Raw genomic sequence first — 503,232 nt, forward strand, 5'->3', positions numbered from 1 at the left:
ATGTTTGATGAGTGAGTGAATGAGTGTAGCCATTTCATAGAGGGGACATACAAGACTCCAAAGAGCTGAGGCTGTGGCTTGGGTACTTTATGGAATACAGATATGGCCTCCCAGAAGAGGCTCCAACAGGGTGTTAGCTGGTGTATGGTCAGCCTCAGGCCAGACCTCGGGTCCATATCTACCTCTGGAGCCAGGTGAGACGGGGTGGGGTGGGCAAGCAAGGAAGTGTCAGGGAGTGGTGTTTGATTTACGACGCAAGTAGTGATGGGGCCACTTGGCAAGGTGGGCATGCATGACAGACCCTCAAAGATAAGAGGCCAGTGGTATGCCAAGGATGTAAACACCAAGCACTGGACTCCCCGTACCAGCTGGAGACACAAGGCAGCCATGTTGGATGGAAAGGGGCCCCGCCGTTTCCCAGGGGCAGACACAGCTCTTCGTACTTTGCTGCAGCAGGCAGGAGCCCTAATTCTTCCCTGCACTCTAACCACTGTTCTTCCTCCTGGGTTACCACATCCTCGTGTGAACCCTGTTCACCTCTGCTCAGCTCTCTGAGCAAAGTGCGAACCCTGGCATCCGAAGGGCCACTTCCATCTCCCAAACCGGACCTCACCCTTCCCGGAGCTTGCTTTCTGGTACTCTCGAGATAATAATACCTGAGCCTTGGGTATGGATTCCATCCTCATTCTCACAGTCGCCAGTCCGTCCCCACTCACAGCTCAACCACATCTTCCCTGCCTGTGCCTGACACCTCCAACCATCTCTGCACCCTTTGCACGTGCCGTTCCTTGTCCCTAGCTCTTTCTCAGCTGGCAAACTCCTACTCAACTCTCAAAAACCTAGCCGAAGCTGGAGACACAGCCAAGTGGCCCACAGTGCTTGCTGCTCTTCAGAGGACTCAAGGTCAGTTTCCAGCACCCTTGTCAGGTGTTTCACAAGCACCTGTAACTCCAGCTCGATGGGATAGGATGCCTTATACTGGCCTCTATGTATACACACATGCATACACACATGTATACACACATGCAAGTAAAAAATAAAATAGAATCTTTTTTCAAAGATTAAAGGCAGGTGCTTGAGAGAGAGAGTTTGGCAGTTGAGAGCACTTACTGCTCTTGCAGAGAACCAAGGTTGGCAGCTCACAACCCCTATAACTCTAGACCCAGAGGCTCTGACTCCCTCTTCTAGGCTTCACTGGCTCCTGCATGCATGCATACACATAAAATTGGGGGCTTGGGATCTAGATCCAGGTGCAGCCCACTCATATTCTTAAAGCTGAGAAGGGCCCTCCATCAGAATTCTGACATCCTTTCCAAGGGCGAGAAAATTAGCTACCCAAGTGCTAGGGAGTCAAAGCATACTCCCTACCCACGCTGGAGACTTCTCGGAAACTCCACGACACCAGAGATTATGCCTGGGCCAGGGTCCCCACTGGAGAAGGGAGAAATACAGACAATGCTCACCCAGCTTGTTTGGGTTATGAATTCAAGACCTGCCTGGGCTCCATCATAAGACCTTGACTCAAAGCAAGAAGTAAAGGGGCTGGGGACATCGCTCGGCTGGTAAAGTGCTTGCCCAGCTAGCATGAGGACCTGAGTTCGGATCCTTAGCACTCATAGAAAGACAGCACCTATGTCTTCCAAGTACTGAGGAGGTAGAGACAGGAGGAACCCCTGGGGCTTGCTGGCCAGCCAATCTAAACAGATGGGTGGGCTCCAGGGTTAATGAGAGACCTGCGTCAAAAAATAAGGTGGAGAGCCATCAAGAAATGTACCCAACATTGGCCCCTCTGGCCTACACACACACACACACACACACACACACACACACACAGGAATGAGGAGTCTGAGGTATACCTGTTTTGTGCATTTGTATAACAAAGGTCAGGGCTCTCAGTGGTTCTAAAGTTAGGCTTGGTCCCACTCCATATTTGTTCGTGTGAACTCCCAAAAGCAAGACTGAAGGTTTCTAACTTTAAAACCCTCGGGATTGGAAAGATCTGGGACCCAGCCCAGTGCGTGGAGACTCAGGCTTAGTCTCAGGATGGGGAATGGCTTGAGGCATCTGCTTTTCTGTCTCTCAGACCCACAGACAGCACTTGAGCATTAGAATTTGGGGCTGCATGGGTGGATAGGGGCAGAGGGACCCCATCCCTTACAAACATCCCTCTCTTTGATCTCTGCTCCCAAGACCTCCCAAGCTACTTTCCCAGGCAGGTGACACCGCAGAAGCATGTCCCCGCTGGACCAAAGACACAGCTGGCAAGAGTAGCTTGACAGCCCGGCAGCCACCCAAGTATGTGGCCTGCAGTGTGGATGGCTGTTCCCAAGGCGTCCCCAGAGCACACACCAAGGAAAACATGGAACGCTTCTTGGATGACGTAGCCTGATTCTAAAGTCGCGCATTCCTGCGGAGGGCGGTGAAGCCTGGACAGGAGCTGGCAGTGGGGAACCTGGGCTCTGTCGCGCCTGCACAGTCCTGACTTGTACCATCCACTGACTCTGGTTCCTGGGCCTTCCCAGCCATGGGAGCTTGCATGGAGGTGCCACTCAGGTCCACAGCTTCAGAGCTGTGCACATAGTCAACACCCTGGTTCCCAGTCTCGAGAGGGACAGTTAACTGTGTAACCTTCACCATAGGTGAGCAGTAGTGAGCACACTGGATCCCGCCTTCCCAAACCAGACAGACTTTCTGAGTATGTCCCACCTACAAGCCGGCTGCAATGTCCCATCGTATAGTGAGAGAGGGTCTGTCTGTCACCAGCTTGTGCTGTGTGGCTTCAACGGGTGTGCCTTAATCTCTAGTGTCTCCTTGCCCTTTATTCGGGGCCATGGGCAGGCTAGGCAAGTCCTTGTGCAGCATGTGACATGCGCACAGAGACCAAAGATCGACATCAAGCATCTCCCTCAAGTGCTCCCCGCCTTATCTTATTTAAATTGCATGTTCTTATTAATCTGTGTATACACAAGTGTGCAGGCCATGGTCCCCATGTGAAGATCAGAGGACACTTTACTGCAATCAACCTTCTCATTCCTCCATATGTCCAACTTGGGCCATAGTCTTAGTGGCTAGTGTCTTCACCGCACTGGGCCATCTTGCTAGTCCCTTCACCATATCCTTTGCTGAACACAGCACTCACCAATGGGCTAGGATAACTAGCCAGAGGGTTCTGTCCACCTGCCTCCACCCTCACCAATCAGGGTTATAAACACACCCAACTATACCTGGTAGTTTTGTGTGCCCGGCAGATCTAACCTTAGATCCTCCTACCTGTACGGCTGAGCCATCTCCCCAGCCACAAAGTCACCCCTTTTATAGCCCTTCTATAACCTAAGCAGTTCTTGAACCTGCGATCCTCCTGCTTCAGCGTCCCAAGCAGCTGGAGCAATGGGCCTGCGTCACCACAACTGGCTTCCCCACCCCTTTCTCCCCTCTCCCCCCGTTTTCACTTAGGCCTGTTGGACAGAGCCTAAGGACACCCATGGGTCTTTAAATCGGGGCAGAGAGCATGTACCTTTGGGAAGGCAGGGATGTGGTGGTAGATGGGGGAATCCCTCAGTTCCTGGAAGTACCTCCTAGCTCCCACTTGCTACATGTGATCAGCTTTTTCCATTCACCCAAACTATTACCTGCTTCTGGGGTGTAAGGCTATTGAGAGAGAGCCCACATGGAAACCAGAACAGTTACAGTTTGGGAGCTTTGGTTTGGGGATTTTGAGGCAAAGTCTCATGAAGCCCAGGCTGGTTTCAAACCCATGATGTATCTGAGAGTGATCTTGAACTCCTGGTCCTCTAGTCTCCCCTCCCAGTCCCACTAGGATTGCAGGCATACACCACCACACTTGGTTAGGAAGAGCTGGAGATAAAACTCTGGGCTTTTAGGGTGCTAAACACGGACTCTAGCAACCGAGCCACCACTTAGCCTGCTTACTCAGGTTTTATCCAGACAGCTTCTGGAGTCTACTTTGGAAGAAGGGGTATTTGGGGAGGCGCCGGATTCAAACTGCTCTGGGCCTCGCTAATCTCAAGCCCCCTTCCTTACCTTTGGAACACATGTGTTTATGGGAGGTATAGAGACCCAGCTTCTCTAAATCAAGGAGTGTGAGACCCTAAATCTACTCCCCAGAACACCAGAACATGTGTAATAGCACCCAGACTCCAGACATGAGACAGTGAGGAATCCAGAGTAAAGCAGGCAGGGCCTCTCTGGTCAGGGTCAACCACAGTCCAGGAGAGAGGCTGGGCCATTCCTTGGCTCTCCTGGCCTGCCGGGCCTCCTGCCTGCTCTCCTGCCCAGCCTTACTCACTTGGCCCATGGTGAGACCTGGAACCAGTCACATCCGGCCCTGCCGTCTAAACAGGCCTGAGGCCCTGGAGCTTGTTGGACCCAAGGGGAACCCAAAATAACATCTGAATCAATGTCCCTATAGACACCCTCACCCGCCAGGGCCCAAGGGAGGAGCCTAGAGACAGCCCAGAGACCAGATTGCTGACTAAGCTGGCTCAGACACCCATTAGCTCGGTGGGACCTCAGCCAATGGCCAATGGCACCCAAGGACAAGCAAGATGGTCAAAGTGAAGAGATGAAGGCTGTGGAGAAATAGGGAAAAGGGGGACAGCCCATCTCAGGGGTCTGTGGATACACCTAATGCACTGGGCGAGTGGGAGGGTTGGGGCTGACCACACAATAAGCAAGTGGCTTGAAATGCATTGAGAATCCATGGAGCCACCTCATAGAAAGAGACAAACGTGAGCTGGGGACGGTCAGGCTGGCAGATGTCTCAGGAGGTAAAGGTGCTTGCCACCAAGCCCAGGGATGTGATGGAAAAGTAAAATGGACTCTTGATATGTCATCCTCAGACCTCAACATGTAAGACACGACACACATGTGCACTCAGGGGACCATGGGCATAGCCCAGAGTGAGAAAGAGACTCTTCTAGTGAGTCAGATCTTGAAAGGTGGGTTAGTTGTGATCATGGAAGAAATGAAGGAAACTACAAGAATGGGAGACAGGGACAAAGTTCCCTAGCGTTCAGAGAATTGTCCCAGAACCAATCTGGGGACCCATTTTTGGCAGTTAGACACAGATAACCCAAATACCCCAGTCACCTGAAAAACCCTCCCCAACACTGTTCCAACAGCCCCATATGTCCACTGACTCCCTGTGTGCCTCGGGGACCACCAATGACCCAGTAGAAGAGACAACCAACACTAAACCATCCAAACCTTCCTGTTCATCCCTCCAGGGAAGGCCCACCCTCAGGACAACCTGAGGACAGAGTCTGCCAGGACTGGGAACACAGTCTAGGCTAATGTCATTGACTGACATGTCCTGGGGGTGGGTTGTGTTAAAGGTGTTGTTATGAGACCTGGGCCTAGCTTAGAAAGGGTCAGAAGTTACATAGCCTCAGGGCGTCCCCCAACACTGGCCCAGGCCGTGTCATGTCGCTACATTCCCCCCATATAAAGTCAGCGGTGCCCCAGCTGAAGCAGAAGGCAGTTACCTGAGTCCCCATGGGCTTGCAAACCTAATCCCCCCAGCTTTCCTGAGAACAGCTCTGCTGTTCTTGGCTTAGGGCCCCTGCTGAGCCTGGCACAGCCTGGGCTCGGTGCCCACCTGTGAATGAGAACTTGGCAGTGACCCAGCCCAGGCAGCAGACATCATGAAGAGCTAGAACGAAGGCCCAGGCAGGCAGCAGGAGCCTAGCTTAGGCTCTGGTCAGTGACCTTGCATCATGAGGTTGGACTTACTCCGAAGCCCCCCTTGTCCAATGGAAATCACAAACACCCCTCTCAGCTTACCTGGCAACACTCACAGACAGACCCTGCACTCCCCACTTTCTGAAACCAATCAGGGCTTCCCAAGAGAGAACAAGCCTGAAGAATTAGAGGAAAGCCTTGGCCCACCCTCCCCTAACAGGCCTCCATTGATTCTCCAACATGTTCCCGGCTTTGAGCCAAGTAAAAAGAGTTCTTCCTTCGGCCCCTTCCCGCTGTTCAGGTTTCTTGGAGAGGCCCGGAGCCAGCAAGCTCAGGGGAAGCTGCAGAGAGAGCAGAGGCTGATGGCGGGGCAGGCGTACACAGAACGCTTTAATTCCTTGGCTCCTCTCTGTCAGAAGAGGAAACTGAGGCTCGGGAGAGTCACCTATGCGAGATCACAGAGCAGGAAGTGAAGCGTCAAGGCCTGAAACTGGGCAGATAGGACCAGAAAGGGAGAGATGTGATGGGTGTGGCTGAGTTGGGAGAGTGCTTAACTGGCGTGCACAATGCCCACTGTGTGTTCAATACCCGCCTCAAACCACATAAACTGGGCGTGGTAGGTGCATACCTCTAATCCTGGCACAGAAGGTTTAGCGGAAGGATCAGGAATTTAAGGTCATCCCTAGCTATACAGGAACTTAGAAGCTAACCTAGACTCCATGAAATCTTGTCCAAAAACGGGGGGGGGGGGGGGGGGAGGCAGAGACACCAACAGGGAAGGTGGAGTCCAGGGAAAGAGAGTGACACAGACGTCTCAGATGAAGAAGGACAGACCTAGGAAAAGCTGCTGACTGCTAGCTAAAGGGACCCTGAAGACTTCACAGGCTGGTCTCAAGCCTGCGAGCCTGCTGCCTCAGTAAGTGCTGAGATTCCAGGCATGTGCCATCACATCCAGCCAGATAACACGGAACTCGGGATGTATCCAATGAGGCCTGAATCACCACCATATTCTCCATGTCCAACGCAAGGCCAGGAATAAGCAGATGCTCAGTGACCATCTGAAGAATAGCCAGGTGTGATGGTGCACACCTGGAATCCCACCAGGAATGAGCAGATGCTCAGTGAACATCTGAAGAATAGCCAGGTGTGATGGTGCACACCTGGAATCCCACCAGGAATGAGCAGATGCTCAGTGAACATCTGAAGAATAGCCAGGTGTGATGGTGCACACCTGGAATCCCAGCATCCCGGAGGCCAAAGCAGGAGGGTAACGCATCAAGGCTAGTTAGTATTGGCTACATAGCGAGGACAGGTAATCTCAGGCTATATAGCAAGATGCTGTCTTGCAGGAGAGACAGACAGACAGACAGACAGAGATCACATGCTATCCTCCTCTGGTTTTTGCATGCATGAGAGCACATGCACACACAGAGGTGCACACACACATACACACACGCATGCACACACACATACACATACATTCACACATGCATGCACACAGATACATGCACACACTTCTGCATGCCCACATAACATATTCACACAAACCTTTATACCACAGTCACCCACGTACATACATGCATTCTCTCAAATACACATGTTGCACATACACAAACAAAAATAAAAGCGCACAGCATAGCTGAGTAAGTGTCTCTCTGTTCCTGAACAAATTGCAAATTCCACTCCTGAATATTATTAGGTCATTTCCATTCAGTTCAGAATGAATCTTTGTGAGGGACAAGATCAAGGTCATTCAAGACATAACTCCCACCTCTTGCTCCCACCCAGACACTGTCTGTCTGTCTGACACCCGCAGAGCTCAAACCCCCTCAGGATCCTAATTAACACTCCCCAAAGAGCTACCCAAAGAGGCGATGAAACCTCTTAAACTGGTTGAACTAGGGGCTCTGTACTTGGATTCAAGCATTAAAGCAGGAGAATCAAGAGGTGACATTCTGGCCAGGTAGTGGCACAGACCTTCTATCCCAGCACACAGAAGGCAAAGGCAGGCAGATCTCTGAGTTCTAGGCCAGCCTGGTCTACAGAGGAAGTTCCAGGACAGCCAAGGCTACACAGAAAAATCCTGTCTCAAATCCCATTCCCCTCCCCCAAGTAAAGAGTTTACATTATGGATAGGCTATAGAGTGAATTCGAGATCAAGCCTAGCAAGTTAGTAAGACCCTGCCTCAAAATGGAAAGTAAAGAGACCTGAGGTCCTGCCTTCCATACTTCCACAGTTCTCTCAAAGGAGGAGGAGGAGAAGGAAGAGGAGGGGGGAAGAGAAAGAGTAGGAGAACAGGAATTAAATAATTTTATTAATTTAATTTAGCTTAAAGAGAGCGCCAGAGATCTAGTTCAATGGTGGAGAGAGTCCTTTCCTAGAATCCCCCCAGTGAGGGCCTGAGAGTATGGCTTAGCTTGGAGGTAGTGCATTTGCCTAGCATTCATGAGGCTTTGGAATCCCCAATACTAAAAATGGGGAAGGGGAGTTTTCTCTAAATAATTGGAGAGAAACAATTGGAAAGACCCTATGGGCTATAACGGGGTTTAGAGGGCTTTAGGGGAATAAGTAGGGAAACGCCTGGGACATTCCCAGCCAGTCTGGAGACCCTCAGAGTAGCACGAACAGGTGGAGTTCTCAGACACCCTGTGGAATAGAAAACCAGCATGGAGAAGGAATTGCACACCCCACCTTGCTTCCCCAATCCTGGCAGACATTGGAACTGGCTCTCAGGCTGCAAACCACTGGCTTTTATTAATCCCAGGGCCTGGGGGAAGGGCTGTGGCTGTGGAGACAGGCTTTGCAGCTAGTGACCCAAAGGGAAGCATACTTTCCAAACCCAAGTTTGGCCCGAGTCGGGTGACATTTTTAATGATCTGTTGGCGCACACCGTTGTCCGAGATGTGAAAGGTTAAGCTGGTTGGCTCCTGGAACAAAACAGAGAATGTCAATGTAATCTTTGGGTAGGCAAGGGTTGGTTTGTTTTGCTTTGTTTTTGTGACAGGATCTCATGGAACTTGGGCTGGCTTTAGACTTGCTATGTAACCAAGGACTTTGAACTAATCCTCCTGCCTCCACCTCCGAGTTCTGGCATTATTGGTATGCATCACCATAGTTTATATGGTGCTGGGGACGAAATCCAGGACTTTGCACATATTGGGAAAGCACTCTTCCAAAGGGGCTTTTCCACTTCTCAACGTAGCTCAGTGACACCCCCTGCCCTGCTTCCATCTCCTTACCCAAAGCTTTTTAAAGCAGGACAAAAACGAAAAAAAGGTACTAATGTTAGAGGGGGAAACGATCAGTTTAATGTCTTTAAACATCAAGGCGATGGGGTGGAATGGTGTCTCAGTCCATAAAGTACTCTGCATGAGGACCTGAATTCAGTCCCCACGAACTCTCATTTAAAATAAAAACTTACAGGTGAAGATTGTAGCAGAGCTTGGGACCTTAGTGCTGGGGGTGTGGAAACAAACCCCTTGGGACTCACTGGCTAGCCAGCCTAACATATTTGTCAATTCCTGAACAACAAAAGATCTAGGGGAAGATACCTAAGGAAAGACAGCCAGATGGTCCACTGGCCTCCACATGCACCTGCACACGTGCACACAAACCCTGCAAACACACACACACACACACACACACACACACACACACACACACATCAACAATATGTACTGAGCACGGGAGCATATGTCTGTATCACCGATACTTTGGAAGCTAAGGCAGGAGTATCATGACTTCAAGGCTATCCTGGGCTATATAGCAAGGTCCTGCTCAAAAAGAATACTTTAGATCCAGCCCTTGAGAGGCAGAGGCAGGTGGGGTCTCTATGAGTTCCAGGCCAGCCTGGTCTACAGAGTGAGTTCTGGGACAGCCAGAACTGTTACACAGAGAAACCCTGTCCCCAAAACAAAGACAAAACCAAAACCAAAAAGAAACAAAACAACAACAGTAACTTCAGAGCCAAGGATGGAAGCTCACACTTGTAATCCCATCACTCAGGGATGAAGCTAAATTACTGAAGTTTCAGGGTCAGTTTAATGAAATTTAGTCCTCCCTAAACTATAATGTAACCCCATCTTCAAAAAACAAATAAATAAAGCAAATACCGCTCAACACAGACAACATTAAGAGAAAGCCCACAAGATGAGAGAGAGCAGGAGTAAAACCCTGGGAGGGAGAGATGCAGATGGAACACATGGAGTGTTAGGTGGGGAGAAAGAGGAAGAAAGATCAGGAGATAGACTGGGATGCCGAGAGAAAGGGATGGAGAGTGGGGTATCCATCCAAATACTTATGCATTTATCTGCTCATTCATGCATCCACTCATCCATCCATCCATCCATCCATCCACTCATTCATTTATCCATCCATCCACTCATCCATCCATCCATCCATCCACTCATCCATCCATCCATCCACTCATCCATCCATCCATCCACTCATCCATCCATCCATCCATCCATCCATCCATCCATCCACTCATCCATCCATCCATCCATCCATCCATCCATCCATCCATCCATCCATCCATATTCAATCCATCCATCCATCCATCTTACTTATTTTTGTTTCTTGAGACAGGATTTCTCTGTGTAATGCTGGCCGTCCTGGAACTCCCTCTGTAGTCCAGGCTGTCCTCAAACTCAGATCTGCCTACCTCTGCCTCCCCAGAGCTGGGATTAAAAGCATGTGCCACCACTGCCTGGCTGATTTTTAATCCTTCTGTAATAGAATAATCAAGTCAGAACTTATAGCTAGAGGGTTAGAGAGGCATGTTTAGAGTGGCTCTTTCTCAAAGTAGCCCAGGCTGATCTCATATGTAGTTGAGAATGACCTTAAAGCTTCTGAACTTCCTGCCTGCACGTCCCAAGTGCTGGAATTACAGGTGTGAATTGCCACACTCCGTGCTTTTCTTGGGGCTGGGGAAGACAAGATCTTAATAAAGCTCAGGCTGGCTTTGAACTCACCATTCTTTCATTTCTGTCTGCTGAGAACTTGGATTCACCTATCCAGCCAGTCATTCATCCATCTACTAACGCTTGCACCCACATAACCATCCATTCATCTGCACACTCATCCACACACCCACCCAGATGTAGATACACTCACCCATCCATCTATTCATCCATTGTTGTATTCACTTCCCCCTCCCCTTACCTCTGGGTGTGTATTCTGGCCATAGGTGAGCAATAGAGACACAGAAGGACCAAGGAAGCATTATTCCAAGGAACACCGGGATGGGAACACACACTTCAGATGGAGGCAGGACAGGCTTTTTGCAGCTCCATTCTCCATCTTCTTTTCTCTCTGGAGGAGTTTGCATATCACCCCCTTTCTCTACACCTCTTCAAGGTTCCAGAGATGGGTGAAGTTCAAATAGCAGAAGGAAGTGATGGAGAGGTGGCCTGGGCAGGGATACCCTTATGCAAACATACATATGCCTCCTTCTCAGCTCTCCTTCCTCCTTCCTCCCTTCTCCTCCTTCCCAGTCCTGTTCTATCTGCAAGCACTAACTAAGGGAGAGATGCTGGACTTAGCCTTAGGTTCAGCTTCGAATCCCCGCCCCCCAACCTCCGACACTTTGCTATTTCTTGGCTGTGAGGTTTGGGGTAAACCATTTAACCTGTCCAGACCCCCGTGTGTCCATTTGAAAACTGGGGGAGGAGGTGCTTTGAAATATAGATTTTCTTTTTGTTTGGGTAAAGCAAGGTCAACATAGGGAGGGCACTGAAAAAGGCACTGCCATTGTGTTACTTGGGGCAGAGCTTGGTGACACAGGTATGTAATCCTAACACTTGGAAGCTGGAAGCAGGAAGACCCATAGTATAGGGTCATCTTTGGCAAATTCAAGGCCATCTTGAACTACATGATAGCCTGCTTATACATACATGCATACATGAAATATCTGGAGATATGACTAGTGCACAGATATGACTCGTCCAGCAAGAACAAGACCCAGGGTTTGATCTTTAGCCCTACCCAAACCAGGCATAATGGTGCACACCCACGATACCAGCAGTTGAGAGGCAAAGGTTAGAAGATCAGGAGTTCGAGGTCACCCTCAGCTACATAACAAATTCAGGACCAACCTGACCTAAGAAGGTTTTACATCTAAAAGGGGAAGGGGGTTGCTGGGGGCTAGAGAGATAGCTAAGCAGCTAAAAAGCAGTTGCTGCTCCTTTGGAGGTCCTGAGTTTGGTTCCCAGCAAAACCATCCTAATTATAGTTCCAGAGGATCAAAAAAAAATTAAAAACAGGCTGGTGAGATGACTCTGCAGGTAAAGGCACTTACCCTGCCTGCTCAGAAACCTGAGTTAGATCCCCAGAACCCACATAAAACTAGGAGAAAACAAATACCAGAAAGTCGTCCTCTGACCTCTACGCACACGCTATGACACGCAAGTCCATGTGTGTGTGTGTGTGTGTGTGTGTGTGTGTGTGTGTGTGAGCACACCCATCCAAGTGATAATGATGACAAATTTTACTTTTTTTAAAGTTACTTTGTCATCAAGCCTAGTGGCCTGCCTCTGTAATTACGCATGTCATAGGCAGATCCAACAGGTCTGTGAGTATGAGGCCGGCATAAAAGAATCTTATATAAAAGATTTTAAAAAAGAAAGAAAGAAAGAAAGAAAGAAAAACAGAATCACATATGACCAACTGAAGACCATAGAAATACCTCCATCATCTATTTGGAGATTAGACCTGTTACCATGGTGACTGATAGGTAACGGGTACAGCAGAGCCTGGGACCGGAAGCTCCAACACCTGCTTGAGAAAGACAGGAAGCCACAGGCACTATGGGATGGCTATTTTCTTTCTTTTATTTTCGTTTTAGACGGTGTCTCTATTATGTAGCCCTGGCTGTCCTGGAACTCACTATGTTGAACAGGCTGGTCTTGAACACTACAGAGATCCACTTCTCTCTGCCTCCCAAGTGCCAGGATTAAAGGCGTGCACACTATTTATAACAGAAAACTCTCTGTATACATGGCTTTTATTGGGGGAAATAGGCCATATGAAGAAATGAGTGAACAATGAATGGTATGACCCCCTGCTTCCTGAGGTGACATGGCATCTGAAACCACTAATACATCGAACAACAAAATGTTGCCTGGGGGTGGCACAAGTCTTTAATCCCAGCATTCAGGAGACAGAGGAAGGTGGGTCTCTGAGTTCAGGACCAGCCTGGTCTACAGAGCAAATTCCATGGCAACCAAGGATACCCAGAGAAATAAATACCACGTGACCAGAAAAGACTCTTCCAACAGGTGACAGGTGTCCTTTTTTCCTAACACAGACATTTTGACTGCTCCCCATGATGCACATCTCATGGGAGCCACACCTCCAGCTCTTCCAGAATGTGAAGATTTTCGGCTCCCAGGACACAGAGGAAGAGGTCGTAATGGTCAGGAAGAGAATCAGAGCCCCTCGGTCTTGATCTGGAATGTTCTTTCAATGTACCTGCGTCTGGAAAGGATAAGGAGACCCCTACTCAGGTCCCTAAAAGCCCTGAGTTGTGGGTTCAGTTATGTCTGCCTAAAATATATTTGTTGATATTCCCATCCTGAGGGGGACTCTGTATTTGTATCCAAATATATGGCCATATTTGAAGACAGGATCTTTAAACTGGTTAGTTGAGTGTGGATGGGACCTATTGTAACAGGGTGCTGGGGGGGGGTGTGTGTTATGTTGTTGTTTGTTTGTTTCAAGACAGGGTCTCTCTCTGTATCCCTGGCTGTCCTGGGGGGCAAGCATTTCAATCCCAGCACTAGGAGGGAGAGACAGACAGGTCACTGGAACCCACCAGCCTGCAGGACTCACCAGCTGATTGTCTCAAACAGTGCGGTGAAGAACAACAGAGGAAGGTACCAGACATTTACCTCTGACCTCGTTGTGAATGAGCACAAATGTGCACATGTATGTAGACATACATTTACATACACAGAGAGAGAGAGCTTTAGAGAGAGACAGACAGACTGACTGACTGACCGACGGACTGACTCGGGAGAAACTAGAGTACAAAAGATCCTTCCTTAAATCATTAAATCATGGCGCACAATCTGTGCAGCGCCTGAGGAACTCTGCCTTCTGAGTCCTTAGGGCTTTAAGCAGAGAGAGTCAAGGCAGGATCTGCCCCCAACCCCCAGGAAACGCCCCCACAGCAGGCAGCTGCGTGGGTGGCCTGAAGGGCAAAGACCCTTTGCTCGAACCCTGTTAGGAACCACGAATGGCCCTGGGGTCTCCTCCTCCAAAGAGTTTCGTGATTTCATCTCTATTTCTACGATTCTAACTCTTGGTTCCCAGAACCCAGGGCTCTCAGAGTCTCTCTGCCTGCCTTCCCTTCAGTCAGGACAGATCCTGACTGAAGACGCTGCCCAGGAATGCGGAACCAGAACTGGGGACCACCGCTAAGCCTGGGTTCAGTGAGAACCACTGGACAGCCTCCCCGGCCTCCTACCCTGCATCCTGGCAGCTGCCCTTGCTACCCCCTGGGACCCGCCTGGCGCCATGGGGATCAGAGCAGTTGAGGGTTCCGGGCATGGGTGGAGGGTGCTAGCCTGGGCAGGGAGCAGCTAAACGTGATGTGGGGATGGAGACCAGTAAACGCAGGAGGAAGTGAGCCCCACACCCTGCAGGCAGTTTTCCCTTCCCAGGCACTTGGAAAGGCTCCTGGGCACGCAGCAGGCAGGGGAGCCGGCAAGAGATAAGCACCCTGGGCAAGGGAGAGGACACGGGTTGGCATGGGGTGGCGTAGCGTGCATGCGAACTTCAACCCTACTAGTTAAAGGTACTCCAGGGGAGCCATAGCTCAGCCTCCGGTCCTCCTAAGGACTCAGGGAAGCTAGGTTTACGGTGTCCTGCACAGAGTAAATGCCCCATCCTGCCCCCTAGAAACTTTATAGTCATTGGAAAGGCCAGGATCTTGAAAGAGGGCCTCGCTATATAGATCAGATTGGACTCGAACTCACGATCCTCCTGCTTCCATCTCTCACCATCACTTCGGCTGCCACGGAGTCTTTCACTAACTCTAGTCTGTTTCCTTTCTTGCATAGCAGGCTAGTTGCCCTTTATGGGGGTGGGGGGGAGTGGATGTGCATCCTGAGTCCCTCCCTACCCTCTTGTCCCATTTTCTAGCAGCATCCCAGACAGAAGCCAAAAGCCTGAGCCGACACCTTTCTTATACATTAAGAATAAGTATGAGGCGCTGGAGAGAGAACTCAGTGGCTAAGGGCCCTTATTCCTCTTGCAAAGGACCCAGGTTCAGTATTCAACGCCCAGCACTCACAGGTTAAGGGAGAGGGGCCAGCCTGGGCTACATAGCAAGACTCCATTTCAAAATAATAAAATGCCAGGAAGTGGGGCATGGTGGTGCACACCTGTGATTCCAGCACGTCAGAGGCTGAGGCAGGAGGATCTCAATTTGGAGGCCAGCCTGAACTACACTGTGAGACCTGGTATCAAAAGAAAGAGGGGGCAGCAGGGGGTGGTGGGAGGGTTGACTGTATGAAGTGCTTGCACCCATATAAAAAAGCCAGGCAAGGTGGCGTGTGTTTTACTTTGACTCTCAGAGCTCCTGATGTGGCGGCAAGAGGATGCCTAGGTCTTATTGGCCAACCTAATTCATTCGCTCTAGGCTCGGTGATTAAGACGCTGATGTCTGGCTTCTACATGCATACCAATACATGTGCACACACACACTTGCAGGAACACATGTGTACATACAAACACATAACACACAATACCACAAGTGCCCACACAAACACACGAGCATCCCAAAGGGACATCAAGAACTAAAGGCACATGTCCTGGGGTTAAAAGCATTCCATTCTCTTAGAAGTGTCCCCAGAGGTGGTTCAAACGTAAGCTGCCCAACTTCAACAAGACTCCTGTGCAGTCTTAGTCCCTACAAAAGCACACGGGCTCCAAAACCATAGGAGAGGTCAGAAGACTGGGGTGTGGACCAGCTGGTAGAGAGCTCACTTAGCATGCACAACACCCTGGTTTCTAGCTCCAGAACAGGATGTGGCGGTGCACACCTGCAAGACCAGCACTCAGAAGCGGAGGTAGGAGAAACTGATGGTCAAGGTCATCCACCACTGCCCAGCACGTTCTATACCAGCCTGGGCTATGTGAGGCTCTATCTCAAAATAAATAAGCATGAGGTGGGGGAAAGGGCTGACAAGTCAGGAGACCATTGTCCTCAGGGGATGCCTGGATGCGGGGCTCGAGTAGAGGGTGCAAGAGTAACTGTAATGGAATTTGTTGTCAGCCTCCCTTCACATGACAGGGGCTTAGAGTTAAAGTTAAATAGATCTAAGGAGATGGGAACTGAGCTTTCTCTGTGGGTGTGTAGACAGGCCTCCTAACCCCTCTGTTTATAAACTGGGATAATAATATCCCCGATCAAAACTGGAGATGTGTTCTCTGTAAACTGTTAAGTGTCAAACACATGAAAGACGTGTTCTGGACTCCTCTGTTCTGTGTCCCTTGGGGAGGGGGTGCACGGGGCCCAGCTTGTTCTGTTCCGATCCCCCAGACAGCAGCAGACAGACAGCTCGTGAGGCGATATGAAAACAGCCAGTCCAGGACACCCACCCCCTGGGCTCACGGCTCACACCGGCCAAACGACCCAGACTGACAAATGATTCAGACACACAAACAGCTGGGTCTGAGAGAAAGTACTGGGCTGCTGGGTCAGAAACAGGCTGTGCAGGAACCAGGGCATCCCAGGGCAGCAGTGAAGGGAAGACAGATGGGTTTGTGGGAAGGGATTCCTTTCTACACCTGCCCTTCAACAGGCTGTCCTCCTCTACCTCAGTTTGCCAAACAGTGTCACAGATGGTTGTACCCACAGATAGGACTCATTTGGTTGTTGATGTTTTACTTTTTTGTTTTCTGTGACACCAGGGATGGGACCCAGGGACTGGCATATATTACTAGCCAAATTGCTCTACCACTAAGACATATACCTAGCCCCTCAATGAAGGATTATAGGCAAGCATTCTGTTGCTGAGCCACACCCTTAGCATCTCAGTGGGAAATTCTAGGCAAGAACTCTACCATTGAACCATACTTCTAAATCCATCACTAGGGGAGTCTAGGCAAATAATCTATCACAAAACCATGCCACCAGCCCCTCACTGGGGGATTCTAGGCAGGTGCTCTATCACTGAGCCACGCCCCCAGCCCCTCACTGGGGAATTCTAGGCAGGGGCTCTACCACTGAGCCACGCCCCCAGCCCCTCACTGGGGGATTCTAGGCATGTATTCTACCAGCGAGATATAATCCCAGGCTTCTATTATTATAATATTAAGTCAGGGTCTCACTAGGTAACTCAGGCTGGCCTGGAGCTTACAGTCCCCCCAGGCTGGGGTTATAGCCGCCTCAGCTGGCTCCCAGGCTCCATGTTGCCTTAAGTCCTCACAGAATAGGATCTGCATCCATATCCTTGCATGTTCCTGCCCCCTCCATCATAGTTTGTGCCCATCCTAACTTGTCCCATCTTAGTCTAAACCTTCACTCTCTTCTACCAGAGCTGCTGGCCACCCAGGGTTATTGAACCATTAAAAGTAGCTGATCCAAAAGAAGATAAAGTCTAAATGTAAAAATATAGCAGCTTCAAGAGTTAGGACAAAAAGAAAATACAGAATGTAAAGTGTCTTATGGCTTCATATGAGTTACCTGCAAAGTGATGTTTCAAGTTCAGTGCAGCATATTATTAAAAATTAATGTTCACTTCAGCTTTCTTTTTATTGTGTTAATTTATTTTGTGTGTGTGTATGTGTGTGCGCGCGCGCGCGTACGCACAGGAGTAACGGTCAGAGGACAACTTCTGGGAGTGAATTACAGAAATCAAACTCAGATTCACAGATTTAACAGCAAGCCCCTTTACCCACTAAACCATATTAGCAGCTCTGGGTTGTTTGTTTGTTTTTATCTTATTGTGCTACTAGGACATTTAAAAGTCAGAGAGAAGAGCTGGACTTGGTGGCACACACCCACAATCCCTGCTCAAAGAGGCTGGAGAGGACAATGTCAGGCTCCAGGCCAGCTCAGGTTATGTAGTTTAAGCGGGTGTCAGGGAACTGAGAGTATATCTCAGTTGGTCGTATTTGCATGAGGCTCAGGATCTCATCCCTATCACCATTAAAAAATAAATACTCAATAGTAATTAAAAGAAAATCAAAGGGAAATTGGTCCCTTGTGTGTGACCGGAAGCTGGGGAAAAGCATGTTCTGTCCTTGGATCTCTGTTCCAGCTACTTATTTCCTTTCCAAACCTCGGTATGAAAGTTCATGTTCTCCTGCTAATGTAACCTGCTAACTCCATTTCTGCTGGGATTAGCTAAGGTGAGGCTCTTGCGCACACTAGAGCATCCATGGCTGCCAGCAGGTCTTCCGTTTCCCAAAGACAAAACAGAACCAGGGTGCTTACTGCATTCAGTTCTGCCCAGGCTAGCCTCAAAACTGTGTCTGTTCCTCTCACTAGACCAGGGTCCCACAGAGCAGCGCGACCTGAACAATGTACTCTAGGGACAAGAAAGAAAATCCAAGGCATACCCTCCGGATTCGGAAAGTCCCGGTCCAAGATCCCTACGCTGTCATACAGACGTACACGCCCGCAAAACACCAACGCACATAAAATAAAGATGAATTATTTTTTTAAAGAAATTGTGATAAAGATGCGCTCCACAGTTGATGGCTTCTGGCAGCGGTGCTGTGGCATTCTCTACCTGCTTTTTCTGAAGTCTCATTTGGAACTTTAAACGCAGCGGAACTGGTGGGTCCTTCCGTCTGCTGACTATGGTAGCGACTCACTGTGAAGGTGATTAAAAGGAAATGCCCGAATTGAGCCCAAAGGAGCCTGTCAAAGAGGTGGAACGGGTGGAAGACATGTTGGAGACTCACCAGCAATGCCCAGTATCCCAACCTCGGCAGCAGCCTAGAGGCTGGGGACCCCAGGCAGTCAGGGAAGGGAGGCTAGGGAGTGGGTTGAGCCGGCCATGCAGGGATTGAGAGAACCAGAGAATGGTAGTGAATGCCTGTCATCCTAACCAAACAGGAGACTGAGGTGGAAGAATCAGATCTCAAGGCCAGCTTGTGCTACCTAGAAAGCAAGTTGAAAACTATTCTGTGCCACTTAGGAAGACTCTGTCTTGAAATAAAAGGTTTTTTTTTTTAAAGCTAAGGATGTAGGTCAATAGTAAAGGATCAGCTTAGAATCCCCCAGTGAGGGGCTGGGGGCGTGGCTCAGTGGTAGAGCCCCTGCCTAGAATCCCCTAGTGAAGGGTTGGGGGCGTGGCTCAGTGGTAGAGCCCCTGCCTAGAATCCCTCAGTGAGGGGCTGGGGGCGTGGCTCAGTGGTAGAGCCCCTGCCTAGAATCCCTCAGTGAGGGGCTGGGGGTGTGGCTCAGTGATACAGTGTCTGCTTAACCAACACAAAACCCCACCAGTGTAGAAGAAAGAAACAAACAAAAAAAAAAAAGTTAAAAGTTATCTGAATAACTGAGAGTCTCTGCACAGATCGCTGATGTTCTTAGAGACACACAGAACTGTACTCTGAACCTCCAGCTAGAGCACCGGAGGAGCAGGAGCTTATCACAGACTTTGTCCAAATGACTCTCCTGGGTGCCCCTCAGCCCACAGCGAGCTGGGCACCCGGCGAGCATCAGCGTTTGTCAATGATCTCGGTCAAGGGCACCCAGCCATGCTGGGAGAGTAGTTTTGTAAATGAGCTCATTTCATCTGTCCGCTATCCAGAGAGGTGGGTGGCACTGAAAACTTGAGGACGGCTGGATTTTTGGAATGTTCGAGCAACTGGCTAATGAATGGATGTCAGCCCATGACTGGCATTCCTCGCCCGTGTTGTATCGGTGCATGTACTGTTTTAACTTGCATGGAAGAGCGGATCAGAAAATCTAGAGCCATGTAACCTTTTCAGGGACATGGAGCCTCTTGTAGCACATGCGGAGCAAGCTAGTGCACTGACTGCAAGAGACCAAAAACTGGGGCACGAAGCAAGGCCCTGCCCAGCAGCCTGAGGCAAGTCCTCTCTCTCTCTCTCTCTCTCTCTACCTCTCCTGGATCCCCACAGTAAACCTCTCCTGCTGGCTCCAGCCTCTTTCCCAGTCCTGGAATTAATAAACCTCCAAGCAGACTGTGGTTTGCAAGTCTGTGAGCCAGTTCCTGCCCGCGTCACTACTCCGAGAGAAGTGGGGCCCAGTTCCCACCAGCACCCCTGCTCTCCTCCACCCAGGACCTGGAGCTTGAGCACGGCATGGTCTCTCTGTCCCCATCAAGGGCTAGGCTGGGGACTTTAGGATCTTGTAATCTGCACACCCAGGGCATCCCCAAAATTACACTACATAAGAGCTATGCACATGTTGTGCAGTTTCTAGATGGTTCGTGTTCTCTCTCTCTCTCTCTCTCTCTCTCTCTCTCTCTCTCTCTCTCTCTCATTTTAGTTTCTCTCTAATGTTTTTGATTGTTTTTATTATTTTTAGGGTTTTTTTTAAGGGTCTCATGTAGCCCAGGCTGGCCTCAGATTCACTATATAACATGGACTTAACATAACTTTGGACTTCTGGTCCTCCTGCCTCTGCCTCCCAAGTGCTGAGATTCCAAGAATGTTTCACTACACCCATCTCTTTTGCTTTTTGAGATCATGTATTTGCAAAGGAGCTTGGTGTGTCGCTCAGGCTGGTATCAAACACTATCCTCCAGCCATTAAGATGGCTCATGGAGTAAAGGAAGCTTCCTGAATAGCCCGAGGACCTGAGTTCAAGTCCCAGAACCCACTTGGTGGGCGCATTCCTGCAAGTTGTCCTCTGATCCCCACATATATGTCACGGCATGTGCACACACAATGAAACCATACACTATGCTCCAGCCACCTGAGTACCATGCCAAGCTTTGAACTGGTCCTCCTATCACGTCTCCCTTTCCCGAAATTCTGGGGATGTCTTGGGTGGTAGATCATGGGATGGGGGGAGATTGTCTAAGATCTGGGACTGCTACAGTAGACACTCAACTGAGCCAGACAGCTACACCACAAACAGGGGCAGAGATTGTAGAACTAGCTTCAGCCATGATACTATTGGTACCAAATGGATACAGAACACTTGTGGGCTCTGGGCAGAATTGTGTGCCCAAGCTTTCTTGGTCTTGGTGCTCATCTTCCTAGTTTAGGATAGTTGACATCAGCTGACACATTTACTCTACAGAGAAGTTGACCCAGACAATGGAAAGTGCTAGAACTAGCTAGATACAGAGATGCAGTTGTCACCCCAATACTCGGGAGGCTGAATCAGGAGGATCTGGGGTTCAAAGCAAGCCTGCATTATAGAGTGAAACTACAACCATGTGGGGGAAAAGAGGAAGGAAGAGAGGGACAGGAGGGAAGAAGAAAGAAGGAAAGAGAGGAAGGGAGGGGAAAGGGGACAGAAGGAGAAATGAAGGAAGGAAAGAGGGAAGGAATGACGAGGAAGACATAGAAGGGGGAGAAAGGAAAGAGCGGAAGGAATTATGAGGGAAGAAATAGAAGGAAGGAAAGAGGAAATGAAGGATGATGGGAAGAAGAGAGAGAAGGAGGAAGAAGAAGAGGAGAAGGAGGAGGAGAAGAAAAAGAAAAAAGAAGAAACACAAAACAAGAGACCTGAAAATTAGCCCAGGTCCACCTAAGCCACATGCCTTTGATCTCCCACCCTACCCCCGCCAACGCTGTCACCTCTGCAGACTCCTCGGTGCCCTGTACTGGACAAGACATTTTCAGTTCACCCCTCCACACCACCTCCTGCCGGAGAAAGATTCCAGGACCTATGGCCTGAACTTTTTCCTCTAACCAACTATCACCTGTATACAGCAAGCAACCATCTCCCTCTCCTGTCCTCCAGTACCCCACATTTCTTTCATACATGCAGGAGTCTGAGAATGACATAATATTCCCCTGACCCACCCCTCCACACTCCCTAAAGCCCCCCCCCCCCCCAGGGTAACCATATGCTCAGGGACGGAGTGGCAGGGCAGTGATTTCAAGCTTTCCTGGAGGGCTGCCTCTGCTTGTTCGGCAAAGGCTGCCCCCTTCTGGCCAGTAGAGGAATAGCCTCCTCAAGCCTTCTCAGAGCCGCCAAGAGAATCGGTTTCCAGATGCAAGCGAGAGCACTGGACAGGTGGTGGACAAGCAACAACGAGAAAACTGGGTTAATAGTGATTTGCACAGGGCACCCACCTCCATGGTCCCTACCAGGCACCCAGGACCCAATATGACCTCTGTTTGACACTATGGTTTGCTCAGGGGTGGTGCAGAGCTGTGCCCGTGGCCCGTACAGAACCAACCAACACCTTATGCGGGGATCATCTTTGAGCCCCAGGGAGACACTAAATACAAGGCTTTCGCTCCCACGCCACTTGCCTGACCTCAGCCCCTCGGTCTCTGCAACCATAGACCCTAGACTTATCCAACACCCTTTCCCTGGCTTCAAACAGATGGCTAAGACCTTGTCTCAACCACGAAAAACTAGATCGTATGTCAAGGTCCCTAGTCTGTCCCTAAAATGCCCCACGGGGCTATGCCCAACCGATTTTCTCACACGGACAATTCTGCCTGCAGGTCTTGAATTCTATAGGCAGACTCCCTTAGCCCTACCAACCTACCTAACCCAGTTTTGGGTAAAGTCTGTCTCTAGCCAAGCTTGGGGGTGTCGAGGTGTCTGCAGGACCAGGGTGGGAGCTGAGGCGCGGGACAGCTGGCCTGTGTCCCCACACTGGGCCTGGGGCCCAGGCAGAGGGGCGGGGGCCTGGCTACTCCAGCCTTGGCTAGGGCTGAGATTTTTTGGCCGGGCTGCCTGGGCCCTCCCTCCTGCTTCCTCTCCAGAGGGCTGTCCTGGCAAAGGCCCCCTCGCACTTTCGGGCGGGAACAGGGCCAGGAGCAAGCAAACATCTACAGAGGGAGAGCGGGAAAGCGATGAGGGGGGGAAAGCAGTGCACGCGCGTGCGTCAGTGTGTGTGTGTGTGTGTGTGTGTGTGTGTGTGTGTGTGTGTGTGTGTGTGTGTGTGTGTAGGAAAATAGACCCATGGTCCAGGCAGATTCAGCCTACAAGGCTTGCGAGCCTGGCCTTTCGTAATTGCCCCCTCCCCCGCGGCCCCCTCCCCCAGCTCCCCTCCTCCCTCCCTCCTCCCACCCACCCTCCCTCCCTCCCTCCTTCCCTCACAGCAGCCTACCAGGCAGCAATTACGCTTTGGGGATAAAACGAGGCGCAGAGAGCAGGCTAGGGCAGTCCTCCCCGAGATGGCGGGTCTGACAGCAGCAGTCCCTCAGCCTGGCGTCTTGCTGATCCTCTTGCTCAATCTCCTCCATCCTGCGCAGCCTGGAGGTAAGGGGCACCTCGCCGGTCCCACGCTGCCCTTCACTGGTCCCAGGCTATCCGCAACCTGCGGGACCCTGGCGGCCAGATGGCAGGACCGATGGGGAATCCAGGAGATGGATGAGCCCTTCACCTCCAGATCCTCCCTCCTCGAGGCAGGGAGGGTCCTGGGAACTGTCTCCTCCTGGGAGCCAGCTCCCTGTTAGGGGTCCTGTCAAAGCTACTCTCCGACAGTCAGGATGGTCGTCTGAGTCACTGAGTGTTTTCCCAGTAGTAGTGGCAGTTTGCACACCTGTGCGCACCTGAGTGTCTGGGGAGAGACAATCCTGGTTTGTCTTTACCTGGAGATGTTGGGGTTCTGTGTGTGTGTGTGTGTGTGTGTGTGTGTGTGTGTGTGTGTGTGTGTGTGTGGAGGGGGGAATTCAGATCATGTTGCACAGGTGTCGATGTGAGGTTCTGGCCAAGCATGTTCCTGAAAGAAGTGTCAGGAAACGCATGAAGGTCTTTCACAAGTCCGTTCCTAGACAGATGGAGGCTCAGAGAGACAACTGTGAAAGTTGTCCGACAGAATCTGCCAAAGTCCAACACCCAGCCGGGCGTGGTGAGCCACACCTGTGATCCCAACATGTAAGTTCAAAGCCAGCCAGACCCCATCTCAGGAACAACTAAGAGAGTTGAAGATGTCTCCGTTGACGGAGTGCATGCTGAATATTGTCGAAGCTCCAAGTAAACTAGGTGGGCGTGGTTACGCATACCTGCATAATGGTCATCAGAGGATCAGGCATTCAAGGCATCCTTGGAAGCATAGTGAGTTCGAGGCCATTTAGGCTACATCAGACTATCTCGAAGGGAAAAAAAAAAGCCCTGAAATAGTCTGGTGCCCGTGTATAGAATGTCACTGTATGTGTGAGCCTGTGTGAGTTCATGCCTATATGAGGGTTTGCTAGGGAAAGTGCCCATCTCCTGGTAAACAGGGCATGGCTGGTATCAGAGGCTACACTGAGCCTCAAGTTATTATTTTGGCCTTCTGATATGTGTCCTGGCCAGACACACTGGGTTATGAGGGAGGAAGGAGACAGCTCCCAGATGGAAGGTGCATCCGGCTGTGGGAAAAGAGGTGTGTGCCTGTGAACCATCTGCTGGGGTCAGGTTTCCGTAAGAGACCTTTTTGCCGTGGGAACCTGAACTTGAACTGGGGACAGGAGGCTGCAGAGTGGGGTGGGTCAGAGTTGTGGTCAGAGGCTGAATGGGAACAGCATCTGCTCCATGAGACTTATTTCCTGGGGCCAGGAGTCCATTGTAGGACAAGAGTCCCAGGGCTGGGACAAGACTGAGGGTTGTGGGTACCAACAAGAGGTGGTACCAATTGCAGCGGCAACAAGCTGGTAGTTAAGAGCACCATCTCTGGGTCACCTGACCCTCCTGCCCCAGATATGGTCTCCTAACATCTGCCCACCCTCCTCCCTGGATGGTCATCCTAGTTCATCATAAAGAAACTGTTTATCTTCATGAATAGGGAAGCCGAAGCCAGGCACGAAAAGCCACACCTGACGGAGGATGCTATCAAGTCGGAGGGCAAGCTGGGCTATAGAGTGAGACCTTGTCTCAATACCGTCTACAATGTGGCTCCACAAGCCTGCTTGGAGCTTTGTATTCTATCCCCAGCACCACATAAACCAGAGGTGGTGGCTCACGCCTGTGGTCCCAACTCTCATGAGTTGGAAGCAGAAAAGTCAGGAGTTCAAGGTCATACTTAGCTTTATAGGGAGGTTCAGGGCTAGCCTGGGCTGCATGAGCCCCTTTCTTGAAAGGTACAGAAATAGAGCCTGAGAAGTTAATATCAACTAGCTTCCTGCCCTGGATCAAAAAAGAAAAAAGAAAGAAAGAAAGAAAGAGAAAGGGGGGGGAAAGATGGAGTAGGGGAGATGCCAGGGAATATTGGGGAGAGACAGCCCTGGGGCAGAGTCTTCCTTTAAAGGCAGAACCCCCCCCCTCCCTTGTAGCCTCAGTGATAGCACTTCATACTCAACTGCCAGCTTCCCCTGGTGGCCAGAGTCACTGGGTTCAAGTAAGAGACATGTGCATTGATGCCTTTCAATATCTGCTCAGTCTCCTGAAGTCCAAAGAGGTCAGACTTTGGGGAGGAGTTGGCCACTGGTCACATATACTGTCTGGTTCTAGGGGAGCCTAATCTCCTCAAGAAGGACATGTCATGGGTAACTGCTCCTTGTCATTGATGGGGGTAATAATAGCATTTCCTTTGAATGCCGGCTTGCTGCAGCCCCTCTGTTAAAAGGGTTGTATGAGCCTCGTGGTGGCTCAGCTACAGAATGAGTTCCAAGGCAGCCTCTGCCTCTAATGAGATTCTACCCCACCCCCACCCCCACCCTCAAACCACAATAAAGGTCACCAGAAGAAAAGAAATCAGGCATGATAGCGTGCTTGTCTTTTGCCTGTCTTAGCATTTTGGAGATGCAGAGACAGGAGGATTGGGAGTCTGAGGTATCATCTATTAAGTGAATTTCAAGCTAGCCTGGGTTACATGAAACCCCTTCTTCGAAAAAATACATGTTAAGGGAGGGGCACGTTAGACATAAAACTAAATTTAATGCTCTCCCTGACACCAACTTCCCTCCCCTCATTTATTCCCTGAAGGGTTCTCTCAAGAGATTTCAACCTTAATGTACATGACGGTCACCAGGGCCAGTGCTGTGGCCCATGAGTTCTTCCTTTATTTGATCTGTGGAGGCTGGGTTTTAACAGCTCCCCAGGTGCCTCTGATACACAGCCAAAGACTGAGTCCCTTGATCCAGCTCTGTGTGTCTTGTTGGAGAAGGGACAGTCCAGGTACTGGCGGTGGCAGAGGCAGCTTTTCAAAAGTGCCTGGCTGTCTGGCCTGCGCATGCCACAACCAGCTCAGTGAGGTTTTATCTGCTTAGTCCAGGCTGCCCTGTGGGACTTGCTTGGCAGCGCTCCCTGCCAGCACGTTGGCCTGGCTCCCTGTGGCCTTTGAACCTCCAGGCAGCAAATGAAATGTCAAGAGTAGATACCAGGCTAAGGTGCTTCATCTGACTGACTCTAGGTTTCCCTGGCTGACAAAAAAAAAGAAAGAAACATTCCTATTTTTTTAGGGCCCAGCCCCTAAGAATCAGCAGGGTTTGAAGCAAGGGAAACAGTAGCCACTTGATATCTGCTTCTGAGATGATAAAATAATAGAATAATATCATATAATTTAATATAATATAATATAGCCACTGAGATGACCCTGGGACAGGGGAATTGTAAAGTGACACATTCTTTTACAGTGTGCTAAGGGGCTGATGGTCCCTGTAATTAGTTCCTATCTTTGATTTTTCTAAGGTTTTTTTCATTTTTTATTATTGTTTATTTGTGGCGTTGGGGGCTGAGCCCATGGCAACTCTTCTAACCTCTGAGCTGTATGCCCAACCCCTAAGGTAGAATTTTCTTTTTTTTTTTTTTTTCTATTTTATTTGTGTGTTTGTTTTGCTTTTTTGAGACAGGGCTTCATATAAGCCCTAGTTGGTCTCGAACTCACCACATGGCTGAGAGAGACCTTGAACTCCTGATCCTTTCACTTCCTGGATGCTGGGATTATAGCTGTGAGCCACTGAACCTGGCTCTAATTTTCTAAGGTTAAAACACACTTTTTTTTAGGGTCTCAAATATATATAGCTCTGGCTGGCCTAGAACACAGCATATAGGACATATTGGCCTCTCAGACTTGCAGCAACCCTTCTGCCTCTGCCTCCCAAGTGCTGGAATTATCAGTGTTCATCACCCATTTCTGACCTCCTCAGCCCATTTTCTAAGGCTTGATTCCCTCCATCGGAGGTGATGGTACACAAACAAGTGATAGGGTCTCAGGGAGGGTCCCCCAGAGAATCTGAACATATCTGAGGTCCCTCCTGAGAGAAAAGTTCAACTGCACATGGGGATACAGCCTGTAATTAGCAGGACAAATCCAGCCTGAGCTACATAGAGAGCTCAGGGGGCTAGCCTGGGCTATAAAGAAAAAGACCCTGTGTTGGTAAGGAAAGAGAAGAAAAGAGGAGGGAAGGATAGGAGTTAGGATGGGGGGAAGTTAGGGGAGAGGAGTGGAAAGGAAGGGAGGGGAGAGGAGAAGAAGAAGGGAGGGAAGGGAAGGGGAAAAGAAGTGAGGAAGGCAAAACAGAGACTGAGAAGTAGGCTGCCATGCAGGAGGAAGCCCCATGGAGACCACACAGACAAAATGAGGGCTGAGTCTCCGGTCCCAGAGAGCTTAAAGGATGTTGGTGGGGGAGGGGTTCTAGCCCAAGCCAGAGGACTGTTGACTCCTACAAGCCTAAGGTCATGATCCTCACATGTGAGAGACAAGATCCACCCCGGGCGATCCCAGAGGAGTGAGCCAGACCCACATAAAACAGGACACAAGTGTGTTCCTAGCCAGCTGCTTGTGGCCAGCTGAGCACTGAGGGCTGGAGGAGCTGTGGCGGCTGGGAGAAGGCAGGACGGGAAGTTTCAGGCACAGCCTTGGAGAGAGGAACTTGGAGTGAGGTGACCCTGTGGTACCAAGAGAGAGGGTGGGAAGGAGGACCGCTGGGGAGGAGATCTCCGTGATTTTGAGACAAGGGATTTGCTATATTGCACAGACTAGCCTGGACTTCCCCGTGTAGCCCAGGCTGGCCTTGAACTGCCTGTGAAGTGCAGCATGACCTCAAACTCACAATCCCCCTGTCTCCACCTCTGAGCACGGGGATTACAGGTATGTGTCATCAGGTCCTAGCCACAGAGTCTGCTATTCTTTTATGTCTGTTGTGCATATACCGTGGTGGGGGCTGGGGGGGCTATGGGGAGTGAGCTCTTCCACTCCCCCGTGTGTGTGTGTGTGTGTGTGTGTGTGTGTGTGTGTGTGTGTGTGTGTGTTTGTGTGTGTGTGTGTGTGTTCTGGGAATCGAACTCAAGGCGTCAGGCTTGGCGGCTAGCTGGTATTCAGCCTTCTCTGCATTCTCAGTGAAAAACAGGAATCAAAAACTCAAGACAGGCGTGGTGGCACCCCTGCCGTGCCAGCACCCTAGTGGCTGAGGCTGGAGAAGCTCATGTTCAAAACCAGCTTGGGTTGCACAGTGATTCTGTGTCAATATAGCATTCCAGCCGTCTTCATCCTGGGTCTCTGTGGAGGTGGACCACTGTTACCAGGCTAGGGAGCTGGCCTTGGGCGGACAGCAGAGGGAGGAGCTGGGGGGGAGGGCAGTAACAGCTTCCTCAGGACCGGGGTTAGGAGGAAAGGAAGGGGGGGGTTCAGTAAGCCTGCCCCCAGGGGCCTTGAGAGGGACGCAATCCCTCTGTCTCCCACACTTATCATTTATTAAGGACCTATTGTATACAAGACCCTAGCCAAGTACTGAGAGAAAACAGGACCTGTGTCACCAGCACTCTCTTCTGACAATGAGTCTCTGTGGGGGGTATGACTAGACCTGTCCTCTTCTATTTGAATGTGTGCAACCCATGTGAGGCAGCAAGCATCACACCTACATTGTTGGGGGCTGGGGGGGGGAGAAGGTAGGGCTTGGCTGGGGGTGTGGCTCAGCTGGCCGGATGCCTAGCAAGCACCAAGCCCTGGGTTCTATTGCCAGCACCGGAATAAACGTGGTGTGGTGGCAGAGGCCTGTAATTCTGGCACTGAGGAGATTGAGTGACTTGCCTAAGATCACACAGTTGGTGAGAAGCAAGGAGAGAAGCCAGACGGCTCTCTGTCCCGGGTCCCCTTGCTCTTCCAACCCACCATATTGTTTCCAGCAGGCAGCTCTTGGGCTGGAGAACAGAGAGAACAGGAAAGGATGTGGGGAAACGACAGAAGGGGGGAAGCAGAGATTCTCTCTGTAAGCATGAAGCTCAGAGCTGGACGCCAGAGCCAGGGAGAGCATCAAAGGCTTGGGGGACCATGTGTGTTTGGCAGCTCAGGATGACACTACAAGGCTTATTTCCTGCAGACTCGCCCCTCCCTGAGTCCCCCATGCCCTGAACAGATTGCTCAGACCATTCAGGCCTGACATGCAGTCTCTAAAGGGTCAGGCTGGGAGGGGGCACAGACCCCAGGAGGTGGTGGCGCCAGGAGTTTAGCACAATCTGCCCATGGCAGCCAGACATTTCCAACCGTGCTGGGCTGACAAGGCCCAGCAACCAGGCAGGCCCAGCTGTGTATTGTCACTGTGTCTCTAAAGCCAGACACACAGACATCTGGCTGAGAGGTCTCCTTGGAACCAGGGCAAAGCTGCATGACTGCCTCACATCCACCTTGTATCTCCCACCACGTGATTCTTGGGATTCCTTCAGCAAGGCAGAGCTAGGCCATGGTGATAAGGTGACTTGTCAAGGTTAGAGGTCATGATTCAGTCTAGGAGTCTCTATCTGTTGCCATGACAACAGCTCTGGACCAGCATCTGTTATATTCTCCCAATGAGAGGGTTGGCTGCTCCCTAGGGACTGAACTCGTGACCTTGGCTTGGAGTTAACTGTTCCTTAGGAAACTATTTGATTTGCTCATTCATGGTGTTCCCACCCCCTCCAGTCCCTGGCACTTCCCAAAACAGCCCTGGGTCAGATGAGCAGAACCCCACCCAAAGAAAGCTGCCCAGGGGCCTAGGATACAAGCCTCCCTCACACTACCCCATCAGAGTGAGAATGGCTAGCGTCTCCCAACTGGTATCACTGGTGACCCAGACTACCCTCTTAGATCTGGCTCCAGCCATGCTGCCCAGCTCTGAGAGAAGGCAGTGGACAGAACAGGTAAGTAGAGTCCCTTGTCCAGAGACCAGCCACAGGCAGGGGCCCCTTTCTGCAACAGTGTTAAGCCTCCTGCCCAGAGAAGTAGCCTGGGTTCATTCCAGGCTCTGTGTTTATCCAGCTGTGTGGTCCCAGTCACTTCCCTTAACCTCTCTGGGCCTGATTTCAAGAGCGCTGGAACGACATTCTGAATCTGTGCCCTTCCGCCTTTATTGAGACACTTTGAGAGGGGTGAGAAAATGCAAAGCTAGGTGTGGTGGTTCATGCCTGTGATCCCAGCTACTCAAGAGTCTGGTGTGTGCAGGGGGGAGTGGGGAATGTTTACAAGGTCAAGACCTTGTCTCAGTAAACCAAGAACTGGGACATGATTCACTAGTAGAATGTCTTTCCAGAATCCCCCAGTGAGAGGCTGGGGGTGTGGCTCAGTGGTAGAGCCCCTGCCTAGAATCCCCCAATGAGGGGGCTGGGGGCGTGGCTCAGTGGTAGAGTGCTTGCTAAGTATATGAACACAAAAGGAACAAAATATATATATATATATATATATATATATATATATATATATATAAAAGGCAGTTGCTTGGCCACAGACATTAATCTATAGACAAACAATGCCGCAATCATTATCAATACCTTCATTAAAGTATGTTTGGTAAGCCTGACTAACCAAAAAAATCTACTTTCTTCTTTTTAGGGGTTCCAGGAGCTGTGCCAGGTGGAGTTCCCGGTGGAGTCTATTATCCAGGTAATGTACATAAAGTTTCCATACACCTATGTATGACAGAAGGGGATGAACTGCTCATGAGAGAATATTTTAAAACACTTTTATTACATTTATTTTTAGGGCTTACATGTGGAGGTCAGGGAACAACATTTTTGCTTGGTTCTTCCCTTTTAATTGGTTTTGTTTGCTGAGACAGACTTACTTTCTATCTATCCCTGGCTGGCCTGGAACTCAAAGATATCCACCTGCCTCTGCCTCCAGAATGCTGGAATTAAAAGCACGCACCACCATGCCCAGGTCCAGAGGACAAGCTTTGGTAATCAGATCTTTCCTACCACCATATGGGTCCCAGGAATGGAACTCAAACTGTTAAGACTTGGCAGCGAGCGCCTTTGCCCATTGAGCTATTTCATGGGCCAGAGATGTTATAACACTTGAATTTCTGCCACCAAGGACCTGTAACTCAGGCCCACTTTCTGAAGCAGTTAACCCCTCTGGGAATGTGGCTCAATTACTAAAGTGTTTGCCTAGCATGTGTGAAGCCCTGGGCCCCATCCCCAGCACTACGTAAACCAGGTATAGCGCTGCATGCTTGCAGTCCTAGCATGCAGGAGGTATAGGCAAAGAGGACATATATTCAAAGTTCATCTTGGCTATAGAGAGATCTTGAGCCAGCCTGGGCTGTGTGAGACCCTGCCTCAAAAAAAAAAAAAAAAAAAAAAAAAAGAATTCGAATTACAGAGCTAGACATGAAGGTAAACATAGAAAGTCAAGAGTTTGAAGTCAACCTGAGCTGCATAGTAAGACCCAGTCTCCATCCTAAGGAGAGCTGCTGATAGAACAGCTCTTAAAAAGCATAAATATTGTACAAGATGGAACATAATCTCCACTGTCAGGAGCCTGGCGCCTTCACACATTCCGGTCACCGGAAGGTTCACAGTCCTCGCAGCATTAATCCCATTCCTGGCAATCCACTGGAGGCAAGTAACTGAGAGAAATGAAACAACTAAGCTGCATGTGTAGCTCAGCTGGGGGAGTGTTTGCATAGCATGTATGAAGCCCTGAGTTCCATCCCCAGCATCACATAAACTGGGCGCTGTGGTGACTGCCTATCCCACTGAGCAAGCTAGCCAGCAAGACTAGCCACATCAGTGAGTTCTGGGTTTGATGGACACATCCCGTCTCAATGAATAAGGTGGAAGAGTAATGGGGAATGATTCTGGACATCAGTTTTGGGCCTCCATATGCACATGTATGTGAATGTGTGTGTGATCACACACATGCACGTAAATGCACATGCATAACCAGACAAACACACATGATGAATGGAAGGAAAATAACTAACATGAAGTTTAAAAGCTGTCAAGCTTCATCCCAGGACAAACCGACACAAGACTATTGAACCACCAAGACAGAAAAAGGGTCACAGAGGTTGACTTACCCAAAGTCAACTAGAATTTGGCAGTGGGGAGAGGGGTATGGATTGTATGGAAGGATGTTGATCTTGGATCTCTCTCTCTCTCTCTCTCTCTCTCTCTCTCTCTCTCTCTCTCTCTCTCTCTCTCTCAACACACACACAATAGGGGCTGGCATTGGAGGCCTTGGAGGAGGAGGAGGTAAGCTCAGAAACTAACCTTAGATTCCTCAAGGGAAGGCTCTGTTTATCATCATGACCCCTCCCCAACACATCATTAGATGTGGTGAGATTCCAGCAACTAAAGGGTCCTTGTTATACAGATTTCTCTCCTGGGAAAGAGACCTAATTCTAAATAAGACCCGGATGGCCCTTTTAGGACCCTCTACTCTTGTTGGTTTTCTTCCTGGCCCCTTCTTACTTTTATATTTCTTTGATCTCCTCCCCAACATTCCTGCCAGGTGGAGATTAACTTCTTTTGGAGGAAAAGAAAAACCTTGAAAATTTTCTGGAAATGTTGGTGTATACCTGCTGTATCCCCCAGCACTTAGAAAGTAGATGCTGGGGGACCAAAGTTCAAAACTATCCTTGACTATGTAGCAAGTTCAAGACCAGCCTGAGCTTCATGAGACAAAGTCTTAGAACAAATGGAAAAACTCAGCAGAAAATCAGAGGGAGAGCTGAGCTCTCAGAGGCTCCATGTCTAAGCAAGAGGACTCTCTGGACACCTTTAGCACTTAGGGAAGAGACCCACGTGCAGCCCTCACCTTTTACTGGGGGTGGGGTTAAGGGATGGATAAGTACTAAGAGATAGAAGGGGTATGTGCCTATGATACCAAAACTTGGGAGGTAAAAGCAAGAAGTTAGGAGTTCAGATTCATTCTAAGCTATATTGTGAATTTGAGGCCAGCCTGGACTATGAAGAGACCCTGTCTGATACCAAAGGAAAAAAGGGGGAGGCAGTGGGGAGAGAGGTGGGTCACCTCCTTCCTGCTCTTCATCATTTCTTTCCTCTGCAGCTCTAGGACCTGGAGGAAAACCACCTAAGCCAGGTAAGATCTATCAAGGGAAGGCCCTTGAGTTGGGGAGGGTGGGATTCTCAGAGCCATGCCTGGCAAGAGAACCAAAAGAAGGGAGTTAAAGGCAGCAAAAGCCCCCAGGTACCAACAAGCTAGAGTCAGGCCCCAAGGTGTCCAATAACAGGAGACTGGAGGTAATTCGATGGGCTGTGTCCTTCATGGGCCACTGTGCCAGCTTCCTGCTCACGGCCCTCTGCTCATAGCCCCAGGAACACTCCCGATGCTTCAGGGAAAACAAAACCTGAGGTCCCTGTGGCTCCTGTAAAGCAGTCCTTAGAATGGAAGTCCCCCAGATGGCATACCTAGGCTTTTGACCTCTGACTCAGATGTGAGCTCCACTCTAAGATGAGCCTGACCATGTCCCCAGATGATCTCCCTGCCTGTTCCCAGCCTCCTTCCAGTTGGGTCCAGACCATGGAGTTTTCTAGTTTAAAAAGAAAAATCATAGCTCTGCTTTATCAACAGTACTGGAGTTTGCCAGCAACAGTCACTCTCAGCCTTGAAGTGGTGGCAGAGGGGGTCTCTCAAGGAAAGGCTGTTGGTTAAGAAGCATGTGGAGGCCATGGTCTGGTGGCACACACCTATAATCTCAGCCACTGAAAAGGCTGATATAGGAGGGTTCTGAGTTGGAAAGGTCAGTCTTAGATGACTAGAAAGAACCTGTCACAGAATAAAAAATGAGAAAGAATACGGAGGGTGCAGTTCAAAGTTAGAACTCTCACCAAGAATCCCACAGTAAGGAATAGGGCGTGGCTCCATGGTAGAGCGCCTCCCTAGAAATCCCACCCCCAGTGAGAGGCTGAGGTATGGCTCAGTGGTAGAGCCCCTGCCTAGAATCCCCCAGTGAGGGGCTGGGGGCGTGGCTCAGTGGTAGAACTCCTCCCTAGATCCCCCAGTGAGGGGCTGGGGGCGTGGCTCAGTGGTAGAGCCCCTGCCTAGAATCCCCCAGTGAGGGGCTGGGGGCGTGGCTCAGTGGTAGAGCCCCTGCCTAGAATCCCCCAGTGAGGGGCTGGGGGCGTGGCTCAGTGGTAGAGCCCCTGCCTAGAATCCCCCAATGAGGGGCTGGGGTATAATAGCTCAATAGTAGAGAATTTCTTAAGCATGTTGGAAAACCTGTATTCCATCATCCCTAACACACAAACACACACACACACACACACACACACACACACTTCTTCATTATAGTTCTATTGATGCTCCTCCCATGTGTGATGCTCTCTCTATGTGGCACATGCATCCCCACCCAGTGCTTGCCACCCTGTCTTCAAAGTCACGTGCTCCTGGACAGTTTGGATGTCCAACTACTCTTACAAAATCCTGATGACAGATGATCCAACTACTAATGAATGTGTGAGAAACAGATTCGCCTATGCGAGTTGTGAAATTTCAGGGCCAGGGCCAACAAAGGAGGAAGAGGATAGGACATCTGGGCAATCTAGGTCCTAGGGGTTAGGAGACACCATGGCTTGTTAATTCTCTTTGTGGTGCTAAGGATGGAACTGAGTGCCTGTTCTATGAGAGGCAACCACTCAATCACTGAACTACATCTTTATACATTTCTTCAAAGATTACATTTATTTATTTGTTTGCACATTTATTTATTTATTTATTATGGGTCTGGTATGCATGTGCCACCCTGTGCCTGTAGAGGTCAAAGGACAACTTTTGAACATTGATTCTCTTCTTCCACCATGTAGGTCCCAACAATCAAACTCACATTGCCGGGCTTAGTGGCAAGTGCCTTCACCCACTGAGCCATCTTATTTTGTATTCTGAATCAGAGTCTCACTAACTTGTCCAGACTGACCTTGAACTACATATTCCAGACAAGCCTTGAAATTTAAATCCTCCTGCCTCCGCTTCTTGAGTAGCTAAAATGATAGGCATGTACTACTAGGTACAGTTCCTAAGGCTATCTTTTAGCCTCGGGATCGACTGAAGGATGTCACAGGCTTGGCTAGGCCACCATGAATAACCCAACAAAGGTCCCCACATCCTAGCTAGAGGGACGTCCGGGCCAGCCCAGGCAGGATGCAATGGGGTGCAGGCATTATACAGATCGTGCTTGGGAACAATTAATCCCCAGGGAGAGGGGGTGGGTGGCTTGGCAGCTATTCCTCCATGTGGGTGCTGTAGGCTGGCTGGCCTCTCCCAGCCTGAGCTCTCAGTGGGGGACCAGGCAGCTGGGAGCCAGCACTGCCCACACCCAGTGCACCAGCTGGAGGCCAGCAGGCTAGCCAGCCACTGCAAACAAGGGATATGGGAAAGGACAGGAAGGATCTGGGATGAGCATCTATGGGATACCCTGGCAGGTTGCACATAGTAGGTACTACCTGCTCACAAGCTCAGTGGCCCCAGGAAGGCAGGGATCATGGCAGCTATAAATAAATGGCTATATTAGCCAAACACTGTGGTACAAGCTTGATACCCTAGCATTCAAGAGGCTGGGGCCAGAAGATAAGTTTGAGCTTAACCTTGGCTACAACGAGAGTTAAATGTTGTGGAAACGGAGGCAGGAAAACCACCAGTTCAAGACCAATCTGGGCTACATGCTCGTTCAAAGCCAGCCTGAATTACACAGTGAGATCCTAAGTCATGGGGAGAACCAAACACGTTAGCACATGCCTCTGACCCTAGCACTTGGGAGACAGAGACAAGCTGATGCTATAAGTCCAAGGCCAGTGTGGTCTGTGTAGCAAGTGACAGTCCAGTCAGGGTTACATAATTAGACCCTTTCTCAAAAGTAAAAATGAGAAGAAATAAAATGAAAAGGCTGGGTTTGTGGCTTGCTTGGTAGAACACGTTCCTAGCATGTACAAATTCCATCCTGGATTCCATCTCCAGGACCACATAATAAGGCCTGGAGGCATGTGCCTGTAATCTTAGCAATCCTGAGAGGCCAGAGGACCAGGAGTTCAAGGTCATACCCGGATGCACACTGAATTTAAAGCCAGTGAGAGCTACATGAAACCTTGTCTCAAAAAGAAACAGGTGGCGAGAGAGATGGCTCAGCAATTAAGAACACTTGATCTTAGAGGACTAGGGTTCAGTTCTCAACATGCACAGAGGGTTTACATGTAACTTCGATTAGACTCCCTTAACTGGCCACCACCAGCACGAGACACACACATGGTACACATACAGACATGCAGGCAAAACACTCATACATATAAAAGATAATTTTTGAATTTTTTTAAGAGCCTAGAAGTGGCTCAGTGATTAAAAGCACATACTTGTCTTACAGAAGACCCAAGTTCAATTCCCAGCAACCTCATCAGGCAGCTGAGAGTGGCCAGGAACTCAGTTTCAGGGGATTTAACACCTCGGGCCTCCGTAAGAGCCTATATACATGTGTACACACACACACAGACACACATACAAATATACATAATTTTTAAAAGTAAAAATAGCCAGGTATGATGACACATGCCTTTAATCTCAGCACTTGGGAGGCAAAGGCAGGTGGATCTCTGAGTTCAAGACCAGCCTGGTCTACAGAGAAAGTTCCAGGACAGCCAGGACTACACAGAGAAACCGTGTCTCAAAAAGTGAAAGAGAAAAGGAAAGAGAGAGACACACACAGAGAGAAAGAGAGAGAGAGGACAAAAAGATAGAAAGAAAGAAAAGAAAAAGACAAAGAGGAAAAAAGAAGGAAGGAAGGAAGGAAGGAATAAAGGAAGGAAGGAAGGAAGGAAGGAAGGAAAGAAGAATTTTTTTTTAGATATCACCCTTAAAAGAATAATAAAGATGGGGAAACTGAGGCTCACAGAAAGGAAAGTGACTCCTTTATCTATGCAGACCAAGGGAAAGGGCAAGAGAACCTGACTCTAGAACTTTCTGACTCCAAAAAGAAGCAGATAGACAAGTTAGGCCCTGGGCTCCCAGCTGTGATACAACTCTTAACCCCTTCTCCATCCTGCAGGGGCCGGACTCCTGGGAGCCTATGGAGCAGGTGAGTCCAAAAGACTCTTGATAAAGAGCAAGCAACAGCTGAGGCCAGGCTGGTCCTCAAACTCTACCCCCATTTTTTCTTATTTCCTGTCCAGTGTGGTTCTCTCAGCCCCTCCATTGAACAGGAAAGATCTGAGCTTGTCCCCTGTCCTCTATAAGAACAGGAAACAGGACTGGCTCTAGAGGAGCTATTGACAGAACTGGGGAGGGACAGGGAGGTGAGACCAGGAAGAGATTAATCCAGGCAGCCTCAGTCCTCTCAGTGTTGGATACATATATGTTGAATACACACTGGGGGTGGAACCCAAGACTTTTGCACACTCTTGGTGACCCATGTATCTCCCGAGCTTGCATGCTCAGCCCTCACACAGAGCATGAGTCAGGAAGGCTGGTCAGAAGAAAGATGATATCCAGGGAGAGCCAGGGAGACCTCCTCTCCACAGGGCTTAGCAGACCCTATGCTTGGGGGATTCTGGAGAGGACTTTGCCCTACAACTCTAGACCCCAGAGCCGGAGCTGGTGCTGGCAAGAGATATTTTTCCCATAATTGGAAACAAACCTGCCAAGGCAAGCCTCCAAAACTCCAACCTAACTGGGCCCATTGGTCAAGGCCAAGGACATGGAATGTCTCCTGGAGGAGGAGAAGGAATGATCAGCCCCAGATGTGGAAAGAAGAGAGCCAAAGGGACCCATTTGGTTCCTAGTGGGTCTTAGCAAGGAGGATTCTCAACAGGAGGGTAGCTAGACATTGTACAGGAAGAGATGGATGCTCAGGGTGGTGAAGGTGGCGCAGATCATAGATCCCTTACCTAACATGTATGAAGCCCTTAGTTCCAACCTAGCACCATGTAAACGGGACTTTCAGGTAAATGCCTAGAATCCCAGCATTTGGGAAGTAGAAGGTGGAGGATCAGAAGTTCAAAGTCACCCTCAAACACACAACGGGTTTGAGTCAAGACTGGGCTACATGAGTCCCTGTCTCAAAAAAAACAAAAAGCAGGTGCCAGTGGGGCAGGGGTGGGCACTTACAAATCCGGGTGGAGGGGAGGGGTCTGCATCAGGACCTACCATCAAGGGAGCAGAGAAGACACCTAGGGTGACAGCTACAGGGGAGCAAGGCTGGCCTGGGAGGAATGAGGATTTGCCTACAGGTAATGTCTGCCATATAGCAGGCCAGCTGGGTCCTGGCAGCTGCCAGGCCTCCTGGGAGACACACAGGCAAATCATTCTTGTTAGAGACAACTATGTCAGCTCCACCTGTAGTATTTGATCGCTAGCTGATGGCTGTAGATCTGTCAGGATTATATGCCCTCCACTGCAGTACCAAAAATATAGGGGGCAGCCTAGGCACCCACTTCATGATGATCCCCTTCTCACAAGGAGCCCAGGTATGAAACCCACACACCAATTTCTCCCCATCTCTCTCTTTCACAGGTCCTGGAGGACTTGCAGGTGCTGGCCCCGGGGCAGGTTAGTGTGAACCCCTGAGCACAGTGCCAGCTCCTAACCCCAGCCTAGGGCATCTGCCTAGGATGAACAGCAGACAGGGCCCAGTGTTTGAACCAAGTGTTGGGGGCACCATGAACGAAGAATGACACCAATGTCAGCTGCTCCTAAGAAGCTACCCAGGGGACAGTTGTGAAATGCAGATGAAACTGGATAGAGGCATCTCTCAGGGGCACCCAGGAGTGGATCCGACCCCCAGAAAAGGCACATGTGCCATTTAATAACCATAAGCAGTGGTGGTTATGTCTGGAATAGCAGAGCTTAGGTAGAAGGCATAAGAGGTTCAAGGCCAGCTTGGGCTACATAGAAAGTTCCAGACCAACCTAGCCACATAGACTTTGTCTCAAAAAACAAAATATTGAGGTTGGGCATGGCAGCAGACAACATTAATCTTAGCACTCAGGAGACAGGCAGAAAGATCTCTGTGAGTTCAAGGTCCACTTGGTCTGTGAAGCGAGTTCCAGTCCAGCTGAAGTTACATAGTGAGACCTTGTCTCAAATGCATGTGTGTGTGTGTGTGTGTGTGTGTGTGTGTGTGTGTGTGTGCAGATAGAGATAGAAATGGTATAGATATAGATAATAGATATAGATATAGATATAGATATAGATGATATAGGTATAGATCTAGCTTACCTCTTCTGACTTCCATCCCCAGCACTGAAGTGCCTATGAACTCAAGTACTGGTAGGTGGAAGATCCAGGGGTTCAAGGTTAGCCTCAGCTACATAGTGATTTCCAGGCCAGCCTGGGATACGAATATATTCAGACTTGTCTCAAAAACCAAAAGATTTACACAGTTTTGTCAGGCTGAATAGTCTTCTTAGGCATATACAGCCTCCGACACAGTGGTCCCCAACCTTCCTAATGCTGTGAGCTTTTAATGCAGTTCCTCATGGTGTGGTGACCCCCAGACTTTAAAATCAATTCCATTGCTACCTCGGAACTGTAACTCTGCTGCTGCTGTGGATCAGAAAGTAACTATCTGTGTTTTCCGATGTCTTTTCAATCTCTACGAAAGGGTAGTTCAACCCCCCCCACCCCACCCCCAGGGGTTACGACCTACAGGTTGAGAACCACTGCTCTAACACATGATGCTCCCGTCCTGGTGAGCAGGGGCCACCGTGTGACAATAAACACCTCGAGAGGATGCAGAATTTTGAATCCCCTTCCTGAGTGAAGGGGCCCAGGCTGGACTGAGGCTCAGCAACTGCCACCGAGCCTGGCAGATCAGGACCACACATACACTCTCCTCCACAGGTCTTTCCTATCCTGCAGGCACCTTCCCAGGGGCAGGTGGTCTGGTGCCCGGGGGAGCAGCAGGGGCTGCCGCAGCTTACAAAGCTGCTGCCAAAGCGGGTGAGTGACCCTCTGGCCTCCCAGGACATCCAGACCCAGGAGATTAAGTGGGAGGTGGCGTGGAGAATCCTCCTCCCCGGATAATGAGGGTGGCTAATTGTACCCAGTCTTGAAGTGGCTTGGTGACAGGACCAGACCCTAACACCTGCCTCTCTGTACACAGTTCTTGTCTGATCCCTGAACTCTCCTGCTTCTGGCTCTACAGGGGCTGGACTTGGAGGCGTTGGCGGAGGGCTTGGTGGCGTTGGTGGAGTGCCTGGCGGTGTTGGAGTTGGTGGAGTGCCTGGGGGTGTTGGTGGTATTGGCGGCATCGGTGGCTTAGGAGTCTCAACAGGTATGGTGGTCGGACCGAGCGACTGAAGGTGGTGCGGGTCGACCTGGGTAGACGCGACTCTATAATCCCTTCTGTTCAGGTGCTGTGGTGCCTCAAGTTGGAGCTGGAGTCGGAGCTGGAGGAAAGCCTGGGAAAGTTCCTGGTTAGTGCAGAATCTCTGGGGGATAGAGGTTAGAGGTCAGGGAGAGGTCAGAAGTCAAGGGGTCTGCAGAGGTCAGAGCCGTCCCCTCTTTGCCGGATCCGAAGCAACGGACCTGTGATTGGGCAATGGGGCTAAGTTGGCTTGACCTGACCTAGAAAAAAAAAAAGGGAGAGACCTCACAGGCAGGCTCTGGATCACAGATGGGGAAACTGAGGTTTTAAATGTTGAGTCAGAACAGGATGGCCCACAGCTGTTCCCGGTAGAGCTGGAGGTGAGCCCAACATCCTGAGGCACCCCCATCTGGTGCTCATTTGGCCCCACGCTCTTTAGGAAGTGACTTCAGGTTAAATAAAAGGCAAACATCTGGAAGCCTTTAGCCTTGAGGTGGGCTGACGAGGCTGTGTAAACAGGCTCTGGGCTCCAGAAGACAGTTAAATCAGTGCTCTGAAGGATCTGCAGGGTCTCTAACACAGAACAGAGAGTGCTGTGGGCATGATCTGTCTATCCCTAGCCATCCTGATGGGGACAGTGGCTCACAGGTCCAGGTCAGAACCTCTGCTAAGGCTTCTTGCTCTTTTGCCTCCAGGAGTTGGTCTCCCAGGTGTATACCCAGGCGGAGTGCTCCCAGGAACAGGTGAGGACAAGGACAGGCTGGGACATAACTCAGTTGGTAGAGTGCTTACCTAGCATGGGTTTTATCCTCAGCATCACATAGACCGAGTGTGGTGGTATATGTCTTGAATCCCAGCACTTTGAAAGCTGAGGCATGAGGATCTTAATCTTGAGACCGGCCTGGGCTACATAACAAGCTCTTATTTCAAAACACAAAAACAAGAACAAAGAGTGGAGCTAAAAAGATGGCTCCGTGGTTAAGAGCACAGACTGTTCTTCCGGAGGACTGGGGTCCCCACGTGGAGGCCCACAACCATTCTGTCCTCCAAGGACACCAGGCATGCATGCAGTGTACAGACAGACAGACATGCAAGCGAAACACCCATACACATAAAATCAAAATAATGTTTTAAAGAATAGGTTGGGGATGCATTTCAGTTGGCAGAGCGCATGCCTAGCATACATGAAGCCCCCGGGCTCCATCCCCAACCCCTCATAAGCCAGACTTGGTGATACACTCTTGTAAAGCCAGCGCTTGGGAGGTAAAGACAGAAGGATCCGGAGTTCAGGCTTGATACCTTGGCTATATAACAACTTTTAGGCCATCCTGAATTACATGAAACTCTGTCTTAGAAAGAAAGAAAGGGAGAGAGAGAGAGAGGAAGGGAGGGAAGGAAAAGAAAGGGGAGAGAGAGGAAAGGAGAGAGGGAGAGAGAGGAGTTGGGGATGTACCCTCTCCTCTCCCTCCTCCTAAAGCTGAGGCCAGCTGAGGCCAGCGGTGTCTCCCTAAGAGTCCAAGTTCAACTTAATGGACATTAGGTCCCTGGCAACAAAGGTCAGCTTTCCCCAGCCTCACCCAATCCCTCACCGAAGGCCAGCCCTCTCATCACAGCCTAAAGCCAATCCTCCGAGGACAGATGGGAGTCCCTAGTGCAGCCAGCTTTTTCCCAAAAGCCCTGAGTCACCAGGAATAGGCACGCCCAGAACGTCTGCCCTACAGGAGACCCCCTGAGAACTGCCCTTCACTTCTTTCCCTGCCAGAACCTACCTCCCCACCCAACAAGGTTCCTGAAATCCCCCAAAAGCCCAGATTCAGGGATTTGCTGACAGAGCACCCCTTCCTTCCTGGTTGAGGCAGCCAAGCCCCAGGGGAGGCAAGAGAGGAGGGAGAGCCTGCCGAGGGTCATAGGGTAGCCACGATAAAACATGTCACACTGGCTGTGCCTCTCTATGCTTCCTCCTATCCAAGTACTAACTAGACCTAACCCAGCTTCTGCAGTCACACACATTCAAAGCAGTATGGCTATGAATCTCTCTGTGCCTTTTCTCCTAAGCATGGTCAGCATGAATCTGTAACTTAACTTAGGGTCCACCAAGGCTGAGAGATCAGGCTCTGCGGAGTTAGGATTAAAACTCAGATTTGCCAGCCAGGCCTAGTGGCACAAGCACTTGAAAGGCTTCGACAGATGAATCAAAAGTTCAAGTCTAGCCTGGGTAGCTTAGTCAGACTCTGTCTCAAAACTAAGAAAAGCATTGTGGGTGTGGCTCAATAATAGAGCCCCTGCCTAGAATCCCCCAGTGAGGGGCTTGGGGCGTGGCTCAGTGGTAGAGCTCCTGCCTACAATCCCCCAGTGAGGGGCTGGGGGTGTGGCTCAGTGGTAGAGCCCCTGCCTAGAATCCCCCAGTGAGGGGCTAGGGGCATGGTTCAGCAGTAGAGCGCTTGCCTAGAGTCCCCCAAAGATGGGTTGGTGCATATTTGGGGCCCTAAATTCAATCCACAGCACCACCATTAATTAATTAATTAATTAATTCAAATCAATTTGAACCACCCAAAAGAAGAAAATCCCACAAACTGATTCTTAATGTACTTGCTCTGCAAGTCATGCCCATGATTGGTCGTCAGCACTGAAACAGAGTGGTCAACAGACCTGAGGTTGGCAGGGGGTGCCAAGTAGAAGTTTCCCTTGCCTTACTTGTCACCCATGTGTTTGCCACTCAGGAGCTCGGTTCCCTGGTGTGGGGGTGCTCCCTGGAGTTCCCACTGGCACAGGAGTTAAGGCCAAGGTTCCAGGTATGCATAACCAACTGAGCTGGGAGCCGGGGTAGGATCCTCTGCCTGCCTGCAGGCCCCTCTAACCTGGGGTGTATGAGATACCTTGGGATTCTAAGCTTCTTTGGGAACCTCTGTGGGTAAGGAAGGTACATTTTATGTTCCAGCCCTGCTTCTGCTGGCTCGGAAGGGCAGCATGGTATTCAGAAAGCCCATAGAGTGAGCCTGACCTAGTCTCATAGGCATATAATCCCAAGCTATTCAGAAGGCTGAGGCAGAAGGCTTGAAAGTCCAAAGTCAGCCTGGGCAATTTAACAGGCCACTGTTTAAAATTAAAAGTAAAAAGAGAGCTGAGGAGTATGGCTCAGTAGTAGAGTGCTTGCTTAGTAGTAGAGTAGAAGCCCTAAGTGAATGAATGGGAGTAGGGTGAGCCTTAGTGGTAGAACTCCTGCCTAGAATCCCCCAGTGAGGGGCTGGGGGCGTGGCTCAGTGGTAGAGCCCCTGCCTAGAATCCCCCAGTGAGGGGCTGGGGGCGTGGCTCAATGGTAGAGCCCCTGCCTAGAATCCCCCAGTGAGGGGCTGGGGGCGTGGCTCAGTGGTAGAGCCCCTGCCTAGAATCCCCCAGTGAGGGGCTGGGGGCGTGGCTCAATGGTAGAGCCCCTGCCTAGAATCCCCCAGTGAGGGGCTGGGGGCGTGGCTCAGTGGTAGAGCCCCTGCCTAGAATCCCCCAGTGAGGGGCTGGGGGCGTGGCTCAGTGGTAGAGCACTTGCCTAGAATCCCCCAGTGAGGGGCTGGGAGTGTGGCTCAGTGGTAGAGCCTCTGCCTAGAATCCCCCAGTGAGGGGCTGGGGGCGTGGCTCAGTGGTAGAGCACTTGCCTAGAATCCCCCAGTGAGGGGCTGGGGGCGTGGCTCAGTGGTAGATCTCTTGTCCATCATAAACAAAGGAAGCCTGGAGCCAGTGCTCTGTGCCCTGCACACTCAGTGCAAGTCTTTGTCTTTGCAGGTGGAGGTGGAGCTTTTGGCGGAATCCCAGGTGAGTTAAAGCTGCTCTCCCAAAGTTGAGAGGACTCTCTGGGGCTAGATACCCAAAAAGCCTGCCCAATCTCCCTCATGTCTCTTGTTGAAAGGCTTGTGGAAGAGTTCGATCACACAGACATGAGGACCTAAGCTCAATCCCCACGACCCACATTCCAAAAATTAAAAAAAAAAGGAAACAAAGAAAGAAAAATGTCCAGGCCTCTACCCAAATTGTCATCAGTCCCCAACTATGAGCGTTGAACCCAGAGGTTCTCAGCCTGTAGGTTGCAGCCCCCTTGGAAGGCAAGTGACCCGCTATCCTGCGTCTCATCTATTTATATTGCAGTTCATAGCTGTAGCATGATCACATCGATGCAGTAGCAATGAAATAATTATGTGGTGGGGGGGGTCACCACAACATGAGGAACTCTATCAAAGGGTCGCAGCACTAGAAAGCTTGAGAACCACTGTCCTAAGCCAAACTCCATCAATGTGGATCCAAAATGAACTCAGCAGTGCACTAAGGTCTGCACAGATGAGTGTAGGAGTATGTTCCTAACCGCCTACAATGACTAGCACTCCCTCGTGTGCTGGCAGGGAGGAACTTGTTACATCTGACCAGAGACGAGCCTTTCGGGCAGGCAGTTGAGAAGGTACTGCCACCCCAAGTCCTGGGATTTTGATTTGCTTTCTTTGTTCTTGCAGGGGTCGGGTCCTTTGGGGGTCAGCAGCCCGGTGTCCCACTGGGTTATCCCATCAAGGCACCAAAGCTGCCAGGTAAGCCAGAGATAGGTTTCAAGATGCTTGACCTGAAGTAGAGAGAAATGGTTCAGTGGGTAAAGCACTTGCTGCACAAGTTCGAATCCCCAGAACCCACCTAAAGCCGAGTGCAGTCACATGGATCTGTAATCCCAGTACTCCTAGGCTGAGATGGAGGAGGCAGGGGACAGAGACAGGAGAATCTCTGAGAGTTCATGGGCCAGGTAACCTGGTGTACTCAGCAGCAAACAGCAAAGAGAGCCTTCCTCAGATAAGTGGATGAGAACTGATCTGAGGTTGTCTCCTGAACTCCACTTGCACACAGCAGTATCCACACATACACACATGCAATCAAACATGCACACACTTATACACATACACACATATGCACAAACATGCACACACGTGCACACACGTACACACACACTGGTATCCATGCATACAGACTTACACAAACTCATATACACATACAGTGGTATCCATGCATAGACACACAAATGCATACACATGTACATACATACACACCAACACAAACATGCACACATGTACACGCACATACATATAGTAGTATCTATGCATATATAAAAGCACACACATACACAATGGTACTCATCCATACACACATACATGCGTATACACACACGTACTCACAAACACATACATATACAAACGCATAATAATAATCATAATCATAATAAGTAGGCATGGTTTGCTGTGCCTCTGCTGGGAAATAAGCCTCAAGGGGACTTGTCTGGCCCTATTCACATTGGGATAAGCATTACGATTTACAGGGCTTTGGAGACGGCTCACTTGGTAAACTGTTTGCCACACAAGTAGAAGGACCTGAGTTCATTCCTCAGAGTCCACAGAGAAAGAAAGCCAGGCATGGCAGGGTACACTTATGATCCCAATTCTGGAGAGGTAGAAACAGGAGGATCCGTAAGGGTTGCTGGCCAGCCATTCCGACCTGCTAAGCCAGCCCCAGGTCCTGATGAGAGTCAAGACAGACAGCTCCTGCAAAATTGCACTCAAGGTTATTGTCTAGCCTCTGAACATACATGTACACATGTACCTACATGCATACACACCTGTGCGCACACACACACACACACACACACACAGAGAGAGAGAGAGAGAGAGAGACAGACAGACAGACAGACAGACAGACAGACAGACAGACAGACAGAAGATAGACATAACCAGGCATGGTTGCACTGGGATATAATCCCTGCTGGAGGCTGGAAGCAGGAGAATTATATAATTTCAAGGCCAGCCTGGGCTACTAGTGAGGCATACAATGATTTGGAGGTAGCTTGGGTCACAGAATGGAGCCCTCCCACAAAACAAGAGAGAATGAATAGAAAGAAAGAAAAACCCACCATGCATTGGAAAGAGGTCTAGCTGCCCACTATCCTGCCCTGTCACCTCCACCATGGCCATCTGTGCAGACAATGGCATAGCCCCTGTGGGGAGCATGCATCCAGCTAGGCACCCAGACCCCAGGGACCATGTTGGGACCTAGGTCTGGAAAAGAATGCCTGTCCTCTCCCCATCTCTCTACCTGAGAGACTTTTTTAGAGAGTGCACAGCATCTGCTGTGTGGGAGGTCTGTCCCGTCAGGTAGATGGGAGACAAGCAAGGCCTCTAGCCCCACCTCCACCAATCTATCCATCCCTCCTTCCTCTACCCATTCCTCACCATCTATCCCTCCTCCTCTCATGCATGCATGCATCCATCACTTCTTCCTTCCACCCACTTTTCTTCTGTCCATCTGTCCATCCATTTGTCCATCGCTCCTTCTCTCCACCCACTCCTCTCCGTCCATCACTTCTCCCCTGTACCCATTTATCTCTCCACTATCCTGCCTTCCTCTGACCTATTCTTTTTCATTCATCTATCTGTCATTTCTCTTCTACTAATTCATCTCTCCATCCATTACATGATTCATGATCCATATACCCTTCCTCTCACCCCTGTCTCTCCCTAACCATCCATGCACTAACCCTTTACTCCATCCATCCCTTTACCTTATCCATAGGTGGCTATGGACTGCCCTATACCAATGGGAAACTGCCCTATGGTAAGTAATGCCTTCATGGGATTGTGGGGCTCTGATCCTTTCTAGTCCTATGGGCTGGCAAGAGTACTGAGGTCCCACCCATGGACCAAGAAAGCACCCAGCAAGGCACTAGAATAAAAATTCCCAAAGGACAAAGACTAACACAGGGAATTTGGGCTAGCATTCCGTTGTGCCCCTCTTTATCATCACAACACCTTGAACAAGCCATTGTTTCCTTCTCTAAGCCTCGGTGTCTTTATCTGTAAAATGGGATGGCATCCCCTACGCATGCTTGTATCTGTGTGCAGCTTTGTTGGCAGTGACAGGGAAGACTTGAGACAAGTGTGGCAGGGGACGACAGAGTGGCAAGGTCTATGTGAGTGATAACCAAGATCTTCTTTACAGGAGTGGCTGGTGCAGGAGGCAAAGCCGGCTACCCAACAGGGACAGGTAAGGGGAAAGAAAATCTCACCTGCTCTCAGCCAAAGGGACACCAGTGTCCCCATCTCCAGGCACTATCCAAAACACCAGCTAGCCCACCCTGTGTGAAGACCTTGGTCCAAGCCTAAACTCTAAACTAGGTTGGGGCAGCTCTTTGGCCTTTATTGGCTATGAAGCCCCCAGCTACATATGAGTGTCTGTGAGGCTGGGAACACAGCACTCTGGGGATACCTGGACACCAGCACCATCTTTAGTGTCCCCTCCCCTCTCCTCTTCCAGGGGTCGGATCCCAGGCAGCAGCGGCAGCAGCTAAAGCCGCGAAGTATGGTGAGTACCCTGGGGACACTTGCCGTCCTCTGATGGTTAGAAGAATGACAAGCCAGGCATTTTCTGCGTCCCTTATCCCCTTTTCAACGAGACCAATATATGCATCTCTCCCTTACCCTTCCCTCTATCCACTTAGCTATGTCTCCATATCTCCCTCCCTTCAGCCTACCCACCCATCGAGCCTCTGTTCCCCAACCATCTCCGCCCATTCATCCCGCCTTCTCTTTATTCATCCCTCTACACTTCCCTCTTTCCCTCATCCCACCCTCCATCTATCCACCTCTCCCTTCCAGCATCCACCCCCGTATCCCTACCCCGTCACATTCCTCTGCATCTGTTCTTTCAACCCTCCCTCCCTCCCCATTCTTCCCTGGCTACCTCTGCATCCTTCCTTTAATCCATCCATCCACTCATCTTCCTACCTCTTCCTTCTTCCCTCCATCCATCTCCTATCCACCCACCTACCTTAACCCTCTTCCTCCCATACCTCTTTCTTCCTGATCGACACATACACACACACACACACACACACACACACACACACACACACACACACACGCCCATCCCTCCATTCAGGCGTCTCCCCCGTCCACTTCCCATCTTGCACTCACTCCCCCATCTATGCCTCCTTCTATCCCTCCCCATCCCTCCTCTCTCTCACATCCCTGCATCCTTCCTTCTCTCCGTCCAGCACCCTTTCCCCCACCCAACTATCTCAGGGGATGTGGACACAGCCCTGACAGAGTCATTGTTTCTCCATGGGGAAAATGAGAGATGCTAACTGGAGAGTGTGACCTGTCATTTAAGGCCTTAGCATACAGGAGGGTTGTCCTGTAGGCTAGACACAAAGAACACTGACTGTGAGGACTCAGCATTTAGGGGGTGGGGACAGGCAGGTTGGAATTTTGATGCCTTCCTTGCTACATAGTAAGTGTGAGGCTACCCTGGGCTACATGAGACCCTGTCTCAAAACAAAAACAAAACAGGAAGGAGGCACCCAATCATAAAGGGTGGGTACCGTGGCCATTAGAGAAAGAAAGATAGGTAGCACCTATAAGAGCATCTTTTAATGTTATGCATCCATCTCACATATACTACAGAAAATGTAACCCCTCCCCAAGCCCACAGTCCCTTGGACAGCCTAGCTTTGGCTATTGTGTGGTGGAGGCATCTTCTCCGTGCTCCAGATGGACGTCAGCTCTGGGGGGGGGCCTGGGGGGGACACAGAACATCCTACTAGCTAAGGGGGTGGAAGTTAGAGGAGAAACTGATCCTGCCCTGTCCTGTCCTGTCCTGCAGAGGCCCCCGGGCTTTCCTCCAGGCACAGAGGCCCCTTGGCAGACTGGGATTGGTGGGAATGGCTGGAATATGGGAGCTGGAGGGCTTGGAGACAGGGGCTGCCAGAGCCGGGCAGCCAGACACTTGGATTATGAACTTGGCTGAGTCTTCGGAACACAGGGAAAGGAAGCCTTGAGCATTCCTTTGGGGCCCCCACTGGCCCGAGGAACGGAGCTTGTGGTTTGTCAGTATGTAGCAGTGATTAGAAAAGGATTTGTCTGTGAACATCAGACTCCCTTAATGAACAAGTTGAAATGAACACTTTGGGGGGAAACCCAAGAATTCTGAGGCTGGAACCATCCCAAACAAGCCCAGCTGGAGATACTGAGGCTTGTTCCGGGCTGAGAGGATAGGAGGTAAAAAGCCAGCATCCCACCAGGAAGCTGAGGTAGCAGGATTGATACATAGTTCAAGTCCAGCCTGAACCACCCAATTGAGACCCTGTCTCACAAAGCAGCAGAGGGCAAGAGGCTTAGGAGATAACTCGGTCAGTATAGTGCTTGATACACAAGCATGGATACCTGAGTCCCAAGTCGCATAATCCACATGAAAAAGGGAGGCAAGATTGAACACATTTATAGTCACGGTGCTTGGGTAGCAGAGACAGGTAGATACCTGTGACTCACTGGACAGCCAGGCTAGCCGGTACACACAGTCCAGGTAAAACTGAGAGATCTAGTCTCAGAAATCAAGATGGAGTCGGGGGAGATGGGCCAATAGTTAAAGTGCTTGCTGAGCAAGCATGGCGATCAGAGTTTGGAAGGCAGAGATGAGGAATTCCTCAGAGTCAAGCTGGTTAGTAAGACTCACCATATTGATGGAGAGACCCTGCCTCAGTAGATAAAAGGTCATCAAGGACGGTCCACAACATCAACCTTGGGCCTCCACATGCGTGTACGTACAGATGCACAAACACCCATAAGCATGTGCTTCCACATGCATGGGGAAACATCCATATACACATAAGTGTGCACAAGAAAGAAAGAGGAAAAGAGTTCCTGAGGAAAGGTTAGCATCTGGCCATGGCACACATAGACATTTGCAAGTACTCTCATACACACACACACACACACACACACACACACACACACACACACACTGTGCTGGCCCCTCTGGAGCTTTCCTGTCTGACCTCAGAAGATGCTCTGCGGAGTCACATGACGCCTTGTCTCATCAGGTGCTGGAGGAGCTGGAGTCCTCCCTGGTGTTGGAGGGGGTGGCATTCCTGGTGGTGCTGGCGCAATTCCTGGGATTGGAGGCATTGCAGGTAATGTTTCTCCCAGCTGGAGGGTGGAGGTGTTCTTGGAGGGACCACAGTGGCAGCACCTCACCCTCTGTGCCCGGCTTTTCAGGCGCTGGAACTCCCGCAGCAGCTGCTGCTGCAAAGGCTGCTGCTAAGGCTGCTAAGTATGGTGAGTGCCCCCCCCCCCCAGAAATGGAAGGTTTAGGGCTCTGCATGAGCACTGGAGATTCATGAGGAGGGGTAGAATTTGCCTCTGTTCACCTAGGGACATTGCTAACCTTCCCCAAAAGAAGGTTTTTGTCCTTACTGGTCACCCTATCTCAAAGGCAGCTCTCACTCTGCATGGAGTTTGCAGGGGAAGGGATGCTGCCATATAACACCTGCCTAGAATCCTCCAGTGAGGGGCTGGGGGCATGGCTTAAGGGGAGAGTGGTAGCGTATGCAAAGTCCTGGTTTCAATTCCCAGTACTGCAAATTAAAATATGATAACAAAAGGACAAAGCAAAAACAAACAAATCCCCCCCCCCAGGCCTAGGTTCCTATAACAGACATTTTGATTTGCTTTAGAATTAATCATGTTCTTCCAGCTACATATCCAAACTAGAGGTCCCTTTGAGCTCTGGGAGGCCTACAGAGGTCCCCACAAGGCTCAGTCTGAGACAATCCTCTTTCCATCTACAGGAGCTGCTGGAGGCTTAGTGCCTGGTGGACCAGGAGTTAGGGTCCCAGGTGCTGGAATCCCAGGTGCTGGAATCCCAGGTGTTGGGATCCCAGGTGTTGGTGGTATTCCAGGTGTTGGTGGTATTCCAGGTGTTGGGGGCCCTGGTATCGGAGGTCCAGGCATTGTGGGTGGACCAGGTAAGTTTGGATCTGTGCATGTGTGTGTGTGTGTGTGTGTGTGTGTGTGAGGGTGGTATAGATAGAGATGTGATATGGATATGGATATAGATATAAATTAAATATATTTTTAAATTTTTAAATATTTAAATATATAAAAATAAACATAGACTGCCAAGTCTAATATCCACCCTTTTGGATTATAATTACTTTTTAGTTAGCTTCTAACAACAGCAGCATCTCCAGCTTCCCTCCTAGTTCACAGTATGTGGACAAGGCAGGAACCATGCCTTTCATTAATATGTCCTCATCCCTTAGCTAAGTAGGTACTCAGTAAGTGGTAGATAGATGGGTAAGTGAATAGATTGGTAAATGGTTAAGTGGGTGGCCCTAGAAGTGATCATGTCATGTCAACGAGCAGTTGACCTGACCAATTAGGGACTGGGCAGAGACTGTGTAGACACAAGAATAAGTGAATATATGGGTAGATAGGAAGGAGTAAGAGCAGTTGGGAAGATGAGTTATCGGGTGGAAAAACAGATGGATGTGGAGGTAGGAACCTGTATATGTGGATAGAAGGATGATGGGTGCATGCATGGCAAGTGAGTGATGGATAGACAGATAGGCTGATAGATCAGCTGGTGGGCAGGTGGGCAGGTGGGCATGTGAGCAGGTGGGCAGGTGGGCAGGTGGGCAGGTGGGCAGGTGGGCAGGTGGGCATGTGGCCAGGTGGGCAGGTGAGCAGGTGGGCAGGTAGGTGGGTAAGCTATTGACTAGATGGATGACTAAGTGATTGATGTCTCTGTTTCCATCCATGCATTCCCCCATCCTTCCATCAGTCCATACACCCATGCACACACACCCATCTCTCCATTTATCTAACCATCCATCAATCAGCAAATGGACAGAGAGCTGGCAGGTGGGTCAGTGGACTGAGACCTAAGGACAGAGAGCAAATGAATTGAGATGTGGCAGAGGGTGAATGGACAGATGAGCAGATAGCGCAGCTCTACAGATAATAATAACAGTAAGAGCAGGAGGAGGAGAAAGAAGAAGGAGAAGGAAGAGGAGAAGGAAAAGAAGAAGAATTTTTTAAAGGACAGAGGAACAGACAGATAGATGGGGGTGGGGAGTGTTATACATTGACCATCTCCCCTCCATTCTCTCCTGAGCATTGTGTCCCCTTGATCTCTCCAGGGGCTGTGTCACCAGCTGCAGCTGCCAAAGCTGCTGCCAAAGCTGCCAAATATGGTAAGTACCCTGACCATCCCTGTTTTGACTTCCACTTGCCAGAGTAAAAGCCCTCCATCCTCTTTCCTAGAGGAGAGCAGCTCACCCAGGAAAAAACTCAGGCAGAGCTACTTGGATCTATTGGATCCAGGATAGTGTCTCTCCAATTGTCTTCCACCACGAAGCTATGTTGCTAAGTGATAGGACCACCCCAGGATGCCATCTCCAATCTAGATAGTGTCCCAACTCTTCTATGCTTTGGACAAAGTCCCTTCAAGGAACAAAAAGCCTAGTTAGAGTAAACCCTCTTACTTCACCATAACAAGAGGGTGCTTCCCCCAAATACACAGGGAATTAGGAAAGACTCAGAGTTCATGGAAGAGACTGGTCAGGGATGCCAGGAATCTGTTTCCTATCCTCAAGAACCAGCTTAAAGGAAGCATGCATCCTTTCTCCCAGCCAGTGAGCATCCTTTCTCCCAGCCAATGGGCATTCTTCCAGAGCTTGTCCAGTATCACTGAAGACTCTTTTTGTGGATTCTCTCTCCTCCACAGGAGCCAGAGGTGGAGTTGGCATCCCAACATATGGGGTTGGTGCTGGTGGCTTTCCTGGCTATGGTGCTGGAGCTGGAGCCGGACTCGGAGGTATCTTATTCCCATGAGCCTTAGCTCCACCTCTAGGAAGCTGGGGGAAGAGAAATGGGTATTTCAAGTCATGCAGTGAGTTGAAAAGTAAATGTGGGCTTTGGTGTGCTAGGGAAGAGAGAGGTAATCTTCATAACATTTAAGGGCTGAGAAAGCTATGAACCTTGCTCAGCAGTAATCTGGGCAAATAAATACCCACCCATTTATTTCTGTATCTACCTATTGTTCCATCCATTCATGTATCTGCTCACCCATATCAATCAGCCATCCATACACTCATCTATTTATCCATCCACCTACCCATCAATCTAGTGCCTAATCATCCACTTATCCATTCACCTCATCATCTCATTTATCTGAATATCCATACACACCCATCTCCCATTCATCCATATATCTACCCATACATGTATATACACATCTCTCCAGCCACCTGTGTATCCATCCATTTATCTATCCATCTGTCCATCTGTATATCCATCCTTCAACCTATGCATCCATTCTATCCCACCATCTACCTATGTGTCCATTGATCCATTCACCCATCCACCCAGCCTTCTAACCACCTACCTTTTCCCCTACCTGCCTGACCACCTGCCTCCCCATCCTTTTAACTCTCTATCCATGTGCCCACCTGCTCTTCCCTTTTCCTTGCAGGTGCAAGCCAAGCTGCTGCGGCCGCTGCCAAAGCTGCCAAGTATGGTAAGTGACTTTGCCCTGTCTGATGCCCTTCTCTCTGTGGAGTCCAGGCTCTGAGTGGCCAAAGATGCAAATCCACAACCCCCATCTGCCTTCTAAACCATACTCAACTCTTTCACCATTTCTATCTGCTGTCAAGATTACCGGCACCTTGCTTGCCAGCTCGCTCCAAAAGAGTGAACTGAAGGTGCCAGACAAGTCTGCCTCACGCCTCTCTCTCCATTAATCCATACACACATACATATATACATGTGGGTGTGTGGATGGTGGTAGGTAACTGGATGACTAGATGAGGTGAATGGAGGGGTTCATTCTTCTCTTCTCCAGGTGCTGGAGGAGCCGGAGCCCTGGGAGGCCTGGTGCCAGGTGCTGGAGCCCTGGGAGGTCTGGTGCCAGGTGCAGTACCAGGTGCAGTGCCAGGAGCAGTACCAGGTGTGCCAGGCACTGGTGGAGTGCCAGGTGAGCCATGTTTCCCAGCCTGAGATAGGTTTGTATTATCTTATAGAAGAGGCTTGGATGGGCTGGAGAGATGGCTCAATCCTTAAGAGCACTGACTGATCTTCCAGAGGTCCTGAGTTCAAATCCCAGCAACCACATGGTGGCTCACAACCATCTGTAATGGGATCTGATGCCCTCTTCTGGTGTGTCTGAAGACAGCAACAATGTACTCACATACATAAAATAAACCTTAAAAAAAAAAGAAGAAGAAGAAGAAGAGGTTTCGGGCTTGACATTTTACAGATAGGAAAACTGATACCAGAGATGGATGGGGAAGTGGAATGAGCTTCCCCTAAAGTAGCTGAATGTGGAGGTGCCCACTGTAAGGACCTGGTTGCTGATCCCTGGCAAGCCTCTCAGTTTCTGGGGAGATTCTGCCAGCTCTATGGGAGAGCCTCTTGTTTCCCAGAGTTTAGTGATCTACCTTTTACTCTAGGGTATTTCTAGTTCCTAACCGACAAAGGACCCTTCACTCAGGTTGCCTTAGGTCCTTGGTTATCTGAAAATCAGAGATCAAAGGGATATGATTGAAAGACCTTGGTATCCAAAGACCCCTTTCTTAGGTGTGGCTTTTCCAATCTCTCTTCTGCATGCTTTTCCCTGTCTAGGATAAAACTACCCATCTGCATGTTTTGTTCATAAAGAAATTAGGAATAGGAATGTGACTCAGTGGTAGTATGCTTGCTGAACATGCCAAAAAGCTCAGTTTCATTTCTGATACTGAAAAGAATGAAAGGGTACTGTGTGGGTAAAGGTACTTGCAGCCAAGCCTGAGGACCTGAGTTTGAATCCTGAAATCCCACATGTTGGAACAAGAGAAATGACTTGCACCACAAATTGTCTTTTAACACCCATATGTGTGCTAGGGCACATGCCAGCATGCACACACACAAATAAATACATGAATTGGCTCATTAATTAATGCAAATTTTAGGAGAGAAAGAGGGCACCTGGGAGGTGGTGCAGAGAGATAAGGGAGATAATGAACATTTGCACTTCAATAAGTTTAATGGCCAGAGGTTGAGTACCCAGAACCTACATAAAAGCCAGTGAACGACCTGCCTGTACTGTTAGGATGTGGGTGATAGAGACAAGGACTCCACAGACTAAGCTAACTAGCTAGAATAACTGAAACAATGAGCTCTAGAGTCAATGAGAGACCCTGCCGCAAAGTACCTTGTAGGATCAGAAACAAAGAAGACCTCTATGAATGGTGTGGTTCCTGTAGTCATAATTGGGAAGAAACCTCTCAGAAATCAAATTTCCCAAAACAGATTCATATATTCAATACTTTCTTAGTTAAATCCCCAACAAAACTTTTGTAAACATGTGTGTGCAAGCGTGTACTTTTTTTTTTAAGGTGAGGAAGGAACCATTTCCTATGACAGCTTGGGATAAAGGTGCTACTAGGGATTTTTTACTTAAGAGCATCTTAAACATGACTGAAATCCCCAAAGGCTTCGAGTCACCTCTCAGTCCAAGCCAAACAGGGGAATCAAGCCTAGAACCCAGGCCACCCTCCTTATCACTTTTCCATGATGCTCAGAGAGGAATACTTATGGGTGGGCTCTGGAAGTGATAAGGAATAATAAAGGGAGAAGGATATTGAGGGTCATCGTATTCTATCTTTATCCAAATAGGAGCAGGTACCCCTGCAGCTGCAGCTGCTGCCGCCGCTGCCAAGGCAGCCGCCAAAGCAGGCCAGTACGGTAAGTTGTCCCTATCTGTACCTGACAATTGATCCCAGACCATGGGCTTCTCGTATCTCCTGCTGAAGAGCTAGGGATGGCCTTGAACCCCTGCTCTTTCTGCCTCCGCCCTCCATGTGCTGGGATTCCAGGCAGGTGGTGCCAAGCTTTGTTTATGCAGTACTAGGGGATAGAATCCAGGGCTTCTACATGCCAGGTGAGTGCTCTACTATCTAAGCCACATCCCCAGCCCTAAGTATGAGCTGTTCTCATAGCCTTTAGATTATCTGTTCCCCTCTAGCCATGTAGAACTGCCCAGCCCTCCATGACCTGCCCCAACTGAAAGCTCATGGCTTCCCAAGTCCAACTAGGATTAGTTCTCTTCTGAATCTTAAGCTAGAGCCCAGCCTTATCCTCTTGAGGGGCTGCATTTCTTGATAGATACCAAGGTCACCCTCCCTCTTGATAGATGTCAAGGTCAGTCCCAATAGCCCCAAAAAAGTATATATTTCCTAAATGTGATTAATCCTGAATATTTTTAATGGTAGATGTTCCACTTCTAGGATCTCAGCTAGGGTCCAGTTATGAGCTAGGGGGACTGGGATGGTGAAACTTGGCCTTAATAGATTTGGGAGTCAGGCCTGGTGGTACTAGCATGTAATCCCAGGTACTCAAGGAGCTAAGGCAAGGGTATTGAAAGTTCAAGGCCAGGCTGAGAAATTTAGTGAAACTGTCTCAAAGTAAATAATGATGATGAGGAGGAGGAGAAGGCGGAGGAGGAATCTGGGACCTTTTCATCAGCAGCAGTGGAACTCCTGCTTAGAATTCCCCTGTGAGGGACTAGAGGTGTGGCCCAGTGGTAGAACACCTGCCTAGAATTCTTCAGTGAGGAACTGGGGGCATGGCTCAATGGTAGAGCACTTAACTGGCATGTTCAAGGCCTCCCATTTATTCAATAATACTAAAAGAACAAAAAGTAAAACAAACAACAAAGAACAAAACTTCTTGCCCTCCATCATCCTCAAGAAAGCTTCCAAAGTGTTCCTGTCCTTCAAAAGGTTACAAACTACTGAATTTACATCTGACTCTTATTACATAGGAACAAAAGGAAGCCCAGCAAGGGAAAATATCTGCCCTAAGATCACACAGCAAGTCTTTACCAGGGCTGGGAAGAGAACCCATAGTTCATGACTCAGCTTAGGGTTCTTTTCAACAGCTCCTGCACTCTTTGTTTGGGCCTTAATTATAGATAAATTATTCCTTCTCTCTTAGGTTTGGGCCCTGGTGTTGGTAGGGCTCCTGGTGGAGTTGGCCCTGGTGGTATTAATGGTATTGGAACTGTTCCTGGCATTGGCATTGTGCCTGGTGGTCTTGGAGGTGAGCTATGGTGGATATGTGGGTCTGGGGGTTCCCTGAAGCCTTCATGGGTGCCATCTTGAATGTTCTTCCTCTCTCTTCAGGAGCAGGGACACCAGCTGCTGCCAAATCTGCTGCTAAGGCAGCTGCCAAAGCCCAGTACAGTGAGTGCACTTTGATTTCTCTCTACTGTCCCCACACACACAGCCAGGACACACAGTCCCAGCACAGCCACAGGATCCTCTCAGATCCCATTCTTACCATCTTTAGGTCCCCCATGGCACCTAGCAGAGGGCTCAGAAGTACAGACCCAGCAAGAGGGAGGCCTGGCTTCGAGTCTTGGTTCCCAAGATAGCTGGGTGACTTTCAGCTTCCTTTAGCTTACATATCAAGTGTAGGGTCAATAGCACGGCTACACACAGAAGGTCACTAGGAGAATGTCAGAGGTTCGTGGTGAGAACATGGTTCAGATTGTAGAGTGCTTACCTGGCGTGCATGACGCCCTGGCTTCCATCCTCGGTACTACCTAAACCAGGCATGGCGGTGCACATTTATAATCCCATCCCAGGGCTTGTGAGATTAGACACCAAAGGACCAGAAATTCAAGAGCACCTTTGGTTCAAGTCCATCCTGGGTACATGAGACCTCAGCAAAGGCAGGAATTCAATAGATTTCCTCCAAAAGCTAGGGATGGTGGTACACACCTCTAATCCCAGCACTTGGGAGGCAGAGGAACGCAGATCTCTGAGTTGGATGCCAGCCTGATCTGTATATAGTTCCAGGATAGCCAAGGCAACATGATGAGACCTTCCTTGTGTCAAAAAAATAAATAAAACAAGTGGGGCTGGAGAGATGGATCAAGGGTTAAAAGCACTGACTGTTCTTCTGGAAGACCAGAGTTCAATTCCCAGAACCTACATAGCAGCTCTCAACTGTCTGTAACGCCAAGACCTGACACTCAGACAGACAAACATACAGGCAAAACGCAAATGCACATAAATTAAAAATAAATTATTTAGAAACACAATAGTAAAAACATGCACTCTGGTGTAGGTCTGCTGATGAGGACTAAGCTGGAGGGGAGTCTGCTGCTCTCGTGGAAGCCTGACTCAGCTCCTTAGTTAGTCCACTCCCCAGGGGCAGCATTCCATATGTATAAAAACATATACTACTATCCTTTCTGCAGGGGCTGCTGCTGGGCTTGGAGCTGGTGTCCCTGGATTTGGGGCTGGTGCTGGTGTCCCTGGATTTGGTGCTGGAGCTGGTGTCCCCGGATTTGGGGCTGGGGCTGGTGTCCCTGGATTTGGTGCTGGAGCAGGTAAGGAAATTTCTAGGATTCAGTAGAAAGTGCCCTTGAGCTCAAAAGAAATAAGACCCACCATGTCCCAGCATCCATTAGGTTTTTCTGAGCAGACAAAAGCATATGGGTACCAGGAGGATGGTACAGGTAGGTCTGCCATCTCAGCTACTCAGGAAGCTTACAAGTTCAAGACCAGCCTGCCCTGTAGGAAAGGCTCTCAGGCTGTCTTGTAAAAATATTGTGAGATGCTATCTTAAAAAATAGATACATACATGCATACTTACAACAGGGACTAGTACTGTAACACAATGGTAGAACCCCTGCCTAGAATCCCCCAGTGAGGGGCTGGGGGCGTGGCTCAGTGGTAGAACCCCTGCCTAGAATCCCCCAGTGAGGGGCTGGGGGTGTGGCTCAGCGGTAGAGCCCCTGCCTAGAATCCCCCAGTGAGGGGCTGGGGGTGTGACTCAGCGGTAGAGCCCCTGCCTAGAATCCCCCAGTGAGGGGTCAGGGGTGTGGCTCAATGGTAGAACCCCTGCCTAGCATGGGTAAGGTCCTGGGTTCCACTTCCAGTACTAACTAGAAACAAAGAAAATGAGGTAGTAGGTGAGAAAGAGGATGACCCAACAACTCCAGGATGTAAGCTTTTAGAAGGAGGTCTAACAAGGCTGCAGACCAGTCAAAAGAACCCACCTAACACCTGCAGAAAGGAAGGCAGGAGTCTCTTCCTCTAGCCCAGCCTGTTATCATTCTGAAAATGCTCTAGGAAAAGGATGCCACAGAAACCCCAGATCTTCATCATGTGACTTCTGAGCCTCACTTTGTGCCCAGTCACAGGCAGGCTACTCTGGGCCTAGAAGTTATAAGAAAGGACAAGGACAGTGTATAAGAAAGGTTGGCCTCGAGGAGTCCAAGATGAACAATGTCAGGGTTAAATACTGAAGCCTTGTATCTACAAGTAGAACCCGCCCCCCTCCTGGTGGGAGTGCCATGGAGTTTAGGGGCTTTAAAACACATGATCTAGGGAGAAGAAGTCAGGATGGGCTTCCTGGAAGAGGCACCAGAAGCCTAGGTCCAGAGCTCAGCAGCTGACCTTTTTCCCTTTTTCTACAGTACCTGGATCCCTGGCTGCATCCAAAGCTGCTAAATATGGTGAGTGCTTCATGCTAACTGGTCCCTTTGTCATGCCACCATGGGGCTGAGCAGTCATTCTGAATGACAGCCATAATCCTGCCACCTGCCTATTCACCACCGTGGCAGTCGAACACACCTGCTGTGCCTGACACACTAGAATACACCTATAATCCCAGCTCTTGGAAAGTGGAGGTAGGAGGCTACCCTTGGCTACAGGGAGAGTCCAAAGCCAACCTGGGCTATAGTATACCCCGTCTCACCCACAACAACTCATATCTCCAGGCTCCACTCCAACCCTGAACAGAGGGAATGTCACTGATGTTGGTCCTACGAGGCTGGGCAGCTTCAGCCTCAACTCCGCTCCACCCTTTGGCCGAGGAGCTGTGGGGTTGTGTGGATATTCTTTGTGCAGGCATCCCCAGGGCGCCTCCCTCCTTTTCTGTCAGCATGACTTTGCCCAGTACACACCAGTCTGGAAGACGTGGCAGACCCGCCTGCCTTGCCACTTGGCACTCTGACCAGACCCACACTGTCTGTGACCCCCACATTCTTGGCCACTTAAAGAGCCAGGCAAGGGGGGGGCTCTGCCAGGGATGCGCCAACTGGCCACAGTTTGTCTACTTGAGGCCAGTTTCCACCTCGGAAAATCCCATTCCTCAGTTACACACGCGTTCGCACACACACACACACACACACACACACACACACAGCCCCTGGTCACCCAGAGCTTCCTCTCAGGTTCCTTGCCAGCTGCTCTTGGCCCTAATCAACAGACTTCACCAGGGAAACACACTAAGGATCTCCTGGAAGAGCAGCCGCTGGGTTCTCTCCTGCCCTTAGGATCTTGAACACAGCATTCTGTTTAACCTCTCCTCTGCCTCAACCTTTTCATTGGCAGAACTGGTGTGACTGCCTGGCAGGGCAGACCATACCTGTGAGGCCAGCTTTTCAAAGGCTGAGGCAGGAGAATCTCAAGTTCAAAGGTAGCATGGCCTGAAGAGTGAGAGCTTGTCTCAAAAAAAAAAAAAAAAAAAAAAAAAAAAAACAAAAACAAAAACAGAAAAAACAATAAAAAGAGAGATGAGTGGAATCCCCAAGCAAAGGGCTTGAAGGCGTGGCTCAGTGGTAGAGCCCCTGCCTAGAATCCCCCAGTAAGAAGCTGGGGGTGTGGCTCAGTGGTAGAACCCCTTGCCTAGAATCCCCCAGTGAGAGGGGCTGGGGGCATGGCTCAGTGGTAGAGCCCCTGCCTAGAATCCCCCAGTGAGAGGGGCTGGGGGCATGGCTCAGTAATAGAGCCCCTGCCTAGAATCCCCGGTGAGGGCCTGGGGGTGTGATTCACTGGTAGAGGACTTGCCTAGAATCTCTCAGGCATAGGTAGCTTTTCTGCCCTGTGCCCCTAGGATATGAACACATCTTTGAGAAGTAGGAGTCTGAAGGCAGGCATGCTGGCCAAAAGAACAAAGTTCCAGGCATATATGTATATAGCATATAACATACGCCTATAAATCTCGGCACTTGGGAGGTAGGAGCAGGAAGGTCAAGAGTTCAAAGCCATCCTCAGTCATGCAGAAAACCCAAAGCCATTTATAAGCTCTAAGTGATCTGGTCTTCAAACAACAAACAAAAATATGAACACTGTCCCTTGGTCCTCTCTCCACAGGAGCAGCAGGTGGCCTTGGAGGGCCTGGAGGACTCGGTGGGGCTGGAGGACTCGGTGGGCCTGGAGGTCTCGGTGGAGCTGGTGTTCCCGGTGGAGTAGCAGGTATGTTTTTGCTATCCCAACAATGGGTTGGCTGGGAATGAAGACTGAGACTCCTGTGCAGTTCCTCCTCGAGCCCCTTGTGTTCCCAGGAGGTGCACCTGCTGCTGCCGCTGCTGCCAAAGCTGCTGCTAAGGCTGCCCAGTATGGTAAGCAAGAGTTCAGTTTCCCTGAGCCCCTGAGGCCCAGCCACTTCCTAGCCATTGGGTACCCCAGAAATGACACGGGAGCTCGGGGATTCTAATTAGAGTCGTATGACAGTGTGTGTAATGCATGGGTTTCCCCTCAGGCCTTGGTGGAGCCGGCGGACTGGGGGCCGGCGGGCTGGGAGCCGGTGGGCTGGGAGCTGGTGGACTGGGGGCTGGTGGAGCGATCCCTGGTGCTGCAGGCCTTGGAGGTAAGGAGTGGGTGAGGTCTATGGTCTATGAGAAGGAGAAAAGGTAATATCAAAGCTGGGTGTGAAGACAAGCACAGTGACATCCCAGCACTCAGGAAGCTAAGGCAGGAGGATCATGAGTTGAAGGCTAACCTGAGCTATACAGTGAGTACAAGGTCAGCCTAGGATACCTTAAACGATGTCTGAAAGCAAAGGGGTAGAAAACTTAAGCAATAGAGGTACCAAAACCTAGCTTCCCCTCTCTCTTTCAGCCCACCAGTGCAACGGGTGAGGGCTCATTAGCATACCATAGTCAGACCCATTTCTCAGATGAGAAAACTCAAAGACTGGAGAAGAATTATTTCCCTAAAGTCTCTACCATCATGGTGGATGTGTGTTTCTCTCTCTCTCATTTCTCTGCCATTGTGTCTCCCTACCTAAAACAGTCTATATGCTGTGCTCCCCAAAACTAGACATATACTAGCATCTTAATGTCTGGGGAGATAGCTCACTTCCTTAGAATTCCCCAGTGAGGGGCTGGGGGCATGGCTCAGTGGTAGAGCCCCTGCCTAGAATCCCCCAGTGAGGGGCTGGGGGCGTGCGTGGCTCAGTGGTAGAGCACCTGCCTAGAATCCCCCATTCAGAAGCTAGAAGCATTATTGAATGATATAACACTTACATAGCATGCATTAGATCCTGGAGTCTATTTCTAGCAACATGGAAGGGGTAAAGATGGGGGCAGAGCTGTTAAAAAGATGAATGTGTAAAGAAAAAGGGATGATGGAATCATGGGATGTGGGTGGACAAGTCAGGGGCAGATGCTGATCAACTAAGCAGGCTGGAGTGGGGAAGAGAGGTGGCTTTTCCTGAGATCTCCTGTGCCTGCTTCCTCCAGGTGTGTCCCCTGCTGCAGCTGCTAAGGCCGCCAAATATGGTGAGTTTCCCCTATGGCCTCCCCCTCTCCAACAGGCTTGTACCTCCATCACCATGACCCACACCTGCCCAGCTCATGGTGACTCTGAAGGTCTTGTCCAGAATGTCAGCAGCACCGCTCTGTTTCTATCCCTGACACCCCTCTGTCCTCTCCCCAGGTGCTGCTGGCCTTGGAGGTGTCCTAGGAGCCAGGCCATTCCCAGGAGGAGGTATGGCCAACTCTGGTGTTGTCAGATCTACCTGGCTCTAGGGGACAAACAATAGGGTTCTGGAAACTGAATTCACATGAGGTCTATAGATGGAAAAATCACTCTAGGACAGAAGACAACTATGGGAGAAATATGTACCCCCCAAGTTGAGGATAGTGCCAACCAAGCAAGACATATGAGACAGAGATATGTTTAATTAAGAAAGGGGCTTTAAGGCTTGGGGACATGGCTCAGTTAGTAAGGCATTTATCGCGCAAGCGTGAAGACCTGAGTTCAAACACCCAGCATGTATATAAAATTTGCAAGCTGGTGGGGGGGTGTGACTGGAGGATCCCTGGGGTTTGTGGGCCCAGCTAGTTTTGCCAAATTAGTAAACAAAAGATTGAATGAGAGACCTTGCCTCAAAATGAAAGGTAGAGCATGTGCTACACACAAACCCCCAACAAAGTAGGGCACGGCATTGGGAAGGAGCTGGTACCCAACACCAAGACCAGGTGATGAGGCCACCGCACAGCCTGCCACCATTCATCACCAACCCTAAGTCTTTCTTTCAGGAGTTGCAGCAAGACCTGGCTTTGGACTTTCTCCTATTTACCCAGGTATGCCCAAGTATCCTCCTCTGGGGTCCTGTTCTGGGCTCTGCCAGACCCTTCCCTCTCCTCTGCTCCATCTGTTCAGAAGAGCTGAGCTAATATCTGTAGTAGACCCCAAGATGAGCCCAGATCCCAACCTAACTTAAGGACAGGGACACCCTTCATATCTCTCAGGATCCCTGTGGGTTAAAGAACTTCCCTATCATACTTCTCCTGAAGTAAACCGAGGCTCAGGAGACCCCTAAGCTCTATTCAAAGATCATACAGTGAGCAGAGACAGAGTCAAGGACTCCTGCTACCCAAGTCCAGGACCTAACCCTATCCTATATCACATGTTCTGTTCCAGCCTGGGAGGTACATTGTGGGCTCCCAGAAGTGGGTGAACTGATAATACCCTTCTTCTTACCCCATAGGTGGTGGTGCTGGGGGCCTGGGAGTTGGTGGTGAGTCTTCAGTAAAAAGACATCTCATAAACTAGCCTTGTTGGTAGAAGGAATCTTAGCACTGGGGAGGGGGGGGTAGGGAGACTGAAACAGAAGGACCAAAGTTCAAGACAAGCCTGGGCTATGGAGAGCATTCCAAACAACTTAGTCAACTTAGCAAAACTCTGTCTCAAAGTCTTTTCTAAACATTTTTTTTGAAGGGCTGATGATCTAACTCAGTAGTAAAGCAATTGCTTAAAAATCCCCCAGTGAGGGGCTGGGAGCACAAATTGGTGGTAGGTCACCTGTCTAGAATCCTCCAATTAGTGGCTTGGGGGCATGGCTCAGCAATAAAGCTCTTGCTTAGAATTTTTCAGTGATAGGTTACAGGCATGGCGCAATGGTAGAGCCCCTGCCTAGAATCCCCCAGTGAGGGGCTGGGGGCATGACTCAGTGGTAGAGCACCTGCCTAGAATCCCCCAGTGAGGAACTGGGGGCGTGGCTCAGTGGTAGAGCCCCTGCCTAGAATCCCCCAGTGAGGGGTGGGGGCGTGGCTCAGTGGTAGAGCCCCTGCCTAGAATCCCCCAGTGAGGGGCTGGGAGTGTGGCTCAGTGGTAGAGTCCCTGCCTAGAATCCCTCAGTGAGGGGCTGGGGGCGTGGCTCAGTGGAAGAGCCCCTGCCTAGAATCCCCCAGTGAGGGGCTGGGGGCATAGCTTTAGTGATAGAGCACTTGTCTAAAATTCCCCAGTGACGGACAGGAATGAGGCATAGCAGCAGAGCTCTTGTAGGTCTAGGTTCCATCCCAGTACTAAGAGCTTGACTCTGAGGAGAAGGGTGTATAGCAAGACCAGAAGTAGATGGGCTGATTGGCAGGGAAGTCTTGGGAGCCTACAAAAACAGGGAGGAGTTGGCACAAGATCAGGATGCCAGTAGAGGTAGGGAACCCAGTATTCTCCCCACCTCATCCTTTACCAACACTGCCCTCCCCCCAGGAAAACCCCCGAAGCCCTATGGAGGAGCCCTTGGAGCCCTGGGATACCAAGGTAAGTAGAGACTCTGCCCCAAAGGAAGGAAGAGACAGAGTCAGAGGTCAAGGTCTAGGTCCACTAACCTGGGCTAGAGGCACCTCCAATGTATATATTCAGAGATGGGAGCAGGCCTAGAACCCTCCATGCTCATGCCCTCGGTGTAGCATGGGCATCTTGCCCATGTCCGTCACCTGTACAGAGAGGAGTCTGGGACTTGCAGAGACAGAGAGTGGGAAGTACTTCTGGGACAGACCACCAGATGGCGCTAACAGGCTACATGTAGGATAACTTGCATGAGGGCTAGACACCAGCCAGTCTACCTCCCTACCCCAGGCTATCTATCCCCAGGTTTTCTAAACAGGTCTTCCCAGAATCCAGGCTGAGGCAGAAGGACGCCACAGGAGACAATGTCAACAACCCCAACCTGAGAGATGGGGGTGGGGGCGAGAGAGAGCAAGCAATGAGAATACAGCTCTAGGTTTCATCCCTAAGTATAGTATAAAACCAAGTATGGCGGTGCATGCCTATAATCCCAGGACTTGGGAGGTAGACACATAAGGATTAGGAGTTCAAAATCATTGTCAGCTGTGTACTGAGTTCATGGTCAACTTGAGCTGCATGAGATATTGTCTCAAAAAAGGAGGGGTGGAGGTAAAGGAAGGGAGGAAGGAAGGAAGGACAAACGGATAGACTAGCTGCTCTTAGTTTTACTAAGCCTGGGATGGAAGCAGACAGAGGGACCGAGCTGATCATCACTGTTTGTGGCCCATTCCGACACAGGTGGGGGCTGCTTCGGGAAATCTTGTGGCCGGAAGAGAAAGTGATCTTCCGGGGACCCCTGACTCGCGACCTCATCAACGTTGGTGCTACTGCTTGGTGGAGAATGTAAACCTTCTATGACCACCCCCTACTCCATCCCCCTGACCCCCACCTGGGAGGGGACAACAGGCCAGTGGCCTTGGAAACCCACAGGACAAGGAAATCAGACACAGCAGCCATGTTCCCCTAACTAGAAACTTTCCCCCTACATCAGAGGCCAGGGCGGGTGTTCCATCTCTTCCCACCCAGGAGCTCCCCCACACAGTCTCCATCTCCAAGAGAAATTGGTGCTACATGTTGGTGCTTCTTCTTCGTGGGGGGAGGAAGGAGGGAAGGGTATCCCAGGAGGGACTCCCTCCTTCCCTGAAGCCCCTCTGTTAAGATGGTGCACACCTTTGTTGGGTAGTCCCACCTCCCACTGCCCACCAGGAGCCATTCCTGGCTGCATACCATTGGTACCCAAGTACCGGACGCCTTGACATTGGATTTGGTGACATGATCCCTCTCTCTTTGAGTCCCCTTGTCCCTGTCTCCCATTAACAATAGCTACTTCCCGCATCTGGGACACCTTGGAGCCAGATGGCTTCTCACACTGGGAATAGCTCCCTTGTTCTTGTGGAATCCACCTGCCAACCACCCATCCACCTACTCATCCATCCTTCCATCCATCCGTCCATCTGTCCACTCTGACTGCCTAAGTGCCACTTGCTGGCTGGGCGTACCCACTATCAACCTGGTTCACCTGTCATGGCAGACTGTACCCTATTCCCACCCCTGCCACACACCCTGATTCTGGCCTAGGGTGCAAAGGGTTGTGTGGGATGGTCCTCCCCACATGCAGTACTGTAACCCCCTGTCCCTCCTGGAGCCACTCTATTACAGAGCATGTCTCGCCACCCCCACTTTTTTGTGTTTCGCTGTGATAGATCAATAAAATATTTTATTTTTTGTCCTGGATATTTGGGGATGTCGTTTCATTGTTGATGTGCTCTTTGGGTTTTATTTTTGTGGCTAATTGGGGAGAGGGGGGGAAAACATTTCTAATCTGAGGAGCTATATCCTCAGGAGAAAATTCATTTTAATCGCTTTGATATAACTCTAGATGAAGCACACAGTTTTTTTTTTAAAAAATGACAAAAACAAAATAGAAAAGAGAATTAACTGCTCTAACAAAGACTAATAAATACAAACCTTTTAAAAAATATTGTCTTGTGTTTCTTTGAGATTGTATTGTGTTGGGGCATGTTCAAGTACACACATGGGTGTGCAGAAACTGTATGCAGAAGCTAAAGAATGTCTTTGAGTGTTACCTCTTGGATGCTGTCTATCTCTCATTTGAGGTATAGTCTCCCCATAACCTGGAACTCACCCTGTGGTTCTGCTATGTCTGTTCCTCCCCACGAGTGCTAAGATTATATGCACTCACCAGCAAGCCCTGCTTTTTTGCTTTGTACATGGGTTTTGGAACTCGAACTCAGAACATCATGCTTACACATACAGCAAGCTTTCTATCAACTGAGCCATCTCTTCAGACACCTTTGTGGGATTTTTGTTTTTGTTTTGTTTTGTTTTTTTAGCCTGCTTTCAACTCCTGCCCTAGTGGCAGATTGGTTCTGATGTGAAGAATATCCACTGTCCACAATATATGGAGAAGGCTGTTGCTTAACTCAGCTATTGTCCCCTGGGGATATAGCTAAGCAGTAGAGCACCTGCCTAGAGTGCCCCAGTGAGGGACTGGGGGCATGGCTCAGTGGTAGAGCACCTGCCTAGACTACTCCAATGAGAGGTTTGGGGGCGTGGCTCAGTGGTAGAGCACTTGTCTAGAATCCCCCAGTGAGGGGCTGGGGGTGTGGCTTAGTGGTAGAGCCCCTGCCTAGAATCCCCCAGTGAGAGCTCTGACCTTGGTTTAGTGTTAAAGTGTTTGCCTGCAGTTCTCTAGGAAGGGTCTAGCACTGGAACTCAGAGGTAAACACTCATCCCCAACATTGTGGGTTAGCTAACTTAAGAGCGCTCAAAAGGCCATTGAGATTCATAGATTATTAAAAAGGGGCTGCTTATAAGGCAATCCAGCTTTCCCAAGAGAGTAGCAAAGGAGACCCATTCAGCCATGCATCCTTCCACTTCTTCAATAAGAAGGGGGGAAAATCATATGTTGCCTTGACACTCTTTGTCCCCCAAATTGTCAAACCCTCAAGATCTGGGAGTACCTCTTTTGTTTCTCATAGCTTGTTTGGAAGTTTGTTTCACAGAACTGGAGATTAAACCTTGGACATTCACCACTGAGCTAGTTACATCCCCAGCCCAGCTCATGACTTTAAATACCACATAGGGGCAAGCAAGATGGCTCATCAGTTTAAGGAGTTTGCTGAGTTCAAATTCCCAGACCCACACGATGGAAGGATCTCGAGGGTGGTTCTAACAGGTCCATCTGAAATCTCAAATGTGACCTACTCTGTAGCTATTTTTTCTAATTTGGAACATCCCCTCCTAGGAGAAGGGAGTGTTGGGAAAATTTCTTCCCTTCCCCCAGGAGATTTAAATGTCAGCTCCCTCCTCACAAAATCTCAGTGACAACCAAAGTACAATTTCACCGAAAGTAATTGCAGGGAACCAATGGGTTTCTGGGGTTTTACTCATGAGTGAGGGGTTAGCCACTGGGACATGGCTGATCCCGAAGCAGCCATGCTGGGAACTCTTCATCCAAAAATGATTAATGGTTTCTACTTCGGCACACGGACGGAGCCCTTGCAATTAATTTTCCCCAGCCTGTACACCCTAGCACTTCTAGAGTTCCCAAAGCCTCGGGCACTTAGAGCGAAGTCCACTTAGAGATAGCTGGAAGGAGCCGCTGGAATCTCAGGTGAGAATCCATCGCTGTAGTGATGGGGTCCAAAAGCAGGACTAACTGATTTAATGGAGGTGGTGACCATTTTGCTAGGAGGAAAGCAGCCTGTGATGGAGTTGTGATGGCCCATAAGTTGTCTAGGAATTCCAGTCACGGAGCTTTCGTGACTTGTCACCTGGGCTGGGTTTGACAAATCAGTGGTACAGCTGCCTGAGTCACCCAAGGTCCTAGAAGTGACTCCTTTTATTATACTAATTCAAGCCGGAACTGGGTGGAATCGTTTAATTTGGTCTATCATAAGTGCCCTGCCTCGGAAGTAAAAGGATGGGCTGGAGAGATGGCTCAGTGGTTAAGCACACTGACTGCTCTTCCAGAGGTCCTGAGTTCAAATCCTGACAACCACATGGTGGCTCACAACCATCTGTAATAAGATCCGATGCCCTCTTCTGGTGTGTCTGAGGACAGTTGCTTATATACTTTTATTTAAATAAATCACTATTTTTTTTTTTTTAAGGAGTAAAAGGTTACTTGTGCAGGGCTATCAGGAAGAAAGCACACAACACAGTTAACCCTAATCGCCATGGGCCGTGGGTGCTATATGTATATTTAGCAATATCTATATATCTATAGATAACAAAGATGTGTTGCCTATATGGTTCCTGCTATGGGTGGGTGATAAGATGGGCAACTGAGGTAGAGCCAGCAGTGAGTAGAGCATCCACGTATGGGGGACAACCACCGTATGGCTACCTTTCCCTGTGTTGGGGTACATATCCTTACCTCAGTGGCTACTGCCTGTACCCTGAAATGGGAACTAAGACTGTAATCAAGGCCAAGTTGTCTGAAAGTGAAAGGGCCCCAGCGAGTGGACATCTTCCTCAACAGAATATGGGATGAGATGTTTCCTTGGTAACTGGGTCTGCCATGTGGTAATGTAATATCACATCAGCAAATTGCCGCGTGTTGTTCTGAGTTCGATGATAAACTGGCCCTGAAAGTGGGGACCCAACGCCACCCCCAACCCTGCAACAGAAAGGGAAGAGAACAAGTAGGAACACTATGTGCTCTCAAACAGCTAGAAGGAGACCCATAACTAACAGAGGTCCCTCGGGTCCACCGCATGGTATAAGAACGCCTTCACAGGGAGAAAAGCGGGAAGCTCAGCCATGAGGAACTCAGCTTCCCTGGGATGAATGGTCAGTGCGGATTTCCTCCTGTCCACTGTTGCAACTTTACCCAACGGCTCCTGCTGCATGCTGGGATGACTTTGATCTTTAGTTGTTTGTTCTTTCCCTTGGAAGCATTGCCCAAGGGGACACTCCTGCTCTGCCCAGAACCCTATTGGGAACTCCAGCTGGCTGCCTTCCGATGACTTCCCTAGTAGATTCCTGCTGGATGTTTTGAGTACTCAGTTCAATTGTCTTGATATCTACCTATCTATATGTCTGTCTGTCTATCTATCTATCTGCTACTTAGTAGTTATTTCTTTAATTTGGCTTTCTATATATTTAATGAACTCATTCAAAACTGAAAACACGGCTGTCTGAGGTCACTCAGCAGACAATAACCCAGATTAATGCAGGCATGACCTCAGAAGGTCTAGGGAGCTGGAGAGTACACTGCACTTTTACGCAGAGGCACACATGGGATGGGACAGTAGGCATCATGTTGTACCCATTGCTGTGGGAGATGAGACACGAGACTGGGTCTCAGCTGTCTTTCCCGAAAGAACGCACCCATATAAGGGAAGAATTACAACAGGAGGGAGGCAGGTGGGTGTCGTCCTCTGCATTAGCCTAGGATCTGGCAAGAAATGTGAGGAGGAAAGGAGGTGTCGTCTTGCCATTTCTTCCAGCTAAAGGGATTCAAAGGAAGGAGAATCAGTTCAGTCTGTGCTGAAGAGCTCTTATCACAATCTAAAAACTTGGAACCCACTGGAGGAATCAGTGAGCAGTAAGAGAAAGCGAGTTAGAAATGACAGAAGATACCCATCAGGCCTGGCCTTGAACACACAAGAAGGGGAAATCCTGGAGTCCACCAGCAGACGGAGGTGCTGATGATGGCCAATACGGGAAACTACAGTAAGGAACACTCTGGGTTATAGTTTTAATTGTCATCTTGACATAGTGTAGAATCACCAGGAGGAGCCCTAATGAGGAATTAATATAGATCAGGTGGTCTTTGGGAATGTGTGTCGGAGATTGTCTAGATTGACTTGGTATAGAAAGACCTAGCCCACTGTGGGCAGCACCATTCTCTAGGAAGAAGGATCCTGGACTATAAAACTAGAGAGAGCAAGCTGAGCACTAGCAAGCAGCCATCCACTCATTCCTCTTCGATCTTAACTGTGGATGTGGTGTGACTAGCTGTTTCAAGTCCCTGCTGCCTTGACTTCCCATAATGAGGAACTATAACCTGTGAGCTAAAATAAACCTTTTTATCCCCTAGGTTGCTTTTTGTCACAGAAATGAAATTAGAATACCCTGAGTCTGAACATCTGGACTGCTTGAGTTGGGAATGATTCCTAAAAAGTAATTTAACTTTGGGGTGTGTGTGAGAGGGAGGGTCCAGAATTAACGATCCTTGATTACTCTTCAACCTTACTCATGGAAGCAGGGTCTCTTGGTCAAGCTTGGGGATTGCCAACAATGCCAGTCTTAAACTTGCTCTGGTATAGTGACTCAAAGGGGAAATGGCACTTATTACCAAGTGCCTGGTGACCTGGTGACCCACATTGTGGGAGGAGAGGTGACTCCCACAAGTAGTCCTCTGACTTCCATGAACACGCCCACCATGGGCAGCATCATGTCATATCCCCGCCCCCCAAATAACCAAATGCATGCAATAAAATGTTTAAAGCAAAGGAAAAGTCCTCCCAGAGTCCCTGAGTGTTGATTCCTGTGGGAAGTATCTCCGTAGCTCATATGAATGAACACTTACTTGTGATGTTGGAACGGCAGAATTTTTTAAAGGGGGCATATTGCTGGTAGAATTGGGTCACTGGGGGGGGGGCAGGTCATATTGCCTGTCTCCACTTCCTGTTTCCTGGTCCATCAAAGTATGGTATGAAAAGTTTCAGCCAGACATTCCTCTGAGGTTCTTTTCCTGACTCTCAAACGGCACCCTCTCCTACTGTGATCCAAAGTAAACCCTTCTTAAATTGCCTCACGTCAGGAATTCAGTCACCACAGCCACTAGCCATTAGTAAGTACACTAATACTTACTAGTACTAGTAACTAGCAATGGGTTACTTCCCTATAGGTTATGGCCAATAAGTCTCCTAGAGGCCCCACAAACCATAAAGACTACCTCCACTGCTGTTGATTGCATACCAAAACTACTCGGTAAGAACCAACTACTGACATTACACACTTTGACTGCAAGGTCATAAAGAAGTCAGCCTGGAATGGAGCTGGAACCTCCCTGTTGGCTGACTGTCATAGTGCTGGATGTGTCAGATGGGTTTCAGGGTGAACTGTTGCTGACAGTCCCCCTTGGTTACAGACCTCATATGCTATACTGCAAAGAGACCAGCCAAGACATGACAACTGGAGTAACCATGACATAAGAGTTATGGATACAACCAACTGCTTAATTTGAATGTCAAGCCCACTCTTCGGGAAGCAATTTATGTTTGATGCTGTCTATAAGCCAACTTAGAAACTGCTTGCTAGATGTATGATATTCCTATCTAAACATCTGTGTCCATATCCATGGATTACTGCTACTGTCACCCTTGGCCACAGAGGTGACCTTCTGTTTCCTTACTATGGAGACTCAAAACAACAAACCTGTTGAGAATAACTGACTAATGCTCTAGTTCGGTAAGCTCATCCGTAAAAGGAAGGAAAAGATAAGGCGTCTCTGTCGCTCAGGGAACACTGCAGAAGTCGGAGAGGAAAGAAGGGAAGAGCTGGAGGGAGGTGTGGAGTGCTGCCTAGCTATTTCCTCTGAATTGGAATAGCCCCTCCAAGAGCAAGAAGAGAAAACTCACAAGACTCAGAAACTAATAAAACTTAGGAGCCTTAGAAAGTTTAAGAATAGACAAGACTTGTGAGGTCCCTTTTTACGGTTGTGGAAGCTGGAAACAAGGGCGGGGAGAGAAGCGACTCTTTGGTGGAGCTACACGAAAGTTGTGCAGAGAGTTGCTGGAATGTGGCTTCTAGGCTTCGCCGCCCTTGTCGGGGCGGGCTTTCGGGGGAGGTCTCTTCAGCCGAGGCAGGAAGACAGTCTGATTCAACATGACTGTGTGTAGCCGGTGTGTGTTCAAACTTCAGGGGTCTGGCCCAGTTATTTTAGGCATATTTAAGTACAGCACAATTTGGTAGAAAACTTTCCTGGTGACAATTAACAGGATCTCGTGTGTACAATAAAGCCCAAAATGGGCTAAATAAAGACCAGAGGTGACGACATTAAAACTCTGTTAAGTACATGTGACATCTTCCATAAATAACAGGTGCCATAGACTGATGGAGGAAAAGCAAGCTTATGATAGGGGCTGGGGGAGGATTGGGAAAATTCTGCTAATTAAGGTCAAAGTCTACCACTGCCCTGATAGTCTTCTGAGGCTTAGGTGTAATCTGAGGACTCCCTTTGTTAGCAGAGTTTCTCCGAGGACCTTATCTGAGCTATTCTAAGCCCTTACACTTGCCTCTCTACCTGAGGAATGTCAAGTAGTCTCAATTAGTTTATAGGGTCAATTTCCTTTCTCTTGACAAACCCTGTTCAGCCAGCACCCAGATTCCTGAAATGCTTTCCCATGCTGAGGTGTGCCAGGTACCCTCAGCCTCCAGCTAATGACCTTTGCCCAGCGCAGATGTCCCTTCCTTCAGTTCCCCTATAACTTTATAAGCCTTCAGTCACCCTAAGTAAAGTTGATCTGCCTCCTGACAACAGTCCTGGTGTGGTCATTCACCTTATGTACTCACAGAGTTTCTCTGCTCCCACTACCCTCGTGAACTGTATCGGCCAACGCTCCACAAGTGTGGGGACACACACAAGGATCCAGTGTGGTCCCCACCACACGGAAAGGGCAAAGGTCACTAGGCTAGTAACTAGCCTTATGGATGAGTAACAGATTATATATCCCTTTCTTTGAAGGAACAACCTAGTGCATTTTACATTCCTGGTTCCCCCAGTGTTTGTCTGGCACAAGGACCTCTATGCCTCTACATGCTTTCAGCGGTGCAGCTGCCAAAGTCACCCTGCTCTTGAAAGTGACCCCTTACCCATGCTCCAATAAACAACCCAGATAAACACATCGCTTCATTAACCGGATCTGGGAGAGTTTGTTCCCATGGGCTGTCACCAGTGCCCTCTCTTGGTTGAGAAGATATTTCCTCACATCTCCAGAGGAAATTTTACATTACACCTAAGCAGCATGTTAGCATGGATTTCCTCTCCACCCTTCTCACTTTGGGTACTGACGGCCCCTCTCTTCCAGAAGCTGTGGCTTGCAGCCCTGAGGCCATCTCTGACTCAGTCTTCTCATTCTCCACAGCTAGGTCACCAGGAAGTTTTGCAGCACATGACAGAGACTATATCCAGGGTGCACACAGTTTACGACACCTATCAGGCTGAGCCCTGATCCACCAGCATTATCTTGCCTAATTTGTTGAAATAACTCCTTACTTCTGCCCAGGCTCTTCTTCAACTTGCACTCTACCCACAGGCCAAAAGAATCCTTTCAAAATAGAAGCCAAGGGTGGTAGTGCATGCCTGTGATCCCAGAACTTGGAAGGATAAAACAGGAGGATCATGAGGGACTGGAGAGATGTCTCAGTGCTTAAAAGCACTGACTATTCTTCCAAAGGACCCAGGTTCAATTCCTGGCATCCACATGGCAGTTTGCAACTGTTTATAACTCCAGTTTCAGGAGATCCTATACCCTCACACAGGTTTATAGGCAAGCAAAAATCAGTGACAGATAGATAGATAGATAGATAGATAGATAGATAGATAGATAGATGGATGAGTGGGTGGATGGAAGGATGGATGAAGAGAGAATCATAACTTCAAGGCCAACTTGAGATACATTATATCTGTCTCAAGATACAGAGAGCTATATCTAACACTCAGTGGCAGAGTGTTTGAGGAGTTACAAGCTGGGCTCAGCAGTAGAACACCAGGCAAGAATCCCTCCATGAGGGGCTGGAGATGTAGCTCAGTGAGAGAGCATTTGCTTATTGTCATAGTTTGATTGTGAACTGTCACTCACAGACTCAGGTGTTTAAATACCTAGTCCCAGCTGGTCACATTGCTTTGGGTGGTTTTGGAACCTTTGAGAACTTGGGCCTCACTGGTAGGCATGCACCACTAGATGGTGGCCTTGGGGGCTTCCAGTCTCATATTTGCTTTCTGTCCATTACCATCATGTGGTCAGCTTCCTTATTTTCCAGCCACCATGAGTTAAGCCACACCAGCTCCCATGCGTTTCCCCATCCTGATGAACGGTATCCACACAAACCATGAGCCAAAGGAAATCCTCCCCTACTTAGGTTGCTCCCGGAAGGCCTTCTGCCACTGAGATTAAAAACTACCCCATACACTCAGCATCTCCAAGGCCCTCGATTACATCCCCATCACAGTCAGCAGAAGAAAACGAAGAACATTGTTGTAATGAAGAAGAAAAACTGTAGGCCAACAAATAGGGGGGAAACTAGATAACATAAGTACATTTTCTACAAACACCCAACCTACTAAGCACCACAGACAATCTGAACAGATCAAAGATGAGTAAGGATTTGAATCAGCCTTTAAAAAAATTCCAACAAAGAAAAGACCAGGAGCAGATGGCTTCGGTGGAGAAGTCTGCCAAACTTTTAAAGTCTTAACACCCATGCTCCTGAGCCTCTTCCAAAGAGGAAAAGAAAAAAATTAAAGAAAATAGAAGTTCTCTAAACCCACTTGAAAATGCTAGTGTTGCCCTAATAGCCAAATCAGACAGGGACACGAGAAAATGTTTAGTGGATGGGCACAGGTGGCCCATACCTGTAATTGTGATGCTCAGAAGGAAGAGGAAGGGCAGTCAGAAGGTCAACGTTATCCTCGGTTATGTAACAAGTTTGAGGCTAGCCTAGGCTACATGAGACCCAGCCTGTCCCAATGAAATCCACTTCATAGTCAAAGGTAAGGGCTCAGTGAGTGATCTGTGATCCCAGAAGGAGGATCACTGAGACAGGAGAGCGTTCCAGGGGGTCCTGCACCTTCACACAGGTGTATATGTAGGCAAAACATCAATAAACATAAAGGAAAACAAACAAACAAACAAACAAAAAGAAACAGGAGGATTATAACTTCTAAGACAATTTGAGCTCCTTGGCTAAATTTCTGCCTCAAGATACAAAGAGCTAAGTCTACCACATCAGTCCAGCAACCCGAGATCGGTCCCTAGAGTCCATGTAAAGTTGGAAGGCAAAATGTGACCAGAAAGTTGTCCTTTGACCTCCAGAAGCACGCTGTAACACAGTTAGCTACTCACTGAAACGCACTGTGCACACATACATACAATAATCAATCAATATAATAAAACTTTGTTTACTGCTGGGACTTTGTGGCGGTTTGAATGAAAATGGCCCCCAGTAGGTGCCAATAGGGAGCGGCACTGTTGGGAGGTGTGGTCTTGTTGGAGTGGGTGTGGCTTTGTTGAAGGACGTCACTAGGGATTGGTCTTTAAGGTCTCAGAAGCTGAAGCCAGGCTTGAGGCTCCTTGACTCTTCGTACTGCTTGCCAGTCTGGATGTAGAACTCTCAGCTGCCTCTCCAAAGCCACATCTCACTGCACACCCTACGCTTCCTATTATGATGATAATGGACTGAACCTCTGAATGGAAGCCAGAACAATTGAATATGTTCCTTTCTGAGAGTCACTGCAGTCATGGTGTCCATTCATAGCAACAAAACCCTAACCAAGAATTGTGTTATGTGTATTTCTGTGTGTCTGTACTTATGGGTATGTTCATGAAGGTGCCTGTGGAGAACGGAAGAGGATGTCAGATCCCCTGAGACTGGAGTAACAGGATGGTTGGAATCACCCAAACTGGGTGCTGGGAACTGAACTCTTAACAGCAAGGCACTAAGCTATCGCTCCTGACCCTGGGATCTAATACCAAACCAATGGCCAATGTGTGTGTGTGTGTGTGTGTGTGTGTAGCATGTATGTGTGAGAGTATGAGTACAGGTGTATGCATCTGTGTATATATGTATCTGTGTATGTATATGTGTGTGTGTGTTGTATGTGTGAGTGTATGAGTGTGAATGTGTGTGCATGTATATACGTGAGTGTACATGTGTATGTGTGTGTTTGTTTGTCTGTATACATACATGCAAGCACACGCTTTTGCACACACAAAGATAAGAGGTTGATATCACGTGTCTTTCTCAACTACTCTCCACTTTGCTTATTTGTTAGTGTGTTTGGCTGAACCTGGAGTTCACCAATTCAGCTATAACTGGCTAGGCAGCAAGCCTCTGGTTAAAAAAAAAAAAAAAATCTCCTACCTTTTAGCTTTTTTTCTGTTTTAAATGTGAGTTCTGGAGATCAAATTCTGGTCCTTGGTCCTTGTCCTTGTAACACTTTACTGGTCCAGCAAATGCCTGACAGAACTGTCTCTGCATCAGCCCCTGTCTAAGGTTGCTGTATAGCCTCTTAGACTTCCATATGCCTCCCTCGCTTCCCCAGACGACAGGGCTGCGGCCTGCCGATGTCTAACAACCTAAAATGGGATGACTGGAAAATCTCTGAGTCTGACTTTAACCATTTCTGTGTCTTTTAGGGTCTCACATTCTAAGAACAGGGTGTTTTGGAAAAGTCTCAGAGCCCCTGAGAACTTTGTTTTTTACATCACAGCCAGTACTCTTAACTGCTCAGCCAATCTCTCCAGACCCGCAACAAATAACTTAAGATTTGAAGTTTAAAATAAAATAAAATTTAAAAACTTAGAAAGATGCACAGGGAAAGAAGGCACACCAAAGTACACAGTCATGTGCTCCTCAAGGAAGAATCACAGTTAATTAAAAGACAGTTTTAGTCCACTTTAACCATGATTTTAAAAAAACAAACTGGCTAGTTTTATTTAGTTTGACACAGACTAGAGTCATCTGAGAGGAGGCAACCCCAATTGAGACAATGCCCTCATAAAGTTGGCCTATAGGTCATTTTCTTATTGATGGGGAAGGCCCAGCCTGTAGGTGGTACCTTCCCTGGGCTGGTAATCCTGGGTTCTATAAGAAAGCAGTCTCAGTATGCCAGTAAGCAGCATTCATTCATCATTCATTCATTCATGGCCTCTGCATCAGCTCTCTCCAGGTTCCTGCCCTGCTTGAGTTCCTGCTCTGACTTCCTCCAATAATGAACAGTGATGTGGACATGTACGCCGAATAAACCCTTTCTTCCTAACTTGTTTTTGGTCATGGTGTTTTGTTTCAGCAATAATAATACCAACTGAGGCAAGGGTTGAGAGAGAGAGAGAGAGAGAGAGAGAGAGAGAGAGAGACTGGGGTGAAATAAGACATACAAGGGTTTCTTGAGAGGTGTTGGCAGTGGGTATCTGTAGTAGTTGGATGGCTCTCATGACTTATCAAAAAGCTTCTAAGGTAAACGTAATTTTCTCTTTGTATTTCATAAGACATAGTTTCATGTAGGCCAGGTTGACCTCAAATTTGCTATGTAGCTGATGTTACCTTCAAAACGTTGATCCTCTTAAGTCTGAAATGTTGGGAATACCTGTCAACCACACTGCTTCTTGTTTGTTGTTTTCTTTCGAGATAGGTCTCGATGGGCTGTCGTGGAACTCCCTATGTAAACTAGGCTGGCCTCTAGCTCGTAGAGATTTACCTGCCTCTGCCTCTCAAGTACTGGCATCAAAAAGGCCTGCGCCATCAGCCCTTCCAGACTTTTTTTTTTACTTCTCTTTTTAATAAGTGAAATTATAGGCTGGTTCCAGAGGTGTCTTGGATGCAATTTTAATCTGACAAAATCAGGTGGTATTGGGGCTGTACAAGGGTTTTAGAACGTATTGTTTTATTGTAAAGAGGAATTCTGGAGAGACGCCTATAAAATTGCACATTTACAATCGGGAGAGAAAGCCCTTAGGCAAATGGTCTTAAATGGGTTGGAATTCTCGATTCTCAGCTGATGAAAGGTTTCGGTTAGAATCTGGGATAAGGGGCTCTTCTGTCCTCAAGTTCATAGTTTCCCTGTTTTGTGTTTTAATTTTTGATTTTTAACTTTTGATCCTTCCATCTCTATATCCAGAGTGCTGGGATGAGTGTTAGGATTAATGTGCACCCTATGCCGATTTTATGTGGTGCTGAAGATGGAAGCCAGCGCTTCAAGCATGCTATGTAAGTACTCTTACCGACTAAGCTATAGAATACATTTCTTTTTTATCCTGCCTCTGACCCAACTGACTCCCCACCTCTCTCTCCTCCTATCCCCACCCCGACCACCAGAGAGTCCTCAGGGTCTGCATGGCCCCACCCACTCTGGGTAATTAGCTTCCAAAGGCTTGGACCAGAGAGGTTCCGGGAGGATTGTAAAGAGAGAGAGAGAGGCGCCTTCCCCAGAGACGCCCGCTGGTCGGCTCCATTCGAGCCCACAACCTTACTGCAGGGCGCTCAAGAAAAGCCGGTGAAGAATAAAAGGAAGAGAGGAGGGGAGGAAGGGGCGGGGTTAGGGGCGGGTTTTGTTGTGGGCGTGGTCTCGCAGGCTCGGCTGGGCCCCAGATGTGCTGCCGCGGGCGAAACTGCCTTCGTAGACCCGCATGGCTTCCGCCGAAGAGGAGGAGCCACGCAGAGGCAGCTTCAGCCTTCAGCGCCACGCAAGACCCACCCTTTCCGCTGCTCGCAGGCCCTGCCAAATCCCCCTGGAGGACGTGGCTGTTATTAAGGAGGCGTGGCTTCTTTCGAGGAGGTGCAGTTCTAAGCAGGGGACAATTCTGCCAATGCCGCATTAGGCAGTCCCCCTAAACTGGCCTAGAGAGGGCGTGGCTGCAGCTGAGAAGAGGCAATTAACTCTCTGGGGCGGGATTGTCTCCTGATGGGCGTGGTTATCGCCGTGAGGGCCCCAATGCCAGTTACAGCAGGCAGAACCTGCAGGCCTCTTGTCACCAGGCAGAGGGCGGGTCTGCCTCTGAGGGGCGGGGCTACTGCTGTGGGGGCGGAGCCGCGCAGGGGCAGTTCCAGCCGGCCGCGTCGCGCGCGCGCCCCGCCCCTGCCGCAGCTCGCAGGCCCGCCCCGGCCCGCCCCTCCGCGCTTCTCAGGCAGCGGCAACGCGGAGCCGGTGTCCCCGAGCCGGGTGTGGGAGTGCAGCCGGGGCAGCATCGCCGAACCCGGAGTGGAGCGCTCGGCTCCGGCCCCGCGCTCCCCGCCTCCCGCCTTCTCGGGCCGGCGGCGGGCGAGCTCGCGGGCCGGGCCCCAGCTCTCCGGTGCCCCGCCGGTTGCCGGCGGTCCCCGCCCCCCGCCGAGTGCATGAGGTTGACGCTACTTTGTTGCACCTGGAGGGAAGAACGTATGGGAGAGGAAGGTGCGCCAGGCTGGGGGTCGGGGGAGGGGAGTTGGGAATCTCTGTGGGGCGCCCGCCGAGGCGAGGCCGCGCCCCTGCCTCTTAAGGACGCGCCTGCCCTTCCGAAGCCCGCAGGCCGTTCCCTGTCACCCTCCCACCCTCTTTCTCTCTTTCTCAGCCCCGGGATGAACCACTCTCGAAGATGGAGGAATCCCCTCTTCTCATATCCTATTCCCTTCTTACCCATCTCCCAGGTTACTACTGTTCATCCAGCATCTACCTTAGTCCTTAGTTTTCTTGTCCCCCGGTCCTCGATCTCCACCAGCGGCCGGGAATGGGGGGGGGCTTTGATACGGCCTGGCCCGGGAGCACTAAACTGCAGCAACCTTGGATCTGAGACGCAGACCCACGTTTACGGGACTTTCTGACCTTGAACCAGTCACTAACACCCAGGGACTCAGTTTCCCTATCTGTGCAGTTTTGGGACTAGGTGAATTGGGGAACTAGCGGCGGGGGCGGGGAGGACGAGGGGGGCACAAGAGAGCTGTGCATCCTGAATTCCGCAACCGAATACTGCAGCGGAACACCACCATAACTATCATCATACTATGACCTCCCCTTTTCCCTGCACCAATCCTAGTATTAAAGCAGTCTTGGCTAGAGTCCTTTCTCAGCCTCTTCTCCCTCACTGAGAGGTCTCAGGTTTAAAGCCGCATTACAGTTGGGGTTCAAAGGCCTCTGGGATCCCTTCATCCTGAATCAGAGACTGGGATCTCCCCTAGGTTTCTTTTTCAAAGCCCCCACAATAGGTTCATCTGGTCAAAGACAGGTTCTGTCTCCCACTCTCACACATCCCTGAAACCCTGTTTGGGGCACAGGCCCACCCTGTATTTAACAACACACTACTTTGCATGCTTGGGTACTTGCAGAGGTGAAGACAGTAGCTTTGGAGCCTGGCTGTGTGTCATAAAGAGAGGTCCCCTCTCTGGGGCTGAGGTTTCAGAGTCTGGAGAATGGAGAGGAGCAGGCTAAGGGAATTTTGCAGGGCCCACCAGCTCTAGGGGTGCAAGGTCCCAGGGATGACTAAGCATGTATAGTGTCTGCCTTAAGGAATTGTCAGAGGGCCTGGCTTTGCAGCCCTGGCCCCCCCCCCCCCATCACGGTTCAACAAGGGCTATCACATTTTAGTTTATGACCTTGCTACTTTAGTCTAGGATGGACCAGACCAGCTCTGCCTGTCCATTGCCCCTTTTGACACTGCAGGAAGGCAGGCAGGAGATGCTGTCACCAGAGTGCCATTCTCCACCTTGTTTCTAAATTCTGTTTTATATTTTTCCCTTTTACACTTGGCTGTTGCTGAAGGGAACGCCTCTGTTCTCCTCTATGTGTCCAGAGGAGCCTGGATAGGTTTGGTGACTTAAGTGTCCAAGAAGGACTCTCAGATGCTTATCTTTTATCCTCTCGCTTGGCAGAGGATACTCACCCTGTAGAGAAAGGCTCAGTGAGTGTGCAGGGCAGGCTAGACCACCAGCAAACTTCATCTTAAGAATGGCTCCTGACTTGGTTTCTACGCCTTACAGGAAGCGAGTTGCCTGTGTGTGCGAGCTGCGGCCAGAGGATCTATGACGGTCAGTACCTCCAGGCCCTGAATGCTGACTGGCATGCGGACTGCTTCAGGTAAGTAAGATGGACTGGCTGAAGGGTGGGTGCCCTCTGCAAAGCCTGCCTGACCCGGATGTTTCGCCCACTGCTGTCCTTGCCTGTTATTATCTCCAGTGGGTCCGTGGCCTCAGCTTCCTTTTCTTAAAATTAGCTCGTTTGTGGGGTATATGTGTGCATGTATGCATATATCTGTTGTTGCTGTCGTTGTCCTTATATTGAGGGGTGACGTGTGCATTTCATGAGCACATGCGGAGGTCACACTTGCGGTGGTCAGAGGACAGATACTGAGAGCCGGTTCTTTCCCTCCACCTTGAGGCTTTCTGGTTGTTTTCTGCTGTTGCGCTGCTAATTCAGACTAGCAAGTCTGAGAGCTTCCAACTGATTCTCTTGTCTCTTCCTCCCATCTGGAAGTCGGAAGATTATGGACACTTCCCAGTATATTTAGCTTGTTATACAGATTCCAGGGATCAAACTCAAGTGGCCAGGCTTCTCTAGCAAGCACTTTACCAACCCACCCATCACCTATCTCCCCAAAGTCCCCTCTATATATTTTTTGAAACAGGGTCTTATAGTCCAAGCCTGGCCTGGAACTTCTGAGCTCAAACCGTTCACCTACCTCAGCCTCCTCAGTAGCTAAGACTCTGGGTATGTGCCAACATGTCTCAGCTTGTCTAGTAAATTTTAGGTCCCACTTAGGGGCTGAGAATGTCTCAGTTGGTAGAGGGCTTATCTAGCATTCATGAAATCCTAGGTTCGATCCCAGCCCCACATAAACCAGGCATGTGACACATGCCTGTAAGCCTAGCACTCAGGAGATGGAGGCAGGAAGATTAGAAGTCTTAAGGTCATCCTCGGCTGAGTAGTGACTTCAGGGATACCCTGGGCTAGTGACTCCATCTCAAACAAACAAACAAAAATCTTCCTTAGAAAACTTAATATTTAAGGTAACATGATGTACTGTGTTAATAGTTACATTATATAGAATAAGAGTCCATACATGTTCAGGTGTAATTGTGTGTGTGTATATATATATATGTATGTTTGTGTGTGGTGCACATATACCTATGGGGAGGCAGAGGTAGACAGCAGGTGGCTTCCTCAAGTGCCCTCCAGTGTGTTTTTTGAGTGAGGGTCTCCTATTGCATCTGGAGTTCATCAATTTGGCTAAGTAGGGAGATCCAGGGATCTTCCTGTCTCCACACTGCCCCCTCCGACCCCAGTGCTAGAGTTACAGGAGCACATAGTATATCTGGCTTTTTTTTTTTAATGGGTCCTAGGGACTTTAGTCCTCATGCTTGTATGACAGACCCTTCACCAGCCAAGCCATCTCCCCAGCCCTCAGAAGTGATTTTCTTTTCAGTTGGAGGCTGGTGGAATTCACCATGAGGCACCCATGGTAGGGAGGGAACAGGCGGAAGAAGGCAAATGTTCACCTTAGCCTCATCAGATCTCAAGGGAATCCTAGCCTGTACCTAGGCCATAGCTGCCCTTAAAGATGTGTCAGCCAATGAAAATAGCCCTGACCTTCAGATACACACAGCCCAAGGCTATAGTCAAAGTCTTAGTAAAACAGTTGGCACCCATAGGTGGTCCAGTGGCCCACTAGGTCCACAAAGCAACCTTGTGCTATGCCTCAAGTTCAAAGCCACCCTGGGCTACATGTCCCTGTCTCAACAGAAGACTGAGGCATCCTTTTCTAACACTTAGCAGAAATCCGAATGCTTTACGTAGTTGGCAATTAGTTGTATCTCCCAAGGACAAATTGGGGCACAGAAAGGGTCAGTCTTCTGCCTGAAGTCACATGACCGGGAAGGAGTAAGAATATGCAGTGTCCACGCCGGGACCAGAAGAAAAGTAACTAACACATTCTGGGATTCAAAGCATACACTCAGAAGGAAGTCTCTCAGAGAGGTCCATAAAGAGATCTTGGTCCACAGAGGGCTGTTCACCCAGGGAGACAAGGCTGTGGGAACTGTTGGTAATGAGACACAGTAAGTCAATGGATAACGCAGTTAGGAGACCAAGTTCAGGTTGTGGGCATTGAATGCCAGGATTAGGCCCTTCTGGAGACAATAGAGAGGCAGCAGACAGCTGGGGAGCGTGCTGTTTGTTGAAGATTGTCATCTCAGTGGGCAGATGGCACAACTTGGCAGGACGAGACTGTCATAGTAATTCAGGGGTCTGACTCATTAGCCTGATTTAGGATTGTGACTGAAGAGGGAGGCTCTGTGGTACGGAAGGGGTTACATGGGGCTGGGGAGTCAACTCAGCTGATAACACATTTGCCTCAGGACCAGAGTTTGACCCTCGAAACCTACAAGTGTAGTGGTGCGTGTCTTTAATCCCAGCACTAGGGACATGGTGGCATGTGACAAAACCTATCCTGGGGTCTACTCACCACAGATAGGGAATCCATTACAGACCAAATACAAGTACCACCAAAGTCCAACTTTTTGAACCAATGAGTTTTGCTGGGGTTACTTCCAGGAATATTGGTGAGGAGTTACTTACAGAAGTGACTTAAAGACAGCTGCATCACCGAAGCCCAGCGTGGGTGACAGACAGCTCACAAAGCTGGGAACCTAGAGCCCACTGTGCAGGCTTCAGGCAGTCTCATCGGGTTAGAGACTGTCCTTTCAGTGATTTAATTGGTTTTAAACTCTTCCAGGCAACCCAGCTGGCTTCTGCTTTTTCCAGACAGCTGGTCTGGTCTGAGAGTTCTCTTTGCAGCTTAGCCTTGCTGCCTTTCTGAGAGGGGCTTTTATTGCTTCCTTTGGCAGAAAGGGGCCTACTGGGTCTGGTCAGTTTCAGGGACTTCCTGAAACTATTTTGAATTGTTTACCTTTCTCCTTCAGGAGCCTGCTGCAGGATGGATTTTTTTTTTTTTTTTTTTTTTTTTACTCTCTGAGGAAAACTCTTACACAGCAGGTGGAGTCTCACCAATTCTTGGGGTTCCCTGGTCATCTAGCTTAGCAGACAGACAGACCCAGGTCTCACTGGTAGATTCTTACTCGATAACAAAGTATCTGGCTGTTAAGGAGCCATGCCTGGGTTTGACCAAGGCCCTTCACATATGTACATACAAACTTGAGCACATATCTTCAAAAAGCACAAATTGCACATCTTTAATCCCTAATGCCCCCAAATCAGGGATGCAGCTGAAGGTCAGTTGGTAGAGTATTTGCTTAGCATGCAAAAAGCTCCGGGTTCAATCTCAACACAGTATAATACACGAGTGATTGCCTGAATATGGTTCTAGAACTCTTTGAGGTGGAAACAGGAGACTCAAGAGTCATGTTGAGCTACCTAGTGAGTTCAAGACCACCCTGGGCTACACAAGACACTATCTGAAAATTTTTAAAATGTCCTCAAAATGTAAATACCAACACCATGCCACCAATAGAAAGTTCCAGGCTGGACCTATTATGACAATTCATAGTAAAAAATACATATGTAGACATACTTTCAAATACTGTAGGTTGGGCTGGGAATGACTCGGCAGTTAAGAGTGCTTGTTGCCCTTGCAGAGGACCGGAGTGTGATTCCCCGGCACTAGTGTTAGGGTAGCTCACAGCCACCTCCAGTTCCAGGGAATCTAGTGCCCTCTTCTGACCTTTGCATGTACATGCATATATGCACATACACACGCACACACAAGTATACACACATACACACACACACATTGAAAAATAAATCTCTAAAAAAAGAACATTACATAAAATTTCCTTCAAGGGGACTAGAGAGATGGCTCAGTGATTAGGGACACTGACTGCTCTTCCAGAGGCCATAGATTCAATTCCCAGCACCTGTGTGGTGGATCACAATCATCTGTAATTCCAGTTCCGGAGGACCTGACACCCTCTTTATGGACAACCGCTTCTGGCCTCTGTGAACAGTAAGCACACATTGGTACACAGATGTGTGTGCACGCAAAATACCCATACATGTAAAATGTTTTCAAACTTGTAAAAAAGAATAAAAATTCCTTCTGGATATGTGGGTAAGTCCTGTCTGAAACATAAACGAATTGGCTGTTTATTTAGACTTGGGTCCCATTCCCAAGATCCCACACTGTACATAGGCAAATATTCCATAATCCAAAGTCACACAAAGCTCCAAACACTTGTAATCTCAAACATCTGAAGCTGTATTTGTAGTAGAAGATCGGATCACCCACCATCAAGCATGCATTCTTCCTAACTCTCTTTTCTCTCTCCCTCTCTCCCTCCTTCCTTCCCTCCCCCCCTCTCACTCTCTCCCCTTACTGTCATCCTTCATTCCTTCCTTCCTTCCTTTTCCTCCAGTGCTTGTGATCAGATCCTAGAGCCTTAGCGCTAGATAGATAATAAACCACCAAGCTCCAGCCCCAGCCCTTGGACTTTTGAGGCAAGAGTCTTGATACATAGCCTAGACCTGGCTCAGTCTCTCTCTCTCTCTCTCTCTGTGTGTGTGTGTGTGTGTGTGTGTGTGTGTGTGTGTGTGTGCGCGCGCGCGCACACGCGCGTGCGCTCATGTATGCGTGCATGCATGGTGTAGGTGTGGATAACTTGTCACCAGAGGTTACCTTGTGAGAATGAGTTCTCTCTTCCCTCCATTGTAAATATTGGGAATCGAACTCAGGTTGTCAGGCTTGGTGGCAGTTGCCTTTATCCCCTGATCCATCTTGCCAGCCCTCCACCTTATTTTTTGAAATAGTGTCTCTCTGAATCTCGAGCTTGCCATTTCAGCTAGGTTGGCCAACCAGTGAGCCCCTAAGGTCCTCCTGTGCCCACCCCTCAGGACTGGGGCTACAGATAAGCACCATTGTTCCTAGCTTCACATGGGTGCTGGGGATCTGAACTCGGGTCCTCACGCTTGCAAGGCAAGATCTTACCCATTGAGCCATCTCTCCAGGCCTCAAGCATTCTTCAGTGTCAATCCAGCATAACCATCCTTTAGCATCCGGTATTTGTCTAATTGCATGTGAGGAAGAGATTCAGCCACAGCAGGCACTTCAGTGAAGGTTGTCACTGCTTGCAGTGGGATCTGACTGTCTCTTACACGTTATGTATCTGCGGAGTTGAAGGGGTTCTGATGAGCAGGAGGTCTATACTAGGCAGAGGGTGTCCATTGTTAGTAGAGTTGGGGACAGGTTAGTTATGCCTGCCTGTCACTGGAGTGCAGTTAGATTTGCAACGGGGCCAAAAGGAATCAGGAAATTATCTTTAGGGGGCCCTGTGGCTGGCAGGGAAGGAAGGCACGAGACAGCCCCAAGGGTAGCCCCCTATGTTGTATTATAAAATGGAGGCAAGGGGCAGATGTCAGGGCCCTTGGCTTTGGGTAACCCACTCCATACCACCTAGAGAAGGGTGAGACTCAGATGGGGGCTGCAGAGAGAGAACATGTTCCATTATCTCTGAGGTGGAGGGACACAGGGTCTCAGTGGGGAAGGACCCACAGGCAATGAGACCTCCTGCTTCCATAGCAGAGTCTGCTACTTCACTTACAGTCAGAGCCTAGATCCCTACCTCCTCTATCCTGGCTCACTAACCGAAAAACAGCTCAGAGACAGATCACAGCTGCCCTGGGCACATGGCAGACAGGCAGTTAGCCTAACTCTCCACAGGACATCTGAGGCTCTATTTCCAATGACTTGAACCTCTTGGTGACATTGAGACCTTCCTTTTGTCCTCATTAAAACTACTTAGACTGGAGGGATGTGTGTGACAAGATTGGACAGCCTGCTACTCAGCCACCAGGTAGGGGAGGTGACATCATGAGTTGTCACATGCCCTGACTTCTGTGGCTTTCCGTGTGCTCTTCCAGGTGGAACACCCTGGTGTCCCTGAGTCAGCTCTTCACAAGCCCCTGTCCTATACAGACCCCCTCAGGACAGCCTGCGAGCCAAAGCACTGTGTATTGAGGCCGTTTGACTTATGAGGAAACAGGCAGGCACAGAGGTCATCTACGTGTCCAAGGACTCCATGTAGCCTGGCTGCAAAGCCTGCACTATGAAACCAGTGTATGCTCACGACTCTGTCCTGCCCCTCCCAGATGCAGGCTCCTGCCTTCCAGCAAGAAAGCCCGAGAAAAGACCAGAGATAGCATTCCAAGGAGGTGACAGTTCCGTACAGAGTGGAAGGAAGCGAGGGAGGAACTCCTCATGTTCAGAGGCACTGAGGCAGGGTGTGGTGGATTTGTCCCAGGAATCAGCAAAGCGCACTGCGGGACCAACACACAGGGTTCTAATAGAATTGTTCAGCCTCGTCGGCTTTTGTTCCTCACAGTGCTGGGTACCAGAGCCTTGGGCTTGCTAGGCAAGCCCTCTGCTAAATCTCCAAGCACTGATGCTCATGTGCAGGGGGTTGGGGGATCTGAGGTGTCACTCAGTAATAGCCCACTTGCCTTGCCTGTTCATTGTCTGGCACAACTGGGAGTTTACTATTCTGTCCTTTCACCCCATGTGGGACCCAAGGACCAAATTCAGGTCGTTAGGCTTGGTTGTGAGCATCTTTTCCTGCTGAGCAACCTTGTTGGGAGGGAGGGAGAAAGGGAGGCAGGCAAGCAGTGAGTCCTGGGGATTGAACCCAGGGCCTTCTGAATACCAGGCAAAAGCCCTATCTGTGTACTGTGTCCGAGCCTTCCAGCTGCATCGCTGTTTGTCTAGGGCAGCGGTGCTCAACCTACATGGAGTCACAACCCTTCTGGAAGTCACAGATCAGACATCCTGCACACCAAATATTTACATTACGATTCACAACAGTAGCAAAACTACAATTATGATGTAGCAACGATAATAATTTATGGTTGGGAGTCAGCCCAACATGAGGAACTGTGAGGCCACAGCGTTAGGAAGGCTGAGAAGTGCTGGCCTGTGGGGGTGGGAGTGGACTAGAGGAACTTGCAGAAGGTTCCCTGGCTATGCATGTTTCCTGAGTCCTCTGATCCAGGCTCTGAGTCCCACTGCAGTGTCTCTGCCTTTGTCCTGAAGGAAATCCCAGGCTGACATAGCAGGGAAGGCCATAGATGCTGTGACAGGTGTCCCGTGGAGCCAGGACACATGTCTGGAGATGCTCTCTGTTGACAGACAAAGGCATAAGAGCACTGGGGTTTCATCATCACAGGCGACCCTGTTTGTGCCCCACTGCCACACTTCCTAGTAGCTTTGCCCCCCACCCAGAAGATTAGAGGCAGGCCAGCAGTCCAGGGTTTCCTGGTCCCAGCCTTTTTGCCGTGCCAGGCCTGCAGGGTACTTTCCCAGGATCCTCTGTGCACCATCCCTAGAGCTCTGGCAGCTTGGGTAATCTCTCTAGAGACTGGGTGGGGTAGCCCTGAGCCAGGGCTGGTGAATGGGCTGTGGCCTGACAGGGAACCTCAGCTGAGAAAGAGTTCTCATTCAAGGAACTCCGTGTAAGGAGGATGCGCTGACCATGGCAAGTTGCCTTCTGTTCCCTTGGGGGTAGCACCGGAAGAGACAGCTGCTCTGAGACTTGTCCTTGTCCCTAGAGAGGTATAAGCACTCAGTGCTTTTGTCCAGGAAGAGGCCAAGGAGCACACAGGATATAGGCGATTTTCTCCAGATCAGGAGGGCTAGAAGTGGGGATAGAGCCTGAATCCTTCTCCACCTCCCTAATTGTACTCACCTACATCCCTTCTTCCTGCCCATAGTCAGAGCCCCTCGAAAGTTGCTTCCTTGCCACATAGTCAGAGCCTAGTTCCCTCTCATAGAGTCTGAACTTAGCTCTCTCTTCCTAGGGTCAGAGCCCAGATCCTTTCTCCCTGCCTCTTACCTGGAGTCATTTCTCCACCTCTAGTCCTAACCTAGATCCCATGTTTTCCGACTTCCTACCTGTAGACAGAGCCTAGCACCTACTCCTGCCTACCTCTCTACCTTCAGTCAGAGTGGAGACCACTCCTTGCTGACTTCTGCCTGAGCAGAGATCTCTCCCCCTCTGCTGTGACCAAAGCCCAAGCCAAAGACACTTTGGCTGCTTCCTGTCACAGGCTGAGAAAGAGGCCTTCCTCAGCCACGCTTCTGCCTCCTCCCCTGTGGTGTGGCCACACAGGCCCTACCCCCTGCAGCCTCCAATCCTGAACCCCTGCGGTAGGATGGGGAAGCTTTGGCCAGGCAACCCATGAGCTCCTGCAGGCCTCCAGAGTCTCCACACATAGCTGCAGAGGATGCAGCCAGCCTTGCTCCTGAGAAGGACCCGCTGCCTCCGTGGGGCTAAGTAAGTAGAAAGCCCCTTCCCCACCTGTCCTGGGCTTAGAGGCTAGGGCTCGAGGAGGAGACTAAAGAACAGGCCTATCTTCGGATTGCTGTGGGGCAGAACTGAAACTCTGTAGAGAGATCAGCCATGAGGAACATGAGGAAAGCAGGCTGCCACTGACCCCCACCCCCAACCAACTGCTCAGTCTTTCCCCCTAGTGTCCCAGAATGAGGAGGGGGAACCTTATACCTGTCACTGGGAGACTTAGCCCAGTGTCCCTTGCCACAGAGCCCCTCATCTTTTCCCTCCTCCCCAGGGTCCTCTCCTGTCCTGCCCCCAGCCTGGTTCTGGAGAAGATCATGGGACAGTCTCCTCAGGAATTTTACCTAGCTGGCTCTGGCACCAGCTCTAGGCCCCATCTACTTACTACCTGACGTACCTACCTCTCTTGACATGGTGGATTCTTTTTGAGATAGGGTCTCATCTATTCAAGGCTGACTTTACACTGGCTAGGTAACCCAGAATGACCTCAAACTCCTGATTCTCCTGCCTCCAGCTCTCAAGTCCTGGCATTACAGGCATGCATCACCACCTTTGCCGTTGCCAGGAATGGGAGCCAGGGCTTTCTAATTGTGAGGCAAGGACCCTACCAACTGAGCCACATGCCCTGCACATCTCAATGTGCTTTGTAGAGAACCAGGATGGTGTTTGGTCCTCCTACCTTCTCTGGCTCCTCTCTGGATACGGCCTGGGGATTAAGGGGCTGGACAAGGTCAGAAGCTCCTTTGTGCCTTCCATCAGCAAAGGTCTGTTGAAGGCCAGGACCAGCCACCACCCCCTGAGCCCAAATGAAGCCCTAGCTGATCTAACCACAGACAGAAGCCCGGCGTCGTGGGATGCACCTGCCATCCCAGCACTGGACAGGTAGAGGCAGGAGGATGGGAAGCTCGGGGATGGTCTGGGGACATAGCTGAGTCAGTAGAGTGCTTGCTCTGCATGCTTGAATCTTTGGGTTCCATCCCCAGCACTGGATCAACTGAGCTAGAAGACTCAGCACTCATGGTAGAAGTGGGATCCGGAGTTCAAAGTCATCTGCTGCATAGCGAGTTCAAGGCCAGCCTTGGCTATGTGAGACCCTCTCTCAATAGAGGGTGAAGGGGTGGGGGTGGACAGATACACAGACAACAGAGAGGTGCCTAAGCAGTACTAAGGGTGCTGGAAGGGATCAGACCCCTTGGGGGGGGGTGTTTGCGGAACATTGATGCTGCTGCTCTGCAGTGCGGGGGGGCGGGGGGGGGCTTCAAGGAAGTCATGACCTGGTAGGGGGTGTGCTGAGCAGAGCTGGTGAGCAAGTCATGGTCAGGGTGTTCTGCTGCAGTGGCTGCGGCTCGGCTCCTCGGAAGCAGTGATGAATGAGTGGGTGGAGGAGGAGCCGGGGAGTTTCCTACTAGATGAACTTAAGAGCTTTTTCACCCGGTGTGGGATGTAACTGCTCCTCAGTCCACACCCATGGGGGAATGGGCGGGCGTTGAGAAGAGGCTCTGCTTCCTGCAGCATGACACTGGGGAGTGATGGGCAGACCCCTGTGACACTCCTGTGACCCAGGCGTGGACAGGAAGCAAGTCATTGATAGTGTAGGACTGGGGACCTTCCTGAAAGGGCAGGATCTGCACTGCCTCTTTGAAGTGTGAGGTCCTTTCTGTGGCATCTTTTGTTAACGTTTTAAAGACCCTAAGAGGGATATACTGGGGCCCCCGTGTTCAGAGACTCCTCCCTGCCACAGCCTCCCAGCAGTGCAAAGCCCCTCCCCTACACAGCCTGCCCTAGGCTGTTGCCTGGAGAGTTGGGACAGTAGGCATGACGTCATGACTCCTGCCCTGCACTCACTGTCTCCGCCTCTGCTGCTCTGAATCCCCAGGGACTCCTCACCAGGCCCTTTCCTGGGTAGACCACCCCACCCAGTTACAACTGAACTCTGACATTTTGTGCTCTCTGGCCTGAGCTCCTCCCTGCAGGCCAGGCACCCAGACAATGGGAAACAAACTGGGATCTTCTTAAAGGGACAGTGTCCCACCAGCTATTGTACAGCTCTCCTTTCCTGTCTTCTTCTCAGTTACAGTTCTAGCAAGCCATTGATATGGGGGAGAGGGGAACGAACAGTCTTACCCACCTATTCTACATTGGTACCCAGGACAGTCCAGCTCCTCCTGGTCCCATGTGACCCACAGGCATATCTAGGCACAAAGAACCTTAGAGCCAGCTCTCCAGATCCCAACAGGCTCACTGGAGAGTCCCCATCCACCAGGATGCTTGGACTAGGAGAAGTTGGGCACCTATTTTAAAGACAAAGACACCATTCCTCTCCATCTGCCCTTCAGCCCCGACCCCAGCCTCCCTGGTTCTCTCTTAGGCTAAGATGGACTGCTGGCTTTGCTGACCCTGGGCTGAGGGAGGACAGGGATGTGGACTTTATGGTGGGTGGTAGCTGATCCCTGGATGTTCTCATGAAGAAGGCCTGAGGGCTGCAGAGCTTTGGGAAGCTACTGCATCTTCACTGGCGGTGACCTGTCTGCATCCTGAGCCCAGTCCCTACCTAGCTTAATAAGCCCAGACTAGCTCTGCGGGGCCTGTGCTTGTGAGTGGAACCTGGGTAGCTTGGGGTCTTTACAGCTCATCTCCCCTGAGGGATTTTGTCTTGTTGGTTTTTATGTGGGTTTTTGTTTTGAGCTGGTGTTTTCCTACAGGGCTGGCCTGCAGGCTGGTCTTGACTCACCATACACGCACCTGCCTCCCAAGGGCTAACAGAGAAGGCGCTGACATTCAGGTCTCCCTGCTGTAAAGGGTCAGAGCCCTGAGATGCCAGAGGACAGTGTAGGGAAAAGCCAGCGGGTCCATTAGTGTGAGGCCTGCGGTTTGCTTTGTGCTCCCCATCCGTGTTCCCCAGCTCTGTTCCTCCATTTGGCGGGCGACCAAGAACAAGTCACCTTCCTTCTGAGCCATCTTTGTATGAGAGGAAATGGGCCCAGGTTAGAAGCTGCTCTCACCTCTGAGGCCAGCAGGTAGACCAGGTCCTTTAGCCCACCCTGGCCGGACTGAAATGGATGGTTGTACAGGCCGTGCACAGAAACAGCTGAGAGGGAGTTGGGCACATGACACCTTTAATCCCAGTACTAAGGAGAAGGAAGCAGGCAGGCCTCTGTGAGTTCAAGGCAAGCATGCTCTACATAAAGAGGGACAGCCAGGGCTAGAGAGAGAGAGAGAGAGAGAGAGAGAGACCATGTCTCCAAAACCTAAGAAAGTAAAAAGTTGTAGTGGATAAAGCAGCGAGATGGCTCATCTGGTACAGAAGCTTGCGGCACAAGTCTGATGAACTGAGTTCAGTTCCCAGAACTTATGTAAGAGTCCAAGGAGAGACCTGATTCCCTAGAGTCATCCTACAGCCTCCACATATACACCGAGGCTCACACATGCTCATACACTACAATAATATTTTGGGCAAGGAACGTCCTACCATGTATCTCTGGCTGTCCTGACCTGGCTATGTAGACCAGAGTTCCACCCATGGCTGCCTCTGAGTGTTGAAATCAAAGGTGTGCTCCACTGTGCCTAGTCATTAGTAATTAAAAAACAAACAAATAAAAACAGATATTGGGGCCCATTTCTGTCCCTGGTCTCACAGTCTAAGCTCTGGATTTCTGTATAAGCTACCTGTATTCACAAGGTCCAACTGCTTTTAATTGTTCTGATTTTTCTTTTTACCTTTCACATTTTTAAAATTTTGGTTAATTAATTAAATTGGAGGACAAGTCTTATGTCGTCCAGCTTATTCTGAAACTTGTCATGTAGCCCAGGCTGGCCTCGAACTCACATGCCTTTCCTTCGTCTTTTTTAGTGTCTGTTTTATTTTATGTGTATGAGTGTTTTGCTTGTGTGTGTGTGTGCCTGGTACCCACAAAGGCCAGAAGAGGATGTCAGATCCCCCAGAACTGCTGTTACAACTAAATGGTTGTGAGCCACCATCTAGGTGCTGGGAATTGAACTCAGGTCCTCTGGAAGAGTAGCCAGTGCTCTTAAGCACTGAGCCATCTCTCCAGCCCCTCCTCCTTTTACTTTTGAGATAATATTTCATGTTCTGGTCTGGCCTGGAACTCTATACTATAGACTGTGTAACCAAGTATGACCTTCAACTCCGGATTGCCTTGCCACTAGACAGGTTAGTACCACCAGCCCAGTATAATTCTTTGTGTGTGTTGGAGACAGGGTCTTGATGTAACCCCTGCTAACGGCAACTCTGAGATTCCCTCAGCTTCTCAACTGCTGAGATTATAGCCCTACCTTTCCTCTGTTCCTGGTTACCCTTCTCTTTGTTTTGTTTTGGGGTTTTTTGTTTGTTTTTTTTTTAAGATTTTTTATACACACACACACACACACACACACACACACACACACACACACACACACACACGTGCTCTATTTGCATGTACACCTGCATGCCAGAAGAGGGCATCAGATCTCAGTATAGATGGTCATGAGTTACCGTGTGGTTGCTGGGGAATTGAACTCAGGACCTCTGGAAGAGCAGCCAGTGCTCTTAACCGCTGAGCCATCTCTCCAGGTTTTGGTTTGTTCGTTTGGTTTGTTTTTTGAGACAGGTCTTTATATATGCTAGGCAAGCTCTACCAACAGAAGTACACCTTCAGCCCTTATTTTATTTTGATTTTTTTCAAAAGCAAAATCTTATACATACCTGTAGATAGCAACTGGAAAGACGGCTCTAGGATCAAGAATCCTTGCTGCTTTTGCAGAGCAGTTAAGTATGTACCTGTGCATCTGCATCATCAACTGCTTGTAAGTCCAGTTCCAAGGAGTCCGGTGTTCTCTGGCCTCCACAGGGACCGTACACACATGACACACGTACAGACAAAGCAGGCATACTCGAGTGAACAGGAATTGTTTTTTAAATTAAACCAGCTGTGCTGAGATGGTAGCCGGCCATCCTCAGCCCCGCCCCCTTCCACCCAGGTGCTGTGAGTGTAGCGCCTCCCTTTCACACCAGTACTATGAGAAGGATGGACAGCTCTTCTGCAAGAAGGACTACTGGGCCCGCTATGGCGAGTCTTGCCACGGGTGCTCCGAACATATCACCAAAGGGCTGGTCATGGTAAGCTACCTTCCCCTACCTGCCCACCTCCTAAGGCAAATGTGCATTCTCTCCCCGCCAATGTCCCCTGTGCATCCGAGCCCATCTCTTTATCTGTCCAGACCTTTCAGTCCTCTACCCGTCCAGCAAGATTCTGTCTGGGTTACCTTGCTTTCCCCTAAGAGGAGAATGATGATGGCTGTGGGGACAGTGGACACCACTAAGCTTTGTGTTGTGTCCTCACCCCTGCAGGTGGCCGGGGAGCTGAAGTACCACCCTGAGTGCTTCATCTGCCTCGCCTGTGGAACCTTCATTGGCGATGGAGACACCTACACACTGGTGGAGCACTCCAAGCTGTACTGGTGAGTACTGTGGGCTTGTTCCCGCCTGGGGGCCTGCACTGTCACCAAGGCTGCCCATACGAAGGCCTTTATGGTACCATAAAAGCTATACTACTCTGTAGTGAGTTCCAGGCCAGAACAGTACAGACACAGTACCAGACTCCACCTGGTAAAACAGGAGAGGGTAAGTGCCATTGCTCCCTGCCTCCATTAGACATGGCAGGAATTGAAGTGCCTGTCACCCCAGCTTTTCAGGAGGCCAGTACAAGAGAATTGCTAGGCCAGTCTGGGCAACTTAGTGAGATACAATCTCAAGAAAAAAGAGATCTGGGACCATAGCTCAGTGGTAGAGCCCCTGCCTAGAATTCCTCAATGAGGGGCTGGGGGCGTGGCTCAGTGATAGAACCCCTGCCTAGAATCCCCCAGTGAGGGGCTGGGGGCGTGGCTCAGTGATAGAACCCCTGCCTAGAATCCCTCAGTAAGGGGCTGGGGGTGTGGCTCAGTGGTAGAGGGCTTCCATGTCATTAGTAAGGGTCTATGTTCAGTCCTAGTACTACCAAAAAACAAAAGAAGAAACTGACAGAAACCAGAAGTGCCCCCCCACACACACTAGCTCTCTTCCTTCTGCCTCTGCAGTAGAACTCTGATTCTAGCCACAGAGCTGGCACAGACCCCACAAGCTACAGATACCATCACCAACAGCAGGTCTGTTCCTGCTCTAGACAGCAGCGACACACTTGCGCATCCCCAGGCCCTCCCACACTTAAAGCCACTGCCTTCCAATGCAGTGACCCCAAGTGTGATGATCAACAGACCTCCAAACGGTGCTTCAGATCACATTTGCACCAAGCCAGCGCGCCTTCCACCTCTCCCCCAGCCCATCTTAGGTTTACTAACTGGCATGCCACACTGAGGCCCAGCATCCAGGGATTTCACTGAGGTTTTGTTTAAGTCATTGGGCCACATGATTATGATGTCTCTAGCCTACTCCTGGGAATCCAGGCTGGCTAGAAGCCCCAAGCCTTCAGTCACCGTTAGTGACTGTGGGACCAGCCCTGATGTGACTCATTTGCATAGACTCAAGCATCCTCCAAGGGGCTCATAAATAACAAAGATCCCCCTGTTCCAAGGACTTAGAGTCTTTCTCCCCAGAGCCAGGGACAAAACACCAGACAGATTCTCTCTTATGAAACACCAACAGAGCTGGATTTGAGAACAACTGACCCAATCCCAAATGGGTTTTTAATGACTTCCTCCCAAAGGAGATGTATCCGCAAGGGGCTCTCCCTGTCTTGGCCATCTGACAATATCACCGGATAGACAGAGCCAAAATGGGGCCAGTGAGATGGCTCAGTATGTAAAGGTGCTTGCTGCCAAGCCGAATGAACCTGAATCCCATCCCCAGAACCCACATGGTGGAAGGAGAGACCTGACTCACAAGTCGTCCTCTGACTTCCATACTCTGTGGCATGGGTATCCCCCCCAAGCCCATAGACACAAAAACAAAATTAGTAAGTGCAATGAAAAGACATAACAGCCTGATGGGATGCCTCGGCAGGTAAAGGCATTAGCCACTAAACTTAACAAACTTAGTTTAATCCATGATGGAAGGAGAAAACCGATTTCTGCAAAGTTTTTTAACTTCCATATGTATTGGCACACATATAGTTAAGCAAACACACAAAAATAAATGTAAAAAAAAAAAATTTTAACCAGAATAACAGACCCAGAGTTGGGTGTGCTGAGACAACTGAGCATGCCCAGTGTTGCCCTGCATCCCACCAGCTTGCTCTGGACTGCAGAAAAGCATTACTGACTTCTCCCCCGTGCTCTTTCTTCCCTTTCTCTTTGGATCCGCACCGTCGATGACCTTCATAGTGGGCAGTGCTACTACCAGACTGTGGTAACTCCAGTCATCGAACAGATCCTGCCCGACTCCCCCGGCTCCCACCTGCCCCACACAGTCACCCTAGTGTCTATCCCAGCCTCCGCTCATGGCAAACGAGGCCTGTCTGTCTCCATCGACCCCCCTCACGGCCCACCAGGATGTGGCACGGAACACTCGCACACCGTCCGAGTCCAAGGGTGAGTGGGCTGCCACGCCGGGTGGGGGCTCTGTTGTAGCGACCTGATTAGTATTAGCGCTCTGCTGCTGTGACAGGATTCCTGACATAAACAACCTGAGTGGGGGAGAGGAAGGATTCCACCTGAGGTGGAAATTGCAGTTCTGTGGTTCTAGTTGTAACCTTTAAAATAAAAGATTTTACACGGGTGTTTTGCCTGCATGTATGTCTGTCATCACACACATGCACGCCTGGTGGCCACAAGGGTGACTGGAGCTAGAAGGTTGTGAGCCATCAGGTGGTTGCTGGGAACAGAACCCTGGTTCTCCGCAATAGCAGCCAGAGCTCTTAACTGCTGAGCCATCTCTCCAGCCCGTTTTATCTTACTATTAACTGTGCTTAACGACAGGCTCACGGTGGCACCTTCATGCTCTACATAATGCATTTGGTCACACTCCCCATCCCTCCTGTTCCCCTCCCACTTGCATGGATCCCTCATTCTTTGCAACTCTTCTTTCAGGTATTTTCCTTTTTGGGGGTGTGTGTGACCCAATGTGTTTCATCAGAGTTGCTCACAGAGGATAACTCCCTAACTCCGGGGTTACAAGCACAGCCACTGTTTGACTTAAAAAAAAAATATATATATATATATATATATTTTTTTTTTTTTTTATTTATTGTGTATGTGTGTGCATGTGTCTTGGCTTTTGGTTTCCTCTTGGGGCTCAAGGGCACAGGTCAGAGGGGAACTAGTCTAACCACAGCTTTATCCTCAGAGTGGACCCAGGCTGCATGAGCCCAGATGTGAAGAATTCCATCCACATTGGAGACCGGATCTTGGAAATCAATGGCACGCCAATCCGGAATGTGCCGCTGGACGAGGTAGACGGACACAAGGCTGGGCGGGATGGGGTGGTAGGAGCTTCACCCCTGAGCTCTGCCGCGGCCTCAGGAGACTCACCTGTCCACACCTGTCCCCAGATTGACTTGCTGATCCAGGAGACCAGCCGCCTGCTCCAGCTGACCCTGGAGCACGACCCCCATGACTCACTGGGCCATGGGCCAGTGTCGGATCCCAGCCCGCTGGGCTCCCCGGTGCACACCCCCAGCGGACAGGCAGGCAGCTCTGCCCGGCAGAAACCTGTCTTGTGAGTCAACCTGTTCCTCAGCTTCTTTTACACGGGTGTCTGGTCTACGTGTATGGCTGTGCACCACATGCATGCCTGGTGGCCACAAGGGTGTCCAGTCCTCTGCAGCTGGAAGCTGTGAGCCTGCCTGGCAATTCTGTAAGAGTAGCTTGTGCTCTCACTCCAAGCTTCCCCCCATCCCATCAACTCCACCAGTCAGTGTAGGAAGACCTGGGGATGAGAAAGCGAGCAGCGCCCCCAGCTGGAAGTTACAGAGACCTTCCCAGGCAGGCCCACATCTTGTATTTTCTGTTGGTCCCTCGTTTACTTTGCTGGGGAGGGGAGCACTGAGATGGGCCCTGAGAGCTCCTCAGTGCCTCGTATCGGTCAGACTCAGGTTGTCAGGCTTGGTGACAAGTGTCTTTATCTGCTGAGCCATCTTGTAGGCCTTCTGTCTGCTTTTAAAGTTTAAGAGGCGTGCCAGACTGTTTTCTGTAGGCAGATGAACAGAGCAGGGAGGTACCAGTGAGGAGGAGGCACAGGTAAGACATATTTTGAGGCCAGGCTCTAGGTCAGTGTTCAGAGTACTCACCGAGTTTACACAGAGCTCCAGGTTCCATCCCTAGTACCACATTGACCAGGCGTGGTAGCACACACTTGTAACACATGTGGTGGCACACACTTGTAAACTCAGCACTCAGGAGGTAGAAGCAGGAGGATCAGAAGTTCAAGTTCATTCTTGGCTACCTAGTAAGTTGGAGGCTAGCCTGGGCTACATAAGACCCTATTTATTAAAAATAAGTGACCTCCCCCAATTTTATCACTTTAGTGTGCCAACTCTTGAAATTTTAAAAAAATAGTTGCACTAATATAGGTAGGATTGGTACAGATTGCATTCATGTGACTTGTCATTCGTCATCATGGATACATAGCTCGTTCTTTATAAGCTACATGTGTGTTCTTGCTAGTCTTCCACTCATGTTCCTCAGTGGGGATACAGAGTGCAGGGTTTGGCTCCAGGGGTAGGAGTGATTGTTGTGCCCTCATGAAGACCTCAGTTCAGACCCCCAGCAGCACCATGCAAAAGACCACACACCTGGAACTCCAGCGCAGGGTTCAGTCAAGAGACCTTGTCTCAAAAGGACGCTGGAAGGCTGGACCAGCAGTTAAAAGCTAAGAGCAAGCCAGGTGTAGTGGCACATGCCTTTAATCCCAGCACTTTGGGAGCAGAGGCAAATGGATCTCTGCGTTAGAGGCCAGCCTCCACAGTGAGACCCTGTCTCGGGGGAACAAAAGACTTAAGAATGTGTACATTCTTGCAGGACCAGAGTCTGGTTCTTGGCACCCACTTTGGGTGGCTGACCTCTGCCTGTTCCCGGGGATCTGATGTCCTTTATCTGGCCTCCACGGTCATTGTACTTACATGCACAAACCCACACATACAGATAACTACAGATACTAAGTCTAAATAGGACTAAATAGGACGGCAGAGAGTGATTGAGGAAAATACCTGACATTTACTTAGGCCTCTACATGCTCACACACAAATATGCATACACACTCATGGACACATGCATACAACACACACAAAACTATCATGAGGGACTACAACCTTGGTTTCTGGCATCCAGTTCCCCCACCCTACCCCCCATTTCTTGGCTTGTTTGGATGATTTTTAGTTTATTTACGTTTTCCTTCATACATAGCCCAGACTGGCTTTGAACTTGTGATTTTTGTGCCTCCATCTCTCTAAGTAATGGGAACCGAACATATGTTTGACCATACCCAGCTGATTTCTAGTTGTTTTCGTCCTCCTCCTCCTCCTCCTGCTCCTCCTCTTCCTCTTCTATTAATACCTTAATAGTGAAGGTTCATTTGAGGCTGTAGAGAAAACAACACACAAACTAGCATCTTCCTTACACAATGGTGTGTTTTACAAAGATTACTGTGGTCCAAGATGAAGGATTTGATGTAAGATATCAAGTCAGAGTTGGCTCATGGTCTGGTGCAGTGACCCTGGGATCAGGAGCCATGAGTCCTCTGTCCTTGAGCCTGAAGAACCAAAAGGAAGGACACGAGGAGTAGTCAGAGGTAACTTGTCCCTTGTCCCACTTCTGCTGGGACCTCCCCAGGACTCTTGAAGAAGCCCTTCTTCTGGGATGATAGCTACGTTTCCTTTCTTTTGTTCTCTGGAGACTGGGTTTCTCTGGAGACCTGGCTGTTCTGTAACTCTCTCTATAGACCAGACTGGACTTGAACTTGGAGATCCCCCTGCCTCTGCCTCTAAAATGCTGGGATTTAAGGTGTGCACCACTGTTCTAAGAGGTTGTACCGTCAAGGGCATGTATTCTCTCCTCCCAGTTTGTTCATAACTGAGGTCGTGAGCAGGGGTATCTGTGTACTGCAGTGTATCGGACTTCTCAGGCAGGGTATCTGAGCCTGGGCCACCAAGCAGAGGAGGCCTTGGGCACCTCCTAATGAACTTTGTAGCTACCCCCAAGACACGAAGCTGTCCCACCTACTCCCAGGATTGGGGATAAGCAGCAGCTGGTTAATGTGGTGCTTTTACAAGGAGGGCAGAGTCTCAGGCGGGTGCCACCTCCCCATGGCACTGGGCCCCGTGTACCTTTCTCAGGAGGAGCTGCAGTATTGACACATCACCGGGTGCCGGCTCACTAGTCTCACCAGCCTCCCAGCGTAAGGACCTGGGTCGTTCCGAGTCCCTCCGAGTGGTCTGCCGACCACACCGCATCTTTCGACCGTCTGACCTCATTCATGGGGAGGTGTTGGGCAAGGGCTGTTTTGGCCAGGCCATCAAGGTATGCAAATGGGGAGGGCAGGCGGGGTGAGATTTCTGACTAATTCTTCCCTCACACTCCCTCCCCGGGAATCCAACACGGGGGACGTGGATTCTGTGCTCTCATCCCAGGGTTACCCACTCCGTTTCCTGGACTTCCCTGAGCTATTGAGGTGGAAGAGACTTTACACAAATAGACTCAGAACTTTGTGGTTTGTCTTTAAGGTCAAAGTCTCATGTAGCTCGAGCTGGCCTTGAACTCACTGTGTAGCTGAGGATGACCTTGAACTGCTCTTGTGTCTTCCACCTCCCAAGTACCAGTATCACACTGATGTACTAGCATGCCTGGTTTTATTAATGTATCAGGACAAGGTCTCACTAAGTTGCCCAGGCTAGCCTTAGGCATGAGTTCCTCCTGCCTCTGCCTCCCAAGTAGCTGGGGTTAGAGACATGAGTTAGTGTGTCCTACTGGACCTTAAGTTTTGTACCTCCATATCCTCAACATAGGTGACACACCGAGAAACAGGCGAGGTGATGGTGATGAAGGAACTTATCCGGTTTGACGAGGAGACCCAGAGGACGTTCCTCAAGGAGGTCAGTGGAGAGGTCACATGTCTGTCTACTCCCCTGTGAGAAGGGGAGGAAGGGGTCCCAAGAGGATGAGGGAAGCATGCCACCAGTAAAAGAGGTGTCACTGGGGACAGGGCAGCCTGAGCAAAGACAGAGCAGCCCTGAGCCATAGGAGATGAATTGCCTAGCATGCTGAGGCCCCAGACTCAATCCCTAGCACATATCAAACCACACACATACCAGGCATTATAATACACGTCTATAATCCCAGCACTCGGAAGATGGAAGCAAGAAGATCAGAGTTCAAGGTTTTCCTCAACTACATAGACAGTTGTAGGCTAGCCTGGGCTATATGAGACATTAACTCAAAGACACAAAAGTCAGAACAGCTATGGGTTGGTGGTGCAGGTTGCTAGAAGCTTGCTTACCATGCACAAAGCCCTGGATTCTCGAGCTAAAACTGGTTACATACCTGTTATCCCAGCATCTTGAGACGGTGGTGTGAAGATTAGGAATTCAAGGACCTCCATGGCTACATAGTTCAAGACCAGCCTGAAATATGAAAGTTTTCTGGGTTTGTTTGTTTATTTGTTTGTTTTGTTGTTAGGTCCGTTGGTTTGGTTTTGGTTTTTCAAGACAGGGTTTCTCTGTGTAGCCCTAGTTGTCCTGGAATTTACTCTGTAGACCAGGCTGGCCTTGAACTTAAGAAATCTACCTGCCTCTGCCTCCTCACTGTAGCCAGTGCCATCACCCCCACCACCACCATCACCACCATCATCACCATCACCATCGCCATCACTACCACCACCATCACCATCACCACCATCACCACCTCCATCACCACCACCACCACCATCACCACCACCATCACCATTATCACCATTACCACCACCACTATCATCACCACCATCACCTCCATCACCACCACCTCCATCACCACCTCCATCACCACCACCACCACCACCACCACCACCTCCACCACCATCATCACCACCATCACCATCACCACCATTATCATCACCACCACCATCACCACCATCACCACCACCCCCACCATCACCAGGCTTGAGGAACCCTCTTAATCAGAAGACACAGTGGCTCACAGTGTGAGAGGAGAGAAGACTGGGTGCCCTGCTGGTTAGGCAGATAGAGCAAGGGGAAGAAGGTCCAGCCCCAGCCTGCGTGTGTTCCTCCAGGTGAAGGTCATGCGGTGCTTGGAGCACCCTAACGTGCTCAAGTTCATCGGTGTGCTCTACAAGGACAAGCGGCTGAACTTCATCACAGAGTACATCAAGGGCGGCACCCTGCGGGGCATCATCAAGAGCATGGTGAGCGGGGCTGGGGCTCAGCTCCAGATGTGGCTTGGTTGGAAGAGTGCTGGTCTAACCTGGAATACATGAGGCTTTGGCTTCCATTCCCAGCACTGCATAAACCTCTTTAATCTCAGCACTAGAGAAACAGGTGGGTCTCAGGAGTTCAAGGCCAGCCTGCTCTATTGGGCAAGTTCCGTGCCAGCCAGGATGATATGATCCCATCACTGAGGAGATGGAGGCAGGATCTCCAGGCACCAGTGGCCAACCAGCTCATCCACATGCATGAGCTCTGGCTTCAGTGAGACATTCCCTCAAAAAATAAGGTAGAAGGGCCAGCAAGATGACTCAGAGTAAAGACACACACGGTAGAAGGAGAGAACAAATGCCTAAACGTTGCCGTGTCCCACACATGCTCCCCCTTACACACATAAACACATATAAACAATAGATATAATAAATAGAATGTTTACTTGTAGAAGGAAGTTAAGGAAGACACTTAACACTTATCTTTGGCCCCCACCCACTTGCACATACACATACATACACATACCACAGAAGAAAAAAAGGTTTAATAGGCTACCACCCTACTTGCTATAATGGACTCATGGGTTGTAGTTTATACTGTCTGCCCTGGAGAGGTGCATAAATCAACACCAGAGTCACAAACACACAGGTCTCTGCCCAGAATAGCTAGTTTGGGAACTGCAGGAGAACATGTAATGAACCCTCAGTGTGTGAAATCAGTTCTGTTAAGAAAAGATGCCTTTAGGGTCTATAAAAGCAAGAAACTAGAAAGTTCAGGGCTAGCCTGGGCTACATAGGACATGCTGTCTCAAAAAAATCAAACAAGGGCCAGTGCAATCCCCTCAGCCTACCACCTGCCAGGCTCTATCCTAGCCATTTTTCCCTGTCCCTAGGACAGCCAGTACCCGTGGAGTCAGAGGGTCAGCTTTGCCAAGGACATTGCATCAGGGATGGTAAGTGACCTGTCACTCAGGTGACCCACTCTGCCATGAGGAGTATGGGAGCAGAACCTACGGGAAGCTTTGACGGGGCAGCCACATGGGTGACTGTAGAGTCCCCCAGTGAAGGCTCAAGGTACAGCTCAGCAGTAGAGCAGGTGCCTAGAGTCCATCAGCCCACGAGACGGGTAGGAAGCAAGGAGCTTTCAGAGCATCACTGCTAAGTCGGAGAGTCTGTTAACTAAACATCCACTGAGAGCCTCATTCTGTTCCCTCAGGCCTACCTCCATTCGATGAACATCATCCACCGAGACCTCAACTCCCACAACTGTCTGGTCCGTGAGGTGAGCAGTGGGGCCCAGCAGCACTGGGCAGCTGGGTGTGCTGGAGGAAGAAGGGACCTAGGAGCTGCTCCTCTCAGGACTTTCGTGGAACTAGCGGTCAGGTGCACGGTGCCAGCACAAGAGGCAGGCAGACCTGGGTTACAGTCCTGGCTCTGCCATTTATAACGTGGCAGCAATCCTCAGACCCACCAGCAACACAAGGGTTGAACAGGTTACAGAGGGGAAAACTGATTCAGAACATAAAGCCCCAGCTTTCACTGCGGCATTCACAGATGCCACCTGAGGTGGCACAGGCTACGCAAGCAGCAGTAACAGCTATAAATCAGCATGTGGGCAGGGGCATCTGGGCAGGATTCTGGAAGAGGAGTCTTGGCAGGGGCATTTCAGTGAAGGCCAAGAGGGTAAGAGGCAGTCAGTCCCAAGTTTACAGGTTTGTGTTTAAGGGCTCCCCAGGTGTTCTGCAGAAAGCAGAGGAGCTGGGCCAAACTGGGGACCAGGTCTAGAGCCCTGCTCCCACAATAAGTACTGCAGTCAGCCTCTGAACTGAGGAAGGTGAGGGTAGGATTGAGTACTACACAAGCTACAGACCCACATCAGACCAGAGTGGACAACTTAGCAAGACCCAGTCTCAAATTACAAAGTGGAAAAAAAGTTCTGGCAGCATGGCTGAGGAAAGCATACACCCGGAATCCCTCAGTGAGGGGTTGGGGGCATGGCTCAGTGGTAGAGCCCCTGCCTAGAATCCCCCAGGCAGGGGCTGGGGTCATGACTGGGCAATGGAATCTTTGCCTAGCCTGCGTGAGGATCTGGGTTCAACTCCCAATAACATACACACATACACAGATACACACAGACACCAACATTGCCTACGGTTTCTAAACCATCCAACCAGTCAGCACAGAGCTATGATCTAAACAAACGCTGTACTTTAGAATTCCTGACTTTTGATGTTTTAAGTCCCTAGTGTTCTCTGAGCCGTTAGCCTGCTGAGGACCCCCACACAGAAGACAGTACTAACTGCTGGCACTGTCCCAGCAACAGAAAACACTGCACTGTGGTACACAAAACTGGGTGTTGGTGGCAAGAAAGTGAGCTAAACACTTCCTCTGTGGATCTTGCTTAGTTAGCCTTGGTGGCCTGCATCCCTTTTAACAGCCTCAGTGTCACCTACTCTGTACGAACATTAGGAACACCTGGAAGGAGAAGTCAGGACCCAAGAGGACCAGGCTTACCCCAAAGGGAAGGATGCTTAGCTACCCATCTAATCACAGGACAGTCACCTGGAGAAAGCATCACAGGGACAGCGAGTAGGGAACCTACATCTGGCCTCAGTTGAATAGTGCCTGCTGGGTTTGATTTTCTTAGTTCCAGAGATGGAATCTAAGATGTTGAGCCTGCTAGGTAAGCACTGAGGCTTCTCAGTGGGATACGAGGCAGATCTTCTAATGGCAGCCATGCTCCAATTCCTCACTGGGGAAATTCTAAGCCAGGATTCTACTATTGAGTCAGGCTCTAATCCCTTACTGGAAGATTCTAGGAAGGCTTTCTACCTATGAAACCATGTTTCTAGTCCCTCACTGGAAGTTCCAGAAGTTGTAGGCAGCTCTGTTTGCAAAGAGCTGGGACAGAGGGAGGTATCCTCCCCGCCATGGGTTCCTGGTACCTGGGGTATATTCTCTATGCCCTGTGTGGGATTATAGGGAAAGGATCCCAAATAGAAGCAAACAGAGAGAGGACCAAGTCTCAGTCTGCCTTGTGAAATCTCCAGAACAGGAATGTGGTGGTGGCTGACTTTGGGCTGGCCCGACTCATGATCGACGAGAAGAGTCAGTCTGAAGACTTGCGCAGCCTTAAGAAGCCAGACCGCAAGAAGCGGTACACAGTGGTGGGTAACCCCTACTGGATGGCGCCAGAGATGATCAACGGTGAGTGCTCTAGGGGTCCCAGACGGAGGAGCAGCAGCTACCTCACATGCTGGCTTCTCTGCCCATTAGTTTCCCCAAGGCCCTTACTCTCTTGCTTCCGTCCAACTGACTAGAGTCAACTTCTCTTGTAGGGTTTTCTGGCTTTGTGGCTTCTTCCCCCCCCCCCCCAGCCTCTACCTCATCTTTACATTACTACTCGTCTTTGTTTAGTTTCGGGTGGGTGTTGGGTGTAGTTTTCACACTGTGCATGCACATATACACATCAGGAGGCACCTTGTAGAAGGCAGTTGTCTTCCCTCATGTGGATCCTGGGACTCAACTCAAATGGTCAGGTGGCCCATCTAGCAGGTCCTTCTCTTCTTTAAAGACCACATCCCATTTAACACAGGTTAGCTTCCCGCTCACTCTGTAGCCAAGGATGGCCTTGCTCTCCCAGTCCTCCTGCCTCCAGAGTATGAGGGTTACAGGACTGAGCCACCATGCTCAGCCTGTGGGTGCTGGAGCAGAACCAGGGCTTCATGGGTGCTACGTAAGCATTCTGGCCCCGAGTGCCCGGAGTGTGAGCACTACTGGCTTGTCTGCCTTTATCTCTTTTTGGTTATTTATTTGCTGTGTTTAATTTTGTTTGAAATAAGCCCCTTTTTATTATGTAGCCCTGGTTGTCCTGGAACTCATTGTGTAGATCAGGCTGGCTTTGAACTCAGAGATACACCTGCCTCTCTTTTCTGAGTGTTGGGATTAAGGCTGTGTGCCACCATTTCTGCCAGACCATTTCTGCCAGACTTGGTCAGTTTTTTTTTTTCCAAAGATTTATTTATTATATATAATTCAGACACACCAGAAGAGAACATCAGATCCCATTACAGATGGTTGTGAGCCACCATGTGGCTGCTGGGAATTGAACTTAGGACCTTTGGAAGAGCAGTCAGTGCTCTTAACCTCTGAGCCATCTCTCCAGACCTTGTGGGTTTTTTGTTTGTTTTGCTTTGTTTTCCAAGACAATGTTTCTCTGTATAGCCCTAGCTGTCCCAGAACTTATTCTGTAGAGCAGGATGTCTTTGAATTCAGACCTTCCTCCGCTCCATACTTGTGTGTGCCACCACCGCCAGACCAGGCTTTGTCCTTTTTTTAAAAAGGTATTTATAGTCAGGCAGTGGTGGTGCACACCTTTAATCCCAGCCCTTGGGATAGACAGGCAGATCTCTGAGTTCAAAGCCAGCCTGGACTACAGACAGCCAAGGTTATACAAAGAAACTCTGTCTTTCGGGGAGAAATGGTGTTTATGGGGCTAGAGATGTATTTAGTTAATTGCCTGACATACAGTAAGTCCTGGGTTCAGTCTCCAGGTGTGGTAGCACATATCTGGCATCCCAGTATTTGGGTGATGGAAACAGTAGGATTGTTGTGAGTTCAAGGTCAGTTTGGGTTACATGGTGAGTTTCAGGCTAGCCTGGCTAGAGTGAAACCCTATCTCAAAAACCAAGAAAATTGGCGTACATTGGTTGTGTATCTTTCATCCCAGCACTCAAGAGACTGAAGCAGGTGGATGTCTGTGAGCTCCAGGGCTACCTGGTGAGACCTTGTCTAAAACGAGACAGGCAGGTGGTGGTGGCCGGGCTGCTGAGAGCACCTCTGCCACTCTGCGGATGTTCAGTTCCCAGCCCCAACATGGCGGCTCCTAACCATCCGAAACTCCATTTCCAGAGGATCCCATGCCGTCTGGCCTCCACAGACACCAAGCACACATGCGGTGCATATACACATATGTAGACAAAACAGTCATACACATAAAATAAGAAATCTAAAAACTGAGAAGAAGAGGAGTTTCAGATAGCACCTGGGCCCCAGGCAGAACCAGGAATGTCCTCCTGAGATACTAACTACCTCAAACATTTTTCTCTCATTTTTTTTCCTTAGTGCCTCCAATTCTAAGCCCTTCCTCTTGCATTGCACCCCAATCCACTCCAGGATCTCTCTCCCAATGAAATAACGCCTGTGTGTTACAGGAATTTAACAGGTCCTTATGATGTGACCAGAGTCATGCAGCAGGTGGTAGCCATCGGGATTAACCTGCTTTGCCCCTCAGAGATCCCAGCATCGTATCAGACAAAGGGTTTGGGTCTGACTGAGCCTTGTTTTGTTTTGCTTTGAGAAAGGGTCTCATAGCTCAGGTTCACCACGAACTGACTTCATAGCCAAGAATGACCTTCAATTTGTGATCCTCCTGCCTCCACCTTCTACCTACCAGAGTTACAGCTGTGCACCAGCACAGCCTGTTCTTGCCTTGCTGGGAATGGAACCCAGGGCTTCATGATTGCTACTCGAGCTGCCTGCCGGCTGAGCCACATCTCTGCCTCGGTGCTCTTGGATCTCAGTCGAAAGTGCTTTTCCTGCCTGTCTGTTACCATTCCTGGCCCTGCATCCCTGCTGATACTTGCTCTCTGTTTAGGTCGTAGTTATGATGAGAAGGTGGACGTGTTTTCCTTTGGAATTGTCCTATGTGAGGTAGGTGGCATAAGCAGCCTTTGTACCCACACCCATGGCTCCTCTCCACTCTCCAATCCTTCCATGCTCCAGCCTCAGAATCTTAGAACATAGCTCCCCAAAGCCAAAGCACAGTATCAGTGGGGTACAGTTTAGCCCCTGGTCATTTTTATCTGAACTGTCGTCAGAGCATTTGGCAAGCTTCCAGAACCCCCAGGCTCAGGGGTGTCACACTAACCAGTGGGCTCTGTACTGAACAGATTATTGGGCGTGTGAACGCAGACCCTGACTATCTGCCAAGGACTATGGACTTTGGCCTCAATGTAAGGGGTTTCCTGGACCGCTACTGTCCACCAAACTGTCCACCAAGTTTCTTCCCCATCACTGTGCGCTGCTGTGACTTGGATCCTGAGAAGAGGTGAGTTGAGGGGAGGAGGGATAGGACTCTAGCCTGAAGCCTCCATCCTCAGCCTTGGGGACGGGTGGGTCTTTGGGAGAGCCAGACTCACCATCTCCTGATGCTCACCTGTCACCCAGGCCCTCTTTCGTAAAGCTGGAACAGTGGCTAGAGACACTTCGCATGCACTTGGCTGGTCACCTGCCACTGGGCCCACAACTGGAAAAACTGGAGCGGGGCTTCTGGGAGACCTACCGGCGGGGCGAGAGCACACTACCTGCCCACCCCGAGGTCCCTGACTGAGCCCAGTTGGCCCCACCATCTGCATCCCCACCTCTGGAGAACATACCCTCAGCAGATTCCTCAGCAGGGGGTGGCCTAGGCATGGAGCCCTCAGCCAGGGCAGTGGTGCCCTTATCCATACCCCCAGACCCAGGCCCTGACCTGCCTTTTTCCCTCATGCAAGGGTGCCCCCCAACCTTTCTCTGCCTCTGGCCCCCAAGTCACAAGGCTGCACACACACATGGCTGGTCACATTGCCCTGCCTCACCTCCCATTCTGTGGAGCCGCCCCTCACCTGTCTTTGCATGAGCTAGAGGGTTGGGGAAGCTGGGCCCGGGCCATGCCTTACCTGCAGCCGTCTGCACACTGCACCTGCTGGCAGCTCTTCCCAGCAAGGCTGGGCTAGAAGGCAGCTTTAGAAGTGAGCCCCTAAATGCCAAGGGAGAGGCTATGTGCCCTAGAACCCAAGGGGAGTCCAGGATCCCCTTGGGGGAAATCTAGGTAGTATCAGGTATTGACAGGGATCAAAATCCCAAAGCAGAGAGAGAGAGGTCCGTTCCCATGTGGCCAGGCAGTGGCCCTCGCTCTTGCTTCGTGTCCATCTCATTTCTTGATCAAAGCCACTTTAGTGAGAAATAGGTACCAGTCCTCAGGATGAGCCAGGATCCCTCAGGGGAGAGGGCAGAGGATGCCTGGGATCCAGCTGACAAGGAGGGTCCAGCCCACACTACAGAGGCTGGGCAGAGGGAATGAGGCAGCCATCCACCAGCACCCAGCCCTCCAGGTTCATCTCAGCATCCTTCCTGGGCCTCTCCCCATGGCAGGAGCAGCCCCACCCCCTCCCTGGGTGCATCTGCCCTCTGAGTTCTTTCTGTGTGATCTATTTTTTAACAAGAGTTTGTATTATTTTTTCATAACGGCTGTAGCAGCAGCTGCTGGGAGTTTGGGGGGATGGTTTTGTTTTGTTTTGTTTTAGGTGGGTGGGGGTGGGAGGGCCATTTCTTCACTCTGCTTCAGTTGAACATCTAGGGACATATTAAAACTGTGAAGCTTTCTCAGTGCACTTTGAACATGGAAGAGAGTCTGAGCAGACCCCCGTGGAACCAAGACTGAAAAGAGGCAAGGCCTCCTTGCCTCAGCCCAGTGACCGTGATAGGAATGAACCCAGACCCGGAACAATAAAATCAATTCTGTGCTCCCCATGTGGGGCTCGCATCCTTGTGTTTGTGTCTGAGGGCTCCAATGGAGCAAGCAAGAGATAGGCATTCAGAAGCCTAATGTAGGTGTGCGTACCGTTTGAGTACTCCAAGACACAGGCAGGTGTGAATTCTAGGCCAGGTCTACAGAGTGAGTTCCAAGACTGCACAGAGAAGCCCTGTCTGGGATGGGGGATGGGGATCCTAATGAGGGGCGGGCTGAGACACAGCTCAGTGGCTCTTGAAAAGGACTGGAATTCAGTTCCTGGGATCCTCTTCGGGCACTGCATTTGTGTGCATATGTGCAGACACATGCACATAAATAAATCTTCAGAGGCTGGAGAGATGGTTCAATTAAGATTAGTTACTGTTCAAATATTTTTTAAAAGCTTGCTGGTGAGGTTCAGGCAAGAGGTGGAAGCTCAGGCAAGCTCTTTAGGGGCGAGGCTGGATCTGGGCGAGCTGGTAACCTGTAATACCCATACTTGGCAGCTGGGGGAGTGGAGTTGCAGCTTGTCTGAATTTAAGACCAATTTCAACTAGAGATCAAAAAATCAAAACGGGTGTAGTGGGGTGGAGAAAAATATAAGGGGGTGTAGTTCAGTTGGTAGAGTGTATGCTTAGCATGCAGAAAGCCCAGGTTTGACCCCCTAACAAACCATCATGCCAGCACATGCATGTAATCCTAGCACGTGAGAAAGGTTCAGGAGCTTAAGGCAGTCCTCAGCTACATGGAGTTTGAGGTCAGCCAGGGCTGCATGGACTCCCTTGTTTAAGAAAACCTGGGCTGGTGTTCTTGCCAACCTCTACTCTGCCTCTCTGCCTGTCACTGTCTCTACTCCCTCAACTGTCCTCATGCCCTGAATAAACCTGGGCTGACGTGATGGTTCAGTGGTCAAGAGCATTGGCTGCTCATCCAGAGGACCTGGTTTGATTGCCAGCACCCACATAACTCCTAACCGTCTGTAGCTCCATCCTCTGGAAGCCCACAAAACACCCGTACTCGTTAAATTTTTAAAGTTAAGAACATACTAAAACCAGGCATGGGGTGGTTAGCAGTTAAGAGCACTGGCTGCTCTTCTGGAGGACCCTTGTTTGATCTCCCAATACCTACATGATTGTAATCCTCTAACTCCAGCTCTAGGGTTTCTGATACACCCTTCTGGCTTCCAAAGGAACCAAGCACACATACATGCAGACAAGACATCCATACACATACGTCAGACATGGTTGCACTTGCCTATAATCCTAGCATTTGGGAGCCAGAGGGTTTCTACGAGTATGAGGTCATTCTGGGCAGTGAAACAGCACCAGGCCAACTAGGACTGCAGAGTAAAACAAACAGGCTGGTGTGATGGTGTATACCTTTAAGGCCAGCACATGGGAAGCCGAGGCAGACAGATCTCTGAATCAGGCCAGCCTACTTACTTTACGTAAGTTCTGGGGTAGCTAGAACTAGATAGTGAGACTGAAAAAAAAGTCTCCGACAAGGGCATTTGGTACAGGGGGGAAAAGGTTGAAACATCCTAAACAGCTAAAAAGTGGATACCGGGGCTTGGGAAATGATTCGTTGATGAAGTGCTTGCTCCACAAGCATGAGGCCGTGAATTCAAATCACGAATGAAGGGAGAGCGTGTGCTGACACGTGCATCTCTGTGTGTGTGTATGCATGTGTGCATGTAATCCCAGTATTCATACAGCAAGATGGGAAGTGGAAACAATTCAGGAGTTTGAGGACCATACACAAGGACAAATGAGATTTCTGTCTCAAACAAGTTGGAACGGGATGCAAGCTGTCCTCTAACTGCCACCCTCAAGTCAAGGTACATGCATGCCTTTATTTACACATACAAACAGTACATGTGTGTGTGTGTGTGTACACATGCACAAACGTTTCTTTTAGAGTTATTTCTAATTATGTGTGTTTGTTGGGGGGGAAGGTGTTTGTGTGTGTGTCCAGGTGCCCACAGAGGACAGATATTTTTCCCATCCCCTGGAGTTAGAGATGATTGTAAGTGCCCAACGTGGGTGCTGGAAATGTAATCTGGGCTTCCTGCACGCACTTGCGTGCACACACAGACACACACACACAAATGAGTGGGCATGTACACATTTGTTTCTCTGTGTAGTCCTGACTGTACTGGAACTCACTCTGTAGACCAGGCTAGCCTCGAACTCAGAGATCTGCCTGCCTTGGCCTCTTGTATGCTGGGATTGAAGGTGTGCACCAACCACCACCTGACATGTAAATTTTTGTTTATTTAATACGGGATGGGGTTGGGTGTGAGGGTCTGGGTATATATAATATACCTGTACCATGTTATTCACACGGAGGTGAGAAGACAACATTCAAGAGTCGGTTCTTTTCTATCATGTGAGTCGCAGGAATCTAACTCAAGTTGTTAGACTTGGTGGCCTGCACCGTTACATGCTGAGCCACCTCACCGGTCCCCTTCATGCTCTGTACAATGATGCCTTAAAAGTCAGTGCCCATCACTCCCATCCTAGGCTGCAGGTCACAAGCTGTAATCCTTGTTTGATTATTGCTTCGACCAAATGCTTGATGTCTGTCTTTGGGTTACTGTTGCCATGGTGAACTACATCAATCACCACCGGTTAAGAAAATGCATGGGCTGGAGAGATAGCTCAGCAGTTCAGAGTACCAGCTGCTCTTCCAGAGGGCCTCGGTTCAATTCCCAGCAACCACATGGAGGCTCACAACTGTCTAACTCCAGTTCCAAGAGATCCAGCACCCCGACACAGACATGAGTGCAGGCGAAACACCAATGCACACGAAATGCTAGTGAGTGAATGGGTTCATAGATAAATAAGGGGGAAAGAAAGATGCTCTACTAGCTTGCCTACAGCCCACTTTAATGAAGACATTTTCTCAGTTCCCTCCTCTCTTATGACTCTAAGCTATGTCGAATTAACATAAGATAGATTGCAAACACAGTTGACAAAATTATCCTAAGGGAGGAACAAACTATTTACTTTGCTGGTTTCCTGGAGGGGAAAGACATGGTAGGACCCGAATGATCCAGCAATGCAGCCTGGGAGGTAGGAGCAGGAAGCTTAGGAGTTCAAGGTCTACTTCAGCTACATGGTACCCTGTTCAAATATGAAAGGGAAGTTTCGGCAGTGTATCTCAGTAGAGTGCTACCCTAGCATAGAGGAAGCCTTGGGTTTGATCCCCAAACCCTTAAACTGGTCGTGGTGATCTAAACCTGTATTGCTGATGCACAGGAGGCGGCAGAAAAAGGAGGATCAGGAGTGCAAGGCCATCCTCAGGTACGTTTGAGGGCAGCCTGAGTGAGTTTCAAGACATCCTATCTTTAAAATTACAGGAAGCTGGGTAATGGCGGTACACACCTTTAATCCCAGCACTCAAGAGGCAGAGGCAGGCCGATCTTTGGGTTTGAGGCCAACCTGGTCTGCAGAGTGAGTTCCAGGACAAAAGGGACTACACACAGAAACCCTGTCTCGAAACCAAAACAAGCAGGAAGGAATGAAGAAAAGAAGGAAGGAGACATCCCATAGAGCTTAATTCGCCAGGCAAGTGATACAGGCCCTTCAACTTGTGGTGGCCTGTGACTGCATTAAGTAACTCATCTGTGACTTTAAAACTTAAATCTGCTGGAGAGATGGCTCAGTGGTTAAGAGCACTGACTGCTCTTTCGGAGGTCCCGAGTTCTAATCCTGGCAACCACATGGTGGCTCACAACCGTCTGTAATGAGATGATGCCCTCTTCTGGTGTGTCTGAAGACAGCTACAGTGTACTCACATATAATAAACAAATCTTGAAAAAGAAAAAAAGATTTAAAGCCACATCTGTGCAGATGAATCATCCCTGCACTCCATTCTGTCAGAAGCCGCATGAGACAGGCACTTGAGATCAATGGCTTTTAGAATCATGGGTTTTAAAAGAAATCTTTAAAGCTTTATTTCTTGTATATACAGGTGTTCTACCCACACATAACACCTGTATGCATGCTTTGTATGCCTGTGTCCGGAAAAGCTAGATGAGATCATTAAACCCCCTTTAACCATGTGGGTGCTAGGAACTGACACGGGGTCCTTTACGATAGTAGCCAGTGCTCCTAATTGCTGAGCCATCTCTCTAGTCCCTAGAATGGCTAGTTATGTGCTAGTGGATAACTGATCGTGTGAGCCCCTGCTACCTTGTCTATGACTTGAACTAACAGAAGGCACCTTGTCTAGTTCTGCTGAACCGTCAAAAGTATCCTGCACAAACCAGGCTTGGTGGTGAAGTCTTGTTATCTTAGCCACTCAGGAAGGAGGATCACAAGTTCAAAGCTCCTTTTGTGAGTAGACAGTGGGTTCAAAAGCAACCTACCTAACTTTTCTTCAAAGTGTAAAAGGGTGAGGGCTGTACTCAGCTGTAGAGCTCTTATCTAGACTCTCAGTAACTCAATAATAGAGCATTTGCCTAAAAGCCCACAATGAGGGGTGTGGCTCAGTGGTAGAGCCCCTGCCTAGAATCCCCCAGGGAGGGGCTGGGGGCGTGGCCCAGTGGTATAGCCCCTGCCTAGAATCCTCCAGGGAGGGGCTGGGGGCGTGGCTCAGAGGTAGAGCACCTGCCTAGAATCCCCCAGTGAGGGTTTGTGGGGGTGTGGCTCAGTGGTAGAGCTCCTACTTTGCATACCTGAGGAGACTCTAGGTTCAATTTTCAGAATTTGGGGGGTGGGCACACAGGGAAAGAAAGAAGGGGGAAGAAAGGGGAAGAAGGACAAGACGACAGGACAGAAAAGGAAAGCAAGCAAAACAGTTCCATGAGTAAAATAGCTTACTCTGCTGATCCGAGTTCAATCCCCAGGACTCATAGTGTAAGGAGAGAATTAACTCCCCATGAGAATTAACTCATCCTCTGACCTCCATGTAGACACACAGAGTTCGCACACACACACACACCTTACAGGAAATAAAAGAGGGTCTGGAAAGATGACTCGGTGACTAAGAACACCTGTTGCTCTTGCAAAGGACATCGGTTCAGTTCCCAGCACCCACACGGCAGTTTACAACTGTAACTCCTGCTCCAAGGGCTCTGATGCCCTCATCTGACTTCCGTGGGTACCAGGCATGCACAGATACCCAAACAGGCAAAACACTTATCCACATAAAATAATTGTTCTCAAAGAAGAATTAAAAGGAAGGGAAAGAAAGAAACAGCCAGGTGTGGAGGTGGAAGCAGGCAGATCTCTGGGAGTTCAAGTTGTTTACATACCAAGTTCTAGGCCAGCCAAGGTCACAGAATAAGACCCTGTTTAGTATGTATGTGTGTGTAGAAAGAATGGAATATCTGAGTATCTTTCCAGTGGAGGAGTCTGAGAACAACGCACAGAAATGGTGCCTTGCATGGAGAAGGAAAAGACAAAGTCATCAGTCAGTCAGCCTTGGTCCTTCAGTGGCTGAAGGAGAGAGTGTATTTGGCGTCTGTCACATCCTTGGATCCTTCAGTGATACCTTTGTCCAGGTTACCAATCTGTCCAAAAAGGAAACCATCTGCCAGATGACTGGTAGAACGAAGGAAGGGATTGACAGAGGTGAGTACTCTCCTTACCCAGCCACAGAGGCTGCCCAGGGTGTGGTCCAACGATGCAAGGAACTGCATCAAACTCTGGGCTACAGGAGGAAACAGGACCAAGCCCTCTGGACCTGGAGCCCAGTCAGCCCTCAGAGGTCTTCCTTCAATCAGGGATGAAGATTGAGGAGGGGGGTAGATTGGGAATGTCACCCCCATCCCATCTGATGGCACTTGAAGGAGGTGGGGGAAGGGAGTCACCATGATCTCTCTATGAACAGGACAGATCGGGTTATTCTCTCTTAATAACTTGCTCTGTGGAAGCTAAAAGGAAGTGCGGGGAGGGGAGGGAGAAAGGGAGAGAGAGGGAGGGAAGGAGGGAGGGAGAAAGGGAGGCCAGTTCAAACTATCCTTACAGATTTCTACCACTGGGTTCCATCTATGTCTCATCTCAAACAGCCATGACTGATAGCAGTCTGCTCTCAGATAATGCTCTGTGCTCTGGGTATTCACGTCCTACTTGCTATGGTTCAAGCTTACAGACAATTTCACAACCTCATTTTGGGGAGCCTGTCTGTCTTACCGTTCCCTCCCACCCAACCTCTCAACGCTAGCAAGCACTTAGGCGATCCTGGAAGATGGAGAGAGGAAAGGACAAACTTCCTTCGAGTTTTCCAGGAACCCTTTGCATTGCTCTACAGACAGCAAGCATTTGGCCCTATGCCCAACACTTTACAACACACAGGCCAGCATGACTGTCACTCTCGTCGGAGACCTGAGCACAGCCACAAAACACACTGGATCCTGGGTTGGTCGGTTTGTTCGTTTTAAGACAGGGAGTCAAATTGTAGCCCACGGTGAACTCCAGGTGGGACCCTCCTGCCTCAGCTTCCTGACTGCTGAGATTACAAATGGACACCACCATGCCCATAAGCATATTTTCCTGGAGGTTCTGAACACCAGCCACACAGAGAACACTCTCCTCACGCCTAGGTTTTCTGGCTCCATTATCCTGAGAGGTTCATGATTGATGTAATTTGTTATAAGGAGTGGGGTTGGAATATTTGTTGATTATCTGAGTGAATGCAGTAATGGGTAGCTTGGTTGAGCGAGAGGGTTCAGTGGGTGGCGGAGCTTGCTGCCAAGCCCGAGTTTGATCCCTGAGACACACATGGTGGAAAGAGAGAGCCAACTCCTGTAAGTTTCCCTCTAGTGTTCATACACATGATATGACAAAGTGTGCCTCTCCCAACAACAAAAAGTAATATGTTTGAAGTGTATTTAAAAAAAAAAAAAAAAAAAGGCATGCTGTTAATCTCAACCACTCTCTCCAAAGGCAGAGGTAGATGAATCTCTGAGTCTGAAGCCACGTTGGCTTACATGGCAAACTCCAGACTACCCAGGGCTGCACAGTGAGACACTGTGTCCAAAATTTTTTTTTCTCTTAAAGATTTTTTTTTGGATACATATGTTTTGCCTGCATGTATGTAAGTGCCTGCAGTGCCCTCAGCAGCCAGAAGAGGGCATCAGATCCCTTGGAGCTGCCGTTGCAGGTGGTTATCACCCGCCTTGTGGGAATGGAACCTGTATCCATTAGAAGAACTAAACCAATCTCCAGCCCCTCAAAATAAATTTGTTTTGTTTTGAGTCAGAGTTTCTGTGTGGCCTTGGCTCTCCTAGAACTCACTCTGTAGACCAGACTGGGCTCAAACCCAGAGATCTACCTGCCTCTGCCTCAGTGTTGGGATTAAAGGTGTCTGCCCCTAGTGCCCTGGCCCTCCAGGTACATAATTATGGTTTGGTAGTTTATAGGGTGTCACTGTTTGGCCCAGGGTGGCCTTGAACTCAAGATCCTCCAGCCTCAGCCTCTTTTTTTTTTTTTTTTTTAGACAACAGCTCTGGCTACAGAGGTCCCCCTTCTCTGCCTCCCACCATAGCTCTTCTACCTCTACCTGTTGAAAGCCATGATAACAGACAAGGCCTATCATGTCCAGAAGAACAGTACAACCTTTAAGAACTAGGGCCTAGTAGAAGGTAATCAAGTTCTTGGAGGCATCACCCTTGAACGATATTAATGAAAGGTTCATGACATTAGACAGTTCCTGAAAGGACGGCTGTTATAGGGGAACCTGGCACCCACTCTGTCCCTCTTTTACTCTGGCTACTCTTGCATGTGCTCCTGCTTTTTTCTGACACCACATGTCATCAGATTGTCACCAGAGCTGAGCCATGATGGGTCCAACACCCAAAGCTCTACAATTCTGAGCAAAATAAATCCTTTTTTTTCATTAAGCCAAGCCTTCAACCTCAGATGTTTTGTTATAGCTACAGAAAACACTAAGACATGTTCCAAGAACCAAAACATGGGTCCAGAGAGATGGCTTAGGGGTTAAAGGCATGCGTTGTCCTTTCAGAGGTCCCGAGTTCAATTCCCAGCACCCACCTCAGGTAGCTCATAACCACCTGTAACTCCGACTCCAGGGGATCCATTTCCTCTGGCCTGCACAGTCCCCTGCACATACATGCACCCACACAACAGATACACATACACACAAAAAACTAAAACAATAATTTTAAAGATCTATTATACTATGTGTGTATGTTGACTGCATGTATGTATGTGCACCATGTGTGTGTTTTCAGTGCCTGAGGAGGTCAGAAGAAGGCATCAGATCCCCTGGAACTAGAGTTATAGATGGTGGTTCCATCATATGGATACTGGGAACCAAGCCTAGATTCTCTGCAGGAGCAACAATTTCAGGGCTGGAGAGATGGCTCAGTAGTTAAGAGCACTGGCTGATCTTCCAGAGGATCCAGGTTCGATTCCCAGCACCCACCTGCTGGCCTCCAACCATCTCTAGTTTCAGGAGGTCTGTCTGACACCCTAACTAACCTGACCTCTTTGGCACTGTACAATGTGATACACAAATGTTTGTGCTGGCAAAAGGTCATAGAGATAAATTTAAGAAAACAAAAGAGTAACTGTTGCAGTAAATATTAAAACAACAGTGACTAGTTCAGCGTATCATCACTCCAGACTGCCCCCAGGTACTCTCTGACCCGGGCAGTCTCACCCATATTAGTTCTGATACAGGAGGGCCATATAGAACTAACATTAATTCATCTCAGCCGTGGCCTCTCCCACATTAGTTCCAGCACTGGAGGTCCATATAGAACTATGGTATATCTCAGCTGCAGCTGTCCTCTGGTTAGCATCTCTCCCGGCTGCCTCTCTGCTAGCCAGGAACTATGCCCACACTCCAACCAGCATGGCAAATTCAAAACTCCAGAAACTTGTAATTTAGCAATGGCTTTATATCAGATTTACTCAGCAAATTTCACACTCCACAAAACGTCCACACCATAAACCCAGAGCCAAATGATATGATATAATTTGCCCACCTAGACAAGACGAATCATCCTGTACAAATCCATCCCTTATAAAATATTCATAACAACCTGTATCTATGCAGAGACACACAGAGAGGATCATCTGCATGTTCCTCCATCTTCCCTCTTCCTATCCACCCAATGATAGGTCCTGTGCCTGCCCTTTTCCAACCACAAGCAACAATTGCTCATAACCCCTGAACCATCATCTCTCCACCACGATAGGAATTTTTAAAAGAATCAAACATGCTGGGTGCTGGTAGTGATGGTGCACTTGGGAGGCAGACTCAGGTGGACCTCTGAGTTCTAGGACAGCCAGGGCCACACAGTGAAACACTGTCTCGGGAAAACAAAACAAAAACAAAACAAAAGGTCATTTTGTTGTAGCTGGTAGGGAGAATGATGGAATTTGCATTTTTTAACCTCTCTCCCTCTCTTACTCTCCTAATCTCTCTCTCCTCTCTCTCTCTCCCTCTCTCTCTCTCTCTCTCTCTCTCTCTCTCTCTCTCTCTCTCTCCTAAGCAGGCTTTCCACTACCTCCTGGGGCTCTACCACTGAGCCACTCCCCCAGCCCCTCACTGGGGGATTCTAGGCAGGGGCTCTACCACTGAGCCACGCCCCCAGCCCCTCACTGGGGGATTCTAGGCAGGTGCTCTACCATTGTGCTAAATCCCAACTCTTGGTTTTTGTATAGCCCAGGGTGGCCTCAACCTTTCAATCCTCTTCCCTCTGCCTCCCCTGTAGCTGGTACTCTAGACATGTAAACCCCGTATCCAACTTACAAAACTTGTGTAGACACTGCTTGTCTGTGCTGCTGTTTCCTGTTTCCTGTTTTCTTAGAAAACTGCATCTGCATTCTCCCACTGTCCCTCCCCAACTCTGGACACCTTGTGGTTAGAGGGCTCACTGGCATCTCATCCAGCAGAGCCAAACTTCCACTGGGATCCAGAGAGGGCACTACATCCAGCTTGGGACAGGTCACCAGAGTCCAGGGAGCCCCTCAAGAACAATGGCTCCTCAGAAAGTCAAGAGAGAACACTTGCAGGATGGGAGCTTGAACCCATCAGTAAAACATCATGAGAATTGTCTTACAAATGAGAAGGAAGGAGGGAGGGAGAGAGAGAAGGGAGGAAAGGAGGGAGGGAGGGATAAAAATTGTCTGGCATAGAGGCACAGCCTAGTAATCCCACCATTTAGGAGATAGAGACAGGAAAATAAGTTCAAGTCCAGCTGGGCTACTTGTTATCTTGCTCAAAATTAAAATTTAAAAATAAAGCATGTGCAAGAAAGGAAGAGAGAGAGAGAGTTTACTGGCAAGTAAATTATATCAGAGCCCGAGAGGTTAAGGCTCAGTGGGTAAAGGGGCTTGCAGTAATAAGCCCAGAGACCTGAGTTCAATCCCTGGGACCTACCTGGTGGAAGGAGAGAACTAATTCCCTCAGGTTTTTTCTCTATGTCTCACATGTACTCTGTAAAACGTGTGTGCATACATAAATAAGTTATGGGTTTTTTTTTTATATCCAGGTCAGGCTAGTTATGGTGATGCAGGGACCTGGGGGGTGGAAGTAGAGGATCAGAGTAGAAGGTTCACCCTGATGAGAGAGAGAGAGAGAGAGAGAGACAGACAGACAGACAGACAGACACAGAGAGACAGAGACAAGATAAAAGTCTGAGGTCCTGTCAATCAAAGTGTTATTTGACCTTCTCAGAGGACCCTGCCCTCTAGACAGATAATACAGAGCCCCAGGCTCCCATAGGGTGTGTCCTGCAGGCTGGCTGATCCATTCAGATGGCAGCTTTGGGTTCCAAGGAATCTAGGCCACCAAATCCTGTCACCTTGACTTGTAAGGGGAACCTGTAAGGGCTGGGAAAGGGCAGGGCAAGAATGCAGGTCATTCCACCCAGAGCCAATCTCATGACCTGAGATAGCCCAGCAGTCCCTGCTCTCTAAACAAACATGGAGCCTAGTAGCTATAAATGGCCACTGCAATTGTGTCTGTGTGTGCATGGAGCTCTACATGTGTGGATATCAGAAGTTGTCCTCAGGTGTCTCTCCTTGGGGACTGTCCACTCTTGTAGTTTTTAAGATTTATTTTAGGCTGGAGAAATGGCTCAGCAGTTAAGAGCACCGTATGCTCTTTGAGATGGCCCTGAGTTCAATTCCCAGCAAGCACATGATAACACAACCATCTATGCTGGGGTCTGATGCCCTCTTCTAGCACGCAGGTGTACATGCAGGTAGAGCACTCATAAACATAAAGTAAATAACTACTTTTTAAATTAGGAAACAATTAGAAAGATCTCTTTTTCATTTATGTGTCTCTTTGTGGGTATGCACATGTGACTGCAGGTATATAAGGAGCCAGAAGAGGGCGCTGGATATTCTGGAGCTACAGTGGCAAGTTGTTGAGCCACCCAGTTTTGAGTCCTCTGTAAGAGCAGTAGGCATGTCTAACCACTGAGCAATCTCCCCAGTCCTTCATGTACCTTGTCCTGGGTCTTACCAAGTAGGTCAGGCAAATGCCAGGGATCCACCTGTCTGTCTCCCAGTGATGGGCTTACGGCACATGCCCCAAAGCTTCCTCTTTTATAAGGGGGCTGAACTCGGGTCTTCAGGCTTTCTAGGCCAACACTTTGTGCACTGGTTAACCTCAGGAGGTAAGAGGCAGGTGAATCTCTGTGAGTTTGAGGCCAGCCCAATCTACATTGTGAGTCCCAGGACAGCCCAAGGCTACATAAAAGAGAGACCTTGTCTCAAAAACAAAAGTAATGTTTTCAATTATATTTTTAAAAATTTACATATCTATCTATCTATCTATCATGTATACAGTGTTCTGTTTTATGTATACAGTATTATGTATACAGTACCCACAGGCCAGAAAAGGGTACCAGATCTCATTATAGATGGTCGTGAGCCACCATGTGGTTGCTGGGATTTGAACTCAGGACCTCTTGAAGAGTAGCCAGTGCTCTTAACCGCTGAGCCATCTCTCCAGCCTATGTCATTTGTTTATGGGTGTAGTAGAACATAGGCCACAGTGCACGTGTGGCAGTCAGAGGGTAAATTGTGGAAGTCACATCTCTCTTCCCACTACATGGGTTCCAAGGATCAACTCCAGTAGGCAGGCTTGGAGGCCTTTTAGTGTTTGAAGGGCTTTGGGGTGGTGTTTATTGCTGTTGGGGGAGGGGCTATTTGTTTGTGTGTGTAGTCAGAGAGCTTAAGATATGGCACATGGGTGGTTTTCTCAGCCCATAACCACAGAATCATCCTGAGGGTAAAACCTAGACCTAATTGTTGCCTCTGAGGTCCCCACCATTACACAAAGAGGCCCAGGAACCCCCTGAAGGCCGAGGCCTAGGCACATCTGGTTGTGCACACCTGTCCTTCCAGAACTGGGCAGGCAGAAGTGGGAGGACTTTTGAAGCCAACCTGAGCTACTAACAAAGTTCAAGGTTAGACCAGCCAGGCCTCAATGATCCTGCTGGCTCTGCTTCCCAAGTGCTGGGATTAAGGCATGTGACTTCACACCTGGCTTGGTTTTTAAAATCGGATGTGATGTAGCACAGGCTAGCCTCAAACTTACTATATAATCAAGGATGATCTTGAACTTCAGATCTTCCTAATTCTACTTTCTACCTCAGAGTGTTGAGGACACTACAGGGTTTCTCTTTATAACCCTGACCATCCTGAAACTTGATCTGTAGACCAGGCTGGCCTCAAACTCAGAGATGTAGACCAGGCTGGCCTCAAACTCAGAGATTCGCCTGCCTTGGCCTCCCAAGTACTAGGATTAAAGGTGTGCACCAGCACAACCCAGTAGAATCACTAGATTCTTTAAAGGGGCTGTCTTGAAGATGAAATAAATCATATTTCAGATTGTTTTAGGTAACAATAGCAACTGTACCAACAAAATACCAACACTTCAGGGCTCAGCAGGTAAAGGTGTTTGATACCAAGCTTGAAGACCTGAGTTTATTCCCACATGGTGGAAGGAGAGAGCCAACTCTCACAAGTTGTCCTTTGACATCCATATGCATGCTATAGTTCTCTCTCTCTCTCTCTCTCTCTGACACACACACACTACACACACACACACAATGCAACTTAAAAAAAAAAAAAGCCCATCAGAAATATTAAAAGTAATGTCACAGCCACGCCACAAGCACCTGCTGGGGTCACCTAGCTGGTAGAGTCCCACAGAGCCCAGTGACAGGGATGTCGCTTGAGAACCACGTGACATGATTGGTGAGTGTCCTCATCGTCCACAGAGAGCTCTTACACGCGCTGTACGTTGCTCACTCTCTTGATGCAATTGAGAGACCTGGTAAACAAGACGTATGAGAATGCTGTTGGCCGAACACCAAGTCATGTTCCACAGGAAACTTCTGTTTATATACACAATCTAAAATAAGGACAAAATGGGCTGGAGAAATGTCCCGGCAGATAAGGGCACTTGCTGCCCAGGAGGACCCTAGTGATGCTCAAATCGCCTGCATCCGGCTAAAAAGCCAGGCATGTCAGCATGCCCGTAGCCCTACCATTGGGGGCCGAGGGGCAGCAGAGGCAGAAGGATCTCTGGGACTTGGTGACAGCTTAGCTCCAGGTTAAAGTGAAGGAGCCTGTCTCAAAAGAATGATCCAGAAAGTGACAGAGCAGGACAGAAGGTCCTTGTCTGACCTTTGCACCTGCCCCTCCCCCAAATTATATTGAAACTTAAAAAAAAAAAAATTCCTGAAAAAGGGGACTGGAGAGATGGCTCAGCACTTAGGATGGCTGGCTGCTCTTCCAGAAGACCACCATATCTGCAGCTCACAGGGGCTCACAACCATCTGTCACTCCAGTCCCAAGACATCCAACACCCTCTTCTGGCCTCTGAGGGCACTACTGCACACACGGCACACAGACATGGCATGCAGGCAGAATACCCATAGGCATTTAAAACATGAATGAAGTTAAACAAGAATATTGGCTATCCTGAGGGGTTACTTAATGGAGCCTGGGTGACTCAAAAGCAGCCGCATCACCGAAAAGCCACTCCCTCTCCTCAGCATGGATGACTCACAAGAGCTACATCACTGGAGCTTCCTGAAAAACACAGGCAGCTCATCTGCTCCTGAGTCCTCTCTCCCAGCAATTGTGACTGTTGTTACAACTGAACATAGCCTGGCAAGGGGTGGGGGGTGGGGCTTGCACAACTTAGTTTCAGGAGCTTCTGGGGAATCCTCATGGGCTTCCTCCCCTCCCTCCCTCCCTCCCTCAGTTCAGAGGCAATATCTACACAGTGACCAATGACAGGAGTTTGGCTTCATCAGTGAGTTACTATGTACCCTAGAGGAGTTTGTTACACTATTTTCTTTGACACATAGTCCAGGGTAGCCTCTGAGTTCAGATTGTCCCACCTCACCTCCTGACCCAAGGCTCCCAGCATGGGAGATTAGCATGCTACCAAGCCACATCCCAGCCCTGCACAGCACTTGGGTTTTTGAAACAGGGTTGGTTGGCTTACAGCATCTCCACAAACAGGAGGCAGGAGTTTGGTTACTGTGGGGACAGCATCCTCAGGTGAGAGGAGTTTCCAGGCTTCTTCCTACGCCTATAGGATCACCGGGAATCAGCAGCATTGTTCAGTGTGGGCAGACCATCACTGTGCAGTGAAGGGTTAGAGTAGGTAGAGGCAGCTCCAGACAACAGCTGACAAGCTATACCTGAGGGCCCGAGAGTTGGGTCAAGGTGCTTAACGTGACAGGTGACCTGGGTTCCATCCCTGGAATCCCTGTAAAAAGGTAGGTGGCATGAAATTGCAACCCCAGCATTGCTGTGGTAAGACAAGAGACAGAGAAGCCAGCTAGCTTGGGACAGCTTCACAACAGAGGGGTAGGGGGAGATCCTGCCTCAGTAGTGAGACTCCTGAAAGCTGCCCTCTGACCTCCATACAAGTCCTGTGTTCTCTCTGTCTCTCTCTCTCACACACACACACACATACACATACCAGTAAAAATTTTAAAGTAATAAAAATTGCAATTAAAAAAATTAAAACGATAAGCCAGGCAATGGTGGTGTATGCTATTAATCCCAGCACTTGGGAGGTGGAGGCAGGCAGATCTCTGGAGTTTTAGGCCAGCTCTGGAACTCTACAGAGCGAGTTCCAGGTCAGCCAAGGCTACACCTGTATCAAAACAAACAAACCAAACAACAATAAAAGCAAAGACTCAGCAGGTAAAGGCACCTGTGCTTCCCTCCAGCACCCTACGCCCCCCCCCCTGCACTCTGAGCAATTATATGCAGAAAATTAAATCCATGTGGCATTTATAATTATTGCTTTATTTACCTCGGTTTGTTAAGACAGCTCCCAGGCTGACTAGAATTCAACCTATAGTCCAGGCTGGCCTCAAGCCTAAACCAATTGCCCTTTGAGCCTCCTAATTGATAATCTCATACCACCCTTTCCCAGGCCTGTGATTTCTACAGGGTTCTTCTAAATCGTAACTACGATACCTTGGCACACTCGAGAATATTGTCATTTCCATGAGAAACCCCAGAAAGCCCTGGGACCACTAATTCTCACCACCTGGCCATTCCTTGCTTCTCTGAGAAAATGCAATGCAGACCAGGATTCTGGCTGGGCTTCTTGTGATTATTTTGTATGTATGGATGTCTTCCCTGTACGTGTGCATGCATACCTCATGTGTCTTAACCCCTCCAGCCCCTGGGTTTTTTGTTTTGCTTGTTTTGTTTTTAAGATTTATTATATATAATTCAGACACACCAGAAGAGGGCATCAGATCTCATTACAGATGGTTGTGAGCCACCATGTGGTTGCTGGGAATTGAACTCAGGACCTCTGGAAGAGCAGTCAGGGTTCTTAACCACTGAGCCATCTCTCCAGCCTGGGTTTTTTGTTTTTTAACATTCAGAGGTTCTTCTTTTTCAAGTCAGTGTTTCTCTGTATCCCTGGCTGTTGTGGAACTCACTCTGTATGGCACGATGGCCTCAGACTCTTGGATCCACCTGTCTCCAGAATGCTGGGAATAAAGGCCTTTGTTATCACTGCCTGGCTTAGGAGTCACTTCTTAGGAGCTGTCCACCTTGGTTGATTTTTTTGAGACAGGGTCTATGTACCTACCTAGTCCTTATTAGCGTGTGTGTGTGTGTGTGTGTGTGTGTGTGTGTGTGTGTGTGTGTGTGTGTGTAAAAAACAGAGCAAAACATGAAAAGAGGAACCACACCCCAGTTCTTGTGTGGAGGTTAGAGGACAACTTGTGGGAATCATTCTTTCCTTCCACCATGTGGATCCTGGGGATCGAACTCAGATCAAGTTTGGTAACAAACATCCTCACTCACTGAGCTGACCTGCACATCTTTAAAATTTCTTTTTCAGAGCAGAAACTTCTGCAAAATTAAAACATATCTTTCATTGGTTTAACTACAAAAGGCCAATACCCTCATCTTCATCACCCTTCCCCAATACCCAGAGAATAAAATTTGTTTTGTCTTTAAGATTTATTTTATTTTGGCTTCATGAGACAGGATCTTGCCACATAGCCCTGGCTGGCTTGGAATTTGATGTGTAGATCAGGGTGGCCTTGAATTCAGAGATCCTCTGCCTGTCTCTGCTTCCTGAATACAGGAATTAATGTTGTGTCTCACCATTATTTTGGTCAGATTGACCTCAGTAATTCCTACAATAGGAATTACAGATATTACCACCACATTCAGTTTGTAGCAGTTCTCAAAAACAAAGATATTTCATATTTCCCTTCATCGTGTGCGCGTGCGCGCACACACACACACACAAACCATTCTCACTTACAAGCCGCCCTCTGCCCTTGGTCATCTAGGGATCCCTACCTAGAACAGGGAGTCTCTTTAAGCTGTACCCAGCGACCATGTGTCCTGAAGAACTGTGCCCAAATGGGGCAGACCTAGGGCACCTTAATAAATCTAAGGTGATACTAGAGAGACCAACATAGTGGCACACTGTCATTCCAGCCCTTGGGAGGTGGAGAGAGCAAAAACAAAACAAAACAAAAACCAGGGGTTCAAGGTCATCCTCAGCTCCATCGCTCCAGCTCCCGGCCAGCATGGGCTCCACAAAACCCAAACTGGATCTAGTGATAATTAGAAAGCAGCGTGCAGGGTGACAGACAACGCCAGAGAGGTCGGTGACCACAGGGCAGGGCGGGGCAAGGACAGTAAAGCAACCACGCGTGAAACCATCAAGCCAGCACACAATGGGCCTCAGAGGGCAGAGCGTGCGCGCGGCGCTCCGGGGGCTGGCCGCCGCACCACGTGGGCCGCAGAGCGCGCCGGGGCCAGCAGCGGGCCCCGTCGGCCCAAGGCCGGGCGCGGCGGCGCGCGCATGCGTGCGTGCGATTTGCGATCAGGCAGCGCGGCGGACAGCCCCGGTAGCGGGGCGGGAGGGGGGAGGAGGAGTTATATTGCGGGGTCCTTCCTCGCTGGCCCGCTGGTTCCTCAAGGAGCGGAGACGGCAAATGGCGGACTTCGATACCTACGACGATCGGGCCTACAGCAGCTTCGGCGGCGGTAGAGGGTGAGGCGGGCGGGGCGCGGCTTGGCGGGCTGGCGGCTCGGCCGGGCGGAGTGCCGGGAGGTTCGAAGGGGACGGCCTTGCCGCGCTCACTCGGGACGGGGCGGCGGGAAGCGGCCTGACCAGGCTCGAGGAGAGAGGCCTGGAAATGGCGCGCTCCCGGAGCGGCTGGCGACGGTTAGGCTGCCGGGCTCTTGCTTGTTCGCTGCGCACCTCCCTCCCTCGGCTCCGCGCCGGCCCCAGCGCGGCACACTGCGAGGCCTCGATCGGAAAGTTAGACCGCAGCGACGCCGGAGGGTTTCCCGGGGAAACCAGCGCCCGCGTCCAGCTTTATCCTCAGCGCGCTCCAGGCTGGGCTGCAGCACGGAGGCGGGCGGCGACGGCCTGCCCCTCTCCAGGGTCCCCGCTGCCTTGCTACTCGGCGGGGCCCCTGGGTCGCTCCTGCGTGAGGCCCGGGGGCCCCGAGAGGGGCGATTTCCCTTCCGATTGGCGTCTGGATCCTGGGACCGTCTGATCTACCGAGGGAGGCAGGGAGCGCGGACCTCAACCAAAACAAATATACCGTAGCGGGGAGTGTGCGTGTCTGTTCTCGCTGCCTCTCCGGCGTTTAGAATGCCTTATTGACAGATACTACGTGTCTGCTGGCGGAAATTGTTGATTTCTTCCTAGTTTCTTTCCTGACCTGGGGAATCGCTTTCGCTTCGTTCTGATTCTGGTCAGACACAGACAACATACTTTTAAAACCAATTAATTCTTCCACCTCCCCAAATCCTTTACTGATGAATAGAAAGCTCCTGGTGCATAATCCTAAAAACCAGCGCCGGGAATTTTGTTCGCTTTTAAGTAACACGTTACCAGCTGGGGTTGTAGCTCAGTCATAGAGCGATTGTCTAGCTTGCCTGAAGCCTTGGGTTCAGTCTCCTGCCAAACAATAGAAATAAACAGGCGTTAGCCACTTGCTTTAAAAAAAAGAAATACGCTTATAGGAGTTTAATGGGACAGTCATTTTGAGCGTCTTATTTGTCAAGGACACACTTGGCTTTTATCCTTTTTACAGAAAAGGTGGCTTGTTCGGAGAATTATCACAGTAGTTCTACTGAGGTGTTAGGTTTCCAAAGTAGCTGCCCCCAAAGTGTCTTTTGTTAGGTGAAGAATGATCACCTTTAAATACCCGGGTTTGAAAATGAGTCACAGGCTTGTTTGGTTGCAGTAGTTTACCGGGTATTATTCATGCTTCCATAAGGAGGAAGTTGGGGGTAAGGTGGAGCCAGACATATTTTATTTGCTAATAAAAATTAAAATGGGTGTTGGATGAAATGTTAACATGAATGCCCTTGGGGATAGCTTTCTAGGTATCTTTTTTTAAGATTAGGTCTCTGTTTATGTAATTCTGGCCAACGTGGAACACACCGTGTAGACCAGGCTGGCCTGAAACTCAGCCCACCTCTGCCTTCCCAGTGGTGGAATTCGAGGCATGAGCCATTGTGCTCAGTTTGAGTAGGGAATTCTTGGTGTTGTTTCTCTACTAGTTTGAAAAAGGTAAGTGTGCTCAGGGATTCTTTTTTCCTCCCCAAATCCTAATACTATAGAGGTTGAGGCAGGAGAAACCCAAGTTTAAGACAGCCTGGACTATATAGTGAGATCTTATCTCAAAGGGGACAAACTTCTCAGCCTTTGATGGTGGGAAGGTCATTAGATTTAGCACATGCCACAGTTGAGACCCTTGAATAATTTTAAAATATCAGAAAGTAAGCAAATTCAAGTCTCTCAAGATGCAACTCAATTGAAATACTTACAGACAGATGAAAATGTTAGCCATTTGCTCAGATGTTCTCTCAAAGCTAATTTGAGACTCTTAACACTCTTAAAGCAGCCCTTAAAGCTGATTTGTAAGTCCCTTTACTTCTTAACACCTCTTTGAACTGAAATTTTCAAACTGGCTTTTGTTTTGTTTCTCTTTTGGGGATAGGATCTCACTCTGTAGGTAGCTCAGGATGCCCTTGGAAAACAGAGTTCTGCCTGCCCCTGTCTTCAAGCGCTGGATTTAAAGGCCTGTACCACCATGCCAGGATTTTGGCTAGCTTCTTGTTCACCTGGAAGTACATTTCTCAATTTCTTTGTATTTATTTACTCATTTGTTGATATGAGTGTTTTGCCTGCAAGTGTCTCCTTTCTTGGTGTCCAAAGAGGCATGTCTGGGATGATCTGTGAGCCACCCTTTAGGTGCTTTGGTAGAACAGCTGTTGCTCTTGGTAAGAGCTGAGCCATCTCAGTTTCTGTATAATTCTGCCCATCTTGGAACTTGCTGTGTAGACCAGGCTGGGAGCTCAGAGGTACAGCCCCTTGTACAGCCCCTTTTTTCTGTTCTGTTTTAGGTAGGGTCTCTTGCAGCCTTGGTTGTGGTACACCTCGATAGGTAGGGTGACTTTGAACTAGCATTCTCCTGTCTCTGCCATTTTGGTGCTTTGATTACAGGGATGTCTCACCACACCCAGCTCCGTGAGTGAGGGGATGTTTGATGATGATGATGTTGTTTTTGTTGTTGAGACAGGGTCTATCTGGAGCTTGAAGCAGGAGGATTTTGAGTGAAAAAAGATTATTTTATGTCTTACAGAAGAACAGATACACTTCTGCTGACTTGTTTTGGGTAGATTTTTTCGTTTGTTCCCGTCACAGCTTGGCTGAGTACAGAACAGGGCCTATTCTCCACTCTGAACCTGAAATTTAGGGATGGTAGAAGAGAGGTGACTGGGTATCTTTGATTGACCTTTTAATTGCGGTGTTAGTAATTTTTGTATCAGCAGTTATCTTTATGCTGTGCAGCACTTAAACCTTATGGATGCCTCAGCACATACTGGGAGGCCCATCTCCTACTTGTTTGTGTGAGGTACTCTTCCCTGGTCCAGAACATGAGGGTGATAGCTGTGGCTTAAGCCTGGCTTTTGGAGATATACATTCTCCAACAGCTTTTATTGAAGCCTCAAAACAGTCTCATTATGTGGCCTAGTTGGCCTCACACTCTTAGCAGTGCTCCAGAGCTCTTGCCTCAGTCTCTGTCCTCCCAAGTTCTGGGGTTCTAGTCACATGCCTCTTTGGAAGGGCCCAAGCCTGTTTTGTAGATGGGTTATGGTCCTGCAGTTGTCAGGAAGTGAAGACTAAAAAAGCATGGCTTTCTCCTCAAGCCTACCAATGTGCAAATCTATCCTCAGCATGGAACAAGGGCCAGGAACTGCATTGTTCTCTAGCAAATCAAAACACCATTACAAATCCTCAGGAGCTGATTATACTGACTCTTAATGGACTTTGTTTTGCAGGAATATTTTGTTTTGAGACAGCCTTTTTAGCCCTGGCTGTCCTGGGGCAGCGCTAAGATTAAAGGTGGGCACCACTATACCCAGATGTTTAGTTGGTTTTCTATGGATCCCTGGCTAGCCTGGAAACCTATGTGTAGACAGAGCTAGCCAGAACTTGCCTCTTGCTCTTCAGTACTGCCATGCTAGTAGGAATGGTAGGTGCATGCTCCTAAATTGTCTTTTGGGGATTCCAGTTTTATTGTTTGTGTGTGTGTGTGTGTGTGTGTGTGTGTGTGTGTGTGTGTGTGTGTGTTTTATCAAAAGTGTATGTCTGCATCGTGTGTGTACCTACAGAGGCCAGAAAGAAGATATCAGATATCTTAGAACCGAAATTACAGACAAATGTAGTTACTTGGAATCAAATCCAGGTCCTCTGGAAGAGGTACTCAACCCTCTCAGCTCTCCAGCCCAGAGTTTCTGGTTTTGTTGGTCATTGACCATATAAATATAAAATACAAGTGCTGGTTTTACATTTAAAACATTTGTAACATTTTACACTTGCAACAAAGCTGCTGGGTGTTTAATTAGAAGCCATCAAGCAGGAGAATCAGATGGAAACTGTCAGCTTCAGGGACCTGGTTTATTGAAAGTATAAATTGAAGTATTCCTGAGCTTGATGGGGTGTCATGAGCTGTCTGTCCCAGCTATTTTGTGTTCTGAAGTAGAAGAACGACTTTGGACAACATACTCTGGCTCCAGAACAAACAATAAGGACTACAGAGAACAAAACTTAATTTCCTGACTGGGCATTGCAGGAGACTGGTGGATCTCTTGCATTTGAAGCTAGCCTGGTTTCCAGGACAGCTTTTACTTTCTTGAGACAGGATCTCATTTTGTAGCCATGGCTAGATTAAAACTTAATATGTAGATCAATCAGACAGGCCTCAATTCACAGAGACTGTTTGGCTCTGCCTTCCAAGTGCCTCTACTAGATAGATTTTGTGTTCTAGATTGTGTACTAGATTGATTAGTCTGTGGTGCATGTGCCTGGTGTGGGATCAGAAGAAAGTGTCCAATTCCCTGGAACTACATTATGATAGCTGTGGATGCTGCAAATGGAGCCCTGGCTCTCTGCAGGAGCAACAGATGCTCTTAGCCAGCTGCTCCATCACCAGCCTTGAATTTTCTTTATAATTAGTGTGATTATCAGAGACATGATGAATACTTACAAATAACTGATAAGGGATTTTTGTGTGGGAGCTGAGGGTGCAGCTCATTGAGGAGTGCACTTGGCATGTATGAAGCTCTAGGCTCCATCCCCAGCACCAGGTAAATCACCTGGTGGGTATGTCTGTAATCCCAGCACTTGGAAGGGAGAGGCAGAAGCCTAGGGTACATGGACCTGTCTCAGAAACAGCAAACAAAAGAAAGCCACAGGCACCTTGCTTCATCTCTGCTCATTGCTCAAAGAATATGCTGCTGTGGTTGACGCCTGAGGAAGAACATCCAGGGGGTGTATATACCCCAAGCCTCTCAATGTTGGCCTTACTCTGTAGCGAACAGAACACTCCTGTAAGTTGAATGGATTCTTCCCAGGGGGTTTTGGTGGTGGTGTTTTGTTTTGTTTTTGTTTTAAGACAGGGTTTCTCTCTGTAGCCCTGACACTCACTCACTATGTAGACCACACAGGCCTCAAACTTACAAGGATCCTGCCTCTGCCTCCTTAATGCTTGGATTAAAGGTTTGAGCCACCATCCCAGATGCATTTGGGATTTTGAAATTTAGTAACATTCTGCAGTTGGAGGTGCTGACACATTTCCTTATACAATGCCCCCCAAATGCATATAATATCTAAAATCAGTCTAGTAGTAGCAGGGTTTCCAACCCTTCAATAGTGGGAGGTGATCCTACTCTGTTGGTAGACACAGGTCTTTCTCCTCCCCGACCCCCTCTTAATGATTGGTCTGAGACTGGTATGTAACCTAGGCATGAGCATAACTTTGAACTTCTGACCATCCTGCTCCATCCTCAAGCACTCCAATTGCAGGAGTGTGCCATAGGCCCAGCTTCCTCTCCACCCACAACCCCCAGCTACATGGTAAAATAGGCATTATCCAGTTTGGGTACTGTCTAAGTTTGTGCAAAACCCAGCTTCAGGATGAGTGTAGGCTGCAAGGTGATTACGTGTGGAATGTCATGGATCATCAGAACCTATACAGGGCTAATAAGAGTAACGAGGGGCTTGTCTTTAAGGAAAGGCAGAGAAGGAAAGTGAGAGTTGTGTTTATTGGTTTTTCTGTGACAGGTCCTTCTGTGTAGCCCTCCCTAGCTGGGATAGAAGGTGGGCGACGACATACCCAGTCCTTTTGTTTTTTTGAATCAGGGTTTCTCTATGTATCCTTGGCTGTCATCCAGATTGGCCTCATAGAGCTCCACCTGCCCTTCTGTGTGCCATTACTGTGTGGCTTAACACATCCAGTCTTAGAAGTTGGGGGGGGGGTTGTATATGAAACACCAAGAAGAGTAAATGAAGACTTTGGACAAAGAAGACTGTTGAGATAGGAACTCACTGTGTACAGAGCCAGCTGTTCTCAACACACAGAAGTCTGAACTCTCATCTGCCTGTCTCTGCCTCCTCAGTGCTGGGAATAACAGGGTTTGCCAGCACATGTAACCTATTTAATTTTGAGACTGGGTCTCCGAGTTTACCTACCTGGCCTAGGATTTGTGATGACCTTGAACTCCTGATGCTCCTGTCTCCTGTGCCTTTAATACTAAGATCCCAGGCATGGTGGAGCTTTTAGGGGTTTGTCCATACTGCACAAATACTCTACTGCTGAGATATATCCTTCACACACACTCCCCCCCCCCCTGTTTTGGGGTATTGTTTTGTTGAGACAGTCTTGCCAGGGCTGGCCTCATTTGAAATTCTGTCTATGACTGGGATCACAGGCCTGTGCCACCGGGCCAATTTGATTTTCTGTTTCATATACTTGACTGTATCCAGCCTCCACTAATCTCTGCTTCTTTCGTTAGTTTCTCTGGATGTGTATGGTACTCAGAGCAGCATCTATGGCCTCAAGCTTGTTAGACCCTTCACTGAGTACTGGACCTGATTGGTTTCTTCAGACGCTCCTGATCTGTTTGAAATCTCCATATCTTTGTTAGTCATGGTTAGAGTCTGATTCTCCAGTCTGCTGTCTGCAAAATTGAGCTCAGGTTCCTAATGTTGTGGAGGATTTCTGAATCTGTGATTTTTTTTTTTTTTTCCAGATTCTTCCTAGAGGGTATGTGTGGGGCTTGGCCTTCCATGATGCTTGCTCTGACCTCCAGAAAGTCCACCATATGATTGAATGGGGTGAAAAACTTGGCAGTGTGAAGGATTTGGGTCACACTTGGCAACTGAAAGTTAGACTTTCTGAATTATTGTTACTTTGAAACATTCCCTTTGTCATAGATCACTAGGCTGTTCCTAGTTAAACCCTAGGTTATTGAACAGAGCTGTAGCTTGGTGATGATGTGTGATAGAGCCTGGGAGTTTGTGGGTATCATACTGGGCTTGAGCTTGCAGGGGAGGGACTAGACTCTGTGCTTTGGCTACTTGATTCTCAGTTTCTGTTCTTCCCTGTTGTCCCAAGTGCCTAGCTCAGATCACAACCTCAGGTGTGGCAGCTGAACCTTGAGTGCTCTGTGGTTATTAAATTTTATATGGCACTTGGTATTTATGAAGTGGTTTATAGTCAATTAAATTCATTTATGAAACTGATATTTCAAGCATTTATAAAGTAACAGGCAAAAATGGAAGCATGCCGTGTATCATCATCCAGGCTGGGAAGATTGGCCAGCCTGGACATTCAGGAAAACAAACACTGATATATAGAGAAGTAATTGGTAGAGGTCCTACTCTAGACAGGTTTTTACTATGTAGCCGGGGGCCCTGCTAAGGAAGTACTTATGAGTGGTTGGTTAACTGTTAGTTACCTCTGGGGGCTGGAGAGGTGGCTCAGTGTTTAGAGCACTGACTGCTCTTCCAGAGGTTCTGAATCCCTATTCCTGGCAACCACATGATGGCTCACAACCATCTGTAATGAGATCTGATGCCCTCTTTTGGTGTGTCTGAAGACTACAATGGTGTGCTCATATAACTAAAGTAAACAAATCTTTTAAGAAACAAAAAACAATGCTATTTCTGAGCAGGGTGCTGGCTTGTTTCATCTGGGCTCTGTATCCTGGCTGTTTGGTATTTCTGCATGATTTTTTTTCTTGCTAGTTGCCTGACAGTTAAGCTTTCTGCCCAAAAGCAGGCATTGCCCCTTGCCTTTGGCTTTGAAGTGAATCCCACCACAATTTGATTTTGTTGAGGCAGGGTTTCTCTGTAGCCCTGGATCTCTGTAGACCACGTTGGCTTTGAATTCAGAAATCAACCTGGAATTAAAGGTGTGGGCCATCGTGCCCAGCAGAGTCTCACTGTCTTTTCTTTTTTTCGAATTATCTATATACTGTATGCTGTAGGTGTCTTCAGATACAACAGAAGATGGCATTGGATCCCATTAGTCCTGCTAGGCTTAGGAGAGATCACCCCTGTGGCCATCTTACACCTGGGCTTGGTCTTCTCCCACACATGTTTTCAGTTACTAAACCTTATTCATAATGCCTGTGTGTACTCATGAGTTCACTTTTCCAGAAGTAAACAGTGCTTTAAAAGTCACTAGGTATTGGGAGTACTGTGGTGAGAGCTCACACTGTCCAGCCCTGGTGTGGGTGAGTCACATCCTTGTAGCTAGCTACCCTTGCTGAGTGTGCCACCCACACAGCTAGGTGAACCTCCTGGCAGGTTATTAGAAGGTCAGTCAGAATGACAAGGATAAGGAGTGTGGTAAGGAGTCCTGCCGTTGGCACTGGCACATTGGCTGCAGGAGTGCTCCACTCTGTAACTGCTTGCTCATCTACTGCGCCGCTCTTAAAGGGTTGGTAAGTAGCAGCTTTCAGATACTCAGATAGCTTATGTGTCCATGGTCTGGACCTTAAGTGGCTGAAAATATTCAAAGGGGCTATCACAGCAATGTAACCTGAGAGTGAGACTGTGGGAGCCTGAGAGTAGTGCTGATGGTGACTCAACAGAGTTATCACACACAGGAGCCCTCATAGGCCTGTCCTGCTAAGTCAGGGGGCAGGACTTCCTTTTGGGGAGTGAGTTTCAGAGTTGTTTGTTTTTGTGGTTTTTTTTTTTTTTTTTTTTTTTAAGATGGGATCATATTCGCTGTAAATATGATTTAATTTTCCTTTATGTCTCAAGGACAAAGACTGGAATTATAGGCATGCACCACCCACACAGCTTTGTTAGGACATTCTCATTCATATTCTCTCTCTGCTTTTTTTTTTTTTTTTTTTTTTTTTGCCTGGCTGTCTTGGAACCCTCTCTGTAGACCAGGCTATCCTGGAACTCCGCTCTCCCTGTCTCTGCCTCCCAAATACTGGACATGCCACTATGGCCAGCATTTGTTAAGGCATTCTATGAATTGCTAATTGAAATTACTGTGTCATGGATGTATTAACCAAGAGAGATGGCTTTGAAATTCCAGACGCATGAAGAGAAAGGATCTGTCTGGTTTGCTTCCCCGTACCCACATGGTCATTCATAACCATTTATACCTCCAGTTCCAGGGATCCAATGCCATAAATTTAAGTCTAAAATAAAAGCCAAAACCAGGTGGGAATGACTGCATATGTCTTTAGTTCTCACACTGAGAAGGCAGAGGTAGAAGGATCTCTTTGAGTTTGAGATCAGCTTAGTCTACATAATGAGTTCCAGGACAGCCAGGACTATTTAGAGAGGCCCTGTCTAAAAAATAGAATTTTTTAAAAAAGAAACAGAACAAAACAAAAACTTCGTGGTCCCTAAAATGATTTTCCACATCTCTTTGGTTTTGTTTGTTTGTTTGTTTGTTTTGTTTTGTTTTCTGGGACTTTATAGCTGAGAATAACTAACTTTGCTCCTGTGACTTCCTGGTTGTTGGCATATGCCACCATTCCTTTTTCTCTTTTTGGTTTATTTGTTCATTAGGTCAGAGGTCACTGTCTTCCTCAGTCACTTTCACCTTATCTTTGAGGAAGGTTCTCACTGAACAGTTAAGTTCCAATAGGATGGATGGCCAGTAAGCCCCAGAGATGCAAGCTCAGGTCCTCGTGCATAATGGCAAGTACTACACCTAGACTGAGCCATTTAGCCCTTCTCCAGCCCCCAAAGGCAGGATCTTATGTAGCTTAGGCTTGTCTGGAACTCTTGATCCTCTTGCTTTCGTGCTCCTGAGTGGTTCTATATTTCTTGTGTGATTATGTATGGAGAATATTGGCCTAGGTTTTACTACATAGCATTGCAGATACAGATTCCAGCCCAACAAGGGAACCACCTGTTATAGGCGATGTGTTAAGTTTGGACCATCTTGTGGCCATTTCTGTTACCAACTCTTCTGCATCTCTCCTTTTAGGTCCCGCGGCAGTGCTGGTGGCCATGGGTCCCGAAGCCAGAAGGAGCTACCCACAGAGCCCCCGTACACAGCTTATGTAGGAAATCTCCCGTTTAACACAGTTCAGGGTGACATAGATGCGATCTTTAAGGATCTCAGCATACGGAGTGTGCGGCTAGTTAGAGACAAAGACACAGACAAATTTAAAGGTAAGAGCTTGAGGTATTTATTGTGGGTAGATGTGGAAGGCTAGGTGGGGAGGGATATAAATGAAAATGACTTGAGTGAGCCAAAAGCTGGGTGCTCTAGCTGAGCATCCTGTGTTAGCGTGGTCCACATGGTCCTTTGACTCCTTTCTGCAGATCAGATCCCTTGGGAAACAATGTTGTGTGCTTAATGGGGTTTGTAGTGAGAGATGGTGTATGCCAGGTTTGCCTGCCCAGCTTTCATGCAGTAATTCTGCAGGTATGAGTGCTGTCTTTGGAAAAGAAGGTAATAAAGCTAAGGTCATTTTTAAAACAAACAAAAAAAAGCATGTTTGTGCATCCCTGAAAATGACTTTTTTTAAGTAGCTTTATTTATTCACATTGTATTTGTATATGAATGTTTGGCATACATGCATGCTTATATGGGAGCCATGTGTGAGCCTGTTAGGCTGCCTGGATCTGGGTTTACAGATAGTTGTGAACTACCATGTGGGTACTGGAAATTGAACTCTCCTCCTCTGCAAGAGCAACAAATGTTCTTAACTAGTGAGCCATCTCTCTGGTTCTGGAAATAACTTTTTTTAAAAAAAGAGGGCTGGGTTGATGGCTCAGAGGTTAAGAGCACTAAGACTTCCAGAGGTCCTGAGTTCAATTTTCAGCAACCACATGGTGACTGACAACCATCTGTAATGGGATCTGATGTTCTCTTCTGGCCGGCAGGCATACATGTAGGCAGAACATTGTATACATAATAAATAAAATCTAAAGAAAAAAACCTTGAACTTATAAACCTAAGAATATCTTATTAGGTCTAGAAACATTTTTAAAATTTATATATATGAGCTTTTCCTCACTATCTTATTTTTATTGGTAGTTTCTTGGTAATTGTTATAAAATCAGAAAGTAACCACAGCAGTGCCAGGCTCCCTTTGGAAGCAGCCTATTTGGGAAGGCTAGTTCATTTCATATATAGATGCTGCCTGTGCAGTGCTCTCTGAATGGGCCAAGAATGGGAAAGGTAGCTAACAATGTCCTACTTCCCAGACCTAAGTCCTGGGTTCATTCTTCCTGTGCATCTGAGAGAAGTTCAGAATGGAAGCCAAGCCAGAAGCGAAAGGCTGTAAGTGCGGCTTTACGCCAGCTTTGCTTGGCCCCTGCAGCTGGGCCCAGTGCATAACTACGCAGTAAACACAAGTGTGGGGATCCCAGACCGCATGCCAACAAGCACTGGCAAACCACACTTGCATAAGGCTTATGGGTTCAGCCTAGCTTCAGACTACATCAGTATGGAATATCTTGGGTCTGTATCCTGGATTGCTTTGTTGAGTTAGAGCTTTAGAGGGTGAAGTAGGAGGCTGTGCTGTCATTGCCTCCTTGAACTTGGAATTCGCTCTCCCAGCTGCCCCTCCGCCAGCCACAGGTTAGTATTCTCTAACAAGTAGTGAACGGCAACCACGGGCACAGATCCGCAAAGCACCATTTAGTGCTTCCAAGAGGGATCAGGTTTTTACACAGCATGACCTATGAGAAGGGACGTAGGGTACGGCGTGATGAGCACATGGCTCTGTGACACTTAACCCAGACTTAGACATCACAGGAAAGGGCAAGGTCAGCATCATTGTTGGGGGTGTGGTTGTTAAAAACACAAGCCTAGCCTATTGACATCAGAGAACTTGATCCTGTTACTAAGGATATTTTATTTAGCTTTGGAACAAATTTGATAAGTAGGAATTTAGTAGACACTGTTAGCCCCTTCCTTCAAAGTGTTGTAGATATTAATTTTGGATCTGGAGTCTGCTTCCCAATTATATTACATTAAATGAGGTTACAGCTCTGCAATGATCAAGAATAGTTATTTAGATGAGTAAGTACACTGTAGCTGTCTTCAGAGACACCAGCAGAATTGAACTCAGGACCTCTGAAAGAGCAGTGCTCTGAGCCATCTTTCCAGCCTCCAAGACAGGTTTATAATTGTAGTAAAAGCATCTTAAGGCCAGGGGCATGGCTGGCTCCATGGCAGAGCACTTCTGCATCCCGCCCTGGCACTCCAAAGGGAGAAAAAGTAAGTAAAAGAAGGAAGTAGTTTAACGAGTGCTGCTGTTTCGGTGCCCATTGAGTTGGCATTCTCTGCCTGATGGAGTATAATTAACAGCTTGGAGTGTGGCTTAACTTAGCTGGTAGGGTGTTTGCCCAACATGGGGACAGCTCTGGGTTCTGTCCCTAGCACCACATAAGCTAGACGTGGTGGTATGTATGTATATGCCTACCATCCCAGCACTTGGGAGATGGAGGCGGCAGGGTCAGAGGTTCTGGTTACCCTTAGTTACTTAGCAAGTTTGAGGACCCGCCTGGGTTACATTAGAATTTATTGGGGGTTAGGGTATACTAGCATGTTCTGGGATCAACTGTCACCCAAATGGGGCACTACCAACTTCAGTTCCTAGTGATGCTAATGAGGTTCTGTCAGGCCTGAAGTCTAGGATGTGTTGTATGTTCAGTGTGGCTTCTGTTTTCTCCAGGGTTCTGCTATGTAGAATTTGATGAGGTGGATTCCCTGAAGGAGGCTCTGACTTATGACGGTGCGGTGAGTGCCCTCAGCTTCTCTTGCCCAGGCAGCAGCCTGAGATATGAGTTCTTGTTGATAAATTGTTTACTCCTTGTCCTCAGCTTTTGGGTGACCGGTCACTTCGTGTGGACATTGCAGAAGGCAGAAAACAAGATAAAGGTGGCTTTGGATTCAGGAAAGGCGGACCTGATGACAGAGGTGATTAACTCTTTTAAAACTGGACAGAACCTGCTGTGTGCACAAACTGCTTGCTCCTCCTGTGCATCATTTCCTGAACACTGGCTCAGAGCCCTGATGGGTCCCTGAGAGCCTAGGTTTTGTCCTATTTCTGAAGTGACACATTAGGGTTTCTATTGTGATGAAACACAATGACTAAAAGCAGGTTGGAAGAAAGGTTTTATTTGGCTCACACTTTATATCACTGTCCACCATCAAAGGAAGTCAGGGCAGGACCTTGGAGGCAGGAGCTGATGCAGAGGCTGTGGAGGGGTGCTGCTTATTGGCTTGCTCCCCATGGCTTGTTCAGCCTGCTTTCTACTAGAACCAGGGACCACTAGCCCAGTGATGGCCCCACCCACATAAATCACTGATTAAGAAAATGTCCTACAGCCCAGTCTTATGAAGGCATTTTCATAATTGAAGTTCCCTCATGACTGACTTGTGTCGAGTTGGCATGAAACCCTCTAGCACATACAACAACATGGCCTTGTCCTAGATGGGTTTCTCTTGCTGTGACTAAAAGCATCTTGGGGAATAAAGCATTTATTTGGGTATAGTCCATCATCCAGGGAAGCTTAGGCAGGATTTGGAGCAGTGAACTTTGGAAAATGCTCAATTATGAAAACCCAGGCTCACCTGCCCACAGGTGGCATGATCCACTGTTTTCTGGGCCCTCCCATGTCATTAATCAAGAAAATGTCCTCTTAGACATGCTCACAGGGACACGCCAATCAGGTCAGTCTGGTAGAGACAGTTTCTCAATCAAGGTTCCCCCTTGTTAAGTGATTTTGTGTCATGAAGAAAAAAGAGTAGTGAGCCCAGACCTCAACTTTATCTCTGTGTGTGTATCCTCAGGAATGGGTGGCTCTCGAGAATCCAGAGGTGGATGGGATTCCCGGGATGACTTCAACTCTGGTATCATTATTTAACCTTCCATTCTTCCTTCCCTTGTTTCTCAGGGGTGTTTGACCTAGACAGGCTTTTGTTTTGTTTCATTATTTAACTCACCAAACAGGTATTTTTTAATGTCACTTTTAAGAATTTATTTTATTTATTTCATGTATGAACACACTAGCTATCCTTGGACACACCAGAAGAGGGCATCAGATCTCATTATAGATGGTTGTGAGTCACCATGTGGTTGCTGGGAATTGAACTCAGGACCTGTAGAAGAGCAGTCAGTGCTCTTAACCACTGAGCCATATCTCCAGCCCCCTAGACAGGCTTTTAATTTCTTCCACCAGTGAAACTCTCCAAAAGGTCTCTGCATATGCTAAGCCTCAGGACTGGGTAGAGAAGCCAGTTTTCCTTCTGCTTTCCTCTGAGCCTGTTGCTAGGGCTATAGTCTGGACAACTCTTTCATATGTGGTACAAAAAGAATTAGCAGTGTTTCTAGAAATCACTTAGAGGCTCCAGAACTGCACAGGAAACTTCAGTGGTATGGAGCTCTGGTTTCTTTGCTATCAGAGTAAATAGGCTCTGCTTTAGCATCCCCTCCTTGGCCAACCCAGGTTGATCAGAGGATATCTGCATCAGTAGTGATGATAGGCACAGACAGGAAAATACAAAGTCCTGTAGCAATCAGAAATGAGTTCATTCATAAAAGTACAGCATTCAGTGCGTCTATAATTTTATGTATAAGCTGGTCTCTGACAGAGACATGCTGCATATGTCTCAGAGCCAGCCCAGGCAAGGGAGCAACTCTTGGGATGTTAGGGCCTCAGGTCTTGGAGATAGCTAAATTCTAGGGCCTTCCTGAGTTGCCTTGTTTCAGCCAAGAATGCAGTGGGGACCCTTTTGACCACCCTTGATCCCCGAGTCAGCTGCCAGGATGATGCCCTCTAAGACCCATTTGTGGATTTAAGCATTTTGACAGTATTCTAAAGGAATGATGGCTCTTTGTTTTGTTTTTTCTTTTCTTTTTTTTTTCTTTTTAGTGCTACATGCCCCAGACACTGTCTCTTGACTCCCCAGTTATAGGAGTATAAGCTCAAGGCACTGCATGTGAGCCCATGGAAACCATCTTTATCACTAGAGCTGACAGGAGTTATGAGCCATCTGGTGTGTGGTGTGGGTGCTGGAAACTGAACTCAGGTCCTAAGAATAACAGGCTCTTGATGGATGGGTGGATGGATGGCTAGGTGATCTCTAGCTTAGCCACCACCACCATTTTGTTTTTTGTTTTTAATGGAGGCCTCCTATCTGACCTTGGCTGACCTCAAACCTGGCAGCAATCCTGCCTCTGAGAAAAGCCTTTTGTTTGCTCAGAATTTAGCGTCTCTTGAGTAAGCTGCAGTTTATACTGTGGGTGCAAGGTACCTAATAAACTCTTGGGCACACTCTCTGATTGGTATTGTGTGGTCTACACCACAGCAGAGACAAGTGGAATGGAGTAGTTGCCTTGAATCCCCCAGTAAGAGGTTGAGCGTTGCTTGGCAACAAAATGCTTCTCTGGCACAGGCCCAGGTTTCATTTCTAAATGTGTTATCACCCAGTAAAAGCACAGGGTTTTTTTGTACACTTTTGGAAAAGATTCCAGATACTAGACAAACATAACATTGAAGAATTGGTTTGTAGAACATTGTGTGTCTCCGTTTGTTGTTTTACTGTTTATGTGACAGTATAAATGGTTTTTGACTCTGTCTTTTTTCCTAGGCTACAGGGATGACTTCTTAGGGGGTAGGGGGGGCAGTCGCCCTGGGGACCGGCGAGCAGGCCCTCCAATGGGGAGTCGCTTTCGAGATGGCCCTCCTCTGCGTGGCTCCAACATGGACTTCAGAGAACCCACAGAAGGTATGACAGCATCCTTGGACTCACTGTCTATTCCCTTTAAACCTTCCTTCTTGCCCTGTATGGACCCTAGTCTGAATAGTAGGCTGGCCTCAATTGTCAGGCAATTTTGAAATTTGATAGGTCTTATAATAGTCCATAATCTTGGCACTTGGAGAGAGATGGGTAAAGGCAGGAGGATCCAGAGTTCAGTGTCGTCCTCAGCTACATAACAAGTTTGAGGCCAGCACAGGCTACATGAAGCCCTGTCACAAAGAAAGGCATGGAGACCATTTTATATAACTTGTGTTATTTTCTGTCTTCCAGAGGAAAGAGCACAGAGACCGCGGCTGCAGCTTAAACCTCGGACAGTGGCAACGCCCCTCAATCAAGTAGCCAACCCCAACTCAGCCATCTTCGGGGGAGCCAGGCCCAGAGAGGAAGTGGTTCAGAAGGAGCAAGAATGAGCTTAGGTTGGGAGGGAATGGGGCGTGGGAGAGCTGGAGCAAGACCACAGCCTGGTGGCAGCCGGTCGCCCTGCAGGCCCCATTCCCGCCTGGCACTGTCCTCCTTACAGCGGAAACACAGAGCTTGTGAGTGCATGTCAGCTGTTAACAAGTGGTTTCTAGTACATTCTTGGCTTTGCTATATCTATCTAGTGCCTGTTTTGTGCTTTCTTTCTGTTTTCTTTCTCTCCCCTCTCACTCCTGGCCTCCTCTTGCTCCTTCCCACACAGTGTGGATGTCGGTCACGTGTGGAAGGTGGGCTGAGGTGCTTCATCCTTTCTTTCTTTCTTTCTTTCCTTTCTGTGCCCTGGCCACACTCTGGGCTTGCTGTCCTCTGCTTTTTCTCTCCAACTTGCATGTCGAGTTCTGTGTTGCTGTGGCTTCTGGGAAAGAGCTGGAGCCACTAGCTAGGTGGCTGGTGGTGACTTGTTGGTATCCAGCTGGGGTGAGCATGCAGAATTTGGAGGCACCTTGCTTTAAAACAAGGAAACTGCCTTCTGGTCCCGAGAGGCTGCTGTGTTTGGGGGTCAGTCACCAGCAGCCTGTTTAGGCATAGCAGGCTCCTGTCAGGCCAGAAGGGTGCGGGGGAGTCTGGGCATTCTGTACTGGTGGCAACCTGGATTCCAGTGGCCACGTGGCTTTGTTCCTGCTCGCTCTTAAGACCAAGTGGAAGCTCATTCCCTGCTCTTCCTGGGCCGTGGAGGCCCCTTGGGGTGCAACCCGCTGCAGCTCAATCTGCTTCCTGCAGCTGAAGCCTGTAGGAAGCAGGGGTGGTGCTGGAGCTGCACCGGGCAGCTGTGCTTGCACTGAGTCTGCACTCTTTCCCTTGTGTCTGTCCGCTCCAGGGCGCTTAGCCCAAGAGGCTGCTCCCATCACAGCTCAAGGCCTAGAGTCTGGCACTTTCTCTGATTGGTTGCACAGCTGTTGAGACCCTCAGTATCTGGGTGTCTAGAAACCTCTAGGCTTGCTGCTTCCTCTGTGGGGCAGACCCCTGCTCCCACAGACAGTGTTGAGCACTCACTTGAGAGCAAGGGGATCAATCAGGCTTTGCTTTTAGCTTGAACAGCTGTATGTGAACAAATGGAAAATGATTTGGCACCAAGTCTCCATCTGTTCCAATTGGAGCAGGTAGGGATCAGCCAGCCACTAGAGCCTTGGGGAAAGGGGGCTGAAAGGTGCGCGGCTTGCTTATTGGCTAGCAGCTTCCTGCCACCTACCCCTTGACTCATGATTGTCTTTGTCGCAAGGTCTCGGCAATTTACAGAACTCTCACTCCTTCCCTCGCCTGCCATCTTCTCTGCTTCTGAGATAAGAACCATTTGTGTAACACCAATACCTAACTTAAGACAGACATGCATTGCGTGGTTGTAATCAAAGCTGATGCTTTCAGATGATCTAATCCATCTCCAATGCGGAAAAGACAGAACAGGCACGTCCATCCACACTGCTGGGCGCCCAGCTGACTGTAAGATTGGAATTCCAAACACTTAACACATTCAGTTCTATGACAAAGTGAGTCTATGGATATGGTATTTTGTGAATGATCTTTTAAATAAAAGAGAACCTTACATAACACTTCTGCTTGTGAAGTTGAGTTTCGAACTTTGGGAGTGCTACTGAGGAGCATGTTGACCATTCAGATGGTCAAACTATGGTCGTTTTACACAAACACTGCCACTGAGTGTGTTGCATGGCCTGGTTTGAGAATGCAGAAGCCTGATTCTTGGAGCCTCTGAAGAAGAAATTGGAGCTTGGTTAGTCATCTCAGCACGTAAAGGACAAGTGTTTACTGTGTAAGCATCTTCAGCATCCATGTAAAGCATGGTGCGTACCCATAACCCCAGCACCCGAGAGATGGAGACAGACACCTGGACTTGCTCAACAGCCAGGCTAGCCAGGTGTCTGAGCTATGGTAAGGGCCTTTGAGCAGCTAGAGGTGGTTCAGTAGTTGTTCTTCCAGAGGGCCCAGATTAAATTCCCAGCACCCACATGGCTACTCAGAAGCATCTGTAACGCCAGTCCAGGAGAGCTAGTGTCCTGGTTCATGCCTATGAGTGCCTGTGCAGGTGAAATGCCCTTAAATGTTATTATATGTGTTGGGCATATTGCACACCTTCAGTCCCAGCACACAGGAGGAAGGCAGGCAGAGCTCTTGAATTCAAGACTGTTGCGGCCTACATAGTGATACCATACCTCTCCCTCTGTGGCCCTAGCAGCAGAATGTCCAAATGGAAAGGATCTTTTTCGGTGTTTGATGATGTAAATGAGTTCAGACAATTGGTTCCTGGTTTCTCTGCTTTTGTGGGATTTCATGTTTTGTTTGGTCCTGGGAATTGAACAGGCCTATACAGTATAAGAAAACACTACAACTCAGCTACACATCAGCTCTTTTGGTAGTCTTAAGACTGACTTCACAGACAACTGAACCTGAAATGTTCCTCCTTTGGGATTCATTCTGTTAAGCCAGATCATCTTAGAGTCTTGAGTATTGGTGACTTTGGGGGCAGGATTTATCTTTGTATTGTATGGGTACATGTGGTGGCTGGGAGATGTTGGGTATCCTGGAGCTGACTGTGTGTGTGTGTGTGTGTGTGTGTCTGTGTGTGTCTGTGTGTGTGTGTGTCTGTGTCTACCACATGCACACTTAGGGCTGGCAAAGACTGAAGGAAGAAACTGGAGTTCATCCTGTGGATGCTTAGGATCAAACCCATGTCCTACACAAGAGCAAACAATGTCCTATTTCATTATGTTTCGCCCATGGAATAGTCAAAGGCATTTGACTTCCCGGAGCTAGTTAAATGAGCTCATGTGGGTACCATGATTTGAACCCTGGGTTATCTTCAAGAGCAGCAGCTATTTATGAAGGGACAGGTGATGAGTAAGAAGGAGAGGGTCACGTCCCCAGTACTATTGTAGCTGTGTATAAAGACATGCCCTCAGTCCCAGGTCTTTGGGATCGAGGACAGCGTGGTCTATATAGCAAGTTCAAGACAGCCAGGGCTACAACAAACCCTGTCTCAGAAGAACAAACCATGGTTCGGGGCTTGAAATCTGGCTTATCAGTTACAAGCATTTGCTGACATTACAGCGCCCACACCATAGTTCACAGCTGTGTAACTTAATTGTGCTGGTCTGATGCCTTCCTCTGGCCTCTATCTAGGAAACATGCACACACAAGTGTTGCACAGACATGCTTGCAAGACAAAGTGCTCCAGTCATTCTAGCAATTCCAGGGACTGAGGCAAAAGGGTTGCAAGTTCGAGTAGCCAAGTGGCAGTCTAAAAAGGAAACAGCACTGTAGGGGTGTGCCTCCACGTCTGCCTGTGTTGTGTTGGAGATGGAACCTAAACAGGCACCAATGGAGCAACATCCCCATGTGGTTGCTGGGAATTGAACTCAGGACCTGTGGAAGAACAGTCGGTGCTCTTAACCGCTGAGCCATCTCTCCAGCCCTGGCACAGATTTCTGTGCTACTTTGTTCCACCACATGGTGGCAGCAGCCAGCTTGGTGCACAAAGACTGGGACGAGCCCAGAGCTACTGATTGCAAACTCACAGATTACATGGTAAGATCGTCTTGCTTCCTGCCTGGAACAGGTAGAACACGTGTGTTGACCTTTCCCAAGTTCCAGGGTGCACTGAGCAGGTGGTTGATCCTAGTCACTTGGGGTAGTGGTGCCTGCTGATCTTCCTGCCCACTACTAGGAGCCTCCCTAAGCCTCAGGCAATGATAATTCCAACTGAGAAGTAGCCTGGGGGTAGGAGATTTATATGGGGTGGGCTCAGTTACTAAAGCTCTCAAAAGCCTTAGGAAGCTGAGCTTGGACGCCCAGCACTCAGTGAGTCTGGGCACAGACACCTATAGTCTCAGCTTGGAGGACCAGCCTGCCTGACTAACTGGGTGAGTCTCAGGCCAAAAGGGAACAATTAAGGTGGATCTCTGTGAGTTCCCAGGCCAGCCATGACTGCATAGTGAGACCCAAAACAAAGATGGAAAAATTAAAGCCATGAGGTGGCAAGATGGCTCAGTGGGTAGGGGTGCTTTCCACCAAGACACAATCTGAGTTCTATCCCTGGGACCCATGTGGTGGAATAAGAACCACCTCCAGGTTATCTTCTGACTTCCACATTGCTTGATGACATGCATGCACACCCAAAATGAAATATAAAGAGGTGGTAGTGGGTTGTTTTTCTTTTTCCATGCGGAGAGGTTTAATAGAACGGGGTCAGGGTCAAGAGAAGAAAAGAAAGGGAAAAAGTGTTTTTCTTTTAAGTAGATGACACAGAGCCAGCATGGCTCAGAGTTCGAGGCCAGCCTGGTTTCCAGAGTGAGTCTCAGGACAGCCCAGGGCCACACAGAAACTATCTCAAAAGAAAAAAAAATGTGGAAGACACCAAGACTGACCACATCACCACCCACAAACACAGGCAGCTTGTCTGTCCAGCTGTCTCCGGCGTGATGGTCCTTTGTTCCATCTGCCATCTTTGTGGCCATCTTCCTGTCTCCCATGCCCCTCACCTTTTTGACCTGCCTGTCAGTATTTGTTCTATGGGAGTCTCCTACTCCAGTCTCCGCCGCTGAAAGGACTCCAGCTTCCTCTCGCCTGTGCTCGTGTCTGTCTAATATTTGGCTCTCCATCTTCGTGATCCTCTCCTGACCCGTTCATCTCTGTGTCTTCTCCCTCTGGTGTCTGACTGCGGTGTGCGTGCGTGTGTGCGTGCGTGTGTTCCTCCAGGCTTCCCGTCTGCCCTCTCCACCTCTGTGTGTCCATGTGAACTCTTGGGTTGACACTTCCCTGCCCCTCGCTGTGCACCTCCCTTCCCCAGGCCCTGCCTGACCCAGCTCCGTGCCATGTGTGCTTTCGGTCTCTCTGTGCTATCTCTCACTTCCCATTTCTCCTGTGTCCGTTTCTGTTTTCTTTTTGGTCTCTCCACCCCCACGGGTATGTACACTGCGCATATGCCTGTGCGTCAGGGAACAACCAGCCGGTATCATCCTGGTGTTAGTGCTCAAGTTGTCCAGCTTGGGGGAAAGTGCCATTATCCAGGGAGTCTTTTTTTCTTTTCTTTTCTTTTCTTTTCTTTTCTTTTTTTTTTTTTTTTTTTTTTTTTTGAGACAGGATCTCACTGTGTAGTTGTCCTGGTTGAGACTGACTATAAACCAGGCTGGCCTCAGACTCAGATCTGCCTGCTTCTGCTTCCCAAGTGCACCACCATGCCCCGCTCTTGGCTTTCTCTCTCTCTTTTTCTGTCTTTGCCCCACCCCCTTTGTCATTAACCACTCTAGTAGTCTGGCCGAGGCGGATGTAGAGGGGTGATTCAGTTGTGACAGGAAGCCAACAGCCTTGCCCGCTGCTCGCCAGAGTTGGTGTTGGCATCAGCCTGGGCAGGTGTGCAGGCACAGGATGAAGTGGCCATGGTGAGGAGCCCTCCCTCTCAGGTAAGTCTTTTTCCAGGGGTGCTCTGCCCACGAGACCCTTAGCAGTAGACTGAAGGCCTCCTGGCCTGGCCCTGTGGCCCTCAAGGACAGTCTGCCTCAGGAGCTCCAGGCACCTACTTATCTATCATTGTCTTCCAAAACCCCTCAGAGACCCCCAGAAAACCCCTAGGGTGGTTCTGTCACTACCAATGACTGGGGGAGTGGGGGTAGCCAAAAGCCGGAGATCTGAGGTTTTCCCATCCATGGAGAATTGGCTAATGCCACAACCTGCGGATGGACCCGGGATACTTTGGAGAGCGGCCCAGCCCTACCCAGAAAGGGGGAAGTTGCTATCCCCAGAAATCCATCCAGGCCTGAGCCAGCTTGTACCTCTGAGAATAACCCTAATAACCCTTGTAATGCTGGTGGGCTCCTTGGTTCTGGCTCTGAACAGGTGGCCTGGGTTGGCCAGGGACGGGGCCTGCCAGACCTCTGCCCATAGGCATACTCACATATACACATGAACAATCTTCCTGACCCGCTGGCCTCCAGTAGGTTTTTTCAGTGTCTCCACCTCATTGGAAGCCCCAAATTATTAGGTCAGGCTGGGGATGATATACTCCTGTAATCAAGGCGTGAGTTTGAGGCCAGGCTGTATTCCATTGGGAGCCCTTGCCTCAAAGGAACAAACCACAAAAATGTTATATCTAGCTCAGACCACAGGCCTCAGAGGACCCCATGAATAAAGCCATCCCAGGTGTGAGGCGGGTCGTGTGCAGACCCTCGCGGCCTCTCTTCCCTGAAGGATGAGCCATTATAGTGATCACTGAGGATCATTAAGGTTAGCAGCTCAGAGGCAAGCCTTGTTCATATGAAAACTGCCCACTTCCCTTTGAGCTATTTTGGCCCACAGAGCCACAGAGCTGTGGCAGTCCCCCACACACCCACAGCTAGACCTACCTAGCCCCTTGGGGCCTTCCAAGGCTGCTGAGCTGCCCCTCCTGCAACCCCAGCCTCTGTTCCCCTCACCCTCAGCCTGCCTCAGGGTAGAGAACATCAGACGGGATGGAGGGAATTCACTGGGCCTGCACTGGATTTCTACTTTTTCCAGTGTTTCTTTGTGGCACTCTGTGTGCCTCTCCAAACCTCCATTTGCTCCCTGGGGCTCAGAGAGATCCCCAACTGTGAAGCGAGCTCCAGACCCTGTTAAGCACCCCATGCACTCATACCAGCTCTTTTTTTCTCAGTATTTTAATACATTTTTATTTACCGTATGTGTGGATAGGCGTGTGTGTGTGTGTGTGTGTGTGTGACAGTGTAAGTCAGAAAATAACTTGTAAGAGTTACTTCTCACCACCATGTGGGTCCTGGGGATCGAACTCAGATCATCAGACTTGGAGGCAAGCACCTTTTACCCACAAGCTATCTCACCAGCCCCCATTCAGTCTTTTTTATTAGTACACATTAATTATGCATACTAATAGGCTTATGACATTTTCATACGACATGCATCTTGGTCATACTCATCCCCAAATCACCTCTCTTGTAATTCCCACTGGTCCCTGCCCTCTTCCCAACTAATCCCCTTGGGATTTCTTTTCTCCATGGGGGTGGGGCAGGGTAGTGGCTTAATGAGTTTCATTAGCTTTGCTTCCAGGATGTGAGTGAGGGGTTACCCACAGAGGCATGGGTATCTTACCATTGAGGAAGCGTGTGCTGTGCGCGCTCTCTCTCTCTCTCTCTCTCTCTCTCTCTCTCTCTCTCTCTCTCTCTCTCTCTCTCTCTCTCTCTCTCGGAACATGATGGCGCAGCCCTACAATCCCTCCCACCACCTTCGAGGCAGATGCAAGCCAGACTCTGAATTCCAGGCCAGCCTGGTCTATACCGTGAGTTCCAGATCCACCAGGGCTACACGGTGACTCTCTGTCTCCGAACCACAATTCGTATTAGTGCTTTGCTTGCACATACACATTCACGCCTGGTGCACACAAAGACTGGAACAGGGTTGGATCCCCTGGAACTGGAGTTACAGACAGCCGTGAGCTGCCGTGTGGGTGCTGAGAATCAGACTCAGGTCCTCTAGGAGAGCATCCTGTGCTCTTGATCTCTTGAGCCATCTCTCCAGCACCCCCTACCCCAGCTTCCCTCCCCCCAGGCTGGGAATGGAACCCAATGCCTTGCCCTTGTTAGTTAAACATGAGTATATATATCCCTTACTGATAGAGGCAGGCAGGTACTCTACTGATGAGTCATGCCTGCAGCCAAGTTCTGACAGATTCTAGGCTCTACCACTAAGCCACACCCCTAGTCCATCACTGGGAGATTCTAAGAAAATGTCCCTTATACCCCCAGGCCTCTCAGACCCACACATGTGCCTCTAGATGTCACCAGGCAGGATAATATGTCCCCTCAGTCTTTGCTGCAGGCCACTGACAGTGTCTCCCTGTGCCACATGACTAAGAACCGTGACTATGATAAGAGTCATGGAAGCAGCCCACATGGCTAACTCTACACTACAGTCATCATTTCCGTGACAGGCTCCCCAGCATGACCAGGTAGATGCCCTGACCGCCTCTGTCCTGGGCCTGAAGGCTTCTGCAGTCCTGATTATCCCCAGACAACAGGTCTAGTAGCAAGTGGACTCTCTGGTAGCCCAGGCCTCTTGGATGATGGTCCTCTGTTCAAAGGTGCCAGTGGAGAGGAAGTAGAAGTCTGCAAGCCAGCTCTGACGGCCTTGAATGCCAAGCTTGCTCGTAGTGTCATAAGCTGCTGAGGTGGGCAAGTGCTGACTTGTGTGTAGTTTCTACATATGTTATGCCCTGATCTTATTCCCTCCATGGAGACAGTGTCTCAAACTCCTGATCTGCCTCATGAGTGCTAGGATTATGAGTGCTTGGGATCAAGACAGCATGAACTGATTCTCCATCCTTTATCACATCTACTCCTCCTCTCTGCATATATATATATATATATATATATATATATATATATATATATATATATATATATATACATTCTTCTCTCATAGGTATATATGTATATAGATATAGATAGGGTTGTGTTTTGTACCCAGAACTAGCCTTGGTCTCCCAGTTCTTCTGGCTTTGTTTCTTGAAGTCCTAGAACAGAGCTTCTCAACCTTCCTAATGCTGTAATCCTTTAATGCAGCTCCTCATGCTGTGGTGACCTCCAGCCATAACATTATTTCCATCGCTACTTCATAACCGTAATTTTTTTTTTACTCTTGTGAATTGTAATAGATATCCAAAATGCAGGAAAGCTGACCCCAGGAGGGGTCACGACCCACAGATTGAGAACCACTGTGCTAGCATTCCAGGAATGTGTCAATTTATGAGTTTCTTTGATAGAGTCAATGTCCTAAGCAAAGGCCACACCCCGGGCTCTCAATGGGGGATTCTAGGCAGGGGTTCTACCACTGAGCCACGCCCCCAGCCCCTCACTGGGGGATTCTAGGCAGGGGCTCTACCACTGAGCCACGCCCCCAGCCCCTCCCTGGGAGATTCTAGGCAGGTGCTCTACCACCGAGCCACAACTTCTCTAGTTTGAGGTGGGACCATGTGCAGACAGAGTGGCCGGCTTTACACAGGACTGGTTTTCTCAACTATTTCCCTGCCCATGCTAAGGAGCTAAGTCTTCTCATACGCAGTTGCGATAGTAGGTTTCCTAAGCCCATTAGAGAGCACCGTAAGCCTGTTAGAGCACTCCGTACCTTCAGTCATTCACCAGACTGCGGGGCTTCACCAAGGCTGGGGCAACTGCTGCATTGGACGTGGTCCTGGGCTGACTGAGGATTTGCATCCTGCTCACACCAGACACCCCTCTCCACAGACTCACCTCTTTGTCTCTGAAGGTCCTTGAGACCTGTCCTACCGCTGGGGACCTGTCCCTGACATATATACTGGCTCAGAGTTCTGTCCTCTGAGAGGGATCCTCGCTGACTGGCATCTTCCAGCTCTCACCACAGGCAGAATCTTGGCGGGTTTTTGTTGTCGTTGTTGTTGTTGTTATATTTTCGTTGTGACAGGGTTTCTCTGTGTAGCCCTGGCTATCCTAAAACTCACCACTCTATGGACCAGCCTGGCCTTGAACTCAGAGATCACTGCTGCACCCACTACTGGGTTTTTGGGTGCCGGAGAAAAGGAAATACTGAGATCTGCCTGGGGGCAGAGAGGAACACTACCTAAAAGGAGGTCATTGGCATACAGCAACAGGATAAGTAGGAGTAGTGTGTGTGTGTGTGTGTGTGTGTGCACGCGTGCACATGGTCATGAGCTGTGAGCTGCCTAATAGGAGTCCTCTAGAAGAACACCAAGCACTCTTAACTGCTGAGCCCTTTCTCCAGTTTTTTTGACACAGGATCTCAGTCTGTAGCCCAAGCGAGCCTGAAACCCACTATGTTGTTTCAGGCTGGCCTGAAAATGGTGGCAATCCCCCTGCTTCAGCCTCTAGAGTTGCTGGGACCACAGGTGTAAGCCCTTATGCAAGGCCCAGGACTGAGTGGTGAGCCCTCCCTTTCCACAAAGCAGCTGTGGGTGCTTCTCGGCCTCAGTCTCTCCACCTGTGAACTAAGGAGCCTGTCTCTCAGAGCCAGATGGATTGGGAACGGATGCTTAGGATTTTACACAATTTCCCGGTGCTGTCTAGTGTTCTCAGAACCTTCTAGTTCACTGTTCTGGTAGTTAGTGTGCTGGTTAGTGTCACATGGGAGACATGATTGGCTCAATTCAGGAGTAGGGAAGGCCACTGACATTGCTGGAGCCGTGGACTAGAGAGATCAGAAACTGGTTACACTGGGTAGACAGCACCAGCCACTGGCTTACACATCTCCAATGCAGTTTTATAGCCCCCTCCCCAGGCCAACATGAGTGCTGAGCTGGAGCTGCTGTGGCCATTGTCGGGACTATTGCTGCTGCTGCTGTTTGGGACCACAGCCTGGCTGTGTGTCCATTGCTCCCACCCAGGTAAGTGTCACGCAGGCAGGGTGTGAAGGGAGGTGCAAGTATGTCCCAGAGGCCTCTGCTACCACTGGCTGTGATGGGAGGGTCAGGAGGATGAGCACAGGACAAGCTGGGGGTCCCTAGATGGCCCCAAGTATAGTAGGTATGGGTGGACACTGGTTCTGCTGGATCATGGGGGTCACTCAGGCCAGGAACCTGCTGTGGACGAGAGAAGGGAAGCTGGGCTACCTGCGGCACCCTCTTTTTCAAGTTATCTTCATCTCACAAAAAGGGATTAAGTTCCTTTCTTTCCTTCCTACCTCCTGCTCCAGCCCTCTCTCCCTCCACTCCCTTCTTCCTTTTTCTCCCTCCCTCCTTCCTTTTCTTTCTTCCTTGTAACTCTTCCTCTTTCAGACTGTCTCACACTGTAGCCCAGGCTAGCCTCAAATGTTCCTGCCCTCTGGCCTCAGCTTCCTGAGCACTGGGATCACAGGTCTGTTTCACCACACCCAGCTGACAAGAACCCTCTCAACGACAGACAGTTGGAAGGGACCTGCCAAGGACCTGGTGGAGTTACAAAAGCGGGATCCCCAGACTTCAGACCCCCCCACTGCACCCCCTGAGTTCAGGGACACTAGCTGTGCCATTTCTGTTCTTTCAGGGGGGAAGAGAAATGAGAAAATCTACGAGCAGCAGAACCAGTAAGTTGCCCCAGCTTGGTGTATTTGGGCATCCTGGGGTGGGGGAACCCCTCAGGAACCGGGGGGCCCCTTAGGAGCCCAGTCCCTGCTCTCACACATGCCTTCTCCATGGCAGACTCTAAATGGATGCCTAGCCTCAGTGGAGGGGAAGAAAGCATCCAGGAGCGATCTGAGGCAATGTGGCCTCACTGGGCAGCCATGGTGGGGACAGACACCTGCGCTCCAAGCATCTCAAAAGCAGAACCTAAAAACAAACACTTAGGAGAGGTCCGGCACCTTCTATCCCCGCAGATATACCAGAACCTGCCTGGGCCACAGAGGGAGTTCAAGGCCAGCATGGCCACTCAGAGAGACCTTGTCTCAAAATTTACAAAGTAGCAACGAGCTGCTAGTACTCGGTCAGAGTCACTGACACCAAAGCCTGATGACCTGAGTCTGATCCCCCCTGGGACCCAGGAGTAATCAGACTGCCAGAAATTTTCTTCTGGTCTCCATGTGCCTACTACACCACCACACACATGTAAATAATAAATACAAATAAAAAATGTCTTTAAATTAAAAAGCAGGTCTGGAGAGATGGCACAGTGGTTACTCTTCCAAAGAATCTGAGTTTGAGCCCCAGCACCCACCCACATAATGGCTCACGACTGTCTTAATTCAGCTTCCAGGAGATCTAATGCCCTCTTCCGACCTCCCTAGGTATACATACATGTGGTGAACAGACATAAACATGGGCAAAATACCCATACTCATTAAAGATAATTTTAAGGTGGGAAGGGGGCTGTGACTCAGTCATATGGCATGCACCTAGAATCCCCCAGTGAATGGGCTGAGGGAGTTCCTCGGCGTCGTATAAAGTGCTTGCCGAGGATTTTCAGGGTCGTGAGTTTAATGCCCAACAGAAAAAGAAAGGCAAGGGGCAGGCATGGTGGCATAGTCCTTTAATCTCAGCCCTTAGGAGGCAGAAGCAGGTAAATTTCTGTGTTCAAGCTAGCCTGGTGTACATAGTAAGTCTCAGTCAGGCCTACAAAGTTAGACCATATGGCAGGGGAGGGGGAGGGGGAGGGGAGAGAGAGAGAGAGAGAGAGAGAGAGAGAGAGAGAGAGAGAGAGAGAGGAAACTAGCTGACCATTCTCTAGCCCTCTCTACTAAATGCATGTACACTTTCCACATTCTCAGCACAGCCCTCACACGCACACCCCAATAGGCCCTGTCACCCCACACACACCCTTCCTCATTTCCTTTTGCAACTGAAAAACCACAGTGAGATCTGAAAACAAAATCTTCCATCTCTGACCACCATGAGCCATGGCTAAAGCTTGCTTATTTATTTTTTTAATTTTTTTTTTTTTTTTTTTGTTGTTTTTGAGACAGGGTCTTACCCCTCAGCACTGGCTAGCATAGAATTTACTTTGTAGCCCAGGCTGGCCTCAGCACACTGATTCTCTTGCCTGGAGAACTGGGAACCCAGGGATGTGCAGACAGGCATACTCCCAGGCTTGGCTCAGCTCCTCCATCTTCTCTGAGTTCCTTGTCCCTATCTGGCCCTCTGTCCTCTCTCTGTGTCCTTGCCTGAGGAATGTCAGCCAGGCTCAGCACACCCCTGTGTATTCGCAGGCAAGAAAATGAACAGAGCTCAGCTGTGTCTCAGACGTATTCCCGTAAGTTCTTGAAGCATCCTGGGTTTGGTTTGAGGCTGGGACCTCCTATCTCAAGGTCCCTTCTGTGTCCCTTGTCCTGAGGCTACCCTGATATGCCCGGTGAAGGCTCAGTTGGGTGAGTGCCTAGCCAATACTCTGTCCCTGCTTTCCTCCTAAGTGGCCAGGCAAGTGTGGCCGGGACCCCGGATGGACACAGCCTCAGACAAGTCATTTGAAAGGTAGGAATACATTCTGTAGTACGTGGGCCCAGACCTGGAGAACCCCATCTGGCAGAGCCAAGGCTAGACCTCACTCTGTCTCTAAGCTTCAGAGTCTCAGGGCTGGCCTGTTGAGAGTCAGAGGGGCTTTCCCCTCCTCAGGGCACCATCTCAGATCCCCTGCCCCATCCTTGCAGGAAGAACAAGCTGCTGTTCTCCCACCTTGAGGGTAAGTGACACAAGGCAGGAATGAGCCTGAGTGAGGCTGGGACAGGGGGACAATACTGGCTAGGGGAGGTCTTCCAGGAGGAGCTGAGGCCGGGATTGCTGGAATTGGCTTTGAGAGATAAGGCAGAACGTATACCAAGGTGTGATTGTCCAAAGCCCCTAGGCCCTTGCTTGAGCTGCAGAGGGTGGGTCAGGTTGGGGCAGGACCTGGAGGGAGGACAGCCTAGCCTAGCTTAGCCTTTCTTCCAGGTCCTGAGTCTCCTAGGTACCAGAACTTCTACAAAGGTGGGTAGCTCTGTGGGGAGGGGATGGGTCGCAGCCTGGAGCTTAGCTTGTCTTAAGTCTTCTCTCTGGCCTCTTCCAGGAAGCAGACAGGAGCCTGATGCTGCCTATGTGTGAGTGGCCCTGACTGAGCCTGCCCATCCCCATTTCTGAGTCTCTCTCCCAAACTTCTTCATGAAACAAGCAGTGAGGACCACCTCGGGCAGCCTTTTCAATTTGGCAGCCCTGGCCTTGTGTGGCTCTGATTAAAAACTGAGTACATGGTAGAGGATGGGCATCCGTCCTGCCCATTCGGTGAAGGGCAGGTCACGAAGCAGACATGATGGCACCTGCTGTCACTTCAGCACTCAGGAGGCTGAGGCGGGGGGATCACAGCCAGTGTGAGCTACATATCCTTCCTTCCAGAAAAGGGGTGGGGCTGGGGTACAGAATGCCTGTCTAGCATGCCTGAAGTCCTGGGGTTCACTGCCATCCCTGCATAAACCTGGTGTGGCGGTGCATGCCAGTAATCCCAGCATACGGGGAGGAGGTTGGGAGTTCAAGGTCATCCTGATCTGAATAGTGAGTTTGAGGTTGGCTTGAGATACAGAGATGCTGTTTCTATAAGGTAGGGTGGTGGTAGGCAGTGAGCTAGCTCATCCCTTGAAGCCTGACATCTCTGGGGACCCACATGGTTGATGGAAAGTACCGACTCCCAAGAGTTGTCTTCTGACATGTGTGCTGGGTTACCCTTGTGCATGTGTGACCATGCACATACATGCACACGGTATATAAGAAAATGTAAAAAATTTACAAGATCTATTTATTTTATGTATGTGAGTACACTGTCACTCACTGTCTTCAGACACACCAGAGGAGGGCCTCAGATCCCATTACAGATGGTCGTGAGCCACCATGTGGTTGCTGGGAATTGAACTCAGGACCTCTGGAAGAACAGTCTGTGCTCTTAACTGGTGAGCCAGCTCTTCAGCCCCCAAGAAAATGTAAATTTATAAAGAGAAAAGGAAGGAGAGATATATAGATGATAGGTACATACATACATACAGGAAGAGAAAGAGGGAGGGGGGGTTGTATGTAGTGATACCGGGTCTGCCCTCCCAGCCATCCCAGCATTGGAAGGCTGAGGCAGAAAGATCTGATTCAAACTACCCCCCAAAAGAAATGGCCCCTAGCCATGTCTCCTCATGTCACAACAAGGAAAACTTTGGCCCCGGTGGGGACCTGTTGAAAGTGTCCTAGCCAGGCTGACAGCCCGGTTCTTTAGTCCCAGAGTAGTAAGGAGCTCTGGGAAGCATCTCTAGTGGATTGGAGGAGAGACCTCCCCATGGTTTCTCCTGGGAGTCCCCTCCCAACAGACCTGCCCAGAAACCTGCACTCCATTTTGTTTTGTTTTGTTTTTTCCAGAGATCCCATTCCCACGGACTACTACAACTGGGGATGTTTCCAGAAGCCCCCAGAAGGTAGGGTAGAGGATGGGGTGGGAGGACGTGGAAGAGGAGGCAGCCCCTTGGTCTAGATGGGTCTGCAGAGCTGCTGAGAGAGGGAGGGAGTCCGCTACAGGCTGAGGTGGGTGGGGGCGGAAGGAAGCTGGTCAGCAAGCAGCACGAACAGGATGGGGACAGAGTGGAGGGAGCAAAAGGCAGGACAGGAAACAGAGGCGGAGCTGTGGGTGGGAGCATCTGAGGAGATGGGCACCTGCTGACAGATAAGGGCAACCTTGGAGGATGCTGGAGCCTTTGGTCTTGGGCACTTCTGGTTTACGGAGGAGAGCAAAGTGGAGGGAGGAGCAGGGTCTTCCGTCTGGGTCACTGGCTCTGGCGTGGGCTGTGGTCACATACCGAGGTATCCACTTTTCCCTCCTCTATTTTTTTTTTTAAGATTTATTTATTTTATGTATATGAGTACAGTGTTGCTGTCGTCAGACACACCAGAAGAGGGCATTAGATTCCATTACAGATGGTTGTGAGCCACCACGTAGTTGCTGGGAATTGAACTCAGGGCCTCTGGAAGAGCAGCCAGTGCTCTTAACCACTGAGCCATCTCTCCAGCCCCACAGCTGTCTATAATGGGATCCAGTACCATCTCTTTGTGTGCAGTGTGCTGATGGACATGTAAACAAAATGCTTTTTTAAAACACTGGTCTAAGAGAATACTGAAGCCCCACAGGGGAAGCAGCGGGAGAAAGGGACATCTGGGGCTTGCAGACAAGGTCCACCTGCAGGTCTCCTGCCAGCTCCTTTCTGTTGACAGACGATGATTCCATCTCCTATGAGAATGTACTCATCTGCAAGCCCAGCACCCCGGAGTCAGGTAAAGCCAAGAAAGGTAGGGCAGGGGCTGGCACTCCTAACTAGGCCCACCCTAATGAATAAGACGTAAGGTCCCCAAGATTCTAAGTCTCTGGTGCCTTTGGCTCAAGTTCACCCAAGGTCCTGACAGGAGACCCCCTCACAGGGGAAGGAGCGATCCAGGGGTTTATCCTCCTTGACTGGTCTCATCCTCAGAGTAAGAGCACTGGCTCTTTGGACTTACTCAGAATGTTCCTAAACCTCCCTCAGGTGTCGAGGAATCCGAGGATTATCAGAACTCAGTATCCATCCTTCAGTGGCGACAGTCCAAGAGGACTATGGGTATGTGTCCCATGGGCAGAGGCCACTAGGAGTGCTGGGGTCAAGGGGTGGGGGGTGTTGACTGAAACAGCCAACTGGCTGACCCAAGAGGGTTGATGGGCTCTGGTGGGTTTGCCTCCATCTGGTCTGGCTCACGCCACAGTGGAACCGTCATTGTACCCAGTGCTACCAAGACCTTGCTCTCTACCAGAACTCCCCTTGCCAGCAGGTTGATCTCCAGAACCTGGTTACCCAGTCTTGGAGCAGGAGGATTTCTGAAAACAAACAAACAAACAAACAAACCTAAACAAAACAGCAATGGGCAGACACCATGTGTCCTATACAGTATGACACCTGTCCTATGTCATCTGTGGGGTCTGGGTTCCTGAGTAACCCTGGCTGGGGAACAGGATTGATGTACACCTGTGAACAGCCCCAACCACTGCCTGTCGTGATCCACAGGTGCACAAATGTCCCTATCAGGAAGCCAAGACGAGGAACCAGATTACGTGAATGGGGATGTGGCCACAGCAGAGAAAATCTAGGAGAGAACCAGAAGGAAGGTACCCACTAGCTGCTCAGAGCAAGGGAGGGGCCCAAGCCAAGGAAAAGCCCTGTGCTCAAGGGAGGATGGAGTGAGGGCTAGCCCCATGGGTGTTCATCAACCATTAGAACCAGAAAAGAGGTGCTTACTGAAGTCTGTCTGGTCCACTTTCTGTGGGACTAGGTGACTCAGAAGACGTAGGCATCCGTGTGGTCCAGGGTGCTGGAGGCATCTAGGAGGGATGTCTCAGTAGGACAGCACTGATCTTACAATCCACCAATAGCAGATGGCTCATCAGTAATGGTAGTAGGCATACATGAAGTCCTGAGTTCTATCTTCAGCATTGAAAAACATAATAAAAACCTTTAAATGTAAAAAAAGGAGCCAGGCACCGGTGACTCCACCTCCTAAGTGCCCGGAAGCAGTCTCAGCCTCAGGAACTGCCCCCTCAGGAAATGGATCTGGGTCTTATCCCCTTCGGTTCCCTTGCCTTCCCCAATGGAATGCTGGGATTGTGGGTGTGTGCTGCCACACCTGGCAAGCTTTCCTTGTCTTGTTGAGATTGGTTCTACTTAGCCTTAGCTGGGCCTGGGACTTGATATGTAGATCACGCTGGCCCTGAACTCACAGCAATCCTTCTGCTTCTACCCTACCTATGGAGGGCTGAGATTATAGGCGTACACCACCACGCCTGTCTTTTTAGGTGGGCTCCGCAGATTGAACTCCGGTCCTCATCCTTGTGTGGCACATCTGAAGTCATCTCTCCAGTCCTCAAACTCTCTTCTCTGTTGAAGGGCCGGAGGATCGCACACTGAAGTGTTTACTGACTGCTGAATAAAGCCTGTTCTCCGGGGATGCTGAAGTTTCACACCCTGGCTGTGGCTGCTCTTGGGAGGGGCACCAGAATGGCTGATCGCCTGGGAGGCCTGGGAATCAGCAGAGCTGAGCTGCAACCCTCACATGATGCCCTGGACTTCTTGGGGGCAAAGCAAGTGCCCAGAGGATATTGACTGTGCTGATTGGAAGCCTGAGGCAAGATGTGTCCCCAGTCCCACATCTAAAATGTGGCACAACACTGGCATTTGTGGTTTTTTTTTTTTTTTTTTTTCCTGTTTTGGCTGCAGAGTCTCACCAAGTTGCTCAGGCTGTTCTCAAACTTGCAATCCTCCAGCCTAGGCCCTTGTGTTGTTGGGATCATGTCATACCACACCTGACCTTGTAGTTTTTTTTTTTTTTTCTTTCCTTGTTTGGACCTCGGATTACTTATGAATGTTGATTTCTGGGACTATTACCATGACTTTTTCTGTAGTTAACTTAAGTTGCTGTATTTAATCTTGTCAATGTCAGGGAACTCCCTGTTTCAGAGCATTATTACATGTACTACCTTAGCAGATGAATGGGGTGTGGGGTAATCTGAGATTGCCTTGTTTCTAAGTGTGCTTTGATTTGTTCTGGCCATCCATTCCTGTGGTGGACCTTGTGGCTGGCAGGGAAATAAAACTGCCCCCTCACCAAACATCAGTAAACCCCGAGTGTAAGACAGGCACTGCACACATGCCTTTGTTTAAACACCTTTTCTGTGTGTGTTCATAGGGTTGAACAGCTCTGTTGTTCTCCATTACTTTCTTATGACAGTCACACCGCTGTGCCTCTGACTGGCCTAGAACTTGCCGTATAAACCAGGCTGGCCCTACTGAGATGTCTGCTTCTGCCTCCTGGATACAGTGATGAAAGGCACCACCACACCTGGCCTTCACTTTAAAAACTATGAGTATATTCCACATGTGGGTGCCTGCAGTTTTGGAGGCACCGGGACACTTGAAACTTCAGACCCTTGTCTGCTGTCCCACGGGAGTGCTAAAACCCAGCTAGGCTCCTCATTCAAGTGCTGAGCCAGCTCATCTCTCCAGCTTTCTGAACAAATGTCTGCCACTGAGCTCGTGAGCTAGCTGACTGGATAGATCTGCTGGCCCAGCGGACTCCAGGGACCCGCTAGGAGCACAGGCATCTTTATCTGTCCCTGTGCCTGGCTTGTTACTTGGATTTTGGGGATTCCAGACTCAGGTGGAGGTTGCTTAGCACTTCACCCGCCAAGCCACCCCCCCCCCCTTTGTGAGTGTGTGCACATATGTGGGCATGGTCAGAGGACAGTTCTGTGGAGATGGTTCTCCTGCCCTCATGAGGCCCCCAGGGATGAAACTCAGGCTTGGAAGACAAATGCCTACACCCCCGAGCCACCTTGCCAGTACCCGTCTTATTTAGTCTCACTGTAACTCAGGTGACTGCACTGAACTGACGGCCCTGAACTTTTTTGCCTCACTCTGTATAGCTCTGGCTGTCCTGGAACTCTGTAGACCAGGCTAGCTTTGAACTCAGAGCGCTGCCAGTCTCTGTCTCTGCCTCTTGAGTGCTAGGATTAAAGGCATACACCACTACTGCCTAGCTTAAGATTCTTAGTAGAACTGACCCTGAGGTTCATGCACTTCATGTCCAGCCCCTTTCCCTAGACACAACAAATGCATTATGGGAAGAAATGAATGTTCTGTTATTAATTAGAAGGAACACCTAGAACCCAATTGTTAGACGCTGACAGATGAGCCGGTCTCACGTTTCCCAGGCTGGCCTGGACTCCCCGTAGCAGGAGCTAGCTTTGAACTTAGCCTCCGAGAGCTTGGCATTATGGGTGCTCAGAACTGGGGAGATGGCTAAGCAGCTCTGCCTGCTCTTGTAGAGGACCGAGGTTCAATTCCTCGCACCTACAGGGAGGCTCATACCCATCCATGCCTCCCACTCCAAGGGACCCAATGCCTTCTTCTGGCCTTAGGCACTGCATGTGTGCAGTGAGCAGACATTCATGCAGGCAAAACACCCACACACAAAATACAAACAAATCAATCTTTAAAAACAAAAATCACTCATACACATTAAGTAAATAAATCATTGTAAAAAATTATGGTATGTCCTGTGCCTGGTGTAATTTCTTTAATTTTAAAAATTTTTAATAATTTTACACACAGCCAGTGCATGTGTCCAGGACCCAGAAGACATTTTTGTTTGAGACAGGTCTCTCAATATGTAGCACTGGCTGGTCTTGAACTTACAGAGATCACCTGCCCCACCTTCTGAGTGCTGGGATGAAAGGCGTGCTATACTACACTGGCTTCCCAGAGAATGTCTTTCTGGATCACTTCTCTTCCATCCTCTTGTGGGTCTGGGTGGAACTCAAGAGGCCAGGTATGTGCTGCAGTCCCGCTGGCCCTGGGGTACATTTTCTACTGTTGGGGTACAACAGGCAAGACGCTGGTTTCCCTCGAGGCCTCAAGCAATTAAGCATTGCAAGACAAACATGAAAGGCTTTATCAGCTACAAGACAGGAGGTCAGAGCTTTCCCACCACCCCCGGAATCCAGGCCTGAGGCTGAATACAGGGGTGTGTCGGCAGCCATGTGCAGATCTTCCAGAGCTCCGTCTCTCTGCAGCCCAGCCGGCAGACTGCCCATCTGACACGCACAAGCTCTGGGTTTCACACATAGTACGGAATAAAGCAAACACGACACACACCTGTAACCCCAGTACTTGGCAGGCAGAAATGAGAGAACCAGGAGTTCAAGGTCAGCCTGGGTTTCAAGAGGCCCCATTTTCACAAAGAAAAACACAAAGTAAGCATGTTCTAGCAAAGGCTGAGGCACACCTGGAAAGCCAGAACATCAGTGTCTCAGTGACAAGGACTCTCCTAGTTCCATCAGAGGACGTCTCAAGTCAACTGGCCACTGGAGCCATGGTCTTCTGACACAGCCTAGCCAGGAGCCCAGCCATCTGCAGCAGGGAGTTCACTCCTTCCGTCACTTTCATGTGAGTGTATCCAATCTCCTGAAAGACAAGAGCAGCAGGTGGGTAAGCAGGAGTTCTTTCTTCCCAGCTAACTAGTGGTTGGTTAAAAAACAAACAACAGATTGGAGGACCTCAAAATGCAGCATGGTAACAGGCCGGATCTGGCTGCACTCTCGTTGTAAAAGGGAGTCTCAAGTTTGAGGAACAAACCTGGAGCTTCCAGCACTGAGCTACAGGCCTAGTCTGCTAGGGTCACAAAGCCCAGGCTAGTTTCAAACCCCCTACGTAGTTTAGGATAGCCTTGAGCTTCTGTTCTCCTGCCTCCACCTCCAGGGTGCTTACCTGGGCAAAAGGACCCAGTTGTTTTTGCTGTTGCTGTTGTGAAGCAAGTCCTTACTGTGGAGGGCTAAAGGTGCGCACCAGGCCTACAGCACCCATGTCCTGCAGCGCTGAGGATCAACCCCAGGCTCTGCGCATTTGAGGCATGCACTCTCCCAACTACACCAGCCCCAGTTCAATTCTCAAAGTTCAGCGTATACTTGCCGAACTTGGTGGTCTTGCCTGGGAACCCACTAGAGTAGAACAAGACCTTGGCTGGGCGGTGTGGTGTCCCATGAATGCCCATGCACAGTGGCCTTAGCCACCGAGACCCCAACGCCCTTCCCAGAGAACAAGTGACAGTGGCAGCCACACAGAATAAGGGCCAGGGTACAGGCACAGCAGATCTGGAAGGTACTGTGCAGTGAGGAAGCCAGCGCAAGGCAGTGTGGTGGCGCGTGCCCTTAAGCCCAGCTTAGGCCATACTGTGAGACCCCAACTATTAAAAACACCACCACCACAAAGTAAGAAGCCACCGGATTCAAAAGGTGAACACAAGGTATTCCTGAGCTCTCACTAACCTTGATGAACTCCAGTTTCAAGTATTCAGCCATCGGGAAGGTTTTACACACTCGGAAAATATTGCCGATGACATCTTCTGGTGAGTAGCCCAGGTGCCACAGGTGAGCAAGAATCTAGACAGAAGACCCATCAGGCTCTCAACACTGTGAGCTTCACAGACAGGCAGACAGTTGGATCTACGGTGCTCTTAGCCTAACACCCTATGGGCAACAGTTTGATGCAGGTGACTCCTGAGGCTTTGAGGATCACCTGAACCTTACAGAGGTGTGTCAGTGGGTCCCATGGATGCCTTGGATCACCCAGCCCTCTGATCCCAGCAGGTAATTTAACTCATTTTCCCAGCAGGCTACACTGACTACAGGCAAGATGGTCTGACATCTTGCCTAGATTGTGTCTCTATCCAGAGCCTGCCAGGTGGAGTCCCTCATCAGCTGGCTCTCAGGCTGCATGGTGGAACCAGACAACCTAAGCAGGACAGATTTCATTAGTCCCTTACCTTCCTCCCTCCCTGTCACCTTCCCTAGCCTGGGACTATGTCTAGAGACAATTCACTGAGCACCTTGGAATGGATCCTAATAGTGCTAGGGTTAGCTGAGTTCCTCTTTCAGTAACCAGTCTCTGGCTTAACCTCAGTCTCCCTGCCCGGTACTCCAGTTTCTCATTTAGCCCGACCCTGCCTGACCCTGGTCAGTCTCCCTAGTTGACTGGGAGTGGGACACCTGGGATCAGTTAAAGGGTCTCTAATCACCTCCTTAACACCTAGATATTTGAAGTCATCCATACTCACTGGTATCTACTCAGAGAACCAGGCCCCTCAGCCACCCTATACCCTTCCTGACCCCTCCCCTTCCAGATAATGGATAACTGCTAGGATCCTGGCTAGCCCTCAACATGATTCTCAGGAAGACAAGCAGGATGTGACATGTTCCCCTACCCTGGACAATGTGACACCGCTGGAGGTGTCAGCTGCTCTTTCTGTGTCTCAGGCTGAGAGTCCTCTTGTGGAGGATGTAACTCCAGTAGGTCATGATGCTGATTTACAGGTCTACTGCTTGCAGTGTGGCTTGGGGCAAGGAATCAGCCTCTATGAATCAGTTTCATGGCCTGAGTGTGAAATATCACTCAGTGCCCTGCTGGTGGCGCTGTTCTGAGAGGTTGTACATTTAGGAGGTGGAGCTAGGCAGCAAGTACAGGCTTCCTGATCCATCAAGACAGCTCATGGGGGCTGGAGAGCTGGCTCAGTGGTTCAGAGCATTGGCCACTCTTTTGGGACCCCAGTTTAATTCCTAGCACCCACACGACAGCTCACAATTCTAATTCCAGTCTTGGGGACCGGATGCTCTCTTCTGGGCTCCAAGGGCACCAGACACACACGTGGTGAGACTACATGAAAGCAAATACTCATGCATATTAAAAACAGTAAAGCCAAATGCTCCTACCACCCTGAGCTCTTCATGCCTTCCTGCCATGCTGGGCTGCACTTTTCCAGCTGAGTCCTGACAAAGCCAGCCTCTGTTGAGCTGCTTCTGTCTGGGGAAAGTCTACCCAAGGCTCAGAGTGATTTTAAGTGTTAAGGGGAGTGACGGTCCCGGAGCCACCCTGGGCTCCTCCACCTGGCTTTAGAGATACAAGAAACCATGGAGACGAGGGGAAGAAAGAGGAGGCCCACCTTATAGGCCTCGTCGATGTTGGCGTCCACGCAGTGCTGGATCATCTCCTTCACCAGCAGGGGGTGAGGCTCATCACAGACCTGAGCGAATAATCGGAAGATACAACATCCTGAGGCCCCCAGACTAGGTTTCACCAAGTCTCCAGCAACTGGAATGGGATTTGGGAACACCCTTCTCACTACCAAGAACATCCCCCCAAATGACAGCTCCTAACGCAGTTAAATCCCTGATATCAAAATAAATGAGCCACAAAGTAGACAAAACTAAATCAACCCAGAAAGACTCTCTGCTTGGATGGCATTAAAGGCATGGTGTTGGGCATGGTGGTACATGCCTGTAACCTCAAAACTCAGGGGGACCTCAAATTCAAGGCCAGTCTCTAGAACAAGTGAATGAGCTGGAGACGGTGACACGAGAGAGGTGGAGGCAGTCGGGTCAGAAGTTCGAGGCCAGCCTGAGGACCAAGTCTGGGCTACAGACTCTGGCTCAGAGAGAAAAGAAAAAAGGTCGGAGAGATGGCTCAGGGAGGACAAGTGACTTTAGACAAGCCACCAGCGGTCAGCCCACAGCACAGGTAAGGGTAAGAACATCTCTGCAGGGAGGTAAGGGATCAGGTAACCACTGGTCTCCTGGGTACAAGGGACAAAGCTGTGGGAGAGAAACAAATGAGGCAAGGACCCAACTCTGACAGGAGTCCTTCTTACCCAGCTGCAAGTCCCTGTCACCTTTCTTTGGGTACGAGACAGTGTCTCACAGTCCTCTGCCTTAGCCTTCTGATTGCTCGTATTTATAGGACTGGGATGCCTAGTTTATGAGGTGCTGGGTGTGGAGCCAGGAAAGCACTTTACTAAGTCAAGCCCTGCCTTCCTTCCTTCCTCTTTCTTTCTTTCTGAGACAGGTCTTACTCTGTAGGTGATGCTGGCATCACAGGTGTGGACTACCACGCCCAGTTCTACATCTACCCAATGGCTGTGCAGGTCCATTCTGCTGCAGGCTAGCCCTCTCCCAGCCTTGGTACCTTGAATACATTCTCGCTGTTGATATAGCCAAATCCTGAGAAGGTGGACTGCAAGTTGTTCAGTGCCTAAAAGGAGACAAGAGATACATCAGGGGCAACTATGATGTCTTTCCCTGCCCTACCTCTCAGAGACCCAACACCTACCCTTTAGCAGCTCACCCCCTGCAGGGTACTGGGTCCTCAGTCTTCATTTTAGCCAGACTAGGCACAACACTCATTCCCAAACTTCAGCTTGTAAGAGCAATGTGCTGGCTACTCTCATGCCAACTTAAGACACAAACTAGAATTATCTGAAAGGAGGGAATTTCAATATGGAAAATGCCTCCACAAGATCCAGCTATAGGGCAATTTCTTAATTAGTGATTGTTACGGGGCACAGCCCATTATGGGTGGTGCCATCCCGAGTGGAGGTCCTGGGAGCTATAAGAAAGCAGGTTGAGCAATTTGAAGGGAGCAAGCTAGTAAAGTAAAGTTCCTCCATGGCCTCTGCATCAGCTCCTGCCTCCAGGTTCCTGCCCTGCTTCAGTTCCTGTCCTGACTTCCTTTGGTGATAAGCAGCAATGTGAAAATGTAAGCTGAATAAACTCTTTCCCTCCCAGCTTGCTTTTTGGTCATGGGGTTTCACTGCAGCAATAGACATCCTAACTAAGACAGATAGCAACAGTCACCCACCAACCTGGCGCATGTCTCCCTGGGCTGTGAAAATAATGGCTTCCAGGCCGTCATCTGTGTAGGGTACTTTTTCCTTCTCGATGACGTTCATGAGCCTGGTGAGGACCTGAGCGTCAGTGAGCTTGGTGTATCGGAGCACAGCACAGCGGGACTGGATGGGCTCTGGACAGAGACAGCAGAGTGAGGGCTCCCAGGCAAGGCTGGCTGCCGATCAGCACACAGCTGGGCCAAGCGTCAGACTATCAGACAAGAAGAGGCTGGATTTCCAGCTTTCCGAGTCCTGCTCCGTGCAGGGTCTTTTTCCAGGTGTGAGCGCTGATGTATGGTCCCATACCCAATACATGCCTGCCTTTAACTGCTTCAAAGAAGCAGACCAGTCCTGCTGCTGGAGGGAAAGTAGGACTCAGCACAGACACACACAGGCACACGCACACACACATCTGGACTCAGTGGTGGGCCCTTCAGGGAAGATCAGTTTGGTCAGGCAAGGAGGGAATGGTACTCCAACAAGCTCGTTAAAGCTCCACAAGGGAACAAGGCAAGAAGGTGCCATCTTGTAATCCCAACACTTAGATTGCATAGGGAGGTAGAGACAGAAGAATCATGAGTTCAAGGTCAGTCTCGGGTACAAGGTCAGTTCAAGGTCAACACGTGCTGCTTGAGACTCAAACGCCATAACCAAAAAAAAAAAAAAAAGGGTGGGGGGGGAGTGGGAGTGGAGAGCTAACAAGATGGCTTGGTGGAAACAGATGCTTGCCAAGACTGACAACCTGAGTTCAAGTGTGAGACCCACATAGATGATAACTGATATCTATTAGCCTCTGACATCTACAGGCAGGCACATGCTCTAACACTCATGAGCATGTGCACACACATGTAAATGTAATTCTTAAATAAAAGGAGGGGGGCAGATGGGACAGAGGGATGACTCCTGTTAATAGTAAGCTTTCCACCCATCGAGGCAGCTGTGAGCGGGCACAGCCGTGGGTGGGCAGGAAAAGGCATGTGGTAACGCGCGTGTGTGGGTGTGGAGCGGGAAGTGGGACAGAAAAGCCTCCAGTGCTGGGCAGCAGCACAGGAATGAGACGGAGATAACACAACGAGGTGGCCCGGGGTGACTCGGGCTGTGCTGTGCATGCAGCATATGTCAAGGAGATGATACTGCCCGAGACAGGCCGGTGCATGGGCAGCAGCTGGGGTGCAGGACAAAGGCACCCCAGGAAGACACTTTGGTGAGGTGGAGGCCTAGCTATGCCAGGCAGCAACAAAGCCCAGTGCAGAGTCAATGCCAAGGACTGCAGCACACAAAACAACTAGAGCATGTTCAGGATAAGCTGTGTGGCACAGGTCTGTCACCCCAACTACTCAGGATGCTGAGGCAGGAGGACTATAGGTTCAAGGCATTCCTGGGCTATAGGGTGAGTTCAACACCAGCCTGGACAATTTAGGAAGACCGGGTCTCAAAATAAAAAGTACTTAGGACACAGTTAGTAGGGTGCATGCCTAAAACCCCTGGGTTGTATCTGCAGTACCATAAAAGATAAAAACAGGGCCAGCATGATGGCCTGACAGGTCAGGGCACCTGCCAAGCCTGACAACCCAAGTTCAGTTCCTGGTAGGAGAGAACAGAATCCTTAAAGTTGTCCTAGCCTCCACACACACTGTAGCAGCAACACACACACACACACACACACACGCACACACACACACACACACACACACACACAGAGTAAAGGGCACCAGTATCAAGTGGCTTACAATTGCATGGAACCCTAATTCCAGGGCACAGACGTTCAGACAGACACAATCAAAACCATATGAGAACAGTGAATACTATAAAGGGAGCCTCACTGGACGCAGCTGCCCGGCTGCCCACTCACCTATGATTTTGTCTGAAGCATTACAAGCCAGAGCGAAGCGAGTCGTCTTGGAGTAGATTTCCATGGTTCTCCTGAGGGCCTGCTGGGCACCGTCCGTCATGCTGAGGCAAGCGTAAGAGGGAGGTTAGTGCCAGGTCTGGGGGCACGATGGCCCCATCATCCCTCAGATGATGCTCTTCTGGAATGGAGGACTGAAAAGTCTGAGGCCAGCCTGATCTACTTGAGGAAACCCATCTCCAGCGCATACCTGTCTGCTTCATCCAGAATGATGATCTTGTGTCGGCCCTTGGGAAGGGTGACTTTCTGCTGGGCGAACATTTTGATTTTATTCCTCACCACATCAATGCCCCTGAAACAGAAGAGTGTACGTGTCAGAAACTGAGGAACTTTTTGTTATCACGAGGAAGGGGCACCTGTGGGGGGACTGAGAGGGGTCAGAGACAACTTTCAAGATCCAGCTCTCACCTTCCACTCTAAGTTCTATGGGCTGAACCACATGGGCTCTCAGGTTTGCAGTATTTATCCACTGAGCCAATTTACTTTTTAATGTCTTTGTAGACGCTCAGCATGTGCAGGGGGTGCCTGGAGCTGGAGCTCCAAACAGTTGTGAGCCGGTGCAAGGTGAGTGGGTGTAAAAAGAAAATTCTGCATCTCTGCAAGAGCATCATGTTCTTTCTTCCTTTCTGAGACAAAGTTTCCTTGTGTAGCCCTGGCTGGAACTCACTCCATAGACCAGGCTGACTTTGAACTTAGAGACCTGCCTGCCTCTGCCTCCAGAGTGCTGGAATCCAAGGCATGGACCACCATCGCCCAGCATAGCAGCATGTTCTTAACTGCTAAGCAATCTCCTCAGCTCTGTATTTTGTTTTTTGAGAAAGGATCTTCATACGGTGCCTGTCTGGGAAGACTTAAACTCAGAATCTACCTGCCTTAGCCTCTCCAGTGCTGGGATTTCCCACACATCACTCCTAACTCACAAGGGGCTCATAAATTCTCTTGGTGGCCTTGAGTGGCTACAGGACCTTACTTTAACTTGGGAACATGAGTTAGCAGTCAAATACACAGACAAGGAGGTGGGCTGTGGCTGCCAGGGCTGCGGAAGGGAAAGGGGGAGCGCTTGAAGGCAATTTCAGTTTTGCAAGGTCAGAAAGCTGTTGCAAAATAACACAAACATATCAACAGGACTGAAGCAAACACTTAAAAGTGGTTTCGGGGCTGGTGAGATGGTACTGTGGGTAAATGCACCTGCCAGCAGACCACTTGAGATTGATAACCTGAGTTCAATCCCCAGAACCTCTGTAAAGGTAGAAGGAAACTGATTCCACATGACTGTGCTCTGACCGTGCACACACACATCAGTGTAAAGGCACTTGCTGCTGACCTCCACAACCTGAGTGTAATCATCAGGTCTCACAGTGAGAGGGAACCAACTCCCAGCAAGTTGTTCTCTGAGATCTACATGCACACGCCTCTCCGCCAATAAATAAGCAGCAATAAAAACACATTTTAAAGAGAGTAATCTTTAGACACTTTCATCAAAACAAGGGACCCTGCAGGTACTCCTTGGATGGAGCTGGTGGTGCGAGTGCCCCCACGGTACCTGTCATTTGACGCATTGAGCTCCAGAACTGCATCCTTCAGGGCTGGGCCCAGCAGCGCTCTCGCCAAGCAGAGGATGCTGGTGGTCTTGCCAGTTCCTGGGGGGCCCTATGGGTGAGAGCTCAAGACTGGTGAGAAAGCTCAGCAATTAAGAGCAGTCACTCACTGGCTGCTTGTGCAGAGGACCTGGGTTCCACCCCCAGTGCCTAAGACTAACTATAACTTCAGTTCCAGGGGATCCACCACGACTACCACCAGCACCCCATCGCTCAGGGCACTAGGCATGCACATGGTACACAAACAGATGCAGGCAAAATAGCCAGCCACATAGAAATTAATTAAGAAAGGAGGACCATGTAGGTCCTGCTGCTCCTGCAACACCCCACCGTTGGCACTTGCTCCCCTGATTCCCTAACAACCCAGCCAGGGACCTGTGGCCTCCCCAGGCAGGGAATGGATGTGGGACATAAGATGCCCACAGGGCCAGTTCTGAGTACTCACAGCAATGATGATATTGGGCACATTGCCTTCTCTTGCAAAGACCTGTGTAAAAGAGGTTCATTAGGTTAGGCGTAGTGGTGCCTGCCTCTAGTGTCAGCACCCGGGAGGTGGGGCGTGAGGATCGGGGACTACAAACCAAAATCCTGTCTCGAAAACTAACAGCTGGGGTGTGGCGGCACACATCCCTAATCTCAGCACTTGGGAAGCAGAGGCTGGCAGAGCTTTGTGAGTTAGAAGCCAGCCAGTCTGGTCTGCACAGGAAGTTCTGGGTCAGCCAGGACTACCTAGTAAAATCCTGTCTCCAAAAAAAAAAAAAAAGAAAAAAAAAGCAACCCTCCCCCAAACAAATAAACAAACAAAAATAGGGGCCTACAAGATGGCTTAGCAAATAAAGGCACTTGAAAAGGCTAACAAGCTGAGTTCTGCTGAGGTAAGAAGACCCACCCTAAATGTGGTGGTACCCAGTGAAAAGGAGAGAGCCAGCCAGAAAAGGAGGTGAGTATCGGCATCCATCTCTCTCTGCTTCCTGACTGTGGGTGCTATGTGACCAATGCCTCACACTCCTGTTGCCACGCCTTCCCACCATGATGGACTGTGTACCCTCAGACTGTGAGCCAGAGCCAGTCAACTCTTCTTTGTTTAAGTTCTGTTCATCAGGTATATGTCATCTCCACGATGAACCATCTCAGCAACCTTCCTCCCACCCCCACTAGCTTACTAGATCCATGGTGTGATATCCGAAGGGGCTCCAGGTTCCCTCACCTCCAGTCTGCTCACAGTGTCTTCATTTCCCACTACTTCATTGAGCTTCACTGGTCTGTATTTTTCAACCCTGTTGAGGACAAAGCAAAGACTGACATGGTTATCCCACGGTACCCAGAAGAAAGGGAACCTTAAGCAAACAAACAAAAACAAACCCCCAAAAAAGAAAGGAGCCAGCAAGACGGGTCAGTGGATAACAGTGCTTGCTGATAGGCCTGACCTGACTGCCTGCGTTTGGTCCCTGGGGCCCACACGGTAGAAGACTCCTAGAGGTTGTCCTCTGACCTGACAGGTGCAAGAGCCCCTAGACTTTAAATGAGAAAAGATAACAGAAGAACTTGGTATGACCTGGCTCCTCACCTGTCCACTCCACACAGCAGAGGGAACCAGGATAAGCTGTGGTTTCTGTCTTGCCAGCCCTGACGCACGCTAGACAACCATTTGCGGCGGCTAGCAGGTGGGCAGTGATGGAGCTAGGTGCACCCATCTATTATACCAAACAATGGGACTAGCTGCAGGGTGTCTGTGGGGACAGGTGGCCAGTGCTGGCCCACGGTGTGCTATTGCTCCAGGTGGCCTACTCTCATCCCTTTCTAGCAGCTGCTGGTGGTTTGGGACTATGACTGGGAAGCCTGGGTGAGCAGTTCTTAAAACAGTTTTGAAATGACTTGGAGATACTTCATTAAAAACCGCTCCCTTTAGGCTAGAGAGCACTGGCCACTCTTGCAGAGGACCTAGGTGAGATTCCCAGCACTCACATGGAAGCTCACAACTATTAACTCCAGTTTCAGGGGATCTGATTCCCTCTCCTCACCTTTGGGCACTGAATACACCCACAGAAATAAAATAAGTTAAAACACCTGTGTCTATTTATTCATAGACAGGGAGGGTATCCTGTAGCCCAGGCTAGTCTGAAACTCACTATGTAGCAAAGCAAAGGATGACCTTCAACTCCAATTAATCAGCCTCTAGCTCTCCAGTTCTAGGACTATAGGCATGTATCACTACGCCCGGTCCGAGAGTGGCTGGGAATGGAAATGTGGGTTTCCATTTAACAGCAAGCACCCTATCGACTGGACCACATCTCCTGATGGCCTGAAACTCATGATCCGTCTATCTCGACTTCCTGACCACTAAGTTCTGCTTTTTAAATAAATAGTCAATGTTAAAAGCCAAAAGGATGTTTTCCAGCTCTGGGTTCTGATGTTGTAGATTTACCGTGATCTGACCATCAGTTTCCTTTGCTCTTTTTTATATTCTGCTTTCTTTCCTTTCCCTCTCACCATTTTTGGAGACAGGGCTTCAGTACCTAGTCCTTGCCAGACTGGAACTCCTGATATAGACCAGGCTGGCCTTGAACCCAGAAACCCACCATCTCCAGCCTCCTAAATGCTTTATGTTTTAAATATATATCCATACATGTTTATTATTTGTGGAGACCAGAGAACAACTTTGGGAGTCAGTTCTCTCCTTCCAAAATGTAGAATCCAGGGATTAAGTTCAGGTTTTCAAGCACTCTAATCACTGGCCTCAAGCTCACTATGTAGCTAATGATGACCTAACAGGTATGTGATATCCATTTTCTTTGTACTTATTTCTATGGGTACCAGACAATGTTAAATTACATACGTGGTGCTCTTTCTTTCTTTCTTTCTTTCTTTCTTTCTTTCTTTCTTTCTTTCTTTTTGAGTAGTGATGGGGATGAAACCCTAGGTTGAGCATGCAAAGCAAGTGTTCTGCCATTGAGGGACATTTCCAGTTTGCACACTACTTTTTCTCGTATTACTTAAGGTCAGTGTTCTCGACTGTGGGTCGCGACCCCCTTGGGTTGTTGAATGACCCCTTTCACAGGGGTTGCCTAAGGCCACCAGTAAACTCAGATATTGATATTATAAAATATAACAGCAACAGAATCAGTTATGAAGTAGCAACAAAAATTATATGGTTGGGGGGTACCCCCAACAAAAGGCACTGTCTGAAAGCGTCAGAGCAATAGGAAAGTTGCAAACCTCTGAATAATTCAGTGAACTGACGAATCACTCTGTGGTTTGGTGTCAGAAACCTTACTTTTGATAAAGAAAAACTAGTGCTAAGGGTAGCTCCATGACAGCCTGTGGTCTGACATCAATTTCCACCCCCCCAAAAAAAAAGCTAGAAATAGTGACATATACCTGTAGACCCTGTGTACAGGTGGAAGAAACCGTAGGATCAGAATTTGTTATTCTTGGTTATATATAGAAAGTTCAAAGCTAGATTAGGGTAGTGAGACCCTACCCTAACAAAAGTGAAGCTCACACACACACACACACACACACACACACACACACGTTTTGTTCTGTTAAACAGAGTTTCTATGTGTAGCCCTGGCTGGCCTCGAAATAAAGAGATTCGCCTGACTCTGATTTTCAAGTACTGGGATCAAAGGTGTGTGTCACCACCTGGCTGAAGCTGATAATTTTTTAGTGAGATTTTAAACAAATAAAAAAATATGAGGCCATTAGCATTGCACTGCACGTCAACGCATCACGTAAGCAGGTGAACTTCGAGACACACATCCCTCAATTTTCCATAAATAAAGTGCTTGCTTGCTGTGTTTCATCCCCAGCACTGCTTTACGGAAATAACGCATGCCTGTCACCCCAGGATCAACGTTCAAAGTCATCCTTTGCTATACAGTGAGTTCGAGTCCAGCCTGGATTACATAAGACACCGTCTCAAAAAAAAACTTTTTAAAAAGGAAAGAAAGAAAAACAGAAGCCTAGTTTTCAAGAAGAAAAAGAAAAGGGAAAATCTGCGTTCCCAGGGCCCTGAACCTTCTGGGGTGTTTCTGAATTCGGGTTCCTGGAGCTCCTGAGCCCGCCCTCACTCGCCATCCCTCTACGCGAGCGTTACTATGGCTGCAGGCTCACCACGGCAACTCGTAGTGGCCGGCGGTCTTGCTGGGGACAGGCGAGGGCTCCTGCGTCCCACTCTCGGCCGGACCACTGCCACTCTCCTGAACCTCCATTCCGGTGCCCGCTCTTCCCGCCACCCGAAGCTCCGCCCCATGACGTTTCTACGGAAGTCTGGACCCCGGTTTCCGGGCAACGCTGAGAGGAAAGCGGAAGTGCGCGTGTGTGGGGGCGGTCTTTTCCTGCGCCTGCGCAGAGAGCAAAGCATAGCCACCCCGTGGCCTCTAGAGGTCGCAGTGGCCACAGGAGCCCGCCTTTGAGAGGCAGGGAAAGAGACATTTTATTATATCTTATTTAATTTAATTTCGTCTTGTTTTCTTACTTTCTTAGGGTTTTGTTTTGTTTTGACACAGTTTCTCTATGTAGCCCTTGGATGCCTGGAACTCACTTTGTAGACCAGGTCTGGAGAGAGGCTCCCTTGGTTTAGAGCCCAACCTGAGTTTGGTTTGCAGCACCCATAGCAGACAGCTTACAAACCTTTGTAACTCTAGCTCCTGGGGATCCAACACCCTCTTCTGGACTTTGAGAGCACTTGCACTCGTGTGCACATACCAACACATAGATACATGTAACTAATTTTTTTTTTTTTTTTTGAGACAGCGTTTCTCTGGTTTGCCCTGCCTATCCTGGAACTCACTCTGTAGACCAGGCTGGCCTTGAACTCAGAGATCTGCCTGCCTCTGCCTCTTGTATGCTGGGATTGAAGGTGTGCACCAACCATCACTGCCTGACTAAAATAAGTATTTCTAAAGAGATAACTTTCTAGGCCCAGGCTTGGTGGCACAGGTCTTTCATTCCGGCACTTGGGAGCAGAGGCACATGAATCTTTGTAAGTTCAAGGCTACCCAGAGCTACATAGTGAGACCCCATCATAAAAATTCAAAAAACAACACAAAACAACAATAACAACACTAAAGATACTTTCTGGCCAGGAATAGTGGTACATTCCTGTCATTCTTTTTTTTTTAATAAAATGTATTTATTTATTATATATAAGTACACTGTAGCGTGTCTTCAGACACACCAGAAGAGAGCATCAGATCTCATTACAGATGGTTGTGAGCCACCATGTGGCTGCTGGGAATTGAACTCAGGACCTCTGGAAGAGCAGTCAGTGCTCTTAACCTGTAAGCCATCTCTCCAGCCCTGTCATTCTTACACCAACAAGACAGGCAGGAAAGTGAGTTCTAGGCCAGGCTGGGACGATGTAGGGGAGACTCTGTCTCATCAAGACAACAAAAGAAGCTGACATGACACATTCCTGTAACTTCAGCACTTGGGAGACGGGCAAGCCTAAGGTACATGAGAGTCTGTCTCAAGGAAATAATAGGGCTTGGGTCAGAAGCTCTGGGTTCCACCACCAGTACCAATGAGGAAAAGAAATGTTTTTCCCCAAGGTGGCATTTTCAAGGTATAAGGCTATAAGGCTAGTGATTTCCAAGCAGTCTTGCCCTACTGTTAGCAGCCACCAGAAGCTGCTCATTTCCACAGTCTGCCTGCCTAGACACATTCCACCCAGTGCCTCTGGGAAGCACAAAGGTTTGCATCTGAACTCTTTAAACAGCAGTTTTGAATCGCTTGCCTTGCTTTTTGTCATTGTTGTTGAGACTGTCTGGAACTGGCTATGTAGCCCTGGCTGACCTGGATGTGTAGACTGCTCTGGATGTGAACTGGCAGAGATCTCCCTGCCCCTGTCCTTGGAATGCAGAGACGAAAGGCTGCGCCACCACTTCCGGCCACGCTGGCCTTCTTGTTTCCTCTTTAGTAATAAGAAAACAAGGAGAGCACTTTCACAGATGGGCACAGAGGACAAATTTTATGTCCCTGGATGTGGGGTGACCTTTCAGACCTCAGCTGTGGGTGGTCTGTCAGTCTCTGTACTACACAGGCCTGTCATTGAGCTGTGGACTTTCTTTACTTTTGTTTTTGGTCTGTTGACATTTCCTCAGTGAGCAAGTCCCTGCTGACACTGGGACCACTTCATCTGCAGAGCAACAAGGGACCAGTTGCACCCAACTTGGACAAGATGTGTCTCATGAATCCCTGTGCAAATGACTGACGAGAGACAAAAACTCTCTCTCTCTCTCTCTCTCTCTCTCTCTCTCTCTCCCTCTCTTTCTCTCTCAGTGTGTGTGTGTGTGTGTGTGTGTGTGTTCTTTGTTATTTCAAGGGTCTCACTATGTAGCCCTGATTGTCCTGGAACTCATTCTGTAGACCAGGCTGGCCTCAAACTCAGAGAGATCCACCTGCTTCTGTTTCCCAAGTGCTGGGATTAGAGGCATCGCAAGGCAACACTCTCATCTTGAATTTCTGAACCCCTTGCCTCCACCTCTGAAATGCTGGGATTGAAGAGATGCATCACCACGTCCGGTTTATGCAGTGCAGGGGACAGAACCCAGGGCTTGGAGCATCCTAGGCAAACAATCTACCTGCAGAGGCACATCCTCAGACCAGTTTTGGTTTTTGTTCTCGAGACTGAGAGGCCAATGTATCCTGACCTCAGCTTTAGGCTTGAAACACTTTCTGTGTTTCGCTATGTGTGGCTTGTTTGTATTTAATTTTTTTTTTTGTAGGATCTACGTATTTACTGATTTCCCCCACCTTCTTCTCGGCAAAGCGTAATGGTTTCTAGAGAAGACCTTGTCAGTTTCTTTTCCTTCCTTTCTTCCTTCTTTTCCTCCTTCCTTCTTTCATTCCTAAGAGGCTTCTATTTTCTATTTCATGTGTATGGATGTTTTTCCTGCATGCATTTACCAACGTCAGATGTCCGTAGAGACCAGAAAAGGGCATTAGAACTCCTGAGATTGGACTGACAGACAATTGTGGGCTACCATATGGATATTAGGAATCAAACTCTGCTCCTCTGGAAGAGCAGCCTGTGCGCTTAACCACTGAGTCATTTCTCCAGCTCTTGATTATTATTTTAAATTATGTATATATGCACACACATGCGGGCATGTGTGTGTGTGTGTGTGTCTGTCTGTCTGTCTGTCTGTCTGTAGAGACCAAAAGCATTGGATCTCTTGAAGCCAGATTTACATATGGTTGTGAGTTGACGTATGTGTTGGCGGCTGAACTCAAGATCTATTGCAAGATCAGAACATGCTCTTACCACTGAGCCGTCTCTCCAGTCCCCTCAGCCTCTTCAAAAATTCTGCTGGGGATCAAATCCAGGGCTTTATGTATCCTAGGCTAACCCTGTAATCCAGGAGCCACACCCCCTGTACCTGGGCCTATACATTTGTTTATGTTCTCAGTGATCTCTGTGTGTGGGGCTCATTATCTGAACAATTCACAGTAAGCCCTTTGGCAGAGTCCTGGCCTGCCCCAGCATGTTCACACACCTACTACAGGCGGTGCCACCCCGAGGGTGTGCATTTCAAGGAGGCTGTGTCTCAGAGGGAGGAATGTTTCCCTCACACCTGGCTTGTTGTGTATACTCGGTCAATTTGTAAGCTTTAGCTACTTTTCCAGATCCCAGACTTCAATTTCAGTGCCTTTTTTAAAATTATTATTTGTTTGTTTGTTTGTTTGTTTATTCATTTGCAAGTAGAGCTTACTATGTAGTCCAAGGAGGCTTCAAAATTGTGATCCCCCTGCCTCGGCCTCCTGAGTTTGACTGAGTGCAGCTCCTTAGTCGCTGTGATGGAGCAAGCAGGCTGAGGGCTGAGCTCGAAGGGGGAAGACACAGAGGACTCATAGTCAGGGGCATGGTGGCTAAGACAGGAGGATGGCAAGTTCAAAGCCAGCCTGGGCAACTTAGCCACATCTGTCTCAAAAGAGAGAGGGGGGAGGGAGAGGAAGAGGGAGGGGGAGAGACAGAGAGAGAGAGAGAGAGAGAGAGAGAGCACGCAAGCACTGGTTTAATGACTTAATAAAGGCACTTTCTGCCAAGCCTGAGGACTGGAGTTTGATCCCATGACCCCCCCCCCTCGGTGGAAGAAGTTACCCCACTACTATGCACACACACGTAGAAATAAATGTAACACAAACAAATATTAAAAAGATTGAGAAGTCTGTGGATTCAGCTGTGTGGCAGAGTGCTTGCTTAGCATGCCCCAGAGACGGGCAAAGGGCCACGGCTCAGCAGTTCAGGGTTTGCCTCTTAATGACGCTCCAAGTTTGATCCTCAAACAACAAAACAGAAACATCCCCACGGCTGGGCTTATAGCCAAGTCTTTAGCCAAGATTTGCGGCCTGTGCCATTGAAGAGGCTCCTCTGGAAACTTGAAGATTTCTGTTCAGGAACTGGTTTTCCATCCCATCTTTTCCCACATGGTGGCTCACAGCCATTCAAGGGAACTGGCTCTCTCTTCCACAGGCACCAGGCACGTATGTGCTCATGCATACGTGCGGGCAAAACATTCATACTCATAACATAACAATCCAAAACAGTGACGGGGTCAGAGACGTGGCTCAGCAGGTAACAGAGCTTGCCGCCAGGAATGATGGTCTCACTTCAGCCTCCCGGACACACACAATGGAAAGAAAGAACTGACTTCTGCAAGTTCTCTGACTTCCACACTCTTGTTCCTGTGTAACACACAGGAATGCACACACACACAGACACACGCACACACAAACATACATACTCAGGCATACATATATACCCACTTGAAGGGTTTTTTTGTTTGTTTGTTTTGTTTTTAAGATGCATTGGTGGGCCGGGGTACAGAGACTGTAACTCAGTGGGTAGCGCTGGCCTATCATATGCTGGCTTTCATGGCCACCCATGCATCAAACCCACCCACAGTGATACACGCCTCTAGTCTTAATATTAGGGGACACAGGAACAATTCTGATCAGGTCATCCTCGGCTACATTAAGGCCACCCAGTACTACCTGAGACTATGACTCAAAAATTAAAATTAGATCCTTCTTCAAAACAGAGGTGTCCCAAGGCAGGTATGATGGTAGTACCACAGAGGCTTTCGCATGCAAAAAGCCCTGGGTTCCATCCTTAGCGCTGTATAAACTGGGCGTGGTTGGAGCCCGGTCTAATCTCAGGACTCCGCGGGTAGCGGCGGGAGGATAGAAAGTTCGAAACCATTTTAAGTTTATGGAGAGTCAGAGGTCCAGCCTGGGATACAGGAGTCTATGTCTGAAAATAGGATTAGTTTCCTGTGCAGCCTGGGTTATGGGCAGCTCTGGGTGACCCTCCCCTTCCTGGTCCCTCCAGCCGGAGTTCAGGGGTACACGGGAACCCACGGGAACCTGTACACCAGAAGGCTCCGGCCATGAACCCGGTTCCCTTGGCTCATTTCCCGTTTCTCACATGAAGCTCACATGACAGCTTCTTTTCAAATTGACCTCTGGGATGATATCCTTGTTGAGCAGTTACTTTTTGGCAGCTGGGGCAGAAAGCCCAAAGCTACCTTACGACCTAGTTAATGGCAGTTACAGGGGAATGTCTCCGCAGGAGACACTGGGAGAGGTGACTGCTGTCTGGGGAGGTATTTCGGGAGGCAGGTAAACCTCCGGAGCCACCACCGTTTCCAGCAGGAAAGTCCCAGCCTGGGATAACCCCGGAGAGGCAAACTCAGTGAAGCTAGCAGCAAACGTAGGTCTGGGGTTGGCAATTCCTTAGGTGTCACTTCCTGCTCACAGAGAGACCTCGGGGGACTTTGTGCTGGAATTTCCGCAGCTGCCACGGGGAACGCAAGAATTTAGGATAAAGCCATTCCAGATGGCCCAGTTGTGAGGCAGCCACAAACAGAGGCATGGTGGTCAGTGCCTACAATCCCAGAACTTGGGAAGTGGAGGTATAAGGTTCACCATCACCTGTCCCCTCACAGTGAGTTCCGGGGAACTCTGGGCTACGTAAAACCGAGGGAAAAAAGAAAGAAAAAAGTAAGAAAGGGGCTGGGGCACGGTTCGGTGATAGAGCTCCCTTGGCTAGACTATCACCCCCAACATACACCCCGCTTCCAACTGCCCCCTCCATAGTCCCCACTCTTACCCGACTAGGTACATCAAGGGGAGCTATTGAGAGTGGGAACGAGACTGTGGTAAGAACTGTTTTTGAGAGTCTGAATCAACTGGGGGGAGAGGAATGGAGGAACACTAGGGGTTCGGAGAGCAGAATGCAAGAGAGGCTTAAATGGTATCCCGGATCTCACTTCAAGGGCACTGGAGTCCCTAACCCGAGCTCCAAACACCCCAAGACTAAACACCTCAAGGACACTGGAATCCCTAACCCGAGCTCCAAACACCCCAAGACTAAACACCGGGACAGTTCTCTGTGCGCGTCGCCACTTTCAACCCATAGCCGAGGTGGAGGTGGGCGGGTCCCCAAGTAAGCATTGTCCCACGCAACGCAGCTTTGGACAGCCCCTGCTCAAATATCACCGCTCCCTCAACCGCCTGCAAATATTTACATCCTGTTTACGCCAAGGCCTCCCAGGGCCTCAATTTTCATGAATAAAATATGAGTTTCTAGGCCAAGCTTAGAAGGGAAGAAACCCAGACCAGCCAGCTGGTAGGGACCAGAGTTGGTTTAATATTTTGGTTGCTGTCGCCGCCCGTATGGGATTTTGAGGGACTTTTCGTCCGCGGTCAAGGAGACCAGAGGCGGGGATTTTTTTCTGTATTTCTTGGCCATTTCCTGGAATTAGAACACCAAGCTTTGTTCACAGGTCTGTTTCCAGAGGAACACACCGATCTCTTGTTTTCTTTTTCTTTGGTTAGTTTTGTTTTTATACTTCTTTGAAAACATTTGTTTGTTTGTTTATATTGAGTGTCATGTAGTCCAAGCTGGCCTGGAACTCAGACCTGAAAAGGACCTTGTACTTAAGCTTTTCCTGCTTCCATTTCTGTCCTGTGCTGAGATTTGAGGTGCTCACCACTGCTCTCTCTTCTGGGGTGCTGGCGAGAAACTCAGGGCTTCCAGCCTGATCAACAAGCACTCTACCCGCTGATCTTAACTCAGAGACCTTGTTAATTTTGTTTTGTTTATATTTATTTATTTTATGTGTGGAAGTGTTTTGCCTGTGTATCTGTCTAGATGCCGCATACATACAGTACTTTTGGAAGCCGGAGAAAGGCGTCAAAATGCCCTGGAACTGGAGTTACGGACTGTTGTGAACCATGTAGGTGCTGGGAATCAAACTCTTCTAGAGGAGTAGCTGTTAGCATTTTGCATAAGCTCCGCCCCACAGTTACCTGGCAACAGCCTGGTGTACCTGTCTCACTATAAAAGGGGCTACTTCCCCCTCCTCACTCTCTTGCTCTTGCCTTCTTGCTCCCACTCTCTCCCCATTCCCTTCCCCCCACCCTCCACATTCTCTCTCCCTCTCCCTCTACTACCCTCTTAACTCCCCTCGCCATGCCCTGAATAAACTCTATTTTATACCGTCTTGCGGCTGGTCACTCAGGGAGAAGGGATGCCTCAGCATGGGTCTGCAGAAACACCCCCACCCCCATGCCTTACCACACATCCACCAAAACATATCACACCCCCCTTTATCTTTTTAGAAACACATCAGTAGCCAGTGCTCTTAACCTCTAACCCATCTCTCCAAGCCCTTGCTTTTGTTTTTGATACACTTTCACTGTGCAGCCTCCAGAACTCACAGACCCACTTGCCTCCACCTTCCAAATCCGGGACTAAAGGTGAGGACCACTGTGCCTGGCAATTTTAGTTTATTTTATAGATTAGGTCTCCGTGCAGCTCCAGCTGTCCCCCAGCTTGAGACAATACTCCTGCCTCAGCTTCCCAAATGCTGAGATTATGAGTGTGAGTCACCACACATACACACAGCAAAGACATCTATTCACCCATCCATCCATCCATCCATATTCATCCATCCATCCATCCATCATCCATCCATCCCTCCATCCATATTCATCCATCCATCCATCCATCCATCATCCATCCATCCATCCATATTCATCCATCATCCATCATCCATCATCCATCCATCCATCCATCCATCATTCATCCATCCATCCATCCATCTTACTTATTTTTGTTTCTTGAGACAGGATTTCTCTGTGTAATGCTGGCCATCCTGGAACTCCCTCTGTAGACCAGGCTGTCCTCAAACTCAGATCTGCCTACCTCTGCCTCCCCAGAGCTGGGATTAAAAGCATGTGCCACCACTGCCTGGCTTATTTTTAATCCTTCTGTAATAGAATAATCAAGTCAGAATTTATAGCTAGAGGGTTAGAGAGGCATGTTTAGAGTGGCTCTTTCTCAAAGTAGCCCAGGCTGATCTCATATGTAGTTGAGAATGAGCTTAAAGCTTCTGAACTTCCTGCCTGCACGTCCCAAGTGCTGGAATTACAGGTGTGAATTGCCACACTCCGTGCTTTTCTTGGGGGTGGGGAAGACAAGATCTTAATAAAGCTCAGGCTGGCTTTGAACTCACCATTCTTTCATTTCTGTCTGCTGAGAACTTGGATTCTGTGTATGCTACCATGCCCTACTTTTAAAAATGGTTTATTTTATTTGTGTGTGTGTGTGTGTGTGTGTGTGTGTGTGTGTGTACCATGTGAGTTTGGGTGCCCAAGGAGAGCAGAAAGCACTGAATCACCGTGAGCTGAAGGGGCTGTTGTAACCTGCCAGGTCTGGGTGCTAGAAACTCAGTTCAGGTCCTCTGCAAGAGCACCCAATACTCTGAACTGATGAGCCTTCTCTCTAGCTTCGCTTTTCATTTTCATTTTGGTTCAAATTGAAAAGTATCAGGGCTGGAGAGATGACAGCGACAGTGTACTCACATAACATAAATAAATCTTTTCTAAAAAAGTTATTTATTTTATTTATATGATACACTGTAGTTGTCTTCAGACACACCAGAGGAGGGCATCCCATCCCATTACAGATGGTTGTGAGCCACCATGTGGTTGCTGGGAATTGAACTCAAGACCTCTAGAAGAGCAGTCAGTGCTCTAACCACTGAGCCATCTCTCCAGCCCCAATAAATAAATCTTTAAAAAAAAAAAAAAAAAAAAAAAAAAAAAAAAAAAAAATTCCAGATTTCCCTCGTTTTCAAATTGGCCTCACAGAGTTGGTAACCTGAAACATTTTGTTCCTGTTGCTGGTCCATGGGAAAGGAAGTTATGATTTAGAAACACTACTGGGGCTGGAGCAGTGGCCCAGCAGTTAAAGTGCAAATATATATATATTTGGGTGGAAAACCAAACAGGAAGTTCTCAGCTTAAAAAGGACCATCTGGGGATGTGCTAGAATCAGGCCTGCTGTGGCGGTCTATCTCCCCCCCCAAAAAACACACACATTAGTTCGCTCTCACATGCACGCACACATACCTGTGTGTGCTGGACTCAGGGAGGGAGAGATGACCAGGAACTGTTGGAAGCCCTGCTCTTGACCTGCCTTCCCTGCTGCATTCTGGGGGCCATGGGTTACAAGGCATTGTAAGGGAAGGAGACAAGTGTGCAGTCGGGGTCAGTGTGGATCGTGCCTTGGAGGACTGAGAGGAAGTAGCTGTCAGGGTTAGGGGTGATGAATCAATTGTGTGGGTGTTGCTCCAGAGAGAGGCTCTGAGCATGCCTGGTTCCAGCCGTGTGGGCTCCTGGAATTCGTAGACATTCTCTCCCAGGGAGCTGAGCCTGGCTGGAGGCTCACTTCCGCCTCTCTCATACAAATGTGACCCTGACAGTCCTGCCTCTGGGACAGCAATGCTCACTGCATCCCAGAGACCTCCTGTTACCATCTCCTACACAGACACCATCTTGACTGCCAGCATGAGGAATTTAGAATCAGCTCAGAGAGAACTCTGGGCATTCTGTGAGGGGGTTTCCAGATTGGATGGATGGAGGGGAGAAGACTCTCACACTGAATGTAAGCATCATGGGTGGAGTGACATGACAAGGGTAATGAATGGGACCAGGCCTCAAGCTCCTGCAGCATTGACTTTTCTACCTCGATGATGGGCTGTGTGCGTGCCCTCAAACGTGAGCCCAGACAAACCTTTCACCCCTTAAGTTGTTTTTGTCTGGTATTTTAGCTAACATAGCCTCTTTTGTTCTTGGATGCTTTTTAAGACCCCAGGAGAGATGGAAAGATGGCTCAGCAGTTAAGAGCACTGGTAGCTCTTCCAGAAGACCCAAGTTCAAGTCCCGCCACCCACATGGCAGTTCACAACTGTCTGTGGCTCCACTTCCAGAGGAATCTGGCACCCTCACACAAATATGCAGGCAGAAGAATACCAGGGCACATAAAATCATTAAATCTTAAAAAAAAAAAAAAAGACCCCAGGGAATAGTACCAAACCCCATAAATTCCTTTTTCCCCACATACCATGGATGGTTTATACATTTAGCACTGTAGAGATTAACAATGGTAAAACAGACATACTGTGGTACCACACAGTGGGTCAGATAATAGACACCCACTGAATCACTAACGGGAGGAGAGCACATACCCTGTGGATCCGAGGCTCAGGTTTTTTTCCTCCAATTAAATGAAAAGACAGAAGTTCAGGGCGAAGTGGAAGTAAATTCCCGTTGGCAGGTGATGCACACTCTGGGTGGACACAGGGTCTAGACCTTGTAGTCCACTCCCTTCAAACAGACCCGGGCTTTCCTAGCGTCTAAGTGTCCCCTCTCAGTGGTCTCCCTGTCTTTTCTTTATTGGTCTCAAGCTGCCTTGTACCCTGTCTGGAACAGGGATCCCATTCCCACTTTTGAGGAACCCTTTGCCTACTGACTGGGACCCTCCCACTCCACCCCCACACAAGTGCTACAAAAAAGCAACAATAGCTCTCCTCTCCCCCTCCTGTCTCAGGGTATGGATATGCAAATAATTCGTGGGTAGTTGGGGGTCTGTCACCAATCAGCATGGGCCCCTAGCCTTTTCTCTTCCCTTGGGGCTGAAGCTTCAGAGACACTACATAGTAATCCATTTGATAGCTCTCAGATAGCTACCAAATGACTAAGGGCAGGGTTGTGTATACAGTGTGGATACCCTGCACATCAGTCAAGCTACTCAGAAGCCTATTATTAGTTACACTCAGCAGGAGGGTAAGGTATACACCATGGATACACTCCACCAAGAGGTGATTCACAGGCAAGATGGATGCATGTCGGGGACTGTGAAAGAGTCCATTAACCTGCTTAAAAGGCAAAAAATGTACATGTATGAATTGGTGTGTGTGTGTGTGTGTGTGTGTAAGAGACAAAGAGAGAGACAGAGAGACAGACACAGAGAGAAACAGAGACTGAGAATCTCACTATGTCGCTCAGGTTAGCCTCAAATTTTCACTTTTCCTATCTCTGCCTACTAGGTTCTGAGATTACACGCCTGAAATTTCCAGACATTTCCATTTCAGTACGTTAGAACTATAGTGGTTGGCTGTAGGTGACTCAGGCTGTGGAGGGTGTAGAAGGGGTAGAGGTATGGGGAGCAACGGAGCAGAGTCTGGGTGCAATGTTTCTTACAGTGCACCAGGTTGTAATGAAAAACTTTAGAAAAAAGGTTATCTCCTTGTGCCATATTCCTCTGTGTGTGTGTGTGTGTGCGTGTGTGTGTGTCTATGTGTGTATATGTGTGTGTGTGTGTGTGTGTGTGTGTGTGTGGTGTTGCCATGATCCCATTTTGCAGAGAGGGAGACTAAGGCATAAAAGTGGGAAAGGTTGTAGTCCAAGGTCACATAGGGAGAGGATGGGGTGCATGGCTCTAGTTATCTCCCTGCCTCCATGAGGCTGGGAAGGCAGAGAGTCTCAGGCTTAGAGGGCAGAGGAGAGAAGGCAAAACTTTTGGGAGAACCACCCTGGGAGAGGCTTCCTGGGCAAACATGATTTATCTCCCGATTTTTTCCAGTCCTGGGTGTCTCCCACTGGGACCTCAAGGGCAGCACCCTGGTTCTGCTTTCCGTACCCCATTCGCCCTCAGTCACACCAGCTTGTCCGCTTGACCGCGCAGCTGGAAGACAAATCGGAATTTGAACACCTGCCCACAGTGTGACTTGAAAGGGAGGAAGCCGTGACTGTGCTGGCAGTGACAAATGCTTTTCCTAGGAGGCATCGCTACTGTTGGTGCTGCTGGCCACCAGGCCGTCAGCAGGTCCAGAGGGACAGCTCGCTCCATCTCCTGAGGGGGGTGGGGAGAGGCTGTCCATCACCATGTGGCACTTGGACTGTTCTAGTCTAGGAAGCCAATCTAAGCACTTTCTCTGCTTGCTTTCTTCCTTCGTGGGGGGGGGGGGGGGACACAAGGGGATTGAGATGAGGTCTCTTTATGTAGTCATGACTGTCCTGGAACTCACTATGTAGACCAGGCTGAACTTGAACTCACAGAGATCTCCCTGACTCTGCCTCCCCATTGCTGGGATTAAGGGCATTGCACCATCATAACAGGGGAATTAGGACCTTTAGTTAAAGTTTTTACTGCAGCAAAGAAATAACCATGATCAAAAAGCAAGTTAGGGAGGAAGGGGCTTATTTGGCTGACGCTTCCACATTGCTGTTCATTATTGGAGGAAGTCAGGACAGGAACTCAAGCAGGGCAGGAACCTGGCGGCAGGAGCTGATGCAGAGGCCATGGAGGGGTTCTGCTTTCTTGTGCCTCCTGGCCTGCTCAGCCCGCTTTCTTTTGGAACTCAGAACTACCAGCTCAGGAATGGCACCACCCACAGTGAGCACACCTCCCCCAGCAATAACTAATTTTTTAAAAAAATGCCTCACAGCAGGATCTTATGGAAGCATTTTCTCAATTGAGGTTCCCTCCTTTCAGATAACTCTAGCTTATGTCAAGTTGACTTATGACTAGCCAGCACACAATCATATCAGAGGCCAGAGTAGGGATCGTGCATTTCAAGATTATTATCTAGGAGCTCTTAGTAGTTCCTAAAAAGAGGACATTGGGTACAGGTGTTCTCAGGTCTTATTCTATTCCCAACATGCTGTCTTCCTCCCACTAGGGTACTGGGGATTGAACCTAGGACTTTGTACATGCTAGATAGGCAGGTGCTCTACCACTGAGTCATACCTTCAACACTTATTTACTGTTTAAGACAGAGTCTCAGTAACTTTCGCTGGGTGGCCTTGGATCACTTCTGCAGCCCAAACAGGCCTTTACCTTCTAGGTGTTATGATTACAGGTCTCAGCCAATACAATCTTCTCAAACAAACAAACAAACAAGCAATCACCTGCTTCTCTGTCATTCATACAATATGAAACCAGTTTTCTGTTTGTTAAAGACAAAGTGTGTCGCATTTGTTATCCCAGCCATGTGGGAAGATGAACCTGGGGGTTTGCTGAGAGTTTGAAACTAGCCTGAACTACATGGGAAGACTGTCTAAACAAACAAATGCCTGGGCAGGTTGATACATGCCTGAAACCCTAACAATTAGCAGGTAGAGCCTTAGGAGGTGGAGGCAGGAGAACCAGGAATTCAAGGTCAGCCTTGGCTATACAGAAAGTTACAGGCCAGCCAGGGTTACATGAGACCCTGTCTAGAAAACCAAGAGAGGGCTGGAGAGATGGCTCTGTGGTTAAGGGCACTGACTGCTCTTCCAAAGGTCCTGAGTTCAAATCCCAGCTGGCTCACAACCGTCTGTAATGAGATCTGATGTTCTTTTCTGGTGTGTCTGAGGACAGCTACAGCTACAGTGTATTTACATATAATAAATAAATAAATCTTTAAAAAAGAGAAAACCAAGAGAAATAGGAGTGACCTAGTGACTTTTTGCTCTGTAGCGCCAGACCTTACTCAAATTCCTCATACTGATTATCCCAGACTCTTCCCTCCCTAGACCTTTATCTTTAGCTCTCAATTAATAGAACCCATCCTTAGGGGAGATGTCACATGTCCTTTAGAGCCTGCTCACCTCACCTCTATGTTATGTCAGTCAGAGGTCACACCAGCTCCTAGGCCTTTAGGCTATAGAAATCATCTTTATGGTCACGCGTATTTTGTGAAAGAGTTTTTTTTTTTTTCCCCAGAGCTGAGGACCGAACCCATGGCCTTGTGCTTGCTAGGCTAGCGCTCTACCACTGAGCTAAATCCCCAACCCCAAACATACTGAACATGTAAAGTTTTTTTTTTTTTTTTGCTTTTAAGATTTATTGATTTTATGTATGTGAGGACATACCAGAAGAGGGCATCAGATCTCATTACAAATGGTCGTGAGCCACCATGTGGTTGCTGGGAATTGAACTCAGGACCTCTGGAAGAGCAGTAGGTGCTCTTAACCGCTGAGCCATCTCTCCAGTCCTTGCGAAAGAGTTTCTATGTAGTCAAGCTACGTTTGATCCTGCCAGGCTAAGTCGAGCCGAGTAGCTGAATTGAGTTTTCATTCTTGCTTCTCTGTGGGTCCTTTCACTGCCGGTCATGATGCCTGCAGGGACATCGCCCTACACTGTTTACATGCTGGCCCCATGTATGGGCTGAAGTGGTTTTAAGAGGTAAAGCTACGTTAGGGTGATGGGCCTGTCGTTTCTTAGTCCTGTTCTGCATCAGACACTGTAAAGTCCCTTCTGGGATGCCACAGCAGTTGAACCAGTGGATCAAAACAGCTGATGCCCAGACACTGGGGCTGTATTGATTAGATGAGGCTCAGGCAGGATTGGGAGAGAGCGAAGGTAACTGAAGAAAGGCCCAAGCCGACAGCACAATCATTGTCTGAGAAGCCAAAGTACCTGGAGTAACAGGAGAAGGCCGCCATATTCGATATTTACATCGTGATTCATAACAGGGCAAAATTAGTTATGGAGCAGCAATGAAAATAATTTATGGTTTGGGGGTCACCCTAACATGAGGAACCGTATTAAAGGGTTGCAGCATTGGGAAGGTTGAGAATCACTGTTGTAGAATGTGGTCCTTCCAAGAAAAGTGGTCTCCCTTGCTCTCAGATAAGCTACACTCATGTGGACACAGACCCAGCTCAGTTCAAAGGGGATGTGAGATGGTTTCTTCTGAAGCCAGACATGAAGACCGTGGCTGAGAACACAGGTTTAGGTGACTCAAAAATTCTGTCTAATGACGAGGCATCCATTCCATTAACTCTTTATAGAGACAGAGCTAAGAAACTTATAAACCAACACACTTTTCTTTCCCCACTAAAGACTTATTTTGTTTATTTTATGGGTTTGAATGATTGCCCCAATATATGTATGTGTATATGTCATGTGTGTGCCTGGTGCCCACAGACACCAGGAGAGGGCATCAGAGGCCGCTGGGACTAGAGTTAACAGGCGGCTATCATGTGGGAGCTGAGAACTAAACCTGGGTCCTGTGCAAGAACAGTAAGTGCTCTTAACCGCACAGCCATCTTCTCAGCTCCGATTCATTTTTCAGTTAAGTCGGTGGAATGACAGCCTCGCAGGGAGAGGTCTCCTATAGGGTTCAGATGCTATCTGAAGACACCCTTAGCTCTTGGGGTTGAGCAAGCTAGTTGTCTGCTAAGCTCATACATTTCAAACGCCTCACCTGACAGTCACAAGGATATTAGAGCAGGAACCAGCGAAGAAAGGAATGGCTTAAAGTGTAAGGTTAAAGATAGCCCGAGATAAATTTTAAATCAGGATCTGACCTGTGACACTCACACCTTACCACAAATTTAAGAAGTTCAGATGGTTGATCAGCCCCGTGGAAGGTTCTGTGTGAGATTCGGTTTCTTTCAGGATCTCCTGTTTACATCTGCTCCAAGAATCCATCCGAGCTGGTCCTGGTGACCCTTCTTCACTTTGTCCTTTAGAAGGAGGGTATGGGGAGGGCCACTGGACCCTTACCTGAGATTCCAACCATTCTTCCCACAGAACTATGCTCTGATTATATACAGCCTGGAGGTGTGGTCTAGGGCCATGCTAGAATATATAAGCTGGGGGAAATTAGCTGAGGAATCTCAGTCTCCATGGGCACCATACAGCCATCGTTCGAGCTGGACAAAGCCGTTCCACTGAAGCTGCGTCAAGATCACCCAGGCCCTGTTGGTAAGCCGGATAAACTTAGCGGTTCCCCAAGGTCCCCTTTGGGGGGTGGGGTCATACTTTGGTTGATCACTGAGATCTTTTCTTTAGATTTATTTTTTTTTAAATAATAAAAAATTATTACGTGTCTAAGTGTTTTTGCGTGCATGTATAACAATGCACCAAATGCCTGAGTGAAGATATTGTAAGCCCCCACATGGGTGCTGGGAATGGAACCCAGGTCCTTTGCAGGAAGAACACAAGTTCTTGCTCTTAACCACTAGGCCTATTTTCCAGTCTTGTCCCTTGGGATGTTATGTGGAGTCAGTAGATGTTTCTGTCTTCCTAGGGAAAGGATTCTTTTTGGTTTGCTTTGTATGAGACGGGATCTCACTGTGTATTCCAGTGAGCCTGGAGCTCACCAGGTAGACCAGGCTGGCCTGAACTCATAGAGATCTGCCTGCTTCTGCCTCCCGAGTGCTGGGATTTAAAGGCTTGAACCGCTATGCCTGGCATGAATTCTCGAAGTGAGGTGGAATCAGGACCATTACTGTCAGCCAAGGCAGTGACAACGGCGGTGACAACTTAAAATTTTCTTCCATTTTAGTGGACTGATTGATGGTAGTGTTTTTTGTTTTTTTTTTTCCTTATAGTCTCACAATAATCGGCATTAATCCATGCTTGTGTTTTTAGATTCCTCCTAGCACCCTGCAACTCCCGAGAATAACTAACTGTTCACAAGAGATGTTTGTGGTCACCTGACATTCTGTCTTGCTGTGTATCCTAGAAAATGGAGGTCACTAGGTAGAAGTTGCCCCGTAACACACAGAGATCTACCTGCTTCTGCCTCTCGAGGGCAGGGGTTAAAGGTGTGTGCCACCACGCTCATGTGACATCCCTTTTTACTTCCTGCTCCACCGTGCGATCACTCGTGGCTTTCATCCCCCATCCCGTCCTTCCACCCCCACCCCCTGCTACCTGTTCCCATAACTACCACTGTTCCGTAAGCAGGGAGCATTTTCCCATCTAGAGACCTCTACTGTAGAAGTTGCCCGTTTCCTTGTCCATCCATCCTTCCTCTGACCTTTGGGAGCTCCTACAGGGGACTAGGGTGAGGGAGGGCATCTGATCTGAGAATGAAGCCTTGAAGCTTAGAGACTGATGCTCTAACCCCAGAGAGCTTGCCCCATTCGTACAGTGGCCTGCCCCTCTACCCCAGTTTCCTATGTGGGTTGAAAACCGCTCCAACCAGGTTGCATTCTGTTCTGGTTGCCTCTTTCTCTACCAGGTCCCAAGATTTGAGCTAAGCCTGGACTCCGGCTTGTCAAGCTCACGGGATTGATCACGACTGACTGGGACCAGGGGTCGTCGTCCCCATTTATCACCCTCAGTGGCTCCAAGATAACCTGGGAATAGCTGGTAAGATTACGTCATGTTTTTTGGGTATGGGGGTGCTGCTCATTCAGTTTTGTCCGGATTGGCTGGACCCCAACATGAGTACCCTCCCTCTCTTAAGGGAGAAGGACATACCTAGGGAATCTAAGCCAGTATAGCTTGTTTGGGAATTCTGTTTCCTATTCCTTCCTATCATTCCTGGTTGTCCCATCTCTCTCCAGAGAGGCAGCATTCTAGAGAGTTCTGTGTCTTTTCTCACTCCCTCACAAGGCCCCCACACAGCAGCCTCTTTCCTGCTACTTTGTCACCCTGACCCTGTCACCCTGACCCAACCCCTTCCCGAGGTTCTGTTTGCACTATCCTTAGATCGGACCTACCTCCTCTCCCACCATTGCTACCCTACTCCAAGTTAGAAAAGGAACTCCCTGCCCTGGTCAGCAAGCTCAGCATTCACTCACTCCCAAGGAGCCCACGGAGCTTAAGCCTCTGAAAGCCAGACTCCTGGAATCCTCCATTTCACATCTCACCCACTCCCCTCAGCATCCCCATCCAGGTAGTTCAAATGTCTCCTAGGGCCCAGTCCAAGACTTATGCCTAATTAGTCCTAATTAGTAATTCCTGGTCAACCAGTGGTCCCCAAACCTTACAGGATTCTGTCCCACCTGTACTCTACCCAACTCTTATTTCTTGGTTTTTTTAAAAAATTTTTTTTTAGATTGATTTGTTTTATGTATTTGAGTACACTGTAGCTGTCTTCAGACACACCTGAGGAGGGCATCAGATCCCATTACAGATGGTTGTGAGTCACCGTGTGGTTGCTGGGACTTGAACTCAGGACCTAGGGAAGGAGTCAGTGCTCTCAGCTGCTGAGCCACCTCTCCAGTCCTCAGTCCTTAATCTCAAAGATGCTTTCTCTACTGTTCTTGGCTATCATCACCACCACCACCACCATCATCATCATCACTTTTAAAGTATTTTATGTGTGTGTCTTGCCAGCATATATGTGTATACCACCTCCGTACCTGGTACCTGAGAAGTTGGCATAGGATCCCCTGGAACTAGAGTTACAGATGGTTGTAAGCCACTAAGTGGGTGCTGAGAACTGGACCTGTGTCCTCTGCCAGAGGAGGAGCAAATGCTTTTAGCGGGTTTCTGGTGCCATCTTGGCCCTTCTTGTCAAGACCTGGGCAGTTCCTGACATCCAGATGTCTACTCAGTTAACCTGAACAGTTTTTAATGCAGGGATTTCCCGATAGTCCTCGCGTATTTTAGGGAGAATCTTGTCCTGGCCTGCTATGTCTCAGCCTCACCTCGAGAACCTCCAAATGATTGGTCCCTACAACACATCTACTCTCTTTACTCTTCTGGCTGGCCAGGGATCCGGAGTATCTGCCTCTAAGGCTCTAAGGCTCAGATTGCCTCTTCCCAGTCATGTGTCTTGGCCCCATTTTATCCTTCTCTTCCTATGGCATACCTTAAAGCTACAAAGCTGTATCCAAGGGCTTCCCTCCCCTTGAAGCTGAATGGCTTCTCTCTCATTTCTAGGTGTAGCAGATTACTTTTGTACCTGGATCTCCAACTTCAGTGTCTTAACTGGGCTGCTTGTGGCCCTCTCACAGAGCCTTTGGACCCTCCCAACCGCCCAAAGCTCATCCTCTATGCTCAGAGGCCCTTGTTACAGCCCTGGGGCATCCAGCCCTCTCCAAACCTCTCAAGCTTTCTGTACCATCTTTCATAACTTAGCCAATGTGACGAAGACTGTCCATGTAGGCAGTTAGACTTACATCCCAGGGCTGGCCGTCTTACTTGAAAATCCTTGGGCTGCCTCTCTTTTAGTATAGGAGCCCTCAAAATCCACCCTCTGCCAACCTGTTACTGTTTCTACCTCCTGCAGTCTCCTTGAGCTATTATGTGACTCAATTCTACTCTCTCTCTCTCATCCTCTTTCTCTCTCCCCCCGCCCCCGCTTACATTTTTTTTAGAATTATTTATTTTATGTATATAAGTACACTGTCACCATCTTCAGACACACCAGAAGAGGGCGTCAGATCTCATTATCTGATGGTTATAACCATGTGGTTGCTGGGAATTGAACTCAGGACCTCTGGAAGAGCAGTCAGTGCCCTTAACCGCTGAGCCATCTCTCCAGCCCATTCTTATAGTCACCTGGCAGGTGTTCCTATTGCTGAGACCCTCTAACTGGTATATCCATAAGGGCTTTTCAAGGCTATGCTACTTGTCACCTTAGAGGTCCAAACCCCCTCCCCTTGTCACCACAATAAAGGCAGAGTCCATCCTTCTCACCTGGGTCCTGACACTACCATACCAAAATGTTGGTGTCTATACTGACTCCAAATGTGCACACCACATCTTCCACTCTCCTGCCTTCCTTTAGCAAGAGAGGGGCTCTCTCACTTCCCAGGAGACACCTACGGTTGACTGTACATTAATCCACAAACTCAGTCACGCCATTGGCTTGCCTCTGGCAGCGGTAGCTAACCACCAAAGTAGCCTAAGACCACACCTGGGTGGGGGAGCGTGATAGAAGCCAAGGTAAAGGGAATCTATTAAGTTAGCTACGACTAAGCTCAAAAGTGGCTCCAGACCCTAAGTCTAAGACTCCAACCCCTATGATGACCCTCCTCCTCTTTGTGTTTCTATTCTCATAGGTCCAACCTCCATATGTATAACCCACACAACCAGGCACCTCCGGGCCTTTTCCATCACCCCTGAGCCAAGCGACAGACGAACTTGACTTTAGAAGTCTCAGGACCGTGGGTCTCTGTGCCTCCCACCACCGTGAGCCACTCCTGAAGAGCCATGGTTCGTCCCTGGGTTTTCTGGCTCCTCCTGTTCCCTTGTTCCTCTGCCTACTCCGACAGCTGGATGCCCCTCGTAAGCCTCACTCAACGCCTCCTCCAGGACGCTAACTCTTCCTTCTCTTCCAACTGCTGGGTCTGCCTGTCCATCCAAACCCAGCGCTCTCGAGCCACGCCAGCCCCACTAAAGACTTGGACAGAGACACCCATGAAACTTCGTATCATGTACTCGGCTCGGACCCTCTCTGGCCCTTACCCCATCACCGACCTTGAGAGACGCCTCGAGAACTTCCAGCCCTTGTCTCCTCAATACTCTTTCATGAACCCTGACCGACGAGCCATTGCTTTCCTTCAGGTCACCAGCATGACAGGCATACTTCCGATACTTTCCCGGCTCACCTCGGTGAAATACCCCAATGAGCAGGTCTACGAATCTGCCCCGCGCCCCATATGGGGGTCACTCTCTACCCAGACAATCCTCATCTCCCAGGCCCCTCTCTGCATATCCCGTTTCTTCAAGAATTCAAAACACGCCACCTTCGTGGGCAATCTCTCTGCCTCTCTTTGCAATCACACCTTTCAACTTTTCCCCTCTGCCAACCACCAATCCATAGATCTGACCACCAGCTATGCGTTCGCCCCACTACTGACCATGCCAGGTCCTAAATGGAGAAATCCCTTACGCTTTTCGGGACCCCCTTCCCTAAACTCAGGGAAGCCCCACTACTCCTGCCCGGTAGATGACATCCATTGTCACACCTACCCCACCACTCCCTGGAGGTACTGTCCTTCCTCCTCCTCTAGCACCTGCTCCAATCTCACCCTATTCGAACCTGACAACTCGAGTCACCCTGTGAACCTGTCTGTGGACACCACATACTTCAAGATCAAATTCCAGGAACACAAAGACCCACACCCACTCTTTCAGTACCAGCCTCTCATGGGAGCAGCCCTCTCTGGACAATATTCCATCTGGGAGTATGAACCCACTGTCCAGGAACACGGAGATATCACTCCAAATATCTTCTCCCATCTTGTCTCTTTAACGTACTCCTTCTGTCTCAACTCCTCGGGCGTTTTCTTCCTCTGTGGAAACTCAACGTACGTCTGTCTCCCGGCCAATTGGTCGGGCATCTGTACCCTTGTCTTCCAATACCCGGATATTGAACTCCTTCCTAACAATCAAACCGTAACCGTCCCCCTTTTTGCTACAGTTCCTTCCTATGTCTCCGCTTCTCGCCGGAAGCGAGCCCTTCATCTCCTTCCTCTTCTCACAGGTCTGAGCATTGCTTCTGCCCTCGGGTTAGGCATCGCCGGTATTACCACCTCAACCATATATTACCAACAGCTTTCCAAGGCTCTCTCGGACAGCCTAGACGAAATAGCCACGTCCATCATCACGCTCCAGGACCAAATAGACTCACTGGTGGGCGTGGTTCTCCAAAACCGCAGAGCTCTGGACATCATCGTGGCTGAGAAAGGGGGCACCTGCCTCTTCCTCCAGGAAGAGTGCTGCTTCTACATAAACCAGTCCGGAGTAGTCCGGGATGCCGCAAGGAAACTTCAAGAAAGGGCCTCGGAACTCGGCCGGAACTCGAGTTCTTGGATCCAGGGGCTGGGCCTGGGGCTGGGGCTGGGATCCTGGCTGCCCTCTTGGTTGACTTCCTTCATGGGACCCGTTCTCTTTATCTTGGTACTGCTCCTTTTGGGGCCTTGTCTTCTTAATTGCCTGACTCATTCTGTATCCCGGCGAATGAGTTCTTTCATTCACAGCACCACCAAAGGGCACGTGGACAGGATCCTTCTGCTCCGAGAGTCCCAGTACAAGAGACTTCCCCAAGAGTCCCCAGAGGAGGATGCCGTCTAGCTGGGAGGAGCTATATGAACCGGAACTGACCCCCTCTGGACTGGCTGGTTTTGTGTCAACTTGACACAAGCTGGAGTTATCACAGAGAAAGGAAATGCCTCCATGAGATCCCGCTGTAAGGCATTTTCTCAACTAGTGATCCAATGGCGAGGGCCCAGCCTACTGTGGTGCCATCCCTGGGCTGGTGGACCTGGGTTCTATAAGAAAGCAGGCTGAGCAGGTCATGGGGAGCAAGCCAGTAAGCGACATCCCTCCACAGCCTCTGCATCAGCTCCTGCTTGAGTTCCAGTCCTGACTTCCTCTGGTGATGAACAGTGATATGGAAGTGTGAGCTGAATAAACCCTTTCCTTCCCAACTTGCTTCTTGGTCACGATGTTTTATGCAGGAATAGAAACCCCGGCTAAGACCCCCATCCCGTCCCTATCTACTGATCTGTGGAAATGAACACCGTCCATGTTAGCCACGGCCTTGCCACTTGGAAGAACGAATCGATTTTGCTTAAATGGTGGTAGTTTCCCCCAAACCACAGTCCTCGTTCTAGGCTCTTTGATCACTTCTGGCAACAGAAGCTTTTGAGCCCCACCTCCAATCCCTCCAATTTCTGCTTCCCAGTCTATCAGTGGACAGCGAGCCTTTTGGCTTCCCAGATGTGGAGACCTCCCTTCCAGGGCTTTTCTCGGATTAAACCCATCCTGTTGTAGAAGCTGCTTACATCCTTGTTGGTCTTCCCCTCCTTAGGCCTGGCAGCCACCACCACCCATGGGGCTTCTGAACCCAAGGAACTTGTCTGGATGCTGGCTCCCCAGTTCCAGAGACAAGGATCAGCCTGGAATGCGTTTCCCTTCCTTCTGCTGCAGCCCAATGAACAAAACAAGAATTTTTCTAGAAAGCTAAATTTACTTAATTTACAAGGAACTCTGTGATTCCAAGAGTGGGCTGTGGTCTTACTTCAACCACGTGGACCTTCCTGTTAGGGGGAGATTGTTCCCCCATAGGCTCCACTGGTGGAATACTGAGTCTCCCAGTAGGCAGAGCCATTTCCGGAGGTTTAGGGGGTGTGGCCTTGTTGGAGGAGGTGTGGCTCTGGAGGTGAGCTTACTATTTCTGCCTTGCGCTTATGGTTCAACCTGCCATTTGCTGCATGCGTCCCCACTGTTAACCGACTCGGACTCGCCACTCCAGCACCATCAAACAAATAAACCCTCCTGCTGTATGTTGCTTTGGTTATGATGTTCTATCACAGCAATCAAAAAGTAATTCAGGGCTGGAGAGATGGCTCAGCGGTTAGGAGCACTGACTGCTGTTCCAGAGGTCCTGAGTTCAATTCCCAGCACCCACATGGTGGTTCACAGCCATCTGTAATGGGATCTGATGCCCTCTTCTGTGTCCGAAGACAGCAACAGTGTGCTGTACTAATATATAATAAATAAATAAATAAATAAATAGAAAAGAAATAGTTATTTTAAAAAAAAGTAATACAGAAGGCAACAACATGGATATCTTACCCAGTATTTTTTTTTTTTTTTTTGTTAAATGAAATGTCCAGGCTGGACCTAAACTCACAGTGATGCTCCTGCCTCAGCTTCTTGAGTACTGGGACCACAGGAATGCATCACCACACTTAATTCTAGCTTATCTATCTATCTATCTATCTATCTATTTATTTATTTGTCAAAGTCACAAACTAGTGACATTCCATCTCTCTCTGGTGCTGTGTTTTGAGAGGAAATAGAAGGACTGTAATTCCCAGAAGGGCCCAAAATGCTCAAAAGAGTTGTCCTTTTACAGGGCTGGAGAAATAGGTTCATGGTTTAGAGTGTTTGTTTGTCTGAGTTTGTTCAGTTCACAGCAACCAAGACGAAGCAGCTCTCGGAGCCTGTAACTCGGGCTCCGGGGAATCCGGATCTCTTTTCTGACTCAGAGAAAACTGCACACAGGTGTGTACACGTAATTAAAAATAAATCTTTAAACAGATGTTCCTTCAGGCTTGGTACCGTTCTTAGGACAGGGCTGGAGGAAGAGGACAGCGTAGACCCCTGTCCCCGGGCAAAGAGCTCACGGAGACCCTGAGTATGACGGTACATGCCTGTCATCCCAGCACTCTGGGGTCCAAGACTGCAGGCTAGAGAGTTTGAGGTCAGCCTGGGTTACATACATGAGACCTTACCTCACAAAGCTGAAGCTATGCAGTTTTATTTACAGAGGGATGTCTCTCAGGAAACACAGAAGGCTAGGGGTGGGGGGAGCTCTCAGGACCTCAGAAGCTCAGGTCTGGTCAGCTGATAGCTGACAGAGCCCTGCGTCCTCATGACAATGACATCAGCTTCCCTTCCTCAATCAGCAGTACCAACCAGAAACTGGGCTTCCTCCCGGGCAGGAAGAATTCTGGACCAGCTAAGTCCACGTGTCTGGAAGGAGCTGGGTGGTGGCCAGCTCAGCCAACGTCTCCATGGCGACACAACGCCCACCCGGACGCTGAGGGCTCTGCTGTAAGGCCAGGCTACCTCCGATAGATCCAATGCACAGAAGCTACCATCTTCATCCAAACAAGAATTTCCACCCAAGGACATGACTGTTTCTTATGTCCTTCTAATTCCCATGGAAACCGCTACTTACTTACTTAGAGACAGGGTTTCATCTTGTAGCTCCAACTCATTATGTGGACCAAGCTGACCTTGAACTCACAGAGATCCACCTGCATCTGCCTCCCACGTGCTGGCTCCCTGCACCACTACACTCAGCTTAAAATAGCAATTCAGAGACTGGAGGTGACGGCTGGAGAGATGGCTCAGTGGTTCACAGTGCTTGTTGCCCCTTGGCAGAGTATCCAAGTTCTGTTCCCAGCTGGATGGCGGTTGACTCCTTACAGTCACCTGTAACTCCAGCCCCAGGAGAATTCTAAACCCTCCTTTGGCCTTGCCAGGCGCCCCCACTCAAGTGCACATACCTACACACAAAAACCCATGAGTAGACATAAAATAATATCATCCATGTCAGAATGGTGGTACGTGCCTTTAACTCCCAGCATTTGGGAGGCAGAGGCAGTCTGATGTCATGAGTTCAAGGCCAGCCTGGTACATATAGTGGGTTCCAGGCCAGTCAGGGCTACATAGTGAGACTCTATCTCAAAATAAATAAATAAGCCAATCAATTAGCTAACGGGGATGCCTTTAATCCCAGTGCTTGGGAGGCAGAGGCAGGTGGATCTCTGAGTTTGAGGCCAGCTTGGTCTACAGAATGAGTTCCAGGACAGCCAGGGCTGCACAGAGAAACCCGGTGTGGAGAAACAATTCAAAACAAAAAGCCAAAAAAAAAAAAAAAAAAAAAAAAAAAAAAAAAAAATATGGGCTAGCATTAGACGCAATGGCACATGACTGGAATCTCAGCCCTGGAAAGTCAAAGGCGAGTGGATTTTGAGTACTAGACCAGAGGGAATTCAAAGTTAGCACTGGGTACCTTAGACTGTGTCTTGGATAGAGTATGGGCCTAGAATTCTGTAGAGTGCCTGCCAGAAATCTTCCAGTAAGGAAGGACTCTATCTCTCCTTAGCTAGAACCAGCTGGTCAACCGCTAAGGCCAGAGGTCAGTCACAGTCTGAGCTTCTGCCCACGAGCAGCCAGGTGGGTCTCTTGCAGCTGATTCCAATGGCCCAACGCAGGTGTTTGGCCAGAAGCTTCTTGCTTGGGTTCTACCTGGGGGCATGTCAGTTGACGGTTTCTTCTGTCACCTGGTGAGGTCACAAACGGGATGCTCGGTACCTCACATGGGGACTTGTGACCTGAACAAATTCTGTCCCTTTTCCCCTTGAGTCGGGACTCATGTAGCCTGGTCTGTCCTCCAACGTGTCACATAGCCAATGCTGGCCTTGAACTCATGATCTTTCTTCTTCCAGCTCCTACCGGGATTCCCTGCACATGTCATCAGACTTGTTTAATGCTGTGTTGGGGATTGAACTGAGGGTTCTATGCGTAAATTGGACATTCAGCTTTTCCCGTTTCTTTTTAATATTTTATTTCCTATGTTTAATTATGTGCACATGTGTAGGTATATGTGTGTGTGTGTGTATGTGTGTATGTGTGTGTATGTGTGTGTGTATGTAAAGGGACCCCCAAAGTCGAGAAGAAAACATCAGATCCCTGAAGCTGGAGTTACAGGCAGGTGTGAGCCACCCCATGTGCATGCTGGGAACTGAACTCATGTCCTCTGCAAGGGCAGTATACATTCGTTTATTTTTGAGACAGGGCTTCACTGTATACTCTTGACTGTCCTGGAACTTATGTAGACTGGGCTGTCCTCAAGCTCCAGAGTGCTGTCCCCAACTTGCTGAGACTAAAGGCAGGTACCACCATACCCAGTGGAGATGTATGCCATCTCTCCAGTCCTTGCCCTTTCTAAGACACACAGAGAAGGGTTTATGAACAGAAAACTATGGGTGAAGCATGAACTTTAATGCCCCCCCTATAGATTTATCTAATTTATTTTATGTATGTGAGTACACTGTAGCTGTCTTCAGACACACCAGAAGAGGGCATCAGATCTCATTACAGATGGTTGTGAGCCACCATATAGTTGCTGGGAATTGAACTCAGGACCTCTGGAAGAGCAGTCAATGCTCTTAACCACTGAGCCATCTCTCCAGCCCAATTTTAACCCTTTTATCTGCGGTATTAATTTTCCTTCTTTTTGAGACAGTATCTCACTATGTAGCCCTGGCTACCCTGGAACTCTCTATGTCGACCAGGTTGGGCTTAAACTAATTCAGATCTGCGTGTTTCAGTATCTCAAACGCTGGGATTAAGGCAGGTGTAACCATGCCCTGCTATTTAATTTTTCTGTTAGTGGAGATGGAACCAAGGGCCTCAGTAATGCTAATCAGATGCTCTACCGCTAGGCCACGCCCCCAGCCCCTCATTGGGGGATTCTAGGCAGGAGCTCTACCACTGAGCCAGGACCCAACTCAAGAGGTGGATTCTTTCTAGTTTGCCATGATTTGGGTCCTATTTCAACATTGAAGTTGTCTATCTAGCCACATAAAACTTGCTCTTTCTCAAACAGCCCCCTTCTTTTGAGTACCGTCCACTCCTGAGTCTCTTTTCACACGGGCTCTCTTCGCTGCAAGAGCTCCTCAGGGTTGGCTTGTTGCTGGCACCAATGCACGTCTTCCTCTTTCTGACTAAGAAACCCTACGTCCTTTAAATTGGGGAAACTGAGGTCAAGAGGTTAACCTACCACCATGCTCGGTGAGACCGTAAGATTTTTTTGTTTTGAGACGAGAATCAAACTATGTAGCCCAGCTTGCTCTCCTGATCAGCCTGCTCAGCCTCAGGTGGAAGCAGAGTCCCTTCAGATGATACATCTGAAGTTCAGATACATCTGTCAGTTGCATTACTCCCCCTTCTCGCCTCTTTGAACACAGTCACTAAGTCAACTCTTGCCTGAAGTCTTCCACATCCCAACCTCGCCCCCTTATGTCTGTCTGTCTCCTAATATGGAACATTCACATAAGCAAGGCAAGATTGAAACAGAAACTGGGACACACATAAACGCCTAGGGCTCAAAGTGCGTGTGAGTGAAATCTATTTCCAAGGTTCAAGTCAGTTGTAGGTGGTCTAGGTTCCGAAGACTTCTCTGCCCGCCCGCTCCCCCGTTTTTGCACGTCACTGTCGCCTGAGAACCGGGAGACGAGGATTTGCGGGCACCGCCCCCAATCTCCCCCCACCCCCTCCGTTTTCCCCGTGGCTCTGGGCCCCGCCTTCCTGCGCCCGCCGCTACGCCGGCCCCTTTTGTTCGCTCTCTGGCCGCTGAGCTCTCCTGGCGCTCGGCATCTCTCGGCTGGGCTCGGCTCACTTTGGCAGGGCTCCACGGGGCTCCGCTCCGCTCGGCTTCTCTCGCCTCCGCCCCATTGGGCTCGGATCTTCCCGGCTCGGCCCCGCTCGGCTCGGCTCTGCTCGGCTCCGCCTCGGGGCGCGCAGGCAGCGGCCGGGCTTACAGAGTCGGCCCCTCCCTCCATCCCCTCTGGCCGTTGATCCTGTGCGAGGCCCGGACTCGGAGCGCGGAGACCGGGTTAGGGCAACGACGGGCGTGAGGGGACCCGCACAGCATCCTTGTTCCCGGGACGCGCGGACCAAGAGGAGGCGAGGGGTGTCGGGTCCTGGTCGCTGCTGGAGCTCCAAGGTAGGCGCCGCTCTGGCGACGCGCGCGATGGGGGCGCGCGGGCAACAAAGGACGCAGAGTCGCGGGGGGCGGCGGCACCCTACCCTGGAAAGAAAAGGGGGTGCTATCACCGAGCCATTGTCGCCGCGTGGGCAAGGACAGCGGGCAGGGTCGCCGCCGCTGGTGGGCGTGGGCGGGGTGAACCTCAACTTCCTTAACCCAGACCGCTGCTGGGGTTGGGGGCGCTCCTGGATTGCATGTCCAGATGGTACGCACATCCATAGACTGGGATTCGGGTGTGTTTGTTGGCGTCCTCTTTCCAAGAGCGGGTCCAGGCAGCTGGAGAAGCTGCAGAGCTCTTGGGGAAGGTTCTCACTCAGGCTCTGTGGGGGACCCAGCCTGGTGGGCGCGGCCATCAACCCTCATCTCTAGACCTGGCATCTGGGATCAGACACGGAGGCCCCCGCCCCGCCACCTGGGGTCGCCTGGTTGGTACCCTTAGCAAAACTTGATTGGAGAGTCTGCCTTGGAAGAGGATAGGGTAAGGGGAAGGCCCAGGCAGGGTGGTTTTCCGCAGGGGTGCCCCCCCAAGCTAGCGCTGGTGGCTGGTGAGGCAGCAAATTTTTTCCCTCCCCCCAGGGAGGGGCAGTGGCGACGCAGGATGCAGGGTTGAGCCTCCAGGGCTAGCCCGCTTGGATTCCTCAGGCGGGGCCTGTGTGTTTGTCCCGAACTCATTGGGCTTTGCCACGCGTGTCTCCTCTCGAGCCTGACCCAAGCCTGGAAATGTCGTTGCAGACAGAGGAACATCTTAGAGGAATCACAACCCAGAAATGCATACACCCAGCCCCCCTTCCCTCCAGGTTCCGCTCCTGTCTTCTGGACTACAAATGGGCAGGGGGCTGGAGGGTCGTAGAACTAGGCAGGGAATTGGCCTTAATCTTGAAGGGTGCCCAGACAGAGGGTTGGGGGGGTGGGGCTGGCCCAGGGCCGGTGCTCTGTGGAGGAGGCAGAGAGCACCACGTGGGGCCACCTTCCCTTTGCTGTGAGCCGGAGGCTTCCTCCCCTTCAGTTGTAAATGTAAACAATGGGTCCTTCATTCATAAGGTCGCTGCCACCTGGATTGGCACTACCAGGGGCTGGCAGGTACGCTGAACCGGAGCTGCTCTGCACAGCATAGCACAACCTAACCTGATGTCCGGCAAATGGAGAAGCTAAGAGCCTCCTCCAAGAGGCACGGCTGGAGGGTGCGGCAGACCCTGAGACCTGTGCCCTGCCCAACGGTGCTTTTTACCTAGGCCATGGCTCCCACAAGAGCTTCCGGACAAGAGGCAGTCTGGCTTAAATGGGCAGAGAAAGATTTAGGTTACTAGGGCGTGAAGTTCAAGACAGAGCCTGTTTGCCAGTTCCTTCCTTGCATACACTAGGTGCCCACTTAGCACAGGACACATGGGTTTCAGCAGCGCTTAAAAGGGTAATCAGTGGAAGCAGAGGCTTCAGGATGAGGTTAGAGATAGGGGAGCCCCAATGTCTGAAGAGCCTTGGAGGAGTACACCCAGATACACACCCTTCTAACGGAGGCACTCAGGTGGGAAGTGACTACTTAGAACCCCAAATTCTCCGCTCGAACACTTATCCCAAGAAGCAGGAGTTCAGGTGCTGGAGTTTGACATCCTTGCTTTGTTACTTGAATCGCTGTGTGGCTTTGGATAAGATCACATACCTTGTTGTCTCTGTTTCCTCGTCAGTAAAATGGAAGTACTGAGGGGATTTGCCTTTTAGGACTTTTGAGAAAACCATGTTCCCTAGGACAGAGTTTTTATGACTTTACTTATTTGTATTTGGTGGCATGAGGAATTGAACCTAAGACCTCATGGCTTCTCTGGCTGAGCCACACCCTTCCCTATCTTCTTACTGGGTGACTCTAGGCAGGGGCTGTACCACTGAGCCACGCCCCCAGCCCCTCACTGGGAGGTTTTAGGCAGGGGCTGTACCACTGAGCCACACCTCTGGGGGAAATTCTAGATAAGAACTCCTCCATTGCACTACATTCCCAGTTGATTTTTTTTCCTACAGGAAGTGACTCTCAGCCTGGAGCAGGCGACTTATCCATCCCCTTTACCTTTTTACCCCCTCTGGCTGCCCTTTATCTTCACACAGCCTAGCCTCTTAGCCCCACCACAGGGCCTGCTCTTGTACTATCTCCCTTCCTGCTTCCTGCTCTCCTTCATTGATAGCAAAGCCATTGTCCTCTTCTCCCTAAGTCTTCCTTGTCCCTGCCTGGAAGACAGGCTCAGTGTGGTTTCCAGTCCCTCTCTGGTCAGTAACTGCATAGCTGCTGTTTACCCTGGCTTCTCTGTCTCTGCTGCTTTGCCTAGAGGAGAGACTGCACTTGCCACCCAGTAGCTCTTGGGAGAATTTCTGCCTTTACACAGACCTTTAAAAAAACACATAATAAGTGCTTATTCTGGGCCAGGAATGTTTAGTTCTAATCTCCACCCCCAACTCCCTTTTACACAGGGTCTCACTATGTAGCCCAGGCTGGCTTAGAACTTACTATGTAGCCCAGGCTGGCCTTGAACTCACGGATATGTGCTTGCTTAATGTTGGGACTAACAACAGCCACCATGTCCAGTGGTTCTGACTTTTGAAATAAATATATCCATTTGTTGGGTTTTTTTGCATTATTTTTAAGATTTGGTTTGATCTTTGTGTGTATCTGTGGGCTGTCTATGAGTGTGCAGGTGCAGTGTGGAGACCAGAGGGTATGAGATCCGCTGGCATTAGAGTTACAGACTGTTGTAACTGCCTGATGTGGGTGCTGGAAATAGACCTGGGTCCCAGGCCCTGAGCTGTCTCTTCAGCCCTTTGTTTATTGGAGATAGTCTCATGTATCTTAGCCTTGCCTTAGACTTTACAGCCCTGACTTTGAACCTCTGCTCTTCTGGCCCACATTTTCCAACAGCTAGGAAGCTAGGATGACAGACAGCAGACAGGTGTGTGCTACCCCTCCAGGTTTATGTGGTGTGGGGATAGACTTGGGGTTCAGACATGTTAGGCAGGCACTGTACTGAATGAACCACAGCACCTTCTCTGCATGTATATATATATATATATATATATATATATATATATATATATATATATATATATATATATATATATATATATAGTCGCGTAGCCCAGGCTGTTCTTAAAGTCACTCTGTACCCTAACCTAGCCTCAGAGTCACTTTGTAGCCCAGGCTGATCTTCCTGCCTCTACCTCTGTAGCTCTGGGATGACAAGTGGGCACCACTGTGTGCTTTGTCCATGCATTGCTTAAGTACTTACTGTGTGCCTAAGGGGCACACCATCTTCTGCAAAGTCAAGGTCTGTTTCTCTCCAGCATAATTACAATTGTACTCGCTGACAACACCTCAGTACAAAGTCTAAACACTGTCTGGATTCTGGAGCCCACACAATTCCTCAGGCCCTGCATTTCATGGAAGTGGCTCCTCCCCTCCCCCTTCCCCTCCCTTCCCCCTTTCCTCCCCCTTCCCCCTCCCCCTTTCCTCCCCTCCCCCTTTCCTCCCCCTTCCCCTCTCCCTTCCCTCCCCCTTCCCCTCCTCCTTTCCCTTCCCCTTCCCCTCCCTTCCCCTCTTCTCCCTCCCTTTCATCAACTGGCCAGACTCTGTGCCTCCACTAAGCTCACCTCAGTTCTCTTTATAAGCTGTAAGTAGCAAGCATGTTTTGTTGAACCCAGCTGTCATGGAAGGGACACAGAATTAGAAGAGGGCCCCCTTCCATACCCTGTTGTTGGGACTTTCTGTTGTTTCCAGACAGAGCTTCCTTGTAGCACAAGCTAGCTTCAAACCTGCTGCAGACTGAAGGCTAGCCTCCACTTCCGATTGTCCTTTCTGAGAGCTGGGGTTGCAGGTGTGTAGTTCCACAGTGTGCATGTGAGCATTTGGGTGAACACGTGTGTGGAGAGGCTAGGGGTTAGCTCTGTCTTCCTCAGTCGCCGTCCATTTTATTCCATGTGGGCGTGGATAGGTGTGTATCCACTTGGATGCACATGGAAGTCAGAAGACAACTTACTGGGATCTGTTTTCTGATTCTGTCATGGATACCAGGTATTAATGTCAGATGACCAGACTTGGTGGCAAGCCCCTTTACCCACTAAGCCATCTTGCTGGCCTTTCACCTGATCTTTTGAGACGGTATCTCACTTAACCTAGACCTCACTGACTCAATGACACTTGCCAACGATCAAGCCCCAGGGCTCCTCCTCTCTCCAGCTCTCTGGTGCTGTAGTTACAGACACGTGCTGCTTTTTGACATGGGCACTGGGGATCTGAACTCCAGTCCTTACGTTTGTATGGCAAGCGATTTGCTAAGGGAAACATCTTTATACCTCCACTGTTCCTGGTCTTCTTTGTCCTAGGGAATCAGAGCCTCGTTCAGTTAAGGAAAGGGAGACTTCAGTTCCATTTATTTATTTTTTTGAATGTATTTATGGTGTGTGGGTGTGTGTGTACATGTGTGTACACGTGTGTGTGTGTGTGTATGTGTGTGTTTGTACATGCTCCCACATACTATGACGTACTTGTGAAGGCCATGGGATAACTTTGGGAGTTGTTTCTCTCCCGACTATGGATACCAGGAATTGAACTGAGTTCATTAGACTTGATGGCCAATATTTTCCCCTCTGAGCCCATCCCACAGTCTTGCTGGCCTCAGAAGGAAGGTTCTGAGTAGGAAAATGAGACTTAATCGCTGAAGAATTGCAGGGAGCCTGGGCCACCTGGACCAGGAAGCTGGCTGGCACCCCATCCTTTCTGTTTCTTTCTAGATGCTGGTTTCGTTTTCTCTACTCTAATCTTGCCTCTGTCCTATCTCTCTTTGACTCATGAGTGTGGCCTGGCCCAATGTGACTGTTGTAAATGCTGGTTTCAGCTTCTGTTCATAGACCCCCCTTCCTGGTGGCATCTCCCTTAATCCTGGGTTGCCACAGAGACCAAGTAAGGGGACTACCCCCATCTACTTAGTTGGTGGTAGACTGGAACTGGGAATAGCTGGTATAAACTGTCAGGCGAGCTTTTGGTTCATGAAGTTGTGTGCATGTATGTGTGTGTGTGTGTGTGTGTGTGTGTGTGTGTGTGTGTAGACAGTTGGGGTGTGGCTATGTATAGGAGCTGGTGGTCTGATGGAGGAGGCAGAGCCATGGACATTTTACCATTATGGCACTAGATTCTCTATAGTGCTCCAGTTAAGGATGCAACCTTCTATGTAAACTCTCTGCCCTGGCCCAGGTTGAGGTAAGACCCTATACTCCCAAGATCTGGCAACTGGGGGTGAATGGGTCTGGTTCCAGCACCCTGTGTTTTCCCAGGCCCCAGAGCCTTCCTCCCTTGACCCCTCCTGCCTGGTCTTCACAGTGAAACGTGAACTGTAATTGATACCTTCAGAAGTGCCTGGAAAGGTTAATGAACTGCTGTCTTCTGAGCAGGATGCAGAAGAGGCAGGGAGGAATCATTACAAGACATAAATACAGGGCCGTGTGCTCTCTCCCCTGCCTTACCCTAGTCTCCTCCCCAGAGTCTCACAGAGTTAGGCAGGTGCTCTACAGCGGACCCACACTTCTTGCACTAGAGGATCTTGGGTAGGCACCTACCTACCATGCCCCCAGCCTTTCTCAGGAGGATTCGAGGTAGGTGCTCTACCACTGAGCCACAACTCCAGCCTGGATGAGGGTCATTTAATTTTTTTCTTTTTTGTTAGTGACTTATATTTGTTTCCTGTGCATGTCTGTGTGAGGTATGTCAGATCACTTTCAGCAGGATTGCAGACAGTTGTCTACTGCCCTGTGGGTGCTGGGAATTGAATCCGGATCCCCTGGAAGGGCAGACAGTGCTCTTAACCACTGAGACATCTCTCCAGCTTCTGTTTTGTTGTTGTTTTGTTTTGAAACAAGGTCTCACCTCACCCAGGTTGGTCTCAACCTCTCGGTGTAATGAAGGATGAACTTGAACTCTTGACCTGCCTACCAGTTGCAGGCGTTTACCTGTGTGTGAGGCCGAGCCCGTGTGGCCCTGGGGACAGGAGCCAGGTACTGTGTGTAGGTAGGTTAAGCGAAGACTCTATCAGCACCCTCCTAGCCTAATTTCAGGACTCTTGAACGGAGCCATTACAGTTGCAATTTTGAGCCTCTTGCCTGGCGCTGTCCTAGGTCCTGAGATGCAGACTGGTACTGGGATTTGCAAAGGCTGGATCCCCCACTCTGCTCTCCATTAAGAAGTGGGAGAAGGCATTCAGGGGCACTGGGTACCACTTTGCAGGAAACCTGGACATGAGTAAGAGTACATGTGTGTGGTAGGTTCTTGGTAGCGAGGGTGAGACTGCTTTGTCGGAAGCAACAGTGGATAGTACCGATTTGGGTGTCTTCCTGGTGACGTCTGAGCCCACTGCATCTTGAGTCTCTCTTCTGTTCTCTTCCCACCCACTTTAGTGTCACTGGGTTTTAGTTTCAGGTGTGTGGGTGGTACCCTTGACCTGTTTTGCTGGCAAGTTCCTCTTTCTCCTGGCTGCCCCATCTTAGTCCTCCCTTTGTCTGGTTGGACTCTCATGCTATTCCAGGGCCAGATCCCAGCATCCGTGTCTCTTCCTTCCTGTCCCTTGCCTACTCATAACATTGCCAGGATGGGAGAGGATCTGGGATGTTGATACAGAAGCTTGCTGCAGGAAATCGAGGCACAGTAGAAGGTCCCCATTCTGTGCAGTACCACTGGGCCACACTGTGACCTCTCCTGCCCTCAGGGGAAGTCAGAGTCTTGGGGGAGACACGCATGAAATAGATCCACAGGACACAGGTCAGTCCTTCACAGCCAGGTGGTCTGATGGAACTGGATCCGGAGCCCAAGGAATAGCCTGGGATTTAGTCATTGAGTCTGTAACTGTAATGTCAGTTAGACATAGATATCTTAGAATAGTTTTACCTGTATGTGCATGTGTACATGCTTGTGTGGATGTGTGAGTGTGTAGGTATGTGTGTGATGTGTACATGTTTGTGTGGAAGTGTGAGTGTGTGTGTATGTGTGTGCATGTGTACATGTTTGTGTGGATGTGTGAGTGTATGTGTGTGTGCATGTATACATGTTTGTGTGGATGTGTGAGTGTGTGTGCATATGTACATGTGAGTGTGTGGGTATGCGTGTGATGTGTACATGTTTGTGTGAAAGTATGAGTGTGTGTGTGCATGTGTACATGTTTGGATGTGTGAGTATGTATGTATGTGTGCATGAGTACATGTTTGTGTGGATGTGTAGAGTGTATGTGCCTATGGAGACCAGAAGTAGACTTTTAGGAAACCTTTTAAAAAATATTATTACATTTATTGGGTCTAAAGCATTAGATCAGCAGTTGGAGAATTTTCTTGCTGAGGACCCAAGTTCAGTTCCCAGCACCAATATGGTGGTTCACAAGCATCCGTCAGACTCATGGGATCCAGTACCCTCTTCTGACCTCTATGGGTACTTACACGCATGCAGTGCACATATATACTTACACAATGCAGTGCACATATATACTTACACACATGCAGTGCATGTATATACTTACACACATGCAGTGCACGTATATACTTACACGCATGCAGTGCACATATATACTTACACAATGCAGTGCACATATATACTTACACGCATGCAGTGCACATATATACTTACACACATGCAGTGCACATATATACTTACACACATGCAGTGCACATATATACTTACACACATGCAGTGCACATATATACTTACACACATGCAGTGCACATATATACTTACACGCATGCAGTGCACATATATACTTACATGCATGCAGTGCACGTATATACTTACACGCATGCAGTGCACGTATATACTTACACGCATGCAGTGCACATATATACTTACACACATGCAGTGCACATATATACTTACACGCATGCAGTGCACATATATACTTACATACATACAGGTAAAACTCTTACATGAAATAAAATAAATAAATCTAATATAAGTTTTAAAAGTTATTTGATGTTATTTTGGTTTTTTGAGAACAGTCCATGCTCTTTTAAAAAAAAATTTAAATTTATTTAATATATATGAGTACACTGTAGCTGTCTTCAGACACACCAGAAGAGGGCATCAGATTCCATTACAGATGGTTGTGAGCTACCATGTGGTTGCTGGGAATTGAACTCAGGACCTCTGGAAGAGCAGTCAATGCTCTTAACCACTGAGCCATCTCTCCTGCCCGTCCATGCTCTTTTTTAAAGTGTATTTTTATTTTATGGATATTAGGGGTTTGCCTGTACATATGTCTGTCTGAGGGTGTCAGAAGCTGTGGGATTGCAATTACAGACAGGTGTGAGCTGCCACGTAGGTGCTGGGACTTGAACCTGAGTTCTCTGGAAGGGCAGCTAGTGCTCTGAACTCTAGCTTAGTTTTATCTAAAAATAACTTAAATTATTATTACTACATGTGTATGATCATGCATGATGTGTGTACATGTATGTACTCGCATGTATGAGTGTGTGTACATATCATAATGCACATTTGGAGGTCAGAGAATAGCTCTGTGGAACTGGTTCTCTCCTTCCACCTTTGCATGGGTTCTGGGAATTGAACTCGGATTGCCAGGTTTGCACAACAAATGCATTTCCTCTCTGAACCATCTCACCGGCCTGCCAGGTAGCTAAAAAACAAAACGAAACAAAGCCGGGTCAGGCGTGGTGGCGCATGCCTTTAGCCCAGCACTCAGGAGGAAGAAGCAGGTGGCTCTCTGAGTTCGAGGCCAGCCTGGTCTGCCGAGCGAGTTCCAGGACAGCCAGGGCTACACAGAGAAACCCTGTCTTGAAGACAAAACCAAACAAAATACCCTCAGACCAAAACTGTTTAGCTGTGTATTTTAGTATATTTTGGCCATTGCAGCACTGGAGAGTCTGAGGCAGGAGAATAGACACTTTCAAGCCAAGCTGGGCTACCTAGCAGAGCCCTGTTTTCAAATAAAGAGGAAAAAAAAAAAGACCTATAACCTCACATACAAAAGCCCACATGGAAACCCAGGCCTGTAATGCCAGTACTCAGCAGGTGGGGCCAGGAAGGATCAGGATTTCAAACAGTCACATCAAACAGTTTTGTTTTCACTTATTCTGGGCTACACAAGACAGTATCTTTAAATATATATATTATATATATGGACTGGAGAGATGGCTCAGTGGTTAAGAGCACGGACTGCTCTTCCAGAGGTCCTGAGTTCAATTCCCAGCAACCACATACCGGCTCACAACTGTCTATAACTCCAGTTCCAGGGGATCCGACACCCTTACACAGACACCCCTGCAGGTAAAACAATAATGTACATAAAATAAAAAGAAATAAACAAAAACCAAACCCCCAGAAGGATGGTGGTACACGCCTTTTATCCCAGCACTGGGGAGGCAGATATTTTGTCAGTTGGAGGCTAGCCTGATCTATGTGAGTTTCAGGAGAGCCAGGGTTACCTAAAGAGACCCTGTCTCACAAAACAAAAAGCAAGTAACCAACCAGAACAAACACCCACCAAAGCTGGCAGTTGTCTGGGGGGCTGTTTGCTGTTGGTCTGCCTTTCCCACTCAGCTGCGTGAGTAGCCTGGTCTCCCTAGCTTCATCCACTCCCCTCCCTGAAGTCATGTCTCCAGAGTGTCTAGCTGTGGCCCCAGCTCGGCTTGGAGGCTCTTCCAGAGCCTCATGCTGGTCTCTGCTGCTGACCCTCTTCCCCGGCGTGGACAGGCCTCTTGGCTCTATCAATGGATCCAACGACCTCAGCCAAGTTCCTTATCTCTGTTCTTTTCCCACTCTACAGTTATTACACAGCGGTGCAAGGGCTGGCTGTTCCCAGCATCTTGCTGACCCTGGTGACCAGGGGAGAGAGAGGGGAGGAGGGTGGGGACAGGGACCCAGGCAGATGAACTCCATTTCTCCCATTCTCCCAGGCCTGAGGCACAACTGGTTTAGAGCCTGAACATTGTTTTATTTATTTATTTATTTTTTTGCCTGGAAGTTGGCAAGACTCACAGGGAGGGACCATCCCAGCCCCAGCCTTGGCTTGTCTTCGGCTGGGAGGTCATGGATTCGGGTGACCTCTCGATGACCCACCGCAAGCTGCCTGTGTTCTCTGACCCAGATGCAGTTCGAATGACATCCTGGCCTCTTAATCTCAGCACTGGGCAGAGAGAGGCAGGGGGATGGAAAGCTTGAGACCAACTTGGGCCATATATCAAATATGGAAACACAGGGAGTTCAAGCTTGCCCAGCAGGTAAAGGGCCAAACTGCCAAGCCAACAAGCTGAGTTCGACCCCTGGAGACTCCTTGTAGAAGGAAAGAAAATGTCCAACAACCCCCCCCACCAAGTTGGCACCCTTCATGCATGGGACATACATGCACCCCTTCTGCCATAAATATAATTTTTTATAGGAGAAGAGGTTGGGCATGTCTAGTGTCAGTAGTAGTTAGCACCCTTATCAGGGACTCTCTCCTGGCAGAAGTGCCCAGTGAATGAGGCAGGGCCAGCGGCTGGCTGGAATTCTGGGCCAGGGTGCCTACATCCTGATGCCCTCTTCCCTGCCCCGGGGCCATATTACCTCATAGGAGTTGGGCTTTCTCTTGCTCCACTTGGCACTTGTTTCCCTTTCTAGGCCACCACCAATTCACTGGGTCAGAGTCCTGGGCCCTGTCCCCTACTGATGCTGTGGCTAGTCACCCCCAGGCAGCTGAAATGGAAACCCAGCAACAGAGCTCGGGTTTCTTTCCAGTAAGTGGCAGTTGAGGAAAGCACACGGGGACCTGTTGCTTCCGTTAGACCCGAGCTCCCAGAAAATGCTTGTGTGAACAAAGTCACCAGAGAGTTGCGACATGGGCCTCCTGAACTCTTGTCGAGTATCTGGGATACTCCTGGGGTTACAAGCATCCCAACTCCGGCACCTGCATCTCCCAAGGCAGCCATACTTAGACCCCAGTTTTATTATCTTCCTTCCTTCCTTCTTTCCTTCCTTCCTTCCTTCCTTCCTTCCTTCCTTCTTTCCTTCCTTCCTTCCTTCCTTCCTTTTATTGAGACAGAGTTTTTCTATGTAACTCTGGCTGTCCTGAACTAATTCAGGCTGGCCTCAAACTCAAAGAGAGATTCACCTGCCTCTGCTTCCCGAGTGCTGGGATTAAAATTGGTTTTATAGCCCAGGCTGACCTCAGACTCACTATGTAGCTGAGGATAACCCTGAACTTCTGATCCTGCTCCACCTCCCTACTTTTAGGACCACAGGTGCACACAACCTGGTTTGTGGGTACAGGGGCTCGAACCCAGGGCTTCCTGCCTAGTAGGCAAGCCCTCTCCCAATCCAGCTAGATGCTAAGCTTGGTTTATGGTTTTACTTTCATTTTGCTCACCTGGAACTTGAAACCTTTCCTCCTCTGCCTCTGTTGTGCTAGAATCACCGAGTGCTGACCTTGGCTGCTACCTGTATCCCAGTACAGGTACCCCTGGGACTGTCATCTGGCTTCATGTCCTAAGGCCTCTTGGAGTGAGACTGGGTTTGGACCTCAGGTCTCACTTCTTGGCCTCCGCCCTCAGCTGCACTGTGGCCAGAGGCCAGTGTATCACCACCTCCACGTCCTCCCCCAACCCCCAGCCAGTTCTCTGTCCCAGAGCCCGGCTGAGTCACAGAGGGCCAGCTCAGACTTTGCCTTCTCCCCTCTTCCTGCTACCGTTTTCCCCTCCCCCTCCCCTTTCCGGTCCCCTCCAGTCCCCTGGCTGGGGTAGCTGAGACTGGCTGAATGCTGGCTTGGTTCCCTTCTGACTGCTCCATGCGCTCCTTTGTTAGTTGAAGCAAGCAGGCGCTGTCCCCAGAGGTCGGGGTCTTGGAAATGTTGTTTTAGAGCAGGGCCACCAGGCTAGGAGGTAAGGGAAGAGCCAGCCTTGGGGCCAGTTCAGTCATAGCTTCAACACCGGTGACTCAGATGGAATCTGTGAAGTTAATTTTGTCTTTCCAGCTCCTGGGTCTATAAGTATGTATTCTTTTTAAAAAACGGTAACACTCATTATCTTTGTGTAGGGGCACATGTGTACTGTACGCACATGTGGAGGACTGTTTGCCGAGGTTGGTGTCTCTTACCATGTGTGGACTGGGAATTGAACTCAGGACTTCAAGCTTGGCAGCAAGTTCCTTTACATCTCAGTAGCCCTCTCTGTTCCTTCCTTTTCTTTTCTCTCTCTTCCCTTCCTCTTTCTTCCTTTCTTTCTTTCCCTTTCCTTTTTACTAATCTCCATTGTGTGTGTGCACATGCCTACATCTCTGTGTGTGTGTGTGTGTGTGTGTGTGTGTGTGTGTGTGTGTGTGTGTGCATACTCCCAACACACATAAATGTACCTATGTGTGGATGGTTTTTACTGCCCGGAGAGGATCACCAAGTAGGCTAAGTGGCCGGGGAGCTCCAGGGAACCCACCTGTGTCAGCCTTCCTGGTTCTGACTTCTATAAAAGAAAACAGAGGTTTAGACCATTATCATGGTGGGAGGCATGCAGACAGGTTCTTTACACTGTAGGTTCCTTGGGCTCATCAAGAACCGCAGGTGTTAGGGTTTTTGCAGCGATCAGAGGGCCAGTGGATGCCACAAAGTCACACTTTACCTGAGAGATTTGTTCAGTGGGATAGACAAAGGCTGCCTCAGAAAGAGGGTGGAGGAGAAGAGAGCAGGGAGGGAAGCCACTGGCTCTATATGGGGGTACAGCACCCATACAATAGGGAGAATATGCGACTTGTGGCAGCAGTGGAAATGTGCCGCATTTGGTGGCTGGCGGTGATGTGGCTCTTGGCACCAAGTTGCTGAAGGCAGGCTGGGGCGCACCTGGCTCTAGAATGTGGGTGCTCCTTGGTTCACTAACAGTAGGGAAACTGAGGAAGCCTTTTTTGAGATTGTCGCAGAGACCTGTGGCCCAGAAGGCTGTCGTCCTCTCTACATGGATTCAGGCCTGCCCTCACATGGGCTCTACAGTCATAGGATCAGGATCAAACACTGATGGACGGGTTCTCGGAGAGAAGACAGCAAGGCCTGATTTCAGGTTTCCCAAGGCTTGGGGACACGAAATATAGACAGAAGGGCAGCTGTAGATCTCCAGGGCCATTGGTCCCAAGAGGCTACCTGGGACAATACTTGTTGGGCCAAGTGTCCTCTGGAGGAGATGCAGCTGGTGGAGAAAATCTCAAATCGCCCATTTTGACGATGTACGCATGTGATCTAGTTGCTCAGAGGTTGAGGCAGGAGGATGATAAGCTCAAGGCCAACCCGAGCAACTTAGACTCTATCTCAAAATGAAAAGAGGTTGGGGAGGGCTTGGCTCAGCAGTGAAAGATTTCCCTAGAATACCCAGTGAGGGGCTGGGGGCGTGGCTCAGTGGTAGAGCTCCTGCCTAGAATCCCCCAGTGAGGGGCTGGGGGCGTGGCTCAGTGGTAGAGCCCTTGAGCAGCATGCAAACCTACTTTATAAAAACAAGCAACCAGGGCTGGAGAGATGGCTCAGCAACTAAGAGCGCCAATTGTGCTTCCAGAGGTCCTGAGTTCAATTCCCAGCAACCACACAGTGGCTCACAACCATCTGTAATGGTATAATGGGATCTGATGCCCTCTTCTGGTTTGTCTGAAGACAGCTACAGTGTACTCATATACATAAAATAAATAATTATTAAAAAAAAAAACAAAAGATAAAAGAGAGAACCTATTTTTCTGACCTCCTCCCAAATAAATAAATATATAATTAAAAAAAAAAGACAAACAAGCAACCAACTAAAACATCCACTGGCTGCTTGAACATATGACTGAGAGACCATTTTATATGGATTTCTAGATTAGGTGTTCACCCCACTGTGTGTGTGTGTGTGTGTGTGTGTGTGTGTGTCAACACTCCCTGTCTCAGGCTCCTGAGGGATGAGATTACAGGAGTGAGCCTCCAGCTTTTTCCTTTTCTTTTCCTTTTAGATCCTTTCTGGTGAATGGCGGTCACCTTCCCATAAGTGTGGGCCAAACAAACAAGCGGGGTTAATGGAAGCCAGTCCGAACTTGTGGCCTGGCTCACCAGCTCGCTGTCTTCGGTGGTTGTAGGATGGTTCTTGAGGCACCTTGCAGCCCCACACCGAAGCAGCCCCAAAGCGAAGATCACAGCTCTGTCTGTAAATGATGTGGCATGGTGGAGCTTGGTGACGCATATTTGTAACCACCACACTCAGGAGGCTGGGCTAGGACTGGAAGAGCCAGCCTAGGATGTATAGTGGGACTATGTGTCAAAAACCAAACAAATAAAGGCAGTAGAGTATCCATGCAGCACTGGAGACCTGAGTTCCATCCCTGGTCTAGAGTCGATCAGGCGTGCTGGCTTACATCTGTAAACCCCACCCTTAGGAAATGGAGGCAGGACTTTCAATCTGCCTCTACTGTATAATCAGTTTGAGGCCAGCCTGGGCTATATGATACTCTATCTCAAACAGAACAGAAAGGAAGTACCAGCATCCTCTGATAGGGCTCTGTCACTTTCTGGACTACTGGGACTGGTCAAGTTCCCTAAAGAGAACATTATGTCTCCATCCCTCTTGTGTTCTGCCCGTAGGTGACCAAGGATGGCAGAGAGGATGTGACCAGCATCTGCTTTCGTCTGCCCTCCTAGTGGCACCACCATGCAGAAGCCCAGTGGCCTGAAGCCCCCTGGCCGAGGGGGGAAGCACTCCAGTCCCGTGGGCAGGCCATCCATCGGGTCTGCTTCATCTTCTGTGGTGGCATCGGCCAGTGGCTCCAAAGAAGGTACGTGAGGCCAAGAGAGGGAAGGGGGCCTCAGCATGGAGACTTTTCCCAGGGAGGCAAGAACAAACATGTATCCCACTCAGATAGGATACCAGCCACGGAGCAAAATAAAGATTCCACCAGACTCCAACTTGATGGAACCAGTGAATTTATTAAGGCTACTTACAGAGGAGTTTGGGTAACTCAGAGGTAGCTTTGTCTCGGTGTTCAGAAACTTATTACGTAGCCCAGGCTACAATCAGTGATCGTCTTCCCTCTGCCTCTACGGTGCTAAGGGTTCCGATGTGTACCCTAATGCCCAGATTATGTGGTGCTGGGAATGGGACCTAAGGTTTTGTGCATGACAGGCAAATGCTCTACCAACTGAGCCAAATCCTCAACTCCAACAGGACAAATTTTAACCACAAGGGGCCTCGTAGTTTCTTTTGCTGTGATAAAGTACCCTCACAGAAGCAACTGGAGGGAGAAGGGTTGGGCTTTGGTTCGCAGCTCATGAACTCCATCATGGTGGGGAAAGTCATTAGTCACATCTCACCAAGAAACAGAGAGGTGGATGCATGCTTCTGTTCAGCTGTCTCTATTCCATACCGTGCAGGCTTCATTAGGGGATGTCCTACGCACCATTAAAATGCATCTTTCAATATCCAGTAAACAGATTGTGATAATTCCACTGGTGTGCTGAGAGGCCCGTCTCCTGGAAGATTCCAGATTCTGTCAGATTGACAGTTAACACTGAGTATCGTAGAGAGTGTGCTAGAATTAGAAATAGTTTGGTTAGTTTTTGAGACAGGGTCTCAGTCTTATAGCTCAGGCTGGCCTCGAACTCATGTTCTTCCTGCCTCATCCTACAGGGCTGGGGTTATAGGCCAGCACTCCCAGCCGGAGATTCGCCTTTCTGTAGTCTTTGCTGTGGAGACCTTAATTGTTTCTCTCTCTTCTCTTTGATGAGAGAGGCCCCCAGCTCCACACATCCCCTGCTTAGGTTACACTCCATCCAACTCATTTGGTTGTCCTAGAGTTTTGGAAACAACTAGTAGAGATTAGACTACACAGCTGGGTTTAAGAGGTCTAGGTGGTTGGGTTGGGGGAGTGGTGATGATGGTAGGGGTGGGGGTAGGGGGTGGTAGGCGGTGCAGAAAGTGTGAGCCAAAGAAGGCCAAGGAGGTTGCAATGTGAGGGAAGCCAGCACAGATTCCTAGCAGGCTCAGTGATCTAGTACAGCCTCTGTAAGATGCCAGATTTCTTCATATGCATGTCAGAAGAAGCCAGTGGGAGGGAGGGAGAGAGAGACAGACAGACAGGCAGGCAGACAGACAGATCTTGCAGGTGATATAAAAGCCCTGGGAGCTGGATTTAATTTGGCTTGTGCAGAGGGGAAAAGAAGATCAATCTCAGGGCTGGGAGGATTTCTTGGCTGGTGAAGCACTTTCCATGCAAGTGCAAGGGCCTGAGTCTGGCAGTGTGGCAAGAAGAGCCCCAGCTTGACGGTCAGCCAGACTAGCAGAATCGGTCAGCTCTAGGTCCAGACAGACAGACAGACCCTGTCTCGAAGAGCGGGGTGGAAAGTAATAAAGCAAGACACCCAGTATGGCTCTTGCTCCTGCTCTCCCCATTGGCGTCCCCTCTCGATCCACGTGCTCATGGCCTGCCTCTCCTCTCCTCTACTCCTCTTCCCCCCCCCCTCTCTCTCCCCCCCCCTCTCCCCTCCCCATGCACTGAATAAACTCTATTCTATACTTAAATAAATAAATAAATAAATATACCCAATATGGTGGTTAATTTCAATTGTCAACTTGATATAATCCAGAACAACAGGGTGGGACAGTCTCATGAGGGATTGTCTCCGTTGGCCTGTGCACTTGTCTGAAAGTGGACAGTACTGTTCTCTGGTTTGAGGCTGTGAACTATATGAACGTAGAGAAAGCCAGCTGGTCAGGAGCAGGCAAGCGTTCCTTTCTCTCTGCTCTTGCCTGTGCATGTGATGTGAGCAGCTGTTTCAACGTCTGCCTTGGCTCTTCCGCCATGATGGACTGTGACCCAGAGAGGTGAGCTAAAAATAAACCCTTTCTCCCTTAAGTTGCCTTTGTCGGGATGGCTCATCCCAAAAATAGACGTGAAACTATGATGTCAGTACTGACCTCTGACCTCTTCCACATGCATGCACACATGTATGTGCATATACATGGATGTGTTCATGTACAAAGACACATCTGTGTGGAAGGAGTGGGAGCATCAGAAGTGAGGGTGAAGGACAGGGATTCAGGTGTCTTTCCAACATGGGAAAAACTGTATAGGGTGTGGCTTAAGGGGCCCCAAGGTATATTATCTCCACTGTGAGCATGGGCCATGTGGCTGAGGGGAAGACTAGGTTAGAGAGGAAACGTACAGTCATCTAGGAGAAGGGTGCATGCTCTCTGCCTGTCAAAAGAAGGCCATGGGGCCACTGTCCTGAGTTGGGTCACTTCCTGGGAGGAGCTCGAGGGTGCTGAGTAATAGGATGGTTGGGAAAACTGCATTGTTAGGTTAGTGAGCTCAGTCCCTGGACCCACATGGTACAGAGAGAGAAATGACTCCCACAAGTTGCCTTCCAAGAACTATGACACACACCCTGACATATACCCCACCCCTGTCTCCCAGACATGCACATAGCCAACATCATATGTACTACATACATACACACAGCAACAAAGACAGAATTCTAGGAGCTGGAAAGATGGCTCAATGGTTAAGAATACTTCTTGCTGCTCTTGCAGAGGACCCAAGCGTGGCTCCCAGCACTTACATGGTGGCTCACAACCATCTCTAACTCCAGTTCGAGGAGCCAATACCCTCTTTTGGTCAGGCACGTTTACAGTGCACACACTTACATGCAATAGAACACACATGCACATAAAATAAATATTTAAAAAAGAGAATTTTAAGTACAAAGAGACCATATTAACTATAGGCTCCTAGCAGGCTGAGCTTTTTCCAGCAGGGGTGGCTCTGTGGAACCTAGGGGCTGGGGAAGTGGACCAGCCAGCCTGGCCCTAGGCCAAGACATGACCTTCAGGGAGAAAGGCCTATTGTCTCTTCTGGGTTCTTTCTTCATTGGCCCTCATCAAGTGAGGACCCAGTTTCTTTTATTCCAAGTGTCTGGGATTTAATCCAGAACTTTACACATGCCAGACCAGTGTTCTGTCACTGAGCCACACAACTCCAGTCCCTGAGGGGTGTGTGTGTGTGTGTGTGTGTGTGTGTGTGTGTATTTCCAGGCAGGTGCTCCACTACTGAGCCACACCCTAGTCTCTCACCAGGAAATTTTAGGCAAAGGCTCTTCTTATGCTTTGGGGTATCAGTGCCAAGAGATTTGGGAATGAGGTTAGACAGGAGTTCTAGGGAAAACCGTCCCCATTCCTGCCGCCCTCCAGGTTCCTACTCACTCACGGGACTGGCCGTCCACTCTCCAAAGTGGTGCCAGGCACGAATGACACATATGTCACCCCAGCACTCAGGCTGAAGCAGGAGGAGTGTGAGATCAGGGTTAGCCTGGAGTAAATATGGGAAACCCTGCCTCGAAAATAAACATTGTCTGGAAATGTAGCTTGGTTGGTATTTACCCAGCATGCACAAAGCTCTGGGTTCCCCATTCCCAGCACTACATAAACCAGGTGTGATGTGTATCTGTTTTCTCAGCTGTTGGGAAATAGGAGGGAAAGGGGTCAAAGGTAAAGGTTATCCTTGAGGCTAGCGCCTGGGATATATGAGCCTCGTTTCAAAACGAATATATCAGTCAGTCAGTAATACAAAGCACTGAGGATACCAGGACCCTGTGGGGAACACCCAGGATGATTTGAGAGATTGTGCGAATTGGCGCCTGCCTTGGGAAGCTGCGCTGTGGCTCCCTCCCAAGGCATGATGTCAGCTTTGGGCAGAGAGGGTCTGGCACGGGAAACAGCCTGGGCGGATGCCATGTGTAGCAGGGAAGGCTTTATTGGTACCCAGAAGCACGACACAGGGTGCAGCAGGGTCCTGGGGAGACTTCAGGGGCGGGGGTCTCCCGAGAATGCAAGTAGAGGTGGTTTGAAAGGTGGGCAGGTGTGGAGCTAGGTGGGGGAGTCTGGATAGGATGGAACGGGATGCTCTGGGAGGACCCAGGTCAGTGTTAGCATCTATCCGGGACTGCAGGCAGGAGAAGAGGGTTCACGTCTCCAGGTACCTACCGGCTGTGGGCTCCACTCTGTTCTGCATTGGGAAGGGAGGTTCTGTTGGGTTCTACACAGCAGCCTTACCCTGGAGTCTCCTTTGATCTCGCGTGTGTGTTCATGTCCCGGGTGTGCACAGCGCCATGCAGAGGTCAGAGGTCTTCAGGTTTTCATGAAGCGTCGGTATTGTTTGAGTCTCTCTCTTTTGAAGATAGGTTCTTACCGTGTAGCCCTAGCTGGCCTAGAACTCACAGGATACTAGATCTCTTTCCGTCTACCTGTTTACACCAGCTTGGCTGGCCCATGAGCTTCCAGGGGGCTCACCTGTCTCGCTCAACCATGTTGCTGTCCAAGCTCAGAGTACATGACCATGTCCAGCTTTATATGGGTCCTGGGATTTGAACTCAGATCCTCATGCACTGAGTCATCTCTCCAGCCTCAGGAGTCTCCTTTTAATTCCACACCCGAGAAGTCCCTTCGGTGGCTCTTGGAAGATGTGCTGGGCAGCTGGGATCTGGTTTGTCCAACAGAGTAGGGGCCATTGGCAGCCATTGTACTTCCGCCACTGAGGCAGGCCTTGAAGGGCTCTCCCTGGTCATGTTGCTTACCCACTACCACGTCAGAGCCTTCATCTTGTGGCATTCAAATGACCTAGTGTGATCATTTGTTCTGTAACCGAGCCACACCCCAGCCCGTCGCCGCTGGGAAATCCTAGGCAAGCACTCTGCCGGTGATTTCCGTCTGAGTCCCTCAAATGTGTTTATTTACTTACACATATCTTTCTATTACTTATTTCATATGTGTATGTGTGTGGGCGCATGTGCCCCAGCAGGTGTGTGGAGGTCAGATGACAGTTTGTAAGGATGAGTTCTCTCCCTCCGGCATGTGGGTCCCAGGGATTGAGCTCAGCTTGTCACGCTTGGTGACAGGTGCCTCTGAATAATCCTTGAGCCATCTTGCTGACTCTCCTCTTTTGTGTTTGAGATCATTTGTTTCCCTGTGTGATCAGGTCTGTCCTAGATCCGGTGGCCATCCTCCTGCCTCACCCTCCCTGGAACTGAGGTATAGGCTTGCTCCTCTGCTCCCTGCCCATCACTAAGGTGCCTAGTCTGAGATGTTTGTTTGAGGCATTGGGGGGACCAGGCCACCCTGTTGCCCTTGCTACTTCCAGTCAGTCAAGGTCAAGAGGATTCTTTAAGGCCGGCTCCTCCACTCCCTCCCCTAACCACATCCTAAACTTGTTAATGGTGTCAGGATGGGGAAGCCAAGATGGGCTTTTTCTGGGGCTATGTGGCAGGGGGCAGGGCTGCCTTTGAACACTCCTGCCTTTCTGTCCACTATTGATCCGGGAGGCGGGGACTAAGACCAGCGCCTGCCTGCCTGCCTGCCAGGCTCTAAGGCTGGTGCCTGAAGCTTCTCCATGGGGAGCTGGCTTTGCTCATTTCAGGGTAAGAAGCCTGTTACACCCTCCCCATTCCTACTCAGGTTCCCCAGCTCTCTGCGGGCTCTGAGTGGGGGGGACAGAAGGGGGTTACGAATAGCATTTGACTCCCGTAAGGATGCTGAGCCTATCTGGATGGAGGATGCTTTCAGGGAAGCAGCTACAGAGGCAGCCTCGCTGGCTCGGTGCCACAGGGCGGGGGGGGGGTGTGTTCAAACTACAGAGGACTCTTCCTGTGTCGTGGGACAGACTCAGCCTTCCGTGGACGCCATAGGGGTGGGAACTGTCCAAAGGCTGATTGAAGGGGGACATCATTCCGAGGAGGTTCGTTATTTCTTCCTTTATGACCTGTGCCTTTGAGAGCCTCTGGGAAGAGGAAAGGGCTTGGAACAGAAAACCACTCAGGGCTTCAGAGCGCGTATGTATGTTTCTTGCTGGAAGTGTGGTGGGGGAGATGGACCTTCCTCAGGACAGAGGGTCTGTCTAGAGGAGAGTTGGTGGACATTCAGTTCCTGGAGCTGAAGTGAGTAGCCCGGCAGACTGTGCAAACTGGGAAAACGCAGCACCGTGGCATTGGAGGACGGGGAGAGACGTCAAGCAAAGGGCTTGTGATGGCTGCTTTGTGAAGGGTTGTTAGAGTTGGCACAGTTGGACATGCAGACCCCCTTAGGTGGCAACAAGAAAAAACTGTAGGATCCGTGACAGGGTGACCCACGTCACATGGTTCAGTATCTCTCAGTGGTAGAGATTGCAAATTTGATAAAACATCATAGGCTCACCTTCTTCCTAACCCCTCTTGTGTGTTCATGGTGCATGTTAACATATTGAAGGCTTGGGGGGGTACCCTTAACTTTGTGTAAGGAAAGTTTCTTTTTTTTCTTTCTTTCTTTCTTTCTTTCTTTCTTTCTTTCTTTCTTTCTTTCTTTCTTTTTTTCTTTCTTTCTTTATTCTTCTTCTTCTTAAGGATTTATTTATTAATTTATTTTATTTGAGCACACTGTAGCTGTGTTCAGACAACCAGAAGAGGGCATCAGATCCTATTACAAATGGTTGTGAGTCACCGTGTGGTTGCTGGGAATTGAACTCAGGACCTCTGGAAGAGCAGTCAGTGCTCTTAATCACTTAGCCATCTCTCTAGCCCGTGTAAGGAGTTTCTTAATTGAACTTGGAAGCAAATATTATACTCCTTCGAAGCATCCTGTGTTACTAGAACATTTAGAAAAGTGACCATCTCCTAGAAGGCCCAGGACCTAGCACAGGATGTTTCTCATTTCTCCAAGGCCATCAGGGCAAAATCAAGTTCATCCCAGAGTTTTCAGTGTGTTGTCTCTGCAGGTCCTGGTAAGACCCTCGAACGTGTGAGCGTTGGGGTGCATCTGTATGTGTGGGTGTGCTTTGTTGGCCTGGGGTTGTTATGGGATCCTTCTTCATGCCTTCTGTCCCCATCACCATTAAGTCAGGGTCTCTCGGTCAAACCCCAAGCTCATCGATATGGTTAGTGTCACACCCATCCAGGGTCGCTCTCTCTCTACTTTTTGAGGCTAGCATGGCATGTGCCCACCTTGCATTAATGGTGTAGTTCTGGGATCCAAAGTTGGGTCTAGGCTTGTACAGCCATCACATATACATAACAACAGAGCCTTCTCCCCAGCTTTCTTTTTCTTTTATCTTAAGAAAGGGGGAGGGGTATCTCATGTAGCCCAGGCTAGCCTTGAATCCACTATAACAGAAATGACCTTGCATTCTTCAGCCTCCTGCTTCCACTTCCCAAATGCCGAGATAAGAGGCATGTGCTGTCACATCAGGTTTCTGTGGCACTGGGAGGGGCTTCATGAACTCACTCTTACCAGGGGAGCCATTTTCTCGTTGCATCAAAGCTCTTCCAGAAGAGAGGGATCATTTGCTGAGTGAAGCCAACTTAGAATGTGGGAGGTGAGGACCATGCTTGATTTTTTTTTTAATAATTAATAGTGCAGCCGGGTGCGGTGGTGTAGTGGCGCACACCTTTGATCCTGGTACTCTGGAGGCAGAGGTGGGTGTATCTCTGAGTGCAGGGCCAGCTGGTCTATAGAGTGAGTTCCAGAGTGACAGCCAGGGCTACCCAGAGAAACCTTGCCTTCGAGCCCCTCCCCCTCCCCTCCCCAAATTAATAGTACATGTTTTTAAATGTTTTTTATTAAATTAAGTGTCTGTTCTGTGCGCAGATGTGTACAGGAGTGCAGGTGCCCACAGAGTCCAGAAGGGGGTGTTGGATCCTTTGGAGCTGGAGTTAGAGGCAGTTGTGAGCCACATAGTATGGGATCTGGAACCCAACCTGGGTCCTCTGCAAGAGCAGTAGGTGCTCTTAACCACTGAGCCGTACCTTAAATCAGATATTTATCTATATCTATATCTGTGTGTGTTTGTGTGTGTGTGTCTGTGTGTTTGGGCGCACAGGTACATGCCATGCACATGAGCTATGGTATGCTCATGAGAGGAGGCCAGAGGATGCCTTTGGTTGGTCAGTTTACCCCCTCCATCATTTTGGTCCTGAGATCGAATTTTGGTCAATCTTGGCAGCAAGCACCTTTACCCACCGAGCCACCTCACTGGCCCAGTGCCCATCTTTTGGCAGAAGAGGCAGGGAAGGTTTCTCTGGGGCTATGAGCAGCTCGGTAACTTCATGAGGCAATGGATTATGGGAACCTCAAGGCTGAGCATCCCTTCCCTCCAGTTCCCCCATGGCCCTTGTCCCCTTCCTCTGTTCTGTTCCAGGCTCAACTGGCTGAACTCTAACTTACCTTCTTATGTGTACCGCCCTGACCCCACCCCTTGGTGGCCCTTGCACATCCTCCCTTGTGGCATCCTTGTGACCGAAGGGTTGACCAGAAAGTAGTTGCTCATTGAGCTGGGGTTCCTCCTGTCTGAGTCTTGGCAGGTAAGGAAAAGTTTGTTGGGGTTGGGCAAATAGTTGAGACCATAAATCGTTTGCCTTGCAAGAATGGGACCCTGCATTCAACCTTAGGTTAAAAAAGAGCAAACAAACAGAAACAAAACCAGGTTGCAGCTGGGACTGGGATGTGACTCTGTTGACCTAGCGTGCAGGAAGCCACGGCTTCATCCCTAGCGCTACATAAACATGGCAGTCTGTATCTGATATCATAGCATTTCAGAGGGAGAAGCAGAAGAGCAGAAGTTCAAGGTTATCTCCATAGCAAATTCAGGGCTAGCCTAGGTTATACAAGACACTTTAAAGGGTGGGGGCAGGGGCTGGAGAGATGGCTCAGTGGTTAAGAGCACTGATTGCTCTTCCAGAGGTCTTGAGTTCAATTCCCAGCAACCGCATGGTGGCTCACAACCATCTGTAATGGGATCCGATGCCTTCTTCTGGTGTGTCTGAAGACAGTGACAGTGTACTCATATACAGGAATCGGGTGTGGTGGTTCACAACCGCTGCTATCCCAGTTCGAGGGAGCAGATACATGGCAAGCGCAGGGAGAGCCTGTCTGAGGTGGGTACGGGCTGGACAGAGGGGTCAGTGCTTGAGAGCACTGGCTGCTCTCGCAAAGGCCATTTCCTAGCACCTTAGCACAGTTGGCAGCTCACAACCACCCATAAGTAAGCTCCAGTTTTCCCAGCCTCTTCTGACCTCCGCTAGCACCTGTATGCATGTATGGCGCATATGTGAGCACACACACACACACACACACACACACACACACACACACAGAGAGAGAGAGAGAGAGAGAGAGAGAGAGAGAGAGAGAGAGAGAGAAACAGAGAGAAAAGAAAAGGCTTATCCCCTGCCTAAGACAAGGCAAGTCTCGAGTCGTCTTCATGCAGGGGACAGTGCCATCTGGGTCCCCACACCTGCTGTTGACTCCCAGCTGCCTCTCCTCACTTCAGCCTTAGTCCTTTGCATCAAAGTTCCACTTTGAACTTTTTTTTTTTTTTTTTTTTTTTTTTTTTTTGGAGACAGTCTTACCGTGTAGTCCTGATTAGCCCAGAACTCAGTGTATGGGCCTGGTTGGCCTTGAATTGGTCCAGCCTGCCTCCTGTGTGCTAAGATTAAAGATTAAAGGTGTGCATTAGCACACTAGGTTTAGTTTGAACTTGAAACGTATATTTAAAAAAAAATGTTCTTTTGAGGCAGGTTCTCATGCAGCCCAGGCTGGCTCCAGACTCTGTGTATTGCTCTTTGATTCTTTATCCTCCTAGTCTTTGGGAGGCAGAGACAGGTGATCTCTGAGTTTGAGTCTAGCCCAGTCTATAAAGCCAGTTCCAAGACAACCAGGGCTATCTGGAAAAATCCAGTCTTGAAAAAAAATAATTAAAGTAAGAATCAGAACCCAGTGTGTGTGTGTGTGTGTGTGTGTGTGTGTCTGTCTGTCTGTCTGTCTGTCTCATGAGGAAACCGAGACACTAATTTAGAGAGGGGGTTTAGCCAAGCCTGGTCAATGTGTTACAACTAATTCTGCTATGGGATAGGATGCTATGTTAGGGGCATCCTGTGCTCTCCGGTCCTGGGCAGCTGAAATCTCCCTGCCTGACCCTGGGGAATTTAAAGAGTTTGATCTCTGTGAGGCAGAGGCAGCTGGGAGGACCAAGGGGGTGGGTGGCTAAAAGAGAAAATAAATCAGAGTAGCTTTGTTGGCATCACAGACTTGAGATCTGAGTTGTAGCAGCTGTTGAAGCAATTGGAGGGACCTGTGACCCTTAAGAGAGGCAGGGGGTCGAGAGAGATTATCTGGGGGTCCTGTGGGCTGGGACAGCTGAGGGAGGGACAGCTGAGCCGGTAGCTTTTTGCTAAGAATAGCCACTCTGGGTCCCCACAAGCCCGGAACCCCTTTTTGTTCCTTATGCAAAGAGACAGGTAGAACGGGGTCCTCGACAATGGGGTCACTCACCAGTAAGGACTTTAGGGTCACAGCCTATCGCTGCTTAGGTCCTGCCAAGCACGCTTTATAGAGTCATTTTATATCCATTTATTATGGGAAGGGGTGGCATTCATTCTGTGGCATGCATCTGGGGGTCACTGGAGATCAGAGGATACCCTGTGGGAGATGGTACTTTCCAACATGTGTGTCCCAGGGGTTGAGTTCAAATCGTTAGGCTCCTTTACCCACTGAGCCATCTTGGCTGGTGGCACTGTATCCTGAAGAAACTCAAACATTGGGCACCCCTGGGTAGGTACCAGAAGAATAAGGAAGGACTTTAGGTTGCTCACTCTCTGGAGGAAATAAACCTTTCACAGGTCATACTGCCGAGCATGCCTGCCTCAGTTTTCCCAATAAGATGATTGTCGCCTCCACCCTCCAGGTCTGGCTGTCTGTCCTCTAGTTCCCGGGCTACCCCTAACTCCTGCTTCTTAACTTATCCACAGGGTCTCCCCTGCACAAGCAGGCATCAGGTCCCTCCTCGGCTGGAGCCACCACTACTGTGTCTGAGAAGCCAGGTCCAAAGGCAGCTGAAGTGGGTGATGACTTCCTGGGAGACTTCGTGGTGGGTGAGAGGGTTTGGGTGAACGGAGTGAAGCCAGGCGTGGTGCAGTACCTGGGTGAGACCCAGTTTGCGCCAGGCCAGTGGGCCGGCGTGGTCTTGGACGACCCGGTGGGCAAGAACGATGGAGCTGTGGGTGGCGTACGCTACTTCGAGTGCCCGGCTCTACAAGGCATCTTCACGCGGCCCTCCAAGCTGACCCGACAGCCCACGGCCGAGGGCTCGGGCAGTGACGCCCACTCAGTGGAATCTCTCACCGCCCAGAACCTGTCCCTGCACTCTGGCACTGCCACGCCCCCACTCACCGGCCGAGTCATCCCCCTGCGGGAGAGTGTTCTTAACAGCTCCGTGAAGACAGGCAATGAGTCTGGTTCCAACCTCTCCGACAGTGGTTCCGTGAAGCGCGGTGACAAAGACCTCCACCTGGGAGACCGTGTGCTGGTAGGTCTGGGTGGCGCCTGGCTGGGTACCCCAACTCTTTTTGCCCCTCATTCCCAGGTGAATAAACTGGACCCCAGGGATTGAGCAGAGAAGGAGGGACTAAAAGGGAACTTTGAACAACGTCCAGGCTGAGGCCGCATTACTCACTGGTACCACACAGAATAACAGTGGAGAAGGACGCAGGCGCTGAAATCTGTTGCTGTGTGACCCTGGACATGTGTATCAACCTTTCTGGGCCTCAGTTCCCATCTGTGTCTGTCAGCTTTATTGTGGCTGTGATCATACCTGAGATGAAAAGAACTTATGGGAGGAAAGATGGGTTTAAGCAAGACATAAGAGAGGGTTCTGCTCAAAGTTGGCCGGCTCCATTGCTTTGGGCCTGCAGTCAGTGGGAAACAACAGAGCCGAAGGGCGTGGTGAGAGAAAGCTGGTAACCATGTGGTTGCCAGAAAGAGAGGCAGGGGGAGATGGAGGATCGGAGCCTGGCTGAGTGTACAGCTTAGGGATGAGAAGTCAGTACACCCAGAATGACTATTTCCTCTGACCAGACCCCGCCCCTGACCAGGCCCCGCCTCTGACCAGCCTATCCATTGAACTCTGAACTCATTGGTGGTTAACATGGACCAACAGTTCCTTCCTTATCTAGACTCTCATTATTGCCCCAGCTGGGGACTGAGCCTTTAACCAGCCTTCTTTGGGGGAGGGAAGGGTGGCAGTATTTTAAATTCAACCATTCGTTCTTTTTAGACAGGGTATCACTGTATAACCCTGACTGGTCCAGAGTTTGCTATGTACACCAGGATGGTCTCCCTCAGACACAACACCCAGCAATAACACTTTTTTTTTTTTTTTTTTTTTTAAATACACAAGATGACAGTTTCGAACTGGGGCTGTAGCTCAGTGGTTAGAGTGCTTGCCTGGTATACACAAAACCCCAGGGTCTGATTCCCAGCACCCCATAAGCCAACATGCCTGTCATCTCAGCCCTTGGGAAGTGGAGGCAGGAGAATGGAAGTTCTAGGTGAACCTTAGGCTGAGACTGTAGGACAAGCTGATTTTTCCTGTCCTCCAGGACAAAGCCCTAATTTCTCTCCAGCCTCTTCCTACTCCACTCTCCTGAGGCTGGTGGCCAACACTGCAGTCTCCATGGTAGAGGCATCCAGAACTTTCCATGGGTAAGGTGGTCAGTCATCTGCAAAATAGAAGAAGGCACTTCAGACTACCAATGAATATAGGACCATGAATATTCATATCACTACAGATATTCATATGGAGACAAATGTGTGCATATGAATATTCATCTATGCTCATGAATATTCATTAGGACAGGAAGGCTCTGGGGGAGAGAAAAATATGGATACTGAATAAGAAAAGGCCCAGACATGTTAGAAAATTAAGTTAGGAGCAGTGAGGCATGGACAGTGGGTCTGGGATCAGCCTAGGCTACAGAGTGAGCCAACCTGGGCTACAGAACAAGACCCTGTCTCTGAACAACAGACAAGGCGTTGAGACAATATCTCAGTAGGAAGTACAAGGACCTGAGGTCAGCCCCCAGAACCAAGGGGGGAAATGCAGGCTGTGGGAGAGGATGCTTGCAGTCCCAATACTGGGGAGGCGGAGACAGGAGGATCCCAGGAGCTTGCTGACCAAAAGCTTAGCTAAATCCATGGGCTCCAGGTTCAGGGAGAGACCCTGTCTCAAGGCCTACGGCAGAGAGCCATGAGGAAGCACTTGATGTTGACCTCTGGCCCATATGTGCACATGTGCATGTCACATGAACATAGCACACACACAGATTTTTGTATAGACACAGAGCGGGGGAGGGAGGAAATTCGTCTGGGTATGTATATGAAGTGGTATCATTAGCTTGTGTATCTGAGGAGAGCCTCGAACTCCTGATCCTCCTGCCTCTACCCCATCAGTGCTGGGATCCCAGCATGTATATCTAGTGTGGCAGTGCTGGGGTTGGATGCCATAGCCTTTTGCATGCATGAACTCTCTGCCCACTGAGTTGCATCCCAAGCCCCCCTTTGTATTTTAACATGAAGACTTGAAGGGTCTTCAAAGGCTCCCTGTGCAAAAAAAAAAAAAAAAAAAAAGAACCCAAAACTCATGGACATATCAAGGAACAGAAATGACAGTTCCCCTGGTTTGAACAGCGCACATTGTAGACATATGGACCCTGTGTGTACAATCACACTGTACCCCATTTGTAAGTACAGCTCTTGTCAATTTTAAGAAAATGAGGATCATTGAAGTGTGAACCATTCTTATGTGTTAGTTAAAAATACTCCTAAGGTTTAAAGCAGAAGCTACAGCAGACAGCCTGCTATTTAGAGAGATGGGATGATTACGGAATTGTTCCACTAAAAGAGGAAGTAGTGTTTTTAGGAGGGGGGGAAGGAGAGAAACTTCTGGGAATGTGTACTGCAGCAGTTCTTAACCTTTGGGTCAGGTGAGACCATCAGAAAACAGATATGATTATGATTCATAACAGTTACAAAGTAGCAGTGAAAATAATTTTATGGTCAGGGGTCCCCACAACATGAGGAACGGTATTAAGGAAGGTTGGTTGGTTTTTGTTTTGTTTTGTTTTTGTACTGTTCAGGTTTAACTGCCACAATCTAAGATCATCTGGGAAGGGAGTCTCAAATGAGGAATTATCCAGGTCATACTAGCATGTGGATATGTCTGGGAAACGAGTTGTCTTAGTTATTAGTTGATATAGGAAGGCCAAGCCCACTGTGGGTGGCACCGTTCCCTAGGCAGGGGATACTGAACTGTATAAGAACAGAGAAAGTTAACTGAATGTAAGAAGCAGGCAAAAGATGTGTGCATTTGTTCACTCTCTGCTCATGACTGTGGATGGGATGTTTTAATTCCCTGCCTTGACTTCCCCACAGTGTTAGACTATCACCTAGAATTGTGAGCTAAATAAATTCCCTCCTCCCCTCAGTTGCTTTCTGTCACAGTGTTTTATCACAACAATAGAAAGAAAATTAGACCAGACAGGCCTGGTTTTGCAAGTACTAAGGCCTTTAATATACGTGTATGTATAACCTGAAGTTTTACAGGTAGTTGTGAGCTCCCATGAAAGTTCTTGGAACTGAACACCAAGAGCTTCTAAGCAAACTCTCCAGTCTCTTAAGAATTCATTTTATTATTCAATTTAAAAAAGAATCCATTTTATTGTTGAGTGTAGAGGCACGCACCTTTAACCCCAGCCTGTGGGAGGCAGGGGCCAGTAGAGTTTAAGGCCAGCCTGGTCTACATAGTGAGTTCCAAGCTATCCAGGGCAGCAAAGTTAGACCCTGTCCTAAAACCAAACAAAACAACAAAAAAACCCTTTTATTTGTTCTTCGACAATTTCATGTATATATGCAATGTAGTATCTTAATCATATCGACCCCAGCACCCACAATTCAAGACCACCTCCTACTCCCCTGACCCCTCTCCAACAGGTCCTTCTCCCATCCCCATGCCCTCTTTGTATTTATGATCCACAGAATCCAGTTAGTGCAGCTTGGATGCTCATGGAAATGGAGCCATGGGCAACCTACCAGCAGCCACATCCTGGAGGGAAACTAAGTCTTCCTTCACCAGCAGCCAGGAATAGCTCCTCAGCTGGGCTCAGGAGTCTCCTATTTTATTTATTATTACTATTATTATTAGTGGTAGTAGTAGTATGTATATGTATGTGTATATGTGTGTATGTGTATATGTGTGTATGTGCATATATGTGTTGGTATGCATGTGTATATGTGTATGTATGTTTGTGTGTATATAGAGGGGCACTAGTGTCACATCATGGGTCTGAAGTCAGAATACTACTTTGGAAGTCAGTTTTCTCTGTCTACTGGGGGTTGTAAGAATTGAACTCAGGTTGTCAGGGTTGCAGGGTGTTAACCTGCTTAGCCGTTTCACCAGCTCCACTTTTAATTCTTCTACAATGTTGGAATAAAACCTAGAACCCTCATGCATGCTAAACCAGCTCTTTCCCACTAGGTCATGGCTCCAGCCCATCACTGGGGGATTCTAGCAGGGGCTCTACCACTGAGCCACACCCCCAGCCCTGAAAACTGCTTTTGTGTTTATACTGAGAGCTTTACCAATCATACAGATGCTGCAATCATGCAGTTCTTAATTATCATGAAGATCGGGCTGGAGGGATGGCTCAGTGGTGAAGAGCACTGGCTGCTCTTCCAGAGGTCCTGAGTTCAATTCCCAGCAGCCACATGGTGGCTCACAACCACCTGTAATGGGATCCGATGCCCCCTTCTGGTGTGTCTGAAGACAGCTACAGTGTATCCATATAAATAAAAATAAATCTTTTTTTAAAAACTTATCATGAAAATTGTTTCAGTAAATGAAGGTGCTGAGATGTGTAGCGGTTCTATAACTTGGTCAAGCTCATGCAATTCACTGCACAGTCTGAGTTCAGGTTTGTGTCTCTCTCCAAAACCCGTGCCGTTCCCTGTAGCAGCCATGTGACCTATTAAAACCCATATCCCTCCCAGCCGTCCGTGGGTATCTCCTCTTTCTCATCTGCCCCCTGCCAGGCTCAACCTGTGTCCCCTGCATCCTCTGGACCTGCCTCTCTCCATGTGCCAACAGGTTGGTGGGACAAAGACCGGTGTGGTACGCTATGTTGGGGAGACAGACTTTGCCAAAGGCGAGTGGTGTGGTGTGGAGCTGGATGAGCCCCTTGGGAAAAACGACGGGGCAGTGGCAGGCACCAGGTAAGAGGGGGTCTCCTGAGGTTCAGAAGGGGTGAAGATAGGGTGGCAGAGAAACCTTGGGCTTGCTGTTTCAGACACCATGATGAACATGTTCTTACTACTAACAGCTTTTCAGGCTGGGCAGAAGGGATGATCATCCTGAACTAAAGCCAGAGGTCATTGTCACAGGCAAACACTGAGAGTCCCTCTGTTCCGTGTTCCCATTGCCACACAGGGCAAGGCTGAACTAGGCAATAATAATAGGAAGGCACAAGCCTCAGTCTTTACTTACTTGTGCTTCCTGAGTGACACAAAAGAGCTGCAGGTGTCCTGCACTCTCATGTTCCGCCCTCCTCTGTTTCTGATACAGTCTTGTGTACCTCAGGCTGGCTTCTAAATTGCTATGTTGCAGAAGCTGGCCTTGAACTCCTTATTCTCTTACTACCATGCCCTTCTCCTTCAGGGTTTCTCCTCTTTGTGCAAGGCTCCCCCATAGATAGAGAACTGGTTTGGGGGATAGACCAGCAACAACTGAGGTTAAATCCAGGCTACTCTAGTTTGTAGGTTCTTAGAGCAATGCAGCTGGGGAGGTCCTACTTTAATTTTGCTGCTATATTTGAGATGTGCTAGACAATAAGTTTTGTAACAATATTTCCAGAGCTGTTCACAGCTGTAAATGTTTGTCGGTCCCATTTTACTAATCCCCTGCCTCCACCTCTCAATTGTTGGTGTAAGTATTTACCATCATTCCCGGTCTTCCATCTGGGAGACTTTCACCTTGGGGTATGGCTGGCAGGGCCTGAGAGACACTCGTATCTTTTGGGCTAATAAGCAGGGGAGACTCCCAAGTAATGATGGCGTCACTGTGGCTCTTGTTACGCTCCCCAGGTACTTCCAGTGCCCACCCAAGTTCGGTCTCTTTGCACCAATCCACAAGGTCATCCGAATTGGCTTCCCGTCTACCAGTCCAGCCAAGGCCAAGAAGACCAAGCGTATGGCTATGGGAGTCTCTGCCTTGACCCACAGCCCCAGCAGTTCCTCCATCAGCTCTGTCAGCTCTGTGGCCTCCTCTGTTGGTGGCCGGCCCAGCCGTAGTGGCCTGGTAAGGATGGAATCGGGGAGTTGGAAAACTCTGGTGTAGGGATCAGTTGTCCCATTCTGTGCCCAACGTGCTCTGATTCCAGGCATCCCTCCGCTGGGGTTGGGGGATGGTGGAGTGTGATCTCTTTATAGGAAAAATTGATTCATTTATAGTTTTTGCTATATATGTGACTGATTTCTTGGTTAACCTCCCTGGGTAAATGGTGTGGGAGTAGATACAGAGAGAGAATTCCAAAGGGCTGTTACATGCATCCTAGGTAAGGAGAGAAGAGGAGGCCATTTGGGTTTGGCAGAGGGACTTCGGTATAGCTTGTTCTATCGTCCCTGACTCTCAGCCATCATGTTGCCTTTGAGGGTGACTCAGCAATGAATTCAGGGCATCCTGGGCACTGACAGGGAAGGACAAGGCTTCTCATTCTGTGTGAGGCCAGAGGGAGCAAGCTGAGCTTCAGTACAATACAGTCTCTTGAGTCCCACCCTTGCTCACTCTCTGCAGCTCACAGAGACCTCTTCACGCTATGCCAGGAAGATCTCGGGCACCACAGCTCTGCAGGAGGCGCTGAAGGAGAAACAGCAGCACATCGAACAGCTGCTGGCTGAGCGGGACCTGGAGAGGGCAGAAGTAGCCAAGGCTACCAGCCATATCTGTGAGGTGGAGAAGGAAATCGCCCTGCTGAAGGCACAGCATGAGCAGGTGGGTAGCTGGACGGCTCTGGGGTGTGTGGAATACCTCTTCCCACAGGATTACACTCAAGAAAGCCGGAAACAGGGCTGGAGAGATGGCTCAGTGGTTAAGAACACTGCTTGCTCTTCCAAAGGTCTTGAGTTCAAATCCCAGCGACCACATGGTGGCCCACAATCATCCTTAGTGAGATCTGATGCCCTCTTCTGGTATGTCTGAAGATAGCTACAGTGTACCTAATATAAAATAAATTAAAAAATCTTAAAAAAAGAAAGAAAGAAAGAAAACCAGAAACCTAGAGCTCACTGTACATCTTATAGCCAGCTGAGCAGCTTGGAAAGTGTCTCTGTTAGTGAGCTCAGTTGATTTGGGCCTCTAACAGGCAGCTTGTCCTGCTTGAGAGCTCTCCCCTGCTTATATAAGCTTTGGAGGAAGAGCCAGAGTGAGCCTTGTCATCAATTTCTGGGACTTCCTGAAGCTACTGAGTTGTTTATTTCCTGAGTCTTAACAATCTACAAGATGAACTATTGTACATCCCTTTTAGAATATCCTGCATTTTAACAGACTTCTCTCCAAGATAGGATTTCTCTGAGAGACCCTATCTTTTAGGGATTTTACTGCTGTGAACAGTAAAACCATGACCAAGGCAACTCTCATAAGGACATTTAATTGGGGCTGGCTTACAGGTTCAGAGGTTCAGTTCATTATCATCAAGGCGGGAACATGGCAGCATCCAGGCAGGCACGGTGCAGGCAGAGAGTTCTACATCTTCATCTGAAGGCTGCTAGGAGAATACTGGCTTCCAGGCAGCTAGGATGAGGGTCTCAAAGCCCACACCCACAGTGACACACCTAATCCAACATGGCCACACCTCCTATTAGTGCCACTCCCTGGGCTAAGCATATTCAAACCATCGGAGACCCATCTTGGAAGGAAGCCTATAACTACTTCTTAGCCCTTTGGCCAAGATCAAGTTGGGAGTCAGCCTTTAAACCTGGGATCCCCGCTTTTAATATTTCAGCATCAGTGTTTTTTAGGTCAGAAACTGACTTTTGCTGTTTTTGTTTAGTTGTGTTGGGTTGGGTTTGTTGTTGTTGTTGCTGTTGTTTTGTTTTTTAGACAAGAGTCTCATTTTGTAGCCCAGGCTGCCCTGAAGCTCACCCTGTTGTCTGGGCTAGCCTTAAACTCTTTGCATTCCTGCCTCCTCCTAAGTGCTGGGATTACAGGTGTGAGCTACCACACCTCGCTGAAGTTTTTGTCTCTGTCTTCCTTATTATGTTGATGTTTTTCAAGACAGGGTTTCTCTGTGTGGCTCTAACTGTCCTAGAACTCGCTCTGTAGACCAGATTAGACTTGAACTCAGAGATCCCCCTGCCTCTGCCTCCAGAGTGCTGGGATTAAAGGCATGCACCACCACTGCCTGTGAATTTTTTTCTTTTTCTAAAAAACTTCCAGTGCATTTTAATGAATTTATTTTCTGGGAGAGGAGCATGCATGTCACAGTGTGCATGGGAGGGTCAGAGGACAACTTGGCACATCAGTTCTCTCCGTCCATCATGTGGACCCCGGGGATGACCTCTTGTCAGGATTGGCTCTTGTACCCACTGCACCGTTCCCCTCTTTTCATTAATAGTTGAAGTAGTGGGCTGAGGCCTATATAGCTTAGTGGCAGATCACTTGTCTCATGTGTACGGGGCCGTAGGTTCAGTCCCCAGCGTTCTGAAATCAATCAATCATCAATCGATCAAATTAGAGTTTGTGGGAGTTCACTACATGGTGTGGAGATTACTAACTGAAATGGTCATCTCTGGGTTAGAAGGGCTCATGTTTCAGGTGATGCTTTGGGGCACACTTATCTGCGAGATGAATTTCAGAGAGAGGGGCCTTTTACCCCAAGCCTAGGGTTTATTGAATGGGGCACTTACCTCTCCTGTCTTTTTGGCTGACGTTTTTTGTATGAATGTCTTTTTGCAGTAATAGCGATCCAGCCTTAGGGCACATGCGTACTAGGCCTGTGTTCCACCATGGAGCCAAATTTCCCAGCCTCCTACCCCTTTTCTTTCTTTCTTGAAACAGTCTTACTGTGTAGCACAGGCTAACCAAACTCAAGAGCTCTTCTATCCCCAGTCCTACCCCTCTCTTCAAGTGCTAAGATTATAGAGCTGTGCCCCTGTACTTGGCTTAATGCTTGTCTCTTGTATGCGGTTTTGTTCTGCTCCCTGTGCCCATTTGTAAGCTAGCTTGTCCTTCGCTGGGTACTTGGATTAATACAGGTCACAACAGGGTTGAAAATGTAGCTCAGCAGTATAGTACTTGCCTAGACTCCCTCAATAAGGGGTTGGGACATGGCTCAGTGGTAGAGCCCCTGCCTAGAATCCCCCAGTGAGGGGCTGGGGGCGTGGCTCAGTGGTAGAGCCCCTGCCTAGAATCCCCCAGTGAGGGGTTGGGATGTGACTTAGCATTGGAGTCCCTGTCTAACATATACAAGGCCCTGGGTTTGATCCCCGGTATTAAAACAAAGCAACTATCATAAAACCAAGCTTATATCCAAGCTCAGAGGAGCCTAGGATCCCCTCCTCTGAGGTCTCTGAAACCTCTTGAGTCCCCTCTCTTTCTGTCTGGATCACTGGACCCCTGCCTGATTGTGACCATCAAGGGAGAGGAAGCTAGGACTCCCCTACCTCCTCTGCTTCTGTCCTGTCCTCAAGAGAGCCTGGAATTGACTTGAGCCTGTCCTGGCCTTGCTCTGGGTCAGTATGTTGCAGAAGCCGAGGAGAAGCTGCAGCGGGCACGGTTGCTGGTGGAAAGCGTGAGGAAAGAGAAGGTGGATCTGTCCAATCAGCTGGAGGAGGAGAGGAGGTACGTGGTGGGCATCTGCTGAGCCAGTGGGCGTCTTCTCGGAGCCCGGTGAAGACGTGGGAAACGGGCGTGATGACATAGGCAGACCTGTAATCCTGGCACTTGGATCTGTATTTCAGCCTTACCTAGGCTATGTACCGAGGTCAACCTAGCACAACAGCCTTCAAATAAAAAATAAGCAAACAGAAATGGGGATGGGGCTGTAGCTCAGTTGCTAGAGTGTTTGTGTTTGCCTAGGATGCATGAAGCTCTGGGTTTGAGTCCCAGCTCCACATAAACTGGGAGTGGTGTTATCTCAACATTCAGAAGGTAGAAGCAGGAAGATTGGGCGTTCAGAGTCATGGTCTGCCGTATAATGAATTGGAGAGCAGCCTGGGCTACATGAGAGAGAGAGAGAGAGAGAGAGAGACAGACAGACAGACAGACAGACAGACAGACAGACAGAGAGACAGACAGAGAGAGAGAGACAGAGACAGAGAGAGACAGACAGAGAGAGACACAGAGAGAGAGAGAGACAGAGAGAGAGAGAGACAGAGAGAACTATAGCAAGGGCTTGGGCCAGGTATACTGACTAATGTTTATAAGCCCAGCACCAAGGAAACTGAGGGCAGGAGGGTAGCCTGGTCTACATAGCAGGTTTTGTTCTAGGCAGATCTACACAGCAAGTTGTTATCTAAGCCCTAACCCTCTAAAAGAAGGACTGGGCTATATGCTAGGGGTGTATGTTAAGCTTGCACGGGGCTGAATTTAATTCCTGGCCTTAAAGTTAATACTTGTGTATGTGTGTTTGTGTGTGTGTGTGTGTGTGTGTGTGTGTGTGTGTGTGTGTGTGTGTGTGTGCGTGAGTTCACTCATGTGTGCATTTGTATGCAGGTGTCCCTGGCCTAGAGGCCAGAGGGCTATTTGATTCCCCTAGAGCTGAACTTACAGGCAGCTGTGAACTGCCTGATACAGGTTCTAGGGACTGAATTCAAGTGGCTGGAAGAGTAGCAACTACTCTTAAGCTGCCACTGTGGGTTCCAGTCGTACTTTCTCCCCTTGGTGGCTGGGTTACTCTGGATCAGTGCCTGTTCTGTGGACTTTGGTTCCGTCTGTATCGTGAGCCATCTTTCTCATGAGGCTGCCATGTTATAGGTGGAGAAGCTGAGCTCTCAGGAGCACTGAGAAGAGACTCCATGGTACATATACACTGCTTCATTCTACCTTCCACAATGATGTGCCCGTCTGATTTATTCTGCTCTTTTGTGTGTGTGTCACGAGTGTGCAAGCATACATATGCACATGCTTGTAGTATGTGTGTGGGTGTGCATGTTCACATTTGTGTGGAAATCAACCTTATGCGTTGTCCTCATGTGTCCTGCTTCTGGCACACACCTCTTGAAGAATAAAGTAACCTAGGCCTCAGGGAAACTCTAGTCTCTGTCTTCTCAAAGCTGGAATTATAGATATGTGTACCACAGCAACCGGCTTTTTTTGCTCGTTTGATTTGAGGCAGGGTCTCTCTACATAGCCCTGGCTGTCCTAGAACTCACAATACAATACAGTCCTCAAACTCACAGAGATCTGCCTGCCTCTGCCTCCTGAGATTAAAGGCGTGTTCTCAGGTCCTATTCTAAATGAACAGAACCAATAGAGTCCCCCCTCCCTCCTGCCCCTGTGTGTGTGTGTGTGTGTGTGTGTGTGTGTGTGTGTGTGTGTATCTATGTGTGTGTATGTAGACAGGAGGGTATTACAGGCTGTGGTCCAGGTAGTCCGTCAAAGTCTTGTCTCATTACAAAAAGGCCAGCAATCTGCTGGTTGTTCAGACCATGAGCCTGCATACCTTGGCAGGCCTGATCTGGTGCCGGAGTCCCAGAGGACTCCTGGAGAGCTGCTGGTCTTTAGTCTGTGTTGGGACCCGGAGGAAGTAGGCTCTAACTCAGGCAAAGACATGCCTCAGCAGTGGGATAGATAAACTTGCCGGCAAGAGTGAGGACAAGCAGCAGGCCAGACCCCAAAGCGTCCTGCTTCCATGACCTTTGACATGGGCTGCCTGTGAGTTCTCTTGTCCCGATCACTGCTGTGGAAGGACCTATTTCTGGGCCACATCTTTTGGTAGCAGCCCATGCAGACTCGGAGACCCCTGGAAAGCTGCAGACCTGTTCGTCTAGCCCCTGATAGAGACACAGGCCCTGGGTCTCCTGCTGGGATGCAGAGCTGGTCCTTCACCTCCTTCCCAAAAGCTGATGACTTCTGTATGGTCCTTCCTTCCCCCAAGCTGGCAGCAGCCCCCAATCTTGACACCCCCATTTGCATCTGTTTTGGGCATTCGGCCAGTCCTGCAGTGACTGTCTCACTGAGGGAAATGAAGGTTTATTTATATCTGCACGAGATGGTAGTCCTGGCCCACACATCTGGTTCCCATGGTAATGCATCTATTGCCAGAAAACAAAAACAAGTCTTTTAAAGGCATCATGAGGCGGGAGACAGCTCACTGGCAAAGTGCCGGCCGCACAGGGGCCTAGGCTCAGCTCCCTAGCAATGTGACAGGCATGGTCAGACAGGTCTGTCACCCCAGAACAGGCTGCGTGCAGCCCTGAAGATCCCCAGAGCTCCCTGGCCAGACAGTCTATCCAGTTAGGACCACCAGGTTCAGCGAGAGATCCTGCCTCAAAAGGTGAACGCAGCATGGTCACATGCACTGGAGAGGCAGAGGCAGGTGACTCTCTGAGTTCAAGGCCAGTCTAGTCTGCATAGAGTTCCAGGCTAGGCAGGGCTATATGGTGAGACTCCGTCCCCATACCACCCCCCGAAAACAAACTAAGCCAACACTAACAGGAGCCTACCACAACAAAAAGGAGGAGGAGTGTCATGGGGGAAGAAGTCACCCTGATGAAGTTCTGGTAGGATGGCTCAGTGGGTAAGAATGAGAACCTATGTTCAAATCCCCGGCACCCACATAGAGCTGGGTACGGCCACATGCTAGTAATCCTGGTGTTAGAGGGATGGGACAGGGGCAGAGGCAGAAGATCGATGGGAGCCCCTGGCCTCCAGTCTAGTTTCAGGTTCATCAAGACACCTTGTCTCAAGAGAATATGGCAGAGAGTGATAGGGTCAGACATGGCCTCTGTGTGCATACATGTGCACACGTGTGTACATGTGCATATACGCATACCATCAAAGTAGTCTGCCTCATGCACTCTCATATGCATAGATACACACATGAACACACAAACACACCATCAAACTGTGGCCTCCCACACTCATTTATTCATACATATATTGTGTGCAAGCTCAGTTTTTTTGTTGTTGTTGATTTGAAATAAGGCATCATGGGAGCTTCACCAAGGGCCTCGGTGCAGGCCCTAGCATTGTATAGCATTGCTTTAGAGCCTCGGTTGCCCAACAGGAATACATACCATAAGCTGTCAGTGAACCCCATTTGTAAATGACAGTATGAGGTAGGGCTGTGTCCCAGTCCTCTGCTTGTTTGACTTGTGAATAGGTAAACATGTGTCCCTGAAGGGAGTGTCTGACTTCTACAGTGGGGACTCTAGGGATGTTTGTGGGCAGCACAGGAAATGCATATTGGGACCTCAGCTCTCAACTTTGAGGAGAAAGTGGAGTTGATGAAGAGGAAGCCCTCTGGCCTTCCTCATCCTCTCTGCTGAGACAGGGCCACACGGCAGAGTATGCCCACTGAAGAGCTGTTTTCTTGACTTGGTATTTTGAGACAAGGTGTGACCATGTGGCTTAGGCTGACTTCATCTCCCAGGGCTGTGCACCACTACACCTGGCTCAGACTGTTGTCCTGTTGTCTCAGTCAGGGTGTTTCTGTTCCTGCACAGACATCATGACCAAGAAGCAAGTTGGGGAGGAAAGGGTTTATTCAGCTCACACTTCCATATCACTGTTCATCATCAGAGGAAGTCAGGACTGGAACTCAAGCAGGTCAGGAAGCAGGAGCTGATGCAGAGGCCATGGAGGGATGTTACTTACTGGCTTGCTTCCCCTGGCTGCTCAGTCTGCTTTCTTATAGAACCCAGGTCTACCAGCCCAGGGATGGCACCACCCACAATGGGCTGGGGCCTCCCCCTTGATCACTAGTTGAGAAAATGCCTTATAGCTGGAACTCATGGAGGCATTTCCTCATGGGAGGCTCCTTTCTCTGTGATAACTCCAGCTTGTGTCAAGTTGACACAAAACCAGCCAGCACAACTATGTTCTCCATGGACATCCTGAGAGGAGCAAGGCTGTGTTCAGCACAGTAAGCTTCCTGAAAGTTCTGCCCTTTTCAAGTACAGGATTCCAGGCAGCTGCTGGCTCTCTGGAGACAGCCACCCTCTTCTGTATTTAATCTTGATCCTTGAGATCTTCTGATGCCTTCATCATCTGAGCCATAACTGGCGTGGTTGGTACACATCCACTTGCTTTTGTGCACATACATCCCCGTGTGGGGTGTCTCTGTGTGTGTGCTGTGGGTGAAACCAAGGGACTTCTTGTGTCAGGCATGTCACTGAGCCATGCCCCCAGCCCCTCACTGGGAGATTCTAGGCAGGGGCTCTACCACTGAGCTATATCCTTCCAAAGCCCACCTTTGCCTCTTTTCCTCCCCACAGGAAGGTGGAGGACCTGCAGTTCCGGGTGGAAGAAGAATCCATCACCAAAGGAGACTTGGAGGTAACAGTGCAGTTCTTGGCTGCTCACTTAGCACTGTGGGCCCAATCTTTGCCATGGGAAATGGTCTTGGTGTTCAGGCAGCAAGCCTGCACCTCCTCGGGGAGGCCTGGGTGATCGAAATGGAGATGTTGGGAAGAATCAAAAGCCCCTGGCTTGGAGGAGTTGTGGAGAGGCAGGCCTTAGGACATCTGGTATTAGACGAGGGCTTGGTTGTGTTGCATGAATGCAGGGATCCTTTGTTGGAGTTGAAGATAGAGTCAAGAAAGATTTTAGGGATCACAGACGGCAGGACTGGCCAGAACCAGCTAGGATCACAAAAGTTTATACACAGCTGAGCTAGAGCTCACTGACTGGGGCTGTATCTCAGTTGGCAGAGCACTTGCCTAGCACTCACAAAACCCTGGGTTCCCTCTCTGGTACCACATAAACCAGGAGTGGTGGCACACTCCTGTTACCATGGCACTGGGGAGGTGGAAGGAGGAGGATCCGAGTTCAGGGTTGTCCTCAGCTATGTAGTGAGTTTAAGGTTAGCCTGGGCTACATGAATTCAAGTAAAAAAGTGAAAAGGCCAGAGTTCAAGAAGGCAGAGGCTACCCCCAGTGGTACAACTAACCAGTAAGTGTACGCACTAGAGATGGCGTTTGTTGAGTCCTGTCCCAGCTGTACCTTCACAGTTTTGCCACCTGTATTCATGGTGTGGATGTAGCGGGATTGTCCCTAGGTCATAAACACACTGTGCTGACTTATAAACCAGAGGGTCTCAGGTCCACTGAGGGGGCATCTAGCCCTGCCTCTGAGGCCTGCAGAGACCTTTGGGGTCAGGAGGCCATATTTGGCCACCTTTCCTGTTGTGTCTCTTGGTGCTCCTTGGGAAAGGAAAAAAGGAAGAACTCTCTGGAATGGAGTAGTGAGACAAGGAGCTAAGCTCTTCCTGATGTGTTGACGGTCCAGCCTCTGGAAGTAACTTCCTGTCAGCAGGCCTCAGCTTCCTCCCTGTAGAATGAAACAATCCACTACAGCCTCTCAGGCCTAATGTCTATCTCTGGGGGTGGGGGTTGGGTGGGTGGAGCTTACTTCAATACAACAAAGACCCAGTGGTCTGCATTTGTGACTATTTCCCAAGTTCCTAAGGGAGCCTTATACGTCACAGGCATAGGTCATTTCTGGGTTCATCTCGGGTTGATCTGTGCCTGGTGGCCTAGCTTTTTAAGATGGCCGAAGCAAGACAATTACAAGCTCGAGGCTAGCCTGGGCTATGTACCAAGTCTAAGTCAACCCACACATCTTAACAAGACCCTGTCTGGAAACGGGTCAAAAGGGGCTGGAGATGTAGCTCAGTCAGTAGAATACCCGCTTTGCATGTGTGAAGCTCTGTGTTGAAATCATAGCATGGTAGCCAATGCCGGTAACCCTACCATAGGGAGGGGGAGGCAGGAAGCTAGAAATTGAGTCATCCTTGGCTACATGGTAAATTCAAGGCTAGTCTGGTTAATGGAGTTTTAAGCCAGGCTGACTACGTAGTAAGACCTGGTGGGTATGGTGGTGCACGCCTGTAATCCCAGACCACAGGAGACAGAAGCAGGAGGATCAGGAGTTCAAGACCAGCCTTGGCTATACAGTGAGTTTGAGGCTAGCCTGGGATAAATGGATAAGTGAGACTCAAAAAAGTAAAGAAGGAAGGAAGAGGGGGAAAAGCCAATTTTTCTTACCCAGCCTGAAGCTGTTGTGATTTGTGGTTTTGCTACAGCCAAAGGGGCAGCACAGGTGGTTATGTCTGGCTTATCTGAAGGATAGCAGTCCCTCTGTATGGGACAGATGGGTGGGCTTGAGGGGAGAGTGGGGCTGCCAGAACTGAGCCCGCTCCACCTGCTCCCATCAACAACAGATCCTAGCTGTGATCAGCTGTGGGAAAATTCGCACATGCACACCACCCCAGGCCAGCAGTTCAAGGAGCTCACAGACCCTTGGCGACTCCACGTCAGCCTGTCTGTCTGCCGCCTGTCTGTGTCTTTTACTACATCTGCTCCTTAGTCCAGCCTGCCAGATTGCTTCCACACAAGTTATCCCCTGGAGAGGATCTGATTGGTCCTAAGGGCTGCCAATAGGCTGGCAGGCTCTGAGGCAGGGGACTGGACAGTGTTACACAGACAGTTTATCCAGAAAGACTGTTGTTGTTCTAAAGACTAAATTGTGAGCATATTTAGAGCAATCAGAATGTGAATTGTGCTAAACTCAATTTATCCCCCCCCCCCACACACACGGTTGGGATTGGGTTTTTTGACATTACCCGGGCTGGCCTGGAACTCAGAATTCTCCTGCCTCGGTCTGTAGGTTCTAGGATCACAGGCTTGTAGCCACTTTACGTGCTTTCCCCAACCATCTTAAAAGACAAACCAGGAGGTTCTAGGGGTGGCTCAGTGGCTAAGATCACTCATTACACTTCGGATAATGGGGTGTTCGGGTCCCAGATAGTGCACAGCTACGAGAGTTGTAGCACCCTCTTCTGACCCCCAGGGACACCTGCGCATACACCCATGGAAACGTGCATGCTTGCACATGCGCGCGTGCACACACACACACACACACACACACACACACACACACACACACAAAACAACAAATCTTCTAAAAAGTCAAAACTGGGACCAGAGAGATGGCTTCATGGTCAAGAGCACCTGCTGTTCTTATAAAGGACCTGAGTTTTGCTCCCAGCACCTGCGTGGTACTGTAACCATCTGTAACTCCAGTTTCAGGGGATCTGATTTTTTTTTTTTTCTGGCCTCCAAGGCTCTACGCATACATGGCATTATACATACATTCAGGAAATACATTTACACACATAAATAAATACATAAATCTAAAAACGTATGTTAAAACCAAGGGCTGGAAGATATGACTCAACAGTAGATGACTTAACCTAGAAAGTCAAGCTGGGGAGCTGGGGACAGGACTCAGCTGAACTGGCTAGAACTCCCTAGTGAGGGGCCAGGATGAGGCTCATCGATAGAGAGCCTGAGTCTGGATCCCTAGCACTCTCACTGAAAAAGGGCATAGGCAGCCAGGCGTGGTGGCATACACTTGCACTTGGGACCTCTGAGTTGAGGCCAGCCTGGTCTACAGAGTGAGTTCCAGGATAGCCAGAGCTATACAGAGAAACCCTGTCTGAAAAAAACAAAACAAAACAAAAATGGGCGTGGCACATGTCTAACCTTGTTGATAAGCTTGGCCAGTTGACATTGCTCAGTGAGACCCTGTCTCAGGAAATACAGTGGAGTGTGATTAAGATCTGATATATAGGGCTGGAGAGATGGCTCAGCGGTTAAGAGCACTGACTGCTCTTCCAGAGGTCCTGAGTTCAATTCCCAGCAACCACATGGTGGCTCGCAACCATCTCTAATGGGATCTGGTGCCCTCTTCTGGTGTGTCTGAAGACAGCTACAGTGTACTTATATATAACAAATAAATAAATCTTAAAAAAAAAAAAAGATCTGTCATATACGAGGGTGGTACATGCCCTTAATGTCAGCACACAGGAGGCAAAGGCAGGTGGTCTCTCTGAGTTCGAGGCCAGCCTAGTCTTCAACCTGGTGAGGTCCAAGACAGCCAGAGCTATACAGAGAAACCCTGTCTTGTTCCTCCCCATCACCGCCACACAATTACCCGACATCCACCTCTGGTCTCCACATGCGTATGAATACACAAAGTCAAAATTGGAAGCCTAAACCCTGTCCCAAACAGAACACTTGGTCCCTTTGGGCTGGGTCACCCCATCTTCAACTGTCTTCATGACTAAACTTGTCACTGCTTACGAAGTTTCCCTCTCGCTCTTCCTCTGCAGATGGGCTGCCATTAGGTTCCTGGGCTCCAACCTTTCAGTCTCCATGGTGCCACCTCTGGCTGGTATCTGAGTATTATCCCTGCTGTCAAAGCCCTGCCCACCCCTTCCACACTTGCTGCAGGCTTTTTTGTGTGTGCTAGGGGGTGGTGGTCTCTTTAACCTGTTTCTTTAAGGGTCTCTCTGGAGACAAACCTGGTTTCCAGTCTGGCCTCCTAGAGTACCCCAGGGTAACGAGTCCTCCCCACCTCCCTGCCGCTTGCTTGCAGAGATCCATCGTGGGCCATCCAAATGCCAGCCCTGTGCCACCCAGAGAATGTCATGCTTTGTTCTCGAATGAAACGGGTGTTGTAAAGAGGGGACAAAAGTGCCCTTGTGTTTCCAGAGACCAGGCGCCCTCTGCAGAATCTGGGAATGATGAGGAGAGGGGAGGGATTTCGACCAAGCCAGGCCCTGGGAAGGGCAATGGGCGTTAGCCCCGTCCCTACCCAGGAGGCCTGCCTGAGGAGAATCAGGAAGTGAATTGAATTAGCCAGGCATGGTGGCACATACCTGACATCCCAATGCTAGGGAGGCTGAGGCAGAGGGATTGCAGGTTCAAGGGCATCCTGGATTGCATACTGAGTTCCAGGCCAAGCTGGGCATGGTATGGTCTTTATTGGTAATATAGTGAATCCCTGTCTCATAAAACTAAGCCAAATAAGAATCCAGGGGCAGGATTACAAGTTCAAAGGCCAGTCTGGGATACATAGTGAGTTTATAGCCTTGGCTATATAGCAAAGCGGATGTAATAGTACACTTCCTAAATCCTAGCAGTAAGGAGGTAGAGGCCTGTGGATAATCTGTGAACTCAAGGCCTATACAGGGCATTCAAGACCCACCAGAGTTACACAGTAACTAAAGAAGGAAGGAAGAAAAGAAGGGCTTGGGGGCAGGTAGAAGTGCTTGCCATCAAGACTGATGCCCAGAATTTGATCCCTGGGACCCACATGGAGAAAGGGGAGAACCCACTCCTTCTAACTGCCCTCATATACACATACACACACACATACACATACATGTATGCACACTAAATGACTAGATAAAATGTACCTAACCAAAAACAAAAAAAGAGACCCTTAAATCCCACAAGGGAAGAAACTGGGGTACCCATTGCCATTTTATTACCAGAGGCCGGCAAGGGATGGTTCCCACACCTCCTGTGCCTTGAACACACCCCCAGCTAGGCCACAATGATGGGAGGGCACCCAGCTCCCTCATGCACCCCATTTCTGAGACCTCTCTTTCTTCCCCAAGCAATTCTGGCTCATTGATCTGTTTTCAGTCTTGTTCACGGAAGATGACGCCTCCTCTCTCTCTCTCTCTCTCTTTCTCTCTCTCTCTCTCTCTTCCCTTCTCACGCCCTTTCTCTCTTTCTCCGGCTTCCTGTTCCCTGTCTCCCTTTCCCCATGCTCCCGCCTTCCTTGTCCACCCTGTCATCCCTCCCCCACCCCCACCCCGGGTGGAGCAGACCCAGACCCAGCTGGAGCACGCGCGCATTGGGGAACTGGAACAGAGCCTGCTATTGGAGAAGGCGCAGGCCGAGCGGCTGCTCAGAGAATTAGCGGATAACAGGGTAAACCGTGCCCGCCACTGCCACCCACCCAGCCAGCGCCTTGGCCCCTCAGTGCCCCCTTTGCTTTTTTTAAAATCATTTCCTCCCCCATCATAATGGCTTTGCTCTTACTGTTGCTTTTTAGAGTCCCTCTGTGCTCACCTCTGGGAGGGAAGTTGAAATTTAGAGTCAGGCTCACTGTGGCCAAGTGGTGCTCTTGGGGGGGGGAGGGGTCCTGGTCCTTTGGGATTACTTCCAAGTTCATGGCTCCTTGAGCTCAGGAGTCTCTGTGAGACCTTCCCTGCACCTCCCTCCTGTGCATTGCTACAAAGAAGCCTTCTGGGAGTGGCCCACCCCATACTGGGGCATGAATGCTGCTGATCCAGGGTGTTCTAGCCCAGAGACTCTTAAGGTGGCAGCACAGAGTCAACCTGCAGGACCTGAGGCTCAGGAAGTGGGGCTTTATATGTTGGGACATCCCCAAAGGTGGAGATGATGTCAGCCTCAGAGTCTGACCATAGCCATATGGTGTGTCAGGGAGGCCACTTGAGGGAATAGTCCAGTCAGTTGTAGGGTATGGTTTGATGTCCCGTACTTCAGGCCCAGCTTCTCTACATGTGTTGTACCTGTGCCACACATATGTGCAGATGGTTGGCCAGTCTAGCTATAGCCCCGCTGAGAGGGATTTGACCAAGCAGCAAGCATTGATCAGGAATAACACCCTGCAGACAGCTGGAAGCTTGTGACAAGGGCTCAGTTTCTGCATAGTGGCCGAAGCGCTGTGCAGGGCATGTGGGTGTCTGGAGATACGTGGTTTCATGTGCACACTGGCCATTACCAGGTGATCATAGGCACTTGTGTGCCAGAAACGCTGTGTGCAGGAAACTCACTAGATGGGTTAGCGCCCACTAGACAAGCCCTTTGGTCTACAGCTCCGAGAGACTGCAAGTCAGAGAAAGCTTATCCAGCTGGGCATGGTGGCGCATACCTGTAATCCCAGCGCTTGGGAGGCTGAGGCAGGAGGATTGCTGAGATATGCATACCCACAAAGTATTAGCTTCTAGAAAGTCCTCTCAGCTCAAACCTCTCTTGTGCGGTGATGTGTTTGTTCTAAGTCACCTAAGCCATGAGGACACTTAGTTCACCCCATCATTTGGGGCTACAATAGGGTACCTGAAAACAGCCAGTAGCCAGCTAGGGATAGGCACCTCCCCATCATCTGACTGCCCGCCCCCCATCATGGCTGGCATGTCCCCATCACTTGGCCGCTGACTTGCCTCTCTCTCTTGCTAGCTGACCACAGTGGCTGAGAAGTCTCGGGTGCTGCAACTCGAAGAAGAGCTGAGCCTGCGGCGTGGTGAGATCCAAGAGCTGCAGCACTGTCTTCTCCAGTCTGGCCCACCGGCCCCGGACCACCCAGAGGCTGCTGAGACCCTACGGCTTCGAGAGCGGCTGCTGTCGGCTAGCAAGGAGAACCAACGAGACAGCACCCTGCTCCAGGACAAGTATGAGCGAATGCTAAAGACCTACCAGACGGAGGTGGACAAGCTCCGGGCGGCCAACGAGAAGTACGCTCAGGAGGTGGCAGACCTCAAGGCCAAGGTCCAGCAGGCCACCACCGAGAACATGGGACTCATGGACAACTGGAAATCCAAGCTGGACTCGCTGGCCTCCGATCACCAGAAATCCCTGGAAGACCTGAAGGCCACGCTGAACTCTGGCCCAGGTGCCCAGCAGAAGGAGATTGGAGAGCTGAAGGCCCTGGTGGAGGGCATCAAGATGGAGCACCAGCTGGAGTTAGGTAACCTGCAGGCCAAGCACGACTTAGAGACGGCCATGCATGGGAAGGAGAAGGAGGGCCTGCGGCAGAAGCTGCAGGAGGCCCAGGAGGAGCTGGCCGGGCTGCAGCAGCACTGGCGGGCACAGCTGGAGGAGCAGGCCAGCCAACACCGGCTGGAGCTACAAGAAGCCCAGGACCAATGCCGTGACGCCCAGCTGCGCGTGCAGGAGCTGGAGGGACTGGATGTGGAGTACCGCGGCCAGGCTCAGGCCATCGAGTTCCTCAAAGAGCAGATCTCACTGGCTGAAAAGAAGATGCTGGATTATGAGATGCTGCAGAGGGCAGAAGCCCAGAGCAGGCAGGAGGCGGAGCGGCTGCGGGAAAAGCTTCTGGTGGCTGAGAATAGACTCCAGGCTGTCGAGTCCCTGTGCTCAGCCCAGCACAGCCATGTAGGCTGCATTCGCTCCCGTGGGACCCAGCTGGGGAGGGGACGGGGGGGTGGGGTGGGACGGGATGGGGGGCAAGGCCTCTGTGTGCCAGTCGGGGAGCTAACCAAGGGGGCTTCAGAAGAGGAGCTCCTGTCTTCCTCCATCAGGAGGACCATTGAGGATCTTTGGGACCACTGTAGTCTGAGAGGACCCTGCTTGGTCCTTCATACATAGGCTTTGAGAGCCATTGAAGGCACCATTTTGCTAGCCCCTGAGCCCTGATTGGCTTAGACTGAAAGGCTGAGACTTGGCAGACGGTGAGTTCAAGGCCAACCTCAGTAGCTTAATTAATGAGGCTCTATTTCAAAATATATTTTTTAATGCGCTGAGAGTGTGGCTCAGTGCCAGAGCACTAGGATGCTACCCCAGCAAAGGTCCTCGGTCCCACCCCCAGCACAACAAAACAAATACAAGTAGTCTATTGAACAGACTGCTTTTTGCTCTCTGGTACCCAGTACTCGGGTACTACCTACAAGAAAGGCAAGGAAACTCTGCTCCCCCCAAGTCCTTGTCTCAGCAGACCCCTGTCAGGGACTCTGAGATGTCTCTTCTAGAAAGGTCACAGCCACCATGACCCATTTTGTCCCAAGTCCTTGTTCCAGATGAGCATGTCCCATTGGTTCTCGAGGGGGATGGAAAAGGGTAGAGAACCCTGTCTATTCTGGCCCAGAAAGGATGTATTAACAGGCTCCGAGCAAACTCCACGTTACTGAGTCCTGCATTGGTCTATTTCAAGATTTATTGTGTTTAACCAGGTATGGATGTGCAGAGGTTGAGGACCAGTGCCCATGGAGACCAAAGGCTTCAGATACCCTGGAGCTGGAGTTCCGAGTGGCTGTGAGCCACTGGCTTATGTGCGGGTGTGCTGGGAACTACACTTAAGTAATCTGCAAGCACAGTGCACACTCTTAACTGCCAGGCCGTGTCTCCAGCCCCCTGTAACTCACTTAAAATCACTTAAAATAACCTTACAAGGGGCCAGCTAGGAGCCTGACTATTTAATCCGCACACGGTATCTCTCTGCAGTGTAGTGTCCAAGTGTTCAAGTGTCTGGACCTTCAAGTCTCATAAGAAAGGACATCTTCCTGCCTTTTGTGACAGTATTCAGCAGTTGCCTTTCTCTCAGGAAGAAAATTTTTCTTTCTTAGGAAGAAACTTTTATTTATTTATTTATTTGTCTGAGGTAGGGTCTTGGGTAGCCCAGGCTAGCCTCAGACTCTCTCTGTAGCCAAGGATAACCCTAAATCCTTGATCCTCTTGTCTTTTAACTCTCAGGTGCTAAGATCACAGATTTGAGTTACCATATTCCACCTTGCTGATATGTGTGTGTATGTGTACATGTGTATATGGAGTGCATGTGTGTGGAGGTCAGAGGTCAACCTTGGGTACCATCTTTTTTTTTTTTTTTTTTTGACATGGTTTAATTGACCTGGAGTATGTGGTAGGCTAGGTTGGATAGTTGGCTACCCATCACCAAGGATCGGCCTGTTTTTCCTTCCCAGTGCTTGGATTATAAGTGTGCACCCCTGTTTCCAGCTTTTTTATGTGGGTTCTGGGGCCCAGACTCAAGCTCTGCTGCTTGCAAGACAAGCCTTTTATCAAGCCAGTCATCTCCCTAGCTCCTCGGTTTCCTTTTTTAATCAACTTTTTCTTCCTTGGCTTCTGAGTTTTCTATTACATAAATATGGTGAAGAAGGCAGTTAAGGAAATCCCTGGGGCCACTCATCTCTGTTGTATACATTGAGTGCTTGTTTTTGTATGATTGAAGCATCAAGGCTGGGGTCCTGGGAAAGACCTCAAGGCTAATCTCAAAATAAAAATATAAAATAAAATAAAAATAGAAAAGAAAAGAAAGACACCTATTTAATATATTTTAAACCAAGGATATGGCCAAATCAGACCTGGTAACTAATTTCTAGCTCCTGAGGGGGCTGCAGCAGGAGGATCACAATCTTGAGGCCTGCTTAAACTACAGAATGAGTTGAAAGTCAGTTTATACATTCTAATGAGTCAATAGGGAAAGGGCTGGGGGCGTGGCTCAGTGGTAGAGCCCCTGCCTAGAATCCCCCAATGAGGGGCTGGGGGCATGGCTCAGTTATGGAACACTTGCCTAATATGGAAAAGGTCCTAAGTTTCATCTTCTGCTCCTTACTCCCCAAAATAGCAGTTCAGGGGCAGCAGGGGAATCCTACAAGGCAGCTGGAAGCCATCTGGGAGCTTCCCTTTTTTCAAGGCGAGGGATTCAAGTATGTCTGCTCCCCCTGCTGGCATATTGGGTCCCTGCATCCCCAAGGTTCCTTTTCATAGGTTGAGGTATAGCCTGGTGGCAGGCCTGTCCTCTTACAAGATTATCCTTTCAGGTGATCGAGTCCAATGACCTTTCTGAGGAGAAGATTCGGATGAAGGAGACCTTAGAGGGTGAGTAGCTTTGGGTAGGATTCCAGGCTTTGTGGAAAGCTAGCTGGGAGCTACCTTGGAGGTGAGTCACAAGGTCTGCCATGGGAGTCTCAGTGAGAATTGTCTCCCGGAGTGGGTACTGTGGGATCACAGAAGGAACGGTGTCCCAGTGTCTCAAGAACCACCTTCCTACCTGGTGGCAGTGGCACCTTTAATCCCAGCTCCTGGGAGGCAGAGTCAGGAGATCTGAGTTCAAGGCCAGCCTGGTCTACAGAATGAGTTCCAGGACAGCCAGGGCTACACAGAGAAACCCTGTCTCAAACCCCCTTCTCCCTAAATTAGATATAAACTAGCCATGCAGATGCTTACCATCCTGATACTAGGGAAGCTTAGGTAAGATTGGCATGAGTTCAAGGCTAGCCTGGGCTACATATTGAGACCCTGTCTCAAAAAGTAATTATGGGAGATAGGATTCCCATGAGATCAAGTTTAACTTGGAGTGTATATCAAAATTCTGTTTCAAGGAAAGTAGATATAAATTGGGAGCTGAGGGTGTGGCTTGAAACAGTCCTTACCTGGTGTGCGTGAAGCCCTGGGTTCCATCCCCAGCACCACATACAACCGGACCTGGTGATGCATATCTTTGATCCCAGCACTTGGGGAGTAGAGGCAGGAAGACCAGAAGCTCAGGGCTACCCTCAGTTATGTAATGTTTGAGATAGCCTGGGCTATATGAAAGAGGCTGTTGATAGATAAACTAATTACCTTGAGAACCATCAGTAATTTTTTTAAATGCCATCCTAATGGGCTTGGGAAGCAACCCAACGAGGGACCCTCTTTCTGCTTCTGTGGACACCATCTTTATTTCACTGTCCCTCCATCCTTTGCTTGAGGAAGCCAAAGAGGTGGAGATCCATGTTCTCTAAACTAAACACGACTAAACTACAGGGTCCTCCTCTGTGTGGGTGACAAGGGAGATGACACAAGACCTTTGACCTAGAGGCTGAGTATGACCCCTTTAAGGATTCCCCCAGGAGGGTTCACCTCTTGCCCACACTGTTGGCCTTTGGGTGTTCATGGGTCCCCACCTTTCCTTTCTCTCCTAGGCCTGCAGGACAAGCTGAACAAGAGGGACAAAGAGGTGGCAGCCTTGACATCCCAGATGGACATGCTCAGGGCCCAAGTAAGTGGTAAGTCTCCTTCCCTGGGGCAGACGTTGGGGGTTGGCACTGTGGCTCTGCAGGTCCAGCTAAGCTGGGCTACCTGCCTGAGACCTGAGTGAGCGGATATATGCAAACACTGCCTCTTCCCCAGAGCCAACTGAGTTCCTGCTTCTAGATGCCGTCAAGTTGTCCCTGTAGCCTTCTTGAAGAGTTGAATTCCTCACGGGCCTCTTCCACACAGCCCCTAATCCCAGGGCAGATAGCACGAACTGCCAGAAGCCTGACATGGGGACGAACACCTAGAATCTCAGTACTCAGGAGATATAGGCAAGAGGATCAAGAAGGTCGAGGCTATCTCAAAATTTGGGGGCCAGCCTGGGCTACATAAGACCGTGTCACAAAAGAAATAGATTGTAGAAACTGGGCCACAGCCAAAAGCAAAATACACAAAGAAAGCCCAGGAGAGGTCAGAAGTCTGGAATTGGTAACTATGGGACTCACTAATTCAAAGTGCCCTTGACATTGCTTAAGGAACCACCACTACTACTACCCCACGCCTGGGGGATGGTCCTACTCCCCTCTTCCTTTCAGTCCTAGTTACATTTACTTGACCTCACAAAGGTCACTGGGCTCTAGATACTCCCAAGGTCAAAGTGAAGACAGTGTTAACTCTTATCTTGCCTGGATAACAACATAAATATCCACAGTGACCTGCCGTGCATCCCCACCCCGCAGAGCCTGGGATGCTGGCTTGGTAGAATTGGGTCTGCTTTGTGTAGCCTTTGAATTGTTCATTTGGCTTACACTTTCGGGACAGAGTCCCTCTTGGAAGGAAGTCAGGACAGAAACCCAAGCAAGAGCTTGAAGCAGAAACCACAGGAAAGTTGCCCGCTGGCTTGGTAGGTGTCTGCTGTGTTGTGAGCTTTGCTAGACAGCCCAAGACCACCTGCCCAGGGAATGGTGCCGCCCACAGTGGGTTGTGCCCACTTGTATCCATTAATAGTTGGAACAATCCTCCTGAACACACCACAGGCCAACCTGGTACAGATAATTACCCAATTGCAAGTCTGTTTTCAGTTGGTTCTAAGCTGTGTCCAACTGACAGGGCTAACTAGGATACTATTCTTTCTTTTTCTTTTTTTCTCTTTTTTTGAGGCAGAGTCTCATGAGGTCACAGCAGGTCCTGAATTCCCAGCGTAGCTGAGGATGACCTTAAACGTCTAATCCTCCTCCCGCCTCCTGAGTGCTGACATGACAGGTGTGCACTCCCATGCCCAGTTTATGTGATGCTGGGGATGGAAACCCAGGGCTTCATGCGTGCTAGGCGATCACTCCGCTAACTGAGCAAAGTCACCACCTAGACGCGATGCTTTTTCTTGTTTGGGACACGGTCTATTCAGGCTAGACTGGCCTAAAACTCACTATGTAGCCATTGTGGCTTTGAACTCATAATGATCTTCCTGCCTCAGTCTCCTCAGTGCTGGAATTATAGACCTGTGCACAGTGCTTAGCACTGCCTGCCTCTTAGGGTGACATCCCTGTCATCTCCCACCGTGGCCAGGCCAGCCTCTCATTGGTGTTTGAGACAGGGTCTCCTGAAGTCCAGGTTGTCTCAGAACCGGCCTTGAATCCCTGATCCTCCTGCCTCCACGTCTGAAGTGCTCGGTCACAGGCCTGTTTGCTATCTTCAGTTTAAGCACTGCTGGGAACAGAACCCCGGGGCCTCTGATTTGCTGGGGCCAGCCCTCTACCCACTGAGCCACATCCCCAGTTTCCATCCACGTTTGAACTCTCTCCTTTCCCTGTGGCTTCCCCCAGCTCTAGAGAACAAGTGTAAATCAGGAGAGAAGAAGGTGGACTCTCTCCTGAAGGAGAAGAGGCGCCTAGAGGCGGAGCTGGAGGCTGTGTCTCGGAAGACCCATGATGCCTCCGGCCAGCTGGTCCACATCAGCCAGGAGTTGCTACGGAAGGAGAGGTGAGTGGCTCAGGGCTCAACTCCTGAGGTTGCAGCATCCTTTTCTCTCTCTTTTTTTCTTCTTATTTCCATACAATCCTCACTGTAATCCTTTTAGATGTACTTCTTTACGTATATGGGTGTTTCGCCTACATATGTGTCTGTGTGGCCCAAGTGTGCCTGGTACTTGCCGAGGTCAGGAGAGGACGTCAGATCCCTGGGAATTTGAATTACAGATGGGTGTGAGCCAACCCATGAGCACTGGGAACCAAACCTGGCTCTCCTGCAAGAGCATCCAGTGCCCTTAACCGCCGAGCCATCTCTCCAGCCCCCTGGACCACTAACCGCAACACTCCCGGCAGCATGAGCTAGAGATGAGTGTTTCCCTAACATGGGGTCTTAAGATTTGCTTATGATTTTTATGTGTGTGTGCCCGGATCTGCACTGTATGTATTCAGGTGCTGTGGACACCAGGAGGGGATATCAGATCCCCTGGATCTGGGGTTACAGATGGTCACAAGCCTCCATGTGTGAGCTCAGAATCAAACCCGGGTCCTCTGAAAGAGCCGCCAGTGCTCTTATCCACCGAGCCATCTCTCCAGCCCTAACTTTTGTTTCCTTGTAACAAGCTCTTTCTGCATAGCTCAGGCTTGCCTTGAATTCCCCAGTCTTCCATCCTCGGCCTCCTCTGTGTGAGTCACCATACCCAGTTGTTAATCTAGCAAATCTAGCATAAGTAACAAAATGGTTTTCAGGTTTGTTTGTTTTTTTTTGTTTTGTTTTGTTTTGTTTTCATTTATAAAAATATAATAATAATGACAATAATAATAATAGCAGCATTGGTTTGTTCATTTGTTTATTTCATTTGCCCATGGGAGGTTGTGCATGCCACAAAATGTGCGTGTGGGCTGGAAGGAGTCAGCTCTCTTTCCACTGTATGGACCCCAGGAATTGAACTTAGGTCCTCGGCCTTGGTGGCGAGTACCTTTACCCACTGCACCATCTTGCCTGGCCTCTCTGACTTTGAAATACTGGTCTCATTTATCTCTAAATCCAGCCTGGTCACCTGGCACACTTGTGCATGTGATCTCAGCATTCGAGAAGTTTCCACGAGGCCGAGGGGATGTGGATCTGTTGGTAGAGAAGCCTACCTGGCGTGCAGGACAATCCGAATCCTGTGCCCAGCACCACATACATGGGACATAATGGCTGTGACTGTAATCCTCACACTCAGGAGGGGGAGACAGGAGGGTCAGGAATTCAAGGTAATACATAGAGAGTTGGAGGAACCCAGGCTACGTGAAACTCTGTCTCAAAACAAAAGGAAACAAAACAAAACAAAACAAAACAAAACAAAAAAAACCTCTCTAAAACAATTTATTGAGTCTGGGGAGATTTGGTTCCATTTTGATTCTCAGCACCTACATGCAGGCTCACACGCAGTTATACCTCCAGCCTTAAAGGGTTTGACACAAATTTCCGGCCTCTGAGGTCACCAAGCATGCACATGGTGCACTGACATACATTAAGACCAAGCACCCTTATAAATAAAACAAAAATAAATCTTCAGAACACAACAACAAAAAGCTCTAAGAACAGCTGAATCCTCTCAATCTTCCCACATCAAAATGCTGTCCCTCCTGGGTGTGGCCGACCCGGTTCTACATCCTTCTAGCTTGGCTCCGGTCAAACATTGCCTTGTGGCTGGCGCCCCCTGGTGGTAACGGACCGCCAGCCACATGGCTCCTACAGAGTTACAAAATCGATGCCCTGGTTCTGTGACTGTGCCCACTCCAGGAGTCTGAATGAGCTGAGGGTGTTGCTGTTAGAAGCCAATCGGCACTCTCCGGGGCCCGAGAGAGACCTGAGCCGCGAGGTACACAAAGCTGAGTGGCGGATAAAGGAACAAAAGCTGAAGGATGACATCCGGGGCCTGCGTGAAAAGCTGACCGGGCTGGTACGTGCAGGCAGAGGGTGGGGGCGGGAAGAAGGGTTTGCCGGGGGATGTTCTGCTGCTGGGCCAAGGAGACCAGCGACCTCCTAGAGTCACAGTGGGGGCTGAAAACTCAGTCCGCCGGGATCTCGAGCGCGTAGCAGATGAAGGGGCCCGGGTAGACCCTTTTAAGACCTCATAACCAGAGATGCCTCCACACCAACAAAAGAGTCTGGTCTGTCCAGAGCCAAAAGGGCAAAAGTCAGTCATGCATAGAGGGTTAAGAAAAAAAAATCTATGCATTGGGGTATTCAACCAGAAACCAGGGTCTGGGCTCCTTGTTAAGTGGTGTATGGGGTTGTGTCAGTAGAGAGGTTCAAGTCAGGGTGCTAAGTGCAAACTACTGGATTTTGAGCTGAGTTGATGTGACAGTCAATTCGGGTAGTAACTTTGGCAGCATAGGACAAAGCTACTCCCACTCCTTCCCTTCCATGCTCCAGCCATCTCTGGCCATCTCTGGCCTTCCCTGGCATATGGACTGAGTGGACCAAAGAGGATCGGCCTCTTCTTCCCCCCGTACTTTGGGGTGTGAGAGTTAGATATGCTGTTTCTGGCCCTTCCAGGATAAGGAGAAGTCCCTGTCAGAGCAGAGACGCTACTCCCTCATTGACCCAGCTTCAGCACCCGAGCTGCTGAGACTGCAGCATCAGTTGGTGAGCACGGAGGATGCTCTGCGGGACGCACTGGACCAGGCCCAGCAGGTGGAGAGGCTGGTGGAGGCCCTGAGGGGCTGCTCAGATAGGACTCAGGTGAGCACACCGGGCTGTGGCCTCAGGAACCCCAGTCCCACACGGGAGGCAGCTCCATCTGGGGACCCCAGTCTGACAGAGGAGAGTGTCCCATGCTTGAAACCCCAGTCTGAAAAGGAAGTAAGCACTGCTGTCCTCGGAGACCCAGTCTAAAGGACTTTGGTTTCAAACCTCGCTGGTCCCATCTGGAAGAGGCTTCCCCCTTGTGGTCACTTGTGGGACTGCATCCTGGCCGCCAGCTCAGTAGCTCCTCCCCCTCCCCTCACAGACCGTCAGCAATTCCGGTTCTGCCAACGGTATCCACCAGCCAGACAAGGCTCACAAACAGGAGGTAAGTGCGCCAGCAGCCTAAGTTACCCAAGCCATCAGGCTTCTGAGAAAAACCCTCCGGAAGTCACTAAATATACAAAGGAACATGAATGCTTTGTGTGTGTCTGTCCTGTCCCAGCTCGGTTGCTTGCTTAAGAAGATTCTAGCACTAAATATATCCAGGAATGGTGCTGCTTTTCTTTCTTTCTTTCTCTTTTTTGTTGTCGTTTGTTTTTTTTTTTTTGTTTGTTTGTTTGTTTTGTTTTTTTGGTTTTTTGGTTTTTTTTCCCCCTGTGTTTTTGAGAATGGAACCCAGGGCCTTAGTATTGACCACGCCCCCAGCCCCTCACTGGGGGATTCTAGGGAAGCCATTCACTCTACTGAGCCACACCTATAGCCATTGGTTTTAGGAGACATAGTGTCCCAGTTTCCCAACTTTCCCCAGCATCCGCCCACATTATTATAAATGCCTATGACTTACTTAGCATAGGTGTAGGAACATACATCTATGTCCCCAGCTAGCTGTGTGACCCAGAAGAGCCTGGAGTAAAGGAAAACCCAGTTTGCCCCTTGGCTTTCCAGCTGTTCTGCATTTAACGAGGGCCAGGCCTGGGCACGAGGACCTTCAAAAGGCTGTTCTTAGCCAGGCGTCTGAGGACCAGGCAGCTGGTGGGACTGAGTAGGATTAGTGTGGTAGAGTAGCCACCACCCTGGGAGCTGCTGTCCAGAGCACATGAGGGTTTGTTTTATTTCAGCAACTTAGTAAGAAACATGGTCATCATAACTTCCAGATGTGGAATCAAGGCTTGTAAATTACTTCACACTTCTGCAGAGCCGTCCTCGACCGAGATGCTTGGATTTCCTTGTAGAATCTGGGCTTTTCCTGCCACAGGGCCTTGACACATGCTGTACCCTCTACCCAGCTCTCTTCCCCTTTGTCCCGCCCTTGTCTGCCCATTCGTTCTTCAGGACTCTTGATGCTCAATCCCTTGTTCTCTCTAGGACAAACACTGACCCCAAGGGACACCATGGAACGGCCCTACTCACACCAAAAGCCCTGCCAGGCTTCCCAGCAGCGCCACCTTCAGGCAGGATCCAGAACTGTCCCTTTGGAGATGAGACTGTGTTCGTAGAGATAATTGTCCTCACTGCTGTGGACACATCCCACCTGAACCCCCTGCTGGACCAGGAGGCTTCCCACAGACACGGCCTTCCACAGAGCGCGGTACAGCTGGGCCCAGCCCTGGAGGACCTCTCTTGTCCCAAGGAGCTTCTTGACTTTGCAAAGGCTGAAGCGATCCAGTTGGGTCTCTCTTGGCTATAGCAGGCTGCCCTATAGAGACGTGTCTGGGTACCTGGGTACTTCTCAGCCTCCCTTTCCTTCTGGTGTCCCCAGGTCCCCTGCAGGCCCCCCGAGGGGATGGAGCAGGATTCCTGCTGGACGCATAACACACCAAGAAGGGCTTCAGTCTTCAGAAACTAGGGAGGAGATGCTTGACTACACACGCTGAGCCTCTTTTACACATTGGTACAAGGTCGCTTGGGCCTCTCTAGCCAGGGAAGATTTTGGGGTGACAGGCTCCTTATTCCTCGACACCAAGCTAGTATGCGTAACCCACCTCCCATCTGCTGCCCAGAAAGCATTCAGCAGACAGCTTCAGTATTAGGTGAGCAAACCTACTCTTCTTATCTTGACCTTGAGCTGGGACTGGCTTGGAGCTTAGAGCCAAGAACAGGTAGAAAACCCTTTAAACAAAGCATTCATAAGGTGTTTTGCTGGGTGAGAGGAATCAAACTGGTTCCCCTTGTTTCCGGGAACCCCTGCCGCGTTACTCCAAAGACCCCAGCAACTCACAGAGGGCCCTGCTTCTGTCTTCCCAGGGCGGGATCACAGTGAGTGACAGGTGGATTGGCCCAGGTGGCCTCTGTGAGCACCATTAGGCACCAGCAGGTGGCGCTCACACGCTTGTCCTTAGGGAGGAGCTGAATTAGCAGCCCCTCAGCCCAACCCCCTACTTCCCGTTGGCTTTTGGGTAGCACTCGCCTTTAACAACAGCAGTCTAGAGCCTAGAATTGACGCTTTCATGGCCCAACAGCAGAGCCAAATATTGCTCTTTCCAGCACAATCGGGCAGCTCACAGATTAGGAATTAACAGCCAAAGGCTCCCACAGTAGGGACCAGAAGGGGCTGAGCCCCACCCTGGAGTGGGCTTGCACCTGGTAGGTGTGCAAGAAGCCATTTCCCCATAAGCACTGGCCTTTGACGGCCCCCTCAGCCTACCTGGTGTGGCCACCCAGCTGTGGCTCAGCCATTCCCTTCCCACCCCTCCCCCTTCCCCCCCAGTGGAATTGTGGAAGTGTGGCAAGTCCATGTTCGGACAATAAAGCTTGTGACTGAGGTACAGGACTCTTGCTGCTGCCTGCTTCTGTCTTGGACACCTGAGGGACAGGAGGGGGTCCTAACTTTGCTCTCAAGTGCCAGCAAATTTCTACTCAAATGGGAATGGTCAGTGGAGGTGGGGGGTGGTGCTTGAGAGGGGTTGGATTTTAAGGAGCTAGACTATGTCCCTAAGGATTTATACCTGAACTTGTTTTTGGACTTCCACATGTGCATAAATGCACCTCAGTACACATGCATGCTGACATAAGCACACACACACACATGGATGCACACATGCACGCACACACGCGCACACACACAGAGGCCTATTTTTTAAGTCTGGGTGTCATACATTTCTGTTGGTGTAAGTGACCAAAAGCAACTTGGAGAGGAAAGGGCTTCATTTTCTCAGTTGAGGACCTGTCCTAGTTAGTTCTCTGCTGCTGTGACAGAACATCATGACCAAGGACACTTACAGAATAAAACGTTTAATAAGGCTTATGATTTCCAGGCATGAGTTCATGACCTTCCTTGTGAGAAGCGTGGTGCTGGATCAGTAGCTGAGAGCTTACATCTGATCTACAGACACAAGGCCCAAAGAAAGAGCTAACTGGGAATGGCATGGGCTTTTAAAACCTCAAAGCCCACCCAAGTCATACCTCCTCCAACAAGGCCACACCTCCTAATCCTTCCCAAACAGTTCCACCAACTGGAGACTAAAGTTTTAAACAAGAACCTATGGGGGACATTCACATCAGAACCCACCACATTCCACCACCACCAACCCCAGCCCTGTAAGCTTGTAGCCAGATCATAATTCAAAATGAATTCAGTCCAACACTTCACAGGGCTCTCCTGAGACATCAAGGCAATCACTTAATTGTAACCCCCTGTAAAATGTAATTATATATGTCCTATAAGCGATGGTGCAGAGAAATTACTAAGCTAGACCTCTCTGTGGGTGGAAAGAGAGATTTATTGGGGGAACAAACTGCCAAGGCTGTCTCTGGGAAGGGTGGGAAGCAAGCTGATTGAGAGTCAGTGGGGTAGGCTCTGGGCTGACACTGTTGGGATTGACCAGGAGCTAGGTGCCCTTTCCACCAAAGTGGCTGACCTTGGTGGAAGGTGATGAGAGGTTCCTGAGAAACTAAGGGTAATTCCTGGTATACAGAAACCTGCCTTTAAGTCTGCTTTCTGGATAACACGTCTAATGCCTTAGAGTGATCGTTAATAACCACAAGACAGAGTCGCTATTAGGCTGCCTTAAAATCTCCTCTGTCAGCGAAATCAAAACTTCAATTTAAGCCAAGCATGGTGGCACATGCCTTCAATCCAGCACTCAGGAGGTAGAGGCAGGAAGATCTCTGTGAGTTCAAGGCCAGCCTGATCTACAGAGTGAGTCCCAGGCCAACCAGGGCTACACAGTGGAGACCCTGTCTTGAAAAATAAAACCAAACACTTCAATTTAGTCTCAGGCAGATTCTTAGGAAAAAACAGCCACAGTCTTTGCCAAAATATCCCAAGAATGGTTCCCAAGTCCAGTTGCTAGTACTGTTCCCTCTGAAACCTCTTGAGTTAGACATAGTTGGCAGCTCTTGGCGTGACTGTCTTTTACCTAAGATGATTAAGCCTGATTTACAGCATTCAATGTTTTTCTAGTCCAAAATCCCAAGCCAGGAACCAAGCTGAGCCAAGACTCGCCACCCCCCCCCCCCAACCAATCTGGAGTGCTGTGCATAATGGTCCTAACACACTGGGTGTCAAATGACAAGGTGAGGGGCCCCGCTGTTTGGTGTTCATCACTTAAGGGCTGCAGGTGAGGTAGTCACACCCTTTTCATGGTGTGTCTAATAAGAAACATTTTCCTGATAATATTCTCAATCACCCATATGCCCCTAGAGTCTCGATTCATCCTGAAGGGCTGCAGCCTTATTACATTTTGCTTATTTAGTTGTGCTTCTTGAGACAGGGTCTCGCTGTGTGTCCCTTGGCTGTCCTGGACCTCACTCTTACAGAGATCCACCGGCCTCTGCCTCCCAAGTGCTGGGGTTAAAGGCATGTGCCACCACACCCAGCCTTCTACGCCCAGGAATAAGTCACACGCTAGTCTGTGCTACATGAATGATGGTGTCCGCAGATCCATTTGAGGAGCCATCATCCTGCACCCCAAAGATGGATTTAAGAGGTGGTAAAAATAGAGACTCTTGGGGGCAAGACATGGCCTGAAATAAAGCACCGATTTACCCAGTATGGTCTTAGCACCAGCTTACACAGTAAAACTAAAGCTAGCCTGGATGGTATGAAGGAAGGAGAGAAAGTGAGGAGGGAGGACATTGGAGAAGAGGAAAAAGAGAAAAAGGAGCAGAAGGAGAAAGGAAGTGAGTGGGGGGCAGGGAAGAGGGAGGAGATGACTCACGTAGAAGAGTTGGTGTAAGCTTCACATGTAATGCACAGAACTTACCACAAGGTGTCGCACAGAACTTACCACAAGGTGTCGCCCTCAGCTGTTGCACCTTCTGGTTCAGCGTCATCTCTATGGCGCTCAGAAGGCATAGAACCTAACTGGCAAGCCAGCACAGGAAAAGGGCAACAGGTATTTCCCACCTAGCCCTAGAGTTCTCTGGTGGACACAAAAAGCCATCAGGCTTGGTTCAGACCTCTATGTGGGTGTCCATCTGTCTACCCATCCATGCTAGCAACAGACGCCAGCTAGAGAGGAGACATCTCCAGGACCCCTTTAGGAAGGGCTTGATGCCCCTGGACTCAGATCCTTCCTATATCCAGATCCTTGTCTGCCACTGAGAGCAACTCAGAATGTTTTTCTGGGATTTTTGTTGAATGGAGGACGCATACTTCCGGCTCTTGTCTGGAACCCTGGGCAAGGCAGCCTATCTTTTCTCTAAAGTGACAGCAGAGGGAAGAACTAGCTGTCCCCTATGCTGTCCTCAGAGTCACCCTCAGAGCCCCTCCCCTGGCTCAGCAGCTGCCCTTCCCTCTGCCCCACCAGACCACTTCACAGGGATTTCCCTGACTGTTCGGCAAACCAGGCACATCTTCCTTTTCTCTCACTAGGTCCACACAGAGTTCCCACACCTGGGAAGAGGGTACCTCAGTTGAGGGGTTGTCTCCATCAGACTGCCTGGTGACTGTGTGGGGGGGTGGGGGAGGCATTTTCTTGGTTGTTGATTGATATGCAAGGGCCCAGCCCACTGTGGGAGGTGACATTCCTAGGCAGGTGGGTCTGGCTATATTTAAAAAAAAAGAAAGGTAGCTGAGCCAGCCAAGGGCCAGTAAGCAACATCCCTCCATGGCCCCTGCCGTGAGCTCCTTCCCTTAATGACAGACTGTTACTTTTTAGTCACTTTGATTTTGGTCAGTGTTGTATTACAACAGAAAGCAAATTAGGACATCGTTTAACCTGCTAACCTCTTTCTGATAGCTGTCTTCAGACACACCAGAAGAGGGCACCAGATCTCATTACAGATGGTTGTGAGCCACCATGTGGTTGCTGGGAATTGAACTCAGGATCTCTGGAAGAGCAGCCAGTGCTCTTAACCACTGAGCCATCTCTCCAGCCCCTGCCCCCCACCCTTTAAAGTGTCTTGTATAACCTAGGCTAGCCCTGAATTTGCTATGGAGATAACCTTGAACTTCTGCTCTTCTGCTTCTCCCTCTGAAATGCTATGATATCAGATACAGACTGCCATGTTTATGTAGCGCTAGGGATGAAGCCGTGGCTTCCTGCACGCTAGGTCAACATCAGAGTTTCTAGCTCGAGCTTTACCCCCAAGAGAAGCCTTTTCATGTTAGCACATGCTTCGCCCACTCATACACACATATGCCTACCTACATAGACACACCTACACACACATGTCCACTGATACATTATATGTGACCACATACACTCATAATTATCCACACAACATGTATACATGCCAAAATACTCACAGGTGTATATATTGATACCTACACATACAGTCGTGCACACAATACCACACACATATGTGTATAAACATCCATATTTGTGCACGTGTGTCTATACATGCACATACTTTGTATGTACACACATGTGATGGCTGTTCTTAGTTGTCAACCTGACTACATGAGCTAAAACACAAAGTGTAGGGCACAACTGTGAGGGGGTTTTGCTTCACTGGAAGTGAAAAAGACACACCTTTAATCTGGATCTGGAAGCAGGAAGACGTGCCTTTAATCTGGGCCACACCTTCTGCTCAAAGCCTAACTAAGGACCGGAAGAAGGAAGCTTCTGTGCTCTGTTCACTGGTCCATTCCTTCACTGGCATTAGAGACACTGCTTCAGATTCCGCGTACACTGAAGACCAGCTGAGACTTCCAGCCTGTGGACTGAGCAACTGCTGCACTATTGACTTTCCTTTCGTACCTAGCATAGCTGGACCAGAGAACACTGACTAATACATGCATATACATATATTAGCATACATATACATACATGTACATATATCTACACTTGCACACCTATTGCATATACATGTAAACACACATATACACAATAATGGCACATATCTACACATCCCATACATAACATTCCTATACAGCACACATGCATACATGGATACTCATAAGCACATAGACACACCTTCACTACACACACACACTCAAGCACACCTACCACATATATACAAAGCAAACATGCATATATATGCATATAAACACAAATGTCTTGTATGCACATAAACACATATACATGTATTTATACATGCTCTTACACAAGCACATATGGGCAATTACATCTACAGGTATACTCACATGTGCATACACATGCATAAACATACACACCCACATACATTGCCTATGCTCTCAAACACAGGGGTACCCAAACATGCACCTATACACACATGTGCACACTCAGAAATCTACAGTGTTCTTCTTGCCTTCTTGACAAAGTCATTATGTCTCAGAATTCTACCTATACAAAACCAAGTTCATGTCCACAGGCAATGCCTCTGACCACTGCGGGCAGGGCTGCCTTGTCTCAGTCCAGTTCTGCCTGTCCATGTATTCGTTCACTGAGGAGGTATCAGATCTACTGTCTGTCTGTCCGTTTACCTACCTATCTCTGTCTGTCTGTCTGTCTGTCTGTCTCTGTTTCTTTCTCTTTGTGTCTGTTTCTGTGTCTCTGTTTCTCTGTTGTCTGTGTCTCTCTGTCATCTGTCTGTCTCTGTGTCTGTCTCTCTGTCTCTTTGTTTCTCTCTTGCTGTTTCATTGGTTTTGTTTGTTTGTTTTGAGACAGGGTCTCACTCATCCAAACTGGCCTCAACTCCAAGAATAACCTGAAATTCTTGATCTTCCTGCCTCCACCTCCCATGTGCTGAGATGACAGGTATATACCATCACACCTGGCTTCTCTGGCCATTGTTTTCTAGAATCTTCCAGCTCCGGGCTGTATGCTTTCTTCTTTTGAGACAGGTTTTTCTCAGTCCTCCTACCTTTTAAGCTTCTATCGTGTTTAGAAAACAAATATGTCAGTCTCCCCTCCCTGGGCTGGCTCCCCTAAAAGACTTCATCTCCTGGGTGGCCTCCTGCATCCAATTAGATCTCGCCTGAATCTTTAACGTTGATCGTTTTAAAGAATCTTTTAAACCAGGCTCCAGGCTTTGATCTCCTATCTTCTGGAATCATCTTTATCCGTCACTTAATTTTATCATTATTTTAAATCTCCCCACTTTTATCCGGCGAGAGGAACTTTCAAGTCCCTCTTCCTGGCTTCTAATTTTAATTCCCCCGTGTGCTGACTGAGACTCAGACGTCACTCCGGTCCTTTGCGGTCTCCACACTTTCATCTGGCTGACATTGTTCTCTCTTTCATCTCCACCCCCACCCCCTTTTCTCTGTGTAAAGAAAGCTCCCAGACCATGGCTGGAACTCAGTTGGTAGAGCACTTGCCCAGGGTGTGCACAACCCTGGGTTCCATCCCCAGCAATGCATGAACCAGGCATGACGGTGATCTGGCGGCGGGGGTGGGGCGGGGGTGGGGTGGGGTCATCTGCAGCTAATAGTGAGCTGGAGGTCAGTCCAGGATACAGGAGATCAGGAGGTCCTGCCTAAAACAATTCAAAACAAAGGCACCTACTTTTTGCTGTTTTTGTTTTGTTTTTTGATGATGATGATGATGATGATGATGTACTTAGGGCACACATTCACCTACTGGAAGTATGCAATTCAAAGGGTTTTGTTATAAACCACAAGGTGTACACTTATTGCCACGATTCTAGAACATTCTCATCACTGCCAAAAGAAACTCCTCGCGCCTTAGCCACCAGCCAGCTGCACCCCATCTGTTCTGCCCAAAGGTCATGGTGTGTTTCTAGGCAAATAGTTGCCTTTCATCTTTGGGAATATGATCTTCGGAACGTTCCCAGTGCCGGCTATTGAGCAGAGTTCTGAGACTGGGGGCCATGAACACACCTGTAATTCCAGCATCCAGGAGGGTAAGGCAGGAAGATCACAAGTTCGAGACCATCCAAGGATGGCAAGACCCTGTCTCAAAAGTGAACCGAAATGGGGGCTGGGAATATGGTGTCATCAGTGGAGAGCTTGTTCCAAAAGCATGGGGACCTGAGGTTGATCTTGGTACCCACATTAAAAACAAAAGTTCAGACATGACACCAGGCACTTATAATCCCTTTGCTGGGGAAGGGGAGACAGGAGGATTTTGGGTGATCCTTGGTCAGCAGCCTAACCAATTTGTTTAATTCCTACTTCCAAAACTAAGGTTGGGAGTGACCAAGATACCTGATGTCCACCTCTGTTCTCCACGTGCATGTGTACTATACACACGCAGGTACAATTACATGTACAGTGCACACACTCACATGAACATATACATACACCACACATATACTAAACAATAAATACAACAAGCAAAACCCCCAAACCAATTTGTAGGCTTAGTACGATGTAACGTAGCTTCAACCCCAACACTGAAAATGCTAAGATCGGGACTTCAAGGCTGGAGTGGGCTTCCTACAGCGTTTCAGAACAGCATGGACTCTCTGAGACTCTGTCTCCAAGATACTAAACAAAGGCTGGGGGGTTGACTTAGGAGTGAAAGTATGTGCCATATAAGCAAAAAAGACATGTGCTCAGATCCCAGAACCTACATAAATGCTGGGTTGGTGTGGAGGCTCACCTGTAATTTTACCCTCAGGTGTCTGAGACAGGATTCACAGAGCAAACTAACCAGCCATATCGGTGAATTTGGGGTTCCACCGAGAGACCCTGCCTCAGAGAATAAGCTGGGGGAGAACTCAAGATTCTGAACAGATGTTCACATGCAGGTATACATGGGATCATCCTCTCTCTCTCTCTCTCTCTCTCTCTCTCTCTCTCTCTCTCACACACACACACACACACACACACACACACACACGTGGACCCCTTACACATTCAAACATACACACATACACACATACACATGTATTCCACACAGACACATGGAGAGAAGCTGGGTGGTGGTGGCACACATCTTTAACCCTAGCACTTGGGAGACAGAGGCAGGTGTCTCTCTGTAAGTTTGAGGCCAGCCTGGTCTACAGAGTGAGTTACAGGACAAGCAGGGCTACACAGAGAGACCCTGTCTTGAAAAACAATAATAATTATTATTGTTGTTGTTATCGTGTACTTGATGATTACTCTTGGTTGTTAACTTGACTACATCTGGAATTCACTAAAACACAAAATGGAGGGTAAGCCTATGAGAGACTTTTGCTTAATTTAAAGTAGGAAGATCAAGATCTTTCCAGTAGGGAGATGCACCTTTAATCCAGGCCTTTTCAGCTAGGAAACAACATACCTTTAATCCAGATTAAATCAAACAGTTGAAAACCCACCTCTAGCCTGGGCCTCACCTTTTGCTGGGAGTATATATATCCCCCAGTGAGAGACTAGAAGTATGGCAGTGGTAGAGCCCCTGCCTAGAATCCCCCAGTGAGGGGCTGGGGGCATAGCTCAGTGGTATAGCACCTGCCTAGAATCCCCTAGTGAGCGGCTGGGGTGTGGCCCATCCAATGTAAGGCCCTAGGTTTAGTCCCAAACTCCCTAAGACTATGAAAACTTAGGAAACAAAAAGAACTTGCATATAGATGTAGCTGTAGATGCATATAGAGAAGTTAGTTCTGTCAATTCTCTTATCCTAGAGAACTCTGACTAATACAATGTGTCTCTATGTGAATATGTGCATGTGATACTGCAGAATTCAGGAGAATACACTGTATCTCTTAGAACTAGATGGGCAAGTGGTTGTGAGCAGCTGCTGTGGTGCTGGGGACTGAATTCAACCGCTTTGGTGCACTCTCTTAAGTGCTGAGCCATCTCTCCTTTCACCTTTTCTCAATCTTATTATATCTAATATCACTATTTTAAAAGATTTAGTTATTTTTATCCATGCCCACGTTCCTGCGTGTGTCCAGATGGGTGCTGGTGCCCATGCAGTCCAGGAGAGGGCGCTGGAGGCCCTGGAGCTGGAGTTACAGGCACCAGGGAGCCACTGACCATGAGTGTGGAGGTCCAAACCTGAGTTCTCTTAAAGAGTCCCAAGACCTCTTAGCTGCTGAGCCATCTCTACAGGCCCTTCCAATCATTTTGAGACAGACTCTCACTATGTAGCTCTGACCGGCCCATAACTTGCTATGTAATCCAGGCTGGCCTCAAACTCGGAGAGATCTGCCTGCCTCAGCCTCCCAAGCATTGAGATTAAAGACGTGTGCCCCCATACCTGGCCCCCATGGCTGGCTTTTTGAGACAGGGTCTCACTCCATGACCCAGGCTGGCCTCAGACTTGTGGTGTCCTTCTCAGACATCTGAATGCTGTTGGAATTTTGAACGTGAGCCCCTATGCCTGGCTAAGTGAATTTTTTTTTTAAACTATAATAATGTAAATCCCTAAGCTAATTTTACACTGTTAGCTATCAGGAGGGTCTTGGTATCAAAGATCTTTCGTCAATTTATTCTAAAACACCTTATGTTTTGTTTTGGACTCCTCGAATCATTGTTGAAGGACAATTAGGTGTCCATATGGGAAAAGAATGAAAATAGATTCCCACCTCCCACATGAGCCAAAGCCATCCCTAGATCAAAAGAGTATGTGTGAAAAAGTAAAGTTGTAAAACTTTAGAAACAAAATGTAGAACAGGGAAGTGTACGTGACCAGAAAAAACAAACAGCGCAGTTCAAATGGTCTCTTTTAAAACTTTATATATTTAAAAATTTTTAGTCTTATATTTTGTATTATATTTGTACACATACATTTACATTACACGAATATCACATACATATATGTGTAATATATATGTGTATGTTTAATATATATATATATATACATATTTGTTGTTGATAGTTGGCTGTTTATTTGAAACAAGAATTCTCTGTGTAAGAGAACTCTGGCTGTTTGAAACCCATTTTGTGGACCAAGTTGGCCTAGAACTCACAGAGATCCTCCTGTCTCTGCCTCCTGAATGCTTGGATTATAGGCCTGTACCATTACATCCAGCAAAAATTCTCTATATTATTATTTATATATATATATTCATGTATGCATGCTTGTCTGTATGAGCACTGTATCATGCAAATATCCATGAAGGCCAACAGGGGATGTCAGAGCCCCTGGAACTAGGATGCTACAGGTGGCTGTGCACTGCCTTATCTGGGTGATGGAAAGGAACCTCAGGTACTCTGCAAAAGCAGCCACGTGTTCTTAATCCAGTCCCTCCACCTATTGTGAGGATTATTCATCAGGTGCTGGGGAGATGACCCAGCTTGCCTTGCAGGAACAAGGGCCTGTACTTAACCCCCAGAACCTGTTTAAAGAGTTCAGTCCCACAGGGTGTGCTTATGATCCTAGTGCTAGGGAGCCTTGAGGTCCTGAGTTCCGGGTCAGCGAGAAACCCTGTATCATAAAACAAGATGGAGCACAGAGAGGTAACTCATGCACACACACACACACTCACGCATGCACACATATACACACACACAAGAAGAAGAGGGTGTGGGGTGTGATGTCTGTTCTTGTTTGCCAACCTGAATACATCTGGAATGAACTAAAACCCAGAACTGGAGGGCAAACCTGTGAGGGATCCCTGCTTCATTTGAACTAGATTAGAAGATCCACTTCTAATCCAGATGTCTGAGTAAGAACACACACTTCTAATCCAGATGTCTGAGGAAGGAAGACGGCATACCTTTAATACAGATGTAATCTGGGCCACACCTTCTGCTCAAAGCCTAACTAAGGACCGGAAGAAGGAAGCTTCTGTGCTCTGTTCGCTGGTCCATTCCTTCACTGGCATTAGAGACGCTGCTTCAGGATTCCGCGTACACTGAAGACCAGCTGAGACTTCCAGCCTGTGGACTGAGCAACTGCTGCACTATTGACTTTCCTTTCATACCTAGCCAAAGTCTGATTTAGCTGAACAGCAGTCTGTAAATCATTCTAACGAAAGAGAGAATGCTAGGCCTTAGCTCTCCTACCACATTTGTGTTTCTTTCAAACTGAGTTCACCTCAAAGTCCACAGTGAAAGGTGGGACTCCAGCCATCACACCTATATTTTAGGTGGGAAAATGAAAAACATGAGAAAAGAAATGTTCCAGACTCTCCAAATAGAAAATAGTCACATTTTACTGACTAGGAGACAGTCTTCGGTAAACACACCTATTCGGAAACCAGACCGTAATCCCGGTATTGGGAGGCTGAGGCAGGAGGATCAAAAGATTTTTTTTTAAGCTGGGCTGTGAAAGAAGATATATATAAACAAACAACCCAAGGGGTAGGCCGGGCCTGTTATCTCAGCTACCTACTAGGCTGAGGCAGAGAAAAGAAAGTTCAAACTAGCATGAACCTCATTTCAAAAGAGTTTTTAAAAGGGGGGGGGGGGCTAAGGGTATAACTCAGCAATAGGGCTCCTGCCTACAATCCCCCAGTGAGTGGTTGGGGGCGTGGCTCAGTGGTAGAGCCCCTGCCTAGAATCCTCCAGTGAGGGGCTGGAGTGTAGCCCACTGTGTGTAAGACCCTAGGTTAGGTCCCAACACTAAGTTAAAGAGAATTTACATTCTGTTTTTAGGATATTTGAGAGGCAGAAATTCCATGGGGCCCGAGGAATGCTGGGTAACTAAAGAGCAGAGAGGAAGTCTGTATTCAGGGGTCATACTGTGTATTTCAAAAACGGGCATTTGGAGATAGCTGCTTCTGTGTGCCCAGATCCCTGCCAGGCACAGGAGGGACCAGAGAACAGGAAGACACATTACGGAGGGGTTTATATGCTCTTGATGAAGTCACAGACCAGCTCGAAAAACCAGAACATCCTGAGAGGAGAGAGTCCATTGCCTGATAGATTGAGAAGTGAAGTAGCCTGGAGAAACTGGAACTCTGGGTAAGATTCCTGTAGGGGGCAAGGCTGAGACTGAGACTCGGAGTACAGACGGGGTTTCTTACAGCCAGGACTTGCCCCACTCAAAAAAAAAAAAAAGATTGATTTATGTTGTGTGTGTAATGCGCATGTGTGTGCAGTTGCCAGAGCAGGACAGCAGAAGGCATCAGATCCCCTGAAGCTGGATTAAGGGGCAGTTGTTAGCACCCCTAGTGGGTGCTGGGAGCCAACTTGGATTCCCTATGAGGGCAAGAAGCATGTTAAACCACTAGACCATCTCCCCAGCCCCCCACTTTCCCGTGCATGGTATTTCCTACTTTGTGAAAGAGGGTGCAGTTTAATTCCACCACAGAAGTCCCACAGAACAATTTCTTCCACCCCAGACCTCACTTTCCTCTTATGGGAAATGGGTCCCTCATATCCATCCCCTTAAGAGAATGAGAAGAGGATCCGGAGAGATGGCTCAGCGGTTAAGAGCACTGGCTGCTCTTCCAGAGGTCCTGAGTTCAAATCCCAGCATCCACATGGTGGCTCACAACCATCTGTAATGGGATCTGATGCCCTCTTCAGGTGTGTCTGAAGACAGCGACAGTGCACTCACATACATAAAATAAGTAAATCTTAAAAAAGAAAAGAAAAAGAATGAGAAGAGACTGAGATTTCTAAATCCCACAACTGCACACATCTCCTAAGTCATGACGTTCGTGTGTCATGATGTGCATGTCCTTTGTGCCCTCTGAATTCACAGAGAGGTAAAAGGTCCACACACAAGTGTTCCACTGATCTCAACAGGTCCCTGCCTGTGTCAGAAGTTCTGGAACAAAGGGACCATGTTCCTTGCTTGCTGAGCCTATACTGCAGGAGTGAGGACCTCTCTGAAGGAAGGGGGTATCTGCTGCTTTCTTTGGATCTTCGCAAATGTTAATTGGGGGAAATTATGCAAATACTAAAGATGCTCATTTGCATGTTAATGAGGTGGGTGCATTAAAAATAGCAGGAAGAAGAAGTTAACTTTGGGATTGAAGTGAGCCTTCCAGACATGCTCCTGAGGAAGATCCAGACTCCTGGGACCCGGATCCTGTTCCTGGGATGGAAACCCCAGACTCTAATAGCTCGGGATTTCAGTAAAGGCTTGCTCCCTCTAGCGTCTGGAGAGCAGCCCTTTCACACACTGAACAAAGATTTTCCAAGTCACTTCTGACTGTGTCTCTCCTCTGCATGTAACCTGCGGAGTCTTCTGGTTCCTCAGCTACCTCCCCTGACATCCCCAGTAATAACTACCTTTATTCTGCTTACGCAGCCTCATTTTGACCACAAGCTTGCCCCATAAACGCACTCTGGCTGCCTGGATCAACCTGGAGCAAAAGAGATGTCAGGTCTTTTCCACTGAGCCACGGTGGCTCTTAAGTACCAGAGCAGTACTTCCTTCGGCCTCTAGGACAAGCTGATTTTTTTTTTTTAAAGACAGTCCAAACTGTCTAGGAACTCACTCCATAGCTCAGGCTGGCCTCTGCCTCCCAAGTGCTGGAATTAAAGGCACAGACCACCACTACCCAGCAGCAAGCTAATTAAAAAAAAAAAAGATTTTATTTTATTTATACGAGTACTGTCTTTTTTTTTTTTTTTTTTTTTTTTTTTTTAATATGAGTCTGTCTTCAGACACACCAGAATATGGCATCAGATCTCATTACAGATGATTGTGAGCCACCATGTAAGTTGCTGGGAATTGAACTCAGGACCTCTGGAAGAGTGGTCAGTGCTCTTAACCGCTGAGCCATCTCTTCAGCCTGACAAGCTAATTTTTAAAAAGACTTCTTTATTTAATATGTATGTGTTTGAGTGCATGTGTATGGACCATGAACATATGAGCATGCAGAAGCTTGTGGGGGTCAAAGGAGGGTATCAGATCCCTTGGAGCCTGAGATGCAGGTGGTGGTGAGCTACCCACTGTAGGTGTTGGGGACCTCAGGTTCTCTGTAAGGACAGTGCATGGCTGAGCCATCTCTCTAGCCTTGTCAAGCTGGTATTGAGACAGGGTCCCATACAGCACAGTCTGGCCTTCAACTCGCTGTATAGCTGAGGATTGCCTTGAACTTCTAACCTCTCTGCCCCCACCTCCTGAGGTGAACATAACCATGCTAAATTTACACAGTGCTGAGGTGGAATCTAAGGATTCATGCACACCAGCCAAGTACTTTATCCACTGAGCCACCCTCCCCACCATGATTATCTAGACTTGGTTTTGTCTCCATGAATCACCCAGGGATTGAATGAAGCTCTGGTTACCAACTCTTTGGTACTAAGGAGAATACTCGGGGTCTAAAACAGTTAACAGCACGGCTGTGTCTCTGTGTCCCTGTCAGATGTCCTACCACACAGAGATGATTGAAGCAAGCATGAGAGATGAGGCTCTGGGCCCTCACTCCTACCCAGCCCCTCCTTAGGGACAGCCAGGGGGAGGGAGGCTAGAGGGAGGTTAACTATAAATTATAAATCAGCTGCTGGTGGCAGCAACGCTTACCTTTAATCCCAGGCAGAGGCAGGTGGATGGATCTCCGTAAGTTCCAGGCCAGCCTGGTCTACAGAGCAAGTTTCAGGACAGCCAGGGCTACACAGAGAAACCCTGTCTTGAACAGACCTCCCGACCCCTACCAAATGAATTATAAAGCAAGACATGTACATAGTTTCCCTGATTCCAATAAACACCCGTTTAGGGGATCAATCAGTAGACCTGGCAATTTACAAGGGTTCTGTTTACTCAAGCAGTGAAGAATCTAAATGAGGGAGGGCCTAGACATGGCTGAGGAGAGGCTTCAGGCAGTGCCAGGCACTTGGGAGGAGGAGGAGGAAGAAGAGGAGGAGGAGGACCACAAAACCACATTCCTCTCCTGAAGACTCATTTACCCTCTCCAACTCCCAGCCAGGGCCCACGGTCTACTTTTCCAATGGCTTACATCATCGAGCTCCTAATACCCTGTGAGAAAGGACCTATTTTAATCTGTCTTACAACCAAGAACAGTGGTGCACAGAGAGGTTTTGTAACTATACTGGATTACACAGCCAGAGGGTAGCAATCAGTTCTGGGTTGTATGTGCTGTTTAGTTAATATTTTATCTCAGGACAGAATCTGGACATCCTCCTGCCTCGGCTATTCCAAATCTGGGATTACAAGCTTTTGACACCTTGCTTTAAGTCTGTATTTTTTTCGATGTTGTTTTATTGAGACAGGGTGTCCTGTCCCCAGGTTGATGTCAGACTCGCTGTGTGGCTAAAAATGACCTTGAATTCCCGATCTGCGCACCGCTACTCCTGAGTGCTGGGGTTACAGTTCTAGGTTGCTACACCTGGTTTATAGCCTGTCTTTTTTTAAAAAAATTGAGACAGGGTTTCGCTTAGCTCAGGCTGGTCTCAAAACTGGCTTTGTAGCCAAGGATGACCCTGAATTTCTGATTCTCTTACCTCCAGCTCCTGAAGGCTAGTATTGCAAGTTTGCCTCCCGGTGCCTGGTTTGTACCATACTGGGCTGTAGAACGCAGAGCTTCGTGTATTCTAAGCAAGCGCTCTGCCAAGTGAGCGGAACCCCCAGTCCCTGAGCTCATGACTGCGTCCTCCACACCAGACTAAAGAGAGAGAGGGTGAAGGAGCCCCAGTGGGGCCGGGATTCTGGGCCCCTGTCCTTTTTGTCCTCTATGTCTCCTCTCTCTGTTTACCCATCTTCCCCAGGCCCTCTGCAGCTCAGCTGGCCCGACACTCCTCCTCAGCCCTGAAGGCAGTCGACCTGAGTCCTCAGTAGAATTAAAATAGACCTGACCTAAATTCAAGCACAATGCCGCGCGGAAACGGGGCTGCATCCTCCTGGCTAGGAGAAGAAAAGACACATTAAGATCGACTTTCAGAGGATCTTAGATCTCCAGGTAGAGACCAGCCTGACCCCAACCTGGAACACTGACCATCCCTAAGTGGGACAGGAAGTGTGGTTCAGTTGGTAAAAGCGCATGCGCATGCGTAGTAAACCCGAGCGAGCTCCTTTCCAGCAGCGTCCCAGCTCCTCAATAAGATTAAAATGAAGCAGGGTAGAGTGGGTTGGGGCTTTATGGCAGCACTCTGGAGACAGAGGCAGACAGATCTCTGAGTTCGAGGCCAGCCTGGTCTATATAGTGAGGTGCAGGACAGCCAGAGAGACATTGTCTAAAACAAACAAACAAAACAAACAAACAAACAAACAAAAACCCCAGCAAAGATTAATATAAAACCGGGCATGTTTGTTTACATCTGTAATTCTGGGACTTGAAAGGCAGACTGAGGAAAATAAAGAGTCCGAGGCCATCTTTGATCTTTGGCTACCTAATAATTTTGAAGCTAGCCTGGGCTACCTGGTGAGATCCTAACTCAAAACGACAAAACGAAACGAACACGGGGGGGGTGGGGGGGGCATCAGCGGCAGAGCACGGCCCTAGCATGTGTAAGGCTGTGTGTCCAAACCGTGGCCAGATGGAACCCACAGATACGCCTCAGGCAGGTCTTAATCCCTGCCTACAAGTCAGTTAAGAGCCTCTCTGAGCTTCATGTCCCTAGAGGCAAGATAGGGATGTTGCTGGGTGTGGTGGTGTCTGTCACCTCAGTCTTGGGAGGCTGATGCAGAAGGGTTGCCTGGAGTTCAAGGCCAGCCTGGGCTGCAGCCAAGAGACTCTGTCTCAGCAAGCCAATTAAACAGGTCTGGAGACAACACGGTGCAGTGGTTAAGGGCGCCTGCTGCTCTTTGTAGATGCAGAACCCGCGTTTGGTTTCCAGCACCCACATTAGGAGGCTCGCTAGCACGTGTAACTCGTGTAACTACAGCTTCCAGGGCATTCGACACCCCGTTCTGGTTCTGGCCTCCAAGGGCACCTGCAAGCATATGCGCAAATCCACCCACAGAGACGCCTAATAAAATGAACGGAACAACACATCCAGCCGCTTTCTGGAATTTGTGGAGGATCCTGGTTGGGAGAAGGGCTGGGCACACGACCCTCCCTCCCTCAGTGGCAACCCCATCCCCCTGCTGCCCCTCAAGCTCCAGGAAGCAGGGGCCTCACGCTTGGCTCTATCACAATATTTACCAACAGCATTGCAATTGAGCCAGACGGCTTGGTAATTATAATCACGTTATCATTATTGCTGATAATTCTGATCATAAGCATAAATTATAAACAAGAGCAGGGCCCAGCGGGTGGGCGCTGCACCTCGGGGAAGGGGCGTGGGGCATCCTTTCTCATCCTATTTCTCTTCTGGCCAAGTGTCCCCTTCCTGAGGCCTGACCTAAGAGACATTGCTGACCCCACTTAAGCTTTTCCAGCCAGGGTCCCTGGGCTAACTGTCTTCCGCGAAGCTTCCTCACTGCCTCCCGCTGCCGCACACAAACTATTAAGGTGCAATTACGAAGGAGCCCCGGCGCTCCAAATTGATCTCTCAGTAAAGCCACAGCTGCAACCATGGAGACGGGCCGAGTCAATTACATGCCTGGCTCTGTTCTTCAAAGATTCCAGAGGAGGAGAGGCAACGGAGGCGGGGGCAGGGGGCGGAGAGAGGTAGAAAGGGAACCAGGGCTAAAGAGACGCCCAGAGACAGCGGGCGGAAGACAGAAACGGAGAAATTATGTAGCCTCAGAGATACCTTAAGAGAGGCAGAGATCCTGAGACAGAGAGAGATCCTGAGACAGAGAGAAGCAACCAGAACTGGGTAGCTGAGAGAGACACTGGGGTGAGCAAGCAGGTCAGTGTCCACTTTAATCCCAGCACTGGCGGGATAGAAACAGGAGGATTGATAGTTTGGGGACAGCCTGGGATACGTAGCAACTTGAGGGCCAGCCTGCGCTACCTAGAAACAGAGCAAGATGCCTGGCAGTGGTGGCAAATGTCTTTAATCCCAGCACTCTGGAAGAAAAGGTGGGCAGATCTCTGAGTTCAAGGGCAGATTTGTCTACACAGTTAGTTCCAAGACAACCCAGACTACACAGAGAAACTACCTTGAAAACCAAACCAGACAAACAAACAAACAAAAACAAGAGAAGAAAGAAAGAAAGAAATAGAGTAAGCCACTGTCTCAACAACAGCAAAAATCGAGGAGATATGGAAAGCTATTTAAAAAGTCAGAGCCTGGGGCTGGAGAGATGGTTCAGCAGTTATAAACTTCTCCAAAAACCATAAAGAAAAGAAAGGACAAAATATACTCATTCTACCGTGTGTGTGTGTGTGTGTGTGTGTGTGTGTGTGTGTGTGTGCGTGTGCATGTGTGAGTGTGTGTGTGCATGTGTGAGTGTGTGTGTGCATGTGTGAGTGCTCGCATGAGCACACACACGTGCGTTTGTACACGTGTATGGTGGCATAAGCCTAAAATCTGGAGGTGGAGGCAGGAGGATCGAAAGATCAAAGTTCTAGGCTGTGGAGTGTGCCCCATGCCTTTAATCCCAGCGGTACCGGGAGGGAGGCTGAGATAAGGCTGATCACTATGAGTCTGAGGCCAGCCTGGAATTCATGCGACTTTGTTTCAAAAAAGTCCCAATATGTCCACACCCTAAATAGGACTCTGTTTGGCCTCGATGACAGAGTGAGAGTTACAGTCTTTCCCTCCTTCCTTTCTCCTTTCCTTCTTTTGTGTTTTTGGACAGGGATTCTCTGTGTAGCCCAGTCTGTCCTAGAACTTACTCTATGAACCAGACTGACTGGAGCTCAGAGACCTGCCTGCCTCTGCCTCCTGAGTGCTGAGATTAAAGGTGTGCACCATCAATGCCTGCACAAGTTTTTTTTTTTTTTTTTTTTTTACGATTTATTTATTTTTTTATTTATATAAGTACACTGTAGCTGTCTTCAGACACACCAAAAGAGGGCATCAGATCCCATTACAGATGGTTGTGAGTCACCATGTGGTTGCTGGGAATTGAACTCAGGATCTCTAGGAAGAGTGCTTGCTCTTAACCACCGAGCATCTCTCCAGCTCCAAGTTATACTCTTAAAAAAAAGAAAGATCAGTTGACTCCAGAAAAGATCCAAGTTTCTTTAAAATCTGAAAAATTTTTTCTTTTTATTTTACGTGTGTTTTACCTGCATGTATGTCTGTGCACCACAGAAGGCAGAAGAGAATGTGGGATCCCCAGGAACTAGAGTTACAGGCCACTGGAACTCTACCGTGTATCCCACCATATATAATGGGTGCTTGGAACTGAACCCATGTCCTCTGCAAAAGCAGATTTTGCTCTTAACCTCTAAGCCATCTCTCTACCTCTTCTGACTTGTTTATCTATGGTATAAAGGATGGAATATAGGTCCATGATTAGTCTGTGCTCTGCAGTGAGCCACGCCCCCAGCCCCTCACTGGGGGATTCTAGGCAGGTGCTCTGCTAAGTTTCATTCTTGGTACACCAGAAGAGGGCATCGGATCCCATTTCAGGTGGTTGTGAACCATAATGTGGTTGCTGGGATTTGAACTCAGTACCTCTGGAAATGATCTTTACCTAAGCCATCTCTCCAGCCCTACTTTATTTACTTTATTGCTGGGATTGAACTCAGGTCCTCTGGAAGAACAGCCAGTGCTCTTAACTGCTGAGCCATCTCTCCAGCCCTCTCTCTCAACTTCTGAGAATGCAAACATTTGCCAAAAGGCTTGACTAAGTTTTTTTCTTATTTACAAAACATTTTAAAGTGTATTATTGATTTAGGGGTCGGGGGACATGTCACAGAGCACTTGTGGAGGTCAGAGGGTAATCAATATATAGAAACTGGTTCTCTCCTTCCGTTGTATGGATCCTGAAGGCCAAATGCAGCTCATCGGTCTTACGTAATAGTGATAGGTACCTTGAATTGCTTAGCCATTTCTCCAGCCCTTAGATTTCTTTTGTTTTTAAAGAATTATTTTATTCATTTTATTTATCAGTACACTGTAAGTATCTTCAGATACACCAGAAGAGGGCATCAGATCCCGTTACAGGTGGTTGTGAGCCACCATGTGGTGGCTGGGATTTGAACTCAGGACCTCTGGAAGAGCAGTCAGTGCTCTTAACCGCTGAGCCATCTCTCCAGCCCCTAAGATTTCATTTTTAAAAGGATGAATAAACAGTAATTATCAGATAAACTCTCCAATCCTGAAGACAGCAGAAAAGCCACAGAGGTGACAAAAAGAATGCAAAGTCTGAGGAGTCCTGAGATGTAACCCTACTGCTTCCTCCCTGGTTACAGCAGAGCTGTCTGACTTCTGCATCCTGTGGCTTCCAAACCTGTAAGCCCTTGACTCTCCTCCTCTTGCCTTCTGCCCTCTTGTGGACTCATCCCAAGTAGTCTAGCCTCAGGCTTCCTCTGAGTTCACAGACAGGTGGCCCTCTCACCTCTCTGTGTCCGTTCCATCTTGATTGATTGCTTAACTCCAGGAAACAAGGAGCAACCATGGATGAAGGAATGCGAACTAGCCCCGCACGGCATCAACGGAACTCAGACTGGCTGATGGAGAGCAGAGATCCAGGTCTCAGAGGGACCAGCAGGGAGAGAACAGATCTTGTCTGTTACAGGAGCTCATGGGGTGACAGGGAAGCAGGGTGTCACAATACACTACTTTTACAAACAGCCAGTGGAGTGTGGAACGCTGCTCAGTGGGTAGAGTTCCAACCTTGGATGCCCCAAGCCCATGAACCAGGTACTCTCAGGAGGTGCACGCAGAAGAATGGTTTTCAGGCCAGCCTGGGAACATGAAATCTATCTATACACACACACACACACACACACACTGCATGCCTTTAATAACAGTACCCTAGAAGCAGAGGCAGACAGATCTCTGAGTTCAAGGCCAGTCTGGTCCACAGAGTGAGTTCAGAACACCCAGGCCTACACAGAGAAATTCTGTCTTGGAGAGAGAGAGAGAGAGAGAGAGAGAGAGAGAGAGAGAGAGAGAGAGAGAGAGAGAGAGAGAGAGAATAAAATATCACGTGACCAAGTGGAATACTGGATGTAGCCGGGCATTGTACTAACTGTTCCCTGCTCTCTGTCTGGAAATGGAAATCTATGGCCGCTTATTAGGCCGTTCTGGGAGGCAATAGGAACCCAGAGGCCAGAAGGAGGGACTTTATACCCAGCATTTCCTTCTCTTCCTGCTGCCCTAGATTCTGTCAGTAGATGGCAGGACGGCAGTGTTGAGCTCAGAAGGTCTCCTGCCCCAGCAGGTCCCAACACTGCAGGTGTAGGATTTGAGGTGGGGAAAACATTCTTTCTAGAAACCAACAGACTGGCAGTGGCAGTGGGGACCAAAGATACAACTCCTTGATGTGGCCCTCAGGAGCCTGCTGAGCGCCTTTGATCTTTAATGGACCTCCCATCAGGGAAAACCAGACCCTTGTTTTGGAAGAAAAGAATTTGAAGATGAGCCTAGGTGAAGAAGGGTTGGAGTTTATTAAAAATAAAAAGAGGCCAGGTGCGGTGACGCTAGCCTTTAATCTCAGCACTCAGGAGGCTGAGGCAGGAGGATCTCTATGAGTTTGAGGTCAGTGTGTTTAACATAATTCCACAATGACCAGGGCTACATAGACCCTGCCTAAGTGGGTGTTGGGGGGGTGTTTGGGGGAAAGAAAGGTATTCACTTAAGGAAAACTATGACACACATAAGGCCGTAAGATGCTGGGTGTGGGTTTCTCGTGGGAGAGTCATACTTAAATGTCTTAAGAGTAGACAGATATACCATATCCACAGCTCTCAACATCTGAAAGGGTTGCTAAGCAACTTTCTCCCCCCCTTTTTTTACATTTATTTAGTCATTTGAGTACATTTACATGTGCTATGGTACCCCTAACTTGGACAAGCAACTTGTGGGAGGCGCCTTTACCCACTAAGCTACCTTGTTCTGCCCTTTGATAATTGGAATTATAGGATGGTGGCCTTGGGCGGAAAGACAAATTGATAAGGTAAAACTGGGAGCCACTGGGGTTCCTTACATACACAAGGGTATTTTCTGTGAGTCTGACAGAACATTTCACTACCTGTTTGGGGCTGAGAAAGGAAAAAGTCTCAAGCAAACATTGACTGTGTTAGAGCCTTGGGCTCTCAGTTGGAGAAAGAGGCTTCAACCAAACTCCAGGGGCTCTTCTCCTTTCCCACAGCCTCTTAATTTTCTTGTGTGTGTGATATTCATGTATTCATGAGTATGTTTACATGTATGTGCGTGCAGGCATGTATGTGTGTGTAGGCCAGAAGTCAATGTTAGCCGGCTTCCTCTCATTTCTACTGAGTTAGTTCGTGCATGTGCATGCGTGTTCATATGCACGTTCATGTGAGAGAATGGAGACACACTGGACACATGTGGAGAACAGAAGACAAACCTTTCCTTCCACTTGCTTACCTGTTTAACAGATCCTATCTGTATATACCATTTCTGGGGGTGGGGGAGGGGTGGTTTTGAGACAGGGTTTCTCTGTGTAGCCCTGGCTGTCCTGAACTTCATCTGTAGATCAGGCTGGCCTTGAACTCACAAAGATCCACTTGCCTCTACCTGCTGAGGGCTTGAATTAAACATGGCCGACATCTAGTTTTCACATGGGTTCTGGGAATTTGAAATCAGGTCCTCAGGCTAATGGGGCAAGCCCTTTATTGACTTAGTCACCTCCCTTGCTCACTCGCTCTTCCTTTCCTTCTTCCTTCCTTCCTTCCTTCCTTCCTTCCTTCCTTCCTTCTTCCTTCCTTCCTTCCTTCTTCCTTCCTTCCTTCTTTTCTCTTTCACTCTTTCTTCTTGGAGACAGGTCTCTAATCAACTCCTAGGGCTGATAGTTAGGCTGGCTAGCCAGCAAGACCCCAAGTGTCTTCCTGTTTCTACCTACCAGTACTGGATTTAAAAGCATAAGCAACTACTTCCAGCTTAAAACAGTACCAACAAGGCTGGAGAGATGGCTCAGTGGTTAAGAGCACTGACTGCTCTTCCAGAGGTCCTGAGTTTAAATCCCAGCAACCACATGGTGGCTCACAACCATCTGTAATGGGATCTGATACCCTTATCTGGTGTGTCTGAAGACAGTTACAGTGTACTGTATATATAATAATAAATAAATATTTTTAAAAAGCATATAGAGTAAAATTGGAATGACACAGATTAGCATCGCCCCTGAACAAGGATGACATGCAAATTCGTAAAGTCCATTAAAAAAAAAAAAGAACAACAAAAACTTTAATGTTAACAGTATGTGTACATATGTATGTATGCATTTGTGTGTCTATAGGTGGGTATGTACGTGTACAGGTAAATGTTGAAGCTGAAGTTGTGAGATGCCCAGGTGGGTGCTGAGAACTGAACTCAGGCCCTCAACAAGCCTAGTATGTGTTCTTAACTGCTGAGCCATCTCTTTAGACCCCACGTCTGGCTTTTTGCCTGGGTTGTAGGGACCAAATGCAAATCATTGTGCTTATAAAAAAAGCAAGAGGCTCTCTGCTCCTCCCTGTTCCAGTGACAGCAACATCTTCTCATGCAGTGCCAGCCTCATTCCTTAGACAAGATGGTGAAGGTCGGTGTGAACGGATTTGGCCGAATTGGGCGCCTGGTTACCAGGGCTGCCTTCTGCTCAGGATCTGGCAAAGTGGAGATTGTTGCCATCAACCACCCCTCTATTGACCTAAACTACAGTGTCTACATGTTCCAGTATGACTCTACCCATGGCAAATTCAATGGCACAGTCAAGGCTGAGAATGGGAAGCTTGTCTTCAATGGGAAGCCCATCACCATCCCACTAACATCAAATGGGGTGATGCTGGTGCTGAGTATGTTGTGGCGTATACTGGCATCTTCACCATCAAGAAGGCCGGGGTCCACTTGAAGGGTGGCGCCAAAAGGGTCATCATCTCTGCCCCTTTGGCCAATGTCCCCATGTTTGTGATGGGTGTGAACCATGAGAAATATGACAACTCCCTCAAGATTGTCAGCAATGCATCCTGCACCACCAACTGCTTAGCCCCCTGGCTAAGGTCATCCATGACAACTTTGGCATTGTTGAAGGGCTCATGACTATAGTTCATGACATCATTGCCACTCAGTAGACTGTGGATGGCCCCTCTGGAAAGTTATGGTGTGATGATTATGGAGCTGCCTATCATCCCTACATCCACTGGTGCTGCCAAGGCTGTGGACACGGTCATCCCAGAGCTGAATGGGAAGCTCACTGGAATGGCTTTTCATGTTCCTACCCCCAATGTGTCCATTGTGGATCTGACATGCTGCCTGAAGAAGCCTGCCAAGTATGATGACATCAAGAAGGTGGTGAAGCAGGAAGCCAAGGGCCAACTAAAGAACATCCTGGGCTACACTGAGGACCAGGTTGTCTCCTGTGACTTTAACATCAACTCCCACTCTTCCACCTTTGATGCTGTAGCTGGCATTGCTCTCAATGACAACTTTGTGAAGCTCATTTCTTGGTATGACAATGAAAACGGCTACAGCAACAGGGTGGTGGACCTCATGGCCTACATGGCCTCTAAGGAGTAAGAAACCCTGGACCACCCACCTCCCAGCAAGGACACTGAGAGCAAGAGAGAGGCCCTCAGTTGCTGAGGAGTCCCATCTCAACTCGGCTCCCAACACTGAGCATCTCCCTCATGATATCCATCCCAGACTCCTATAATAATAGGAGGGGCTTAGGGAACCCTCCCTACTCTCTTGAATACCATCAACAAAGTTCTGCTGCATCCGCAAAATAAATAAATAAATAAATAAAAGAAAGAATCTAAGTAATAGAACTATCATCTCAGACTCTTGTCTTTTTTCCTTTCTTTCTTTTTTTTACTTTATATTCCTATTGCAACCCTCCATTCTCTCCTCCCACCTCCCACCTTAGGAATCCCTCCCCCCTTTATCCCCTCCTTCTCTACAGAGGAGGGGAAGGTATCCCTTGGGTACTACCCCACCCTGGCTGTCCTGGAATTCACTCTGTAGACCAGGCTGGCTTTGAATTCACAGAGAGCCACCTGCCTCTGTCTCCCAAGTGCTGGGACTAAACTCATGGGCCCCCATACCAGACCCCTTTTATTTTAAGGCAAGTTCTCGCTATGTAGCCTGGGGTAGCTTTGAACTTTTAAACTTGTGTGTATGGATTTGTGTGCACGTGTTCATGTGCCATGGCACATGAGTAGAGGTCAAGGGTAACTTGAAGGAGTTGATTCTTCATGTTCCCATGGGTCCTGGGAATCAAACCTAGGTCATCAGGCTTCCCACTGAGCCATCCTCCTGCCTCAGCCCCTGAGCAGCTGGAATTACAGGCATGTCTAACAGGCATGTCCCCAATACCCAAAAGAAACAGAGATCTTACATAGCCTTATAGAGACTAGCATCTAGCAGACATTTGATAAACAATGGCTGTTCTCAGCATTATACACTGTGGGAGTCAGGCCATAGCTGGACAAGAGGTTATGGAAAGGAGGAAGTGGAAATTGAGACAGGGGAACTGCCAAGGCAAGTCCCAGGTCACTCGGGTAGAAAGTGGAAAAGCCAGGATTTGAACTCACATGCATCCATCTGCCAGACCGTTGATATTTGTGCTGGCTTTGGTGTCAAACCAGGGCAGGCACCATACGAGTGGGTCAGAGGGCCTGGTTAATAAGGCCTCGAGGCTTCATTAGGTCTCTAGGGGCCCGTCACCTATGGCCTTGTTTCTGATCCCTGGTGCTTTGCCCAAACCCCTCTGTGGGCCCAAGGGCTCTTCTGGTTGGCCCACTGAGAGGAGGCTTGTGAGCCTGTTCCCAGAGATGGTCATTCAAGGTCACTAAATTGTCACTAAGGTCTGGGCTTAGTGTGTATGTATTGAGGTCTGGAAGGAGACTGGGTAAGTTTCTGTTAGGATCTGGTAGATCCTTTTTTATCTTGTCTTGTTTTGTTTCAAGACAGGGTTTCTCCATCTTGCCCCGGTTGTCCTGGAACTCTGTAGACCAGGGTGGTGCTGAATTCAGAGATCCTCCTGCCTCTGCCTCCCAAGTGCTGGGACTAAAGGCGTGTGTCACCACTGCCTGGCAGGATCTTGTAGATTCTTGTTTGTTTGTTTTTATTACCACATAACATGTAGCCCAGGCTGCCCTCTGTAGCTTAGGGTGACCTTGTACTCCAGGTCCTTCTGTTGGTTACTGTGCTGTACCATCTGGTTTTATGTGGGGCTGACTGTCAAACCCAGGGCTTTAATCGTGTTAGACAACCATACTACTCACTGACTGAATTATATCCCTAACCTTCTGGGTATGAGTGTTTTCACTTTCTGAGACACAGTCAGACTTCAAACTCTCAGAAATCCTCTGGCTTCAAACTTCCAGACCCTGGGATTATAGATGAAAGCCATTAAGCCTAGCTCTTTTAAAAAAAAAAAAAAAAAAAAAAAAAAAAAATATATATATATATATATATATATATATATATATATATTAAAACAGGGATTCTCTAAGTTCAGACTGGCCTAGAATTTTCTATGATGCTCAGTCTGGCATGAACTCCTGACTCTCCTGCCTCAGCTCCCTGAGTGCTGATGCCACAGGCATATTTATTTCCCCATGTCCTGCATCTGTTTACTTTTAACTGAATTTGGGGCAGTTTCTCTGGGTGGTGGTTTGGGGACTTGTCCTGTACATGTCTTTCTGTGGTGCCTATTCCAGCAAAGGCCTAGCCGAGCATTCAGGGGACCACCTGGTTACCAACTGTTGGGTCGGCTTGGGACATATGGCTTTGGGAAGGTTGGGGGTGTCCCCTAGTGTCCCCCCTCCCTCATTTAGTAGTATACAGGTCAGATGGAGGGTAAAATAAAACTCGGTCCCAACATTCTGTGCGGTTGTGTTCACCTGTAATCCCAGTATTTGGGAAGTAGAGTTAGGAGGGTCAGGAGTTCAAGGCCACCCTCAACTACATAGAGTTTGAAGCCAGTGTGGGGTATGTGAAACCATCCTAAAACAACAACAATAAGGATTTTCAGGGTGTAGTTGTGTAAGTAATTTTGAATGGTTGCCTTACACACAAAAAGCTCTGGGTTCGAGTCTTCCCAGGTATAGGCTATAATCCCAGCACTTGGGAGGTGGAGCCAGGAGGATCAAATGTTTAATGTTATCCTCCTTTTCAGTTCCTGAGCGTCCAGGACCCAAAAACAGTTTGACTGCAACCAGGGCTTTATGAGATCCTGAGATATAAATAAATAAATAAATAAAAAAGGCCTGGGCCAGGCCATTCAAGATAGAAATCTGGGGTCCCTCCCTTCTGACCTTGGACACTCCAGGTTTAAGAGTGACCTGAAGGGCAAACCACCTAGGGATCCTCCAGGCGTCCTCTGGGTGACCTTGATGTATTCTGATCTCTCCCGGGAGGGGGTTCTAATCCGCGGCTGGGGGAGTCTCCAGGCCCTGAGGTTGCGAGTCCTCCCCCACGGTGGCACGGGGCGGGCCGTGCGGGCTAATCCCGTATGTAAATGACAGCCAATGGAGGGTGGTGTTGCGCGGGGCTGGGATTAGGGCCGGGGCGAATGGCTGGCAATCTTACTGGGATTACAGAACAAAGAGAGAACCTCCCAGAGCCCGGGCTCGGCTTCGCGCTCGCTCCGCGCCCCGCCCTCCGCCGCAACCCGCGCCGGGGGTGGGGGCCCCGCGCAGCCCCCGGCCGGCCGCCCGCACCGCGTCCGCCCTCCTTCCCTCCCTCCCTCCAGTGATTCTGTCCCCCATTCCCGGATTATTAACTCAGCAACCAGAGGCGACTGGATCTACCGAGTCCTGGCCACCGGGCCCGGGCCGGGGCGCCCGGAGCGCTTGGGGATCCTGCAAGGTAAAAAAGGAGAAAGTTTGACTGGGGGTGGGGGTAGGGGTGGGGGATGGGATGGAGGATGATGGAAAGAGGGTGCTCTGGAGCTTGCTTTGGTTTTGAGTCCTTATTTTGCAATCCCTCCCCCCAACCTCAGTGTGTTGTGTGCATGGGAGGTCCCTTCCCCTCCCCCTCCAGGTGTCTCAATTCTAAGGCCCGCCTTTTGGGGTGTGTGTGCACGTGATCGGGATTATAATTCGAGTTTGGAGGGGGATGGGTTGGGATGGTCAGCTTCTTCCCTCCGGATACCTGCTGGAATCGGGGAAAGCAGACACCCCTCTCACCCTCGAATTCCCTGGAGGTGGAGAGAGAAGCGCCCCACTGGCCTGGAGCCCAGCAGGCCTGGATACAGTTGGGCGAATGAGGTCAGTGGTGCTGCCCGGCCGGGGGAGGTTGGTGGAGGGGGTGTCGGGAAGAAGCTTTCCTCCCCCCCCCCCTTTTCCTCTCCTGTCTTCCAACGCTCAAGCTGAGTCTGAACGCTGCCCCAGAGCGGTGGTTTCTTTTGGGGGGGGCTCATTCCTGTAAAGGGCTGGCTTGCATGGTGGGAGCCGGACCTCTGGTTGGTTGGGGGTGAGTCAAAGAGACTTAGGGTGGCAGTTAAAGGGGCACAGAGGGTGCCAACGAACAAGTTTGAGGGAGCCTCGGCCGTGGGTGGTCTCTGAGTTCTTGAAAAGGAGGGGGAGGGGCCAAAGGGTGCCTGGAGTCTCCCCATCCGGAGTCTAGGAGTGTTCACGACCGGCGTGACACCCAGCTTTGCAGCCAGTCAGGGGCTGGGAGAGCGACCTTTCCCTGGCCTCTAAGCCCCAGGGAAACTGGGAGACCGTGGCTCTCGGAGTTTGCTGCTCTGTCAGGAGACTAGCCGAGCTCCAGCTTGGCATCTGGTCTGGCGACCCAGCCTCCCAGGAGTAGACTAGAGGTGGCAGGCAGTTTCTGGGTCCCCATCCTGGGGAAGCGTAAAGAACTCAGGAGCCGGGCTCAGCGATGGAGTGTGTATCTGGAATGTGGGGCGTGAAGGCTGGGCTTCGGCAGCGTTTTAGAGGAGTGGGGATTTACAAGGGGCTCAGAGTGCAGAGATGCCCCTGGAAGCTCAGTGGTCTGTGCTCCCTGTTCCACTGTTGGGGCCCTCTAAGACCTCTGGCCTTGGGAGGTGCCTTGATCCGTTCATTTATTTTAGCAGCGTCATTCCCAGAGGGAAAGGGCACCGGCATTGATTATTTATTCTATTTGGAGCAAGAGGAAGTGGAAGGAGGCTGGTGGCTGGCAGCCGGGAGAAACTGGGCAGTGGGACATCAAAATGGGGTGCCGATACTGTCCCGTGTCTCTCCATCATAAGTCACCGGCTTAGGGCTCCAGGAGTGCGAGAGATTGACTTTGGCCTCTTTAGAAAAATCTACCAGCAGACCTAGAAACGGGCCTAGCATGGAGGTGGGGAGGGTGGTGTCAGAACCCGCTAGCCTGCTGGTTGTGGAGAGCTCGCACTGTATCTCATTCTATAACCAGCTCTAAGGGTGACCTAGAAATTGCCAGTTCCAACTCCAAGGGTCCCAGTGGATTCTAGCTGGGGAAACAAGGCAGGATTGGAAATGTGCAGGTGTCCCTTGTCTTACTGGCCCTAAGAGTTTTGGTCCTGGGCACAGTATGTTCAGGGACATGCCTAACTTACTTAAGTGCTTTGTTGTCTAGATGCAGGGCAGAAAGGCCATTCATTTCCAGGATACCGATGCCATTTTTGTTATCATTTAAGGCAGGCTCCCAGGAGCCCAGTCGGCCTCTGACACGCGGCAGTCTACTGCTTGGTACGTGGAAATAGTCGGAAAGGCAGACGTAATAATAGAGGTCTCGGAGCAGCTGCTCACTTGCTCTATGTGCAGAGATCGGGGTGTGTGCGCGCTCGGGTAATAACTGGGTTGCTGGAGACCTGAGTTGAGCTTCCCTGGTGGGAAGGCTTGGGGGATTCATCACATCTTGAGTGTGACTTCGGGACCACAGGCAACATCTCCTGGCTTGGACCCTGGGTTTTCCTCACATTGGCTCACCTGTGACACCCTGGCAGGACTCATGGGGTCCTTCAGTCTGCCTGGCTTAGGGAGGGCCGTGTTGACTTGTCCTCTTTGCTTTTGAACTTCAAAACCTGCCTAGTTATGTTTGGTCCTGAGCGCCTCCCATATCTGCAGTTCCACACTGTCCTGGCTTTCTCCTGACCCTATCTCGCTCGGTTTGAGTGTGTCCTTTTGGTTGCATTAGATGTGAAGGGGAATGGGCGCTTGCTTGTTGAGCGACAGCATGATGGTATGACTGAATGAATGAATATAATCCTCTGTTAATTTATATCTGTGTGTGTGTGTCTGCCTGTGTGTGCGTGTGTATTTGCGTGTGTCTCTGTGTGTGTGTGTGTGTCTGTAGACTGAGACGTCCTACATGGTCCTAGGCTAATTTCTTACTCTGTAGTTCAGGCTGATCTGGAACTAAGGGCAGTCCTCCTGACCCAGTCTCCCAAATGCTGGGATTACACCAAAGTCCTAGTGTTTTTCTGGGACATCTTTCATTCCTGGTTCCCAAGGGACACTCTGTCAATTACCCTAACCGATGTATTCCCTTAAACACAAGCCTCTCACTGTTTCCCAGGCTTACTGCATCTCTCTGTTCAGGAGTGTGTGTGTGTGTGTGTGTGTGTGTGTGTGTGTGTGTGTGTGTGTGGCAAGCAGCCAGTGACACAAGCCAGGTTCTTTGGGACAAGCCAAGCTGCCTGAGGCCTGCAGAAAGAAACCCTGACAGACACTTGAAAAGCAAGATTTGTGGGGGTCAATTCAGAAGCCCTACAGAACAGAGTGGGGTCCTGGCCGAGGGCTCAGACCTCACACCAAGCTGTTTTTTCTTTTCTTTCTCTCTCTCTCTCTCTCTCTCTCTCTCTCTCTCTCTCTCTCTTTCTTTCTTTCTTTCTTTCTTTCTTTCTTTTTAAACAGGCCCTTATTATGTAGCCCCGGTTGTCCTTGAACTCATGATCCTCCTGCCTCAGCCCTTCCAAGTACTTGGATTGCTCTGCCTGAGCTCAGGCTGCATAAAGACACTCCCAGAGAGGCGGAGACGGGGACCCTTCCCAGAGTAGAGTGGTCCCAGCAGAGACCTACAGGGGAGGGGAGGTGATCCTGGAGAAGAATAGATTTCTGGCCTGTAGGTGCGGAATAGCACTGAGGACTTGGAGAGCCCTTGAGCAGCAGACATGTTGTGTCTAACCGCTCCAATTTGAGCTGGGGACATAGGTAGAGTGCTTGGCACCTAATCATGAGGATCTAAGTTCAAATCCTAGCACCCATGTGAAAAGCCAGGCATGGCGGTGCGTGTATGTCAGTCATTCTGGTACTGGGTATACAAAGACGGATGGACTCATGGGGCTTGCTGGGCAGTCCACCTAGCCCATTTGGCGAGTGCCAAGTTCCAGCGAAAGGCCTGGTCTTACAAAGAAACAAAAAACAAGGCAGTTGGGACTTCATAACTGCAATTTTGCTACCGTTATCAATCATAATATAAATATCTGTGTCTTAGACAACTCCGGTGAAAACATCGCTCGACTCCCCTTAAACGAGTCGTGACCCACAGGTTGAGAAGCAATGTACTAAGTGAATAAAAGATTGATACTTCTCTGCTCTTCCCTCTGGGCAGCTCTTCATGGCTGCCTTGCCTTCCTTCTAGTCTTCCTGTTTTGATGATTACTTATGTTCAGTGGTTTACTGTGGGTGCACAGGGGCAGCACGGGAGGCTGGGGAGCCTGGGCTCCCCCTCACAGTTCACCCCTTGCCTTGCCCTATGATCTAAGAGGAACCTTTGTCCCCGCATCTGCACCTGGCTTGGGTCAGGTTCCTTGAGGACCGAGCGAGCGTGGACCCTCAGTCGGTGTCAGGCAGTGTCTGAGGTAATGGTTATGTGCAGAAGGCTCAAAGCCGACCCTGGAGATAGATGGTTTAGGTTTTCTTCAGCGGATGGACTTTATCCTTCTATGTGTGTGGGATGACTCATGAGAGTGTAGAACTCTCATTGCAAGCACCTTTCTTCCTGACCCCAGTGGAGCCTGCTTGCCCTGGAGCTGTTCGCCGGTCCACCTGTCTCCTTCCTTCAGGACCACCTGCTTCTGGAGTCCAGATTTAGCTCGTAAGAATAAGGACGCCTGGTTAAATTTGGACTGAAGATAAACCAGGGATGATGCAATTCTGCTGAGAACTACTATTCATTTATAGAGTACCCCCCTGAACTGGAGATCTTGGGGTTTTGTAAAGGTCGCTTTTATCTCCTCAGATGAAGAGACGAGATGGGAGCCTTATTTAAGCTTTATGAGTCCATGGCCTCGGCTGAGTCCAGAGCTCTTTTCTTTCTCTGTTCTAACTATCCCTAGGTCTATACCTGGAAGCCTCCATACAATCTAATCTTCAAAGCTGACTGATTCATTTCGGCTTCTCTTGGCATCTGCCTGAATTGCTGTGCCTGGCATCACACTAACTTTGGCAATGTGTCTCCTGGCTCCTTCTCATTCATTCTCTGGCTCGTTCTATATTCACCTGTGTCTAGCTGGTTCTCTCTGCCAACCTGCCTCTCTCTTGGTAAAACTGCCATACACACACACACACACACACACACACACACACACACACACACACCACCACCTTTTTTTTTTCTCTCTCATTGCTCTTGCATAGCCTCTCTTTCTTGTGCTGAGAGTTGGGACTATTCTATCTCTGACTCATTCTGTCAAATCTTTTTCTGAGTCTTTACTTTGACTACCTCTCAATTACATATCACTTTAAACATGGCTGCTTCCTTCTACAAACTAACCTTACTTACCTTCGTTAGGAATTAAAGGTGTGTGTATTCCAGCCAGATCTCGAGGTAATTCAGGGTGTGTCTGCATTCTAGCCGGGTCGTATCTTTGGATGTGATCTCTTGTCAGAGCAGCCATATTCTTAAAATTACTCTATAGGGTTTATTTGCTGTTCCTTTAGCTTTGTCCTTTAGGGGACTGAGGGTGTGGGGGCAAAGGAGGGGACTGGGGTCAGGGCTCACCTTAAGGGACACTTAGGGCAAGTTGGCCAATATATAGTTCTAACTTTGTGTGTGTGTGTGTGTGTGTGTGAGATGGGGGAGAGAAGAGTATAGGCTAGAGGTTAACCTTGGGTAGTTTTTTTCTTAGGAGTGTTTGTTTACCTTGTATTGTTTTTCCACCTTGGTTTAGATCTATTTTATATTTAATTGTGTGTGTTTGTGTGCGAGCGCACGCAAGACAGGCTGAATCTCCTGGAACTGGAGTTACAGGTGGTTGTGAGCCATGGCTTCTGGGAACTAAACTTGGGGTCCACTGTATATCCAGTACATGCCCTTAGCTACTGAGCCATCTCTCCAGCTCCTCCATCCTTGACTTTTGAGACAGGGTCTCTCATTAGCCTAGAACCTGCCAATGAATAAGTCTGGTTGACTAACCAGTATGCTCTGGAGATTTGCCTATTTCTGTTTCCTCAGTGATGGGATTACAAGCGCCCCCATACCCCCTTTTAATTATTGTGTGTACACATCATGGACAAGTGCACCAAGGTGCTTATGTATAGTTCAGATGGTGACTTTTTTGGTGGCAAGGACAGTTACCAGCTGAGCCATCACCCAGTCTTTATCTCTCTCTCTTTTTTAAATGGGATTTGGGTATAGATTCTCATGTTTGTGCCTCAAGCACTTGTGTCTGTATGTGCACATGTATGTGCATGCATGTTCACATGTCACAACTTGCGTTCGGAGCTCAGAGGACGGGTCATACAGTTGAACTTGTGCTTTAGCCTGGAGTCATCCCATCTGGTGTGTTTAACTTAAGTGGAGTTTACAGTTGACTTCATTCTGGGGCCTAGGGGCCCCTATCTCCAGAGAGGTCTGGGTGACGGTGACACGAGATTTAAGACTCTTAGATCCCAAGTGTGAAAACCTCTTGTTTTTGGGATCTATTTTTTGGGAGGCAGAGGCAGGAGGATCTCTACATTCAAGGCCCAGACTGGTGTGCGTTGTGAGTCAGCAGGGGTTATGTAGTAAGACCCTGCCTTAAAGATTTATAAAGCCCACTGAACCCTAGGGGACAGTTTCTTTGCTGTCCTCATTTCAGTGTCGAGATGGGGAGTCTCTCGTGACCCTGTGATGGTCCCAGGCTGGGGAGAGAGGCAGCTTCTGCTGGGGGGACACGAAGTGACACAGCGAATGTCTCTGCCTGTTTACAGTGGCTATGTCTGAATACTGCAGGCTGGGGAAGAGCTTATGAATGAAAATTTTATTTTGAGTAGACCAGGGTGGTCTTGAACTCACAGAGCTCTGTCTAGCCAAGTGCTAAGTTCACTATACCTACTGGGGGAGCCTTCTCGATGGTGGGGTGCTCTCATGTGGGTGTGAGGCGACACAGAACAAGATACAAACAAGTTTGTGTCTCCATTTTCAAAGTTTTTATTAGTAATTATTTTATGTTATGTGTGCGAGTGTTTTGCTTGCACGTTTGTCTGGATACCGGCTGCATGCCTGGTGTCTGGGGGAGGTCGGAAGAGGGCATCAGATCCCCTGGATTTTCAAGCCACCATGTAAGGGCTGGAAATCTGGTCCCTCTGCAGGATCAAATGCTGGTCACTGAGTCATCTCTCCAGACCCAAGACTTCATTGTGAATTGCAGCTGTGTGACTGTAGGTTTTCGAGTGTGTGGAGGGGGCTGTGGGGGTCAAAAGAGGTGGAGTTAGAGAGTTGTGAGCTGCCAGACATGGATGCTGGGGCCAGATACAGGGTTCTTTGCAAGAGCAGTAAATGTTTTATGCCGTCATGGTGGCTTCACCGTCATGTTGATATTTAACTCAGTGCCCTCATTAGGTCCCATCTCTTAGTGCAGCACAATGAGGGGGACCCCCCCCACTCTTCCACCCTCAGACAGGGTTTCTCCGTGCAGCCCTGGATAGACTGGAGGAACTCTGTAGACCTTGCTGGCTGGCCTCAAACTCAGTGGTCCGCCTGCCTCTGCCTCCTGAGTGTTGGGATTACACATGTGTGCCACTGTTGCCTGGCCAGTTTGCTTCTTATAAAATGTAGACTGGGATAGGGTCAGGGAGATAGCTCAGCTATCTCCTGGTAAGGACACTCACTTGCTATCCAAGCTTAATTAGGTGAATTTGAACTTTAGAACCCACATGATGGACTGAGAGAACAGACTCCTGTTTTCCTCTGACCTCCACATTTGCACCACGGTACACTGATGTCCAACATATACCTTACACACACGTGCACGCACGCGTGCGCTCTCTCTCTCTCTCTCTCTCTCTCTCTCTCACACACACACACACACACACACACACACATCAATAATAAAACCAAAACAATAAAATCAATGGAATATGTAGATTTGCTTCTGATCTTCTTGTTGACAGAACAACCGTGAGAGGGGAGTTGCGTTACCTGTGATAGCACCGACCTTTAATCCCAGCACTTGGAAGAATGAAGCAGGAGGATTATGAGTTTGAGGCCATGCCTCTGTTACCCAGTGAAATTGTCTCGAAAATAAAACCATCCTTTGGGGTTGTGGCTGCAGAGATGGCCCAGCTGTTAAAAAGCGTTTGCTGTTCATACAAAGGACCCACGTTTGATTCAGCTCACAAACACCTGAAATTCTCGTCCCAGGATATCCGGTGCTACCTTCAGGTATCCTTGGGCTCTTGCACACACATGGTACACATAAAATCATGTTAGGCCATACACATAAAAACCGAAAACAAAATGAAAATAATGGGAGTCTTTATTATTTCATTTATTCATGGGTCATTCCGCCAGCCAGTGGGAAACACACAGGGCATGTGCCCTTAGTGGTAATCTGTAGGTAGCACTTAGGAAGACCCTCCCACAATCATGGGTGTGTATATTCTGGAGGGCTGGCTGCAGGGTAGCTGGTGACAAGCCTGTACTAACACAGGTCTTGGTACACACACTAACATGATTCTACTTTTATCAGAGCAAGGGGACAGTCCTTTACTTCCTTCGTGGTGGGTTGCTAGCTCCCATATCCGACAGTTACTCTCAATGTTCTGTCTCTAGTCTTAACATTTCTAGATTTTCACATGGATGGCATGACACTGTAGGACTCGGAGACAAGTTTCTTCTACTCAGTATTGTCCACGATGTGGCTCGGACCAGGAATAAATCCTTTTGATCTTTTCCTCCTCACCACCATTGAACCAATGGCCTTGCATTTGCTAGGCAGATACTCTACCGCTGAGCCACGCCCCCAGCCCCTCACTGGGGGATTCTAGGCAGGGGCTCTACCACTGAGCCACGCCCCAGCCCCTCACTGGGAGATTCTAGGCAGGCATTCTATAATACAGCTATATTCTTAATTTTTCTGTTTGAGACAGGGTCTGTCTGTGTAGCCCAGATTGGCCTAGAACTCATTTTGTGAAATAGGCAGGTCTGAAACTCTTATCCCCTGCATCAGTCTTCCAAATGGTGCAATCATAGGTGGTCCACACCAGACTTGGCTCCTGTCAGTTACTTGGATAGGACCCTGTGTTGCAGTTGTGCTGCACACACATCCCAGCTACATCTCAGTGACAGACAATACAGGCATTCCCAAAGAATTTGTGTACTCAGTTTGGGACTATCCAAAGCAGGAACCTCTTTCTCCTTTGTACAGGAGCATCTTCCTTGCCCACTCTTGAGAGCCGACTCTGGGCCAGGAATGTGCCCGCCCCTGGTCTCAGGAGCTGGAATTTCATCCCTCGTTTCTGGTGACTCACACAGCCAGCTCCTGAGATGAAATTACACCTTCCTGCTGCTGCCCTCGGGGCCTCTGGTCCTGGATCCTCTGCAGCCCAGGTGGGCTCTAGAACAATCTATGCTGTAGGGCTGTGGTTGGGATGGTGCCAGGCATCGAGCCGTCTGCTGGGTGATGTCATGTCCATCTCTAATGTTCCCCTTGCTCCCCGAGTCAGCTGGGAGTACGGGGGTGGGGGGGCAAGGGGTTGGGGGGGTCCCGGTTTTGTGTCAACGACTGTAGTTGTTGTTTGCTGTGGAGATTCTGAGTTTCTTTTGTGGGTAGGGAAACAGGATGGGAGAGCCGTGTGGCCCTCACAACCGTGTTTGTGATTTATGTGAGATGGAAGAAAGTATATTTCCTTGTTTGGTGCGTGGTGGGGGATGTGTTTGTATGACAAGCCTTCCCTCTCCTTCCTCTTTCTTTTCTTCTCCCCTTTTCTTGAGACAGGGTCTCAGGTTGCCTTCTTTAGGTAAGAATGACCTTGAACCTCTAATCTTCCTGCCTCCATTTCTCAAGTGCTGGGCTCACTTGCTTTTGCCCCCATGCCTGGTTTTTTAAGTGCTAGGGTTTAAACAGTGTTTTGTGCATGCTAGAGGCAAGGTCTTTACAACTGAGACACCCCCTAGCCCCATGTGTTCTGTGTGTGTGTACGTGTGACTATTTATTGTGCCCGGGTCCATGTACCACAGCACACATGTGGAGGTCAGAGGGCAATTTCTGGAACTCTGTTTTCTCCTTCCACCGTGTGGATTCTGGGCTCAAAACTCAGGATGTTAGGACTGCTGGTAAGCACCCTCACCAGGTAAGCCATCTTGCCTGTCCTTTTTGGAAATGACATCTTACTATATATAGCTGAGGCTGGTCTTGAACTCTGGGTCCAACTCTCTGTTTCCTGAATGCTGGGGCTGCAGGCTTACACTACCACTCCTGGCTTAAATGTGGCTTTTGTTTCTTCTTATGCTTATCAACCCTCCTTCTCTCCCTCCCCCTCCCTCCCTCTCTCCTTCTCTCCGTCCCAGTACTGTGGCTAAAACCCAGGGCAGAACACATGCTAGGCAAGCTTCTACAATTAAGCTACAGCCCCTGTTATGAGTTTAGGGGTTTCGAAACTTTTTGTGTGTGTATGGTTATTCTCGCTTTCCTTTGACAAGTTTGGCCAGCCTCAGCACCCACCCCACATCATCGTATCCCTGTATCCCTTCCCTGTCTCCATAATGGTTGGATCCTTGGACCAGCACTCATCAAGAGGCTTTGGGAAGCTCTGGGCCAGTAGCTGGTGCAGATGGGACCCAGAATACTCCCAGGTGGCTAGACAGGACCCCCTGCCAGCCCACCCACCTCCAGGGTGGTCCTTGCAGCTTCTGGGGGTTCTTGTGACTGGGCCAGGTTGGTCTGTTTATCTAGGAGCTGGTTTTTCAGGAATAGCAGCTTGTAGCAGCAAGGCCCAGGCTTGGGGTGAGTGGGGCCCTGCAAGGGAGGTGACTCCCCTCTTTGTGCACCCTGGCTCCCAGGTGTCGATATAGCACCCGCCCTGCTCCCAAGCAGGTGGGCAAACCGCATCCTTCTCTTTGATCTAGATCCATCGCCCGCCCACCCTGGGCCAGCTACAGCCTGAGTCTCTGTGGTCTCAGCACCTCCACGCTGAAATGCTCTTTGGTCTTCCTGAGTCAGAGGCCATGGCATTGCCACAGGGCGTCCCCAGCTCACAGGGGAGTTCAGTGCAAACATCAGGGCCTTTGAAGCCAGGCAGGAGTGGGTTCGAGTTCCAGCTTGACCACTTCACCTTGGGAACAAAGTAAAACGTCACAGAAACAAAGAACACTCCTGAAGTTGATTGGGGGTCAGTTTTTGTACAGTAACATGTCTCCTCTGGCTAGAGATCATTTCCAAAGACCTTCTAGGTCTAAGATCCAGCCGTAATGCAGACACACCCTGAATTACAGTATGATCTGGCTAGAATAAGGACACACCCTTAGTACACCTTTAATCCCTAACAATGGAGGTAAAGTTAGTTTGTAGAAGGAAGCAGCCATGTTTGAAAGTGATGTCTAATTGAGAGGAGGTCAAAGTGAGGGATCAGAAAAAGACTGAATGAGTCAGAGATGGGATATGCCCAACTCTCAGCATAGGAAAGAGGCTACTTGAGAGAGGTATGTGCACGTGTGTGTGTTTGTGTGTGTGTGGCAGTTTTACAGAGAAAGGTTGCAGAGATAAGAAGCTAGATGACACAGATGAAGACAGAAGGAGCCAGAAGACTAGAACACATTGTCTAAGTTAGTGTGAGGCCAAGCAGAGCAACTTAGGCAGAAGCCAAGAGAAACCAGATTGAATCAGTCAGTTTGGAAGATTAGACTGTACAGAGGTTAGACATTTCCAGGCCTAGGCCTAGGGATAGTTAGGCCAGAGAAGGAAGTGCTCTGGATTCAGCCCAAGCCAAGTAAGGCTTGGGTATATACATCTAAGGAAATAAAAGGGGCATTAATAAGATCTGCCTTATAACCATGTGGGTCCCAAGGGCCTTTACCTGTATCACCTCCCCCACCTTTTCTTTTTGAAATGGAGTCTGATGTGTGTGTTTCTGTGTCCTTTATTTGTGTGGGTCCTGGGGACTTGAACTTGGATCCTTATACTCACTGTAAGCACTTTATCCACTGAGCCATCTCTCCAGCTGATAGACCGGTTGTTTTAAAAGCCTGGGTGCTGACATGGTTACATAGGGCAAGCTGTGCTGTTTGCTTTGCTCGAGACAGGGTTTTACTATGTAGCCCAGGCTGTCCCCCTGCTTCAGCCTCCAGAATGCATCACCATACCCAGCATAAAGAATTTTGGCTGTTTGGTTTTGATTTTTTTTTTTTTTTTTTTTTTTTTTTGAGACAGTGTTTCTCTGGGTAGCCCTGGCTGTCCTGGAACTCCCTTTGTAGGGCAGGCTGGCCTTGAACTCACAAACATGTGCCTCCCAGCCCCTGCCTCTGTCTCCCAAGTGCTGGGATTAAAGGTACTGCTTCCGCCATCGCTACCACCTCCCGGCTATAAAGCATGTTTTAATATTTCCTGTCTGTTTCCTGGATCCAGTAACTACCTGCAGGTCTCAGCTTGGAAGACCTTTTTTTGTGGCAAGTGTCCTTGATCTCCGCTTCTCCAAGCTTGTGTTACGAGCTTCTCCTAGGAGCCCTGTCGCCCGAGTCTTGAGGCCCAGCCACAAATGAGAGAGGTGTCCTTCTGTCTGTCATGCTCACAGACGGCGGTAGTCAGTTTCCATCAAGTCAGGCTGGACAGAACTGGTCTAGCTCACAGTTGCATACCTGAGCACCTTGCCCTGTACTTAAGAGGGTCTAAGGCAGACACAGATGCCAGATCTGGATCACAAGTACAAGTCCAGTCTGGGCTGCAGAGCAAGTTAAAGGCAAGCCTGTGCAACTCACTGAACCTGTGTCAAAGTAGAAAGTAAGCCCGGGGTGCTGGCATGCACTTTTAATCCCAGCACTTTGGAAGGCAGAGACAGGGGCATCTCTGTGAGTTAGAGAACAGCTTGGTCTGCATAGCAAATTCCAACGCAGCCAGGGCTACATAGAAGGACCCCAGTCCCAAACAAAATAAAATGAAGAATGGAAAGTAAATCCAGACACGAGTGGTGCATCCCGTTAACCCCAGCAGTCGGGCTGTGGAGGCTGTGGATCGGGAGGATTAGGAGTTCAAGGTCAGCCTCGGTTGTATAGCACGCTCAAAGGCAGGCTGGGCTACTTGAGATCCTGTCTCCTGCCACTGGATGCCCTGCACTGCAGGGGGTTGGGTAACTGCTTGGTGGTTGTGAGCCTCGTGGGAGGCTGATCATCAAGACTGGCCAGGGCATCATCTAGAATACCCTGTGGAGGGACAGACCTTGGTTATGGTCCACAGGGGAAGAGGGTGCTGAGTTTCACTCTTCAGAACCCCTGGTGTCCCTTGGAGGAACACTTAAGCCTCTTTATGCCCGCTTGAATCCCAGAAAACACCATGGCTACAGCTTGATGGGGGTAGGGGCAAGCAACCAGAGGGGCCTCAGGAAACTCTGATGGGGGCGGATGGCGGTATTTTAGATGTCATCCCATCCTGGGATGAGTTTATGCAGACTTGGGGACAAAAGCCCTGGCTTTTTTTTTTTTTTTTTTTTTTTCTATTCGCCCTTAAACCCGGATCCTCCCCCTACTCCCAAAATGAGGGAGGAATCACACGCATGAGTCACATACCCAGCTGCCTGGGTTTTATTCTGGTATAGGTGTTGTGTTTCTAGTTGATGGGATGCATTCATTCCTTCTCTCAATAATTTATTTTTATTTTATATGCCTTGGTATTTTGCGCATACACACACACACACACACACACACACACACACACAGGGGTGTGGCTCAGTGGTAAAGCCCCTGCCTAGAATCCTCCAGTGAGGGGCTGGGGGCGTGGCTTAGCTGTAAGATACTTGGCTAGCCTTCAGGAAGCCTTTAAATTGAATCCCAGGTATTTGGTAGGGCAGTGAGAGTAAGCCTAAAGAATTAGAGCATGCTGGTTCACATCTGCAATTCCAGCACTTCGGAGACTGAGGCAGGAGGCTGACAGGACCCAGTGACAACAGTGCCTGTTAGACCTCAGCCATGTGGTCTAAATGCCCAGGTTCCTGGTAAGCATCTCTTTTGGAAACCTGTGACTTAGTCAATGCCCCTCTGTAACTGCTTTTTTCCAAATTTCCCGTTTTACTCCTGCCGGCTCATTTCCTAGTTTTTCATCCCCAAACTGCCATCCAGTCACCGGAATCAGCATCCAGTCACCGAAAAACCAGGAGGAGAGCCCGCTGTGGTGGGACCGTCTTCAAAGTAAAATAAAAACTTAAGCTCTTCCTTTTCTGTCCTAGGAATTGTAGCCTGCTCATGAGGCGCGGGTTTCTGTCCAGTTAATCAGTCACACAGCACTAGGTAGGTTGGCGCAGGACTGAGATGGAGCGAGCGGAACCTGGGATGAAATCCGTGAAGAGCCGTTTCTTGGATGTTGTGGCATTTAGGGGTTAGAATAAGAGCAGATGGAGCAGGAGCTGGGGAGTGGTCAGGTAGAGTCAGGGGCAGCAGTCAGCAAGACTGGGTGACCGGTTCAGATAGTAGAAAAGACCAGACTAAGGAAGAAAAGGTTGTAGACTGTCCTGCTGGGGCCGAGGCCAAGAGAGCCCTCAGAGCACTAACTCCTAGTTTAAGTTCTGTTTGCAGATAAGAAAACGGAGGTTGTGGTTGGTCGGTGTGGACAATGCCTCTTCTCTCTTGTTGGAGTTGGAAGCTAGGTATCCTGATCACTACTGCATAGCCTTTCCTGGGGGCTCTGCTCTCATCCCCATTGGTTCAGAGAGTAGAAGGGCAGGAGGCAGTGGGCGGGGCAGCCAGCTCAGAAGAGTGAGTCGTCCCCTGCCCCCCAGCCAGCGCCCAGGCAGGGTTAGATCATTCCAGAGCCCTTGGCTGTTTTCCATGCAGCCTTCATTTCCCGACATGAAAGGGCCTGATGCCCCTCCACCTCCTAGATCTTCTCAGAAGGCGTGTTTACGTCTAGCAGGGGGGTCTCCAGAGACACCAGCTAGGGCCTCCCACCACAGCCTCGCCCCTGGGGCTGGCACTGCCTCAACTCTGGCTTGTTCGCACTCCATCCTGACATTCATCCTGTACTGGCGTAAATATATTGGCATACCAGTGTGGAGAAGCTCTACCGCTGGGAGTCAGGGGTCTCTTGGGCTCCCAGCTGAAAGATAGGCTTTCACGTCCTACTCCGCTCCACGTGTGTGTGGGGGCCACATGGATGATATTGAGAGTTGACATCAAAGCAGTGGGGGTTGGGGTAACTTGGTCATCACGGTTGCTCAGGAATCAGAACTCAGGGTTGCCTAGCCTGGTGTCAGACACTGTCCACATGGCCTCATATGTAGCCCTCATGGTGTCCAGAGCTGTTGATACTCATTTGCCATGCGGCAGCCTGAGTGGGGTAAGGAGAGGAACTTGTGAGGGGAGGCTTGTGCCTCTGAGCCACGCCCCCAGCCCCTCACTGGGGGATTCTAGGCAGGGGCTCTACCGCTGAGCCACGCCCCCAGCCCCTCACTGGGGGATTCTAGGCAGGGGCTCTACCGCTGAGCCACGCCCCCAGCCCCTCACTGGGGGATTCTAGGCAGGGGCTCTACCGCTGAGCCACGCCCCCAGCCCCTCACTGGGGGATTCTAGGCAGGGGCTCTACCGCCGAGCCGCGCCCCCAGCCCCCCACTGGTTGATCCCAGGCAATTGTTAGTATCTTCAGGAAGGCTTAAATACCCCTGCTGGCACCTTCTACTTCATCTGCCATCAGTCGTCCAGATCGTCCAGATACATCCATTTAAGTTGAGGACAGGTCGCCTGTGTTCTGATGACCCGGAAAGAATTTGACCTAGAGCTGCGGGTGCAGTCCCATTGATAGAGTACTTGCCTTGTAGGCAGAGGACCCCGAGTTCTATTCCCAGCATCACATAAACAGTGTCGTACACCTGTGATCCCAGCCCTGGTAAGGTGGAGGCAGAAGGATCAGGAGTTCAAGGTCATCATCAGCTGCGTTGCAAGTCGGGAGGCTAACCTGGGCTGCTTGAGAGCCTGTCTCAAGCAAGCAAACAGTCAAAGGGATTTGACTTAGTGCTGCTGTGTGCATCTTGGCTTGTTAATGTGTACTCTAGGTATGCACACAACACAGGAATTGGCCCACCATGCTTTTCTCCCGGCGTTTTGTGGTTGTCCCTTGATGCATGATTGCTTACAGAGTACCTGTTGTGTAGCAGACACTCTTGTTGGCTCTATCAGCAGCGGTCAGGACGAGAAGGGAGGTCGGTTGGGACCACCATCTCCCACCACATCAAGCTTTTGGGTCGGACCAGCGTGCTGCCTGCCACCAGATGGAATGTATGAGAAACTGGCTGTGAGGTGGGCATTCTTTATTGTGCTTTGAGATGGCCATCCGAGTATCTGACCAGTTCCTGGGCCTGAGGAAATGGCTTAGAGTCTGGGCGTCCCCCTGAACATGGGTTCTTCAACTCGGTGTGTAGGAGGCTTCCGGAAGCATGGATCTTAACCCTGAGTGGTGTGTGTTTCCATCCCTGCTTCCTAAAGAAGGGAGAAGCTCCTTGGAGCCCACCGTGTTCCTTTTTTACCAGATTCCCACAGCCTCCACCTTCCACTCTGTTGGCCTCTCAAGTCCTTGCCTCCTACGGTTTTGGTGTCCTAGTGCCCTTCCTGACCTTTGACCTGCTTCCTGAGGGTGTCAGTGGGCAGTTTTCTACCTCCCACCTCCCTAACTCCACATTTCCCATTCTTTTCTCTCCTATACCTCTGCTGCTTTCTCGTCCCCCCACCCCACCTTGTCCTCCGCTGTACCCCCATAGCTCTCTCCAGCCCAGGGGCCCTGCCCTGACGCCCCTTAGCTTCCGAGGGCCTTGGGCATCCTATAATCAGCTTCTTCCCGCCTTCTTCCCTAGGGTATTGGCATCTGTGTGAATGTTGGAGTTGGGTGTCTCTGGGATTCCTTCAGCTGTCCTCCCTCACGATCCCATATGCCCCTAACTCACTGCTTTCCTGTCTGCTTTGGGCTCAATACCATCTTCGCTTCCCTTTTCAGACTCCAGTCTTGACTCAGGGCAGCTTTACACGTGCCATGACCCTCAGCCCTGTTGGGCATTGTGCCTGCTTAAGCCCTTCTGTGTACAGCTCCTCTTTGCTTGGATGTCCTTGGTCCCAGGGCCTTAAGGCCCCTCTGGGTTGTCTTGCACCCACCTCTTCCTGCTCCTCACCTCTTCACTGCAGCCCTGACCCCCCACCTCACCCACCTGCCCAGCCTCCAGCAGAGGCCGCTGCCCTGCTCAACCCTGACCGCGACACGTGGGCGGCCCAGGCTGGCGGCTGGGTTTCCTGGGCAGCCAGTCATTTGGCAAGCCTTCAAAGTCTGCTCGGCTCTGTGGCCTGGGAGGTGGGTACTTTGGGCTGGGGTGGGGCAGGCGTCCCCCTTGATGACCGCATTGCTGAGGTCAGCTCTGGCATCATCTCCTTTGGGGAGCCACTCCCCCCCACCCCCATTGCCTTCAGTCATTTTGTGCTTCTTGCTGGCCATGAATTTTATCTTTTGAGGGTTTTTGTTTGTTGAGGTCAGATCTTATATAGCCCGGGCTGGCTTCAAGCAGACCCAGTTTATGATTGAGCCCAGGGCTTTGTGCTTCCTGGGGAAGTATTTTGCCAGCTGAGCTGCATTCCTGCCCCGCCACATTTCTACCCTGGACAGAGTGTAATCGTAGTCAAAGGAACACTGTTGCATGCCTGTAATCCCAGCACTGGGGAGACTGAGGCAGGAAAATCAGGAGTTCAAAGTCATCCCGAGCTACATAGCAAGTTTGCGGCCAGCCCTGGGTCCCTTCGTCAGCACCACGTATGTCGATGTGATACATGACTCTCCTCTTGCCTTTAGAGGGATGAGCCTGGAGGACCAGGATTCAGGGTCCTTTTCAGCTATATGTGGAGTATTCGAGGCCAGTCTGAGCTAAGAAGACCCAGCCTCAGAAAACAAAACAACAAAAACCCCACAAAAACTGGTTTGAATCCTAGTAGTTTGTTTTCTTGTCCCAGCTTCAGCCCAAGCATGCTGGTGTGGTGTTTGTGAGCTGTATTCGTGACCATTCTATCTTTGCACGTAGAAAGTTCTATGTCTAGGCACTTGCGATGTCCTCTCTGCTGGGCCCGGGACTTGTTCCATCCCCCAGCCAGAGGAGGCTGCCCTTCGAGGAGCTGTAACCCTCCTCAGGAGAGGCCCTACTGCCTGGAGATTAGTCTCCAAGGCCACACCGCCAGTTGCCATAGGCACTCAGGTCCCAGATAGCGCTGTGATTTCTCATCCTGGTCACGCAGGCGGCTGCCAGTGTCGCCTATGAGGAGCCAGGAGCCAGGCTTTAAATAACCGGTGGAAATCTGACCCTCCAAGGAACTGTCTGTCTACCGAGACCTGGTCTCCCTTCCTGAGGGCAGGCTCAGGGCAGCTGCACCCCTGCCGCTATAACCAGCCACTCTGGGGGTGGGGGTTGGGGTGGGGGTTGGGGTGGAGGTGGGGGGCAGGGGGTGGGGATGGAGGTTGGGGGGTGAGGGATGGGGATGGAGGTAGGGGACAGGGAGAGACATGACAGAAGGTTCTTTTGAGAAATCTAAGCCTCAGTACCCAGGCAAAGACTCAGATCTCTGTCCTGAAGGCTCTGACCCCTTGCGCTTGAGGACGGTGTAGCCCACCCCCTAGGATTCTAGACATCTAATAGCCAGACCTGAAACGCATCCCTATTCCTCACTCTACAGCCCCGTATGGCTTGAAGGGGGCATGAATCCCGGATTGGAAACCTAGTGCCTGCTTCCTGGTCTTGACCTTGGGGAGGGGGGGTGGATCCCCACTTTCCTGTCCCCAGGGTGGGACCATGCTGTTGGTTGTTTGTGTCTCTTTCTTTTAATTGGTAAATATTTAAAGTTTTTTTAAAATTACTTTTATCTATATTTACATGTATGTTATGTATGTAGAGGTCAAAGGGCAACTTTCAGGAGTGGCTTCTCTTCCTTGTCAGTCCTGGGGATGGTACCTATGTCATTGGGCTTCAGAGGCAAGGGCCATCTCCGGGGATCCTATTTTGTTTTGTTTTGAAGGAATGAAGCTTCTGTCTCTGCTTCCCAAGGTAGTTAAGTGCCTACAGCAGGGTGCCTTAGGTCATTTATGAAACAGAAAACAGTAAAGAAGAAAATGGTGGGGTGGTGGTGCATGCCTGGGATTCATGCACTTGGGAGAGGGGACACAGCCTTTGCTACTTGGCAAGTGAGAGAGCACTCCTGGCTAGCAGAGACTCAGCTGGGGACCGCTGGGGACCGGAGGAAGCATCTTAACCACTGAGCCTTCTCCCTTAAACATTTAAGTTGTTAAAAAAAAGTTACCCATGTGTTTGTATGTCTACATATGGATGGAGGACAACCTCCTGTATTGTCCTTGCTACTGGCCACTTTGTGTGTGTGCATGCATGCATTCACATGTGTATACATGCATGTGTTTGTGTGTATACTTCTGTGTGCGTTCCTGTGTGTGCACATGTGTGTGTGTGTTGCCACGGCACTGATGTGAAGGTCAGGGGACAATCGCATGGATTGCTCCCCCATCCCATTCTCCACTGTGTTCTCCAGGCTGGCTGTCCTGCTACTGTGTCTGGCTTTTTCTCATCTCCTCAGGATTCAGAGTCAGGCTCGTATGGCAAGAACTTTTACCCACTGAGCCATCTCCTTGTTCTCTGAGACACAGTCTCTCACACGGGGATCATTAGTTAGGCTAGGCTGGTCGGCCAGTGAACCTCTGGGATCTTTCTGTCTCAACACTGAGGCACCGCCACGCCTAGCTTGAGGTCACATGGGTGCTGCAGATTATACTCAGATCCTTGCAGGGCAAGCATTGTGCCCACAGAATCATCTTCCATCTCCCTCACTGTCTGACTTCCGAGGCTTTGACCTGGCTTTGAACTCTGTACATCGTGAACTTTCGCACCTGGAATCTTTCTTCATCCTTTCGACATCCAACCCTGATGTTGCGTGAGGTGGAGGTTGGGCTGCCTATCCTGATGTGTTTTCCAGTAGATGGGGCTCCAGGGAACAGACAGGAGGCGTGCTGAAGTCACGAGGTACCTCATCTGCTTGAAGAAGGAAGGATGTCCCCATGAATGGTGGAGCACATCTGTAATCCCAGCCCTTGGGATGCTTGAGCCAGGGGGATTGTAAATTCAAGGCTAAAACTAGGCTATATAGTGAGACCCTCCCTCAAGAATCTATACGCTGTGGGGCTGGCTAGGCGGTTCAGAGGGTAAATGGTGCATGACGTCAACCCCATGAACTGAGTTTGACCCATCTGGTAAAAGAAGATGTTGACTCCCGAGGGTTGTCCTCTGATTGCCACATACTTGGTGTGGCACCCCTCCTCTTATAGACTGATAAATATAAATCAAATTTCAAAAATAACCATAGCTGGAAGCGGAATTACCATGAGGTGGATGTTAGCCTGGGCCACATAGGGAGATATTATCTCACAAGACGAAAACAACCCATAAGTTGTAGATAGGGTGCTGTGGTAGATAGAGCCCCTGCCTAGAATCCCCCAGTGAGGGGATAGGGGCGTGGCTCAGTGGTAGAGCCCCTGCCTAGAATCCCCCAGTGAGGAGCGGGGGTGGGGGTGGGGGGGTATGGCTCAGTGGTAGAGCCCCTGCCTAGAATCCCCCAGTGAGGGGATAGGGGCGTGGCTCAGTGGTACACACTGGCCTGTTAAGCACAGGTCCTGGATTCTATCTCTAGTATCAAAGGAGGAAAAAAAGAAATTTGCATTTGCAAGTGACGTAAGAGTTATGCCCATGGGAGAGCCTGTGGAGTCCTTGTGTGACTCTGGGGTAAGGATGCAGAGGTCTTGAGACACAGCCTGTCCCTGGTGCACCTTCATGGAGTGGGGGTGCTTCTGTCCATCCAACCTGAGCTATTCCCCCAAAGATGCGGGCTTCCATGGGCTGCAGGGATATCAGCATCTCCAATCATCCTTCCCAGGTGATATGTGTGCACTCGGAACCTCTGGAGCCAGAAATCCGGGACTCGGACCTTTGGGAGACAGTGGGTGGGGCCCCTCCGCACCCAGATGTTGGCAGTTGGATAGATTTAGGCCGTGCCTATGGCTGAGAGCGAACAGTACCTTTCTGGGCTTATATCTTAATTGTGGTCCTCAGCTCTAGTCATGGGGTTGTCTTTATCTTGAAGAACTGGAAAGGCTAAGCTAGGTGTAGTGGTGCACACCTCTGATCCCAGCCCTTGGGACACTGAAGTAGAAAGAACAGGAGTTCAGGGACAGTCTAGGAGACTTTGTGAGGCGTTATTATCTCATCCCTGGCCATACCATACTAGACATGTCTGAAGCTAAGCAGGGTTGGACCTGGTTAGTACTTGGATGGGAGACCGGACCTTAAAAGATAGCTGAGGTGGTGGTGGAGGTGGTGGTGGTAGTAGTGGTGGTCTGCGCCTTTTTATCCCAGCATTTGGGAGGCAGAGGCAGGAGGACCTTGGTGAGTTTTAGGCCAGCCTGGTCTTCAGTGCTAGTTCCAGGATAGCCAGAGCCACATAGAGAAACCTTGTCTCAAAAAACCAAAATAATAACCAAAAAAATAAATGCATACTCAGGTGTCTAAGAAGCCCAGAAGAGGGTGTCAGATGCCCTAGACCTGGAGTTGTCCAGATGGATTCTGGGAACTGAATTTGGGTCAACTGCAAGAACAGTGCACACTCTTAATTTGTGTGTCATTTCTTTAGCCTCTCCCCTTTGTCTTTAATTTTTTTCATATATATATATATATATATATATATATATATATATATATATATATATATATATATATACACACACACACACACACACACACACACACATACATATTTATTTATTTATTTATTTATTTATTTATTTATTTATTTTACTTGTATGGATACTTTTCCTGCGTGAGTATATGTGTATTACATGAGGGCCTAGTGCCCAGGAAAGCTAGAGGTGTTGGACCCCTTGGGAATGGAGTTACATAGATGGTTAAGAGTCATCATTCAGATGCCAAGAACTGAATCCGGGCCCTCTGCAAGAGTGAGTACCTCAGCTGCTGAGCTATCTCTCCAGCCCGCCTCACTTTGTTTTTAGGGACAGTGTATTACTAGGACCTGGGGCTCACCAATTAGTTATACTGGCTGGCCAGTGAGTCTCAAAGACCTGTCTCTTTCTGCCTCCCCAATGCTGATAGACAACCACCAACCCCAGCCTTTTATGGAGGTCCTCTGGAATGAACTTCAGTCTGTATGATTGTGTGTCAAACGCTTCGCCAACTAAACCATCTTCTCATCCCCTCATAAAGTATCTTAAATAAGTCAAACCAGGCCCAGCAGCTCAGTGGGTAAAGGTGCTTGCTGCCAAACCTGACAACCTGAGTTTGATCCCTGGGACACATTGTGAATGAACTGAAAGGTGTCTTGTGTCCTCCGCAGGTGCGCCATGATATGATTGTGTGCAGTAAAAATAAATCAAAAAGAAACCAAACAGGCTGGGTGTGTTGGTTCTGAAGAAGAAAAAAAAAGTAAGCTGCGCACCACCTCTGTTTCCCAATGGTGGTTGTCACGTCTCCAGCCACCTCGTGGTTCTGTTGCCGTGGTGGACTGTATTTCTCCACACTGTGTCCTAATTAACTCTTCCTTAATTAATTAATTAACTATTGACGAGCTCTCTCACTGTATGGCCCTGGCTGGCTTGGAACTCCCACTGTACACCATACTGCCCTTAAACTCAGATCCACCTTCCTCCTCTCTGCCGCCCCGCCCGGCTCATCTGGTATTTTATCAAAGTCAGATAAGTAAGATGTCTGAGCCATTTTGATATAATCGCCACCAGTGGGGAACCATGAGTCTTTTGGAAGTTCCCTCAGATTCGGACTATAACAGGGATGTGTGTGTGTGTGTGTGTGTGTGTGTGTGTGTGTGTGTGTGTGAATTGCTATATATCCAATGCTAGGCTGGAATTCTTAGTATATTGTAGGCTAAACTGGGTCTTGTTATGTAGTCCAAGCTAGCAGTCTTTTTTTTTTTTTTTTTTAAGATCTATTTATTTATTATATGTGAGTACACTGTAGCTGTCTTCAGACACACCAGAAGAGGGCATCAGATCCCATTACAGATGGTTGTGAGCCACCATGTGGTTGCTGGGAATTGAACTCAGGACCTCTGGACGTGCTCTTAACCGCTGAGCCGTCTCTCCAGCCCCTAGACTGAGCATATTGCTCATGTCTGTAGATAGGAATCTGAGCTTTGTGTGCACTGCAGAATCCTGCACACCGAAGACCTCACCACCTTTTCAAGGGCAGCTCACAGCACAGGCTTTGGGCTCCCTGGTTACCAACCGGAAATGGACTGTGTCCATTATGAGATGCGCCAGGAGACAGACTTGTGGTGCTGGGACTCAAACTCAGGTCCTCACGAGTACTAGGTAAACATTCTACCATCAAGCTGCGGGTCTCACAACCTAATTAATTATTTGAGACAGTCTCTTTGTTGCTCAGGCTGATGCAGAACTTGCTGTGTAGCTGAGGACGACCTTGAACTTCTTTCTCCTGCTTCCACCTCACTAACAGAAATTTGGGCCTGTGCCACCATGTCCTGTTTTTGTGGTACTCAGGACGAAACCTGGGTTGTCGTACATAGGCCAACACTCCACTCACCGACCCTCCTCAGCCCCACAGACATTGCTAGAGATCTCAGCCAGGCACAGTGGCAGCATTGGGGAGGCAGAGGCAGGCTGTCATAGAAACCCTGTCTCCACCCTCTCCAAATAGAAAATCAATCAATCAATCAATCAGTCAGTCTCCTCAGGCCATGCAGCCTGGACTCAGGCTTGGTCAGACTGGAGCTGGGAGGCAAGCCTGTGGACTGTAACATTCATTCTCTCCCAACTGTGGGTAGATCACAGGATTCTGGAATCCAGGGCCCTAGGCAATTTCTTCCCCTCTGGGCAGCTCAGAGGACAGGAAATGGGGACTGTGGGTTGCTGGGGGAAACCAACATTCTTCCCCCTCAGCCAGTATGGGAGACGCTGACTTTTGTTTGTTCTCTCGGGCTTCTTTTTGGAGAAACACAAGCATATGGTGGCGGCTGGTGCGGAGGCTGTGTTTGGGTGGCGTGCGTGCCTGACTTTGCCTTTTGCGTTTGCCTTGCAAGTTCTCTTCCCCACGTTGGCACCACCACCTGCTCCTCTGGTGCACAGGGCAGTGATACTGAGTCAGAGAACCTCTCCTGGGCTCAAGAAGAATCTAGATCTCTCCAGGGGCTCTTGCAGGGTTTCCAGTGGGGAAGCCATTAAAGACTTTAGTAGAAAACCCAGACCTGTGATTTTCGGAGTTCTGAGCCTCTGGGAGGCCTTGTGTGTCTGTCGTGAGGGCTAAGAATAAGGGGGTGGTTCTGCTGAACAGTGTAGGAGCCTGTCAGGATGGTCCTGAGGCTGCAGCGGGAAGCACGAACCAGACCCCTGAGACCATAAGCATCTCAGATTTGGGATTTCCTTGGGCTTTGGAATATTCGTGTCTAATCACGAAATACCTTGGACTCAAGTCTGAGCAAGAAATTGGTTCCTGTGGCATCGGTACCTTATGCACGTAGCCTGAAGGTAATTTGATTTTTTTTTTAATTTATTTTTATTATTTTTAACCATGCATATAGGTGTTGTGGGTATGTGCACAGAGAGTAGGGGCTTTGGTAAGCCAGGGGCTATCAAAGCTAGTACAGATGGTGAGCCACCCAGTGTTGGTCCTGGGAACTGAACTAGGGTCCTTTGGAAGAATAGTACCTGCTTTTAATCACTAAGCTTTCTTTCCAGCCCCATGATTTGAAAACACCTCTTCCTTTTTTTTTTTTTTTTTTTCAATTAATTTTTACCGGGTGAGGAGGGGCGGGCATGTGGCATGGAGCAATTGCAGGAGGTGCTTCTTGCTTTCTATCATGTGGGTCCCAAGGACTGAATTCAGGTTGGGAGACATGGTGCCAGTTTCTTTACCTGCTGAGCCATCTTGCTGGCTGGTAGTTGGGTTTTATATTGTTTTGTTTTATTTGTTTCTTTTTTTTTTTTATCCTTGGCATTTCTTAGACAGGGTCTTGTGTAGTCTGTGCTGGCCTTGAGCATGCTGTGTAGCGATGGCTAGTTTTGAACTGTGTGCATGTGCTTGGGTGTGTGCTCACGCATCTCCACGCCTGTGTAGGTGCATGCAGAGTCCAGAGCTTCATGTTGGGATGTCTTCCCCAGATGCTTCTCATATCATTTTGAGACAGGGTCTCCCACTGAACTTGGAGCTTGCTGGGGTTGGGTTTTTTTTTTTTTTTTTTTTTTTTTTTTTTTGCCAGTCTGACTGGCCAGTGAACCTCCTGGGATCTGCCTGTCTCTGCCTCGCAGAACTGGTATTATGGGTGTGTGCAGCCTGCAGTTTCCCACTGAGCCATCTCCCCAGGCCCCTGGTTTCGAACTCTTGATCCTAAGTACACTGACTACAGCAGAATGCCATTATACCCATAGGACTCACTGGTTGTTGGTAGATATTTTTGAGACAGACATCTTATATAGCCCAAGCTGCCCTTGAACTCCTGATTGCCCTGCTTCTACCTCCCAAATGCTTGTCCATAGGCAAGCCCAACCATGCCTTGCAGTTTTTTCCTCTCTGGCTTGTTTATTTAGAATCTCATTGTATAGCCATGGATGATCTAGAACTCACTCTGTAGAGCATGCTGGCTTCAACCCTAGAGCGATCCTCCAGCCTCTACCTTCTGAATGCTAAGATCATGAACGCATGCACCGACAAGTCCATCTTGAAGGTCATTTTGGATGGCTCTTCACCCTACCTCCATAGTGCTACCAGAGGTCAGGATAGATTTCACTCTTGTGGCGTCATATCAGCCAGCACTCAGGGTTTTAGATTCTAGAGCATTTTGAATATCCCTAATTTTCAGATTAGAGAGGCTCAAACTATAAACAAGGCACCTTGACAAGAGACTCTTATTACCACCTTTGTGCAGTCAGGGCCCCAGCTCGCTCTGTGGGTCAGGGAGACTCACTCCTTGCCTCTGACCTTTGGTGGAGTTGGCATGCCTTGGCTTGGGGCCATGTGCGTTCTTCAGTTGTTTGATACTGTGACAGAATGCCCAGAGAAACTATTTAAGTGGAGGAAAGGATTATTTCAACCCATGGTTTCTAAGGTCTCACATTCTGTGGTTGGCTGGTTCCTTTCGTTTGGATCTGAGGTGAGGCAGAGCATTAGGGTCCTGGGGACAGGAGGTGTGGGGATCCCGAGGGTGGAGGAGTAGGAGGAAGCTGCTGCCACCTACAGCATCCAGGAATCAGAGGAGAGAGAGGGAGAAGGGAAGGTGGGAGGAGAGAAGACTTGGCGGGAGGGAGGGAGAAAGGAAAGAAATGAGATACATCCATCAAAGTCTAGGCCCCAGTGACTACCACCAACTAAGCCTCACCTCTCCTAGCCCTTTCAGCCGTGACCCCTCAATGGGTCACTGCTGGGGTACCCTCAGGATCCCCCCACTCTTCAACAGCATCATCAACTAGGGACCAAGTCTCTAACAGACAGGCTTTTGGGGAAACATGATGCTGCTAAGTCACTGAGTAGACCAGGCTGTCCTCAAGATCACAGAGCCAGCACTGTGATGAAAGGCATGGGTTATCTGGCTTTGACTAAGCCTCATCTTTAAGCCACCTGTTTTGTGTCAGATCTCCTTGTAAGAACACGGTATATGGGGTGGGGGCAGCGCAGGCCTTCAATCCCTGCACTTGGAAGGCAGAGGCAGGTGGATCTCTTGAGTTTGAGGCCAGCCTAGTCTATAGAGCTTCTTTGGGACAGCCAGGGCTACACAAAGAAACCCAGTCCCTGAGTGAGTTCCAGGACAGCCAGGGCTGCATGAGGTGAGGCAGAGCATTGGGGTCCTGGGGACAGGAGGTTCCCCAGGAAGCCCTGTCTCAAGACAGAACAACAGAACAGTAACAAATGGGCTATTGCTGTAGTTAAACTGGTTGAATGCTCAGGGTTCTATTCCCAGCAGCACACAAAACAAGGTGTAGATCTATAATATCAACGCTCAGGAAGCGGAGGCTAGAGAATGAGGAATTCAAGATCATGGGTTGATGGGAGTTATAGCAACATAGTAGTAGCCCTTGGCTACATAGTGTTATGAGCCAACCTGGGCTACATGAACAGTCTCAAAAAACCTTTTGTTTGTTTGTTGTCCTGGAACTCACCTTGTAGACTAGGCGGGACTCAAACACACAGAGATCTGTCAGCTTCTTCCTCCCGAGTGCTGGGATTAAAGGCATTGAGTGTCACCAAGCCTGGCTTACAAACCCTATTAGTGTCCATGAGACACGCACTTGGGCGTAGTTGATCCAGAACTTGAGAAAGAGTGGAGGCCTCTGAGATTGCCTCTCCTTCCCTCCCTTCTGCTGGCCAGTGCAGCCAGAGCAGCTCATCAACACCCAGATGAGCCCTGGGGCCATCTGCCAAGACTGCACTTCCTTGGCATTGGCCGTCTTGGCTTCGGGCCCCTTGGGTGTGCTCAGTCCTGTGGCTCTGCCCCTGATCTCTGTGCAATCCATCAGTCTTCCTTGTGCTTTTCCAGTTGGGATGTGCTTTGTATTTTTATTCTGCCACATGTATTCATTTGGTGTGTGTGTGTATGCGTGTGGGTGTGTTGACCTACCCAGGCACACACAGTGCAGAAGCCCAGCAGGACTTCACGTCTTCCTCCATTGCTCCCTTTGAGACAGAGTCTCACACTAAACCAGCAGCTAGGTTTGCTGACCAGCGAGTGCTTGGGATCCGCCTGTCTTAATCTCCTGATGCTGGCGTCACAGATACGCGTAGTCACACTCGGCTTTTTGGGTAGGTGCTGGGGATTTGAACTCGGCTCCTCGTGCTTACCCACTGAGCCATCTCCCCAGCCCTTCGGGTTTCTGTATGGCCATGAGGAGCCATGAACTTCCTCCTGCCTTTCCCTCTCAGGTGCTCTCCCATGCCCAGTGTATGTAGGCTTGGGTTCGAACCCAAAGCTTCATGAATGACCTTGAACTCTTAGCAATCCCCTCAGTGATGCTACAGGTTTACTACCACTACGACCTGCGTCCAAGGTTCAAAGTTTTTTGTTTTTAAAACTTTAAAAAACAAAAAGATTTATTGATTTATTTTATATATTGATTACATTGTCGCTGTCTTCAGACAAACCAAAAGAGGGCATCAGATCTCATTACAGATGGTTGTGAGCCACCATGTGGTTGCTGGGATTTGAACTCGGGACCTCTGGAAGAGCAGTCAGTGCTCTTAACCACTGAGCCATCTCTCCAGCCCCTCTCCCCCTTAAAAAAAAAACTATTAAAGATATATTAACATCATTTTTTCTCCTCTTCCTCCAACCCTTCTCATGTCTTCTTTTGGTCCTTGGTTTACTCCCTTTCAAAGTGATGATTGCTATTACATATAAACACATAAATAAAATCCATGGCTATTTTTTCTTTTATTATTGTTACATATATATACATTTACGTGTACATATACATAGGAAGACATGCGTGCGACTGCTAGACTGCTAAGAACATTTTAGTGTAGTTTGTGTATTTATGATGTCAGGGCTGACCCCTTGGTATTGGATGAGGGGTCTGTCCTTGGGACAGACTAGTTTTCGTTCAATAATCATTAATTACTGGTGGTTCTTTGGCTAGGATGGAGGTTGGTGAGCTCTTCCCCTTTCGAGATGGCACGTTTACTGGTGTGGTCACTGTTCAAGTCACTGTCTTGTCCAGACTGCAGATCACTCAGGCAGCGTGGGCAGGGCCTCCCTGTCAGTTCTAGATGTGACCTCACAACCCTCCTCTGCCATGTTTGCTGAGCCTTAGGTGCAGGAATTGTGTTGGAGCTGTGTGTGTTGGGGCTGAACACCCCCAGGATCATCTTATCCCTGCATTTTTACCAGTTGTGGTTTTCTGGAATGGTCTCCAATGTTTCTTAATTAAAAAAAAAAAACCTTTCTTATGTGTGGTTGTGTATCTTTGTCAATGCTGAAAGTGTGGTGATTCCTCTGAAGACCAGAAGATGGGTGGTTGGATGCCCCGGAGCTAAAGTTACAGGCAGCTGTAAGCTTCTGGTTGTGAGAGTCTTCTGCGGAAACAGGAAGCCCCATAACCGCCAAACCTTCTCTCTAGCCAGCCAAGTTGCACCTTTTATCCGGAGCACAAGACACTGCCAGTCTGCCTGTGGGCTTCGAACCCCTGACTCTCACTTGAACTGGAATCATTGTTAGTTCCTTAAGTGCTGGACTTTGAGGAAAAGGCAGGCAGGGATTCTGGGCTGTGGGCCTTCAGTCAACGTCAGTGGCTTAGCCATTGGCCTCAAGGAGTTCAAGAAATCCACGAGGAAGCATGTAAACAGGTCATTTCAGGTCACGATTGATTCTGTAGAGAAAGTAGGAGAGTCGGACTTAGTACCTGGGAGGTGGAGGCAGAAAGATAAGGAATTTAAGGTCATCCTGGGACACATTCAATTCAGAGGCCAACCTGGGCTTTGCTGACTATGTCACAAAGAGGAAGCCCATAATAGCTGGACACACTCAGGAGGCAAAGGCAGGCAGGTTTGAGGCCAGCCTGGTCTACAGAGCGAGTTCCAGGACAGCCAGGGCTACACACCTGAAGACCGGTGCAGAAGAGAGAGGGCAGGTGAGCCCAGCTCCCACGGCGCCTGCCTTGGTGACTCGGGTGTTGGATATCTTGGATGCGTGTTTTCGTATTATGTGTGTGTGCACACATGTGCACACTAGCTCTCGAAGTGTTGCTGCAAGTGTGTGGAGGTCTGAGGACCCCCGTGAGGGAGTCAGTTCTCTCGTTCCACCATGTTGAATCCTGGGGATAAAACTCAGATTGTCAGGCCTGGTGTCAGGTACGCATACTGACAAGGAAGCCATCCTGTCCTGTCCTTGGGTCTTGAGATCCACTCTCACTGTAGCTGGGGGTAACCTGCACCTCACAATCCTCCTGCCTCAATTTCCAGAGGACCAGGATTATAGGCAGAAGCCACCACACTGGCCTTTCACATCCCTTCTGGTGGCCTACTAAACTTGTTTTGGGCTGAGGCTTCTTGCCTACCGGTCTGGTCTCCTCCCCTCCCCTTTCTTCCTCTCTCTTTCCCTCCCCTCTCATCCCCTGCCCTCCCCACCTCTCCTCTCCTGTCCTCTGGGCCCTTAATTTGCTTATCAAACTTCATGCTTCCTGTTTTTCATCCCTTAATACTAAGTAAAAAAAAAAAAAAAAAAAAAAAAAAAAAAAAAAAAAAAAAAAAAAAACAGGTTTTACTTTTTTAAAAAACATTTAAAGAATTATTATATTTATTATATATAAGTACACTGTAGCTATCTTCAGACACACCAGAAGAGGGCATCAGATCTCATTACAGATGGTTGTGAGCCGCCATGTGGCTGCTGAGACTTGAACTCAGGACCTCTGGAAGAGCAGTCAGTGCTCTTAACCACTGAGCCACCTCTCCAGCCCCAGTTTTTACTTTACCTAGCTTATTTGTTTATTTAGAAATCAAAATTTTAAACTATTGTTCTCTGTGTGTGTTCACACACGTGCATGCCATGGTTGGTGCATGTGCAGATCAGAGGTCAGTTTTAAGGAACTGGTTTTCTCCTACCATGCAAATCCTCTGGATCAAACTTGGCGTTCTGGGTGGCAGGCGTCTTCACCCACTGAGCCATCCTGCCAGCCCCACTTTTCCCTTACGTTTGCAATCCTAACCTATTTGGGTCTGGGGCTTCTCTTGTCTCCTATAGAAAGCAGGCAGTTTCCCAAGAACCTCATCTGGCCTATCCTGGAGACAGGAGGGTTCTGTAAGCTGAGCTAGCTAGATGTAGGATAGCTCCAAAGCCCTGGTTCCTGGTTCCCTTCCGCCTCCGGGGTCCTCTGGCTCGGAGTCCCTGGTTCTTTCCTAAGTAGATTAGGACCTTGGCCAGGAGGAGTCAGGGCAGTCTGAAATGAGCTGGAGGTCAGGAGTGCCAGCTATGGCTGCTTGCCTGGCCCTGATTTGATTTGGGTCTGGGCAGCTGGGAGGCTGGGACTGGCCCAAGGGTTCCGAGGAGTAGCTGGCAGCCATAGCTGTAGGTCTTGGCTGTGCAGGAAGCCTTAGGCTCCCAGGCTACTGGATGAGTGAGTACAGTTGTCCAGCAGACCCTCCCCAGCGCCCCATCAGGGGTGACCAAGGGCCACAGGAAGGCCAGACAAAGCCTCTTTATTTAGAGCATCCTGACCATGGTCTCTCTCCCATATCGTTGAGTGACGTATATTCCATGTCTCATGCTGATACAGAGTCTCTCTCTTTCTTTTCTTACTTTCTTTCTTCCTTCCTTCCCTTCTTTCTTTCTTTCTTTCTTTCTTTCTTCCTTTCTATCTCTCCCCCCCCCCTTTTTTTTTGGAGACACTTTCAATGTGGCGCTCCATCTGGCTGGAACTTGTTATATAGACCACATTGGCTGCTGAACTTGCCTCCTGAGTACTGGGATTAAAGTTGTGCGCCATCACACCCAGCTGGTTTTTATTTTCGTTGTTAATTTGTTTTGAAACAGGGTTTCATAGCCAGGCTGGCCTCACACTCACTGTGTAGCCGATGATGTCCTTGAATTCCCAAACATTGTGCTTCTGTTTCCCAAATGCTCAGAACTATAGGTGTGTACACCTGGTTTGGCTTATTTATTGTTATATTAATTTATTTTTCTGATGCTGGGGGGGGGGGACAGATGAAATTCAAGACCTTGAACTTTTCAGGCAGACATTCTAATGTAGAGATAATCTCCCGGTTTCTCACTGGGGGATTCAAGGCAAGAGCTCTACCTCTGAGCCACGCCCCTAGCCCCTCACTGGGGGATTCTAGGCAGAAGCTCTACCTCTGAGCCACGCCCCCAGGCCCTCACTGGGGAATTCTAGGCAGATGCTCCATTTCTGGGCCACACTGTCAGGCCCTCACTGGGAGATGGTAGGCTGATGCTCTACTATTGAAACCATGCCTCTAGCTCCTCACTGAGGGATTCTAGGCAATGTGGTCTGTGTCTGGGCCATCTACACAGTCCTCTTTTTAAATCTTTTGTTGTTGGTAGAGATGGAATTTCACTAAGTTTGTCGGGATGGCTTGAACTTACTCTGTAGCCCAGGCTCTTTGAATTTGGATACTCCTGCCTTGGCCATCTGAGTAGCTGAGATAACAGAGAAGGCCAGTAGGTCCTGACAGAAGCTCTTATTTTATTTTATTTTATTTTTTTACTACACGTGTGCACACGCAGATGCCACCACATGCCTGTGGAATTGAGAGGACAACTTGCAGGGGTCAGTTCTCTCCTACCATGTGGGCCCTGGGGATCAAATTCTAGTCCCTAGCAAGTGCCTTTATCCTCTGAGCCATTTCACTGGTCATAAGATCAGTTTTTTTTCCTGTAGTCCAAGAGCAGATCTGAGCCTGTAGAGGAACTTTAATCTAGCAATTTGGTTACTCTGGCAAGGGATCACATGCAAAGACCTAAGTCTGTATGATCTGACCAGAATGCAGCGCCCTGGATTACAGTATGATCTGGCTGGAATACAGACACGCCCTTAGTACACACCTTTAACTAAGAACATAAGGTTAGTTTGTAGAAGGAAGCAGCCATGTTTGAAAGTAACGTCTAATTGAGCGGCAGGCAAAATAACAAATCAGGGAAAGATTTGACAGAATGAGTCAGAGATAGGACTCGCCCCATTCTCTTGAGGACGGCAGAGGAAAGAGAGGATACTTAAGGCTGCAAGGTGGAGAAAGGTGTGTGTGTGTGGCAGTTTTACGGAGAAGCTAGACACAGGGTGAAGACAGAGGATGAGAAGGAGCCAGAAGATTAGAACAGACTGCCAAAGTATAAGGCCAACCAGGGCAATTCAGGCAGAAGCAGAGAGAAGCTGAATTGAATCAACTTGGAAAATTAGATTGGACGGAGGCTAGAAGCTTCCAGGCCATGGCCTAGGGCTAGTTAGGACTGAGAAAGAAGCACTCTGAGCTCATCTCTTCCTCTGAGGAAATACAAACATTTGCAGAGCCAGTACCGGGTCCAGAGCTGCTCTCTGTTCTGATTGAACGATCTGGCGTTTCTCACTGAAGCATCTTTGTAACCCCTCATGGTACCTTATGGCTCCTGCTACTTTGAGTTTCCCAGGACACTGCAGCCAGGTTTGGAGGGCATCTGGGATTCTCTGCTTGGCCCTTTGCACACACCAGACAACGAGTTGGGCCCTGAGGGTCAGCCATGGTGGACAACTGCAGTTTGGCTCTTGCAGGGTTTACAGTCTGGGAGTCAGTTGTAGTGACAGTAGACATCCTCGGCTTGGTGCCTTTTTAGGCTGTGGGCCTGGAGGCCCTGCCACCTGGCTGTTTGGCTACCCCACCCGGTGAGTGTCTAGAATCCTTGCTGACAGGTGGCAGACAGGGTGTGGAATCTACAGCTCTATGACTGGGTGACACACCCAGCCAGGGGCCTTAGAGGGCCCTGGGGAATAAGCCCAGAGAGTATCCAGTCTTTGTCCTTTGCCTCCTTTTTACTTAGGCTAGTGAGGGGCTGGTGCCTTCAGAGGTAGCAAGTAGGACCCCCTCACTCCCGTCTCTTGGGATAGCTCTGGAAGAACAGGTTCAGCAACCTTGTCTTTGGATTTAGGCTTGAGCAAACCAAAGAAGCCTTCAAAGGAGGAACTGTGAGGAGCCGCAGTAAGTCAGCACAAAGTCCTTTCCTGGAGAATCCCCAGTTTGAGGAAGTAGCCTGGGCCCCACCATGGCTGTCTGCACCTGCCCCAAGTCCATGGCCCACATCCAAGAAATAGACTCAGGCTTCAGCAGTGACCTTGATCTGGCAGCTTGTGACCAAGTCCAGAGGCGTGTACAAAGCTGGGGGGAGGGGGGGAGGTGGGCAATGCCCAGCTAAGTCATGGGTGAGGCAGTCAGGTGCCTTTCCCACAGGATTGGTTCTAGGGAAGTGGACACAGGGCTGGTAATCTCAGTACCTGACAGGTGCAAAAAGGAAGATCTAAAGTTCTAGCAGCCGGAGCTAGGAAGTAAGGCCTTGTTCAAAACATGTGGGCAGTAGGTAGCCATAAAGGCTGTGATCAGGAGAGGGCTGTGGCTGGCATTACGTTTGTGGTAAACACTGGCGCTAGGACCCGTCATGGTACAGGGCTCACTACAGGGCTCACTTTGGTGATGGATTGAATCCTTAGGTTCTGTTCTTGGAGCATAACCCTCAGCCGTGTTGCTGTTGTATGCCTTTTTTATGGAGAGACATGGCCATACATCTGCCCCAGGATGGCACCAATAATAGATTGAATAAAGAATTCTATTGGAGACCAGCTCGGTGAATGAGTGAATGACTATTTACGGAAGCATGGGTGTCTTAGTTACTCTTACATGGCTGTGAGGAGAAACCATGGCCATGACAACTTGGGAAAACAAAACCCATCTGAGAGAGGGCTTGCTTGTAGTTTTAGACGGTTAGTTAGTCCATGGTCATCATTGGCAGGAAACAGACAGGCATGGCACCAGGAGAGTAGCTGAGAGCTTTATATCCATATCTATGGGTAGAAGGCAGTGAGAGAGACATACAGCCTGCATGGGCATTTAAAGCATCAAAGCCCACTCCCAGTGACACTCTTCCTATAGTAAGCCACACCCACTCCAATAAGACCATACCTCCTAATCCTTCCCAAACAGTTCTCCAACTGGGGCTAAAGCATTCAAACAGGAGCCTGTGGGGCTATTCTCATTCAGGCCACCACAATGGGCAAGGGGTTACTTGTAAAGGGGGTGACTCAAAGGCAGATGCATTACCAAAAAGCCTCCCTCATCATGGTTGATATCATTCACAAAAATTTGCATCTCTGGAACTCTCTATGAGCTGCAGACAGCTCTACAGAAGAGTGTCCTGGGTTCTTGTCCCATTCTCTTACACACAATTGCTCTGCATTTATAATCTTTGGGAGGGGCTAACTCTCTGAGCTTCCAGAGCTTTGAAAGCTTCTGTGATTCCTGGGTCTTGTAAGCTTCCTGAGCCTTATGAATTTCCTGAGCTTCCTGAGTTGTGTACATTGCTTTGTCCTTGAGTCTCAGGAACCTTCCTCTAGGACAGAATGTTTAAATTCTCTGAGAATGTTTCATTCAAATAGGATGAAATAATTATACATTATTCGCTGAGATAGATGCAGGTTGCTGCAGTTGCTGCTGTCTCCTGGCCTGTGGAAGTTCAAATCTCTGTCATACCTTTGAGGTTCTTGAATAATGGGCAGGAAGGCCAGCTGGCTCTGTTCCATTTGTGAAGTCCAGGTGACCCTGGGAGCCAGGTCTGCCTACCCAATTATACCATGTATCTACTACCCACTGTGTCCTCTCTGTTCTCTCTAGGTGACCATGGCCTTGCTGGGGAAGCACTGTGACATCCCCACCAACGGCTGTGGGTCCGAGCGCTGGAACTCCAACTTTGCCCGCAAAGACGAGATCGTCAACAGTCTGGTGTCTGCCTTAGACTCTATGGTGAGTGTCTCGCCAGGTGGGAAGATGGTCCAAGAGCAAGATGGGTGAGGTCATGTCCAGATAAAAAAGTCAGGCTTGGTGGCCCACATTTGTAATCCCAGTGTAAAGGGGGTCTGTCTAGCAAGCTCAAGCCAGTAGGTAACCTTACCTTTAATGTAAATTGAGGAATAAGAGCTAAAGTAATCCCCTGGCTTCCACACCCATGCGCACATATATAGACACCAAGATATGCATGAGCACACATACATATATACATGCATATATACATACACCTGGAATCACACAGTCAGGAGGTTGCAATAGAAAATCCTTGAGTTCAAGACCAGCCTGAGCTACAAAGTGAAATCCAAAAAGGACAAGCTTAAACTCCCTGTTGAAAAAAGTGTTTAGCACGATGTAGGCTCTGGATTTGAATCCCGGCACCACTCCCACACATACCTGGGCAAGGGAAAGCGGATCTGCTGTATACATTGGTATTTTAGGGTGACAAGCTCAAAAGAGGCAGCACCTTGCTTGAGGCCACCCAGCGTGATCAAGTACAGTTACTGGTCTCCTCAGCATAGAGAGCTTCCACAGATAGTTCTGAACCCCACCAGCCTGCAGTAGTGGATGTGACTGTCTTGTACCCTTATGGACCACGCCAACAGCAATATTTTGCACTCTCTGCATTTTGTTGTTTTTGAGTCAGTCTCTCACTGTCAGCCCCCCTGAAACCCATGGCGGCTCTCCCCAGGCACTCCCGTTTGCTTAAGGCTGGCAAAAGAGATGAGATTGTGGCCCAGAGAGGTTGAAGAACTTGTCCTAGGATCACACAGCACAGAACTTCTTAAAATGCTAATTGGCACGAAGACCAGCATTTATTTTTATGTTAATTTGTTTTTCTTTGGGTTCTTTGAGACAGGGTTTCTCGGTGTAGCCCTGGCTGACCTAAAACTAACACACTTTGTAGACCGGGCTGGCCTGGAACTCAAGTGATCCACCTGCCTCTGCCAAGAGCTGGGATTAAAGGCGTGCGCCGCCACACATGGCTCAGAGCCAGCATTTCATTCATTCACTTATAGTTTATGTATACTAGTGTTTGCCTGTGTTATGTCTGTGAGGGTGTTGGATTTTCTGGAGCTGTAGTTCAAGACCAGCATCCATCCATCCATCCACCCATCATCCATTCACCCACCCATCCATCCATCACCTACCCATCCATCCACCCATCCATCCATCACCCACCCACCCACCCATCCACCCATCCATCCATCACCCACCCACCCACCCACCCATCCATCCATCCATCCATCACCTACCCATCCATCCATCCATCACCTACCCATCCATCCACTCACCCATCCATCCATCACCTACCCATCCATCCACCCATCCATCCATCACCTACCCATCCATCCACCCATCCATCCATCACCCACCCACCCACCCACCCATCCATCCATCCATCACCTACCCATCCATATTTTTTGTGCAGTGTTATTCCTGCATGTATGTCTATGATGGTGTTGGATTGACTGGAGCTGGTGTTTTCAGACAGTTGTGAGCTACTGAGGTACTGAGAATTGAGCCTGGATCTAACCACTGAGAGATCTCACCAGCTCAAGACCAGCATGTATAAGGTGCCAAGTGTGTGCCACTGGGTTTACAGACAGGATTTTGCTTTCTATATTTACACACTATAGTCTTGGTTATAACTTGGGGCCACAAAAGCAAGCCAGTTAGTTTGGTGTAGCTACTGAGAATCCTGTATACGTGTTTGTGTGTGTGTGTGTGCGCACGCGCGCGCGCATGGTGTGTTACATGTGCATACACCCGTGTGTGTGTGTGTGTGTGTGTGTGTGTGTGTGTGTGTGTGTTACGTGTGTTTGCACCTCTGGCAGCACACAGCAAGAACAATCTAGAAAGGAGGCTCTCTATGCTTGAAAGGCCAGTGACTACTTGATCATGCTGTATGTGGAAGCCACTGACTTCTGTACTGAGGCAGATACTGCCCTCGCCAACTGAACTACCCTTTTCAGCTTACTCCCAGGGCCTCCTGCTTACACCACTCAGCTGATGGGACACAGCGAAGCAGCATTTATATGGATGGTGGAGAGCCAAACTTCGGTCATTACCTTTTGCTGCAAATGCTTTGCCCGCTAACGCCCCTCCCCCATCACTCCCAGAGCTTTCATATGAATGCTGGGAATCAAACTCAGGTCTTGGAAGGCAGAAAGTTTATCCGCTGAGCCATCATGGTAGCCCTGCTCGTAAAACTCTTTTTCTGTAACCAGGATATTTGAAATTCTGCTGCCACAGTCTTGAGAAGCAGGCTGAACGGTAGATCTTTATAGTTTATAGAAGACTGTCACTACCCTGTGCAAAGACCAGGGTGGTCTAGAAGGCGCATCTCATCAATAGCTTTGTCTCTAGCTAGGGCTGGCCTCCAGTAATCCTCCAGTCTCAGCCTCCCAAGTGCTGGGTTCCAGGCACAGCCTGCTATGCTGGGTTCCAGGCTGGTCTGGATCTAGCTCACACACCCACCCCTCCCCCCACAGTGCACGGCACTCTCCAAGCTGAACGCGGAGGTGGCCTGCGTGGCGGTTCACAATGAGAGCGTCTTCGTGGTGGGCACCGAGAAGGGAAGGGTGTTCTTGAACACTCGGAAGGAGCTACAGTCAGACTTCCTCAGGTTCTGCCGTGAGTACCCGATGTTTTCCATGACCAGGACTCTGCTCTTCCTAAGGGAGAAGAGTCCTGGCCTATCCCTATTCCCCCTGCTTTGTCACAAGACACAAGGTTGTCCAAAATGGAACTTGTTAAAAACTATCCAGCAGATCCTATCGCTGCGCCTCATAACTACCCACATCTCTGTGCCCATTTTTTAGAGGGGAACACTGAGGCCCAGCGCAGGCACCCAACTCTACAATTTCCACTCTATTTTTCAGTGGTGCTGGGGATTGAACCTGGACCCTTATCTCTATGAAACAAGCGCACTGGTACTGAACTACACCCTTAGCTATTGGCCTACTTATTTTTGATTATTGTTCTTTTTGTTTGTTTGTTTTGTTTTGAAATTATATTCAGTTTATATAGGCAGGTGCGTGCTGTCAGTTTTCTTTTCTGCCACTAGGAATTGAACTCAGGTCTCCAGGCTTGGCAGCAAGCTCCTTCACCTGCTGAGTCACCTCACTGACCCCCTTGTTTTAAGTCAGGTTCTCCTGTAGCCCAGGCTGGCCTTGAACTCCCAGGAGAGGAAAGAACTCGCTGCCTATTCTGATGTATATGGTTCTGGGGTGGAACTCAGGATTTTGTGTATGCTAGGCAAGCATTCTGTCTGACAAGCGATGTTCCCAGCCCCAATTCTACCTTATGACTGGGTGTATTTGAGGATAGGGAACAGCCACGGTTGTTCAGCTAAGATATTCAGCACGTGTGAGTGTACTGCACTTGTAAGTTCACTTGGGTGTTGTTGTTTTTTGGCCTGGGAATGCTCAGTACACATGGGCTGTGAGTATGAACAGCTCTGAGTCAGGGTGGCCCTCAGACATAACTGTCTGCCTAGAACCGCCCAGTATTCTGGTGGTCCAGCAGTAGAGTGCTTTACTTAGCATTCCTGAGGCCCAAGGTTCCATCCCCCACACTGAACAGCACTTCATGCTGGGCCATTGGCCTCAAAGCTTATTACCTTTGCCAGAGGGTCACGAAAATGTCACCCAGGGTGTGCAGAATGAGAAACATATAATTTTTTTTATAGATATGTAATAATATATATTTTTTTAGTTTACTAGAGTGGCTTACAGGTTGTGATCCAGCTAGTTCAACAGTGGCTGTCGACCAACAGAAGGTCCAAGAACCCAGTAGTTGTGTTTCCTGAATCTGGATGTGTCAGCTGGTCTTCGGTGTCTGGGAGAAGTAGGCTCTGATGCCAGGGAAGAGTGGGCTTGCTAGCGAGCCGGGGAGCAGGCAGGCAAAGAGCCAGCTAGATTTCTTCTTCTGCATCCTTTGCATTGGCTGCCAAATGAAGGTGTGGCCCAGATTAAAGGGTGAATCTGCCCACCTCAAAAGATCTGGATTAAAGGTTTATTTTTCCACCTCAAAGATAAGAGGTGGTGAGTCTTCCCACTTTAAATGATTTAATTAAGAGAGGAAAAAACAAAATCCCTCGGGCTGGAGAGATGATGGCTCAGAGCTTAAGAGCACTGACTGCTCTTCCAGAGGTCCTGAGTTCAATTCCCAGCAACCACATGGTGGCTCACAACCATCTGTAATGGGATCTGATGGATGCCCTCTCTGGTGTCACAAGACAGCCACGGTGTACTCACATACATAGAATAAATACATCTTTAAAGAAATAGAAAGAAAGAAAGAAAGAAAAGAAAGAATGAACTTTACAGATGTGCCCTGTCCTTTGGGTTTTAGTTCATTCCACATTTACTCATTTTGACAACGGTCTTGGGGTCCCTGTTGCTGTGTGAAGACACACCACGGCCAAGGCAACTCTTACCCAGGACAACATTTAATTGGAGCTGGTTTACAGTTCTGAGGTTCAGTCCATTATCATCATGGCAGGAAGCACGGCAGCGTGCACACAGACATGGTGCTGGAGAAGTAGCTGAGAGTTCATCTTGATCTGTGTGCAGCAGGGAAAGACAGAATCTGGCTTGATGTGGGCTTCCGAGACCTCAAAGTCCACCCCCCAGCGACACACTTCCTCCCACAAAGGCCACACCTCCTGATCCTTTCAAATAGTGCCTTTCTCTATTGGCCAAGCATTCAAAAACAAGAGCCTATGAGGATCATTCTTACACCACCGCAGCCAACAGGAATAGCCCCCCACAGTGTATATAGTAAAAAGTCACGACTCCACATGGTTTTCTAGGCCTTCTCCATAGGATTAGCCATCCCAGACTAATCTAGCACTGCACTTAGTAGGTATATACCTGGACCATATAGGTGCTTCCCAGATGCTAGTCTCTAAGGCTGAGCTCAGATAGTAGGTGTGACAGGGTCCTGTAGCCTCCCACCTTAAGCCTCCCTGGGGACAGTTTACCTTATTTTCCACAGCCAGAAAGTCACTATTTATAGCATTGAGAATTTAGATATTTTATTTCCAGCTTGGAAGGTTTCCAAGGAAAGCTAGCTCCAAGCTGGAAGGGGCCACAAGGCCCCTTTATCCTGTTCATCCTGTTCGGATGCAGCTTCAAGTACAGCCTTTAATCTCAGCACTTGGGAAGTAGAGGCAGGCAGATCTCTGAGGTTAAGGCCAGGCCCAAGTCTACATAGAGAGACCCTGTCTCAAACAAACAACAACAACAAAAACTAACCCAATATTTCATAAAGATAGGCTAACATCTCTCCCAACCAACAAAAATGCCCTGAGAAGCTGGGGTGTATAGGTAGGGTTTATTTGGCTGATGATTCTTAGTTTCAGTCTTACTGTTTCAGAGAAGTTCAGGCACCAAGTCACATCATATCCACAAGTCGAGGGCAGGGAGACCGTTTGCTCTCATCTAGCTTTCCTCTAGTTCATATAGCTTAGAATTCCATTTCCTAGAGAATGGTGCTGCCCATAATGGGCTGGGGGAAGGTTGACTTCCAACCATAAAATTACTTTGCTGCTCCGTAACTGTAATTTTGCCATTGTTATGAATTGTGAATAACTGTGCTTTCTGATGGTTGGAGGGCAGTCCCCACAAACCCATCCACTCGTCCTCAAAGGGGTGAGGGAAGGGTCGAGACCCACAGGTTGAGAAACACTGGTCTGGATAATTCATTGGAGACGGTCCCTTTTGAGATTTGGCAAGTTGACTTTTAAAGCCAACTATTTAAAGTGCTTGGATGTGTACCTGCTTGACACCCATCTACGGCCCATGTGTTCTTGTCACACAGGGGGATCCCTGTGGAACGATCCAGAAGCAGGACATCCCAAAAAGGTGCAGCGCTGCGATGGTGGTGGCCGGAGCATCCCGCGGTCCTCTCTGGAGCAGTGCTCGGATGTGTACCTGCTGCAGAAGATGGTAGAGGAAGTGTTTGATGTTCTTTATAGTAAGATCCTTCCTCATTCCATTCCGGAAACGGGTGGGTGGGAGATCAGCCTACCCACACCTGCCTTGTCTACTTCAGTCCCATCAGCTCTGCCCACCCACCTTACCGGAGACCTACCCATCAGCCCAGCCACACAGCTCACCGACCACACCACTCTCTGCTTAGCTCCACCCACTTCACCTCAACCACACTCCACCCTGCTTAACTCCACCCACCTCAGCCTAATCACACACTGCCCTGTTTAGCCCTACCCACCTTAGCTCTGTTTGGCCCCACCCACCTCGGCCTCGCCCTCATTTAACCCAGTTCAATCCAGCTCCACTCCGTACTGCCTATCCCTGCCTACTGGTGTCAGACCCAGCCCCTCCTCTTTGCCCAGTCCCACCATATTCAGATGTGTGAGCATCCTAGGCCCTTTTTGCATAACCACACCCACCTTGACCCAACCTCATCCTGTCAAATTTTCATCCTAGCCCCACGTGCTATGCCAATCTCAGTCCAGCCCGAACTGATTAAGCTCCTCCTACCCCAGCTCTGCCCTGCCCTCCTCTACTCAGGGCTAGTCATCCGTTTAAGCCCAGGCCTTCCCTGCCAAATCCAGTTTAGCCCCACCTGCCTCAGACCAGCCGTGCCACACCCAGCTCCAGCCAAATCTGCCTATTCCTGTCTGGCCATGTCCTTCCTACCCAGCTCAACCCTACAGCCTCGCCCACCTCATCCTAGCTCTGCCCGGCACTACCTTGTCAGCACAGTCCCATCCTTACCCAGCGTAGCCCCACCCATCTGCCCAGCTGTGCCTTACCAGCCACATCCCACAATGCTCAGCTCCACCTTCCTACCCCACCCACCCTCAACCAGACCCCCCTCAGCTGTGTCCCACCCACCTTAACCCAACCTGCCTCGGCCCAGCCAAATTTCTGATTTAACTCCATTTGCTCTGCCCATCCAACCCAGCCCTGCCTCGCTCAGCCTACCCAAACCCAACAGTGCCCTACCCAGGTCTGCCCCACCCTTCCCCCATTTAGCCCAAACCTAGCCCTGCTCACTTCCACCCAGCTCCTGCTCTGTGGGTAACCCTCACCCCCCAACCAAACAAGAATCCCAAGGCACACCTTCCCCCTCTCTAGCCCTTTAACAGTCCCCAGCTCCCCGACATGAGTGTCCCAATCCTGTAAGACTGGGCAGCCGCATCTCACCATCTCCCCACCCGTATTCTGCCTACTGGCTATTCTGGAACCATAGCTTTCTTTCCAAGGGATAAGCCCGAGGCTAAAAATTCAGCCTGCTGTCAGCTTCGAAGTTCGGTCTACCAGCCCAACATCTGGGCCTTCCTGTCTCCTTCCTCCAGCCCTCGGATGTGCATAGTGGGGCTCTATCTACAGGCTGGTGTCGTTCATTCTATAGCGTGTGTGTCTGCAGAAACAAGGGACCCAGAGCCCCTCTGCAAAGGGGGGACACCTCACATTACTCCCAGTGTGCCTAGCCAAGCCCCAGCCAGTACTGACCCTCTCTGTTCACTCTCTGACAGGTGAGGCTATTGGAAGGGCCACCGTGGTACCTTTGCCCTATGAGAGGCTGCTCAGGGATCCGGGGCTACTGGCGGTGCAGGGGCTGCCCGAGGGCCTGGCCTTCCGGAGGCCAGCAGAGTATGACCCCAAGGCACTTATGGCCATTTTGGAACACAGTCATCGAATTCGGTTTAAACTCAGGAGGTGAGTAAGCCCTGTACTGGATTCATTTCCTTTTGCTGTGTTTAAATTAAAAAAAAAAAAAAAAAACAACCTTGACAAAAGCCCATTAAGGGAGAAAGGGTTTATTTGGCTCACAGTCCTAGCTTACAATCCATCACTGTAGGGAGGTCAAGTCAACAGGAGTTTGAAACAGCTACTCACATTACATCCACAGTCAAGAGTCAACAGCAGTGAATTCAGGCATGCATGCCAGTCCTCAGTTTGCTTTCTCTATTCTTAGACAATTCAGAAATCCTCAGCCTAGGGAATAATGCCACCCACAGTGGGCTGGGCCTCCCCGTCTTATTGTACCCAAGACAGTGTTTCTACAGACATACCCACAGGCTTACTTAACCTAAATCTCTCTTTGAGATTCTCTTCCCAAGTGACTTTAGATAACGTCAAGTTGACAATTAAAATGTGCCTTCACCTCGGCTCTTCTGAGGAAGAGAAGCTGGATCTCTGAGTTTGAGGACATCCTGGCAGATTCCAGGTCAGCAAGGACCACATAGCGAGACTATCTCTCAAAACCAAAAGACAAACAAACCTAACCATTTCATTCCATAGTTAGCCAGAGGGTAGAAAGTTGGAGACACCCTGAAGGAATCCTTTTTGGGAAAGCTTTGGGTCTAATGGAGGAAGCAAGGGTACAGCCCAGTCATGCAGTGTGATCTGGGTCAGGGGCTGACTGAAAATTTCCCAAAGGATCAATGTGTCATTGTACAGAAGAATTCTGGCTCTGGGTGAGTCACATATAAGTGTTTGTAGGGTCAGGGATAATGGTGGTGGTGATGATGATGATGATGATGATGATGATGATGATGGAGTAAAGTTGATATTGTCACAGGATTGCATGTCTATAATCCAAGCACTTTGGCAAAGTAGACGTAAGAGGATCAAGAGTCCAAGGTCATCGCAATTACATAGAGTGTCTTAGGGTTTCATTGCTGTGAAGAGACACCATGACCAAGGCAGCTTTTGTAAAGGTCATTGAATTGCGGCTGGCTTACAAGTTAAGGTTCAGTTCATTATCATGGCAGCGTGCAGGCAGATTTGGTGCTCTAGAAGGAACTGGGTGTTCTACATCTTGATTCAAAGCATTCAGGAGACTCTCTTCCACACTGGGTGGAACCTGAGCATTAGGACACCTCAGAGTTCGCCCACATAAGAACACACTTTCTCCAACAAGGCCATTCCTTCTTATAATATCATTTCCCATGGCCACCACATTCCACTCCCTGCCCCCATAGGCTTGTTCAAACACGTAAGTCTATGGGGGCCACACCAAGCCATAGCATACAATTTAGTCCAACTTCAAAAATCCCCATAGTCTATCCCAATCTGAACAATGTTTAAAAGTTCAAAGTCTCTGCTGAGATCCGTGCAATCCCCTATAAAATCCTCTGTAATCCCCTATAAAAATCCAAATCAAAAAGCAGATCACATACTTCCAACATCACAAGATATACATTACCATTCTAAAATGCCGTAGTGAGGAAGTAATGGGCCAAAGCAAGTCTGGGAACCGGCTGGGCAAAGTCCAGACTCTGCATCTCCATGTCTGATGCCAAAGCGGTCTTCAGATCTTCAGCTCCTTTCATCTTTGTTGACTACAACAAACGGCTTTCGCTTAGGCTCCTTCCACTCCCTGTTAGCAGCTTTGCTCGGCAAGTATCCCATGGCTCTGGCATCTCAAACATCTTGAGGTATCATCATCACCCCCTTTCTGTTTTCCAACTCCTTCACTGCCTAAGCTTGGCTGTCCTGGAATTTGCTCTGTAGGCTGACCTCGAACTCAGATCTGCATGACTCTGTCTCAGTGCATGTGTACCAGTGCCTGAAGCTAAGCTTTTCTCTACCTTTTCACAAGACCTTTATAAGCTCTGGATTATAGTTCATTCCAAATACGGTCACATTGATAACTGAGAATAGCAATCAGAATTCATCCTTTGTCAATTTAACACATAAGCCTATCTCCAAATGAAAACAATAACCAGGTCATAATAACCCCTAACATAATATAACTACCCTACCCGTTGCTCAATTGCAAGGGCATAGATAAGCTTAGCTGGGTGGGATTTTGCCACTCCTTCAATTCCATTTAATATCCTTGAACACAGGACTTAACCACATTCCACTTCCTGGTACCCCTTTAATCTTTAAACCATACGTTTTTGTATTTTTCCTTTCTAACCTTGCTATGCTTGATTTAAAAAAAAAAAAAAAATGTTCTTCATAAGAGTGAACCACAGGACAAAGTGTAAACTAGGCTTTTTTTGAGATTTCCTTCGTCAGTGCAGTTAATCTGAATCTCTTCACCTTAGCTGCTTCAGGCAGACTGTTCAGACAAGGACAGGAAAGCTGCTACATTCTTTATCAAATTATCACAAGAAAAGTCTCTAGGCCCCGAGTTTAAAACTATCCTCTTCTGAAACCTCTTGGGCCAGGCCCAGACTGTTTAAATCACTTTCAGCACCACTGTCTTCCATGTTGCTACTAGGATGGCTCACAAAGCCACACTTAAAGCAGCACCCCACTGCTCTCATATCCCAGATTCCCCAAGTCCACATTCCTCCAAACAAAAACCTGGCCAGGCCTATCATAGCCATACCCTAGTCCCTGCTACCAGCTTCTGTCTTAGGGTTTCATTGCTATGAAGAAATCCCATGATCAAGGCAACTCTTATAAAGGACATTGAATTGGGGCTGGCTCACGGTTTCAGAGGTTCAGTCCATTATCGTGGTGGGAAGCATGGCATCGTCCAGGTAGACATGGTGTTCCAGAAGGAACGGAATGTTCTACATCCTAAACCAGAGGCAGCCGGAAGGAAATCTCTTCCATGCTGGGTGGAGCTTGAGGAGTAGGAAAACCCAAAGCCTCTCTACGTAGTGACACACTTCCTCCAACAAGGCCACACGTCCAAGTAGAACCACTTCCCATGGGCCAAACACATTCAAACCCACCACGGTGAATTTGGGGCTACCTGGCTTAAACGGAAGTCCAAATGACCTGGGTGTGAGTTTGGGCCATGAATGAGATTCCTAAGAGGCTGATGGGAGGTGAAGTCGAGGCTGGGCCAAGGTGGATATCATGGGGGCAGCATAGCCAAGGGACTTCCCCAGCAATGCATGAGCAAGAGGGACAGATGGGATGGGAAGGAGCCAGGTGGAGGATGCAGTTGGTGGCTTTGAGCACTGAGGCAGGCTTGGTGTAGACCTCCTGCGGTTGACACTTGGGATCAGAGTGGGGCCTGACTTCCATCCTACCCCATCGGAATACCTGCAGTGGCCCGGGTCTGTTATGTTCTGTAGTGTTACTTGATCTGTGGCAGCAGACATTTACCAACAAGAGGAGGTATTTAAAGACATCCCCGTCTCTTCTCTTTCACCCAGACCTCCTGACGATGGTGGGCAGGACACGAAGGCACTGGTGGAGATGAACGGGATCTCTCTGCTACCCAAGGGTTCCCGAGACTGTGGTCTGCATGGCCAGGCCGCCAAGGTCACTCCCCAGGACCTGACCCCCACCACCACCTCATCCTCCATGGCCAACTTCCTCTACAGCACTTCGATGCCCAACCACACCATCCGGGAACTCAAGCAGGAGGTGCCAACCTGCCCGTTGACCCCCAGCGACCTGGGCTTGGGCTGGCCTGTGCCTGAGCCCCATGTCCCCAGCACCCAAGAGTTCTCTGATTGCTGTGGTAATGCGGTATTGGGGACCTGCATGTCTTTCTGGGTGGTTACCTCTAAGGAGGCGGTATTTCTGGACATGGGTGGGGTTTGGCCAGTTGCCTTCTGTGGGGACCCAGTTAAACGTGGGCCTCCACAGACCTTGCATGGGATCAAGAGGCATCTAGAGAGGCCCCATGAGGAGACTATGAATCAGGGATGAGAAGATGGTTCAGTAGACAGAGGAACTTGCCAACCACCTTGCCGACCTGGGTTCAGTCTCTTGGGGCCCGTGTGGTGTAAGAAAAAAATGGAATCCCACAAGTTGTCCTCTGACCTCCACACATGCACCAGGTGTGCACACATCCATAGAAGTGCAAGGAGCAGCTGGGAAGAGGAAGGTGTGGGCTCTCTCCTAGCTTTGTGTGACAGGGCAAGTCTCTCACTGAGCCTCAGTTTCCTCATTTGTAAAATGATTACAGAAGACCGAATATGCCTTATCGAAGATACTTGGGATCAAGATCTCTCAACTAGACATTTCAGACTTGGGTGCTGGTTTGTGGCTCGGTTGATCAAGTGTGTGCCTAGCTAAAGGCGCTTGTCTCCGAGCCTGATGGCCTCAGTTTAGTTCCCCCGACCCTTATATAGAAGGAGAGGAACTGCCTCCCACAACCTGTCCTCTCATCTCAGTAACGAATAGATGTAATTAAGAGGGTGAGATTGTGTTGTCATGGCGCCCACCTCTGGATATCCAGTTCTGACATGCAGCGTAGCAGCTGAGAGCTGTTGTCAGGGGTCTGGCCGGGAACCTCATGACCGTGGGGCTCAGTTCTAGTTTCTCTGGAGTATGTGGGGCCTCTCCAAAATGTATGCCTCTCTTTCCCCCTTGTTTAGGACAGACGCCTGCAGGGCCTGCTGGGCCTCTCATTCAGAATGTCCATGCTTCCAAGCGCATCCTCTTCTCCATTGTCCATGACAAGTCAGGTAGGCTGGTGCCCTTGGTGAGGGCCTGGTCTGAGTGGTTTCTGCTGTGAAAACGGGTCCCTCAGTCACTGCTGAGATAAGGAAGGAACGGTGTTTTTGCTCAAGGAGTGACAGCCATGGGCGTCACAAATATCTCCAAACAGCTGCTTAAAGCAAGTGTTTGTAGCCTGATTTCTACACACACACACACACATATATAACCTGAGGTCTATATATATATATGGTTATATATATATAACCATACGGCCTATGGAATGGTGCCGCCCACAGTTGACATGAGTCTCCTCATTTCTATGCACCCTATCTAGAAACTCCCTCACAGACACACTTAGTGGCTGGTTTTCATGGTCCTGAGTCCTGTCAGGTCGACCAGCAGGACTGATGATCACAGCAGATGAGGAGGTCGTTTGGGCGTGGTGTCTCTCACCAGCTTGTAGGCATGGTGTCAGCTGGGCTGAAGCTGGAGAACCGTGTGTGAGGTCACTCTTGCAGCACCTGGGCTAGCGGCTATCTCGGGTCAGCTGACCAGGCTCACAGCTGGTGTTCTCAAAGGTGGTGATCCACCACTGAGGAAGGAGGAAGCCTGTATCTTCATGACCTCACTTCAGAAATCACTGTCACAACTGCTCCATTTTATCCATGAGAAATCCAAAATGTTCCAGCCAGTTCTCAGAGGGGAAAAAAATTATATTCCTCCTCATGAGAGGAGGAGGGAAAAACAAACAAACAAACAAACAAACAAACCTAGGTGTATGCTTTTAGTCCAGTGTCCAGGAAGCAGAGGCAGGAGGATTTCTGTGAGTTCTAGGTCAGTCTGGGCTACATAGTAACAGGGTAGCCAGACCTACACAGTGAGACTCTGTCTCAAAAAAAAAAAAAAAAAAAAAAAAGAGGGGAGTCGTGTATGGAGCTAAGGCAGGAAGCCTTTGTTTGAGGCTAACCTGGGCTATTTAGTAAGGCCCTGACATGAAAGGAAAAGGAAAATGTATATGGGGGCCGGGGATGTGGTTGAACGGTTGTGTATTGTTTAAGAGTGCCCCAGTGTGAGGCTGGGAGCTTGGCTCTCGCATGTGCAGGGTCCTTAGTTTCTTCCACTAGCATCTGCCAAACTGCTAGACATTATGACACAGACCTGTCATCCCTGCGCTCAGGGGGCCGAGGCCGGAGGATTTCAAGTTCCAGTCTGGCCTCATGTAGATGAGTAAGCCCTTCCTTTCTCAGGAAATGTGGCTCTCCCAGGCTTCTGTCCTGAGGCAGGGTCGTCTGGAGAGAGATAGGCCAGCTGCACGGCTCTTTGGAAGATGCAGAAGTGGGCACAGGCCAGTAAGGGAGCAGAGGAGAAACAGAGCACCCCAATTTCACAGGGGCTGAGGTGACAGTGGGTAGGCCTGGGTGCTTTAGAGTGGCACCGTAGGTTCTTGGAGGGACAGTGGCAGGAGCTGGGGACTCTGACCTGAGGCAGCCCCCCGTCTTAGTGGACCCGTCCTCACTGGGCCTTCTGTGTTTTGATAGAGAAGTGGGATCCCTTCATCAAGGAAATGGAGGACATCAACACCCTGCGGGAGTGCGTGCAGATTCTGTTTAACAGCAGATACGGTGAGTGGGCGGCGCGGCCCACCGGGCGAGCATCTCATTATGTGTGTCAGTTGCTTATGTTCCCCAACACAACAGCGTGAGCCATATGCTGGCGCCCGCGCAAGCGTCAGTGTGGATGGCATCCGGCGTGGGCTCTCCCCTGTCTGGGGAGAGGGCGGTTGTGTCAATATTTCCTTCGCAGATTTCTTTGTGGGGGTGGAACAATGGCAGATCCCCAGACCTTGAGTCACCTACGGGGAGATGGGCAGGGGTACGCGTTGCTGTCTGTTGGCTTAGAGTGTTCCCGGTGTTGTTCTCTGCTGTTGCTGTTGTGTGTGCACGTGTGTGTGTTTGTGTGTATATAGTTGTACGTGAGTGTGCAGGTATATGTGCATGTGTGTCGAGGCCAGAGGAGACCCTCAGGCATCATTTTTTAAAAGCATCATCTACCTTTTGCACGTGTGTTGTTGCTGAGACAGAGTCCCATGCAGTTAATGGGCCAGCATTAACATTGCTGTGTAGATGAGACTTGTGATCCTCCTGCCTCCGCCTGAGTGCTGGGATTATAGGCGAGCACCACCGCATCCAGTTTACATGGTGCCGGAGAGACTGTGAGACAGGGATACATTAAAAGTTCTAGATCAGGGCTGGAGAGATGGCTCAGTAGTGAAGAGCATTGGCTGCACTTCCAGAGGTCTTGGGTTCAATTCCCCGCAACCACATGTAGCTCACAACCATCCGTAATCGAATCTGATTCCCTCTTCTGATGTATGTGACGAAAGATCACTAATATACATCATACATACATACATACATATATATATACACACACACACACACGTGTGTGTGTGTGTTATTAAATATATTTGTGTGTGTGTGTGTGTGTGAGCATGTCACAGTATAAGAGTAGAGGTCGTTAGATAGGTGATCTGAGTCAACTCTCTCCCTCCACTGTGTAGGTTCCGGATATCACGTATGGACGGACAAGCCTAGCACTTTTAGCGCCTGAACAATGGTCTTAGGTTCCTGTTGCTGTGACCCATGACTAAAAGCAACTCTGGGGGAGAGGGTATTTTTATTTCAGCTTACACCTCTCAGCCACCCTCCATTGCTGAAGGAACTGAAGCAGAAGCCATGGAGGCACACTGTTTATTGGCTTGCTCTCATGACTCGCCCAGCTTGCTTTCTTATAGGACCCGGTACTGACAACCCGGGTGTGACACATTAATCATCAATGGGGAAAATGCACCCAGGCATCTCCATAGGCCAGATGGATGTTTTCTTAACAGAGGGTCTCTCTTCCCAAATGACTCCAGCTTGTGTCAGGTTGATAAAACTAGCCAGTGCAGCCATCTTGCTGGAAGTCCCCTGTGAAAGTAACTTCTATTCGCCTAATGTAATTGTCGTCTCGGAGGCTTGCTGCCTCCGTCTGCTAACCTAGACCTAGTCCTTGAAGCTTCTAGCCTCCGTACGGTCTTATCTAGGCCTAAAAGGTTTTCAGCCTCTGAGACTTCCTGCTGAAGAAGCTCAGCCTTTGTTGTTCTTTCTGAACTCTGGCTGGCTGATTCAACTCAGCTGTTCTTGCTCAAAACTGCTCTCTAAGCTGACTGATTCAAACTGGCTTCTGACCGAATTGCTCTGCCTGGCCTCATACTGCCTTTGACAAGGTTTTAACCTTTTGGCTCCTTCTCACTCTCTGGCTCGTTCTGTCTTCATCTGTGTCTAGCTTGTTCTCTGTCTGCAACCTGTCCCAGTAAAAGTGTCCTCTCTCCTGCTCTGCTCTCTCTTGGTTATCCTCTCTGTTCTCGTGAGAGTTGGGCAGATCCTGTTCTGTCAAATCTTGCTCTGACCCATCACTTTGTCTGCCACTCAGTTAGACATCACTTTCAAACACCGGAGCCTCCTTCTACAAACTAACTTTACCTTCATGTTTGGGATTGAAGGTGTGCACTAAGGTTGTGTCAGTATTCGAGCCAGGGAGATTAAAGATGCTTCCTAAGGATGAGCCTTAGCTTTTCCAGTAAACAGCACAGTCTAGGGATTCACAGTGTGATCAAATATCCTGCAACAGTCCCCGCTCCTTTGTCCTGATCCTTTGAGACAGGGTCTCTTATGGGCTTGGAACTCACTGCGTCGGTTAGTGGGGCTGGCAGTGAGCCTGGGGCTCCATCTGCCCATATGGACAATGTGGTGGTCACAGGTGCAAGGTACCTCTTCTGGCTTTTCGTTTTGTTGAGACAGGGTTTCTCTGTGTAGCCCTGACTGTCCTGGAACTCGCCCTGTAGTTCAGGCTGCCGAACTGAAGAGATCTGTCTGCCTCAGCCTCTCAAGTGCCGGGATTTTTTTATGCTGTTTGTTGGCATCAAAATTGGATCTGTATGTTTGTAAGACACTGAATTTGAAGTACAAAGCACTTTGCCAACTAAATTAAGACAGTGTGTGTGTGTGTGTGTGTGTGTGTGTGTGCATGCGTGTGTGCATGTCCATCACATGTATGTGCAGGACAGAGGACAGCTTTTGGAACTTGAGTCTCTCTAGCCATCATTTGGGTACCAGGGATTGGACTCAGGTCGTCAGACCTGGTGCTGAAGGCCTGTTTCCTGCTGAACCATCAAGAGCCCTTGTCTTTTTTGTGGTTTTTGTTGTTGTTGTTTTGAGCGGGTGAGAGTTTTACATTTATTTTGCATGTGTCTGTGTGTACACTGGAGTGTACGAACAGATTTCAGTTCATTCTTTCCTTGTCTCATGTGTTCCAGGGATCTAATTCAGGTTGTCGGGCTTTGTAGTAAAGCAACTCTTCCCACCAAACCATCTCTCCTCCTCTTTTGGATTTTTGGAGGCACGTTCTTACTCCCTAACCTAGGCTAGCTTTGAAATCACTATTTAGGACAAACTGCCTCAGCACATCAAATACTGGTTTATATGCATGACCAATCTACCTACCTACCTTCTTCTTTCCCTTTTCTTTCTTTCGATATGTATTTACTTATTGATTTTGAGACAGGGTCACATTTTCCCTTAGGCTGCCTTTAAACTCCTAGTGTAGCCAAGCGTGGCCTTGAGCTTCTGATTGTCCTGTCTTCACTTCCTGAGAGGTCCTCTTCCGATGTGCACCACCTTACCCAATGGAATTCGGGGCCTTTTTAATGCTAGGCAAACACTTCCTGAGTCATATCCCTGGCTCCTTCTTTTTTTTTTTTTTTTTAGACAGGTTTTTCCTCTATAGTCCAGGCTGACTTTGAATTCATAGCCATCCTCCTGCCTCCAGTCTCCCCAGTGTTAGGAGTTCCAGGTATTCACTACCATCTGGGCTTCCTGCTTTGTCTGTCTGCTTTCATGTGCTCTGATTGACAGGTAGGATATGAGCCAGAAACTGAGTTCTGTAAACTGTTTAGGCGTTTGTCCCCTACGAAGCGCCTCACTTCGTAGATCTTGAGACGCGATGTGTTAGGCATGAGGTTCTCCGTCCTGGAGGATGACCTTATGCTCAAGGGCCACAGCAGCCAATGCCTAACGGGCACAGCAGTGGGCACTTACATATGGGGTAAATCTGTAACGAGATGAGAGTGAAAATCCAGTGCAGATTGACTTTGTCAGCCTGGAGTAGATTTCAGGGAGTCTGAGCCAGGCGGTTCATATGCAAAATGGTACAGTTGTGAGGCAAAGGGGGCTCCAGGCAAGAAACACACCAATCAGTCCAATTCCAGAGGCACAATAAAGCTTACAGTGTGACTACCTAGAAACTCTTTAGAAAGTACATGTGACCTGGAGGGTGGGTTCCATAGCTGAGAGGCCTAGAATCTAGTGTGGTCTCTGACCGATAGCAGGCCATAAAGTACATGTGACATCTCTCCTATGGATGGGTAGCTGTCGGGAAGGGAAGAGTTTAGGATAATCATTCCTGGGCATTTGGTTGACCTCTGTAGACAAAGGTCACCCAGTCATTAACAAAATCCACTCCCTGCCTTCTGGGCAGGAAAACAGTATTTTATCTCCTCCACTGAAAAGAGGCCCCAGTGTGTTTACATTCCTGGTTTCCCTAGCTATCTGTGGGTGCGAGGACTTTTGTGTCCTCAACAGATATGTAGAGCAGTGTGTGCTTGTATGCATGTGCTTGTAGCTGTGGGCATTTACGTGCAAGATCATGAGGTTTCGGACTCTTGCATGCAAGTGCGTACAATTGTGAGAACTGGATATGGCTGCCCACGGCAGTTGGCGTGACGGTCCAGGAGTGCTTGGTGCGGAGCCATAGATACCTTAGAGGAGGCTAAGGTCTCAGGCTAGAGAGTCGGGTGCCTTCCTGAGATGGTGCCTTGCTGGCTGGGTTGGACTGGTGGGCTGAGCCTCCTGCGTAGGAACGGGGCTGACCTACTTAGCTGTCTGTAACAGGGTCTCCTGACATAATCAGGTGAACCTCCTGGGCTGTAAGGAGGTGATGTGGAGAAGCTCTGGGTATGTGCAAAAGAAGGAGGCCTGGGTCAGAGGGGACATCTGCTGGGCTTCAGCTCCAGCCCCTGGTGCTACCTTTCTGGCTCCGTATATCATATATGCTTGTGATAGGTCAGTGGCAGGGTAGGGTGCATATGGTGGACAGAGAGAGACAGACAGACAGACAGACAGGCACCAGCATGGTGGTTCACACTTGGAATCCCACCTTTTCTAGAGGCTGAGGATGATGTCCAGGCCTTCTTGGGCTATTAAAAAAAAAGACCCTGTAAGGAAAGCTAAAAAAAAGGATGAGAAATGGCTCTCTTAGTAGAATGCTTGCCCTGGGTTCCATCCCCAGCATTATTTAAACCAGGCCTGGTGGTGCACGATTGTGATCCCAGCTCTTGGGAGGATCCTGAATCCTAAGAGATCCCTACCCCTGTCACCTTAATATCAGAACAAAAAGTTTTTTGAGGCTGTCCCTGAATGGCCATGTGTTCACATGAACTCCACAAAGCTGTTGCCCAAACCCTGAAGGCAGGGACGGTGGCTCCTCAGACAGGAGGTGGGGGAGGGGAGGACGACTTGACAGCTGTTGAGATTTCTAGGGTTTCATTTGACAACGAGCTAAGTGTGACTTCACAGTGTAGAGCTGGCAGCAGACAGACCTGGGACACGTGGAAAGGAAAACAATAAGCTGTTCCGGAAAGCAGCCTGGACTCTTGTGCTCAGCCCTGACTTGGCCAGTGAGTGGCTGAAGGGCAGCTCTGGGCTGCAACACGCAGCCCCGCCCTGAGGAAGACCAGAAAAAGCCCCGAGCAAGGACTAGCTTGCCCAAAGAAAGCAAGCAATATGTGGAGCTTGGCATGACAATGTACCTGGTCTGTAAGCCAAGCGCTTGGAAGCCTGAGCCAGGAGGATTGCTGTGAATTTAATGCCGACCAGGGGAACAGGTCAAAGAGATACAGGAGGGGCAGTGAGACGGCTCAGTTGGTAAAGGTGCTTGCAGCCAAGCCTTATGCCCTGGACCCACGTGATGGAAGGAGAGAACCGACTCTTGCAAGTTGTCTCCTGACCTCCACGCTCAGGCCGTTGCCCTTAGCAATGACTCCCAACAATTAAATAGTAAACTTGGGGGAAAAAATGTTTGAAAGGATGCTAGGCCAGACTATGGGGGCATATACCTTTAAACCTAGCACTCGTAAGGCAGGTGGATCTCTAAGTATGAGGCCAGCCTTGTATACAGAGTGACTTCCAAGACAACCAGGGATACACAAAGAAACCCTGTGGTGAGGGGAGGGCGAGGGACAGTGGATGAGGTGGCACTGTTCTTTAATGCCTGCATTTGGGAAGCAAGGCAGGTCTCTGAGTTTGAGGCTAACCTGGTCTACATAGTGAGTTCTGAGTCAGCCAGGACGATATAGTTTAAGACTTTGTCTTAAAGAGTTGAACGAACAGCCAACACAGTGTTAAATGAACTATGGCCGACACCATATCCTGAGATTGTCCCTTACATTCATCCTTGTTCTTGCCCTTCCAGCGGAAGCTCTGGGCCTGGACCACATGGTCCCTGTGCCCTATAGGAAGATTGCCTGTGACCCCGAGGCTGTGGAAATTGTGGGTATCCCAGACAAGATCCCCTTCAAGCGGCCCTGTACTTATGGAGTGCCCAAGCTGAAGAGGATTCTGGAGGAGCGACACAGCATTCACTTTATTATCAAGAGGTATGAATTGGTTCCCTTCTATAAAAGAAAAGCTGCCTAGAATTCCCCAGTGAGGGGCTGGGGGTGTGGCTCAGCGGTAGAGCCCCTGCCTAGAATCCCCCAGTGAGGGGCTGGGGGTGTGGCTCAGCGGTAGAGCCCCTGCCTAGAATCCTTCAGTGAGGGGCTGGGGGCGTGGCTCAATGGTAGAGCAGTTGTTGTCTAACAAAAGTGAAGCACTGGATTTTTTTCATCCTCAGAACCACAAAAGCAAAAAGAGAAGATGATTCTAGAACCCAGGACTTTGCTTTGGGACCCTAAGTCCATGAAGTGTGCCCTCCAGCCTGGGCACCTATGAGGGCGTTTGGTTTTTTTCTCCCTGCCCCCACAACAGCTCCGAAAATGATATGAAACCCTTTCTGGTCTGACTCTACCCCCCACCCCCGAATGGTGGCCTTGTTAATTCTGTAGCTGCTGGGTCAGTGGGTGGGGCTGAGAGGGGAAGCAGGGCCCCTAGACAGGAAGCTAGGTCCCACCAGCATTGCTCTCTGGCTGCGTCAGGCCTTGTGGTATCCAGATGTGTGAGCTCCCAGAGTTCCAGGAAGAGCAGGAAAGCCCTGGTCTGTCAGAAGAACAGGAAGTGACATTCAGGCTTCATGTCCTGAGCTTAATCTAGACACCCAACTTAGTCTACCCTTACTGGCCTTTTTTGGTTTCATTTTATTTCTTTTGTTTGCTTGTTTTGGAAACAAGGTTTGCTCTGTTGTTCTGGAACTTAATACACATGCCAGGCTCTATCTCCCTTGTGCTGGGATCAAAGGTGTGCCACACCACCTCTGGCTTTTTGGTTTTGGGGGCTTTTTTTTTGGTTTTGTTTTCTGTTTGTTTTGTTCTGTTTTAAAGACTCGGTCTGTGTACTGTGAGCTCAGTGTGCAGCCCAGGATGACCTTGGATTTCTGATCCTTCCTTTTCCACCATCCAAGTGCTGGAATTACAGGTCTGCACTCCTGCGCTCCGGAGTTAAGTCAGACTGGTCGGTTAAAATGATTTGTTTTGTGACATTTCCACACATTCAGATCAGGCACTCTGACCTTAGTGGTGTCTCTGTCTGTCTGCCTATCTCTCTCTCACACACATGCACGCATGCGAGTATGTGTGAGCAACCATTCACGCACGCATGCACGCACATGTATGCACGCATGCACGTGTGCACGCCACATACACACACACACACATGCAGATACACGTGCACGCACGCACACACACCCCAGTTACACACTCACCCCATTCCTAGTTTAATCCTGTCGCCACTGTGATACACACTATGCCCAGAAGGAGGCAGCTTTGGGGAAGGCAAAGGGTTTATTTCCGCTTCCGGGTCGCTGTCCATCGCTGAGGGAAAGCAGGGCTGCAGCTCAGCAGAAACCACGGAGGAATGAATGCTGTTCGGGTGACTCTACTCTGTGTCACGTGGATCCTTAAACTAACCGGCACACACACACACACACACACACACACACAATCTCACCTCCCACCCCTGGACTCCCCCTTTTTTTATTTGAAATAATCTTTTCTGTATTTATGTCAGTAATAAGTGTTAAACCGTAAGGCCGTGCCGGCGCACACCTTTGATCCCAGCCCTTGGGAGGCAGATGCGGGTGGGTCTTTGAGTTCAAGACCAACCAGTGCAACAAAGAGAAACCCTGTCTCGAAAAACCAGAAAAAAGAGATAAAACAAAGCTATTGTTGTTAGGTTTTGAGACAAGGTTTCAATACATAGCTCATGGCTGGCCCTTCAGGTCCTCCCGCCTCAGCGTCCCAAAGCCTAGGGTTTCCGGTGAGTGCCTCCTTACCTGTCATTCTTGGCTTTGGCTTTGGATGTTTTGGACCATGAGCCACCCCCTGGGCTTCTTCCCCTGCAGTCAGTCCATTAGTGACCTGACCCTGTGACAGGGTTCAAGGTCTCCATGGATCCCATGAGGTAGAAGCCTGTGTGGTTGAGCAAACATCACAACAAGGGCCCCTTGCTTCTAGATGTCTATATGATGCCCTAGAGTCTGCCCTTGCTTGGGACCTTCTGAGAATGCCCCTGAAGGAGCCCTCAGTCAGCTTCCATGACTCTGACCTGTCCAGTGGCTCTGAGTTGCTTTTTGCTGAGCCTGGCCCTTAGAGAGGCTTAATGAGCAGTTATGGGGTGGTGGTGTGGTTCAGTGGGTAGAGCACCTCCCTGGCCTCCGTTAAGCCCAGGATTCCATCCCCAGCACCACAAAATCCAGGCATAGTGTTACGGGCCTGTAATTCCAGCAGGTGGTGAGAGTGGGCGGGGGGGGGGGGGGGAATCAGGAATCAAAGGTCATCCTTGGATACCTAGGGAGTTCAAGGTCAGCCTGGGCTCCATGAGACCCTATCTCAAAAACAAGCAAAACGAACACCAGAAAACCTGTACGGGTCTTTCGTGGCCGGGGTAGTAGCAGGACAGGAGCTTGAATTGTCCTCTGCAGCAAAAGAGGGTTGAGATCCAGCCCCTTGTTGGCATGATGACCCAGACAGGTCATGGGCCATGCTATCCTGGCTAAGCAGAAACACATTCTGAGATTCCAGGTTCCCTTTGTAATAGTTACATTTCCTTGTTGCTGTAACAGAACCCTGGACACAGGCCACTTAGGGAGGGAAGGCTCGCTCGGGTTCATAGTTTGAAGGTGCAGTCCGTCGCGGCGGGAAGGTGGGCAGCAGAAGTGTGGGTGGCAGGTCACAGTGTATTTCTGGTCAGGAGATGAACACTCACACTCCACTGTCTTCCTTGCATTTGGCCCGGGGACCCAGCACATGGGATATTCCACCCACATTTAGGGTAGATATTCCCTCTGCGATCAACCTGATCTAGAAACCCCTTCATGTTTGTCTGGGGGTCTTTTTCCGTGGCAATTCTGAGTCAGGTTGGCAAGATGATCCATCTCTCCCTAACTCTTGCCCACATGGGAGGTCAGCCCCCGTCCCCTAGTCCGAGGCTCTAGGAGGTGGCACCTGTGGCATCTCTGAAGGGACCAGCCTACACCTTTCTCATACTCTCTCTCCTTTCTTCCCAGGATGTTCGATGAGCGCATTTTCACAGGTAAGTGGGTACTGGCAGGTGTGTTCTGGGGTTGGTCACCTTACCTTGAGTCCTCTTCTACATCTTGGGCTTTTTTGTGGTCTCTGGGATCCCGATGGCTGATAATCTGGAACTCTCCAGAATTTATTTAGAGTTGCCTTGGAAACAACAGCGATACCAATGGCTAAACCCACAGCCAGGTTCCTTTCAAAACTACCTGCGTTTTTTTCGTTTATATTGGTGTGTGTGTGTATTTGTGCCCTTGTAATTGTGTGAATGAGCCCATGTGTGTGCATGCACATGTGTGTGTGCCCTTGAGTATGTTTGTCCGTGTGTGTGTGCATGTATGTGCCCTTGTGTGTGTACCCATGCAAGTGCCTCTGTTTGTGTATGCCTATGTGTGTGTGTATGTGTGTGCCTTTGTGTGTGACTGTGTGAATGTGTGTGAATGAGCCCGTGTGTATGCATGTACCCTTGTGTATATTTGTCCTTGTGTGTGTGTGCGCGAATATGTGTGTGAATGTGCTTATGTGTGTGACCTTATGTGTGTGCGCGTGCAAGTGCCTCTGTGTGTGTGTCCCTGTGAAGGCCAGACATCAACATTGGGCCACAGTCACTCTACGTTATTCTTTTGGGAGACAGATTGCTCACTGGTTGTGTCATTGCCCCCCAATCTCGGTTGTGAGCGAAGATCACCTCATCTCTTCCCATGGAGGGTGGGGCTCCACATTCAGGTTTCCTGAGATTGCAGGCATCTGTGCCGTGTTCACCTTGCATTCACGGTCTGATCCCACTCCCACAGAGAAGTGAGGCTCTGGCTTCTCCCTGTGGTTCCAAAGCCTCCGCCATGACAGTAGGTCTCACCTTGTAGAGGGAAGATAGAGGTTGTCCCTCAGCTTCCAGAAGCTGCACAGATCCTTGGGGCAGGATGCACCTGAGCCTGAGCCCCATTAAGATCCCTGCTACCTGACGGCTTTCTAGCCTTGGGCATTGTCTGTAGGCCTCAGTTTCCCCATCTGTAACATGGAGATGATCAAAGGAGCTAGGTAGCTGGCACTGGTGACAAACGCCTTTAACCTTAGCACTTGGGAGGCAGAGGCAAGAGGATCACTGAATTTGAGACCAGCCTGGTCCACAGAACAAGTTCCAGGACAGCTGGGGCTACCCAGAGAAACCCTGTTTTGTTTGTTTGTCTTTAAAGGTGATAGCTGCTAGTTTTGGTCTTATTAAACAAGAAAATGACCCTATGGGACAAACCTGGTGAGGGTGTGGCCCTTCTCCTGAGGCTCTTACATTACCATGTCTTGGGAGAGGGCAGCCATCCTTCCAGAATAAGGGCAGGGTAGAGACAGATGGATGCCTGGCTGTGGCTGGCACAGCCCCAAAGAAGAGACGAAATTCACACCCCACCCTCTCAGGAATACTCTGAGAAACCCCCTCTTTAGGGGTTCACAGCTAGGTCTTGACTGTTGTAGCCCAGGCTAGCTCCAAACTCAACGGCAATCCTCCAACCTCAGGCTCCTAAATATTGGGATTGCAGTTATGAGCCACCACATCTGGCTAAAGAGCCATCATTTTAAGCCCAATTCTTCCCACAGGGAACAAATTTACCAAAGACCCCATGAAGCTGGAGCCAGCTAGCCCACCAGAAGACACTTCCACAGAAGTCTGTCGGGACAGCATGTTGGACCTGGCTGGGAGAGCTTGGTAAGAGTCCTCTGCTCTGGGTTAGGCCTCTGTTCTTCTGCACAGCATAGGAAGGGCTGAGGCCTGGCTGGTCCCCATCACCTCACGCGGGCACTTGGTTTCTACACAAAGACTCCAAATAATATGTCTTCCAGGCTATGAGGGACAAAGTCAGGCAAGAGAACATGGAGGACTAGGTGTTTCAGGTGTCAATTATCTTGGGGACCTTCCTTGGTTCCTCACACTGCTTGTCCCTGTGTGCAACCCACAGCCAAGTCACTAACCCTAATCCCCAACCCAGGCTGTGAACTGAGGGGGAGGATATCTGGCCATGTAGATTGCAGGTGTGGTTCAGCAGGAGAGCTCCTGCCTAGAATCCCCCAGTGAGGGGCTGGGGGCGTGGCTCCGTGGTAGAGCCCCTGCCTAGAATCCCCCAGTGAGGGGCTGGGGGTGTGGCTCAGTGGTAGAGCCCCTGCCTAGAATCCCCCAGTGAGGGGCTGGGGGCGTGGCTCAGTGGTAGAGCCCCTGCCTAGAATCCCCCAGTGAGGGGCTGGGGGTGTGGCTTGATGATAAAGCACCCACCTAGTATGGACAAACCTGTGGATTCCACCTCCATTCTTGTTTTTCAAATGAGAGCAGTCCTTTATTTTACAATGCCAAAGGCCCAGGTCTTGCTTACAGAATTTCTACAGTCTAATCCCGCCCTAAATACCATCCAGCTACTTTCCTAAGCCTGAAGACTCCCAAACTCCCCAGGCCAGGCCGTGAGCTTTAGGGCAATGCTGGCTGAGAAGATGGAGGAGAGAGTGACAACATGGCCGGAGGAACCAGGAGCCAGGGCCTTGGGGAGCTGGTGCCGGATGCTGATGTAGAGTAGGGAATCCCCATTCTGTGAAAGCATAGGGTCCAGGATGCATGGTGTTCTTACTTATTTTTAATGGGTTGTGGTTGTTGTTGGTTTTGTTTGTTTTTGTTTTGAGGCTGTTCTCAATATATCGCTCTGGCTGTCCTGGAACTTGCTATGTATGTAGCTCTGGCTATGATCTCTGGATCACAAAGCTCTACCAGCCTTGGCCTCTCGAGTGTTGGGATTAAAGGTGTGAGCCATCATGCCTGGTTTAAGATCATTTTTATTCTACGTGTATATGCGTGTGTGTGCGTGGTGTGCGTATATACATTCTGAGTAGAGATGCCCAAGGACACCAAAAGAGGGCATTGGACACACCAGAGCTCGAGTTAGAGATGCTGTGAGCCCACCGTGTGGGAGCTAAGAACTGTACTCGGTTTTGGTTCCTCTGCAAGAGCTGCATGCCTTTACCCGCTGAGCCACCTCTCTAGCCCCATTTGTTTGGTTTTCTGAGACAGAATCTCTTAAACTCAAGGCAGACCTCCTGTGTCTGTCTGGGTCCTGAGGTCATGACTGGGGTCTGCAACACTCAGATTTGTGGGGGATGGTTTTTGAAATGTGGACAGAGCTGTACTGGGCAGAGTGGCTCAGGACAATGTCAACACAGGGTCGTTTCTGCACCTTCCTCTCAGGTCAGACATGAGCAGCGTCTCCGAAGACTGTGGGCCAGGTGAGGAGCAGCGGGGCTCCTGTGGGTATGTTCTGTGGCCACAGAACGGGGAGGGTGGTCCCCGGTCCCCAACTGACAACCAGGCAGAAACCAGCCCAGGCTGTGAACTCATAATAATAATTGGGATAGCGCTCTCCTCATGGCCATGCCCTCATACTGCATGCAGCAGAGCATGCTGGGAACTCTCGGGGAGGGGAGGGAAGGGGAAAGGAGGGGAGGGGAGGAGAGTAGCAACTGAATTCTGGCATCACTACTGCCTGCCCTGGGTCTGCAGATAAGCACCTCATCTTCACCCCACGAACCTGTAAACTCTTTGAAGTAGAGGAGCCTGGCTTGGCTTGAGTTTGTCCATATCTAGCCCTTCTTGGTCTGGGCAGAAGCCAAGGGTCCAATGACTTTTCCTAGTTGTTCAATGTCAATTCTCAGGTGTGGGAATGTTCTAGAAAGTCTTGCCTCTGCGTAGGGCATGTTCATAACCTTGCCTGCCTGGGTCCTTCTTGTTCTCTTTGCAGGAACCTCAGGAGAGATAGGAATGTTGAGGCCCATCAAAATTGAGCCAGAGGAACTGGACATTATTCAGGTTACCGTCTCAGGTAAGAGACTGTATCAAAGGACGGTTGGTATTGCTGTTTGTGGACGGACATGTTGGCAGAAGTGTGTTGCCCTGCTGCCTGGTGCCTACACCCTCAGGACAAGTGCTCTGCCACTGAGCCACACCCCCAACCCCTCACTGGGGGATTGTAGACAGGGGCTCTACCACTGAGCCACGCCCCCAGCCCCTCACTGGGGGATTCTAGACAGGGGCTCTACCACTTAGCCACGCCCCCAGCCCCTCACTGGGGAATTCTAGGGCAGGGGCTCTGCCACAGAGCCACACCCCCAGCCCCTCACTGGGGGATTCTAGGCAGGAGCTCTACCACTGAGCCACACCCCCAGCCCCTCACTGGGGGATTCTAGGCAGGGGCTCTACCATTGAGCCACGCCCCCTTTTCCCTTTTTATTTTGAGATAGGATCTCAAATCCTGATAGGCTATCAACTCTCTGAACCTACTCTGTAGCCCAGGGACACCCTAAAGTTTTTAGTCCTGCTACTTCATCTTCCTGAGAACCCAAGCCATCAGGTCCCAGGCTGTACCACCTCTGACTGCACCGATATCTTTTAGAATCTCTATCTGTACACCTGCTTGGCTGGCCCATTGGGACCTCTAAGGGACCATGATGGGTGGGACATATAAAATTCGCCTTCATCATTCAGAGTTTCCTTTTAGATCCTTCACCTACCTCTGAGGAGATGACCGACTCGCTACCTGGGCATCTGCCCTCAGAGGATTCCGGTTATGGGATGGAAATGCCGGCTGGTAAGAGGTGGGCTGGGGCTGGCCATACTGGGAACCTACCACCCTGGGGAGCCACAGGGAGGGACAGGTGGATCAGGAAGCCCTTACCTTTGTTGGACAAACACACGTGGGGTGTGTGGGACCATCCATGTGTGTGATTTGGGGAGCACTTGATTTGGGGAGCTAGGCAGTGGTAGCACACACCTTTAATCCCAGCACTCAGGAGGCAGAGACAGGCAGATCTTGAGGTGTTTGAGTCCAGTCTGGTCTACAGAGTGAATTCCAGGATAGCCAGGTAGCCAGGGCTACAAGTCTCAACAACAAAAAGGAGGGGCAGGGGTGGAGTCGCTGTTGCTGATGGGCCCTCCTTAGTCTTCACGTTAGTTCCTGTGTTAGAGGCTGAAGGGCACTAGCAGACCACTAGCGTAGCATGTTTGAGGGGCTGGGTTCCATGCCTAGCATCACAGAGTGTTGAAGCTGAACATGAATGTAACTCTCCGAACAAGCCAAACATCACGGAACATTTATCGCAACACTTGCAGTAAAAGCAGTGAAAGCCTTTGTCACCCAAGCTGGAAGACCTTAGTTTAGTCCCTCAGACTCCCACGGTATAACGAGAGATGGCCACCTGACAGTTGTCCTGTGACCACCACATGACCACTGTGACCTCTGTGTACCCTCCTCATACATACACGTAAACAAATCAAATAAATTCAGTGGAAACTTCTTTTTCAAATGTGCTAGAAATGTGGCACGGTTGGTTGGTTGCTTGCCTGAGCGTGTCTGAAGCCCTGGGTTCCATCCCCAGCACCACATACACTGGGTGTGGTACCACACGCCTTATAATCCCAGCACCTGGGAGGGGGGAGAGATGAAGAGGATTAATAAATCAGCTTTGGTCATAAGGAATTCCAGACCAGCCAGAGGTATCTGAGAGCCTTGTCTCAAAATAATGCGGGCTGGAGAGTTGTTTCAGATGAGAATGTCGGATTCTCTGGAGCAGGAGCTACAAACGATTCCGAACCCACTGATAGACGTGCTGGAAACCGAACTCCGCTCTTCCGGTAAAGCAGTGATTGCTCTTAATCACTTAGCCATCTCCCAGCCCCAGGAAAGTCCTGTCTTACTTGATCTGAGACAGATAACCTAAAGGTGGGCTATGTACCAAACCTTACACATCCCAGGCAAGCGCTCTCCAGTTGAGCTGCATCCCCAGCCGTGTGTGTGTGTGTGTGTGTGTGTGTGTGTGTGTGTGTGTGTGTGTCTGAACTGGCCTCAAACGTGTCATTGTCTTGTCTCAGCCCCCCAGGTTGCTGGGATGACTAGTATACTTGTTTCATTTCTTTTGTATGATCAAATATATTGATAAAAGGCAGTGTGGAGGAGGGAAGGGTTTATTTGACTGCCCATTGTGGCAGGGGAGTAAGTCTGGAAGCTTCTAGCAGCGGTATCAGGCACATCTGTGGTCACGAGCACAGAGAAGGGACGCAAGCTTAATGCTCATGCTCTCTGTTTTACAGTTGAGGACCCAGACCCAGGGCATGTGACCACGCCCTTCCAGTCTGGCTCTCCCCACCCATGTTTGATTAACATAGTCAATACTGCCCTCCACAGACATGCCCACAGGCCAGTTAGATTTAATGGAATCCTTCCTGAGGCTGTCTAACCCCTAGTGAGTCAAACTACCAAAGAGTGGAGGCCGGAGAGATGGCCCTGCGTGGGGAAAGCACGTTTTGTGTCGAGTCGGCAGGTAAAGCCAAGCATCACAGCCTGTGTGCGTCGGCATGGATTTTGAGACTGGTTCTTGCTACATAGACCAGACTGTCCCGCGATCCAGAGTCCTCCTGCCTTAGCCTTCCTGTGTGGGATTATGCCACAATGCACAGCCTTTTTACTGTAATTATACAGGAGTGTGTTCCTGTCTTTAATGTTTGTTTGTTTTTTATTTCGATTTACTTATTTTTTGGTGCTATGAGTGGAACCCAAGGCCCAGTGCAGGTTAGGCCACGTGCGCTGTGTGCTCCAGAGTCTCGGCTTTCTTTTTTCGTTAGACATAGTCTCACTGTGTACCTCAGGCTGGCCTCAAACTCAGAAGCCTCCAACCTCAGACGCCGAATTCTGAGGATCACAGGTGTGGGCCTCCCCCCACTGGATCCTGGTGTGTCACCTTTTTAAGTCACACCCGGAGAGCGGACCCTGTTCTTATTCTCCCGAATACAGTGGTGTCTGGATCCAGTCCCGGCAGGGGTCCGTAGAGGATGATTCTAAGTTTCTATTTGAATGGCGTATGTGTGTCCGGATCCCATCTGGGGACAATCTCCTCAGCCTCAAAATTGAGGCTCTTTAGCCTGGTTTTTACTCCTCTCCTTGAGCTCTCTGGGCTCCCTGTTTAGCTCCCTGTTTCTTCACATTCTGTTTTCTCACAGACAAAGGCCCCAGTGAGGAACCGTGGCAAGAAGAGAGGCCGGCAGAAGGTGAGGCCCCGCCTGTCTCTCATATTTCCCTCTCCCTGTTCACCCTATGAGAATCTCTCCACCTACACCGTCCTCTCTACAACACCCAGACTGTTTGGGTTGGGAGCCCCGTGTGAGCCGTACCAGGGGAAGAAAGTTCTAGACTGTGTTAGGAATGGCCGGCATTGGTTAGAATAAGGTTGTACCTGGGCTTACATACACATATCTAGCTGTATTCCATGAAGGACTCTAAGCTGAGTTGGGCTTCTCATCTTTCTGAGTAAGATATTAGGCTTCAATATATAAAACTGGCTTTCTGTATAGAAGATATTCTAAGAAGAACTGCTTCTCTTCTTCCTGCTGAGCAAAAGATAGGGTAGATGGTAAAAGTATAATCCTGTTTATCACTAGCATGTGATTTATTCTAGCCCCCAGAATAAAACAGATTTACTTATTTATTATCTATATTTATATCTTATTTATTATCTATAGCTGGCCTCAGACACACCAGAAGAGGACATTGGACTCATTACAGATTGTTATGAGCCACCATGTGGTTGCTGGGATTTGAACTCAGGACTTCTGGAAGAGCAGTCAGGGCTCTTAACCACGGAACCATCTCTCCAGACCCCTAAAACAGCCTCTTGTCCAGAGGAATGTCACTTTGTAGAATCCAGCTTGATGTAGGTCAGATACCTGTAATTAGGAAGTGCTTACTGCCCCCTGGTGGCCATATGTGCAAATTACAGGCTTGCTTTGTACCCACTGACTGCAAAATCCAGAAAGTACAGGCGTGGGTAGGACTGCCTTTTTCCTTGTTCCGTTCCAAAGTCTCATCACAAAGTCATGTCTGATGCGTCCAGAGCTGGGGTGTAAGTTAAACACCAAGTTTCTGGACTCAGGAAACTCAAGCATCCCGCCTTTGCCTTCCAGAGAGCCCTGGGGATGTGATCCGGCCTCTACGGAAGCAGGTGGAAATGCTGTTCAACACAAAATATGGTGAGTACGGAAAGGGCCGGGCCTCTAGGACAGAGACAGAGCTGGGAGCCACCTTCAGGACGGGAACACTTAAGTCACCAGTCCATATAGTTCACCCATGGCAACAGCCTCTGGTGGAGAATCTCCGGTGGGTCCACACACTCTCCCTCCAGATCATTCCCTGGCTCATGTGCTTCCAGTCCGCCTCAGCCACAGGCCTCATGGACAGCTACAGGCCGTCCTGGAAATGCACAGCAAGAAACAATTTTCTCTGGAAAGTGGGGGTGCGACTCTGGTACAGTGTTTTCTTAGAATCTACCAGAGAGCCCATACATATAATCTTCTCATGAGTATAATCTCCTCATGAGTGGTAGAGATGTAGCTCAGTGGTAAAGCTGTCTAGAATCCCCCAGTGAGGGGCTGGGGGCGTGGCTCAGTGGTAGAACCCCTGCCCTAGAATCCTCCAGTGAGGGGCTGGGGGCGTCGCTCAGTGGTAGAACCCCTGCCCTAGAATCCTCCAGTGAGGGGCTGGGGGCGTGGCTCAGTGGTAGAGCCCCTGCCTAGAATCCCCCAGTGAAGGACTGGGGGCGTGGCTCAGTGGTAGAGCCCCTGCCTGGAATCCCCGAGTGAGAGGCTGGAGTGTGGCTCAGATGTAAAGTGATTGTTTGGCACATATAATGCCCTGGATTCCATCCCCAACCCTACAATAAAACAAGAGTCTGGGAAAGAGGGAGAGATTAGCAGCCTGCTCTCTTTGGCTCCTTGAGTTTGCCAGGTGTTGACTTCTCACACACTCTTTCATCCCTTCCTCACAGGGCCCTTGTCCCCTAAGACCCGTTCTATAATTGAGAAAGTATGACGTTTGCTACAGCCATGATTAAGCTAGCTCAAGGCACCAGGCTACTTGGCGGGGCAGAGAGCCTCAGACATGGCTCCTCCTAGATCTGGCCTGCCATGGGGCTGTGTGAAGGTTTAGGGGTTTTGAAGGCAGTGGGGGAAGAGCAGAGTCACATCCCAGCAACACTCTAGTTTCTATGCTATGAAGGCATGGGTGAAGAATGGCTTTGGGGTTCACATTCCTGGGCTGTATGCCTCCCCGACAAATCAGGACTTTTATTCTGCCTGTCAACTAGATGTACTTTTTCCCCCTCCTCGGGCAAGTGTATAGGATTCAGCTCTAAAGCCCTGCCACCTGCAGCTTGCACGGAGAGATGGGGGCAGGGATTGGGGTTCCAGGTCGCCCTATGGCAGTCATGTATTTACAGCCAAAGCCATCGGTACCTCCGAGCCGGTCAAGGTGCCCTACTCCAAGTTCCTGATGCACCCGGAGGAGCTGTTTGTTCTAGGACTGCCTGAAGGCATCTCTCTTCGAAGACCCAACTGCTTTGGGATTGCCAAGCTACGGAAGATTCTGGAAGCTAGCAACAGCATCCAGTTTGTCATCAAGAGGTAAGGTCTGGGCTGGTTGTTCTAGGCTAGCCAAGGACACATAGTGAGACCCCCACCTCAAAACAAAACAACAATTTCAAGAGTATAGGTTTGAGGGTGGGGCCCGGGAGGTGTCTCCACTGGTAAAGGCCTTTCCCACTGAGCTCGATGGACCAGAGTTTTGTGCTTTGGATTAGTGGTTCTCAACCTGTGGGTAACGACCCCAGTGGGGTTAGGAGTGGTGAGGGAGGGGGTGGGGGTTCCAAAAGACTTTTCACAGGAGTTGCCTAAGACCATGGGAAAGCACAGATATTTACATTAAGATTTATAACAGTAGCAAAATTACAGTTATGAAGTAGCAGCAAAAATAATGTTATGGGTAGAGGTCAGCACAGCATGAGGAACTGCATTAAAGGGTCACAGCATTAGGAAGGTTGAGAACCACTGCCTCGGGCTGGAGCGATGGCTCAGTGGTTAAGAACACTGACTGCGCTTCCAGAGGTCCTGAGTTCAGTTCCCAGCAACCACATGGTGGCTCACAGTCATCTGTAATGAGATCTGATGCCCTCTTCTGGCTTGGTGACCCCAAGCCATAACATTATCTTCATTGCTACTTTGTAACTGTAACTTTGCTACTGTTAGGAATTGGAAGGTGGATATCTGTGTTTTCCAATGTTCTAAGGGACACCACCCCTCCCCTGGACATTGCAGCCCACAGGTTGAGAGCTACTGGTGTTAAGTTTTGAACAGCATCACAGTATCTCATCTCAGCAACAAAAACAACACCGGAAAGATGCTTTAGAGGTGGCTCGGTCAGTAAAGCACAGGCCTGGGGAGCTGAGTTCAAATTTCTGTGCGCAAAGTCACAATACCAGTGACCCCCAGTGCTGGTTAAGCAGAGCTCAGAGGATCCCTTGGTTTGTTGGCCTATCAGTGTGGCCAATATACAGGCTCCAGGTTGAGGGAGAGACCCTGTCTAAAAACATGCAGTGAAGGGGCCGGAGATGGCTCAGTGGTTAATGCTTGCTGTTCTTGACCTCAGTTAAGAGGTCCTGAGTTTGGTTCTCATGGTCAGGCCTCTCAGAACCACCTGTAACTTCAACTCCAGTGGTTCCAGCGCCCTGATCTGGCTTCTGCAGGCACTACACACACTCTCACTCCCCCCCCCCCCCCCACACACACAGTCACACGCATACACATAATTAAAAAAATAAAAACCTACAAAAGAAAGTGGCCGGGCAGTGGTGGTGTACTTGAGAGGCAGAGAGGGGCCAGCCTGGTCTACAGAGTAAGTTCCAGGTCAACTAGGGATATACAGAAAAACCCTGTCTTGGGAAAAAAAAAACTGGGGGCTGAAGAGATGGCTCAGCGGTTAAGAGCACTGACTGCTCTCCCAGAGGTCCTGAGTTCAAATGCCAGCAGCCACATGGTGGCTCACAACCATCTGTAATGGGATCTGATGCCCTCTTCTGGTGTGTCTGAAGACAGCTACAGTGCACTCATACACATAAAAGAAAAATAAATCTTAAAAAAGAAAAGAAAACTGTATAAATTGCTAAGATACCAGATGTTGACCTTTGACCTCTACAGGCAGCTTTCCACATGTGTGTGTAACAAACACACACTTCATTTCCTTGACAATTGCTCACCCACACATACATGTTGTGTGTTCCGATGCTGGGCAGTAGGGATTGGATGAAGTCCAAACCAGGGCACCAGCCAGCCCAGGATTTGGAGAAATTCTCGGGGCTCAGAGCTATTGACAGCTCCCATCTTCAGGATAGCTCATTCAGACTGGTAAAGACCTTAATTTTGTGTTGGTCAGGAATAGGAAAGCCTATTGCACAGATGTGTCTGTACACTGAGGCCCAGAGATGCTGGCGACACAGGCCTGGGGTGCTTGGAGAAACCTCACTAATGGTACTGGTTATGTTTTCTAGACCCGAACTGCTCACTGACGGTGTCAAAGAACCTGTTATGGACACTCAAGGTACCTGGGTATGGGGTAGACACAGGTGGGTGTGGGAGGGCATCAAGTCTCTGCCATACCCCTCCTGATGCCCCTGTCCTATCCCCTACCCTAGGCATTTCCCCACTGCCCCTGTCGGGTTTGCCCCCTCGATGCCACCTGGGACCCCAGGTGCTCCCTCCTCACCTGCCTTCTCTCCCCACCCCACCCCCAGAGAGGGACTCCTGGGACCGTCTTGTGGACGAGACCCCGAAGAGACAGGGCCTTCAAGGTAAGTTTTAGGCCCATATAAGTTTAGGCATTCCAGAGTCGTGACCTTGTGTAGCTGTAGACGGGGAGGGAAGACGGAGTGGAAAGAGGCTGGACCCCACCCATGGGCTTCAGGTACCCGACGGTAGCCTGGTGTCTCTGAGTTACAGTCGGGGGACAGCCAGACACAGGACTCCAGCACTGTCTTTTCTGTCTGACAGTGGCCATCTACCTTTCTATAGTCGTTCATCAGCCCGACTCTGCTCAATTATTGGATTTTACCAATGGAGACCTGGGAGCCAGATACAGGGCCTGCTAGCTGTGAGAGGCAGAGAAAGCACCCAGCTTTAGAGAGATGGCTCAGTGGTTGAGAGACTGCTCTTCCAGAGGACCTGGGTTCAGTTCCCAGCACCCACATGGCAGCTCACAACTGCCTGTAACTCCAGTTCTAGGGGATCTGAGACCCTCACACAGACAAAATACAGGCAAAGCATTAATGCACATAAAATAAAAGGAAGTAGATGATTATCTCTTTTACCGCCTGTGCCTCTATCAGTCTCCCTGATTCCCATTTACTCTCTGTGGTTTTTTGTTTTTTTTCTCAATCCTGTGTTCACCTCCTGTCAACTGGTTGCTTGCTCCGCCTCTTGACTTATGGCTGACTTTATTTCATTCCGTTTAGCATATTCAAGCAGAAAGCTCTCCTGATTAAAGGTGTGTGCTAAGGCTAGGCCACATCACAACTAAGAACGCAACTGATAACAAGTTTTTCCCTGTAAATAAAACAGTCTCAGGGGTTTGGGGTGTGATCAGATAACCTGGGATGTAGTTCTTACTACTTTGAAATTGGAGGAGCAGATGGTGGCTGTGGAGAACCAGAAAGGTGGGCAGGAAGGCCAGCAACGGAACATGGGAAAATGCTATAGGAGGGCTTGTAGCTAGCCCATGGAGTGTGCCCCTGGCATGGGAAGGCCCCGTCCTGGCACCCCTTGGTGAGAGAGGACAGCCGAGGTCCCTGCTAAAGGGATACAGCTAAGAACCTAATACATACCATGATTGTACTGCTTGGAGAACTAGTGAGCATCGCTGCTGTGAATCTCAGGATGACTGCCACCAAGGGACCCCTTCATGGTCTCCATACTTCTAAGGACTTCACAGAGGCAGCAGCGGCCAATGCTGGAGATAGAAGAACTCACAGAGATAGGAACCACATCCTGGGACTGGTTGCCAGTCACCTCAACCCCTTACTCCTCCCACATTCCATGGGGGTGGGGGGATTTGTATATTCTTCACCCTATGTAGATTCCTACGGTCAGGCCTTTAGCAGGCTGAGAATGTCACCAGGAGTGCATATGAAGCACCAGAGGTCATTTCCTCTTCCCCCCCACCATCCATATGCTTTCTCTCCTAAGGCCAGGACTGGTCTTAGGATGCAGTTGGGACATGCTGGTACATAGCAGTCCTTAATAAAAACTACTTCAGAACAGTAGAGCCCTTGCCTAGAATATTCCCCATCCTTTGAGGAAATGGCAACAGAGTAATTGCCTAGAATCCCCCAGTGAGGGGCTGGGGGCGTGGCACAGTGGTAGAGCCCCTGCCTAGAATCCCCCAGTGAGGGGCTGGGGGCGTGGCTCAGTGGTAGAGTATTTCTGTGTGATCTGCAAGGCTCTGGGCTCTATCTCCTGTACTACCAAGTAATCAATAGCTCCTGGTGGGGTGCACACTCCAGTTCTTGCTCTCTGGTTCTGTGAACTCTTGGAGGACTTCACTGCAACTCCCACATATCTGAGGACACTAACCCCCTCTCCCTTGTGTTGCACCTCTGGGCTTATTTATTATTTGTTAGTTTTCAAATGTCAACAATTAGCTTAATTTCATTTCGATGCTGTTGTGGCAACAGTGTGAGTCCTTCCAGGAAATCCAAACAGCGTCTCATGAAGACTGGTTCTGAAGGACTCTGAGGAACCCACTCCAAAGATCTGCTAATTGCCAGACAAGGAGTTCCCTGTAATTAGGAAGTCATTTTCCTGTAAAAGTCACCAAGTGCCTTTTAATGTAATAGCCTCTGCCCGTAATTGTATTCACTTCGCAGAAAATTACAACACCAGACTCTCGCGGATCGACATCGCCAACACGCTTAGGGAACAAGTCCAAGACCTGTTTAACAAGAAATATGGTGAGTTGCAGGCAGGGGTCAGGTGGAGGGAGAGGTGGACAGATTTCTGCCTATGCCACAACCTCACATATGAGGCAAAGAGGTTGATCTATATTTTAGGTTTTTCTTCGCTTTAAAAAAAATTTTTATTGTGTGTACGGGTCTGTATGTGGATGCAAACATTCCTCATCACAAATGTGGTTGAAATTGCAGGAGTTGCTTCCTTTCTTCCACCATGTGAGTCCTGGGAATCAAATTCAATTTGCCAGGTCTAATGGCAACCGCCACCTTTGTGCCGAGTCATCTCACTAGCTCTCTTATATTTTCTTCTTTTTAGATTTATTCATTTATTATATATAAGTACACTGTAGCTGTCTTCAGACACACCAGAAGATGGCATCAGATCTTATTACATATTTGAAGCCCACCCAGCATGGATTCCCACTAGGAACTCTACACCGTACACATATTAATCTCCAGTTCCTATCCATGGACACCTCCCGTCTTCCACAAAGGGCCTTGTACCCTCTGGGAGAGAAGCCCCCCTACTCCTGCTACCCACCCTGGACTGACGGAACTGTCTTTCTCATACCCAGGTGAAGCTCTGGGCATCAAATACCCAGTGCAGGTACCCTACAAGCGAATCAAAAGCAACCCAGGCTCGGTAATCATCGAAGGCCTGCCCCCCGGGATCCCATTCCGCAAACCCTGCACCTTTGGCTCCCAGAACCTGGAGAGGATTCTCTCTGTGGCTGACAAGATCAAGTTCACAGTCACCAGGTACTCGACGAGGAAGAGTTCAGGCTAGACTGGCTGGGATTGGGGGGCCTGCTCCAGAAGTCGTCCCTACAGTAGGGGTGTTGGAGAGAGACTACAGACCAGACAGGATGCAGGGTATCCCACAGATGGACTGGGCACCCTTCTAACTATATGTCTCAGAGCAGCCCCTTAGGCACGCCCAGCCCCCTGAGAAAGCAAAAGTCCCTTGTACATACATGGCCTAAACATGTAGATTCTTGGGCTCGGGAGAAAACCTAAGTTTGGATGCACCTCAGCACCCATGTAAAACTGTAGGTATGTAGACAGGTCTCATGTACTTGTTACCCCAGCAATGACGTGGGAAAGAGGAGGGTCCCAGGGGCTTGCTGGCTAGCTACGTGACTTGCTCTGTGTTTGGTGAAAAACCTTTTCTCAAAAAAAAAGCAAAGAAATGTAGACTGATTAAGGAAGACACTGAAAGTCTACCTTTGGCACACGTGTGTGCACATAATAAAGAATACCTTCTTATCTCCCCTGCCCCCAATGCACATGCTCACACAGTACAGATCCCAAAACATGCCTGTCATCCCAGCACACAGGAAGCAGAGGCAGGAAGCTTGTGAATTAAAGTTAAAGTTAGCCCAGGCTACATAATTAGACCCTTTCTTTTAAAAAAATAAATAAATAATAAAAGCTAGGAATATGGTCCGGTTGGTTTCATGGCGTGTCTAGCACACATGAAGTCCTGAGTTCTATCTCCGGCACCTCATAAACCCCGGAATAGCTGTGTGTGCCTATAATCTTAGCACTCAGGAGGTAGAGGCAGGAGGATCAGAAGTTTGGGGCCAGCCTTGGCTACAGCATAGGGATTCAAGGGTAGTCTGGGCTACAGGAGACCCTTTTTCAGAGTCAAACAAATGTTAATGTCTGAAAAGGGCCCTGGGCATTTGTTACCAATTCCTTAGCAAGCTAGAGTCATTTGGTACCTAGTGCGAATCTTGTCCCCTAAACCTCGTCCCTGAAGCTCACTTCTGTTTCCCTTCTAGGCCATTCCAAGGACTCATCCCAAAGCCTGGTAAGTGATACTTCTATGGGTTTGGGTGATACTTGGTGTTGGGGGTGGGAGTCCGTGAGATACAACTGCCTGCCTCAGGAGCAGGACCTGGGTACCACCCTGCTGTTCCTACAACTCTCCCCGTGCATCTGCCTCGGGTTGATGGAGAAAGTCTGCAGATACCCTGGTCTTAAGGCCAAGAGAGCACATTGAGATAGCACTGGAACCACGGGCTCCTCCCAGTCAAAGTTTGCAGCTGTGCCAGGGTCCCCATGACCTCTGGGAGACCTGGCTAACTCAGGGAATGTAGGAAATTGATGGCAAATGTATTTGAATGTTGTCATAGGGTATAGGGGGCTTGGTGGTAGGTAAGATGTGAGGGGTTGAGGACCTCGGATGATAACATAGTCTATAAAGTACTTGCTGCACAAACAAAAGGTCCTGAGTTTGATCATGGGGACCCACTTAAAAAGCTGTGTGTAAGGGTGGGTGGGGTAGGAAAAAAAGAATCACCCCCCCAAAAAAATCCCCAGCTGGGTGTAGTGGTGCAGTTTGTAATCCTGTGCCAGGGAGGCAGGGAGCTTTGCAAATTGCTAAGGGTCACTAAGCAGCCCGTCTGTCTATTCAGCAAGCTCCAGGCCAGTGAGGGACAGTCTCAAATGAACAAAAGAAAAAAGCTGAGCATCATGACACACGTTACTGGGGAGGCAGAGGCAGGTGGATCTCTGTGAGTTTGAGGTTTTCCGGGTCTACAGAATGGATTCTGGGGCAGCCTAGGCTACACAGAGAAACATTGTTTCAAAAAACAAACAAAAGATAGAGAGTGCCTATAGAATCCCCAGTGAAAGGCTAGTAAGTAGCTCAATGGTAGAGCCCCTGCCTAGAATCCCCCAGTGAGGAGCTGGGGGTGTGGCTCAGTGGTAGAGCCCCTGCCTAGAATCCCCCAGTGAGGAGCTGGGAGTGTGGCTCAGTGGTAGAGCCCCTGCCTAGAATCCCCCAGTGAGGGGCTGGGGGCATGGCTCAGTGGTAAAGCCCCTGCCTAGAATCCCCCAGTGAGGAGCTGGGGGTGTGGCTCAGTGGTAGAGCCCCTGCCTAGAATCCCCCAGTGAGGGGCTGGACCAAGGCTAAGTCAAGCTTGCTAAGATTACATGTATTTCACCAAGCTTGGTTTATGAGGTGCTGGGGCTGGAACCAGGGCCTTATGCTTCTAGACAAGAACCTGTCGAATCAGGTATATCCCCAGTCCCCAAGATCCTATCTTGAAAAGAAAAAAAAAATTTAACAAAACAGGCCCCTGGCCTCATTTTACCTGCTGCAGCAGCTCACTGGGTGGACTTTAAGATCCTGTGTCCATTGTGGAGAAAACCCTGGGTGAAGTGAGAGGCTGAACCAGAGCTGGCAGTCAGACCGTGGGGGAAATGAGTACTTCCTTAGGAAGGAAGCTAGGGACAACTAGGGACAACTTGTGAACACAGAGAACTAACTGCCTTTCCACCAGTAAGAGATCCAGAAAGTCCCTTCTTTTAGGACTGACTGTGGCCCAGCCTGTCTGCCTGGTCCCATTGCAGGCTCCTCCCCTCCACCTCCCACCCCAGTTCTTGACTTAGTTTGGACTCAGGCTGAAAGCCTAAAGTCAGTGGCCAACCCTGGCATATCTAAGCTGACGTCACTGTTGGGTTCTGTTGCTCCTGTCCCTCTGGGGTCCAGGAAGTATGGCTGGACCTCCATATAAGTCAGCCGATCCCCCTACAGCCCCCATGTCTCTCCCTGACCCACTCATTTTGGGGAGAGACTCCTGATAGGTATCGTAGACTGGCCTCAAATTTGTGGCCTTCCTACCTCAACCTTCAGAGCATTGAGGTTACAGTTGTGGGCCTCCACTCTGGGGTCGGTTACCTTCTCCCAGGAGGAAACATAGACTCAAACTTTTTAAGGAAACTTCTGGAAGTCAACAGAGCCTGGCTGAGACTTGAAAGGAAAGGACTTCCGTACTTGCAGGAGCCAAGTTGTACCTTACTGTGTGTGCTCAATCTCTGATTCTGCTGTGTGTCTCTCTGTCGCCCCCTCCTGACCACTAGGTGCAATGACATAGGTCCTGTTTGCAATCTCCCTGTTTATAAACTCCCTGTTTAAACTGGTTTATTTATTTGCTTGAAAGGATTTGGTCTGAGGATTTTTCATTTGTTTGTTATGGTTTTTGGTTTTTCCAAACAGGGTTTCTTTGTGTATCCCTGGTTTTCCTGGAACTTGATCTGTAGACCAGGCTGGCCTCGAACACTCAGAGATCTGCCTGCCTCTGGCTCCTGAGTGCTAGGTAGGATTAGAGGCATGAGCCACTAGCATTTGGCTCTGGTTTTAGAATTTTGAGAGAGAGAGAGAGAGAGAGAGAGAGAGAGAGAATGAAAGGTGTGCCTCTGTGTATGTGTGTATATATGAGAATGGGGGTAGTGCCTCTGTATGTGGGTGTGCAGAGCCCAGAAAACAACTCTAGCTTTCAGTCCTGTGGAACTGTCCTTTATATTGTTATTATTACTATTTTTTGAAGATTTATTTATTTAATGTCTGTAGCTATCTTCAGACCAGATCTTATTACAGATGGTTGTGAGCTACCATGTGGCTGCTGGGAATTGAACTCAGGACCTGTGGAAGAGCTGAGCCATCTCTCTAGTCCTTATTGTTATTATTTTAAAGATAGTATCTCTCACTGGCCTGAAGCTAGGCTGTGACCATTTAGTCCCAGGCATCCTCCTGTCTCCGTCTCTCTGGTGATGAGATTGCAATTTCACATTATCACTCATAGCTTTTAAGAAAAAAAGAAAGAGAAAAGGAAAGGAAAAAACAAAATAAACTGTTTGTGAGTGCCTTCAGAGACCAGAAGATGTCACCAGATCCCCTGCATCTGGGGTTGCAATTGTAGGCTGCCTGGCATGGGCCCTGGAAACTGTGTTCAGGTCCTCTCAAAGAGCAGTGAGCTTTCTAAACCACTGAGCTGTCTCCGGTGTGTGTATGTCTTTAGGTCTTCAGCCTGAGAGGCGGGTGGGTGTCTTTACCAGCTGAGCTACTTGGAGGCTCCAGGCCCTGCTTTTTTCAGAGGATGTGGGGTTCAGAATCTGGTCTTTCTGCTTCCCAGATAACCACTTTACTCCCCGAGCCCTGGCTTTTTGTCTGTTTGCTGCGGTTACTGCTGCTGCGTTTGGGGGGGAGGGTATCTGTTTCACTGTTTTGCCTGCATGTGTTTGTGTGCACCGTGTGTGTGCCTGGGGTATGGAGGTCAGGGAACTGGAGATACAGACGGTTGTAAGCTACAATGAATGCTAGCAACCAGACCTTGTTCTTTCGCAAGAGCAGCCATCGCTCTGAACCACTGAGCCACCTCTCTACTCTCACCCCAACCCCAGTTTCTTCTTTGATAAAGTTTCGACTTTTTTCTCTTTTGTGAAGTAGACCAGGCCAACCCGGAACTTGGTGTTTCGCTGAGAATCATCTTAAACTTAGGATCCCCCTGCCTCCACCTCATGGTGCTGGGATTACAAACATGTCTTATAATCTGTCAGACTCGTCCGCTCTTGTCTGAGGGTTTCTGTTGCTATGGTAAACACCGTAATTTTAAAAAAAACAAAAACAAAAAAAAAAAAAAAAAAAAAAAACACCTTAGAGCAGGAAGGGGTTATTTTGGCTTTTAATTCCTGGGTCACACTCCATCCCTGAGGGAAGACAGGGCAGGAACCTGGAGGAACATCTTTTACCCTTGACTTGTTCAGCCTGCTTTCATAAACACCTCACAACTACCTGCTGGGCATGGCCCCGCCCACAGTGGGCGGGGCCTCCCCATCCATCACTAGTTAAAATACTCTACAGAGTTGCCCACAGGCCTTCTGATGGAGGCATTGTCACATTTGAGTTTAGCTTATGTCAGGAAAGGTGCTGGGATCAAGTGCAGTCCCTTCTGTGTCTGGAAGGGTCCCCCAGCTGGGGAGGCCCCTGTGGGGAAAGACCGGTGGAGGCATGATTCCCAGGAATCACGGGGAACAATGTGGGATGCTGAGCGAGGGGTCAGTAAGTATTGTGGAGAGAGAGGAGAAAGGCAGGGCCTGTGTGCACCCTGAGAACAGTTGGCACAGTTGAAATCCTCCAAAAGTGGGTGCAAATTAGTCCCTCCAAATCCGTAGAGTAGGGACCTGCAGGTGGGTGGAGTCTTTCTGTCCAGTGACAAGCCAGACAGACTCACATCTGGAGTCGAGGGTAGCTTTCGGCCTAGGGAGGTGACATTTTCTGTGCTCAGTGAGAGACAGCCGTGAACTCGGACTTCCGGATCTTGTGTTTGTATCCTTATGGTCGTTTGAAACAAAATGTCACATGTATCCCAGGCTGGCCTTGAGCTCTCTGGACCTCAAGGATGACCTTGAACCCTGACTTTCTCCCACCTCTGCTCTACCAAGGGCTGGGATCACAAGTGTGCACACATCACCGTTTTCTGCAGGGCTCGGGATGGCACCCAGGGCTTCACGCATGCTAGGCAAGCACCCTACCAACAAAACCACATCCCTGGCCAGCTCGAAATCTTCCTTTCTGTTTGTCTGTCTATCTTTCTCTGTTTGTCTGAGGCTGGGTTTCTCTGTGTCACCCAGGCTACCGCAGAACTCTCTTTGTAGACCAGGCTGGCTTTGAACTCTGCCCCTCAAGTGCTGGGACTACAGGTGTGAGCCACCACTGCCCAGCTCTGTCACTTTGACAATGTCTCACTATGTACCCCAGGCTGGCCTTGGATTTACAATTTTCTTCCTCCTCCCCTCCACTCCCCCCAGATAATTGGGATTTACAGGTTCATACCACCTGGTTTGGGTTTTATTTCCAGGCTTCAGAGTTTTGATTTCCAAATGACGTCAGATTTGAATGTTCTGGTGGTAGCTATGGTGACTGGCTTCCACCTGGGGCAGGTGGCCTAGGGAAAGTAAAGCTGGAGCCAAGAATCAGGAAGGTCTATTGAGGCCTGAGCCCAGGTGGGGAGAGAGAGGGAGAGAGATATGAATTAAGATTTAGAAGAGGGTGGGGTGGCTGATGAGGAAGGTGGTAAAAAGGTGGAAAACAATCTAAACCCTGTGTCTTTGAAGCCTGGGGTAGGGGAGAAGCTTTGCAAGTAGTGAGCTCCCTGTCACTAGAGGCATTCAAGCTGAGGTTAGGTAGTCACTTTGCAAAGAGAATATTCTTATGTGGTTTGCTGCAAAGGAGGATGGGAAGAGCTGTTTCCACAGCACAATACACGACCCTCTTCCCTTTGCTGCCCACTTATGACTTCCAGCCCGTCACTTTCTCTGAAGGATGTAGTGATGTCCATGTCTTCCCAGCACCTGGGAGTAGTTCAAGGCCAGCTCCAGTTACATAATAAGTCTGAGGCTGGCCTGGGCTATAAGAGACCTTGTCTCACAGGGACCTGAGAGATGGCTCAGAGCTGGCTCACGGTTGTCTGTAACCCCAGTGCCCACTTCTAGCCACCATAAGCATCTACAGTCACTTGGCACACACAGACACCTGTCTGCAGTGTCGCAGTTACCCTCTGACGCCAGAGTACAGCTTCTGTGCAGTGTCAGGGAAAGGTAGGATGTACTGGGGTCCCCACAGGCAGAGTAGAGCTACCAGCTTCCTGAGTGACTCCAGCAAGCCAGGTTCAGCCCTTCTGAGCCTCATTGCTCTCATCTATAAAACAGAAGCAAGGTTACTTTGTCTCTATAAACAGAAGCAGGGTTACTTTGTCTCTATAAACAGAAGCAGGGTTACTTTGTCTCTAGTCTGGAGCCCAAGGCCAAGGCCACATAGGTCTCAGCCAGAGGCTCAGGAGGACTGGATTAGATGGAAGCCTAGCAGATCTTTGTGCTGACTCCCTGCTGTCTAGAAACTGGAGCACTCCAGGGAGCTAGAGCCAAATTCCCAAGAGTCCCCATTTAATCTAGGACACCCCACAACCAACTTCCCGGTTCAGGTTTAATTTTGAGAAATTGTTATGGCAAATTAAGCCCCCGCCCCATGAGAATTTACCCCAAGCACAAAGTGAGAACAAGGGGGAAATTTTTAATCTCTTTAATAATATTGTACCCCCAAAGAGAAAGCATCCCAGGACAGACATCTCCTGGGGCTTTAAGGAGGTTTAAGCTATCCCAGCACAGTCTTACACCTGCTTTGTATCTGAGAGTTGCTTTCGGGGTCCCCACCCTCAAGTCGTGACTTGGGCAATTAAACGTGTTGTACAGAGACAGAAATTGCAATTTTTAGACATTTCTCAACAAATGGGGAGATTGGTGGTGTAAAAATATTGTCACACTTACCTCAAGGCAGACCAAGGTAGCTGTTAACCAAGGTCACCCTGCCTGCCCAGCAGACTTGTGCTTGTCCTGGCTTAATCAACGGCTGTCAGCCAGGGTCTTCTCTGAACTGCCTGGCAGAGGCAATGGTTCTGTAGCTGAATTTTACTTGTGTATATTTTTTTTCTTCTAAATTTATGTATATATTGTGTTTTTTTTTTTTTAAATAGGAGAGTGCTTTCTGTAGGTTTGCCTATATGCCAGGTGAGGACATCCTATCCCTTTATAGATGGTTGTGAGCCATCATGTGGTTACTGGGAATTGAACTCAGGACCTCTGGAAGATCAGGCAGAGCTCTAACCACTGAACCATCTCTCCTGCTCTTTTCTTCCTTCCTTCCTTCCTTTCTTGGTTTTTTGAGACCGGGTTTTTCTGTGTGGCCCTGACTGTCCTGGAACTTGCTCTGTAGACCAGGCTGGCCTCAAACTCAGAGATCCTCCTGCCTCTGCCTCCTGCATGCTGGGGAATGTTTCACCATCACCGCCTGACAAACGTAATATTCTCTAAGCGTGTATAACAATGATTTGTACTGAAGAAAGTGGCTATACCATTGCTCTAGCATTGTCTGAGGCCCAGCTTGAAATGCTCGGTGGAGGGGAAGGACCTTTCTGGAATTGATGGTGACGATCAGGGATCAAGCAAGGAGCAGAGCATTAGAGGAGCAGGGATGGTCTCTTCGGCCCCTTTAGGAATTAAGTCTGCCATTTCCGAGCGGTGCTGTTAGATACATGTTAACTATGATCTTCAGTTCTGGAAAAGTTAACTTATTGTCTATGATCTTATTGAAGTTAATTGAGTTTGTAGGGTTGGGCAAGTTAACTCACTGTTATCATAGGTTAACTTACTATCTCTGGCCCTGGATAAGCCCACCTTAACAGTGTACAATTTCCGGTAGGTTGACTTACTGTCTCTCTGCCCTTCGGTATTCCATTTCCCGAGACCTGAGGAATATTTTCCTCTAGTCCCTCCCTTTCTCCTTCTCTACCCTTCCAGCCCTGTCTCTGTCTTGAGAGTTCAAAATAATACTGTCCTTTCTTGATGTCTAAAGATGCTACCACCCCAGCGCCAGCCACACTTCCTCTGGGTCATTACCCAGAGTTCGTTTTGCTCTGTCAGTATCGCCCCATAATGACTGCCTCTGTCTTCCTGAGTTGCACTGACCTCTGCTGGGGTGGGGCAGGGAGGCCTCTGTGGGCAGATGCCCCACTGCTAGGCCCAGATCTGGTGCTCTGCTTCCTCCTTTATTACAAAAGGGCCTGTGGAGCCAAGTGTCTGGGAATCTCTTGACCATTTCCCAGTCTATAGGAACTCAGTCAGAGCTACTGTGGGCCGTCCTGCTCCTGGATGGGATAAAGGTCACAAGTCCTAGCCCTTCGTGGTAGCCGATGACTTCAGTGCCAACGATTGAAAGACAGGCAGATCTACAGAACGAGTTCCAGGACAGCCAGGGCTACACAGAGATACCCTGTCTCAAAAAAGAAAACCAAAGGAAAGATTTTGTGTCCTGCACCCCATATGTGGTTGGAAAGAAACGTTTGTGTTCTCAGGATCATATAGAAAGGAGGCTCTGCCATCCCATGAGGTTGGGGGGAGCCTTCAGAAACCCTTTTGTAAACACGGGAAGCAGAGGGGCTTGGGATGGCTAAATTAGCAAACCCGCAGAGAAAAGACCAGCCACGGTGGCCTCTACACTCAGCTGCGCAGGAGCAGAGACAAGTAGTACAACCTGCCTAGCTTGCTCGGCCAGTTCCAAATGAGACACTCTCAAAAAAGTAAGCGTCCGGGGGAAGGGCCTCATTGGTATAAAGCCGTGAATACACAAAAACACACACAAAATTAATTAACCTCTGAAGACCATCCATGTTGACAGAGACAGCCAACACCATCATTCGAGTCCGTGTGACATCAGCACGGGGTGGCCACCAGCCACGTTTTGTCTTTTAGCCACATTAGAACAGTGAGGGTGGGGTGGAGGTAGGACTCAGCTCTGTGGTTCCTGGACACGCAGGTCTTTGCAGTGCTGAGGAAAGGTTGGATGACACGGTAATTGGGTGGTGGGGATAGGGACACCACAGCCAGACTATTAGCTGCTTTGTGAGTTCTTTTTTACCCCTCTCTACCCCTCTTCTTCCACCCTTTCAACCCCCTAACACCAGGTAGGAAGAGAGAGAGAAAGAAATTAATAGTCAGGGGTAGGTAAGGGGCCTGATATCTTTTTATGAGTACACTGTAGCTGTCTTCAGACACACCAGAAGAGGGCATCAGATCCCATTACTCATGGTTGTGAGCCACCATGTGGTTGCTGGGAATTGAACTTGGGACCTTGGGAAGAAGAACAGTCAGTGCTCTTAACCACTGATCCATCTATCTCTCCAGCCCAAGGGGCCTGATATCTTTAGACTACTTCCTGCTGATCAGGGATGTCAAGTTCCTTGGGGGCCTTCAGGATATCTAATTCCCTCTTGTTTCTTCTTTGGGCACAACTACCAACCAAGAACCCACCAACAGCAACCCACTCTCTCGGGGAGCCCTAGCATTTACAGCCTCTGAAAAATACCCAGATTTCCAAACATCAGACACTCCCCAGAAACCTGTCTGCCGCTGACAGAACCACACCCCCTGCCAGAGCACAAGGCAAACCACAGTCACCCACTGTGGACGGTCTGAAGCAGCCCCCCATCTCCCACGCATGGCACTAAAATGGGAACACATTCTTACAATATTTCTGCATTTTTTTTTTAAAGAAACCAAAATTCTCACTACAGGACACGAAGCTGGAAAAACCACCAGACCAAGGAGACTACAACAGGACAGCGGGCAGCCAGGTCAGAAGGGTCCCCAGGGGCACAGATGCAGGGGTCTCTGTCTGTGCCAGTGTTCGAACAAATTACAGGCTAAGCCTGGTGGCAGCACCTACCATCCCTAGCTCTCCGCAGTCCAAGCAGGAAGATGAGGCCATCTTTTGAGATCATCTGTGGCTATATACTGAACTTGAGACTCAAGTAGTGAGCTGTTTAAGACAGGCTCCAAACAAACTAAATAAAAAGAAAAAAAGAAGGGAAATGGGGGGAACATAAAAAAAAAAAAAAATAACACCCTGGCTTGGCTCATTGAGAGGCACAGGACAACCTGAGTTCAGGCCCTGGGACCCACATGGTGTGTAAGAGGGAACACACACGGGTCGTCCTTGGAGTCAGCACGCAGGAGGCAGAGGCGGGTGGGTCTCCGGGTTCCAGATTAGCCGAGTGTAAATGGCAAATTAGAGAACAGCCAGAGTTCCACGGTGCAGCTCTGTCTCCAAAACACAAGCAAGCCTGGTGACGAATGCCTGTAAGCCCAGCACTGGGAAGGCAGAGAGGCATTCGGGTCTCTTGAGAGTTCAAGGCCAGTCTGATCCAGAGGTCCAGGTTATCCAGGGCTATACAGAGAAATCCCGGCTCGGGAAACAGAAACAAACGCAAACAAAAAATAAAAACCTCATCGGTTGTCTTTTGAGCTCCACGTGCCTATGAGCTCCAGGGCCCATGTGCATGTGTATATGCAAGTCCAGTGGGACACACCCAGCACCAGGAAAAGCTGGGCCGGGAGGTTCCTGGGATTGAGGCCCAGCTGGAAAACATAAAACCAAACAGTGAACTTGAACTCGATGGTAGCTGTTCTTGTATTGATTCTTGTACTTAATCCTGTAATTCATAAAGGGAGGTTGTATGCAAGCGTAGGCAGGAAGGGGGATATGGCTTTTTGTTCCCTGTAACTTGCTGTCCCTCCTTATACTGCAAATACTCTTGAGGGTAGCCCCTGCTTCCTGCAGGAGATAGCCTGTTCCACTCAGGTGGGAAAAGGGCCCAAGTCATTCAAGGCCCTTGACTGTCACCCTGAGACTGCGCAGTGTGGCAGCCCCAGCATGGCTACCAAACCAGGCGTGTTGATACTGTGTGAATGGCTGTGGTTTCACATGCCAGGCCTCTGTGTGTGTGTGTGTGTGTGTGGCCAAGTGCATGCTTGCCGGCTCGTTCCTTAAGGCAAATATGGTTATCCTTCAGGCTAAGAGGGTGGGTGTGAAAATTAGATGACAGCCCAGCGGATGGGCCATGAGAAAAAAGACCAAAAACCAGGATTTTGTGCCTGTAATCACAGCACGAGGGAAACCCAGGGTCTCAAATAACAACAGCAAAACAAAGACAAAAAAAAAAAAAAAAAAAAAAAAACATAGGCGTGAGGTGAGGCCAGGATAAGTTCCCAGCACTCAGGAAGCTAAGGCAGGAGGATCAGGAGTTCAAGGTTATCCTTGGCTACATCCCAAGTTCAAGACCAGCCTGGGCTGCATGAGCCCATGACTTCTCCACTCCAAAAGAGAACCTGTGCAGCCCTATAATTCCAATGTATAGGAGGCCCACGGAGATCTCTGAGTTTGAGGATAGCCTGGTCTACAAAGTGAGTCCAGGACAACCAGGGCTGGTTATACTAAGAAACCCTGTCTCAAAAGACCAAAAGGGAGAGAGGGAGATGTACTTTTCAAATTTAAGGGAAGTGATTTCAGGTATCTAAGAAATGAAACACAAAACAGTTTCTTAACAGGAAATGGATGGTAAGAATTTTTTGTTGTTCTTAGCCACTGTGTACGGATATGGATGTGTGGGGGTGCTTGTTTCAGAGGACATCTGAGGCTCAGTTCTCTGCTATTCATATATAGGCCTGGAGTTTGAACTTGAGTCATCAGCTTTGGCAGCAGATGTCTTAACTCATTGGTCTCGCCCCACACCTAACCTCACCCACCTCCTAGGTTTCTGCAGGGATACAGCTGTTTCTAGGCACAGCCTGGCTGTGCAGTCCCAGCTGGCCTGAAACTTGCTATGTAGACCGCTGACCTCCAGCTCACAGAGAGCCACCTGCCCCTGCCCCCAGTAGCATTAAAGGAATACACCAAGCACTCCCGTTGGGCACCTCAGAACCTCCCACCAGGCCAGGGGGATCTGTCAGACACTACACACATATGGTGTATATATAAATAATAGGATATAAACTGGGTATATAAACTTTTAAACCCAGCACTGGGATGCAGAGGCAGACAGACAGATGGACAGACATACACACTGGGAAGCAGAGGCAGACAGACGGATACAGATACACACATACATGCAAAAGATGCTAAATGTGCAGACCCTCTCTCCAGGGCTAACCCCATGTGACTCTAAATCAAAGTGAGGTGAGTTGTGCCTCAGTGGCCCGAAGCCCATTGAATACTCTGGTTCCACTCCCAGCACCAAGCAGGAACATCCCTCTGATCCCAACACTCAGAAGACTGATATAGGATGCTTATGTTCAAGGCCAGCATGGGCAGTGGCGTAAGACCCTGTCTTAGAGAAATAAAATCATGAATACAGAACAGAGAAGCAAGTGTTCCAGTCTCCTGGGTGATGACTGACATCCCCTGCACTGTTGGCTCTGCTTGGGTGCTCTATGCCTGGGCTGTGGTGGGGGATGCTGCTTTGGAAATTCAGGTGGACGGGAGGATTAATACAAGAATGGGAACCGAGTGGGTGGGCGTGTCAATGGACGGATGTGAGCAGCTATGTGGATGGTATACTTATGAGACCGAAGCAACTGCCACACAGCAGGCTGGTTGTCTCCCTACAGATGAAGAAGATGCCAACAGGCTCGGGGAGAAGGTGATCCTCCGAGAGCAGGTGAAGGAGCTCTTCAATGAGAAATATGGTTAGTTCTCCCAAATGGCTGGGGTGGGTCTACAGGGTACCCTTCGTGACCCCCGTGGCTGATAGCATGTGTATTGGTTACTTTTTTCCTATTGCTGTGACAAAGAACACAGCTTAAGGAACTGTAGACCGTAGGGCAGGACAGTGAGGTCCCTGGTCATATCATACCTGCAGTCAGGAAGCAGAGAGGTGGGGCTGACACCCAGGTCACTCAGTCCATTTCATCCAGTTCTGGACCCCAGCCTGTGAGATGGTGCCACCCACATTTAGAGAGGGTCCTCAACAATTAAGTCAATGTGGAAATTTGCTCACAGATATGCCCAGAGGTATGTCTTCTGGGTAATTCTAGAATCTGTTGATGATCAATATTGACTGTCATAGTGTACGTGGGTGATGTTGCTGTCTCTGGGGCAGGATGACTGCAGGGGTTGGGCTGGTCAGCGTCATAATCCTTTGCCCAGAGTGTTTCACCATTTGACATGGGACCTTCTTTCTCTGGCTCTGACCTGTGTTCCTCAGGTGAGGCCCTGGGACTGAACCGGCCTGTGCTGGTCCCTTACAAACTGATCCGGGACAGCCCAGATGCTGTGGAGGTGAAGGGCCTCCCGGATGACATCCCCTTCCGGAACCCCAACACCTATGACATCCATCGTCTGGAGAAGATCCTGAAGGCCAGGGAGCATGTACGGATGGTTATCATCAACCAGCTCCAGTGAGTGCTGTGGGGAACAGATGGGCGGGAGCTGAGGGAGAGGGTCCTCAGTGGTCCAGGACAGGAATCCTCAGGTCAGCAGGACTGTCAGAGAGAGGATTGTGAGTCAGGAAATCAACTCCAAATCTGTTGTTTTGAGACAGCATCTCATTGTAGTCCAGGCTGGCCTGGAACACACTATGTAGCTGAGGTTGACCTTGAACTCCTAATGTTCCAGCCTCTGCTGGGAAAGAGGTTCAGGGATCTCGTCCGGGTTTTGGTGGGAACATAGCCATGGTGGAAGGAGCTGCTCACCTCATGAGAGCCAGGGAGCAGAGAGTGAGAGACAGGAGGAAGCATTTGTACCAGGATCCCCATGATACATGCCATGTGACCTATTCCTCCTTACTAAGCCCCCCCCCTTAAAGGTCTACTACCCCCAATAATGCGCCAGGTTGAGGTCCACACATTTAATACATGGACCGTTGAGCCCCGGTTAGGGTATAAAACTAGAGCCGGAACTGACCTGGCTGTAGCCCCAGCAGCTGCCTCTTGGCCATGGAGAGCTGATGTCCAGATCCCATGGAGCAGATGAGGAGGGGAAACCTTCTAACTTCACCCTGGCTTCTGTCTTTTTCAGACCCTTTACGGAAGTCTGCAATGACCCCAAGGTGCCAGGTGAGTGAGAGGAGGAGAGGTCAGCCTTCTCCCTCATGGGGACTAGTCTATTGCCTTCAAAAATAAAAGTCTTAAATAAACAGACAAGGATAATGCTAGAACTGCAGGTCCTCCATCTAGGGCCAGCCCCGCCCCACATCAGTCTATTATGGAAACTCATTTCTCTAATCCCAACACTCATAAGGCTAGCATGGGATGACTGTGTGCAAGGCCAGCACAGGCAGCGGGGAAGACCTTGTCGTAGAGACATGAAATACAAAACAAAAAAGGGGGTGTGCCTAGGTGATGCCTCGTGTCACCTCCTGAGCGTCCCACATGCCACACGTGTTTCTGACGGCTATGACTGATCTGCTATTAGCTCCTCTTGGGGTGGTCTAAGCCTGGGCTGTGGGAGGAAAGGGTGCTGCTTTGGATATTCGGGTGGATGGGAAGAGGAATGGGAATTGAGTGGGTGGGCATGTCGATGGATGGGTGTGAGCGGGTGTGGACCAAAGCAGCTGCCACAGAGGGGGCAGGACGGCAGAAGCTACACAGCAGGCTGATTGTCTCCCTGCAGAGGAGGATGACTCTAACAAGCTTGGGAAGAAGGTGATCCTCCGAGAGCAGGTGAAGGAGCTCTTCAATGAGAAATATGGTTAGTCCTCCCAAATGGCCGGGGTGGGTCTACAGGGTACCCTTTGTGACCCCCGTGGCTGATAGCATGTGTATTGGTTACTTTTTTCCTATTGCTGTGACAAAGAACACAGCTTAAGGAACTGTAGAGGGCAGGACAGTGAGGTCCCTGGTCATATCATACCTGCAGTCAGGAAGCAGAGAGGTGGGGCTGACACCCAGGTCACTCAGTCCATTTCATCCAGTTCTGGACCCCAGCCTGTGAGATGGTGCCACCCACATTTAGAGAGGGTCCTCAACAATTAAGTCAATGTGGAAATTTGCTCACAGATATGCCCAGAGGTGTATGTCTTCTGGGTAATTCTAGAATCTGTTGATGATCAATATTGACTGTCATAGTGTACGTGGGTGATGTTGCTGTCTCTGGGGCAGGATGACTGCTGGGTTGGGCTGGTCAGCGTCATAATCCTTTGCCCAGAGTGTTTCACCATTTGACATAGGACCTTCTTTCTCTGGCTCTGACCTGTGTTCCTCAGGTGAGGCCCTGGGACTGAACCGGCCTGTGCTGGTCCCTTACAAACTGATCCGGGACAGCCCAGATGCTGTGGAGGTGAAGGGCCTCCCGGATGACATCCCCTTCCGGAACCCCAACACCTATGACATCCATCGTCTGGAGAAGATCCTGAAGGCCAGGGAGCATGTACGGATGGTTATCATCAACCAGCTCCAGTGAGTGCTGTGGGGAACAGATGGGCGGGAGCTGAGGGAGAGGGTCCTCAGTGGTCCAGGACAGGAATCCTCAGGTCAGCAGGACTGTCAGAGAGAGGATTGTGAGTCAGGAAATCAACTCCAAATCTGTTGTTTTGAGACAGCATCTCATTGTAGTCCAGGCTGGCCTGGAACACACTATGTAGCTGAGGTTGACCTTGAACTCCTAATATTTTGTCTCCACGTCCTACATGCCCGGATTATAGGCATAATCTAATGTAATCCTCTAATCCTGGTAATAGAGAAGCAGGAACATAAGACCAGTCCTGGTCTGTGGCAAGACTGTCTCCAAAGAGGCTCAGGGATTCGTGCCCGGGTCACTTGAAGTGGGTTTTGGTGGGAGCAAATGTACAGTGGAGCAGAGAGAGACAGGGGGAAGCAAGTGTACCAATATCCCCCACTGAGGACGTGCCACATGACCTGTCTGTCCTACTAAGCCCCTCCTCTTAAAGGTCTACCACCCCTAATAATGAACCGAGTTGAGGACCACACATTTATCACATGGACCATTGAGCTGCGCATAGGGTGTAAACTTTAGCTTGAACTATAACCATAGCTGACCTTCCTATGGCCAAAGCAGCAGAGGGAGAGAAGAAACTTTCTAATTGTGGTCTTTTTCAGACCTTTTGGAGAAGTCTGCAACAATGCCAAGGTGCCAGGTAAGTGAGAGACGGGAGAGGCCAGCCTTCTCCCTCATGGGGACTAATCTAATGCCTTTAAAAACGAAAGAAGGAAAGGGAAAGAGAAAGAGCAGGCAGGCACAACCTTGGGATGATGCAGTGGATAAAGGTGCTTGCTGCCAAACCTGATGACCTGAGTTCAGTCCCTAGGACCCATATGATGGAGAGAAGGCCAACCACTCATGCAAGTTGGCCTCTGACCATCATTCATGTCACACACACATATGTGCAAAGCCCTATTAAGATTCCCTAGTGCCGAGTAAGTCAGCTAGAGTGGCATAAACCTTTAATCCTGGGAGGTGGAGGGCTGGAGTCCAGGCCAGGTTCAGCTACACAGTGACTTGGAGGCCAGCATGAGACGGCCCATCCTGCCTCAACAAACCAAAGTACTTGGGTAGGAAGTGGGTAGCAGAGTGGATTCTGACGGCTTTTAAAGGTCTCGGGTAGGCAGTCATACTGAAAACTGGATTCTAGATGAGGCTGTGAAAATAGTTGGAACCTGTTGAGGTGGGTGAGGGGTATTTTATCAGCAAGACAAGTAGATGAATAGAGGCCCGAAGTGGGACGGTTGGCCTTTAGACCTGCTTAGGAAATAAGGCTAGACTAGTGAGGCTCAGCCACTGAGCCTAGCATGCTAGGCCCTGGGCATTGAAAGAATATAGCTTTAGTTCACAGATAGGTAGAGAGCCTGGACTCCCCCAGTGAGGGGCTGGGGGCGTGGCTCAGTGGTAGAGCCCCTGCCTAGGATCCCCCAGTGAGGGGCTGGGGGCGTGGCTCAATGTATACAAAACCCTGGGTTCTCGATGAGGGAAACATTAAAAATCTAAAAGCAGGGGGCTTTCACCCAGGAGCTCAGGAAGCCAGCACAGGATGGCACCTGGCCTCAGCAACTGTTTCTTCCACTAGCCAAAGACAACATTCCCAAGCGCAAGAGGAAGCGGGTCTCTGAAGGCAACTCAGTCTCCTCCTCCTCCTCTTCTTCTTCATCCTCATCCTCTAACCCAGAGTCTGTGGCGTCCACCAACCAGATCTCCCTCGTGGTAAAGTCACACGGATCTGAACTTCACCCTAATTCTGTGTGGCCTTTGTCCCTCCCTCGGGCAGGGCCATCCACGGCTCCAGGAACTGGGAGGCACTGGGCTCTGAGAGGGACTCAGCCAACCGCAGAGGTGCAGGCACATCCACTGGTTTTGCCCACAAGATAGACTGAGGGTCTGTGCCATCAGCCCAGTGCTGGTGTCACCTGCAATGTGTGTAAATGAGGTCAGCAGGAGCCAGAGAGTAGATGGTCACATGGCAAAATTCAGCTTCCATCATCTCTTGGCCATATTGCTTTCTTTCCTGATTCCAAGGAAAACTCATGTAAAAAAAGAAAAAAGAAAAAACGACTGGGTGTGGAGGCCCTTAGTCCCAGTAGTGGAGGGAGGAAGATCAGAAATTCAAGGCCAGCTGGGGCTACATGAGACTGTCTCAAAGAAAGCTGCTGAACAGGGGGCTGAGGGTGTAGCTTAGCCAGCAGGGTACTTGCCTTGCATGCATGAAACCCTGGGTTCTATCCCCAGCACCGCAGAAACTGGACCTGGTATAGTACACGCCTATGATCCTAACACTGGAGAGGTAGAGGCAGGAGGATCAGAAGTCCAACATCAGCTTCAGCTACGTTGAAAGTTCGAGGCTAGCCTGGGCCACGTGAGACTGCCTCAAGAAAAAGAAATGGAGGAAAGGAAAACTGATTTCTTTTTTCATTTTCCCCCTATCACTGACTACTCCCTCCCTTGACTACCCCAAAAAGAGGGACAGTGTCTGTGGGGGGAAACTGGGGGGAATGATGCTTTCTGTTCATGCTAACTCAGTCCGCAATGGTGTCTGAGTCCATAGACTGAGCCCCCGGAACACAGGCGGGACAATCACTCCGTTCCTCCTGTATGACCTCGGACAGATCTCTCTCTCTCTCTCTGGGCCTCAGTGGCTGCATAAGTAACCTTTGAATTCACCCTCAAAGAAAGCGTGCTAATTATTCTGGGCATTCCGTGTCATCTGGAGTCCTAACGTGGTCCCTCTATCCCCTCCCCCTCTCTCTAGCAGTGGCCAGTGTACATGGTGGACTGTTCCGGACTAAACGTGCAGCTTCCGGGCCCCCTTGATTATTAGACCTCAGAGCCGAATCAGGACCTCAACTCAAAAGACTAAAGGAAAATGTAATTTATGTACAAAGTATATTCGGATATGTATCGATGTCTTTTAGTTTTTCCAATGATTTTTACACTATATTCCTGCCGCCAAGGCCTTTTTAAATAAGTAAAGAAAATGAAAAAGAACAAAAGCGTCACCTTTTTCTCCCCTCTGGTTATATGTACATGGTTGGGGGTGGGGGGATGGCCTCAGTAGGAGGTATGGTCCCATCCAGGGACTGAGTCAGACAAGACACCAGCTCAGGTGCCCTGATTCCACCAAACCCAGAAGTCTCATATTCCTGAGTGCTGGGCTGTGGTGTCCAGGGACAGAAGTTATTTTCTTTACTGCCAAGGGACTGTGGCCACAAGAGGAGCACTGGGTCCTTGTCTGGCGTGCACAAAGCCATGGGCTCCACTCCAGCACTGGGTACGCGCGTGGTGTGGTGGTGCGCACCTGTAATCCTGGTGCTCCTAAAGCGGAGACAGGAGGATCCAGAGTTCCCCATTTGGGATGGGGAGTCCTTCCTTTGTGAGCGTGTTGATCTGACTTCAGATTCCCAATAGCCGTGAAAAAAGCTGTCCGGTGTGGTGTTATATACCTATAATCCCAGTAATGGGAGGTTGGAAATGTTAATGGGAATCCGAGGATCCCCTGAGCTTGCTGGCCCACTAGCTTAAGTGAATTAGTGAGCTCTGTGGTCTCCAAAAGGAAAGTGAATAGGGAACCTTCGTGTGTAGAGGTGACTCTTGCCTAAAAACCTGACAACCTGAGTTCACTCCCAGGAACCACACGAGGAAAGGAGAAAACCGACTCCTATACCCTCTGACCTCTACACGTGTGCTGTCAGATGGAAACACACACTAGGTGTGGATTTTTTTTGTTGTTGTTGTTGTTGTTTTGGTTTTGTCCTTTTTTTTTTTTTTTTTTCTTTTTCTTTTTAGGCGGGTGGGAGCATTTCAAGATAAAAATCTCTCTGTAGTCCCCCTTGATTCAGAGATTCATCTGCCTCCCAAGTGCTGGGATTAAAGGTATGTGCCGCCACCACCCGGCTACTAAATGTGAGTTAAAAAAAAAAAAAAGAAAAAGTGTGTGTGTGTGTGTGTGTGTGTGTGTGTGTGTGTGTGTGTGTGTGCGAGTGCGTGTTGAAGTAATTGAAGCAGACACCCAGTATTGACTGTTGGCCTCCAAACACACATGTCCAAGCATGTCTGCACACATGTTCCACACATTTAAATACATACACATATACCATAAAAAGTTTCAGTGCCAGCTTGTTCTACATGAAACCATGAGCTTCCTCCTCTTCCTCCTCCTCTTTCTCTTGTTATTCTTGTTTGAGACTGGGCTTCGCTGTGTAGTCCTGGCTGTCCTGGAACTTATTCTGTAGACCAGGTTAGCCATAAACTCAGAGATCCACCTGCCTCTGCCTCCCAAGTGCTGGGATTAAAGACATACACCACCAACTCCCTGGCGCAATCAATGTTCTTAACAGCCACACCATCTCCTCAGGCCTAAAATTAGAGACACTCAACGCCACCACCGCCGTCACCGCCACCACCGTCACTGCCACCTAGCTTTTTTTTTTTATTCTAAAACCATATGTCAAAGAAAACAAAATGTCCTAGAAAGGAGGAATGCAATGTCATCTTTATGCCCACAGTAGTCAGTGCGGATTGCACTGGAATTCTCCACCCTCAGCCTCTGCAAAGGCTTTCAATGGACACCCTACCCCTGTCAGGGGAACGCTTTCTCTTCCTGTATCCCGTTCATGTTTCCTGTCTTTCTACCTTGTCTGAGCATTGCATGCTGATAATTGGAAAGGAGATCAGGATGACCCCAGGACCTGGCTCTTAATTCTCCCATCAGAATGAGTCCTCTGGCTTGACATATGACAGGCCAGTCCAGACATTTCTCTCAGGCCTGAGGGATGGCTCTGCGCATCCCAGCCAGAAGAGAGGCCCTGTTCCAGCTGGAAGGATGTTACAAGCCACAAAGTTGGCACAACCCTGTGGACTGCCTCCCTCCCCCCCTCCCCAGCCACCCAACCACCACCACACAGGCTACTCAGCTCCTAGCTGGCCTTTTCCAACATCTCAGAGATGGAAGAATGGAGACACTACACCGGGATACTCTCTCTCCTCTGGCTCCTCCATGTTGGGGGAGGGGACTCAGGGACAGGGTCTCACATGTCCGAGGCTGACCTCAACTTCCTACAACTTCCTGAAGACGACCTTGAACTTGAGGTCTTCCGGGGTCCACCTCCCAGATGCCGGAGTTGCAGGCTTTCAGGACTGCACACTTCAAGCTCCAAGGCGCCATCATGGGCCACCAGCCTTTTTACAGGGACTACCTGTTCCAGCCTTGATGGCTGGCCCATGGTGTAATCCAAGCTGCATAGAAGAGGGTTGAGATCATGAGTTGAGAACCAGCCCAAGGCACACCTTGAAAACCTGATGAGCTCATTATGAGACCCTGTTTCAAATTACAAAGTCCGATGATACCTGTGGCTCCAGTTCACGGTCATTCTCCTTTACATAGCAAGTTGGGAGGCTAGCCTGGGCTACATAAGATCCTTTCTCAGAATCAAAAACAGAAATTGGGTGTGGTGGATCTCTGAGTTTGAGTCCAGCCTAGTCTACATAAAGAAACCCTGCACTGGAAAAAAAGCAAAAAACAAACAAAAAAAAAAAACGTGGGATTGGACAGACAGATGGTCCAGCCTAGTCATTTAGGTGTGTCCTGCTTTTACAAAAATGCCAAAATTAATTTCCCACACCCATGTCCCGTGGCTCATAACTGCCTCTAACTCCAGCCCCACAGGTGAACGATCTGTACTTTTCTACACACACAATTCAGGGTAATTTAAAAAAAAAAAAAAAAAACCTTAGATCAACTCCAGACAGCAAAAATCTCTTGCGTCTGAGACCAGCTGATCTATGTAGTGAGTTTGAGGCCAGCCGAGGCTACATAGTAGGTGGGACCCAGTGTCAATAAATCCCTTAGAGAAGGGGCTTCATTCACCCACTCTACAGCCCACACCTACCGCAGTGAGGAACTGGGGCTTAGCTCAGGACACTATATAACCAAAACCTGGGTTCCCCACACACACATTTTAAAACAGAAAAAAGAAAAAACGGTTCCCAGGATTTCTGTCCCTGTTATACTAAGCTAACTTTTCTCGGTACGATATTCCAGCCCCCTTCCCCCAGCCCCAATCAGTCTTCTAGCTGAGCCTCATAGCCAAGCTTTATCCATGGCTGGAATGTAGGTTTTTGGTTAGACAGAGCCTTGGGCACCTGGCACCCTTATACTGGGAGCAGCCACTGGCGCCTGTCTGTGGTCTAGACCCACCCCCACTATGACCCAAGGCAACTAACTACATCAGAGAAGTGGTTGGAGGCCCTTGGTGGAGCCGGCGCAGGGAAACCTATCCGTAGGCTGTGAGCAAAATACAAAGCCAAGTATTCCCTAGGAGGTCACTGCAATTCAGTAGGTCTGAGCTGTGAAGTCTTTCCCAAACCAAACGGGCTGGAGAATGTAGTTCAGACGGTGGAGTGCTTTTGCCTAGCATGTAGCAAGCCCTGGAATCCACCCCAATACTGCATAAGAGTGGGCTCGGTGGGTGGGGCAAACCGATGATCACAATTTTGGAGACCAGTGGGGCTACATGAAGCCCTGTCTCAAAGCAAAAACCCCACTTTTAAAAAAAAAGGGGGGATACCCCTCCAAAGCAAAGCCTTTGGTTATTTGAGACAGGGTTGTAGATTATCCGGAGGGCCTTGAAGGGTGGGGAGAATACGTGCGCTCCTGTGTTGAGACAGGATTTCTCTGTGTACCCCAGGCTGGCCTCAAACTCAGAGATGCGCCTGCCTCTGCCTTCTGAGTGCTGGGATTAAAGGTGTGTGGTACCACTCCCCCCATGAATTTTTTGATCCTCTTGCTTTGACTTCTCAAATGCAGGGTTACAGGTGTGTCTTCATGCCTGGCTTCAGCTAAAAATTTGACTAACTGTCCCGTTCCCAGTCCTCTTTTCTGCTCCACCAGCCCCCAACCTCCACCCCCTACTGCCATCCTTACCCTCATCACCTCATTCCTATGTCCTGGTCTCAAGTCCCACCCCACCCTACTTCCTGGTTCCTGAGCTTTAGGAGCTCCGGCCTATCAAAGGTCAGCCGCACAGATCACTCGGAACACCTTTCTTGGGGATTTGTCTGCCGAAAGCTTCCAGATGCTATTTATGCAAGCACTCAAGAATCTGAGCGTGCCGCACTTTGTAAGGCGATTTGCTTCAAAGTGCTCATTCTTTAATTAAACTTCATTTATCTGCCATCTGTCTCCGTTCAAAATGGCTTCGTGTTTTGTAACTTGAAATGAGAATTGTTGTTGGTTTTGTAAACACATCCCCCCCACCCCAAATGGGGGGGGGGAAATCACAAAAACACTTTCCAAAGTAATAAATGAAGGATGTGGATTGCATGCCGAATTTCAAACGCTCTAATTGCTTGGGGATGTGTGCTGGTGGGTGTCTAATCATCCCACATACAAATTCTTTGTCTAAAGATCTAGTATCAATGAAAAGATGGAGATTATAGAAAATGATAGAATTATATCTGACTGAAAACAGTAATAAAGCCGTCATCAGTCAAAAACCATACCAGGGTGAGGCAGGAGGGAAGAAAAGTGTGGTGACTGCCCACACCTGCTCCTCAGACCACACCTGCTTCACTGGCCCCCCTCCCTGTGCAGGTGCACCCAGGGTACCAAGCAGATGAGGGTGAGCTTGTGTTCTTGGGAGCAGGAACTTCCCAACAGTAGTTTTAGCTCTGTAAAATCTCTGTCTGTCTCTGTCCCCTCTCTTTTTATATTTTTGTCTCTCTGTCTGTCTCTGTCTGCCTCTCTGTCTCTCTGTCTCTCTCTCTCTCTCTCTCTCTCTCTCTCTCTCTCTCTCTCATTCCTTAGTCCAGTGCTGTAGAAGGCAGTCTTCTAAACATAATAGACATCTTTATCAAGACACCTTCAACTACTTACAAGTTATCTCCAAGATGGACTTTGTTGTTTCCAAGGGCTGCTGACACTCATTCACAGAAGGAGGGAGTGGTGGGGAATCCTGGGCCCCTCACCTAATTTCAGACACTTCATTCTCCCCTAATTTCATGTGACCCATGTGCTCTTGTTCTTGGGAAATGCTGGGAAGGTTAGCCGAAGCCAGGATTCTCCTATGGAGCTGTAAGGAGGTTGTCATCTTCCCTATCTATGCTGGGGTGAGACTTGAGTATTGTGACTGCTTTGTCCCCCTCTTCCTGTCAGTACCCCCCCTTCATACTCTGTAGTTAAGCCCAATAAACTCACTGGCTCCCCAAATTGGACTGGGTTCGAATGGTACTTTGACTTGTCTCCCACATGAGGAAGGATAGACATGTGTAGTAGAAATTATTAAAAATTCCTAGCCGAGAGCTTCTATCCTGCCTTTGGTTATTGAGTTCCTAGATTTAAAAAAAACAAACAAACAAAAACAAAAAAAAACAAAACAGCCTTTAGGTTTCTGGAGAAATGGCTCAGTGGTTAAGAGCACTGACTGCTCTTCCCAAGGTCCTGAGTTCAAATCCCAGGAACCACATGGTGGGTCACAACCATTTGTAGTGGGATCTGATGCCCTGTCCAGGTGTACTTGAGGACAGCTACAGTGTGCTCATAGACATAAATAAATAAATAAATAAATAAATAAATAAATAAATAAATAAATAAATAAATAAAATTTAAAACCACAGCCTTTATATTTTAACATGCCTACCTTCCATACTGTTAGAATCTACGTCCCTATGGATTACCTCAAGTTATTACTTACTAAGTTTCATCTGGGCCACACTTAGCTCCAATTGGGCAGTCCTCAAGGCCATGTTCTCCCTGTTCTTCCTCCTCAAGGCTGGGGAAATCTAAACTCCACCAATGTCTCTTCTGCCCTGCTACTGGCTGTTGGTGTCTTTATTTACAAATCACAATTAACTGGGGGCAGGGCCACAGGGGTTACTGCACTGACCCCAGGTCTTAGCCTTACAATAGACAGTAAAAGACAAAACCTCATCACGGTCCACAGGAGTTTCCACAACATCCAGGCTAAGCTCAGATTCATGGTCCTTCTGCCTCAGCCTCCTGTGTGCTGAGATTAAAGACCTGGGTCCAAGCTTCCTTAATAATGTGTACCGAGTTCCAAGGAGTTGGAACTTATTGAATCAGTTGCTTTTCTTCTTGCTACAACAAAAGACCCCACACAAACAACTCAAGAAAAGATCTGTTTTGGCTCACAGTTTGAAGGTACACTCCATCATGGAGGGGAAGGTATGAAGGGAGGGGCCTACGGCAGCTGGTCACATTCCATCCACAGTCCCTTTGGGTTTTGCTGGTGCCGGTGCTCTATTGTTTTTTAGGGTTTTGTTGTTGTTGTTGTTGTTGTCTGTTTGTTTGTTTTTGTTTTTTTAAGACAGGATTTCCCTGAGGCTGTTCTGCAACTCACTTTGTAGACCAGGCCGGCCAAAAAGCCAGTAGAGAGGCTGGGATTGAGTCACAGAAACAGGGGAGGAGAATCTTAGGATGACTCACTGATCTTACAGAAGTTGAGAGATACAGATTCAAACAAAATCCTGGACTCCTGGGCCTATGGCATTTACCTGAGAGCCCTTGGGTTTAATCTCTAGGACAAAAAAAAGGAAGAAAACAAAGACTGAACATTGCATGTATGCCTACAATCCCAGCACTGAGGCAGGGGCATCACCACAAGTTTGACATCTACCTGGGCTACATAGTGAGTTGGAGGCTATAGTCTAGGTTACATGAGACTCCCACCCCATGAACAGGGTTCTTCTGTGTAAGTAGCCTTGGCCGGAACTCGCTTGTCCAGTGGGCTGGAGAGGTGACTCAGAGGTTAAGAGCACTGTCCTTCTGCCTCTGCCTTTCAGGTCCTGAAATTTAAGGCATGTACCAGCACCACCAGGCAAGATACTGTCTTTAAATAATCAATCAATCAATCAATAGGGGGAGGGGGGAATAGGAGTGGGGAGAAAGGGAATAACATTTGAAATGTAAATACAAAGAATATCCAATAAAAAATTAAATTAAAAAAGTAATCAATCAATCAAACAAACAAACAGAGCTGGGCATGATGGCACATGTCTTTAATCCCAGTACTCAGGAGGCAAAGTAGGCAGATCTCTCTGAGTTCGAGGCCAGCCTGGTCTACAGAGCAAGTTCCAGGACAGCCAGAACAAAGACGAAAGTTGTTATACAGTATAATGCTACATATTGATCCCAGTGTTGGTTTGAATGCTTGGCTCAGGGAGTGTCACTCTTAGAAGGTGTGGCTTCGTTGGAGTAGGTGTGTCACTGTGGGTGTGGGCTTTAAGACTCTTATTCTCCTTTCATAGAATCATGCCATGAATACTTTAAAAGGGGGGTGTGGAGGGGCTTCCCAAGGGACTGGAAGCCTGGAAGCCAGCCTTCTCATAGATGCCTTTGGAAAAAGAAGTGGAACTCTCAGCTCCTCCAGCTTTGCATCTGCCTGGACACTCCCACCTTGATGATAACGGACTGAATCTCTGAAACTGTAAGCCAGCCTCAATTAAATGTTGTCTTTATAGAAGTTGCCTTGGTCATGGTGTCTGTTCGCAGCAATAGAACCCTAACTAGGAACGAGAAAATCCTCACATGCATCAAGTAATGCTTGTGACCTTGCTCCTCAACCAACAAAGATGCCAACAGCCTACAGCTGGGCAGAAGAGCAAAATGGGATTCTGGGGTAAAGAGAGCTACAATGTAATCATATTCATAAAATAAATTAATTTTTAAAAAAAGCAAGTAGCCAGGCGGTGGTGGTGCATGCCTTTAATCCCAGCACTTCGAAGGCAGAGGCAGGCGAGTCTCTGTGGGTCCAAGGCCGGCTGGGCCTACAGGTCCCTGAACATTGGCTGGCACAGGACAAGATGGTACAGGACAGGAGCTGGGGCAGGGCTCTGTAGAAGATGATTCCCTGGGCCAAGTGGAGTTGAGCACCTGGAGAGGTGGCTCGGAGCTTAAAAGCTGCTCTTGTAGAGGACCTGAGTTCGACTCCCAGCTCCCACATCAGGTGAACACCATTTCCAGGGACCCAATACCTTCTTCTGGCATCCTCCCAACATCTGCACACATGTACACATACACACGCAGAGGTGAATGTACAGGTGAATGAAAAGAAAAGAAAGTAGAGGCAAAACCCTTCTGGATGGTAGAGACACCGTTGACCTAAGACATCTGTCTCCTGCAAGCCTGCTGCTTACCAGCTCTGGGATGAAGCAGTCTTTATCCCCTTGCAGGGCTTGGAGCAGGCATCCCTACATAGTTACTAGAGTGACACGTGACTCTTATCCCATTACTAGAAAGGTAAACACTGGACTGAAGAGATGGCTCAGTGGTTAAGAGCATTGACTGTTCTTCCAGAGGTCCCCAGTTCAAATCCCAGCAACCACATGGTGGCTCACGACCACCTGTAATGGGATCTGGTGCCCTCTTCTGGTGTGTACAGTGACAGTGTGCTTACATATAACAATAAATAAATAAATATTTGTTTTTAAAAAAAAAGAAAGGGAGAAGCTTTGTGTACATATGGAGTTTGAGGCCAACCTGGGCTACCTGAAACCTGTCTCAAAACACAAAGCAAAAATAAATTTTAAAAAACAGGGACTTCAAAGACAGGCTTATGTAACTAGGCCTGGCTAACAAATCCAGTCTTGGTAGGGATTCTGATCCATGCAAAATATCTGGGATCTAATGATTTGGGATGGACACGTTGGAGGCACAGGCACAAGCAGAGGCAAGTAGATCTCTGTGAGTTTAAGTCCAGCCAAGAAAACACGGTGAGGCCCTGTCTCAAAAGCAAAATAAAATAAAATAATGATAATTTTAGGGGCAGGTTAGCTGTTTGGTAGCTGACAGTGCTGGCCATCAAGTCGCATGACCTGAACTGAACACCCCAGATCCACATGGTAGAAAGAAAACCAACTCGTGAATTGTCCTGTGACCTCCATATGTGCACCATGTACACGCATGTACAACACGTGGATACTGCACGGAGAGTCACATAAATAAAATAGTATGACATAATATAAGTAAACAGTTCAAGAAGAAAGGCAAATAGGGGAAGCAGGGCATAGTGGCACGTGCTGGTAGACAACCGGATCCGTACCAGCTCAAGATGAGTATGCCCTACGCAGAAAATTCCAGACCAGCCATGGCTCCATATAGCGAAACCAGACCTCAGAAAAACCAAAATGAAATAAAAAGGGGCAAGGGACTGGAGAGATGGCTCAGCAGTTAAGAGCTCTTGTTCTTACAGAGGGTCCAGGTTCAGCTCTAAGCATCCACGTGGTTGATCATAACCATGCATAATTCTTTGGTCCAGAAATTCTGGTACCCTCTCTGACCTCTGACTTCCCCTGGCACCAGGCATGTATGTGGTACATATACCTGCAGGCCAGTAAAACACTCATACACCTAAAAGAAATCAATGTATTAAAGAAAAATTCAATTAATGCTGGGCAGTGGTGGCGCATACCTTTAATTCCAGCACTTGGGAGGCAGAGGAGGGCGGATCTCTGGTCTACAGAGTGAGCTCCAGGACAGCCAGGGTTGCACACTCAACCCTCCCCCAAAAATAGTAAATTAAAAAATGAGATGGCTCATTGGATAGAGAGACTTGCTGCAGATGCTGGAAACCCGAGTTGGATCCCTGGGACCCGAGTGGTAGAAAAAGAGAACTAGCTCTTGCAAGTTTTCCTCTTATGTCCACAAATACAGAAAACACAGAAGCAAGCAAAACATGCAAGTACGCATACATACATTTTAAAAAAGAAATGTATGTATTCTATATATACGAGTACATTGTCTTCAGACACCAGAAGAGGGCATCGGATCCCATTACAGATGGTTGTGAGCCTCCATGTGGTTGCTGGGAATTGAACTCAGGACCTCTAGGAAGAGCAGTTAGTTCTGTTAACTGCTGAGCCTTCTCTCCAGCCCTGCACACACATTTCTAATAAATCGTTTTGGAAGGAGTAGGAGGAAGCCCTCCACCTTTGAATGATGAGGGGAAGAGGCAGAAGAAAGCAACCAGATGAAATTCTGAAAAAGTTCTCCCTTGTGATTTCCCAGAACCTTGCTTCACCACTCAGTATTTCAGTGCAGTGCCCCACGCCCCGCCCACGCCCCGCCCCTGTGGAGGTGAAGCAGGTCAGGCATCCTCCGTGAGATGCTGAGTGATGACCGAGGAAACCGCTCAGACAGTCAGTCAGCAGACAGGAAATCTCTGGCTGCAGAATAGAAAAGAGGTGCAGGGAGGCTGACCCGTGAGAGCAGCCCACACAGGGGAGGTGGCGCCCAGACAGCTCTGACGAGCCAAGATCAGCTGACACAAGATAAGAGGCCAAGCACACCATCAGCCACACTGTGGATGTGTATGTTTGTGGGGTGTGGATTCATGTGTATATGTATGTGGGTGTGGAGGTCAGAGGTCATCCTTCCGGGTCCTTCCTCCGCAGCCCTCTATCTTGTTTGTTAGGTTTTGTTTGTAGATTTGTGCTTACTATCCATTTGTTCGTTTGTGGGTGTGTCCTTTCTCATACAGACCCAAATAAGTCCAAAGAGGGTGTCTTAGGGTTTCTATTCCTGCACAAACATCATGACCAAGAAGCAAGCTGGGGAGGAAAGGGTTTATTCAGCTTACCCTTTCCACATTGCTGTTCATCACCAAAGGAAGTCAGGACTGGAACTCAAGCAGGTCAGGAAGCAGGAGCTGATGCAGAGGCCATGGAGGGATGTTACTAACTGGCTTAATTCCCTGGCTTGCTCAGCTTGCTTTCATATAAATCTAGGTCTACCAGCCCAGGGATGGCTCCACCCACAATGGGCTGGGCCCTCCCCCTTGATCACTAGTTGAGAAAATGCCTTACAGCTGGATCTCATGGAGGCATTTCCTCAACTGAGGCTCCTTTCTCTGTGATAACTCCAGCTTATGTCAAGTTGACACAAAACCAGCCAGTACAGAGGGCTTTGGATTCCCTGACGCTAGAGTTACAGACGACTGTGAGCCATCCAATGTAGGTTCCAGGAAATGAACTCTGGTCCTCTGTAAGGACAGCAAATGTTTTTAACCACTGAGCCATCTTGCCAGCCCCTGTTTTAGTGGTTGGTTGATTGGTTGGTTTGGTTTTTGGTTTTTCGAGACAGTTTCTCTGTATAGCCCTGGCTGTCCTAGAACTCACTCTGTAGGCCAGGGTGGCCTCAAGCTCAGAGATCCTCCAGCCTCTGCCTCCCGAATGCTGGTACTATATGTGTGTGCCTCTACTCTTGTTTATTTTTTTTAATATTATTTATTTAATGTATGTGAGTACACTGTCACTGTCTTCAGACACACCAGAAGAGGGCATCAGATCCCATTACAGATGGTTGTGAGCCACTAAGTGGGTGCTGGGAATTGAACTCAGGACCTCTGGAAGAGCAGTCAGTGCTCTTAAGCACTGACCCATCTGTCGAACCCCTGTCTGTTTATCTTTTATCTTTTAAGCTTTTTAAAAAAGATTTCTCTTTCTTTCCTTCCTTCCTTCCTTCTTTCTTTCTTTCTTTTTCTTTATGTATTATGTATACAGCAGTTTCCTGCATGAATGCCTATACCTGAAGACCAAAAGAGGGCACCATATCTCATTAAAGAGATCTGTTCTTCCAGAGTTCAATTCCAGCTTAGGACCTCTGGAAGAGCAGCTGGTGCTCTTAACCACTGAGCTACCTCTCCAACCCCACTGGCTGTTTATTTTTAATTAAAAAAAAATTATTTGTGGAGCTGGAGAGAGGCCTCAACAGTTAAGACCAGGTTTTGTTCCCAGCATCTACATCAAAACTCCAGTTCCAGGGGATCTGATGCCCTCATCTAAGAACGGAGATGTCTACCGTAGTGGTTGTAGTCAGAGGTCTCTGGAAAAGCTCTTGTGACCAAAGTGGGAGTTTATACAGAGTCACCATGAGGTGGCAGCAATTCCTCACATACATGTGAAAAAATGATTTACTCAAATTTTTAATTATTTTTACTGGCAACTACGGTTGTTCTTTATGCACTTCAACTTGGCCTGCCTTGAAACATTACTTACCCTTTTAAAAAAAAATCTTAAAACTGGGCGTGGTGATGTACATCGGAATCTCAGCACGAACATGAAATTCGTCTTCAGATTTCAAGACTAGCCAGGGTTACACGACATCTCATGTCTGAAGATAATATATTTGAGCCGTCGAGGTGGCAAGGTGGTGGATATACCTTCTGCCTGGCCTCACGAGCTGGGTTAGATCTCTGAGACCCACAGGGCAGAAGGAAAGAACCAGTTCCCATGGGTTGTCCTCTGATCTCCACATGTGTACCATGGCACACGTGTGCCCCAACACACAAATCTGTAAATAGGTGTTTGTTTGTTTGTAAAAGGATGATTAAGGAGGGCATGGGACCGCCTCTGGCTCTCACTGGAGATGCAGCAATTGCCTTTACCCACTGAGCCATCCTTCCTCTCCTTGTCTCTGTTGTCTCCGGATTGATACTTAGCTTACGCTGGAATGAAACCAATCAGCAAATAGCCAGCCTTATGAGACTGTGACAGAGAACCAGAGACAGAGCGGGTGGTCCTGACACAAGAGAAGGGCTTCAGCCTGGGAGCCAAGGACTGGGAAGATTAAGGTTGAGCAGGGGCTCCCCTTCTGACTAGGTAAGGTTGTCACCTGAACCTTCTAAGCAGTTTTGTTTTGCAACAAAGTCTCATATAGCAGAGAATGACCTTGACCTTCTGGTCTCCTGCCTCCACCTCCTGAGTGCTGGAAGAACAGACAGGCACACTAAAGCCCAGCTCTGTGTTTTAATATGTGTGTGTTTGTGTGTGTATGTTTGTGTGTATTTGTGTGTATATGCATGTATGTGTGTATATGTTTGTATGTATGTGTGTATGTGTTTGTGTGTCTGTGTATGTGTTTGTGTGTATGTTTGTGTTTGTGTGTATATGTGTTTGTGTGTGTGTTTGTGTTTGTGTATGTGTTTATGTGTTTGTGTGTATATGTGTTTGTGTGTGTGTTTGTGTTTGTATATTTGTGTATGTGTTTGTGTGTGTATGTGTTCATGTGTTTGTGTGTATGTGTTTATGTGTGTGTGTTTGTGTGTAATGTGCATGTGTGTATATGTGTACATGTGTGTATATGCGTGTATGTGTGTATATGTGTATGTCTGTCTGTCTGTCTATGTCTGAGTGTGTCTGTGTGTATGCCTACCACAGTGTGCATGTGGGGAGTGAAGACACAGGAGTCAGTTGTAACAGTCAGTTCTTTCCTGTTGTTTTGGACCTAAGACTCAGACTTTCAGGCTTTTCCGGAAGCACCATCACCTGCTCTGAATTGCTTTTCAAGACAAGACTTACATTAGAGTCTAGTCTAGACTGGGATTCACTGTGTAGCCCAGACTGGCTTAAACACCTGTAAACCTCCTGCCTCAACCTCCTGACTGTTGGGCTTCATTATTACCACTCCATAGAGTGTTCTCTGGCCTCCCTGCCCCCATTTCTCTCTCTCTTCATGTGTTCCCAGCCGGTCTTGTTTCTTCTTTCTGTTTCTCTTCTCTTTCTATCCCTCTCTGTTCCCTGTCTTTTCCTTAGTCCCAAAATAAAAATTGTCTTATACTTAAAAAAAAAAAAAAAAGACTCCATAGCAGCTGTGGTGTGGTGATGGGATGGTGTACCTTCTTTTTTGTTTGTTTGTTTTTAAAGGAATTATTTATTTATCTATCTATTTAATGTACGTGAGTTCACTATAGCTGTCTTCAGACACACCAGAAGAGAGCATCAGATCTTATTACAGATGGTTGTGAGCCATCATGTGGTGGCTGGGAATTGAACTCAGGACCTCTGGAAGAGCAGTCAGGGTTCTTAACCACTGAGCCATCTCTTCAGGCCGATGGTGTACCCTTTAATCCCAGCACTTGGGAGGCACAGGCAGGCGGATCTCCGTGAGTTCAAGGCCAGCCTAGTCTATAGAGTGAGTTCCAGGACAGCCAAGGCCTCTTAGAGAAACCTGTCTTGAACCAAAAGGGAAAAGGGTGCTTCACAGAAACATTTACATTTCTTTAAAAACACGTTTATTTATTGGGCAGAGGTACACATGCCTTAGCACTGATGTGGAGATCAGAAGACAACCTACAGAAGTCGGTTTTCTCTTTCCATCATGTGGGTTGAGGGGCTTGAACTCACATTCCCCAGCCTTGGCAGCAAGCACTTGTATCTGTTGGGCCAGCTCACTGGCCCCATGACAGCACTTCAAGCCTGCCTTTTTGCAGACTGACTAACACTGACAGTGGTTTGCTGGCGAGCTATAATTTGCTAGGTCTTTAATTTAATATAATTAAGACACTCCTGAAATTCATGCCTCTATAACAGAAGTCACCGAAATGACTCCTCAGGGACGTGACTGCCCTTGTTCCTTTCTGTCTTTTGTGTCTCTGCTCTAAAGTGGTGCCAAAAATAAGTTATTATACTCTGGGCTGCTTCTGCTTCCCTGCATTTTTTATTTTTAATAAAAAAAATTGAACCATATTTTTCCTTAATCATTTTATTCTTTTAATTTAATTTCCTTAATTCATTTTATTATTCTGTATGTATGATTATGTACCAACCACATGCATGCCTTGTACCCAAAGAGGTGGTGAGCCTCCATGTGGGTGCTGGGAATCGAACCTGCGTCTCTGGCAAGAACAAAGTGCTCTTAACTGCAGAGCCAACTCTCAAGCCCTAAGGATTTGTCGATTTTCTTCTTTTCTTTTCTTTTTTTTTTATTTAGATTTCCTTTTATAGGCGTCAGTGTTTTGCCTGCACACACCCACGTACTTACACCCACCACCTGTGCACTTGGTGCCCATCATGGACATCAGAAGAGTGTGTCAGATGCCCTGAGACTCGAGTTATAGATGGTTGTGAGCTGCCGTGTGGGCACTGGGAAGCAAACCTGGGTCCTCTTCTAGAACTTCAAGTGTTCTTCTATTGATGTTTTGCTTTTTGTTTTTCTAGACAGGATTTCTCCATGTAGCCCTGCAGTCCTAGAGTGCTTGCTAGAGACCAGGCTGGACCTCACAGAGTTCCTCCTGCCTCTACCTCCTGAGTGCTGGGATTAAAGGTGAGTAACATCACTGCCCAGCTTTATACTTTTTATGATTTTTTATTTAGTGTGTGTGTGTGTGTGTGTGTGTGTGTGTGTGTGTGTGTGTGTGTGTGTGTTTGTGCATGTTAAGAGAGGGAGAGAGAGAGAGAGAGAGAGAACACAAATGTGCCATGGTATACACATGAAGATCAAAGGACAATCTTCAGGATTTGTTTGTCTCCTTCCGTGGTAGGTTCAGGGATATGAATCCATTTCATCATACTTACGTAGCAAACGCCTTTACCTATTCGGCCATCTTGCCGGGCCCTTTTCAAAGTAAAATTCTTTTTGTTCAGGGCCTGGTGTCTCATGCCTTTCCTGCACTTGGGAGGTAGAGGCAAGAGCATCTCTGTGATTTCTGGCTAGCTGGGTCTTTGTGGTGAGTTCTAGCCAGGGCTACATAGTGAGACCTTGTTACAAACAAACAAACAAATAACACTTTTCTATTTTTTTTTTAATATACTGGAAGTTGAATTCAGGTTTTTGGTAATAGCCCTGGATCTGTGAGATACATCCTTAGCTCAAACATGATCACTTTAACCATGTTTTCTTTCTTTTATGAAGACCTCCAACATGATTTAGCACTGCCACGTTGACAGCCCATCTCAACCACTTTATTTTTTTATTTTTTAATTAATTTACTTATTATATATAAATACACTGTAGCTGTCTTCAGACACACCAGAAGAGGGTATCAGATCCCATTACAGATGGTTGTGAGCCACCATGTGGTTGCTGGGATTTGAACTTGGGACCTCTGGAAGAATAGTCAGTGCTCTTAATCACTGAGCTCAATCTCCAGTCCTTAACCACTTTGAAAACATCCTTGCATAGCTAAACCCTGTTTGGAAAAACAAACAAAACCAATCAACCAACCAAAGAACAAGCAAACCCCCTACACACATCTTTAATGTGGTGTGTGTGTGTGTGTGTGTGTGTGTGTGTGTGTGTGCATGTTTGGATGTGTAAGTGAGGGTCTCTGCCCCCTCTCCACTGTAGGAGTTCTGCACACACATGCATCTATCTGCACACGTACACATGCACATCCAGCTTTCACATGGGTGCTGGGGCTTGAACCTGGGTCCTCAAACTCACACAGCAAATGCTTTCCTGACTGTGCCATCTCCCAGCCCCCACCTTACCTACTTTGGGGCGTGGCTCTTTACAGTTAAGTGTGTGGGCTGCAGCTGTAACTCAGTGGAAGCCTTGGGTTCCATCCAAATACCAAAAAAAAAAAAGAAAGAAAGAAAAGTGAGGTGCATATGGTGTTTATAACATTCACAGCATTGTGCAAGAGATCCTCACAGAACTTTTCATTTTGCAAAACCAAAACTCAGTGTGCATTGAACAAGTCTTCCTTGCCCTCAGTTCACAGCGATGCCATCCTCTCCTGTATGAATGCAGCTCTGGGCCCTCCCTCTCCCTGCAAGCACAGTTCCACTCTACTTGTCTTTCTAAACTCATATATATATATATATATATATATATATATATATATATATATATATATATATATATATTAAACCATAATTGTGCTGAATCAAATTCACAACCAAAGTGAGGTGTAGCGGTACCCAATTGTCAACCTAGCAGGAAGATTCCTTTCTTTTCTTTTCTTGTCTTCTGAGAGAGGGTTTCTCTGTGTAGCCCTGGAACTCACCCTGTAGACCAGGCTGGCCTCGAACTCACAGAGTTCTGCCTGCCTCTGCCTCCCTTGTCTTTGCCCCTCTGTGTATTCCAGGCAACCGAGCCTGAGGGCTTCCAAGAGGTCTCCTATCTCCTGTTTCCCTCTCCTGCCTGGCTGTAGGAGTACTCTGAAGTCAGATGCTTGCCAGCACATTCACTTTTTATGGCCTTGGGAACTAAATTCAGCCCATCAGGTTCACAGGCCAAGCACTATTGCCTGCCAAGCCCTCTCGCTGACTCTTATTTTGTTTTTCTGAGCTAGGGTATCATTTAGCCCAGGCTGACTTTGAACTCACAATGTAGCCCACATTGGTCTTAAACTCCCAATCCTCCAGCCTCATCCTCCCAAAATCTGGGATTACAGGCAGGTACCATCAACCCTGGCGCGTTTACAACTGATGTTGGAAGCAATTCTAACTAAACAGCCACCGAAGGACTGTTTTGCCAAGCTGCTGCCTGAGGTATGTCATTAGCTAAACAGAAGAGAAAAGACTGTGCAGAGGAGGCTAGGTGGTCTTTCCTTTCTCATCTGAGATTTAAAGTATCTTTGTTAGAAACTGTACAGGGAAATACAAGCTTGAAATGGAAGTAGGAGGAACTAGAGGGAATTCCAGTCACCTTCAGCGGGATAATGAATTTGAGGCTATCCTGGGCTACGTGACAGCTTGTGTCTAAAAATTAAAATAATGGGCTAGAGAGAGATGTCTCTGTGGTTAAGAGGTCCTTACTGCTCTTAAAGAGAACCTAAGTCTTGTTTCTAGCACATACATGACCTTTCAAAATCATCTATGGCTCTAGTTCCAGGGTATCTGATGTCTTTCTGCCCCCTGAGGACCCTAGGTGTGCAAGTGGCACACTGACATTTATTCAAACATTTTTATACATTTTGAAAACTTAAAATAAACCCAAATAAGGCAGGTGGTTTAGCTATCAAACCTGACTGGAGTTACATTCATGGAACTTCAAGGGTAAAGAATACCAACTCCTAAAATTCCTCTGGTCTATACACACACACACACACACACACACATACACACACACACTCATATACTTAAAGAGATTCACATATACACATAGTCACATAGACACACACTCATACACTTAGAGACACACACAAAGACAGACACACACACACTAACACACTCATACACTTAAAGAGAAACAGATACACACAGTCACAGCTACACATACACAGATACAGTCACACACTACACAGATACACAAAGACACACTTGCACACTCATACACTTAAAGAGAGACAGATACATAGTCACACAGACACACCCTCACACATACACAGAGACGTACAAAGGCATACACACAATGTAATTTTTTTAGAATCAAAATAAACAAATTAAGTAAAAAAAAAAATCTCCATTTGGACCAGAGTGTACCCACAAAGAGGTTTCTCACCACACAATGTCAAGCTGAAACCGGACGTGAAACCAGACATAAAAGAACCCAGTGGGAGCTGGGGTGGGGCCTAGCAGTGCGCTTGCCTAGCAAGCACAGGCCTGAGGATCATCCCCAGAGCTGCACAACAAAACAAAGGAAAGAGCACTTTAGAGATCAAAACCCTGGGTGCAGGTGTGGGAGGAGGCCCTGGGGCTCCAGGCTGAGGCCTGGGAAACTCACAAAGCCGATTCTGGTTCAGCCGGTTTACCTCAGAGGGGTTTGTCTCAGCCCGCCTCCCTAATGCTCTCCTTGGCTCCCATGCCAGGTTGGCAATGGGTCAAGAAAGGTTAGATCTGTACAGAACAAGAGAGCAGGTACCCTTAAGAACAGCAACAGGAAGCCAGCTAAAAAATGTCCTATACCTACTCCATTTTGGAGACCACTATGGTTTTCTTTCTTCTTTTCTGCTTTTTAGTTTGTTTTTTTTTGTTTGTTTGTTTGTTTGTTTGATTGGTTGGTTGGTTGGTTTTTGTTTTATTATCTTTTTTTTTGTTTTGTTTTTTTGTTTGTTTGATTGGTTGGTTGGTTGGTTTTTGCTTTATTATCATTATTATTATTATTATTATTATTTTGGTTGGTTGGTTTGGTTTGGTCTGGTTTTCGGTTTTTAGGGACAGGGTTTCTTTGTGTAGAGCAGGCTGAGCTGGAACTCATGAAGTGCTGGGATGGAAGTCATGAGTCACCACTGGCCAGCAAAAGTTGTCACACACACACACACACACACACATACACCTGACACCCCCTCCCCTGTTTTTTCTGTGTTACTGTGTAACTGTGAAACTCACTTTGCAGACCAGTGTGGCCTCAAACGCACAGAGATCTGCCTCTTGAGTGCTGGGATTAAAGTCCACTATGCCGAGCCCTCCTCCTTGCCTTCTTCTTCCTCTTCCTCTTCCTCCTCCTCCTCACCTTCTTCTTCTTCTTCTTTAAGATAAGATAGGGTCTCATGCAGTCCAAGGTGGCCTCAAGTTTGCTGTGTAGCCAAAGAAGACCTTGAATTTCTGAGCCTCTGACATCTACTTCTGAATCCTGTCATTACTGGCATATGTCACTACATCTGGCTTTTGCAGCGCTAGGATTTGAACTCAGGACTTTTTCATGCTTGCGAGTATTCTACCAACAAAGCTGTGTGCCCCGCCCCCACTCTGTGTTCCTGCTCTAGACCCTCAGAAACCATGTCTACTCAAAAGCCTTTACTCCTGACTTGGGTCCCTAGGGCAACAAAAACAGGCCCAAAAGCCTGGACTTTCTGCCTTTAATTTGCTTCAGGTCACATAGAATGCCAACCACTCAAGGAGCGTCTGTCTAAAAAAAGTGTGTGTGGGAGGAGGGTATCTAGGGACAGTGATAAAATGGCTCAGAATGGCTCAGTAAGTTAAGACGCTTGGTGCTAAGCCTGAGGATCTGAGTTTAGTCCCCAGGAACCATATGGTAGGAGAACCAACTCTTCAAGTTGTCCTCTGACCTCCACGTGTATTCCTCCCCCCCTAAATAAGTAAATGTATTAATAATAATAGTAATAATAAGCCACAGTGGGAACCTAACCATCTTGTCTCTCTTCAAAACGGGAGTCCCAGAGATGACTGAAGGACCATACTGTCCACTGTTTTATTCTTCCTCAGTCAAGGTGTTTGTTTGTTTGTTTGTTTGTTTTTCAGGACAGGGTTTCTCTGTATAGCCTTGGCTGTCCTGGAACTCACTCTGTAGAACAGGCTGGCCTTGAACTCACAAAGATCCACCTGCTTCTGTCTCTCAGGCACTCTGTGCCGTCGTCACTGTCCTGCCCTCCAGGTTTTACTGTGTAGCTCAGGCTGGCCTCCAGTTTGCATCAGTCACCCTTCCTGACGCTGGGGCCCTTCCATGCCTGACTACTCTCAGCTCTTACAGCATCTCTGCCCAGAACCTCTAAAGGCCCCCGGCGTCCCAATTACCCTAAACCACCAGTTGTCTTTGGTCCAGGGAACAGCAAACCTCACTGAGAGATCCCACCATGATGAGATCATACCCAAGAAGAAGTACTCACTTCATGGGAAGAGCCTTGACCCCTCAAGCAGCAAAGACATCTTCAGAAACCTTGCAGAACGAGAGTAGAGCTCTCGCTCCATCCCCAGTTCTTCATGTTTAAACCTAGAGCCCATTCAGTACCCCAAAAATGGATTTGGGGAGTGGCTCTTTTGTTTATACTTTCCAATATGGAATCTCTTTTTCTCTGCTTTTCACAGTTTTTCCTCTTCCTCCTCCTCCTCCTCTCTCCCCCGCTATAATTTTTGTTTATTGATTTTGTGTATATATGCATGTGCACACGTGTACCATAGTGCTTCTGTGGAGCTGAGAGGATGGCTGGAAGGGATTGCTTCTCTCCTGCTATGTAGACCCCAGGGATTGAACCTAAGCTGTCAGTCTTGGCTGCAAGCACCTTTACTCACTGAACCATTTGATAGTCCTTATTTTTCAGGCAGGGTTTCCTGTAGCCCGGGCTAGCCTTGAACTTGTGGCTAAGGGTGACTTTGAATTTTTAATCACCTTCCTGAGTGCTGGGATTACAGGCACCAGCTACCTCTCTCGGTTTGTTAGTGTCACTGAGAATGGAACCCAAGATACTGTATGAGCTAGGCAATACTCTATTGGCTTCTTCTTTTCTCGTTTTTATGTAGCCTAAGCTGCTCTTGAACACCTAATCATCGGGCCTCAAGCTTCTGCATACTGGGATCTTATCTGTAATAAGCATAGTAGGACAGGTGGTCAAGCCTAATCTGTTAAGTCAGAGATGGGGCTTCAGTCATAGAAGGCCAGCTACTTTCTTCTGCACTGTATACTTAGCTCCTGGGTAGAAACCATGGCTGGCTGCCTTGGCTGGTAACTGGTATTCCGGCCAGCATGGGGATGAGTGTAAGTCATCAACCTGGTATCCCTGGGTTGCTAAGTGACATATGCAAATGGGGGCTGACCTGAGGCTTCTTTAGGGACTGTCCCTGATTCTTAAAGCATTTGTTTGTTTTTGTTTTTCAAGACAGGATTTCTCTTTGTAGCTGTGGCCATCCTGAAAACTCGCTCTGTAGGCCAGGCTGGCCTCGAATTCAGCCATCTGCCTGCCTCTGCCTCCTGAGTGTTGAGATCAAAGGTGTGCACCACCACCACCAACCCTTTTATGCCTTCTTATGGTGGGACAATGGGCTAGACCATCTTTCCCACCTCCCATTTTATTCCTTGCTATGCAATTGATCTGGATAATTTAATTTGATAAGCCAGGGCTGGAGATGTGGCTCAGTTGGTAGAGTGCTTAGCTAGCATGTGAGAAGGCCTGGGTTCGAGTACCAGCACTGCATAAACCTGGTGCATGCCTGTAACCCTAACACTAAGAAGTAGAGAGACAGAAGGGTCGGAAATTCAAAGTCAGCCAGGGTTTCATGCAAGTTTGAGGATAGGCCAGGCTACATGAGATTCTGAGATGACTATTGATTATAATCAACTTGGTACAGTCTAGAGTTACCTGGAAAAAATCTAAAATCATCTGAAAGATGAGGCTCTGGGTGTGCCAGTAGGAGGTTATCTTGATTATATCCAAGGGTCTTGGGACAATTACTATGGAATTCATAGAGATCCACCAGGCCTGTGCCTCTGGACATCTGCGATTAATTCAAAACCAGCCACCACAAGGAAGGGGCCGTTTTAACATGGGCAGGACTATTCCCTGGGCAGCAGACCCTGGGCTGTATAAATGGAGCAAGACTGCTGGTTACCAACATCAATTTCTCTGCTTCCGGGTTGTGGATATGGTGTGGACACTACTTCAAGGTTCAGATGTTTTGATTTCTCCACCATGACCTTTACAACAGTCTTTGTTTGTTTTTGTTTTTCAAGACAGAGTTTTTCTGTGTAGCCCTGGCTGTCCTGGAACTCACTATATAGACTAGGGTGTCCTTAAACTCACAAGATCCACCTGCTTTACCTCCTGAGTGCTGGGGTTAAAGATGTGTGCCACCACCATCCTGCCTGGATTCATATATTTTTATTTTTTTAAGTTCTTTTTTGTTTGTGTGATTATTTTTTAAACATTTATTTATTATTATCTAAGTACATTGTAGCTGTCTTCAAACACACCAGAAGTGGGGCATCAAATCTCATTACAGATGGTTTTGAGCCACCATGTAGTTGCTGGGAATTGAACTCAGGACCTCTGGAAGAGCAGCCAGAGCTCTTAACCACTGAGCCATCTCTCCAGCCCTGTGTGTGTGATTGTTTTGTTTTTTTAAGATTTACTTATTTATAGAGTTCACAAGGCCCTCGAATCACAAACCAATCATGGCAAAGCCCGCGAATCACAAACCAATCACTTTAAATTATCTAAGTACGTGCTTTCTAGACTATCTAAGCCCGCGTTCTGGGGACCAATTATGTTAAACTATCTAAGCCCGTGCTCCATGGACCAATCAGTTCCCTATAGTCTCGGAGGTCTGTATTTGCGCAGTCTCCTGGGTGGGGGTGACAATGGCAGTCAGGAGAAGTCACTAGGGTGGGGGGAGGGTGTTTATATGGTGCAAGTAGTTTGCAGAAGCCAGATAAGCGGTTAAGTCAGCTTATCTCCTGTTAACTTACTAGGCCCGGATTGCATATCCAAGGGCCTGTCCTTTCACCCGGTTTCATACGGAAAGCAGGCTCTGAAACAGCAAGGAGTGTGACCTTATATCTACTTACTGGCAGAGAGCAGGGTCTGGAATTTGAGTTATTTAGGGGTTCTTAGGTGCGGGGGTTAAGGCTCCTTTTGAGTGAGGTAGCTTGGGGTCCTTGGAGGGGTTAGGCTATATTTTTATCATTTCACTGGGCATTTCACATCCATAAAGTAGGAATTGGGGCTCTGCACCAGGCGCTTTTTTTTGTATTTCCTCTTCTCCTCTTCTGAATGAAGGAGATTCTTTGTGAGAGGCATGTTCTCATAGGGAGGTTGTCACCATTGGAATGCAGTTTTTTTTTTTTCCAGTCTGCTTTTATACTATTCTAGATACATGCAAAGAATAGGGAAAGTTCTAGGTCAAAGACAAACTGTAGGTTTGTGTTAAAGCAATATATGATTGGACGGAAAGAAATGTAGGCGGGAAAAGGTCTAGGAAACAGGAAGGGAGGGAGAGGGGAGGGAGATGGAGGTTGAGGTGTATGTTGCTCTCAACAAATATCTAGCTTTGATAAGGTTGTTATGATTATTTCTTTGGTTTTCTATGGGTCTAATTTATCTCATATAGATGGGCAGCTTATATCTTTGTTCATTGGTTGTAAGCTTATTGTGTAGAGGGTTTGTGGTTTGAGAATTTAACATATAAATCTGTTTGATAAGTTAATGGATGTGGAGTCATGTTTATACTGGGCAGTGGAGGAAAGTGAGTGAAATCAACATGCTGGAGGCAGGGTGCATAGGCCACCTGAGACAGAAGCAGCAGGGACAGTGGAGTGAACCGCCCCTGAGTTCTTAGGGGTGGCATAAAGCCAGCAAATTAGAGATCCCTATAGTGCCAGATCCCCACCCCCACTAGTTGGAGTCTTTTATCCGCACTAGTGAGAGATAAAAGGCTCCAACCCTTTTTAATATTTACCGAGACAACAATCTAATCAAGGAACAAACAAACCATAAACAAAGGGCCCAGGATTACCAGTATTCAGGGTCTCTAGGATCAAAACACAAAGAACACAATCCTCAGCTGTATTCATCTTGAGTCTTGTCCTCCCTAGCCCAATGTCAAATTCTTGGTTGAGCCTACTTCCTTTGTTCTGGCCCAATGTAAACATTCTTGCCAAAGTCCTTGAGGCACAGGAACTCTCCTCCGAAAATGAGGCTACTCAGAGGATTTAAAGACATTTTTTTTTTGTTTTGTTTTGTTTTTTTTAAATCTATTTATTTATTTATTTATTATATGTACACTGAAGCTGTCTTCAGACACCAGAAGAGGGCATCAGATCCCATTACAGATGGTTGTGAGCCACCATGTGGTTGCTAGGATTTGAACTCAGAACCTCTGAAAGAGCAGCCAGTGCTCTTAACCGCTGAGCCATCTCTCCAGCCCTAAAGACATTTTTTTAAGTTTAATTTTATTTCATGTTCATTTTTTCTCTTTTTAGACTGCATATACATTTGTGTGAGCCCTGGAACTAGACAGTTGTGAGGTGCCATGCGGGTGCTGGGAATTGAACTCAGGTCCTCTGGAAGAACAGTCAGTGCTCTTAACTGCTGAGCCATCTCCCCAGCTCCGGGGGATTGTATTTTTCACAGGTCTGTTCCTGTCATTTCTTTTTGCTTCCCGGTGACCATGAAGTGAACCCCGCTGCTATACCACAGGCCCAGGAACCATGGAGTCAGCTGACCATGGACCAAACACTCTAAAATGATAAAGCAAACATACATTTTCCTCCGATATCCTGTGAGGATGATGGATCCATCACTGACTGACAGAGAGCAGTGGGGGTGAGGGGGATGCATGGACAATTAAACCCAGGATACCCTCAGGTGCCTCCTCCCATCTTCAGAATACGTGGTTGCTTCTTCATGTGTACTAATCTGTCTGTCTGTCTGTCTGTCTATGTCTTTGTCTTTCTCTATCATGTGTACATGTGTATGCACACACACACACACACACACACACACACACACACACACACACACCAGGCTGGGTATGAACCCAGAGCCTTGCACATACAGGGCAAATGCCCTGTGGTTGAGCCACAGCACCAGACCCTCCATAGGGGATTGGGATGGCAGGCTGTTCAAGACAGGGTTTCTTTGTGTAGTCCTGGCTGTCTTGGAACTCACTTTGTAGGACCAGGCTGGCCTCAAACTCAAGAGATCTGCCTGCCTCTCTGCCTCCTGAGGGCTTGAATTAAAGGCACATGTGACCATTGCTGGGCAGATTTACTTATTTTTTTATTTTATGTATATATATGTTTTGTCTGAAAATGCATGTATACCAAATCATGCACGTCTGGTGCCCACAGATTCAGGGGAATGGGAGTTACAGATATTTTTGAGTCTTCATGTAGGGGTTGGAAACTAATTTTGGTCCTCTATAACAACCACAAGAATTTGGTTCTAATTTGCCAGTTTTAAAGGTCGAACCCAGAGCTGGAGAGATGGCTCAGTGTTTAAGAGCACTTTGACTGTTCTTCCAAAGGTCCTGAGTTCAATTCCCAGCCACTACACGGTGGCTCATCTGTAATGGGATCCAGTAACCTCTTCTGGAATATCTGAAGGCAGTGACAGTGTACTCATATACACACAATATGTAATTCTTAGAAAAGAAAGAAGGAAGGAAGGAAAGAAAGGCTGAAGACTAGGTGTAATGGTGCACACTTTTAATCCCAGCACTCAGGAAACAGAAACAGCAGGATCTCTGAGTTTGAGGCCAGCCTGGTCTACAGAGTGAGTTTCAGGACAGCCAGGGCTGCACAGAGAAACCCTGTCTCAGAAAAGCAAACAAAAGAGAGGAAGAGAAAGAAAAGAAAAGAAAGGAAAAGAAAATCAGAAAACAAAGCAGCCTAAGCAAACCTTGAGCATCAAGCCTGTGAGTAGCCTTCATTCTTCCCTGGACTCAGCGTCAGCTCCCTGACTTCCTTCCACAATGAACTGTGACCAGAGTGTGCAAGCCAAACAAACCCTCTTCTCCCCAATAGCTTCTGGTCATGATCTTTATCACAGCAATAGAAAATGCATTAAGACAGAGACCTTATCTAGAAAGAAAAAAAAAAAAAAAAAAAAAAAGGCAGCTTGGTTGGGCCTCTCTGAGTGGGTGATGTAATCCTCTTTGGAAATGGAGGCTGGAATGACAGGCATCCAGACCAGCCTGTCTGCCCCACACTTCTAGGCTGGCACGGAAGGACCATTGTGGTCCAGGCCAGAGTCCTTCTCTCCGTGACCTGCACATGGAGGCTATGAATAGTACCTACCCTCAGCATGTGACGCTTCTTCCCTCTGTGGGCACAGAGGCACTTCTATGTGTGTGCACACACATGTGCGGCATATTTGGGTGGACACACATACACTCTACCATGTGAGTGCGTGTGGAGGCCAACGGCCGGTGACGGGTATGGTCCTTAATTGCAATTTCACGATTTTTTTTTTTTTTTTTTTTTTTTTTTTTTTTTGTTTTGTTTTTCAGGCAGGATCTTACTGGGTAGCCCTGGAGGACCTGGAACTCGCCATGTAGATCAAGCTGGTTTCAAACTCACAGAAACTGGCCTGCTTTTGCCTCCTGAGTGCTGGGATTAAAGGTGTGCACCAGTTTACCCAGCTTCACCTTAAAATCCATTTGTTGCTCGGACCTTTAATCCCAGCACAGAAGGCAGAGGCAGGCAGATCTCTGAGTTCAAAGCCAGCTGATTGAGTGAGTTCCAGGACAGCCAGGGCTACACAGAGAAACCCTGTCTCACTGTCTCAAAAAAAAAACAAAAAAAACAAAAACTGTTTAGTTTATGGTGTGTGTGTGTGTGTGTGTGTGTGTGTGTGTGTGTGTAGGCATATATGCTATGGCATACTTGTAGATGTCAGAGACAACTTCATGGAATTAATTCTTTCTCTTTTCACCTTTATGTAGGTCCTGGGAATCAAACTCTGCTTGGCAGGGCTTTTGTAGCCGGAGGCTTAACCCACTAAGCCATCCTGCCAGTCCTACCTCCTTATTCTTATTTTTTGTTGTTGTTGATTTTTTTTGTTTTTTTGTTTTTGTTTTTGTTTTTGTTTTTTGTTTCGAAACAGTATTTCTCTGTGTAGCCATGGCTGTTTGGACTAGCTCTGTAGACCAGGTTGGCACTGAATTCAGTGAGATCCACCTGCCTCTGCCTCCAGAGTGCCAGGAAACCCCAGGAACACACGCATGCACACACACATACACACGAGCACGTGCACACTATTCTTGAATACAATCATTGTCTTCCAGACTCTCCGTTTTCTTTAACAGTCAGTGGTAAGGCCTCCCTCAAGGCTTGGCTCACACCAGGTGTGACGCTGTGTCTCTGTAATCCAGCATCGGTGACACAGATGCTGACGGTGCTGAGCTCCCAGCCAGCCTAGATCGTTTAGTTCTCTCTGTCCACCATGTGGGTTCCAGCACTAAATCCAAGCCACTAGGCTTGATGGCAAGTGCTCGCTGAGTCATCTTATTGGTCTAGCCTGGACAACTTAAAAAAAAAAAAAACAAAACACTGAAAACAACAACAAAACCCCAAAAACAAACTAAAATGTACCCTTTCCCTGGGCTCTGTATTCTTCTCTCCCTTATGGCCTCTTCTTTTTCTTTTTCTTTTTTCTTTTTTTGTCAGTGTGTACGCATGTGTGTAGTGTCCGTGTACAGCCCGTGCGCTGTCTGTGTGTTGGGATTCTGTAAACCCCACCCCTCAGTTACCTAGCAACAGCCAGGTATACCCCACCCCTCAATTACCCAGCAGTGGCCAGGTATGCTCCGCCCCAGTGACCTGACACTATAAAGGAGCTGCTTGACCCCCTCCTCTCTCTCTTGGCCTCTCCTGCCCTTGTGCTTTTGCAGCCTTGCTCTCCCATTTCCCTTCCCCCCTCTCTCCCACGTGCTCATGGCCGGCCTCTACTTCTCTCTCTCTGCCTCTACCACCCTCTTAACTCTCCCATGACCTGAATAAACTCTATTCCGTACTATACTGTTGTGTGGCTGGTCCCTCAGGGAAGGGATTCCCAACGCATCTCCCTTGCCCTCAGGCCTCGCCGCACCTCCATGGGCCATATGCCCCCCACTCTCTTCATCCTTCCCCTAACACTGTGTCCTTGAGAAAGAGGAGACCAGCAGATTGCCTGCTTTTACCATTTGCTACTTTGTTTACTGAGCCAGGGTTGTTTACGGAACCTCCATCTACGCCGACCGCCAGCAATTCCGAGCGGTCCTCTGGAGCGGTCCTCTGGTCTTCGACCCAGGTCTTTGGTGGAGCTGATATGAGGGGTACTCACAAGGCCACACCCCGCTTTTCAAGGTTTTTTTTTTTTTTTTTTTTTTTTAAACCTCAAGTCCTTCATGTTTACATAGCCGGAGCTCTTACCCACTCTCTTCTACCCCGCCCCCTCCTCTTTGTCCGGATCTCCAGCACAGCCCTAGCTAGTCTCAAATTCTATCCTGCCTTAGTCTCCTAAGTCCTTAGGTTACAGGCCTGGGCCACCACAGCTGGTTTCTCCATGAAATTTGAGTACAGCCCATTTGAAAGGGGGCCAGCTATAGATCAAAGAAGGGACTGTGGCTACCAACTTAATTAATTAATCAGTGAATTAATGAACTTTAAGACAGGGTCGTATAACCCAGGCTGATCTTGAACTGGTTATGTAACCACAGATGGTCTTGCATTTCTGATCCTCCTGCCTCTACTTCTTGAGGGCTGGGAATAAAGGTATCTATCACCACTTCCTGCTGCGTGGTGCTTGGGATGTAAAACGAAGGGGGTGTGGCTTATAGTGTTAGCGGAGCATGCATAAAGGTAAATCCTTCGTTATCTCTGGTGGTCCATGCCTATAAGGCTGGCACTTTAGAACTAGAAGCAGGAGGATCAGAAGATAAAGTTAAAAAAGAAAAAAAGTCTTCAGCTAGTGGGTGAGCTGACGAAGGTCAGCAGGAGTGACATGAGACATGTTTCAAAAACGGAGAGAAAACAAGGACAGGCAGCTCCCAGAACAGCTCAGTAGGTACAGGCGTTTGCTGTCAAGCCTGACATCCTGAGTTCGATCCCTAGACTCCCAAAAATTCTCCTGTGGCTCTGACCCAGGTGCTATGGCACATATGTGTCCAGAGACCCACATGTACATAAACAAATAAATGTAATTTGGGGATGGAGAGATGGCTCATTGGTTAAGAACACTGGCTGCTCTTCCAGAGGACTTGGTTTAATTCTCAGCACTCACACGGCAGCTCACCACAGTCTGTAACTCCAGTTCCAGAGGATCTGACATCTTACACTGGCACACATGCAAACAAAATGCCAGATCACGTTAAATAAAAGACACAAAACAAAAACAAACAACAAGCACCACAAAACAAGGGCTGGTGAGATTGCTTAGTTCAGTGCTTCTCAACCTCCCTACTGCTGGGGCCCTTTAATACAGTTCCTCATGTTCTAGTGACCCCCAACCATACAACTACATTGTTGCTGGAATTTTGCTACTATCTTGAATGGTAATTAAGTATCTGATATCTGTGACACACAGGTTGAGAAGCATTGGCTGGCCTTACTTGGTAAACACACTGTCACACAATCTCCTGAAGACCTGAATTCAACCCCTAAATCCATGGGGGGGGGGGGGGCAGAGAAGACAAAGACATAGATGGTGTTATCTGTCTGTAATCCCAGCACACCTATGGCAAGAACCACCTAGAAGCTCTCAGCCTGGAGTAGGAAGCTCTGCAAAAATGAGAGACTATACCTAACAAGGCGAAAGGAGAGAACTCCAGAAAGTTGACTCTGACCTCCACACAATGTACTATGGCATGCCCGTGCTCCCCATTCTCACATGCAATACACACACAAACACACACACACACACACACACACATACACAGTACACTCTCACATACAAACATAAGCTCACACACACATATACACATAACACGCACATACACACAAGCTAGATAAATGCAAAAGAATCTGGTCTAAGGTGTGGGGCCTGGAATGAAGGCTGAGTGATTAAAAGTACATGCTGTTCTTTTGTTTGTTAGCTTTTTTCCAGCTAGGGTTTCTCTGTAGTCCTACCTAACTTGGAACTCACTTCGTAGACCAGGCTGGCCTGGACCTCAGAGATCAGCCTGCCTCTGGATTAAAGGCTTGCACCAGCACTGTCTGACCCTGCCGGCTTCTGTTGTTTGGTGTCTGTTTGTTCCTTTTTCTCTTGTTTGTTTGAAGATAGGCTATCTTCTTGTTCCCAGGCATTCATCTTTACAGGGGTGAGATTACAAGCATGTACCACTAAACTAGGCTAAAAGTCATAAACTGGTGCATTTACCAAATACAGGTCATAATAGCTTCAGGTATCTGGGCTACAATGAGCAGGAAATCTCTGTTAGACTTGATGCTAATTGGCTAGCAATTTTAGCCTTAGGGTTGGTGAAGTTTAAAAGTATGGTAAACCTGTAGATACAACCTGGACTTTATCTATTAGAGTTTAGGTAATCTAGGAAAGTTTAGGTAACTGGCCCAAGATAAAGGGCCTAGATACAGCCCAAGATAACTGTGGTTGCAGACCTACATCTCTACCACACATATCTAGACAGCTGTTAGTCCCTAAGAGATTCAGTTCATGTTGCCCAATGAAATAGAGAGTGTCCCTGCCTGCCACAAGGGAGATAGATCTCTTCTCCAATGGGGAGGTAAGTCATCTCTCGGGACCAGCGAGATGGCTCAGTGGGCAAAGGGGCTTGCTGCCAAGTCTGAAGACCTAAGTTTTTTTCCCCCAGAACTTACATAAAAACAAAACAAAATCCAAACAATTAAACAAACAAAGACCTAAGTTTTTTCCCCCCAGAACTTACATAAAAACAAAACAAAATCCAAACAATCAAACAAACAAAAACTGCCTTTAATAAGATTTCCTTGTAATCTCAGTATACGAAAGACAGAAACAGACAGATCCCTGGGGCTCAATAGCTAGCCAGCTAAGCTGGTTAGGGAGCCCCAGGCTAATGAGAGACCCTGTCTCAAAACAAAACAAAACAAAAAAAAAAAAAAAAAAAAACAAGATTAGCCTATATGGTAGGGCATATCTTTTTTTGTTTGTTTGTTTCTCTGTGTAGCTTTTGGCCACAGCTTGGGAATTCAGTGTGTAGACCAGGCTGGCCTAGAACTCAGAGATCCACCTGTCTGTGCCTCCTGAGTGCTGGGATTATAGGCATGTACCACCAGTATGTCTTTTATCCTAGCACTTGCAAGGCTGAGGTAGGGTAGCTCTCTGTGAGTTCAAGACCAGTCTAGACTACTTAGTGAGTTCCAGGACAGCTAGAACTGTGTGGTGAGACTCTGTTTCAAAAACTCAAGCCAAGCTGAACCAAGCAAAAACGAAGTGGGTAGCGCTTGAGAAACAATACTGGAGGTTGGCCATTGCCAGGGAATCTAAAGCCCTCTTTTGATCTCCAAGGGCACCAAAGTACATATGTGATACACATACAAACATGCAAGCAAAACACTTATATACATAAATGAAAGAAATCTAAAAGTGTTAAAGGCTTATTTCATTTCTGATTATGCATATGTTTGTGTCTTTGCCTGTGGGTATGTGCACATGAGAGACCAGGTGCCCAGGAAGAGCAATGGAAGATGTCAGAGACCCTGTAGCTAAAGCTATAGCTTATATAAGCAGCCTGGTGAGGGTGCTGGGAATTAGACTCAGATCTTTGGGAAGGGCTGGATTTGATCTTAATTGCTGAGGAACTGAGGGAGGGTTTGAGCCCTCTTGTTTTTATTTTTCTTTATAAAAAGGTTTTTGTTCTTTATCCCTTAAGCCATCTTGCAGGCCCCTTATTTTTACTGTGTGTGTGTGTGTATGTGTGTGTGAGAGAGAGAGAAAGAGAGAGAAGAGAGGGAGGAGAGGAGAGAAAGAGGAGAGAGAGAGGAGAGAGAGAGGAGAGAGAGAGGAGAGAGAGAGAGAGAGAGAGAGAGAGAGAGAGAGAGAGAGAGAGACTGGTTGATTGTCTATATGGTGTAAATCAGAGCATAGCCTTTAGGAGTTGGAGTTGGCTCCCCCCACTCCTTCTACCATGGGGGTTTCCTGCTTCAAAGCCATGTTGTTAGACTTGACTTTACCCACAGGGCTATCTTGCCAGCTTTTTCTATGTTTTTACATCTTGCTTATGAATGAGATGTGTTGATGCTCTTCTGTAATCCTAGGAGGTGGAAGGTCAGGAATTCAAGGTCATCCTTGGCTAGGCAGGGAGTTGAAGGCTAGCGTAGGCTTCATGTGCCCATATCTGTAACTGGACTTTTGCTATTTTGTGGGCTCTTGTTTCTTCCACCCTCCTCCATCCCTTTCTAAATTCCCTCTCAACCTCCTAACAGACATGACAGACAGAAGATTAGAAGGGAAAGGAAAGAGATCTGTGAATAAAGTCAGGGGTCAGAAATGGGGTGACATATTGTTAGACTACTTCTTGCTAGTTAGGGGTATTGAGCTCCTTGGGACAAGTTTGATCTGGATATCCAATTTCTTTTCTTTCTCTCTTTCTCTTTCTTTCTTTTCTTTTCTTTTCTTTTTTTTTTTTTAAAGAATTATTTATTTTATTTACATGAGTACACTGTAGCTGTCTTCAGACACACCAGAAGAGGGCATCAGATCCCATTACAGATGGTTGTGAGCCACTGTGTGGTTGCTGGGAATTGAACTCAGGACCTCTGGAAGAGCAGTCAGTGCTCTTAACTGATGAGCCATCTCTCCAGCCCCCCAGATATCCAATTTCTTATCATTTCTTCTTTGAGCATGAGTACTTAACAAACTGTGACCAACAGCAACAGACAACAACCAGCCACTAACCACCAACCCCGCGTCTTGGTACTCTAGCATTTACCCTCCAAAATGTTCCCAGAATTCCAAATGTCATACAGTCACAGAAACTACCTGCTGCTGGCAAAATCACGGCCCCATCTCCACCCACAGCAGGACACAAGTCATAGTCGACTAATGAGAAGCAGTCCCATATCCTCATAACCTGGGAATAAAACAAAAACATATTCTTATAACATTGTTGTATGTGTAAGGAAACTAAAATTCAGACATTCTTGCTATACCTATCTTAACCCAAATAAGTTCTGCTTGGCTCAGAGTAGCTTGAGGGACTTTCTGGGGCTTTTCATGGCCTGATGATTCATTTCCATGTCCAGAGCATCCAGCCTGGGAATGACATCTGCCCTCTGGTCATACAGTAATTGTCTCTCTTATCAGATCTATCTAGCCTGGAAGACTTTCATTTTTCACTGGCTGCCTTCAAGGAATTTGTCTTTTCCTAGAAAATGGCTTTAAGTTCAAGTGTGTAGATGTCATATCTTCTAGCCAAGGTGAACTGTATTAAGAACACTGACTCTCTGGCTTTTGTTATTTTGCATATGTATATGGTAGGCATGTGTTTTGTGTGTGTGTGTGTGTGTGTGTGTGTGTTCATATACATATATGCATGCGTGTGCACATGGGGGCCAGAGGTAACACTGAGAGTTTTTGATTCCTCGCCACCTTATTTATTGATACAGGCTCTACCAATTGATTCCAGAGCTTGCCAAATCACCTAGCTTGCTCAGGGAATTCTGTTACAGGGATCCACCTGCCTCCCTCTGCCTGGGATTAAGGACATGCGCTGCCAACACCACCACCTGACTTAAACCTTATTTATTTATATTTATTTTTGAGACAGGGTTTCTCTGTGTAGTTCCAGGCTGGCCTCGAACTCAGAAACTTGCCTGTCTCTGCCTCACAAGCACTGTGATTAAAGGTTCGTGCCACTACTGTCTGATTGACAACTTTTTCTTTAAGTAAAAACTCTCAATTAGAAAGCCAGGCAGGATGGGTAGACATCTGCAATCCCAAACATTGTAGAGTCTGAGGCAGGAGGAGCGAATGTTTGTTTTCCTGGGTTACAAAGTTGAATATGAGACCAGCCCGGGCGATTTAGCGACACCCTGACTCAAAAGAACGTGCAAATGATGGATTGAGATAGCTCAGTGGTGGATTGATTGGTTGCTTTGCCTAACATGCTAAGAGGCCCTGGGTTCAATCTTTAAATCTAAAAAAACTCTTTCTGTCTCCGGCCTCCATAGGGAGAGGAGCCGCCACCATGTCCGCGCATCTGCAATGGATGGTCGTTCGGATTCTCAGGCCTCCAGTTTCTTGATCGAGAGGAATAAGCAGACGTACAGCTCGGAGCCCAATAATCTGAAGGCCCGAGACTCCTTCTGCTACAACGGGCTAATTCACCGCAAGACCGTTGGCGTGGAGCCCGCCGCTGATGGCAAAGGGGTCGTGGTGGTTTTGAAATGCAGATCTGGTCAGTGAAAACCTGCTACTTCTTACGTGAGGACCGCCATCAACAAGAATGCTCGGGCCACCCTCAGCCGCATCAGGCACATGATCCGAAAGAACAAGTACTGCCCTGATCTGCGTATGGCCGCCATCCGCAGGGCCAGTGCCATCTTTCGAAGCCAGATGGTGGTGAAGAAGTAATGGACCTTCCCACCAAGAGCTCCTGAGCCCAACACCCCAGAAGCAACAAAGAGTCCACTGACTTGTTGATCCACCAAAACAACAACAAGAAGAACAAGAACAAAAACCGAAAAACAAACAAACAAAAAAACTAAAAAAAAAATTTTTTTTCCCTCTAAGATCTAAGCACTGGGCATCCGTAGAGACTTCAGACCTGGCACTGGGGGGTGCACACTGCTTATCCCAGAACTCAGAGGCTGGCGAAGTTTGAGGCTAGCTCCGGGCTGCAGAGTGAGACCCATTTCAAAGCCAGAACAGAACAAGGGCATCTATGTAACAAGTCCTCTCCGGAGAAGATTAAGAGCGTCTGAGAAAAAAAACCATTTCATGCTGTAAGAGACGGTTACATAGGAACCAGCCTGGACTGGAAAATGTAAGAGTTACCGTGCAGGCCCTGCCTGCTCACAAAGAACCTTGAGTACATTTCCAGCAGTGGAAAAAGTTGGCTGAAGATCAAGGTTGACATCCGAAGCCACAGTCTTTCCCTGTCCTGGAAGTGGGCAGGAGGGTATGGACAACTGAGTAGTTCCCTGTATGGATGTTATGAGACTATATTGTTATGAATGGTTTATCAATATTATTGCTACTGTTACTGAATACAAGGTATCAGGTATCCCTGCTTGACTTCAGATTCTTGGCAGCAGGGGACAATGTTGAACTTGTCTTCTGGCCTCCATTTCCCATGGGCTGGGATTACAGATATGTGGTACCCTTTATGTTTTATGTACTACCTAAACCATGTATGTATCTATGTATATATGCAGTGCTGAAGGTAAGGGTCTGTCTGTGCATGCTGGTAAGCACATTATCAGCTAAGCTATGTCCTGGCCTTGAATATTGCTTTATTATCACCTATTTTCAATCTTTTGTATCTAGTAAATAAAAAAACAAAAACTTTGTAATGTTATTTGTTGTTTTGAATCACAGGGTGCTATCATCTAGACCTGGCTGACATGAATTCCCTACTTGGACAGTCTGTCCTCCAGCTTGTTTATCTATACTCCGGCCTCCACCTCCTCAGTGTTGGAATGTCAGGCGTGCAGACCCTACAGAACTTTCATCCTAAGCACATATAAGGAGAAAAAAAAATATCATAGTATGGATTGATTTAAGTTTGGACTGATTTAATTTCAAGCATGAACCTTCGAACATAGGAACATAGTCTCTGCTGCAAAGGAGCAGGACTCCTGTTACAGGCTTATGGAATTTGATTACGTATTCCAAAGATCAGTGAAATCCGAGTGCAAAGAGAAAGTTGTTCTTTTGACAACTTAATGAATCGCTCTGGACAGAGCAGACAAAGTTGAGTCACAATCGGATTAGGCAAGGAAACGAAGGGTGTAAATATTGTTAGGGGGAAATCGTAAAACACACACACACACACACACACACACACACACACACCAAGAAACGTAGGCGGTTTCTGTAATCAGATTGCTTCCCAGGGATCTTTAAAGACTCCGTGGAGTGCAAAGAAATCCAACATGGAGATTCTAGATGAGGCTTTGTGGGTGCGGTTTCATACAAGAAAGTCGACCAGGGAACGCCAATCCTTGAACCCGAATTCAAAGGCAGGGTTTTGGAACTACATCAAAAGAGTGGCTTGCACGGAAAGTTTTCCAGCTAGCGACAAAGAGGCTGGAAAAAGCCTTGTGGCCGCCACCTACGGAGAAGCAACGGGTGGGGGAGGGCGCCCGAATATTCAGCCGGCATAAGGGGTGGGCAGGAAAAAGAGAAAAAATAAAAAACAAACGAACACCATCAACTCAATTAATTTAGTGCTTTATATTAACATCTAAGCTCTTTAGACACGGGCTTTTCAAACTTTTGCATTTAACTTAGATGAACGGTTAGTTGTTACTCTCGAAAGTCATTGATCTTACTAAATAGTTGAAAAAATATAATGGACGGAAGAAGAGCTTTAAATTAACTCTTTGTAGTTGTTGGAACAACCGGGATTTCTCCAATTTTCCTTCTAAACGTGGAGGTTTGTAAAGACTCGAAAGAGAAGAAATGGAAATCACGAGTTCTCCACCCCCTCCCATCCGTTGCCTGTCCCAAGTTTGGGCAAGTCCACTCTGGATGCTTCTAAAGCCAGCTTTGAAAACATTGAGTTCTTTGTGTCCCGGAGCTGGGGGACTTCCCTCTACAAAACAGGCGACAGGCGAGTCCCGGGGATCCCTTGGCCTTTGCAAAGTCCCCAACTTTGCAATTTGCAAGGGATGTTGGTAGCAAAGAGTTATTTAAGTGGAAGTTGTGGCCTGCTGGAGAAGGAAGGTGGGGAGGGCACAAGTTCTAGGTCTCACCCCACTCCCCTCCCCCATCCGGGCGGCCGCGCAGGCCCCAGGTGCAGCCATGTTCTCTCTCCCACCACCCGCGCGCCTCCATTGACAGTCCAAGCCGGAGAGGGCCGGGCGCCGCGGAGCTTCGCTCGGCCTAGAGGGGGGCGGTGGGGAGAGAATCTGGGTTCATTCCGCAAGGCTTTCTGGGAGTTATAGTTCGGGGTACCCACTCATTGCGTAGGTGAGCGCGGGTTTAGAACTACAACTCCCGGTGGGCGGTGCTGCTTGTGCGCACGCGCAGCGTCTCCTTCGAGGAACAAAAAAAAAAAAAAAGGCAAAAAAAAAAAAAGGGGGAAAAAAAAAAGGAGGAGGAGGAGGAGGAGGGTGAGAGAGAAGCTGGGAGAGCAGAGAAAAGGGGGCACCGGCGGCCCCCCCCTTCCCTGCACGCGCTCGCTGCCCGCCTGCCGCGGTTACCCCTGGGCTTCGTCCCTCTGTTTGCCCCCCGCGTCTGGCGACCCAGCGAGGAGCGAGGCCCCGCCGGGGGCGGCCATGCGGCGGTGACAGGAGCACGGCCGAGACGCACGGGCCCCCCTCGCCCTCTCACCTCCACCCAGTTCGCCAGCTCGCCGAGGCCCCTCCGGCCTACACCCGTTTGCTGTCCGCATACCCCCCTCCCCGACCCTCCCCGGCTGCACTTCGGGTGAGTCCCTGTCGCCTTAGATTGTCCCCTTCCCTCGAGTGTCCCCTCCGTCGTCCCCTCAGCCTCGGGGTGCCATGGCGAACAGGGGCGTCTTTATTCGACACTCTGCCCCCGTCCGGACCGTGTGCACAGACTCGGGCGTGCGAGTTGGGGTCACTTGGCGCGCTGCGAGTGGCAAGGGACAACTTCGGGGTGAGGAAGCGGACACGCTGTGACCCCCCAAAGTCCACTCCACTTGGGGGCCTTGGCAGCAGACGCGACGCGCCTTTGGGGGATGGGGTGGCCGGTGGTGGGGGGAGACGACAGTTGTACGCGCACACCCGTGGTGCGTGGGGGAGGGCTCGCGGCGTTTTGCGCGTGCGTACATTGTATACAGAAGCGTGTACGGTGGTCCGGGGACCCGGTGTGGGGGGTGTTGGAGAGGGATGGTCTCGCGCGAGCAGCCCCCCGCGCGTGAACGAGCGGACGAGTGAGCGTACCCCGGCGGGGCCGCGCAGCCTTTCTCCTTCGTTCCTGATTGGCTGAGGCGGCTGGCCGGGGGCGCGCGCGCCGTACCTCGGCTCCTCCTGAGCCCCGTGGGGTCGCGCTCGGGTTCGGTGTGTGTGCGTTTCTGTGTATGTGTGTGTGCCCGGGGCTTAGGGCAGCAGGCCGCACGCGATTGGCCGGCGGGCACAATGGGGGCGGGGCATCAGTGCCTGGTAACTGCGGCGGGGGCCCTGGAAGGGGGGCGGGAGCTACCAGGCTCCGAAGCCAGTGCCCATCCTGGCCGTCCGGAGCTCCGCCCTGCTCTCAGGTGGAGCCCAGCCGTGGGCTTTGTCCGGAGCTGTTGGCTTGCAGGTCCCGTGGGGCCAGGACTTTTTTGGGGGGAGGGCGCGGGGGTAAAGGGAGGAGGAGATGGAAATAAACACAATGACCGGAAGGAAGACTTTAGCCTTGAGGCTATGAAAATAATCAGTCTGGCTTGGGCAAGCACCCAGACGTCAGGGTTAAAGAGAAGGAATGGAGAAAAAAAGTTTACTCCTGCACCTCCATTTTTTTTCTCAAGTTTTGCCTTTTTTTTTTTTTTTTTTTTTTTTTGAGTTGGGGGGGAGTGCGGGAAATCTCAGTATGTCTCCCTGGCTGCTCTGGAACTCCTTAGGTACAGCAGGCTGATCTGGAATGCACAGAGATCTGCCTGGTTCTGCCTTTCTGCAGGTGCTTGGGATAAAAGGCCAGTGCAACAAAGTCTCGCTCAAGTCTTGCTTAATTAAAATAAAAAATCTTAAGGATATTTTGTATCTCAGGCTGGCGTGGAACTCGCTTTGTAGACGAGGTTTGGCCTTGAGTCTGATCCTCCGGTCTTCCATCTAAGTGCAGGGATTACAGGCCTGGCTCACAAATTTTACCTTTAAGTATATTCCCTCCCTACCCCCCACCTCACAGCTCCTTTTGGTACACCCCCCCTCCCCGCCTTATGGCTTTGTGTTTCTTGGCTGCTGAGAGTGCAGATCTGAGACGCTGCTGGTGGAGTGTCCACCGATTTGGGGAACAGGAGGTGAGGTGAAGGACAGGTGTCTTTTGGCTGCCTCCTGTATGGCTGGCTTGCCCAGCCTTCCTGGTTTCTGGGGCAAATCTAGTTTGTAAATAAGGGGGTGCAGTGTAAGTAAGGGGTGTAGGTATGGTACCCATAAGCATAAGTTTGGGATGTGAGATGGTTGGTATTTCCTGTAGCATGATTTTTCTTTTTTTTTTTGAGTCTGTTGCCTCAGGCTCCTTTGTTGCCTGCGTCCTGAGAATCTTGCCTCACACCCTGGAGGCACAGAAAACTTTCTGTCTGCAGTCATTTCTGTAAGGGCTTTCTTTTGTGGGGCCACGAGTTGTTGAGTTGTTTCTATTTTTACTGTTCAAGTCTGGAAACCCCTACCCCCTTCTCCTTAGCCTTAGGTCATCCTTAGGCAGAGGTATGCTAAAATCCATATCTACCATTTTGGGGGAAACCCAGGACCCCATGCATGTTAGATAAGTGGTATACTACTGAGCAAAACCCCAGCTCCCTGAGGACTCTAGGCAGGCACTCCCTTTCAGTCAGCTTCTGCCCTTCACCTCCCTGCCCTGTTTACTTCTTGAAATAGTTTCACTAAGTTGCCCATGTTGGGTCCTCTTTGTGGTAATTCCCCCGTCTCAACTGCTTGAACAGCTGGGATGATGAACCTCTAGGGAGGGAGTAAGGTTCTCCCTTTGTTCCTTTCTGTTTCGGTGGGAAACTCTGGTTAGGTCCCTGTCCATCTCCAGGTCCCCTGCCAGGTGTCATCTGCGCCATGGCAGCTGTGTCTGAGCATTTCCGTGGCGAGTATGCTCCTTAAACTCTTGATGAAACGCCATTTGTGGACGAGACCAACTCTAGAGAAGTCAGGTACATCAAGTACGCACTCTCTGACCTGGATTACGAGGCCATGTGACTTCATGTGGGAGTCACTGGTTCTCCATCTCACCTCTGCTTCTGTAGTGGGTTGAAGATGTCATTCCAGACCCCTCAGTTCTGCAGGTCTGGATTGTGGTTTGACTATGTGTCTAATTGTATGTAGTCCAGGCAGGCCTGTAAGTTGTAGTCCTCTGCCTCAGTGTTCTGAGCGCTTAGATGATAAGCTACTATGACTTGTTTAAATACAGGATCCAAGGGCTGGAGAGCTAAGAGCACTGGCTGCTCTTCCAGAGGTCCTGAGTTCAATTCCCAGCAACCACATGGTGTCTCACAAACATCAGTAATGGGATCTGATGCCCTCTTCTGGTGTGTCTGAACACAGCTACAGTGTACTTTAATAAATAAATAAATCTAAAAAAAAAAAAACAAAAAAAAAAAAAAAACCCCAAAAACCCAGGATCCAAACCAAAAGAAATGGGAGTGTTTATTCTAGATTAAATTGGAAGGCTGGTTGAGAACTTTTAAAGGTAAATCTTAGTTACAGAACTCACCTCCAGTTTGAAGGCAGAGGGTTCAAGTGCTTTCCCACCTACAGACCGCATTTCAGTTGGGCACAGTTCCCTCCATTCCTTTCTCCTTTGGTTCCGGTGCTGGGGCACGGACCCCACCCCGGCAGTTCGCACACACATTTATCACAGTGTGTCTTCCCGGGTGTGCTGGAAGAAGCCCTCGAACTCTCTGGAGCATCGGGATGGGGTTATGGCACTTTCCCTGCTGGGACAGGCAGAGGCTTGTCTTGATGGCTTCTTGCTCCTCCAGGTTGCTTCTCTGCCCTTCAAGGTTTGCCTCCTGTCCGTGGACATTCACCAGTGCAGCTCAGCGGGTGTCTGGTTTGTTCCTGCACCCTTGCCTGTTTCTGCACAACTCATCTGCTTAGTACCACTTGGGCCATCGAGAAAGTGAGTGCATTTGACAACCGATCATTGGAGGGCTTGGAGGGTTTTCTTGGTTGTGACCCGACTAAAAACAATGTAGGCTGGGTGTGGCAGCTCACCTCTTTAATCTCAGCATGTAGATCTGCTTGGTCTTACCAAGTTTCTGGACAGCCAAGGCTGTGGAGGGAGACCCTGTCTCAGAACCAAGCGGGGATGAGATGGCTGGTTATGGAGCTCTTGGCTGAGGCCCACATAGGCTCTAGAACTATATATAGTGCTAGAGTGTCTAGCCCAGGGCAGTGCTTGACCACAAAGCTGCATCCCGTTACTTAGGCCTTTTAAAGCACTGGTTTCTAGAACTCTGTGTCTTTGGGAGTCAAAACCTCTTATGTTTTTGGTACTAGGGATTGAATGAGGGCCTCAGCTCATTCCAAGAACTCTACTTCGAGCCTCACCCCAGCCCTGCCATGGGTGGGTGTAGGAAGCTTCTGGAGCTCTGCGTGCGCAGACAGCATCTCACTGTGTAGCCTTAGCTGGCCTGGGGCTCACTATGTAGAACAGGTTGGCCTTGAGCTCATTCGAGATCCAGTAAAATGAATACCTGGTGTTCTTAATACCCAATATTAAGACTTTATTTTTGCATTGCCTAGGATCTGGACTTGCTAAGTGAGGACTCTCCTATTGAGCTACACTCCATATGTTACTTTGTAACAGTTAAAATTACATTATTTCATTTGCAGTTTTTGACTAAGGAGGATGGCAACATAAGCCTGGTGGCCATGGGGAAAAGTCGCAGGAGGCCAAGCTTTAACTCCCCTGCCCCACACTCCCCAGCGGTTCTTTGTGGCCCTGGCTGCCCTGGTCCCCCATCTGTAGATCCTGAACTCAGAGATCTGTCTTCCTCTGTCTCCTGAGTGCTGGGATTAAAGGCATGTGGTACTGTATCCTGATATTTGTTGGCTTAAATGTTTCTTGTTTAGGAAAGATTTACATGGATCTGGGCAAATCTATTCCTAGTGTAGAGGTACCATGTAAGAAATTTTTGCTCCTTTGTGAATAAGCCGCAGCCAGTTTTCTGCAGTGTTGATCTGGGTCCTCACACTTGCTGAGCCAGAGGCTCACCCACAGCTTATGTATGTCAGCACTAACTCCTCGCCCCAGAATTTACTGTTTCTGTCTTTTGTTGCCTCCCTCCTTATTGAAAACTTACTTGTAGACTGTTCATACCTACATGGAAAATGAGGTTAGATTCAATCACACCCTCACAAGTGATATTCACAGAGAAGGGGGTTGGTTCCGTTGTTAAGGGGGTTGCCAGGCATAAAGACAGGGGCTTTGCTCTTCAGCTGCAGCAGTGCCAGCCAGTCTGAATCCAAGTGCAGGAGATCCATGGGGACAGCAGTATCCCTGAGGCAGGCTTGCATACTTACTCTAGCTGACTCCACGAATTCCAGGTTCAGTGAGACTGTCTCAGAAACAGGAGGAACTATAGCAGGAGATCTCTGGCCTCCACACAATGACACATTGACCACACATTCAGAAGGATGCCGTGACCAAGGGATTGCCTACCTTTAGCCTCCATATTGACTAATACATGCATTAGCAGAGGGCATTTTAGTGGTGGCTAAGTATGCAGCTAAACATTGAAGGCCAGTGTAGGGCTGGAGAGCTGGCCCAGCAGCTAGGAGCACTTGCTGTTTTTCCAGAGGATGCACTTCTGTTCCCAGCACCCATGCTGGGCTCACAGCCTGTCACTCTAGCTCTGGGGTGTCTGATACCTTCTTCTGGCCTCTTTGGGCTCCCACTTGTATGCACACACACATAGACACATACATTTCCTCATAAATACAAATCTTAAAAAAGGAAAAACTCAGCTATGTGCTTTAAGAACTGAGCAGCGGGAGGCAGAGAGGCAGGTGGATCTTTTGAGTTCGAGGCCAGCCTGGTCTGCAGAGCAAGGTCCAGGTCTGACAGGGCTACACAGAGAAACCCTCTCTCAAAAACACCAAAACAAACAAACAAAAAAAACATGTAAGATACATGTTAAACATAAAAACGAAAATACATTTAAAAAGTAAAAGAAATGAAAAGAAATACACCACCATGCACACACACTAGTCACAGAAAAGCTGAAATGGCTTAACTCAACAAAGTAAGACTTTGGAAAAAGTTGTGTTGTTTAGGTTTAAGAAGAGGCAAGTCATGATCAAAGATCAGTTCAGAAGGAAGATCACAACACGTAAAATGTGCACGATGACAGCTCCAAAATACATGGGTGCTGAGACCCAGACAGGTCCCCTGGGAGAGCAGAACGTGCACTTAGCTGCTGAGTTCTCTCTCCAGCGCTACATTCTTTTATTTTGTTGCAGTGCTGGGGTTGCTCCCAGGGCTATGTGCTAGGCGCAGGCTCTGCCACCGAGCCACATTTCTAGAGCTTAGGCAAAACAGGTCCCTGGTTTATAATTTTTTAGAAACTAGGCGTTTGGAATGCAGCGAGCCAATCCTCGTGCACGTCAGAGCACGCCGTCATCCTGCTGCTGGCCTAGTTCACTTTTCTGCTTCATCAGAAAATAGGTTATTTTATTTAGTGCAGTGGCAATGGAAGCAGCTGGCTGACAGCTCAGCTACTTTTAATTCATTAGGTTTATGTTTGGAGTCTGTTCATGGGTGTGGAAATGAACGCACATATAAAGTATTCTATCCTTTGTTTCCTTCAGCCCTGTTTAAGTTAGTGGGAGTTTTGTGTGAAGCACTTATTTAAGTACTGGGTACTTAGCCACATTCTAACAGTCTGCGGGTAAGGGTCTGTACATAGGCTATTGCTTGCTATTCAGTAGGCTACAGAAAGATCACCTGGTTGTGGTTCTTCAGATGTAGATGACTTTAACACTTGGAGTAAGGTCAAGGGACGCAGTCTTGGTGTGTTGGCCGAGTAGGCTCCTGTTCAGAATTCTGGGCTGTGGAGTTGGGGAGATGGTGAAGTGCTTGCTAATGCAAGCAGGAGGGCCTAAGATAGATCATGGAGCGCATATTTAAAAGATTTGCAGGTGGGGTATGTTTATAATCCCGAGGCTGGGAAGTGGAGACAGGTGGATTCTTGAGGCTCATTGACTACCCATATAAGCTCCAGGCTAATGAGATTCAGCCTCACAAAACAACGTGGGCACCTTTGGAAGGTCGAAGAAGATCGACCACTAGCTTTGTGGGTGTGGGTGTGTGTGTGCACTTGAGCGTAGCCCAGGCTCCAGTCTACCTTGATTTACCTGAGAATGGCCTTGAACCCCTCTTGCCTCACCTCCCAAGTGCTGGGCTTATAGATGTGTGCTGCCACAGCTGGTAGTGGGCATCTTCTGCAGTGTTTCTCTGGCTCCTGCACACAGATGGCGTCTCCTCTCTGAGTCCTTAGAGCCTCATGAGTGGGCTTCTGCCTCCTGGCTGTCTCCCTGGCCTTAAAGCAGAGCTGCTTCTTGAATGTCTGCTCTTCACATCCGTTTGCCTGATTGGTATCATGTGACCCACGCATAGATATAAGTAGGCCTACACTTACTGATAACAAATCATGAATATATTTTAACAAATTTTGGTGTTCATATAATTTTTTTTTATCTCTTATTAAAGATGGAACCTGCTGGGTGTAGTGATGTGTATCTTTAATCTTACTCAAGCACGTCTGAAACCGGGGCAGGCCAGATAGATCTCTGAGTCTGAGGTCAGTTTGGTCTACATCGTGAGTTCCAGGCCAGCCCTGGTTGTCAAGTGAAATTTTTGTCTGGATCCCCTGCCACACTCACTCTGGTTTTTAAAGGGTTCTGTGTTTAAGCAGCACAGCCTATCCCAGGGCTGCAGCGTCTTTAGGGCCGGGGCGTGTGGGCACCTGGGTTTCCCAACAGTTCTTGAGAGTTTTATTTTTAAGACAGGTTCTCACTGTAGCCTGGGCTAGAAGTCACGCTGTAGCTGCCCTCAGACTCACTGCCACCTCCTGGTTTAGCACCCACAAATTCCACACTGCCTTCCGCATCCTGGCTTCTGCATTCTGTACTCTTTGGATGGAACTTCGCACCTAGTTGACGAATTTCTGGTCCTCTGCGTCTACCTCCCTGAGAGCTGGTATTCCAGGCGTGTGCACTCGGCGTGGGGGAATCCCAGCTCTCTCCTGTTAGGCAAGCTTTCTATTGACCAACTAACCTACCTCTCTAACCCATTACTTCTTGAAGAGCATTGGAGCCATTTTACAGGACGTGTATCAACTTGGACGTGTCCATTTCCTGCTCATGGTTTGACCCGGGTGAAGTGTTGAGCTCAGGACTTAGTGGTGTGTTCTCATTGCGACAAGCATTGTCTCCTTGTTTGGAGCCAGTGTTCCCTTCTCATTTGGTTAACAGAGTGTCCTGTTTCACTAGGGGACAAAAACGTTTTGCCCTTTTTTCTTTCATTGCTATTCAGACTCCTCTGCTTTATAAAAAAAGGCTGAACATTTTGAGGGGATTAGAAGAGATCAGTACATGGACTTAAATATTACAGTGTTGTCTTAAATCCCTGAAAACAGTTTTTGAGACTACAAATAATGTAGATAATGAAATTAGGAAAGTTTGGATGGTAACATGTTTTGCAGAGTGTGTAGAATCTGAAAGGCCTTGGGAAATGGAAGGTGTTTGGTTAGTTGGGTGGCTCTGGATCCCTTTGGAAGAGTTCTGGGTGGGGGTGTAGCTAGTGGCATGCTCGGAGTTCCAGGTGTGATTCCAAGCCCTGCGGAGCAAGGCAGCAAAGGAACCAACCCCTAGGAAGATGATCTGCTTTTCCTAAGCGCTGTGTTAGAGCCAACTGATGTTCCTCCAGCCACCCAGCCACACCAGATCCCTCCTGCTGTTCTTAGGTTTGCAAGGCAAAGTGTGTTTACTAATTGTGTGGGGCACATCTCAGCCTTTTATAATAAACACATCAGGATTCCAAGATAAGCCAACAGCATCAATAAACTACTTTAAACACACCTAAAAATATAAAGTCAAAAACCACATTTTAAATAATTACTAAGTGGACATGGATCAAATGGAAGTATGTGACTAAATCGTTCATTGGCATTTGGGGTTGTGGCGAACAGGTGCCCTTGGGTCAGTGCTGGTAATTGTAGGCACAACACTGGTGTCTACCACACGCCCTCCACATTACTAGGAGGAAGGCTTGGCAGCCCGAGGTTCACAGCAGAGAGCTGGGCTCACTGCGGCATGGCTGAACTTGCTACGATGTTATGGGACTTGACTGTGAATCTGTATCATAGGTGTCCTTTTAGAACAAAGAGAATGACACTTTAGAAGATGGATTTTTAACCTTGAATACAAGCCATTTTGAAATACCTTTTATAAAAATTAAAAGTCTCTTGAAGGGCTGGAGAGCTGGCTCAGCGGTTAAGAGTACTCACTGACTGCTCTTCCAGAGGTCCTGAGTTTAATTCCCAGCAACCACATGGTGGCTCACAACCATCTGTAATGGGATCTGGTGCCCTCTTCTGGTGTACAGGCATGTATGCAGGCAGAACACTGTATACATAATAAGTTTTAAAAAGTCTCTTAAAGTTGAAGAGTTCAATTTCAGTTTTTCCTTATAATTAAGTGGTAGTTGAAATTATGCAAGATTTTTGTTGTTTCTTTTAGCCTTTTAATTTTGTTGTGAGTTTTAGTGACAGCCCTGGCTGTTCTGAAACTCACTCTGTAAGTCAGGCTGGACTCCAACTCGGAGATCTGCCTGCCTCTGCTTCCTGAGTGCTGGGGTTAGCGCGTGCACCACCGCCATGGGTCTGAGCGCTCCCAGGGCTAACCCTTGAGCCAGCTCTCCACTGTTTTCCTTGGGATGATGCCAGTGTGTGGAATCCTGTAACAGCACTCTCCCTGTGGTTCACTAAAAGCATTCTCTCTTCAACACCAAGGATCAATAGGTTGCAGCAAAACTGTAGTCAGGAAAAAGGACTCGGGACTGAGAAGTGGCTTGTTTGGAGGTGCAGCAGAGCTCTGAGGACACGGGGGAACCTGATCCCTGCTACTGATCTCGGACAGACAGAAGCAGCCTTGAGAGAATGCCTGGTGTCTGTTTTCAGAGAACAGACAGCACCTCATCTATTAGGCAGTAGCCACCGAGACGGCAACAGCGCACCGAAACTCTTAATGCAGAGTTAACTATAGCAGGGAAGTAAAGACAACATAGAGCACTTGGTAATGTGAAAAGGGAGGCTGGAGGAATGGGAAGGAAGGTGTGGCTGGGTGGGACCGTGCAGCAGGTGTCCCTCCTTAACTCCTGCCCCAGCCTTGTGTCATTTGTGTTTGCTGCACGAGAAGAGCCAGGAACAAGCACTAGGCACTTTCCAGGATGCTTGGCCTGGAGAGGCAGGATGTGAGCTCAGTAGGCTGGGCGGGGACCCTCTGGGTATCCAATGCTTGCTTAGCTGCCCTGGCCTCCAGCCTGGTCCCACTTGGGTTCATACCACTTCTGTGTGCCTTAATATTGGCCGAAAAGCTCAAGAGTACTGCCCGGCTGCCAGGGTGTGCCCGAGAAGCTTCGAGGGGCCTCCGAAAAAGATGGCTCAATGGTTAAGAGCACTAATTGCTCTTCCAGAGGTTCTGAGTTCAATTCCCAACCATATGGTGGCTCACAAACATCTGTAATTGGATCTGATGCCCTCTTGTGGTGTGTCTGAAGACAGCTATAGTGTATTCATATAAATAAAATGAATAAATCTTCTTTAAAAAGGTGAAAGTTTTTAACTGATTCAAAATGAAAGTCTCACTACAGTAAGAGCAGATCTGGCAATAGAATTTGTGAAGGAGGAGGCGGAAAGCCACACCATGTTTGTGGCTCTAAAGAACACTAATGTCATGGCCACACTGTGCAGATGGAGAAGGCACTGAGCTGTAGGTGGAGGACATACCCAGGGCCCTGGTGCGTGACTGTGGTAGCCAGGCCAGGTGTCTGTCACCCAGTAAGGACTACACAGGTTCTGCAGCAAATTGGGACCACAGAACCTGAAAGCCAGGGCAGAGGTGGTAGACATTGGCTACATTTTGTGCACTGTGGTGAGTTTGTCAGAGCAGGAATGCTACCCACCAGAAGCCAGTCTTCATTTCCATGACAATGAGTGAGTGTCCTAAGGTACATGGAGAGCATCCCATTTGGCCAGCATCACAGTGCCTTGTGATAATTGCTGTCTGTCTCACTGAGCTTAGTTTACAATGAAACTTTGTCCTGGGTGTGTGAACAGGAACAAACCAGGATCTGCAGGGTTTGGCCCTGTCCCCAGTGATGATGATGAGGAGGATGTGTCCTTTTGAGCCTGCCCTGCTGTTCTGTCCCGTTCTCATGAGAATGCTGGTGGCTTTGCTTTGTGAGAACTGTCCAGTTTGCAGTGGACTGGGGTGCTGATCACAGCTTATTTTGGGTGACCCTGTTATGGCCAGCCACTGAAATTGGCCCAGGCTAGGCTCCTGAATGACGTGTCGTCTTTGCCGTAGGGTCACAGTAAAAGCATTGGCAAGCTTGATGCCTGAGGCTGTTGGATATGCTTTGGATAATACAGGTGTGTGTGTGTGTGTGTGTGTGTGTGTCTGTAGGACAAGTTTTCTCTGTGTAACCCTTGAATTCACTGTTCCAAAGTTATATTCAAGACCAGGCTTGAACTCACAGAGATCCGCCTGCCTCTGCCTCTTGAGTGCTGGGATTAAAGGCAGGTGTGTGTTTTGTGTTCTTGAACCTAACTGTATGTGGAATCCATGCAATTTTGAGATATTAAATTAGGTAATAAAACTGCTTTTATACTTGAGTTGGGAATTTGTAACCTTATGATGTAAGGTCTAATAATTCATACTGTTATCTGGACAACAAATACACACATACACACACACACACACACACACACACACACACACACAGTTGAGCTAGAGAGTAGGCTCAGTGGTAAGAACACTTGTTCTTCTAGAAGATCCACATTTCAGCTAACAAAATGTCTATAATTCCAGTTCCAGGGGACCTGATGCCCTTTTCTGTTGGCACATAATACAGACATACATGCAGGCAAAAACACTCATTCACATCAAATAATGAATCTAGCTAGCCGTAGTGGAGCACACCTTCTATCCCAGCACTCAGGAAGCAGAGGCAGGTGGGTCTCTGAGTTTGAGGCCAGCCTGGTCTACAGAGCGAGTTGCAGGGCAGCCATGGCTACACAGGGAGACCCTGTCTGAAAACAAAAGAGAAGGCGAGGTGCATATTGCAAAGAAGATGAAAACACCGAGAATGCTCCGGAATTATAAAGTCTCTTTTTTAGTATAGAATAGAGCTTATTCAGGGCATGGGGAGTAGGGTTGAGAGGGTAGTAGGGGGAGAGAGAGAGAGAAGGAGTAGAGAAGCAGAGGCCATAAACACATGGGGCGGGGCAAGGGCACAAGAGAGTGAGCTTCTTTTTGTTCTTTTAACTAAGAAGGATGGAGAGAACCCAGGTTACATTCCCATTACCCAAACGCTGGCTCACAATCATCTGTAACTCTAATTCAACGGAACCTGACGTCCTCTTCTGACCTCTGTAGACACCAGGAATGCATGTGGTGAACATACTCATAAAATAAATCTAAAAAAACCCCAAACCAAGCAAAACCCCCAAACCAGAAGTTAAGTTGTTACTGTAGAGAGGTGCGGAGAGACGTGTGGAAGAGGTGAAGCTTGGTGCACAACGCCAATCTCCAGCACAAAACAAACACCCAAGGGGAATTAGAGTTCCAGTAACAGATGTGAGGGTTGCCTACCATGTTCTTGTTTTGGAAGTGCTTTGAGGTAAGAGGTCCAGAAATCAGAACATACCAAATTCATTGCTGTCTTAGTGTGGGTTTTAAATTGCTATGAAGAGACACCATGATCGAAGCAACTCTAAGAAGAAAATGTGTAATTGGGTCTGGCTTACAGTTCAGTCCATTATCAACATGGCAGGAAGCATAAAGCACGGCAGCACGCAAGCAGCCATGATGCTGGAGGAGGCGCTGAGGGTTCTACATCTTCATCCACAGAGAGCCAAGAGATCATTCCACACTAGGTGACCTCAGAGCCCGCCTATGCAGTGACACTCTTCCTCCAGCAAGGCCACACCTCCTAATAGTGCCACTCCCCGTGGGCCAAGCATTCAGACACGTGAATCTGTGGGGGCCATATGTATTCAAACCACCACACTTGGTCAGGTAGACCTTTAGCTGAGATCAAGCAGGTAAGGAGGAGCCTTGATTGTGGGTCATGCAAAGTCTCCGGCTGCAGTGGTTCCCGGAGAAAGCGGGTTCATTCATGCTTCAAATTATAAACAACTTTAAAAATTTAAGGTAGTAAGTACATAAAGATAAAAATCAGATAAATAAATAGAGGAGAAATGAGCAAGAACCATCTGCCAAGACTGGAGATCTTTAATTACCAGAGACTAGCAAGTATTATTTCAGGTTTGAACAAATAATACATTTTGAGGGGTAAGAGACAAAGAGATCAGTGAGTGGAGGGCAAGTTGGCAGAAATGTAGTTCAGCACAGAGGTAAAATGACAAGTGATAAGGTGGTAGACAGCTCCAGGGGGCAAAGTGATGTCCCTGTACAGTGACCCTGAATCTGATGGGGGATGGGGTCTCTCTATGTAGTCCGGGCTAGCTTCAGACCCAGATCTGCCTGCTTCTGCCTCCTGCATGTGCAGGTAAAGGTGCTGTGACCCCTGGCTGAAGCTGAGTTTCCCACAGGCAGACACACTAGCCCATAGCTGAGAAGCAAACACTGAGATCTGCACTAGTCACAAAGCAAAGACAAAAGACCTTAGAAGTATGCAGAGGTCAGCATGGGGTTATCTTCAGAGGGCACTGCAGGTGGCTGTTCAGTGACCTCAGTGGAAGGATTGATGACTCCAGAAGAGAAGAAAAGGCTTCTTCGGAGCAGAACGGAAGTAACCATTAGACTGAGTCTCTGTTTTAATGAAATCCCCCACAGAAAGAATTTTTAGTTAGCAAAACCAGATTGGAGAGATGGCTCTGCGTTTACAAACACTGACTGCTCTTGCAGAGGACCTGGGTTCAATTCCCAGCACCCACATGGCAGCTCACAACTGTCTGTAAGTATAGTTCCAGGGGATTGCACACTGTCTTCTGGCTACTACAGACACTAGGCACACACATGGTCGACAGACATGTTTACATGCAGGTAAAACACTTACTTATAAACAAATAAGTAAAACAGAATTAATTAAGTCCGCAAAATGGCTCAGCAGGTAAAGGCCCTTAACCACCAAGCCTGGCAACTTGAATTAGATCTCTGGGATCCACAGGGTGGAAGGAGAAAACATTTCTGCAAATTGTCCTCTGACTTTCACATCCCTGCCCCTCCATTAAATAAACAAACAGTGAAACAAAATGTAAAGACAGAAACCAGAAGTAAATAACGCTGGTGGTAACATTACCATCTCCAGAATTAAAAGGAAAAAACGGGTGGGGAGGATGGGCAGCGCATGCAAATAGCATAGCCCCCAGCAGACGCTGGACGTCAGTGATGTGTGTGATGGGGGCAGGATCTAAAGTAAAGATATCCAGAAGGCCGGTTGGCTTTCCTAGACTCGGGTAAGTCTGGTGGAGTTGGTGCATCTAAACATTTCTGTATAAGTGATTAGAGATCAGCTGTGAAGATGCCCAAACTGTTTGTTTCAGTTCTGAGTAGTTTAAAATGTTGAAGTAGGGGCTGGCCGTTTAAAAGAAAAGAAAGAGCTTTCAGGATAATTGGATACTAGCCCCAGAAAGCTCTGAACACCCCAGAAACAACACAGGCCATATGAAGCTCAAAAAAAATGAAAGGCCAAAAAGTGAAAGTCCTTCTTAGAAAAAAGTGTATAGCACCCTCTCAGACTGTGGTACACCTAGACCTTAAATCATTAATAATTCAATAACTAAGAATATAGCCTTGTGGCAATTTTTGGTATTCAAAAATCATTATGTTTAATCTATACACACCAAGAAAACTTTGACTGTTTCCATGTTACGTTCTGTTCTACATATACTTTATGCTTATGGTAACTAGTAAGATTTCAATGCATACTATCAAACTTCTAAAAGAATCAAGTACTGACAAAAATATATTCATATAGTGTTATGCCAAAATGCTTTTAAAAATCTGTACATGTATCTCTTTTTAAAATAAAGTTGTAAGAAAAAAAAAGAAAAAAAAGAAAGCTTTCAGAAATACTGACAAGATATTGCAGGTGAATGTCTGTGATTATGGAAAACTTGTTGTCAGGTCATTTTACCTCTTCCTGTATTCCACACTTTCGCAGGTTTATCCAAGAGAAAAGAATACAGCACAGGCCTTCCCGTGTGCTATCAGTTTGTTGGCTTGTGCCTCTGTCTCCTTCTCGGGCTCCAGTCGTGAGGGGGCCTTGCATCACACACAGTTTGTGTTTGTAAATGTGGTGGTGGTGGGGACTGTGGATGCCGTGGTGGTTTTCAGTGCGAAGCCTTCCTCCTAAGTGGGCATAAGTGGGTACCTGGTGATACCAGAGTCTAGTATAACTTGGTTCCTGAGGTCGAGGTAGACTCGGTCGGATGCCAGCCCTGACCCTCGGGACCCAGTCTCCTGTAGGAGTGAGGGAAGGAGTCTCCTGTGAGCTCACAGCTCTGCAAGTGCTCTGGAGTCCTGGGTCCCTGCAGAGGGACACTGAGCTGTTTGCTGTGCATCTCACACAGGGAGGTTTGTAGGGCACAGTATTTCAGTCAGCCTTCCTAAGTTCATGCTATGAAAAACATTGTTTAAAATAGAATCTATTTAAGTTGAAAGGAATAATGTTAACAGGCATATCATTTACATACTTTTTATAGAAAATCAATTTTTGTACCGTATTCGGTTTAGGCTTTACCTCAGACTGTCTCCTTGTATCTCCCTGTCACCTGCCAATGGAGTGTCTGTGTTGTGTCTTTTTGTTTTTGCTTCTAAATTAACTTTGGCAAAATAGCATCATAAAAATTTCAGCTTCATCTGTTCTCCAAGGGTTGGGTTCTCTGACATTAACTATTCACATTGTGCGCCCCCCGAAGGTGTTTTGTTTTGGGGTTTGTTTCAGACAGGGGTTCTCTGTGTAGCTCTGGCTGTCCTGGAACTCACTCTGTAGACCAGGCTGGGCTTGAACTCACAGAGATGTGCCTGCCTCTGCCTGCTGATGGTACTAAAAGGTACCTGAGTCTTACTCCTTTCGTCAGCCTCTCCCCTCTGCTCCTGCGTCCCCGCTCTTCTGTTGTCTCTGGATTTGAGTCCTCCAGGCCCGTGGGACTAGAGTCGCATGGTGTTTGCCCTTTTGTGTTGCTTCTTTTCTTTGCAATACTCCCAGGGTTCATCTGGGTTATAGCATGAATGATGATGTCGTAGTTACTTCTCTACAGTACCTTGCAAAGCACCAAGGCAACTTCGAGAGGAAAGCATTTAATTTGGGCTCACGGTTTAAGAGGTTCAGTCAGAGATCGTCATGGTAGGGAGCATGCTAGCCTGCTGGCAGGCAGGCTGGGTGCTGCAGCTGAAGCTGGGAATTTGCACTTGGTCCACAGGCATGAGCTAATTGAGAATGGCTTGGGCTTTTGAAATCTCAAAGCCTACCCCCCAATGACTCCTCCTCTAGCAAGGCCACACCTCCTCCTCAATCAGTCCGTCTACTGGGGACCAAGCATTCAAATATAAGAACCAGTGGGGGCCATTTGCATTCAGACCACCACAGGTGAATCTCCTTCTCTTGTTTATTTGAAGACCGAGTCATTAGCCTAGACAGGCATTTAATTTACCAATGTCCAAGGATACTACTGAACTTCCATCCTCTCAGTCTTTGGGCCATGGGTGTGCACAAGTACGGGGGAGGGGGACTGGATCCCAGGCCTTCAGTATTGCCAGGGAAGCAACAGCCACACTGCCAGCCCAGTGTCCTGCTTGTAAAGATGGTGATGTTCCTTAAGTGCGTAGCTCACAGTTTGCTAAGTCCAGCCACCGTTAGACTGCCACAGATGCCGTGGATAGTGATATATAATTCTCTTGCTTTTTTTGTTTAATGAATAGCAGTGGTGCAGCAGTTTCTGGAGTTCTAATCCTCTTGACATCTTTCCTGGCCGTTAAATGTTTTTGTTGTTTGTAACTCCTGTGAGCCTTCTTGTTGATGCCACAGTACCAAAACCTATGTCTGAAGAGAGTAATGTGCTGTGTTACAGAGGTGTCCTAGGTGCCACCTAGGGCCCTACAGCCTGTTCCCTTAGAGAGAATCAGCTTGGCACAGTCTGGGGAATGCCACCTGCTCTTTCTGTGGGTGCACCCAGGGGAGGGACAGAAGTTTGTTGCTTGCCTGTGAATTGGATCACGAAGTGTGGCTGCTCTCCCTGGGGAACGTGTCACTGGGTCTGGGTGCCATCTGGGTTTTAGTTGGGGTGTGATGCTGAGCTAATTTTACGGAAATGACACGCCACAGAGAGTTAGGCACGTGTCTTAAAGGAAAGGAGTTTGGGCAGCTGTGAAGCTGTAAATGACGTGGGCCGGGATGCATAGAGCATCGGCCATGGTGGCTCTCCTACATTCACCTCCCTGTGTTTTCCTTGTGCAGGAATCATGGCCCAAGTAGCGATGTCTGCGCTGCCTGCTGAAGACGAGGAGTCTTCGGAGAGCAGGATGGTGGTGACGTTCCTCATGTCTGCCCTGGAGTCCATGGTGAGAGAGAGACTCTGGCTCTGCCGTGGCCTGCTGTAGTTTCTGTGAAGCATTAACTAAATGCATTAATTACTGCTCCTCCTTTAACTGCTGGGATTGAGCCGTCTCTGTCTGCTGTGCTAGGCCAGCACTCCACTGCTGCGCATTTCCCTGGGGCCTTTTTTTAGTTTTTTTTTTTTTTTTTTTTGACCTTGCACTTTTTGATCCTTTGTCTCCCTCCAGAAGGTTAGGATTACAGTAGGCAAACACTCTTCCAACTGAGCTGCATCCTCCTGGCCCCAAGATTTGAGCTTTTGAGTCACACTTTACTACCAAGTTTTATAGAACGTGGTTGTGCTGGGACTCAAGCTAGGCATGGCTACAGCGCTGTACTCTGTACCCCACACATCCCCAGTCTCATGCCATCGGAGTGCCTTTCATAAAGTAGGATCCCAGCATTTTGGAAACTGAGGCAGGAGGATCTTGTGTCCCAGCATACCTTGGGCTATGAGACCCTGTCTCAATATACCGAGAAAACTCCAAAGAAGCAAAAAAGCTCAGGAGTGGAATTGCCTTCTGAGTGGGCTTCAGCTCTGCTCTCAGGACGGAGGCACTGATTCCTCCAGCCCCTTCCTGTCCCACTGCACACCGCGCTATAGCTGCAGGGTCTGTCCTTCCCAGCGCAGCACCCATCCCCGCCTGCTCTTCTTGGCAGCTGAGGCAAGGTGCCCTTGGGACCCTGCCCTACCTAAGACCTCACAAAGTGCTTGTCTGCAAATCTGAGTTTGAACACACAATGAAGGGGCGTGGGAGGGTGTTCCTGCTTTCATTCTTCCTTAAAATTCTTTTTTGTTGCTTTGTTTTTGTTTGCTTCAACTCTCCTCCCCCCCTTTTAGAACCTAGTGCAAAATCTAATTTAAAGATATGAATGGCACTTGATTCCTTATTGTATACTAAGACAGTTTTAAGTGTTAGGATTTTAGATTCAACTAGAAAGAAACTGTGCTTTTAAATAGCTATCTGTAGTGTAATATTGGCTGTTTTTATTTCAGTGTAAAGAGCTGGCCAAGTCCAAGGCTGAGGTGGCCTGCATTGCTGTGTATGAGACGGACGTGTTTGTCGTTGGAACAGAAAGAGGGCGTGCTTTTGTCAATACCAGAAAAGATTTCCAAAAAGATTTTGTGAAATATTGTAAGTTTGGTGTTTTTATCTTTTGTAGTTTGTAATTTTTTTAAAGATGTATTTAATTCTATGTATATGCGTACACTGTAGCTGTCTTCAGACACACTTTCTAAGAATGAATTACCCCTGAAAAAGACTAAAGACGCTCTGAGGTATTTATTTATCGGAGTAGGTCAAGACCAGCCCCTGAAATGGTCATGTAGAGGGAGGTGTAAGGAAGGGGATGGTAGGTGGTATCTAGGGGGTTGCTGAGTGTAGGGGACACAAAGAACTGAACAACTTTGTAAGACAGAAGAGCACACTGCAGAGATTCAGGCTGTGAGAAACCTGAGGTTCAGGCTTGTTAAAGGAACAGTGGCTCGGGGTTTCTATAGGGCTCTTTGGTCTCCCCTTGCCCCTACTCTACTGGTCCTGTTAGGACACCAGCCTCCAAACCTCCCTGCTGTTTCTCTTGGAGGCTTTCTGGGAACAAGAAGCCAGCATCTCAGGGCCTGCCCACCTATAGTCCTCTAGCCCTCCTTCATTTCTCCCTCCCTGCTGTTAGTAGGCGGGTGATGACCTCTAGCTGCCTCATCGTGGAGTCTACGGGGTATAAGAGAAAGAGCACTCTCATGATGTGGCTCCTGGAGCAGGTCCAGGGTACTATGGCAATATTGTGGTAGGTACCACAAAGATGGAGGTATCCAGGGATAGAGAAGAAAATGCTAGAGGCTACTACAATGTAGCCCGGCTGGGTGATTGCTCCCAGGAAATCCTGTGTGCTGCCAGCAGTCTAAGTGATGAATTCAGGATCTGGTTTCATGCACTTCTGTAACTGTTAGAGTGGCTAGTGCCACAGTGTGAGGCCCCTTCCCTGTAGCTTCTACAGAAGGAGACTGAAGAAAATTCACCATCATTTGCAAACAGTAGCAGACCTCTGTCTCTGAATAGCATTTTTCTTACCAAGAAGAAAGTCATTAGAGAGGAATAGCTAGCTGCCTAAATAACATCTCACATGGATTTAAGCCTAATGCCCAGGAAACAGGAGCCTTAAACTGTTAGAGACATGCCAGTCATCCTCCACGCCTGTGCTTTTCCTCTTTGGGTGTTAAAAACCACATAGGTGGCCAGACTTCGTCACTTTATGTTTTTACTTCAAAGGCCATGTAAGGATCTCGTCCTCAGGGCTCCAATGGCTCGAGAAATGTCTGCCTCAGAAGCCTTACTTGATCATGGCTTGACTTAAATCATAGAGGGACATAATCTTCTGTATGGACCCTCTTCTTTGTAAGCTTAGAGCTCATCGGTGGGGTCTCCATGGCCTCTCTGGACAAGAGTATATACATTCATTCATTCACTCATTGCTATTTGAGACATGGCTTTTCTGTGTAGCATTGTTTGTCCTGGAATTTGCTCTGTAGACCAGGCTGTCCTCAAACTCATAGAGATCACCTGCCTCTGCCCCCTCAATGCTGGGACTAAAGGTATGCACCATGCCTCCCTCCCCAAGCTGTGACTAGTCCTGGGACTGACTTAACCATGGAGGGCACAAGGGGAACTGTTCTCTCTGTTGATCTCTCTGCTCGCATTAGCATCATCTCTGATACCCAGAAGGTCAGTTACAGCAGTCTGGTACTTGTGACCACTATGTAAAGTTAGATAAAGCAAACTTTGATCCTGTGAACCAGCCCTGAGCGTAGACCAGTAACTCCACTGACTTAAGCAGAAGTTTGACACCAGTGGACTGAAGCTCAACCTTTAGCATACTTGATAGAACTTGTTCAGACCCTTATAATTTGCTTATGTTTTCCAACTTTCTTTCCTGGAAAAGGTTGGAGCCATCTTGTGAGACAAATCACACTAACAAATTTACAGTCAGCAAGCCTAGCTAGGATGCTCTTACCGGTTAGTACAGCTCACGGGTTTGCAAGATGTCCTGTAGTGCCACCTTAAAAAAACAAAACAAAACGTGAAAGCTGAACTACACAGATGATATATCACTAATACCTGTGTATATGCTGTTAAACTGTGGTGCTTGGCATGTTCCCTCGAAAAGCTCAGAGAAAACGCAAGGCAATCTTTATTTAGAAACACAGAGTGATATATTAAAGCCATGTGTCTCCGTTAGGGTTTACTGCTGTGAACAGACACCATGACCAAGGCAGCTCTTATAAGGACAACATTTAACTGGGGCTGGCTTACAGGTTCAGAGGTTCAATTTATTATCATCAAGATGGGAGCACTATACCATCCATGCAGGCATGGTGGCAGGAGCTGAGAATTCTACATCTTCCTCTAAAGGCTTCTAGCAGAAGACTGACATCCAGGCAGCTAAGATGAGGGTCTTAAAGCCCACACCCACAGTGACACACTTACTCCAACAAGGCCACACCTCCAAATAGTGCCATTCTCTGAGCTAAGCATATTCAAACTGTGACATCATGCTCTACATTTTGATACATTAACAGATACACAACAGGCATTGCTCCTCAGTAAAACTGATAGTGGCTTATACCAAATAGGAGATTTGCCCTTGAGCCTAGTGACAGCTGGCTAGACCCAAACATCTGACTGTCCTCCCCATACCCAGTGTGGGTTTTCCCAGGGGAGTCTTATCACCTGTTGGGTCTTGCATTGGGAACAGGGATTGAGAAGCTTTCCTCTCAGAATCTTTAACTTTTATACGGTTAGGGTTAGGAATATCAGAAAGAAGGTAAAAAGGGCTTTTTGTTTGATTTGTGAGGTTTCTCTTTGTAGCCCTGGCTGGCCTGGAACTGGCTCTGTAGACTAGGCTAGCCCCAAACTCTGAGACATTGTTGTCCTGCTTCTGCCTCCCAGGGTTAAAGGCATCAGAGCTGTTTTGTGTGCTATAAACTGCCCCCCTTTTTCTTTTCACGAGAAAGAAATACACTGCTGTATCACCTTCCTATTTAAAATCTTGATACCCTGATTTTTCTGCTAAAATTTGAACCCCAGTTCTATGTTAGTTCATTTATTTAGATAGATAGGGTCTCATATGTGACCTCAGACTTGTTACGGACAAAGGACAACCTTGAATTTCCAATCCTCCTGCAGCTACATCCTGAGTGCTGGGGTTATAGGAGTGTGCCACTATACTCGCTTCATGCAGTGCTAAAGGCTGGACCCGGCGACCCATGCATGATTGGCAGGCACCAGCTGAGCTCCATGCCCAGCCGTGTTTTCTTGAGCAGCAGTCTCATGTAGCAGCCCTGGATGACTGCCAAACCTCTTTTCTTTTTTCAGATATATTTTTATTTTATGTATGTGAGTTTTTGTGTCTCCCTGAGTGTCTCTGTACCATGTGTGCGCACTGCCCACAGAGGTCAGAAGAGGGCAGTGGATTTTTTGGAACCGCAATTCCAGAGGGTCTAGGCAACTCTGATGTGCTGGAAGAGTAGGCAGCCCTCTTAACTGTTGCTCCATTTCTCCAGCCCCTGACCTCCAATTCCTGATCTTCCTGGCTCACCCTCCCCCGTGCTGGGATTACAGGTATAAGCATTCCCACCTAGCTCAGTGTTTATTTTCAAAAATTCCCTTATTCCTTTTCCCTTTGAGATTTTGTAAGAGACCCGTTAGAATATAGTGCCTGGGTGTGGTGGGTCATGCCTGTATACCCAGACCGAGGAAAGGACTACTAGACCAGGGCTGGCTAGATACAAGTTTCAGGGAAAGCTGGTGATTTAGTGAGGCAGCAGAGGAGGCAGGCTGGGGAAAGGGCATAACAATATTGTTACAAAAGACCAAGTAGGAAAATGGTGTTCGGCTGGTTCATTTGTACCATGTGCACTGACCAACCAGCTCCCCAGTAGGAGCCCCAGTGGCAGGTCTGTGGGGCATTTTCTTGATTGGTGACAAATGTGCTGCCCCTGAGCAGGTGGTTCTGGGCTGTATAAGAAAGCAGGCTGAGCAAGCCAGTAAGCGCCGCTCCTCTGTGGTCTCTGCCATGGCCTGCCCTGGTGAGGGACTGTCACCTGAGAGCCAGTAAATTCTCTCCTGCCATAAAGGTGTTACTGTAGCGACAGAGAAGCAGATTGGGGCAGTGGATGTGACCCTTCGTCACTGCTGTTTTACAGGTGTTGAAGAAGAGGAAAAGGCCGCCGAGGTTCATAAGATAAAGTCTACAACCCAGGCCAATCGGATGAGCGTGGATGCTGTAGAAATTGAAACACTCAGAAAAACGGTGGAGGACTATTTCTGTTTTTGTTATGGTAAAATTTGGGAAAAATACCTCATATACTGGTATTTTCTTCTCTAAAAATTGTGTTTGTATGTACACACATGTGTATTTGTGGGTGTGAGAGCTTTGGTGTGAAGGTTAGGACAACTTTGTGGAGGTCCTGGGGATTGAACTGATTGTTCTGTGAGGAGTTAGTGTCCCTCCCACTGGGCAGTCTCCCTGGCCAGTATGCCATGTTTCCTAAATGGTAGATTTTATAATTAATTTGACATATAATGGTTTACAAATTTAGTAGATTAATTTGTAAATTTGAGGGGTTAAGTCAAAAGAACTCAGAAATAAGTAGGTAATTAATTAATTTAATTGATTTTGTTGCCATTAGTTATTGGGCAGGTATGGTGACTTGTGAGTGGATCTCTAAGTTTGAGGCCAGTCTGGTCAGCACAGTGAGAGCTTATCTCAGAAGATAAAGCAACAGCAAACTCTAGACTGCATGTGTGTGGGGGTTATGTATGTATGCCATGGCATGCACGAGGAGGTCAGTTCTCCCACTTTCTGTGAGTTCTGGGTTCAGACTCAGGCAACAAGGCTTTAGTGGCCTTTATCCTTTGAGCCATTCTGCTGCCTCAGAGTTACTGCTTCTGGCGTTGATGGTTATCCTCAACTCTCCACACGGCGAGTCTGCTGTAGACCCATGTATTTATATATATATATAACAAATAAATATAAAAATCATACTGACATAACAAGTCATCACTATAATTTATTTTGGTTCTGGGGCTGACAGGTAAAGAACGCCCAATATTCTTACCCTCAGGCAGGCTTGAACTTTCTTGGATCCTCTTGCCGCAGTCCCCCACTTAGCTCGCCTTATAGATGTGCCATACTGGCTGGAGGGAGGTACACTGAGTACTTTGTATTTTGGCCCTTTGGACAGATTTCAGGTTGAGGAATTAGCTGACATGGGAGTCAGACGTTCATGTTTTAAAGTGCTATTTGAAATACTATGTTGAGTTAATGTTGAAGTCAGATACCACCAGAACAGTCAGAAGACCACTCACTGAGCTTCTGTAAGCTCTTTTCATTTTGTTGTTTCTATTCTTCCAGACAGGTTCTCACTGTAACTCTGTCTGTCCTGGAACTTACTCTGCAGACCCGACTGGCCTTGAACTCAAAGATCCACCTGCCTCTGCCTCCCAAGTGCTAGGATTAAAGGTGTAGGCCACCATGATCTGCCTGTGATAAGTTCTTGATGGGTTAGTTTAGTTAGTTAGTATGTTTATCTGTGATATGCATGTATGTGCGCATGTGTGTTTGTATGTATGTGTGCGTGTGTGAGTGCTTGCTTTCATTGTACCCGCTGTGTGCGCTTGGAGTTCATGTGTCTTTGGAATTGCTCTCTACCTAATATTTAATTTTTTTATGTTTACTTACTGTGATTGTCCACATCTCTTGGCCTCTATCCATGCATTCCTCAGTGTTATGTGTGGAGGTAAGAGGACGCACAACTTGAAGAAGTTGGTTTTCTGTTTCTACCGTGTGGGTTCTGGGAATTGAACTCAGGTCCTTAGGCCTGGCAACAAGCCGCTCTCAGCTGCTGAGCCATCCTGACAGCTCCCCATCGCTGATTTTTTTTAAATTATAATTTTAAGGGAATTTTATTTGTATGACTTGTTTTGCCTGCATATTTGTCAGTGTACCATGTGTGTGCCTGTTGTTTGTGGAGGCCAGCAGAACATGCTAGATCCCTTGGAACACGCCTTACAGATGGTGGTGAGCTGCATTGTGGGTGCTAGGAATCAAACACAGGTTCTCTGGAAGAGCTGTGCTCTTAGCCACTGAGCTGTTCCTCCAACCTCCAACCCCTCTTACCCCTGTATCCTCTTACTTTTGAGACAGCACTTCTTTCTGGATTGTGATTGGCTAGACTGGGTAACCAGTGAACCCCAGAATTTTTTTTCTCTCAACACTAGGATTACAGTTACGAGCTTACCTTGCCCCAAAGTTTATGTGAGTGTTGGAAACCCAAAATTGTGTCCTCGTTAAATGACACTTTACATATGCAGTCGGAGTCATTCCCCAGCTGTGGTGATTCAGTTTTCAGTTGTGACTGTGTGGGTCATGCTAATTTCACGTCTTCCTCCCATAGGGAAAGCTTTAGGCAAATCCACAGTGGTCCCTGTCCCATATGAGAAGATGCTGCGTGACCAGTCGGCCGTGGTGGTGCAGGGGCTTCCCGAGGGGGTCGCCTTCAAGCACCCCGAACATTACGACCTTGCAACCTTGAAGTGGATTTTGGAGAACAAGGCAGGGATTTCCTTCATCATTAAGAGGTGAGGTGCTTCCTCCCATATTGCCCGTCACAGATTGTTCATGTGTGCTCAACACATCGGCACAGTTCTGTGTAATCCAGACGACGTGTGTGTTGCTGCTTACTATAGCCTTGAGTGTTCATCCCTTGTTTCCTGTTTCCTTTCCATGCAGACCTTTCCTCGAGCCGAAGAAACTCCTCGGTGAGTATGTCGCCTTGCTCACACGGTGGCAGGCTGGGTTTTTGAATCGGGATCAGTGAAAAACCCGTGGTAGCTCACTGCGGTGAATATGTAGAGCTATGTGGTGTTTGATGTTCCCATCTGCCCTGTCTGTCCTCTCCCGGTCCTCAGAATGACTCGGTTGATGTCATACTACTGGAATGGCAGAGCAGTGTTGAGCAAAGGAGTGTCTTCTCCAAGGGCCGTCCTGACGCTGGAGTGTGGCTCATCAATTAGGAGATGTTAACGGCTATCAAGTGGCCATGACCAAAATAAGGCAGCCATGTGTAAGAACAGCCCAGAGGGGTTGAGGAAGGTCGTTGGAGGTGGAGGGCGAGGCCCCAGGCCTCTATCGTGATCTGGCCATTCCACGGAATGAGGACGAGATGAGACAGTGGCACCCTTCCAGTCTATCTACATGCTTTGTTTCTTTTTCTTTTTTATTTGTGTGTGTGCACACATGGTCATGGAGGCCAAACAAGGGCACAGGGCATCAGATCCCCTGGAGCTGGAGTTCTTGGCAGGCGTGAGCTCTCTGCTCTGTCGTAGCTGCTGGAACCTGAACAGGGTCTTCTGCAAGAGCAGCGTGCACGCTTAACTCCTGAACCTTGTCTCTGCCCTCCCCACCTGACATGGTTTTTGTTTTTTAAGATTATTTATTCCATGTATGTGGGTACACTGTCGCTGTCTTCAGACACACCAGAAGAGGGCACCGGATCCCATTACAGATGGTTGTGAGCCACCATGTGGTTGCTGGGAATTGAACTCAGGACCTCTGGAAGAAAAGCCAGTGCTTTTAACCACTGAGCCATCTCTCCAGCTCCTAATTTGACATGTTCTAAAGGTGATAGTACCATAGAAGTCCTTTCTACCACATAAAGATGGAAGAGAAAAGACAAATGGATCTGTGTGTGTGAACACACACACACACACACACACACACACACACACGCACTTACTTCTTTTTTTCTGGGAAAAAATCTGGGGTGGCCAGCTTGGCCTTGGACTCATTGTAAAGCCCAGGCTGGCCTCAATGCCTGAACTTCCTGCCAGGCACATGTAACCACATGTGACTTACACGTATTTCTGTTAAATGGAAAAAAATTAAATTGTATTAGTTTTATTAAGGTATAATCGACACATTTAAATTCATCCATTTTAAGTTTAAGATACATTAAATACGTTTTTAGTACCGTACAGTGCTAGCCCTTTGAATCAGGGCTGGGGACACACAGTGGGAGAGTCCTGGCTCAGTGTGGGAGGCTGAGTTTAGGCTTCAGCAATGAAAAACCAGCAGCCAGTTGCTTCTCATTTGGTTATTTTGAGCACTCATGGAGGTGAAGCAGGAGACTGGAAAGTTTGAGGCCACAGGCTCTTTGATTTTTGTCTGCGTTGTGATATAGATGGGATACACATGTGTTTGCTTATTCTGTGGTGAAGGAAATTTGGGCTATATCGATTCTTGGGTCTCAAAGGAAGGGCTGTGTAAGATTGGTTACATGTTTAACTCTACCAGCACCCCTGCACAATGCTGGGATGTAAGCTGGGGATTTGTACATGTTAGGCTATGCAAGGGTGAGACAGGGTTTTGCTGTGTAGTTAAGACTGGCTTCGAACTGTCTCAGTATCCCTAAATGCCTGGATTTCCTATATACCTACAAGACTGGCAAGACAGTTTTTTTAATTGCAGTGTAATTCACCTTTTTGAAATGTACCACAGGTTGGGTAACTGATCATTAGCTACTTGGCGAACATTTCCAAAACAAAAGCCCCCCACATGAGGCAGATCTGCAGACCTTGAATAGGGCCATATTTCTGTCAGCTGTCTTGGTGCGGTGACAACTCAGTGAGCTCAGGGCTGTCTGTGCTTGCAGGTCTCTGACATTTCTTCTCCAGGTCCAAAATCAAACCGACAGCAACAAAAGGAGTTGGACGTGGGGGCTGTGGTGGCACACAGCTTTAACCCCAGCCCTCGAGGCAGAGGCAGGTGGATCTCAGAGTCAGAGGCCAGCCTGGTCTATAGAGTGAGTTCCAGGACAGCCAAGGTTACACAGAGAAACCCTGTGTCAATAAACCAGAAATCCAGACCAACAAGCAAACCACCAAAACCAACAAATGTCACTGAACCTGAATGTAATTTGCTTCGTAGGTGGTCGGGTGATGGCGGCCGACACTGAGAGGCCCATGCTGTCTCCTGGTGGAAGGTAAGCCATCCTCCCCAGCACTTTGTGCCCTGCCCCAGAGTTCCCAAGAGCAGAAGGCTGAGGGCCACACGTCCGGCACACATCCAGAAGTACAGTGAGCAGCCGAACACTTGGTCACAGCCCAGGATAATCTCATCAGAAGCCTGCTGCCCCAGGCTCCTGAGTGCTGGAGTCACAGGTGGTGACGCCAGGCCTGTGGGCTTCCGCTCAGCCGTGCATAGGCCCTTGTTAGCTGAGGCTGGATGTCAGGGAAGCCATTGACATCTGTGCATGCGGTTCTCACAGATGCACCCCATGATCCACGTTTCTTCTTCCTTTCAGTTGTGGCCCCATCAAAGTGAAAACTGAACCCACAGAAGATTCTGGTATGTATCCGTACTCTTAAAACCTATTGTAAAGTAAAGCATTTTCCTTAGTTGAGAAGGGTACAGTTTTAGTCTTAGTTATGATGTCTTATGCTGAGCAGATCGGCCTCTTAGGAGCCTCCTGCCTCAGTCTCTGTGGTGCCAGTAGTACAGGCATGTGTTACTCTACCCAGTTCCATTGGAGGAGGGGCCCCTAAAGATTTGTTTATAACGCTTAATTGTGTACGTGTGCCTGTATGGAAATGGATGGTAAATTAGTTAGTTGGGGGTGGGCATGGGGTAGGAGGTTGTGCGCCTGTGTCTGCTCCAGGTCCAGAGGAGGCCACCCACTGTCTTCTACTCTAACTGTTCCTTTGAGGCAGGGCCTCTCAGAGTCCGGGCCTGTAGCTTGAAAGTTCAGTGATCTGTGTCTTTACTGCTTCCCTCAGAGCTGGAGTTGCAGGCATTGGCAGACCCAAGCTCTGATGTTCAGGATTGTGTAGCTAAGATCTGTAACCACTGAGCTATCTCTCAAGCTCACTCACTGTGGTCTCAGTTGTCATTTCCTCATGGGAGAGAGATGACGCTGAACATTTCTTTCATGGACTCATTAGCTGTTTGTGTGTGTGTGTGACAGAGACAGACAGAGACAGACAGAGACGGAGAGGAGGGAGGAAGAGGGAGGAGGAGAGAGTGTGTATGTCCCAGGCACATGCATGCCATGGCGTGCCTGTTGACATCAGACAGCAGCCTCATGTGCTGTCTGACCTGTGAGTGCCCAGAATTCTCTGCCTCCCATCGCTGTAGAGAGCCTTTAGACGGGCACCACCATGTCCAGCCGCACATGGGTCCTGGAGTTCAGACTGCAGTCCTAATGCTGTGTGGCAAGTGTTCACCCAGGAGTCACTTGCCCAGGTCCTGTTTGCTCTCTAACCTGTGCTTATTGTTGTTTTCTTCCCCAGTTGTTGAAAGTTCTGCATATATTTTGGATATGTCAGAAATATGGTCTTGCAGATGTTTCTTAGAGCCTGTGTTTGCTCTTTCATTTTTCTGTGATGGTGTCTTTGAGACTTAAAAAACAATAAATTCTAGTTTCTGTGTTTTCAAGGTTGTGGCTTTTTAAACATCTTTTAAAAGATGTATGCATGTATGTATTTATTTAATGTGTATATATGCTCTAATCTGCATGTATGCTTGTGTACCAGATAAGAGCATCAGATCCCATTACAGGTAGTTGTGAGCCACCATGTGGTTGCTGGGAATTGAACTCAGGACCTCTGGAAGAGCAGTCAGTGCTCTTAACTGCTAAGCTTCCATTTTAAACCAGTTTTACTCTTATAATTATCATCTTTCTTCTTTCCTTCCTTCCTTTCTTCCTTCCTTCCTTTTCTTTTTGAGGTTGTAGTGTAATTACATCATTTCTTCCTTCCCTGTCCTCCCTCTAAAATCTGCCATATATCCAGTCTTGCCTTACACTCTTTAGATTTCATGGCCCCTCTCTCTCTCTCTCTCTCTCTCACCCCTCCCCCTCCCCCTCTCCTAAATATAACCTATTTAGTGTGAAGTTTTACACTGCGCGTGTCTCAGCAGAGGCGACGGTTTCTCCTGTTCTCAGTATTCCTCAGCTCTCTGTGCTTCTTCGTACAGGGCTTAGGGCTCAAGGGCTTTAAAAGGCTTTTAAACTTAATTTTCAAAGTTAGCATTCAAGGTGACACGTTTTGCTCTGGCATTTTGTGTGTGTGTGTGTGTGTGTGTGTGTGTGTGTGTGTTTTAGAGGAATTTTTTTTAAAGGCTTCAGGCACACCAGAAGAGGGCGTCGGGCCCCATTTCAGATGTTTGTGAGCCAGCTCTGGAACAGTAGTGATCTTAACCACTGGGCCATTTCTCCAGACTTCAAATAAAGGAATTTTTAAAGCTGGGATGAGAGAGCAAAGCAGACAGATGGCTGAGTTTGAGGCCAGCTTGGTCTATTGAGCAAGTTCCAGGACAGCCAGTGCTACACAGAGAAACCTCTGTCTCAAAGCAAAAATAAAATAAAGGTTTCTTGAGGGGGTGGTTAAAGAAAGTTGTATTTGTGTCTCGGTGTATATGTTTATGAGTTCAGTGCAGTGTTTTGAGAGGCCAGAAGAGGGCATCAAAATTCCCTGGAGCTGTAGTTACAGGTGTTTGTGTGCTGGGTACTGAACCCCAGACCTCTGCACACGCTGTACCTGCTCTTCACCCCATCCTTGTCTCCAGCCCTGTCCCTGTGGCCTCTTCCTGCACAGATGTCATTACAGTTTTTCTTGTCCTCCTCTCGCCCCCTTGGTGGTTTACTGTTAATTTGAGACAGTGTGGCTGTATGGCCGAGGGTGTCCTACAACTCAGGGGTTAATCCTCCTCAGCCTGCCTCTCTGAACCAGGCACAAGGTTTTCTTTTCCTTCTCTTTTTTTTTTTTAACGTAGAAAAAATATTTGTTCAGCCTAAAGTCAATAAAGTGTTGCAGTTAGGATTTTCTAGACAGGTTATGGTGTCGGCTCTTAGTGTTTGATCTGTGAGAGGTGGTGAGGCTGTTGGTAGGCTTGTCATGAGGCAGGAGGATAAATGGTTCAGCTCGTGCGGGCGTGTGTTCAAGGCCTTCCTTCTCTGCTGAGTGATTGAGTCTTTGTCAGGCAGTGGAGTTTTACCCCACTGAGAACAGCAGGTCCCCTCCGTCTTAAAGTGACCGTTGTCCTGACAGCGAGGTGAGGTATCCACCCTTCACTCCCTCTCACCTTTCCCCATAGAGCTGATTGGTTTTTACTGTGAAGTCTGTGCTAGTTGTTTGAGTCTGTCTGTCTGTCTGTCTGTCTGTCTACCTGCCTGTCAGTCTCTGAGACCTTGGTTTGGGTTGCAGGTGTCCTCTTTCAGCACCCACCTAATGAACATTTGCCCTTTCAGAGTCTTTAAATGTGTGAGGATTTGATTGCACAGTGCCCTGGAGCTGTGACATACCGGAGATGTCACTTGTTTTGTAGGCATTTCTCTGGAAATGGCTGCTGTGACAGTGAAGGAGGAGTCAGAAGACCCCGATTACTATCAGTATAACATTCAAGGTAACTACTGTTTAATGCAGTCTCTCTTCCTGACACTTGCTCTCTGAGCACGTACAGACTCTGCCATGTTCCCGGTCCCCCTTCCTGTTGGGAATATGTGAGTTGTAGCCCATCTTCACCTGTACAGTCATCTGGGTCATCTTAGCAGTTTTATTGTGGTAGGTAGCACATGCGTGCGTTCTCAGCACTTTGGAGGAAGGCCAAGGCCGGCCAGAGCTATACATACACAGGGACACCTTGCCTCAAACAGATAGACACTTTAGCAGCTACTTCAGTATCTCTGTTTCTTGAATTCTTCACCAGGTTCTGGATTGCACTTGCCCAGTAAAAACTTGATTTTCCTTAAAGTAATAAGCCTTATTGGATATGGAGTGTTTTACAAATTCCTGGAGTAATTTTTTTATGGTCCTTCAGTGAGCAGATAACTCTGTACATTTATGGCTGAGTGTCAGTGATACCCAGTTTTAAAAACAACAACAACAACAACAACAGAAACAACCTAGTGAGCATTGTGGAGGTGGTCAGGTCTTCTCTTTCACTATGTTGCTCCTGGGAATCGAACCTGGTTTATGAGGCTTGGCAGCAAGTGCCTTTATTCCCTGACCTATCCCGCTGGGCCCACTGCTGTGTCATTTGCAGTTGGTTTTGAACAGTTTATTCTTCATGCTGAGATAAGGGCTGTGTTTAGAGTTAAAATGTTGCAGAGCAGCTAGACTTGGTTGTTAGTGCCTTGCTCCAGTGCACATAAAGTTAACAGGAAGACTGATCTTTTACATAAAATGTCCCCACCTCTAGTATTTTCTAAACTGGGGTCGTCTTCATCGCCTGCTCTGAGTATGTCTTCCCCCTCTCCTGGTCCTACACTGGGAAGATGACATTTTATTTATTTGGTGTTTTTTGAAACAGGTCTCTATTATGTAGCCCTGGCAGTCCTGGTACTCTTCATGTAGACCAGGCTGGCCTCAAACTCATGGAGATGGACACACCTCTGCCTCCTGGGTGCTGGGTTTGAGGCGGACACCGCACTGCCACTCTTGCTTCTCATTAGAGTGTAGCCGTTGCACAGAGCGCTGGTTTGCTTGCCTTGGGTCAGGGTGTCCTGGATCTCAGGCCTCAAGCTCCTTACAGAATGACTTAGGTTCTATCCTCTTGCCTCCACCTCCTGAGGGCTTAGTTTGGCGTTTGCCCTCGTGGAACTGCTTTGTTTCTTTAGTTAAGCTGCAAGTTCAGCTGGTTATTTATTCCCCAGGCAAGTAGAGCAGTGTCTTGTGGGTATTTCCCTTTTTCTCCTTCTTTCTTTCTGCCCTTCTCCCTCTGTTTTTCTTTCTTCCACGCTCCCCTTTTTGTTCTGGACATTGAACCCAGGGCCTTGAGTGCCAGGCAGCTGCCTTGAGCTTTGTCCCTGCCTGAGCCACACCACAGTCTTACAGTGCCTCTCCTGAATGTCGTGCCCCTTGCTCCTACTGTGTGTGTAGTCCCCCACAGGTTCTTCCTTCGAAGCTTTTCTCAACAGCCCTTTCACAGGGGTCACAAGACCACCACAGACACAGGTGTTTATGACAATTCATAACAGTAGCAAAGTTACAGTTAATGAGCTAGCAACAAGAGTATTAAAGGGTTGCAGTGTTGGGAAGGTTGAGAAGCAGTGGGTTAGGGTGTTCTTTGTGCTGTGTTCAGGGAGAGCGCTTTGGATTCATGCTTTGTTTCATTCTGACTGTGTGGTTTTGCTGTGAGCCCAGCTCCTGGAGCTGGGCTTCTCCTTACCCTCCTGAGGGCTGATGCCACAGGCTGTGTTTTATTGTTAGTTGCTTTATGTTAAGAAGCAGCCATTGAACACAGGGCTTTGTTTCTTTTAATTGATTCATTACCAGAAAGCTTGTTTAGCTCCGTGGGTGGTGCTCACCTAGAGCAGGGAGCCCCACTCTCACCCCCAGCACCAGGCCGACTGACTGAGGCGGAGTGTAATGTACTGTAAAACGTGTTGCCTAGAGCTGTGGCTTTGGGGTGCCTGGTACCCTTGCAGCGTGTTCCCTAGTGAACGGACTTCCATTCCACCATCTCCATCTGTGTGTGTGTGGCTCTGTTTTGTCTCTTTTCCCTTTGTGTACTTGAACCCCCTTCGTCTCCCCCCAAATAACACCCCTCCTGTTGTTTCCTGTTTTCCAAATACTTTGACTGATGAGCAGTAATCTGGACGAGGGGCTCACTGGTCATGCCTGGTGCTCTGTCCTGCGCTTCTGTGGTGGTCGGTACCACCACAAGATAGTGTGTGTCATTCAGAAAGCCCAGGGAGGTTGAAGCTTTGTGTCTTAAGTGATGCCCGTAAAGGAAGAAGCAAGCATTAGGCATTGTGGCAGCCATCACTGGGCTCCCTTTGAGCCCTCAGAGCCTCCCCTCAGACACCCATGGTCTCCATGCCATCCTGTTGGTCATCCCCAGTAACCACGTGCATATCTCCACCCTACCCCTCTCCCCATGTGCCAGGACCATTCGCTAACATCATCTTTTTGCCTGTTTTTATTTCTAAAAAGGCCACCATTCCATAGACCTCGCCCAGATATGCACTAATCTGACCAACATGTGCTTTGAAATTCTTTTTGAAGCTTATCTTTGTATCCCAAAGCAGGCCCTTCTGAAACTGATGATGTTGATGAAAAGCTCCCCCTTTCGAAGGCTTTGCAAGGTATCACCTTTCCACTTGTGCTCTCCCACATCCTGTTCGTATTTAATGTTTCTTTATATTGGACAGACTGTTTTAATAATTATAACTATATTGCTTTTCCAAATGGAAAAGGAAAAAAAATGTATTGGCCTTTTTTTTTTTTTTTTTTAAAAACATAAATGAACTTCACAAGCAAAATTTTTCAAAAACCATTTTCCCTTTTGTGAATCTAGTAATGAATCTCGAAATGGGTACATGACACACTTTCCCATTGAAGGTAAAGTACACTTTATACCTTTATCAGCACAGTCAGGTTGTTACTGTCGGGTTAGCAATGTGGATAGCAATAAGGCCGCGGCGATGCTTAGCTTTGGGAAGGATTGCAGACTATCTCTTGTAAATCCCTGTGCTTCTTAAATGACTCTTTGGCTAACTTGTGCCGTGCTCCCAGACTTGATCATATCTGTTAGTGGTGGCTTTTCCTTAGTCCCCTCTGGCTTTGATCTCATGAGGTTTCTTTTCCTTCCAATTACTGTATGAGGTAAATAGTTGTGCCTTTCATGTCTGTACATTTTACTAGAGCAGAGGGATACTCAAGAGTTCATCGTGCCCATGAGCAGCTTCCCTGCCTGCGCTCAGGATCCCGGCCACTCCTGGCCAGCAGCTGGCCCACTCTCCCTTTTCACGTGTTTTGGCTTCACCTCTGTTTCTTTTGACGTTATGCAGTCAAAGAATTGACAGTTCCATAAATGCTAAAGTTAAGGTCAAAGGGGAGTAGAGGAGGCACACTGTGCCGGATGCTCACAGGTTGACTTGTGGACACAGTGCTGCCCTTAGCTGTGAGTGAGCTCCCACTGTAGAGCAAGCGGGAGCTTCCCAAGACCGTCATGGCAGACCAGACAGCACAGCAGCTCTGAGGAGACCTGCCGCCCACCCCTCTGGGACTCCTCTGTCCTGGCAGGTTACGAAGGTGTTTTCCCTTGTCCCAGCCTTGACACTTAGAGATTGGTGCACTTGGGGGTGGCTCTGCCCCGGATCCTACGTGGCCCTCTGGCATCCCGGCTGGTAGCTTTCCTGGTCCCCTCGCTGTAGTAGGAGGAGCTGCTCTCCCCGGCTGCCTGACCCGACAGGAGGCTGGACGTGTGCCCCATGTTCAGAAGCAGGGCAGGTTTTTTCCTAAACCAAGATGTGTTTGAAACTGAAAATAGTCTCTAAAGTTCAGCTAAAGCGTTGAAAGTACAACTTTGATTAAATTGTATGAGAGTGTCTGTAGCTTCTACCAAAGGAAAAGAGGGAACATTCCACAATAAGTCTTGAGTTAGCTAAAACTCCAGGCAAAGCAAGGGTTTCTGCTGGTTTGGTGTCTTGACTGAGTGGTTGGTAGATGAGCACCGTACCTGGGCTGTAACTGCTTCTCAGATCCCAGCACCCCTCAGCAAGGTGGCATGTGGCGACAGTGACCAGTACCAAATCCCCAGCCCTGCATAGTGTTGTTCTGGTTGTTTGTACTTTCAAAGGTCCTCAGCTTCCAAGTAGAAGAGCTACTTTTTTTTTTTTTTTTTTGAGTTAGAAAACATTGTTTGATTTTATTATTGAGTTTTTTAAAAAATATTTTTATCTGTTTATTATATTAAATTGTATGGTCGCCTAGATTTTCTTCTTTTACTGTTAGATTTTTTTTTTTTTTTTTTTTTTTTTTACTGGTTTAGTATATGCTCTTCGTTTTCTTTGTAGGAAGCCATCACTCCGCAGAAGGCAACGAGGGAACGGAAGTGGAAGTGCCAGCGGAAGGTTAGGAAAGGAGGGACTTAGATTTTTCTGCATCTGTGGCTCATCAGATGGTAACCCCCTGATACCTGCTCTTCGGAGACGAGCCGGTGTTGCGGGTCTTCATGGCCCACACTTTCCTTTTTTAGGGAGGAGGCATCCGGTGCTTCTCACTAAGGTGCTTCTCACCAAGCTAACAGGCACCGGGCGTGGCTGCCACCACCGGCAGTGGCCCTCTTGGCGGGTTGGCCTGTTGCTGTCCCGTGCTGGAGGGACACACTGAGGACAAACAGCTCCGCCTTCTGTCCGTGTTTTAGAACTGAAACGGTCCTGGTTGTTTTCTATGTAGCTTTAAATATCTGCCATCCCCAGTTTGCCCGTAGGGCCACAGGTACACTTTGTGGCTGAGAAGTTTTCTGTCTTCTTACCGCTGTTACATCCACAGCTACCTCAGGAATGGCTGCGGCTCTGCGGGCCACTGAGCTATCCTCATCCCCCTGGCCCTCAGCCAGTACAGCTGGGGAATGGTGGGGACCTGACTGCCCAGCATGTGGGAACCCTCACTGCTGCGTGCTGGGAGAGGGCCTGTAGTTCTCCAAGATAGCTGCTGAGGCGGCTGGCTCTTGCTTCAGAATCTGTATCCCTCTCATTAGCTGCTGTTTATAGAACACGGTGGGGGCGGGGATTTATCCAGCAACTTTGCAGTTCTTTTATCTGTTGTTTCATTTTATTTAGGAAATGAAATTTGACCTTTTACCTTCTTCTCTTGGGGTGGGGTGAGCCTAACAAAGACATGGGCTGATCTTTTCACACTCGGTTGCAGAAGTAGGTAGGCTTTCTAGTAGGAATCCCTTTCTCTCAGAAATGTTGATGGTCTGGCCAGGTGTGGTAGCGCACGCCTGTTATCCCAGCGCCTGGGAGGCTGAGGCAGGAGGATCACCCATGAGTTTGAGGATCACCCATGAGCCTGGGCTACGAGGTAAGTGCCAGGCCAGCCCAGGCGACATCGTGAGACCCTGTCTTAAAACAGTAAAACATAAAAAGAAATACTTGAGATGTTCTTGATATGTGATTGGCTTTATGATGAGCTCGCTGGCGGGCTTGGGAAGGTGGTCCCATAATCCTCTGTGGTAGGTCTTAGGTGAGAGCCTGGCTACCAACAAGATATGTACAGGACCTGCATGGTTCAGCCAGCACCCAGACCGCTTCACGGTTTTACGAGTCTGTCAATACGTACTAGGTCTCGGGAGACTCGTTTCTGACCAAATTCTTGCTGCTGTGTTCCCGTGTTAACAGCTGAGCGCACTTGGGTTCTTTCTGTTCTCTCTCCCTGTGCTGAAAGCAGCAGACACCTTTGGCCAATCAGTTAATCTGTCAGCCTTTGCAAAATAAAGAACTAATGAGCTAATGAACGCCCGCGCCCAGCACTAACCCTTCTTTCCGTGGATGTACGTTTTTTTGTATAATAATACAAACCTCAGTTGAGGATCCCGCAAACTGACCAACTGACCGAGAAAGCTGACTGTGCATGCTGGTCCCTGGCTTTCCCTCCCTGGGAAGTTCTCCTCTGCAACAAGTGGGTGGTGGTTTCACCTAACTGTAGACCACTGCAAGGGTGCCTGGGAGGCAAGAGCCGTAGTGTCCAGACTAGAAAGCAGGCCTTCCTTTGCTCTCACTGGCTTTCTCCAGTTAGAGCAAGGAAACAGCTGTGAGTTTGTTGGAACCGAATCCCCCCCCAAGAACATGGGCTCTCGGGTCCCCGAAGCAGGTAACTTGGTAACTGTCTTAACACTTCCAGCCGTTTTCTACATTTTGTTTTCTTTTATCCCCAGTTACAATCAAGGGTCAAATATCCTTAAAGAGCATGAAATGAATTCAAACACCAGTTGCATTTTATTGTAGGCTGCTTTTGGAGTCCCAGACAGTAAGTGTTGGTGCACACGGGTATGCTGAATAATGAATGTCATTTTAGAATTTTATTTTTTTCAAGATTCTACTCAACATGTCCCTTCAGAAACCAGTGAGGACCCTGAAGTTGAGGTGACCATTGAAGGTTAGTTACTTAAGCCTTGACTCCAAGAGTTCCCTTCTGGTCATGAGCATCATGTCACAGTCACACTGAGTATGTGTCTCATCCATTCTGAAGGAAGCTGGGGACAGAGCAGCCCACGCCCCGCAGGCTCCCCAGTGCTCTGGGCGTACTGGGTGACAACCATGCAGTTCTTATGGAGGGAAAAGGACATTCATATTTACAGCCACACATAGAGGCAGATTCCAGGATATGTTGGGTTATAATACAAGAAATTTAAGAAAAACTGGAGCCCCCTGCATCTTAGTCTGAAAAGGGGAGGACAAGGCTGCCTAGGATGGCCTCAATCTCTTAGGTTCTGGCCATTCTCCTGCCTCAGTTTCCCAAGTAACTGAGACTATAGGCATATGCCATCATACTTGGTAACTTTTAAAGCAACCCCTCTCCGCCCCCCCCCCCCCCAATACCCAGATACTCCTTCATGGATAACACACTGTTTGTCTTTGGAGAATGTTTGGAAGCAGTGGTTACACATATTTTAAATTCTAAAATAATCTCTGTTAGCTAAGTTGCTTTACTCAAGTTTATTTTGTTTTATTTTTTTTCTTTTTTTGTTTTGAGAAAGGGTCTCGCTGTAGCCCTGCCTAACCTGGAACTTACTATTTTGACCAGGCTGGCCTCAAATTCAGAGATCCTCTTGCCTCTGCCTCCCGAGTGCTGAGGTTAAAGGCATATGCCTTTAATATTTTTAACTTTTTTTTTTTCTAGGGTAGGGTCTTACCGTGAGGCCTTGGCTGACCTTGAACTCTTTAAGATCTGCCTGCCTCTGTTATCGAGTGCTGGGTTAGAGGTGCACACTGTCATCCAAGCCCCTCCTCCCTTTAGCCCGTTGTCTCCTAGCACTCCTTGAGCAGCACAGGAAGTCAGGAGTTCTCACCCACTCTGCCCTTCATCTGACAGTGGTGGCAGTCCCTTGCTGACAGATGACTTACATGCATGTGTGTCTGTGTGGATATCTGCGGTTTTGCAAAGCACAGATGAATTATGACAGTCCGGCCCCCAGTCCCACACAGCCGGGCGTTCTTTTTCCCCAGCCACAGCACCACTTTCCTTGGTTTGGGAGCTTGGGTGTGCTCTGTCTCCCTCTGTGTCTCTCTCTGTGCCTGTCTGTTGTGTCTCCATCGTAGTAAAGTTGTGAGCAGGCTGATGACTTTGTCCTAATAGAAGTCTCTTCATACTCCGTGTGCTGCTCTCAGTAAACTAACACAGATTCGTCTTTCTCATTGGCGTGATTTTATTAACCTGAAAGCTATTTTGAATTCTTTATACTCAGTCGAAGGATTGAAATTTTGTCACCTTTAATTAAAAATGTATTAAGGGCTGGTGAGGTGGCTCAGCTGGTCAAGGTGCTTGTCACCCAGTCCGATGGGCTGAGTCCAATCCCAGGACCCTGTAGCAGAAGAGACCAAGCGCCTGCTCTCTATATCCTGGCCGTGAGCAGCTCTGCCCTCCCCGACAGGGAGCGAATGAATTACACATTTATAAAGTTAAAAGCCCCGATTAACGTCTAGAAAGCTATAGCATGTGAGTCAGCCTTGTTCTTTAGACAGAAATGAGAAAAGTGGGTGCTTTTTGAATTATAGAAATAAAACTTGGATAAGATAAAGAGCCAAGTTGGGTTTTCAGTTTTTGTTTTTTCCTAGTATTTTGAGACATGAATTCTCTGTAGCCTTTCGCCGCTGCCCCCCTGAGTGCTGGGATTAAAGGTATGCATTGCTATTGCCTGGTGCTTTTTTTTTCTTTTTCTTTTTCCTTTTTTTTTTTTTTTTTTCTTGAGACAAGTTCTCTTTATGTCGGTCTGGATGTCCTGAAACTTGATGTGTAGACCAGGCTGGCTTCAAACTCACACAGATCCACTCACTGGCTTCTGCCTCCTAGTTGCTGGGATTAAAAGTGTGAGGTATAGTGGCTATATTAAGATTGTTTGCAAAGTAAATCCCGTCTTACAGCACTAAAATCACACAAACAAACTGAAGGGATGGAAAACGGTCCCTGACTATCCTGATGAAACCATTTTAAGAGGAAAAGCATGGGGCTACAGAGGTGACTTAGCAGCTAGGAGCACTCGATGTTCCTCTGTGGTGCACAGGTTGCTGACAGCCTTCCATAACGGCTGTCCCAGGGATCCAATGTCTTCCTCTGGATTTCAGGGATACCAGGCATGCATGTGGTGCACATACAATCGTGAAACCAAAATGCACATAAAATAAGTACATCTTTTTAAAAAAATAGAGGCCAAGCATATCTAGAGAAGGTACTTGATGAGGGTGCCGGCCTGCTGTAAAGGGCTAAGGAAGGTGAGCCTCTCTGCTCCCTGGGGACAGGGTTCTCACACCTTATCTTTCTGCACTTCCAGTACACTTTAGAAAAAAAAAAAACGACAAAATAAGGAAAACAACAACCCTGTTCAGATTTTGCAGTGTGGTCTCTGGGCTCTTGTGTGTGGCAATCCCGTGGCCAGAGGCAGTCCTTAGCAGCTCACGGCTGACTGAGCAACCAGGTCTGGGAAGCTGTGGAGCAGTCGGACCGCACAGCCCTCAGTTTCGTGAATGTCAAGCTTATGTCTTGGGTTAGGTTGGCCCGTCCTTTGATATGTCCAGTGGAGGTGTAGGACATTTGTCACACGTACTCTAAGCCTCAGCATTGCTGTGTAATGACCAGAGGCTGGACAGCTCATGTAGGGGACGGCAGGATGTACTTACTCACACACGCTCACTCCCCCAGCAGATCAGTTGATGGACTGATCTTGGTATGTTTTTTTTTTTTTTTTTTTTGTAAGAGGTAATAAAGAGATGCTTTTGAAAAGCTGTCTCCTCATCACATGGCAGCCTTTGACAGCCCTGGTCCCAAACTATTTGAGCACCTGAATCATTTGCATACACTCTCTGTGCTCAGCTTCTGAACTTGACTTTTGACTTTATTTCACTTTTCTTGAAGTTGCTTTAAAGTAGATTTGTTTTCTGATTCATGCTGTGTTTTCATGGATGAACTGTCTTGGAATTTTTTTTTCTGTTAGTTTTTATTTTTTTTTTTCTTTAAAACCACACAAATAATGTCTGCATGCTTGTGATCCATCTGCTCACTGGTTCACTGCACACCGACACACGTTACTGCAGAACTGTGTGCCACCCACTCGAATGGGGTCACAGTCCTCACTCATTTAGTCAGCTCCACAGACATAAGAGCCACATGTGTGCCTGGTGATGCTCCTGTCTGGAGCAGCAACAGCTCATACCCATCAGCTTGAGGCTACAGGCCACCGTGAGTAGGTTGTATGGGGAAGGAGGCCCCTGCCTTGGGCAGAGAGGGCGGGAGCCATTGAGGTGACTGTTGAGTTTGTTGGTGCTTGACTAAGCCAGCATTTATAGTGCTTTAAACCAGAGAGGACCCAGTGCCAAGCGACAGGTGATGGGCCCAACGGGAAGAGCTGTGGGACAGCACGGAGCAGCCTCACCCGGGACTTTGTGAGCAGTCGCTTTCCTGCTGAGCCCCGCATCCAGCCCCATGTTTTATTTGTTGTTGTACCTTCATGTCTCACAGGAGAGCACAACCAGGCTGTGTTTTTAAATAATTTTGCATTTTATGTTAGTGTTAAGTGGGTTAAATACTCTAGGCTTTTTTATGTTCGTGTCTGATTGATTATCTTCATAAACAACCAGCATATCTTATGCCTGACTCCACCCCCTGTAGCTCTGGCTGTTCTGGAACTCATAGAGATCCTCCTGCCTCCTTCCCAAGGGCTGGGGTTAAAGGTGTGAGCTACTCCATACCCTGTCCAAGAAGTGACCTCTTGACTTAGAAGAAAATCTGCCTGGCTGTTTTTCTTCAGCCTGGCTTTGAAACAGACCGTCTTTTGAGGAACCTAGTAGAAAGAGTTAAACCCAAAGTCAACTTGAGTCTGAGCCACTGCCTGGCCTCTCTTTGTTTCATTTTTCTTAAGAGAGAGAGAGAGAGAGAGAGAGAGAGAGAGAGAGAGAGAGAGAGAGAGAGAGAGAGAGAGAGAGAGAAAGAGAGAGAGTCTAATTTGGCCCAGGCTGGCCTTGAACTCTCTATTGCCTGCCTGGAACTTTGAATCTGTCTCCGTGCTGGGATCACAGTGGGTGCCCTTACATCTGGTTTTCCTCTCTGTGAAAGCCCAGCCTGGCCTCAAGTTTGCCTTCTGTCTCTCAGATGCTGGGCCACCACACCTGGCTTCAGCTTGTTTGACTTTAGAAGAAAAGAAAAAAACGTCTGTTTGAGAGTAACAATTGCACCTTAAAATAATTAGCTTAATGTGTTGTTGTGTTATATTGTTATAATATTATATTGTTTGTTTCTGATAGCTATTGTCCCCAAATAGCAATTACTTCTATTCTGTACTATTGGTTTTTCTTATATCGGGTCACAAGGCCCAAGCTGGCCTTGAACTTGGTATGTAGCTGAGAAAGACCTTGAGTTTTCTATCTTCTTGCTCACACCTTTTTTGTTTTTTCCTTTTTAAGACAAGGTCTCATTGTGTAGCCCTGACTGGCCTAGACATTCACCTGTTTCTGCCTCCCAAATGCTAGGATTAAGGTGCACCCCCCACACCTGACTATACCAGCTTTAAAGATTCTGTGAACTCCATTTGCAGATGTTAAAGCTGAAAGCTTAGGTGTGGGTCCTGACCTCCTCCGGAGGCTGCTAGCTGTTCTTACTTGGGCCAGGCATCCCCTGCTCCAGGTTGGGTGCATTGAGAGTACTTGGAGGTCCCTCCATGCCGTTGAACTTCACACATACTGGCCTGTGTGTACCTGTGCCCCCTTCCTGCAGGGTGTTTGCACATAGCTCGTTGTTGAAGGAGTCCACACCTCTATCTGCTTTCTGGAAACACTGTGCTATTGAAAAGATTTACAGAGCCAGCTTGGTGGTGCATGCGGCAGTCCTGGCACCTAGGAAGCTGAGGCAGGAGGATCCTAAGGAAGGCTGGTGCTTTGGTGGGAGAGCCCAATGCCATGAAGTCAGGCCCCAAAAGAAACAAATATTAAAAGGAAAAAAAAAATCCCTAAACTAAGAGAAACCAAGTGCAGTAGTGTTTGACACAGTCTGTCCCCGCCTGCCCTCCCCCTGTCCCTCCTCTCCCCCTCCCCTCCCCGACCCCGTTGTTTGAGGCCATCGAAGTCCTTTATAATCTTATTCTTTCATTCAGCCTTCACTCTTTTTCTACAACACTTGTACTGTTACAGTGAAATAGCTGCCGTTAGTACCTTTTTCCTCAAAACACTTAAGGTTGAGCCTAACTGTAGCCATGACGATTCTAAGAGGGGAGACACTGATGAGAGGGGATGAGCAGCTGGCCCTCAGCCAGTGCAGTGGGCAGTGGTGCGGCGGGCGGTGGTGCAGCGGGCAGTGGTGCGGCGGGCGGTGGTGCGGCGGGCGGTGGTGCAGCCTGGAGCTGCAGCATGGTCATATAGAAAGTTGTGAGTGCCCAGAGTTGCCCTCACAACGTCACTGTCACCCCAGCAGCTGGTTCCCATAGTAACGAAGGTTTTTCTTTCTCAAGACGATGATTATTCTCCACCCACCAAGAGGCCAAAGAGCAGTGAGCCGCCCCCGCCCCCACCAGTGCCGGAGCCCACCAATGCCGGCAAGCGAAAAGTGAGGGAGTTCAACTTCGGTAAGTGTCTGTCTGCAGCAGTGACGTCAGAGGCGGTGGGTCTGTGTGAAGCCTGTTAGCCATGGGGAGAAGACTGCATTTGGCTCCTTCATTTTCCCAGGTAGTCCCTTGGTTTCCTCTGTTTCCATGTAGTCTAAGGCACCAAGTAAACATCAGGGGTGAGTTAGATTTGTGGTCCATATTTAAAATTTTTCTTTTTGTTCCAGTTGGGATAGATGTAGGTCGATGCTCTGCCAGTTGGAGTTTGTGTGTATGTGAGTTTGTTTTATTATTTTCAGCATCTGTGGAAGTTGCAGCCACCTTCCAATAAAGCCTTGCTTTTCCACAGCTAACCGGCTTCAGGAGGTGTCCCACAGGGCCTGTGTAGGCCTCTCTTTCTTGCTGCTGTTTTGGCAGCCCTAATTGGACCACCCTTTTCTGATCACCTATCTTCAGAAGCTTAAAAGCTCCAAAGAGGCGATCTGTAGACTGTTCTAAAAGCAAGTTTCAAATGTCCTTCAGTCTCCAGCTATTCCCAAGAACCACAGAAAAAGGAAGGACCCTTGGGGAGGCAGGAACAAAGCCCGGCAGAGGTGGGCTGATAGGCAGGTTGTCTGCTCTGGAGAGCATCCAGTGCCCAGCTGCCCTTGGTACTGAAAATAGATCCCTCTCGTTTTCAGAGAAATGGAACGCGCGCATCACTGACCTACGGAAACAAGTTGAAGAATTGTTCGAAAGAAAATATGGTATGTCTGCCCCAGCCATTCATTTCAGGCCATTGCTCAGAGCAGGAAGGCAGGTCTGGCAGGGAGTTACGCCCTCTTCACACCTGTCCCTTATACGTGTGGGGCGTATCAGAAACGGTTTCCAGATTACCATCAAGTGGAAGGAAACCAAGTCTCACTGTAAGCTCTCATTGCCAGATGTGCTGTGCAGCCCAGCCTGGCTCCGAGCTCATAGACACACCTCCGCTGCCCCCAGAGTGTGGGGTTGAAGGTGTGTGCCATCAGGCCTGGCTCAGATGCATGCTCACACATTATACTTCGTTGATCTTGGAAACTTTTGGAAACATTTTTCTGTTAGATGTGTCGGTGTTTTGGATGCTTGGATGTTCTGTGTGCCTTGTGCAGAGGTAGTTGTGAGCTGCAGTACATACGGGGGCTGAGCCTCTGCAGGAGCAGCGAGTGCTTAACCACTGAGCCATCTCTCCAGCCCCCAGCATATGCCTTGACTGTGGTTGAGATCTTCAGTGCAAGTCTAGAGTTAGAATATAATAATAGTAAAGTTGCTAAACGTTTCATATTTTCATGTATTTGCCTAAGAGTCCCTTAGCATCCCTCCCACTTTCTGTTCAGGTCTTAGCTTGTGCTTTTAATTCGCCCCTTTCAAGGCAGGAAAGGCAGACTGTCGTGTAGAAGTGGTGAGGAACGGCAGGCAGGTCAGAGCGAGGCCAGGGTGCCATGTCTTTGCTCTGAGTGGGCGCGGGGACTGACTGAGGGTCTGGTAAGAGCACAGACGTGCGGGATGCTGGCTGCTGCAGTGTCCGTGCTTGTTCTTTGTGCTTTCACGTTTTAATTAGCTCTGGCCCTGTGCTCTGCAGCAGGGTAATGAAGGTTGTTCTGTTTACTTGAGACAAGCATGGAACTCAGAGATCCCCCCTGCTTCTGCCTCCTGAGTGATGGACTCACCCTCATGGATGCCAACCAAGATTCTTTTATATAGAAGAAAATAATTGTGTGTTAGCTGCTGTGAAATTGTCATAACAATCATGTTTTATACATTGAAAGGAACTTCAGTGGTGGTTGGCCCCGAAGGAGGAATTCTGTTTTTTTTTTTTAAGATTTATTTATTTATTTACTTTATGTATGTGAGTACACTGTAGCTGTCTTCAGACACACCAGAAGAGAGCATCAGATCCCATTACAGATGTTTGTGAGCCACCATGTGGGTGCTGGGATTTGACCTCAGGACCTCTGGAAGAGCAGTCAGTGCTCTTAACCGCTGAGCCGTCTCTCCAGCCCCAGGAGGAATTCTAACTGCTATGTAGACTTGGTGTTTGCATTAGGGGATGTGTGATGCTGGTGAAGCCCTAATGTAGATGTTAATGTTTATCAGACGTACTTGTCCATGGAACACCAGCTGACAGTGATGCTGGTGTGACAAGGACTCTGTATTTGGTGACACACTTGTCCACAGCCCGGAGAATATGGTCTATTACTGCTGCATATTTTACCCCGGGTAAAGAAATGGCTGTTCTCATGAATGTTACAGATCAAGATGTTTTCCATTCTGTTACTCGAGAGAAATCCTTGTATAAGTTCAGTCACAGATAATGAATGCTTGTGTTGTAACATCTCGGCAGTTTCGTGTTTGAGATACACATACTCACCGCTTAAACTTAGGGAGACAAAGCAGCATTGCGTATCGCCTGTCATTCTGGTGTGGGGTTCCACAGAGCCTCGTCTTGTAATGATGGTCCCTTTCTCTTTTCATCCTAAAGCTCAAGCTATAAAAGCCAAAGGTCCGGTGACGATCCCATACCCTCTTTTCCAGTCCCATGTGGAAGATCTTTATGTAGAAGGGCTTCCTGAAGGGATTCCTTTCAGAAGGCCATCAACGTACGGCATTCCTCGCCTTGAGAGGATATTGCTGGCAAAGGAGAGGATCCGCTTTGTGATTAAGAAGTAAGACGTGTGCACGTGTATGGGACTCTTGTCTGTTTTGGTTGGTACAGTTTGTTTTGTTTTTTAATGCTGACAAATATTAATCACAGGCTGTATGTAAGAACTTGAGCGAGTGTATATTCCCTGTGTTTGTATGTTTGGTATGTGTGCATTTGTGACACATGGATGCACGTGTGTGTGCTGGTCTGTAGGCTGTGGGGTTAATATTATGGTAGATCCCTCTTCCACTGCCCTCTTTAGAGATGGGTCTCTCTCAGTCAAACTCAGAATTCCTGATTGAGCCAGTCAGACTAGCCTGTGTCACCCTAGCCGTTGTCTCTGCCATCTGAGACTTAGATTACAGTTGGGCCACTATGCACGTCTGACATTTGTTGGATGCAGAGGATCTGAGCCCTGGTCCTCCTGCTTTCAGAGAGAGTGCTTTGCTGAGCCGTTCCCATGGCAGCAGCCATTCTTCCACCATGTAGTATGTGCCCTGTGTGTTTAGGTCAGACCAGGGCAAGCATTTAGTCATGAGCTCCTGCCCACCTGATTTTCACACTAAGAAAGGTTGCCACAGCATCTGTGTATTACTCGGTTCTCCACCCCTTTGGCAAACTTCTATTTCCAAATTACTTACATTATAATTCATAGCAGCAGCAAGTTTACAGTTAGGAAGTAGCAGCAAAAATGATGTTATGGTACTTGGAGGCAGAGGCAGGCAGAGTTCTGTGAGTTCAAGGCCAGCCTGGTCTCTGTCACAGCCAGGACTGTTACACCGAGAAACCCTGTCTTGAAAAACAACAAAATAATAATAAAGTTGTGGTTGGGGATCATCACAGCATGGGGAGCTGTATTAAAGAGTTGTAGCATTAGGAGAGTTGAGAGCCACTGTTTCAAGTCTGGAAGATTGAAAGCATGTGCACATAAGACTGGAAGTTTCACAGAAGCAAAGCTGGGAAGGAAGAATGAATAGGAAAGTGAGGCAAGTGTTATCTACCCTTCACACTAATCTGAAAATCTGAGCAAGGGTGGCATCCCTCACTGTTTCCTGAGCAAATGAGTTGTCAGAGGTGCTGATGCTGAGTCGCCCGTCTTAAATGGCAGCCACCCGTACCGTCCATATTTGTTCCTTTTACTTCTTTATTTATCTTTGTGTGTTTTTGCATACTCATGCACACATGCGTGCCCATGAGGTTAGAGAGTTTTAGGAGTCCGTTCTCTTCCCACTAGTCGCAAAGATTCCGTGGATCAAACTCAGGTTGTCGAGCGTGGCAGTTTGTGCTTAAGTAATCCTGCCAGCCCACTTCCTTATTTCTTGGCCAGGATTGCAGTACATTTTAAGATCTAAGAGGACATTTGTAAAGTGATTGCAGCAAATCCGAAAGATGGAGGGAACCTCTTATGTGTGAGGGCACAGATAAAATGTTGTGTAGGAAACTGAAGTAAAGTAGCAGGCATACATTTAAAATGAGGGGTGGAGCTGGAGAGATGGTTCAGCAGTTTCGGAGCACTGGCTGCTCTTCCAGAGGTCCCAGGTTCAATTCCCAGCAACCATATAGTTCACAGCTGTATGTTAGGGTACCCGACACCCTCACACAGAACACATAGACAAATCATCAAACATGAAATAAAAATAATTAAGTTAAAAATTAGTAAAACAATAAAGTCAAATAAAAAGACAAAGGCAGAAGACTGTCAGTCTAGTACATGGGGCTGAAAAGTGGGTCAGGACAGGAAAGCACCGCCATGTGCTTGGAACATAACCTTTAGTGTCACCATTCAAGAGACAGAGACAGGAGGATCTCTACCAGTGAGGCCAGCCTGGTCTACATAGCAAGTTCCAGGTCAGCTTGGGCTCCTAGGGAGGTCCTGTTTCAAAACAGTATACAGGAAATGAAGCACTTGAGGCTTGTTAGGTTGTCATAGACTGAAAAGCCTTTGCTTTCCAAAGCCCTAGGCGGTGCGGCTCCTGCTCGCCACCCTGGTCAGGAGCTCCCTGGGCTGTGCAAATTAGGGCTCATGTGTTTTATAGGCTGCTTGTTCAGAAAAATGTAGCATCGCTGGCTTCACATACATTGTTAGGTATATAGAGAGAGCTTTAAAAACAACAAAATAGTTTTTGAATATAAGATTAAAGGATTATGTTACTGTAAAAAATTTTAAATCCTGTAGCAAGAGGTAGCTCTTTCTCTCTGAGCACATGAAGCACAGTTTGCACTTTGTATTCTGGAGAGAGGATCTGAAGTTGGTCTAAGTGTGCTGGCGTGCAGTCAGTCTTGACGATTGAGCGCTTTATGTGTGCTCTGTTTGCCTCCTTGCTACCTGCTGCCTGGCAAGTATTCACCATTTGATTCTGTCCTTTCAGACACGAGCTTCTGAACTCAACCCGAGAAGATTTACAGCTCGATAAGCCAGCCTCAGGAGGTGGGTCTCCAGCCTCTGGTTAGCCATGGCCATGTGCGTGGGGATGGGTTGTTACCACTCAGTGCAGCACTGCCTCCCCTTTAGGTTGATGTCCTCATAAAGAAAGAGACCTTTGGGGCTGGAGAGATGGCTCAGCGGTTAAGACCACTGACTGCTCTTCCATAGGTCCTGAGTTCAATTCCCAGCAACCACATGGTGGCTCACAACCATCTGTAATGGAATCTGACTCTATGGTGTGCATAAAAATAGCACTCACATGTATTAAATACATTTTTTAAAATCTTGGAAGAAAAAAGGGATAGACCCTTGGCCAGCAGCTGTGAGTCATTCCAGACCATGCATCCAGAACTGCAGTGCCTGTAGAGGAGTCACGCTGTTGTTAATAACCTCAGATAGATGGGTAGACTGTGCTCTAAAACTTTTCTCTGTTGCTGACCAAAAGAACTTGCAGAGGAGAGGCTTCATCTGGCTTACAGGACATAGTCCATTCAGAGGGAAGCCCAGGCAGGGAGCTGGAAGGAGAACCTGAAGCAGGCACTATAAGGAATGCTTCCTCTGCTTGCTTCTCTTGGCTTACACTCAGTTACCCCCTTACACTGCCTACACCCACTTGTCTAGGGATAGCACCACCCACAGTGGGTTGCCGTGTCAATCAGCAGTCCAGGGCGTGTCTTGTTCTGTGTCCTGTCTACAGAAGCTGTGACAGAGACAGGTAGAGACGTACTGTGTTTCTGGGCCAACCTGCACACATATGTTCTACCTGTCATGCTTGGCCATGCTTGTAATCCCAGAACATGAGAGGTAGAGCAGGCTGGTCTACTTGGTGAGTTCCAGGGTGGCCAGGCTTAATGAAAGACTGTCTCAGAAGGAAATTAACTAAAAAGTATATTGTAAAGTCTGCATTTGTTAATTGGATAAAGGCTCATCAGTTCTATCTAATTCAGGATGTAAAAAGAAATTATAGTTTGTTTTGTGTTCCTCGGAATGAAATGTGAATTGCCCTTTGTAGTATCTCCTGAAGTTTTAAAGGTAACTCTGTCAAAGGGAGAAAAATTAACTTCGGGTATTATCATAACATTCAACAACCCGACTAAGGAAAAGCTGCTAAACCCAGGAAAATGTGTGTCTGTCCCTCACAGTGAAGGAGGAATGGTATGCTCGCATCACCAAACTGAGGAAGATGGTTGACCAGCTCTTCTGCAAGAAATTTGGTAAGTAGGCTCTTCCCCCAAAGCAGACATTACAGAGTAGTTTTTAAGGAAACTATATATGTGAGTTTGTGTTCCTGGTGTGTGTGTGTGGGGGGAGGGTAGGTGCCACATGTGTGCGTGTGCTCTCGGGAGGCAGAAGAGGGTGTCAGGTCCTCTACAACTAGACTTAGAAGCAGTCGTGAGCCACTGGATCTGAACCTGGCCCTCTGGAAGAGCCCCAGATAGGCTTTATCTCTGTTTTCTTTCCTTTTGTTTTGTTATTAAGAGTTTTGTTATCTAAGGAACACAATGACAAGGTTCAACTTAATGTTTTCCTTATATTAGTTTTAAGAAGTTTTTAAACTATATAGAAGACAATAGACCAAACCTTCAATGTTTTTTCTTTCATTTTTCTTTTTGTCCTGGGATGGATTGGGCCTTGAAGGTGTGAGCCACACTCCAACCCTGAATAATTGCTTCGTGAAGTTTTATTTACACAGTGTAGGTATTTATTTGACTGGATTCGTTTCTCTTCTGGGTCCAATGAGAAGGACATCGGGACCAACATATACGTCCGCCCACTGGCTTCTTAGAGTCACCATGATCCTGTTTTAGGTTATTTTGGGTTTTAGTATTTATTGAGTTTTGGTTTTTGCTATTTATTATTGTTTTTGTTGTTTTTGAGACAAAGTCTCACTCTGCAGATAGAAGTATATCAGGTTGGCCTCAAACTCAGAGCTCCACCTGCCTGTGCCTCTGAGTGCTGGGACACCAGTGCTACCTGGCTTTCAAGGTTCTTTTGGAAAGGGAAATTTTACTTCTCCACTCTCCAGGATAGTGTCAGGAGGCAACTAAATACCATCTACCAACAAGTCAGAGTGGAGGCGTCTCATCCTCATCAGTATCCCTAGCTTTTAATGAGCCAAGCTGTCTTAGTTAGGGTTTTATTGCTGTGAACAGACACCATGACCAATTCAATGTCCTTTTATAAAGGACAACATTTAATCAGGACCGGTTCACAGGTTCAGAGATTCAGTCCAGTATCATCAAGGCAGGAACATGGCAGCATCCAGGCAGGCATGGTGCAGGAGGAGCTGAGAGTTATACATCCTCATCTGAAGGAAGCCAGGAACAGACTGAGCATCCTCAGGCAGCTGTCTCCAAGCCCATCCAGCCCCAGAGTGACACACTTCCTCCAACGAGGCCACACCTTCTACTAGTGCCACTCCCTGGGCCAGGCATATGCAAACCATCACACAAGCCTTAGTAACCTTCCTTCCTGTCAGCTGTAAACCAGCTAGGAAGCAGGAAAGACCCCTCCCCTAATGTCCAGACAGTACTTTTCCTGATACTTAGCTTAGATCAGGTGATGGTGCTTGTTTGTTGTTGGGGATGTCACCATTATGTCGTTGTGATTCCTGTGTAGGGGTGACATGTGGTTCTGAGTGTCTTGTCTCCCAAGAGTGTCATTGCCATTGGCTGTTGTTGGCCTTACCCAAGTAGTGGCAAAGGAAGAAAGGGAGAAGGAAAGAAGTGGTTGGTAGAGCAGAGGAAGCCAACCCGGGCTAGGGTCTGAGTCTACAGGTGGCCTGCCTGAGGCTCTGGGTTTGGTCCCCAGTACTATAAAAATATTTTTTAAAAGCTTTTTTTTTTTTTTTTTTTTTTGCAAGACAGGATTTTTCAGTGTAGTCCTGACTCTTAGGGAACTCGTTCTATAGACCAGGGTGGCCACAAATTCATGAGGATCCATCTGCCTCCTGAATGCTGGAACTAAAGGCCTGAGCTACCACCACCCAACTTAATTCTTAAAACTTTTAAAGAGAGAAAATAGATGAAGAGTTTTCAGAATGTGGCTCAGCTTAATATACATAAAACGTAGAATTCTTTTTTTTTTTTTAGTGGCCACCATCCAAAGAAGGAACTTTACTGGGCTCAGTGGCTAGCATTTTTGGTGGGTCTAGAAATGTGCTGTTTGGGAACTGGTTTGGGGAAGGTAATAGTTTCAGACTAGAAATCAGTGAATGCATTTAATGACAGGCCCCGCCCTCCAAGATGGTCAGTTAGTCTCTTTCTTTCTCCCCTACTTTTCCCTCTTCCCATTTCCCTTTCTCCCTCTCCCTTCCCAGCTCCCTTCAGCCCAGGTTAGCCTGAAATTTTATATCCCCTACCTCAGTCTTCGGAGTGCTGGGATTTTAGGCTTATGCGCATGGCTGGCTGTTTTTTGTGTTTTAGTTACACTGTCTGAAGCTTTGCACTGGGGGTGTTCCTCAGCCTGAGTCCTCCTGACTTGTGCTCACTTTCCACAGCCGAGGCCTTGGGAAGCACGGAAGCCAAGGCTGTACCGTACCAAAAGTTCGAGGCCCATCCCAATGATCTCTATGTGGAAGGGCTTCCAGAAAACATTCCTTTCCGAAGCCCCTCATGGTATGGAATCCCAAGACTGGAAAAAATCATCCAAGTGGGCAATCGAATTAAATTTGTTATCAAGAGGTAAGACCTGGGGAACAGATTTTAAAAGGTTCTTTTTTTCCCTGATAAAAGACCATTGGATGATGATGGATCTGTTCCTACGTGACCCTCCCTCTGTTTACTACAATACAGTGTTTACTTTACATGACTAATTGAGCAAGGGTCTCTAGCATAGTACTAAGACTTACAGAGCGGGCTCAAGTGCTTTGTGGGTGAAACACTTGTCTCAGGGCCGTCCTCTGAGAACAGCAGGGTGCAGGGTGGGCAGCAGTCGAGGAAGAATGGGGTGCCTGCACAGGCGGCATGAGGAAGAAGGTGACACGTGCTGTGCCGTGCTTTCTGGAGCTGCCTTCTGAAGGACTGTGTGGTGTGGGGGAGCAGACACAGTTCCCAGGGCTTCCTCTGCCTCATTACCCGGGGCAGTGCCTTGTGGTGTTCGTCAGGACTGAGGTCGCTCAGTGTCCAGTTCCTGTAGGGCAGGAGGTGGCAGCCTCGACTGGCGTACATTTATTTCTGCAGAGACCCCATAATCCACCTGAGCGCTGTTTTCAGAACAGCCGCCAAAATGGTTCATTTCCTTGCACAAGAAGGCAGAATGGGCCATACTAAAAAATTATTGACTGTACAGCTCTGTGGGAGGCCTTGACACCGCTCCTGAGTGCTCTGACCACTAATGTCGCTGATACTTTCACAGACCAGAACTGCTGACTCACAGCACAACCGAAGTGACTCAGCCGCGGACGAACACACCAGGTATGACTACACGGGGTCCCTTTCTCCTGCCTTCTTTTCTTTGACTTACATCATTAAACATCTTGAAAAACCGTTTTTCCGTTTTGGTGGGAACTAAGCGCAGTGCCTCACACTTGGCAAGGGCTCATCTGAGAGATGTCGCTGACACTTTTTCTTTGTTACTTTGACATAGGCTCCCCCTAAGTCACTCTAACCTAGAACTCACTTTGTAGCAGAGGCTGGCCTTGGACCTGTGATTCTCCTACTTTGGTCTCTAAAATAGCTGAGATGACAGATCTGTAGACCAGACTGGCCTCAAAATCAAAGATATCCTCCTGGCTCTGCCTCCCGAGTGCTGGCATCCCGTGCACTGCCATGGGAATTTTGACCCTAGTTCATCACATTTTACCTGCCCAGGTGCCCCATCTGGCCAGTAACATTCTGTGTCAGTCCGAACACTCAGACTTTAATCTTTGTTCCTGTAAGGCTTGTTCTTTGGGTAGTGAAACTCCTAACTAAGCTTGCAAACTGATAAGAAAGCCCAGCGAGCTGTGGGGACAGGGCTGTGTTTAAGCTCACATGCTGCTCTTCACGGGACAAATGCCTGTAGCTCCAGCTCCAGGGGATCTGACACCCTCTCTGACTCATGTGTATACACACACACACACACACACACACACACACACACACTTAGACACATCTGGTCATTCAGGCACACAGACATGTGTTTAAAATAGAATTATATATAGAGAGAAATTTCTATGTAGAAAGAACTGTGTGGTGGGCTTTGATGTGAGGAAACCAGTCTTTAGAGACAGCTAGACATTAGCATGTGCCTTACTACATAAAGGGGGCTGGGCCAGAGTTTGCCACATATTTGAATCTAGCTTGTGTTAGAAACTTCTTCCCCTAAAGCAAGAGAGCATGAATCCCAACTGTGCCTTTGGTTGCTGAAATGTGAGTGGCAGTCACTGTGCTGTTACTGGGAAGAGCATGTGAGCTGACGTCACGGGTGTGCCCCAGTCCTCTCGCTCTCAGAGCACTGGGGGGCAGTGGTGAAGGTGGGCCGGTGTGTCTGGGTGCAGGAAGCTGAGCCGTGGCCTGTTATGTGCTCTTGTTTGGTTCGTTTTTGTGGTACTGATACGTGATAGGCAGCCTCTCCCTGCTGAGCTATGCCAAGCTAGGCCAGCCTGACTGAGATTATTTCTGATTGGTTTGTATGAAGAACGTGGTCAGAGGGCAGCCGCCGAGCAGATAGGAGAAGGAAGGGGGGGGCTGGGGAGCCTGAGAGCTTCACACAGCAGCCTCTTGTGTGACCTTCAAGGAGGGCACTGGTGTCCTTATTTAAGATTAAATATAAAGTCTCCCTCCCTTAAGTTTTTCTGATACTTGAGAAGAACAGGAAATCTTCTTTACTCCTTAATCCCCAGAATTTTTATTTTTAAACAAAATTAAATAAATTAAGATGCTATGTGTCCTCTGGGGAGTCTGCTTACGGTTCTCCCCAAATACTGGAGTGGGGAGCAGTCCAGGCCGGTGGAGCAGCAGGTTTATTCTGTTTGTGTGATCACGAGACTCGGGAGCCCCATCGTGCAGGTCCACCTGCAGACGGTCTTCAGCACCCACTCTTGCCACACCATGAGCAGGCGGGGCACTAGGGGATGGGTGGTGGGGTCTTAGGCGAGGCTCCTTTCTTCTTCCTCGGGTGTTCCTAGGCCCGATCTTGTTACTGACGCACTAGGCAGTCACAGCTGGTCTGGGTTTGAGGTGGCCAAAGCCACGCTGTGATGGGGAGCTAGGTCCTCTGTTGTCGGATGCTCCCTGGACCTTGCAGGGTATGATACAGGGATCTGCTTATCTTCTGAGCACCGGCCTTTGTTTCACCGCCCACTGCACCCTGGCAGTGTAGCTGTCCACCAGCCCCACAACAACCACCTCATAAAGAGGTTTCTTATGCCGAAGTGGTGGTGCACCCCTTTTATCCCAACACTCGGGAGGCAGAGGTAGGCGGATCTCTATGTATTTGAGACTATGGTCTACATACTGTGTTCCAGGACAGCCAGGGCTACAAAGAGAAACCCTGTCTCACAAAACAAACAAAATCCTTATCTGATGTTTTTGTGTTTATAGGCTGTTGTAAGACTTTCTTACCCAACCATAAAAGCCACAGGAGTTTCGCAGCTGTGCGTGTCCCCTGCACTGTATATCAGACTACCACATTAGATGTGCTCACATGTGCTTGGGTGCTTTGCTTTTTGCTTAGGACAGGGATTCTATGTCCTCCTTCCTCCTTCTACCCCCGAGTGCATACATGCTTTTCTAATTTGTAAAACACTCAGATGTTACATCATGTAATGGAACACCCCTCCCAGCCATACCTAGCCATAGTTCAGTGGGACCTCCTTACTTACAGGTTTCTGTGGCCAACACAGCAGAAGCATGACTGGAGCTGGGTGACAGCTGCTCTGGCTTCAGAGTGGCAGCAGCCAGGCCCACCTTCTGTGGGTCCATGCCATCGGCCACAGGAAGGAAGGAGTTCTCTCCTTGGTTTGTGAGTTGTGCCCGTCCTGTAAAGAGCATTTTTGGTTACATTTGACTTTGTTTCTTTGCAGTCAAAGAAGATTGGAATGTCAGAATCACCAAGCTCCGCAAGCAAGTGGAAGAGATCTTCAATCTGAAGTTTGGTAAGTGAGGTGTAGTGGTTCTGTCTTAGTTTACAGACTGTGGCTGTGTTCTCAATAAATCTTAGAAGTTCAGAACCCAGTGAAGGACGGCTCCAGACAATAAGCCTTAATTTTCTTCTGCTGATCAACTCTTTAAACCAAGCTGTTGATACCACTTTGCTCTGCTCCTGTTTTCTTCACTGTCACAGTGGAGTGGCAGGGAGGAGTCGGGGAGACCCTTAGAGTTACTGTGCATCTCTCTGTGGCATGGGGGCCTCTTCACCTGCTTCTGCATCCAGGGTGCTGTCTTAATGTTTCCCAGGCTCAGTGCTGGTTTCACGGCTGCCGTAGTCGATCGTGGAGAAGGGATGGGGGAAGGGCCAGCATTGTCTGTTAATATTGTTACTATATACTGTGGGCCTCTAGCCCGGTGCTTCTAGAGGCTCTGCTTGGGCATCTATGGGTTTCCCAGTCAGAGTCGGGCCTGCAGGATAACTAACCTGTCAGCCCCATGTTGTAGTCAGTGGCTCACTTCTGCCATGTGACTCATAGCCTGGCTGTTGGCTGCTCTGAAAGTGTTCAAGTGTTCTTCAAAGTGCTGTCCGTGAGCTGCAGAGCGTCTACTTTAGGTCCCTAGCACCCACAGGACAGCCCCAGGTCAAGGGGAACTGACTCCTGTGGCCTCTTTGGGGACCAGGCATGCATCTGATGCATACATACACATAGAGCAAAACTCACTTATTTATTTTAAGGAAAAAAGAAGCCTGTTTTCTGTGTTTGGTGGTTCATGCCTCCAATCCTAGCTCTTGAGAGGCTGAGGTGTAAAATTATCTTTTTTTACTCTCCTGATAAAACTGTTGTCTCCAAAACTCACTGCTCTGTCTGCTAACCTAGGCCTAGACCTGGAAGCTTCTAGCCTCGTATAGTCTAATCTAGGCCTACAAGGATCTCTCTTAATTTCTCAGCTGTCTCTCCGGTGCCAGCATTTTTGACTATTTACTTCCACTGGCTTTAGACTGAGCTAGATCTTAACAGTGGGTGGCTGTGTGTTCGGACTGTAAGGAAGCTAGCATGACCTGCTTGATTACAGACACAAGCGGAGGTGTTCCCGTGTGAAGGCCTGTGCCCATGAGCTGGCGTCTCTTTGTCTTTCAGCTCAAGCTCTCGGCCTCACGGAGGCTGTGAAGGTGCCGTATCCTGTGTTCGAATCCAACCCTGAGTTTCTCTATGTGGAGGGGCTCCCTGAAGGGATCCCCTTCCGAAGCCCGACCTGGTTTGGGATTCCACGCCTTGAGAGGATTGTCCGTGGGAGCAATAAGATCAAGTTTGTTGTTAAGAAGTAAGTTGTCTTTGCCCTTTGGCCAGTGACGTGTGAGCCCCTCATTCTGGGCCTGACTTCCTGAGTCGGAGGCCAGTGACCGCCATCACTGTGTGTCTGTCACAGTGCAGGTTCAGAACGCTGAGCTTTGCTGAACTGGGGATGAAACCCAGGGCCACACACAGGCTGGCAGTGCCCTGCTGCTGAGGCTCCGGTCTGCACCAGTCTCAGCACTGTTTAAAATTCCAAAGTTCAACTCTCTTCTGAGACTCACGGCAATCCCCTGTAAAATCAAAAACCAGATCCCATTCTTCAAACACACAGAGGTAGGGAGTGTGCGGGAGACCTGGAGGAAGGCGAGACTGAAGCCCAGCATCTCCGCGTCTGCACTCAGTGCGCCTTCAGATCCCTAACTCCTCCCAGCCTTGCTGACGGCAGGGCACTTCTCTCCCTTGGGCGGTTCCACACTGGTCTACGGCTTTAGTCTGCACAAGTTCCCACCACGCCGGCTTCCTCTCCGTGTCTCCATGCAGGGGCACCCCTGACACACAGTCAAAGCCTTGGAGGGGGTTCCAAACCCCTTTCTTGTTTCCTTGACTCTGAAGCCAGAGCCATGTGGCTGAAGCTGCCAGGTTCTTCTGGGGGCTGGGGCTGCGCTTGGCTCTCTCCTCCAGTGACATCTTCATCACCTGCTTTAGCTTTATGGCTTCCTTTCATTCCTTTCCACAGCCGGAAGCTTAGGGTGGGGTCTTGCCCGAGGCCAGCACTCCCTTCATTCTGTCTCGCTTCGTGTTTCTTCTCTGTGAGCACTGGACTGGCTTCGTCACACGTCCTGGTGACCCTTCCTCCCCAAACTCTATGCTTTGTATCTCTCTTTGTCCAGCTTGCTCCTTTCCATTATGCAGGGGCATAGAGTGATCACCAGTCACCACACGCATGCCCAGTACTCGGATCTCCTGCCTGCGCCATTCATCCAGGACTCTTCAACTTAAGCTCAGACAGATTTTTTTGGACCAGGGCAAAAAGCAACCACATTTTTGCCAAAATCTCCCAAGAATGATCTCTAGGCCACAGCGTTGTTCTTCCCCCTGAAACCTCTTAGCTGGGTCTAGCTCCCTCCCCTCAGTCCTGTGCCCATGCCCTGCTAGTGTGGCCACTAAACCCTACATGAAACACACAACTGCTTTTCTACTCCAGTTTACATTGTACCAGCAAGCAGCATGGTCAGGCCTGCCACAGCAACACCCCACTTCCCAGTACCAACCTGTTACTGTTCTTTCATTCATTCATTCATTCATTCATTCATTCATTATATTTTAAGTACACTGTAGCTGTCTTCAGACACACCAGAAGAGGGCATCAGATCTCATTACAGATGGTTGTGAGCCACCATGTGGGTGCAGGGAGCTGAACTCAGGACCTCTGGAAGATTAGTCAGTGCTCTTAACCACTGAGCCATCTCTCCAGCCTCCTGTTACTGTTCTTTTGCTATGAAGAGACACATGATCAAGACAATTTTTATAATAGAAAGCATTTAGTTGAGGCTTGCTTATAGTTTCAGAGTCTTATTATATTATCAGCAGCCGCAGCATCATCGGAAACATGGCAGCAGATGTGGCAGGCATGGTGCTGGAGGAGTTGAGAGCTACATCCCATCTGAAAGCAGAGACAGAGGCAGACACAGTTACTGTTGTGGGCGTTTGAAATAATGCCCACCACCCGGGTGACACACACCCAAAAATAAGGCCACATCTACTTCCAGAAGTACCTCTTAATCCTTCTCAAATAGGGCCACCCCTTGGTGCCCAGCATCCAAATACATGAGCAAAAACAATGGCCTACGGTTGCCATTGTTCCTCAGCTGCTAGAGGTGCTCAGGCCAACACTGACTGCCCTTCCTGAGGGCCCAAGTTCAATTCTCAGCACCCACATGGCAGCTCACAACCAGTCTTCAGTCCTGGGGACCCAGCACCCTCTTCTGACCTCCATGGACACCAGGCATGCACATGGTAGACAGACAGACAGATGGATGTGACGGGAAACATGAATACACAAGCGTGTAGGCTGTTGAGAAATGGCCCTGGCTGTGTGCCCAGTGGAGAGTGACACACTGTCTGTTCTTTCTAGGCCGGAGCTAGTTGTGTCCTACTTACCTCCCGGGATGGCTAGCAAAATCAACACTAAAGGTAAGAGGCAGCGCCTCAGGGCGTGAGCGCGCCATGTGCTCTTCCACTGTCCCGCGTTGCCCTAGTCACGTCTTGTTCCCACCGTGGCCTTTGGTTGGTTTCTTCTGGTTTCTTGCCGTTGACGTTGGTATCTGTGTGCTGCTTTGTCTGGGGCACTCAACTGCCCGTCACCACGCGGAGGGTCACGCTGCGCCCGGTTCATACTCCAGTCTTTCCGTTTATAGAGCAGCCTTTGTATTTTTAATGCAGCTTGCAAAGGTGACCTTGCTGTTTGCCTTCCAGCATTGCAGTCCCCCAAACGACCACGAAGCCCTGGGAGCAACTCCAAGGTTCCTGAAATTGAGGTCACTGTGGAAGGTGAGCTGTTCCACCGCTTTCTCTTTACCTTCGTTGTGTGAACTCAGTGACTTCTGTGCATGTGAGGTTTTATGTCTCAAAAGCACCTGTGATAATGCTAAATTTATGGGCGGTTGGTACATGCACACAGTAACTTTGGTTTTCCTTTGAATTTTATCTAGGCCCCAACAACAACAGTCCTCAGACCTCTGCCGTTCGAACACCTACCCAGACCAACGGTTCAAATGTTCCCTTCAAGCCTCGAGGGAGAGAGTTTTCCTTTGGTAAGTAGAGAATTAACATACTATGTCAGCAAGACATTGCTTTCTCCTAGGTTGAGTCAGTGTGTCTGAGGTTAAACAGGCAGCCAGAGCCTTTGATATCGTTACTTTCTCCTGTGCTGTGGGTGAGTCTCTTACTATAGGCCATGTGCAAGGGCGCCTGAGGATTGTGAACTGAGTCACTCATGTACCCAGAGCGGCCCTGCCATGTGGCAGGCACTGTAGCCAGCCCAGCAGAGGTCCCGTGTCCTTCACTTCCGCACAGTCATTTCTTTGTAGCCAGCCTATCCATCTAACAGTTTAGTTTACCTATGAGTGTTGGAGGGGCAGGCAAAACAGCCATAGTGAAAACCTGTGTGTTATTGTTTAGAGACTTAGAGTGACATATGTGTACATGATAGAAAAGGCTGGTTATAAGGACACGAGACTAATGGGCAAGGAAGAGAAAGAGAAAGGAAAGTGCTTTTTAATACCCAGCTTCACTCTGAATTAATAACACAGACACCTGGTAGATTTGTTAGAGCCCTCTGCGCACAGCCGGGCAGGTGTCACCTGCCATCGTAGTCTTGCTCTGGCTCCTCCCCCTTTTGAGCCCTCTCCACCTGGCACCCCTCACTAGGATGGGAAGTCCCTCCTCACTCCCTCCTGCCCAGCTATAGGCTGTTCAGCTCTTTACTGACCAATCAGAAGATGAAGGAGAACAGTGTCTTATAAGATACTGAGTTAGGAAATTCCAGGCTCAAACTGGAACCAGGTCTCTGGGACAGTAGTCAGCATCTGAATACACAGTAGTGGAAAGGGTACAGGGGAGGTGAGGAGGCTCAGCATGCAGTATGTATTTATATAAAACTGTCCTGGTCCACGGCGCCTGCTGGACAGTGAAAATGCAAGGCGGCCACCTGCTCGTTTGTCCTGTGCTTTGTAAAGCTTTGAAAGGAAAAGATAAGATGAACCCAGGGATGTTGGCACGCTCTAATCTCAGCACTCAGGAGGCAGAGGCAGGCCAATCTCTGATTTCTAGGCCAGCCTGGTCTACCGAGTGAGTTCCAGGACAGCCAGGGCTACACAGCGAAACAGTTTTGAAAAACCTAAACAAACTAAAGCAAATGGTAGCGAAAAAGCCCACCCTCATCCAGGGAGAGCCTTGCTAACTGACTGTTCTTCACATACAGAGGCCTGGAATGCCAAGATCACAGACCTGAAGCAGAAAGTGGAGAACCTCTTCAATGAAAAATGCGGTAGGTTTCTTTTGAAACATGAACTGTGAAGTAGTTCCCTGATAGAAGCAGTGTGAGTCTGATGTCTACATATCCTTGGAAATGTGTGGGTTTCAGCCTTCCATTTCTGCCCATTTTACTGAGTATCAAGAATTCCCAGAACATTTCCCAAAATTAAAATGAATATGGTTTTTAAAAAAATAAGCGTGGTCTCCTAGCTGCTGCAGAATTTAGCAAATGCCTTTTCTAAGACGTGCTCCAGAACAGAGTTGCCGTGTGTTACAGGGGAAGCTCTCGGCCTCAAGCAGGCTGTGAAAGTACCATTTGCGTTATTTGAGTCCTTCCCGGAAGACTTCTATGTAGAAGGCTTACCCGAGGGCGTGCCCTTCCGAAGACCATCCACATTTGGCATTCCAAGGCTGGAGAAGATACTCCGGAACAAGGCCAAGATAAAGTTCATCATTAAAAAGTGAGACCCTTAGCAAGAGGCTGTCCATGGGCTGGGTTGGCTGTGTGCTATCCTGAGCTGCTCTCCCGCTGATAGCTCTTCAGGGGCTACTGTAGCAGTGGCCACCCCAGTGGTCAAGAGTGCTTGCTGCACAGCTTGCAGGACCTGAATTGGGATGCCAGCTCCCATATGAGCTGGGCGTGGCCTTGAGCACATATATCCTCAGTGCTGGGGGTTGGACCAAGACGGAAGGAAGGATCAATTGGGGGGGGGGGGCTGCTGCCCAGGGGTGGGAATGTGAGCTAAAGGTTTCAGGAGAGATTCCTTCTGAAAGAGACGAGTAATAGAGGGTGTGGGCCCCTCCTCTGGCCTCTGCGTGCGCAGGCTTGTGCAGCAGCGTGTGTACAAACACCACAGCCATTTGACTTTATCATTTTGTGGAAAAGTGTTGCATGTGTGTTGCTTGCACACTTGCTCTTCATGCATGTACCCAGGCTGCTGGCATGTATGTTTCCTGTTTCTGTGCTTGGGTCTCCTACTGATTCTCAGGACAGGCTGTCGAAGGTGGGTAACACAAAGGTCCAGCAGCAGTGGGCAGCAGTGTAATTAGTCCTCCCGCACCCAGCTTCCTTCCACACAGTGTTTGCAGGGCTGCAGGCTCCGCCCTGCTACAGGCTCCGCCCCACTGCATCTTCCCTGGCTGCCTTGCTCTGGATTAACCAGCCCATGCCTTTTTCCTCTTGCTTGTAGACCTGAGATGTTCGAGACGGCCATCAAAGAGAGCACCTCTTCCAAAAGCCCCCCGAGTAAGTGTCCTTTGGAAGCAGCACCCATGGCAGCCTGGGCTTTGGCAGTTGTTAGTTCTGAAGCAGCTAACACTGTGCACAGGGCTCTGCTCCACATGAAGACACAACAGAACAGGAAGATGGACCCATCAGAAAGTCTGCCATCTTTAGTGTCTTATAGAATAAAAGCAGTGTGCAAGTGCCTGCAGCCAGCTCGTGGCTGAGTGCGACACCAGCTTTGGGCTATTAGAGAAAATGTCAACAGTGTACATTTTGTCTAAACCCTAACCCTCAGTTTCTGCTTTCAGGGACGATAAAGTCATCTCCCAGCGTTAATACTACTGCATCAGGTGTGGAAGACCTTAACATCATTCAGGTGACAATTCCAGGTATGATCTCTGCCTGTGTCGAGTCTTGCAGACCCTGGAACCTGTTTCTGGGCTGGCTCAGTGCTTTGGGGACAGCTCGTATTGTGGGCTGTGTTGTCAATTTCACCTAAGCCTCCCTTGTCAGTCCGGCTGCACAGCTCCCGACCTGAGCTCAGCCCTGCTTGCTACTGCGTGACCTGGCATAGACATTCTTTGTAGAAGACACGGGAGTTAGTTGAAAGTGTGCTCCCTGCTTTCTGCCTGTCTTTTAGATGACGATAATGAACGACTGTCCAAAGTTGAAAAGGCCAGGCAGCTGCGGGAGCAAGTCAACGACCTCTTCAGCCGGAAGTTTGGTGAGTTTGTGGTGATAGGGGAAACTGAGGAAGCAGGCAGGGTTGCTGCTGGGCTTTGGGTCTCGGCTCGTGTGGAAGATGAAGGTGACACTGACTGTGTGCTCTTTGTCTCTCTGCAGGTGAAGCTATTGGGATGGGCTTCCCAGTGAAGGTTCCCTACAGGAAAATCACCATCAACCCTGGCTGTGTGGTGGTCGATGGCATGCCCCCAGGGGTGTCCTTCAAAGCCCCCAGTTATCTGGAGATCAGCTCCATGAGGAGGATCTTAGATTCTGCTGAGTTTATCAAGTTCACTGTCATTAGGTGAGAATTTCTTGCTTAGTTGGTAGAACAAGTCTGGAGGCCTCAAGGCTAAGCCATGTCCCACATTGCTGTGGTGTGGAGTCTGAACGGAAGCATATGGGTAATGAACAGGCAGAGACAGGTGTGCACTGAACATACCACTTGCTACATGTGACTAATTATAAATAACTGATACGCGCTATGCATGATGCACATTAAGAACAGGATGTTGGAGTCATTTTACGGGCATTTTGTATGTCTCCTCCACAGAGTTACAAATAGGCCATCAGCGGCCTAGATTAACGAGATAAGCAAGTGTTCATGTAAAACCAGCATTACAGTCTTCGATTTGTTTTTCTCTTTAGACCCTTTCCAGGACTTGTGATTAATAACCGTGAGTACTTCATACAGCTTTGCTTTGTGTTGTTTCTGGGGATCTGGGAGTGCATGTGAGTGTGTCTGTGGGTGCAGTGCAGCCTTCGCACTAACACATTGGTCATCCATTATGTCCCCTGCTCCCAGCGCCCTGCCTACTTGTGAGATTGACTAAGGTGTTGCTTGTCTCATCCTCATCCTCACTTAGGAATTGGTAGCTCGGGGTGGGCTGAGACCAGTGTAAAGGGCTCACTGTAGGCAGGACTTGGAAAGCTCCTGCCGGGGTCAGTAAGCTGCATTCGCAGCTCTGTTGTCCCGAACTGCATATACAGGGGACTGTAGACCACAAAAGTGCCAGGCTCGAGGGAGGAAAATGCTTGGGAGGCGGAAGCAGGAGGATCGGGCTAGAGTTCCACACTGTCTGCTGTAGAGACTCTAAGGCCAGCCTAGGCCACGTGTGACCCCATCCCCCAAAAGGAAAGGGAAGGAGAAGGCTGGTGACGCCTCCACTGGCAAAGCCTGCTGCACGAGCTTGGCAGCCTGGCCCTGTCCCCAGGGCTCACATAAAGGTAGAAGGAGAGGACCAAGCCCAGAGCTGTCCTCGACTCTCACATTCACACTGACATGTATGCTCACACAGATTTCACACACACAGGAATTTTTTGTTGTTGAATTTTCCTTGCAAATTTCAGTTCATCTGTCTTTAAAAAAAAAAAAAAGACAGGTCTCATATATCACTGTGGCTGGCCTGGAACTCAAAGAGATCCCCCTGTCTCCGCCTCCTGAGTCTCACATTAAAGATATGCCACCATGACCAGCTCTCCTGTTCTATGTGTGGTTTTAATTTCTGAAGAATATGGTCCAAGCCACTGCTCGTGGGTCCTGTGCATGATGCTGTTTTATCCTTGTCCTTGTACAGGACTCTGGGTCCAGTGTGCGCTGGCTACTGTGAAAGTCATGCTTTTGGGGGCATCTCACCAGGACCATTGGTGTCCCTTCCTTTTTGATCTTCTTTTCCTTCTTATTTATTCATGTGTATGTGGGGTCCTGGGGGCCTCAGATCATTTGCGGTCGGTGGTTAGAAGACAACTTGTGTACTCAGTTCTCTCCTTCCGTCGTGTGGGGCCCAGTCCCTGAACTGTCTGTCATGTCCGCAGGCACCTTTACCTGTGCCCGTCTCTCTTCCACTCTTGTACTAGAGGCACAGGATTAAAACATCAGCATGGTCAGATGTCACGTGTGTCAGGAAGCCATCTAAACTGTCCCCTTTCCTTGCAGAGCTGGTTGATCAGAATGAGTCTGAAGGCCCTGTGATACAAGGTGAGGGGAGTGTAGTTGGGGTCACACTACTTACATGTCTGCCCCAAGCCCTCAGTCTTAGCACACACATGCACACACTCATTTTTATGGAGACTTGAGCCGTGGGTCCTGAGTGGCAAATGTGAGCCACAGACCGTGTGGACCCATGATCCCAGGTTATCCATGAGGAGTCTACCTGTGTAAGTGTGTGCTTATGTGGGGGATGGGAGAGGTGCACACGCATGTGGAGGCCAGAAGCTGATAGGCATGTATCAGTGGTTAAGAACACTGGCTACTCTTCCAGAGGACCCGGGTTCAGTTCCCAGCAACCACATGGCAGCTCACAGCTGTCTTCTAACTCTATCTCCAGGCCCCAGACGTGTGTACGGTACAGACACACATGCAGACAAAATAACCGAATAATTACAATAAAAGGGAAGTTAGCAGGCTATTTGTTATTGGGTGTCTCCTTCCTCTTCCTCCTCTCCTTCGAGGCTCTTTAAATAGTAACCTTTGAAAACTTTTCAAATGACGCTTGATGTGTTTCTCCTCAGAATCGGCTGAGGCAAGCCAGTTGGAAGTTCCAGCGACAGAAGGTAAGGGCTGTGCTGTTCCCAGTGTACAGATTCGGAATGACTGACGCCTCAGGACAGCATGACAGTGCTCACTCTGATGCTTTGAGTCTTTGTTTCTTAGTGAGTTGATTGGATATTTTTATTTTTTAATATTTGTGGGTGTTTTGCCTGCTTATATGTCTGGAAACCATGTGTATGTAGTACCCAAGGAAGCCAGAAGAGGGCATCAGACCCCCTGGAATAAGAGTTACCGATGGTTGTGGGTGCAAAGAATTGAACTCAGGTCCCATGGAAGAGCAGCCAGTGCTCTTAACTGCTGAACCATCTCTACAGCTCTAAATTGATAAGATTTCTACCATGAACACTGTCCAGTGAAGACTCCAGGCAGGCTTACTTTCTGTTTTCCCTGTGTGGCTCTGGCTAAATGCTTATTCCCTATAGCTTAGACAGGGCATGACCGTAAATACACCCAAAACAATACGGAATCTGTTACTTGGAAATCAAGTCATGAGCTGGATGTGGCTCAACAGAAGAACATTTGGCAAGAGTTTGTAAGGCCCAGGATTTTATAACAAAATCACATTATGCAGAAGCCACGTCGGAGGGTTTCAGGCAGATCTTAGCAGGTTCATATGGCAAGCAGGTTTGCACCAGCTTACAACTCATTGTTACCCCTTTGTTTCTTCTGTAGAAGTTAAAGAAACAGATGGGAGCTCACAGATCAAGCAGGAGCCAGACCCCACGTGGTAGACCGCGGCTCTCCAGGGTAAGAGCCTCGCCCCAGCTGCCTTCATTGTTCCCACCTTCACGCTGATGTGCAGACAGCCCTTCTGCTCCAGCTGAGCCGGGAGGCCACCCTCGGGGAACACGGGGCCCAGGGGTTGTTCTCACTCAAAGATGTGGCCAAGATGAGTGAACTAGTGGGGCAGGTGGGTCTCTTCTAAGTTCCAGGCCAGCCAGGATCTGTGGTGAGACCCTGTCTCAGGGTGGGGCAGAGTAAAGTAGAGGTTACTCTTCCTTAAGTGAGACATGCTTGTTTTGAGTCCGTATGCCAAGGTTGTCTCCTCTCTGACCTCTTTACCAGTCATAAGCCTACCCCAGCAGTTGCTGACTTGCTCAGTATGACCCAGCCACTAAGGCTGGCCTCGGTGACCTGCCGTTGGCCATGACAGGCTTCGTCCAGCAGCCTCGGTTATGTGCTTATCAGATCACAGACTTAGGCTTTCCTGTCTTTCACAACTGTGTTTGGGCCTGTACTTCTATCAGATGGCAACAGGGCGTGTGACGAGAGGTTGTCATCTGACTCACCCACCGTCTGCTTGTTTGTTCTCTCTGCAGCTGAGCTTCCAGCGTGAGTGGTGAAGAGCTCTCGGACCCGTTCCTGCCAGCTCTGTAATATACTTGTATAACAGAAATACCTTCTATACAAACCTTCTTTTCTACTCTTAGATAGAAATGTCTACCTTCTCAGCAGTTCTGTGAATTGAACTACACAGCGTGATGAGGCGCGCGTGCCTGGCTGGCTTGGGAATGCGGTAGAAGGATTTTGCAGCGGTGCTGGAAAGAGGCGGGGATGGCAGGGACGACTCTTAGGTTTTTATGCATTGGGCAGAGCCTTGGCCTGCGGTGCATATTCCGCCAGTGAGCTGTCCCTGCAGGGCGCCTTGACTCCCACAGCGAAGGACACCCTGTGCTAGTCAGTGCTTTAGTTTTTCTATTGAAAACCAGTTCCGTGGTCTTGCACTCGGCTCCCCCTCCTGCCCAGGGGAGGGCTGCTGTCTGACTAAGCCTCTTCCCAAGCTCCGTCCTGACTTCTCTGTCCTCACTGTCGTTCAAGGAAAGCCAGCCAGTAAGCAACCAGTGTGTCCGAGGCAACTGGAGAGACTGTCCGTGTAGCTCTCTCACGGTTACTTTGCAGCAGTACATTTCTGGGTGTATCCTGGAGGTCAGAGGTCAGGTGTGCATGCTTGAACAGCTGGATGACTCGGCCCTCCCTAACTGGGACCCACAGTGACCTGGGGTGCTCTGGGACACGACTCTGAGTCAAGTCAAGCTGGGCTGTGTGTCTGCCTGGTTAGTTTGTCTCTAACCACCTGTCTGGCCTCGGCGCCAGGGTGGTGGGGCTCCACGTGGGGGCTCACAGACAATGCAGTTGTGTAAGGTAACAGCTCTCAGCAGTTAGAGGATGTGAGGGCACAGTTCTCAGTAGCGACACCACGATGTTCACAATGGGAAATTATATCACACGGTAGCAGAGATAGGCATTTTATGTGTTCCTTATATTTTACCTCAAATTGTAGATATAGGGTAATAAATAAAATCCATCCATGCCTTTCACATGCAAACCTGTTCTTTTCTGCTGTCTTTGTGAGCGCCTGCGAGGCGGGTGTGGGCTGCTGGGGTTCACCTCCTTCCCCCAAGATCGCATGCCCACGTTCCTGGCGTTTCTGAAGAAGTCCACTGGTTTGTGGAGCTGGAGCTGTGCCCAGCCCCCACACGCCTGTATGTTACCTGTGTTGGAGACAGAGGAGAACTCTGAGGCCAAAACCACAGCACAGGGGAGCCTTTGAGTCCCTACCCGTGGATGTGGAAGATGATGCCCATTTAGGCTGCAGCCAGGGATGTGAGGGGCAAGTGTGCTGGCTCCCCTGCTCCTGATGAGATCATAATACACTTTGCACAAACCCCCTTCCCTGGTCAGTTGCCATGGTAACATGATGCAGAGTCAGTGGGCAGAGCCCTCACTATGTGAGATGCTTTGGGTGTGCTTTTTGACCTTTAGCAGGCAGTACTCAGTGACAGGGCACAGAGTAGAAGGTGCTGCTCACCCAGGGCAGCCAGGAAGCGGAGAGAGAAACGGGAAGGGCTAATGTTGCTTTCAGGGGCACATCCTGTTAGCATCCAACTTCTCCCCTCCTATCCCCCCCCCCCCCCCCAGCTTCTGGCATCTTCCAATGATACCAAGGCCAAGATGAAGTTTTCATCCTGTGTGCCTTTGGAGACATTGTCCACACCATAGCAAGAAATAGAACTGCCCTGGGTCAGCCATGGCTTATTTACAGGTGGGTGACGGGACAACTGCCTGTACTCGGTAGGCTGATAGGTGACAGTGGAGTGGAAAGGGTCATGGCCACCCATAAAGTTTTCATGGCCAGGATGTGACTCAGTAGGGTGCTCATTTAGATGCACAGAAACCTGAGTTCTGTGTCACCACTACATAAGCCAGGGGTGGGGTGCCGCGGGGGCGGAGCTGGGGAGCCGGGAGCCGGGAGCCGGAGCTTTCTCTGCTACATGGTAAGCTCAGGGCCAGTCCTCCTTAGGTTTGACCCAGTCTCAGGCAGATGCAGGAGGATTGCTGTCAGTGCTGACTGGCCAGCTGGACTACAGGGCTTAGCTCAACACTAATCATGGCCTGCTACAGCTTCTGCCGATGCCCAGTTACCATGCTGTCTGGCCCGGTACTCTGACACCTAGTAGGTGGCCCCTCAGTCACCTGCCCCACCTACACTTGTTTCTTGCGGTCTAGTTTTGAGGAAGGCCCAATGCAGAAAGCTCAGCTGACACAATGCCGATTGGTAAGGTGTTTCCTGTCACAGAGGGAACAAAAATGAGCCTTGTGTTTATTACCTTCAGTGTGCCCGTGTCCAGGCAGCTCCTAGTGAGAGAGGGGCAGGGACCCACTAGTAGACTTACTATGCAGTGACAGCCAACTGAAACTGCCCCTGAATATTGTGGTTAATCCTTCCAGGTAAAGAAAGGGCTTCTACCAGTAGGTAGAGCCAAGGTCGGAAGGCAGGCCTATGATCCCAGTACTGGAATGTAGGCAGGAGGCCAAGGCCCAGCTGTGTCTGCAACAACAAAGATAAATAAGAACTCAGTCAGTGTGCTCTCAAAGGGTCACGTTGAAAGCTAGCTCATGCCTGTTGGGAAACAATGCCACAAAAATCAGGAGTTGAGGTCATCTTTGGCTACACAGTGAATCCAAGGCTAGTCCAGGTGGTAGGAGACTCCGTCTCAAAAAACCAGTGATAGGAAAGACACTTGAGCTGAGTATAGATGTAGAGGTCTGTAGTGCCAGCCCTCTGAGAGCAGGGGCAAGGCCAAGTGGCCCGCACTCAGAACCACAGGATCCTTGGTGAGTTTATGTAGCCCACTTCAGTATCGGCTGCTGTCCTTTGGGGACAGTCTGGTAGGTCTGCGTATGCAGCATGAGATGGTATGGCCTAGTTCCTGATCCACCACTTTTCATGGTGTCTTCCCTGTCTAGACTTGGGGATTTCCTGGTTAAGGAAATGGCCAGCCTGGCCTCTGGTCTGGAGGAAAGCCAAGTGGCTGAGGGCAGAGTAGGAGACAGGTCAAAGTCCTATGGCCAGAGCAGGAGGGGCCTGACGCCTCTGCCTGGCCTAATGGGTAAAAGCTCTTGGGGCTTATCTGGCTGGCTCCCTGGACTCGTGCCCACGTTCATTCATTTGTTCAATCATTCATTCACATAACCTCAAGGCCAGTGAACATGAACCTAACAGAGTTCAGTTCCCAGCACCCACTGTGGCTCTAGGTTCAAGGAACCTGTTGTCCCCTTTTTCTGTCCATGGGCACGAGCACACTGGTGTACACATTCATATACACATGTACGTAAGTAAAAATCAATCTATTAATAAGCAGTATGGCCGGCCAGTGGTGGCAGAGCCTTTAATCCCAACACTTGGGAGGCAAAGGCAGGCAGTTTGGAGACTCAGTGCCCTCCCTGGCCGCTGAAGGCACCAGGTGTGCACACGGTGAGACCAGCATACCGGAAGTCAAATGCTCACACACTAAGATCTGTTTAAAAGTAGCCATGGAGTTATAAAAGGAAGTGAGTAGTGATGGACACTTTTTGATATATGTCACAATAAGGTTAAAAAAATCCTGTCTTCCCAAAATATCGCTTACCTATGGCTTCCTTTGCTGGTTTGTTGTCTGTATTTTGGAGAAGACAGCATGTTTTTTATGCCCTTTAATTTCTCTCTCGTTCTCTTTCTCTCCCTCCCCCTGTCTCTCTGTTTCTTTGTATGTGTGTGTCTCTGTCTGTCTGTCCCTCTGTCTCTGTCTCTCTCTTTGTGTGTGTGTGTGTGTGCCTGCCCATTAAGTCAGAAAAGGGTGTCCAATGCCCTGGAATTTACTGTGGGTAAGTAAGAACTCCGTGGGCGTCTCCAAGAATGGCATGCCCTCAAATGCTGAGCTGTCCAAGAATTTTGGACCTAAGACCTGGTGCATGGCCCTAGCACATGCTTTTCAACTAAACTACATTCCCCATCCTCAATTCCCTTTTTAAAAAATGGGGGCTGGGAGATGGCTGGGGGGGGGTAAAGGCACTGACTCCAGGTCCCACACGGTAGAAGGAAAGAACAGACTCCTCCAAGTTGTCCTCTGATCCTGGTGCACGGACAACTTTCGCCCCGCCCCCTACCCCTGCCAAATAAATAAATGTCATTTCAAAAGTATAAGAGCCTGGAAGGGGGCATAGAACATTAACACTTGTTAATCCCAGGAGGCAGAAGGATCTGGAGTTCAAGGATACAGGACACCATCTCTAAAGACCAAAAGGTAAACTAGTTCACAAGTGTTAAAAAATTGATCACCGTGACAAAAAAGAGAGAATGAAAGGACCTGTTTATAGAGGTCATTACAAGGTGAAACACTTAACAAAAAACACATGTTGCCTGTTTCTCTTGCAAGCAGGGGATGAAGGAGAGGGTGAGGTCTCAAGAGGGCAGTGGGAAGGTGGCTGTGTGTGGCCTTGGGCCACACTGTCTGCAGTTACAAAAGTGCCCACAAGACAAGAAGGAAGTGCTAAGGGCTGATGGTCAGCCTGCCGAAAGACACCCTAGGAATTTTCCTAGCGTGCTGCCTGCCAGGCCCAGGTGCACAGCAAGCCTGGTGTTTTTGCTGGACTTTCCAGACCGTGCTGTTAGGGACTGGGATGAGTAGCCTTTGAGAATCAGCCATTGGGCTACCCTTGTTCTTGGCTGCTCACTGTAGTAGAACCCACCCCCAGGGCTGGGTGTACCAACACAGCTTCCCCCCACCCTCTTCTGGAGGCCGAGAGTTCCAAGGCTAGCCTGAATAGCTTAGTTCCAAGACAGAGAGTTCCAGGCTAGCCTGAAGAGCTTGGTGTAGCAACGCAGGAGAGCACTTTGCCTTTGAGAGTCCCCGGAGATGGGCTGTGGCTGTGGCTCAGAAGTAGATGCTCTGTAATTTTGAAATTTCCAGATTGCACTGTAACTTGGCCCCACCCACTCTCTCTGAGTCCCTCGCCATCGAGTCATTGCAAATAGGCACAGCATTGGCCAGCTAGGTTGTAGACAAGTCTTGAGACCTGTGACTCTGGTGACATGGTAGCTTCTGAGCCACCTACTGTGGAACGAGAGAGAGGCCAGAGGTTCTGCCTTACCTCCCACCCCACCTCTGCCATTTTTTTTTCCTTAAACAGGGTTTCTCTTGTAGCCCTAGCTGTCCTGGTACTCACTCTGTAGACCAGGCTAGCCTCTTAATTCAGAGACCCTCTTCCTCAGCCTTCTAAGTGCTGGGATCAAAGGCATGCACCACCACCGCTTGGATCAGCCCTGATACTTTTAAAACAGTGCCTCAGGGGCTAGAGAGATGGCTCAGTGGTTTAGAGCACTGACTGCTCTTCCAGAGGTCCTGAGTTCAATTCCCAGCAACCACATGGAGGCTCACGACCATCTGTAATGGGATCTGATGCCCTCTTCTGGTGTGTCTGAAGACAGTGACAGTGTACTCATAGACATTAAATGAATAAATAAATCTTTTTAAAAAAAAGAATGGTGTCTCATTTTTTTATATCTCTGGCTGGCCTGGAACTCACAGAGATTCACCTGTCTCTGTCACTAGGGAGATCCCCAATGTACTTGGCTCAGCTTCTTCCCTGCCCTCATGATCCCTCCTACTGAGTGTCACCACCTTCAATCCAGAGCCAGGATCCAAGCTTCCTCCTCTCAGATAAACCCTCTAGTCAGCTCAGGGTGAGGCTCTGAAAACAAGAGGCCTGCTGACCATGGCTTTTTGTCTCTCTTCCTCCACAGTGTTGGTGGCATTAGGGTCCAGCTCTTCCACTGCTGGGATTAAAGACACTTGCCACCACGGCCGGCTCCCAAGTTCCCTCAGCTGTCTGAGGAGAAGTCAGACTCTGGAGGACTGGGGCGGGGTCAGATGGTGTCTTACCTATGTGGGTGTCTGCTGCTGTATACATGTGTGTGCAGACATCATCTCTCCTAGCTTTCTGAGACGGGGTCTATTACTGACTTAAAACTCACCTGGAGGCTAGGCTGGCTGGCCAGTGAAGTCCAGAGAGCCTCCTGACTCTGCTTTCCTGTGCTAGGATTAAGAGCACACTCCAGAAGCCAGGCAGTGGTGACAGGCGCCTTTAATCCCAGCACTGGGGAGGCAGAGGCAGGAGGATCTCTGAGTTCAAGACAGCCTGGTCTACAGAGCGAGTTCCAGGACATCCAGGGCTACACAGAGAGACCCTGTCTGGGAAAACCAAAAGATACAAAAGCACACACCAGGCTAAGCTCTGTGGCTGAGAGTGTTTTGTTTATTTCTCTTGCAGAGAGATCTAACTTCAGTACCAAACATCAATGTCTGCTAGTTTACAACTGTCTGGAACTCCATCTACATGCCTTTGACCTCCACAGGAACCGCCGCCCCCCTCCCCCCCCACACACACACAGAGAAAGAGAGAGAGAGAGAGAGAGAGAGAAGATTGTGAGCTTTAAAGTAGGTCCCAGAGACAGAACTCAGACCCTCAGGCTCTGGCTTGTAGGCCAGGACTGAGCCATGTCCCTGGTCCGGAAGTACTTCTAAAGACAGTCTCATTAAGTCAGGCTGTCCTCAAACTCCCTATATAGCTGATCTGGCCTTGAACTCCTGAGTCTACACCTCCTAAGCACTGGGATCACAGGCTTTTTTTAAAAAAGATTTATTTTATTAATATGAGTACTCTGTAACAGACACACCATTTTAGAGGGCATCAGATCCCATTACAGATGGCCGTGAGCCACCACGTAGTTGCTGGGAACTGAACTCAGGACCTCTGGAAGAGCATAAATGCTGAGCCATCTCTCCAGCCCCACGTTTGCTGGCTTGTGTGAGGCTATTCGAAGGCCTCGTGGAGAGACTTAGTGGGGCGTGAGGCGGGCAGATTCAGACATGGAAGATGGGAAAGGAAGGACAGGGCTGGTGCAGAGGCCCTGGGACGGGAGCAGTTGGGGTGGTCTAGAACCGTCGGCCCGGGCAATAGGCAGTTGGTAGAACAGGTTTTCTGTACTTCGGTGCCCATAGCTGCCCCACCGTTCAAGCTCAGCAATCCCCAGAAAGTGAAAGACTAAGCAAGAGCCTCATGGGCCCGCCCCATCCCCAACCCCCAAGGAAGAAATCACTTCTCCTTTTTAGTGTATTTAAGGCCCAGCCCGGGCTATAGGGAGAAGTGGCCCCGCCACTGCCCAGCCATGGGGGACATCTTCATTCGCCACATTGCCCTCCTGGGCTTCGAGAAGCGCTTTGTTCCCAGCCAACACTATGTGAGTAGCCCAAGTAGCCCTGCAGGAGCGCATAGTGGGGACAGTGCTGTCACCCTGGTGCTACCCAAAAATCATCTGGACCAGGGAAGGATGTGAGGGGAAGGGGAACCAGGGGACAAGGGAAAGATATTAGGAGAGGGGGACCAGGGGAAGGATATGAGCCGAACACCAGGAAAGGATATGGGGGGTGGGATTATGGGAGGAGTGGGGGTCAGAGGAAGATGTACGAAGGTGGGGACCTCTCAGTCACAGGGCTCTTTCTTACCCTTGGGCTTCAGGCTTCTCTTGGGTGTCTACAAAGGACTCTGACATGGTGGACAGACACCCCTGTGCACTGTTCCCAGCTGCCTCCCCCTCTGTCCTCACACCAAGTCCCACCACCCTCTGTCCAGTGCCTAGGACCAAGGCTCACTCTCCCAGGAAACCTCCCTGTCTAGTCAGCTCGGGGAGAGGCCCTGCACACTGTGGCTTTCATCTCTTTCCTTCTATGATGTTGGTTTTCCGTTTGAGTCTAGATCCCTAGGAGGTGGCATCACCAGGAGAGATGAAGTCTTCTCTTTGCCCTGGGGAGATGAGGTGGAGATATATCTGCCCATCTCTCTCTCACGTGTATATATCTGCCCATAGACCCTATCACTGGGTCTGCAAGGCTGAAGGCAGGCCAGAGATGATGCCACCCAGCACTTGTGAGGTGTTTACCTGGGACATTTAGTGGTATGAGCTAAGTCTCTTCCTCCCTAACTCCCTCCCTCTCTTCCTCTCTTCTTCCTCTCTAAATATTCTGAGTCATTCCACAATAAGCAAGTGACTTTGTAAACCAAAGCCGCACCAGAAGGGGGGACAGCAGTCACCCTGGGTTTTTCTTTTATGTCCTCCATCCCTCTACCGGAGACAATCACCAATCACGGGGATATTTTTAGACAGTCTCACAACGTAGCGAAACCCCCAAAGATTGCCTCGCCACAACCCCTCAGCTCTCCACCCACAGCTCTCATGGATGCTGAGTGCCCCTCTTTGCTCTAACACCCCTCAGGTATACATGTTCCTGGTTAAGTGGCAGGACCAGTCGGAGAAGGTGGTCTACAGAAAATTCACCGAGATCTACGAGTTCCACGTGAGTGTTGGGGGAGGGGCGGATTCTATCTGCAGCTTTGCCTCGGCCTTTGTGGAACTCAAGCTCAGCATGTATCTGAAGAGGTTAGCCTGGGCTACATAGTGACTTCCCGAGCTACACAGGGAGATCCTGTCTCAAAATAAATATATGAATGGGCCAGGAACAGAGAGATAACACACACACACACACACACATACACACACACAGGGAAAGGAGAGGGAGAGAGAGAGAGAGAGAGAGAAGAGAGAGAGAGAGAGGAAAGAGACAGAGAGACAGAGAGACAGAGACAGAGACAGAGAAAGAGAAACTATTTCAATGGGACTCGTGTGGACCCAGTGGCTTCCCTTCCCAGTGAGTGTTATGAACGTCTCTAACTTATTTTGGAGCATCCTCTTTTTTTTTTTTTTCTCATGTATCCAAGACCGGCCTCAAATTCACTACACAACAAGGATGCCTTTTAACTGCTGATCCTCCTGCCTCACTTCCTGAATGTGTGCACCCCCATTCCCCATTAACACAATGCTCCGGGTGGATCGCAAGACTTCATGCGTGCTAGGCAAGCACTCTGCCTTGGAGCCCCAGCCCAGGTTTTCTTCTTCCATCTAGAAAATGCTAAAGGAGATGTTCCCCATTGAGGCGGGCGAGATCCACACAGAAAACAGAGTCATCCCACACCTCCCAGGTAAGAGCATGACCTGAGCCCCTCAGCAGGGTCCCCTGCCCCAGGGGCCCCTCCTCTGCTCTCCAGATCCCTTCCCACACACATTTAGACTGGTGTGAGTGTGCTCATGGGTCTCTGGCGCCCCCACCCAGCACCCAGGTGGTTTGATGGGCAGCGTGCCGCGGAGAGCCGCCAGAGCACACTCACTGAGTACTTCAACAGCCTCATGGGGCTGCCCGTGAAGATCTCCCGCTGCCCACATCTGCTGGACTTCTTCAAAGTGCGGCCTGATGACCTGAAGCTTCCCAATGACAGCCAGTGAGTAGCCACTTCCGGGGGGGGGAGGGGACACGGGGACAGAATGCCCAGAGGGTGGGGAGCCCCCAAGTTCAGACAGTGCTCTAAACCTGTGCCCTGGGACCTGGCCAACACTGCATCTACATAGGCTCATGTCACCATGGGACATTCTGGAGGGGCCGGAAGTGGCCCCCCTGGGAGCTCATAGCCCCTCCCAGGCCAAGTTATCTGGCTGGCAGGGAAGGGCTGGCTTTGTCATCGTCCTAGGGTTTGCAGTACACAGTGTGCCCCCTCCTGTGTTTGGCTGCACAGACAACCCCTCATTTGTAAGACAAACTGTGTCCCCCCTGCTTCCCCTGACAGGGCTGGGCCAGTGGATACCTTCTCTCTGTGGTGACCTTCTTTTCCCTGGTTCCCTTTTCTATTGGGAAGTCCTCCTGCAGGTGTAGCCTTAAACCTTCCCTTCTGGTCTGTTCCATATTGCATGTTCTTTCTCCAGGGTGAAGAAGCCAGAGACATATCTGATGCCCAAAGATGGCAAGAGTAACGTAGCTGGTAAGAGGCTAGAGGTGCCCAGGGACAGAGGCACCCAGGGGTGGGGGTACCCAGGCACTGTGGGCATAATCGAGTGTGGGGTTCTGGGAACAGAACACTGAAGAGGAGAGGAGGAGAAGCTTTGGGGTCATGTTACCTTGGAGATTGGGGTTGTCCTTACCAGCACAGTCCAAGACAGGAGAATCAGAAGGTCAAAGTCATCCATGGCTACAAAGTGAATTTGAAGCTATCCTGGACTACATGTGACCATGTCTCAAAAGACAAACAGGGGCGGTCTAGTGGAGCCTTGAGTGTCAGTACTAGGGTGGCAAAGGCAGGTAGCTCTACACAAGTTCCAGTCCAACCTGATCTACATAGCGAGTTCCAGGCCAGACCTACGCAGACCCTGACTCAGGACAATGCATTTGAAAGTCACAGAGGCACTCTGGGAGCATGCTCACCTCTGAAAACACAGTTCTGAGCACCTTCCTTACATGTGAAAGGTGCTAGGTGCTCAGTACACGAGCTTGGCTGATTTCCAGTGCGCAGTGTGTGACAACTCCCATGAGCCTGGAGCTGGGTAGCTGCCCTTGTTTTCCTTGGTGTCCCCCCGCAGGGGACTGCCCTTCCTGCTAGGTCCATTCACCCTGCCCTCCCTCTGTGCAGACATCACAGGTCCCATCATCCTTCAGACCTATCGGGCCATCGCTGACTACGAGAAGAGCTCAAGGACGGAGATGACCGTGGCAACCGGAGACGTGGTGGACGTTGTGGAGAAAAGCGAGAGTGGTCAGGACCTCCCTGCCCAGTTTTAGGGGGACATATGCCCTTGAGTTTGTGCAGAGGCCCAAGCCACCTCTGACCTCAATCTCAGGCCTATCCCATACCTAGATTGCATTAGGGGCACTGTCCCACATGCTCATGGCATAGGGCTCTGAGCTTGTGCTCCTGGAATGGGATTTGGGGGTGGAGTGTTGGGGACATGGGTGAGTGTGAGCACTGAGTGTATCCTCAGTACCCTCATGGATGAGGAAGGCTGCCAGGTACCACCCTTCACTGACTTCTCTGTGCCCCTGACATAGGCTGGTGGTTTTGCCAGATGAAGACAAAACGAGGTTGGGTCCCTGCATCCTACTTGGAGCCACTTGACAGTCCCGACGAGGCGGAGGACCCGGATCCCAACTATGCAGGTGCTTCCTGCCCTCTGAGGCAATATGGGGTGTGGGATGAAGGGGAGAAAGGGGGTACAGGGACATGAAGAAGCCAGTAGCTCTTCCATTATTTTCAGCCTGGAGGCCTGGGTAGATGGTGATGTTGCTGGTCAGAGACGTAGGAGGCAGAGTAGAGGGGCAGGGAAAAGACAGCCAGGATGCTGTGAGCGCTGGGGAGCCTGGAACCAGGGTGGGGGAGGGAGCTGTCAGAAAGTGGAACTGACAAAGGCTGGGAAGGAGGGCTTCCTGGAGGTGGCATTAACATGGACCCCCCCCCCCCAAGGGTATAGTTGGCACCGCCAGGGCTTGAAAGATCTGCATGGAGTTTGAAAGCAGAATATTTCGGTCATGCTTTAAGACTGAGAGATTCCACTGGGTATGGCAGGACATATCTATTACCTCAGCCATTCTGGATGCTCAGACAAGAGGAGCTCGAGCCCAAGGCTGTTTAGGCAGGCAGCAGAGCATCTCCCAGTCTGGGCAATGCTTAGTGACACCCTGACAAAGAATATTGTGGTGTGTGTATGTGCGTGTGTGCATTGGCGTGTGGGTGTGGATTAGTGTTACCTTGCTTTCTATTGCTGTGATAACCCCCATGACCAGAAGAAGCAAGATGGGGAAGCAAAGGGTTTATTTCGTGTTATACTTCCAGGTAACAGGTCCATCTATCACTGAGATAACTCAGGGCAGGAAACTGGAGGCAGGAACTCAAGTAGAGGCCAAGGAGGAACACTGCTTACTGGCTTGCTTAGGCAGATTTCTTATATAATCCAGGCCCACCAGCCCAGAAATGGCACTGCCCACAGTGGGCTGAGACCTCTCATATCTATTAATCAAGAAAATGCCCCACAGACTTGCTTACAGCCCATTCTGGTGGAGGTGTATTCTGTTGAAACCTCAATAGAGGTTACACTTCTCAGATGATAGCTTGGGACAAAAACACACACACACACACACACACACACACACACACACACACACACACACACACGAGCACACATGCTAGCACTAGGAGTGTAGCTCAGAGGTAGAGCCCCTGCCTAGAATCCCCCAGTGAGGGGCTGGGGGCATGGCTCAGTGGTAGAGCCCCTGCCTAGAATCTTCCAGTGAGGAGCTGGGGGTGTGGCTCCACAGTAGAACACTTTCGCTTCATATTACAAGCCTCTCTGGTCCTCTCCTTACAGTGTATAAAATATTATCTTAAAAAAAAAAACTTAGAAAAGGAAACCAAGAAGTAATAATAGCTCTGAGGGGACTGAGGAGTGGGTTGTGTGCTTGTGGTAGTAGCTAGACAGCTGGAGGAAGCTGAGCTCTGAGTAGACTCTGAATCTCACGGGCTGCTCCCTCCACGGACCAGGTGAACCATATGTAACTATCAAATCATATGCTGCTGTTGAAGAGGATGAGGTGTCTCTGTCTGAAGGTGAAGCCATCGAGGTCATTCATAAGCTCTTGGATGGCTGGTGGGTGGTCAGGTAGGAGAGCACACCCACCCCCCCTGCACATATCTATCTGAGTGGGTTTGGGGGACCTAACTTGGGCTCTGAGCTGACTTGTCTGTGTGATTCTGGAGTCTTCTGTCCTCTTTAGCCACTGAGTTTCATCTCCAGGACCTTCACAATCAAACAAACAAAACAAAAACAAAACAAAACAAAAAAACCCAAGCAAACAAGAAAGAAAATGATAGTCTATTTTGGTTTATTTTAGTTTTTCCAGACAAGGTTTCTCTGTGACTGTCCTGGAACTCACTTTGTAGACCAGGCTGGCCTCAAACTCACAGAGATCTGCCTGTCCCTGCCTCCAGAGTGCTGGGATTAAAGGTGCAAGCCACCATCACCCAGAGACTCTTAGACTCTTAAAGGTGGCACAGCACATCCCTGCAAGATACACACATCTAACTTCCTTCCCCGCCCGGACTTGGACAGGAGGGCTGGGGGCATGAGAGGCTTGGGTTGATGCAGATGAAACAGCTTGGCTTGTTGGATGTGGATGTTTGAAATCTCTTCGCTGGCATTGGTTCTCATGAGTGAGCATGAAGGCCAGCTGTGTGCACACACCCCTCACGACTGCCTGAGCCTCCAGTGTGACCCATCTTGCAGGAAAGGGGATATCACTGGCTACTTCCCATCCATGTACCTGCAGAAGGCTGGGGAGGAGATAACCCAGGCCCAGAGAAATATCAGAGGCCGCGGGGCACCACCTCGCAGGTGAGACGGGTCCTGATGGGGCAGGCCTGAGGGAGACCTAAGGAGGTTTCTGGCTGGGTAGGTACCTACCAGGTTTAGTGCTGTGCCTTCGCTGTTGTTGGAGGTGGCAGACACAGGGATGGAGGAGAAGAAGGTCAGGGACAGACCTAGTGAGGTGCCTACAGATGCTTAGAGTCCTTGGGAGATGGTCTTGCTCTGGGCAGTCCAGAACAAGGGTCATGTTGATTGCCAAAGTGGATGTGTGAAACAGGCTGGGTAAGATCCTTGACCCCCGTACCACCACCCTCCCCCAGCTCTCAAAGGTTCCCTTGTCCCCATTCCATTTGTTAAATATGTTTAGGACCTGATGGGTGCCAGTCCCTCTGAACCCACTTGCTGAGACCAGGCTTAGGATCTCAGGGTATCCTAGTCTCTCTGTACCCTACCCTCTAGCCAGGCTCAGGGTGCCAGGGGCGTCCACCCGTTTCCTGGGGGCAGCCACTCCGTGGCACTGACACTTGCATCCTGCTGGGCCAGGTCGACCATCCGCAACGCACAGAGCATCCACCAGCGTTCCCGGAATCGCCTCAGCCAGGACACCTATCGCAGAAACAGTGTCCGATTCCTGCAGCAGCGAAGACGCCCAGCGAGACCGGGGCCACAGAGCACTGAAGGCACAAAGGGTGAGGAGCCCTGGAGAAGGGCAGGGCCGGGGCCAGAGGGTGGAGGTAGGTTCAAGGGGCAGAACGAGACTTAGGAGTGGGATCAGGACTAGAAAATAGGAGCAGCTTACAACTGGAAGGCTGGGGCCTCTGATGGTCCTGACTTTGATTTGCAGACAATCCATCCACTCTGAGTGCCAAACCACAGCCCGCGGTGCCTCCGAGACCCAGCTCAGACCTCATCCTGCACCGCTGCACAGAGAGCACCAAGCGGAAGCTGACATCCGCTGTGTGAGGGGCGGTGGCACTGAAAAGTGTCCTATTCCTTTCCCTGTATATATTTGTATATAGCTGTAGATTGTCCTGAAGCTGTTTGTATTTTAATGTTAACTCCACTTCCCTAAGAAGGGCTGCTTAGTCACGTGACTCCAACTGAACCTTCCCATTTTAATTAGTAAAATAAAAGAAAGCCAGTGACTGGGCGGGGTGAGGGAGGTGGAGAGGGCTGTGAGGTCTGAGGAGGTCAGAGAGGATGAGGGGAGGTCATGGCAAGATGGAGGTTTCCAAGGACCAGCTAGACCCAGGTAATTGGCGTTAAATAACTATGAACATTAAGGATTTTATAGGTCTAATATCTCATATAGAAGGGCAGTTTGTACCTTTGTCTATTTGATGCCATCTTGTTGTGTAGAGGGTTTGTGGATTGAGAGTTGAATATATAAACCTGTATAAAAAGCTATCGGGCTGTAGTGTTGTATTTATGTGGGATTTTGGGGTACAGAAACACCCTGGGACAGAGGTGGAGAACAGGCGATATAAACTCGCCAGGGAAGGGAGTTGTGAGAACAAGTTGAGCTGGTGGCAGCTCGGACTGGGCGCAGGAGGTGCTTGTTGCTCTGTATCAGGATCGGGCCTGAGGAGTGAGACCTCAGGGCCGGTAAAGAGATATACCTTTTTATATTTTTAATATTTACTACAACATATAGCCTCGGGTCAGAGGCTCCTCCCCTGCCCTAATGTTTGGAGTAGACGGAGACTGCAGCAAAGGACAGGACTGGGTTTCTCTCTAGGGGTATCACTAGGATGAGAGGCGACAGTGAACCGTTAGGGGAGTTTGCAGGAACAAAACGGGTCTGATTACCTGCTGCCTTAGTCTTGACTACGGACAAGTTTGCAGAAGGCCAAGTGCCTTAGGAACGCCCTAGGAAAGTGTTTTCTCAACCTGTTGGCCATGACCCCTTTGGGGGGATGTCTAAAGACTCTTTCATAGAGGTTGCCTAAGATTGGAAAACAGTTATTTTTATAGATTTTTACATCATGATTCATAAAAGTAGCAAAATGACAGTTATGAAGTAGCAATAAAAATTATTTTATAATTGGGGGTCCCCACAACACTGGAAACTAACAGTATTAAGGGTCACAGCATTAGGAAGGCTGAGAAGCACTGTCCTAGGAGCTCAGGATATTATTGCCCAGTTGGTAGAGTGCTTGACTAGCATGCACCAGGGTGTGGCTTCCACTCCCAGAATCCCATAATTGGGCATGTCCGTGTTTTGTCATCTGGGTGGAACTCATGGCCAAGAGTCCAGAGGACTGCTGTTAAGTTCATGGTCAGTCTGGGCTATATAGGGAATTTGAGGTCAGATTTAACTACAATGTGAGATCCCGCCTCAAACCACCCCATCCCACAACAACCTTGGTGGAAAGCAGCTGTCTTTAGTGGATAATGCTTGACACCTTCATTGTCTTCAGGTCTCTAGGACCTTGTTGGTATTTCCATCCCCAAACACAAAGAAAACGAATGGCTGGTTTTGTCAACTTGACACAAGGCTGGTGTCATCTAAGAGAGGGACCTTCAATTAAGGAAATTCATGCAAGGGGCTGGAAAGATAGCTCAGTGGTTAAGAGCATTGGCTGCTTTTCCAGAGGACTGGGGTTCAGTTTCCAGCATTCACAGGGTAGGTCACATCTGCCTGTACCTCCAGTTTTAGGGGATCTGATGCCCCTCACACAGACATATGCAGACAAAACACCAATGCACATAAAATAAAAATAAATACACATTGAAAAAAAATCTGAGAGAAAATGTCTCCATAAGATCCAGCTGTAAAGCATTTTCTTGGCGATTGATGGGGAAGGGCCCAGCCCATGGTGGGTGGTGGTCTTGGGTTCTATAAGAAAGCAGGCTGAGCAAGCTGTGAGGAGCAAGCCAGTAAGCAGCATCCCTCCATGGCCTCTGCATCAGCTCCTGCCTCCAGGTTTTGCCCTGAGTTCCTGTCCTGACTTTTTTCAGTGATGAACAATGTGGAAATGTAAGCCAAATAAACCCTTTCCTCCCCAGCTTGCTTTGGACCACGGTGTTTTATCCCAGCCATAGAAACCTAACTAAATCAGAAACCATGGTGCAAAATGAAGCCACACATCCCCCCTGTAGTGGCCTGGCGTTGCAGGCCTGCCGTTCCAGTTGCCCAGAGATGAAATACTTTCACCACTTTCCTTCTTGGAAAATAGGTCTCGCTATGGATCCCAGGCTGCCCGCCATCCTCCTGCCTCAGGCTTCTGCATGCTGGAATTACAAGTGTGCACCATCTTTGGTTTTGTTGTTTGTTTCCTAAAGTGAAGTCCTGATGGACAGCTCTGTGTGTGTGTGTGTGTGTGTTTGATATTCAGGATTTCCCGTGGGTCAGGTTGGCCTCTAACTCCCTTGGTTGTAGAAGATGACCTTGAACTCCTCATCAGGTCTCCATCCTTAAGTACTAGAATTTCAGGCCTGCCCATCCCATGCCCTACGGCTGCTTCTCTATTTCTGATCTTGCTGACATTGAGTTGTACCAGCCTTAGTGTTTCCTGCCATGTGCTGGTCAGGGAGGCTGCCCAAAGGCCTGTGTGTGCAGGAAAGCCAAAGAGGGAGCAAGGGCCACACCCATGGCTGCCAGCTTGTCAGGGCATCACTGTCTGCTGACCATCAGTTTCTCTGAGTGCACACGCGGTGCTGGGCTTACTCCAGGGAATGTCAGCAGTTTTCTTAGGGTAGATCTATCATGAAGCAGGCAGAGGCCATTTGGAACTGCACTGACTTGGGCCTTTGAGCACATGGCTTTTGGGTCACATTTTCTCTTTTCTTTTCCCCT

The 503,232-nt window shown here is 48.9% G+C and overlaps 10 protein-coding genes and 1 pseudogene across 26 annotated transcripts; 10 read left to right on the top strand and 1 right to left on the bottom strand.

Moving 5' to 3' along the window:
- Window positions 1-22,965: 22,965 nt before the first annotated feature.
- Window positions 22,966-66,853, top strand: ELN (elastin). Its single transcript, XM_080941191.1, has 37 exons — window positions 22,966-23,081; window positions 30,547-30,597; window positions 32,160-32,192; window positions 33,010-33,042; window positions 36,992-37,021; window positions 38,455-38,490; window positions 39,784-39,882; window positions 40,088-40,216; window positions 40,296-40,358; window positions 40,945-40,992; window positions 42,970-43,041; window positions 44,024-44,053; window positions 44,743-44,814; window positions 46,835-46,876; window positions 47,261-47,305; window positions 47,576-47,623; window positions 50,139-50,228; window positions 50,314-50,373; window positions 50,886-51,062; window positions 52,239-52,292; window positions 52,826-52,915; window positions 53,573-53,617; window positions 53,942-54,073; window positions 55,753-55,821; window positions 57,073-57,177; window positions 57,261-57,320; window positions 58,343-58,474; window positions 59,567-59,605; window positions 61,248-61,349; window positions 61,439-61,495; window positions 61,636-61,743; window positions 62,618-62,656; window positions 62,814-62,864; window positions 63,419-63,463; window positions 63,871-63,900; window positions 64,872-64,922; window positions 65,688-66,853. Exons 1-37 carry the CDS (start codon window positions 22,997-22,999, stop codon window positions 65,729-65,731), a joined length of 2,496 nt encoding a protein of 831 aa, XP_080797317.1. The 5' UTR covers window positions 22,966-22,996; the 3' UTR covers window positions 65,732-66,853.
- A 12,984-nt stretch (window positions 66,854-79,837) lies between these two features.
- LIMK1 (LIM domain kinase 1) lies at window positions 79,838-110,838 on the top strand. The gene is made up of 16 exons (XM_080940770.1): window positions 79,838-80,094; window positions 81,654-81,750; window positions 94,947-95,085; window positions 95,317-95,426; window positions 97,284-97,490; window positions 98,245-98,350; window positions 98,450-98,616; window positions 101,231-101,414; window positions 101,900-101,986; window positions 103,159-103,290; window positions 104,193-104,252; window positions 104,516-104,581; window positions 106,350-106,506; window positions 108,956-109,011; window positions 109,251-109,408; window positions 109,528-110,838. Exons 1-16 carry the CDS (start codon window positions 80,040-80,042, stop codon window positions 109,688-109,690), a joined length of 1,944 nt encoding a protein of 647 aa, XP_080796896.1. The 5' UTR covers window positions 79,838-80,039; the 3' UTR covers window positions 109,691-110,838.
- A 17,383-nt stretch (window positions 110,839-128,221) lies between these two features.
- Window positions 128,222-145,948, top strand: EIF4H (eukaryotic translation initiation factor 4H). 2 transcript variants are annotated; one of them, XM_080940816.1, is made up of 7 exons: window positions 128,222-128,350; window positions 138,129-138,316; window positions 140,833-140,897; window positions 140,981-141,077; window positions 141,954-142,013; window positions 143,754-143,891; window positions 144,195-145,948. In XM_080940816.1, exons 1-7 carry the CDS (start codon window positions 128,292-128,294, stop codon window positions 144,332-144,334), a joined length of 747 nt encoding a protein of 248 aa, XP_080796942.1. In that variant the 5' UTR covers window positions 128,222-128,291; the 3' UTR covers window positions 144,335-145,948. The 2 variants fall into 2 exon arrangements, with proteins under 2 accessions (XP_080796942.1, XP_080796943.1); XM_080940817.1 differs by lacking the exon at window positions 141,954-142,013.
- An 8,725-nt stretch (window positions 145,949-154,673) lies between these two features.
- On the top strand, window positions 154,674-161,889 carry LAT2 (linker for activation of T cells family member 2; the record flags this gene model as incomplete). The annotated part of the gene is made up of 12 exons (XM_080940572.1): window positions 154,674-154,773; window positions 155,411-155,450; window positions 157,068-157,111; window positions 157,269-157,329; window positions 157,506-157,537; window positions 157,786-157,821; window positions 157,901-157,931; window positions 159,223-159,278; window positions 160,069-160,128; window positions 160,377-160,448; window positions 160,890-160,990; window positions 161,766-161,889. 11 exons carry the CDS (start codon window positions 154,674-154,676, stop codon window positions 160,970-160,972), a joined length of 615 nt encoding a protein of 204 aa, XP_080796698.1. The 3' UTR covers window positions 160,973-160,990; window positions 161,766-161,889.
- A 2,124-nt stretch (window positions 161,890-164,013) lies between these two features.
- On the bottom strand, window positions 164,014-176,841 carry RFC2 (replication factor C subunit 2). Its single transcript, XM_080940782.1, has 11 exons — window positions 176,713-176,841; window positions 173,804-173,873; window positions 173,042-173,083; window positions 172,542-172,648; window positions 171,189-171,290; window positions 170,942-171,042; window positions 169,066-169,223; window positions 168,390-168,455; window positions 167,371-167,451; window positions 165,701-165,814; window positions 164,014-164,840 (listed from the first exon to the last, which is right to left on the bottom strand). Exons 1-11 carry the CDS (start codon window positions 176,808-176,810, stop codon window positions 164,730-164,732), a joined length of 1,050 nt encoding a protein of 349 aa, XP_080796908.1. The 5' UTR covers window positions 176,811-176,841; the 3' UTR covers window positions 164,014-164,729.
- Window positions 176,842-196,840: 19,999 nt separating this feature from the next.
- On the top strand, window positions 196,841-198,706 carry LOC308439323 (syncytin-A; the record flags this gene model as incomplete). Its single annotated transcript, XM_080941045.1, has 1 exon — window positions 196,841-198,706. One exon carries the CDS (start codon window positions 196,841-196,843, stop codon window positions 198,704-198,706), a length of 1,866 nt encoding a protein of 621 aa, XP_080797171.1.
- Window positions 198,707-204,747: 6,041 nt separating this feature from the next.
- CLIP2 (CAP-Gly domain containing linker protein 2) lies at window positions 204,748-263,833 on the top strand. Of its 2 annotated transcripts, XM_080940565.1 has the most exons (16): window positions 204,748-204,881; window positions 219,500-219,690; window positions 230,678-231,234; window positions 235,849-235,973; window positions 236,841-237,054; window positions 237,550-237,747; window positions 240,491-240,594; window positions 245,193-245,253; window positions 251,976-252,911; window positions 255,311-255,368; window positions 256,454-256,537; window positions 258,329-258,485; window positions 260,262-260,421; window positions 261,021-261,206; window positions 261,475-261,537; window positions 262,518-263,833. In XM_080940565.1, the coding sequence occupies exons 2-16, from the start codon at window positions 219,567-219,569 to the stop codon at window positions 262,527-262,529; spliced, it is 3,039 nt and encodes a 1,012-aa protein (XP_080796691.1). In that variant the 5' UTR covers window positions 204,748-204,881; window positions 219,500-219,566; the 3' UTR covers window positions 262,530-263,833. The 2 variants fall into 2 exon arrangements, with proteins under 2 accessions (XP_080796691.1, XP_080796692.1); XM_080940566.1 differs by lacking the exon at window positions 261,475-261,537.
- Window positions 263,834-290,877: 27,044 nt separating this feature from the next.
- GTF2IRD1 (GTF2I repeat domain containing 1) lies at window positions 290,878-382,730 on the top strand. Of its 7 annotated transcripts, none has more exons than XM_080940632.1 (31): window positions 290,951-291,075; window positions 325,980-326,108; window positions 328,646-328,787; window positions 331,980-332,135; window positions 333,664-333,847; window positions 337,258-337,568; window positions 338,431-338,520; window positions 340,033-340,116; window positions 346,064-346,247; window positions 349,310-349,335; window positions 350,913-351,021; window positions 352,540-352,577; window positions 353,090-353,170; window positions 353,846-353,935; window positions 356,341-356,388; window positions 357,301-357,366; window positions 358,611-358,794; window positions 360,714-360,763; window positions 360,957-361,013; window positions 363,084-363,167; window positions 363,743-363,926; window positions 364,952-364,980; window positions 374,060-374,140; window positions 376,953-377,030; window positions 377,549-377,741; window positions 378,361-378,398; window positions 378,955-379,032; window positions 379,547-379,739; window positions 380,400-380,437; window positions 381,365-381,498; window positions 382,541-382,730. In XM_080940632.1, exons 2-31 carry the CDS (start codon window positions 325,986-325,988, stop codon window positions 382,607-382,609), a joined length of 3,222 nt encoding a protein of 1,073 aa, XP_080796758.1. In that variant the 5' UTR covers window positions 290,951-291,075; window positions 325,980-325,985; the 3' UTR covers window positions 382,610-382,730. The 7 variants fall into 7 exon arrangements, with proteins under 7 accessions (XP_080796762.1, XP_080796758.1, XP_080796759.1 ...); XM_080940633.1 differs by having other exon boundaries at window positions 382,021-382,677; XM_080940636.1 differs by having other exon boundaries at window positions 290,878-291,075; window positions 381,365-382,677.
- A 34,072-nt stretch (window positions 382,731-416,802) lies between these two features.
- Window positions 416,803-417,188, top strand: LOC308438941 (large ribosomal subunit protein eL28-like; annotated as a pseudogene). The gene has a single exon. The product of its transcript is annotated as a large ribosomal subunit protein eL28-like (transcript).
- Window positions 417,189-419,867: 2,679 nt separating this feature from the next.
- Window positions 419,868-487,193, top strand: GTF2I (general transcription factor IIi). Of its 8 annotated transcripts, XM_080941272.1 has the most exons (35): window positions 419,868-420,209; window positions 437,160-437,263; window positions 438,295-438,433; window positions 442,498-442,632; window positions 444,751-444,934; window positions 445,086-445,114; window positions 447,282-447,336; window positions 447,658-447,701; window positions 450,678-450,755; window positions 453,379-453,438; window positions 455,152-455,208; window positions 457,175-457,237; window positions 462,795-462,908; window positions 463,568-463,633; window positions 465,388-465,571; window positions 467,919-467,977; window positions 469,117-469,188; window positions 471,474-471,657; window positions 472,331-472,389; window positions 474,981-475,052; window positions 476,187-476,370; window positions 478,477-478,535; window positions 478,818-478,892; window positions 479,054-479,155; window positions 480,325-480,390; window positions 480,655-480,838; window positions 481,568-481,623; window positions 481,911-481,991; window positions 482,243-482,326; window positions 482,446-482,629; window positions 482,974-483,002; window positions 484,262-484,303; window positions 484,837-484,878; window positions 485,549-485,623; window positions 486,196-487,193. In XM_080941272.1, the coding sequence occupies exons 2-34, from the start codon at window positions 437,165-437,167 to the stop codon at window positions 485,605-485,607; spliced, it is 3,000 nt and encodes a 999-aa protein (XP_080797398.1). In that variant the 5' UTR covers window positions 419,868-420,209; window positions 437,160-437,164; the 3' UTR covers window positions 485,608-485,623; window positions 486,196-487,193. The 8 variants fall into 8 exon arrangements, with proteins under 8 accessions (XP_080797398.1, XP_080797400.1, XP_080797399.1 ...); XM_080941274.1 differs by lacking the exon at window positions 457,175-457,237; XM_080941273.1 differs by lacking the exon at window positions 453,379-453,438.
- Window positions 487,194-493,354: 6,161 nt separating this feature from the next.
- Window positions 493,355-500,782, top strand: NCF1 (neutrophil cytosolic factor 1). Its single transcript, XM_080941370.1, has 11 exons — window positions 493,355-493,436; window positions 494,470-494,550; window positions 495,157-495,232; window positions 495,364-495,529; window positions 496,008-496,063; window positions 496,709-496,831; window positions 497,125-497,232; window positions 498,611-498,728; window positions 499,353-499,460; window positions 499,977-500,122; window positions 500,278-500,782. Exons 1-11 carry the CDS (start codon window positions 493,365-493,367, stop codon window positions 500,394-500,396), a joined length of 1,173 nt encoding a protein of 390 aa, XP_080797496.1. The 5' UTR covers window positions 493,355-493,364; the 3' UTR covers window positions 500,397-500,782.
- Window positions 500,783-503,232: the final 2,450 nt, after the last annotated feature.

Source organism: Micromys minutus (genome assembly GCF_963924665.1).
Source record: "Micromys minutus genome assembly, chromosome: 29".
Classification (NCBI taxonomy): domain Eukaryota; kingdom Metazoa; phylum Chordata; class Mammalia; order Rodentia; family Muridae; genus Micromys; species Micromys minutus.

Coding starts and splice junctions, on each gene's coding strand:
- LIMK1 (XM_080940770.1), top strand. CDS start 80,040: ATGAGGTTGACGCTACTTTGTTGCACCTGGAGGGAAGAACGTATGGGA. Junction 80,095..81,653: donor AGAACGTATGGGAGAGGAAG/GTGCGCCAGGCT, acceptor TACGCCTTACAG/GAAGCGAGTTGCCTGTGTGT. Junction 98,617..101,230: donor GCCCGGCAGAAACCTGTCTT/GTGAGTCAACCT, acceptor TACCTTTCTCAG/GAGGAGCTGCAGTATTGACA.
- CLIP2 (XM_080940565.1), top strand. CDS start 219,567: ATGCAGAAGCCCAGTGGCCTGAAGCCCCCTGGCCGAGGGGGGAAGCAC. Junction 231,235..235,848: donor ACCTGGGAGACCGTGTGCTG/GTAGGTCTGGGT, acceptor ATGTGCCAACAG/GTTGGTGGGACAAAGACCGG. Junction 261,207..261,474: donor GCTGCTCAGATAGGACTCAG/GTGAGCACACCG, acceptor CTCCCCTCACAG/ACCGTCAGCAATTCCGGTTC.
- GTF2I (XM_080941272.1), top strand. CDS start 437,165: ATGGCCCAAGTAGCGATGTCTGCGCTGCCTGCTGAAGACGAGGAGTCT. Junction 472,390..474,980: donor GCCGCGGACGAACACACCAG/GTATGACTACAC, acceptor GTTTCTTTGCAG/TCAAAGAAGATTGGAATGTC. Junction 484,304..484,836: donor TGAAGGCCCTGTGATACAAG/GTGAGGGGAGTG, acceptor GTTTCTCCTCAG/AATCGGCTGAGGCAAGCCAG.
- NCF1 (XM_080941370.1), top strand. CDS start 493,365: ATGGGGGACATCTTCATTCGCCACATTGCCCTCCTGGGCTTCGAGAAG. Junction 493,437..494,469: donor TTGTTCCCAGCCAACACTAT/GTGAGTAGCCCA, acceptor AACACCCCTCAG/GTATACATGTTCCTGGTTAA. Junction 495,530..496,007: donor AAGCTTCCCAATGACAGCCA/GTGAGTAGCCAC, acceptor TTCTTTCTCCAG/GGTGAAGAAGCCAGAGACAT.
- ELN (XM_080941191.1), top strand. CDS start 22,997: ATGGCGGGTCTGACAGCAGCAGTCCCTCAGCCTGGCGTCTTGCTGATC. Junction 57,321..58,342: donor AGCTGCCAAAGCCCAGTACA/GTGAGTGCACTT, acceptor TCCTTTCTGCAG/GGGCTGCTGCTGGGCTTGGA. Junction 62,865..63,418: donor CAGGCCATTCCCAGGAGGAG/GTATGGCCAACT, acceptor TCTTTCTTTCAG/GAGTTGCAGCAAGACCTGGC.
- RFC2 (XM_080940782.1), bottom strand. CDS start 176,810: ATGGAGGTTCAGGAGAGTGGCAGTGGTCCGGCCGAGAGTGGGACGCAG. Junction 173,874..176,712: donor GGCCACTACGAGTTGCCGTG/GTGAGCCTGCAG, acceptor TGTCCTCAACAG/GGTTGAAAAATACAGACCAG. Junction 173,084..173,803: donor ACACTGTGAGCAGACTGGAG/GTGAGGGAACCT, acceptor TCTTTTACACAG/GTCTTTGCAAGAGAAGGCAA.
- EIF4H (XM_080940816.1), top strand. CDS start 128,292: ATGGCGGACTTCGATACCTACGACGATCGGGCCTACAGCAGCTTCGGC. Junction 128,351..138,128: donor AGCTTCGGCGGCGGTAGAGG/GTGAGGCGGGCG, acceptor CTCTCCTTTTAG/GTCCCGCGGCAGTGCTGGTG. Junction 143,892..144,194: donor CTTCAGAGAACCCACAGAAG/GTATGACAGCAT, acceptor TCTGTCTTCCAG/AGGAAAGAGCACAGAGACCG.
- GTF2IRD1 (XM_080940636.1), top strand. CDS start 325,986: ATGGCCTTGCTGGGGAAGCACTGTGACATCCCCACCAACGGCTGTGGG. Junction 328,788..331,979: donor AGACTTCCTCAGGTTCTGCC/GTGAGTACCCGA, acceptor CTTGTCACACAG/GGGGATCCCTGTGGAACGAT. Junction 352,578..353,089: donor CTCCGAAGACTGTGGGCCAG/GTGAGGAGCAGC, acceptor TTCTCTTTGCAG/GAACCTCAGGAGAGATAGGA.